The 527769-nt window shown below is 43.3% G+C and overlaps 2 protein-coding genes and 2 long non-coding RNA genes across 10 annotated transcripts; all 4 read left to right on the forward strand.

Moving 5' to 3' along the window:
• The first annotated feature begins 8123 nt into the window (after positions 1-8123).
• On the forward strand, positions 8124-397223 carry PRICKLE2 (prickle planar cell polarity protein 2). Of its 6 annotated transcripts, none has more exons than XM_055558403.1 (9): positions 8124-8385; positions 52162-52298; positions 302356-302539; positions 339531-339644; positions 342727-342864; positions 345801-346004; positions 349298-349484; positions 355151-356023; positions 391047-397223. In XM_055558403.1, exons 3-9 carry the CDS (start codon positions 302396-302398, stop codon positions 391919-391921), a joined length of 2535 nt encoding a protein of 844 aa, XP_055414378.1. In that variant the 5' UTR covers positions 8124-8385; positions 52162-52298; positions 302356-302395; the 3' UTR covers positions 391922-397223. The 6 variants fall into 6 exon arrangements, with proteins under 6 accessions (XP_055414378.1, XP_055414377.1, XP_055414382.1 ...); XM_055558402.1 differs by lacking the exons at positions 8124-8385; positions 52162-52298 and adding exons at positions 58080-58318; positions 59090-59175; XM_055558407.1 differs by lacking the exons at positions 8124-8385; positions 52162-52298 and adding exons at positions 58080-58318; positions 59090-59138.
• On the forward strand, positions 92823-102207 carry LOC129635417 (uncharacterized). The gene is made up of 2 exons (XR_008706272.1): positions 92823-93040; positions 101806-102207. It is a non-coding gene; the product is annotated as an uncharacterized LOC129635417 (long non-coding RNA).
• A 7796-nt stretch (positions 397224-405019) lies between the features above and the next one.
• Positions 405020-445964, forward strand: LOC129634975 (uncharacterized). The gene is made up of 5 exons (XR_008706036.1): positions 405020-405073; positions 405734-405836; positions 406454-406524; positions 438143-438245; positions 445885-445964. It is a non-coding gene; the product is annotated as an uncharacterized LOC129634975 (long non-coding RNA).
• A 46410-nt stretch (positions 445965-492374) lies between these two features.
• On the forward strand, positions 492375-511076 carry PSMD6 (proteasome 26S subunit, non-ATPase 6). 2 transcript variants are annotated; one of them, XM_055558652.1, is made up of 8 exons: positions 492375-492632; positions 493294-493499; positions 496330-496475; positions 496732-496951; positions 497060-497168; positions 507335-507503; positions 510698-510775; positions 510874-511076. In XM_055558652.1, exons 1-8 carry the CDS (start codon positions 492488-492490, stop codon positions 510968-510970), a joined length of 1170 nt encoding a protein of 389 aa, XP_055414627.1. In that variant the 5' UTR covers positions 492375-492487; the 3' UTR covers positions 510971-511076. The 2 variants fall into 2 exon arrangements, with proteins under 2 accessions (XP_055414627.1, XP_055414628.1); XM_055558653.1 differs by lacking the exon at positions 492375-492632 and adding an exon at positions 492639-492825.
• The last annotated feature ends 16693 nt before the right edge of the window (positions 511077-527769 follow it).

Raw genomic sequence — 527769 nt, forward strand, 5'->3', positions numbered from 1 at the left:
ATGTCTATTGGTTTTCTGTTTTATAAATATTAGTGTGTATATGTTAATCCCAAACTCCTAATTTATCTCTCTGCCCTCCCCCTTCCCCCTTCAGTAACCATAAGTTTATTTTCTATATCTGTAGGTCTGTTTCTGTTTTGTAAGTAAGTTCATTATTATCAAATTTTTTAGATTCCACATATAAGTGATGTCATGATCTATTTATCCTTGTCTTAACTTCATTTAGTCTGGTAATCTCTATATTCACAATTTATTAGCAATTGCTTAGATGCACAGCCTGATCTAGAAGCAAGAGAAAATGTCACCTTTTTCTAACTTTGCCTCACTTGCCTCATTCTTTTAAGGATCCTTGTGATTGCACTGGGTCCATTAGATAATCAGGGTGATCTCTCTATCTTAAGATCCTTACCTTTATCACGTCTGCAAAGTCCCCTGTGAAAAATAATATCCCATGTTCTCAGATTTTGGAGATTGGGATGTGGACATCTTTGGGTTTGGAAAGAAAGGTCATTATTCTGTGTACTATATTTTCCAAACATTTAATGACCCAAGAGATTGACCAGGCATTGACATGATTGTCCAAAACCCCAAAGAGCCACACTGGCCTTTATGTCAATGACTCTTAGCTACAAGAGAGGGATGTCCTCATAACCCCTGTGCCTATGTTCAGTACCCACATAAGCCTGGGTTTTCCACCTGCATTCCAAACTGTGCAACAGTTAAATCACTTGATTGGGTTTTCCATGTGGCCCTTGTGTATATACATATCTGCCCATCTTGGTCCAAAGACTTTTGAACTTGGCGAGAATTTTGTGGTTCTGCATATGCTTCCTAGGACATAGAATTCTTATGGCACTCAAGTGATGATGCACTGAATTCTGATAGATGTGACCTGCCATCATATAGGGCCGTCTTTATGTTATGACCGCCTTTTAGGACTTGAGCCACTCTCAGGTGTAGCCACTTTCATAGGTACAATGCCTTTTTCATCTTCTTCATCTTTCTTGATAAGCCAGGATGTTTCTTCAGTGCTTGGTGCTCAGTTTCACAAAACGATAGAATGGGTACACATTCTATATGGGAGCCTTTTCAACCCCAGTGCACCCTGGGCCCAGGCAGGGGACTTCAGGGGGTCCTTGTGTGGTGCCTGGTCATACCCCCAAGCTTAATCAACATCGCTAGGTATGGGGCCTGGGAATCTGCCATTTTAGTAGGCTCCCCAGGTGATCTTACGTGCACTAGGGAAACTACCCTTCTGAGCATCGTTCTTCACGCAGCACTGAGGCTGACAGGCAGTGTCCGTTTCCTTCATCCCGTCACCCCAACACTGAGTATTTGTCCATGGTGGTCATGCAGTCAACACACACAGGCTGTAGAACAAGATGGAACAGCTTGTGTTGGTCACCACTGCCTAGCTGTGTGATCTCAGACAAGGCTCTTATACTCTCTGGCCTCACCTTCCTCTTCACTGGGAGGAGGGACAGTAATGGTACCCACGTCACGTGGTTGCTGTGAGGCAACGATGTGCTGATACACTGAAAGCATGTGGAATGCTGCCTGGCATGTGGCAAGAACTCAGTATCTCTTAGCTACTAGAAAATGGCGAAATGCTATAGAAACCATTTAATTTGAGAAACGCTGCTATGGGAAAGGCATAAAGGTATTGGCCTCCGCTCTCACCTGCACTCCATGTCCTGGAGTTGAGAAAACGAGGTTTCTGTGTATGTGTCCTCCTCAGACTCCATTTGCTCACAAAATACTGTGGTTCTTTCTGTTTTCCTTCCCAAAATGTGAATGAAAGCTATGTATCAGAGGATACTGTCAGGACTAGAAGGGATCTGAAAGGATATATAGAGCAACAAAAATAATAATAGCTACATAATAAGCATGATAAAAATTGCATTTATTGAGCATGTACTTTGTGTGATGGTTAAGTGTATGTGCCGCTTTGGCAAGGCCAGGGTACCCAGTTTTGAGACAGACATGACTCGAGACATCGCTGGGAAGGTATTTTTTTCAGACGTGATTAACATTTAAATCAGTAGAGTTTCATTAGAGCAGATTACCCTCCACACTCTGGGGGAGCCTCACCAATCCATTGAAAGTCTTAAGAGAAAGAGTGAGGTCCCTGAGGAAGAAGGAATTCTGCCTCCAGACCGCATTCACATGGCAACATCAACTCTTCCCTGAGTCTCCAGCCTGCTGTCTAGCCTTGGCAATGTCAAATCTGCTAGCTTCCACAATTGTACAAGCCATAAAATTAATTTCTTCCCTAAATAAATCTCTCTAGATAGATGAATCACAGATAGACAGATGATAGAAAGATATGGTCTAATATTATTGTTGTTCAGTTGCTAAGTCATGCCTGACGCTTTGTGACCCCATGGACTGCAGCATGCCAGTCTTCCCTGTCCTTCACTATCTCGTGGAGTTTGCTCAGATTCATGTCCATTGAGTCAGTGATGCCATGCAACCATTTAATCCTTTGTCATCCCCTTCTCCTCTTGCCTTTAGTCTTTCCCAGAACCAGGGACTTTCCCAGTGAGTCGGTTCTTCATATCAGGTAGTGAAAGTATTGGAGTTTCAGCTTCAGCACCAGCCCTTCCAATGAATATTCAGGGTTGATTACCTTTAGGCCTGTCTGGTTTGGTCTACTTGCTGTCCAAGAGACTCTCAATAGTCTTCTCTAGCACCACAGTTTGAAAGCATCAATTCTTCAGTGCTCTGCCTTCTTCTCACATTTGAACATAACTACTGGAAAAGCCATAGCTTTGAATATACAGACCTTTGTTGGCAACATGATGTCTCCACTTTTTAATACGCTGTCTAGGTTTGTCATAGCTTCTCTTTCAAAGCACACGCATCTCTTAATAGTCACCGTCTGAAGTGACTTTGGAACCCAAGAAGATAAACTACGTCACTGTTTCCACTTTTTCCCCATCTATTTGTCATGAAGGGATGTAACAGATACCTTAATCTTAGTTTTTTGGATGTTGAGTTTTAAGCCAGTTTTTTCACTTTCCTCTTTCACCCTCATCAAGGATCTATGTTATATTTCTATGTATAGAGATATTTATAGCTATAGATATATTCCATATATGCATATCTATATATGTATATTACAGGTAGACTATAGGTAGAGATCTCTTGTTGATTCTGTCTCTCTCTAGAACCCTGACTAATACACTATGTGACAGGCCAGAGCCATTCTCTTGCACAACTCCAGGGGGTGCCATTCACCATGAGCCCTGAATACTTTGCACGTGTCCTCTCATGGAACCTTCATGACAGCTCTCTGGTGGAGCCACTCTTTTTATTCCCATTTTAAAGATGAGCAAATTAAGGTTTCAAGAGAGTTTGACAGCCTGTCTCACAAACCCAGGGGCTTAAGCACTCAGCGTAGCTGAGACCTGATGCAGCTGTGTCCAGGGCATTCAGTTAGTTAGAGGGCAGTGCCAAGACTAGAACCCATTCCTTCTCACTCCCGACCCACCGACCTTCCACACCAGAGAGCTTCTTCACAGACAGAAGAAAATATTTAGAACTTTGTTTTGCATGAGCAAGCAGAGGGAAAGAAAAGAGTCCCTCGAGGAGCATTTCCTGTGATTGCTCAACTACATTCTGGACTAGACATCAACAGTTAAGAGCCTCAGGCCTTGTGAAGTTAAGATGAACTCAGTTTTCACTTAATTGGTTAGACTTTGCTCTGATCCATTTGTCTTTGGAGTTCGACTTTTAATATGACTGAGCAGCGCTTAGAAATGGAACGTCTATGGCCTTTCCACTGGAGCAGCCATCCCCATTCCATCAAGGAAAGGTCAGGAAAGGGGTGCTGGGCTCATTTGCATTCCCCCGACCTCAAACTTGGACCTGAAATAAAAAGTCTTTGTCCAAGAAAAGAGCCAAGCTCTTCACTCAGCAGCTGTCTGGTGCAGAGACCTGCAGCTTTCAGGAAGCCCTGTGTTGTCTGAAGTCAAGTTTGTTTTCCATCTGCCCCCAGGTATTAGTCCACTTAGGAAATAAAGTGTTAAAAGCAATTGCTTGACCAGTTTGGGCTAACCCAGGCTTTGGCAAATCCTTGCTTCTTGTACAATTTACAAAATATTTTCTTTGTAGTTGTGCTTGAAGCCCAAGTGGGACTAAAGGCTTTAACTACCAGCCTGCACATTTCAAAGTGATTTCCACATCAGGAAGCCCTTGTCAGCTTCCCCAAACATTTAATTGGTATAGGATGTGAGCAATTATCAAAGGCCACACTTCTGTTCTGAGTCCCAAGCCATCAGCTCAGGTAGGAGCTGGTTTTCAGCAAGGATTTCCATTTCTGCCTCCTTGTGTGCGCTCAGTCCGTATGGCTCCATTTTCCTGTGGAATAAAAGATTTCCTTGGTAATGAAAAAGCGTTATAATCATCCCCAGGACCCAAAAAGGGGAGTTGGCTTGGCAGCCACAGACCAGAGAACGCTGTGTTGGCATAAACTCACCAAGAAACAGCATCACAGTCTTTGCAAGTGTGTGGCGGTGAAGAGTACAGTTTCTAAAATCTGGACAAGTTGCTTACTTCTCTGAACTCATTTTCCTTATTTGTAAATCAGAGTAATAATGACATCGACCTCAGAAGACAATTCAAGGGTTAAATGACATAATGAGCAGCAGGCTTCTAGAGCAGCGATGGCCCACAATAAAGGAAGGGAATGACATCCTCCCCCTGCCTTCCTGCTTCCACCATCACCATCACCCTCCCTCTCATCATCAACGTCTTCCACTACGAGTATTTTTTTTTTTTGAAATGATACAAAACCCAGAAATTATAGAGAAGGAAATTTACCAATTTAACCACATAAAAGTAAAAACTTTAGATATGAAAAAAAAACCAACAACAAGCAAACCCATAAATAAAGCCTACAGATAAATTACAAACTGAGAGGACAATATTGGCCAGATGAAGGCATTATTCTCATTTACAAACATGGTGAGCAAAACTGTTTTAAAGAAAGTGCTTACTGAAGAAAAAGGAAGAACACACTAAAGAACAGAAAGAATGAGTATAAAAGGAAAATAAAAAAAAGTGTTTAAAAGATGCAAACAGGCAGTTAGTTTAAGAAAAGATTTTAGATGACAAGCAAATGCACACTGCCCAATTTAGTTAATAAACCAACAGAATATAAAACATCAATGAGAATCTTTTCATCTATCCACTGAGGAAAAATTAATAATACTCCGAATTTGCCCAAGTGTTCTCTACTTCTGTACTACTTTTCAGCAGAAATTTTTAAAATTATATATTTACTTATCTTTCTACACCAGGTCTTATTTGCAGGCATGCAGGATGTAGTTCCCGGACCAGGGATTGAACCTGGGTCCCCCACAGTGAGAGTGCAGAGTCTTAAGCACTGGGCCACCAAGGAAGTAACTTAGCAGTGTTGATGCAGTATAAATTGCTGAAACGTCTGGAGGATAACTCAGTAAATCTCAAAAGTAGCACCATACCTTCATTAGTAACCCATAGTTAATAGTTTCACATTTAAAAGTTTCTAAGAGAGTAGCTCGCCCTCTGGTGATGGATGCTAGCTAAACATTGTGATCGTTTCACAATATATACAAATGTTGAATCATTATGTTCTACATTTGAAACAAATAGAAGATGTCAATTTTATCTCAATTTAGAAAAAGAATCGGAGAAAGCAATGGCACCCCACTCCAGTACTCTTGCCTGGAAAATCCCATGGACAGAGGAGCCTGGTAGGCTACCATCTATGGGGTCGCACAGAGTCGGACACAACTGAAGCGACTTAGCAGCAGCAGCAGCAGGAAAAGAACGCTTTCCTAAAGATATACCTGGACTAATACATGTGTTATACAGCATTATACAGCAGAAGTCTTGGAAACCACCTAAATGTCCAATAATAATAGAATAGTTAAATGAAGTATGGTAAATCTATATAATAATGATGTATTATATAGTTGATCTATGTCTATCTATTTACCTCTCCATCCATTTGTCATCTATTGCTGCATAACAAATCATCCCAAAACTTAATACACATCTGTTTGATGTCACAGCGCCGTCTGAGGATCAGGAATGCAGGTGTGGTTAGCTGGACCCAGGACCTCTTCAAGGCCTCTTACAGGCTACAGTCAGGGATGCGGTATCATCTCTAGGCTGACTGGGGAGGGATCTGCTTCCAGGCTCCCTCGCATGGTTGTTCTCAGGATGCAGTCCTTTGCAGCCTGTTGGCCTGCCCTCAGTCCCTTGTCCAGTGACATCTCTCTAGGGGAGCAGATGATGTGGTAACTTGCTTCAGTAGAATGAACAAACTGAAAGAGCCAGAAAGAGAATGCCAGTAAGAAGGAAGTCTCAGGGCTCTTATCACCTAATCTCGGAGGTGACTTTCCCATCCCTTTTGCTATATTCTGTTCATTTGAAGCAAGTTGTTAGCTAATTTCAAACATGATTTCCCACTCCTAAATTCTTCAGATATATATATATATACAAAGTGAGGACATTCTTCTCCTTAAATGCAATGACTTATTACACCTGAAATAATTCAAAGAATTCCTTGTTACTACCTTAGATCCTGTCTCCATCTGAAAATGTTTCCAGTTGTTTCAAAAATGTCACCTTACAGATGGTTTACATATCAACTAAGATCCATATAGTGGATTTTGCTAATAATAATTATTATTATGCTATCTTTTAACTGTCTTTTCATCTAAACCATTCACCCTCCCTTTTTTATTTCTTTTTCACCTTCCCTGTTTTCATGCCACTGATTCATTGAAAAGAAAGGAGATCAGTCATCCTACCCCCTGGGTTTGTCTGAGTGCTTTCTCATGACTTCTTTGGACTTGTTCCTCTATCTCCTGTCATCCCTATAAGCTACAGATTGGATCTAAATACCTATATTCAGGGAGACTATTCCATAAGCGATGCTGTATGCTCCATATTCTACTTTACTAGGAAGTACATAATGGCTTTTGCCACTGCAAATGATTTCATAATTGATCAGAATTGTCTTTTTTTTTATTATTATTGGAGTATAGTTCATTTACAGGGTTGTATTAATTTCAGGTATATAACAAAGTGGATTAGTTATACATATATCCTCTGTTTTTTTAGATTCTTTTCCAATATAGGTCATTACAGAGTATTGAGTAGAGTTCTTTGTGCTGTACAGTAGGTCCGTATTAGTTATCTGTTTTATGTATAGTCATTTGTATGACTATACAGTCACAGTCTCCCAATTTATCCCTCCCTCACCTACTCTCTGGTAACCATAAATTTGTTTTCTATATCTGTGACTCTACTCCTGTTTTGTAAATAAGTTCACTTTACCCTTTTTTTAGAGTGGTCTTCTAAAAATGTTCACATCATTCCTCGGCTTAAGCCCTTTCACGTTTAGCATAAAATCCTGGTTCCCTACTGTAATCTGGCTCCGGGCTGATTCTCTCCCCATTGGTCCTTGCACCTTACTCACGCTGAGTTATTGTCCCTCAAACTTGCCAAACTGTTTCTCAGTTTGGACCTTTGCAGTTACTGCTTAAACACTCTTCCCCTAGAACTTTTACCTGGCTAGTTATTTCTCACCCCTCCCAATAGCCCTCCTTTCCAAACCACTCTCTAAGATATAACCCCTAGTTTGTTCTCTTTTGGCATTTTTCCCAACCTAAACCAATGTCATCTTTTTTAGCTTGTAGGTTTCTTTATGAGGTTTTACCTGATTTCCCGTACTGGAATGTAAACTCCATGAAATCACAGACCTTGTCTGCTCAGATGCTCAATAAGTATTTGTTAAGCAGATAAATGAACCTTATCAAGGTAATTTATGTTAAGAAACAGCCTCTAAGACACCTACCTGATGAGAATAAATATAGCACCGTGTGTACCTCTGGGTATCTGGGGGGTGGGGGGTTTGTTTTGTTTCATTGTGCTGCTGTTTTTGCAGGGGGTGTATGATGCTTTCTTACCACAGATCATGGCTATTCAAACTGTGGCCCATGGATCAGCAGCATTGCCATCAGATGGGAGCTTGTTCAAAATGCAGAATCTTGGGCTGCAGCTCAGACCTACCGAATCAGAAGCTACATTTAACAAGATAACCCAGGTGACTCATGTGCATTTTAAAATTTGAGATGCCCTGGTCTAAAACCCTAGTCTCTTCTATTTTTCTTCCTTCTGTTTCATCTTATTCTCCAGTTCTACCCAACCACCCTCATTGGTAATCCCTAATGGCCCATCCCCGGAAGCAGCTTCCGGTGCCTCCTGAAATATTTACCCAAAGGCTTATCTCTCCAGGCTCCTTCCCTCCGGATTTCATTCTGTTTATAAATATTGAAGCTGAAATGTAAACCACTTTGAAACTCTTCTCCTAAAGGCCTGCATGTCCTGGTAAGTCTTTACATTTGCAGATATCTATTGACATATCTTAAGCAAATGATTTTAAATGTTTCCACAGGCATCCTGAGTTTAGCATTTCCTTTCATCTTGCCTGGTTGCAGATTGAGGCTAGGGTTTATTTTCAAAGCTTGAGGAATTCATAATATTTCATAAACCTGGGTCACGGGCACACACCACCACACCATGGCAATGGGATGTCGTCTCATGCAGCCTGGTTGCAAAGCCTGGGCCCTTAACCTCTGTGGCAGCAATGGCCGCAAACGTTGCTTTATGGAAGTGCCTTTTTTTTGTCCATTCACTTATGTATTCACTCTTTTGAAAGGCGTGTGAGGGTATCGGCATGGCATAGAGATGTGGATGTCAGACCATCACTAGAGGAGCTGAAATAAGTACAAAAGTAACCTTATGAGATTGAGTCGTGTGAGTGGCATCAGGTACTCATTGAGTTCAATGGAAGGCTTCATGGAGGAGACAGCAAGTAGAGATGCCTTTGAAGAGCAGAGGCCCCAGGAAGTCATGGTCACAGGACTGTCACTGAACACTTTCATTTGACTTTATTCAGGATCTTGGCCATCTTTCATACTGCCTCTGGGCTTTACTCTCTCAGAATATATTAAGAACCTGAGAATCATATAGGATCTAGGGGCAAAGAGGATTAACCTCCACTCACTCAATAACTTTTTCCTGAGCATTTACCATGTGCCTGATACAGCCCTAAGGACTGAGAATACAGCAGTGAATTAACTTGCAAAATACCATTCTCGTGGAGCTTCTATTCTAATGAAGGGGTAAACGAGACAGTGACTGAAGTTCGCTATGGTTTGGGGGTACAGAAAAGACTTCGGCAGTATTGGGTTAGCCACTAAGTTCATTCGGGTTTTGCCATTACATCTAATGGAAAAGCCCAAATGAACTTATTGAGTGGCACAAGGTATCTTGGTTTAGAAATTAATGATTGCTTTATTAAAGTCACATGTTAAAAAAAGCAAATGTTTAAGCTCAGCTTGTATATCTACATCTAAAAAAAAAAGAGCCATCTTTCTTTTTTTTAACTTTTATTTTTGTATTGGGGTATAGCTGATTAACAGACAGTGTTGAGATAGCTTCAGGTGAACAGTGAAGGGACTCAGCCATGCATGTACATGTTTTTCTTCTCCCCCAAATCCCGCTCCCATCCAGGCTGCCACATAACACTGAGCAGAATTCCATGAGCTATACAGTAGGTCCTTGTTGGTTATCCATTTTAAACGTAGCAGTGTGTATATGCCTAGCCCAAATTCCCTAACTCTGCCTTCCTCCCATCATTTTCCCTGGCAACTGTAAGTTCACTCTTAAAGTCTATGAGTCTGTTTCTGTTTTGTAAGTAAGTTCAATTGTATCATTTCTTTTTCATGTAAGGGATGTCATACAGAATTTCTCCTTCTCTGTCTGACTTCACTCAGTATGACACTCTCTAGTTCCATCCAGGTTGCTGCAAATGGCATTATTGTTTTTATGAGCTATTGTTTTTGAGGGCATTTGAAAAATCTTTGATTGCATTTGAAAATTTAATTAAGCTATGTTGATAAATTCTGTGTGTTCAATTTAATTTTTTAGTAGCACATTTGTGTCCTTGACACATCCTCTTAGGTGCTTAAGTCATTTTTATAAACCTGCTAAATTAAACTAATAGGATGATCTTTAAATTGTCTTAAATGTTCTAACACTTTATATAATTTTAAAGTGTTTATATAATTTTAGTAAGATTTTTAAATTAAAATCCTAAGTCATGATCAGTTATAACTCAATTGCATAGTTTAAATGGGTATTACTATGCTGATCTGTTCAATCTAATAGACAAAATAAGCACACAAAATAAACATTTTACTGTTAAAATATTCAATATGTAGATATTAATTCTATGGATTTGATTCTCTTAAACATTTTTATATTTAATCAAGAATTCCTAAGGGTTGAAATACACTTGACCTTTAAGGAAATAGTGACATCAACCTCTTCTGTTTGGGAGGTTGCCTTCAGGTTCATTGAGTTTAACAACCATGATGCAGCCAGATCTTTGAGGTGTCACCTGCCACCTGAACCCCTTTTCCAGAATTGCCTAAAGGAAAAGTCCATGACTTCACCTGTATCCCTAAAATTCACATGTAATCCATGACATTTTACCCAGATGAACTAGCTGTTGGTTTTTGCATTTCTTTCTTTCACTCTATAAGCAAGTCCATCTATTCCCAGGTCTAAAAGACACATGTACTTGACCAGAATCTGGCTTTTTCCCCCCCATGGTTCTTTCAGACTTCTGATTAAATTATAATAAATCCCAGCATGTTGTGGGATTTTTCAAAGCAGTGTCCAAGATCATTCTATTGACAGGATGTACAATTTGTAAAGAAGCAAGGTAAAAGAGAGGAGAGGAGTTTGAAAGTGATGAGAGGTGATGTTTTCTAGGGTGGTCAAAGATGGCCTCTCTGAGGAGGTGACACAGACCAGACACTGAACAGTGGAAGAGACAAGGCCACGTGGCTCTCTAACAGGTAGAGAGAATGGTGGATGCAAAGGCCGTGAGGTTGGAGCAAAGACTTGGAGCATGGGGACTAGAGGGTTCAATCTATATCTTGGAGCATGGGGACTAGGGGGTTCAATCTATATGAATAAAGGGAGAGTGGGAAGAGATGAAATCAGAGGGTGGAGGGCAGGATGGGGAGATGGGGACAGTTGATAACAGTACTTTATGGACCAGACCAGGATATGGATCCTAAATTCCATTCTGAATGAGCTTGGAGTATATTTAACCTGACTTAGATTTTAAAAAGCTTTCTCTAGCTTCTGGTAGGTGTTGGCATTTCCTGAGGCTACATCATTCCAGTCTCTGTCTCCATCTTCAAAGGAGCCTCTCTCTTTCTGTGTCTTCTCTTCGATCTCTCATTTAAGTTTGCTATAAACTGAATTTTTCTATAGCTCTAAAGTTCACGTACTGAAACCTAATCCCTAATATGATAGTATTTAGAGAGGGGATCTTGGAGGTCATTAGATCATGAGGGTGGAGGCCACATGAATGGGATTAGTGCCCGCATAAAAGAGACCCCAGAGAGATCCCTGGGTCCTTCTGCTGTGTGAGAACACAGTGATAAGAGGGTGTCTATGAAACTGCTAGGAAGTGGACTCTCCCTAGACAGCAGACCTGCTGGCTCCTTGATGTTGGACCTCCAGCCTCTAGAGCTGTGAGAAAAGAAGTGTTTGTCATTCATAAGCATCAAGTCTGTGGTGTTTTTGTTGTAGCAGCTAAATGGACTATAACAACATCCAACCCAGATAGTCCCAAAAGATCTTACATGGAGATCCTTCAGTTAATTGTATCTGCCAAGACCTTTTTTCCAAATAAAATCACAGTCACAAGTTCTGGGATTTAAGACATGGGCATGCATATGCGTGTGTGCTCAGTGGTGTCAGACTCTTTGTGACCCCATGGACTGTAACCCTCCAGGCTCCTCTCTCTGTGGAATCCTCCAGGCAAGAATACTGGAGTGGGTAGCCATTTCCTTCTCCAGTGGGTCTTCCCAGCAAGAGGATGGAACCTGGATCTCCTGTGTCTCCTGCATTGCAGGTGGATGTTTTAGCACGGAGCCATGGAGGAAGCCCATGGACACCTCTATTCTTGAAGGGCACCATTCAACACACTGCAGTAGGCTAATGTTGCAGACACGGGAAAAGATACAACCCATTGCCACACTCACATATCTGTTCATTAAGTCAACAAATATCTGTTGAGCACAGACTAGAATAGGAAGGCCCATGCCTGGCATTGCAGACACCAAGGTGAGGTGACGATAGCAGGCAAAAGCCTTACAAAGCCTTATAAGGGGAACAGGATATAACGGATTCAGCTCCCCTTGGAGTGCTCATGGAGTTCTCTTATACACTGTATTATTTTATTCTCCCAGTTCTGGGAAGTAGATGTTAGTGTTTCATGTATAGGCATGAACATGGTGGCTCAGAGAAGTGACTTGCACAGACAGATGGTTAATAGGTGGTATAATCAGGATTTAAACCCAGATCTGCCTGACAGTGACAGATGGCGATTCCAACTCCACAATAAACACACTGGGGACACCGCACGTGCACATCGTTAAATGCTGACCCCTGTGGCACTGAGTTCCAAATGGATGTAAATGGATTATAGACAGTGACCCCATTTAAATATTACAAGGGAGAGTATTCTTGGCATCTTCTGGTCAACCCTTTCTAGGAAGCACTGGCTTTTTGTTTTACATTTTATAGTCTGCTAATCTAAATGTATAAGACTCAGATTTTCTTTAAGTTCAGTGGTCTCAGACACTTCAGTTCTGGGAAATAACACGAGAGTGATAAAATGCATCTTTGTCTGGGTCCCAGCAATCCAGGCCCTGTATTTCCCTCAAAATGATAACTTCAAAATGTGTGGCATCTGAAAAACAACACTGGTCTCTGTAATTGGTGCAGTTAGATTAAGCACAGAGTTGCCACCCTTTGTATGCAGACAGACCAAGTATAGAAATATGTCTTTCATTTATACTTAAACCCTGGTAAGGCTTTTTTTTTTTTTTCCCCTCGCCTTTTTCTGCTCTAGCTTCTGGAACAGTAGGATGGCAGAAGGCAAGATGGGGTATCTTGCAATGCCACCTCCGAGCTGAGTGACTCCGCACACATTGCTTCCAATGTCTGAGCCCCAGTTTCCCCATCACTAAGGTGAATATTTATTCCAGGTGATCTTTGAAGTCTCTTCTGGCTCTGAAATGTTTTAACTGTGAGGCTAAATATTTAGTGGTAATTATATTTGCTAGAATGTGTGTTCCATATAGCTAGGCTTAGTTTACAGTTTTTATTAGACAGATGAATGAGGTTAATAAGAATGGGTAATTAAAAAAAGATTGAATCCCCAGAAGGCATTCTGCTATGAATTTAATTATGAAATGTATTAATTGCATCACTCTAAGACTTGAAAGTTGTGCAGTTGCTGGATGCACACAGTAAGGGGCAGTTTTGCCGCAAGCTGACCTCAGCTCTAGTATCAGAGATGTGGAAACAGTCACTTTCTAGCTGTGGAAAGAAAGAGAATACGAGACAGCTGGGCAGTTGACATAATCATTCTCTTCCCTTGTCTTTGGCAGATTAAGGTACCTACAACAGGCAAGAAATATTCATTATAAAATATAGCTCTTCCAGTATCACCTACGGGGTGCTCTAACTATGCAGCTCCCGCTAGACTGTGTAACATCTTCATTGAAAACTAGCAAAAGATACCCCTTTTCAGAGTTCACAGCTCCACAAACTAACAGCTTGGTGAGTAGTGAGTACATGTTTCTGACCAGGGTATGGCTTAGCAAGTGGAGCTTGGGATGAATTGCAGTCTCTACTGGCCTCCTCGGTTAAGTGTTTGTGCTGTGCACACACTGCCCCCACAGAACAAGGCAGCCCTTCCTGGCTCAATCACTTAGTTTCTTTCTACTACTCTCAGAAAGTGGCCTGTCTTTATTTCTTTAAATCCCACCACTGTTACATTTGAGGTTACAGTAAAAGGGTCTAGAGCACTTGAGTATCTTAGGGTAGGAGGGAGAATGGCATCTCTGAGAAATGGAGAGAAAAAAACATTGTGGTTGAAATTAGCAAACAAGGGAGATGAAGCTAGGAGACAAAGCTCTAGAGAGGGACAGGGCTCATTCTGTAATCTCTAGGCCATTTGTTCCAAAAACAGTGACATTCTGACTGGTTTAACTATTGAAGAGTTCAAATAGATGAAATTGGTTCCTTTGGAGAAGGTGAATTAGAGGAATCAGAGGTTTGGACCTTTGGTACCAAGAGTTGCTGGTAGCTTGGACGAGGGTAATGATGGAGATGGGTGGATGACTTTTAGAGATATTTGTTAAGTAAAATTGCGTGGAAATGATGATGAATGGTCTTGGGGTATCAGGAATGATTCCAAAGGTAAGAATACCTAACATAGTATGTCCTTGCCCCAGGCGCTGTTCTAAGTGCTCCACGTACATTAGCTCATTTAATCTAATGCCCCACATTCTACAACAGAGTTGAGATTTGAGCCCACAGAGTCTGAGGTTTAAATCCTTGCTCTAAACCAATAGTTCTTAATCAGGACAGTTTTGCCCCAGGGGACACTGAACAGGATCCAGAGGCATTTTTGGTCGTCACACCTCAAGGATGAGGTGCCAATGTTATGTCATGGAGAGAGGCTAGGGATGTTGCTCAAAACCCTATAATCACAGGACAGCGGTTATCTAGCCCTGCATCCCCAGTAACACAGAGGCTGAGCTCCTGCTCTCTCCACTGTGTCATAGCACCTCCTGAGGACACCGCCTGGGCTTCTGTCTTAGCCGATTCACCAAGAACCTGGAAGAGCAACTCGAAAGGGGCTGTTTTCTGGACATATCCAGCCCAAGCCCTTGAAGACACCTCAGAGGAGATGGCAAGTCGAGCCCACCAGTCGGGTGCTTGCCGGGCTCTGACATCCGCAGGAGGAGCCCGGCATTGCTTTGAGCAGGCTTCTTCTATTCCTGGATATTGGAGACCCCCAAGTACCTAACATATATCATCTTGTATCTGTTTGTTTATGCCCCTACCCTTCTCTAGAAAGATGTAAAGCTACTTAAAAGGATAAGGAGTAAAATACAGGCCATAAAAGATAGAAGTGCGTCATGGACATGAGGGTGGAGGCATAGGTTGGAGCCAGAAAGGAGACAAAAATGGACCCTGTCCACATCCCTGGCTGCTGCAGGACTGTTTTGGGGGTTCACTGGACACCTTTCTCTATCTCCCTGCCCTCCTTGTTCTGTCTCCACCAGACAGATCCCAAGTCTCATCTTGTGGCCTCTCTGTAGCTGAGAAGAAGCCTGGGTATGTGTACTGTCTTTACGTTTCTGGTACATAGTAAGTGAAGTTGCTTAGTCGTGTCCAACTCTTTGCGACCCCATGGACTGTAGCCTGCCAGGCTCTTCCATCCATGGGATTTTCCAGGCAAGAGTACTGGAGTGGGTTGCTGTTTCCTTCTCCAGGGGATCTTCCCAACCCAGGGATTGAACCCGGGTCTTCTGCATTGCAGGCATACGCTTAAGAGAGTGGTAAATATTTGCTCAGAGACTCTCTGGGGACACACTTCTGAACAAAACACAAACCCTCCCCTCACTGGGCTGTCTTTCTAATGGCAGAGATCAAGCAACAAGGCAGGCATTTGCTGCAAGAATTCTTGGTTTGGGATTTTGTTACCAGATAATTTAATATAGTGGTTTCAAGATGGCATCCATACTATACAGAAAGAAAGAAAAAAGGAGTCAAGAAAGAACAATGAGGGAAACCTGGTAGCTTCTCTGAGGAGATGGCACAAAAGCTGCAGTCTGAAGAAAGATCCAGCCCACACAGAGTGAGGCGGGGCCTTCCAGGGTGCTGAGGGAGCAGTCGGGGTGCATACCTCTGTGTGGGAAAGAGCCATGGCCTTTGGGAGACACACAGGAGGCCAGGGGGTCTGAAGCGTGATGAGGGAAGGAGGCTGCGAGAAGAGACGGGAGGAAAATGGGCCAGGCCGTGAGGGGCAGAGTAAGGAGTACAGGTGTTATTCTAAGGGCAGTAGGGAGCTCTGGAGGGATTACATGGTAAAGATCAACAGCTGTTTCCAAGCATCTGCCTCCCCGCCATCTTCCTCGTTAATAAAACCCACAGCATTGAAAACTGGGTTCATGGCTGCCTGGAATAGAGAAGACTTTCCCAGCTTCTTCCGTAGCTATAGTCAGGTGACTTAAATTCTAGTCCCTGGAATGTCAGCTAAGGTGGTGTTTGCAACTTCTTACTCCTCTTCTTCTTTTTATTGGTAATTAATTTTCTATTTATTTATTTAAAAAAATTATATTGCAATATAGTTGATTTGCAACGTTGCATAAATTTCTGCTGTACAACGCAATCAATCAGTTATACATGTATCCACTCATTTTTGGATTCTTTTCCCGTATAGGCCATTGCAGAATATTGACAAGAGTTCCCTGTGCTATCCAATAAGTCCTTATTGGTTATCTTTTTTGGTTCTAGTAGTGCATATACGTCAATCCCAATCTCCCAGTGTATCCCTCTCTAATACACCTGCTTCCCCTGCTGGTAACCATAAGTTTATTTTCTACATCTGTGACTCTGTTTCTGTTTTGTAAATAAATTCATGTGTACCATTTTTTTTTTTTAGATTCCACATATAAGCAGTATTATGTATTTGTCTTGTCTGACTTATTTCACTCAAGATGACAGTCTCTAGGTCCATCCATGTTGCTGTAAATGGCATTATTGTGCTCTTTTTTATGGTTGAGAAATGTTCCGTTGTATATAACATGTACCACATCTTCTTCATCCTTTCCTCTGTCTTTGCACACTTAGGCTGCTTCCACGCCACGGCTGTTGTAAATAGTGCTGCTATGAACATTGAGGTGCATGTATCATTTCGAATTATAGTTTTCTCCCTGTATATGTCCAGGACTGGGATTGTAGGGTCATATGGTAGGTCCGTTTTAAGTTTTTTCAGGAACCTCCATGCTGTTCTCCATAGTGTTGGTACAAGTTTACTTTCTCACCCACAGTGTAGGAAGGTTCTCTTTTCCTCACTCCCTCTGCAGCATGCATTGTTTGTAGGCTTTTTGGTATGCAACTTCTGAGAAGTATGTTTGAAAGGAGGGAGTGCACTCCCCTCCCCAACCCTTGCTGCTCTGTGGAATGTAGATCCCACGGCTAGAGCCCTCGCACCACCTTGGACTTTGAAGTGAGCTTAGAAATAGAAGCCAGGGATGATAGATGCTACCAGCCACACTGGGTCTGGATTCTGACCACTGAGCTTCCATGCCAGCCTTGGGCAGCCTGGTACCAGATGCTTCTGTGTGAGAGAGATAAATGTTTGTCTTATTTAAGACACTGTTAGTGTGAGTTGTCTGTCACAGTGGAACCTAATCCCAGCTGAGGGAGGGGTTAGGAGAGAAGGACATGGTTCTGTTTGTCACATAAGCAGCTCTCTTAGGCTTTTGTGCAGAGAGTGGATTAAGTGGCAAGAACCTGGAAGCAGGGAGCTGGGGTGGAGGCTGCTGCAGGTGACTAGGCGAAAGAATGAATGTGTCAGTGAATGAATGAGTCAGTTCACAGGGATGCCTGCTTTCTCACCTCTGACGACCTGCTCTTCCTAGCCTTTCTGTTGCATTAGCAGGTGAGCCTTCTTCACAGGCTGTGTTAGGTGCTCAGGCTGCTATAACAGATTATCCTGGACTGGACAGTTAAGACAGTAGACATTTGTTTCTCACAGTTCTGGAGGATGTGAGTCCAAGGTCAAGGTGCCTGCAGATCCAGTCTCAGGGAGGGCCCTCTTTCTGGCTTGCAGATGGTCCCTTTCTGCTTGTGTCCTCACACGATGAGGAGAGGATGCCCTGGTGACTCTCTTTCTTTTCCTTGAAAGATATTAATTCCATCAGTGTTCGGGGAGGTGGGGAGTCCACCCTCATGAACTCAGCTAAATCTAATCACCTCTCAAGGCCCCACCTCCCAATGCCCTCACACTGGGGGTTAAGGTTTTAATGAAGCAATTGTGTGGGGCAGGGGTTAAGTGCAGAAGCCTACGGTTCTCCTCCTGTCTGTCTCTCCTTCACTTTCTTTTTTCTTTATTTATTTATGTTTGACTGTACCATATCTTTGGAGAAGGCATTGGCAACCCATTCCAGTACTCTTGCCTGGAAAATCCCATGGATGGAGGAGCCTGGTGGGCTGCAGTCCATGGGGTCGCGAAGAGTCGGACATGATGGAGCGACTTCACTTTCACTTTTCACTTTGATGCATTGGAGAAGGAAATGGCAACCCACTCCAATGTTTTTGCCTGGAGAATCCCAGGGACAGGGGAGCCTGGTGGGCTGCCATCTATGGGGTCGCACAGAGTCAGACACGACTGAAGTGACTTAGCAGCAGCAGCAGCACCAGGTCTTGGCTGCAGCACATAGAGTCTTTATTTGTGGCATGTGAACTCTCAGGTGTGGCATGTTCCCCAACCAGGGATCGAACCCAGTTCTCCTACATTGGGAACGTGGAGTCTTAGCCACTGGACCACCATGGAAGTCCTTTCCTTTACTTTCACACAAGACATTTCACCTCTGATACTCTGGTCACCAAAGCAAGCAATTCTATGATACCAACTGGGTGTCCTACAACGTTAAGTCAATTCTGATGCCATCTACCTGGAGATAGCATCAAATCCCACAGGTAAAGAGCTCAGTCTCAGAGGACTGCCCTCCACTTCAGATGCCAATTGCAGTTTCACACTACATACAACTTCTACCTAATTTAGCTGCAGACTGGAGGTTCCCACAAGCCCCCTTCTTGAGTCTGATTAATTTGCTAGATCAGCTTGTCGAACTCAGGGAAACACTTACTTATGTCTGCCAGTTTATGAAAGAATATGATGAACAGCCAAATGGAGGGCTACATAGAGTGAAGTCTGGGACGATCCTCAACACAGGAGCTTCTGGTTCCCGTGGAGCTGGGGTGCATCACCCTCCTGACAGGGGGTGTGTTCACCAGCCTGGAAGCTTTCCAAACCCCGCATACTTTGGACATAATTTTGGAGGCTTTCTCTTGCAGGTATGATTGATCATTAACTCCATTTCTTACCTTTCTCAAGAGAATCGTAGGTGAGGGGGCCAGGAACTGAAAATTCCAAACTTCTCATCATAGCTTGGTCTTTGTGGAGCCAGCCCCCATCCAGGAACCAGCCCCACTCAGACTGGGTTCATTACATCATTAGAACAAAAGATACTCCTATCACCCAGGAAATTACAAGGGTTTCCCTGTGTCAGCAACTGGAGCCAAAGACCAAATATTAGAACAAAAGATGCCCTTCGTGTGTTTATCACTTAGGAAGTTACAAGGACTTCAAGAGCTCTGTGGCAGGAACTGGGGGAAGAGACCAGTGTATATTTTCTGTTATCTCACCGGGAGATACAAACATTGAATTCATAACACAGGCTGATTGAACTTCCCTCCTAGACAGAGGAAAGAGACTAGAAATATCCCAGCACCTGACTGATGAATTTACCTCCTTCTCCAAAAGAAAAAGTCCCCTCAAATAAGGGAAGGAAGGAGAAAAGGCATGCCTTTTCATGTTAACCCTGGAAGGGTGCTTCAAGATCACTAAATTCCCAGTTCACAGATGAGAAAACTGATGCCCAGAGAGAGGAAGGGACTTGCCTGTGGCCACACAGCATTTCAGTGAAACAGAAGGTATAAAATATAGAGGCTGGAAGAGGGTGTAAAAACCACATAGCCCCACCTTTTTATTCCCCTCATTTAGAAAAGGGGGGACCAAGGCCCAGAGAAGGGGGAGATTAGTGACAGTCAGAATTAGAACTCAGAACAAGGATGCAGAGATGGTGTAAGACCAGGCCCTGTGTTTGGAATTGAATGCCTTCCTGTTGTGTCTTGAAATCCTTGATAATTTTGATGTCTGAATTTGTGTTTGTAAGCTGAGTCTGATGGAACAATGGAGCTTGTACCAGGGGTTGGGAAGTTCAATTCGTGTGAAGTCCTGCCTCCTACCGCATCCCCAGGTGGGTTCTCAGCGCACCTTGCCTGGTGTCCCAGGACTGACCTATTCAGCCCCTCCCTACTGCTCTCCCAGCCCCATCCCCCTACCATCACCATCAGGGACTGGGACATAGGGGAGGGCTGCCGCGCACACCCCAGAGCATCTAGGGGGTTGGCGTGACCACAGCCATCCCCGCCCTGGGCTGGCAGCCACAGGGCTTTCAGTGGGAAACCCGGTGGGAGTGAGTTGCAGCTGACCCCGATTGAGATGCCTTGTGCACCCTAATGTCACCGATCCATCCCTGGGAAGGCCTCGGGGAGAGGAGGGTGCCTGGCTCCCTACCCGGCTTCTCCAGGCCCTTGGCAGCTAATGGGCAAGCACGCACATGCCAGGCTGCGGGGCAGTCTTCTGGGTACCTGTGACAGTGTGCGCTCTCCCCATGCCCACAGGATTAAATAACAAGCCAAAAAGCACTGTCCCCCTGAGAGACTGCCAAAGAGGGGGAAAGCTCTCTGTGTTAGTGCCTGCTGTTTGACCGAGGGGCCTGCATTCCCAGTTTGCACTGGGACCTCATGTTGGGTAGCCAGTCCTTTTCATGTTTCCTTTTTTGTGGGGATGGGGGCAGGTAGCCAGCCCTGACAGAACTTAAGACTGCCTTCTCCATCAGCCTCCAGCTCTGCCTGGGCCGTGTTAGCTTTCTTACGGTCTTGACTACTGTGTGCTCAGCCCCCTGAGCCCCCTTTTTCTGTATCACCTGTTTTGAAGCCTTGCTGGACCCCAGTGAAGTGAGTACGATTATTGTGTGGGCATGGATGTGTGTTAAGTCGCTTCAGCTGTGTCCAGTTCTTTGCAACCCTGTGGACTGTAGCCCACTTATTAGATTCACTTTACAGGTGAGGAAGGGTAGGTTAGGCTGTGTCAGGCCAGGCTCCCTACCCACACAGCTTGTCTACTTGTCCTGGCCTGGCCTCTGGGCAGTTGCAGGTGGGGGAAGGAAGGCACCACATCCAGGAGCTGCCCTCGCTGCCCCTCCTCCTCCCTGTGCTCCCCTGCTCAGCACCTCAGCCTCAGCTTCCAGGGCAGGAGACCTTGCAACCCAGACCATCGTGTAACCAGGCAACCGTTCCAAGACACTGCTTTCCCTCCCTGCTCCTTCTGCCTTATTCAATATCTGCCAGGCGAGCACAGCTCCTGGGAGTATCTCAGAAGCATTCATAAGAAAGAAGGCTAGCTGGGGAGGCCTGCGGGGATATCTAATATTCATCTCTCTGCATCCTGCAACCCAAAGTCCTGAAGCTGCTCGTGGGAGATTCTGAGAGATGTGTGGGAATCCAGATTCAGGGGGCTGGGCCGGTTGGAGAGGGCATGGGCACTGGGGAAGATGGGGCAGGGAGAGGCTTTGTGTGGTGTTACGCTTGGTCCTCAGGTACTATCTGGATGCCCCTGGTTCCCTAGAGTGGAGGTTCAGATACCCTGCACTCTCAGAAGCAGCTCACACGGTCAGCCTTCTGCACCCATGAGTCCTCCCATATATAATCTGACGCCAGATGAAGGGGGTGACCAGGATTAATGGAGCTCCTATTGTATTTCCTCTGCCAGACAGGAGGGATGGAAAAACTAGCAAATTAGACCCAATTCCAATTTCACAGGTGGGAAGACAAAGGCTCAGATAGGCAGAAAAGCCGGAATCTGGCTGATGACAGCGTCTGCCCTTCCCAGAGACCATGCTGCTTATATAGGAATAAAGGCATTCAGGAGTCATCTGAGAGCCAGCTCCCTTGTTGTACCGAAAGGGGAACTGACAAACAGGGAGGGAGAGTGTCTCCTCCAGGAACACCCAAATTACTTGGCTCCAGGGTCGCACAGAGTCAGACACGACTGAAGCGACTTGGCAGCAGCAGCAGCAGGGTCATCTTGTTGTCACTTGAGCTCAGTTTCACCCTGTTATTGGATTTGGTAACTGTTTAGAACTCCAACCATCCTTCTGTTTTCTAAAGTTGACAGCATTATGACTGTGCTTCTGTGAATATGCATACAGTCCTGTAGTTTAAGGACAGCATAACATATTCCTGCCTCTTTAAAGCAGTGAGATTTGGGACAGTTGATTCATTGTTTTTAGGTCTCAATTTCCTCCTCTGTAAAACAGAGACAATAACAGTACTTACCTCATGAGATTATTGTGAAGATTAAATGAAATCGTTTATGGCACATATTGGATACAATCTTGAATATTATTTAATTGTATCCAACTTGCATCACAGATGTTTTCAAACTCTCAACCAGATAAAGAATAAGGCTTATATCATATTCTTTATTTCTTTACTGGTATCCCAAATGCCTACATAGATAATGCAAAACAATAGATAATAAATGTTTGCTTACTTAGTGACATTTTGAAAAATCTAGAATTGAAGCCAAAGTAGACTTTGAAAACGACACCAAAATGGTAGAAAAAGTTGTTGTTCTGTCTTAGTCAAGACTGGACTTGAGAAGACTGTGCATCTTGACTCCTCTTCTTTCTTCGGCCTTCCCCAAACCTCCAGCCTCCTCTCAGGGGAACGCTGGACACCTATCATTTCCTCTGTGCTGTGAATTTACGATCCAGGTGGTCCCTCTCCTAGGGCTGGTTTCATTCATAGTCTTCTCTGTGACTGTAGAGATTCTGTCATTAGAAAGAGGAGGTGTGCTGCAGTGGGGAGCTTATCACAGAGCCCAGGGCATGAGGCAGAGAACTGGCTGGCTGTTGGCTAAGCTTGACCCCTGGGCTCTATTGCCCAGCTTCCCTTGCCACTAAATATGGCCACGTGATTGAGTTCTGGCCAGGGACTGGGTGAAGATGGTGAGTACAGCTACCAGAACTGGCCCATGAAGCCCTCAGTCTGTCCCCTTCTCCAGCCATAAGAGAAGAACATCTCCCATCCCCATCAGGACTTTACTGGAGACAGGAGCTTCCATCACGTCAAGTCACTGAGTTTAGGGAGGGAACTGCTTATCTGTTCTGGCATCTAGTGTTGCCTTACCTGATAGGGTCATGAGGTGAGGGTCACAAAAGGGAGCTGAGCGAGCTGTTCCCAGATGCGGTGCATGTGGGTGAGGGCTCGCTGTGCAGGAGGCAGGGCAGGGCTCAGGTCCTGCCTTTTTCATTTCCTACCCAGAGCTTTTTGTCCAAAGGCTCTGGGCAAGCTGTGAAAACATCTTTAAAGTTGAGACAGCCATCACTGCTTGATCATTCTCTTCTGAAGAGATGCCGGGAGAATCAGAGAGTGGGAAAGTAGGGCAAGGGTCCTTTGATTTCAGCCCAGTTTTTTTTTTTTTTTAATTTTCACCTCACCTAAGAGCTTAGAGTTAAAAACTCCCTGAGGGAAGAGTTCTTCAAGCATTGCCATTTCTGGCCTTCTGTTTCTCCCTCCCTCTTTCCTTCCTTCCTTTCTGCCCTCTCTCACAGTGAATGTGGAAGCGTGCAGCTTGAATTCCCGACTATATGACCTCATCAAGCTTCTCTGAGACGTCATTTTCACGGGTGTACATTGAAGATGATGCCATTTGTCTTGCTAGGTCCTTGTGTGGGTTAGTGGTGTCATGTCCAAAGAAAACACAGCAACCCCTCAGGGGAGAACATGCTCCTGCTTCTGTTCTTATGACTGTGTTTATGCCTCACATGATCTGATTCTGTATTTCTACCCCTTCACTTGGGGGCCATTCATTCAGCGCTTACTGTATGCCAGGCACTGAAAGGGAACACTGAGCCCTTGCTCTCATACAGCGTGCAGTCTGGCAGAGAGGTAGAGGTCACCTAAGTGAGTAGACACATAAAATAATTGCAAATTGTAATAAATGCTAGAAAAGAAACAGGTTGTTGAGATAAGAGTGAGGGGTGAGGGAAAGTGAGGCCCACACTGAATGGGGCCATCAGGGAAGGCCTCTCTGAGAAGGTGCCATTTCTGTGGCCCCAGAAGCCTGAGGGACAACCAGACAGAGAAAAACTAAAGGAGAGGCCCTCTGGGAAGAGAGAACAGCTGGTATGAAGGACTTTAAGTGGTCAAGAGGCAGACAGGAAGCGGTGTGCCTGGAGCAGAGGGTGTGAGGGGCCAGGAGATAGGAGGGGCTGCCTCCTGCCTGACAAGCCATGGTATGGAAGGTGAATTTTTAAAATATTCTTCCCTGGTGGCTCAGATGGTAAAGAATCTGCCTGCAATGCAGGAGACTCGGGTTCAGTCCCTGGGTTGGGAAGATCTCCTGGAGAAGGAAATGGTAACCCACTCCGGTATTCTTGCCTGGAGAATCCCATGGACAGAGGAGCCTGATGGGCTACAGTCCTCGGGGCTACAAAGAGTTGGACACGAGTCAGTGACTGAGTACAAAGCCATTTAAGTGTTTCGTAGCCTGAGTCACATTTTTACAACAGTAGTTCTTACAGTGTGGTCCCAGACCAGCAGCATCAACATCACCTGGCAACCTGTAAGCTCAGGCCCAGCCCAGAGCTACTGAATCAGCAGCTCTCGGGTGGGACCCAGATTTCTGTGGTTGAACAAACCCTTCCGGTGATGCCGATGCTGCTGGTCTCGACAGCAAGCCCAGGGGTTCTCAGTCCTGCCTGCATGAAGCATCCAGGCATTTCATGAGCTATAGATGCTGAGACCCCACCCAGCCTCAAGACTCTGCCTTGGTCCCGGATCAGTATGTTAGTAGTTGGTTAATGCTATCCAAGGTGTTCCAGTAGCTCTGGCAGCGGGTCTGGGCTCTACTGGCCTTGGAGACTAGACTGGAGGGAGAGGGGAGAGGAGGCAAGAAGACCAACTAGGAAGGAGGCTGATGCAGAGGTCCAGGTGAGCAAAGTGGCCGCTTAGACTGGAGTGGCATAAGAGGAGGTGGAGAGGCAGGATCAGATTTTAAATATATTTACAAGAAAAAAATTAACAGGACTCTCAGGTGGATTGGTCAGGATGGTACTTCACATTCAGCATCAGATTGAAGTTAACTCTAGAGTGGTAGTTACGACCCTTTGCTTGTAGGTGGTCTGCAGCCAGCAGCCACTGGGAACAGGGGCTGATCAGTGAGCAAAGGAGTATGAAAAGATGCATCTTCTCCATCTGTCCCACAGTGAAGAAGATCCAATTGCAGCAAGCTTCGAAAGCTCTGAGTTTCTCCTGAGTGCTAAGAGGGAACATGATGTGAAAGAGCCTTCTCCCCTCCTCCCTACCCCTCTTCCTTTCCCCCTCCCCACCCATCTTCCCCATCCCTGAAACTGCTGCAGTGGGACATCCTTGTTTTAGAGTCAAGTTGCTCCAGAATATTCACGAAGGACCACTTCGGGAAACACCCGCCTGGATTATGTATCTAGATGTGACCAGCAGAGGGCGCTCTAGACTCGGAAATGTGCATTGCTGGGAGCGAGGCGAATCTTGTTTGCCGTTAGGAGAAAGGGATTCACTCTGGAAATCTTATCTGTACGTACCAAACAGCCCCTGTAAACCACCAAACACTGTGCTAAGTGCTTTCTGTGTACCGTATCACTTAGTCCTCTTAGTTTTATAAGGTGGGTGCTGTAAGCAACCCCCTTTTACGTATGCTTAGAGAACATGAATGACTTGGCCAGAGCCATTTAGCTAGTCACTAGCGAGACTGGGCTTGGTCGTCTAGCCTTTCTGAGTCCGAAGGTGTGTGGTCACTTCTCTGTCATAAGGGCCAGAAACCCCAGAAGTTCTTTCTTATGCTGCTTTCACTAACAGCTGGGGTGGGGCGATGCCCTTGGAAGGTGGCATCGCCTGAAAGAGCAGAGCCATGGCTCTGCAACTCACTTGCTGTGTGATGCTGAGCAAGCTACTTCGCCTCTCTGTGCTCAAGTTCTTTCATCTGTAAAATGGGATGAGATGATCTTATACACCCAGCACCTTGTGCAGCCCAGAGCGGGTGCTCAATCAATGGCAGCTTTTCTGCCTAAAATGATTCCACGGGAGGTGGAAAGAGCTCTGAAGGGTCTAGAGTAGTGATGTCGGATGGTCCCTCTGTGATGATGGCCGTGCTTTGTGTCTGCACTAGGCAGTGAGGTAGTCTGTAGCCACGTGTGGTTCTTGAACGCTTGATACATGGCTGATGCAGGAACTCAATATTGAATTTTGTTTATTAGAAGAAATTTAAATCACCACATGCGACTGGTGACTACAATATTGCGCAGAGGCAGGTCTAAAATGTGTCTGAGATAAAAGTCTACGTGTCCTTGAAAGTCCCTTAGGTATTAAATAAAATTATCCACATGGAACATTTAGCGCCTGGCATCAGGCAAATGCTCAATGAACTGAAATTTGTCCTAAGTCAACATAAAAAGATAAGAAAGTCAACCAGCAAAGCCATGTTTTACATTTGACACATTTTGTGGAATGAGGCGCTCAGACTTTCCCAAAGGAAAGCTCTCAGTCAGAATCCAGCACCCACAGGGGGCAGCCTGTTATTTTTCTCCACCTTTTCAAGCCAGAATTCTTTGAATATTTCTTCAACGTGTATTAAGTGGGCAAGAAGAACAACTTTTATTTTAGTTCATGGAGTATATGTTGAAAACAAATTCCTTTTATTCATTCACTAAAGAAATCTTTCCTCCTTTTCTGTGCCCCTCTCTTGCAGTTTTATAAATCAGACAATAACATCTTTTTTTAAGGTTTATGTTTTAAAATTTTTTATTATTTATTTATTTGACTGTACTGGGTCTTTGTTGTGGCATGCAGGATCTTCAGTTGTGGCACATGGGATCTAGTTCCCTGACTAGGGATTGAACCCAGGTCCCCTGCATTGGACTGCCAGGGAAGTCCCAAGGTTTTTAAAGGTTTAAAATGTAAATTAAAAAATATACCTGGTCCCCAGGAAGCAACACTACATCACATATGTCTCGGTTCTAAAATTTCATCTGTTTAAGACTTTGTGTTTAAGCAATGGTCAGCTGGGAAATCTGGAAATTCAGTGGCTGGAAATTCTGTCTCATAGTGATAAGTGGCATGCATTTCCTACAGAGACAGGTCTGCCTTGATGGACACTGGTGTGTGTTTCCGCCTGAGGGTAATTTCTGCCCTGACGGTATTAGGGCCGGTTTGCTTCTAGCCAGCTGTGTAAGGAAACCAGAGTTGACGGGCACCTGATTTCTTCCAGAGAAGCCAGTGCTCCACAGGGACTAGCACGCTGGGCTGTTGGCCCGTCCCCTTGTCTGGCTGTGAGCCAGGGTAACTCGAAGCCCCCGTCACTGGGGCGGCTATCTCTGCTCACAGGACAGGTTGTGCTGCATTCAGCACCTTGCAGGTCCTTGCTTCCTTTCTCACCATCCTGAAGATTCACACACTCTAGACACCCTAACTATTAATAGGTGCTCAGTTCCTTGAACAAGAGCTGTGGTTCTAGCCACACACAGCCCAGTGAAAAGAGGCCTTTGGTTTGTTTTACTTTTACTTTCACTACATGTCCAAGCCCTTTAAGAACATAGAGAGTCCTCTGCCTGAATGACATGTTCCTTTTTTATTTTTTCCTGAACATGGCTCATCCCTAGTTTTGCCACCAAGGTCCCTGGAGATGTATTCCAGGTGTAAATAAAGAGACGCCCTCCTCATTGTGCCTTTGAATGAGGAGTGGGAGGGATCAGTGGGTCCGACATCAGTCTTCTCGCCTCTGTGTGTTGGCCCAAAAGGCTGGCCACCTTCTCCCGAGTCCGTGTATTGGCATTCCAGCAGCCCCAGTCGTTGTCAGACTAACATGAGGCCCAGTGCTATGTGCTGTCAAGGAAGGAAACCTCCATGGGGCTCCCAGAACCCGCTCCACCGTGAAGAGCTTCGTTCGGGTCTTAGCTATCCCCAGGTGGAAATGGTAGTTTTCATCAAGTGGCTGAGGGTGGGTTTTCGTGTTCTCTTACAACCCCTTAATTTTCGAGCCAGCCTGTAACCTCAGCCCTTATCTACGCACTCCTCTGCAGTATCTCTTGATAAAAGCACTGCCTTCATCCTCTGGGTTGGCATCTTGGGTTCCTCCTTCCCCCTCTACTGTGCCTGGTGGTGACCATCTGTCGCAGGTGCCCTTGCCCTTTGGCATTCAGGTGGGGTCTTCTGATGCAGAGCCCAGGGGAGACTGGAGGGAGAAGAAGAGAAGGCCCCGTGGGGGTTTTGTCTGCCCTTTCTTTCAAGGTCACCTTGGCCAGGTGTGCTCTCTAGACTAAGATCTTGGCTTCTCTCAGGCTAACCCCTCTGTGCAACTGTCAGTTCTGCTAACAGCTTCCTCCGTTGTCCTTCAGATCCGGGACATGACCCCTTAGCTGCTCCCAGCCTTGGGTGAGTGCACTAGCCCTTATGATCCTCTGTGCCTTCACCTCGTTAGTTTTTTTACCCAAAGAAACCTTCCTCCAATTGTCCTAATTTGAATATGTCATCTACTGCCATTAGGTCTCTGATTGACATAACTTCCTTTGGCATATATGTGCATTTTGTTTTTTCTGGGTTTATGTTCCTGGATGCTCTAGGAGCCTCAAAACTGAGAATTATTTCCTCCTGCAAACCTTGCTTGCATTCAAGATGTTTGCTGATTGTACCAAAACCTGAATATCTCAATTCCAGTCTCTTTCAAACTAACCATCCATCTGTCCCCCTTCCCCTCTCCCTTCCTAGACATGCTGCATATAAATACTAGAGTCAGACTGTGCGTGCTGTGTGCTAAGTTGCTTCAGTTGTGTCCAAATCTTTGCAACTCTATGGACCACAGCCCCCCAGGCTCCTCTGTACATGGGATTCTCCAGGCAAGAATACTGGAGTGGGTTGCCATGCCCTCCTTCAGAGGATCTTCCCAACCCAGGGATCAAGCCCGTGTCTCTTAAGCCTCCCTCATTGGTAGGCTGGTTCTTTACCCCTAGAGACTGCCTTGGTTAAAATTCCAGCTCCTCTGTCTACTGGTTACGTGACCTTCTCTCTCTAGCCTCCGCTTTTCTTGTCTGTAAAATGCAGACGCTGCCTGGGTTGTGATGAGAATTGAAGGACGTCTTTTGAGGCATCTGCATGTGGAGGCTGCTGTCCATTGACTGTGATTGCTTCTACATCCAGACCATTCTGTAACCTCTGATTTCTTAACCTAGGTTTCCTGGGTCTGTCTTCCTTGTCCTTCTAGCTGGTAGATGACTTCTTCCTCAGCGCTATCCATGATCTTGAGGTGACCTCTGGATTCCTAATCTTTACAGAAATCCTTCACTTCCCTGGGCCAAGTTCAGTCAGAGAACACACTCTTACCTAATCCTTATAGTTGAGTTTACTGATTCTTCCCAGTTTCTGGTAAAGAATAACAAAAAAGAAGCTTTGAATTATATTATTTTTAGTTTCTCCTATGAAGTATGAGACATTCAGAATGCCTTACAGGCATAAAGAGGCCAGGGATTTTTTTTTTTTTTTAAACACAATATGGGCCCAGCAGGAGGGAGAATTTCATAGCAGTTCTAGCAGGCTGGGAGAAAAGAGAAATACAAAGTGCTTCCCACGTGAGGACTATATAAGTATCTGTGGTTTTGCAGTGGATTTGATCAGGATTGTAGAGGAAGCAGTTGAGACTAACGGTTAGCTCAGAGATTTAGGAAGATCTGTAGCTATAAATTCTCCATTACATAGGTGATCCATTGATGATTTTTTTATGTGCTGATGGTATGACTTTTCACCTCTAAACTCCTGAGAATTGTAAGAACAGGATTAGGAAGGAGGTATGTGCCCAAAATTCACCAAGAAAGAGTGGAGGACACACTTAGACCCCATCCACAGCTGAATGCGTTTTCTTGATGCTCTATTTCATATTTTTACTTTCTCAAGAGTCTCCCAAAATAGCAATTTATGCACATTTGTCTTCCCATTTAATTTTGCTGTAACAATAGTTGGAAAAACATAACCAGATGCTTTCTTTTAAAAAAAGAAATCAACACATTGGCATCAACATCAAAATTAATGCCCACTCTCCAGAAAGTCACTTTTTCAGTTAATAATTAAGTTGGCAAACTCAGGTCTTAAATTCTGGGACCACATGGTGGGTGCGTAGGTAAGTGAGGGGCTGGACCCTGACCTGACCTCAAGGAAATCAGCTAGCTAAGATGCTCTTAAGTTCCCTGGAAAAGCATACTATAAGCCAGGTTTCTTATTTAAGCAATTAAACTTTACTCAAGTAAGAGATGAATCCATTCTTTTTTAAAAAATATCTTAATACATCACAGATGCGGTTAAAGTTCCCCTGGACCAGCACTCTTCATCATGATGCTGACCCTCTTAACTGAAGGTTCCAAGTTGGGGGTCTATATTTCCCGAGCTTGTAGTTTACATTTTCTTACATGCGTATGTACACATAGAAGATAAGTAACATTGTTGTATGTTTTCTCACAGACCGTTTTCTCCTCACAGTTAGGACTCAAGGGGGAGAAGAATCCCTTGTTAAAATTGAGGCTGGGAATTCGGGATCTCCTTGTCCCCCACTGCATTTCCTTTGGCAGAAACCAAACGTCCAACCTCCACACCCTGTGCTCTTTGCCCCTTCCTCCCTTCTCCTTTCCTATATGTGGGTCTTTTTGCCCATATTTGAAATTTCAGGCGTAGCCCAGGCAGGTAGGCAATGAATCATGTGATGTGCACCTTCCCCGGCCATGGTGACTCCGTTAGGGTAAGCCCGCGACCTTCACGGTCAGGGTGTCGGGTTGGGTCTAGCTGCCGTCCTGGATTACATGCAGTATAGGTTAGCAGATGAAATGGCCTGGCTGAGACAGCGCAGTCACCTCTGTGCCTGCTTTTCTGATTCTAGTACCCGTGTCACCTGGGTAATCTCTTGTTGCCTAAACTTGAATTCCATAACCTATTCTTTTCAGTGTTTTTTTACTTGAGTTAAATTGAGTGAGTTTCTGATACTAATATAGAATTTCTCTCGATCTGCATGATTATCGTTCACTTCAAGCGCATCACTGACACTTCTTGTTCATTCTGGGCAGTTAGTCATGTCGGAAGTTCGAGACTGGTTCCCAGTAGTCTCTGTCTGCGTGTGTAGGACACTTTTCTCAACGCTGGAATGTCTTTCAGTCCCCTCTCCCAGATTTCACAAGTTGGAACATGTCTAAATCAAAGAATCTTTCCTCCCTCCTTGCTCTCTCCTCAGATGGATGACCAGGTGGCACCCTAGCTACCATCCTCTGCATCCCAATTCAAAACCTTACCAAGTTCCCATGTAGAAAGTCCAAGCTTCTGTCTCTGATTAGTGAATTTGTTGGATGAACTATTATGAATTGGGGGCTTCCATGGTGGCTCAGATGATAAAGAGTCCACATGCACTGCTGGAGACCTGGGTTCAGTCCCTGGGTCAGGAAGATCCCCTGGAGAAGGGAATGGCAACCCACTCCAGTATTCTTTTTTTTTTTTTTTTTTTTAATTTATTTAATAGGAGGCTAGTTACTTTACAGTATTGTAGTGGTTTTTGCCATACATTGACATGAATCAGCCATGGGTGTACATGTGCCCCCCGTCCTGAACCCCCCTCCCACCACCCTCACCATCCCATCCTTCAGGATTGTCCCAGTGCACCAGCTTTGAGTGCCCTGTTTCATGCATCGAACTTGGACTGGTGATCTATTTCATGTATGGTAATATACATGTTTCAGTGCTGTTCTCTCAAATCAGTCCACTCTTGCCTAGAGAATTCCATGGACAGAGAAGCCTGGTAGGCTGCAGTCAATGGGCTTATGAAGAGTCAGACACAACTGAGTGACTAATACTAACTATTATGAATTACTGAAAAATGACTTCATCATTTAACATATATTGCCGAATATCCACCATGATCCGTCCTTCAGGTGAGATCCTAGGGACAGTTGAGAATACAGTCAACCCAGTCAGCACCCATCATTTGGAGCTTGGAGTCCAGAGGCAAAGACCACTGGAAATTAGCACAGATTATGAGGGCATATCGCAAAGGCTGATGGATTTGAGGTGCTAGAAACAAATCATAAGGTCTCATGGAAGCTGAGAGCCTTATGGGAGTGAGCCAGGTAAAGAAGGAGGGAAAAGCACTTGGATTCAGGGCAGAATGTGTCCGAAGACCTGGAGCTGGGAGGCAAACCTAAATAACCTGGAGGCCACACCTGGAAGGCTCAGGAGATAAGAATAACTATGCCTCAAATTGTCACCTTTCAGAAAACAAATGCTCTGTTTTAGCCAAAATAAATGGCTGGTGGGTGAGAAAGCTACGATCAAAACAAATGCCTTGGTTGTCACTAAATTGGAAACTGTTTTATTGATGTCAAGATATTTAAAAATATGAGTGACGATTCTAAAACAGCCCCTTATCCCTCCCCAGTCATCAAAACTTCACACAACCCCGGGCTTCCCAGGGGGTCTTCTCAATATAGAAGACCCTCTGAGGCTCCAAGGGCCCGAGTTTGTTTACTTTATGAACCTTTGCCTCCCTGTCTGGGTGGAGACAGAAATTGCAAAAATCTTGAAGAGTGAGATGTGAGGGGAAATGAGCAGAATTGTCAGTCATGCTGAAAAATTGCTGCTGATAGCTGGTGTGTTTTCTCTTGCCTTTGATTTGTGGCTGTATCTTTTACACATTTTTAAAATATTTATTTGTCTGCTCCAGGTCTTTGTTGCAGCATACAAACTCTTAGTTGTAGCATGTGGGATATAGTTACCAGACCAGGAGTTGAACCCAGGCCTCCTGCATTGGGAGCATGGGGTCTTAGCCACTGGATCACTGGGGAAGTCCCTGTGACTGGTTTTTTTTTTTTTAATTTTTATTTATTTATTTTTGGCCGTGCTAGGTCTACATTGCGGCATGGCCTTTTCTCTAGCTATGATGTGTGGGCTTCTCACTGCAGTGAGAAGCTTCTCTTGTTTCCGAGCACGGAGTTCAGGTGCACAGGCTTCAGTAGTTCCAGTCCCCTGACTCTAGAGCACAGACAGTGTAGTTGTGGCACATGGGCTTAGTTGCTCCATGGCATGTGGGATCTTCCCAGACCAGGGATTGAACCCGTGTCTCCTGCATTGGCAGGCGGATTCTTTACCACTGAGCCACCAGAGAGGTCCCTGTGACTGTTTCTTAATCATCATCACATTATCGTCAGGGTAGTAATAGCAGTTAACACTAAATAGTCAGTATCTCTGTGCCAGGCATCAAGCTAAGAACTGCTTATGCATCATCGTATTTCATCCTAACAAACCCCATAAGATGGGGACTGTTAGACAATATGAAACTGTCAATGGTCAACCTTTCCTGACCTACAAAAATGATGATTTCATATGGCTGAGCCAGGGCTTTACAAAAATTGCCCATGTTTCCATAATTGGGGAATTGCTAAGCTGAAATGAGTACCTGGATTTGTATACCAGAGTGACTGTGCTTCTTGGCCTGACTTGTGGGAGGGAGGGAGAGAGAGGTTAGATACCATAAAGGTTCTATGTTTTCCTCCCCGTCCTACTCTTATGAGTTAAGAAAGGAGAGAAAAGTCAGAAGATGCTGAAGTCTGAACACATTCTAACAGTCCTTACCTTTTTCACTCCACTGCCCCATCCCCTCCCTGATTCCATCTAAAACTGAGTTTCCCCCCAAAGGGAGTGATTGGCACTTGGTACCACCAGGTCCAAGGAAGTGATGACCACAGGCACTGTCAGAAGCAGGTCCCCAAACAATAATGGGAAAAGTCTGTCTCTGCACCTCTATACTCTCCTTCCCACTAGCTGTTTCATATCCAAAGTCCACAATCTGATACCCCCACCAGAGAGAAAGAGAGGAAGAGGGATGGGGTGGGGAATGCTGCTTGCTCAATACTAAAATCCTAGCAGATTGCCATCAGCCTGGACAGGTAGGGCAGTCATGCCTGGATTCCCAATGATCGCAGATGTATCTTGTTGAGGGAATATGTGTGTAAGGCATTCTTTAGGTGCCTCATCTAATGCTTCCTCATAACAGCTCTGCAGAAGTGGTGGTGGTGGGGCACTCTTTTTATCATCCCATTTTACAGATGGGAAGACTGAAGTACAGAAGTACTTTGGTAAGTTTCACACAGGTAGTAGACTCTGGCCCCAGCACATCACATGCCTCTCTGACTCAGTCACCTGGACTGAGGGTTGGTAGAAGGTGATTCCCCAAAGGATACCTGGGTGCTCTTAACTGGAAGAAGAGGAGCCAGGCGTGGGCACACAACTGCCCTCCATAGTGAGACTCGAGCAGGGGTTTTGTAGAGAGGATTTATTTCTTTTCCGTCTAATGTTGAGCCCCCATTTCCAAGAACAGGAGGCTATAAAAAGGCGAAGGAAGGAAGTGTTAATTTAAAGGTCCCTGTGGGCTCTGGGGTTAAAAAACAACAACAGAAATCCTAGGGAGGCTTATAGCCAGGCCTTCTCTGCAAGGGCTCTGGGGCAGGACAGAGGTTTAGCCCAAGGCCCATAGACTGGTATGGGACCTCTCCAATTCCATTGCCCTTGTTTGCCAAGTGGCCATAAAATATTGACCTCTTGGGTTGATAGGATTAGGAGTCCTAATACATGCCATTTCCTTAGCCCTGTGTGTGGCTGGTCCTCAATAAACAGTAATGTCTATAGGTGATGTTGCTAATGCTCTTCAGATACACGTGTCCTTGGAATCCTTCCTCTTAGGTCAAGAGCCTCATTTGCTCCACTCAAATCTTTGATTCCTTTATTATTATTTTTATTTATCTATTTGGCCACACTGTATCTTAGCTGAAGCATGCTGGATCTTTAGATGTGGTATAAGGGATCTAATTCCCCCACTAGGGATTGAACTTGGGTCCTCTGTACTGGAAACATGATATCCTAGCCGCTGGACCACCAGGGAAACTCCTGGTTCCTTTTTTAGAATTACAAGTTCAAGGACTTGGTCTAGTGCCTACAATTCTAGGAGTCCTGGTGGCACTTTTTCAGAACTTATGGTACACTGTTCTTCTTTGCTGGGATGGGCAGTGTGGCCCAGTCAGCGGGGCCTCCTCTGATCAGCTTCATCTGTTTCTGTCAGATGCTGGAGAAACAAGAGCCCTTAGTCTTTTGATCCAGAGCAATCCAGAGGCAGTGTCCTCCAGTGCTCCCTCTGTAACCATCCCATGAGATGCTCCTTGATCCAAGCCCGGTGGCCTCTGGCAGCCATTCTGGACTCAGCTTTCAGAACCCACTCGCTCTGTCTTGGCTTCTCTTTGGATCCTGCCACTCCTCTCTCTGACTTGACTCTGTGGACTTCCCGAGCAAGTGTCCTGATTGATACAGATCAGTCAGGTGTCTTTTTGTTGTAAACAACAGAAACCCAATTGAAACAGACTCCAGCATGAAATAATTGAAAAGTCAGGACTCAGCAGGATTCAGAGATTCCAACAGTATCTTCACATGTCAGTCGACAATCCCTGACTTTGCTCTCTTTTCTGGTGGCTTCATTCAGGCAGACTTGTCCCCTCAGGTGGTAAAGTGCCCACCAGGGAAGGTGTCCACCTGCAGGCTCCCGACTCGGCACCCCTGCTGCAAGCCTGCCCTCAGCCAGTGACTGTGTCCACCCCGATGTTGGGCATGGCTACATAACCTCTTTTAACCAAAAGAGTATGGTTGGCAATGAAAGCATGCCAGTTCTGAGCCTCGCCGTTAAGAATTGCCTGCTTCCATTTGCTTTTCTCTTGTGCTTCTGGAATCACCATGAAGATATGCCCCAGGTAGCCTAAAGGGAAAAAAGACATCGAGAGCAGAGCTGCCCTGCTGACCATAGACGTGAACCAGAGGCAGAGCATGCCAGCGAGCTTACAGAGCTATCAGTGAACCACCCGTGCTTGCTGTAGTGTGTGCCCTGGCTGTGGGAGGGCCCAAAGTGTAGTCTTGTGGCCACAGTTGAGGGATGAATGGGCTATTCTCCCGATCACCACCCCCAGAAGAAAACTTTTCCTTTCTGATGGTTCCAACAAAAATCCCATGATTGATTACAGTTGGCCAGACTCAGGTATCTTTTTAATGCTGGGGTGAGGGGGGAGAGAGAAGAGTCTAGAATCAAGACATAATTGCTGAAAGTGAAGAAGCAGTGGTCCTCTACAGGAAAATCATGCTGCTATTATTAGAAGAAGGTGGGAAGGATACTGAGCAGGCAGTGACTGACTCTCAATATACTGTCCCTGAAGAGGATGTAGAAACCTGTGTCCTTGGCTGTATGTTAAGCCAGGAGCCAGGCTTGTTCATGTCTACACCCGTCTGTGTAGGGTGGAATTCAGCTGGAGTTAAGATCCAGTCACCAGTTGGCCAGGTAGGGGTGCCCAGGACACAGCGTTTAGTGAACCTCCAAAATTAACATGACCTTGTCCCTAACCTCTGTCCCTTTCCAGGACAGAATGAGTAAGGTGTCTTCAGCCAACTGGCAGAATACTATTTGGCCACATGCCCTCCTTCCCCACAATGCCAGCTCGACTTGGAGGTGAAAAGTAGCAGCTGGAGTAATTGCTGTGTCCACACCTGGACCTGATTTAGAGCCGTTCTTTCTTGCCAGCCCCAGTCCTCAATCGCACTCTTGGGGTTTTCATCTCTGGTGGGGTTAGTGCCCTGCTGCTTCTCTGTCTTTGAGAGAGAATTAAACTGAATTGGAAGCATGACATGCAATAAATATAATCCCTTGGGCCTGTTTCACAGGGTTATTCAACTTCTTGCTGAATATCATCTAAAATGAAGTTGAATTAAAAACAACTTGTTTTTGCTTTCTTCCTCCAAATCTCACCCTCTCCTTGACCTTTTCCCTGCTTTGTGTAGTTGCTGCAATTTTTAAGTGACTTTTGGCTCCAAGATACTCTTGGGGAACTTTTGATGGGCAGTACCCTGGGAAAGGACTCATTTCTGTCTCGTTCTGGCAGTACTAGACCCCACGGCTGCATGACAGCCTGTGCTTTCTCTAGGACTTCTATCATGGAGAAGTACTGAGAGATGTGAAAGGAAGACTACTTTTCCCCTCCTTCCCAGGGCTCATGCATCACTTTTGCCACACTCTACCCCTCAGATCATGAACTCCTTATGGCAAAATTCAGACTTAAATTGAAGAAAGTAGGGAAAACCACTAAACCATTCAGTTATGACCTAAATCAAATCCCTTACGATTATACAGTGGAAGTGACAAATAGATTCAAGGGATTAGATCTGATAGAGTGCCTGAAGAACTATGGATGGAGGTTCATGACATTGTACAGGAGGCAGTGATCAAGATCATCCCCAAGAAAAAGAAATACAAAAAGGTTTTCTGAGGAGGTCTTACAAAGGGCTGAGAAAAGAAGAGAAGTGAAAGGTAAAGGAGAAAAGTAAAGATATACCTATCTGAATGCAGAGTTCCAAAGAATAGCACGGAGAGATGAGAAAGCCTTCTTCAGTGATCAGTGCAAAGAAATAGAGGAAAAAAAATAGTATGGGAAAGACCAGAGATCTCTTCAAGGAAAGTAGTGATACCAAGGGAACATTTCATGCAGAGATGGACACCGTAAAGGACAGAAATGGTATGGACCTAATAGAAGCAGAAGATATTAAAAAGAGGTGGCAAGCATACACAGAAGACCTATACAAAAAATATCTTCATGACCCAGATAACCATGATGGTGTGATCACTCACCTAGAGCCAGACATCCTGGAATGCGAAGTCAAGTGGGCCTTAGGAAGCATCACCATGAACAAAGCTAGTGGAGGTGATGGAATTCCAGTTGAGCTATTTCAGGTCCTAAAAAGTGATGCTATGAAAGTACTACTCAATATGCCAGCAAATTTGGAAAAGTCAGCAGTGGCCACAGGACTAGAAAAGGTCAGGTTTCATTCCAATCCCAAAGAAATGCAATGTCAAAGAATGTTCAAACTACCGCACAATTGCACTCATTTCACATGCTAGCAAAGTAGTGCTCAAAATTCTCCAAACCAGTCTTCTACAGTACGTGAACCATGAACTTCCAGATGTTCAAGCTGGATTTAGAAAAGGTAGAGAAACCAGAGATCAAATTGCCATCATCGAGAAAGCAAGAGAGTTCCAGAAAAACATCTACTTCTGCTTTATTGACTATGCCAAAGCCTTTGACTGTGTGGGTCACAACAAACTGTGGAAAACTCTTAAAGAGATGGGAATACCAGACCACCTGACCTGCCTCTTGAGAAATCTGTATGCAGGTCAGGAAGCAACAGTTAGAACTGGACATGGAACAACAGACTAGTTCCAAATCGGGAAAGGAGTGCATCAAGGCTGTGAATTGTCACCCTGCTAATTTAACTTATATGCAGACTACATCATGAGAAACGCTGGGCTGGAGGAAGCACAAGCTGGAATCAAGATTGCCCGGGGAAATATCAATAACCTCAGATATGCAGATGACACTACCCTTATGTCAGAAAGCGAAGAACTAAAGAGCCTCTTAATGAAAGTGAAAGAGGAGAGTGAAAAAGTTGGCTTAAAACTCAACATTCAGAAAACTAAGATCATGGCATCTGATCCCATCACTTTATGGCAAATAGATGGGAAAACAATGGAAATGGTGAGAAACTTTATTTTGGGGGCTCCAAAATCAGTGCAGATGGTGACTGTAGCCATTAAATTAAAAGATGCTTGCTCCTTGGAAGAAAAGCTATGATCAACCTAGACAGCTTATTAAAAAGCAGAGACATTACTTGGCCTAAAAAGGTCCATCTAGTCAAAGCAATGGTTTTTCCAGAAGTCATGTATGGATGCGAGAGTTGGACTATAAAGAAAGCTGAGTGCTGAAGAATTGATGCTTTTGAATTGTGGTGTTGGAGAAGACTCTTAAGAGTCCCTAGGACAGCAAGGAGATCCAACCAGTCAATCCTAAAGGAAATCAGTCCTGAATATTCATTGGAAGGACTAATGCTGAAGCCTGAAACTCCAATACTTTGGCCACCTGATGTGAAGGACTGACTCATTTGAAAACACCCTGATGCTGGGAAAGATTGAAGGCGGGAGGAGATGGGGACGACAGAGGATGAAATGGTTGGATGGCATGACTGACTCAATGGACATGAGTTTGGGTAAACTCTGGGAATTGGTGATGGACAGGGAGGCCTGGCATGCTGCAGTCCATGGGTTTGCAAAGAGTTGGACATGACTAAGTGACTAAACTGAACTGAACACCCCGCCTCCTTTAAATGCCTAACCTCCCTGTGGGACTGGGAGAAGTCCCGGGTGGGGCAGCAAACACTGGTCCGTGTATTTGCTCCAGTTACACTGTTGGGGATGAGACAATAGCTCCTGTGAACACGAGCAGGGAGCGTTCAATGCTGCTTTCTTCCCCTCCTCAATGCAGCTTTGATCCATCTGGGGCTACCCAAAAGGAATTGCAGTGTAACTGGGGCAGCCCAACAGGGGAACCATATCTCATTCGTGGGGGCAGCTTCTCTTGTGATTTGGGAAGTTATCAGGTCCGAGCTTGGACCATTCCGTGAGCGTGGAACACTCCCTCCCGACAGGCCCCTCCACACAGCAGGCTGCTAGCCTTTAGTGCAGAGCTCTGCTCTAGGGACGATGGCTGGTGCTAGTTATTAAACTGTTGTCTCTCAGCCGCAAAGTCACCCCTGTTTGGAGATGCGGTGGCTGGAATTGCTGCTTCTCCCAGCCAGCTGGTGCCATTCTAGGTTCTGCCACTAAGAGGTGCCAGAGGGGGATTGTCAAATGACAGGAGAGAGGAAGGACTCTCCTAGTTGCCATGAGCTTCCTTTGGGCAGGGCCGTCTGTCTCAGTCTCTCACTTTTTGCAGTACTCCCAGTGCCAGCTTCTTCATCACGTCTCTACCCCACGATTTACAAAACTACCCTACTTTAAAGACCACAGCCTCTGGGTTTTTTAAACAGTCCCAGCTCTCTGTGTATAGTTTCACTCACGACAAAGAGAAACCCCAACAGCTGGTCCAAGGAAGGGAGGGGTTTCTGCCTGCATAAAGATTCAGTTTCTCCCCTGGGGGGTGGATACAGCTAAGAGGATAAAAAAAATGACCTTTCACCTGCAAGAACAGTAATGTAAGATTAATTTGAAGCTTTGGAACTAATGAGGGGTCCTGTTGCAGCACCCCATGAATAACACTGTGTTTGCAGAGCCAGCAACCCAGTGATCTTTTTCCTCAGATGGAGCTGGGGAGAAAGGAAGGATAAGAAAGAAACTCATTTTTAGAAACAAACTTCAGAGGAGAGAGATGCCTGTAAAGCTGTTATTAGAGGAAGAAAAAGAAAAAAAAAAACCAGTGCAAATTATGTACCTTTAATCTACTTAGCTTTTCACTGTCGAATAGCTCAAGGGCTCAGATGGACAAGAGTATTGTGTAGTTAAATCTGTGAACTTGGAGTAGATCCCCTGGGGTCTAAGCCTGATCTGTGACTGTCTAGTGGTGTGATCTCAGACTTGCTTTTCCACTGTGTTTCAAGGAGGTTTGAATTAGAGCACATGGAAAGCACGTATGTTCAGGCCAGGATTCTGGTTATTTTTGCATTTTTGATGATGATTGAGGCAGGCAGGAACTTTATCCACACAACAGGAAGGCTAATGTCTAAGAACAGAAGACAAAAGCAGAATCAGTCTGATGGGACTCGTGGGGAAAGTGGTTTCAGCACCGCCCAAGAAAGAAGAGTCTCACAGGCTAGCTGACCAGCAATGGAAATGGCTCCTGGGGGAGGCAGTGAGCACCCTGTCCTTGGAAGTATGCAAGCAGGAGCTCTTTCTACTATATTGTAGGATGGGTTGGATAATTTGTAAAGATCCTTCCCCCTGTTCACACTCTGGATCTTCTGCTTACTAAATGCGTTGCCTGGGGTCTCAGAGCCTGGTTTGCCTTATCTGATGGTGGTACTGGCCTCCCTCTTACAGTTTCTCTTCTGTTTTCTTCAGTCCTTCCTGTCAACACAGTGAGGATCGTGATGGACTGGACACTGAATTAGGCCCTGGGAATACTGAAAGGAAGTAGATGGTATATAGATGCTGCCTTGGAAGAAACTCAGGCATGCGGGGGAGGGGACCGATGAACAGAACATCAGAAGCAGTTCCACAGAGGTGCTGAGAGAGTATTGGGTGTTCTGGGAGCACGGGAAGAGCATCTCCCTCAACAGGAGTGACATGGGGAAGGGGTGTTGGAGAATGCTTCCTGGAGGAGATGCTATACTATTTGGATGCTGGGAGTGTGTGCTTTGGAAGCAGAGTAAACACTAGGATAGAAGACCCAGGGTGCAGGACAGTGTGGCGTGCAGGGAGCTGTACCAAAGGCAGTGTTGGTAGGATGCAAAATGTCAAGTAAGCATGATGGGAGACAGGATGAAGAGGTACTAGGTAGGGACTGGACAACGGAGGCCCTTCTCTTTCACGCTAAGGAACTTGGATCCTCTACATGATGAAATGTCAATGACTGGTTTAAATCAGCATGTTCAGGTTTCTGTTACAAAGCAACCCCTCAGAGCCCAGGTGGAAGATAGATCAGGGAGCAACAAAGCTGGACCATCAGTTGAAAGACTCCTGAGCCCTAGGAGTCCTCTAAACCAGAGGTAATGCCACAAACCAGGCGTCTTGTGGAGTTTCTGTGAGGATGCAATGGGGGGATGCCCAGGGACGCTCCCAGTAAAACAAGAACTGCTTTTCAAATGTACAGGATGACTATAAAACTTTGGTTTTGGGGGGCATCATATAAATTGGGCCCTCTCATCCCTTACCCAGACAGTGGCAATAAAAGCCATGCTTATCATCCAAACCAGCATAAATGGTACTTGTGCTTAAGAAGAGCCTTTAAAAAGGTGGTGAAACCAGTGGCTTGAGAAATAATTTTACAGATGCTTCTGGATGCAAAGGTTTCCATTCCAAGCCTGAATTTTGGTGCTGCTGGGAAGGATGGGCACGTGGGGGCGGGGGTGAAAGATTAGATTTCACGCAGACAAACGAAGAGGCCAGACGATGGTCTTTGAATAAAACTTCTGATGGATTTGGCACGAGAGGGCACTGGAGATGGGCCCAAATGTCTCGGATTTGCTGAACTGTTTTTGCAGACAGTTGGATGTTTACCAGGATTTTTTGGACCTTGTAGATGTGCCCTGGAATGCCTTGTCTCAGGGAAGGCGAGAGGAGTCTCTCTTAAGCAAGTGTGGTGTCTGCTCCTCATGCTGTTTATAGCAGATCCGAGAACTGTCTTCGAAATTAACAATAGATGTGCATAAATCTTCCTCAGTTACCTAGCAACTAATACAAGACAGTGGAGAGGTTCACAGGGCTGGGAGGAGGCAAACCTGTTTGAGGACTACCTGGGAGCACTTTGGTGATACTTTAGGGATTGCAGGGAGGGAAAGAAGGAAAATTAACACTACTAATGAAATGTGGGGGTTTCTTTCTTTTTATTTCTTATAAACATTGAATCAGGTTACAAAAACCTTTCCTACATCTCTGAGATACCTAGCAAAGCGAAGGTTTACAAAGAAACGACATAATTTCTGAGGCCTCTTCCAAAGCTAAACGTTTGGCTGTAAACTAGCAGGGGGACCTCATGTATAAAATAATAGATCACATTAGTGGAACTGCAAAGTTTCACTCACATTTGTAGGATGTATGGAATGATAGAGTTTTTAGATTTCAGTTTCATTGGATGCAAGAGACGCGTTTTGAGTCAAAATGGATGTTTAAAGGGAAAAGGCATTGAAACAATGAAGTTGTAAGGTATGCAACTTAAGACACACACACACAAATATATTCTCTGTAGATATGTATGTATATCTGTGTGTGCATTTTGTTTATAAAAATTAGTGTATGCATTAAGCCTTGGGCTACAAATTCAGCGCTATAGGGCCTGACAGGTGGCACTGATGAGTCCTGTGCCCAGGAGGACAGAGAGTCAAATATCTGGGCCATTGATGGGTGACAACCTTAAGAGAGTAGCACCCAGTGCTGCCAGATCTGCTGCTTCCCCAAAAAGGGAGACATCCAGAATTCATGTAGCATCTCCAATTTTTAAAATATTGACAACTAATTTGAAGTTTTAAAAAGCATCGTGTGGGCTAAACAAAGCAACTCTGCCTTAAAGCAAAAAAGCTCTGAAAACTTAGTCCTCTTTTTAAAGATTATACATCTCCTCATGACCCACTTTACTTGATGGGATGGAGAAGAGCTCACCCAGGCCACGGGCTAATAGGGTTCATCCAGTGCCTCCCACAGCTTCCCAGGTGGCTCAGTGGTAAAGAATCTGCCTGCCCATGCAGGAGCCACAGGAGATGTGGGTTCGATCCCTGGGTCAGGAAGATCCCCTGGAGAAGGAAATGGCAACCCACTCCAGTATTCTTGCCTGGAGAATCCCATGGACAGAGGAGCCTAGTGGGCTATAGTCCATGGGGTTCCAAAGAGTTGGACATGACTGAGCGTGCAAGCACATGAGTGCCTCCTGTTAATACCTTCTGTGCAAGGTGATTTTCTTATCTGTCATGCTCAGTATCTTTCCAGATATGAATATTACTTATCACACGAATTAGAACATTTATTTCAAATATGAGAATGCTGAGGCCCACATACATCAAGGTTTTGCTGAAGGTCCTGAGTCTCCAAATCGGTTTCATTGCTCCAACTCTACAACTGCCTACTCTTAAGGGTTTGACTCCCCTGGAATAAAAGAGGTGAGGGTGATTGTTATTTTTATAGGGGAAAAATAGTTTTAACAGAATTTCTCTTAAGAAGAGTTAGGAAGCTGTATCTGTTTGCTAGAGCTGCCATAACAAAGGTCCACAAGCTGGGTGGCTTAAACGACATACCTGTATTCTCTCATGATTCTGGAAGCTAGAAGTCCAAGATCAAGGTGTGAGCAGGGTTGGTTTCTTGTGGAGTCTGTCTCCTGGCATGTGAAGACTGACCGTCTTCTCCCTGCGTCTTCCCTCTGTGTGTCTGTGTTACGAATCCCCTCTTCTTATAAGGACACAGTCATATTGGATTAAGGCTCATTCATTTTATCTTTTTTTTTTTTAAAGACCTCACTTTATCTTTTTTTTTTCTGTTTTTAAATTTTAATTATCTTCTAATTACTTTCCATATACAGTTATTACAAAATACTGGTTCTGTTCCCTGAGTTTTACAGTACATTCTTGAACCTATCTTATACCCAGTACTTTGTACCTCCCACTCCGCTACGCTTATGTGGCTCCCCCCGCTGGTAACTGTTAGTTTGTTCTCTGTATCTGTGAGTCAGCTTGTTATATTCACTAGTTTTCTGTTTTTTGGATTCCATATATAAGTGATATCATACAGTGTTTATCTTTCTCTGTCTGATGTATTTTGCTTAACATAATATAACCTCCAAGTGCATCCATGTTGCTGCAAATGGCCAAATATCATTCTTTTCTTATGACTGAGTGGTGTTCCATTGTATGTATATGTGTGTGTGTGTGTGTATACATCCACACTTCATACTCTATCCATTCAGCTGTTGATGGAAATACAGATTGTTGCCATGCCTTGGCAATTGTAAATAATGTAGCTGTGAACATTGAGGTGTGTCTGTCTTTTGGAATATGTCTTTTTGGGGTTTTTTCAGATATGTACCAAGGAAAGGAACTGCTGGGTCATATGGTAGTTTTATTGTTAGTTCTTTGGGAAATCTCCATACTGTTTTCCACAGTGACTGCACCAGTTCACCTTCTTAACAACCAATGTACAAGGATTGCCCTTACATCCTCCCCAACATTTATGATTTGCGCTCTTTTTGATGATAGCCACTCTGACAGGTGAGAGGTGATACCTCATTGTGGTTTAGATTTGTTTCTCTGATGATTAGTGATGCTGAGCATCTTTCCATGTGCCTGTCAGCCATCTGCATTTCCTCTTTGGAAAAATGTCTGTTCAGTTCTGCATTTTTTAATCAGGTTGCTTGTTTCTCTGAGGTTGAGTTGTATGAGCTGTTTATATATGTTGAATGTTAATCTCTTACCTGATTTAGTTTTATCTTAATTATGTCTTTAAAGAGCCTATCTCCAAATACAGTCACCTTCTGAGGTCCAGAGGCTTAGAGTTTCAACCTCTGGATTTTTAGGAAACACAATTCAGCTTCAAACAGAAACCATCCACTTTTTTCCCTCTTCTGTCCCTTTAGTATTATTATTAATATTATTGGAGAAACTGAGAGAGGTTTTCTAAATCCGGGAGACAGAGTGTCAAGCAGGGCATTGGTGAACCTGAGGGCATCTGCTGATCTCATAAGCACAGGGTGGCTGTCCAAGCATCTCACCTCCCTAGCAGGAGAGGGTGTTCACACACTTGACCCTGTCAACCTGTCTCCAAAGCATCGTTTCAATGTTTTAGGATAAATACAACATGAGGCATTTAACAGTGTCATTCTTTTACTTGGCAGCACTTCTTATATATGTGTGTATTGATTTAAAATAACATTAATGTGGACACGTAGCACTATTTATCATATCAAAATGGGAACCAACCGCAGTGTCCAGCAGTAGGATTTAATAGGATTCTCTGCAGCCTTTGGAAAGTTGGCTGTGGAAAAATATTTGCAGTGTGAGAAAAAGCTCAGGATAGATGAAGGGGAAAAAAGCATGTTACAAAGAAATATGTACAGTTTGATCCAATTTTTTGTAAACAATTTATTACATGTACATAGATATTCACACACACACACATATATATGCATCTTTGTTCATTTGGAAACACATGCTCTAACACGTTTAAGATATCTCTCAGTCATGGAATTGTGTATATTTAAGATTTTTTTCTTCTGTTTTCTTCATGTCTTGTGTTTTCTGCAATAAATATAATTTTTGTGATCAGGAGAAAACCCTTAAAAATCCAAACGTGGCTGTACACACTTAATTTACATTCTTCTAACTCAGCCATTGCCATAAGGAGCTCTCTTATGGCTTGTAACGTGGGGTGGCATTTATAAAAATTTCATTTACTTGCCATTTTCCAGTTGCAACTCTCAGCCATGATCACCTGGACTCTACAAGAATTTTTGTGCCAGGCTTGAGAAACTCTTTTCTCTTTTCTGTTCATCTGACTTTCTTTTCTCATGGAAGGGGCTTTTTGAGTGAATTCAGAGAAAGGGCAGCACCCCACAGGCCTGAATAAAGGGCAGGAAAATAGGTAAGTGAACTAAAGTAACATCCGAGCAGACCTAAAAAAGAAGCAAGATGTAACTTCACAGTGACTCTGTGCCTTCTGGTTCTCTGTGTTTATTTGTAAGATCCTTTGGACACACTTCCTTTTTAATAGAACATGCTTTCATTGGCTACATCTCTGCAATGTATCCTTTTATGAAGGAGGGGTCTGTGGAGGGTGACACTGTACTAAACTTGGAAGAGACAGTAGTGGTCACTTTGATCAACCCCTGACATCATTGGTTCCCAGACCTCTGAATCCCCTTGAGAAACTTTATCAAGGGTGAGGGTCCCATGCATGCTGTCTGCTAAGTTGCTTCTGTCTTGTCTGACTCTGTGTGATCCTATAGACTGTAGCCCACCAGGCTCCTCTGTCCTTGGCATTCTCCAAGGAAGAATACTAGAGTGGGTTGCTGTGCCTTCCTCCAGGGCTTGACAACTTCTACACACTCCTATAACACAGGACTCCTAAGTAAGTAGTTAATACCATCCCCCTAAGTTGCGGGCATAAATCGATCTAACAGTTGTGTAAGTCGATCGGCTGTATGTCAGAGGGTCCCATACCACTAAAGAAAAAGAAGGGGGTTGGGCCTGTGAATCGTGAAAGCTCTGGTTCTTTTGATATTTGTGCCTCAGCTTCCTCATCAGTAAAATGGGGCCATCACAAAATCTAACTTAAAGAGTTGTGAGAATTAAGGGAACTTCAGTTAACTCAAGTAAAGTGCTTAGCGCAGCAGAGTGCTGGTTCTGTGCATGCATCCCTATTTCCATTTTTCTTTTTACCAGCCTTTTTGGAGGGAATGGGCAGAAGAAAGGGCTTTTTTGCTTAAAGTGAAGAGGACCTGGTGAAAGACTTAGGCCAGAGGTCAGCAAACTAAGCTTGCAGGCCAAATTTGACCTACCACCTATTTTCTTAAATAAAACTTTTACAGAGAGTCAGTCTCATTCCTTCATCTCTGACTGCTTTTGCACTACAATTACAGAGTTGAGTTGTGATAAAGACTGAGTGCCCTGCAAAGCTGGAAATATTTTCTGTCTGGCTGTTTACAGAATACATTTGCCAACCCCAATCTAGAGTTAAAAAAAGAAGAAAAAACCAGCAGTGTCTTTTCCACGTGATCTGCCATTGAAGGGACGCGTGTTATGAGGCTCTTCCTATCAGGTGAAGTGGCTGACTCTTGTCAAAGATTTCCTGTACCTAAGAGTCAACCCTCACCGACACCTTAATTTCTGTGTCTTTCACCAAGAATTAACACCCACACCAACTGAGACTAAGGCCGTATTCCTTCGTATTTTGGCTAGTTCTACCAGAAACACAAGGAATGGAGTGGTGCACGTCTGAGAAGGCTCCCGGGACCAGGATGCCCGGCCTCACCCAGGCCTATGACTCTGTGATTCTTCCTGGGCACAGAGCTGCTTGTCACTTCCCAGCACCCCTGCTGTAGGGGGACCCGGTCTTATGTTCTTAAGGTGGAAGTGGGGGGAAATGTTTCCCCAGTTCCCACATCTGATCTGAATCTTCCTCACTGACCTTTCTCAATCTTACCTGTTCCTTGCCTGCAGGTCAGATGCAGACAGTCCAGTGAAGGACCCTAAGGTTCAGAGCAGGTTGTCCAATAAAACTTTCTGGAATGATGGAAAGTTTCCATTCTGCACTGTCCAATACAGTAGCTTCTAGTCTTATGAGGCTCTTGAGAACTGGACATGTGGCTAGTATGACTGAGGAAGCGAATTTTTACTTTTCATTTAAATGGCACGTACGACTTGTGACTTGTTATTGGACTATGCACCTCTGGGGGATGGCAGATGCAGATGTTAGGAGAATCATAGGCCTGAATGTCTGGGTGGAACCAACACGGTTCCTCCCCCGCCTATCCCCACACCCCTACCCCTTGCCTTGGATTGTGATGTGAGCAGGAAATAAACAGCTCTTTGCATTGGCCTGTGAGGGTTACTGTTTGACCAGCTGGGCTGCCATGACTAACACAGACATGTGTCTTGGCAACCACCTTTCTGAAGAAAGGACAATTCAGTCTACTCCTCATCCATTTTAGAAGCTCAAGGAATGCCAGGGGCCTCTGCTGAGATCTTGTTTTCAAGGCATTGATTATCCTATTTAAAAGATGAAAGAGGTGGCTTTGTGGGCCAGAGAGCAAGTGATTTCACTTAGCACCTTGGCCATATACGGACCTGGTTATACGCTAGGTGGGAAGGTTCACTGTTCAGAACTCAGTTCCAGTTGTGTGGTTGTTTTTTTTTTTTTTTAACAACTGCTTTAAACTGTGCTTCTCCTGCTCATGACAGAGAAAGGGCCATCTGGTTTGATGATTTTTTGGCTTGAAGGAGAGAACACGAAAGACAAGTATAAGCTTTAATACTCAAGAGATCTGATTCTCTGCTGAAGAGGAAATGAACTCCATATCCAGGAGAATTCTGCCAGGAAGGGGCCAAATAGACCATGCTCTCTGGAGGGTTCTCAGTGGTGCTGTGAACACCATTTTAACTCTCCTTTTGGTCATTTCCAAGGTGAGACAGTGATGCATCGCTGGAGCAGGACAGCTCATCTCACCTTCTCTGGTGTCATCAGAGAGGGGATCTAGCAAGTTTCCATGCAAAGCCAGACATGCTAGGATGGCATGAGCCATCTCACCTGCTCTATGTGCTTGCCCGATTCTGGGAGAAGCACCTGACTTTCTGCTTTGTTGTAAAGAGAACCCACTTTGAAATCAAACAGACCTCGACCAGAATCTCAACTGTCACTTGTTGTTTGGTCAGTAAGTCATATCTGACTCTTTTTGCGGCTCCATGGACTGTAGCCCTTCAGGCTTCTCTGTCCATGGGATGTTCCAGGCAAGAATACTGGAGTGGGTTGTCATTGTCCTTCCTCAGGGGATCTTCCTGACCCAAGGATCGAACCCACATCTCCTGCATTGGCAGGAGGATTCTCTACCACTGAGTCTCCAGAGAAGCCCCTGCCACTTATTAGCTTAGACAAACCATGTCACTTCTCTGAGCCTTGTTTTCTTTCATTTAGGGATAATAATAATAAACCAACCCCACAGAGCTGTCATAAGAATGAAATGAATCAGTGTCTGTGGCAGCATATGTAGGGCAGGGCTTCATGCAGAATCAGTACCTTGAGGGACTGAGGGTCTGGAGGATACAATTCCAGTCCTGGTGCTTCAGGGTGGTCCTGTGATGAGGATGTGGGGCCATGTGTTAATTAGAGCACTGCTTCTCAAATTTCAATGTGTATTCATACCACTTGCAGATTTTGTGTAAATCCAGGTTCTGAGTTAGCAGGTTTATGTCATGTAAGTGAGTTTCCAGGTAGTAATTTCAAGGCTGCTGGTTGCTGACATCACCTTTGGAGAACAAGGAATTCAAAGCATCAACTGGATCTGTGTCTCCCTCCTCTGTCACCCACATAGAAGCAGCGTACTCTCTATTTTGAGTACAGAGAATGGGGGAAGTGGAGGATGAGGATGACATAGTTGGCAGACAGAAGGGGAATCCAGGAAAATGAGGAAAGAAATTGTGGGAAAAAACATGGATTCGAGGTTTTCAACCTGAGTGGACTTCAGACTCACTTGGAGAACTTTAACACTCTCTGTTTTTAAGTCTCACCTCAGGAATCACATATTTAAGAGACTGGGATGGGGCCAGTTATGACATATGAAAGCAAATAACTCCTCAGGTTATTCTTATGTGCAGCTTGGGTTGAAAACTGCTGGCCTAGAGAAAAGAGGCAAGTTTCCCAACTAGAAAAATTCAAGAAAGTATCTTTTCAAGATATGAGATCAGATGTTTTTTTTTGGGGGGGGGCAGTGCTAGTTTAAGAGGAAAAAGTTCATGAAAATTGTAGATAAGAGGGCAGTTGAAATCTTGAAAAATTGGATCCATTTGATGAAGCCATTACAAAACACTAAAATTCTGGGTCACCGACATGATAACTTAACTCTTTGAAGCATTTTGGGCCTTTGAACAATTTGTTTGTCTATTGAGAAGCCAACAGTAAATGGTAGACATGAAATCTATGCCATCTGGGGGGAATTGGAGGTTCTAGGGCTTCCCTGATGGCTCAGTGGGTAAAGAACCCACCTGCAGTGCAGGAGACACAGGAGATGCGGGTTTAATCCCTGGATCAGGAAGATCCCCTGGAGAAGGAAACAGCAACCCACTCCAGTATTCTTGCCTGGGAAGTCTCACAGAGGAGCCTGGTGGGCTACAGGCCATGGGGTTGCAAAGAATCAGACACAAATGAAGCGACTCAGCGCGTTTCTTTCACAAACATCATGGATTTGATTGTTCTCTGTGCTCACAGAGGCTACTGAATTGGAGCACAGAAGTCACCTTGGCTGGTAACCTTACCCAGGTCTCTATCCAGTGGGTCTCCCTCCATCAGGAGGCCGTGAGCCCAGCACACATGCTCCAACGCAATCTCACGCATGAGCATCGTTAGTGTTGCTGAGTGAGTTTTGACTCCTGAAGCCCAGGTATAGGCTGCCTCCTTGTCACCAGCAGTCAGCTCAGAGTTGGCACTTGACCAGCCTTGACACAAAGCTCAGCCCCTTTCCAGGATCTCAGTATGCCAACTATCTGCAAATATTTTATCGAAGATGCCTTATGTCTTGGGGAGGGGCTACATCAGACACTGTGGCACATTTCCCTTGAACAGTCCTCAGTGGGTATACATCTCCCCCTGAAAACCTGAACGCACAGCCAATAAGGAGACTGTCCTCTATCACCAAACCCAGCCTCCTCCCAGCCTTTTACTCCTTTGGAGCAGAGCTCCATTCAGTTCAGTTCAGTCGCTCAGTCGTGTCTGACTCTTTGCGACCCCATGAATCGCAGCACGCCAGGCCTCCCTGTCCATCACCAACTCCCGGAGTTTACCCAGACTCACGTCCATCGAGTCAGTGATGCCATCCAGCCATCTCATCCTCTGTCGTCCCCTTCTCCTCCTACCCCCAATCCCTCCCAGCATCAGAGTCTTTTCCAATGAAAAGACTTTTCCACCTCTTCGCCTGAGGTGGCCAAAGTACTGGAGTTTCAGCTTTAGCATCATTCCTTCCAAAGAAATCCCAGGGCTGATCTCCTTCAGAATGGACTGGTTGGACCTCCTTGCAGTCCAAGGGACTCTCAAGAGTCTTCTCCAACACCACAGTTCAAAAGCATCAATTCTTCGGCACTCAGCCTTCTTCACAGTCCAACTCTCACATCCATACATGACCACAGGAAAAACCATAGCCTTGACTAGACGAACCTTTGTTGGCAAAGTAATGTCTCTGCTTTTGAATATGCTATCTAGGTTGGTCATAACTTTCCTTCCAAGGAGTACGTGTCTTTTAATTTCATGGCTCAGCTCTGTCCTATTTGCTCCACGCTTGGTTGTCTATACCCAAGCATAGCAAACACAAGGTTCCCTAGAAACCCAGACCTGCCCTCTTTAGGTATGTGTTATCACCCGTTACCTGGATGTTGAGCAGCTTATTCCGATGGGTACAGAGCTGGGCACAGCTTCTGGGAGGAAGGAAAAAAGCAGAGCAGGTGCAGATCACAGCCAGACAAGCTGCCTGTGGGAAGCCTTTGCCTGAAGAGTCAGAGTCAATGGTTCTGCTTTGTGACCGCAGGCTGAAATCACAGGGGGAGTTCATAAAATGCTGATGACTGAGTCACACCCCGGGAGACTCTGATTTCGTTGGCCTGGGGTGTGACCTGGGCACTGGGATTCTTATGAGTTCCCCAAGTCATTCCTAGGGTGCAGCCAACTTTGATACACGCTATTCCATCCAAGCTGGTTAGTGCTAAAGAGGAAAAGGGCAGCCGTGGGCCTTTCCTTATAGAGCGATTGCTTTGTCCTGATTGCTGACCCAGTTAGTCTTGCCTTGAGTGTCTAATTCCTTCAAGTGAGCCCTCTTAGTGTCTACCATCAGAAAGTATAAGCCTGCAAAGGTTGAGAACCACTGAATAATTCTGTATCTTGGTGAGGTAAAGAGGCCATAAGTAGGAGGGCAGGAACTGGGGTTAGATTTTATTTTTGACTTAGGATTGAGAGAAATACCAGTTCCTATATCAAACTACTATCCTCATTTGCAGGATGCTTTTCAAGCACAGACCAAGGCAACTGGGGAAATAGCAGGAAGCTCTCCTTTTCATGATTCCTATTCCTAAGGCACGACTGGAAGACAATGCAACCACGACTTGAGAGCTGGAAGAAAGGGGCAGCCTTGAAGGTGAGCAGAGGGGAAAAGAGGTGGGGGAGAAAGTGGAAACAAAGGTAGTCAAAGGAGAAGGATGTTCACTCACCTTCCGCAACATACTGGTCCTTCGCCCCCTTGGATGCACGCCGTCCTTCTCAGGCGTGTGAGGAACCCTGAACACTCTGTGTGTGTTTGTGTGGATGTGTGAGTGGGGGAGAGGCAGTTTTAATGGAAAGTCATCCTCAAAGGTAGGAACAGATCAGGAGAACCTGAGATAACAGAGCTAGGCTTCATGCTTTCCGCAAGCACCTCTCTTAACAGCATAAGGTGATGGCAGACCGCACACCTTGGCGAGCATCTGTTTCCTCTTCTGCCCTTCCTGGGAGTCTCGGGCTTGGGATGTGATATTTATGAATGTACTTTGGAAACAGTCGACTGCTATCTAAGTGCAAGGGATCATTTAAAAAGTCAGCGTTGCATCTCTGTGCTTTTATAAGGATACTAGGAAAACGAGGAATATAGTATTACAAAGCCTCACGTGCATGGTTGAAGGGAGTGTTAGAAGAAAAAAAACAAAAACATTTTTTTCTGTGATTACAAAAGACATACATGTCATGGGGAAAAACTTAGACAATTGCAAAGACGTAACACCTGAAATTCCTCTTCCCAAGCATACTGCTATTTGTCTTTGTCTTACAGGACAATTATGTGTGTATATTTAAAATCCATCATATTTTCAAATTCAAAAGCCTCTTAATTCAAAACAATACATGTTTGTTATAGAAACAGAATAGGTAGGTTAAAAACCATCTATATTCTACCACTTAGAACCTCCTAATCTTCTAGAACTTTGGAAAGTTATGTAATTATTTATACATTTTATATTTTTACCTTTATTTATTGTACAAGGAGTGTACACTTATTTTATAAAAACTAGGTGAGCAAAAGGGAAACTTTATCATTAAATCAGTTGAAACTAAATCATTAAATCACTTGAAACTGAAACCTCAAAACAACTGACCGCAGTTTGTATTATTTTTTATTACAGTCTGTAGACTTTTCAATATTCAAATATATGTGTATTTTTGAAAGTGTAACAGGTGCCCAAAATCTTTTGCAAGTAAGAACTCATATTGCTAATTTTATAACCCGCTTTCCAAATGGAACAAGATACATGTTCTACAACTTCATTTTTAATGTCTGGGTAGAATCCCATTGGAAGGACACACTACTATTTATTTAACAGGTTGTCTGACAAATATTTAGATTGTGTGTGATTTTTCTTTTCCCTCTTAGAAACAACACTGTCCTGACTATCCATTTACCACAAATTTGTGCTTTTTTTGTAATTTAAATTTTAGGTTAAGCTGGGCCAGTGTCTCTGCAGAATCCTAAGGCTTTTCAAAAATAAAGATGTTGACTGCCTAGTGTAGGACTTTTTATCATTTCCAACATTTTTTCTTTATACATATTAGATTATATTGATAAATCTAAAATTATTTAAAGTCCTGTGAAATATTTAGCCTGCCAACACTTTTTATTCCACTTCTCTCTATATTTAATTTTTTCTGATTATTATGTCAGTTTCATGCTCATACAAGAAAATTTGTGGACCTCAGAAGCATGTGCATTGGGAAGAAAGGAAAAAGTCTCATATAATCCCCCTGCAAGAGAGCAGTGTGTCTCTAGTTACTTCCATCCAAACCCTCACCACACGTGACTTCACATGGTCTTTTTCAAAATACTATTTGTAGACTTCTGATTAGGAAGATGCTTTGACGGAGCTTCTAAGTGTTGGCTGCTGCTCATGGAGATTTTAGCCCTGTTAAAACACTTAGAATTGTTTCTAGGAAGTACCAGAAAGAAATATGCACATGGGTGAGGCCGTGCTGAGATGTTGTGTTGTTCTTCTCTATCTTAGACAGTATTATGTGGACAGATCCCTGAGGTTTCCTGCAGTTGTGTAGGAAGAGGGCATCAGTGGCTTCACTTGGTTTAACAGTCACAGCCTTAGACAAGAAAAAAATGTAAAAGTCAAAATACGGAAGACAGGCACATGTAGACCAAGAGAAGGAGAGAGAAACAGCCCCTTGCCTCACTTGATTCACATTTGATGTTAGAAGGCTTCAGACAACAAGGACACAATTCTCAATCTAGGTAAGTAAGTTTACATTTCTGACTATAAAATGAGGATATGCACATTTAAAAGGCAAAAAGAAAAAAAAATCATTTCACCATCAATCCATTGTAAGATTTTGTGCTTCTTTCCAGTTTCTTGATGCATGCCTTTTAAGACTAGTTAAAGCCCAACAGTTTACACTGGTTTTGCATTTCTGCTTCATAGTATAGCCAAGGCATCTGCCCATGTCAGGAGTTCTGGAGGATCATTTCTTCAAGTTGTGTTAGTAATTGTATTGCCTTGAGAGATGAAGAAGGAACATACATCAAAGATGTCTGTGAAGGGCAAATGCGGTGATAAAGCAAAATAAAATTGGCTGCTGTTCACGTATAGCTGCCAGTGAGAGTATATTTTCCTTCCTGGGTTACTAAGCTTTATCTTCCTAAGCAAGATAAAGTGGTTGTTGAATAGATAAGTAAGACACTGCTGCTCATAAGTGAGCCTCCGGTGTGTTATAAATAAGTTCTGGGAAAACTTGTTCTTGCCCTGAAGAGACGGACCCAGGGGGGCTCATCCACAAAGAGATGCTCTTATGGCAGGTGGGAGGGCAGACACTCTCGGCGCCCTCTTTGTAGAGTGGGATTGGGTCTTGTGCATGTGGTGTGTTCTGATAAACGTGTGGAGACCACGTACATCTTTTCTCCTCTTTGATCAAGTAACAAAAGTCAAGGTCTGGAAAAACTCAAACCATGTGTCCCCAGGGCGTTGCCTCCTCCACCACCCGCACCTACCCTGGAGCAAGACATGGGGCAGGGGTACTGCCCCGGCCCCTGTGGTTCCTCCCAGGTAGTTTGAAAAAGGTGCTGGTTCCTCTGAATGGAGATCATTCCCTCCATCTGTTAGCAGCTTGTACTGCACTGGTTTTGTTACTGACCTTCGCCAAACATCTTTATAATTAAAGTGCAAATGGGCCACAGCTACGTGTGAACACTGCCCTCCCGACCTGCTTCTGCCAGTCACAAGGCCACCTGCAGTGCAGGGCAGAGATGGCTGTGTGGCCACCCGCTGAGAAGGCCAGGTGAGCGTCCTGGGCTAGTACTGATTATAACTGGGCTTTGAATTGCTCACGCTCCCTGCCCCCACCCCTACCAAAGCTACTGCCTTCTATTTAGTCAGTTAACAAATGTGAGGCATTTACAGTGGGCCAGACCCCTGCTAGGCCTGGGCAATAAAGAGAGGAATGAGCCATGGAGTTTGCCCTCTGCAAGCATACCCTCCATGGATGATGGCGGGTGGTGGGTAAGTAGAAAATGCCATAGAGGGGAGTCGACTGTTGAGGCAATTGCTTTTTGAAGCATTTTTCCCAGGGCTAGGATTAGGGTGAGGTGACTCAGACAAGGATGTGTGCATGTAGGGTAGGATCCAATCTTTAAAATGACATTCTGTTCATCATGGACTTTTTTGTATTAATTTTGACTCCTTAAATTATTGCCTAAAAATCTTGATGACTGAGTTTGTGGGTGCCCCTGTAAATTTTGCTCCTCAGGCAAAGACCTCACTGGCTTCACACACTAGTCTGGAACTCAAACCAAACCTTGCCCTTGAGCTAATACATACCTCACACAAAGAGGATATAGATATATATATATATACAAGCTGTGTTATTCTATTGTTTTGGATTTGGGGTATAGGTAGACTGGCTTAGCCACTAATTTGCTACTTTACCCCAGGCAAGCTGCTTTTCTTCACTTAAGTTCAATGTCTCACCTGGAAAAATACTAAACTGGGAGAGTTATCTTTTTGACATGGACAAGAATGTCTTCTTTTAACAAATAGGTAAATGAAATCATTTTATCGTATGCTATGTGCCATATGAGGGAGTGTGTGTGAGAGATGTTACCATAGGGGGTCAGGAAGGTTCTCTTGAAGTGATCTCAGACGGCCTCAACCTGCAGCATCTTGAAGTGGGGCTTCAGTTCCCCATCCAGAGACTGAGGTGAGGTTGTGGCAGAGTTCCGAATCCTAGTCACTAAACCACAGTCAGTGACAAGGCCCTAGCTCTTCAGTTTTGCGTAAAATAATTCCCACAAAGATGAAAAGTAGTGAAATAAGTTAAAGTACAATACGTGTGGTTGGACACACGGCTGGGCTGAGACAGAGTCTCGCCTTTGTGACAGTCTGAATCACTTTTATGGGGCATTCTTCCAGGTTTCCTTTGGCCAGTCGCTTTGATTTGCCTGGTTCTGAGTCTGTATTTGGTTTATCTCAGGATCCTCCCCTGTGGGCATGCGTACCTCTTAGCCAAGCTGGATTCTAGTGAAGAGGCCTATGGGTAGCCGTTATCACTTACTATGAAGTGACGCCCCCCTTCCTTCTGACCTCTGAGGGGCCTTTCAGCGCATGTATAATCAGGGAGGCCTCCTTAACTTCAAGAGTGAGGAATATGTAGTCTTTTATCTCTTAACTGGGCATGGTCCAGCCTACTCCATCATCCTGCTTTTATGGAGTTTCTGTCCACAGGGGAGAAACTGTTGAGCCTGTGGCCCATCTATCTCCTGCCTCAAAGGGAGATGGTATTTGAGCTGAAATATCCATGCCAAGTGGACACTATGGCTTGCAATCTTCTGTTTTTTAACAGCTGATCTTTAAATGAGCCCTCAGTTGGCTCCTGTTATAACGTGTAAAACTGTTAAGGTGTCTTAATTCATTTCTCTCAACAATGCTGTGAGGTTAGTACTCTTGTTGTATCTTTTTTTTTTTAATATATTGATAAGGTTCAGTTCAGTTCAGTCGCTGTTGTGTCTGACTCTTTGCGACCCCATGGCCCAGCATGCCGGGCCTCCCTGTCTATCACCAACTCCCAGAATTTACCCAGACTCGTCCACTGAGTCGGTGATGCCATCCATCTCATCCTCTGTCATCCCCTTCTTCTCCTGCCTTCAATCTTTCCCAGCATCAGGGTCTTTTCAAATGAGTCAGGTCTTTGCATCAGGTGGCCAAAGTATTGGAGTTGCAGCTTCAGCATCAGTCCTTCCAATGAACATTCAGGACTGACTTCCTTTAGGATAGTAAGGAGACAAGCAAAAAGAACTCAGGAAGAAGGTTAGCTAGCAAGCGAATGAGCACATGGGCCCTGGGGTTTCAAGCTTGCCCTGTCTGTGATTACTTAATGAGGGTAGAAATAGATAGGGCCATTTTTCATCCTTCTCCTCCTCTACCAACACTTAGTAAATACGAAGTAGATTATATGTGAGTTTTACAAACTTTTAAAATAGTCCATTTTGGGGGTAATGGGACTGTTCTGTACCTTGATTATGCTGGTGGATGGAAGTCTGTGTGAATTAATCAAAACTGCCAGAACTCTGCACTAAGATGGGTGATTTTTACTGTGGGGAAATTATGTTTTAATTTTAAAAACTACCCCCTCTTCCCCCCCCCCCCACCCCCCTCCTCCCCATAGCCCGGCTACAGGAGAGGGATCTGGAGGTGTCCCCTGCCCCTAACTTCCACGGCGAGGGTGAGGGAAGAGCCTTGAGGGGAGGCGGGCCCAGGTGAGGGAAGGGAGTTGGCCCTGGTGGGCCGGCGGGAAGCCGGGAACGGGAGAAAATAGGCACAGCTGGGCGCGCGCCGGGAGGGATGGGAAGGGCCCGTGGACCGCGGGGCGAACCCGGGGAGGGCGGGGGGATGCCGGGAGAGAGGGAGGGACCTGCGGGCGGGAGGGCGAGAAGCACGGGCGAGGGAGGAGGGCCAGGCGTGCGCTGCGGAGCCAGCCGGGGGCAGCGAGGCGGAGACAGGCCACCGGCCGCCGAGGGTGCCCGCCCAGGCGACCCGCCCTCGCGGCCGCGGTGCGGACGGACGAACGGACGGCGCTGCGTGCAGGAGGCGCCCGGCCATGTTCAGCCGGAGCTCCCGGAAAAGACTCTCCAGCCGCTCGGTGAGTGTCCCCCGCCCGAGCGGGGCCAGTCTCCGGGTGCCCCGTCCCGCCGCGAGCGCCCCTGTGCAGGCTCCCTCCGCCCCGCGGCTGCGCACCTGTGGCCCCAGGTAAGCCGGCCCCGCGAACGGGGGTGCGGCCCGGGCGCGCGGGAGCGCTCGTAGGGGCTGAAGGCTTTAAGTCCGGATCCCCAATCCCGGGAAAAGCCGGGCTGGAAACCGTGACCCTGAATGTCACAGTCCGGGGGCGCCCAGGGAAGCCCTCTCCTTTGCCCCTTCCCTTCAGACAGGTCAGAATCCCCGTACCCAAGCCCCAGCATCCAGCGTCTTGGAGCTCTAGCCGTGAACCTGACTTTGGGGCGGTTTTAGGGGGGTGTCCCGTTCTGCTCCCTTCCGGGGAGCATCAGCCTGGTTCAAGGAGAGCACGCAATGGTCGCCTCTCGGGGACTCCGGGGAGCAGAAAGGTCTTGCTTTTGTTTCTTAGAAACCCGTGACCAAGGTGTCTAGGGGAGACAAAGCCCCAGCCAGGGCCATTTCTTAGTGGCTTGGTGCCCACGCCAGAGGCAGCCCGAACTGGGTCCGCACAGCCGTCCCCAGGCGGGAGACCACCCCTCGGGCCCTGCAGCGCTTGCCCTAAATCCCCAACGCCAAGAGGAGCTTTGAAAATCAGAGGAGATGGGGTGAGCAAGGCAGGCCGTCCTGCCTGGGACACAAGTGGGGCTCTGGAGGAAGCCCGGTGGTGGAAACATGCTTGTGTTGTCTTTTTGTTTTGAAGTTGACCGGACTGGGGCGGATCGAGAGAGGCCAGCCATGTAATGCCTGTGGTGAGCAGTGCCCGGGGTTTGCCTTGCATAAATGGAGGTAGGACCCCTTATGTGGGATTCCTGGAGACAGCACCACTGCAGGGGGAAGCTGCACAGATAAATCCACATATGTGTATATATGCACACATGTGCATTTTTTGCCTTTTAAACGCACTTGAAGTCACATGGAAAGAATGCAAAGGCTGTTCCTTTAAGAGAGGGACTACATCTGCTACAAATATTGAAGGTGGAAGTGGCGGCCAGACACTGTGGATGCAGGAGGGCCCAGCTCTGGCTGCAATTCCCTAATGTGAGAGTTTGGGGTCTCTTGTACCACCCTCTGTGAGTCTAAGTCACTCTGTACCAAATGACTCGATTTAGGCAGGACAGTTTTTCCAAGTGCCACAGTACTGCATATGTAGGATTCCTGGGACTAGCTGGTGTTTTCCAATTGTGTTTTTAATTCAGCCTCTGTAACTCTGGGTCCTAACCGCAAACCCACCACTGCCCGCCTGTGCTGTGTCAACCCTCTTCGGTGGCCAGATGTTTCTTATTAATGTGCCGTGAATGTTGACTTCCAGGCAGCCCCAGCCTGGATTGGAATGATTATGTTTGGGGGACAAGGAATCTGGGTGCCCTCCCAGTACATCTGGCTGCTGAGGCTCTGGCGGGGAAAAGTTAGGGTGCAGGCTGACAGGCTCTGTTTGGTAATACAAAGAGAAGGGAGAGGTTCTTCTTGGCAACTTCATGAAAAGGCAAAATTGGGGAGAGGACAAAATTCTTCAGTGTTGTAACCCGTTCTCTCTTTGCTTAATGCATCTTCCTCCCTCACCCCCACTCCCCCCATGCCCCTTTGAAGAAGGCTGTTTCTGGATACTAGGGAGAAAGCCTGCTTTGATTTTTTTTTCCCCCCAACTCTGTTTGTGCTTCTCTTCTTTTTCCCAATTGGTCATGTGTGCTGGGCACCCAGTTCTAAAGAAGCTCCCAGCCGGCTCCTTCAGAAATTAAATGCTTTTGTTCTTGCCTCTGATGGGCTGGCAGCCTCTTTGCCTTTGTTTCAGGGCACTGAGCGCAGCCCTTATGGCTCCCGAGCATTTAATAACTTCTGTGTCGGATGCAAGGCCCGGTGACCTTATAAATATGTAGTGGGCAGACATAGGCTTCCATCAGTCCCGCTGATGTTGTAGCCCCAGTAGGTGGCCCCGGACTGGCTCCTGGTGTGTCCCAAATGTGAAAGGGGCGATATGAGGGCATACATGTGGAAGCCCGATTTTGTCAGGCAAATCCAGTGTGACGGCACTACTGACCACTTCCTGTTTGATCCACCCTTTGCTCCTCTGGGGGTGGGAAGGCAGAGTGATGAACGGGGTGATTTCCGGCTCCTCCCCTGCTCTGGAGCCTTTAGGACAACTTCTGATCAGAGGCCTGTAGGGCAGTGGTACAGTGTAGCCAGAGTCCCCTGCTTCCCATCTGACTTCCAGCCAGTCATTCTCCCTAGGTCTCAGTTTTCCTATCCAGTTAAATGGGCATCATAATGATACTTTCCTCACAGCTTTATTGTAGGGATTAAGCCAGATATTGAAAACACATTGTTTGCCCCATACCAGGCGTACGATATATATTAGCTACTTCTGTCAGTTATTTTGAACTTCCTCTCGTCTAGTGCTCACTAGAGGTTGTAGGATGTGCTGGTCACTGCAGATTGTCAGGACCTCTGCGTCTTGCAGAACTTTCAGCAATGTTAACCCAGCTGGTTCGGTGAGGGGAAAACAAGTGTTTTATTTTCAGCCCAGTATGGAGCCTTTCTTTTGGAAAGAGAGCCTTTCATGAGGCTGGGATGGGTTTTCATGCCCAGTTTCCCCATTAGCAGCCGAAAGCCTCCATGAATGGGGTTTTTATGGCATTTCCATTCATGGCTGGAAAGGAAACAGCTTCTTGCCTTTTGCCCCTTCCTTTTCCCTCACGGGCATGCTCTTGGGTGACTTTTTGGAGAAGGAAGAGAACCATTTCTGAGTTACGGCACAAGATTCTTCTTTGGCAGTTAGGAATCCCTGGCATGCTCCTTTTCCAGTGCTCTGACTTGGGAGACCTCTGAGCTCCTGGGAGAGACAGTCAGGTCTGGATAGGAGGAAAGGCCTGATACAAAGTGCAAAGACTGCCTTTGGTTTGTTTCATGGAGAGTGAATTTTCCTTGTTCCAAAGCACCACGACACTCTAAATGCTGCCATTCCTGGACCTCATCTATTCTTGTGGCTTCCACGTGGTCCCCTCCCCGGCATTGTCCACACAGCAGGCATCTCCATCAAGCAGAACAGACTTGTGTTCCTGCCTTCAACACCGAAGTTCTAGGGAGGAAGCGGGTTGTAAACAAACTTTGCTTCCCTTTCTGGCGTGCTGGGGCTTTGAAGTCCAGAGGGAGCTGGGCTGTGGCCTTGCTCTGGTTTTGCCTAGCTGTGTGACCTTGGGCAGAAGACTCAGGCTCCCTGAGTTTCATCTTCCTCAGCTCGCACGCTGGGATCTCACCTCTGAACAAATATTTGAGGGCCTGCTTTGTGCCAGGCTCTCGACAGGTGCTGGGGATAGAGTGAACAGGACAGACAGGGTTCCTGCTCTTGTTCAGCAAATAATTACATTTTAGATAAGGTGGTCTGGAGAGGACTCTCTGAGGAGGTGACATTTGCACAGACACTGAGATGAAGCAAAGGAGGAGGGTCCTGTTGATTCAACCTGGGTCAGGAACTGCCAGTGCCCGCATCTCATGGGAGCTTTGTTAGAAATGCTGAGTCTCGGGCCCTGCCCTGGACGTAGTGAATCTGGCTTCAGGCCTTAACAGGGTCCCCAGCTGATTCATGTGCATGGTAAAGATTGCGGAAAGCTGAATTATAGCACCTGGCACTGCTTACTCCAGCTCACTCTCTGCCCTCTGGGGCTCCTGCATGTGATAAATTTGCCTCAGGTTCTGTGAAAGTCTGTTATATTTTATGGAGATTTTCCTGAGGGATCATACTCCTTCATCAATTATAGCATCACCCACACCATTTGGTGGCAAATGAGGAGATTTTTAGGAATTCTTAAAAAAGAAAAACTAAATAACAAAACCACAGAATTTCTTGGCCTTGGAGAAGAGAATGTTTGTAACTGTCAGCCAAAGCGCCCTCTTCCACCCAACGTAGGGCAGTTGGGGAGCAAAGGTGGACACTATGCCCTGCAGGTGATCTGCCCCCCCCCCCCAAAAAAAAATAAAAAAGCCCCTCACGGCAGCCCAGGGCAAATCCCTCAGGGACAGGGCTGCTGAAGGAGCTCTCATTAAGGGGAAGATTAAGGCATCTTTGTGGACTGTGGCCAGGAGAAAATCATTAATAACTAGGCACTTAGTATACTCTGCCATGAGACAGCTCTCTGAGTGGGGCTTAATTGGACTTGCTTGTTTGTACCTGGTTTGAGTAGGGAGGGGGAATAGCCATTTTGACGCTGAAGGTTTGCCCTTTGAATGCCTAGGCACTGAGGAATAGCGATTGTAATAGTGATACCAAAGCAACTGTTAGCAGTGACCAGGCTGTACGCTTACTCTGTCCAAAAGTGTGTCTCCCTGTTTGTATGTACATTTCTGTCATGTCCTCACCAAAGCCTGTGAGGTGGATGTGATGCTTTTCCTAACGAGGAGACCGAGGCTCAGAGTGGTTCCATCATTGGCCCAAGGTCTCCTGGCTACCGAGAATGAAGCTCGGATTTGGCTCTTAACACCCAGCCTGCTTTCTCTGTGACTGTCTGCCCTGGTGACTTCTCTATTCTAAGGAAGAGGTCACAGACTAGAGGCCCTCGACTCATACCCAGCCTGCAGGTGGGTTCTGTTTGGTCTGCACATTGCATTAAACGGGGGACTTTTTCTGACATTAACAGCCAGGTTTCCAGCTTCTCTTAAAGAATCCCAAGCTGTGGTAGCATGGGGCCGACTTTCCTGTGTGGCAGTAACTGGCAACACACAAGCGGTCTTCGTTTGATGGGTGTAATCTTGGCTCATGGTGGTCACCAATATTCCAGTTGCTTTCGGGGACCTATTTTCCCATCTTTCCAATCTTTCACTTGTAACAGTCCTTGGAGCTGGGTGCAATTATTTATACCCCTTCTAATATATAAGGAAAGTGAGTCTCAGGTTTCACAGCTTGCGTAAGGTTCTTCAGTCCCCAGTCAGTGCTATTCCAACCATCTCTGACTTCAAAATTCTGTGTTCTGGGCTAGGACTTCTCAGACTTAGCTGGCATGTGAATCCCAGGGGATCCTGTCCAAATGCAGATTCTGATTCAGCAGGCTCCAGGGCAGGGAACTAAGATGCATTTTTCAACAAGCTCCTGGGTGATGCTGATGCTGCTGGTCCAGGACCATACTCTGCATAGGAGTTGGCAACTAGGTCCTGCTGGGCACATCAGACCCTTTGCCTATTTTGTATGACTCAGAAATCATGCATGGTTTTAACATCTTTTAATGGTTAGAAAAAAAAAGAATGCTATTTCGTGACGTATGCAGATTCTTTGAAAATCAGATTTCAGTGCCCATAAATTGTTATCTGGACAAAGTCACTCCCATGCATTAATGTATTATCTGTGGCTGTTTTTGAGCTACAATGATAGAGTTGAGTACTTGGGAGAGTGTACAGTTTATAAAGCCAGAAACATTTACTATCTGTCCATTTACAGAAAATGTTCTCCTATACCACTCATAGAGGAATATGCAAGTAGCTTCTCTTAATTTTAGAAGAAAGATTTCTGAGAACCTTTGGATTCAGGGCTGGAGGAAACATCCCCTTCAACCTGGATGAGAATGGTGCTAAAAAATCAAAGGCAACCAAAAACTAGGAAACAGACTACAGCCATTTCTAAAGGGCATGTGGAGATGAGGCTTGCAAGACCAGATCAATGAACCTCCAGTGGATTGTAAGCTCCTTGTAATCCCTTTAACGTTTCAGCTTTGCTGATAAATGTAGATTTGACTCTTGCAATAAAAGGCGGGCTTTCAGAACAAGCCTCCTGGAGTTGCACTTTGATGAGCGGCTGACACGGAAAGCCCAGAGCACTAGTAGCCTTGTGAAGTCGTTTTAATTATGCAGAGCGGTTAGTCTGGGGACAAGGGCTGCCTTTCCAGGCAGGATGCTTGGACTCTGAGTGACCGCGCCCCCGAAGCAGCACTCACTGGGTCAGCCAAGACTGTGCCTCGAACAGCGTCTTTCCTTTGTTGCCCTGGTAATTGTGTCCATTGATGATTGGGGCAGTAATTTGGGGAGATGCCGGCCTGCTTTCCTTTAGTGGGTTGTAATTTGGCTAAGAAATGGGTTTCCACTGGATTGTTTTTTTTTTGGCTTGGGGAGGAAAAACAGTCAATTGATGTGCCAAGAGAAGTGGGGAAAAGGAGGTGGGGTGCGTGTGCATCTGTCTGTGTATATGCACATGTGCATGACATGCTCACAGTCCTCTAGGTAGGGAAAGATACTTACCAGCTAAGAAAGCTGGTTGTCTTAGCTTACTTATGTCTTGGGCATTTGATAATATGCCTGATAGAACCTGAAACACCTAAATAGGTTTTTCTCTTGAGGAAATGTGTAAGTTCATCCCATTGTGGCTGTTTTAGCTCTGATTTTGAAATAAGACATGGCTATTATAGAAAGATTTAAAACATCACACATTCATACATGTACACACACACATATAAAGAATATGTAGCAGAGAGAAGAAAACCTTTAATCCTACCTTCGAAGGCAGGAATCCGAAAATCACAGCCAGTAGAACAAAATCATTCTGCTGTCTTGTTATAGCCTTGTAGCTAAGAATAGTCCTCACATTTTTAAATGGTTGCCAGAAAAAAAAAATCAGAATTACATTTTGTGGCACATAAAATTTACTTGAAATTTCAGTTTCAAGTCCATAAATAAAGTTTGAATGGAAAACAGCCATGCCTGTTCATTTAGTTTTATCTATGGTTCCTTTTGGGTTTCTCTGGTGACTCAGTAGTAAAGAATCTGCATGCTAAGCAGGAGGCTAAGTCACTTCAGTCGTGTCCGACTCTGTGCGACCCCATAGACGGCAGCCCACCAGGCTCCTCTGTCCCTGGGATTCTCCAGGCAAGAACACTGGAGTGGGTTGCCATTTCCTTCTCCAATGCATGAAAGTGAAAAGTGAAAGTGAAGTCACTCAGTTGTGTCCAACCCTCAGCGACCCCATGGACTGCAGCCTACCAGGCTCCTCCATCCATGGGATTTTCCAGGCAAGAGTACTGGAGTGGGGTGCCATTGCCTTCTCCTGCTAAGCAGGAGACACAGGTTCAATTCCCGGGTTGGGAAGATCCTCTAGAGGAGGAAATGGCTACCCACTCCAGTATTCTTACCTGGGAAATCCCGTGAACAGAGAATCCTGGTGGGCTACCGTCCATGGGGTTGGAAAGAATTGGACACGAGTCAGCGACTAAACAACAGCATGGCTGCTTTGACAATAGCTGAATTGCATAGTTGAGACAGCCCTCATGGTGCATAGAACTGAAAGTATTAGGTTAGCCAGAAAGGTCTTTCAGGATTTTCCATAAAATGTTATGGAAAAACCTTAATGAACTTTTTGGCCAATCCAGTATTTCCTAGCTGGCTCTATACAGAGTATAAACTATTTACTCACCCTACATCTGGAGATATACGTTGTTTATGGTTTGGTGTTTTATTTCAAATTATCATTATCTGTTTATTAAGATTATTTAATAAATTTAATGTATTAGTTATTAAGATCTTGTAGAAAATATACATTCTACATATGGTTTTTTATAGCTTTTTTTCATACTTGGAAATACTTCATGGACATCTTTATATGTCAATATATAAATGACATAAAGATCTAATATATTTATTAGCTTTTAGAATCCGGTGTATGGGTTATCATTGAATTAAATGTCTTTGATTCATGGCTGCTTCAGCTGTTTTCCCTTGTTCTTTATCATATAGCTCATGACAGTAGTTCTTCTTGTGCTATGACACGCTGATGTGGAGCTCTTGTCAAATGGTCTTCTAAAAAGATGGTGCCAGCTTTCACCCCCATTTTTTAAAAAATTGGACTATATTTGTGTGTTTTCTTCGAGGTGAAACTTTGACGCATCTCAGCTTATGGAGCAACCTGGCAAGTAACCCTTGCTTAATCCCGCCGAGTAACAGTTTATACCTGATGAAAAGTGAGAGAACACGTGGCTTCGATCACCATCTCGTTTTCAAGATACACCCTTGTCTTTAACCCTCGAAGTGATACTCACAGCCTATTGAAAGAGCGCCATTCTTATGCTTCTGTTGTTGAAGGTTGGTGGATAAAGGAAATCGAATGAGTTGTTTTGCAGTCTCTCGATTCAGAAAGCTGGAAGATTATCCATTAACCCTGTAATTAATGAATATCCCAGAGGGAATTACCTGTGAACTGAGGGAACATTTCCTAAAGGGAATTTTGACATCAAAAGGATCAAAAGATCAGCCTGTGTTGCATATGGGAGAACCATGGGCGTTGATTTCTGGGAGGAAATATGTATTTTCAGGTAGTGTCATAAAAATGTCTGTGAAGCTCATGAGAGCTTCTAGGTGCCCATTCCAGCTGAGCGGTTAAAGGGACAGGCTTTGAAGATACTTTATAGGAACTGTAGTCTTGGTTCTGCCTCTTATAAGCTGAGTATTCTTAGGAAAGTGACTTAACCTTTCTGAGCCTGTCTTGGTTTTCTCAGTGTGGGAATACTATTACTTATTACTCTAAGGTATCTTCTGAGGTTATTGTGAGTGTTAAATGGGATAACGTGTGTGTTGTGCTTCACTGGGCATGATGTGTAGGCTTCATATATGTTTCTGGTTGGAAGAAGGCTTAATGGAAACACAATTGGATAAGGAGCAAGAAGACCTGGGTTCATGGCTCTGACATTGTAGATTATATGACAGAACAAGGCACTTCCCCACCGTGAGCCACAGTCATTCATTTGCTAAAAATGGAGGTGATGATCGTTGTCAGAGAGCCTTAACTCAGAAGAGGGAGAGTGGAGTCCCCCTCTGATGTGAGGATTCAGCATCTAAAGGAATTAGACTTCCTGATGGAATAGCAGAATCCTATGGCTCATTACACACTCACCTGGGGATATTTACACTTTAGGTTAAATAAAATTAGAAGAATTGGACCCTATACCCTCACAATCTCTTTGAAGTTGTGATGTTTGTAAGAGCATATGATGTTTGTAAAAACAGGTTGCAATCTGTAACAGGAAGACAACATTTAAACTCTGCCCTTGGGGTCAGTATTTATTTACAAAGGGTCTTTTTTTGTGCCAGGCACTCTTGAAAATACATGTTCAAAGTAAAAACCACACATAATCAAGACAATACTTTCTTCATTTTCTCCTAGCCTGCTTGATAAGTATGATTTTTTTTCCTTGGTGCCCAGTGTGCCATGCTAAACACTTCCATTTACACAATCACCAGTCCCTTAAGCAGAAGCTCCCTTTTCTAAGCTATGAGAAACAAGGATATTTACATAATACCTGAACCCAGATCATACCCTGAAAACTCCTGAGATGAAATCTTCACTGTACCTATGTCTTGTTGATACTACACAGCATTTAGAATTTAGATTAGTTGCCAACTATTGATATTTTGGATGAAAATTCAGACTTAAGGTTTCCTCTGGAATAACGAAAAAATAGTGAAAACAATGACAAATTGTGGCAACTCGTATTCCTTGCTTCCTTCTAGATAGAATACACTTGTTGAAATTTTTCTGCAGTCCCCAACAGTCTCTGTTGCTTACCTGGCCTGAATCACCCATTGCATCCCTGGCTGGCCATGTAGTCATCTGATGTTGTGACCACTGATTTGAAGAAGTGAGTAAGGAATGTGTACTACTGGAAGGATGCTATGAATGGAAGATTGGGATAAAGGTGCCACTTGGTGGCAACATCTGTGCTAAGCATGACATCTAAGCAGCTAAACCCTCCCTGTCCCAGAGATGTTCTTGGGCTGGAGCTGACGTGATTGAGGACCTGCTGTGTGCTTGGCTTCTTTTGTGCATCACCTTTTGTCATCCTCAGAACAGTTTTCTAATGCATGTCCTTTATCTTCTCATTTTTAAATCTGGAAAAACAAAAACAAAAACTGAAGCCCAGGGGAAGTTAGGTAAAATGTCCTAGGTCATGTAAATAATAAGTAGTAGAGTCAAGTTTGAAACCAGGTCTTGAGGGCTTGAGATCACAAATTCTTTAACAAAGAGAGAGTGTTAAGCTCTTTCATTTTGACTCCCATGGTCTAAATATAAAACATTACCTTGGCAAAAACAGAATCTTATATTCTCACTGACCTGGGGATGACATCGGACTATTGTCAGATATCAGAAGAACCCTAGGCTAGTTGGCTTATTCGAGGCTGGGGTCTTGAAGGTGGAACTCCTATAAAATTAGAGGGTGTGGTGTTGAGCTTATTGGGGTGTCTGAAAGGTGAGAAATTGCATTAAATATAATGCGATGTCCAGTAAAAGGCTCCTTGCAATTTTCTAATCAGATCAGCATACATTAAAGGGGGCTCCATTCGGCTTGTTGATAGCTTTGGTGTCAAACTGGGGCCTCTGGGGAGTTTGTGAAAGCTGGCGGTGGGGGACATTCTTCAGACATGCCATTTGCATGTTTCCTAGAGGAAGCATCCACCAGAGGGCTCAGTCAAGGGAAGGGAGTTGGCAGTACTTCCCTTCAGCCAATCTGAGGTCAAAGCAAGTTGAAAATAAGCAAGATGATCATCCAGTCTTCAGATCTGTGTTTTTGAACTTCTGCTCCTCATTACTTTACTAAGTCTGACACCATGCTGCAAGACAGACCCAAGCACATCTGACTGTCAGAAGGCATTTAATGAGAGCGTTATTTGATTTTAGGTTGGTAAACTACCTGATGATGCAGAAACTGCCTTCACAATTCTTTAAAGCTGACTCATTATGTATACATATAACATCCAGAGCAGGTCCTTCACGTTTGCATGCTGAGGAATTAGGCCTCTGGGGGACTTATTAGAAGAATGCAGGTGTGTTCCTTCTTCAACGACACTATGCAATTACTCTAATAATATAATTTCTCAAAGTCTTTTGTTTCACAGTTAGGCACCCAGGAGCGCTCCTCTCATTTGCATCCTTGACGCCTTGGTCTTTGGAGCTTCTGTAGCGACTTGCTGAGTTGTTCAGAAATTATAGCGACAGGCTTCGGTCATCTTTATGAAGACCCAAATTTGCAAACAATAGGTAACTGGGAGACTCTCCATCATCCTGAGTCTCGAATATTTGAAGCTGTAGGGAAGGTCACAATCATATGTTTTCCTTGGTTCTGGGACACAAAACCATTAATAGTTGTGTCTAACTGCTAAGGCAATGGCACCCCACTCCAGTACTCTTGCCTGGCAAATCCCATGGATGGAGGAGCCTGGTAGGCTGCAGTCCATGGGGTCGCGAAGAGTCGGACACGACTGAAGCGACTTAGCAGCAGCAGCTAGGGATAACTTTTTTAAAATTTTTGGATAACTTTTTTAAAATTACAGAATCATGGTGATAGCATTTTATGGCAGGTTTATTTTTAACTTTTTCTTTTATGTTGGAGTAGAGCCGATTAACAATGCTGTGATAGTTTCAGGTGGACGGCAGAGGGACTCAGTCGTCCATATACATGTATCCATTCTCCTCCAAATTCCCCTCCCATCCAGCCTACCACATAACAGTGAGCAGAGTTTCAGGCAGGTATACTTACTTAAAATAGTAAATAGTATTTAAAACAATTCATTTTGATCCAATTGTTACATAAGTGTGCAGTGCAGACAGCTTGGAAAATTGAACAAAATCAAATGATTTATTTTTAAAAATAGCATTATCTTCATCACACGAGGTTGAGTACAGATCTCTTAGCTTTAGGCTGTGATTTCCTTCTAGTCTGGTTTGTTTATGGTAGAGTGTTATTAGTTGTATTCATTTTCTAAAGCTGCCAAAACAATTGCCTACGGACTGGGTGGCTTCAAACAACACAATCTACGGTCCCACAGTTGTGAAGGCTGAAAGTCCAAAGTCAAGGTGTTGGCACAGTTGGTCCCCGTGCAGGCTCTGAGGGGGATCCACCCATGCTGTCTTAGCTTCCGGGGACCTTCTTGGCAGTGCTTGGCCTTCGAGGCTTTCAGAAGTATCGCTCCCTTCTCTTCCTCTGTGTTTCTGGCCTTTTCCCTTTTTAAGGACTTGTCATTGAATTTAGGCATGATGATCTCATCAACTTAATTACATCTGCAAAGACCTTTTTCAAAATAAGATCACATTTGGAGATTTGGGTGGATCTTTGAAGGGACCACTATTCAACCCATTGTAATAATTCTGGAAATAAAGCATATATATATATTTACAGTATATATATATATATAATATACATTTAATATATATAGTTAAATATATAGTTATATATTAGATATATAGTTAATATATTTTAAAACATATGTAATTTCATATTCTTAAGCAGTATGTCCAATTTGGGCTTTCTAAATGTGTTCTTTGTGAAATGACAGTGGGGCGGGAGGGCTGGTCCTTGACTGCGGGGCACCTTTGTGGGGACTATGCCTTACTTGTCTTTCCTGGGCCAGTTAAATATCTGCAGCAGGAGGGGACTGTACAAGCTGCTCTTCATGGATGGCTCTCTGAGACGGAATCTGCTGCCCATATTGATGAATTCAGCTGTCTGAATCAGCTGACCCCCGGGTCATCCTATGAAGTCCATCCATCTTCTTTGAGCTTTTGTTGGGCCTTGCCAGGGAGATGTATAGGAAATGAACTGGTAGTCTGTGGACAGTTATTTGTGGGAAGCGCTTTTCGCCCTAGGACCTTTTAATTAATGTCTAGGCTATATAATTGATTCACTTGCAAAGGGGGAAAAAAGTGAGCTTCCTTAGAAAAGGAAATTTTTCATCCTCCTAGAAATCAGCCGCACAAAACCCTGCCTGAGATGACTTCCTCTACCCCTCCCTCAGTCAGTACCCCCCACCCACCCCCACTCCCCATCATTTCTCTGTAAATAACATCAAGAAAATTATAACACTAATTGTACTCCCTCATTCCCTGATTTCTGTCAAATCCAGCATGAATGGATCTAGGCTTTCCAGAATAAATTATGTGAAATAAATTGAAAGCAGATTATGATTTTTTATCATCATGTTAGCTATCATGAATGGAACGTTAACAATGGACTAGGGCATACTATATTCTAAGCACGTTTCTTGTCTTCTTATTTAATTCTTGAAACCTGTTCTGACAGAAACAGCACTATCCACATTGTTTTCACAAGGAAACTGAGAGGCTGCAAGAGTGAGTTACTTTTCCCGAGGTTACACAGCTAGTGAGTACTCAAACCAAGGTTAGATCTTACAACCCTGACTGTAGTTTGGACTCTTAAGCCCCACAGTATGTGCCTGGCTCTGGAAGTATCTTATAATAAGACTCTAAACTGTGGTTTTCACACTTCAATATTCATCAGAATCGACTGGAGGGTTGCTCTCCTTTCTCCTCAGAGTTTCTCATTCATTAGATATCAGCAGATGATTAGAATATCTAATCACCTAATAATTTAAGTTTGCTGCTGCTACTGCTGCTAAGTCGCTTCAGTCGTGTCCAACTCTGTGCGACCCCACAGACGGCAGCCCACCAGGCTCCTCCGTCCCTGGGATTCTCCAGGCAAGAACATTGGAGTGGGTTGCCATTTCCTTCTCCAATGCATGAAAGGGAAAAGGGAAAGTGACACGACTCTTAGCGACCCCGTGGACTGCAGCCTACTAGACTCCTCTGTCCATGGGATTTTCCAGGCAAGAGAAACTAGGTGTTGCTGCTACTGGTCCAAATAGTTTGAGAACCACAGGTCAACACTGTAGCCCTTCTCCAGGACTTATAGTCACATCCATTTATCAGACCAGATAAACATGATTTAAATGACTGTCCAGTTTACTAGTCCATACGTTTTCTTATCACAAAGAAACAATGTAGGTTACTATTACCTGGTTGGTATTGATGTGGAGCGCTTGGAATTTAGTTTGGAAAGAAGGCCCCACCCCCACAAAAGCTTGCATATAATCTTAGTTTCTTCCTCTTTCCTGTCATGTAGAGGCCATGAAATTTAATAAAGTTAATAAAGTGGTTTTTGAGCTCTTTTGTCAGCTGGAAAGTAGAACCAGCCAAGGTCTGGTATCCATGAAGATGACTAAAGATAAATGAAATGTTCTAGCCCAACCAGACAACCTAGACAGCATATTAAAAAACAGAGACATTACTTTGCCAACAAAGGTCCATCTAGTCAAGGCTATGGTTTTTCCTGTGGTCATATATGGATGTGAGAGTTGGACTGTGAAGAAAGCTGAGCGCTGAAGAATTGATGCTTTTGAACTGTGGTGTTGGAGAAGACTCTTGAGAGTCCCTTGGACTGCAAGGAGATCCAACCAGTCCATTCTGAAGGAGATCAGCCCTGGGATTTCTTTGGAAGGAATGATGCTAAAGCTGAAACTCCAGTACTTTGGCTACCTCATGCGAAGAGTTGACTCATTGGAAAAGACTCTGATGCTGGGAGGGATTGGGGGCAGGAGGAGAAGGGGATGACAGAGGATGAGATGTCTGGATGGCATCACCGACTCTATGGACACGAGTTTTAGTGAACTCCAGGAGTTGGTGATGGACAGGGAGGCCTGGCGTGCTGCGATTCATGGGGTTGCAGAGTCGGATACGACTGAGCGACTGAACTGAACTGAGCCCAGCCAGATAATAAAATACATTGTAAAGCGACATAAAGCAAAATGGTACGTTACTAGAGCAGAAATGGATTTTTTACGAGAAACTCAGATATCTCCCCAAATCAACCCAGGTATTTTAAGATGATGATCTGTGATAAAGGTGATACATATTTAAAAGCAGTGGGGAAAAGATTCAATAAATGGTGCTAGGACGAGCAGCTTTTCATTTGGAATGAAAAGATTAATCCAAAACTTTTCAGTGTAAAGAACATTTAAATTTGATTATGGAAAAATGCTTTTACAAATTGGGAAAGTGAAAAGCATATCTAAATTCAAATATTCCTTCTTCCTTTTTCTCTTACTCCCTCCTCTCTTGCAGTGCTGACCCCCTGCTGGTCCCCAAACACAGGCATAGTTTCACCTCAGGGCGTCTGCCCTTGCCTGGACATCCCCCAGGACCAGCCCCCTACATACCCATCAGTTTTTTCCCTTGCTTCCCTCCAGATCTCTCTTCCCTTCACGCTTGTGTTCCGTGATCATCTTCAAATTGTGTTCAGATCCCTTCCTTTTCCCTTCGTCTTAACTTTTTCTTTTTTCAAAGCACTTATTAGCACCTGACATTATACTTTTAATAGATTATCTGGCTTTTGTTCTCACCCTAGAATTAAGTTACCTTAGCTCCACGGGAATTTAAACTTCATGAGGATATTTTGTTCCATGTTTCCTTTGTTCAATTCTCTAATACCCAGAAAAATATCTAGTGCACAGCAAAAAACCTACCAGAATTTATTGACTGAATGAATGAATGGATGGATGATAGGAATCCCAGATGTTGTAAAGGAAGATGAGTTATTTTGACATGAAATAATTTAAAAATTGTCAAAACAAATTGAAAAAAATAATTTGGAACAAATAGGATAGAGACAGAGGCCTAGTTTTTTAAGATATGAAAACAGCTCTAATAAAAATATGAAATGATTCATTAGAAAATTGGGCAACTGATCTCATTAGGCAGGTGTTTGAGAAGGTATAATTTGTTTTCGTAGTAATGTTCTTATGTTTCCATTTATTTGTGCGTCTAGTGTAAGTAGCTCTTAGAAAATGTTTGTGATGTCTATATTCAATTAACTATAGCATCTCTTTTCCTAAGAAGTATTAAAACAGTATGCATACTCATGTTTTGGGCTAAGCTTTGTTGGCTTCTCTCAAGAAGATTAAAAGGCCTTTTAAGATTCCTTAGGATTTGGAGTTGTCTATGGGTATGAACAAGACCCGTAGCTGTGCTAGTGTGATCCAAGAGATGACAAGAAAGACCAAGTAAAAGACTACCAAATCCACAACATCAAAAATCACCTCTGTGTCTAGAGATGTGGGCATTTCACCGCTAATGGGTACCTTTCTCTTTTCCTGTCATGACGACTTAGGAGTGTTGCCTGTGGCCTTTAGAGGCCTGGGGACTGAGATGTAAATTCTTTTGTGGTCTGTGAGATTGTACCATCACAATGCGGGTAGTCCTGCCTCCAATGCCAATGCCATTCTTCCCCAGTGAGAAGCAGTGAAAAGTTTTGGAGGCAGCAGGTGCCTTTGGGAAGTGCTTAGTACATATCCGATGTTTGGAACTTCTCTGGACCTCAGTTTCCCTCATCTATATATTGAGGGAGATTATAGAATAGGAAGCCCTTCTCTCTCCCCCCATCGTTAATACATGCTGATAGTATTGTGAGGGTTTTCCTGCTCAGATAATCAACTGAAGAGATATGGACAAGAAGAAATTAGGAGAGAGAACAGAAATTTTTCACTCGATCCGCTTGCCTGATAAGCGTCCCCTTTTCAGGATGCTCACACTCTTCTGCTCGCTTTAGTTGTGGTGTTGTAGAATCGTATATCTGCCAAGTGTGACTTTGTTCCTTACACTACTTATTGCCAGTTGCACCTGCTACTGTACTTAAGTTACCTGCATAAACCCATGACATATGAATGTGAGAAGAAAGAAGAGTTGTTTATATGAAAATTAAGCTGAGTGCTTGGAAATGACCTGAAACAATTTAAAAATATTGGGAGAGAGGTGGAAATTGTAAAACGACTTAGATTTTTTTGACAGCATCTTTAAGTTCTGACACTACTTAAAAAAAAAAAAAAACCCTCAAAAAACAAGCAACAAATAACACCACCCAAAAAAAAAAAAAAAAAAAGACAAACCAACCGGATAAGAGAAAACCTGCAATGGGAATTGAAGAAGATCCATTATAGGTGTGTTTTATGGTACTGGATCTGTAAGCCCATAAGCTAAATTCCCTTGCCCACTAGAAAGGAATGTATGGTTATGTATTTCAAGAAAATAAAAGATATGTATGTATGATTCTTTTGTGATTCCTCAATGTTATTGACACTGCTACTTTCCTCATGTACATTGTCTACTCCTTAGAAACATTACCTTCGAAGTACTGTCCAGCAAATATTGTATTAAGACAATATTTCCTAGCCCTCCTTGCTTCTAGGGATTGCCATTGACTAAGCTCTAGCCAAAAGCATATAAATAAAAAGAGTAAGTACAGCTTCTGGAAAGTACTTTGGAAAGGAAAGCATGTACCGTTTTTGCTGACTTCTTGTCCACTGGAATGTGGATGTGACAGCTAGAGATCAAGCAACTACATTGGACCATGAGGTAGAAGCCCTCTGTTGTAAAAGGCAGAATATGGCATGCAATGCCTGGGTCCCTGATGACCGCAGAGACAATAGCGCAGCCTTGGACTGTGTAACTCCAGACTGTATTTCCATGAGAGATAATTTTCATCTTGTTTAAGCCATTATTATTTTGAATTTTCAGTCACCTACAGCCACATATCAAGCCAACAGGACTATAACAATGGGATGTATGTTGTGTTTTCAGTGGTTGATAATCCAAGCTGTTCTTTTAATTTTAGTTCTTGCTAAGGGCAGGTGTGCTGTTCCAGAATACACTGTTCTGAGGCAGGGATGCCTTCATCTGAAATCTTGGCATTTCGTAAGTTCTTAGAGTGCATGACTCGTGGTGGTAATAGGTATTAAAGAGAGTAATTTTTTCCTGTTGGTCAACTGCTCTCTGAATATGCACTGTTATCTATTGAGGAATAACCTGGGACAACTCAGGAATGTCATCATGTAGCACTGATTTCACCCTCTGAGAAAGTGCATATCCTGTTTTGGAATGTGTTTAGTACTGCTTATTTTAGGATTAAAGGGTAATAGAGTGAAGGAATACATTTAATCCATTTGATGGTCCCTATCGTTTTACCAGCAGACCGAGCAGAGGAGTTGGGTTCACATTACATCCGTGGAGAGGCATGCCACAGCGCTACTGTGTGGGAGTGTGGGCAAGGGTGAAACCCTATCGCCTTTGTGTGAGCACAGAACGACATGTGCCTTTTTAACCTCGTAATTAAATAATCACCGTCCAAAAACGTTTCTCTCTGGAAAGTATGCCCCGTTGGTTGTATCCCAGAATAGTTTTGTGTGAAAGTCTTTAAGCAGGAATTACCTTTATGATGGTTATTTCTGACCAGCTTTCTCAAATTATCTGAGCACAGTGTTAAATTGGTAATAAAAAGTGTCTGAGAAAAAATTAGATGACATTTTGGGGTCAAGTTTTCAAAAGGAAGAGGACCACACTGGGAAATGGATTTATGAAAAGCTTAAAGGGAATTTATTCATTCAAGAAAGTTTATCATGTATGTGCTATGGCTTTATGCATATATGCTGAGTCACTCAGTTGTGTTTGACTCTTTGCGACCTCATGGACTACAGCCCTCCAGGCTCCTCAGTCTGTGGGATTCTCCAGGCAGGAATACTGGAGGGGGTTGCCATGACCTCCTCCAGGGGATCTTCCCAACCCAGGGATCGAACCCATGTCTCCTGGACTGTAGGTGAATTCTTTATCTGCTTGCCATAAAATACAGTAAAACTGATGTCATAAATGTGTATATTTTCAATTCGTTGGATGTCCCTCTTTGATACATATGCATACATACAGGTATGCACATGCAGTATACATAGATCAGTATGAATGTATGTATATGGGTGTATATATATGTACATATGTTTTGTTTTTTAACACAAATGGTGGCATAGATACTTACTTTTTATCACTTGACAGTAGATCTTGGAGGATTTTTAACATTAGTTTATTATTATATATAAATATTGTTATAGAAAAAAAACAACAGACCAGGCAATAGCCCATTATATAGCTATGTCATAATTTTTTTTTTAACCAGTTGTCGCTGATGATCATTTAAGATGTTTAAAATTTCTGGATAATGCAGTGGTGCTTTAGCAGACATTATTTGTAGCTTGTCACTGCCTTTTCATGTGACAGTATTTGCAGGGTAAATTCCTAAACACAGAATCATCAAATCAAAATGTATGTGCAAATTAATTAGTTGAGTATTACTAAATAGAAAAAATAATGGTTTCCAGAGAGGTTTAGATCTATCAGTGTATATGAGGGTGAAAGATTAAGTTTACATGACTGGACATTTAACTTCAAAAAACTTTTTGGAATGCCATTTAAAGCATTTATTTTGTATTGTGGTAAGATAGTCATGGGCTACCCAGGTGGTGCTGGTGGTAAAGAATCTCCCTGCCAGTGTAGGAGACATAAGGGATGCAGGTTTGATCCCTGGGTCAAGAAGATGCCCTGGAGGAGGACATGGCAACCCACTCCAGCATTCTTGCCTGGAGAGTCCCCATGGACAGAGGAGCCTGGGGGGCTACAGTCCATAAGGTCGCAAAGAGTCGGCCATGACTGAAGTACCTTAGCACGCATGTACAAGATAGTCATAGCTGGGATGCCATCTTGATTTATTATGTTGATACACCACCCTCAAGTTTTTGCAAAACCATTAAATTGGATTTAACCTACTTGCCCTGGGGTAGGAGTTTTTAGGTAACTTAACGCTGATGGAGACTCTTTGGGAATAAGATAGATCATCATTATTATAGACAGAGACCAATATACTGTCCGCACGCAGTGCTGATGGTGCCCGCGGCACTGAATTCTGGGGCATCAGAGTGTGAGTTTGGTTCTATCACATGACTGGGTAGAAAGAGGCAGAAGGCCAGTGTTAATGATTTTGGTACTGGTCCATTCTGCCCCTAATTTTTTTTTTTTTAAATCTCATCTGAGTCTTGATTTACAGATCTGTAAAAATCAAGGAGTTTTGTAAATTGGGGAAGAAACCCTCTCTCTCTCACTGTTCCCTTCAGACTCTAGAAATGTTGCTTAAACCTTAAACCCAGTTTGAAAGGTATGGTTTAACTGTGTGCCTCACAGCATTTCTTTCTCTCCATCTCCTCTGTATCGTGCTCTGCTGGAAACCACTATTATTTCTTGCTTCAACAGGTACCCTGGTCTACCTAACCGATTTCCCCACTTCTGCCTTTTCACCCCTCTAATCCATTTTCCACCCAGCCCTCAGATACAAAGAGGTAGTTCTTATGAAATATTGAGCAGATAAAAATATTAATAAAATATGTATAAGGCAAAAACAACAGTGTTGTGATGGACACCCACGAACCTGCCACCTGGTTTTAGGAAAAAGAACCTTATTATCTCTTGTGATTCTGTCCTTTTTTCCTCTCTCAGAGGTAACTAGTGTCTTGAATTATGAATTTATCACATCCTTAGCTTGTTTCATAGTTTTGCCATAATGTATGTCTTACTAGGCATCTTTGCTTCTGTAGTGTTCTTTTGGGACACAATATTCAAGAGGTTTCTGAAGCATGTGTCCAGGATTGGCCTTGCCAGGTCATCTGGCACGTACCTGGACTTTGCTAAACAAGGATACACTGCTTTCCAAAGTTAGTACTCCGTCAGCAGTTAAGGTTCTGCTTGTTCTCATCCTTGGCCACGCTTGGTTTTGTCTGATCCCTCCTTAGTCCTTTGTACATGGTGGCTTCCTCTGCCTAGAATGTCCTTTCCCCATCTATTCCAGAACTTGCTGCTGCTTGCATCTTTCCACTCTCAGTTTAAATGTCACCTTCTCAGAACATTTCTCTGCACATAAGCCCCTCTTGCCCCCAGACTATAAGGGCAGGAACCTGTGTCTGCTTGGTTCATCATTGTGTTTTTAAAAAGCACATTGATTTTCTGGAAGGTGCTCAATAAATAGTTGAAATGAGAGTAAGCAATGATATGAATCAAGTCCTTTCTGGTCTGAAGTCTTCTGTGTGAAATGTAAAGATTTGAGAAAGTTCAAGAGAACCCACTCTGTTTGGCTCTGGCTTCAAGGCAGCTTTGTGATGAAGATGGTTTCAGAAGACCTCCTCTGAAGGGGTGTGGATGCTCAGCTACTCTGGTGGAACATTTCCACCAGCAGACATGAAAAATGTCTGTGTGCAATAAATGAATAAATGGAGCGTAAATAAATGAGCAACCAGAGCATACATAAATAGGGCATACATAAATAGGGCATGCATAAACAGGAGTTACAGACATGCTTGTCTCCCAAGTAAGAAAGTAGGTGAAGGTGCTCTTGAGGTGCAGAATTAAACGATACTCTAGCAGCCCTGAGTGGGACTGAAAAGTAAGTGACCCCAGATGGGAGACCTGGGGAGGTTTTAGTCCAGAGCTCAGGTTCCCGGTGTGGACATTCGAATTTGCCTGTGGATGTTTGTGGGGTTTTGCCTGTGCTCATGGGAGTTGGCTTCTTTCAGTCCTTAGGGGTGGCACATTTTCCTTGAGCTCAGCCTGGTGAAAGCTGGGCGGTGCAGCCTCAGTACTGGGCAAACTGGGTGGGGGTGGCAGGTCACTCTTGAAGATGAACACAGAAACATCCCTAAATAATGTTTTAGTATCCATAAATAACGAAATCCATTACATGGAGTCATTTACAGCCTGCAAAGCACTTTCTCATACATAATCTGATCGCCTAGAAATGGGAGGGAATTGACTCGTGTTCAAGATTCCTGTGAAATCCCAGCAACAGGGATGCCATGCAGGGAGGTGATCATAAGCTCAGGCTGAAATCTCTGTTACTCATTGACCAGCTCTGTCAATTTGGATATGTCACTTAGGCTCTCTGAACCTCGGTTTCCTCATCTGTAAAATGGGATCATCAATACTTCTCTAAGTTACCAGTGAGGGAAGTGATATGATAAAGATAAAAACACTTGGCACAGTATCTGGCACATGGGAAGTGCTTGAATTTCTTTTTCCTCTAAAGAGTTATCTTTAATTTATATATGATGGAGCAAGAGATACCCAAAGGAGATTGACATGCTGGAGTATGTAGTTGAAACTGGGCCCAGAATGCAGATCTAGGCACTTTCTGGCCAGTATTTTTGGGACACACTTCTCTCTCAGAACAGCTCAGATATCTTAAGCCTCTCTTAATTAAGCTCTTTCCATGAAAGAGCTACTCTTATTTTTTTTTTTTAAGGTTTTGCAAGTCTGTTTTGCTTCAATACATTCTTAGTCATTTATGATTTAAAATGGGAGGATTAAGACTGAACAATTGGCAGCAGCCTGTAGATACAAATGCCTTTGAGGACTGCTAAAAAGGAAGCAGGAAGTAGAAGAGGGTAAGTAAAACTGTCAGAGCATCAGCCTCCAGACTGCAAGTCCCTGGAAGAAAGAGCTCCAAGGGGCTCTTTGTGCCCCTTGCTTGTGTGCTGACATGTGAGGACCTCTCTAAGTCTGTGGCCAAGAGGAAATGCCTCTTTGAGAGAAGTCAGCTTAGTGTGAAAAGGATGGGCAGGCTGACTTGGGATAATTAGTGGCCCAGTAAGGCAGAAAAAGCCCCTCCAAGCCTCCTTGTTGCCCACTGGCTGATGGACCTCCCCACCGTTGCTGCAACTCTGACCTTTTTCCTGACATCTTTCCAGAACAGTGTTTCTTAATGTGGCCTCCCATAGATAGAGCACTCCTGAACAAGGATGGAAAAAAACTGACATCTTTTGTTTCTGCTAACCCCTACTTGAACTTTAGCATTTCCCTGAATTATGAGTGAAGGTAACAGACCACAGTGATTGCATTAACAATACCTGTGCCTTTAGCACCAATAAAAATCCCAGATGTTTTCATATCATGTTAACGGTCATGGAAGTCATCTTGAAAGATCATTAATGCTCATCGTTGTTTAGAAATCATGGCACTTAGTAGATTTACTTCCGTATCTTTGTATATCATATTTCAATTGATATTACCATATAAACCAAGCTATATAAATTATAGCTTATATATAACATATAATATTTATAATTGTATGCTAAAAACTATTATATGCTGTGTATTATTATATAATCTATATGTGTAGTGTGTACTTACATGTAAAGACAAATAGCTACATCAGATTTTAAAATATTTTAATAACTATTTTAACATAACTGGCTTCCTTTATAATCTGATATATTGTGTTTTGCTTCGCTTGTGGCTCAGCTGGTGAAGAATCCGCCTGCAGTGTGGGAGACCTGGGTTCTATCCCTGGGTTGGGAAGATCCTCTAGAGAAGGGAAAGGCCACCCACTCCAGTATTCTGACCTGGAGAATTCATATTTTGTTTTACTCATTGTATTATGAGAAGGGGTTCATAGCCTTCCTCAAATGCCCGTAGGGAGGGTGAGGCACAGAACAGATGAAGACTGATGCTTGTTCTGAAGGGAGGATAGAGGAGAGGGAGGAAGAGGAGGATCTGCCCTGGATATTTTAGTTGTCTGTCTTTAGAAGTCTGTGAATTTAGTAGAGTTGGTGGTTTGGAGGTGGCTTTGGCTTTTCTTAACCACACTGTTGAGTATTTATTTTTCGAACTTTTCTTTTCACCAAGAGAAGCATTTTGCTGTTAAGAGACTTGTCCCCCTACCCTCAGCGTTTTGTGAAGTGTCATCTTCTCTGATTCCCTGAGGACAGGGTGGAAAGGAGAGTCCCCAGAGGTGAATTGGAGCTTCCTGTGTTTCTGAGGTCCCTCCTCTTCACCTGCATTCACTTCACACACATACACAAGCATGCTTTTCAGCTTCCCTCCCTCTTCCCTTCACTGCATGACGAATGCTTTCTCCCCAGCCCTCCTCCCGATGTGAGTTTGAAGAGAGGAGGAAAGCAAAACCAGGCCATTGCCAGGCGCCAGCGAGAACATATCAGGAAACTGCCATGTGTCTTCATCTGTTTGCTTGGAAAGGGCCCGGGCATAGAAGCTCCTTTTTCTCCCAGGCAGCATGGCTTAGAACAGAGCTTCCCAAAGCCACCTGTTCATGTGTCCCCTCTGTGACTTTTGCCACATCTAGGGACCTGCCCTGCTGCTGAGAGGCAATTCTGGGTCGTAAGTCTGCTTTCAGGACCTTGCCTGGGTTCCTGCCCCAGTTCTGCCACTTGGCAGCTGTGTGTCTCTTTAAATCTCGGTGTCAGTGTCCGTATCTATAAAGTGAGAATTGACATAGTTTGTACCTTACAAGGTTGTTGGAAAAATTTAAAAAGTTAATACTAAAGTTTGTGAGAACCAGTCTTCAAATCCAGATCTGTCTGGTCTGAAAAACTAGGACAAGTTCCTTACTCTTACTGATTGTTACTGCTTCACCTGGACAGTGATACTTTTCTCAAAAAATAGTTATAGGATTTAACCAAGAGGGACTCTGTGAGTTTATGGAGTTTTGTGAGGATTAAATGAGATCATAACGTTAATAAGCTTAGAAAAGTGGCTGCCACATATTAAATTCTTCCATATAAATGCTAATTACCACACCTGACTAATAAAGGTATTTAATAAATGTTAACTTTGGTTGCTGTCATTAAGCCTCTAGGCTCAGTACTCTTTGTTCATTCTCATTATTGAGCGCATGTCTTGAATGTTATCTGGTAATGCTACTCCTTGGAGCTAAACATCTAATTGCACAGGGAAGACTTTTTACTGATGATGCCTAATAAAAGTGGAACCTCTTTTTAATCTATTGACTCTTCCACTGCACAATTAGTTCGCTTCCAATTTTTGTTTTCTGCCACAGTTGGTAGTCTGTGAAAAGAGGCCTGCCTGTTTTGTTTCTTCAAGACCAAATATTTTTTCTTGGCTTGGTATTCACACCTAGCTACTTAGAATTTAAAGGAAAAAAAAAATGGGATTTTAGAAAATCATTTTAATATCCTCCATGTGAAAAGGGAAAAATTCACTGTAAGACACCTAGTTTAGACTATTATGAAATATTATGTCTGAGAAATGCAATGTGTTCATCTAAAAAATTTAAAGGCATATTACCTTCACTTTAACGGAAATATCAGCAGCGCTTTTTAATTAGGTTTCTTTTAACTCCCCACATTTTCAGGCTAGGATAGAAAAGGTCAAGACAGTTTCTGAAGAAAGATCTGAGTTTTAATTTTTCTCACTTTATAATCCCGTTCTTTTTTTACTTCTCAATAGCTGACATTCTAAAAATAATCTTGTTTTGGCTCATAGGCTTCATCTGTCTGGCCTAGAATGATGTTTTTTGGAGGGGGAGATGTTATCACTGCATTTGGTTTCCAGTGATAATCTAGGTGGACTTAGAAGAATTCCCCCAGCAAAACCTTGTGAGGTCAGCCAGGGCAAATGTTTAACATTTCGGCAACTTATCTCCTTGTTTGTTTAGCATTTCTTAGCCTTTGAAGCTTCCCATAAATAGTCATGAAGTTATCACAGAGGGAATCAGCTAAGATGAATTGATGTTATTCCCAAATGCAAGTCCCATGCCAGGAGCTGGCTGGTGCTTCATGAGATGGCAGTGGGAGCAATCTTGCCTGCCCCTCCTCATGGCCTAATAAACTACACCATTATTGGTTCTCTTGGTGGCTAGGCCTATCAGACCTTTAATAAGCCTATTGGATTTTTATTTCATCCTGGTGGTTTGGAGTATGAGGTAGTAAACAGAAACCTGTATCTCCAAACTACAGAGGTAATGTGCCAGTTATATGGATGCTTGTTGGGGGATAATAAGTGTCTCCAAAGTACAACCCCTAATACATGCACACTCCTCAGTGCTACCATCAGTTGCAAGGAATTCAGAATAGAAAAATATACCAGGCCCAATGAACTGGATAATTGTCCCGAGTACCTCTTTTGCTTTAACGACAGAGGCAGACTGTTGTGAAATATGGTGATTACATTGCTCCTCATTGAAAGTCCTGCTGGTGGCATCGTGTCAGCTCCAGAAAGTGAGGAGACTGGAGCTCCAGGTGGAAGATAAAGCATGAAAAAGGCCTTTGTGAGCATCTGCCCTTTTCCCCTGATCCCTTACCCTCTCTTCTAGTCTGCATGGGTACAGTATAGACTTGCATCTGTGAGCCAATCCTTCAGACTCAGTGGCTGACTTGAAATTGAGAGATTGAAAGGAAGGAAAGGTTTCTGCATTGGGAGACTGGGTGATGCTGAATACCGAAAGCCAGGAGGAGGAAAAGAAGAGAGGGAAGGAAAGGAGGAGGGATTCAGGTAAGACAGGGTTGAATGGCCCAGAGGACATTCTGATAGACACGTTTTGGAGGCTTATCCTGGATTCAGGCTCAAGAGTATGGTTGGGGCTTCAGATAAAGACATTGTTAGTCAGACTTCCCTGGTGGTTCCATGTTTAAGCATCCTCCTGCCAATGCGGAGGACACAGGTTTGATCCCTGGGCTGGGAAGATTTCATGTGCCACAGGGCAACTAAGCCCGCATGCCACAACTACTTAAGCCCTCTTACCTTAGAGCCCATGCTCTGCAACAGGAGAAACCACCACAATGAGAAACCCATGCACTGCAACTGGAGAGAGTAGACACTGCTCACTTCAACTAGAGAAAGCCCATGAATAGCAGCGAACACCCAGTGCAGCCAAAAATAAATACATAAAAAATTTTTTTAAATAGATATTGTTAGTCATTTGTGTTTAGGAAGTTGAGGGTAGGTAGTTAAAACCATGGAAGCAATATGACCAGGAAAAGGTATGTGAGTCTGTTAGTCGCTCAGTCGTGTCCAACTCTTGCAACCCCATGGACTGTAGCCTGCCAGATTCCTCTGTCCATAGAATTCTCCAGGCAAGAATACTAGAGCAGGTTGTCATTTTCTTCTCCAGGGGATCTTCCTGACCCAGGCATTGAACCCGGGTCTCCTGAATTCTAGGCAGATTTTTTATCATCTGAGCCACCAGGGAAGCCCAGGAAAAGGTATAGACACTGTTCTGTAAGGTAAGAAAAGTGTATTATTGGTGAAGAATTGTATGTGCTTGCAGGTAACACAGACCCTCCCCCCTAAAAAAACAAAAGTTAGCTTAAATGCAGTAGGAGTTTTATTTTTAATACATAATGAGGAACACCCAGTAAGTGCAATCAAGGGTGGGTTGCCATCTCAGTGCTTTCACCCGAGACCCTTCTGTTCCGGCTCATCCAATCCTTAGCATGTTCTCTTGTCCTCAAGAGAACACTGTGGCTTTTCTTGCCCACCCCCCCCCACCCCCCACTATCCAGTCCCATATCTCCACCCTGTACATTCAGTATATTTCAGGCAGGGAGAAAGGAAAGGGAAGGAGGAAAAGTGTTGTTTCAGTTGAATTATCTTCCTTTCATGGACGAGCCACGCATGCCACCTCATTGGCCTGAACATGGTCACATGACCATCCCTACCTGCAAGGGAAGTTAGGAAATGTAGTTGTTGAACTAGATTCATTGGCATCCTGACTGTGATATTAGTGTTCTGTCAGCAAGGCACAAGGGCCGAAGGAAAGTTTAAATTAATGAATTAAACATTGAGCAATATTTATTGAATGCTGACTGTATTAAATATGTAGGAATTCTTCAAGTGGCTTTCTTCTCTTTACAATCTTCTTCCAATTGGATCAAGTCCCACCCTGGGAAAAATTGTATGGTCAAGGACCAGTCTGTTGCTTAACTTCCATTATTGCATTTGGTCTTCACCTGAAACCCTCTGAGACTGGCACTGTTATATCCATTCTACGGGGAAAGAAACTGAGGCACAGAGAGGTTATGTCATTTGCCTGGTGTCCCACAGCTACGGACCCTATTCTCAGTGCTCTCTCCTACTGTTTTGCCCCCGTATACGCAACCCAGATCTTACCTTCTGCCAAATCCCTTAACTTTTGGTGCCCGGTTCTCTTGTATCTGTTCATTTCATAAGTTAAATTCCTCACTACTGAAAGGTAAAGTACTTGCTTACCTCTAAAAAAATTACCTAGAATTTACGTTTCTTATAAGAATTTGCATTTTAATAGGCTCATTTGTGTGAGAAAGTGACAAATCCAGAAGAATGCATCCTCTAGAGTTTTCACCTGTATGGAAGTGGGAAGTATTTGGGGGGATGTTGTTAGAGGCATTTCAATGACAGAACACTGACCCTGTTGGCAAGATTTGGGCAGGTGTGTTCATGTTTCACCACCTAATCTGTTTGGGGAAGACAGAGTGAAAGAGAAGGATATAAATAAGTGTGGACATTTTGCCTGTCATTCTGCTCATGGTGGTACCTAGCACAGTGTGATCAGAATAGGAAGTACATGAATCTTTTGGTTCTTGTTGATTTCAGCTTCCCAGTGCCTCTGGTGGTGTGGGCTTTTTGCCACATCGAGGGGGATGTTAGTATTTAAAGATACATATTTTTAATGCACTGTGGGTCTTTGGTGCACGCTCGTGACTCTGGCACTCATATGAAGCTGCAGTGCCTTTTGTAAATACTAGAGGAAAGCTGGTGGGATGGATATATCAGGAGAAATGGTTATCACTTTCCAAGATGGCACCTCTTTCAAGTATGTTGTGAAGAGTTATCTTACTCTTGTCAACTTAAAGAAAATGTACAATGTGAGTATTGTGAGTCAGGTTTTATCTGGGGCAAAATGAGGACTATCACTGGGGCAGGGAAGGGAGGCAGCATTTCACATAGCTCTGAGAAATTGCTCCCAAGAGATAGGAGGGTCAGTATATATGTGATTTTGGTGAAGTGGGAGTACGTGTAGTCCAGCACACATTTTTTGCAGAAAGTTTCTGCTAGTTTCATGAAGGTTACCTCTAACCATGAGGAGCAGATATCACCATGAAGGATCTTAGTGCTTTTTTAAATATGAGGAGATACAAGAATTGGGCTCATAAGATCAGCTCCTGAAAATATCTAATTATCTGAAGACCTGTTTCACCAGTTTTTCCCAGAGCACAGAGTGCCTCGTTTCTGTTCTCACTCTGAACTCCTTTCAGGAGGGTGTTCAAAATCAGCAACCGCAGAAGCAACATGATATAATCTTTGTAGAGGTAGAGGGCATCTGCCAATGGCAAGTGCCAATTTGTGGTTGACAGTCTACATGAGTGCTTCTCAGCCTTGGCACTATTGACATTTTGGACTGAATAACTGGTTTTTTTGTTTTGGTGGGGAGCTGTCTTTTGCATTGTATATTTAGCAGCATCCCTGATCTCTACCAGTTATACGCTGTGACAACCCAAAGTATCTTTGGACATCACCACATGTGCCCGAGAGGCAAATCACCCCTGGTTGAGAACCACTGTTTTTCTTGATCTGACCTTGCATACTAACTGAAAACCTAAACCCTGCCTGAGCTGTAACTCCAGTCCATATTTTTCTAGCTTTATTGAGATATAATTGATACAGACCATTTCCAGTCCATATTTATGAAATCCTGTAAAACTGACAGGGATGGGATATTTGGGGCTTAGAAAACTATCACACCTCTGCATTGGGTAGAGACAATTAGAATCTGCCTAATTGTAACATGCCATTAAATCATCTCTCCATTAAATATTGAGTGCCTGCAATATACAAGTCACTGCACTGAGGCCATGTACAGCATGGCAAAGCATACATGTAGTTCCTGCCTCATAAGGCTTCTACTCTACTTCTTCATACTCACGGAGCATGAAGCATCCAATTACAGATTTTATTTAATTGTAGCAAGTACTCTACAGGGAAGGGCGAGTCGAGCTGATCAAGCTTCAAGGACCGAAGAAAATGATATTTAGCCATTTAATCTGGAAGATAACCAAGTGATAGGCAAGTGAAGGGGGAACAGTATCCTGGGCAGAGGTAACTGCATGTGCAAAGGTCCTGAGGCAGGAAGGAATGTCACATATTTGGACTGAACACCAGGACAGCAGATGTACAGAAAATAAGGCAGAGAATGGAAGAGATGAATGAAAGGCAGAGAAGAATGTCTGCGCCAGATCATCTTGGAAATTGAGGAGTTTATCTTAAGATTAATGGGAAGCCGTTGAATGATTTTACACAGAGCAGTTAAGATTCAATTTGTGCTTTAAAAGATCAGCCTGTCTCTGTGTAGGTCCAAGAATCACAGGTTTCTCTCCAGACTATAAGGGATTGATCTCATTCCCTGCTGGGCAACTCTGATGGAGCCTTTTGAGGTTACCATGACCATTGGTGCCAGCACCCATCCCCCACCCACCCCAGTATGGAAGCTTTTAAAATTTTAAATAAAAGAAGCCATTTCTGTTCGTGTTCTCCCTTTGTTGTCCTTCTTTAAACCGTGATTGAAGCTAGGCTCACATATCTGAAAACCCCAGAGAAGAAAATCATTTCCATAGCAGCTGTAACCATGGGAAACCTTCAAAATAGCTCCCGTTCCTATATTCCGCTCCGCTCTATTTATTGGTTAGCTGAAAATGAGGACTCGCTTTTTGGTGGTGTTCTTTTTGTCAAAATCCATGAAGATGAGAGTCTTCTTTTCACTTCCACATGCACCTTATGATAGCTTGAGAATCGAAAGATGGCCTGTTGAGGGTGAGGAAGAAAATATGAGGACATTAGGATGCCTTCATTTGTTCATAAGTTAAAAACACTCAAGGGGAATGTTGATTTAGATAATGAGGTCTCCGGTTTCTCTTCCTCCTGCTTGTTTCCTTCCAGGAAGTACGATAGCACCAAGTACATCTTCCCTGAGAGCTATCAGGAGCAAACCTCTTTTTTTTTTTTTTTTTTTTAATTTTCTTTTTGAGACACTTGAAAGTGGTTTCATCAGTTTCCTTTCCATTATATCCTCACGGGCTTTTGGTAACAAGCCATCTCTTTGTCACTCCAGAGAGATGCTCGAAATTCTTCCAAAAATACTTGATTCCCCTTTGGAGAGTTTCTGTCATAAAAGTCAGGGCTTGTTTTGGGCTGAATCTCTGGTATGGTACGTCTTTTTTTGAGGGGTGGGCACAGGGTAGACATGGGCAGGTCATTTCTCTTGATGAGCTGATTTTAAGGAAATGAAGACATGACAGTGAATCAGAAGTTATTGCTGTAAAGGTTAATAAGGAGACTGAAACATCCAAGTTTAGTGTTTGCTTTTGGACTTTGGCCAGGCCACTGGGAGAGGCTCAGGAGGAGAGCTGAGAGAGGAAATATGAAGTTCAGGCAAGTTCGTTATGTGCACTCTCATTTCCAAGATGTTTGAAAACCATGTCGAGAAATGCATAAGTTAAACCAGCTGCTGGCGACTTTTATGTTCATAGCATTCCAGGGTCACCACAGATAACAGGGCAAGTTCTCCAGGTTCTCAGCATGTATGAGAGAAGGCTGGGGAGGTTTCCTTTATGCAGCACTCTTACTCTTACCATAACAGGGTGGCATCCTTCTACCTGCAGAACTCACTGCCTAAAAAGAACTCATGACTCTTGTTGGGCTGGACTTAGCATCTTTTATTGAACTTTGAGGTTTTTGTTTTCAAACAAGGTACTCAGGCTCTGGCAATCAGTTAGTTAGAATCATGACACAGGAATTTAAGAGGTTTACCCTGGTTCAAGAGCTTGGCCTGGCCTTCTGGAGTTTTCCCGTTGACATTCATGGGCTTGATTAGAGTACAGTTGTAAAAATTAAATACAACGATCTATGCAGCTTGCCTGGCATATGCTCCATAAATGTCAGTTCTTGTCTCTTATTAAACTTTTATAAGGGCAGTCTTAAGAGAATACAATTGGATATGTTTGACCGAATCACATTGGGGCTGGGCATGTTGAGATATTGTCAACGGCCAAAGCGAGTGGTGTATCATCCCATCAGAGGCCTGGAACGGTAACCATGCCTTGAGTCTCTTGCTTGAGGTCAAGACTGGCTAGCCTGAAAGCAATCTTCTCAAAATGGTCTCCAGAGCGAAGAGCTTGACAGCTTGCCCTGCTAGTTGGTGGTCTCTTTCAGGCCAGCGGGGTTGGTTGGTCATCACCGAAGATGCAAGTGCCCATGCTTATCAAACTTACTACCCAAAGCTGCCTATTAACATGTTTTTCCAGTTGAGGAGCCATTAATCATTAAATAGAAAGTGCCTCTGTGTCCTTTAGACTATGTTTTGGCTCACTGAAAATTTTTTCAGTATGCATCCATCTTTCAAGAGTACTTTGAGAAATTCCTAGATGCAAGACTTTCCTTCAAAGACCCTATTGCTCAATTCTAAGATTTGTTTACTTGTTTATTTTTGGCTGTGCTGTCTTCGTTGCTGTGCAGACTTTCTCTAGTTGTGGCGAGTGGGGGTTACTCTCTAGTTGTGGTGCGTGGGCCTCTCATTGCGATGGCTTCTCTCGTTGCAGAGCACGGGCTCTAGGCACGTGGGCTTCAGTAGCTGTGGCCCCTGGGCTCTAGAGCACAGGCTCAGTTGTTGTGGCGCACAGACCTAGTTGCTCCAAGCAGGTGGGATCCTGCGGGACCAGGGGTCAAACCCAGGTCCCCCTTCACTGTCAGGCAGATTCTTAGTCACTAGACCACCAGGGAAGTGTGTGTTCTGTTGCTCGGTCCTGTCTGACTGTGACCCCATAGACTGCGGCCCACTAGGCTCCTCTGCCCATGGAATTTTCCAAGGCAAATGGAATGGGTTGCCATTTCTTTATAGAGGGAATCTTCCTGGCCCGCACTGGGGGGGCCTTCTCCTGCATTGCCAGGTGGATTCTTTACCACTGAGCCACCAGCGACACTCCTGCTCAATTCATGATAAGCAAATCTTACATAAATCCCAGAGTAAATCACCTTTCCTTTCTTTGTCCTTTAGAACCTTAGACCTAGGAAGCCTCTTGGAGACTACCTGGAATATCCGGTTGAGAACACTGATTGGCAGGGAGAGGAAGTTCAGTATTATAAGCAAATGTTTTTGCTGGCAGATAAAAGATCAGAATCTGAATCTAATGTGGTGGTTTCCTAAGTAAGGTCTATAAATATTGTGAACATTAAAAAATGACCTTCTAGTATGTATTTTAAAATTACAAGTTACAGATATAAAACTTCTACTTTGCAGTGGACAGTTCATAACTGATAATCATGTCAGTTGCTTAAGGGTGTTGCTTAACTTGTTCTTGCTCTCAAACTAAGCCCTGCTCTCTGGAGATTGGCAGATGGGGGTAGGAGGGGTGTGAGGATGAGGAGGCTGTGTGAGACCTTCCTCCTTTTAAAGTCTGTCTTTAACAAGAAATGATTTTATGCTAAAGACATCTGATTCTAGGAATCAGAAGATTGGTGTTTTAAATCTCTCTGTGGATGTTATTTGGGCCAGGTCGGGGGACGGTTTTGAATTTAGACAGAACAGGATGCACTTCCTGACACTTCTAACACCTAAATTTGTGAGCAAATCCTACAACTTGTCAGGTTCCCATTTCCCCCTCAGCATGATGAAGTGCATAATGTTTCTTTCGTGAGATTATTGTGAATATTAAATGGTGTATATTATATATGGAAAGCCTTGACCACAGTGTCTGGCAATAGCTAAATATTATTATTAGCATTAAGATCAGCGGCAGCTTTCTACTCTTGAACTTGAGTCCATGCTAACAGAGAAGGTCCTTCAACTTCCCTGTAATACGAACACATTATTGAAAATGTCTGACTTATCTTATTTTCCTTTTTGCTAATCTCTTCACCTGAGTGAATCAGACTACTCTTACCAGTAGGAAAAGATGTGTGTTAGTTGGGTGTTACCTTTTTTTTACTTCTGAAGACTCCTGTGACCACATTCAGATGAATCTTCTGATTTTAGGCTATTTATTTACCAGCATCCTGATAAACTAAGCATATGAACATATTTTGTTTCCAGCCCTTTCACTTATCCTTGAGAATCTGAGTCCTACAGCAGGGACACAAAGGTTCTATTTAAAACTTTGTGACGATGAAAAGAACAAGAAATCTTGCAGGAACAGGGCCGAGATGCAAAAGAGCTTGCCCTTTCTCACACATGGAACTAATTGTGACATTCATCCCAGGGCCCAAGTCCTGCATGAGGACCCCAGAGCCCATGTTGTAAAGATGTTTTGGAATCCCACCTCTGTCATTGCCCAGTTGGAGGGGCTGTAATATCAGCTTGGAACTATGCAAAAATAATAAAGTTGAACATTCTTTCGGAAAGATGACCCATATGTTTAATATATCACAGTATGTGGACCAAAGTCAGGTTCTATTACAGGCCACATAAAAGCTTCACATAGGTGGTTTGTCTCTGTCTTTTTTCTTCACTCTTTTCTCAGAATGTGGATTTACTAAGCTAGCTTCCCTGTATGGCGCTGTTCTCTCATTCTGTGACCCACAAAATGAGGGAGATTTGAATCCTGCATTCACCCTTCTGCGTTCTGTGATATGCTTTCATGAGCATCATCTCCTCGGACCAAAAGGGCCATTAATCATAATACTGGAGCTAACAGAACTCTGTGGTTTTCTACCCCTCTTTGAAAACCCCTTAAATCACATTTTTATTTTTGATTGGCTAGTTCTCAATAAATGGATTTTATATAAATTCCTATGGTTTTTTTATAACTAGTCTTCAATAGTATTTAATTATTAAGTATTTATTATTAAGTGAAGTGCCATTAAAACCAGTACAGATGAAAATGTCACTGTATTTCTGTCCACGAATAAGAATTTATATTTGAATGGCTCTTAACAGTTTGTCAAAACCCTTTTGAATAGATTATCTCATGGGATTATTTCCTTGCTTTTGTTTTTTTATGATGACCATTTTCAGGTGATGGCTCAGAAGGTTGAAGTGGTTTTGTTCCACATAGCTGGTGGTTGACGGAGCCAGGATGAGAGTCCATTTCTTCCTCTGACACCAGAGTCCTTGCTTCTGCCCCAAGTGGCCTCCCTGTAGTCTTGTTGAAGTTTATATTGACCAAGGCACCAACATGGGAGAATCAAGCATTTTTCGAGCACCTTCCATAGCCTTGTCCTGTATACATGACTTAAACTTCTCTACAATCCTCTGAAGTAAGTAGGAGGTTTTACAGATGAGAAAATAGCCTTAGAGAGGTCCAGTGTCTGGCACAAAGTCCAAAGTTATTAATTTGTAAATTTTAGATTTATTTCTGTGACCCGTGGTCCAGGCTGACTTTCTATAGAACAGTTAAAAACTGTGGGCTGCACACAGTGCCTGCTAAGGAAGGCAAGTCAGTGAAACATTTAGAACAATTGCAAGTGAATTTGTTAAAGTCGGAGCTTCTACAAAGATAATCTGCAAATATTTGAAAAATAGGCACATCCATTGACATTCAGTGTCCAAAGTAGCAGAATACGGTGGCCCATCTTGGTCCCAGGTAACTTGTTTTGTTTTTTCTTTGCTTGAGCAGAAGATTGCACTTTCTCTTAGAACCAGGGAATAGGAAAAGCGTTCAAAGTGTAGATAAAAGCTTGGTAGGGGTGAGATTAAGAGCTGTGCTGTGCTTCATGTCACCTCTTCCACTCAGCCCTGATGGCATTAGGTTATTCTCTTCCACTGTAGGAAGAGGATGGAATTTAGATCCTCTATCAGTTAGCTATTACAGTAGTGGTGTGTAACAAATAACCCCTGAATCTCAGTGGCATGCAACACTAAGCATTTTTTCTCTCTTTGTGTATTTTCTGGGTTTGCTGGAGTGGCTCTGCCCCTCCTTTCATCCTCTTCCTGGAAGCAGTGACCAACCCTGAAATATATATATATATATTCAGATTCTTTTCCCTTACCAGCTGTGCCAAAATGTTGAGTATAGTGCCTTGTGCTATACAGCAGGTCCTTGTTGGTTATCTGTTTTATGTACAATTGTGTATCTGTTAATCCCATGCTCCTAATTTATCTGTCCTCCCTTTCTCCTTAGGTAGTGGTAAGTTTGTTTTCTATGTCTGTGAGTCTATTTCTGTTTTTTAAATAAGTTGTATTGATATCATTTTTTTTATATTCTACATATAAATGACAGTATATTAATATGATTTGTCTTTCTCTGACTTTCAGCTTTTCACCATTGAGTATGATGTTAGCTGTGGGTTAGTTACATATGGCCTTTATTATATTTAGGTACGTTCCCTCCTTGGCTACTTTCTGGAGAGTTCTTATCATAAATGGATGCTGATTTATCAAAAGATTTTTTCTGCATCTGTTGAGATGATCACGTGGTTTTTATTCTTCAGTTTGTTACTGTGTATCATACCGATTGTCTTGCCCTGTGCTCAGTCATACTTGACTCTTTGTGACCCATGAACTGTAGCCCGCCAGGCTCCTCTGTCCATGGGGATTCCCCAGGCAAGAGTACTGGAGTGGTTGCCATGCCCTCCTCCAGAGGATCTTCTCAACCCAGGAGTCGGACCCGGGTTTCCCACATTGCAGGCGGACTCTTTACTGTCTATTGGGAAAATACCTGCAAATCCTTGCATCCTTGGGATAAATCCCACTTGATCATGATGGGTGATCCTTTTAATGTATTGTTGGATTCATTTTGCTAGTATTTTTTGAGGATTTTTGCGTCTGTGTTCATCAATCATGCTGCTGCTGCTGCTGCTGCTGCTAAGTCACTTTAGTCGTGTTCGACTCTGTGTGACCCCATAGACGGCCTCCCGCCAGGCTCTTCTGTCCCTGGGATTCTCCAGGAAAGAATACTGGAGTGGGTTGCCATTTTCTTCTCCAATGCATGCATGCATGCTAAGTCGCTTCAGTCGTGTCCGACTCTGTGCGACCCTATGGACAGCAGCCCACCAGGCTCCTCTGTCCACAGGATTCTCTAGACAAGAATACTGGAGTGGATCATCAATGATACTGGCCTGTAATTTTCTTTTTATGTGGTATCTTTGTCTGGTTTTGGTATCTGGGTGGTGGTGGACTCATAGAATGAGATAGGAAGTATTCCTTTCTCCACAGATTTTTGGAATAGTTTCAGAAGGATAGGTGTTAGCGCTTCTCTAAACATTTGGTAGAATTCTTTGGTAGAATTTTTACTTTTTTAAAAAAAAGTGATTCCTGTTTTAAGAAACCACAGTGATATTAAACACAGATATCCCGTTTTCTGAAAGTCCTCTTTATGCTGCTTTGCTTTTACGAAAGACCTTCGTTAGTGTCTGTTTTCACTAACCGAAAGAAATCCAAAGAGAAGTCTTCTGCATTTGTGAAAAAGAGAATTGCTTCTTCACTTTACACTGTTTCAGCTTATGAAAGGTTTCATAGGAGTGTTCTACTTTCAGATAGCTGGGCAAACCTGTAGTAGTTTTTATAAGTGTCTTTAAACCCTGTGTTGCTCCCCCAAGTTATTTTGCTTTTTTGTGTGTGTGGCCTGAGAAATCTCAGACTCTGAGAACTACTGATGTAGACCAACTGTCCCTCTGAAGCTGGAATCTGGAGATTTCTTCACGTCCGTAAGGACGCTTTCAGATTCTGTTGGATTACCTCCAGAGATAGACAGTTGCCATCACTGGCCAATTATGACCATTGGATCATCCTTCCTTATGCCAGTGAAAAATCCTCTTCCCGGTCATGATAGGAGACATTCAGTCAGCAGTGATCTTTAGCACTGCAAGAATACAAAGAGGAACACGCTTACCTTCCATCTGCCTATTGTGCGTTCTTTGAACTCACTAAGTTGGAATTTTGTAATAATTTGCTGTCCATCTGAAACATAGGGATGCTTCAGAAGTTAACTGGCCTTTATTGTAATTTAGAGCCCTGTCTGGATTGAGTAATCAGTGAAGTAACCCAGTGATTACCCAGGGTTGAGTAATCAGTGAAGCGTAAGTATGGTTCTGTAGCCTCAGCCTCTCGCCATACCCCAGGGCAGCCTCTCCCCTAGAATTCCTCATTTGGCTGAGAGCCCTGTAGGTTGTTCATTCCATCTGGGGGGATCAGAACCTGAAGAAGTCAGTGTCCTCCACTCTCAGAGGACCTTCAGGCTTGCTGGACTTCACTCCTCTCCCAGAGCCAGGATCTCCACAATACCAGCAATTAGTGCAGTAATGAAAACCTACAGCAGAGGGCGATCTCTCATGCATATCAAGGCTGCCTTTGCGGTGATGTCTATTAAATTGAAAAACCCATGGAAAAGTTTCTTTAATTAGGCCAGCTTCATAAAGCAGAGAGAAATCCCTTCTCCTAGAGGCCATCTTTTATGTGTAGGAAGGGTGATTTTCTTGAAGGGGAAATTTCCCTCTTCCGCCTACCCCACCTCCTGACACTGTTGGGTCTAATTTGTGAAGTTCAAAGATAGAAGGGGCTTTGCTGTAGAGTAGCTATTCTGGCTTTTGTTCATTTGTTTTTGTTTTTTAAATCAAATGTACAGAGTGGTGGGACATTCGAACACAATGCAGCCAGCCTTGCTGACTTATTAGACTATCTTCACAGCCCCCTGCACAGAGGATTAGCCCAGAGAGGATCATTAATGCCAAACATCTGTTTTTCTTTCATGTGCCAGGCACTCACTCTGTTGAGTCTGTCTTATGCAATATTTCATTTAATAGTCGCAAAACCCCGTAAGGTAGATAGGTTTGTTATTGCCATTTTATGGGAAGGGAAATGGAGACCCTGAGATAAAGGGAATTGCTGTGTGACCTTGAACAAGTCCCTGGATTTCTCTGGGCTCCACCTTGCTCTTCTCTGAAACAAAGACAGATTAAATAGCCTCCAAGATCCCCGTTTCCTCTAGGTTCCAGACAAAATCAAATCAAAAGCACTGAAGCAAAACTTATTATGAAAATGGGAAATCTTTATTATGCGGGGGTGGGGAAGTTATCGTAATTGACAAGGAACTAGGGCTGTGCTTTTGCCATTTGTTGAAAATTGCCTGAGCTGAGCCTATGGTGTGTTGAGGAACCCAGCATCAGTTTAGTTTAACATCCATAAATGTTGAAATGCTGAGCCTGGACCAATTTTAGCAATAACCTGCCTCAGTTTCTGGGTAAAATGGGAATTGCATGAGAGGTTCTGAAAGCTTGGCCACTTAGCATCTGCTTCAGCTCATCCATGAAATGCAGAAGCAAAGTGTTAGCATATTGAATTATGCAAAAGAGATGCATCTCCTTTTATTTTTCCTGATAAAAATTTAGCAAAATTCCTGACTTGCCCCGGCTCCTAAAATAAATTTTCAAGAAGGAAACAAATAAAGCTTTTAGTGGCTGATCTTAGATGCAAGTTTTATTCTCTGAAGCATCAGCCACTGTCAGAGGTCTTACTGTGAATCTGTTCTAGTGGTTTTATATTCTTTCATACCTCTTACTGAGTTAGTTTCATACCCAACCTCTCACTAGGCTCTGCATGCTGGGTGCTACTTAGCAGAGATGTGGTGGAGATAAGAGAGAAAAAGTCATGGTAAGTGGTTCTTAAGGAACAGGGGGTATACCTTGGTTGCATCTGAACTGGGCCATGCGCATTATAAAAGGCAGGGGTGACTTTTTAATGTTTTGAGGGTTTTATAGACCATGTGATGACAAGGAATCATTTTAAAGAAAGAAAAAACTTTCAGGTACAGGTGAGATGCTTATTAGATATATTAAGGTGAATATATTAAGTTTTACTGTAAGAAACTGGCAGGGAAGATCTGGGCTGGCTGGGAAAAAATATATTCAGGAACTATCAGCTAAAAATATATCCAGGAAAAAATATATCAGGAACATCGATGGTATTTAAATTTGTGGTGAAGAGCAGTTAGGGAGAGGATTGATGTCAGACAGAGAGCCTGTCCAAAGCTTGAGGCTTTGCACTGTTCAGAGGATTTAGAGGGGAAGAGGAATCAGAGAAGGAATCAGAGAAGGGGAAAATGTATCCTTAGATAAATATTCTATTAGCAGAGTTTAGCACACATGCACACATATGCACAGAGCACTGTTAAAAGTCCTGGTTCCAGCTTTTCACAAGTGAATTCTCCCCTCCCAAATAACCTTGCCTGGCAGAGATGCTATTTTGTCAGAGGAAGCAGCAGGAGCTGCTAAGCTGAGATGATGATTCATTATCTGTTAATGGTTTCCCCCCATGGTTTTTCTTTATTCTCACAACCCCCCACCCTCTTCTAGTGGAGTTTTCCATGGGCTGCAAAATCTATCTCTGGAAAATATCCAAGATTCTCAAGCCTTCTGGACTTTTCTTGACTCATGGAACCTGAGAACTTCTAGGCCAATCAGAATCCGTGGCTGTTAAACTCTGCCTGAAATTTGGTTCACTCCTCTGCACACATACTTGAGATGGTTGATTTTAGGTGTCAACTGGGTAGAGCTGTGCGGTGCCCAGAAAGTTGGTTAAGCTTTATTCTGGGTGCTTCTGTAAGAATGTTTGGGGATGAGATTAACGTTTATATCAGTGGACTGGAGTAAAGCAGAGTGCCCTCCCTAGTATGGGGTTAGCCTTGTCTAATCCGCCGAAGGCCTGCAGAGAACAAAACGACTAGCCCTTCCCTGAGTAAGAGAATGGTCAGGTAACTGCCTTTGGACTTCATCTGCAGTATCGCTTTAACTCTTTCTGCCTGATAACCTGCAGACTGGAATTGGGCCCTCCATGCACATTTCCAACTTCTCAGCTTCCATTATTATGTGAGACAATTCCTTACACAGGCATACCTTATTTGACTGTGCTTCGCAGATATTACATTTTTCACAAATTGAATGTTTGTGGCAACCCTGTGTTGAGCAACCCCATTGGGGTCGTTTTCCCAACAGCATTTGCTCACTTCGTGTCTCTGTGTCATATTTTAGTAATTATCAGAATATTTCAAACCCTCCACCAGGACAAAAGATTATGACTGGCTGAAGGCTCAAATGATGGTTAGCATTTTAGCTATTAAATATTCTTGACAGTATGAACATTGTTTTTTTAGACATAATGCTATTGCATACTTAGTAGCCTATAGGATCGTATAAACATACCTACATAACTCTTGCATGCACTGGGAAACCAAAACATCTGTGCGACCTGCTTTGTTGTGATGTTCGCTCTATGGCGGTGGTCTGGAACTGAACCTGCAGTGTCCCGGAGGCGCGTGTGTGATCAGCTAATACCTCTCTCTCAGTCTCTCTGTCTCCCCGACCTGCTCCCTCCTTTTTTCCCCCCACTTTCCTGCCTCTCTCTATATATCCCTATTGGTCTGTTTCTGATAGAGTTACTACTATTCTGTATCTCTCTGTGAGCATGAACTTCAAAGGCCTAGCCAGATATGACCTGACTGTTGTACCGTGGAGATCTCCATTTGTTCTGGGATGGCATGGACGATGGTGGAGGTTTTAGCACTGTCTGCATTGCATATGTGCATACTCAGTCGTGATTGACTCTTGCAATCCTGTGGACTGTAGCCCACCTGGCTCCTCCGTCTGTGGGAATTTTCCAGGCAAGAATACTGAAGTGGATTGTTATTGCCTCCTCCAGGGATCTTTCTGACCCAGGGATTGAACTGGTGTCTCCTGCATCTCCTGCCTTGGCAGATGGATTCTTTACCACTAAAGCACCTGGGGAGCCTGCTGGCGACACTGAGTGACAGTTTATTATACAGACCCCAGTGCTGGGAGTGCTGCCGTTGTTAGGTGGTTGTAGGATGCCTGTTGGCCTGAAAGGGCTCCTTTTACCTCATTCCATTGACTGAACTCTTCCCAGCACAGTAGTCTGCTGACATACAGCCTTTTTGCACACTTTATAGATTGTAGAGAACAGCAGGTTAGTGAACAGAAAGCAAGAGAAGAATGGAGGACTAATATGTGGACTTCCTTTACTTTAGCAAGTGTGTATTCAGTGGATGAAAAGATACCCCAAAGCATTTATAAGCAATGTTTACTCATTGTTTTAGAAGCCATCTTCTCGTACCTCAGCACCAGAATATCTGGGCTGTGGTTACACTGTTGGTTGATGGTAGCACCGAACCAGTACGGTGGTGGAGGAGGACAGGAGTGGTGCCAACTTCCAGGAGCAGCTGAATGGACCAAGGTGGGACCCGGGCAGTGCCTACCCCAGCACTGACCAGGCTTCAGAGAAGGAGGCAGGGGTGGGCAGGGGTGACATTGTCAGCACAGGCCAAGCTCAAGGTCTCTAGGGTATGTGGGAAGAGCTGGCACCCATTCACCAGCCAAGATAAACCAGCATCTGGCTTCCCCCTCACTACAGCAAGGTGCTGGGAGCCGAGCGGGGCCCTCGTGACTCTTTACTGTCACGAGAATGTCTTTCAAAGACCTTACCGTGGCTCCCTGTGTCAAGGATGGATCAAACATAGCCATCATTTACTACTGATGAGTGCATCAAGCAAAGGAGTGTGCCAACAAAGCTGAATCAGCAATTAGGAAAAGTTTAGACCGATTTGAGACACAATACGTGCTTCAGCCTATATATCACTTAGCAATTTCTGACCAGCCGTTCACTTTTATGCACACATATGTGATAGAATAAAAGAAATTGCAGTTTGGAATTTCAGTGTGCATTTTTGTATCAATTTAGAATAAGTTTAGTGTTTTGAATATAATCACGGAATAGTCTCAATTGACACAAAAGGAACCAAGCCAAGTGCTGGGCTTTTTCCCTTTCTCCTCTGCTTCTTGGAACTTTATTGATTTCCTCCCTGCATGATCTATATTCAGAGATTGGCAGTAGCCAGTCAGACCTCTCATCTTGAATCTTATCCTGTGTTCTCCCTGGAAACTGTCTTAGTTAATATACAAATGGAAGAAACACTAAATTAGACTAGCCAGGCACTGAATAAAATGTGGGCGTTTTTAGACAGAATAGTCTTTCTGTCAGGAACAAAAGATTCAGAAGCTCGGAGGGTTTTTTATAAATCGGGCATATGACAAGGCTATCGAGGTGCACCCGAGTCAAGAGAGGGACAGTACATGGTAGTGGCAAAAAATGCGATCTACGGGACCACACAGACCTGGGTTCAAGTCCTGGCTTTTCTTTTTACTATGTGTGGACTCTTAGCCCAGTTATGAAACTGCTGGCCTCAGCATCCACATCTTGTAAAAGTGGCATCCTCTCAACATCTATTGTGAGGATTATTTTAAAAATTAAGAGTAATAATTCATAGAAAGTGCTTAACACAGAGCCCATGACATGGCAATTGCTGGATGATTATTTGCCATTATTGCAATTACTGTAGCTTAGTGTATGTTAAGTCGCTTGCAACCCCATGGACTGTAGCCCACCCTGCTCCTCTGTCCATGAGATTCTCCAGGCAAGAATACTGGAGTAGGTTGCCATTTCTTTCTCTGGGGGATCTTCCTGACCCAGGTATCTGAACCCATGTTTCTTACTCCTCCTGCATTGGCAGGTGGGTTCTTTACCACTAACTGTCGCTTAGTAGTTCTAGGCAATAAATCATAAGCTCTGTTCTAGGTCTGCCAGAGGCGTTCAACCTTTGTTCAGAGTGATTTGGTCTCTCTTTGTTGGTGACTGTCCATCCTGGTTTTCATAACAGCTTATAAATATTCTTCCAAGTGATTGATGAAATTACCTTGAATATACCCTCAGAATGTCTCCAGGATGTCCAGCTTTTGCATTTGGACCACTCTTCCCAGGATATGTTTCTGACTTTGGGCTCAGAAAATATTACTCCTGTCCGTCTGAGTGACCACCAGGGCCTGTGTGGTCATTGATCACATCAGTGGCCCTACTTCTTCCCTCCATCTTCTTTTTGTGTAGTTTATGGTCCTCTCCTCCTCACACTCTGTGCTCAGCCAAGGAATTGCTTTGACCACTGGGATATCAGCAAACCTAGGACAGCCACTTAAAGTGCAGGCATGTTTCTGTTTTCACTCTTCCCTCTGTCATCTTCCAGAGAAAGATGCACCTGCTATTAGCCTCCTGGTCCAGGAAAGGAACGAGCGGCATTAAACGAGAGCAGAGCAGAGCAGCCGAACTCATCTGAAATCAGCCAGCCCACCCCCCAGATGCAGCAGGCAGCCCGGCTCCCACAGACACCCGGGGAAGAGGTGCCAATAGAGAACTAATACAGCCAGGCAGGAAGGAAACCCTCTCTTCCTGTGGTCGATGTATCCACGAGGAAAATGTTGGGATTTTTGTCTTTTTAAATTTTTATGTTGCAAATAGGCTTGATGTTAGAAAGAGAATGTCGCTGCAAGCTGACACGTCCTCAGGAGCGCCAACCAGATTTTCAGCTTGTGGCAGGATGTCGTTATTTAGCGTCTGTTGGGAAATAAAACCTGTGTACTCATTTGAAGCTGCTTGTAAGTGCCACCAACAATCATCTGTACAAATGGGGAAGGGGGCGGGAAGGGGAGTTTTTTCCTTGCCACATTTTGCTGATAAGTACACAGACGAGTGAAGGCCCAGTCCTTACATCACCACCTTGCAAGGCCTCAGAGGTCACAGCTGCTGGTAGCAGTGATGCTGCTCAGGTGAGGGACTCTGGCAGGGGCAGACACCCGAGACCACCTGGATCCTCCTGCTTCGGATGCCTGTGCCCTCAGCTGTTTAGGATCCCAAGCATTCCGCCATGATTACACTCATTATATCCTGGGGGCCTGTTTGGGAGGGAAGGAGGCTTCTCCCACTAGCCTGTGAGTCTTCTGAGGGCAGCAGGTTGGCCCTATTCTTTTTGTTTATGAACTGTCTGGCATGTAGTGGACCCTGAGAGTGAGTGAGTGAATGAATGAATGAATGATGTACCATTAAGTATATTCAAGGTGCTGAATTTTATCCTTGATGGACATATGTACTTCAGAGACTGCAAAAAAAGAAAAAAAAAGACATGTATGATACTAGACAAATTACATAATGTTTTGAGGGAAGCTCTAGGTTTTACATGTGTAGAGGGCAATAAAGATGAAAATGATTTTGCTTCAACATGAGAATTAGTCAAATAAACGTAAAGGATTTAGCATTGCTCCTGGCATACTGTCCACGGCTAATAGCATGTGAGTGATGGTGGTAAGGCTGATGCTGAGATTTATACTTTAATAGAATAAACTATGCACACAGACAGAAGTCCCCCAAAGAGAATCCATATGCAAATACTTGAGTGGAGAGTTATGAGAAACCCACAGTCCTCGTGGAAATCTAGGCAGGGGCACAGCTACATAACCAGAGTGCTGCTGCCCCGGGAGAGGTTGGGGCAGAGCAGAGAAGCTGTGGGTACGACTCTAAGGAGAAGGTGGAGTTTGAAGGATGGGTGAGTTGTTGACAGTGGTCGTTCATATGATCCAGACTTTGGGTCTTTAAGGGATTCTGAGAAGGTACAGTTCCCTCAGGGTGTGTGATTCTGGAAGAGGTTGGTGAGGAAAGTGCCGCTTCCTTCAGGCCTTGCACAAACAGAGGTCAGAGTTTTCTTGGGAGTGAATATAGAAGAGGCAGCCTTACTTTATTTAATGGGCTCGTTAAAATTTTATTCCTATATTCAGGATAGAAAAATTGTATTCCAGAGGACATCCTCAGCTCTTCCTCCTGCTCTCTCTTCCTGTTTCTGCCTTTGTTGCTTCCATGTTTTTTCACTATTCATGAAAGGTCCAAACTGTAGAACACATCTAGGTTCCAACCTCAGATGCTGCTGCTTACTTCCCGTGTGGTTTTAGGAAAGGTGTGTTGCTTTCTGTTTCTTGAATTTTTTAAAATTCATTTTATTGAAATATAGTTGATTTACAACGCTGGGTTCATTTCTTCTGTACACCAAAGTGATTCAGGGTTTATACACACATACATTCTTTTCTTTTTCATATTCTTTAACATGACAGTTTATCACGGGATATTGAATATGTTTCCCTGAGCTGTACAGTAGAATCTTGTTATTTATTTATCTATATATGCCAATTTGGATCCACTAAGCCCACACTCCCAATGCATCCCTCCTTACCCCTTAGCAACCATGTGTCTGATTCTCTACGTCTGAGAGTCTGTTTCACAGATGAGTTCATTTGTGCCATAGTTTAGATTTCACATATACATAATATATGGTGTTTGTCTTTCTGTTTCTATGAGTCTTGATTTTCTCATCTGTAAAAATGGGAAAGCAGTTCCTACTTCAAGTTTCGTGAGAAGGCCACTTGACGTAATATGTGCTGAGGTTTCTTAATAAATGATGGTGACCTCCATTACTCAGGTTTTATTCCTTCTGCCATTCAAGTACAAAGGACTCTCTTCACCCTTCCTCAGGCCCTGATGATAAGCCAGGCATCTTCCCAAGGGATAGTCGGTTGTTTACCGTCCTGTGCCATGTTTTCATATAGAAATCTTATAGAAATCTCCTTTGAGCATGTTTTATCCCTGAGGCCTTGCCTGCTACTATCATCTGGGCTCGCATTTTACTTCTTACTTTTCATCAACTGGTGGCCACCCCCCAGAGCTGATAACCAGCACTCAAGAGATGGGTCTAGCCCCTTAATTCATGCCAACCTCCAATCCAATTGGCTGGTGCTGGTGACTCAGTGTTTTGATGATCATACCCGGTTGCCACCTTTACAGTCATGGATTTGCAGGACAAGTGATTAGGAGGAGAATTATCAGTGCTGATCCATGAGGACTGTAACTCAGGGACTGGCAACACCTGGACTGTGAGCAGATGGCCCACATATACAAACACAAGAGTGTGAGGGGATCAGAGACTGTCCATTCAGGCCGCTTTCTAGAATAAGGTTCGTAAGTGTTTCTCATCTTGGGAACTATAGGCATCTCGGTTTTGGTCAGTTCTTCCTGATGCAGGTCTGTCACAGGCACAGCATCCTTGTCCTTTATGCACTAAATACACAAAGCACCAAAACATGCCCTCAAGCATTTCTGGATGTTCCTGGTGGGAGGATGGTGGTGGACATGGTTCTCCACTTGTGTTTGGTGGAAAACCTCTGTGTGACTGGCCAAAGAGAAGCAGTAACAATGTTTTATAAGCACATCGCAGAGTAAAATTTAAAATAGAAAAGCCTACTTAATAAATAAAATCAATGAACATTTACCTTGATGCTCAGTGTAACCCTAGCCATTCTTCAAGCCTGACAGATAGCAGCCCTGAACTATTTCCTTTAGCTTATACCCACCAACTCCACTTGGCCAGGAATTAGTCTGTGTGGGAAATAAGATGCAGTCCTTGCCCTTCAGAAGCTAACATTTATAGACCTGCCAGGGTGAAGCACTGCTGGCTTCAAAGCATTGCGTAGCAGAAGCCTGGGCAGGGAACTGGTATTTCCTTTACCATCTCACTCTAGAAATGAGTAGACCTTTATCTCATTTACCTGGGATCTTGTAAAGCTGTATTACCCCACGGACTCCAGTTGATGGGTTCATCTTCTTTTCACACTTAGAATGAAGTGGAGAAATGTTATGTGAACAAAAATGCTTTTCACAGGATTCAGTAAACACGGGGACACAGATGGTCAGACTTGATAAACAGCACTGGCCGCAGCATTGGGAATGGGCCTTTGGGGCCACCCTCTGGTGTTATGAATTAACCCTTTGCTGTTGGTTGGGCTGCCTCAGGGAAGTCGCTGCGGAAGGAGTTATTTTGCCAAGGATTTCAATATTTTAACGATAGGTATGGGGGTTCTCGCTTACTACCCAGAGGCAGCCTTATGTGTCAGTCCTTGGGATCCTATTTTTCCAGACTGGAGAACACGGCCCAGGTCACCAGATTCTGAGGCCCGTGCCAAGCCTCCCCAACCCCCACAGACCTTTCCATTTCCACCCTGTCAACTGTGCGTCCTCATTAAGCACTGTTGGTGACACACAGATTGGACCGAAGAGCTTTTAGAAAAAGTATGTCTGTTTATCCCAGGGCAGACCTTATAAACATTCAATAAAGATGCAGGATATTTTTAGTTCAGTTCAGTTGCTCAGTCATGTCTGACTCCTTGCCATCCCATGGACTGCAGCATCCCAGGCTTCCCTGTCCATCACCAACTCCCGGAGCTTCCTTAAACTCATGTCCATCAAGTCTGTGATGCCATCCAACCATCTCATCCTCTGTCGTCCCCTTCTGCCTTCAATCTTTCCCAGCTTAGTATTTAAGCTAAACATAAAGGTTTTTTGTTTTTTTAACTTCCCCTCCGTCAAGTACCAGTTATGCTTTTTCTCTTTTTATACAAATACAAGCTCATGTGGTATCTTTTTAAAGGTGGTTCCACCGTCCTTTGAACCAGATCACTTACACAGGGCTGGCTCCGGGGCAATCTCCTCCCAGCCCTGACGCGAGGTGTTTTTGTTTCTGTGGTTTCAAGACAAACCTCTAACATTTGTCCGACGTAGCATTTTGTGGTCAGGGACATACGTGCAGAAAGCTTATTGAAGTTGATTGGCATCCTCCTTTTACAAATTGCTACCTTTTGAGATTTTCCTTTGGTTTTCTTTGGCAACATTATATTTCGGTCTGGAGAATTTGGCAGAGTCAGATTTCTGCTGGCTTTTGTGTGTTTAATATTATAATTGCCTTTATCTGTTCTTTTTACCTCCAACTTGGGAAGAACGTTTATGCACAGTGCTCTGTGTTTGCACAAAGGATACTATACGTGTATAAATGTGTTTGATTTCTGTTCACTGGTTTGTTTTAACATGGCTTTTCAGTACAACATGGTGGAAATGGAGGCCTTTGAATCCATTTGATAATCATCAACAACCCAAATAAGAACATGAAAAGGGGTATTTATCCCAATCATAACCCCTAAAGATGTATTAGCATTTGAAAGAAAAATGTGCCCGAGAAGATAGAACAGCAAAATGGACTGTTTAGCAAACATTTGTAGAGTTGTAAGTCATTAAGTCATCTTTGTTCAAGGCTTTAGGTGAAAAGACCTGATTTGTCAACTGCCTTATAGAGGAAGAGAAATTTGTGCTTCTAAGACTTGGTAATTTTAGTCAAATCAGGTCTTTATTGACATGTAGCGTTGAAACTCTGCCCGGGAACATTTTTTAAACAGATAATTATTTAGTCATGAATCAGAGCCTCTGTAAAAAGGAAAGTGTTGGTGAGTGGAATGGGGAGTGCTCCCTTTGAAATTTAATATCCCTCAATTTGTTCCTTTTCTGAAACTGGGAGAGGCTCATTCTGAGTCCTTTCTTCGTTTTCTCCTGTGGTTCTGAGCCAAGTCTTGAGCTCTCTTTGCAGAGTCCTTGTGTAAGGCTTTGGAGGACCAGAGAGAAATAGAGTCACTGCAGGGATCTGTACACAGGAAGTGGTGTTGAAGGGGAAGGGAGATGTGACTCAGGATAGAGGACGGAGGGCAGATTGATGGGTTAGAGCAGTAGAAAGACAGACAGACAGGGGCCAGTCCTACACCCGGCTGAGCCTCTGGGGACAGCCCAGGGCACAGTGGTACAGCCAGCCAGGCACATGCTTTTGTTGTTACGGTGAACCTGGGTGGGAGTGCAGAATATCTTGGTAGTAATAGTAGAAGCACCAGCAGCTAATTTGTTTACAAATTTTGTTAGTTTCAGGTGTGTATAGTGAAGTGAATTGGTTATACATATATTAATACATATACCTTTTCTTTTTTAGATTATTTTCCCATGCAGGCCATTACAGAATATTGAGTAGAGTTCCCTGTGACCAGCAGCTGGTTTTCACTGAGGCCCACTGTCGGCCATTTAACATGCAAGCGTTTTGATTGGGTTATTCCCTCTAATCCTTAGAGCATCCTTAGGAGAATGAAATTTATTATCCTCATTTTCCATAGAGGAAACTGAGACTTAGAGTTAAAAACTCTGAAGTTAAAAGAAATAATCATTCCGTTGGAGAAGGGAGCTTGCCGTAAATGATTTTCTTTTCACATGATGCAATCTGTAGGAGTCTCTTTGAGACCCATCTCCATGGGGATATTCCGATTGAGATGTGACAGAGACGGCATAAGTGTGAAAGTGAAAAATACTTGGAAGTAGCCTTCCACTGTTTGGGAAGTCTCAAATTACATTAAGTCAAAGAGGCCAGAATTTATTGATCTGTTTTCATTTTTATTGCAAAAGACGTAGAACTTTTAGTATAGTAACATGTGTCGCAGTTATTCTAGAAGGGGTTCTAGCACATGTTTCTAAATTTGGCCATAAAACCACTCTTTCCCTCCCTCCCTCCCTTCTATCCTTCTCTCCCTCCCTTCCTTCACTATCTATTAACTTCTCAAAAAATATACATGAAGTCCCTTTAGAGAAGCATGGATGAACGTGTAGAATGGATGACTAGAAGGAAAATGATCTAAGTACCCTCCTAGGTTGTACTCCTGACTCTTCATAATTCGGGGAAAAATTTCATTTCTCTCAGCCAAAGTTTTCTCTCTATAGCTTGGAATTTGTGTGTTTCTTGTACTGTGTTACAGAGATGTGTTATTGTGAATAGTTAAAACATTTCATTCCGGACACTAAATTGATGTGAAGAGCATTTCATTCTCATAATACGTTGAGAATATGTTGTCATTCTTTAATAGTGGTCCCAGAGAAGAGGGAATTTGAGTTTTCTTTCAGTGCCTAAGGGTTAAATAATCTAAACTATTGAAATCAGTGGTTTTCTTCATGCCTGGGAAGTTGAAAAGAGCATGTTCAAGATGACTGAGATGATCAGATCCTGCTGAGGTTGTATTAACTCCATTGAAAGCCTCAGATGGAAGCTGATAATCCTACTTGGATTAAGAGCTGGATTCTGAGCTGGAGTCCATGAAAACCTTGGTTTTGTTCTTTTGATGTAGGGTTCATGGTGACACTTAGGCCCGCATGGGACAGAACTAGAGAGCAGTCACTAGACCAAGGACAGTTTGTATAGTCAAAGAAGAAAAATCACCCCTCCCAGAATCCCATGGGCCAAAAGAGCTCCCAGAATCCCATGGGCCAAAAGAGCCTGGACCAAATTAGACAGAGTGTGGCAACCACATTGTGGAAAGAGTCACTGGATGTTGTGTGGATTTGTCTTTCTTTTCCTTTGAAGGATCACATGTAGAGCCAGAAGGAAAAAAGACATTTTCCCAACACCGAAAGGGAAAAATGCAGTTGAGGCTTCTGAAATGAACTGTAAAAGGCACAGACCTGTGGAAAGAATACATTTTCTGCTCAGTGAAGTTATGTATTTAGCAGCTTTCTGATGACACTCGGCCTCTGAAGCGTGAGTGTAACAAAGTTTTGTTACTGAAACTTAAGAGCAAGTCTTAATGACTGAGGGCTATGGAGGCAAGGCCGCCACCTCACTGTCCGTCAAAGATTCCATCCCAGTTAGAAAGAATGTAAATTGTCTTTCCATCCTCATAGCTCCATGCTGGTGGTAGTTTTTGCTTTTTCCACCCTTCTTTCTTGTATAGTTCATTGACAATTCTGCTCATGCTTTAAAATAATCCGAGCTTGAAGTGGGGCTTGCATTTCACTGATTTTGATTACTCCCACACACTGTATTTATTTGCCATTTAAATCATCTTTGTCTGGAGATTTCAGTTCTGCTGCATCTGATCTCTGCTGTTGTTAACTAAGGAAAAGGAAGGGAAGGCAGGTCCCTTCAGAGGGGCCTGTTGTTTGAGGAGGCCTCCAAGGAAGACGGGGAGAAAATAAAATTCCTCATGACAAGGAAGGCTTGGCTGCTTACTCAAGCCCTTGTCTGTTGCCTATCACTCTTTCTGGAACTTGATGGATGGATGTGCTTTCAGGAAGGTCCTTATCATGTGAGATACACAACACTTACTGTTTCCATGCAGCTGGGCCCTAGATTCTGTTCCATAGACTCTTGTCCTGCAACTCTGCTCTCCTTTGTCCTGCCCCATGGGGCGACGTGAGGCACTGGGTGTCCAAGGCCTCTCCCCCTGAGTTCAAGGACCTGGAGTCCTGGCACATGAACCAAATATCAAAATTTGGGATAATTTCAGTTAATTTTCAAGAAAGACTGCACATTCACAGTGCCCTCCAGAGCTATGCTGGAGCCTGAGGCAAAAGGGGAAAAAAGATCAGTACTATGATAAAATGCTGGTATTTATTCCTTGTCCATGTTGATAAGGCCATTTACCCTATTTAAGTACTTACTCTGTGGGACTGTGAAGAAAGCTGAGCACTGAAGAATTGATGCTTTTGAACTGTGGTGTTGGAGAAGACTCTTGAGCGTCCCTTGGACTGCAAGGAGATCCATCCAGTCCATCCTAAAGGAGATCAGTCCTGGGTGTTCATTGGAAGGACTGATGCTGAAGCTGAAACTCCAATACTTTGGCCACCTCATGCGAAGAGTTGACTCATTGGAAAAGACCCTGATGCTGGGAGGGATTGGGGGCAGGAGGAGAAGAGGACGACAGAGGATGAGATGGCTGGATGGCATCACCGACTCTATGGACACGAGTTTGAGTGAACTCTGGGAGTTGGTCATGGACAGGGAGGCCTGGCGTGCTGCGATTCATGGGGTCGCAAAGAGTCAGACACGACTGAGCTACTGAACTGTGCCTTATGGCACATAGATGTCTAGCATGTGGAACGTGCATCCCTGGAAACGTTAACAAATAGTAACTCATGAAATCACCCTGAAATAGGTACAGTGATTATCCTGATTCTAGAAATCAAGAAACTGAGGCACCAAGAAATTAAGTTACTTGTCTGAAGTCATCACTTAGCCACGAAGGCAGAAGCAGGATACTAGTCCCCATGTGTCTAGCTCTGAGCCTCTTCTGATCTCTTGTTCTTGAGGGACAGAACATTTTTCTCTCTGTTCCATGAGACTTGATTTCTGTTCAACTACTTGAAGTTTTCCATTTCCATTTCTAAGAGGACTTGACTCCTGCCCAGGAGATAATGCATCAAATTCAAGTGGAACCTGAAATATAAGATCCGAGGAAAGTATGTGGAAGACCTTGATTCAGTTAATCCAGGTAAAAGAGGGAGATGGGTGTTAGTCTAGTTTCTTCCCACTTGTACTAGACATGATTTTTATAGCTTTTTAAAAATTGTAATATAGAAAATATCTGTGTGAATACTAGTTGGTTCTTCAGTGATGTTACAGCATAGTTTCATTGCTTTCACTTTCTTTTTCTTCAGATACGTTCATCTCAGAATTCTTGTTCGGAAATTTAGGTTTTGACTTAAAATTTTACCACCCTTGATCCATAGACATGTGTTGACCAGTGTGGTAAGTGCTTAGCACATATGATTATTGACCACTTGAAATGCACTTCATATTAATTGAGATGTGCTCTCAGCACAGAGTTGTTGAAGACTTAGTGTGATCAACAGAATCTAAATTATCTCATTAATTTTTATATTGATTACATACGACAGTGATTTTCTGGATCTACTCATTTAAATAAATATACTGTTAAAATTAATTTCACTTGTTAGCATTTTTTTAATGTGGCTAGTAGAAAACTTTACATCACATATGTGACTCAAATTTATTTCTGTTGCACAGTACCGCTATAAAATATTGCCTGTCAGCTGTTCCATTTTGAGGCAAGAGGTTGGTGTGTTTGTTTTGATTTGTTTGTTAACTGTCGCAGGAGCAAGTAAAATTTGCCAAAAGAGAAGGAAAGGGAAAATCGTAGGCGCTTAAGACTTTTAGCCCAGTTATAGTTACTTTGTTAAAGAATTTTCACCTTTTGTCTCTGCCATCTCAGCAGACATGTGAATTCTTTAGGCTGTAGCATTAATTTGTATTCTGAGAGGTTTGTAAACAGCAAAAAACTGGGCCTGTTTTTCAGAACAGCTGCCTGTAAATGATTTCATCAGACTCTAAATACAGCTTAGGTGTTCATTTTGGCGTTGAATACTGATAGGCCTGCCTGTGTTTGCCATGTGCAGGGTTCTGGTGCATCTTCCTCAAAGTCTTCGTGCAGAATGGTTCTCTGGGCCCTAGGGCCTGATGTCATGGTCCTCAGACTTGAGTTTGCAGAAGAACCACCTGGTGACCCAGAGTGGCTGCACATCCCTGGGGGCTGATCCCTGGGGCATCTGGTTTAGCTCCTCTGGACCAAGCACATCAGCTGTATTATTTCTAACAAACCCCTCAGGCTCACCTCTCCATTGTAACTTGGGTATTAACATGGTCTGTCTTCCACTTTGTCTTAAGGATATCTTTGCTTTTTCCAGAAAGTGTTCCTCAATCATCCAGTCCCTTTCTCCTTCCTTCTCACACACTATAGAATCTAATTTACTTCCAAATAGATATCAGCCAGTCTTAGCTATCCAAAAAAAAAAAAATCCTTTTAGTGAAAGTGCCTTTATGTCTTAATTGTCTTAACTGCCTTATGGATCGGTGAAATTGAACTTGAAAGATAGCTGAAGTCCTCTTTGAAGTAAATGAGATAATTTTTCAGCAAATGTTAACTTCAGTGCTCTGCACAAAGACAATGCTCCATAAATATTTATTAAATGAATGAATTTCTGTCCTGTTCATATTCTTTGCAAGTTGCATGAATCCTGCTGATCACCTAGGGTGTTTATCTTTAGTGCCAGAGGCAGAAACTAAGTAAACACCTACATGGAGGATTCAAATGAGGGCTTTAATGCCATACTGTAGAATGTACCTTAATGAAACAAATAAGAAGGACCCTCATGAGTAGTTGAACATAATTTCCCCCTCCATAATTTTCTTCAGCTCTTTTTGGTCCAATGCATGTAACCATTCCCCAATCTCCATCTCTTCCTTAGAGTGGAACTATATTTGTCTGAACTCGGGCTTGCAAGTGACAGAGACCAGTTTTATAAAGGGGTTTATGCACAAAAGCAAGAATTTATAAGTTGAGCTTATTGCAATACCGAGGCAAGACTTCATGCAGAGGCTCAAGGAATATCATTAGGACATGAGTCTTTCTGTCACTTGGTTTTACTGTCAGACTGTCTCCACCCTCATGGACCAGATGGTTGTCCATGGTTAAACCCCCTCTTAAATGTCCTCACTCCACCAAAGACCTTGGCTCCCCATATAGTTCCAGGAAAATTTCTGGGAATTGGCTCTGGTTGAAATGTGTATCTTACCTGGAACGTGGCCATGCAAATGAAATGCTCAACTTTGCAAATCTGGGTCACATAACCTCCCCTGGATCAGGGTGTAAAGCCAGCCTCACCCAAACTGCTGGAGTAGAGAGAGGAGAATAGTATGGCACCCCAAAGTCAATTCAAGGTCAGTTGACCATTGAAAAGAGGAAAAGGTACAGCTGGCAAAATAAATCAAAGAACCACTTTAAAAACCTACAAAGGAATTGGTTTTTCTGTTTCTAAATGAGATTGACTACCGCTACAGAAACTATAACCCTTCCCCTATATCTGAAGTCATGGTTGCAGGCATTTCCAAGTCATCAGCAGACTGGGAGCTCCTTGGGGCAGAGAATGCTCTATAATGATCTTTGGACTTACCCTGTTACACTGCAAACAGCAGGTTTTTAATCAGTGTTCCAATAGACAGAGGGCTTCCCTTGAGGCTCAGCTGGTAAAGAATCCGCTTGCAATGCGGGAAGGTCCCTGGGTTTGATCCCTGGGTTGGGAATAGCCCCTGGAGAAGGGAAAGGCTACCCACTCCAGTATTCGGGCCTGGAGAATTCCATGGACTGTATAGTCCATGGGGTCTCAAAGAGTTGGACACAACTGAGCGACTCTCACTTCACTTCACTTCAATAGACAGAATCATGTGGTGTACCTACTGTGTGCCCAGTACTCTTAAATTAATGAATATCTCTTGTTGCAGTAATCAGTCAAACTGGCTTTTATCCCACAGCCTGCTGAAGGAGAACTTTGAGATGATGCAAACGTGGCTCTAAATCTGATGCTGCCATTGACTAAACAAGTCACCTGCCCCTGTAGGCCTCACTTTGTGTGTTTATAAAATGAGACTAGTATAGTCCCTCCACATAGAGCCAGTGTGGTGATTAAATGAGATTATGCATGTAAAGTGCTTTACGCAGTAGCTGGCCTGTAGTGAGAGCTGATGCACAGTAATTAACAATGAGTTCAGTTCAGTTCAGTCGCTCAGTCGGGTCCGACTCTTTGCGACCTGATGAATCGCAGCACACCAGGCCTCCCTGTCCATCACCAACTCCCAGAGTTCACTCAAACTCACGTCCATCAAGTCGGTGATGCCATCCAGCCATCTCATCCTCTGTCGTCCCCTTCTCCTCCTGCCCCCAATCCCTCCCAGCATCAGGGTCTTTTCCAATGAGTCAACTCTTCGCATGAGGTGGCCAAAGTACTGGAGTTTCAGTTTTAGCATCATTCCTTCCAAAGAAATCCCAGGGCTGATCTCCTTCAGAATGGACTGGTTGGATCTCCTTGCAGTCCAAGGGACTCTCAAGAGTCTTCTCCAACACCACAGTTCAAAAGCATCCATTCTTCAGCATTCAGCTTTCTTCACAGTCCAACTCTCACATCCATACATGACCACAGGAAAAACCATAGCCTTGACTAGATGGACCTTTGTTGGCAAAGTAATGTCTCTGCTTTTCAGTATGCTGTCTAGGTTGGTCATAACTTTTCTTCCAAGGAGTAAGCGTCTTTTAATTTCATGGCTGCATTCACCATCTGCAGTGATTTTGGAGCCCAAAGAAATAAAGTCTGACACTGTTTCCACTGTTTCTCCATCTATTTGCCATGAAGTGATGGGACCAGATGCCATGATCTTCGTTTTCTGAATGTTGAGCTTTAAGCCAACTTTTTCACTCTCCTCTTTCACTTTCATCAAGAGGCTTTTTAGTTGCTCTTCACTTTCTGCCATAAGGGTGGTGTCATCTGCATATCTGAGGTCATTGATATTTCTCCCGGCAATCTTGATTCCAGCTTGTGCTTCTTCGAGCCCCACGTTTCTCATGATGTACTCTGCATATAAGTTAAATAAGCAGAGTGACAATATACAGCCTTGATGTACTCCTTTTCCTATTAGCAACCAGTCTGTTGTTCCATGTCCAGTTCTAACTGTTGCTTCCTGACCTGCATATAGATTTCTCAAGAGACAGATCAGGTGGTCTGGTATTCCCATCTCTTTCAGAATTTTCCACAGTTTATTGGGATCCACACAGTCAAAGGCTTTGGCATAGTCAATAAAGCAGAAATAGATGTTTTTCTGGAACTCTCGTGCTTCTTCCATGATCCAGCGGATGTTGGCAATTTGGTCCCTGGTTCCTCTGCCTTTTCTAAAACCAGCTTGAACATCTGGAAGTTCACGGTTCACGTATTGCTGAAGCCTGGCTTGGAGAATTTTGAGCATTACTTTACTAGCATGTGAGATGAGTGCAATTGTGCGGTAGTTTGAGCATTCTTTGGCATTGCCTTTCTTTGGGATTGGAATGAAAACTGACCTTTTCCAGTCCTGTGGCCACTGCTGAGTTTTCCAAATTTGCTGGCATATTGAGTGCAGCACTTTCACAGCATCATCTTTGAGGATTAGTATCTTTATATTTCAAAGAACAAGTGCTGACCATTTGTATTTTCTCATCTGCTAAGTTTTTGCTATATCCTAGATCCTTTACTAGACAAGATAAAGATAAAATGAAGAAGATAAAAATCCCATTCTAGGGGAATGTGTGGTTTATTGGAAGGGGCAATCATGTAAACAAGATAGCGCAGGAAATTTATGATTGCATGGTCCATGTGGTTGCTTCCCCAGAGTGGTGTACAACGAAAGGAATTTCAAACTCACCCAGGTTTCTAGAATAGCGTGAAGGGGGAGCACGCACCTGCCAAAATGTGTCATTCCCCTTTTTTCCTCCTCTGCTGATTGCCCTCAGCCTGCTGAGACAGGCAGTGCCTGCATGTCGTGGACCTCGCTGGCCTTTCCTGCCCCACCCCAGTCACGCCCTACTGCCAAGACTTCTGGAGTTCGGGGGCCATGTCCTTTCTGACCTTGAATTCTCCATGTAGTTACTTTCTGTGCCTCAAAGGCTCTCTCTATCCACTTTCCCTTCAAGACTTAATTCAAGCATCACCTTCTGTGATAGGCCTTCCCAGCCTGTTGGCCTCAGTTAGGTACCACTCTTCTCGTTTTTCATCTCTCTTGCCTTCCTGGTTCCCTTAGAACCTAGTGCATGTCCCCCTTACACTCTGGACCCTCTGATAATGTGACTGTCAGCATCCCTCAGCCTCCCTAACTGTCATGTGTCGACTATAGGCTGGTCCTCCTAATAACCAGGGAGGAAAGGGGGGAGGGATAAATGGGGAGAATGAGATTGACATATGCACACTACTATATATAAATAGATAACTGTGTTGTATAGCCAAGGGAACTCCAGTGAATACTCTGTAATGACCTATATGGGAAGGCGGTCTGAAAAAGAGTGTATAGATGCATATGTATAACTGATTTCCGGAGAAGGCAATGGCACCCCACTCCAGTACTCTTGCTTGGAAAATCCCATGGACGGAGGAGCCTGGTTGGCTGCAGTCCATGGGGTCGCTAAGAGTCGGACACGACTGAGCGACTTCACTTTCACTTTTCCCTTTCATGCATTGGAGAAGGAAATGGCAACCCACTCCAGTGTTCTTGCCTGGAGAATCCCAGGGACGGGGGGCCTGGTGGGCTGCCGTCTCTGGGGTGGCACAGAGTCGGACACAACTGAAGCGACTTAGCAGCAGCAGCAGAACTGATTTCACTTTGTTGTACACCTGAAACTAACACGACGTTGTAAATCAACTATACTCTGGTATTTCTTCTTAATAAATTTTTTTAAAAAACAGGAAGTCATGATTTTCTGTATTCTCAGGCAGCCTGGCACCATATGGGATGGTGGGAGAAAAGAAAAGGACCTTCCCAGAGATAAGCCAGCAAGTCCTCTAAGGTTGACAGTCCTCTGTGGGGGCATTTTGAACAGGGTCTCTACCTCGTGAAACATGTTTTCTGATACAAGTTATAAAGTGGCAGTAAAGGCAGGATAGCATAGGGATGGCTAGACTTCTCCCGTGAGGATGAACTTTTAGCTCTTACTGACAATGAGCAAGGTGCTTAACCTCTTAAACCTCTTTATCACTAAAAAAAAAAAAAAAAAGACATGATGACAAGTCTTGTTTCATAGGGTTACTATGAGCATTTTATGAGATGATGTAAGGAAAACCCTTTGCATGGTACTTAGTGTCTAATGAAGTCCCCAGTAGTAGTGGGTGCTGTTGTTATAAATGTGTAAATATATTTTGGAGACCTCCAGTGGTTTTTCAAAATGAACCATCAGTAACAGTTTTCATCAAGGAAGTGGTTTGATGGTTTTGTATGACAGTTGGGAAGAAGGAAACAAGAACATGTCGTTTGCAAAGGGGGAACATAATTTTGTTTTGGTTGCTTTTTGCTTTTGTTTTTCACACCTGTTTTCTCAGGGGAATGGGACCTAGTGTCTTGCCAAATCTTAACAACAAGTAAAATATGTGGTTTAATGTCCTCAGCAGTCATCACAAATTGTGAAATCAAATCTCTCATTTGCTTTGGAGCGTCCGGACAGCAAGGACAGCTGGAGTGTTGCTATTTTTTCTTTCAAATAAAAGAGTCAGCTCCTCGTTACCATAGAAACCACCAACCTAATTATAAGGAGTTTTGTTCACTAGATAAAAGTCATCATTTCTCTCTCCTCCCCACGCTCATACAGGTCCCCAAAATATTGCTGTGAATTTGGTCCTGGATGAAAAGATCTGCCCTCTTTAGCTAAAGGGCTCTAGTGCGCTGACCAGCTCACACAGGAAAGCAGCAATCAGGCTGGCCTGAGGCTTCATCAGATACCATCCACAGCTCACATTCTCCTTCAGAAACAGTCATGAGCAGTTAGCAGGAACACATTGGTGTTTTCAAAAGTAAACTTCAAAGACAGATGCTCCTAACCCCTCCTACCGTGAAGTAGACATGCTCTTTCTTGTTTGCAAATAGAAGGGTGGACCCCAGCTCTGGAATTCTCCTGTTCTAGGCTTTTGTGTTAAGATTCGGAGATCAATCATATTATATAACATTGCAGTGTTTGGAGAGGAAATGCTAAACCATGAGTTGCTAAGAGCTGACAGTCTGTTTCACATGCGTGTGGATTTTGCTAGGATGGGAAGTAGTTGTTTTCCCTTCACAAATTCGGGTACCATCAGGGCTCACCCAGAGAATGGGGAGCCGCCTTGTACCTGCTTCTCTCTCCTTGAACTTGTCGCATCTGTTTACTGACCTTCATGCATCTGTGTATCTGAGTGGAGAGACTTTTCTTTGACCCTAGAGAGGTGTTCTGTCAGAGATCAGCTGATAGAAAGCTAAGTGGCACTGAAGACCAAGAGTCTTGGATATATTTTGGGCATAAGGTTACTTAGGGATTAGAGATTTACAAATACAATTAATGCCTCTCTTTTTTTTGAGATTCCATTTATAGAATCTGCCAGCTGTAGGTCAGTGCTGGTGTTGAGCACATTGCTTGCATGTTGTAGACACTGTAATACTAATTTGAGAAGGGAATGTCCCATAAGCACATGTCAGGAGTTTTGGAAGATACATCAGGCCATTTGGCATGGGGGTAGGGGGCCAGGAGAAAGCCTGAGAGTAAAGGCAGGAGTCCCAGAAGAAGCTGTAAACATGAGAAGAAGGTTATATAAATACGTGTGGGGGGTGGCATGGGGACAGCATGGGGGAAATGGCCCTGCAACTTGGGTAACATCCCAGGACAGGTAAGTGTTTCCTTTGTCCGGAAAAGATATCTTGATTAGGATGGGGCTTTCTTTGACCTGTACTTGCTCCTTGTGTGGTGGTCTCTGCTGTTCCTGCCACGTGACCCCTGTTGTTGCGGGTGCTGATGACTAGTTGTAACGGTCATGGCAGCAAGGATGGTGGAAGTTGGAAATGCTGGTGCTCACAATATTGATGCAGTGCTGGGTGGTCAATATTTTTTGAGTACTTTCTCAGTGCCAGACCTTGTTCTAAACAGTTATATGTCTATTTTTCCATGTGTAGGGCAGAAACCTAGAAATCGTTGTTCTTTCTCTCACACCTGCCATCACACCGTTGGCCAGTTTGCTCAGCTCTGTCTTGAGAGCCTCTCTCTTGCGCCTCTCTGGCTGTCCCCTTTGCTGCCACCTTTCACTGTCTTGCCTCCAGGGCGCTACTCCCTGGGGCCCCAGATTTCATCCCTATCTCTTACAGTGCGTTCTCACTGCAGGAAGGTGGCCTTCTGAACCCCACCTCCTGCTTCCCTTCACATGGACAGTAACATCCAGGACCTTACAACCATTTAGGCCCCAAACGCTAGTCTCACTGGTTTTACTCCCTGAGGCTTACTCTGCTCTAGTCACCAACCTTCTCCCTTCAGCCAGGAGATTGCAGGGTCAAGTAGAATTTTTTTTAATAGTATTTGACATTGATAATATTTTGTAACTAGTGTATCACTTTCTTTTTACTTCTTATTTTTGAAAGTGAGGATATTATATTGATGTTTAAAAAGCATCTTTATTCAGATAGTTTATATCCACACATTTAACCCATTTTAAGTGTGTAATGCAATGGCTTTTAGTATATTCACAGGAGTTGGGCATCCATTATCACCATCAGTTTTTAGCTGTTTTTATTACTTCAAAAGGAAATCTCATACCCCTTTGCCCTGATCCCCCAAATTTCCCTTCACTCCCATCCCTGACAACCACTTATCTATTTCTTAGCTCTACAGGTTTGTCTATTCTGGACATTTTCAGGCTTTTTTTTTTTTAATGATTAGCTTACATTCCAGCAATGTGTATTGGTTTTCCTATGGAAATATAAAGTTTCCTGTTAGAATAAACTTACTAAAATAAATTAATAAGCTTAAACAATGTTGACTAGAATAAGTGGTATGTGCATAAAGGTACAAATTGCTCTGGTGGCTGGTGGAGGCCTGGAGGTAGGCAGGCATCCTCACGAGGGAACACACCAGAGCAATTTGGGAATTGTGGCTGGTGGATATCCTTGAGCTCAACTGGTCTAGTCATCTTTGGACTAGAACAGAGGGAACCTGAGTGCCCGCACACACGTGTCACCAGAAAGCACCCAACACTTGACACTGCCTGATGCAAAGCGAGTGCTTATCAGGCAGGCGATAGTTGCTGGCCAAGTTCAGTCATGGCTGAGAGGAAGCTCTGAGTCCTCCCCACCCTCCTCCCTGCTGCAGTTTGATCACTTCTTTGTTGCTTTGTCTCTGCCCCTGCTGCTTCGCCTGCCCCAGCAGAGAGCTTTACTTAAAGAGTATCCCCCGACCAAGAGCGTGGGGTAAAGCCTGCCATTTGAGGGTATCTGAGTAGCTGCCTTCAGCCGCTGAAACATCACAGCTAGCTTTCAAGTTAGAAACGCATCGCCCTTAACCAAGTTGACAAAACCACAGGTTACCTCTTTATGTTTTTGCAAATTGCATCAAACCAAACATCGAAAGCCCAGTTCCATGGGGGCCGAGTGCGTTTGTTATCAGTTTAGCAAATGACCCCTGGACATGTTTCCATACCCCAGCATGTGGAATGCATCAGCAGACCAGAAACATGATCCGTGTTGTTGTTGTTTGGTTTGGTTTGGTTTTTTTTACAAAACCATTGCACAAGTAAATTGAGATTTTAAAAATGCTTTTTTCACATGTTATTCTCTGGTTGGAGCAGCCATATGTTAAAGTAAGCTTCACCTATGGCAACAGTTTTCATCTGAGACTTATTTTAGCTGTTAATGAAAGAGTCCGTGGGTGGTGAGCAGAATCTTGTGCAGAGCTGCTAGAGAATCAGAACTAATGGCTTTTGTCTTTTTGCCTTGTGGATCTAAACCGTTTTGATTTTTGCCCAGATTATGGATGGGGTGAAGCCAAGCCACCATTATTGCAGGACCTAAGCTAGCCTCTGTCTGCGTCCAGGGAGAAGTTATTATTTAGGGTGAAGCTCAGTAGGGGAGAGGAGGAGCCAGGACTCAGACTGTTGGCTCCTAATCCCAGCTCTACCACCACTTAATAGCTGTGTGAAAATTATGAGTTCTACCCCTTCCAGGTTTAGGTTGCTTTATCTGAAAAGTGGGCATGATGACACCTACCTTACAGGACTTTTGTCGGTCAAATGAGATAGCGCATGCCAAGTTCTTTGCATAATGCTTGGCATACAGTGAACTCATCTGCCATTATTGGTGTTATTTTTGTTGTTTCCCCCTCATTTTCAGAGGCAGTGGAGAATTCGGCTCTCTGGGTACATCCAAAATGTTCTCTGATATCTGGTCTAGTTGTATTTACTTGCCACACTGGCCTCTTTGTTTCTTGAAGACACCAGCTTTGATCCCACCTCAGAGCCTTTGTGCTTGCTGGTCCCCCGTCCAGCCTGCCCTTCTCCCAGCACTTCACGTGGTCACTCCTTGTTAACCTTCAGGTCTCTCCTTAATGTCTCCTCCCCTACTTCCGATTCTCTGTTACCTCACTGTGTTTCCTTCTTTTGTATTTGCCTCCCCCTGAAATTGTCTTCTTCATTTGTCTCCTTGTCTCTTGTCTATTACCCCGACTAGAATGGGAGCTCCATAAAGGAAGGATCCTTATCTGCCTTCTCTGAGATCGTTGCCTGGTACACAGTAGGTACTCCTTAAATATCTGTGGAATTCCAGTGTACAACTTGGAGTTCAAATACAGGGTTTTTTAATTAGTGGGACATGAAGTTCTAGAATGAGCCTAATGCTAGAAAGGTTACTGTAAGATTTTAAAAATCTTGCATTCTGAATTTCAGTGTTACCTCTTTCCCAGCAGCCCCTAGATCCAATTTGTTGTCATCAGGAAGAAGACAGAAAGAATGACAACTAATGTTGCTGGAAACTGGATTTGGTTTAAAGGCCATCAGAGGATTTAGTTTTCACAACAGGATATAAGAAATCATGTTTTTCCTTTGGCAGAATGCAGACAAATGGATGGACTATGTTACCTCTTCTTGACCACTTAGTGGATGTGTCAAGGGAATGATTGGAAGGATTATAATGAAAAATTTTGTGCCTTGAATGCCACATTTAGGGAAAAAGAGCATCCTTCCGAGGACAGGCATCTCAGTGGGTACGTGCTGTTCTGTCTCTAGTTCCTTTGAGTAATTGGAGGCAGGAATAAAGAAGTAAACTCATATATACTTATTACTGCTTATTATAATAAATACCATGAAGGAAAAATAAGGCAAAGATATGGTTTTGATAAGAGAAATAATCATTGCAGGCAACCTACTATAATTTAGATAATCAAAGTGAAGGAATACCTTAGAGAAGATGAATATAGTTTCATTATTTTGGCATGAAAAAAAACAGACTCTGATAGCCCTTACACCGGATTCCTGGCCCCTCCTCTGCTAGCACAGGACAGAGGACAGCATTGACTCTCGAAGGACCCAGTTGATTTATCTCTTTTTCAGACTCTCCTTGCTCCAGCATCCCTCCCTTTCCCTGTCTCCATCCCCAGCAGGTAGGAATGAGCATCTTGTGGTACATAGCCTCACAGGGGCCTTGGACCTGCTGGACATCCTGCTTCTGGGGCACTTGAATGAAAAACAAAATCTTCTTGCGGGGAGGGGGAGTAAGGACAATGACGGCTTCTGCGTAAATGTGCTTGCCGGACACCTGCAGTGCTCCAGAAACCTCCAGAACAGAACCTTAGTGCTATTTGGAATTGCACAGAAAAGTGGGTGTTTTGGCAACTGCCACCCCTTCTCCCACCCATTCACCAACTCAGCAGGGCTGTCGATTTCTTTAAATCTACTTCTGTTTAGAAAGTGCAGATTTACTTGAGGGCTGACTGTGTGCCAGCGTCCAGAAGAAGCACCTCACAGAAATCTCTTAAGGTTTCTGCCACAGCGTGTGCCTCTATATGTGTTATTATTATTGACCACTTTTTCTATATCACATGATATGTACCTCTATATTAATTATGTTATATTTTGCCACTTTTTCAACAAACAGCAAAACTAACTTTCTATATCAGTATGTATCTACAGTGATTTTAATAACAGCATACTTTTCTATGTATCATGTGTATCCTAATTTATTTCACCAAATCCGTGTAACTGGACACCTTCTGGCCTTCTCCTCAGATGAAAGAATAAGGTTGCTGCAGTGCTTTCTTTCATGGTTCCAAAGTATAGGTCTGGATGTGTTTGTACACAGGTCTTCTTAAACTCATCTAGTTGGTTCTTTAGGATAATTCCTAGAATGGTATCTGCTCCTTACTAAAAAGGATATTTCAGGAAAATTCCATGGCTACAGACATTCAGACCTGCAAAGAATATAGTTGCTGTGATTAAGCTTTTAGCCTGACTCTCTGTTTCCTGGATTAGTAACTGCTGGTTGGCTGGCTGACTGCCTGCAGCTTCCAAGGAGCAATGCAGTCGGGTAGAGAGAGATGGAAGCTTGGTGTTATATTATGACATGGTATGTTTAATAAGAGAAACATGCTAAATATCTAGGGCAGAGGGAAGCTGTACCTACCTAACCCCACCCAAGCATCACGTGCTTCTATAGCGTTAGCCATATGAAGAGCAGGGAGGGTGAGCAGTTTGAGTTTATAAAGTGAGATGTACCAGGCAGGGCAGCCAGAGACAGAGCCAGAAAATTAGCCAACTGCCATAGCAGAGATGGCTGGATATGAATTATTGAGAATTGTAGGACCAACCTCTGGATTTGATGCCAGATATGATGAGGCAAACCTTGGAAGGGCCCTTTTGTTGCTGCTGAGTCATGTCTGACCATTTGTGATGCCGTGAGCTACAGCACACCAGGCTTCCCTGTCCTTCACCGTCTCCTGGAGCTTGGGCTCTAAGGCTGGCTAATTTGCAGTTTAGAAGTTTTCTTCTGGCTTAGAGATGGAGAATGGTTGCACAACAGACATGTTTAGAGCCAGAGAGATGTGTTGGAAGGAGGATGCAGTTTTAAAAGTAAGAAGCATCTATTTTTCCAGGTCATGGGTTTTTAGACACTGCATGGTCAAAGAATAGGAATGAGAGGAGCAGACTGGAGATTATTTACATGAGAGGCCTCCACCTAAATTAAGCTAACAGGGATATTTGACCCCTGGAATTCTACCCCAAAGTGTGCATATATGCTAGTCGTTATAAAAAATATTTCCAGTGAGTGGTAAGTTCTTGGATGTTGGGCATAAACAACCTGTAGAACCTATTTGTTCTGGCTAGAATTAGCAGATTTTCAAAAGGACCCCTGTAGATGAGTGATCTTAATGGAATGATGACCATCTTCTAAAGCTGGATTATGGTAATAGTCACACGACTTGATAAACTTACTAAAAATCACTGATTTATATATTTTAAATGTATGAATTTTGAGATATACTCCAAACACTTAAAAAGTGGAAGGGTCCCCATAGACCCAAAGTAAAGAGTGAAAAACCACTAAATTATACATGTTGAATTAAGATGTAAGGATTAACTTCCTTGTTTCAGTTCTGCTAGGTTATGGTGCCTAGTTGTTTAGTCAAAGACTAGTTAGTCTAGATGGTGCCCTGAAGATATTTTTTAGATGTGATTTAGGTTTACAATCACTTGACTTTAAGTAAAGCAGATTACTCGGTATATTGTGTGTGTATGTGTGTGTTAGTCACTCAGTCATGTCCAACTCTTTGCAACCCCATGGACTATAGCCTGCTTGGCTTATCTATCCAGGGTATTCTCCAGGCAATAATACTGGAGTGGGTTACCATCCCCTTCTCCAGGGGATCTTCCTGATCTTCAACCCAGGATTGAACCTGGGTCTCCTGTATTGCAGGTGGATTCTTGACCGTCTGAGCCAGTGGCCTGTATCGTGTGCCTGGGCCTTATCCAATTATTTGAAGGCCTTAAGAGAAAGAATTGAGTTCCCATGAGAAAGAAAAATTTCTGCCTCCAGGGTGCCACATAGAAACCCCACCCAAGCACCCAGGCTGCTGGCTTGCCCTACAGATTTCAGACTCAAGACAGCAATGACTCTTACCCGAATTGTCAGTCTGCCCTAAGTATTTCAGACTTGCCAGCCCCCACAATTGTATGAGCCAATTCCTTAAAACACATCTCTATAGATAGATACAGACATGGAAGATACTTTACTGATTCTGCTTCTCTGGAGACCCCTGAATGATGCATAAGGTAAATTGAAGTATTTCAGTTGCTTTCATTTTTTAAGTCGGTGTCACTATAGAAATCATATTCTGTCCTGTTGTTCACAGTTGTGCTACTCTTATTTGTGTGTTGGGCTGCCCTGTTGGGTCTGGTTGGTATGGCATGTGTTATGGTGGAAGGGAATTAGGCAGAAACCCTGAGAGTTCTGGATCTGCTCCATGCACACTTAGGGTGTCAGCTCCAGGACACTATGGGTGGGTACGTAGGCCGTGTAGTCTGGCCTTGGAGGGTGGTCTGAAAAAGGGAGGTGGGAGGCAGGCCAGCCCACTGGCCACTTCTTGTGCAGTGAAGGACCCAACTGAAACATGGGGAACGATTGTCCCTGTTTGACTGAGGCTCTCTGAAACCCAGCCACGCTTCCTTGGTCTTCAGTCTGAGTGTGTGTTTTGAAAGAAGACACACCAGTGGTGATGGTCAGCTGCAGCTCTGACTTGTATTAAGGGTTGGCCGGAATCCACATGGAAATGACAGCTGGTCCCCAGATGAGCTCTGGTTCTCTTCACATAGTGTCACAACTCAGTTTGTCATCTTGCATCTTTGCACTGAGGAAGCTAGTGGCTGTTTCTCCTATTTCACTTTTTGCCATGGCTTGTGGGAATCGGGAGAAAAGTCATCGAGGGAAACATTTCTGGGGAAAACCCTTAGAAGAGTGGAGACTTCTTGCACAGAACACACTGGAACTTAAGTTCACAATGGAATGATCTAGCCTATTGAACACATGCTATGTGCCAGGAATTGTGTGAGGCTTTGGGACTACTATTAGTCGGAACACATAATGTTCTTGCAGTCTTGCTGCCTGAAGGAAGAAACAAAGAAAGAGAACCTACCCTAACTTGAAAATTGGTACAAAGTTCTATTCTGAAACAGAGAAAGAAAGAAAACAACTGTTAGCCATGTCCATGGTTAACCTGTGAAAGATTGCCCAAATGTGGTGCCTGAGAAAGTCTTGTCTGGAGACTCAGTCGTGGTTCACGTGTTGGTATTTAGTTCTGCCTAGGTTCTAGAATATTTGTAGGAGATCACCATATGATTTAGTAGAAAGTTGACGTTGAACTGTAGGCATATTACCTAGTCCAGAGTCTTCCTGCATGCTGAACCACAGGCCAATAAATCGAGTTGTTGGGGGCAGGAGATAGTGACTTCATTAGAAAAGCTAGCAGACCAAGGAAATGGTGGACTGGTATCCCAAAGCATCATCTTAACCAAGTTTGAATTCAGGTTTCTTTTATACAAAAAAGAGAAGGGGTACAGTCGGTTGTTATAAACTTCTTGGTGCCAAAATCCTGTTTCTTGCAGGTGTCCAAGTAGGTCTGGTCACCATATTCCTGTAAACCTCCAACAAGACATGTTATACTCTGTTCTGTAACTTTTAATCTCTATATAAATGGATGTGTTATATTTCAAAGATCAGAGCCTTAAGATTGGGCTACCCTGTGTATTTCAGGATATAGACAACATTCTGCAAAAGCATGACTAAATATTTGCAATGGGGCACAAAAGTTAAAGCGAAGAGAAAAGATTCAGTGCAGAACACGTTTGTCCTTCCTTGTTAGTTTTCACTGTTTATTGGCTCTTTTTTCCAGGTCCTTATTCTCTTTAAGGGAACAGTCCTTGTTCCTTCATGCATAAAATCCTTCCACTCAGAGTACTGTGGCAAGGGGCAAATGAAATACTACCATAAAAAGAGTGTGTATGGAGATGCTCTGTGCTGAGCACTAAGAGCTATGTTGTAACAGTCTAAGAAGTGCTCCCTGATTTTTGTGAAATTACAATATAAGGAGAGAAGTGGATCTGAAATGGAGTGTGTACAATTGTCTGTGAATGTGTATGTGTGAGGGTGTGTGCGTGAGCCTGCAGAGACCCATGTGTTTAGGAGAGGTATTGTCTCAAAGAAATACCTTTTGACAACTAAAGATAATTTCAAAAAACCATCCATTCTTTCCTTGCTTTTCTCAAACATCATGGAAAGATACTTGAAAACAGTCTTTTAAAAAAAAACTATTTTCCCCACCCATCCGCTTCCCTCATGCAGTTAGTTGCCCTTCATCTTTCTCTTCCAAACTTCCCTAGGAATTCCTTGGAAAACACTTTTCTCCCTGGCCCCCTCCTCCACATATCTCTTTGGTTTCTCCTTTCCTACCCGCCCTCACTTTCTCTCAGTTCAACTTCATAAAGGCTTAAATTAGTCTCCTGGATCAATAATGCAAACTGTCCCATGTCTTCAAACCAGAGACCTCAGATGGGGAACAGGGAGGGTTTAAGGTAGACATGGGAAGTCAGGTTGACAAAGCCAAAACCTGTGTACATGGACGGAGAAAGGCTGAAAACATGTGCATCAATGGAAATCACATGGTCTCCTGTACCTACTGCTGCAACATGTCCCAACTGTGGGAATCCATGATTAGGGCCACAGATGCTGCCTGGGAAGGTCATGGGAAATCTCAAAGAGGGGGTCTCTGCACTGGGTCTTAAAGTGTTACTGAACAGAAGTTCATGTGCTTGACACACAGTGAGGACAGACAAACCAAAATGTCAGAGTTTGGAACAGAGAAAGGTTTATTGCAGGACCCATACAAGGAGACAGGTGACTGGTGCCCCCCAAACCCTGAACCCCCTGAAGGGTTTCAGCAAAGCGTTTTTAAAGGCAAGGGTAGTTGCAAATTTCTTGGTGTAGCAATCCCTTGTTCTTGCAGCTATACAAGTAGGTATGGTCACCATATTCCTGTAAACCTCCAATAAGACAAATGTTATTCTCAGTTCTGTCACTTTTTATTTCTACATGAATGGAGAAGTGTTATACTCTTAACTTTAAAGTGAGAGCCTTGAGAAGGGGCTACCCTGCATTTCAGGCTATTGGCAACGTTATTAACTTGAAGCAAAAGCAATAACATACAAAGGTTAACATTCAAGAAACAGATGTAATGTGGAGTCAGATTTGGTCTTCTCTGTTAGAAGAGGACAGGCCCAAGTGCGTTAGTGTGGCAGCCTGAAGCCATGTACTGTGAACTAAGGAAGGGAAAGATGGTCTTTGTGCCTGAAATGTCAGAGACGGGGAAGCAGAAGGTAGAAAATGAGACCGAACTGGTTGTTTGAGGGCCGTGTGTACTATGTGCTCGCTCTACACAGAAAATCTCCATTCCCTTGTTGCAGGTGGCTCTTGACACCTGCAGGTTGATTTGTAAATGATCCCTCCCGTGACTGCAAGGGAAAGTGGCTAAGATTGTTGTGGCTGATCCTGGGCAACCATCCCTGTCCCCTGAAAAACTGTGGACCCATGCTGGCAGCATCTTAGTTCACAAAGGGAAGTGTTCAGTGTTTATTTAGCTGCTTTCTGGAAATCACATCACTCTGGGCTACAATGAACAGAAACCTAACTTAAAGTGAGAGATACAAAAAAGCCTTACATTTTGTTATACACAGTACCCTGAGGGAAGGGGAGCTCTCTTTTTCTACTCCTTCCCACAAAAGTCATGTGATTGTCTTTCCTTGTACTTAGGTGGGTGCATATGCCCATCTGTGAACTCTGGTCAAGATGATGGGCTATGCCGATTGGCTTCTTTGTAATGGGATGGGAGCTGCCCAACCTATTCAAGCCTCATAAACTGAGAGGAGGGGAAGGAGGGGGTTTCCCAGAAGAAAACCTAGATGCTGGTACCAGAAGGATCTGGAGGAGACTAAAACCCAAATGCCCACCACAAATAGCTTCCTGTCCATCTCATATTCTCACACTGATGAACAATGAGAAAAATGACCTCCATCAGAGATGAGTATAGCAATTGTTAGGGCTTTTTATGGAGGAGGGAGTAGAGTGACTTCAGGGAATATATGTGCAGCAGGAAAAAAAAAAGATTTGAAATGAAGCCCAGCATCTTATTGGTTTTTTAGTGTCTTGTTTGCTGAGGAGAATTAAGCAAGAAGAGAACTGATTGCATCTAATTGCCTGTAAAAAGTGTTCAAAAGATATTTTATCACACAATTTAGATGAGTAAACAGCTAGGAGGTGAATGCCACCCTCTGAAGTAATAAACAGAAGGGAAAAGTCTCTCTTCATATTGTATCTATTTGTGCTTTCACCAGTGCCGCCTGTGTTCATTGCTAAAACTGAGGAGGAGTTACATTAACTCAGGACAGATGGTGCTTAATACTGACCACACATGAAGACTGGTGGCCCCAGGCTCCAAGTTCAGGCAGAAGGCAAGACAGATTTACTTCCATATGGGATGAGTACCATTAAATGCTAGGATGCTGTGGTTGTAGTTTGGGAGTGGAAATGGCAGAATTACCTTGGTTAGGTAGATATTGTTGTTACTCTTGGTAATGTACCATTTTATAACAGGGCTTTACTATTTACTGCATGCTTTCAGGCACACCTGTTCACTTTATCCTCCCCCAAATTTTGTGCAATTAAAAAGAGTGTCTCCATTTTTACAGATCATTGATTCAAGATCATAAAGTTATACTGTATTGGGCTCAATGCTTGGGCATTTGTGTCCATACCTTTGACTCAAAACCCAGGGATATTTTGACTACTCCATAATTACTTGCCCATAAGTCACTCTCAGTTGTTAAATGCTTACATTTCTCTTTTGGGGGTAGTGGAGGGAGTAGAAGGAAAGATAGCTTTATTGAGGAAGCTGCCAGTCCTGGGGAGAAGGTGGACTCATGCCCCAAAGAACCAACTCCTGCCTCCTCAGACTTTGCTCAGAGATAATATAGGGGAAAGAGGAAGGGGATACATTCTGGGCAGAGTGTAGTGTTCTGTTTTCAGAAATGGTTATCATGACCATTGGTGCCAAACCTTGATCCTGTCTCTCTTGCGGTTTGAATATATCAGGCCATGTCTCTGGTTAGTTATTTCTGCTGATCTTGGAGGGTATTTCGGGGAGGCAGAAGGTAGCAGTGCCTCTCCCTGGAGTCACAAAAGCTGGCGGTAGAAACATCAAGGAGTGAGTGCCACCCACTGGAACTCCCACTGTAGGCAGACACCCTGCCTGTGTCCTTATATTTCTGTATATGCCCACCAGGGAGGGATTAAGAATTAAACTGCCTAGGTTCAAGGCTAAATTCACCTCTTCTACCCACAGGGTCTTAGTAATCGTCCTAAGTCTTGACTCCATTCTTTAATCCCCAAAGTACACACATGACGGTTGAATGGGGGAGGGAAGAATATATCAACACTCATATTAATATTTATTTTTAAATAATTTAGCTTCACTAATACTTGAAAACTTTCTTTTGAAATTATCTAAAATTATAGAAAGTTACAGAATTAGTATGGAGAGTCCCCAGGTACCCTTCTGCCAGTTTTCCCTAAGGCTAATATCTTAAAAAAAAAATTATTGTACGATCATCATAACCAGGAAATTAACATTGACACAATGTCATTAACTCAACCACAGACCTTATTCATAATTCACCAGCTTTCCCATTAATGTCTTCGTTTCCTGCTCCTGGATCTTTTCCAGGATCTCACGTTGCATTGGTTTTCATGTCTTCTTGTCTATAACTCTAATCTGTGACAGTTCCTTTTTATTTCATGACTTTGACATAGTTGAACAGAACTGATCATATATTTGAGTGTTCCTCAATTTGGATTTGTCTGATATTTTTGCATGATTTGATTGGGGTATGCTTTTTTTGACTGGAAGACCACTGAAGTCCTGCTGTTCTTTTCAGTACATCTTGTCAGGAAGTATGTGATATCAGCACGTCTTGGTATCAGTGATGCTAGTTTTGGCCACTTTTTTTAAGGTAGTGTCTGCCAGGTTTCTCTGCTGTAAAGTTACTGTTTTTCCCTTTGTAAGTATTGCTTGTCTTGTGGGGAGACACTTTGATACAATGCACGTATTCGGTTTGTCATTGTACTTTTGCTTACCACTTTTAGCTTCCGTTGATGATGTTTGCCTGCAACAGTTAATACCAAAGCATTTGCCTAATGCACTTGATTAAAATTTATTAAGTTCTCTTCAGTGCTCTTATTCAGATGTCATGTTTTATAGTGACATGCCATAATAGTATTTATTTTCCCATTTTCTTCCCCTGTGTTTATTCACATGAGTATTTTTTACCCTCTTAGAGTAATAGTTTATGGGAAATTTGATAAATATCTCATTTTATAAACATAACGCCAGAAGAACTTTTTGGAAGCATTATCACTGACTTGTAGAATTGGCAGAAGGCTGGAGAATTTAGCTTGGAAGTCTGAGGTCATGCAGGACCCATGAAAAAGACAATATTCTAGTTTTGATTGCCCACTGGAGGCAAAGTCAACCTGACCATTTCACCTGATGTTACATCATCAAGATTTCTATATGCTTCCAGTATTACCAGTTACCATTTTACATACCTGCATAATATTCCACATATTATGGGGGATGTTGAATGTTTAGGTTGTTCCAAATTTAATAGTAGGTACATTAATCAATACCTTCATGCTCAAGTGTTTCTGAAACTTGGGTGCATGCTGGAATCACCCAGGGAGTTGAAGAAATACTGATGTCTGGGTCCCACCTCCCTTCAGAGTCTGATATAACAGATAAGGCTTTTTCTTGGACATGGGGATCTTTCAGAGATCTCCACAGATCCTAATGTGTAGCCGAGGTTGAGAACCACTGGTCTAGAAGCTTCTGTGGCTCATGTGACTTACATTTTCTTGTACATAAAGAATCCATGCATTCACTACTTCTTGTTGACCACAGAAACTTGTTCTGTTTTCTCTCCATTTGACCTAAAGCACACAAATACTCACACTCAGATGCATTCACGCATGTAGGCAACCTAATACTGCTTTATAGTATTACTACTTCCTGCTTATATGAACAAAGTAAGTTTTATGACTTCACTGTGCTTTTTTTTCCATCTATAAAATGGTGATATATTAGTGTGTCTCTCCTTGCATCTTGTGGATGAGTCAAGAGTCAAAATTCATATTCCTTATGCAAAACTCTTTAGTGCAGGCATTTTAGAGCACAGTTTGGCAATATCTATTAGACAGAATGTGTATCCCCTGCCCTCTGAAAAAAACTTTCAGGCTTATGAGTATCTTCACAATATTGGGTTGAGAAACCACCATGATATTGTTTGTCTAGGGCTGAGTATTAAGGTCGTGGCACCATCGTGATGATGGCTGGATTTGATACAATGCATGGAGGGGTGTCAACCTCCTCTTCTCATTGGGACCTGGCCACTTTTACTGTTGCCATCTCAGCATATGGTAGGTTTCCATACCAGTTCTTTTGTTTGTTTTTCTTATTTCATTTAAAATGTGATTTTGACTTTAACAACTGATACCATAGTTTTAAGTGACCCGTGTGACATCCTAAGCATTTGCTCACAAATGCCAGATTCTCAAATGAAAGTTAAAATAAAGTTAAGTAACAGAGTGGATGATAGTAAATTCAGGACTAGAATCAGCCTAAATATAATTCTTTTTAAATTCTGAAGCTTTTCATTAATTAAAAATAATAGCTACTGGTACTGAGCACTTACTCTTGACCAGGTATCATGATGAACGTTTTACAAGTTGTATTTAATCTTCACAATTGAACCTCCAAGGGATAGCTTGAGTTTGAATGTTTATTCCTTTATTGATATAAAGTTGATATGTAATATTGTGTTAGTTTCAGGTATACAGTAGAGTGATTTGGTCATTGCTTCTACATTGCTATATGTATACAAATATATACATTCTTTATTTTCCAATTCTTATCCATTATAGATATTGAATATAGTTTCCTGTGCCATATAGTAAATCCTTGTTTAATTTACTTTATATGTAGTATTGGGTAACAGTGTGTTTGTTTTCTATGTCTGTGATTCTCTTTCTCTTTAGTAAATAATTTCATTTGTACTATTGTTTAGAGTCATGTGTAAGTGATATTGTACAATATTTATCTTTCCCTGACTTACTTCACTTAGTATAATAATCTCCAGGTCTCTCTAGGCTGCTACAAATGGTATTATTTCCTCCTCCTCATGGCTGAGTAGTATTCCATTGTGTATGTATACCACATCACCTTTATCCATCCATCTCCTGATGGGCAGTTAGTATTTATTTTAAAGTTGAGGAAATGTAATAATAATAATTTACTCAATCCTTTTCGTATCCCAGATGCTATTCAAACAGTCTTGTTTGAGTGCATTTGCTAATAACTTATTTGCTCCAGGAGAGGATAAGTAACTTGCTCATTGTCATACAACCCATCAGCACAGAGCTGGGAAATAAACCCCTTCCAGTCTGCCTGACTGCCAGTGGCGGTTAACTTGATTGCTAGATTTGATTGCTTTCCCTAAAGGCTGATGCTTGGTCAGCTCCCTAAGTATCCAGGTGCAGAGGATACAAGGGAGATTTTTTTTGTTTCATTTCAGTCTCAGCCAAGCGTCTACCATACTGACAGGTGACATCTAGGAACAGAGGGACTGTAGCAGCTTGGTAATTGCTGGCCCCTGATCCTGTGCTTGCCTGTCTTTTTATGATGCAGTGCCTGTAAGGTAGGGTATGCTTAGTCAGTGTTTTGTGACATTAGGTTTATGAATTAAAAATATAAAATAGAATAAATAGGCTTTTGTTAATAATGTTCACACCAAAGGGAAGAAAAGTGCCTGTTGATTTTCATGCCAGACAAGAGTGGACCCTTCAAGGCAAATCAGCTTAGAATCAGTTGTCCTAAAGCTTGTGCAGTTCATCCCAGCCATGCAGGGAAAAACAGTTCCTACTTGTTTATCATTCACAGTGAAGATGCTTACTTTGAGGGGTGCTGGTGTTGCTAGACAGATTTTGTAAATGTTAGCCCATTTATGCTAGCCTTAAATGCTAGTCTCTAATTGAATCTTGAATGTTGAGCTTCGGGTTCTTTATTCTGTTGGCTTGGAAACCCCCACATTTCTGTGACTTTTCAGAGTCCAAGTATTCATTCTGTGCCTAGCTAATTTCCCTGAAACAGAAATGTTTCCAAAGGATTAATGCCCAGCTCTGTCGCAAGGTGGTCCTTTCCTCCTCACGCCAGCAACCTCCTCCATGCCCAGTTGTCATGTTTCATGAGAAGCTTCGCGCTCAGTGGGCATTTCAGCATGTGTGTGCCAGCGTCTTGCAGCAGCATTTTCCATGCCTCCTGAGAAACAGATTAGGGGAAGTGATGGATGCTGAAATTGATTTTGACAGATCTCTAATCTTCTTTCTAACTGAAAGCTGTTATTGGAGGGGGGTTCTTAGGGGTGCTTCTTGCACAAATTCCATTTCCATCCCTCTCGGAGCTCTTGTAGCTTCCTCATCCCACCAGCATCTGTGGACTCTGGGTGCTAAGGAGTGAGGGGAAGGACAGCAGAGGGCGAGCGGTCCAGCAGTTATTGTGTTCTCACTGTGGAAGAAGAGACAGGTCTTTCTTCTCTAGGTGGGAATGGATTCTTTGGCATTAATGTTCACTTATTTGTCTTAGGTCAGGAGTAAGAAGATAGGTAAAGTGGGGGAAAAAGATTAAAGGGTGGGGACAGACCCTGTTCTCTTTTATACAGATGATGACTGTTTGCTTTCAAAGTGCCTTCCAGATGGGCCAAAGGATATGAACAGAAAGTGTAGAGAAGCTGAATGCATGTGGCAGATGGGGATTTTAGAAGTTCAGCTCAGCAGCAATAAGCAGTAGAAAGTAAAACAAAAATGAGACAGCATTTTACCTATTAAATAACAAAGCTCCATTTTTTTTGAATTGTCAGTGATAATACTTAATGTTGAAGGATGCTGGGTGATAGGCATATACTGCTGTTGGGAATACACATTGGTTCAAAATCTCTGGCAAGATATTATAAGCCTGAAAAATATTCATGCACTGTAACTCAGTGATGAAATTTCCAGGAATTTTTACTAAGCAAATAATAATTTTTTTAAAAAGGAAGTGTATCACTTGGGTATTCATAAAAATGTTTTTTTTTCATAATTGCAAATTAGAAATAAATATCTAGCAGTAAGGTTATAGAACATTCTAGCAATAGCTGGAATATTATTGAATGTTATTGAATATTATGGAATGTGTTGAAACAGTATATCCATTAAAACTGTTAACTAAAGTTTTTATGATGGAAAATGCATATGATATATTGATAAGTAAAAGTTGTCTAGTGGTTTTTTCTTTTTTTCAAATAATACATACATATAAGAAAAAAGACAAGGGATTTACATCAAAATGTTAATGATTATCATGTCTGGGTGGTATAATTTTCTTTACCTTATTTAAAAAAATTCTGTGTATACTTCACTTATTTAATTCTGCTCTGTTCAGCATTCATTTAACCAGTGAATATTAAGTGTCAATTATATATCAGCACTGACTTTTTATAGCAGTATTTGTCTTAGGAGCGTTTTTATTTTTACATGTGCATCAGTTGATGACAGTATTGAGAGCTGCTTTCTCAGGGCTGTCAGTGGAGTGTGAGTTTCTACAGATGAGGACTAATGAGCCCTCCTGTGCTTCCCACTGTATGAGCCTGCCGGTCAGGAGGAAAAACATGGAGAGGTCCTCCTCCTCCTTCTGTCCTTATTTCATGGTCTCATGAACACTGTGGATTCATGATACTTGGAAAAGGATAATAGGAAAGTGCTAGAGGTGCCATGAACTTACCAAGGGAAATCCACAAACAATGGATATTAAAAATGCAGGAGCTATAAAGAATGACTTTTCTATTTTGGGAGCTGGATATTTATTTTTAAAATAAGGAAGAAAAGATGGGAAAGAGGAAGGGAGGGTGGAGGGAGAGATGGAAGGAGTTCCCCAAAATGCCATCACAATAAATAATGACATTTAAATATTTGTTTAAATGTTTGTAAAATGTTTTAATTTGTAAAACATTTGTTATATGTTTCTTTGGATATGCCAATGCTCTTTCATTGTATAAGTTAGGGCTTTCCTGTTTTAAAACAAAATTACTCCAAATGCATATGAATTATATTATCATTGATTTTGTTTATGAAATGATGGTACTCCAAGTCTTAACTGTTTGAGTCAAATATCTTCACCTCTAGCAAGGAGCCTGTCTCTCCAGCACAGTCCTCAGTGTTTGGTAGGCACAGCTCAGATAACCTTCATCATGATGTCTGACATATTGGGATCATGGTCCCATCATTTTGGTCAACTGAGTAGTTACCTATATGGATGAATAGCTTTTGGTAGTTGACTTTCCAGTTATTACATCTGTCTAGTGTTTGCAGAAAGCAGGCACATCTCTAGAGATTTGAGTATAAATTCTGAAGTTAGACCATTGGGAGCCACATGCCAGCTGTGTATATTTGCCACATGACCTCGGCAAGCTCAGCTCTCTGGATCTCAGTTTCTACATCAGTAATATGGGAAAAACAATTTCTGTCTTAAGGGATTGTTATAAAGATAGAATAAGTTTTTGTTGTGGACTTTATTATTTGCACAAGTATTGCCTCTCCTGGACCCCCAGAAGAATTTATCTGTTTGTTCTGTTGATTTCAAGCATGACCACGTAATATGTTTTAGCCAGTGAATTTTGAGTGGAAGGACACATGTTGCTTCCTGGCCTGGTTTGCCATGTTCTCCTTTCCCTCTCCCTTAAGACTGGCAGTGCTCTTGGTAGAAGCTGCTCTATCAGCCCCGATTCAGGAGTGGGAAACAATGGGGCAGAGCTATAGCCAATGACCATGCTGCATGAGGGGTACTCCCTGTGTGTGATCATAAGCATGGAGCTTCTCTGATCGCTCGCTACTGTGGCATGACTTCTAACTTTACTAATATGTGAATTAAATTTTCAGCTCTCAAGTTGGTGCCTGTCACGTGTGTAATGTTCAACCAGCATTAGTTTGTGTAGTTATGTGTCTCCACATCTCCTATTTTTTCATTTGTTGGCCCCAATATTTGGCTACTTTTAAAAAATCTCTTCGGTCTTTTGCTGTCCATTAAGACATGAAAATGTCACTGACTTTGGCCGGTTTGTTCCTATAGTTCAAGAATAGAACAGCAAAGGAATTATGAGGGAAGATGTATTTAGGACAGAAGCAGATATAACAGTATTTTTGATCAGGGGTCAAGACCAGTGACTTAAGGACCAAATCTGGTCCAGTGCCTAGTTTTGTAACAACTGTTAGCTAAGGATGGTTTTTATATTTGTTAATAGCTAGAGAAAACAAAAACAAAGAAAATGTTTTCTGACAGCTGAAAATTATGTGAAATTGAAATTTCAGTACCCATAAACTTGTTTTAACAGAGCCACACCCTTTCATGTAAGTATTATCTGTGGCTGCTTGCCCAGGTTGCCTTAATAATTGGTCCCGGTGTCCTAATCTGTGCATATCATAGGATTACTTTAAATATCTGAAGAACCTATATGTATAGCAACATATTGAAAAGAACAAAAGTCAGTGATGTACTCTTAAATGAGGAAAACCTGTATTACAGAGGGTGTCATTTAAACCTCTGTTTTTGTTTTAAGGTGTTCCTGAAAAAATTATTAGAAATAAATATAGACTAAAATCTTAAGAGGAGTGGCCAGGCAGTGGGCTTTTGCCTAATTTTTGTGTTACAAGAATCTGTGCCTTTTGACATTTTCTTTCTGTTTAAGGCATTGAGTATGTAATTTGAGAAGTTATTTCAAAAGAATAAAATAAAAGTATACTGTAAGTTAAAGGGAGCAATAACTCATTTCACAATGTTTGGGGCCTCTCAAGCCCTCATCCTGGGTTGTGCTGAAACGACAGAAAAGGTTCTGTGCCAGAGAGTGTCTCCTTCCAACCCCATCAACCTCATTCCATTGTTTTATGGGCCATCTGGAAACAGAAACATCCTGTTCTTTCCATACTTTTTCAGTCTTGGCATCTGAACCTGGCATCACCTATGTGCTTTGGAAATTGTACTTTGAATTTGAGAGTTTCCTAGAACCCCATGGAACTCCCAGATGCTCTAGGCCCTATGTACTCAGCTGGGACTGGAAGACACCAGTTCCAACTTGTGCAAGTACTCCAAGGACAGTTCTGCATTTTAAGAGTGCCCTTCTAGGACTCAGGGCCAGGACTGCCAAGTCCTTGTAACCTCAGGCTTGAGCGTCAGATGTTCATTGTAGACGTGTCACTGGTGCAGCTGAAGAGGGGTGGTGGTGTGGGCTTTTTTGGCAGAGCAGACTTCCTCACTGGTGGACACACCTGAACTTGGGAGAAGGGGTGCTGGTCATCTGAGCCATCTGTCTCGGCCGTGGACTCCTCACTCCCAGGCAGGCAGCCTCCTCAGTGTCCAGGAACCACCCTTTGTATAAGTGATGTGACTCTGGAGCCTCCTTCGATGAGTGTGCTTCCACAATTCCTTCTTTGTTCTCCAGGGCCTGGGCAGACCAAATGCTCTCCAGAAGGCATCTCAGCAGGTGTCTTGGGATGTGTGCGCTTTATTTAGGCTTCCTCATCCTATAGCACTTAGTGGACAGGCTAGATCAAAAAGGCGGCAGCCCTCCCTCCTCCAAAAAAAAGAATGTGGTAACAGAGTATGTTGTTCAAGTCCATTAGAGGAAAACTGATTCACCACTGTGCATCCTTAGGTTATACTGTACTTTTGTTCCCAGGATAAAAGACAGGCAGAGGCGATATAACTCAATGGTTAAACAGTTTGATGAGGGTCAAGTGCACCTGCATTCAGATCCAGGTGCTGATGTAAGCTGCCCAAGTGCCCTTGGACCTGTGCCTTAACCTTGGTAAATTTTGCTTTCCCCATTGCTAGAAAGAAGATGCAGAAAAAGCACCTACTTCCTGGCATTAAAAGCAATAACTGGGGTGTGATGTGAGGCATAGTGTGATGTGTGGTGCACAGTAAGTACTCAGGGAGTTCAGTTGTTTATCTTTTTAGACTTTCTTGACACATTTAGCCCTTGGAGCAGGTGCAAAGGACCTGTTGTATCTGTGATCCATGTGAGGATTTTTTCGCTAAGCTTAAGAAACGCAGTAGCCAAAGTTGAATTTGGGAACAGTTTGCATCTTTTAAAATTTCTGTTTATTCTTAAAATCTTTTTCAAGTTCAAAACTTCCTGCCATTCTCATCTTCCACTAAGAGAATAATACCAGTAATTGTCACAATAATGGCAACAACAAATACTCAAACCCATCATTGTGTAAGTATTTTGCTCCATTCATCCTTATAATAAACCGTATGAAGTTCAAGCTATTATCATCCCCATTTTTCAGGTCAGGAAAATGAGGCACAAAGAGTTTTTAAGTAAGTCACCCAAGGTTATGCAACTAATAAATGGTGGAGCTGGGATTCAGTTGCAGACCATCTGGTTGTGGACCACTGGCTCTTCATGGCACCTTAGGAAGAATTTTCCACATAGCAATGCTCGTTATTTTCATACTTGAATCTAGCCTGTTCCTTTAAGAAGAACTAGACAGTGAATAGTTGAGCACATTCAAAGCAAGGTTTCATTCTGGCCTTGGAAGGAAATGAATCATACTTACTCTTTGAACAGTTTTGAAAAGAACTTTCACTAGATCTATGAAATGTCAAACAAACTGAATCACATTTTTCCTTTTGTATGAAGGTAAACTCTAGGTAGCTCAGATTGATAATCAAACGAGTTATTAAGTTGAAAAGTATAAACATTTTTCTGCACCTAAATCTTTTTTGCTTTCATTTGTCAATCTGTCAGGAGTGGAGGATCCTACTGGAGAATTCTGCAAGGCCGAGTTTCTCAACCATAGCACTATTGACATTTTGGGTCACAAAATTCTGTATTGTGTAGCCTGCCCTGTGCATTGTGGGATGTTTAGCAGCATCCCTGGCTTCTATATCACCCTCTAAATTTATTTCATTTTTTGACTGCACCACATAGCATATGGGATCTCAGTTCCCCAACCAGGAATCGAACCCACAGCCCTTACATTGGAAGCCCAGAGGCTTAACCACTGGACCACTAGGCAAGTCCCCTAGAGGACCCTCTAGATGCCAGTAGAGCCCCCCTGTCCCCAGTGGCACAACCAAAAATGTCTCTAGACAGCCCATTCCTAATGTCCCTGGGGAGCAGAATTGCCCCCTGGCGGAGAACTGTGGCTCCAAATTCCCACTAGATCTGTCTTGGAATTCGAGTTCTGTCACGTGCTCACTCAGTAGGTTAATGTGTGACCATGTCTTAAAAGCCTTCCCATCTTTGATTCTCTCATCTGTGCAGAAGGGCATGTAGATCCCCTCCTATAGGATGACTGGGAGTATGAAATGAGAAAACCTAATTAAATTATACTGAATGATTAATATGTATGCTTTTTTTTGGACTCTTCTTTTCCTTCCAAGCTCTAAAATTCAACGATTCTAATCATAAATACAGTTTTTAGTTTCCCTCCAGATGCTAACATATGTATGTGATAAATCAATTTATATTTCCCTGGAAGACAACTCTTGGGAATGAAAGTTGAGAACAATATCTTTTCTTTTTCCTTTTTTCCCCCTTGTTTTGCTGAATTTATATATTCTAATAACACAGAAAAAAAATTTTTTTAATTTTTATTCTATGTGAAGAATTGTTCAGAGAATATCAAGGCCATCTCTCTTGAATATCCACTAACAGTTGAAAAGGAGATGAGTTGAATTAACAGCTCTAGGGATTTCTGTTAGCTAAGACAGGGAACTTTCAGACCAAGATCTCGGACAGTGAAAGTTCATCACCAGAGCAGGGGCTAGAATTGCCTTTTTGGAGATGAGCGAAACCTAGAAAGTCACTGATCTGGAACGCTCTGAAGCTGCCTTGTAAATGTGGGAAACAGTCTTCGCCTTGCAGGTTTGCCCTTCACTATGCTGCAGGCTCTGCTTCTGTTCTGAGCTCCTGAGAGAGATTCTGGAACAATTCGCCGAGTGTTTCATCTTTCTTCCCCATGGTTCAGGCCCCTTCCTTCCCAACCCTCTCTCACCACGCAGCCAACAGACAGATTCAAGAAACAGTTGGCTGAACTTTAGCACTTAAGACCTTGATGAAGGCAAAAACAAAAACAGGGAATAATTAGTCCCAGTTTGTCAGCAATTAATTGTACTTTGAATGTAATTTTTTATTACTGGAGGCTTAGGTGATCAAAATGCCGTGGTTCTATGGTTCTTAAGCAGCCAGAGCACGCCTGAGGTACCCCTGCATGGAGTCATCTGTACAGCTTCTTCAAAAGATGGATGCTTGGACCCTGTCTCTGGGCTGTAAGTCAGGAGGGTTGAGAGGTGCCAGACGAATGTATTGAATACACATACACACCATGCTCCTCATAATTACTTAATTGTTGAAAGCATGAGCTTTGGATCTTGGACATTTCATATCTGTGTTTCTTCTCATTTGTAAAGTGGGAATAATGATAGCTTCCAACCACACAGGCTTGTTGAGAAGATGGCGAAGACGATTTAAACCAAGCGCTTAGCAGAGCCCAGCAGAGATGAGGCCTCAGTTTGCGTTAGCTGGTGGCGTTGCCGCTCGGATCGTTGTCATCATCACCTCTTCTGCCCTGGAAATCTTGGGCCGCTCTCGATTCCTCTCTCTGTGTATTTCCTTCCTAATTATCTAAAACCACTTGCCAAATCCTGTTAAGTCCAGGTCCTCTTGAGGCTGTTTGTAGCCTTTCCCTACCCCCCTTTTTTCTGCTTTTCTCCTCTGCTTCATGCCTTGCCAGGACTGCAGGCAGCCTCTTCACTGATCTTCCTGCCTTCCTGTTTGTTCTTTAAGGTGTAGCCAGAGTGATCTTTCAAGTGGGATATCCTTCCCTGGCTTCTCACCCTCCATTGCATTTAGAATAAAACCAAATTTTGCCCTCAGTTTACGCAGCCTGCCCGCTCTTATCACCAGGCATCGCCTCATGCCACTTTCTTCCTTATCTGCCATGTGTGAGGCACCATGATCTCTGACTACATTCAGCTGGACTTGTGCTGAGTTCTTTTCTACCTCAGGAGCTTTGCGTAGGCTCCTCCTGAAGCTCTTAATGACTGTCCACATAGCTGCCTCCTCCTCACTTAAGCTCTCAGCCATCATTGTCTCTTTAGCTAGGTTTTATCTGACCACACCCATTCAACATCTGTCTCTTACTCCCCATTATTTCAACCTCAGGCTCCCGTCTGTTCTCTTAGCATGAGGCACTCTGTCATTATTTTGTTTATTTGTTGTATTTTCTCATACCCTTTCACTGTAATGTGAGAACCATAGGGGAAGCACCTATGTTTTTTTTAAATTCACCAACCTGTCTCTGGAACCTCATTCAGTGCTTATCCCACAGAGGATGCTCAGAAAATATTAGTGAGATGAAAGAATGAATGAATTCCAAGTGAATGACTTTGCTTGTTTATTCATTCACACATCCACAGACGTGTTGAGTAGCTCCTGGAGACAGGACGAGCTGGGTATCTGAAAAAAAGAAGAGATAGAGGGGTGTAATCTAGAACCCATGGGAATGTTTTGATTTTTCCAGAGCCCTTGGACTGATTTTACTTTTTGAACATAGCAAGTTGTGTAATTATATGATTTTTCCTTTTCCACATCAGCTGCTGCAGATTTGGAGCCAAATTTGTGGCCCATACGTCTTCTTGGTATGCAGTTTCGCCTCATTCTTGGATCCACTTCACATCCCTGTCCTCATTTTTCTTTTCCTTTTGTTCCTATTTTTAATTTATGCTGTCTTGTATTTGATGTATCCTCATAAGCTGCCTTAACTTCTCCCTGTAACAAGACAAAGTAGACATCCATCAATCTATACAAATTTGACGAGAAGAGCTTTATGAGAGGGATAAATAAAGTGCTTCTGGCTTTAGAGAGGCGGATATTTCCCAGGGGACATCTGTAAGCTCCAGGGAGTGGGAAGCAGGAGGTGAGCGCCTTCTCCAGGAGAGACTGAACATGCCGTAGGCACAGGAAATGTGACTGCAGTGGAGATTAGTAAAGGGAGGATTTAATTCAGGTAACTGGTTATTTTGCCTGTTCTGACTGCACACTGGAGCTCTGGACCTCATACTGTTTTTTCTCATTATCTTGCTTCTCTAGAAGTACCATATAATTTTCGAAATAATCAGGAGGAGGCACCCACTCTCCTCTCTCTCTGAAGGTTCAGACACGTTTTCTCATAACTGTCTTATCGATTCTCAGCCGATCTGTGTGATTTGGGAGCACAGGAGCTTGCTGCTTCTCCTTTTTTGTTCACTATTGTGTTTGTTTACAGGGCGTCCTGCTGCTGATCTGGACAGTGAGAAGAATCAGACATCTTTGGGGTTCTGGGGGACTTTTATGTACAATGGGGTGAGCTCACCCTTCCTGTGGTTCCACCTTCCTGGTCTATTCCATACGTGGAGCCTGAATCTCTGGTCCAGACCTCTCCCAGGACCCCAACTTGTGTATTCAGAGCTCCTCTCTGTGTCTCTCTCTCTTCTTGGATGATTGGTAGATGTCAGAAGCTTGATGTGTCCAAAATTGGATTCCTGGTCTCTCCCTACCCCCACCCCCCGACTCCAGCTTCATCTTTTGTCACCTCCGTGGATGATAGTTCCATTCATCTGACTTTTCAGGCCAAAAGCTTTGAGGTCACCTTGGACTCTTCTCTTACTCTGGCATCTCTCACTCAGTCCAGCAGGAAGCACTGGGGTCCTGCCTTCACAGTAGCAGCATGTGTGAGTCACCCAGTTGTGTCCAACTCTTTGCAACCCCATGGACTGTAGCCCACCAGGCTCCTCTGTCCATAGAATTCTCCCAGCAGGAATACTGGAGTGGGTTGCCGTTCCGTTCTCCACGGGATCTTCCCAGCCCAGAGATAGAGCCTGGGTCTCCTGCATTGCAGGCAGATTCTTTACCATTGGAGCCACCAGGAAGCCCCCACAGTAGGCAGACTTTGATCTTTTCCCACCACTACACCATGATTCCCTGATTCTGGTCACTCTCATCTGTTGCCTGAATCCCAGTGATAGCATCATTTCCATCCCAGCCTCCAGCTATCTTTGGAAAACCTTCCAGATGGGCTCCTCACACCCATTATTTCATCATGCTCAGTCTAAAACCCAAAGTTCTTCATTGGACTCATGTCACCACGTGATCAACAGACCCTTGTCCCTACCATTAATTCCTCTTGGTCCTTATGAGTCTCATAAACCCCTACACTCTCTCAGGCTTACAGCTTCAGCCACATTGGGCTGTTTCTGTTCCTTGAAGAAGCCTTGCCTGCTCCTGCCTCAGGACCTTTGCATCACATGTCCCTTTTGCCTGGCATGCCTTTACCTCCCTAAAGTCTTTGGTCTCCTTGGGCAATCTGTTTCAGATGCCTACATTCCTCTCTGGGATTCCCCATCTCTCTAGCACACTGTTTTTCTTCTACGCATAACACTTAACTATTTTTCTTTTTTGAAATTTTATTTATTTATTTATTTTTACCTGTGCTGAGTGTTTATTGCCACGCAGGCTTTTTTCTAGATGTGGCAAGTGCAGACGACTCTTTGGTTGTGGTGCATGGGTTTCTCATTGCAAGGGCTTCTCTTATTTGGAACGTGGGCTGTAGGGCACACGGTCTTCCATAGTTCTAGCACCTGGGGTCAGTAGTTGCAGCTCCCAGGCTCCTGAGCACAGCCTCCGTAGTTGTGGCGCATGGGCTCAGTTGTTCTTCAGCCTGTGGGATCGTCCCAGGCCAGAAATCGAACCCATGTCTCCTGCATTGGCAGGCAGATCTTCACCACTGAGCCACCAGGAAAGCCCCACTTAACCACTTTATAACACAATGGTTTTTTTTTTTTTTTTTTTTTTTTTTTTTTACTGCACTGGGTCTTAGTTGCAACATGAGGGATCTTTAGTCTTCATTGAGGAATATTTAGTAGCAGCATGTGAACTCTTACTTGTGGCATGTGGGATCTAGTTCTCTGATGAGGGATCATACTTGAGCCTCCTGCATTGGGAGTGCAGAATCTTAGCCACTGGATCACCAGGGAAGTCCCAATGCTTTTTTTTTTTTTTTTGATCTGTCTGTCCTTCTCCCTTTTCATACTGACAAAGGTCCGTCTAGTCAAAGCTATGGTTTTTCCAGTAGTCATGTATGAATGTGAGAGTTGGACCCTAAAGAAAGCTGAGTGCCAAAAAATTGATACTTTTGAACTGTGGTCTTGGAGAGGACTCTTGAGAGTCCCTTAGAGTGTAAGGAGATCAAACCAGTCCATCCTAAAGGAAATCAGTCCTGAATATTCGTTGGAAGGACTGATGCTGAAGCTCTAATACTTTGGCCACCTGATGCAAAGAACTGACTCATTTGCAAAGACCCTGATGCTGGGAAAGATTGAAGGCAAGAGGAGAAGGGAACGACAGAGGATGAGATGGCTGGATGGCATCACTGACTCAATGGACATGAGTTTTAGCAAGCTCTGGGAGTTGGTGATGGACAGGGAAGCCTGGTGTGCTGCAGTCCATGGGGTCACAAAGAGTCAGACATGACTGAGTGACTGAACTGAACTGATCCCTCTCCTGCCCTGCAGTAAATGTAAGGCTGAGGATATTTGTCTTATTCTCTAATCCCAGGGCCCTAGAACGGTGCCTGACACATTGCTGATTCTTCGTCATCATTGTTGAATTAGTGACTAAAGCCCTGTCTCTTCTCCAGTCGCTGTGCTTCTCATCCCTTGTGGTCATTTGATCTGGTACACTGTCCTAGTTTAGGAGCCCATCAATAAAGTCTTAATTACATTGATAAGGCTGGGGCAGATTCTTCCAGAATAAATTATGACATACCGGCACCCTCCACGTGAACCTTGCTCAATTCCTCTGTAACCCTCTCTTCTGGAGCCTCCTGGATCCATCTGGAAACCATTCCAGTAAACATCCATCCTGTATAATAGATCGCTATTTTCCTTGTGCATATGACTCTGGCTCCCCAGAGCCTGCAGTCAGCATGGAGATGGATTTCTTATCTCCGTGGCTTCATTAAAAGTGTACATATTTGGTTGCCAGTGCTACGCTTCTCCACAGTGCAGTTTGTTGCAACAAAAGAAAGCGTTTGCCAAATGATTTGTCAGCATATGCTATAAAGCCACACAGGAACTCTTTATGTAACTGGAAAGTACTGATCCCAATTAGTGACAAATTAAAGACCGAGAAGAAAAAAATGGTGTTGCTTTCTTCAGAGGAACCTAGAGTGTTGGTGTGAATGTGTACGGGTGGGGTGGGAAGAAAGAGGAGTAGAGAGGCAGAGAGCAGGACAGGAGCAGGCTGTGGGTGATGGAATCTAGTTCAGGGTCCCAGGAGACAGAGTTTAGCATCATGGGGCCCAGTTATCTACTCAACTCCCGTATTCTTCAAGGTGATAACCTTTCCAGGCCAGCTAGTCTCATGCCTCAAGTTCTTGGAAAGAGAGACATTCATAGAGGCTTTCTGAAACAGCAGGGACCGAAGCTGACTTCCCAAGGACTGGGAGTCGTGCTGTGGTGCCAGGCGGAGCCCCCCGGTGGCTTGGTGAGCTGGAATGGTGCAGCTCAGGGAAGGAGCTGAAGTTGGCAGCCCCGTGCGAACTCAGCCGCTTGCAATCCTGGCTGCCTTTGAAAGTGACTCACCTCCGCATCAGGGGAGCACATTAGACAAGTCTGGCTTCTTCTCCACGAATAAATATTTGACCTCTTGATGTTCTCCAGGCGTCTTCCTAATTAGGAAACTCAGACAGCTCTCTAAGAACAAAACCAAACATGGCTTCCCAGGGCAGGGCAGGGCCGGGCCTCCTTCCCCTGCCTGAAGACCGCGAGCCCGCAGCACCCGGGTCAGTCTCTGAGACTTGCTTCCTGTGATAGAGTGTGTAAGTGGCATTTTTGGTTTGTTTCCATTAGAAGAAAAGAACTTCCCTTATCAAAACCAAATGTTTATCTAGTAAGAGACTTGCTTCGTCTCACATTCTTTTTGGCAACGTCAGCAAGCAAATGTCAGCACTAGGAGGATAGACAAATATGTGTGCTCAGCTGGTTGGGTAGACGAGGGTCTGAATTGAGACTGCCCCACAAAGGACCTGTTGCTCTGATCGCCTGCATGCCTGGGGATGGGGAGGACCGTGGAAATACCTCCTGGTTTATGCTGAAGCTCTTTCTGTGGTAATGTTCCTTAGAATGTTTTTTAAACTGAGTGAATTCAAGAATTTACAATTGTTAGATCAGGGCAGGGTTTTAAACTTTTATGATGTAGCCGCGAGGCTTTCAGACTAAACGGACACCAAATATACTCAGGGCGCGGGGCGTGGTTTGGGGGTCCAGACTTCTTTACTTCAAGGCATTGTTCTTCAGCTCAGTTTTCTCTGACTGAAAACTAGTCTCCCCTCTATCCGCCCCACCTCCCCCACCAACTCCTACCCTCATCAGCAGGAAGATATTGTACATTAAGAAAATATTTCTTGGGAAATGAAGAAAGGGAATTGGGAGCTGGGCTGCAAACTTCCAAATGGTTCTTGAGTCGAGTGATTTTTGCCTCGCTGTCTGGTTGCCGGAGCGACTTCACCCACAGCCCCCCTTACAACACTTATCCTAGAGTTAGTCCAAGTTGAGGATACAAAAGACAGTCTCCGGCCACACAGTCAGTGGACAAGCTCTCCTGCACGTTGTTTAATGATCAGCCCAGATGTCTGTCCTGCGTGTCGGATAAGACGGTCCCAGCAGAGGCGGGATGAGAAACAGGCACATCTCCACAGTTCACAGTGTCATATCTCTCTTCGGCTAGCATCTGATTACAGCCGTGTATATTATTTAAAAGGTGCTTAAAAAAAAAAAAAAAAAAACTGACCACAGGGGAAAATCAAGTGGCTTTCTCTTCCTGCTCTCTGTGGATGATGTTTTAATCACGGTGCACATAAAGATGTGGTGGTTGCTGGTGGAATTTGTCAAAACTAATAAGGCAGTTTTCTATCCTGTGGCAGCCCCGCTTAAGTAGCTCATGTCGTTACTCAGGACAGCCCCCGGTGTGCTCTGCGTTTCTAGAGTGTGCTATTCTTACCGGTCTCTCTCCTTTAAGACCTACTTGGAAAGAACCATGTCACCGTGTTCATCACTTTCATGCAAGTCCTGCCAATGTATGTGGACCTGCGTGTTCTAGGGGTGAAAATGATGACTATTTAGGTAGTTAGGTTCATTAATATAGAAGGGGTTTTTAAATACCAGTAGCTCAGGGCACTTGGGGCTTGAGAGTCTGAGGTCCAGAGCTGGGTGAGAGGTAGGCAGCACCTCCTTGGAACTGCTATGGTCCTAGAAGCCCAGACTAGTTAGTACATTCAGAAGATGCTCAGCCAGGACTGGGGTGACTTGCAGGGTGGAAGATATGCCCAACCATGAGACCACAGTCCACAATAGGCTTCAGACTAACACGTTTCCCAAGTGACATTTGACCCACAGTGGCGTAGCAAAACTCTAAAGCAGGGGTCAGCAATTTACGACTCAAGGCTGGCTCATTGCATGCTTTTGTAAATAAAGTTGTATTGAGACATAGTTATGAGGTTTATCCTCGGTGGCTGCTTTCCCTCTGCAGTGGCAGAGGGGAAGTAGCTAGGAGAGAGACCACACACCTGCAAAGGTGAAAATACCAACTTGCGGGTCCTTTACAGAAAGAGTTTGCCAGCCTTTGATGGATTTTCAACTTAGAGGCCCCACTTTTCCAAGGGTATTCATTCATGGCCTTCCATCGAATGAATCCCTTGAAATAACATGCAGAACATTTCACGCACGCATGTGTGTGTGTCCCAAATAGAAATTTCTGGAGAAAGAGTGCATAGGTTATAATAGTTTTGGCAAGGTGTCTATGATCCTAAAATAAAGGTCCTTAGCTTGATAGGCAAATTTTACCCCATTTATAAGCTTGTCTTCTCCTCTTCCATAAGTTCTATCTCTGTCCTAAGCCCTCTAGGATCCTGCTAAGTAACTGGTGTGAAAGGTAAATCATATGTGGAGTATGAGTGTCTAACAGGAATGTGTTTTCCTCCATGAGAATAGTTTTATTTTAATCAGAGCCTTCCTTCCATGCCAGAATCTAATGGTCATGTCAAGGGGGCAACATTAGAAACAGAATGAAAGATGGGGTGGGGGAGGAGTGGCCAGGAAGGTGTTGGCTGGAGGCAAGTAGAGTTGGACTATAAAGAAAGCTGAGTGCAGAAGAATTGATGCTTTTGAACTGTGGTGTTGGAGGAGACTCTCAAGAGTCTTAGGTGGAGTCTTAGTGCAGTCTTAGGACTGCAAGGAGATCCAACCAGTCCATCCTAAAGGAAATCAGTCCTGAATATTCATTGGAGGGACTGATGCTGAAGCTGAAAGTCCAGTACTTTGATGCCTGATGCAAAGAACTGACTCCTTGGAAAAGACCTGATGCTGGAAAAGATTGAAGGCAGGAGGAGAAGGGGACAACAGAGGATGAGATGGTTGGATGGCATCACTGACTCAATGGACATGAGTTTGAGTAAGCTCCGGGAGTTGGTGATGGACAGGGAAGCCTGTCATGCTGCAGTCCATGGGGTCGCAAAGAGTCGGACATGACTGAGCAACTGAACTGAACTAAGTGGAACTTTTTTATGTCCTTTTTAAAGAGACAGTAGGGCAGTCATCTTTCTGACCAGGAAAGCCAGAAAACCATAATAGAACATGTAAGGCAGTAGGCTAAGTATTTTCTATGAAATGGCTTACATCCTACTCACATCTCACTCAGGAGTTAGCATCTGTAATGTTAGAATGTTGGCCAGTGCAAAGCGCACACAATATGATTGTTAGTGACTAGTTATCTTCCTCTGTCCATGGGATTTCCCGGGTAGCTAAACAACACAAAGTTACCTTCCTCAGCCTCACCATCCGCATCAATTGTCCGAGGAAACTGAGGCTCTGGCTTGTTGTCTAAGATTTAGAAGTTCCTGGAAATCATGGGCATGGGACCTTGTCTGTCAGTCTCAAGAGATGGCACTGGAGTCCAAGTCTGTTAACTTCCAAAGTTTTCACTTTGTTTTTGCACCCTCTTCTTCTAGCCAACTCCATGGACACCAGGATGCGGGTGGTTCCTCTTTCAAAAGCTACCCAGATAGAATCCTGTGGTGTTCGTCTCAAGAAACACATCCTCCTCTCCACTGTACTTCATCCTCATCTCAGTTCTTTGAGAGACCTTATCTTTAGAGTCCTGGCTCGAGAGCAGAGGTTCTCAAACCTGGCTGTCCATCTATACATCCTAGGAGGCATAAAAAGGGTGCGGATTCTCGGTAACTACTCCAGGACCTACTAGATCAGCACTTCTGAGGATGGGCCTTGAGAGTCTGTATATTTTATAACCCTCTCTATGTAGTCATGCTTCGACCAGCCAAGCGTTGGCCCATCAACTGCTGCTTGGACACCGCTGCTGTCAATGCCACCCAGGCTCTGGCCATGTCAGGTGGTCAGGACGGGGGCGTAATTGTTACTGAGATCTGACTGCTTCCACCAAGGTGACTCACCCTCCTTTTGGAAACAGGCAAGATGTTCCCTCTTTGCAGTTGGGTCCTCCTGTCCAAACAGAGCCCAGAGTCTGTGGGTGGTCCTAGGCAGGCAGGAGGGCTCCCTTCTGGCAGAGCAGAGAGGGAACAGGCTGAGCTGCAGTTGGTTCTTGGGAAGAGAATAGAGAAGGGTGGGGGTGGTTGGCCCAGAAACAGCAGGATCCGGAAGTTGGTTCCCAACTCCCAAGTGGAGTTAGAGGAGGGAAAGAGTATTCCTCTTTTTCTCTTAGGCCTCATTTTAAGGTCTTCACTACATCTTCATTTAACTCTTTAAGAGCCGTGGAAGTTAGAGCTACCCCATTAAGAAGAAAAAAGAAAAGCTTCTTGTGTAACAAGTGATAGCCCCTTATTTCAGAGTTTATGAGCGACATCCTCAGGGTTCATACCAGTGACCCCTCTCCCCAACCCTGGCTAGTTACGAATTGGCCACTGCACTCGAAATCCGCGTAGGTCTAAATTACATACCGACTGAAAGTATGAGAGGGGGTAGGCTACGAGCTTGGAAACGAATACAGGACCCAGCAGGCAAGCTTGCCAGATTCTTGATGAGAAATCCGAACCACTCACAAAAACTTAGAGCAAGGTGCTCTCTGTGTGTGCCTGTTTGCGTGTGAACACATTTGCTAGTCTGCATGGGTCTTTTTAGGGGGTCAGAGCAATTAACCTTTTTTCCTTCCTTTTAACTGAACGTTTGGAAAGAACTTGCAGGATTTAAAGTTTGGAAAGTAAGCAGCAAAAGACGTATTTATGTTAAAGTCGATATTTGAGAGTCTTCTTTCCTCCGAAGCAACATGAGTAACTGCCAGTGGGAATTGAGCACTTTGAGTCATGCATTTTGATGTCTGTCTGGCTTTCCTGGTGAGTTGATGTCCCTGGAATCTCAGGGGTATGTGGAAACGTTTTTTATTATGTGGTCCTCTCCTGGGTTAACTCAGGCAGGGGGCCATGTCATCACTGAAATGTAGATTGCCCATAGTATCTTTGCTAATTGAGGTATTAATTATACCAAAAAAAAAAAAAAAAAGAGTCCCTTTGCTAATTCTAACTTCTCTAAATTCTTTGCTGCTCAGATGTGGCTGGGTACAAAGTTTGGATTGGGATGTCATCTCCTGTTCAACTCGAATATGGATTTGAGAAGGAATGGCAGATGAAGTCAGCCTAATTAAAATGAAGCTCTAATTAGTTGAAGAAAAGGAGAGAAATGTAGTATCACACTCGTACAGCATTAACGGTCACACTCCCCACCCCAAGCATCTTCCCTTAGCTCTGTTAGTATTATTTAGAGACCAAGACTTGAACTCAGTTCCCCTGTGGGCTTCACTGCCTCCTCTGAGAGGGGTCCCAACCTAAGAGCATCCGTGGAGAGTACTGACAATTGCCAAGGAGGCCTGGCTTGTGAATTGCCAACTGTATTCATTAGGACTCTGGGCCTGGAGGGACCGCATTGTCTGGCTACCCATCACCATGTTCATTGTTCCTCAAGAATAAAAATATTTCTCTTTTTAACAGCAGACACATACAGAAGTAGGACTAACCCAGGTCTTTTTTTTTTTTTTTTTAACATTTTTATTGGAGTCTAGTTGATTAACAATGTTGTGTTAGTTTCAGATGTACAACAAAGTGAATCAGTTGTACATATACATATATCCACTGTTTTTTAGATTCTTTTCCCATATAGGTTGTTACAGACTATTGAGTGCCTTGTGCCATACAGTAAGTCCTTATTAATAAGTTATTTATTTTATATATAGTGCTGTGTATATGGCAACCCCAGTCTCCCAGTTTATCTCTCCCTCATCCTTTTCCCTCTGGTAATTGTACATTTGCTTTCTACATCTGTGACTCTATTTCTGTTTTGTAAATAAGTTCATTTTTATCACTTTTTTAGATTGCACATGTAAGATGAACCAGGTTTAAGGGAGCAGCTGAGCTTCAGCCACTGACCTGAATCATCAAAGCTGTCCTTAAGGGTGGGGAAATTACAGACGTGACCTAATTTAAATAATTTTTAATAGCTTTATTGAGAAATAATTTATATACCATATGACTTGTCCATATAAAGTGTACAGTTCCATGATCATTAGTGTCTTCACCGAGTTGTGCAGCTACCAACATTATCTAATTCCAGAACATTTTCCTAGTCTGAAGGAAAAAAATAAACCATATCCATTAACATCATCACTTCTTCTCTCCCAGCCCTAGTAACCCCTAATCTAGATTATGTCAATGGATTTACTTATTCTGGGCCTTTCATATAAATCAGTCATATAATATATGACCTTTTGTGACTGGCCTGTTTGATTTAGCTTAAATCAAACTGTTTTCCAGTTTCATTTGCTGCTGCTGCTAAGTCACTTCAGTCGTGTCCGACTCTGTGTGACCCCATAGATGGCAGCCCACCAGGCTCCCACGTCCCTGGGATTCTCCAGGCAAGAACACTGGAGTGGGTTGCCATTTCCTTCTCCAATACATGAAAGTGAAAAGTGAAAGTGAAGTCGCTCACTCGTGTCCGACTCTTAGCAACCCCATGGACTGCAGCCTACCAGGCTCCTCCATCCATGGGATTTTCCAAGCAAGAGTACTGGAGTGGGGTGCCATTGCCTTCTCCGCCAGTTTCATCTATGTTATAGCAATTATCAGTACCTCACATATTTTTCTTGCTGGATAATACAATAATTCCATTGTATGGGTATACCACATTTTGTCTTTTTCAAATGTTGATGGACAAATTTGTGTTGTTTCCACTTTTTAGCTACTGTGAATAATATTGCTGTATACATCCATGTACAGGGTTTTGTGTGGACATCTGCTTTCTTTTCTCTTGGGTGTTATACCTATGAATGGAATTTCTGAATCAGAGAGTAAATCTATCTCTGACGTTTAGAGAAATGGTCAAACTGTCCCATAGTGGATACATAGTCTTACATTCCCATCAGCAATACCTAAGAGGAGCCATCTCTCCACATCATCACCAGTACTTATTATTTCTGTCTTTTGATTATAATCATCCTCATAGATATGGTTTTCATTGTGGTTTTGATTTCTTTTTTTATGTTGGTTCATAACATTGAGCATTTTTTTTGCATGCCTATTTATCATTGTATACTTTCTGCAGAGAAATGTCTACTCAGATATTGCCCACTTTTGAGTTATCTTTTTCTTGTTGAGTGTTAAGTTTCTTTCTATATTCTAGATAGTAGTCCCAAATCAGATATATGCTTTGCAGATATTTCTTTCCCATTCTGTGGATTGTCTCCTCTTTCTTGGTGGTATCCTTTGAAGCACCAAATGTTTTTAATTATAACAAAGCCCAAGATATCCATATTTTTCTTTTGTCATTTGTGATTGGGGTCAGAGCTAAGAAACTATTGTCTATTCCAAGATTATGAAAAACTCTTGTTTTTTCATGTAGGAATTTTATAGTCATAGCTCTTACAGTTAAGTCTGTGATCCATTTTGTGTTAATTTTTGTGTGTGATGTGAGGAAGGAGTTCAAATTCTTTATTTTACATGTGGATCCCCAGTTGTCCCAGAACCATTGGTTAAAAAGACTTATTTCCCCCACTGAATTGTTTTGACACTCTTTTTAAAAAAAAATCAGTTGACAATAGATGCTTGAGTGTATTTCTGGGCTCTCTATTCTGTTTCATTAATCTAAATGTCTATCTTTATGCCAGTACCAGACTATCTTTTAATTATTGCAACTTTATAGTCCCATCACTTCATGGGAAATAGATGGGAAAACAGTGGAAACAGTGTCAGACTCTATTTTGGGGGGCTCCAAAATCACTGCAGATGGTGATTGCAGCCATGAAATTAAAAGACGCTTACTCCTTGGAAGAAAAGTTATGACCAACCTAGACAGCATATTCAAAAGCAGAGACATTACTTTGCCAACAAAGGTCCGTCTAGTCAAGGCTATGGTTTTTCCAGTGGTCATGTATGGATGTGAGAGTTGGACTGTGAAGAAAGCTGAGCACCAAAGAATTGATGCTTTTGAAGTGTGGTGTTGGAGAAGACTCTTTTAAGAGTCCCTTGGACTGCAAGGAGATCCAACCAGTCCATCCCAAAGGAGATCAGTCCTGGGTGTTCATTGGAAGGACTGATGCTGAAGCTGAAACTCCAGTACTTTGGCCCCCTGATGCGAAGAGTTGACTCATTGGAAAAGACCCTGATGTTGGGAGGGATTGGGGGCAAGAGGAGAAGGGGACAACAGAGGATGAGATGGCTGAATGGCATCACCGACTCAATGGACATGAGTTTGGGTAAACTCCGGGAGTTGGTGATAGACAGGGAAGCCTGGCGTGCTGTGATTCATGGGGTTGCAAAGAGTCGGACACGACTGAGCAAGTGAACTGAACTGATAGTCAATTTTGAAATGGGGAAATGAGTCTTCCAACTCTTCTCTTTTAGGATTGTCTTGGCTATTCAGGGTCCCTTGAATTTCCATATGAAACGTGTCAATTGTGAAAAATAGCTAGTTGGGATTTTATATTACGTCCCATATTTGAGTAGGTCCTCAATTTATCGGTTGGAGTCAGTAGCTCGGAGGTAGTCTAGAGTGAGACTGAAAAATGGAGTGAGAAGACGGTCACCCCACTGACTTTTCCTGCTGCAATTAAAACACACACTGACACACACACACACACACCCTTAGGCCCATGTATACAGGTTAACTCAAAATTCTCATCTACCTCCACCATCATCTAGGCCCTTTGCAATTCTGCTACTGTATGTGTTTTGGAAGTAATATCATTATTCCCATTGTACACATCACTTGAGTCTCATGGGAGAGGATTGGTAGTTGGTTTATCACACTGTCTGGTGTAGAGTGAGTGCTTGGTTAAGTGTTTACCATTGTTGTTATTGTTGTTGCTTTCCTCAGTGGTATCAGTCACCTAGAGAAGTAATAAGTCCTTAAAAGGTAGATCTCAGTAATATGTACACTTAACTCCTTGGATTAATGACATAGGAAATCAGATGTGAAGTCTAGAGTGAAAGTGAAAGTCGCTCAGTCATGTCCAACTCTTTGGGACCCCATTGACTGTAGTCCATGGAATTCTCCAGGCCAGAATACTGGAGTGGGTAGCCTTTCCCTTCTCTAGGGGATCTTCCCAACCCAGGGATCACACCCAGGTCTCCCTCATTGCAGGCAGATTCTTTACCATCTGAGTCACCAGGGAAGCCTGAAGTCTAGAGTAGCGCTTCTCAAATGTTAGAGTGGAAGAATCACTTGGGGATCCTATTAAAATACAGATTCTGATTCAGTGAGTCTTGGATGGAGTCTCAGATCCTGCCTTTCTTTTTTTTTTTTTGTCTTATCTTTTTTTTAAATTTTATTTTATTTTTAAACTTTACATAATTGTATTAGTTTTGCCAAATATCAAAATGAATCCACCACAGGTATACATGTGTTCCCCATCCTGAACCCTCCTCCCTCCTCCCTCCCCATTCCATCCCTCTGACTCCAGATCCTGCCTTTCTAACAAGCCTTTGGGTGATGCTTTTGAGGAACAGGGTAGTGGAAGTCCTAAAGGGCACACCCAGGTAAGTGGTGTTCAAGACTGTCGCTGATACTTGGGGACAGACTGGACATTAGAAGGAAAGACTTGCATCAGTGGAAATTGAGAAAGCTATACTAAGAGACTTGGATTGTCTGCTGTTCCTTGTTACTGTGGTCTTTCCCCTTTTGCTGTCCCACAGTATTCAGTAAGTGTTGTCTGAGCCAGAGGTATCCAAAACTCTTTTAGAAAATGTTTGATCACAGACTGCCAAATAGTGTGTATCTACTTATCAATAAAGTATATGCACATACTCCTGTGATTGGCTGAAACAGGCCATACTTGCTTTGCATGACAGTATGGGACTGTAAAAATAACCATGCAAGCTGAAACTGCAGACTGATCTTAATAAGCAATGTGAAAATTTACAATTGTATTGTGACCTTTAAATTTTTTTTCAAAACAGCAAAAATTCTTACTGTTGGTTATAAATGCATAGGGAAATAAGAAAACTACTAAAATTAATATTTAGTACACTGCAACTTAAAGAATTGGAAACATTGAGGATTACAATGTTTTACTTCTTTGGACAAACCTTAAGAGCAGTTTGAACAGTGCTTGCTTTCCTCCTCTTATCTTATGATACAGATGAAGCATCTTTTCTAGAACATGGCAGATTGTCATACTCCTTTCTAAGCTGGGATCAGTTTCTATTTTACGCTTCATAGTTTCATGAAATGTTACGGAGAGCTCCTTTTTTGTCATGTGTCACTGACTCTGGAACATATGTGCATGCTCAGTCACATCCCTTTTTGACCCTGTGAACTGTAGTCCACCAGGCTCCTCTGTCCTTAATCCCAGGCAAGAGTACTGGAGTGGGTTGCCATTTAGTCCTTCAGGGGATCTCCCCCACCCAGGGGTCAAACCCATGTCTCCCACGTCTCTTACATTGGCAGGCATATTCTTTACCACTGAACCACCTGGGAAGCCCCTTCTGGAACGTACATCTTCACCCTTTTTTGTCACTACCATTTGCCTTTATGTCATTAAATGTTCACCTTCATTAAATTACTCTGGCTCCATATTGCATAGGTATCACTGGGAGGCAAGAAGATGACACAACTACATGCTTTACTGTCTGTGCATGAACTGAGATGCTCAGTGACCAGTCACTGGCAGACTGAAAGAAATGGCTGGTCACTGATCATAATGTGCACCTGGTTTTTATTGATAATAATGATTTGTGGACTGAAGCAGTGATGTTTATACTTTATGCAAATCACTCACAGTGAATAAACTATAGAAAGTGAAATTTGAATCATGATGAGAGGCCAGAGTTGAGAAACCTGGAATAACTGAAATTTGTGCATAAGCAACTATGCAATGCAAACACTGTATTCCAAAGTATGATATATATGTAAAATAAGATGCACAGTTAATCTTAGTATGCAAAAATGTGTACTTCAAAGAGCCATCTTGCTCATTTTTTACCAAATTATGGTTCTCCTAGTTCTTAATTTATAGTCTCTCATCAAAGGAGCCCGTATCAGAAGTAGGAGGCGCAGTAACTCAGCCATTTGTCTCATTTTATTGTGCTTTCATTAGACAGTTATATAGTGGATTTTTTGTAGTAATCTGTTGAGATCAATTGGAAATTTTGGTTCAAATATACCAGGTGCCCATATCCCATAAACTCATTTAACCTGGAAATCAGTAACCTCACGGTCAGCTGTCCCAGACTGCAGCTCTCCCGCCTTTTCCTCAGGGTGCTGTCAGTGCCACATAGGCACGCCACAGGAGCATCTGACAAAAATCAAGTGACGGCCCCCGAGGCAAACCGTGTATAAAATACCCATAAGTTTAATGCCCTAAATTTTAAGTAAAAATCAATTTAAAGATTAACTCTAATATTGTCACTTAATTCACTATGGAGACCACTAGCCTAAACGTTCTGATTATGCTCGAGTTGTGCTCTAGCTAAAGGAAGCGTCCTTTGTTGGAACGGGGAAGAGGTCAGTTTTTTTGTACTGCCAGTGTGGTGGATGGCACTTGAAGGTTCTTAAAGACAGTGTCCTCAAAAGTTTTTGCACAACAGATTCACCTGGGACCCTGGTTTTATTTACTTATTCATTCATTCATTCTTATATAGCTGTTGAGGCACCCCCTCTGGCAAGCAGCCTTTGTACTGTCTTCTTAGTGACCGTATTTGCCAAGGAAGGTACCTCTCGTAGTCACTTAAGTACCAGTAGAAGAAACTTACCTGAGCATGAAGTCATTGCTGGTAGCTCTGGCCTCCGGAGATGACTCCATGGTTGTAATAGAGTCCTCCAAATGCTGGAATAGGCATAGGTTTCTTCACAGTGTTCAGTCGTAGCTTCCCCTCTGAAGCCTGTTCTACAATTAAAAAGGAAAGCATTTACTGGACATCCCAGTGGGTAGCAGATGATACGGTGACCAAACACCAAAGAATAGTGTTGCTCTTCAAGAAGTTCTAAAGCAAACAAGATCCAGTCAGCCCACAAAGGATGAGGGTCAGGGATACCCAAGACAGAGTTAATTTCTAGACACAGGATCCCAAAGAGGCTGGTTGAGCTGTTGAAGGCCTCTCAAGAAGTGTGCCTCAGAGCTAGTCTTGGTCCCTTAATTTCCTGGCCCTTTTCCTTGGCCTATTTACGTAGAGTATAGTGTGAGACCCACCTGCTCTGCAGAGTTTATTAAAACTCTGTTTCCTGGGCTCTACTCTAAGTGGTTGGAATTATAATGGGGTGACATGGAGGCTGGAAGTCTGCATTTTAAACAAGTTACCTGGGTAAGTGCTCATTAGTGAAAGTTACTCAGTCGTGTCCAACTCTTTGTGACCCCATGGACTATATAATCCATGGAATTCTCCAGACCAGAATACTGGAGTGGGTAGCCTTTCCCTTCTCCAAGGGATCTTCCCAACCCAGGATCAAACCCAGGTCTCCCACTGCAGCCGGTTCTTTACCAGCTGAACCACAAGGAGTACTGGAGTGGATAGCTGATCCCTTCTCCAGGGGATCTTCCCAACCCAGGAATCAAACTGGGGTCTCCAGCATTGCAGGTGGATTCTTTATCAACTGATCTGTCAAGGAAGACCAGGTGCTTATTCAGGCATGCTAAATTTGGAGAATCTTGGTCCTGGCTTAACCTGCCATTATGCAGTCTTCCACCCTGTGTGCCCTTGTACGAAGTTCTAGAATTCGGATAGTAAATGGGACAGGTTTCTAGTGTTCCTATAAGATTGATGTGTATATATTGAACACTGGTCCAAAAGAATGATTATCTCTCGTTGGTGAGAGGAGTCATTTCCTAAGAAATATTTGTAGACAGTACTGAGTTTTTCATAATATATTCAAGTTTGTTGAGAAGTTACTTGATGTTTAGTGGGCATTTAGAGCTACAGCAATGTCCATCTGCCAGCCAAGCTTAGCACAACTTGAAAATGCAGGAGCTTTGGAATTGGACAAAGAAATGGCAACCCACTCCAGTGTTCTTGCCTGGAGAATCCCAGGGACGGAGGAGCCTGGTGGGCTGCCGTCTGTGGGGTCGCACAGAGTTGGACACGACTGAAGTGACTTAGAGCAGTAGCAGCAAGGTCAATTTTTGCTTCTGTTGCTTCTTAGTTAGGTGAAATTGGACGATTTATTTAAACTCTGAGTCTCAGTTTCCTCATCCCAAATGAAGTATAGTTATATCAGTTTTGAAGAGCTCTTGGGAAGAGTATATGAGAAAATGCAAAGAACTTAATAAAAGGGATATGATTTCTATTCTAGAACTGACATACTGTTTTTTCTATTTGGGGGGCAATCAGGTCATATTTCAAATGCATTAACTGCGTTGACTGAAGAAAACCTTAGGTGAACTTTTTTGTAGACAAAGATTTCTGAAACTCCTCCAAAGCTTCTGCTCTGCGTTTCATGGTATTATGTGGTAATAATGTGGGTAGAGGTACAAAGAGTATATTTAAGAGGTACAAAGAAATATAAAGTGATGTCTTCTTTATACACAAGCAGCTCCCAAGGCCAGTTGGGGAGAAGATAGAGATACTAAGAGCCTTGCTTTTGTTTGACTGTCGCTTGACAGTTCCCGATATGGTGTTACGTTTTATCCTCATGGCAACCCGAGGGTTGATAGGGCCGCAAGGATTGTCATCACTGCCATTCCACAGGCTAGGAAATTGAGACTCTGCAGGCTTTTGACTTGATTGTTGTAACTAATACTCAGACTCTGAATTCTGCTCATACTGCCTCCCCATGCCCATGAAACAATCAGAACGCAAAGCTTGATCACGAACGGCCAGATGTGTACCTGGGGGTTTTAATGGATTGCTTCTCTTATACCTGTTCCTTTGCATGCTTTGTTTGCAGGAATAAGGTGAGACCCATGCTGGTTTCTGAATGGGCTCTGATGTACTCGGGGGCCCTGGAATTCACTTATTGGCCTACTCTTTATCAACATGCTCTGTCTTGGCATTTTTCATTCTATAACACGTCGAGTTTGTAAAAGCACATACCCCTGGTTACAGCTCATCTTCTTCATGCTGACTTGAAAATAATTAAGGCACATGTAAAGTCAGCGTATTTGTCTTCCGAATGTTTAAAAAAAAAAAAATGGGTGTCTTGTTGAAATTGAATTAACTGTTGGAATCAAGAACACAGTAAATTTTAAGTAATTCTCTTGAACTTTTTTTTTTTTTTAAATCTGTTTTTCAATATGTAAAGTAGGCCTATGGCTTCTTACCTACCTCAGAGTAGAATCCAGGGTCTTTAATTAATGACTGTTTCTTAAGGGCCAGACAGGGTCAGCATCAGCATCATCATTATTATCTTATTTTCACATGACCGTCATTGTCTTCATTCTCCTCACCATTGTCATGATTACCATCACATACAGCCCCTTTACATAATGCCTGTACTTCAAGGACACAGAAGCGTTTTGCTTTAATAAGCTCCAAAACTTTTTCTCCTCTCCCTCCCAACTACCTTTCCATTTCTGTTGCTCTGGGATTTGGCAACCCAATTTAATTTCTGATGAGAAGACACTCTGGAAAATTGAAATGAGATAACAGGAGTTGATTGGGGAAAAAAAATAACTTCATCTTAACTCTTAAAGCAGAAGACATCAGGTTCCCTAATCCCTTCCTTTCGTCCTTGAAAATAGAACATCAGCCACCGAGTGCACCTGTGCCGATTTCTAAAATGAATCTGTGGCAGCCGTTGCCAGAGTAGCAATTAGACAATTAAAGCTAAATTTCACCTGCAGAGGCAGGCTGCAGAATGCCGGTGATTTGACCTTCCACACTTGGGGATGGGGTAAATAATCCGTGGGAGATGGAGTGATGTCATGGGATTGGGATTGGCAGGGAAATCCGGAGGTGGTGTGCTTCTCGGCTGACCTCTACGGCCTGGGGGGACGTTGGATGCAGTGCAGAATTCAACCATTGTTTGTCCACTTCTCCTCTGTGATACTCACATTACACCTTCCCTTCTTCCTCGTAGAGTTGCAGATAAGGAAATCACCCAGCCTATCACCCTGCTGGGTTTGTTTGTTTTTTTCCCAGAGTACTTTTATCATAACTGGAAAGATCTTTTTGATTTCTTTAGTTATTTTTCTGTTTTTCTACCATCCTCTGCTCCCTCACCATATCTGTAACCTCCACAAAGTGAGACCTTCTTATCCAACTTGCTCCTCTTTCTATGCACAGTCCCCATGACAGGAGCGAGTAGCAAATGCTCAATAAACATTGGTTGCATCAGTGTGTTAAAAATGCCTTGGACTGGGACTTCCCTGGCAGTCCACACTTCCACTAAAGGAGGCGTGGGTTCAATCCCTGGTCAGGGAATTAGGATCCCTCATGCTGCATGGTATGATCAAAAATAAAGAAAAACGGTTTAAAAAAAAAAATGCTTTGGACACAGAAAGCAGAAACTAAGCAGCCCAGAAGCTAAATTTGGCCTATTGGTTTGCACAATATTGTTAAAAATACTGAATTCATAGTGAGCATGTAAATACGATAAACTATCATACAGAAGACACATTTCTGGCTTTTCTTGATAGTCTGTCAAAAGATGTGGAAACCTGGACCAGCCTTAGGAGAAGAGGTGGGGCCTAAAACAGCGATTCTCAAAGTGTGGTCCTCAGTTCAGCAGCATCAGCATTACTGGAGCTTGTTAGAAATACACTTTCCATCCTGACCTACTAAAGCATTGGGCAGTTTTTATTTTAACAAGCTCTCTAGGTGATTTGTTGCACCTTAAAGCCTGAGACTTACCCACTGTCCCTAGAGGTTACTGAGTGACTGGCTTTGAGAACAGAATGTCTAGGTTAAAGTCAGGCTTTGCTGGGTGGGGTTAGAGTTACCTAACCTCAGAGCCTGGTGGGCTGCAGTCCATGGGGTCGCTAAGAGTCGGACACGACTGAGCGACTTCACTTTCACTTTTCACTTTCATGCATTGGAGAAGGAAATGGCAGCCCACTCCAGTGTTCTTGCCTGGAGAATCCCAGGGACGGGGGAGCCTAGTGGGCTGCCGTGTTTGGGGTCGCACAGAGTCGGACATGACTGAAGCGACTTAGCAGCAGCAGCAGCAACCTCACTGTGCTCATGTGTGTGGACCATAATAGGTCCTTCCTTTTGTGGTTAGGAGGATTAAATGAGTTAGTATATAGAAAGCCCTTAGACCCTTAGCATCATAGCTTAACAAATGTTCCTGGCTGTTATCTTGGCTATAATAAGCTGACGTTGAACAGGCAACTTTTTTGTAGTTGGATGTCTACTTTATTAGGACCCCACCCAGCCTGCCTCCTTCTTTCATGTACAGTGCTCCGCCCCTGTGGGCATTCAGGCTGTCATCCCTGACATAAAGGAACTTCCTCATTGTCACCAGTGACTCCCACACCCTCCCATCAAAGAGTAGTGTTATGTACCTACTGTGTGCCTACTGGATTCCAAGCACTAAGCTAGGCTCCTGGGATGTTTTATCTTCTTCTATTTCCCAACAGCCCTATAAAGTTAATATTATTAAGCTTACTTTATAGATGAAGAATTAGCAATTCAGAGAGGTTAAGTAATTTGCCTCCAGGCCACACAGCGTGGAGCAGGAATCTAATCCAGGTGTTGAACTTCAAAGTCTGCTTTGTTTTCTCTTAAAAAAAAAAAAAAAAAAAGGGACCCATGCCATTGTAGCTTACACATGATTTAAAAGGCATTGAAGTGTTTTTAGGTGGTGAGGAGGATGGTTTTAGTTGGTGTGCAAATTCCGTGTTGAAGAAAATAATCAAGTGCATAGTGAAAAAATTAATACATTTCTAATTCTTCCACAAACCTAAGGGGAAAGTCTGAACTGGTATTAGTAGGTCTGTTAACTATTACATGAAATTTCAGTTCAGTTCAGTTGCTCAGTCGTGTCCGATTCTTTGCGACCCCATGGACTGCAGCACACCAGGCCTCCCTGTCCATCACCAACTCCCAGAGTTTACTCACACTCATGTCCATTGAGTCAGTGATACCATCCTACCATCTCATCCTCTGTTGTCCCCTTCTCCTCCCACCTTCAATCTTTCCCAGCATCAGGGTCTTTTCAGATGCGTCAGTTCTTCGCATCAGGTGGCCAAAGTATTGGAGTTTCAGCTTCAGCATCAGTCCTTCCAATGAATATTCAGGACTGATGTCCTTTAGGATGGACTGGTTGGATTTCCTTGCAGTCCAAGGGACTCTCAAGAGTCTTCTCCAACACCACAGTTTAAAAGCATCAGTGCTTTGGCTGGAATTAAATGAAATTCCAGTTTAATAGTCCTTAAGATTATATGTTTTAGTGACATCTGTACTCTTTATATAGACTCGCAAAGAGTTGGACACAACTGAGCGACTTCACTTTCACTTCACTTTTATATTGAAACATAATTGAAATAAATGCTACATCTTTTTACTCAGCCATTTCTGAGGCGATGCTTACTGAAATGATTTGTTAAGGATAGTCCGTACAGGTTCTGACCAAGAGGGGTTGTTCACTGAAGGTTTGCTTCATGCATTCCCCACCACCTTTTCAAGGGACATATTATTTAATCTGATCTTAGTGATTCAGGGCTTCCCTGGTGGCTCAGATGGTAAAGCGTCTGCCTGCAATGCGGGAGACCTGGGTTTGATTCCTGGGTTGGGAAGATTCCCCTGGAGAAGGCAATGGCAATCCATTCCAGCACTCTTGCCTGGAAAATCCCATGGACGGAGGAGCCTGACAGGCTACAGTCCATGGGGTCACAAAGAGTCGGACACGACTGAGCAACTTCACTTTCACTTAGTGATTCAAGGTCACTAGCTAATAGTGATCTGTTACTTGTGATGCCCCTTTCTCCACAGGCTGAGAGCCTTTATGAGCAAGTGTATCTAGTGGAATTGAGTATGGGTGAGCGCCCACATGCTCAGTTGTGTCCAACTCTTTGCGACCCCATGGACTGTAGCCTGACAGGCTCCTCTATCCATGGGATTTTTCAGGCAAGAATATTGGAGTGGGTTGCCATTTCCTTCTCCAGGGGATCTTCCCGATCTCCAGGGACTGAACATGCATCTGTGTCTCCTGCATTGACTGGTGGGTTCTTTGCCAGTTGAGCCACCAGGGAAGACAGAAATTGATTATACTTTTAATGATTATTTTTGCAAATTTAATTCTTGTTATGGCAAGTGAAAAGAACTTTTACACGTAATAATTGTATAAAGTTCCATTTTTCAAATACTTATTTTGGTGAGACGAGCTGATTAAAACTATGCAATATAGGGGTGGGGGAGCAGGAGGTATAAACTATTAGGTGTAAGGTAGGAGGATGTATTGTACAACACAGGAAATATAGCCAATATTTTGTAATAACTGTAAATGGAGTATAACCTTTAAAAATTGTATAAAACATGTTTAAAACTGTGCTAAATCAGTAGTACATGTAGTCTGTAGACTTAGGATAGTTCATGGAAGTAGAACATAAATGACAAATGTGTGGAAACAACTGCTCCCATCATCATGTGCTGATGGACACCCATGTTGAAGGACACCCCATGCCTGCCATTATGCCCAGACTGATCCTTAAGGCCTCTACTTGGACTCATCAAGGCTCTCAGAGGACACCAAGCACTGTTGTCTTCTTTCTCCTCTCTGGCAGCTTGCTGTCCACATTACCCTCAAGTTTCTTGCCAGCAGACACCTGGTAGAAAATCAAGCCTAACCGAGGACAGGGAGAAAGGGTGTAGGTCTGTTAACTCTGGAGAGTGGGACACATCAGTGTTTTGGGAAGTGGAGCTTGGATCCTACCCTCCAGGGGCAGAGGCCGTGGCTCTGTGACTCACTCTAGACCAGCACCACCCACAAGCAGGTTCGTAAACTGGGAAAGGGATCCTGACCAAAAAGCAGTGCTGGGGGAAGGCTGGGTGGGCGTGGGTGTGGGTGTGATCTTGCTCCTTCGTGTGATTTGAATCTGCTACCCTGACTCTCTGAGAAAGAAAAGAGCATCCTTGGGAATTTCCTCCCAGAAATAGGACAGCTTGCCCAGTGGTTGAGCTCTTTGAGATGGATTGAGAGAGACCTGAATTGGATTCCTGGGTATCTGTTACCAGCATTTTGACCTGGGTCAAGTCTTTTAAGCTCTTGTTATCTGCAAAATAGGCATGGCGTGTTAAACAAGTTGATGGAAACCAAGGATGCTGCACGGAACCTGGTGTGCCAGAGGGATGGTTATTGTTGAAGTTGGATGTCGAGCTGGGTGAGGGGATGCTAATACTATGTTCTTCCCAACTAAAACTCTGAAAGCTAATATGTAGGCCTGGGATCACCTGATCATGTACAAGTTAGGGTTCTCCAGAGAAACAGAACCCAAAAGACACACAGTTGGCACGTAAAGAACATGGGTTTGAACTGTGTGTGTCCACTTATAGGACTTTTTCAATAAATGTGTACTAACACTACTATACAATCTGCAGTTGGTTGAATGTGCAGATGTGGAAGCATGGATATGAGGGCCAACTGTAAAGTTATAGGTGGATTTTTGACTGCACGGGGGTCAGTGACTCTAATCTCCATGTTGTTGAAGGTTAAACTGTGTGTGTGTGGAGAGAGAGAGAAAAGGGGAAGGAGAAAGAGAGGGAAGAGGGGTGAAGAATGAAGAGAGGGAGAGAGAGGGAGAGAAGCTGGTGGAGAATGAGGAGAGAGATTTATTTTAGGGAATTGATTCACACAGTTGTGGAGGCTGGCAAGTCCAAAGTCTGCAGGATAGACGGGCAGCCTGGAGACCCAGAAAAGAGTTGCAGTAAGAATCCAGAGGTCTTCTGCTGGCAGAATTTCCTCCTCTTCCAGGGAAGTCAGCTTCTCTGTTAAGGCCTTTGAACTGATGTCATGAGACTCACATATGTTATGGAGGGTAATCTACTTCACTCACGATTTACTGATTTAAATGTTCATCTGATCTTTAAAATACCTTTGCAGAAACACATGGGATCATGTTTGACCAGATATCTGGATACTGTGACCTAGCTTACTTGACACATAAAATGAACCATCACAGATCTTGTTCCTGTGTTCTGGTGGCCTTTGGGGAAATCACTAGTGGAACTGTATTATTGATTTCCTTCTATGTGAAGTACAGTTCTTTATATCTCAACAGGCAGAACTATAATACAAACTAGTTTAAGGAAAAAAAAGGAGGGGGTGGGTGTGAGTGACTCAGTGGCTCAAACCGCCAGGGAGTCTAGCTTCTAGATCAAGTTCCCCTGATACAAGGCGCCCTCCCTGTTTTGTCTCCATTTTCATGCAAGTGTTCCCTTTGCGGTGGCTAGATTGCTGCCACTGCTCTTGGCTTAAAATCTTCACAGAATGTTTTTCTTCTCAGGACTTCCATGGGAAATCCTGCACCTGCATCTCATTGGCTCAGCTGGGTCACATGCCTGCCCCTCAACAAATCACTGCAGCAAAGGCAGTGAATGCACTGATTGGCTTAGACTGGGTCAGGGAGCCTGCACTGGAGCTGATCTTCACCCAAGCCAAGTGGGCTGTAGTGCAGAGAAAGAACAATTCCCCGTGGGAATCAGTTGTTTCCAGGAGGAGGATAACAGGTTGACGGAAGGGCTGGAACATCACGTGACTACTCCAGCCTCACACTTAAAGCTCTCCTCTCCTCCTTGCCTGTCCCATTGCCCTTCTTTCAGTCTTTGCCTTCCTTATCCTCATCCGTGCCTCAACCATTTTCTATCCCTTTAAAAACCTGGTTCTTGCTTTGCTAATTTTGCAACTCCCAATTCGTCTAAGAAAGCAGATGCCTCAGAAGCAGGCTGCCTCAGAGAGCAGTTTTGCGCCTGATTCTGTACGTGTGATCATTGCCCAGGGACAGTCTGGTACCAGCCGATCAGTCAGTGCAGTGCGTATGTTCCTGGCGTGGGCGGATGGCTCAGAGTGACTGAGTACTAACTGGTGCTGGGAAGAAGGCAAGTTATGCCTGTTCTGTTTGTCCAATAGCCAGAGATCTGCAGGAGGGACTTTGGAAGGGAAACTGGGAGCTTACCTGTGAGTTGTAGCTGACTAGAAGACATCTCACACTAGAAGGATTGAACATTAGGGCAAAGCTGCTTGCAAACCCTTTTTTATTTTTGGTCCTAATTGTGTGGGTGTGTGTGTGTGTATTTTAAGACAGCTTTATTGAGATTTAATTCACATATCATACAGTTCACTCATTTAAAGTGAAGAATTTTTTTTTAAAGCGTATTTTCAGGGTTGTGAAACTATCACTGAAATCTAATTAAGAATATATTTATCATCCCTGAAAGAAACTTCATATCTATGAGCAGTGACTGTCCATGTTCCTCTTCCCTTGGGCCCCTGGCAACCATACTTTCTGACCCCACAGATTTGAGTATTCTGAACATTTAATATAAATGGAATCATGCAATCTGTAGCCTTTTCTGATTGGCTTCTTGGACTTAGCATAATGTTTTCAAGCTTCATACATGTTGTTGCCTGTGTCCATATGTCATTTCCTTTTTATTGCCACATAATCATCCATTGTATGGATATACCGCAGCTGATGGACATATGGGTTACTTCCACTTTGGGACTTTTATGAATAATGCTACTGTGAACATTTGTGTAAGTTTTTGTGTGTATATGTATTTTCATTCCTTGTGGGGTATATACCTAGGAAGGATTGTAATTGCTGGATCATAGGGAAACTCTGTGCCTAACTAGGAGGAAGTTTGCAAAGCAGCTGCACAATTTTGCATTGTTACCAGCATTGCATAACCTTGCCAAAGCTTGCTGTTGTCTGTGTTTTTGATTATGGCCATTCTAGTGAGTGGGAGGTTGTGTCTTGTGGTTTTGTTTGGCATTTCCCTAGTGGCAAGTGATACGGGCATCATTTCATGTGTTCACTAGCTATTTGTATACCTTCTCTGAGGAAATACATTTTACCTATTTTTATTTTATTGGGATGTCTTTCTGTTAACAAGTTGTAAATGTTCTCTATATATTCTGGCTGCTAGTATTTTTGATTTAGGCTCTTGAATTCATATGAACCTTCTGGGTCAATGAGAATATCTTCTATTCAACCCTGGGGAAAATCAAAGGATACACTAAGTTGTCATGGATAATATTGTTAATAATTTTCAGGTGTCATTTAAAGATGTCTCTGAACCTGATTCCTCATTTCTCTCCCACTTTTTTTTTTTTTTTTAGCAAGATGTCAAAATTACTGAAAGAACAGCACAAGAAATATCCCTATACGTTCCTCTAGATCCGTTAGTTGTTTATCTTTGGCCACATTTGCTTGCTTTTTCTGTGTGTGTGTGTGTGTGTGTGTGTGTGTGTGTGTGTGTGTGTGTGTGTGTGTGTGTGTGTGTGTTGGTGGGGATGGGGGAGAGGATGGTGGCAGGTATAATTTTTCCAGGCTGAATTCTTTGAAAGTAATTTGCAAACATAAGGACCCATTACCTCAAAGGTCTTTAGCTGGCAGGCTGTGAACCAGGTTATGCTCTTCCATAACCACCATGCCTTTATCATATCTAAGAAGTGTCAGATTGTTTCAGTAGTCCCAAATATATAATCCATATTCGTATTTCCCCAGTATTTCCCCAAATGCTCTTTCCTGCCTTAAAAAAAAAAAGTTCAGGAAAATCCATACAAGGTTCACCTTGGGTGTCATGTCTCCTAAATACTAGAAAAATTTCCCCCTTGTTTGTTTTTTTGTGATATTGAATTTTTTGGAAGAGTTCAGGCTAGTTATTTTATAGAATGACCCATATTATGGACTTTTCTAACTGTTCCCATAAGATTAGAATTAGAATAGACCTTTGTTGGCAGGCATATTGCATGGGTGACGTTATGTCCTTCCCTTGCGTCATATTGGCCGGTACATGATGTCAGTTTGTCCTGAAACTGTTGGTGCTTGGTTTGATCATTTGATCAAGGGGGTGTCTGCCAGGTCTCTCTATTATAAAGGTAACTTTTCCCAGTATAGTTAATAATTAACCTGTGTAAACCTCTTGTTCCCCAGAACCTTGCACCCAACTGTGGCATCCATTGATGATCCTTGCTTGAGTCAGTTATTACGTTGGGAGTTACAGAATGTTGAGTTTCTAATTCTATTATCCAGTCACAGTTTTTCTGCTAGAATTCTTCTGTCAAGCAAAGCTTTACCTTTTATTTTCTCATACTTTTAAGAATTTCCTTTCTCTCTGCCCTCCTCTGGTTCATTTTTTTTTTTTCTTTTTTAAAAATAATCACCATGACTTGAGGGTCATTTTAATCACTGTCATTTTCTAATTAAAACAACATTTAAATTGTTCACCCTCTCAATAGGCATTTTTGAGTTCCTACTATGCACTAAGCATTATGGCTTAAAATCCTTAGATTATCTTTAAGTCTTCTTTCAGGCCTAAAATGTTTTGTGATTCTATGAGATTCTAAGGTGCATCCTTTTATGTGCATTTTTATATTTTTCTCTGCCTCTGAATTGTGTGTTTAATTCCATTTATTCATTCATTTTATCTTAGTGTTTTGTGAGACTGTCTTTGTAGACTTGTTTTTTATTAAAGGAAGCCAAAACAAGTGAGGCATTGTAGAATAATCTGGATCTCTCAATGTTTAAGGCCTAAGGGAAAGCCATCTCTGTAGGCGTGATGAAGTTTCTGAAGCTGCCCAAGCTGTGTAGCAGCTTACCGAATTCCCGCCAGCTTACCTAATTCCTGATAAAGTAAATGGCTCTGCAAGTCACAGGCATAGTATTAGATAGGCTTCCAGCTTGCATTGGCTAAGTCCTTGGCCACCACCCCCCTTCTAAAATAAAAATAGCACTTAAAATCCTACAGGCAGTTCTGCCTGCCATTCTGTTCACAAGGTCTGTGCTCAGCTCGTGTGTGAGACAGGAGATGGGCCTCTGCTTTTCCAGAACTCTCTTGCTTCTCGAGTGTGGGCTTCTCACGCACAGTCATTTCATGTGTTTAGATTCTCTGTTACGTAAAACTAACAATACAAAATTACACATTGCCTTTGTACTCTTGTTATGCACCGTAGCTTATAGTCTATGTATTAGTAATTCTCCTGTATGAGGTTATCAGTTATATTATATCTCATTGGTAATTCAAGAGATGAGTTAACTGTTGCTGTATTATTTTTGCCTCATTTGATGACTTCAGATCCTAACCTCTGGCTGAGTGTCTATTATCCTGCTCTTGCAAACCCATCTCTATATAGTTTTGACATATATCTCTTTTCCTTTAAAACCTTTTTCCTTTTTATTATGCTGATGAAACCCACTAGCCTTGGTTAATGACTCCTTCTGAAGTGCTGGTCTCAGTTATGTTTGTGCACGTCTGCCTCCCCCTCACCCCCTACCCTTCCCCAGTAGCTGACAGAAGAAATGGGAATTATGAACCCCAAGATATCCAAAAGTGCCTATTTTACTGCTGTCCTGAAATTAGATCCTTGTCTGCAGTAAATAATGGTGCATACCTAGTGAATAAAAGCATGCCAATTTATTGTGGTTTTTTTTTTTTTTTTTTGGAACTGCGCTTTTTCCTTAGGAAGGCTAGATTTAGAGCTTGTATTAATTAACTTGGTGACAAGCAACAGAAACTGATTTTGCTAATTTCAATAAAAAGGGAGGCTATAGAGTGCCTCTCAGATTCTAAGGCGAAGCAGAAATAGCAGACCTTAGAAGAATAGGACCTAAGCGTCATGGGAGCAGGAACCCATGTCCGTTGGTCCTGTTTCTTCCATCTTCTGCTCCTCTGCTAAAAATCCTCAGTCATGCTAGAGAAAAACTAAATGGACCTGACTGGGATCACGTGCCTGGTAAAGGGTGGATGTCGAGCGTTGGAATGTGATTGACATTCTCACCAAAACTGGAGAAGAGGCACATTACCAAGGGAAACCTGGGCTCTCTTCCCCATAGAAGAGCAAAGGAGAGTGGACAGACATAAATATCACTGCCCTCAATCAAGCAGCACCCTATGAAAATGGGAAAATGTTAGTTACTCAGTCGTGTCCAACTCTTTGCGACCCCATGGACTGTAGCCTGCCAGGCTCCTCTGTCCATGGGATTCTCCAGGCAAGAACACTGGAGTGGGTAGCCATTCCCTTCTCCAGGGCATCTTCCCAACCCAGGGGTCGAACTCAGGTCTCCTGCACTGCAGGAGGATTCATTAACCGTCCAAGCCACCAGGGAATGCATCTTTGTAAATCATTTCTGTGATGCCTGATACTTTGAAGAGCAAAGTATTCAGTCATTTTCCCTCCCAAAATAGCCATGAATCTTATAACAGACTTTATCTGATGATCCAGACATGCAAAGGATTACCTGTCCCCTAACTTGATCTTCCTTCTCCTTACCTGGTCCTCTAGAAATCCTGGTAGTTAATTACATCTCTGTGGGGGGTGGTGGTGGCGATGTGGGGTGGGGAACACACAGAAGGGAAGAGAGAAATAGAGAAAGAAGGAAAATGGCTGAGAATGGGTTAATATGACTGACTCCCTTCTGGAAATTTCCAGCTGTCAAATATTTGTTTCCGGGGACCAGCACTGTTCTCATTAGAAATTCCCTGGCTTGGTCACTGCTGCCTGGAGCTGTGGGTATGTAAATGTCAACTCTCTCACTGGCAAGTTGGTGAAATTTGCTGATGACACAAATCTGCGTAGGTTTGGGAGAAAGCAGGATTGTGCGAAACTCCAGATGCATCAGAGCAAACTGTGAGTCACTCAGATGGGTCAGTGGAGAGCCAGCTTGTTGGGTGGCAGTGAGAAGGGACAGAAAGGAATTAGCATAGTTAGCACCAGGAAGAAAGAAGTCAAACCTGAGGCCAGCTGTGTCATCCAGGGGCCTTCTGCAATATTGTCTCGAGTTCTTTCTTGGATCTGTGTACTAAATTTGACTCTTCCTGTGTCAGAGAGAGAAAGGAGGGGAAAAAATAGAGCTATGCAATCAGAGTGAGACTGTGAAGCTCCTGTTCCCACACCCAGAAGCTATTTTTAATAAGAATGTTGATAATAATAACAGTTAACCATTTATTGATTACTTACAGGGTACAAGGCATTGTTCCTGGACATGTTATATCTATAATTAGTCTACTCAGTAACTAAAGGAGGAAATTCAGTTGGGAAAATTGGGACTTGGGAACCACAGCTAGAATGTGGTCAGAAAAGAGTAAGAATAAAAACCTTAGCACTTCTGCCATGTAAATAGTAGCTGCCTGACTTATTCCTGCCTCATGCAGTATTAGTTAGGGTCCTTCAGCCCATCGGAGGACCCCATACCAAAGCCCCAAGTTTCAAGTGTTTATTCATATTTTCTATTTTTTAACTTTTTATTGGAGTACACAGTTAATTTACACATATTTTCACTTAACTATTTGTTGAATTGTTTCCCTATTGCTGGACTAGCACCCTTTGAGGTTGAAGAGGAGCCGCACTAGGAAAATCAACTTCTTAATTCCCATTTATACCCATAACCAGAAACCTCAGCCATTTCTCCTATTTAAAGGTTGCTTTAAGCCTCCTAAATTCGTGTTTAGCTCCTTGGTCAAAATGGTAAAATGAGACAGAATTTGGCCCTTCCCTCTCTATTTTGAACTGGAACCTGAGTTTGGCTTAGCATATTAGGAGCCGGGCTCAGAAGGAAGAGGAGGAACCTGGCATTTGCTAGTGAGCAATTAAGAAAGCAGAGCTACAGTTCCTGAGCACCTGCTAGATTTCAGGACACATTACCATATTTAATTCTCACAGAAACCCCTGTAAGGTATTCGAGAACTGTCCCATTTTATTTTTCTACCTAATAAACTACGCATGGATAGTTTCTAGGGTTTGCCCAGAGATACACAGCTTGCAAATGCTAAAGCCAGCATTTTTCATTTTTGTCTTCTCTTTCTCTCACTCTATGGACTCCACCTTCCAAACGTATTTTGGAGGAGGAAAAGAAAGCATAATTTTCTAATCTAGAATAAAATGCTTACTAGAGTACTGACATATGAACCACTGTCTGAATTTTAGAAAAATCTCAGTAGAAATTGTGAAAATGGAACTAAACTTGATAAGGAAATCATTAATCTATAGTAAAAAAAAATGTATTTAGAATCTGAATCTGACTTAGAGGAAACAGCCCCTCTGTTAGCCCCACCCCACGCCAACTTGAGCCTCCATCCAGATGATAATGATGATGATACTTTTTAAGTTGGCTTTATTGAGGTATACATAATTAACATACAATAAGTTCACTTTTTATTTTCTTTTTAAAATTTTATTTGGTAGTAGTTAACATTTATTGAGCACTTATATGTGGTAGGCAGATTTTAATGCTTTATACACATCATTTTATCTTTATATCCACTCTGAGGTAGGTATTGTTACTTGCCTATCTTTGTTGTTCAAAATATCTTGCCCAGATTATTGCAGTAGCCCCTCAGCTGCCCAGGCCTCTCCAGGCTCTTCTCAACAGTACCCAGAGTAATGCTTCCAACCTGTTGAATTACTCACGTCACCAAAATCGCATTCAGAATCCCATTGTAACATTCAGGAACTCATCTTCTCCTGCTCTCCCCTTGTCTCGCGCCACCCCACCATCTGGTCTCCACAATGGTCTTAGCTGAGTTCCTTCTTCACTACTTGGAGAGCCTGGAATGCTGTTCCCAAGACATCCATGGAGCTTGTTTGCTGACGGCTGTCACGTCACCTTCCCAGTGAGGCTGACTCTGCCCAGACTCTTTGAAATTAAAAGTATAGAAGAGGCCCAGGTTAAGGGCAGTGTGATAGGCAGGAACTGATAGATTGTTTCCACAACCTCTGCCCTAATGTTACTCCCATGATTGCGTTGTTTATATGGCAAAAGGCAAAAAGGATGTATCTGCGTTACAACTAAAAAGAAGTAAATTCCAGCACTCACCTGATGCAGCTTGAAGTGAATTCTTCCCCTAGGGCCTCTAGATGAGAGGCTAAGACCATGATCTGTTTGCAGGTTTGTGACACATGAAACAGAGAACCTTGTAAAGCCCCCTGGACTTCTGACCTCCAGAACTGTGAGATCTGGAAAGACTGGTGTTTTAAGCTGCTAGGTCTGTGGTGATTTGTTAGAGTAGCATTGGAGACTAAATACAGATGGTGGATACATAGAATTGCCCCGCAGGGGGGCCTGTGGATCAGCACCCATCCGTGGAGCTCTGTTGGGAAAGGTCTGAGACTGCTGGCAGGCTCTGTGATGGATTAACAGTGGCTTAAAGTTTGCCACATATGTGCCATCCCTGGTCTGGGCTCTTCCTGCTGAACTAAATAGAATGGTGTGGTTAGATGGAGTTAAGTTGTTAAGCTAGAGTCAGAACAGAGAACATGGGTCACTAAAGAAAACAAGCCAGCAGAATAAGAATCAAGAATATAACACTGTCTTAGTTGGTTCAGATTGCTGTAACAAAAATACAGACAACATGGCTTGTAAATAGCAAACATTGATTACTTACAGTTCTAGAGGCTGGGAAAGCCAAGATCAAGGTAGTGGAAGATTCAGTGATTAAAACCAGCTTCCAGGTTCATAGACAGTTGTCTTCTGGCTGTGTCTTCATGATGGAAGGGTCAAGCAGGCATTCTAGAGTCATTTTTTAACTTAACATTTATTTTACTTCAATAATTGCTTTACAATATTGTGATGGTTTTGCCGTGCATAAACCTGAAATGGCCACAGGTATACATGTGTCCCCCCACCCTGAACCCCCCTCCCACCTCCTTCCCCATCCCATCCGTCTGGGTTGTCCCAGAGCACCGGCCTTGGGTGCCCTGCCTCATGCATCACACTTGCACTGGTCGTCTGTTTTACATGTGGTAATGTACATGTTTCAGTGCTGTTCTCTCAAATCATTTATAAGGGTGCCAATCTCATTCCTGAGGGCTCCAGTCTCATGGCCAAATCACCTCATGAAGTCCTCACCTCCTAACACCATCACACTCGGAATTAGTGTTTTAAAATATGAATTTGGGGAATGTACAAATATTCAGTCTGTAGCAAAGATCTGAAATGTAAATTCTACTATGGTACAGATTTTTGCTTGGTTTAATCACTTTTCTATACTCAGTATCTGAAACAGTGGTAGGGCTAGAGTAGGTGCTTAATAAAATTTTTTCAACTAAAGATCTGTATAACAAGGAATAGGAGATAAGTATATTCTAAAGGTTAACTGAATGTGTTTTCATATTATAGGGACCTGATGTCAAATTCCATTTCCACCACTTAACAATTTCCTTATCTCAAACAAGGAGATAAGAGTGATTTCTTGCCAGTGTAGCAGTGAGAATAAATGAGATAACATGCTTATTATCCAGAGCCCCGTGCTTGGCACCTGGTCAGATTTGTCCAGTGGTAGCTGTTTTAAAATCACTATATCCTTCAGGCTTCTTAGCTGTAAGTTATGGCCATGAGCTTGGGCTGATTGGAGCAGGGAGACTGTTATTCAAAGGTTATCAGGAAGCTCACTAAATCTTCCAGAGGCTGGAGAGCCAGGCTCTGAGCACAGACAGATCAAAGGGAAGCATTCTGTTGAGTCAGCCAAGAGTCATGTCCAAAAGGGGTCCAGCTGGACATGGCTGCCACCGCAGCGCACAGTGGCGGCTGCGGTGAGTTGTGAGCTGCAGCCGCCACTGTGCTGCAGCTCATACCTTACTGCAGCAGCTTCTCCATCCATGTTGCTGCTGGTTGACAGATGGGCATCACCCCCAATCCCTGCTCCTTTGTGTCATCAGATCCAGACTCTAGGCTCTACACAAGGCCACACAACTGCTCAGGGCTTCCTCCAGCTGCCTGGAGAGCCAGGAGTGAGGTTTGGACTTGTCATCTTCTCTGCGGAGAGATAGGTTGTCTGTTCCGCTTATAAGGCAGGGATCCTCCAATCGTAGGAAGGAGTTTAGATGCCAGACAGTCCCCTTATACCTCCTGCCCCACGAAGACCAAATCCCATCTATTCATTTTTCGGTCCTGATCCGAAGTCAGAAATACTGTTTCAAGAAGGCAGGGGAAGCCCTGGGGTTCAGTCGTAGGTTGATTCCAGGTAGAAGGGGTGCTTCCTGGGTCCTTCAGGTATATTCAGATATAGAGGAGAGTGTCTTTTTGTCCATTTGACACTGGCTTTCAATTGACCTCTTCTAGTCAATTTGTACCAGGGTCTTGCATAGTTAAAGGTCACTTACATCCAGCCTCAGAACGTGGTTAGAGCAGGGAGGCATCTGTAAGCATGAATTCCAGTACTCTTTGGCCTTCATGCTTCTAAAGAAAATGTGTAGAACCTGTGAATGATCCAGTGCTGACTGATTCCATGGTCATAGAGTCAAATGTTGACTGTCATTCTTTCCCTGTGTGTTTTATACCTGAGAATGCTTTCTAGAAATAATCACATGGTAATAGATAATGTTATTTAATGCTGATCACATTATAGCCATTGAGTAAATGCTTTAAGTTGTATGTGGTCTCATAAAATCCTTCCTTTTGTGAGGTGCAGTATAATTGCTTCTATTTTATAGACCAGGAGACTGAGGCTTAGGGAGCAGGTCAACCAGGTTATAAGTAGTGGAATTTGGCTATGAACCAAGGTGTGCCTGACACCAAAGCATATGGTCGTAACCACAAATTTGTGTGAAGCTGATAGAATGTGAGCAGTAAAGATCCTTTTCCAGAGCAAGCTGTGCCATTCAGCGTTATGAATTGTCACTATAGTGTGCAAGGTCGGCAGAAAGACTATAGAAAATCCACAGGTGCCCTTTCAGATTTGTTGTGAGAATTTGGAAATATTTGAATCTCCATGTCTTTCCTTAAGATTTTGCCTGAAGATGAAGTTTTGGCTTTTTTTTTTTTTAATAGTAACGGCAGTATGAGAGAACATATAATTTTTTCTGTAATCAAGATGATGAACTGAGTTGCCTGTATTTATTTCCATTAGCACAGTGATTACATATAATCAAAACCAAGCATCATCAGAAAAGGTCAGATAACAACAAACACAGGCTAGAAAAGATGAGTTATCTTTTCACAGAAAAGATTTGTGCAGGCCCACTAAGAGGAAGGAGCTTCCCTTGTGGTTCAGCTGGTAAAGAATGGGGTCGCAAAGAGTTGGACACTACTGAGCAACTTTCACTTTCGCTTCAAACTAAGAAGAAATACCTCTATCCCTACCTGCTCTTGACGCCAACCCCCAATACTCTGCTCTGCCCTTTCCTTTTGTTTCACACTTTACCTTCTAACATGCTAATTGATTATTAATTGAAATCTTGATTATCATTGCCTCCTTTTAAAACATAAGCTCATAAGCCTTTGTTTCATTCTGTGATAGATCCCAAATGCTGGGGAAGAGTAGCTGCAGAGCAGATACTCAAATACTGGTCGGATGAGTGGATGAATATAATAAGTAATAGTAGAAGTAGAATTAGATAAGAGGACATTCTCTAAAAGTATGACATATGTTTGCAGGATGGTTTCAGTTATCTATTGATGGGAAACAAGCCACCTCACGATGCAGTGGCTTAGGACAACCCATGAGTTGGCTACCATTCTATGGGTCAGGAATTTGGACAGGGCTCAGCTTGGGCTTCCCTGGAGACTCAGATGGTCAAGAATCTGCCTGTAATGCGAGAGACCAGGGTTCAGTCCCTGGGTTGGGAAGACCCCCTGGAGAAGGGACTGGCAACCCACTCCTGTATTCTTGCCTGGAGACTTCCATGGACAGAGGAGCCTGGCAGGCTACAGCCCATGGGATCACAAAGAGTCGGACACAACTGAGCAAAATGAATTCAGATTCATTCAGTTCAGCTTGCATGTCTATCTCTGTTCCACGTGGTGATGGCTGAGACAACTCAAATGATTCTAGGGATTTCAGGATGGCCTCATTCACATGACTGGGTCCTGGCGGTTGGCCAGGCTGCCCCATTTTCCTCATGTGGGCTCTCTCCCACCTCCAGCCTGCCGTCTTGCAAGGCCTTTCTCTCCATGGGGCCTCCCTCTCCAGCCTGATAGTCTGGACTTCTGTACGTGGTGGCTGGGTCCCCAGAGTGACAGTGGAAGCTCCGAGGCCTCTCAGGGCCACAGCTCCCAGAATGTCTCTTCCACCACATTGTGTGGTGAGAGCCAGCCCAGGTCCTCAGGCTGGGGCTGGGGACTCTGCCTCATGGTGGGAAGAGCAGCACCTTGACAAAAGCAGATGGGAAGGTGGCAGCTCTTACACTTCTCATCTTCAGGGTTTTTTTTTTTTTTTTTCCAGTTTCCTTTTTTCTTTTTTTTTAATTGTGGCAAAACATAGGTAACATCAAATTTACCATTTTACCCATGTTTAACAGTTATTGGCATGAAGATATTCACATTGTTGTGCATCACCACCATCCTTTTCCAGACCCCCTCTTTTTTTTGAATTTCCCTAAACAGAAATTTGGTCTTCATTGAACAATAATTCCCTGTTACTCCTCCTCCTGCCCGCCCCCAACCCCTGATAACCACCATTCTATGTTCTGTCTGTATTAGTACTACCTCAGGCATAATCTGTTTAGAGACATCCTTTGCATGGACAGTATTTGTCTTTTTGTGACTGACGTCATTTTCTTAGGATAACATCCCCGGTGTTCATCTGTATTGTAGCATGTGTCAGATTTTTCTTCCTTTTTAAGGCTTGTTATACTCTTTCCTAGATACATGCAGCATTTTGTTTGTCCATTCATTCTCCAGTGGACACCTGGGTTGCTTCCGCATTTTGGCTACGGTGAATAATGCTGCTGTGAACACGGGTGTACAGATGTGTCTGCTTTCAGTTCTTTTTGGTGTTTACCCAGAAGTGGAGGGTCTGAATTACATGGTAGTTCATGTTTAATTTTTTAAGGAACTTCCATCCTGTTTTACATAGTAATTGCACCATTCTACAGAGAGGGAGCACCTTTTAATCCATAATATTAATAACACAACCCATAATATTAATAATACAGGACAAGGAAGCCTGGAATTCTGCAGTCTGTGGGATCACAAAGAGTTGGGCACAACTTGGTGACTGAACAAAAGCCACAGCTAATAACACAGTAATGTAATCTCATTTGTAACTTTTATAAGGAATCTTTTTTTTTCCCCCCTGCTGTAACTGAAACGTATTCTGATACACAGTTTCCCTTTATATAAAGATTTTCTTCTTTTATTTTCCCACATCTATGTATGGGTCCTATGGACTTGATTTATGTCAGGTTTTCCTTCCTCTATTATAGAGAAAGTCTATTCCAAGCTCAACTAAATGGCAAGGGATAGTGACACCCAGGTCTCTGCTTTCTGCCTTTCTTAAACTCTAGCTCACATAGATTTCTGGGCTAGGGTGGCATCATTTTCCCTGAAAAGCTTTGGAGCATTGCCCCAGAAGACAATTCAGAAGTGCCCTCAACATCCCAGCGTTTTCCAGCCCTCTGTGACTAATCTGAAAATGAATCTTTTGAGAAAACGAAGGGGGGGGAGAAAGAAAAAAGCACCCTCCCAAGACTAGCAATGAGAAATTGCTAAAAATAATGGTTGCTTTATTGTTTCTCTTCCTAAAGGCCATATTTTTGGCTGCTGTTAGCTATTATTCATTCCCCTGGGGCACATTTTATTTTCTCTGAAAGACTGTATAGTAAGGGAGAACAACTTATAATTTAGTCTACAAATTGTGTGTGTGACATTTCTGGGTCCTATTTGGTGGTTTTTATCTCTATTATTGTCTGAGAAGAGCTTTTTGTTCATGGGCATTGTTTGAAAGCAGGTAATATCCCTCATAAACAGGCATCTCCTTCTGTAAAGATATATAGTTTGGCTCCTTTCTGTATTTACTCCTTATATTTATAATACTGTCTGATAGCCCAAGCTATAACAAGAATCATTACCTTGTTCATATCTATAAAGCCTTCAGTATTGGGAGGAGGTAAAAGTGGGTGTATTGGGATTTCTCTAGGCTTTTTTTGGAGTAAGAATGTTCTTCCATTTTCCTTTGGAGGTAAACTTTGATTCAGAACTTTTCAAAATTCAGCCACCCAAATATGGATTCTGCAGTGTCCTAAGAAGAGCAAAACAAGGGCTTTGTTGTCTGGCACATGTAGGTTTGAGTTGATACAGACCCATTCATTATCTGTGTGATTTGGGGAAAGTTCTCCATCTATGTCAGCATGAGTTACTGCAAGTGTAAAATGCTGAAACCAAAAGTACCCATCTTAGCAGACTAATTGGACAGTCAAGGAAAAGTGCCTAGTACAAAGTATAAGCTAAGTAATTATTCTTCCTATGCGTAAATTCTGAGTTCTGATCTTATCAGTCTATTTATTTTCATCTCTGAATGCAGAGTTTAGATAAGTATTCAAAAATAATCTGCTAAAAAGAACTGTTACAGCAAAAACAGTGTATATATTGTAGAGCTTTATATAATTTGCTTTTTCCCTATGTTTTCAGCTTTAATAGTAATAATTAGAGCACCTGAGGTTTTTTGAGCATTACTGTGTACTAGAAATTGAGCTAAGCATTTTACATGTATTGATTCATTTAAACTTTACACTGGGAACATAGTTACTATAGTTATGCCCATTTAGAAATGAGGAAACTAAGGCCAATAAAGAAATTTTAAGTCCCTCTTTAAGTCAGTAAGTAGCATAGCCAAAATTTGAATTCCTGTAGTCTGGCTCCAGTGTCCAAACATTTAACTTCATGAGTTTTCATAGTTTTTGTTCTCAAGACCCTTTTAGTACTTAAAAGAGCATTATTTTATGTGGGTTATATCTATAAATATTTACCATAATCAGAATTCAGACTGGGAACTTGAGAAATTCACTTACTAAATTTATTTAAAATACAAAAATAAGAAACTTATTAAATGTTACCATAAATGCCATATTTTCCAAACCCCCCAAGAAATTAGTGTGCACAATGGCATTTTTTTTTTCAAAATCTTAATGTCTGGCTTAATAGAAGACAGCTGGATAATCATATCTGCTTCTGTATTCAATTTGCTTTGATATTCCAAATTATTGTGCCTCTTGAAAACTCCATTTAACATTCATTAGAGAATGGGAGTGAAAATGACAAGTAACATCTTAGTGTTATTATGAAAATATTTTTACCTCCCAGTCCCCCTGGAAAGATTTTGGGAGTCCCTGGGAGCTTCACGACCACACTTTGAGAGCTATATCTACTGTTTCCTGCTTTTCAGGTAAAAAAGTTTATAATCAGGTTAGAACAGGGAAGGGAAGAGAAGAAGTATTAGGAGCTATTTCTGAACCACCAAATGAAACACAGGGATGGCTGGCACAGTTGGCAGCCTAATTTCACCTACTGTTTCTAATTTAATTCTTGTGATTTGCCTGAGGAATAAATATCTTTAATATATATTTTATAGTTATGAACAATGAGACTAAAATACTGAGTCTTGCTCAGAGACATCCAGCAGAGTTAGGGTTTGAACCCTTCATCTGATTCACTAGTGCCTGCTCATTCTTCCCTTTTCCCAGGAAGTAATTGATACACTTTATGTTACTTTAAACCACTATTATTGAGGGCCTTTTATTAATCAGGACTCTGGGTTATAGTGACAGAAGTCCAATTCAAACTTGTTTCAACTAAGAAAAGGAAATATATTGGCAGTGAAAGCAAGTGGTAAGTGGACTTCAAGCATAACAGGGTTTAGGCATTCAGCTAACAAAATCAGATTTAGGATTTTCATTTTTCATCTCTTGCATTTGGCTTCCCTCTCAGTTAGCATCATTCTCAGGCAAGATTTGATCCTAGCAAACCTTGGCTTTATCTAACCAACTTGACAACCCATGCAGAAAGAAAATGAATCTTTCCCCAGAGTTTCTGCAAGTGGTCTTGAGGCTGACTCTTATTGGTCCACTTGGGACAAAAGTTTGTCCTAAAACTAATCCTGGGCCACAAAGGTAGAGGACTGCAGATTGGGACCATGTGCCAGTCCCTGGAGCCTAAGGGAGTAGTAGGGTCAAACCAACCTACTCCTATGTCAGCCTCAATTATTTCCTCTGAGACTAGGGGAGAGGCAATTCACAAATGAGAACTGGGGTGCTCATACCAGAAAAATGAGTCAAGGGATTCTGAGCAGGTAAAACTTGAAAGATGTCTACAGCAGATCCTGTTTTTCTCATGTATACTACCTTAGCTTCCACACAAAGAAAATTCCTTGATTTCTGCCTCCCCCTTCCTTTTCTCATTCTACAGGGTATTTTTATGGGATGCTGTGATCATGTCATAATGTTCTTTGGGCCCTGCTCTTAAGGAATTTACAATGTTGTTCTGGAGATGACTCAGACTTACACATAAAATGCTCTAAAAACAGTTACTAAGCAACAAATTAGCATATGGAGATGAAATCCTATTACAGGTTAAGTGTCTGCGCCAAGGGATTATATAGAGGATGACAGCAGACACGAATGTGGGACGGAGCAGCATCTATGGTATATATTGCATGGCAACAGACACACTGCGTGCTTTCTTCTGAAAAAGCACTCTTAAGTCTTTTTGTCTCTTCCTGGGAAACAGTCTATCGAAGTTGAAAGATTACAAGTTGAAAGTCAGAAACTGAACAAAAGCTAGATGCTGCCTTCTTTTCCTCATCGCTAGTCCTGGTATTTGCTTTCTGGCCAGATTTTTCATGTGCAAGTAAAACCTAAGAAGCACACCATTCCTTTTTTTAACATTCTACTGCCCTCACATGTGAAGTGTGTACATTTTTCAACAACTGGTATCTAGGTAACTATTCAGTCCTGTGCCCTGATGAGGGACAAAATGAAGTAATTTGGGGAGTGATGGTTATTTTCACTGGAACGAGGTGTAGTTCAGAAGCGGGAGTGGCTGAGTGTTGAAACCAGAGAGCTCAATAATACAGGTGCTGATAAACTACCAGGGCTTCAACTTTGTGATCGGATCAAGGTAAATTACAAGAAATGAAATATTAAAAGAAACCTCTTATTTAACCAAGATATTATTTAGCAGCTTAAGATTTCTGTTTTAAAGGGTATTAAAAAAAATAACTTCCAGCATTTCATACACTGTGACTGAGCATTGTTATTAACTGCTGTGAGGCATTTGTTTAAACAGAGAAGGAAAAATGTAGCTTGTATTTAGTGAAGCCTGTTTAGCTGTTAACCTAGCTTCAGGAATTCAAATATTGTTACATTTATTTCAAGAGTCAAAAACAGCCGCTCTGCATTAATCTTCACTTGATTTTGCTTTGAAATTTTCAGGGATTGTTTTCTCCAAAGCTCTTGTTTCCAACCTAAACATGAACAGATCGAAATTTCTTGCTCAGGCATTGTAAAGCTAACTTGATCCAGTGCATAAAAAAAGAAAGAAATGGAAGAAATTGGCATTTCTACAACCAGTTGGAAACTTTTATCTCCAGGTTTTGGGATTTGATGCTTAAAACTCTACTACGTGCATTGGCCTGAACTCCACTTTCACTCTGAGTCCTGAGTGGTCAGCAAAAAGAGCTAATGAGCTTGCCCTTTTCATTCTCAACTTGCTTTTTGATGGCACATAGTGGGACATTTGCTTTTCTTTGCCGTTTCCACTCTTTCCTCCATTTTGATTAAGTCTCTCCACTATAGGTAGTAGAATTCCACCTGATAAACTGGAAACCCATTTCTTTTCATTACTTAGAAGCATTTTCAGTATCATTACCTTGTCAGCCTTGGCTGCCAGAACAAAATACTACAGACTGGGTGACTTAATACAGATTTACTGTCTCACAGTTCTAGAGTCTGAAAGGTCGAGATCAAGAAGCCAGCAAGGTTCATTTCTGGTGAGGCCTTTCTTCTTGGGTTGTTGTCAGCCACCTTCTTGCTGTGAATTCATCTGGCCTTTCCTCCGTACATGTAGGAAGAGATCTCTGGTGTCTCTTCCTCTTATAAGGGCATATGTGTGCGTGTGCTGTCGTGTCTGACTCTTTGTGACCCCATGGATGGTAACCCGCCAGGTTCCTCTGTCCATGGAATTTTCCAGGCAAAAATACTGGAGCAGGTTGCCATTTTGCATTCCAGGGAATCTTCCCAACCCAAGGATTGAACCTGCATCTCTTGCATCTCCTGCATTGGCAAGAGGATTCTTTACCACTGAACCACCTGGGAAGGCCATAATGGTATCAGTCATGAAGAATTAAGGCCCACCCTTGTAACCTCACTTAACCTCTGTCCTTGTTTGTAGGCCCTAAGTCCAAATACAGAGGGGATAGGGCTTCCATATATGAATTTAGAGGTGATGGAGGGAACACATTCAGTCCATAACAATCTTTTTTGTTTTCCTTTCACGAGGAATGAGGTAAAAGTCTTTTCTGTGTTTCCAAATCACATGGTGTTCTTGTCGACCACGATCTCTGCTAGAATTCGGCAAGCACGCTGTGGGTGGAAAAAGGACACAGTAAACTGTTTCAGCTGGTGAGAGTGACGTGCAAGATGAAAAAGCACAGAGAATTTAATTTCTTCTTATTCTCTCTTCCTATGAATATAGCCTGTCCTATTGGTAACTGCCTATTTATTTCTGGGCCATCTTCTGATGGATGCCTGTTATTAAAATGGATGGGGCTCTGAAGTAGTAATAACGGAGACGATTTCCCTGGGCGAGGAGGTTTGCTTAGTGTGGAGATGAGCCCTGTGTTCAGCAATCTAGTCTTTGTCAGAAGACTGGAGAGCAAAGACCCAGGGTAGCACTTTCAGCTTTGTTCCATCATTTTACCATGGAGTTTCAACGTGTCCAGGCATTTTCTAAGATAATTGGCTTTGGCCCCTGACACTGTAATTGTCTGTGCCCACTTGTTATGTGTTTATAATAGAATGATGTTTGAAACCTGGTAGATGTTGTTCTCTGTTATTGCAGAATTATGGCCAAGACCCAGAATCAGGCCAAAGGGCACAGGTACCCCACATTACAAGTTGAGAATTTGGAGCCATCCAGGGCTTGCCATCAGCCTCCATTGCAGGAGGTCAGGCCTTGCCTGCTTTACCTCCCAACCCAAGTTGATAGAAGAGGCAAAATAGAAAAAAGACATTGTCTTTTTAGGTAGAGTAAAGTTTAAAAATAAAAAAAAAAAAGAATATTTACCCAAAGCCGTACCTTCCTTGCATTCCTGTAAGAGAAGTTGGGGGGATTATCCCCTTGTTGTGAGCTGACCAAAGCTAACGTGATCCCTCTAGATTCTTTGGAAGCGGCTGAAGAGATTAGAGTTGGTTAGCATTAGCCATTCTTCTATAACCTTGCTCCAGTTTTAATGAAAGCAGGCCTCAGACCAGATTCTCCCACACATGCAGACATTTACTAAATGAATATTCATTAGCAGAGCTGGCTCAAAACAGCTCATAAACCCTTTCTGCAAGCCCAGGGCTGTTCCAGCTCGCTGCCGAGTAGAACAGCGATGCTCTTCCATGGTCAGGGAATGGAATCATCAGGGCAGCTTTACAAAGGCCGTGATACCGGTTCCCCCCTCCAGAGATTCCTACACTGTTGATCTAAATGGTGAGGTCTGGCTGTTAGAATTCTGAAGCTTCCCATGCAAGGCCAAGGTTGAAAACCAATGTTTTGGATGTTCCCACCATACCCAGTATGAAATTATTAGAGACCAACCCAGCAATATCGCAGAGGCAGGATTCTGTCTTCTCTAGTTAGGACTCTTCAGTTAGAAAGAATCCTGTCAGTGGTTACATCTTGGGTTGAAGATTATGTCAGGGTCTTATTATAAGGGGTTCAGGATACAGGCCCGAGGGGATTTTTTTCCCCGGTTCATCAAAGCTAGAAAGTGTATTCAGACTATGTTAGCCCCTTCAAGCATCCTAAATACCTTGGATTTCATAACTGATACCCTGTTTCTATCATCTGTCATGCTAATGAACAGGTCATTTCACCCATAAGAATCTGTTTTGGCTTCCCTGGTACTAATTAACAAGTGCTGGTTGTTGCTTAAGCTCAGCTAAGGGAAATGTGCTTATGGCAGCTCACCTTAGCTTATGAACCTTTCCAGTGTGGTGTAACTGGTCTTCCCGAGTCTGTGTATTCTTGGTAGCGTGTTAGCAGACAACCCTTAAAATTAAGGGTCACCTACCTGGAACATAAGTGATATCACTTTGATTGTGCAGGTAATTTAAAGTAAATTACAGTCACATAGCACTGACTGTCCCCAAGGCCAAAGGAATGATGTTCCAAGAGCGTTGCTGATAAAGTCTAGACATGTCCCAGCTGTCAGTCTTTCCCTTTCTACACGCCAGTCAAGTCAGGATCTGGTGATCTCTGGTCTGCAGGTGCCAGAACTGCTGTAGTAGCTTCTTAACTGTTGTACCCTTAGCAAAGAGACAGGAAAAATGTGACCAGTGGGTTAGCTAGGCCCAACTTGGGCCAGGGTATCTTCTAGTTCTTCAGTGATAAAGATGTTTTCCCCACATTGTGTCTCCAGGCACTGGAATTGGAGGTCAGAGCAGAGGAGATAGAGGCTTTAGACTCATGGGGCAAGGCTGCCGAGGGCAGATGGCATGTACACTGGAGGAACGCTGTCCGAGACCACGAATGGAGGCAGCCAGGAGGAGTGGCTCCATTCTTTCAGGAAGACCTCCAGTGACTAGGGCAGCTTGGTGCCCCTGGATCACACCGAATACACATGAAGGAATCCTATCAGAGATACTTGTTCTCTGTGTAATCCAACCATGTCCATAAGCTTCTCCTACAGTGATACTACATGGCCGGCCACCCCTATCTACAGTGACCTGTGACAACAGTCATTTCTCCTTGATCATGTCAGTTTCTGTAAGGTGGGCTGGTTTCATGCTTCAAGGCGTGAACTGCACTGTGTTTGTGAGCCTGTGGTCGACTTCAGATCTACTCCCATGTGTTTAACCTGGTGCCCACGCTGAAGGGGCAGCAGCTCTCTGGGGAAAGTTTTCCTCATGGCTGTGAATAAATACAGGAGAACAAACCACTCACTGTATGTCATGCCTGCTAACAGCCTAGTGGCTCAGGGGAGTCACATGAGCAGGCCCAGCACCCTTGAGGCCGAGGAGGACACTCTCTGAGGCAGTACATTCCAGAGGATGAATGTTTTTGAACCATCATCTCATCTGCCACAGGGCCAAGAAATAGGCACACCTCATCTTTACTGTCATTTTCCTTATCCCAAGGACCAGAACAGAACGCTCAGCAAAGAGGGCGTCTGTCTGCAGGTCAAGTCCATACTCTTGTCCACCACAAACTTCGGTGACTCCTTTGATGAGGGAAAGAAGGCTGATCTAAGGACAAAAGAGAAGTTTTACAAAGAACAAAAAGCTAAGCCCTCGGAAACCAGAACGAGATGCTTCGAATAACTGAATGTTCCTGAAAAATTATAGAGTTGGATTGAGATGTTTGTTGAGGGAGCCTTCCACGCAACAGGAAAAGGCTGCAGAACTCTGAGACGGGTAAAGTGATGCCCTCTCATGTTTATAGCTCATCATGCCCAGACGCCTCAGTAATCTGTTACATATGCCTGCTTTGATGTCCTCGAGGGAAATGCCTTCGTAGATCCCTTGTCTGGTGGTTAGCAGTCAGGAGTACATTTCCCATGAGCAGTGCCTGGGGAAATGCACTTAATTAGCAGGACAAAAGGGAACAGAACAGATGTCTCAAGGGAGTCTTTTCCTTACTCAGGAAAGAAGTTGCTTCCCCTCTTTGGGATTCTAGTTGCCCATCAGTTTGTTGTGGAGGATGCTGCCTTTTCAAAGAGTAATGTGTCTCAAAGTGTGCCTCACCGGATCCCACTGAATCATGATGTAAAAGATTCTCTGGGAAGAGAGCATTCTATGACCAAGTGAATTTGGGAAACTTTAGGTTTACACATAGAATAGTGTGTATTAAGGACTTTTCAAGAGCCCTTAATATGCTAATATGCATAGCAACTATTGAAAAACAGGGAAGTTCGTAATAATTTTTTAAAATTATGTTTGACTAGAGACTGCTTTTTTTTTTCAAGGAATACTAGTGCAGCAAAAGGTGTCCTAGGGAATTTATGGGGTAAATTCTGTTAAAATATATCAGGGTTTGGAGAAAAGTGCTAGCTACATTCATATTTTTTAAAAAATTATAAAACCAGCTTTATGGAACTGTGATTCATTTATCATAAAATTTTCCTTTACATTTTTAAAAATATAATTTATTGAAGTAGAATTGATTTACAATGTTGTGTTAATTTCTGCTGTATAGCAAAGTGATTCAGATATACATATATATACACATGCGCGCGCACACACACACACACACACTCACATTCTTCGCCCATATCTTCAATGGGCTAGTTTAAACAAGTCATTTCCACTAAAAGTTACATTACCTTATGAGCCTGAGTAATAAAATCATTTTCCCCCAAAAGAATCTCGCAGTGGTAAAGTATGTGAGAAAAAGAATTTAGGAGAAAATGTTGAATGAAACAATTATTGTCATCATCGATGTTTCTTCTTTTTAGGTTAAAGAATCCTTTCCTTTGTTGCGACAGTGTGGTAAGCTTTGTTTCTGCCTGACCATCTCTTCTGAGAGATTTCAGGGCATCATTTCATTTTTGGCTTTTAGGAGCACATGCTTCTTATATTCTTGAATGAATCTCCATTGTCATTTCCTCAGTGACATTTCTGAGCCAATTCCTTTCCCCTCACTTCATTTTTCTTTGCTCACAGCCCCAAGCAATCAACAGCCCTAGAAAAGTTTTCCAATTCAGTTTTCTGTTGTTGATTCTGGGGTGCCATGTTTTTGCAAGTGAAGACTCTCATAGCCATGCAGGTGACATCCGTGAACATATGTGGATTCCTACTTCAGCCGGTCTCTCTTCTCGTTAGCTTTGCCATGGTAACTTCAAAGGAATCCTTCTTTCCCATCCACCCCCAACTTTCCTCAGCACGAAAAAATAAAGCCAGTCTTGGATTCTATCTTCAACTTCATTCTCCAGTTCTAGACATACCTGCTCCATCATATTTCTTTCCTTCTTTTCTTCCTTAGAAGGTCAAGGAAAACCTGCAACACTCTCCTCTGCCCAAAATAGTAACAGTAGCTAATTCATTCCCCACAACAACCCCTTTAAGTAGGTAGTAGGAGATCCAACCAGTCCAATCTGAAGGAGATCAGCCCTGGGATTTCTTTGGAAAGAATGATGCTAAAACTGAAACTCCAGTACTTTGGCCACCTCACGTGAAGAGTTGACTCATTGGAAAAGACTCTGATGCTGGGAGGGATTGGGGGCAGGAGGAGAAGGGGACGACAGAGGATGAGATGGCTGGATGGCAACACTGACTCGATGGACGTGAGTCTGAGTGAACTCCGGGAGTTGGTGATGGACAGGGAGGCCTGGCGTGCTGCAATTCATGGAGTCGCAAAGAGTCAGACACGACTGACCGACTGAACTGAGCTATCATTATGCCTGTTTATAGATATGAATACTGAGGCACAGAGAGGTTAAATAATTTGCAAAGGTCACACAGTAAGTGCCAGATCTGAGATTTAACCTAATAGTCTGGCTACAGAATCCTGGCAATCTATATTTTATTCTTTAGTCCTATCAGTTTAAAACAAAGCCAGCTTTATTGAGCATGACATAAAATTTTCCTTTTTAACTTTTTAAAGTTAAATTTATTGAAGTAGAGTTGATTTACAGTGTTGTGTTAATTTCTGCTGTACAGCAGAGTGACTCAGGTATACATACACACACACACACACACACACACACACATTCTTTTTCATATTCTTTTCCATTTTGGCTTATCACAGAATGTTGACTATAAATCCTATGCTATACAGTAGGACCTTGTTGTCTATCCAGGCTTCTCCTTTTTAAAATGAACAATTCAGTGACTTCTAGCATAATTACAGAATTTCGCAACCAACACCAATATCTAACTCCAAAATGCCCACAAACCCTGGTACTAGTTAGCAGTCATTCCTCATTGCCTACTAACCCCAGCCCCTGCTAATCACTAATCTACTTCCTGGCTCTCAATTTGCTTGTTCTGGGCATTTCATATAAATGGAGTCATGCAATCTGCCTTTTTTTTTTTTTTTTTTTAAATGACTGGCTTCTTGCACTTAGCATAATGTTTTCAAGATTCAGCCATGTCACAGCATAGATCAGCATTTCCCTTCTTTTTATGCTGAATAATATTCCATGGTATGAACTTACCAACCACATTTTGTCCTTCCATCTGTCAGTTAATAGATGTTTGAGTTGCTTCCACTTTTTGACTATTACGAATGTAGCTGCCATGAATATTTGTGTGTAAATTTTTGTGTGTACATACATTTTCATTTCCTTTAGATGTATGCTCAGGAGTGGAATTCCTATGTCGTGTAACTCTGTTTTAACATTTTGAGGAACTACCAAGCTGTTAACCAAAGCAACTGTGGCACTTCATAATCTCATTAAGAATGTATGCGGATTCCATTGTTTCTACATCCTTAATAATACTTGTCTTTTTTTTTTTTATCATAGACATTCTAGTATATGTGAAGTGATATCTAGTTGTATATTTTTCTCTTGACCAAGATTGAGCATTTTTTTCACCTCTTATATCATCTTGGAGAAAATATCTGTTGAAATCCTTGGCCATTTTTAAATTGGATTATTTGTCTTTTTATTGTTGAGTTGTATGCATACTTCATTATATTGTGCTTCACAGAGATTGCATTTTTTACAAATTGAAGGTCTGTGGCAACTCTGCATTGAGCAAATCTGTCAGTGCCATTTTTCCAACAACATTTACTCAATTCATGCTCCTCTGTCACATTTTGGTTATTTCTCATAATATTTCAAAATTTTATTATTGTTATATTTATTATGATGATAGTGACTGTTGATCTTTGATAGTATTATTACTCACTGAAGGCTTAGATGATGGTAGCAGTTTTTAGCATTAAAGTGTTTTTTAATCAAGTATGTGCATAGCTTTTTAGATGTAATGCTGTTGTACACTTAGACTATAGTACAGTGTACAAAAACTTGTATATGCATTGGGAAACCAAAAAATCCATGTGAATCTCTTTATTGTTCTGTTTGCTTTATTGCCGTAATTTGGAGGTGAACCTACAAAACCTCTCTGAGTATGCTTGTATCCCTGGTGGCTCAGACTGTAAAGAGTCTTCCTGCAATGCAGGAGACCTTGGTTTGATCCCTGGATTAGGATGATCTCCTACAGAAGGGAATTGCAATACACTTCAGTATTCTTGCCTGGAGAATTCCATGGACAGAGGAGCCCGGTGAGCTACAGTCCATGGGGTCCGAAGAATCAGACATAACAGAAACTCACTTTCACTTCACTTTTCATGCTTGTATATATTCTGGATATATATCTCTTATTGGATATATAACTGACAACTATTTTCTCTCATTCTGAGTTATCTTTTTGCTTTTCTGATAGAATGCTTTGAAGAATAAAAGTTCTTAATTTTTATGGTGTTCAGATTATTTGGGCTTCCCAGGTGGCGCTAGTGGTAAAGAACCTGCCTGCCAGTTGATCTGTTTTTTCTTTTGTTGGCTTGTGTTGTTGGTTTTAATCCAAGAAACCACTGTCTAATCACAAGGTCATGAGGATTTCTATTTTCTTCTAAGAGTTTTATCGTTTTAGCTCTCACATTCAGTTCTCTTATTCATTTTGAGTTAATTTTTATATATAATATAAGAAAAGGATCCCAGATCATTTTTTAGTATTTCTTACAGGTCAGGTCTGCTAGTGAGAAATTCTCTCAATATTCATCTATCTGGGAATATACCACTTTCTTCTTCTTCTTTTTTTTTTTTTTTTTTTTTTTGAAGGATAGTTCTGATGGATCCTTGGTTGACAGAATTTTTCTTTCAGCACTTTGAATATGCTTTTCTAGTGCTTTCTGATCTTAATGATTTCTGGTGAAAAAAATCAGCTCTCCATGTTATTGAGGATCTTTTGTATGTAAGGACTCATTTTCTCTTCCAGCTTTTAAGTTTTCTTGCCTTTGACTTTTTTGTTGTGCCTAGGGTTAGATACTTTTAGGTTTATCCTGCTTGACATTTTTTAGGCTTCTTGAATGCATAGATAAATGTTCATCAAATTTAGGGAGTATTTTAGTCATTATTTGCTTCACATATTCTTTCTACTTTCTTTTCCATCTCTCCTTCTAGGATTCCTATTATGTATGTGTTGCTACACTTGATGGTGTCCTACAGGTCTCTGAGGCTGTACATTTTTCTACATTCTTTGTTTTCTTCATATTCCTCAGACTTGTTGGTTCAGTCACTCAGTCATGTCCAACACTTTGCAACCCCGTGTACTGAAGCACACTAGACTTCCCTGTCTATCACCAACTCCCGGACCTTGCTCAAACTCATGTCCATTGAGTTGGTGATGCCATCCAACCATCTCATCCTCTGTCATCCCCTTTCCTCCTGCTTTCAATCTTTCCCAGAATCAGGGTCTTTTCCAATGAGTCAGTTCTTTGCATCAGGTGGTCAAAGTATTGGAGCTTCAGCATCAGTCCTTCCAGTGAAGATTAAGGACAGATTTCCTTTAGGTTTGACTTGTTTAATCTTGCAGTCCAAGGGACTCTCAAGAGTCTTCTCCCAGCACCACAGTTCAAAGTCATTGGTTCTACAGCACTCAGCCTTTTTTATTGTCCAGCTCTCCCATCCGTACATAACTACCAGAAAAACCGTAACTTTGGCTATACAAACCTTTTTAGGCAAAGTAACATCTCTGCTTTTTAATATGCTGTCTAGGTTTGTCAGAGCTTTTCTTCCAAGGAACAAGCATCTTTTAATTTCATGGCTGTGGTGACCATCTGCAATGATTTTGGAATCCCAAAAAATAAAGTATGTCACTGTTTCCATTGTTTCCCCATCTATTTGCCATGAAGTGATGGGACTGGATGCCATGACCTTCCTTTTTTGAATGTTGAGTTTTAAGCCAGCTTTTTCACTCTCCTCTTTCATTTTCATCAAGAGGCTCTTCTGTTCCTCTTCGCTTTCTGCCATAAGTGTGGTGTCATCTGCATATCTGAGGTTATTGATATTTCTCCCAGCAATCTTGCTTCCAACTTGTGATTCATCCAGCCTGGCTTTTCACACTGTGTACTCTGCATATAAGTTAAATAAGCAGGGTGACAATATACAGCCTTGATGTGCTCCTTTCCTCAGACTAGATCATCTCCATTGGTCTATCTTCAAATCCACTGATTGTTTCTTTTGCCAGTTCAGATTTGCTCTTCAACATCTCTAGTAATATTTTAACTGTAGTTATGCTTTTCACCTTAAGTATTTTAATTTGGATATTTATTGTTATTGTTTTGAGTTTTTTGTTTCTATTTTTGAAATGTTTGTTTTGTTATTGATATTCTATTTAGTTGACATGGTTCACATATTTTTCTTTAGTACTTTAGATATGTTTTCCTTTAGTGCTTTGGGCGCATTTTGAATAATTTAAAGCATTGGCCAGTAAATCCAATGTTTGGGCTTCTTCACATATAGTTTATACTGAATGTTCTTTCTCCTGTGTATGGATGATACTTTCCTGTTTCTTTTCATGTCTCATCATTTGAAATGAAATCTGGACAGTTGAAATGATATGATATTGCATCTCTGGAAACCATATCTATTTTCCTCCCACCAAGTTTGTTGTTGTAGTGTTGTTGTCTGTTTAGTAACTTCCTTGGGTGAATTCTGTCGCATCTGTATTCGTTGTCATATGTGTCCACTGAGGTCTCTGTTCGGTTACCTTAAGCCGACTCTGTGCGACCTCATAGACGACAGTGGACCAGGCTCCCCCATCCCTGGGATTCTCCAGGCAAGAACACTGGAGTGGGTTGCCATTTCCTTGTCCAATAATTGGACAAAGATATCCTTAAATACTGGTCAGTCTCCCCTTTGCCAACAGACTGTGTGCGTGTTGGTGAACATCATCAACATGGACAGCTGATAATTCTGCATTAGCTTTCACTTCCACTTATTGAGAACATCGAGGTCAGCTAGAGGTGAGAGTCCTCTTAGGTTTTTCATGCACATGTGCAAAGTCTTTTATATGCCTTTGACTTTCTAGAGCTCCAGTAATAGGGAGCTTTATCAAGCCCCCTAGATATTTCTCCAAAGATTTTTAGCCAGCCTCTTTTTCCCCCCAGGTGGTATTATTGATTCAGGTACCTGCAGTGTTAAACAATTGCTGCTAAATATTTTCAGCCAACACCCAGGAATAGGGCTTTTACCACTGAGCCAGCTTTGATTCAGGTCAACTGACAATGAGGCCTGTTTGGGGACTTTTCAGGGAACTTTCCACATTCGTCGAACAGTGACAAGTTTCCTGGGATAGGACACTTTGAGGGCTCCAAGCCCATCTTGCCAGCCCTACAGTGGCTGCCAGGTTACTGTTTTTTAAGTTATCATTGTTGTAAGACTGGCGCTATAGAGTGGTAAAGAGTCTGCCTGCCAATGCAGGAGACACAAGAGATGCAGGTTTGATCCCTGAGTTGGGAAGATCCCTTGGAGTAGGAAATGGCATCCCACTCCAATATTCTTGTCTGGAAAATTCCATCAACAGAGGAGTCTGATGGGCTACAGTCCATGGGGTTGCAAAGAGTCACAGGACTGAGCAACTGAGAGCAAGTGTGCTGGTTTTTAGGGCTACTGCAGAAATGAAGATAGGAGGATGGGAAGACAGGTGGAGCATGGGAAGGATATTAGTCAAAATGCTACGAAGCTTGTTGTTCTTACCAATATTCTGCTGGGAGGCTTTTCTTTGTTTGCTTCTTTTTTTCATTTAAAGTCTCCTCTGGTTGTTGCAAACCTTTGGTTAATTTCCAAAGTCTTGAAGAAGTTAATTTTGACAATTTTTTGCCAGTGTTCTTAACTGCTTTTATGGAGAAATAGATTTTTGGAAGTCCTTACTCTGTCATTCTGGAACTTCTTTAGGCAGTCCAGTTTCATTTATGAACACGAATTTATAAATCCTTAATGAGTACTCTGAAGACCTACTTATGAATGAAAGTGGAATTCTATAGGACTGTAAGTCATTTGTGCAAGGAAAAAAAAATCAAGAAGTGATTTAAATTTTTTCCTGATATTTCAAGTCCATCAAGAGGACATTTATATCCAGCATGTGCTACAGCTGATTTAAGGAACATTTTTGGTGAATTAAATTTTCATGACTGGATAATGTTACTTTTATATGGATGTGCCCTGATTTTTTTACTGATGAACATTTAGATTTTTTTCCCAAGCTTTCATATGACAAATAATGGTATAGGGCATGTTATCAGGCACATATCTATGTGTATATAAATCATTTGTCCAGATAAATCCACTGAAGTGGACTACTAGCTCAAAAAGTATATGTGTGTAAAATCTTGATAGCTAGGGTAACATGCATTTTTAGATCTTTAGAGTTTATATTTTATATCTCACGCTAGTATTAGGAACATTTTTTTCTTTATGGTTCTTTTTCTTGTCCTGTATTTTGAAGAGGTCTAAATATGTACAGGATGTCCGAAATGTTGGGAAACAAGATAAATGATTTTAAATTATATGTTGACTATATTTTCAAATATGTTTCTCTGTACCCTTCTGACATCTTTTCAGTTGAAATAGCTCTAAATTTAGAGCACTGAGGCCAGCTGTGAATCTGAAAACTGGGTAGTGAAATTTTGTGACACCCTATGGATTGGCAAGTGGATAGTGAACTTTTTCCCCAACTTTTTTGACACCCTATAGATTGTCAAATAGGTGCGTTATTTTATCTTCATTTTACCTTATGTATACTTGGCACCAACCCAAAGGGCTAAAAACTTTCTTGATATTTGAAATCATAGTTTTTCAGTAGCTCCTGTTGAATATTTTTCTCTTTCAAGTGAGTTGTAGCAGGATGACTCATGACTCACCTTTCTGGATTTGTACCCAAACAACTCAGCATCTTAAATTATAATAATATATGTGCTCTTCTAGCTGGGTTAGATTAGAACATGATTGAAAGCAATGCAGTACAAGAAGAACCTGGCTGTTTATAGCACCTTTTTTTTTTTTTTCTTTTAAGTGTCTTGAGTTGTGATCTACCGTCTTTCATTACATAAAGGGAGAATGAAAATGATCTCTTGTTGACACTCTTTCATTCCTTTAATGTTTACCTGGCTGCCTTTTGATATTTTATTCCTCATCCTACCTTCTGATGAGCAAAGCAGTAAAATGTGTTTTAGGCAAACCATGGGGAGATATTAATTGTCTTATTAGGAAAAAGCTGGTTCTTTTGCCAGTACCCTCTGGCACTAAGGGTCAGGAAATAAAAGTGGCCCTTTACTAATTCTCAGTTAAATTATAGGACAAATCCCATTACAGCAAATTGCAACACAGCAGACTCTTTATATGGCAACAGGATTTCCTAATCTCAGACAATGGCCTGCCCATTGCAGGCAACAAAACCCTAGCCCTAAATATGTACTAGGAGTTTTTCATAATGGAATTGGACCCGCAGTTATGTTTGGAATCAGAATTATTCTTTGGGAATGGTGATTCTACACATGGGTGCAAAGAATAAATGGCTTCATTTGCCTCTCCCTGAAATGTTCTATCAGCGAACCTCAGCAACCCTGTAATAACATGATGAATTCTCCTAAGTATACAGGAGATTAGTAAAAGCTGCTCATCAGGACGTGATCCACAACTCAAGCTCCAGTAACATGTGGCAACTGCCAATCTCTGCCCCCATTGAGGTCCCTGGCACTTAAATTGCTTTCAGGAAATGGCTTTTGAATAAAGAATAGACTGGAAACAACTTTGACTTGTTTCCTTAGTCTCCTAGGGGAAGAGGTCCACAGAGGCTTTCCAAGGATGCTGGATTTTAGTTGCATTGTAACAAGTCCAGTCTTTTATTAATCTGCTGGCTGAGGTCAGTAACCCCTCAGCATCCTCCAGCCAACTCCGTAGGTGCAGAGCTGATGAGGGAGGCTCGTTCTGTGGAGCCTGACCAGGTACCATTTGCAAAGCTGCTTTCAGTCCATCTGAAGAGGACCTTGGGAGTGACATGGGGGTCTGTAGAATGACAAACTGGATTTCTTCACCCAAGATTTTAAAGAATTCAGTTCTGGCTGCTCATGTCACCTCTGCCAAGATCAGAAAAAAACAACCACCCTGTTACCTCAATCACTATATAGAAATAAAAATACCACTGCTATTATGTTACTATTAATAATGATGATAGTTGTAAGTTCTTATATAGCACTTTTTATGTCCCAGGAACTGTTTGAAGACTTTAAATACCCATATACTTTATAGACAATGATACCATGAAGGTACAAACTCTTCTCCCCCACTTTGCAAATGAGAAAACTGAGGTGCAGAGAGGTTGAGTATTTAATCCAGGGTCCCAGAGCTATTAAGAGGCAGAGCCGGACTTTGAACCTAGGCAGTTTAGCTCCGTAATTCATACACTTACCACTTACTTTCAGTGCACCTCATCTGCAAAATCTCTGGGTTTTGAAATAGTAGGTCTCTACTAAGTGATTGATGATACAGGTGTTTCAGCAAACATTCATCCAGTACACACCATGGCTGAGTCCCTGGGGTTAGAATGGTGAATGAAAGAAGTCAAGGTGCCTGCCCTCTTTTGTGATCAATGGTTATGCAGATGAACACTGGGAAAGAACATAATTTGGCTCTTTAGTGACCTTTGATGAAGATGCCTCCTCCAAAGCAAGAAAAAGTAACAGGTACCACTGGGGCTGAACACCATAGGGAGGAAGGGCAAGGGGAACACATGTGAACAGCATATGCAAAGGCCAGGGGGCAGTGGGATCATGGTCTTCTTCAGGAACTGCCACCCTCCTAGTGAGAGGAGGTGCCTGCAGAGTTGGCCAGGGCAGACCACTGAGGGACCCATAGGAAATGTTTAGAAGTTTTACAAGCAGTGGAAGGGCATCAGAGAGCCTTCTACAGGAGAATGAAAACATTTGGGTTTTAAAAAAATTTTTATTGCAGTATAATTGCTTTACAACGTTGTATTAGTTTCTGCTGTACAGCAAAGTGAGTCAGCTGTATGGATACGTGTATACTCTTTTTTTTTTAATTTCTTTCCCATTTATGTCACCATAGAGCGCTGAAAAGGGTGCCCTGAGCTATACAGTAGTTTCTCATGAGTTACCTATTTTATGCATGGTATCCAGTGTATATACATCTATCTAAATCTCCAATTCATCCCACCCCATCTTTTCTCCCTTGATGTCCATATATTTGTTCTCTATGTCTGTGTGTCTGTTTCTGTTTTAGAAACAAGATCATCTACACTGTTTTCTAGATTGCACATATGTGCATTAATATACGATATTTTTTTTCTGACTTACTGTATGACAGACTCTAGGTCCATCCCCATCTCTGCAGATGACTCAGTTCCATTCCTTTCTGTGACTGAGAACTATTCCACTGGACACATGTTCCACATCCTCTTTACCCATTTCTCTGTTCAAGGATATTTAGGTTGCTTCCGTGTCCTCGCTACTGTAAATAGTGCTGCAATGAATAAGATTTGGATTTTGAAAAGATCTCTCTGATGTCTCAGGCAGAACAGAGGGGATTGTCACCAGAAAGCATATTAGGCGGAAAGCCCATCCTCCAGTCCAGACCAAACGAAAAACCAGAGGCAGCCATGTTGGGCTTGGATGTTGGCAGTGGAGTGAAGAGACAGACAGATCTGAGGAATATTTAGGGGATAAAATCCACAATTTATCATCGAGGAGTAAAGATGACTCCAGCTGTCGTGGAAACCAAACATCTGAATGAAGTGGCACGTAGAAGGTTCAGACTCGGATTTCGTTCTGGGGGCCCTGGAGCCACCTAACCAATGACAGCCATGTTCTCAGCTATATAGCTGAAGGAGGACATCCTCTGGTGACTCAAATATTTGTTGAGCACCTAGTGTGTGCCAAGGCCTATTTACTTATTAGGCAATAAGTAAACAGTATCGTGGACAGAACCCTTGTCCTCAAGAGTTTAATCACAGAGGTTCTCAATCAGGAGCAATCTCACACCCACACACCACCTCCACCCTAGGGGGTTGGATAGTGAGTGGAGTTTGCTATTGGCAGCCAGAGAAGCTGCTAGACATCCTATACAGCTTATAGGACAGCCCCTGCAATAAAGAACTCTTTGGCCCCAAATTTTGAAAGTTGAGAACCTTATTAATTTATTCTTTAGATGAGAAGAAAGAGGAGCAAGCCATGCAGTATATACATCAGTGTGATAAGGTCAAGTACAGGCTGTTATCGTAGTACAGGGAGTGAAACTCAGCCTTGTTTGTGGGAGGAAGAGGCAGTGGAGGCTTCTTTTAGTCCCTGAGTTCTGTTTAATTGAAATTAAATGGAAGAAGACTGTGGACTCTGGTGTGCAGGGGTTTCTAATCCACACTGCACTGGCTATGTGACATTTGATCTCACTGTGCGTCAGTTTCCTCATCTTCTTGTTTGGTTCTCCCTTCACAGCCCTGTGGTGAGATGAAGGGAGATAGTCCTGGTGAAGACTTGAGCACGTCTTGCACACATTAATCACTCAGTAAAAGCCCATTGTGGACACTCTTTCCTTCAGTTGCCCAGTTGATGTGCTTTTTTTTTTTTTTTCCTTGAATGAGCAGGGGACAAAAATCTGCTTGGTTCCAGCACCTTCCCAGCCCCACTTTACTGAGTTGGGCAAGTAGCTTGTTTCTTGTTTATGACAGGAAAAATGAAGGTGAAGAAAAGATTGCCATCACCATTGGTTTTCACTGTGGCATTCAGACTTCTGTGGGAACATCTAATGGAAAAGCTGAGATTTCAATGGAATGCTCACCCTTTACTCACTGTTGAGTAATAAAGACAGGGCTCCCTAAGGCAAGACTGAGCACGTCTCTAACCCATAATTGTCCACTTGTAGTACTGTGGTCCAGCATATTTAATCATCATGTAGTAATTGGCTCAGAAGCTCTTTAGGATTTGAGGCATCCACTTCTGTTCATGTGCAAAAGCCCATTGTATTCATGCAATTGTATTGACTGGAAAGTAAGGTCTTTTTTTTTTTTTTTTTTCTTTCAACTCTCCAAAGAACTCATTTAAACACTTAATTTGGCTTTGGAAAGTTCCCTGCTGGCCCCTTAAACACCCGACCCACTGTAAAATGGTGTTTGGATTGACATATAACCATCTGAAGTCAAGAAAAAGGGAGTATTTGATGAGGTTAGAGAATGGTATTACTAGGAATCTGCAGCTTGCTATCGCTGGGTGCGGAGTTTCCCTCCCAGGATGGAGAATGAGTTCAGTTGTCTTCCAGCAAATCAGAGAATGCATCCATCTTAATGGTGTAACTGCTCTACTCTGGGGGCTTGATAAGCTGTGGCCCATGGCCTTTTCTTTACAGATAAAGATTTTGGGAGCACAGCCATGCTTAGTCACGTGTGTATGGTCTATGGCTGCTTACATGGCAAAGTTGAGTGATTGCAACAGAGACCATATGGCCTGCAAAGCCCAAATTGCTGCCAATCTGACCTTTTACAGAAGAAAATTTGTCAACCTCTCCCTGCTCTAGAAGAGTGCTTCTAAAACCCCAATGCACTTTAGAACTGCACTTGAAGATTCTGATTCAGTAGGTCTGAGAATCTGCATTTTTAACAAAATCCCAAGTGATGACAGTCCTGATGGCCCATGGGCTATACTTTGAGCGGCAAGGTTCTAGAAATTCATTGGCTTCATGGGTATTGTTCTTACAGGAGGCAGGTTGTTGGTGGTTCAGAGCATAGGGTTTAAGTCTGTATTCTTAGCATTTATTACCTTGTCATCTTGGTAAGATACCTAAGCTTAAGCTTTGGATTGCTGCTCTATAAAACAGAGGTAGTATCTGTGAAGTGCTTAGGACAGGGCCTGGCCTATAGTATGGGTTCAGTTCTTATTAGCTACTGATACATGGGTGCACTGTGAGGCCTGTTACCTCAGAGCCGGACACAGTCCCTACTGCGGCCTTCAGTTCGACCTTGGTGTCACCTTAGTGGCAGGGGTCTTACATGTGTTTTTTGGAGAAACTGATTGGCAGTTTTGTTGTTGCTCTGATTGTTTTAAAGAGATGATTATTTAAAGATTGCTTTGGTTCAATTAATTGAAAAATCTAATTCTTCAAGCTTAGCATCCAGATCTTACTATTCTATCATGTTTGTAAATTGTAGGCCCCTGTTTACAAGCTTGTTAGTCACTCAGTCGTGTCCAACTCTTTGAGACCACAGGGACTGTAGCCCGCCAGGCGCCTCTGTCCATAGGATTCTCCAGGCAAGAATATTGGAGTGGGTTGCCATTTCCTTCTGCAGTTTACAAGCTTAGATCATTAAATTCTTTATATTTTAAAATGCATTCATAATTATAAAGGATTTAGCTTCTTTTTAAGTCATCTGACTTGACTTTCACCTTCCCCAAGGAAGACACCCTTTCCCTTCTCTGTTCATAATTCCTAAAATTCTTACAGATTGAACTTATGATACACATAATGTTGACTTCAGTGTCCTAAAACTTTATTTAAATTTCATTAAGATTTTAATTTGAAGTCATAAATCTGTATCAATTACTCTGACATTTTAAATTGGAACTACAAGAGCAACCTGTTTATTTCAGTAGGGCAAATTCTTTCAAATTTTAAAATGATTAAAATACCAAATATGTGCAGATTCTGTAACACAAACTATGTAAAAATTATAGGTTTGGTTCTTTTAAATGTTTCTGAATGTCGTTATAAATCTTACGAGGGTTAATGCTTACCTACTAAGAAAACATCTCTTTTTAAAATTATTATTTCTATTTTTAAAATTTTAATTCAGGAAACATTGCTCATCCTGAACAGTTTGGGATGGGGGGATGCCTTGTCAGTTACCTTGAGACTGCATGATGGTCAGAAATTACAGTTAGGATGTGGGTTCCATTCTTAACTATAATGTTGCTGGGAGACCCTGAGTCCTGTTTATAATTCCTGTGTCATCGACATCATAAATCAGTAACTAGGTAGTTGAATAGTCTCTAGCCCTTGCTGCTGCTGCCAAGTCGCGTCAGTCGTGTCTGACTCTGTGTGACCCCATAGACGGCAGCCCACCAGGCTCCCCCGTCCCTGGGATTCTCCAGGCAAGAACACTGGAGTGGGTTGCTGTTTCCTTCTCCAATGCATGAACGTGAAAAGTGAAAGTGAAGTCGCTCAGTCATGTCCCACTCTTAGAGACCCCATGTACTGCAGCCCACCAGGCTCCTCCATCCATGGGATTGCTGCAAGTTAAAGGTTACAGAAGTGTGGAACACTCTTCCCAGCTGCTCCAAGCCTGTAACTTGACTATTGCATTTCTTTGTCTCTTGCCAGCCAGCTCTGAGGACTCTTGAACTTGCTAGAAAATGGCATTGCTTTAAGAACTTCCTATCTTGTGTAACTTTACTAAATATTAAAATGAAAACCTGTTTTATTTTGCATATCTTGACTGATGTATGGTCACAGCCTCTAAGGCCATTCTGCTAGTGGGGTTGGCCTGAGTCATTAAACTCCTTTGATGATAAAAGCAATCAGGACAGTTAAATATCCTCCATGTGGTGTCTTTGGATAGCATAATTATAGGGGGAAATATTACAGTTAACAGTGGTTATACTGCCTAGATTGTGTAGTCCAACTGTTTTTCCTTTAAAGAAGAGAAAGGACAGATGTTCAAGGGGAAATTCAAGTTCAGATTCAGAGAAAGCCTGAGTTGTGCCTAGCTGTGTGATGGATAAACTAGATTGTTGGGTCTTGCTTAGAAGACCAATGCTTTCCACGTACACACTGTCCCCCCCTTTTCATAACCAAACTTTTCATTGAAGCTTATCATAATTACTAGGAGACAAATGGCTCTAGATGATAAATTTTTGCCTTCATTTTGTTATTTGAAAATGTGAGTTGGTCTTGGATTATATTATCATAATTCATTTGAAAGGCATTCATTTAAAAAATACTTTTATCCAGCTTTGGCCATTTGATACATGACTGCTTTGGGTACTTTATTTAGTTGTTTCCACCAGAACAGGCTTTTCTGGGATTGGTTTGAACTTTAGGTAAAAGTTTATTTTTTGTTGTGAAAAAGGTTTCCTTCATAGGTGTAAAATTTAATGAGCTAAATAAAGATTTCCAAGAAGAGAGTATTCTGAAATCTTTTACCAGTCTTTTCACTTAAAAAGGGCCATTCTCATCAACCTAAAGGCAAGGAGAATTTTGTGTGGAATTCACACCCAGGCATCTCAGACCTTCTTTATTGGCTTTATTCTGAAGTTAAGGGTAGAAGAACATTTGGGGCTATTTATGCTTGCGGGCCCCAGAAGTTAAACCCATCAGTGGTGTTATAGGTATTAAATATGATCCTTCTCCCTTGAAGGGCATTAAGAAATTAAACCATTACCTTTCTGCTAGTGATTCGAATTAAAATGGCTGTGGTTGAACCAATCTCTTTATCTCTTCTTGAAATACCTTTGCCCCCATTTGACAATTTTGAGCGATGAAAGATTCTTTGAAATGATATATGCAGAGTTGATAGGCATCCCATTTTTTGCACATGTTGTAAATTTTCACAGCACACCAAGACGTATGACTTTCTTCTTTTCTCAGGCCCCATCCACCTTGCATTTAAATTGCTTTTGAATTGAACACTCCCTCCTGGAGCTGTTGTTGTTGTTGTTGAAGCACTTGATAATCAAGTCAGCCTTTGAGATTTTCATTAAAGTTCCAGCAGCAGTAGTCACTGCTGCTCAGAATATTTGAATGCTCTGTCGTTTCTGGAAGCTTTGAAAAACTGTTGGAAGTGGACTTGGAAAAACAAGAGAGATGATTTAGTGAATCTTGAAAAATGCCAGCCTCCATTTTGACTTGAGTTCACAATTCAAGTTTTGTATTTGGTACTGAAAAGCAAAGTGGTGATAATTAGGATCTGACACTAATTCTTCTCTCCCAGATGAGAAACACTTCCTGATTAGCTACAGGCCAGTTTTATTCACTCATTTAAGCTCTGTTCATTCAATGAATCAGTAAATGTTTAAGTGCCTACTGTGTACCTAGAACTGTGCGAGTCCAGGATTATATTCATGGATAAAGGGGGACCTTGATGTCTTGTGCGTTTATGTTCTTGAATGGAAGACCAACGTGGAGCAGGCGATCTGACGCTCACTTAGTCACAGTTGTGGTGAGTGAATACAGCCGTGCGTAGTGTTTACTAGTGTCATTCACTCGGCCGTAGGATGAAGAATTGTGGGTAGTAATTGGAGAGGAACTTCTGGGTTCACTTATTTCAACTTATTAGATTGCCCTGTAGTGTTGGACAGTGTGTTTTTAGAGCAGCTTCGTATGTGTTTGTTATTTATGCCAAAGTCCTTTATCTGGAAAGCTTTGAAAATTAGGATTTAAACACTGTAAGCAAACAAACGGAAAAACTAGGTCATCCTAATATTCCCCAATATGTGTGTGTCCAAAGGATATGGAGTCAGGCAGACCCTTCTTATTATCATTATGGCATCACTATGATGGTGGCATGATCATGTGTGTGTATCAATATTCATGAGCTCCAAGATCCATTTTTTCTGTGGGTTGACTTAAACATTTATTCCTTGTCAATGATTTTAAGTTTCTACTCCATCTACTAGCACTGATTCTATGAATATGCAAAGTTTTGGTCTAACAATTCAACAGCGACAGGTAAAGATAGGTCTAAATCATAAATATGACCCCAGTAAAGAAAAGTAATGAGGAACAAGATGCATGATGGCAGTCGCAAACAGAAATGATTTATTCACTTTTATTTTTCACAAGCCCTAATTCAGGTCCTACCATGAAATTAATAGATCTTTCCCATCATAGGAAATGACAGATGCATCAGACGTTGGAAGCACTAGAGAGTAAGTGATTCCTGGTATACTTTTCATCAATTGATACTAAACATTTTTATCATTTCTGTTCACTCTGTCTGTTAATACATGGCTGGCAGGGATGTCTTGGGAGGGTTTTTGGCCATCTTAGGAGCCTGAGCTACAAAGCGGAACATTTCTATCTCATTCAAATGGAGAAGCATCATTCAGATGTAAAAATGGTCAAGCGCCAGTGTGCAGATTAATATTCCACAGTGAGAAGACATGTGGTCTGTCAGCTTGCCCCCATTCACATGGTTGCCAACACACACATTCTCTCCAGGTGGAGCCCCTCCCCCACTTCTGGCCAAGGCTTGAGTCAGAGAAGTGTTTCCAGATGCATTCAGGTGCTGACATCTTAAAGGATGAGGGTGGGCTCTTAGGATCCTCAGCCAACTGTGCATTTCCTGGGCTGCACCTTGGACTGGCATTTCAGCCTGGCAGCCGTGCAGTTGTCTGGTCCACGCATGTCCCACATGGATGCCCTGTTACCTCTGCGATGGGGCATACTTAAATGCCATCTTGGAGCCCATCAGACACTTGCCACACTAGGTGAATTGGCCACAGAAACCTGTGCTGTTTCCATAAAAGGCTGTTGGTCCTTTCTTCATATCAACTGATGGTGCCACTTCCTGCCAGGTGCAGGCTGCTCCTAGAATAGTGGTGGGTGGATTCAGGGTTGGGACAGGTTTGTTAATACTTTCAAGCTGCTTGATACCTCAGAGGGCAGAGGTCATGGAAAGTCAGTGTTGGTGGGAAGAGCTCTCGTGGCATCAAGGCCACTATGGAGAACCCAAGTCCACAGGCTTCTATCCGCCTCTGGAAATTTAGGATCAACTTTGTCTGATGTAAATTTTTTAAAAAGAAGCTGGAAATCCTGCTTTTAATAAAATCTCATGATTTTTACACATTACCAGCTAATGGAGACTTGTGGGAGTACTACACCAGCCAAACATAACACATGTGGGCAGGGACCCTTTTATGCCAGGCCCTGGCTACTCCAGGTGTGGCCCCCAGACCAGCAGCCTTTCCTGGGAGCTAGATGGAAATACAGAGTTGCAACTCCACCCCATCCTGTTAGACAGAACAGCATGTAAACAAGATCCCAGGTGATTTGAATGCATGTTAGAATTGGAGATTTATTATGTTGGGGTCCTCATTCAGTTTCTCATGCAGGCAAAACAAGAAGCTTTTGAATTATTGGCTAGAACTTAAATATCTTAAATGGTTAAATGGCATTCTGTTTTAAAAGCACAAAGAGAACCTCATCCTTGAGGTATTAACTTGGATACAGTTTTTATGGGGAGACCTCCTCCCTAAAACCAGGTTAGGGTCCTTTTTCCTGACTCCACCCCACCTTGTTCTTACTGGTGTTAATGTCAGGACCCCATAAAGGCAGAAGCCAGGTCTTGTTCCCTTTGTATTTTTAGCCCTTGTCAGAGTACCCAGAATTTAGGGGTGTTCAACACATGAATGAATTAGTGAAATCTCCCAGTCTTATCTCAATTATTGTACATTGCATAGTAACTTATTTACTGTTTGAGGTGTTTAATTAGACTTGTCAGTAGGAGGAAAACTCACCAACAGTAGAATCTTTTTTATACTTAGAGTCTTCTTGTCCACTCCTATGAGGTGTATCCTTCATCTTACTGTTCATCTTGTTCTCTTTTACATTTCTGGGACCTGTTCCATGACCTAGCATATAGTAGATGCTCAATAAAGATGTCTTGAATGGATGAATGAGTAAAAGCAAAGAGTTCAGTAATTAATATTTTTTTCAATCATCATCCCTTTAATTATCCCCAAATTACAGACTCATGGCTTAATTATAACTTAAAGAAAAAAACTTTAAATATGTATAAGTAGTATGTGTGTATATATATACACACACATAGTGCTCACCAGCACTGTTCTGTATTAAATGGGGCTTTAGTGCCCTCAAATACGTAGACTATATTACTTTATGAAAATAATGGGATAGTCCTTCATGTTTATCTTACCAAGCAGAAGTGTCAGGGCTACTTCCCTTTCTTGAGTTGCAGTAGGCTGCCCAAATTTGAAGTGAATTTTAACCATTTAATCTGATCCCATTCTTTACCCACGTCTTATCTAGAATAGCATATTGTGAAGACAGAGAACAGAGCAAAGCAGATGAAAATATAATGTTTTCTATGTTAGCGTTCACTTTTTATGTATTCTATACAAAGGTGGTCTGTAATTGGGACAGAAGCTTTTGATCCATATAAAATATTTTAAATTGGAATTTTTAAAAAATCACAGACATTTTTGGGTTTTAATGGAAGGGAGAATTGCTTTGCAAGGATTCTGTCACTTGATGGAAATTGACTTCCAATGCTTCTTATCAACGTGCAGTAATAGATTGACACTCTTACTTTCCAAGAGAATTTATTCTAGTCAGTTTTATTCTTGTTCTAGACTGAATTGGCCTCTAAGTTTTGTTATTATGCATTTGCTAGGCTTCTGTCTTTGTTTTTATTTTTGTTTTGTTTTTGGTCTGTGTGTGTAATTTTAATGACTTATTTTAGATATCCTGACCTGCCATCTAGCATGGCCATTATCAGAGTTTGACTTCAGTTCTGAAAGGCATAGAGGGGCGTTTCAGATAAAAATTCTGTTTTAGACCAAAAGACCAGAAAACTTTCTTCCTGTGTATGTGTTATAGAAGCTAGCCTTTCTGTTGATTGTGTAAAGTGAAGGAGTAATTGTCATTTTGAGAATTAAAGTACAATCAGTGTTGTAGATACTTGATTATAATGAGCCTAGGCTTTTACAAGATTTCTTTGAATGATGAAGCTGTCAGACAGGCTCTTTAGTTTATGTTCAGTCGCTTAGTCATGTTCGACTGTTTTGCGACCCCATGGACTGTAGCCTACTAGGCTTCTCTGTCCATGGGATTCTCCAGGCAAGAATACTGGAGTGGTTTGCCATTTCCTTCTCCAGAGTATCTTCCCAACCGAGGGATCAAACCCAGGTCTCCTGCATCTAATGCATTGAAAGCAGATTCTTATAGTCAGCAGATTTTTTTGTTTTAAGAAGAGTAACTTGGTAAGCTTTAATAACTATGTTTGCACAATTAAAGTATAAAAGATGCACATTAAATTAATAATAGCTGTTGAATTAGAAGGTGAATTTGGAGAGTGAGAATGAGGGAGGATGGGACTTTCACTTTATACACTTTATATTTAAAAAGCTTATATTGCTTTGGGATTAACTGACTAAACTAAAATGTATAAAGAATTGAGGAAGCACATAACCTAAAAATTTTAAAATAATAAAGTACGCATGAAGCTTATTATTTGCTTTATATTTTCAAAATTCTCTCTAAAAGCTATATTTTGTCAGTTGTTTTTTTTTTAATGAAATTTGGTTCATGAATGACTAGGGGTACTTTTGTGTGTTTTATTTTTTGTTTTTATTGGAGTATAATTGCTTTACAATGTTAAATTGGTTTCTGCTGTACAACAATGTGTATCAGCTACATGTATACATATATCACCTCCATCCCACCCCCATCCCAGCCCTCTAGACCATCACAGAGCACCATCACTGAGCTCCCTGTGCTATATAGCAGCTTCCATTAGCTAGCTATTTTATGCATAGTAGCATATATATATATATGTGTGCATGTGTGTGTGTGTGTGTGTGTCATTGCTAATCTCTCAGTTCACCCTACGTCCTCCCCTCCTTTTCCCTCCCCGGTGTGTGTGTGGCAGAGGGCAGAGGTTGACTTCCTTCTTTCACCATCCAGAATTCTTCCTGTGATATTTCCTTATAGCACAATAGTATTTAGTGATCTTGATCACTGATGTACTAGTTCACATTAAACAATGCTTTCCATAATGTATAAAATAAATATTTCTGTGAGAGAAAAGTTAGGAAGGTTGATAATCAGTACTGTGTGGTTTAGGAGCCAGTGGGACTGGGCTTAAATTCTGGCTGCATTATATTCTAGCTCTGTGACCTTGGGCCAGTTACCAGATCTCCATCTGTGCTTTACCTTACTTATCTGTGAAATACAAACTAGTACTGCCCCAAAGGGTTGTTGTAGGATGTAAACGAGTTTATTTACATCAAGCCCTTTGAAGCACTTATTATGTAAAGCACTTTATGTATGTAAAACATTGTATCTGTTAGCTTGTGTTGCATAACAAAGCACCCCAAAATTTAGTAGATTAGATCAATATTTCTTTATGATTTCTCTTAATTCAGGCAGGCAGAGCATGCCTTCTGGTCTCCTCGTCTGGGGCTGGGTTGGGCTGTTGGCTGCTTCACTTAGATGTTTAGGGTGAAATCAGCTGTGACAGCAGGAGCTGGACTTGTTTACATGGTTGTCATAGGTTTCTGAACAGCAGCAAGAGGGCAAAGCCCAAGTGCACAGTTGCTTTTAAAGCCTCTACTTTAGTTATAGTTGCTCATATTTCCTCTGGAGGAGAGCATGGTTTCCCCCTCCAGTATTCTTGCCTGGGAAATCCCACGGACAGAGGAGCCTAGTGGGCAGTGGGTCCCTAGGGTTGCAAAGAGTGGAACGCAACTGAGCACGCACGCACGCTAATATTTCATTGGTCCGAGCACATCCTATAACCATGCCCAAGCACATTCTCTAAGCAAGCCCATAGCCATTCTGGGAGAAGATACCTCAAGAGTACTGGATGGGAAATCACTCAGACCGTTTTTGCAGACAGTATGCTTCAAGCACCCTATAAGCATTAGCTGCTACTATTACTATTATTATTTTTATTAATATTAACTCTCCAACATAAAGCTCCTAAAAGTAAAGACATATTCAGGTAAAGCTCTTGATGTATCTTCAGTTAGTCATTAGCACTTGCCGTTTCCAAATATTGTGGGAGCCTTGAAAATTAATACTTGCAACAAGAGAGTTTTTAAGAGGAGCTTATTCTGCAGGGTTGAAATTATTGTTTTTGTTACAAACTGTAGCTGTCCCTACTGGTCTCCCCGGGAGCATTTTGCAGGTTATAAAATACAGCGATTACTATGGTAATCATATTGCAAGTATAAAATGGCTTTGACCTACTTGTTAAAATGCAGTGTGTATTAAAATAAAGACTGTGAGCTTAAAGCTAAATGAACTCAGAATAAAAACAGAATAGCACATCCAAAGTGCTGGAAAGATCTTCAAAAGGAGAAGAGAGCATTTTATAAAGAGGATGCGTTTTTCCTCATTCTTTTCATTTTCCCCTTGGTCTGATGACCTCTGGGAAATAACACCATCTCAGAAAGCATTTCTGTTCTCTGCCCGACTTGCAGACAGAAATAATTTTTTTTTTATATAGTACAAGTTACCATTTGCAGAGCCACATTGTACCAGTCCCATGCTAGGTTTTTTAAGACACTGTTTTGCTTTGTCATCATGATACTTCCCCCCAATAGGAATTATTATTCTCTTTCTATCAGTGAGGAAACTGAGGCTAAGAATAAATGACTTGCCTCAACCCTGGAAATTCCTGCCCTCAGATGCTTGAATCTATAAGGACTCAGTAATCAGGATACCTGAGACCCATAAGAAATTGGTTACAATTATGCAAATTGATCTGTACATTTGTACATTGACTTAATCATTTATTCAAGGATCATTGACTGTGTGCCTGTTGTGTGTTCCACAGTATACTGATTGCTTTGTGGGTCAACAGACAAGCACCTAAGAAGGGTCTTCTAGGCATAGGAAAGCTTCCCAGATGTCAAAGATGCATGGAAGATGAGTGGGCAGTACTTCATGGGGAAGGATGATGCTGGGTTTCAGGTACCTGGATTAGTAACAGTGAGAAACCAGAGGACCTACAAACAGGGCAGTTTAGCAAAGTTGGAGAACAATTCTGGTAAAGACAGTTGGCATGGTAAGTAAGGGTCAGATCCTGAAGGTTTCTGTTAGTCAAGGCCCTTTATCTGAGGGCAGTAGGGAACTAGCAGAGTATTGAGGAGGAATGCCATGATCAGATGGATCGCTGAGCAAGATCACTCCAGACCCAGTGTATAAAATGGGATTTGGATTGGATGGGATGGGAGGAGAGGCAAGACCTCTGGCAGTGAGTCAGGTTGATGCAGCAGCCCCGGAAAGAGAGAGCAGTGCCGGGACTAGGGTATGGTGGCCAAGGGGCATTTAGAAGCTGCTTGGAAGTGGGGGAAATGGGAGGAGCTAATACCATCCAGTGTCTGACCTAGGAATCTGGGTAGATGATTCCACTGAGGGAGAAAATTTGGAAGGCGGTAATGATCCATAGTGGGCATGGTGAATTTTGTGCCTGTGGGACTTTGAGGACTCCCCTAAAAGGAAGCACAGAGGAAGGAGAGCCTTCATGGAAACTGGAGAAGATGCCTCCTCACTTTCCTCTGAAGTTCTAGTGGCAAAATGTTTAAAACTTCAAGTACTTTAAACGAGTGGCTCTTGAGCACCTGATGATTTCTGGAAACAGTGGGCAGCGTAGAGCTGAGTAGGTTGACATGCTTCAGTTTCTTTGTTCTTTGTGTGTGTGTGTGCTTTTTTCCTTTTCTGCATTTAAAGAAGAAAAATCAGGGCTTCCCTGGTGGCTCAGTGGTAAAAAAATCCACCTGCCAATGCAGGAGACACGGGTTCAATCCCTGGTCCAGGAAGATCCCACATGAAGCCCCTGTGTCTAGAGACTGTGCTCCACAACAAGAGAAATCTCACAATGAGAAGTCCTCACACCACAACTGGAGAGAAGCTCCCACTCTCTGCAACTAGAGAGGGCCGGTGCACAGCGATGAAGATCCAGCATGGCCGTAAACAAATCTTTAAAAAAAATTCAGCCAGATTAAAGCATAGGTCTAGGTTAAGAGGGGGAATCATCAATACATTTAATTCAGCAAGAGGCAAATTGACTTTTTCTCTCTCAGACCATTTGGGATCATTTGGGAGGAGCTTTTTCTTCCCAGTAGAGTTGTGTTGAGAAAGAGCCTAGGGCTGGTTTCAGGCCCAGTTGCAAGGAGTGTTGTGATCAGTTAGAGGCCTTTACTGTGGAAGCTGTCCTTGGGTAATAACATAGCTGACAGACATTCTCTACCCTTCTCTAAAGAATCCGTTACTAAGAGTGATAATTTTCCTGAAGCACTTATATTTCATCTCGCGCAGTATGCACTTACCCAATATGCATCCTGCCCTCCTTGTTCCTGGCACTCTGCTTAGTAACTTGAGGGCCTCAGTTTGGTTTCATTAGCATAACTCACTAGGGAGTTGAATGTGGTCAGAGTGAAGGTTGACTTTTTACAGCCTGATCATTTCTATGCTACTCAGGGAAGCTTAGAGCTTCTTATAAGTTTGAGCTCCCAGTTTTGTGCATAATTACTTGTTCTTTAACATGGATGATTTTGAGACATAATTAGCCCCAAGTATTTCAATTTTCAGTCACATTAATTGACCCTCTGATAATTACAGAAAGGAAAAGAATGTACACATAGGTTAGCTGATAAATTTAGGTCCCAGGAGCTCTATTTCCTGAAATTATCCTGGAAATAAATCTGAAGGTGAAAGCTTCATACAACAAGTAGATTTTAAGCATTCAGTTACTTAAAATTTTTAATCATGGTGGAGAACAACTGAGTCAGTTAAGTGATTCCTTTGATTTAACTTGTTTTAGTTAATGATGCCTACATACTCCACTGTGTTCATCATTTTCCTAGAGAAAGGTGATTCTTAAAATTCTCTTATTGGCCTTCCAGAGGAGGGTAGAATATTCATTCAGTGGACAGTGGTAATGGAAGATTTCCTTGGAAAACTCCTAGTTTGAGTCTTCTAACCAGGAGACTAAACATCAAGTCCAGTGACCAGAAATGTTGAGCTTTATTTACATCTAGAGGGGAGAAGTAGTGTGTGTGAAACCTCTTCAGTTCTGTCTGAGTCGTTGTGATCCTATGGACTGTAAACTGCCAGGCTCCTCTGTCCATTATGGTGAAGATCGCTTAGTCGTGTCCGACTCTTTGCGACCCCATAGACTGTAGCCTACCAGGCTCCTCTGTCCATGGGATTTTCCAGGCAGTAGTACTGGAGTGGATTGCCATTTCCTTCTCCAGGGAACTTCCCAACCCAGGGATCGAACCTGGGTCTCCCACATTGTAGACAGACGCTTAAGCGTCTGAGCCACCAGGGAAGTCAAGAATACTGGAGTAGGTTGCCATTTCCTTCTGCAGATCTTCCTGATCCAGGGATTGAACCCACAGGAGGAGCAATAAGGGAGTGTAAAATACAAGGAGCCTTGAGACTTTTTGTCTGGCAGCTCATGTTGTTCAGTCACTAAGTCATGTCCAACTCTTTGTGACCCCATAGACTGCAGCACGCCAGTGCTCTATCTCTCAGATAGCTAGAGCTGCTTCTCTATCTCCCAGAGTTTGCTCAAATTCATGTCCAGTGAGTCAGTAATGCCTTCCAACCATCTCATCCTCTGTTGCCCACTTCTCCTCTTGTCCTCAATCTTTCCCAGCATCAGGTTCTTTTCGAGTGAGTCACCTCTTCCCATCTGGTGGCCAAAGTATTGGAGCTTCAGCATCAGTCCTTCCAATGAATATTCAGGGTTGATTTCCTTTGGGATGGACTGGTTGGATCTCCTTGCTGTCCAAGGGACTCTCAAAAGTCTTCTCCAGCACCACAGTTTGAAAGCATCAATTTGGCACTCAGCCTTCTTTATGATCCAACTCTCACATCCGTACATGAGTACTGGCAGCTCATAATAACTGATTAATTGCTTGACCCTGAGAGTCAGTGACCCATGAGAGGACTTGAGTGTTCCGATCATCAATGAGAGTGATCTCATATAAGTCATTTTTTTTTAAACTTTGTATTTTGTGTTGGGAATAGCCAATAAACAATGTTGTAATAGTTTCAGGTGGACAGCAAAGGGGTCAGCCATACTTCCATATGTATCCATTCTTGCCCAAATTCCCCCTCCCATCCAGGCTGCCACGTAACATTGAGCAGAGTTTCCTGTGCTATACAGTAGGACTTTGTTGCTTATCCATTTTAAATATAGCACTATGCACATGTCCATCCCAAACTCCCTAACTATCCCTTCTCCTCATCCTTCCCTCTCACTCCTGGCAACCCATAAGTTTGTTCTCTAAGTCTGTGAGTCTGTTTCTGTTTTGTGAATGAGTTCTTTTCTTTCTTTCTTTTTTTTGACGAATAAGTTCATTTGTATAATTTCCTTTTTGATTCCACATACAAGGGATGTCATACAATACCTTTCATATAAGGCATTATTGAAATGCAAGTGGTTCTTTTGAATGCTAGCGTATTACTCCAAGTCACTTCATAATGTGGATTTGGCAATGGTTAGCAATTCCTCTTATCCCCTTAGGTGGGGGTGAGGGGTGGGGACTCCTGTCCATCAATCAGTAATGATTTACTAAGTGTCTACAATGGGCTGTTAAAGCGTACAGGAGAAATTCAGAAGACCCTTCAAGAGGTGACACTATCTTCCCAATGCTGATTTCTGTGGGAGAGGAAGAGAAGGAGACAGGCGAGCAGACAAACAAAACATGAACCTTCGGGACATACTCAGTGCTAGAGCAGCAGTTTATCCACGTGAGATATCACACACAGTTTTTCAGGCAGCAGGATCAGCAGAGCAGTGAGTCAGGGAAACTTGCGGTAGCCTGGCTCGCCCTCTGAGCAGGGTAGGGAAAGGCCTCCTGGAGAAGGAAGGATTGAAGCAGGACCTCGGAGGCTTGCAGGGTCAAAGCTGTGCTTCCTGTGGCCGCACAGCGGATGACCACTAATTTTGTGGCCTCAGACAACACCTGTGTATTATCTCATGATGCTGTGGGGCTATCTTCTTTGCCCAGATTCTCTAAAAGCTGAAATCCATGTGTTTTCATCTGCTTCTGTTCTCATCTGCCCATCTTCCAAGCTCGTCAAACTGTTGGCAGGATTCAGTTCATTATGGTGGTGGGATGAAATCCCTGTTTCCCAGCTGACTGTCACCCAAGAGCTTTTGGGTGACAGTTAAAAATTAAAAGCTGTCAGCAATTTTCAGGTCCTTGCCATGTGACCCCCTTCATCTTCAAAGTTAATGGCTGAGAATCTCTCTTACATCAGATGCCCCCTCACTCTTTCAGTCTCTGTGTCCAGGAAGATACTAGTGTCTTCCAAGGGGTGATGGGACTAGGTCAGGCTCACTGAAGATAATCTCAATTTAAGGTCAGTTGATTTGGGATCTCAGATTACAGTTGCAAAATTCCTTCACAGCAGCACCTGGATCCATGTTTGAAAAATTGGGAGAAGGCATGTGTATGCCCCAAGGCAGACATCTTGGGGGCCATATCAGAATTCTGCCTCCCCCATGGTTAGATAGTAAGCTTTAAATGTCCGAGATGGAAACTAAATTAATTATCAAAGTTATATCTTCTAATATGTATTGCATGTACAGCTTAGAATTGGGAGGAGACCCTTTTAAAGGAAATGAACTTCAGAGTGTCCAGATAGTGAAATAGAATTGGAGGGGACTCATTGGCTGGCTTGTTTCATGATCTCAGCCCAGAACTACCTCCCTCTCCCTTCTTTCATTGCCTGGCAAACTCTCCTTTCTCTCCCTTCTTTTCTTTCACACACACACAGGCAGGTTTTCCCAAGAGTCCACATTCTCCATGGGGTGATTCTGCTGCCTAGGGGCATTTGCTTATGTCTGGAGATATTTGGGGTCATCATAATTATCGGGGATACTGGAGGCATCCAATGGGTAGAGGCCAGGGATGCTATTCAATATCCTGCACACACAGGGCAGCCCCTCCAACCAAGAATCATCCAGTCCCCGTGTCGATGCTGCCAGGGTTGATTAGCTCAACAAAATGTCTCTTTGCTGCCATTCCTGGGTCTCTTTTAAGCCTCCATAGTTTTTCTCATACCATTGCATCTGCCTGAACGTGCTTCTCCCCTTTTCCATCTCAAGGATTCCTCGTCATTCTTTGAAAGTTGATTCTGCCATCACTTTCTTGTGCTGGTCCAGGTCACTCTCTCCACAGTACTTTTTCACACCCGGGGTACATCACTCAGTGCTTTATCAATGTGTGTGTGTGTGTGTGTGTGTGTGTGTATCGTATCTGTCTCTCCCACAAGACTGTGGGTTCCTCTTGAGTGTGAATTGTGTGTGTTTTTTAGTATCTATGTTCTCAGAGCTCATTACTATAATGTCTTGTGTATAGTAGATGCTCAGTAGGTGTCAGGTGGACAGGGGGATGGATTAATGCATGAGCACCTGCAAAGTTCGTAGACACGAACTACCATCAGTTCTCCGTTTCTGCTCAGTCTTTCTTCCAAGTGCATCTTGCGACCGAGATCCAGCAGTTGACATAAACAGTGGTCTGCGCATGTGCAGATGGTGCATCTGGGGGATCTGGGAGCAGGATGGTCCTGTTTGGGCTCCCATCCCAGCCACTTACAAACTGTGTTATGAGAGGCAGGTTACTTAACCTTTCTGTATCTCAGTTTCCTCCTCTGAAAATGGGAATCTTCATAGTTGCTACTTCAGTGGGCTGTGGGAAGGATTCAGAGAGAGTTCTGTTATAGTCAAGAGTGGGAGGAAATGGGAGGGGTATTCATTTGCATAATGCTTCCTTGTTTTCCAAATTCGAAATAAATGAACTTCTCCCCAACATCCTCAAAAAACAATGGATGCAGGTCAGCATGGCTCAATGTGGCAGACACCTCCAAAGTCATATATTTGACAATTCAGGGCCAGAATGTTCCCATTAAGCACCAAAAAAAGAGATGTCAAGATTTACATCCAGAAAAGGCAAATGTTGATATCTAGATCTCTTGATTGATGCTTTTGAACTATGGTATTGGAAAAGACTATTGAGAGTCGCTTGGACTGCAAGGAGATCCATCCAGTCCATCCTAAAGGAAATCAGTCCTGAATATTCATTGGAAGGACTGACGCTGAAGCTGAAACTCTAGTACTTTGACAACCTGATGCAAAGAACTGACTCATTGGAAAACACCCTGATGCTGGGAAAGATTGAAGGCAGGAGGAGAAGGGGATAACAGAGGATAAGATGGTTGGATGGCATCACCAACTCGATGGACATGAGTTTGAGTAAGCTTCAGGAGTTGGTGATGGTCAAGGAGGCCTGGCGTGCTGCAGTCCATGGGGTCACAAAGAGTTGGACATGACTGAGAGACTGAACTGAGATCTCATTTTCATACAGATTACCTCTGTTAGAAATGCTCTTTAAAGTTTGAGGCATCAGTTTTCCCTGTAAACTGGAAAGTTTGCCTTTTTATTTAGGAATACTCTCTGATAGCTCATTTGGTAAAGAATCCACCTGCAATGCAGGAGACCCCGGTTCAATTCCTGGGTTGGGAAGATCCTCCGGAAATGGGATAGGCTACCCACTCCACTTTTCTTGGGCTTCTGTTGTGTCTCAGCTGGTAAAGAATCCACCTGCAGTGTGGCAGACCTGGGTTTGATCCCTGGATTGGGAAGATCCCCTGGAGAAGGGAGAGGCTATCCACTCCAGTATTCTGGCGTGAAGAATTCCACGGACTCTATAGTCCGTGGGGTCTCAAAGAGTTGGACATGACTTAGCGACTTTCCCTTTCACTTTAGAATCACCTTGTCAGGAACAAGGAGGACATAAACCCACATTGTCCTGGTCAAATTGAGCTTGAAAGATTTTTCATTACTTGTTGCTCAGTTGCTAAGTCATGTCCACCTCTTTTCATTATTAAGACCATTTTAAAACATAATCAGAAGTAGAAAGGATAGTATAATGAATTGCTATGTAGTAGGTTTCAGTTCAGTTCAGTTGCTCAGTTGTGTCGACTCTTTGTGACCCCATGAACCGCAGCACGCCAGGCTTCCCTGTCCATCACCAACTCCCAGAGTCCACCCAAACCCATGTCCGTTGAGTCGGTGGTGCCATCCAACCATCTCATCCTCTGTTGTCCCCTTCTCCTCCTGACAGTCTTCAAATTTTGCTACATCTCTTTCATCTTTTTCCGTTTACTCCTGGTTCCTTCCTCTTTCCCCTTCTCCTTTACTCTTCTCCCTCCTAAGTATTTGAAAGCAAAGCTCAGACACCATGTGATTTTAACCTTACATACCTAAACATGTTTTCTAAAAAGTACGGATATTTTCTTACAGGACCTAGCAGCACTGACAATAATGCCTCGTTCTCATTTAATTGGAGTGTCATATTTTTGAGTGGCTTCGATGTAAAAGGGTATGAAGCCAGTCCCCTGAGGTACCGTGCATAGAAGTGGGTTGATAGAAGATAAAGACTCGGGTTTTTGAAAGACCCTGAGTGGAAGAGTTGGCTGGCTTGGCTCTCTGTGGTCCATGTAAGTGGAGTATCAGCCACAGCTCACTGGGAGCAGGAACTTCATCCAGGAGCCAGCTGTCTGCTGGTGAACTGAGCTGCCTCTCCTGCAGGCATGCAGAGTGAGACCCAGTGGAATGGTTTATTTCATTCATTTTATGAATAGTAAATTGCCAACATCTGCTGGAACATCAAAAAAGCAAGGGAGTTCCAGAAAAACATCTACTTCTGCTTTATTGACTATGCCAAAGCCTTTCACTGTGTGGATCACAATAAACTTTGGAAAATTCTGAAAGAGATGGGGATACCAGACCACCTGACCTGCCTCTTGAGAAACCTGTATGCAGGTCAGAAGGCAACAGTTAGAACTGGACATGGAACAACAGACTGGTTCCAAATAGGAAAAGGAGTATGTCAAGGCTGTATATTGTCACCCTGCTTATTTAACTTATATGCAGAGTACATCATGAGAAACCCTCGGCTGGAAGAAGCCCAAGCTGGAATTAAGATTGCTGGGAGAAATATCAATAACCTGAGATATGCAGATGATACCACCCCTATGGCAGAAAGTGAAAAAGAACTAAAGAGCCTCTTGATGAAAGTGAAAGAGGAGAGTGAAAAAGTTGGCTTAAAGCTCAACATTCAGAAAACTAAGATCATGGCATCTGGTCCCATCACTTCATTGCAAATAGATGGTGAAACAATGGAAATAGCAAGAAACTTTATCTTTGGGGGCTCCAAAATCACTGCAGATGGTGACTACGGCCATGAAATTAAAAGATGCATACTCCTTGGAAGTAAAGTTATGACCAACCTAGACAGCATGTTGAAAAGCAGAAACATTACTTTGTCAACAAAGGTCCGTTTAGTTAAGGCTATGGTTTTTCCAGTAGTCATGTATGGATGTGAGACTTGGACTATAAAGAAAGCTGAACACCCAAGAATTGATGCTTTTGAACTGTGGTGTTGGAGAAGACTCTTGAGAGTCCCTTGGACTGCAAGGAGATCCAACCAGTCCATCCTAAAGGAAATCAGTCCTGGGTGTTCACTGGAAGGACTGATGTTGAAACTGAAACTCCAATAGTTTGGCCACCTGATGCGATGGGCTGACTCACTTGAAAAGACCCTGATGCTGGGAAAGATTGGGGGCAGGAGGAGAAGGGGACAGCAGAGGATGAGATGGTTGGGTGGCATCACCAACTCAATGGACATGAGTTTGGGTAAACTCTGGGAGTTGGTGATGGACAGGGAGGCCTGACGTGCTGTGGTTCATGGGGTTGCAAAGAGTTGGACACGACTGAGTGACTGAACTGAACTGAATCAAGTATCTCCTGTGTTAGGTGCTGAGGATTGCTATGCAACATAAGAGAGATGCAACCCCTTCCCTCATGCAGCTTCCAATCTGTAGCATTGTGTCCCAGAATGGGAGATGGTTTGGGGTGGTCCAGAATTAGTTAATTAACACTGAGTTACACAGAATTAAAAACAATTCTTTTCAGCCTTCTAAACTTTGTAAGCACATCAATAAGGAGATCTGGATTGGGTGCTAGAGTTGCCTCTTCTTTAAAACTTGATCATCTCCATTTTTAGTCAAGAAAGAACAATGTCATAGCAGTAGCCCTTGGCATGCCACAGTTCCTCAGTTACTGTTTTTTGAGTAATTTGTTAAACATCCTTACGAAAACAAAACAGTAGGGAAATAGTTAATTTAGATTAAAGCCAAAGGGATGCAAGGGATGGTTTTAACTTGGGGGTTTTGCCGGATTCTGTTTTTCACTGTTCAGATTCGCATACATTAAAACTTACTATTTAGGTTTACAGCTCTGTGGGTGTTTACAAATGCATCTGGTCATGCAACCAGTGTCTCAATCAAGATACATATCTCCTCCTAAGTTTTTCTCAATCAGCTCCCATCTCCAGCCCTTGTTTTCTGTGCCTGTGAGTTTGCCTCCTCTGGAATGTCACATAAGGCATTCATACAATATATTGCCTTTGCAGTCTGACTCTTTCTCTTAGCACTACAGATTTGTGATTCATCCACCGTATTGCTTATGTTTGTTCCTTTTACTCACTGGGTCATATTCTATTGTGTGGATGTCCCACAACTTGTTTATTCATATAAATAATAATATAAGGCTCATTCAGTATGTCATTAGTATGATATTTACTAAAGGCAGATTTAGCAGACATCCTGCAGGTGGTATACAAATGAATGAGTCTTGGGAGAAAAAACTAATCTGACCAATTTATGCATTAAAGGGTTGTTGATGGTTGTTCATCTTTTAATCGCTTACCCAAACCTCAACAGTGTGTTTGATTGAAATATAAATAGGTTTCCTGTCAGGCTAAGTCAGAGCACAACTTCTGGGCCCTCCAGAACATCCTCTTCATATTTCTTCAGTCATGTATTTCCATTTGTTCGTTTCCTCCCTCCTTACTCCTCCCCCCTCCCTTTCCTCCCTCTCTCTTGCCCTCTTTGTCTTTCTCCTCATTCTCACTCTGATATTCTTCCTCCCTTTCTCCCTTCACTTCCCAGTCTCCTCCCCCTAATATTTCATTGGAGTTTATGTAACTGAATTAATTAGACCTATTTCTCAAGGAGTTGGTTTTCCATAAAATTCACTTTGCAGTTGGCATGACAGAAGAGCTGGCATATTAATCAAATGCTACAATTTGTTCTTTGTATCTGAATCAGGCTGGGGTTGGGCTTCCTGCTTATCTGTTGTTCGTTTATACCATTCTGTCCTTCACAGGGAATGAGCCTGGATTCTTTGTGACTGGGCTGGGTGATGGTTGTGAGTGTTGATAGATTGGGCGTGGAAACGCTTAACAGGGCCAGACCCTATCTTTTTAGTTAGTGTTACAGAGTCCCCAGGATATAAAGTGTCTTCTGAAAATAAATAAGAGCCTTTCTTTTCCTTCCTTTGGCTGATGATATCGGTACCATTAAATAGAATAAAATGATAAAAATCTTCGTTCGTTCTTAAATAACATGTTAATTACTGTTCTATGTAATTACTTTGTATTTCTGAAATATATTCACTTTTTAGACATTTTTGTCCCCCAGTGCATTTTAAATCCTCAAGTACTCAAATTATATGTATTTTATATAGTCTTAACATGTGTCTGGTGGGGTGGGGGGTGGCTCTTTGTAGCTAACCAGGAGATCAGAGTCGGCAGCTTTCTCCATTTAGCCTGTTTGCTGCAGAATACAAAGGCTGCTAAAGGATTTGAGTGCATATCTTAAAAGCTCATCAGAAATATTCTGAGCTCCAGATTTTTTTCTCTCTCTCAGCAACATTTCAGATATGGAGGTTCTCCTCGGTTGCCCCTGCTCGTGTTGCTGAATTTAAAATGCCACAGGAAGAAAGAAAGATCTGTTCTGTTTTCTCATCTGTGGAATGAGGGGGTTGGACTAGATGGGAGATGTCAGATATATAGCAGCGGCGCTGTCACTCCTTCTCCATCCACATGACAGACATCACTAATCAATCACAGCATGCTTTCCTGCCATATGCAGCCTCAGACTTCTTATCAAGTCAGCACTCCAGGAATCCACTACTAATCAGTCATTGTTAGCTGAAGAGAGAAAATCTATTTTTCTGTTCTGAAACATGATGGGATTTAATCTCTAGTGCAGATTTAAGTTGTTTTATAAAAGTCAGATCACCACTGCATGGTAGCAGGAAGAATGTTGGAAGGCATGGATGGTTTCAAGTGAAGATTTCATATCACTACGTTATATGCTCCTTGAAGCCAAGTGTTGTGTTTTATTCATGTGTTTCCATGTTTACACAGCCTATAAGTCAAACCTTCTTAGTAGACATTAGATACATGTTTGTTAAATGATGTATGAAGGAATGAATGGAAAGCTTGGCCTTGGCTAATGCTTTCGTCTCTAAGATGGCACAGTTCAGTGCTTCTTCCAAAAGGCAGATATAACCTTTACCATTATTGAATTTCTCTACTGAAATTCAGGCGACTCCTCCAGATTTGGCTAGATAGCTGTGTTCTTATCCACCGAGCATTGGCAGGGCCCAGTAACTTGGCATCATAGGTTGGACTTTTCGAGTTTCTTTTCCATGCATCATCCAGGTCATTCATAAACTTGTTGAGTAATACTGAGAAGGGTCCATCTATTCCTCTCCCTGCTGGACTCTGAATTCTTTCAGTTTACTTTGTGGTTAGGAATCTGAAAGTTTCATGATAAAGAGAAGTCTGTTACAGTTTTGGAATTTATCACTGAAAAGAATCACATACTTGACACTTAACTTATGCAGCCTTCATTAGTTATTTTGGAAGAACTGTATTTTAAGTTCCTTTATTGAAAGGGCCAGATCAAATAACTCTTTAAATTTGGTAGTATAATAATGTTATTTTTGCAGGCTAGATTCAGTAAATATTCAATGTTCTTCAAGACTGTTTCTTGAAAAATAGGCTGAAGCCCCTGTCTCTGTCAGCTTTCTGAAGAAAATCACCTTTTAAAACAAGAGGCATTTTTTTTCCCCACCTAATCATTGGATTTCATCTAATAGCAAGAACAGCTACCCATTTAGTAAAAAAAAAAAAAAAAAAAAAATCAATTATAGGTCAGGCATTCTGCTAAGTGCTTTACATGTATTATCTCTAAACCTCAAAACAATGCCAGGACTTAAGTGATATGAATTCCATCCTACAGATGAGATGAGTGACACTTGGAAAAGTTACATAACTTCGCCAAAGTCAGACTAGATGATAAGGAGCAGTACTGGAATTCAAAGGCAAGCCTAATTCTTAAGTGTTTCCTCCTAAGGATACCAGCTCCCTCAGTGTAGATTTTACCTACTCCAGGAAGCCCTTTATCAAGTACCGCCTTCCCACATTTTGAGATGTTCTTCCTCTGTCTTTTTATAGTAGTATAGTTTATGCCCCGTTATGGCTGGCTCAGTAGTAAAGAATCCTCCTTCAGGTGATGCGGGTTCAATGGGTCAGGAAGATGCCCTGGAGAAGGACATAACAATGTACTCCAGTATTCTTGCCTGGGAAATGACATGGACAGAGGAGCCTGGCGGGCTACAGTCCATTGGTCACAAAAGAGTCAGACACAAACTTAGTGACTGAACAACAACAGCAAATGATGACACTCTCCATCTGTTTATCTGCTTCCTCTACCACCAGAATAAGATTCCTGGGAACAGGGGCGTTGAGTTTCTGCTCATTTGGTTTTTGTGTGTATGCTTTTTTTCCTGCCACGTTTGTTAATGGCTGAATGAACACATCTTTCCAAGGATGTCTCTGCTATTTCATCTTGGTGCTTAAGAGCCATATTAATGTACAGTTAGACCTGTAAGGACCTTCTATAGTTCAGAATTTGTTAATTTGGGGGATGAAAGACTGAGGGAAATATAATCCAACTCTAAATGTGGAATGGCAGAGTTGCCTCTCTTTAAAGTGCCATCTATTTAATTCTGTCATTGCATTATTAAACTGTTATACATTTCCTCAGTTCAGTCTTTTATTAACTGTACTTTTACAAGTAATTAATACAGACAGATGTTCTTACATTTATTTATCCTGCCTGAGATGTCTTATGCTTCTTGAATCTGAAGATTCGTGAGTTTTATAAATTCTAGAAAACTCTTAGCCATTATGCCTCTCCTTAATGTCTATTCTGTGCCAGCGGGACTCCGGTTAGACATATGTTGGCCCTTCAAACTCTGTCCTCTGTATCGCTTAAACATCTTTATAGTTTTCAATTTTGCATCCCTTTGCGTTTCATCTTGTGTAATGTCCTGAGATCTATATTTCTCCCTTCAGCAGTATTTCATCTTCTGTTTCATCTGTCCATTGAGTTTTTAATTTTAATGAATCTATAGAGGAAAGAGAAGAGTTGCCCTTTTTTTGTTGTTTCATTTCTAGCTTTATTGTGTTTAGTCATTTTAAACTTTATTAATGTTCTTTTTCAAAATGTTGTTTTATTACCTCTAACTCTTGAGCCCTGATCCTCATACTTGCTGACTTATGGCTGTGTTTTGTAATTTACTATCACAAGCTCATGCTTCGAAGGGTCAGATGTAGCCCAGGTTACAGAACTGACTCTGCAGGAAAATTTTTCATTTGCTTCTGTGGGGAATTCTTGGCATATCGTGAACGGGACCAAGCTTTATATTAATTGTTCAGTTGGAGTTTGCTGATGTTCACTTTAATTGTTCATATTCAACTCTGAAGAAAGGTATAGGCTGAGGGCTTCTAATTCTTCTAATTCTAACATTTCTAATTCTTAAATGTTTCCCTCCTGCTCAGACCACAGGGAGACCAGTTTCCTTGGGATGGTTGACAGTTTTTCTAATCTATTTGTTTCCCAAGGGTGCAGCCCTCAGGGAGTGTTCCTGGTTTTCTGGAGGACTTTCCTAACAACTTCCTACTTCTGCTTGTTCCAAAGCCTCATCTTCTGTCCTACTTGGGTATTCAAACCCTGGCCCCTAGGAACCAAGACAGACTGTTCTCCTGTTGCCAACCATCTTCCCTTCTGCTTCATATCCCCAGCATGAATTTGCATTTTCATCATTCTTGTTTTTAGTTACTTCTTTTTTCTACCTGGGTACTCTCCTTTCTTAATTGTGAGTCAGCTAAGCCCTTAAAGTAATTTTGGTTATATTTTATCTAGTGTATCTAGGGTCTTTGAAGAGTTGGAATTTTCAGGCTGTCATCATTTACCATCTTGCCAGATCCAGGAACTTATTACAAGCTCATGGTAAAATAAGTAATATACAAAAATATATGGTGAAAGAGGAGTCTCCTTCCCACTGTAGACCTGCTTAGTTCTCATACCGCCTTGCCAAGAATAATAAGCTTTACCATTTTCTTAGGCATAGTTCTAGAAACATTTTATGCACATACAGCATACATATGTATATATAACACATGCATCCATGCTTAGCCACTCAGTCATGTCCAGCTGTTTTGTGACCCCATGGACTGTAGCCCGCCAGGCTCCTCTGTCCATGAGATTTCCCAGGTAAGAATACTGGAGTGGGATACATTTCCTTCTCCAGAGGATCTTCCCAACCCAGGAATCAAACCTACATCACCTCTGTCTGCTGCACTGCAGGCAGATTCTTTACATGCTGAGCAATTGTGGAAGCCCATATAATACATGAAGATTTATTTAATCAAGCAGGGATATATTTTACCTTCTGCACTGTACTTAGCAATATATCTTGAAGTTTATTGTTTATTAGTGCACTTAACTCTGCTTCTTTTGTTTCATGACTGTAGTATTCCAGAAATAGGTGTTCTGTAATTTATTTTTCCATTTCCCCTATTTTTATTGGGTGGCAGTTTTCAGTTATTGTGATGTTATAAACTGTGCTCCAATAAACATTCCTGATCATATGTCTTTGCTGACTATACATCTAACATAATTCTCTTTGTATATTTTGCTCTGTCTCTCCCCTGTGCTGTGATGGGGATTAATTTCCTGTGTCAACTGGCCTGGGCCAAGGGATGCCCAGATAGATGGTAACATTAGTTTTAAGTGTGTCTGTGAGGGAGTCTCGGGAAGAGATTAGTGTTTGAATCAGTGAACTTCAAAAGAAGATTTCTACTTCACCAGTGCGGGTAGGCATCTTCCAATCTGTTGAGGGTCCGAACAGAGCAAAAAGGTGGAGGAAAGATCAATTTGCTGTCTTTGCTTGAGCTGTGACTTCCACATTTTCCTGCCTTCAGACATTGGCACTCCTGGTTCTTGACTTTTGGACTGGGGCCAGGACTTGCACCCCTGGCACCCAGTTCTCAAGCTTTTGTATTTGTCCAGCATTATAACACTAGCTTTCTTGATTCTCCAACAACTCACAGGCTACAGACCATGGGACTATTCCATCTCTGTAACTCCATATAGGGCGCCAATTCCTATAATAAATCTCTGCATATCTATCTATACACCTTACTGGTTCTATAGCTCTGGAAAATCTTAGTACACACCTCCACTCCCCTTAGGAGTGGTCACCTCAGCATCTTGCATGAGGTCTGGCACTGAGCAGGTACAGAATTCACATCTGTTTCATGAATGACCACATACTCACCAAGAAGCCAAACCAGCAGTCAGATCATCCCAACCCCCAGGACATGTATTCTGATTTCAGAAACACCAGCTCTTGACTATCCAGTGGGCTATAGCTGTTGATTGGGCGTACCTCCTAGTCCAGATTTGCGCTAACACCATCGTTACAGCAACTGCATGAGATTTCATGATCATGCTTTACAAACAAGGAAACTGAAGCACAGGTTCCATAACTTGTAAGAGGCTGAGACTACAACAGAAACAGCTGGCCTCTTGAATATCACCTTTTAATTAACATTTGTCATGTCACAGCCGACACAAGATGTGTCAGTGTACATTCCTTCATTTATTCGTTCATTTATTCCATCAACAAATATTTACTGAGAGCTCACAGTGTTCCAGGCAGGAGGTAGGTAATACAGTGTGGTGAGAGATGGAAACAGCCCTGCAGTGGTGGAATTTACAGTATAAAGGGAGAGACAGATTAAGCAAAAAACAGTGAAAGTGTGATGAGTGCCCCCAAGGTTGTGGTGCGGGGGGTAGTAGTGGGGAGAATTTGGAAGCACCTAGCTGGGGGTTCTTCGCAGTAATTAAGAGAGTCCTCAAATCTGTGATGAGTGGGATGAGCCTTGAAGGATGAGCAAGATGGGAGGGGTGAAGGCCAAGGAGCAGCCTGTTTCCTGCCTTACTCCTGTGCTCTGCTGTACAGCGAAATTTGGCTTTTGCTTCCCCTGCCAGCGCTAGGGACCTCCACAGAGCAAGGGCCAGAGCGCCTGTGTCCTTCTGCTACTGAAAGTGGCCCGTAGCCCCTTCCCCACCCCCATCAGCCTTTTCTAATTTTAAAGCAGTAGCTCCCTTGATTGAAATCTCAATTTGGGAACAGGCCTAGGATTGGCCTGTGGCTCGAAATTCTCACCAATAAGCGCCACGGTAGGTGGGGAGGCGTCCCTTTAAGCAGCGGGGAGGCAGGCTGGAGAGCTTGAAGCGTCTCTCCCCGGGACCTGAGAGGTTTTCCTGCATCCGGAGCTGTGCAGGGAGCAGCTGCCATCGCTGAGCCCCGGGAATGTCACCTCCCTCGCGCGGAGCCCCTGCAGGGCCCCCTTTGGCTCCGGGTGGTTGGCGGCGGACGCCCCATTGGGCTTCTTAGCCGCAGCCGCATCCCCTGGCCCGGGACTGCGGCCCCTTCCCACCCCGCAACCCCCTTAGATCCCGGTGGTGGAGGCCCCGCAGCAGCAGAGATGCAAGGCTGAGCCGGGTAAGTGGGGCCCCAGGGCAGGGGTGCCCCAAGCGGTGCGTGTGCTCCTGGTGGAGACCAGGAAGAGGGGCCTTAAGGTGGGACAGTAACCTCTGGAAGAGATGCGCCCTGCAGCACAGACGCTGCGGAGGTCAGGAGCTCCGGGAAAGGGACTTTGGGATCTTTTTGATATGAGCGTCTCCCAGCCTTTGAGCACTAGGTTAACCAATAATAGTAACAGTGTCAGGAGTCACGGACCCTGTTATTGTATTAGGACTTTTTTGGTGGAAACATTTAAACTTCCCTGAACTTGATTTTTTTCAAAAGCCTTTAATCTCTTAACAGTTCATTTCCCTCAAATGTTGGAAATGAATGGATTGCTCCTGACCTACTTATTTATTTCTCTTAGACTCTCAAAAAATGTGTGATGTCTCCAGGAAGGTCTGGTTTAAAAGATGATGTATTTCTCCCCACGTTCCTATGGCTCGTTTTCCTAGAACTTTAAAAATGCCTATTGCTGTTCTTCTTGGTAGATTATCTATAATGAAGCAGCTCAGAAATGTGTTCATTTATTCTCCCTGAATTGGGGGTGGAGGTGGGGGAGAGACCTCCCTCTCCTGGCCTTCCTAGCTGGAATAAAACAGTCTGTGGGATGGGGAAAGCTCCTGGGGGGAATTTGTTAGAACCCCTGCTTGTCCAGATTTGCAGATGTACCCCCTTGGCTGCTGGGAGACTTTGGACTTAGTGAAGCCTGAGAGTCTGCAGATCTGGGGTGCCTAGGCAGCTGTATACTGGGAAATTTCCAAACCAAAATAGTCCATCGGGATTGGAGTGGGGGAGGGGTAAGGTTTATTTAAAAGATGCATTTTGAGCTTCGTCCCTCTCCCCAGTCTGTTTTTCCTGAGGTACACATGAGCAAACTTAAAGCCTAATGCAGAGGGCCGGGGGGTGGTGGGGCGGGGGGGGAGGGTGGGGTGGTGGATGGGGTGTGTGTGTATGTGTTTAATTGAAGACGAGGCTCCTAGGAGAAATGCCTTCCCAAAATGAAGCAAAGTCTGATGCATGAATTGCCAAACTCCATTTCCGCCCATATTAAATTATTTTGGCTTAGAGCAGCCGTCATTTTGCTGGACTGGCCTGGCCTTCATTCGCAGTTGTTTAGGTGTTATGAATCATTTGTATACTTTGGGTTCCTTGCCTTCTGCAAACAGATGTTTTTAGCTGTGCAACTAGTTGAGTAATTAGAGAGATGGACACAGCCCTGTATGTACAGACAGAACACATACCACTTGGGGAGGATTTGGACCTTTCCTTGTTCAAATCATCAATTGCCAAACCCTCCCAGCCGTTGGGCAACTCAGATAAAGGTGTCAAGTGAGCTGAGCAGTGAAGAATTTATATGTGCAGCTAACTCTGCTCGTCCTGCAATAAAACATCTTCCCATGGGGCCAAAAACTGGGGGGGTGGGGAAGGCTTATAAAAATGATGCTGTGTTCTCAGTCACCGACTCCCCAGCTCTCCCTGGATTTCTGAGAACCTGCCAGGAGAAACTGTTGACTGGGTGGAAGTTTCAAAAAACGCAGAACAGAAATCAGCACAAGCCCTCCTTGAGCGACTTTTATTTCTGTTTGGCGGAAGGGAACACTTTGTTAGAATAACAAATCGTGGCTGCTTTTCAAGAGCAGAAAACAGTTCGTGTTCCGAAGGCAGATTCATTTTTAAGAGTGTGAATCATTTGGTTTAGGTTTTTTGCTTTTCTTTTTTTTTCTCTTGTGGTAGAGGCTTGGAGATGATTAAATGTCTTGTCTGCAGGAAATTACCAGGAGATTTGAGTATTTTCCCGGATCAGGCTCAGATGGTACACAGCTTTGGGTGTAATACAAGAAAGCTCTGTTACCAGGCGATCCTTCTGCAGTGATACCCTCCACCTCTCCCAACCTGTCAAGCTTCTTGCTCAACAAGCCTTTTCTTTTTTTTTTTTTTTTTGGGGTGGGGGTGGTGCCTCCATTTAAGAAACTGAAATAACTTGCTCAGTCCCTCAATGAGCTTTTTAAGACTGTTTTATCAAGCCTACTTCCCTGTTGGCCTCCTCCCACTAGCCTTCACAGGAAAAGCTCTTGGCTCTTTTCCCCAAGATTTCCTTTAAGCCCGGCTTGTTTTCCTCAGGGACACAGATGTCTCAAGGAATGAGAGAGGCAGAGGTCTGAACTAATACTCACCAGTTTGGTGGTGGTGACATTTATGGTCTTTGTCGAACTGTTTGCTGAGAAGGCAGGGTGGTGGTTCTGTGTTGGGTTTACCCCTGAAGCACATCAGTAAAATGAAGAATGGGCAATTAAATGCTGGCCAGGGACAACCACAGGGTCCAAGGCCCTGCTTTGTGTAGTGTTTACAGAAATCTGCAGCTTCTGATAATCTTAGAGATGCTCTGCTCCCCAAGCTAGTTTTCTGAATCTTTTCTGAGAGGCACCTGGTCACGTGAAGCACCTCTTCGCTGTGTAATCAAATAGGAGCGCTCTGGGTGAATAGAAACTCAGTGTGATACTCTGAGGTCAGTGAGAGGAAGCAAAGGGAATCTTTTTTTTTTTTTTCCAGCTACTAAAACAATGGTAATCCTAGTTGAATATAATGAAACTTTATGGAAATTGCATGGAGCAATTCCCAAAAAGTTGTTTTTTTTTTTTTTTTTTTTCTCAAGGTCTAAATGACAAAGGATTCTTTCCCAGTATACTTAGCATTTGATTGCCATGCAGTTTTGATTTTTTTTTTGGAGGAGGGGGGGACGTTGCAGAGGGTGATGTTGTCTTTTTATACCCTGCTGCTCTGTGTGACAAGCAGAGGAAGACTCGTTTTTTTGCAAAGATTTCTATCTGGATGTCTTCCAGAAGATACAAAAGATGGAGGGTCAGTGGAGGGGACAGACAGATGCAGGTACTGTGGAACTCAGTGTCAGGGAAAACTCATGTATGATTTCCCTGCAAGTGTAGCCCAAAGGCCTTTGAGAATTGCCTCACAATTGACTTTTAGTAGTCAGCTTGCATACAGCAATCATACCCATCACAAGGGTCTCCCTCTTCATGAAACACCTTTCCAGGCAAGATACCAGACATCAGGGAGTGTGTAGGTGACATTGCTTATCACATCTCTGAAAGTTTGCCTTGTGCTGCTTTTTCTTTAAAAAAGAAAAAAAAAAGTGACCACTTGATTTCTTAGTCACATTTACAAAAGATCCCTTTGTATTCACCTATGCTATAATGTTTCCAGGGATTGAGGCTTTATTTAGGTTTTTGAGGATGAATGATTATCTGTTGAGTTAGCTTTCAGATAAAGTCTGATTTTGAACCTCAGTTTGTCTAGCCTAGAGAAAATGTCTCATATTAACATGTTCTAATTGATGATGGCAACCATTAGCTATTAACTTCCTGAGTCTTTGCCAAGCACAGAATACCATGTCTTACCAAGCTTTCTTAGACAGTCTGATGCATGAGAATACCCTTCAGAGAGTCTGTTTCTCAGGGTCTCGGGTATGACCTAGAAATCTGTGTTTTAGGAAGCATCTCTGGTGGGTCCTTGGCCTCTCCCTGGGGACACACTTGCCTTTTCATTTATTATCCTTTAAAATCTTGACAGTAAGCCCGGCACAGTAGATGCAGTTATCATCTCTGTTTCACAGATGAGGAAGCATAGGCTCAGGGAGGTTCAGTAGCTCCTCTGGGTCACAAAGCTACCAAGTGGGACTTAAAACCTGTGACTGTCCAAACTCAGTGTCCTTGGCGCTCACGCCAATCTTCTCTTAACAGTTTGGATCTAGTGACCCCTCCCCCGACTCTCTGTGCCACACCCTTCCCTGCCGGGACATCATAGGTATGCGGCGGGTGGCTGCAGTCCATGAGGGCCTCTTGTGGCCAAACGTAGGGAGGTTGCGTGGGGTGTAGTGATTCATGTTCATCGTGGAGGAGCGTCTGGCTCATTCGCCTTCAGTTCTCTAACTGTTGGGCCAAGACGACAAAAGGTCAGATTGAGTACTTTGGAGGGGAGGTGCTTTTCAGCCCTGCAGCTTTTGGAATCCATAAGGCTTCTCTGTGTCCTCTAAGGGCTCCTTCCATAGTCCCCAGTGTCTCTTCTTTCTTTTTCTCCGGACACTTCCTTCAGGCTCTTCCCGCAAGACTGTTCACAGTTCACACATCCAACAGGACTGAAGCCTTTCCCTGTTGCCTGTCAGCTGAGCCCACATGGAGCCCCTCTTTTTCCTCCATCTTTTGCATAACCGCCTCCCCCCAGATAGATTCCTGCAGAAAGCAAACACCAAGGGAAGGTTGTAAAGAAAGGAGCAGAGGCGAGGAGGAGCCTCATTTTCTGTCTCTAGCTTGATTCCCCCTTGGCCTGACCTGACCTGATTTCTCTTGCCCCTGGGCTCATGGACCAGGGCTGATTTCCAGTTGCTTAATTGCTGCAGGACTGTGATACAGGGCAAACCACTTAACCTCATGCACTTTGCCTCCATTATCTGTAAAATGGAGTGTTCATGTCAACCCTTTCTCCTTTGGCTACTAGTGACATAACGTCTGTAAGAACACTTTAGACTTTGTTCTGACACATTTTGAAGCCATGATCCTGTTGCCTTCTAGCAATGGTTCCCCTACAGTGTGGTAGGAAACACCTGTATGGTGAATGGTTCTTCTAAACAGGAAAGCAAAAACATGGTTCCATGTGTATTTGGAAGAAGCAATACCCTATAACTCTTTTCTGAGGCATCACAATTCATACTAGCATATTCAAGGCTCTGAGCCCTGGAGTAGGGAAACCTGTTTTAACTGACTTCACACCTTCATTCATAGCTCAGTTGATAAAGAATCTGCCTGCAATGCAGGAGACCTGGGTTTGATCCCTGGGTTGGGACGATCCCCTGGAGAAGGGAAAGGCTACCCACTCCAGTATTCTGGCCTAGAGAATTCCATGGACTAGGCAGTCCATGGGATCACAAAGAGTCGGACATGACTGAGCGACTTTGACTTCACTTCACTTTGTACCGTCCCTGCTAATGTGACCCCAGAACCCCTTTTGTAGCCTGACTCACTAACATGCTGCAAATGCACTTGGGGCAAATCTGTTACACATCAGGATGTGAGCTCTTCTTGTAAGTAGCCTTTAGACAAGTCAGGAAAGATGTACTCATTTGAATGCAGAGTTCCAAAGAATACCAAGGAGAGCTAAGAAAGCCTTCCTCAGTGATCAGTGCAAAGAAATAGAGGAAAACAATAGAATGGGAAAGACTAGAGATCTCTTCAAGAAAATTAGAGATACCAAGGGAACGTTTCATGCAAAGGTGGGCTCAATAAAGGACAGAAATGGTATGGACCTAACAGAAGCAGAAGATATTAAGAAGAGGTGGCAAGCATACACAGAAGAACTATACAAAAAAGATCTTCATGACCCAGATAATCACGGTGGTGTGATCACTCACCTGGAGACAGACATCCTGGAATGTGAAGTCAAGTGGGCCTTAGGAAGCATCGCTACGAACAAAGCTAGTGGAAGTGATGGAATCCCAGTTGAGCTATTTCAAATCCTAAAAGATGATGCTCTGAAAGTGATGCACTCAATATGCCAGCAAATTTGGAAAACTCAGCAGTGGCCACAGGACTGGAAAAGGTCAGTTTTCGTTCCAATCCCAAAGAAAGGCAATGCCAAAGAATGCTCAAACTATCGCACAATTGCACTCATCTCACACGCTAGCAAGGTAATGCTCAAAATTCTCCAATCCAGGCTTCAACAATATGTGAACTGTGAACTTCCAGATGTTCAAGCTGGATTGAGAAAAGGCAGAAGAACCAAAGATCAAATTGCCAACATCCCTTGGATCATCAAAAAACCAAGAGTTCCAGAAAAACATCTGCTTTATTGACTATTCCAAAGCCTTTAACTGTGTGGATCACAACAAACTGTGAAAAATTCTTCAAGAGATGGGAATAGCAGACCACCTGACCTGCCTCCTGAGAAATCTGTATGCAGGTCAAGAAGCAACAGTTTGAACTGGACATGGAACAAGAGACTGGTTCCAAATAGGCAAAGGAGTACGTCAAGTTTGTATATTGTCACCCTGCATTTTTAATTTATGTACAGAGTACATATCATGAGAAATGCTGGACTGGATGAAGCGCAAGCTGGAATCAAGATTGCCCACAATCACAAATATCAGTAACTTCAGATATGCAGATGACACCACCCTTATGGCAGAAAGTGAAGAACTAAAGAGCCTCTTAATGAAAGTGAAAGAGGAGTGTGAAAAGGTTGGCTTAAAGCTCAACATTCAGAAAAGTAAGATGATGGCATCGGGTCCCATAACTTCATGGCAAATAGATGGGGAAACAATGGAAACAGTGAGAAACTTTATTTTTTGGGGCTCCAGAATCACCCCAGGTCATGACTGCAGCCATGAAATTAGAAGAGGCTTACTCCTTGGAAGAAAAGTTATGACCAACCTAGGCAGCATATTAAAAAGCAGAGACATTACTTTTCCAACAAAGGTCCGTCTAGTCAAAGCTTTGGTTTTTCCAGTGGTCATGTATGGATGTGAGAGTTGGACTGTGAAGAAGGCTGAGCGCCGAAGAATTGATGCTTTTGAACTGTGGTGTTGGAGAAGACTCTTGAGAGTCCCTTGGACTGCAAGGAGATCCAGCCAGTCCTTTAGGAAATCAGTCCTGAATATTCATTGGAAGGACTGATGCTGAAGGTGAAACCCCAATACTTTGGCCACCTGATGCAAAGAACTGACTCATTTGAAAAGACCTTGATGCTGGGAATGATTGAAGGTGGGAGGAGAAGGGGACAACAAAGGATGAGATTGTTGGATGGCATCACTGACTCAATGGACATGTATTTGAGTAAGCTCCTGGAGTTGGTGATGGATAGGGAAGCCTGGTGTCGTGCAGACTATGGGGTCACAAAGAGTCGGATTTGACTGAGTGACTGAACTGAACTGAACTGAGACAAGTCACTCCCTCTCTGCATCTCACTTTCCTTCTCTGTGAAATGAGAATACAGAAAGTCCCCTAGATACAGATGAGTTCCCTTCCAATACTGTATTCCTAAGTCCAATTTGTTCATAAGTCCAACAAAGTTAGCCTAGGTACCCAACTAACACAATTGGCTATATAGTACTGTACTGTGGTATGTTTGGCAGCCCACTCCAGTACTCTTGCCTGGAAAATCCCATGGATGGAGGAGCATGGTAGGCTGCAGTCCATGGGGTCGCGAAGAGTCGGACACGACTGAGCGACTTCACTCTTACTTTTCACTTTCCTGCATTGGAGAAGGAAATGGCAACCCACTCCAGTGTTCTTGCCTGGAGAATCCCAGGGACAGCGGAGCCTGGTGGGCTGCTGTCTGGGGGGTCGCACAGAGTCGGACATGACTGAAGTGACGTAGCAGAAGCAGTAGTAGGTTTGCAATAATACAAATAATACATAAAAAAGCAAACATACAGAAACAGTGAAACATGTTTAATCATGCAGTACAGTACCTTGAAAAGCACAGTAGTATAGTACAACAGCTGGTGTACAGGGGCTGGCATGGAGAGTTACTGATGGGAACAGGGAGACGAGCTGGGAGATGGTAGAGTTGAAGGATCGTTAACGGTAGGAGACAGAGGGCCAGCTGCAGTTTCACTCATGTGTGATGTTGATGGAATACATGTTCACATGTTTGAAAGATCGTAACCTGAAGGTTCGTATGTACAGGACTTTCTATAATAGTGAGACCTGCGCTACAGAGTTTTGGGTACTCTGCAGGGAAATAAAAGATGCAGGGATCACCCTCCACTGGCCAGGAACATTTGCGTGAGTGCATCATTCCCTCCTTCCTGTGGTTTTCCCCTTCCTTCAGCAGACTTCTCTGTGTCCTACTTGCGGCATCTTCCTCTTGCCTCAATTTCCTTTGCTGCTCTTTCTCCTGAACTGCTCCTATCCTCTTCTCGTTCTTCTCCTTTTTGTCTTTATTTGCTCCCTTGCTGACATCATCCAGTCCATGGCTTCCTGCGATGACTTACATCCATGAGTTCCTGTGAAGATTTACGTCTTCGGCCTGGACCTCTCGCCTGAGCTCCAGGCTTACTCGTACAACTCTTTTCTGAGCATCTTCATTAGGTGTTCAGTGAGCTTCTTGAACCTGACGTGTGAGACCACAACTGGAGATATATTCTCCTCCCCAAGCCTTTACCAGGGCAGCCAATGGTGACCTCCAGCCATCTAGTTGTTTGAGCTACAAGCTTTTGGCATCTTTGATCTTTCTCTTTGCACACACTCCCATGTCTAGTGTAGTGAAAATGAGTCTTTTCACCTCTCCCTCAAAAACAGATCCCACATTGGACATGGGAGAGGGAAGACTGATGGAAAGGAAACTAGAAGTCACTTTCTTGGGTACAAAAACTGCTTTACGTTCTTGGTAGAGTATGGGTTTCATGGGTATAAGCATCTGTCAAAATGGATCAGACTCTGCGTAGAAGATACGTGTTTGGCTGTAGGTAAATTACACCTCAGTAAGCAATGACAGAAAAGATGTTTATCCCCAAGGGAACACCGCTCACCTCTCCACAGGCACAGCTTTATATAGGTGACCATTGTTTCTCACTTTGATTACTCAGTAACCTTCCCAAATACCTAGTGTTTTTAAAGCTTAAATCAGTTCTCACCCTTCCCCCGTGTAACAGCTTCCATCAGCTTCCTATCCAATAAGAACAAAATCCAAACATTTTACCACGGGCTTTGAGATGCCTCCCTCTTCCCCGCAATCTTAACAAAGCCTGACCCTAGTCTGCCTCTGCAAGGACACCTTCTTCCCCAGTCATCCCCATGCTCCAGCCCCTCTGGCCCTTCACATCCAACGTCCTGCCTGCCTCTGGGCCTTTGTATTTGCTCTTCTTCCTGCTTGGAGTGCCCTTCCTCTAGAACTTGGCCTGGCTGGCAGCTTCTCGTCATCAACATCCTCAGCTTAAATGTCATTCTGCCAAGATGACTTCCTACATGGCTTGGCTTTGCTACTTCCACCCTGCAACTCACCGTGTTTCTCTTTGCCACATCATGTTCTTTCTTTCTGTCCAGAGCATTTCTCAAGGTATAAAATATTTGTTTTTCTTGGTGATCACTGTCTGCCTCTCCCTAAATCTGTGACGGGCGGAAACTGTGTTACTCAATGTCCAACCTCAGTGTGCAATTCGTGCCACCTTGTAGGGGCTCACAGAGCTGCCTAACCATGACCTTACTCAGGGTCTGACACAGAAACTGCAAGAAAATTGTTACCTAAAATAGATTGTTAAAGTACCTAATATACGTTGTTAAATTAAGAATATGTTTATTACTGTTCTCAACTCCTTCTTCCTTTTAGGGGATGGAGGTATGACTGATAAGCTTCATAGCCTCATTGATTCCATGTACTTAATGTTTGTAATTTTCAGATTTTTAAAAAAATTATAAAACAAGATCAGTGGTAGTTACCCCTTGTGGAAGTCTGTATACCCCACTGAGAAAGGTGTTCTTACAGTACGAGTGAGGCATCCGTGTTTCATCACCTTCTAAAATTGCATCCCCAGCTAATGGTTTTCTTTGAAGACCCCGAGCTTCTGAACTTTCCTGCTGGGGAAGTTTGATCAGATGCAGCTGCTGCTCTGGGATTTCACTCAGGATGTAAAGATTTAAAAAATCAACTGCAGTTTCCATGAATGGGTTTGGAACTCAGAGGGCAGTAAATGCATGTATATTTTAATTTGTTGGAGAAAATTATGCCCAGAGAACAAAGATTAGACTGCATGTAGAGTGCCCCAAAGCTCCCCTCTCTGCTCCCAAAACCACTCACCATCATTGCTGGAGTTCTGGTTTAGAAATCAGAGCAAAGGTTGTGCATTCTAGAAATGGAGCTGGGGGGAAAGTCAATAAATATTGGTGGGCATGAGAACATTCTTTTAGGGCAAGAAGAAAATAATACAGATGTTTCTGAAAACCCACAAGCCGTGGTTTGTTTATTTGTATTATCTGTTGAGTTACTCCCTGGAGAAGGAAACAGCACCCCACTCCAGTATTCATGCCTGGAAAATCCCATGGACCGAGGAGCCTGGTGGGCTACAATCCATGGGATCACAGCGAGTCGGACACGACTGAACGACTTCTGTGTTCTGTGCATGTGTTGAGTTACTAGGACAGGAATAGTACATAGACCTTATTTGCCTGGAGCTCTGGTTGAGGACTAGGGGACCCTATCAGAGCTTGGGGGATTGTGTTGTGATTGATTAGCCATGTCTGCCATGGGCAAGAACCATGTCTGGTTTTACACATAAAGAATTGTTAGATTTTGAAGGCCCTGTGGAGCTCATCCAGTCCAGCTCTTGATGTGATAACTACTGTGCTGTGGTGGTTGTTGCTGTTCGGTCACTAAGCTGTGTCCCTCTCTTTGTGACCCCATGGACTGCAGCTCACCAGGCTTCCCTGAGCTTCATTGTCTCCTTGGAGTTTGCTCAAACTCCTGTCCATTGAGTCAGTCTCCTGGCATCCATGAGATGCCATCCAGCCATCTCATCCTCTGTGCTTGGGAGGCTTTAAAAAGTGATCATGAACTTGGCAAAGGAGTAACTCGTAATGTTTTAGGCCTTCGTCCCCTCGTGGCCGTCATCAGTGTTGTCAGCACGGCATACTGCAGATCTTCCTGGGACTGCTCGCTCGGCTCTTCCTGTGAAGTTTGGGCAATTCTGCATCACTATAGCCCCTTCTCCAAGAAACGCAAAGCACAATAAACATACTAAACATCTTGAGAAGTCCAAGTGTAAAGACACCTGTCTGAGATTAATTCCCAAACCTGTGTGATCCCAGGATGCTTCTCAGGGACTCCTGTGGCCATCTTATAAAATATTGTTTACACGATGGTGCGTGAATGTTTAGTTAAGGCGGAGTATGTTCATTTCCTATGGCTGCTTTACCAAATTTCCGTAAATTGGCAGTAGTTTATCCTCTCATTGTTCTGGAAGTCAGATGTTTGAAAACCAATGTGTTGGTAGGGCCATACTCCCTCCAGAGGCTCTGGGAGAGAACTCATTCTTTGCCTCTTCCAGGTCCTGAAACTGCCAGCAGCTGGTATTCCTTGGTTTGTGGCCACATCTCTGTATATCTGCTTCCATCTTCACGCTGTCTTGTCCTTTGTGCACGCGTTACGTCTCTCTCTGCCTTACTCTAATGAGGACACGTACACAATGACATTTAGGACCCAACCAGATGAGCTGGGATAACTTTCTCCCTTCGAAATCCTCATTTAATTGTATCTGCAAGGACCCTTTTTCCTAACAAGGTAGCATTCACAGGTTCTAGGACTTAAGATATGCACATATTTTTAGGGGGACAGTTTTCAACCCTCCAGGGGCATGTTGACTCAAAAGTTAGGAGACCTGAATCCAGGTCTCTTTTTGCCAAGAACTTTCCCTGACTTGCATCCCATCCATATGCTTAAATCAGGTCAGGGTGCATGTCTTTACCCCTCAGAACCTCAGTTTCCTCCACTGTAAAATGGGATGTCATTGCATATACTTTATAGTTTTATTATAGAGATTAAATAATACTTGTACAGTGTTTGGCACAGGTGAACATTGAGTAAATAAACATGAGTTTATTACTATAATTATATATATTTGCTATTGTTACAGCTACTAACATTATGATTGTATCCCTTCTCTTTGAACCTTATGGTCAAATGAATTTATGTGGGTGTCTCATCCCTGAAATATCCAGGGCTTCTTTCAAAACTAGCAAACTATGATTCCCTATCTGTTAGAGGTCACACTGTATGTTTTGAATCTTTTCAAATGAACATATCCTGTGCTTATAAAGGGAAAACAGCCCTGTCACCAGCACACAGATTAAGAATAAAATGTCACCAGTGTCAGAGTGGCCCTCCTGCCCCTGCCTTTCTTCTAGTGTGATAGGTTTTGCCTGTTTTTGTACTTGACTCTAATGGAATCATCCTCTTTTTGTACCTGGGTTTTTTCCATTCAACATTCTGTTAGTGAGATTCGGTCATTTTGTTGTATGTGGTTGTAGATCATTCATTATAATTGTATAGAATTCTGTTTTTAAGTAAATCACAATGTATCCATCCCATCCCCACCCCTGACCCCCGGCCCCATGGGCATTTGGTTAGTTTTTAGTTAGAGGCTATTACAGAGAATGCTGCAAGAGACATTCAGATATATCCTCCTGGGGAACATTTAGTGCTGAGACAAAATACGTGATAACTGTTAATCAGAAACTCTCTCCCCCACCTCCCATTCCAACTGCCTGCTTCAGATTCTTTGCAACATGAATAACTCATAACCAAGGGTCACGGATGATCTAAAGGAGCTGATCCCTTTCCCAGGCCTACCCGGCACCTCCTAAGCCGTTGGCGAAGCCTCTCTTTCCTTGATGTGTTGAAATCTTTTGAACCTCCACACTTTCCAGAGTGCTTTCCCTTGGCCTGCCTTCCAGGGGGCTGAGCCTGGATGTGGTAATTCGAAAGAGTCAACACCCAGCCAGAGACAAGGCTCTGTCTCCCAGCGTCCCACTCAGTGCCACCGCATTCAGTTACACCCCTATGCCAGCGCCAAGCCCTTTCTTCCCAGTGAGGGCCGCCAGAGTCCCTTTCTTTCCCCATCTGGAGCCGCTGCTGCACTTGTTCTGCACCTTCATTTCATACTCCCAAGCCTGGTATTTGAAACAACTCAAACTCTTACAGATTAGAGCATGTCCAACTGAAGGTCGGGGGTAGAAGGGTGGAGAAAGGAGCAGACACAGACTGGCTGAGAAATATGTGCATGAGCCAGAAACTTGGCACCATTGCCCAAAAAGGTTGGGAGATGCCAGTTTAACTCAGCCATGTAATTTTCCTTTTGTTGGAGAAGGTTGGAACTCACGTTTGAACTGCTCCTGAACTGTTCCACGAGAGGCTCTTCCTAGATGCCCAGATTGAGTCTGACCACGATTGAAGCATTACTACCATGTGGCGAATGGTGGAATCATACATGTGACTTTGCCCAAGGTTCCATTTATTTGCACCAGATGGGCAATTTACACCAGTCACATCTGGAGTTAGGTGGGGAAATGTAGGAAGGATAGCGGGCCCAGTTACCAAAACGTTCTAGAGAGATGTAAATAAAATTAGCCTTGTCTTATCCCTTTGAGTCACTCACTGTGTCCCTTTTTTGGTTAGGTGGCCTTAAAGGTACAGGTCTATGACTGGTGAATGGGAAACAATGTATTGTGTCTTTGTTGTGCTTGTTATGTTTATTTTTTATTGCCTGGTGACCAAGAAGTGTCAAAGAAAGTGGAGATGCTTGGGAAGGGTAAGGTTAACTGGAAGATTTTTTTCACTAAGTCAACAAAGAATTAAGCCATACTTTTCCATAGGGTTATAAGATCTTGCAAAAAGGAACAAATAATAGAGTAACTTCATTGCCAAGCTTTTTAGGAGATTTACTTATAATAATAGATGTCATTTATTGAGCATTTTCTATAAGATTAGCAGTGTATTTAGAACTTGTCTATATCATGGGTCAACAGATGTTTTCGGTAAAGAGCCGAATAGTAAGTATTTTACATTTTGCAGGACAAGGCAAAATCAAGGACAGTTTGTAGGTATTTAAGTAATGAAAAAGCAGATTTCCAACACATTTTTTATTGAAAAATTCAAAATATGATAACAGATGAGTATAACTTTTTCATAATACAGGTGTACTAATGAAAAGGATAGAATTCTTTTTTGAGCCAGTGGGGATTAGAGTTATCATTTCCTCTCAGATTGATTGCAAATGTTCATCTCTAAAAATCACTCTTAACTCCTGAGCCACACAAAAACAGGTGGTGGACTGGATTTGGCCTGCAGGGTATAATTCTATTTACATTATTGCTGAGCTTTATTTATCAGTAATGATGAAGTTGAGCTGCACAGGACTGAGAAAACCTTACCAGTGGCATAGATTAGTTGGCATGTATTTCTCTCCCTGTGAAAGGAGTTTAGAGATGGATGTACAGGGCTGGTCTGGCAGTTTCACTATGTCAAAGAGACCCAGGCTTCTCACTTCCAGCCCTGCTAACCTCAGGATATGTTTCTGTTCCTCAGGGTCATTCCACTGTCCCAGCTGCTGCACCACATCTGTATTCCAGACAGCAAAACACAAAGGGAGAAAAAGAGAGTATCTCCTCTTTCTCTTTTTAATCTCTTGGGGCTTTTCTTTGAAGTATAGTTAATGTAGAACATTATGTTAGTTTCAGTTGTACAGCAAAGTGATTCAGTTATACACACACATACAAACATACATTCTTCTTCAGATTGTTTTCCATTAGAGGTTATTATAAAATACTGAGCATGGCTCCCTGTGCTATGCAGTCAGTCCTTGTTGGCTATCTGTATTATATATAGTAGTGTATAAATGTTAATCCAGAACTCCTAATTTATCCCCCCTCCCTCCCGCATCTACTGTATTTTAAGGAGATTCTCCAAGTCCCACCCAAGCCCACTGTTACCTTCTTGGCCAGAACGTGGTCATGTGACCACACAACTCTGCAGAAGAGGTAGGGCAATATAGTATCTCCTCCAGCTGTTAATGTGCGTAAACAACGATTGCAGTCCTGTTCCTGAGGGGGCAAGAGAGAGGCTGGGATGAGTGTATGTAACAGGCAGGAAGAGATGAGTATCGTTGGAGAGATGAGTATCTTCCCCAAGGTCTTGTGGGAGCAGACTGGATTTGAACGGGGTCAGCCCAGCCTCCTGTTCACTTCTCCCCCTCCTGTGACTGCCCTTAAGCTTTGCCAGGAGGAACACATGCACAAGTTTAGGAATGAGGTGACGGGTGATTTTTACCCTTCCTGCTTCCAAAGACATTCCCAGGGTACCTATAAGGAAAAATGATGACCATCATTCTTCAGTGGAGAGCCCTGTGAAGGCTAGACCAGGTCACATGGCTGTAGTTGAAGCCTAAACCCGGCCTCCTACCTCCCCCTAAACATGAGGGTATATCTGGAGATCCTGCCAAACCGTCTGTCCATCACAGAGACCGGGAAACAAGAGCAGCGACCAACCCGCTGAGGCATGCACCCAGAGAGGACACTGGCGGACCTTGCTGTAAGCCCATCGACCTACCACACTGCATGAAAGCAAGGACATGGCAGTGAGGAAACAGTGCTTGGGTATGTGGTCCCTTAAAGTGACCCTTCTCACTGCTCTGGCTGAGAATTTAGCCAGCAGGTTCCCAACTTCTTATGCTGAGTGGGAAGCTATGTACGAAGTTTCAGACACTTTTCACATACAACATAAACTTCATACTACATACTTCTTTATACTACATATGTAGAAGGAATCTGAAACTTCATATTTTTGTGTCTACCTATTTATGTATGTATACGTATATAAATACGTGTATATGCATATATATATATGCAGTATGTAGATATGGATATAGATAAAGATATGGGTATCCAGCTGAGAGAGCATTTGAGTGCTTAAGTGTGTTAATCACTCAGTCGTATCCGACTCTTTGTGACCCCATGAACTGTAGCCTACCAGGGTCCCCTGTACATGGGATTTCCCAGGCAAGAATACTTGAGTAGGTTGCCGTTCCCTTCTCCAAGGGATCTTCATGAGCTAGGGATTGAACCTGGGTCCCCTGCATTGCAGACAAATAGTTTACCGTCTGAGCCAACAGGGCCTAGTATATTTGAGTGCTTGCCAAATGCCAAATCATTTCTCCCACTTAATGTCACAGTAGGCCTTTGGGGTGCCATCATCATTTCCATTTTAAAGATGAGAAAATACCGTATTGAGAGCTTAAATAATCTTATCTAAGACCACACAGCTAGTAACCTAGGCATTTAGACGTGAGATTTCACTTTCAATTCTGTTGTTCCTGATTATAATACCGAAGGCACCCTGTGAGATAAAAGCTGTAATAGCGTTTTCAACAGAGCTCATGGAATTACAAGGGGCAGAATGATTCATTTTGACTTGGGAGGTATAGGGAAAGCTTCCCAGAGGTGGTGACACTTGATCTGGACTCAAAAAATGATTAGGACCATATGGGTGGGAAGGATGAAATCTGCTGAGACAAATTATTGTTGGCCAAAGATATTATACCGGGCTTCCCTGGTGGCTCAGTGGTAAAGAATCTGCCTGCCAATGCAGAAGGCGCAGGTTCAACTCCTGGGTTGGGAGGATTCCCTGGAGAAGGAAACAGCAACCCACTCTAGTATTCTTGCCTGGAAAATCCCATAGACAGAGGAACGTGGTGAGCTATAGTCCATGGGGTTGCAAAAGAGTTCGACATAGTGACTAAACAACAACAACAAAGCTATTATATAATATACTATAATAATAACAACTAGCCTGGGTTGGTTAAGAGGTGAGAAATGGGTTTAGTGCTCTGTCCTCTGTGCACCTTCCTCTGACTGTTACCATCACCCTAGAAATAGCTGATCCATATTCCTAAGGTGGCGTCTTGTCTTGCTGTGTTTCAGGGTTGTCTGTCACACTAGAGGACAGGGGCAAAGCCTCTCTCCAAGTGGATGACTTTCACTGAGTGGTGATGGTCTGGCATCAAATGGTTTGCTCCTCGCTGTACTGTATTCATGACTCAGGTGTATCTAAACCTTCTGTGTGTTAGCGTAAAGGAATCTATCCCATCAATTAGGAGGTGGAAGTGGGTTTTAGTAATGAGGCTCCTGCATAATCGCATCAGCAGGCTAAGGAGAGACTGTTAAATATTTAGTGGACTGTTGCATTAACATTTTCTCTGTACCTGCCGTGGACTCTGGAACTCTCTGGACAATGCAGTTGTCTGTCGCCAAGCCAGAGATGGGAACATTGGTTGCACCACCGTCTACACCCCTGTGATCAGGAGCCTCTGTCCATCTCAGGGCCCCAGAGAGATGCTATTAATCATCGCGAGTTGCTCAGGGAGACTCTGTGGAAGGTGCAGAGAGTGAGATGCCCAGGCACTGAAGGAGCATCAGGTGCCCCACCTTGAAACGCTTCCTGTGAGATCAGCCAACCTCACTGATGCACATTTCAAGTTGCCCTTCAGTTTTTTTCCTCAAGGTCATTGTTTCTCGAGAATATTGTTTATGACTATTTCTTACTTATTTTTGTTTTGTTGGAGTACAGTTGATTTACAATATCATGTTAGTTTCAGGTATACAGCACAGTGATTCAGTTATACATAGGTATACATATATATGTATATACATTCTTTTTCAGATTGCTTTCCCTTATAGGTTAGGTTATTACAAGATATTGAGTGTATTGAGTGTAGTTAAACTGATAAACCACTTTAAGATGTAGATCCTTGCTGCTTTTTTTCCCTCCTTCTCAGTTGAAAGGATTCTTTAAACGGAGCTGCGTCCTCCTGGGTGATAGACTGCAGGTCTCTCATCAGCGGGTCCAGCATTTGTTCACCTTCCAAATAAGGCATGCTGTAGGTACTCCGGCCCCCGAGAGGTCTTGAGCTGGTCAAGGAGTCAATTATTATGCATTAAAAAGCAATTTGTCATCTAGCATCGTGAACTCTTGTGTTATTTTTAGGCCCGGTCTTTTGATTTATGTGGCATGCAAGGACGGGGTTTCTCCCATGAACTTCTGGAGGGTTGATGGAAGAATAACCAGGGTGAGGGTGAAGAGACAAGTGTGGGTAGGACTCTGAATAACTTTGTGATAATCCAAAAAATCAGTAGTTTGAAGCAAGGACTTTGGAGTCAAATAACACTTCAGATCCCAGCTCTGCATCTTCTCATTTTTATGACATTCACTGGGCTCCTTGCACCACTGAAGTTTCAGTTTCTTTACCTATAATGTGGACTAATTATAGTGTCTACCTCAGCAAATGGCTTGGAGGACAAAATGAGATAATGCACATAAAGCCATTTGCGGAATACTTGGTACTTAGCAATTACTTCATAATTGATATCTTTATTATTATTTCTTGAACTTTTCGTTTCAACCTAGAACTGTCTAGCCTTTGAACTTTCTGTAAGGCCAGATGGGAGATGCATCTTGAATAATTAAAATATGGAAATCCAAACCGGAAGGTGTGAAAAAGAGGTCATTTAATCTAGGGGTTTGCATATTCTGGCCCTCTGGCCATCTCCAGCCTGCAGCTTTTCTTTTTTGTTTAATAAAGTTTTCTTGGAACACATCCGTGCCCTTTTATGTATGTATTATCTGTGGCTTTTGTCATACTGCAGGGACAGTTAAGTGGTTGTGACAGAGACTCTGTGAACTACATGGCCCTCAAAGCCTAAAATATTTTCTCAGTGAGCCATTATTTTAAAAGTTTGTTGACCCCTGGTGTAATCCACTGAGGTTTTACCCCCGAAGGAACCAAGTCCCTGTCAGTCAGTTCAGTCGCTCAGTTGTGTTCTACTCTTTGCAACCCCATGGACTGCAGCACACCAGGCTTCTCTGTCCATCACCAACTCCCAGAGCTTGCTCAAACTCACGTCCATTGAGTCAGTGATGCCATTCAACCATCTCATCCTCTGTCATCCCCTTCTCCTCCTAGCTTCAGTCTTTCCCAGCATCAGGGTCTTTGCAAATGAGTCAGTTCTTTGCATCAGATGGCCAAAGTATTGGAGCTTCAGCTTCAGCATCAGTCCTTCCAATGAAGAATAAGGACTGATTTCCTGTAGGATTGACTGGTTTGATCTCCTTGCAGTCCAAGGGACTCTCAGGAGTCTTCAGAGGAAGGCAAAGACTTGTGGAGATAAGCAGCCAAGCCTCTAATGTGAATTCCCCAACTCCTGTGCCAATGCTCCCTCCATTATGCAGGCTGCCTTCTGGCTTGGCAAGGAAGGGGATTATACAAGGTACAGAGAAAAGCTCCTGCCACTTGAAAACAGTTTCAAATAAACCAGCAAATGGCCAGCAAATAGACCAATTGTGTCACAGAGGAAATGTTCTCCTAGAGGTACAAGATCAGCACTGAGGTGGTGCAGGATGGCACCCACCCCTCCGTTACCGTATCAGCTGAAGGTGTTCTAATCTCATGCTCAATTTTCTCCAGCCCGGCAACCTGTGGGTGGGGAGGGGACACACCTCCACTGCTCCCTCCAGTATGTGGTTGCAGTGGGTGGGCATAGTTGATGATGACCAAGTATGAACCTTCCTGGGAGAGAAAGCTGGTGGGGGAGGTTGTTTTCATAGGCTTTTTTGATTCAGAGTCTGTCCCCATCTTTTGATTGCCTTGTCTTTTTCCTTTTGTTATGTCCTGCATGAAGCACTTCACTTATTCCTCCCAGCAGCCTTACAAGGTAGGAAACTATTGATACCATACATTTACAGGGGAGGAATGGAAGCTCACAGCGATTAATAATTTGTTCAAGGTCACAAGGTCAGTGGTGGAGCCAAGCCTGAATGAAGCCTGTCAGATTCCAAAGAAAGGAAGGCGCATACTGGAAGTGAGGGAAGAATGTTGGCTTGAGTGCAGGCTATGCCTATTGTTGTTGTTAATACTGACATCATCTTGGGTTGACTCAAATGCATTCTTAAACTCTTTGCTATAATGTCTCCAGTGTGTTCCATTAAAATGTGAGTTCACCCATAGGAAGGTCAGACCAGACAGGCAATAAATCATGTCTGTGTGCAGAGTGGCGAGACCCCCATCCTTAGTACAGGGCAGAGGAGTATGTCTGTCATGTTCATCTATGTGTCCCCAAACCCTCAAACAGAGCCTGGTGTGTATTAGGAGCTTGGTAAATATTTGTTGAGTGTGGACAAACTGGATGGGAAATGTTATGAGTTAAAATACCCAAATGTAACGGGGTTGCTACGCAGCAAAAGAAAACCCAACCTGGGCAAAGGAGTCCAGACGCAGACCTGGAGATGGAAAGCTTCAGGCTCGCCAGTCAGGAGGAGTGGCAGTGAGTAACAGACACCCAGATGTGAGCAAGTCCCAGTCTCTGATGGCTCCTCATACTTCTCTGCCCTGCGTGCAAAATGGACTCTGCCTCTGGACAGAAATGTTAAGGGGAACTTAACGGCCGCTTTTCTCCTGCTAGAAAAGGAGAGATGATTACAGACTTGGAGGAAATGAGGCACACTGATACTGGCGGAGCGTCCAAGGCACAGAATTGAAACACACACAGCGTGTCTGCTATGTCAGGGAACTCCAAGGAGGAGGAGAACCCTGGGGCTGGATCACGGGTATGGATGAGCTGGGGCAGGGGAGATGCCACAGCGTGTAAGACCTTGACCTGGGAAAGGATGTGGGCTTTCTCTCTGCTACAAAGGAAGTCCATAGCAGGCTTCCTAGTCTTTGATAAATCAGGTCTCCCTGGGTTTCGAAGTTCAAAATCTCAAGTCAAACCAGTATAAACCAAGAGGGAGGTTATTGGCTCATGGAAATGGGAATACTGAGGGATAGGGCTTGTTTCAGGCACCCCTGGACCAATGCTATCATACTGCTTCATGGTGGCGCTCTCGTCTCGTGTCTGCACTGTTGTGTATCAGCTTCATTTCTTTCTGCCCACCACCTCAGATGACCATTGGCAGCTTCAGAACCAAGAATGCAGGTGTGAGGTTTTTTCACTCTTCAATGTCTTTATCATTATCCTCCCCACCAAAAAAACACAAAATACTGATTGACCCTTCGCTTGATGACATGTACCCTCACATGCTAATTAAGGGCAGGAGAGAACAGTGTGGAATGATCTAGTTGGTTAGTCTAGGTCACAGGCCCCCTACAGAGAAGGTAAACGTGGCCTCTACAAGCTCAGTGCTTCTCAACCAGTGTGACCGTCTTCTCCTCACTCAGGGAACATGAGTCAAAGTCCTTACACATTTTTGATGTTCATAATTGGGAGGAGGGATGCCTGGCACCTACTGGGTAGAGGCTAGGGATACTGCCGGATATCCGATATCATACAGGACAGCCCCCCACAAGAAAGAATTATTTGGCCCAAAATAACAATAGTTGAGAAATGGAAATATCCTTGTAAGAATATAGTTCCATTAGGTGACTGGTAATGCAGACCCAGTAACAATCTGGCTCTGGTGGCCTTCCGTAGTACTTGTTGTTTGATGACACCATGGTTGGAAGGTAAAAGCGGTGGGAAGAGAAGCAGAATTGAACCCTAGCTGTTGCTCTTGAAGTTTTCAGACTTTGTGCAAGTCCAAGTCCTTATATGTTTTAAGCTTCAGTTTTCCATTCAAGAAAATGGATGGGAAAACTCCCATCTCACCCAGGGGCTGGAAGCGTTGAAATCAGAGCCCCATGTCATTGATTTACTCATTCTAGTGGAGAACCTCTGTGGGCAGGGTGCTTTGCTACAATTAGGGTTAGGGTTAGGGTTAGGAACAGTTTCTGCCCTCAAGTGAAAGTCACTCAGTCGTGTCCGACTGTTTGCAACCCCATGGACTATAGAGTCCGTGGAATTTTCTAGGCCAGAATACTGGAGTGGGTAGCCTTTCCCTTCTCCAGGGGATCTTCCCAACCCAGGGATCAAACCCATTGCAGGCTGATTCTTTACCAGCTGAGCCACAAGGGAAGCCCAAGAATACTGGCATGGATAGCCTATCCCTTCTCCTGCGGCTCTTCCTGACCGAAGAAGATCGAACCAGGGTCTTCTGCATTGCAGGCGGATTCTTTACCAACTGGGCGATCAGGGAAGCTCTTCTGCCCTCAGGGAGCATCCATTAGAATGTGGGTGATAGTAACATAAATAGTACAAGACTGCAAGTAGAAAAATATTACCTAGAAGATGGGAGTGCGATTCAGACCTGGACAACAGAATGGTCTAGGAATGGAATGAAGTGGACGAGCTGTGGGGTTCAAGAAAAAGGGGGAAAGGGCTGTGTAGTCATGAAGGCATTTACTGTATAACTTTGCTGCAGTTGGGGGTTGGGCCTTGAGGTTAAGAATGGTTAAGTTGTATGGTTTCTTGCGAATAATCTTCACACTGAGCCTCCGTTTGACAAGCCCATGACTAGTACTCCAGTTAGTACTAGCTGCTGTTTGGCTAATTTTTTCTCAGATTGTTACTGTATTTATATTATCTTAGAGAAAGGGTAAAGATTATCAGTGTTTTAAAGATAGTAAATCATAGTGAGGAAAAAATCTCATGTTTGTATATCAGAAGAGTTTCCTTTTTAATCAGTCTGAAATTACTGCTTTGGATGAGGAATCAAAAAATAACTTTCTGGAAGAGTTAAATTCTCAACTCAGCTTCACTTATGTTGAGTTACTAGCCAAGGTAGTGTGTTGTTATGGTGTCTATGAAGTTTGCTGTTAATTGTTTGATTCTGTTTTCTAAGCGAGCCCATAGGGGTAAAAGATTTGCTACATTTTGCCATATGGAACAGTGGGAGTGAGTAAAGTTTTTTTTTAAAGGGAGATGCATTATCCAAGTGAAGGGCTGAGGTTTTCCAGCTGGATTTGTCTCATTGGCTTCACCTCTCACTCCTTTGATGTGAATGGTGATTGATCTGTGGTTCAAGTCACCACCTGTCTGACAGCTAGAGAGGCTGACCTTTTGCTGTTTATGTGACAACGGACTTTCATTATTAGCCTGAACGTGTGGGTGTCCCCACACCCTCATGCCGCTTGCACATTAATTAACATCTTCCCAGTCCTTTGTGACTGGAAACTTATTGGAGAAGAAGGGCAATTTTCCTTTGGAGTTGACTGGTAAGGTTTGTTATTGGTTTTTTTTTTTCTTTTTTTGCTTAGTTATTTGCCATTTGGCCATTATTAAATGCTTTCATTGAAATGAATAAGGGAAATGGAAGAGGAGTTGGGTGAAGCAGTGTTCTGCCAAGACAGATCATTAGCAAGAAGTTAGTAGGAATGACTCATGAAAATTAACTGATGGTAAGTGAATTATTTCTAATGTGAATTTTTATTTTCATCTGGTGAGAGGGTGGGCCACCTTTTTTAAAAATGGAAGTATTATGTGCATAGCTTTCTGTTTCTAAATTTTTCGGGGAGTCAAGTTTCAGTTACATAAGTTTTATAGAGGATGGTTGGGGCTTTCAAGTTTTACAGATTAACGTGTGCAGGCCTTAGGAAGGCTGTCAGTTTTCCTGACCCAACTAAGGAACGAGTAGCTGACTTCTCATTGGTGACAGGCTGGTGAAAACCAGCCCAGTTACCCAAAGTCACTTTGATCTCAAAATGATTTTACACAGCCACTTGTGTTTGAGGCCCATTAAAAAATAAAATTCCATGCTGTAACTCCTAATTAAATTAATTATCTTAATTAAGAATCAGTTTGAGTTGTCAGCTCAGTGGTATCCCACACCAGAAGGCCTATCTCATGTGAAGTCTTTGTATCTCAACACACTGCTAAAGGAACTTTAGTGGGGCAATAGTTCATTTTATCCTGTGTCATGGTTATGGCCCAGGTTACTTAGCTTATGACCTACAGTACTTCAATCTGTGCACTCTTTCTTTTGAAATAGTGTCTTATTAAGTAAGGAGAAAGAACTTTGTGGCTTGCTTCTAATTGCTGCAGAATTTTGCACAGCTAAACAATGGAATCAGAAGGATCCACCTACAATTAAAGCCTGATTCAGTAAGTTACAGAAGGTTATATATGATGCAAGACAAAAAAGATTGTAAAATAAAAAGTCTTTATTCCCTGAAGATAATAGTCATTTTAAAGCGCTGCTCTTTTTAAACCAGAATGTTTAAAGATACTCTGTAGCCTATAAATCACATGGCAAGGTAATATAAATAGGATGATATGGCTTCAAAAAAAACCTCACTTGTGTCTTATACATATTAAAATGCATGCATAGTAATAGCTGTAACTATTAAACTATATTTTAGGAGCTTTCTGTTTAAATGAGGAAGAAAATATGATATAGATGATTAAAATGTATCATCTAATCAGGGAGCCTGGCCTGCCTGAGAAGGATTCTGAAGTGGAAACTGACCATTCAAGAATGCTAGATTTTTGGTGCAGCTCTTCCAGTTCCTACTAACTAGCACTCTGGCTTTAGACTAGTCATTTCATCTGTTTTGCTTTTAGGATTTTCATCTACAAAATGAGATGTTCAAATATGTGATTTTTTTTTAATGAACTTCTTTTTGAGCCTGGAAGACCTCTCTCTGATTAAATATTGGTAAGCTCTGGAATGAACCATGTGGATGAATCTTGCCCCCTTCTTCCCTGGAACTCCTCACTGCATGCAAGGGGCAGGGAAACCTGAGAAGTTTGTGAACACACTGTCTATCTGAAACTTGATTGAAATGAATGTTGAAATGAAGGCAGAGGTATCAAATGAGAGAACCAGACCACTAACTGTGAACTGGGCTTAACTCTTTAGGGACGCCTTTGCTTCTCATGTTTATGCATCTGATTTAGTGGTTCTTAAAATGTGATTCTCAGATCAAGAGCATCAGCGTTATCAGCACCTGGGAACTGGTTAGCAATGCAAAGTCTCAGGCTGTGCCCACCCAAGACCCATTGCCAAACAGAAACTCTGGGTGTAGGGACCTAGCAGTCTCTGTTTAACAAGGCTTCCAGGTGATTCTGTTGCACATGAAAATTTTAGAACCAGTGATCTAAGTTGAACCCAGACCACAGGCGTTATCAAATGGAGAAACAAGAAGATCAATAAGAGAGAAAAGAGAATGTTATTCTAATGTTAAATGGTGGGGATGTAGGGGCTGTACAGTGGGCCAGGGTTATCTGAGATGATAACTAAAGTCCTGTCCAACACGAGAGCTCTGATTTTAATAGCATCGCTAAGATCCCTCAGATCAAGTTTTAAAATGATGGCTATGGCAATGAGGTTTTCCAAGGAAAAGGCGTGCACACAGGAGGGAACTTTTTTTTTAATTGAAGTATAGTTGATTTATAGTGTTTCAGGTGCGTAGCAGCGTGATTCAGCCGTATATGCATCTTCTTTTTCAGATGCCTTTCCATTGTAGATTATTAAGAGATACGCAATTAGTTCCCAGTGCTATACAGTAGGTCTTTGTTGTTTATCTTTTTTATATATTATAGTATCTGTTAGTCCCAAATTCCTAATTTAATAATTAATTTCCCTTTCCCCTTTGGTAACCATAATTTTGTTCTCTGTGTCTATGTATCTATTTCTGTTTTGTAAATGAGTTCATTTGTATCATTTCTTTAGATTCCACATGTGTATCAGATATTTGTCTTTCTCTGTCTGATTTCACTTAGTATGATAATCTCTAGGTCCATCCATGTTGCTGCAAATAGCATTATTTCATCCTTTTTTATGACTGAGTAATATTCTAGTCTCTGTGTGTGTTTCACGTCTTTATCCATTCCTCTGTCAGTGGATGTTTAGATTACTTTTGTATCTTGGATATTGTCTATCTTGCTGCTGTGAACACTGGGGATGCATGTATCTTTTCGAATTAAAATTTTGGTCTCTTCCAGATATAGGCAGAGGAATTGGACTACCAGATCACACGGTAGTTCTATTTCTAGTTTTTTAAGAAACCTCCATACTCTTTTCCAAAGTGGCTGCACCAGTTACATTGCCCCCAACAGTATGAGAGGAATTTAGTTCTTAATTGATAGTCAGGAGAAACCTAACAATATAAAGTCGCAATGAACTTAAAAGAGAAAAACTCATCTTTGCAGAAATACAGGGTTTATTGGCAAAGCAAGAGCACATGGCTTTTCAGATACTTGATCCTGTCACCCCTGCTGTCTTCTATGCTTGAGAGCTATGAATTTCAAACCATAGAATCTTTAGTTGGAAAATGCTGAGCTGTCAGTTATAGTGAATTTGAATCTTCTCAGAAATCGTCCATTGGAACCCAAAGAGTAATCTCCCCTATGGCTCTGTAGATTTAAATCACTGGCCTAGTTGCAGGATCAGTTCTGTCACCTCACTGAAAACCCTGGAAGTACTCACTGGATCCTCCTTAAGTCTCCTTGGACACACATCACCCCTCAGGGTCCTCACTTTTCTTTAAGATCTACTGTTGTTATGAATGTGGACTCTCATTCCAAACAGAAGCAGCAATCAACATGTAAAACCAGAGTTTCTGAGTGTTTTGAGTGCACTAACAGTGGAAAGATGGATATAAACTATTATGCAGAGAATGGATAAACACAGAGTCCTACTGTGTAACATAAGGAACTGTTTTCAATATGCTGCAATAGGCCATAATGGAAAATAATATGAATAGTATAGATGTATAACTGAGTCACTTTCTGTGCAGTAGAAATTAGCACATTGTAAATCAACTGCACTTCTGTGAAATAAATTTTTTGGAAAAGTGGAAAGATGGTGGGTAGAGATGAAAGCCGGTAACATTTATGTAGCCTTGACTCCAAAGGTTTCTGATCCATTATTTCCCAGATTTTCCTGGACTGAGAAATCCAGTATACCCCCAGAGGCTGCTTTCCTATTCTTCTTCATCTACCCATTTAATCCTTTTTGTTATGAAACACTTTAAAATACTAGAATTTTTGGCAGGACATTTTAAGGGACTAGAATTCAACCTTTTTTTCTTTTCTTTTTAAAGGGAGCTTTGGAAAATTGAAAAAAAAATTTCCTATGTCATCTGCTCAGTGAACACATAATTTTTCTTTCAGAAAACTTGGCTTGAAATTGTCCTATGCTTCTTCACCCTTATTAGTAATAATTCACCCATTGATACTAAATGGCTAAATAAGTTAATTCCACAAATTTTAGGCTGAATATCAATGTTGTAGCATACATCATTGATTACAAAAATAATTTATACTTACTGATCAAAATTTGGCAGTGCAGTTTGGAAGGATTCAAAATATACTATTGTATTCTATAACATACTGGTTGAGAACCATTTGTCTACAGGCAACCTCAGTGTAGTCATATATGTATATTATTTATGCAGTTATATCTTTCTATTTTCTGTCTCTAACAAGGCGTAGTCTGTTTGACTGAAGGACTATGCCTTATTCTTCCCGTAAACCTGGTGACCAGATGAGGCGTAGATTATGCTAAATTGTGATTTGTTGAAGGCGTACATGAGAATATTTTCTCTTTCCCTCTCACACACACACACCCCCCCCACCCATTCACTTTTTTTTCCTCTAGACCGAAAGTGAAAGAAAGTGAAAGTTGCATAGCCATGTCCGACTCTTTGCGACTCCATGGACTATACAGTTCATTGAATTCTCCAGGCCAAAATTTACCAGCTGTATTCCAAGGGAAGCCTAAGAATACTGGAGTGGGTAGCCTACCCAGCGGATCTTGCTGACCGAGGAATTGAACTAGGATCTCCTGCATTGCAGGCGTATTCTTTACCAATTGAGCTATCAGGGAAGCCCTACCCCCCTAGACGTAAAATGGTTTTTTCTTTCGTTGTCATTCATCATCTAGAGCCCATATCAAAATGTCCAGCACATATCCACTAAATCCAAGGTAATTAAATGGCAGCCCCAGCCAGAGAGAGCTCCTTTCTAAATATGACTAGATAATTATCCCCGACTTTTTCAAGTGAGAGTCTAATTATTACCTTACTTACTCCATGACTCCCTCTGCCAGCTAACTCATCTCATAACTTTCCTTAAGATGACAAGGTACAAATAAGTATACAAATTGGAGCATATAGAGATGGCGTTTTTCCACTTGAACTGAGATCCCGGTTTCTAGCTGTGGTTACCAAGTGGTAGAATAAATACTTTCACTGAGCAAAATCAAACAGCATGAGGCATTCCATGACCAGAGCTGATTTCAGCAAGATAGCAAGGCCAAAATATTGTAACTTCCCAAATGTTGCAAGGGTCTCTGTGAGCCACTGCTGGGATTTCAGGCACATCAGCACTTTTTTTTTCTCCCGTTTGTTTTTCTTCTATCTTTGATTGATCCATCAAATAAATGGCTGGTAGGTACTTTCCTAAAAAATTTAATTTGCTCTTTCCACTATTTGGCTGCTACAGATGGGAATACTAACCATTATAAGATGAAAGAACATGGATGGTCCAGAAAGAACATACTAGGAGACTCAAAGATGCAATTTTATGAGGCAGAAATGTTGAAAGGCACAGGGTACTGTGTGATCAGCCATCCAAGATGGCTGTTCTCTTGCCCTCTGTGTATCTCCTGCTCTACCAGTGCCTGCCTCACCTGTCCTCTGCCCACCTGAGTGACCTTCCCTCTTAATTGCAGAGCCTAATTTATATACTTGTCAGTTTCCACTATAACTGGTAACCTCTTGCTATGCCTTGCTGGTTGTTTTCAGTGCACAGCAGGTATTGTTCTAGGACCGTGCTTAAGACGTGTAAGATCCTCCCTATCTACTAAGCCACTGAAGTCTCTGTCGCTTACTCCAGGCTCTTCTTCAGTCATGAAGCTGTGTAAGCACAGAGCTTGCAGGCATGTGGGGTGCAGCCCAACTGGTGCAATGGCCAAAAATGTGTAAGTTTTAAAGCAGTAAACTAGGTACTAATTATAATACCTCTTATTCTGGAGTCTCAGTTTACTCATCTATGAGATGAGCTGATTCAGTTTGACCCCTTCCCACATGTTTTTCTTTTATTTTGTGTTTTAATTTTATTGGAGTACAGTTGATTTACAATGTTGTAATAGTTTCAGGTGTACAGCAAAGTGAGTCACATGGACATGTAAATATATTCATTCTTTCCAGATTCTCCTCTCTCATAGCTTATCACAGAATATTGCATATAGAGCTCCTTGTGCCATCCAGTAGGTCTTTGTTGACTTCTGTTTCTTATGTGGTAGGGTGTATATGTTCATCCCAGACTCCTGATTTATCCCTACCTCCATGTTTCCCCTTTGGTATCCATAAGTTTGTTTTTGATATCTGTACATCTACTTTGTAAATGAGTTCACTGGTATCATTTTAAAAAAATTAGATTCCACATTCCACAAATATATGCTATCCTATATTTGTCTTTCCCTGTCTGACTTCCTTCACTTACTATGATAATGCCCAGGCCCATCCATATTGCTGCGGGTAGCATTATTTCCTTCCTTGTTCTGGCTATCTAGTGTACACCGTCTTCTTTATCCATTATTCTGTCAGTGGACGTTTATGTTGATCCCGTGTCCTGGCTGTTGTAGATGGTGCTGCAGTGAGCACTGGGGTGTGTGCACCTTTTCTAATTATGGTTGCCTCTGGGTATTTGCCCAGGAGTGGGATTGCTGGATCGTATAGTAGTTCTGTTTCTAGTTTGTTAAGGAATCTCCATGCTGTTCTCCATAGTGATTGTAGCAATTTACATTCTCACCAACAATGTAGGAGGCTTCCCTTTTCTCCATAGCCTCTCCAGCATTTATTGTTTGTAGGTTTTTTAATGATGGCCATTCTGACTGGTGTGCCACGTGGTTTTTCTTAATTATAATACTCATAGCTGACGTTGTTGCACTGTCCCTGTGTCAGGCACTGTCCTGAGGGCTTCCTCTGCATTTTCTCAGTTAATCCTCAGAATATTATCATCTGCCTCCATTTTACACAGAAAGGCTCAAAGAGGTGAAATAATTCTTAGTCCATAAAACTACTTAGTGGCAAAGCTGAGATGCTGACTCGAGCATGTTTAATACCAGAATTTGTGCTCTTAACCTTTACTGTCTCTGGCCTCCAAAGAGGTAGTAATAATTTGTTGCAAGGTAGGGTTTCTAAACTACTCTTTGACCAGCAGTTCCCTAAGGGCCCCCCAGGGGACCTCTGGTAATGTCTGGAGACATGGATAGTTATCACCAGTAGGAAGAGGAATGCTACTGGCATCTGGTAGATAAAAGTCAGGGATGCAAATCAACACTGTACAGTGGGAAGCACAGACCCTCGCAACAAAGGTTTATCCAGCACAAATTATCCATATGGCCGAGGTCAAGAAACCCTGCTCTAGGCCCAGCCTAGGAACATCCTCTTCACCAACTGTCACAGAAGATAGATGAAAAGTGCCTATCCGTAACGGATGGCACCCTTGTTTTTAGAGTTGAGTATACAAGTGCATGGCAGAACATCTCTGTATTTGAGAGCCTCTGACTTTGGTACAAGACAGACCTAGGTTCCAATCCCTGTTCTATCCCTGGTTGTCTTTAGGGCCATCGTTTATACTGTTAAACCTCATGTTTCTCATCCCTCAAGTGGAGATACTCCTTCCCTATCTTGGAATGACTGGGACACAGTGAGTGCCTAGTTAATCATCCCAGCCATCTCTCATCGTCCTCTTTCCTTTTATGAATACCTCAGGCATCCAGCACATGTACAGATGGCCAGGTATGCTCCTGGCTCTGCCAGTAATGCTGGCAGGAGCCACAGACTGTCATTCATGGACTGGTGCTCAGTGTCTTCAACACACAGGAGACGGAGTAGGCGAAATGCACCCAAAGAGAAGCAGCTGTAAAGTCACGGTGGCCGCGTGTGGTTGCAGGAGGCGGGGTGGTGGGAGGAAGAGAGTCCAGGAATCTTGGCCCCCAGCCAAGGTGTCGACTGCACTGGACTAGCAGGGTTGGCTAGTTTTATTGTAGAATAAATTGTTGCTCTATAATGTAAATGGAAAATTAACTTGTGTAACCAATCAAAGAAATCCCTGATTCTTTGTGCAAACATTCCACTCAGATAAGTTGAAGATTTATGTATTTTCTTTCAAAAGACCTTTTTCTGCACTAGACAGGGTGGGGAAAAAGGGTGCATGCTGAAGAGGGACAGGTGGTGAGGTAGAGGAATTTCCCTGATGGAAAGGCCACGGATGAAAATGTATATTTGACAGACATAGTGCTGGGTTCATGTAACTTTAAGGTAAAATGTAAGGTTTCAGGCAGACTGTTGAGAAGGTGACATTAAATATGCCCTTTTCCCTCATAAAGAAAAGATCATTATCATCCTGTGCACATGATTTATTTATTTAGGTCAGTGTGAGGATGGAAGGAGGAGGAAGGAAAATGAGGGTTCAATTCAGTTCAGTCACTTAGTCGTGTCCGACTCTTCACGACCGCATGAATCACAGCACTCCAGGCCTCCCCGTCCATCACCAACTCCTGGAGTTCACTCAAACTCATGTCCATCAAGTCGGTGATGACATCCAGCTACCTAATCCTCTGTTGTCCCCTTCTCCTCCTGCCCCCAATCCCTCCCAACATCAAGGTCTTTTCTAATGAGTCAACTCTTCGCATGAGGTGGCCAAAGTATTGGAGTTTCAGCTTTAGCATCAGTCCTTCCAATGAACATCCAGGACTAATCTCCTTTAGGATGGACTGGGTGGATCTCCTTGCAGTCCAAGGGACTCTCAAGAGTCTTCTCCAACACCACAGTTCAAAAGCATAAATTTTTCGGCACTCAGCTTTCTTCACAGTCCAACTCTCACATCCATACATGACCACTGGAAAAACCATAGCCTTGACTAGACGGACCTTAGTTGGCAAAGTAATGTCTCTGCTTTGAATATGCTATCTGGGTTGGTCATAAGTTTCCTTCCAAGGAGTAGGCATCTTTTAATTTCATGGCTGCAGTCACCATCTGCAGTGATTTTGGAGCCCCCAAAAATAAAGTCAGCCACTGTTTCCACTGTTTCCCCATCTATTTCCCATGAAGTGATGGGACCAGATGCCATGATCTTCGTTTTCTGAATGTTGAGCTTTAAGCCAACTTTTTCACTCTCCTCTTTCACTTTCATCAAGAGGCTTTTTAGTTCCTCTTCACTTTCTGCCATAAGGGTGGTGTCATCTGCATATCTGAGGTTGTTGATATTTCTCCCAGAAATCTTGATTCCAGCTTGTGCTTCTTCCAGCCCAGCGTTTCTCATGATGTACTCTGCATATAAGTTAAATAAGCAAGGTGACAATATACAGCCTTGATGCACTCCTCGGAGGCTCCAAATAAGACCTCTGATCCATTAGGCTACAGACAGAAAAGAAAAAAGAGGATTGGAAGTCATATCTGGCATGCTGAGCTTCCCAAAGAACCAGTTAGCTGATCTGAGCAAAATAATGTATGTGGAGGGCTTTTTTTCCATTGTCTTTCACTCATAGGGTATGAGGTGGGTAGTGAGAGGACTAATGCCATTAGCCATTTTGATTTAGGGAGATGTCCAAGCAAAACAAAACAGTATCTTTTCCCTGCTTGGCCAGTCCCGAAGGCGTGATTGAGACTGCTGACTTGTAGGCTGTTTTATACTACTTTCCCAGGCAGTACTGTTGGCTTTGTTGGCACAGCCATCCTGGGAGGCAGGGAATGGAGGAGTGGTTTCTGTAGTTGAACACAAGTGGATTCTCTGAGCAGCTCCTGCTGCTGCTGCTGCTAAGTCACTTCAGTCGTGTCCGATTCTGTGTGACCCCATAGACGGCAGCCCACTAGGCTCCTCTGTCCCTGAGATTCTCCAGGCAAGAATACTGGAGTGGGTTGCCATTTCCTAGTCTGGCTCAAGTTATAATTACAAGGTCAAATCTAGGACAGGAGCCCCATCCCAGAATCCTAAACCAGGCTTCTTACCGTTGTGGTACTAAAGCCTTAGAAATAACTGAGATGTTAGGGCATCTCTGTCAGATAAAGCACTGAAAGCCTGTGGGGGTTAAAATATACACACACCCACATATGTATGTGCATATGCATGTATGTATATGAATGCACATTTATTGTCAATATAAGTAAATAAAGGACTCCCCAATGGCTCAGCAAGTAAAGAATCCACCTGCAGTGCAGGAGACTCAGGAGACCCGGGCTCCATCCCTGGGTCGGGAAGATCCCATGGAGAAGGAAATGGCAACCCACTCCAGAATTCTTGCTTGGAGAATCCCATGGACAGAGGAGTCTGACAGGCTACAGTTCATGGGGTCTCAAACAGTTGGACAGGACTGAGCATGCACACAGAAAGTAAATAAAGGAGAAAATAACCAGGATAATAAATGTGAACTGGCTCTGCCCTGGTGTTTAGGAGAGAATCCGTGGGGACTGTGGAAAACTAGAGACTGTCCCAGGGAGGAGGGCTGCCTGTTCAACTCTAGCTGATCTCTGCTTCTTGGGGACCTGAGCTCAAGGTGGCCAGATCTTCAGAGTCCTTTTTTTGTTTTACTTTTTTTTTTTTTTAAGAGAAGATGTTGTTCAGATGTTGGGTTGGCATACCACAACCTGCAGATGAAATTCAGCCCAGCACCTGTTTCCATAAAGTTTTATTGGGAGATAGCCAAACCCTTCTGCTTACAGGGTGTTAGCTTAATGGCTGCAGCAGCAGAGTTGATTAACTGTAGAGTCAGGGACGATAGGGTTGTCAGAACCTCCATACTTTCTACTTGGCCCCTTATAGACAGAGTCTCCTGACCTCTGGTATAGACTTAATTAAACCCTCATGTGGGCCAATTGCCATGTCTATACATCTAGCCTGCCATCTTGGACCCTCAGAGGCCTCTCTTACCCTTGCTCACTCCTTCTTCTTTTTGTGAGAGTTGGATTATAAAGGAAGCTGAGCGCCAAAGAATTGATGCCTTTGAACTGTGGTGTTGGAGAAGACTCTTGAGAGTCCCTTGGACTTCAAGGAGATCAAACCAGTCCATCCTAAAGGAAATCAGTCCTAAATATTCATTGGAAGCACTAATGCTGAAGCTGAAACTCCAGTACTTTGGCCACCTGATGCGAAGAACTGACTCATCTGAAAAGACCCTGATGCTGAGAAAGATTGAAGGCAGGAGGAGAAGGGGACAACAGAGGATGAGATGGTTGGATGGCATCACCGACTGAATAGACATGAGTTTGAGTAAATTCTGGGAGTTGGTGATGGACAGGGAGGCCTGGCGTGCTGCAGTCCACGGGGTCGCAAGGAGTTGGACAGGACTGAGCAACTGAACTGAACTGAGCAGTTCCTAGCGATCACTTAGACCCCTGGATCTCATACTTACAGCCCACTTTCAGACTCCTTTGGAGGAGTCTGAAACACTGGGCTGAACAGGCTCCATCTCCAGATTCAGCAGGTCTGGGTAGGGACTGACACTCTTCCTGGTCCATGAGTACCCTGGGGAAGCTGGTACTGCTAGTCTGAGGTCACGCTTTGAGAACCAAGAATTCAGACATGCCATGCTGTTGGGGAGGGCCCAGTACTCCTGGTCTTCAAGCAGGAGATGGAGTTGACCAAGGGAGATGAATGAAGTCTCGAGAACCCCTAAGAAAGACTGAGCATCTGCATGGCCCAGACAGGGATGGAATGAGTTCTCTGGAGTCTCAGAGTTTTGGAGTTGCTCTGTTTCCTCAATTAGAAGAGCATCCCTTGGAATTCATCCAGACCCAGCTCCCTTAGCCTGAAAGGAGGCTCTAATTGTATGAAAAGTGTTCAGTACAGGGAGACCTGGTTTGATTGCACTTTGTTGGGCTTAGCAGATACTGTGTTTCTTACAAAGTGAAGGTTTGTGGGTACCCTGCCTTGCGCAAGTCTGTCATTTTTCCAACAGCATTTGCTCATTTCGGGTCTCTGTGGGTCACATTTTGGCAATTCTTGCAATATTTCAGGCTTTTTCATTGTTATTACATCTGTTATGGTGATCTGTGATCAGTGATCTTTGATGTTACTGTAAAGGTTAGGATTCACTAAAGACCCGGATAATGGGTAGCATTTTTTGCAATAAGTATTTTGCAGGTATATGCATTTTTTTAGACATACCATTGCACACTTAGTAGACTACAGTGTAGTGTGAACATAACTGTGCATTGAGAGACCAAAAAACTCATGTGACTTGCTTTGTTAGGATATCCCCTCTATTGCAGTAGTCTGGAATGGAGCCTGCATCACTGTCATGAAGAGAGGCTGTGGCTCACTAATCCAGTGTTCATGACATTCGTGAGAAGCACAGGAACTTGTCCATTAGTCCTGGAGTACCTTGTTTCTCCAGCCACTCCCCTTGACCTGTCACTTTCTTAGTGGTATAATTGCGTGCCCCCATACCTGGCCACACCCTGGGCCCATTATATTTAGATCACCCAAAACCTAGGATGCATAGAATGAGAAGAGTTAGATGAAGGCTGGCAGTTACTAGTGATTTTGATTTCAACAAGCTTCAGTTTCTGTATCTGTGGTAAAGGAATATTGATATAACTTTGAAGGGTTGTCAGGAAGGTTCAGTGAGATGATGTGTGTGTGTGTAGTAAGTGTTACCTATAAATCTGGCTTATAGTCTCTCCACTAATGCTGAGAGCCATCACCTTGGACATCCCAAAGGACTTCTGACCTTTGGAGTGTCTGTGGGTACCACCTGGTATCTTTGATTCGGCTTTGCCAGAGCATCCCTCCAAGAGGGATCCCCGTTTTCTCGGGGCAGCTGTCTCCATCTAATCACTGACTGACCGTGACCTTCTTTCATTCTTCATGTTTCTGATTGCCAGTAATAAAGCTCTCCTCCTTGCCACTAGCTGAACGCCTCTTCTCTGCTTCTTTCTGCATGGGCTCCTAGCAGCCCTTCTTTCCACAACTGCCCCAGCTGTGGAGAGCCAAGCACCAAAGACTCTGCCAGCCTCGGCCCCAGCAGGGCTCCACGCGTGCCATTTAAGGGAAGAGGAATGTGGCTCCTGCCAGATGAGTCAGGGGCTGCTACCGCAGAGCAGGGGTGCTAAATAATTCACCACAGCAGCCTGCTCTGACATCCATCTGGGCCTGTCCCCTTGTGACCCTGGAGACGCACCAGCAGGGTTCCTGCTTGCACTGGTGTCCCGGAGAGCAGGCAGAATAAACAAAGCAGCAGGCAAACCGCCCTGGCTGTCAGTGGCTCTGCGGGCCTCAGAGTCAGGGAAGAAGGCAGGCAGGGTTGGGGGGCGCTGATCTCAGGGTGCTGACGGCCACTCCAGTCAGAGAGCTTGGGATGGTGCCTCACTGTCCTGACTCTAGTACATTTGCACTCAGACTCCGTTAATGTTTTTTAAGAACCTGCTCTGTGCTTGGTAATTTTGCCTGTATTATCTTGTGTAATCCAGAAAGTTTCATGAGGCAGCAACTATCGGATGAAGCTCATGAGAAAAAGCTAGTAATAAGGTGCAGAGTCAGGGTTTGACCTTGGACATACCCCACCTATCACTCAGAGGTTCCTGGCCATCAGGGACATTTCTCTCTCCTCCAGACAGTGGTTCTCCTGGAGTTCAGACTCCCACATGTTAGGCCAAACATTACCCATTTCTCTGAAGTGACACAGGTTATGGTGGATAAGTAAACCTCTACCATTGCTTGTTTTGGCTGGAAATTCGAGTTCAGGTGTATTTTGTTTGTTTTTGTAGTTTGAACTTAGTGTTGGCTTGGTCCTCTGCTGGCTAGGAGATGGTGTTCACAGTTGAGGGCCTTGTCCCATGAACTTCCTCCCTGAGAGAATGTGAGGGTCTTCAGGCAAGATTCCCAGGTTCTCCTCCAGGGCCTCATTGAGCCTGGAGAATAGTGGAAGAATGGGAGCACAGGCCTGGAGGAGTAGAATGATGAATTGGAACAGAACCAGATGCTGGTGAGGCTTTTTCTCAGCTCAGCATGTCAGGAAGACTTGGTTCTGCAACTCTAAGAAGGTAATTTTGCATAATACATCACACGAAAAATCGACCTTCCTAGCCACTCTCATTAAATGCACAGTTCACCTCAGTGTGATAGCTGGGCAGGTCTCCGATTTCTGTTTTACAGTTGATAATATTAGTACCTAACACTTACCGAGTGTTCCTGGTGTGTCTGAAGCAGTGCAGAATGCCTTGCAAAGATTGTTTGAACTCCTATAACAAGAAAAGAGATTACAATCAGTTCTCACCATTTATTCACATTTTTCCAAGAAGGCTTCTAAAGAACCGAGAGTTTAAGTAATTTCCCAGTGGCATATAGACCACAAGAGCCAGAGCCCAGAATCAAACACAGACTTCCTGATTCCATTTCCAGGACTAGTCCCATTATAGTAGGACTTTCTTTCAAACCAAGATAAATTAGATGCCCTTTATAGCGAGCTATTTATAGATGTTAAAGAATATTTAAGATGAAAAGGAGCAGGGGTGGAATCCAGCACAGAGGGTTGAGAGATATGCATGCCACATCTGTACTTCTCAGCCTTTCGTCTCCATCAGTCATCTGCCTGACAACAGTCACAGGTGTGACAGTCTCCCAGGGCTGTGATCAGCTTCTGAGGAAACTGCAAAAAAAAAAAAAAATGTTATATGGAAATATAAGACTGTGGTTATCCATAACTGTCACAACCATGAATGAATCATCAGCTGTGGCAATTTACAGTTGGCCATGGCATCGCTCAGTGGTAAAGAATCCACCTGCCAATGCAGGAGATGCGGGTTTGACCCCTGGTTGGGGAAAATTCCCTGGAGGAGGACACGGCAATCCACTCCAGTGTTCTTACTTGGGAAATCCCATGCCATAGCGGCCTGGCAGGCTACAGCCCATGGGATTGCAAAGAGTTGGACATGGCTGAGTGACTGAACAACAACAGCTTGACATGCATAAGACAGGTCTCTGGTCATGGGCATTCCATTCATTCCACCTGTATTTACTGAAGGCCTACTATGTGCCAGGCACTGTTCCAGACTCTGATGTTAGGGCACTGAGCAAAAATGACAAAACTCTGTCTCCAGCCCGCACCTCCCCTCCCCGACCACCACCACTGCAGCATGGAGCTTACATTCTAGGGCTTGGGAGGGAATCAGGCCATATAGCAACATACACAAGTAAAATGTGTAGTGATTTCAGAGTGTTAAGTGCTGGAAATTAACTTCAGAATGGCAGTGTGAGGAGTATGGCAGACCCTTTAAATTGATCAGAGAAATGGTTGTTTGACTGCTGTAAATTATTTGTTTTTAAAAAACACAGAAAAACAAGCATTTATGGTTTTGAAAAACTGTTCCAAGTGTATGCAGCAAATGGAGAAACAACTATTCAAGAAAATCTGCTAAATCTTGGGAAGAACAGAGAGTGTGTGACATGTGAGCCTTGACCCTTTCATCTTGCCTGTTGTCCCCCACACAGATCAGTGTGATGGAAACTCTGCTCTGAAAATAACGCAGCCAGGAAGGTGGGACTCCATCTCCCCTAGATTCCAGTGAGAGGGAAAACCTCAAAAACTGGCAGCACCGCGCTCCTGCACAGGAGCCCTGCTTTAGTCAGATCAGATTGTGGAGCAATTTATGCCTCAGGGTATTGCTGAAAACAGTAGAACAATCAGAGAGCAATTAGCGGAGGCTAATAGCTGGGTGTGATACCAATAAATACAGACCAGAGGCAGGTGCTCAGGGAGACTGTGCTCATGCCCTCTGAGGAGCAACATCAGAGGCTGCACACTGCAGGGAAACAGACTTCACTCAACTTGACTAGCCAGTCACTAGACAAATAAGCAAATAGCAACAAGGTCCTGGAAAAAGGGAGAGGGAGTCAGTGTTCAGAGTTGCTCCAGTGTATTATCTAAAATGTTCAGCTCTCAAAAACATATCATGAGTCATCCAAAGAAACATAAAGTGTGATCCATAGACAGGAGAAAAAGAAGGCAAAAGAAACTGTCTGTGAGGGGATATAAATGCCAGATTTACCAAAGACTTCAAAGCAGCTATTAAAATATGTTCAAAGAACTATAAGAAACTATATCTAAAGAATTAAAGGCAAGCATGGTTACAGTGTCTTATCAAATAGAGAATATCAGTAAAGAGTTTTAAAAGAATTATTTTAAAATGGAAATTTTAAAGAGTATAATAACAGAAATGAAAAATTCACCAGCAGATTTAATGTGGAGAGAGAATCTGCAAACTGGAAGATGAATCAGTAAAAAGATTATTCTGTCTGCAGAGTAGGGAGAAAAGAAGAAAAGAATGAGGGGGGAAAAGCAGAATCTTTGAGAAATGTGACATACCTTTAAGTATACTGACATATGCATAATGGAACCAGTCAAGGAGGGAACCTTCCCAAATCTGATGCAAAAATATTAGTCCATACATCCAGGAAGCTAATGCACTCCAAGTAAATAAATCAAAAGACAGCCTCACTGATACCCATCTTAGTAAAAATATTGAAAAGTGAAAAGAAAATCTTGAAAGCAATAGGAAAAAAACAGCCAGTCACATTCAGGGGAACCCCAGTAGGATTAACAGCTTATTTTGCAATCTTGACAAAGACACTAGTAATAGGTCCTGAAAAGGTTAAACAGAATTACCTACCACATGACTCAGCAACTCTGTTCCTAAATACATACCCAAGAAAAATGAAAACATAATTGCAAAAACTTGGACACAAATGTTCATGATAGCATTATTGGTACTCGTCAGAAAGTAGAAACATCCCAGTGTCCATCAGTTGATGAATGGATGAATAAAATGTATGTTCATACAATGGAATATTATTCATTCATAGAAAAGGAAGGAGGCTCTGGTCTAAGCTGCAACATGGATGAACCTTGAAAATATCACACTAAATGAAAGAAGCCAGTTACAAAAGGTCACATATTATATGATTCCATTTATATGAAATGTTCAGAATAGTTAAATTTCTAGAGACAGAAGGTAGATTAGTGTTTGCCTTGGCCTAGAACCGTGGGGGCGCATGGGGAGTGATACTACTTGCCAAGAGGTTTCTTTCATGGTAGGTGGAAAATCTAGAATTATATTCTGATAAGGGTTGCACAACTCTGTGAATATACTAAAACTTATTGAACTGTGTACTTTAAATGAGTGAACTCTGGTTTATAAATTATCTCAATTAAAAAATTGCTTATAAGATTGCTAAGTGCTATGGAGAAACACAAAGCAAGGAAAAGGTTTGGTGGTAGTAGGAAGGTGGGAGGGGAGACAGTCACTGATAGAATAGGGAGCCCTCACTGAGGTGACATTTTTAAGACTTGAAAAGACAAGAGATGGGCCAGGCTACCATCTGCAAGAAGAATATTTCAGGCAGAGGGAAGAGCAAGTGCAAAGACCGCTAGGCAGGCATATGCCTGGTATGTTTGGGCACTGGTGTTTGAATGGCAGCAGGGCGGAGAGTAGCCAGAGGTGGTGTCAGAGAAATCATGGGGCAGAGATCTCAGGGGCCTCATTCTGAGAAGAGCAGCATTGATGGGTTTTGAGTGGAAGTGTAACATGCTTTCATGTTTGTTTTCAGAGAAACACTATGGTCACGGTTTTGTGCATAGACTGAAAGGGGCAAAAGTAGAGGGGAGAGTTGATGGTGGCTCGCATCTCCATCCAGGAGAAAGGTGGTAGTGGCTTGGGGCAGGGTGAGAAGAGTGGAAGTGGTGGAGTGATGTTACATTCTGCCTATGTTTTGAAGGTCGAGCCATCAGGACTAGTCAAAGGTTATAAAATATTGAGTTTCAGGGGTCAGATAGTAAATATGTCAGGCTTTGCTGGCCAGACACTCTCTGTTGCAACTACTCAGTTCTGTGGAAGCATGAATGTAGCTGTAGATGATAAATAAATGAATGGGTAACATTATGTTCCAATCGAATGCTGTTTGCAAAAACATGAAACATCCACTTGGCTAGTGGGATGTGGTTTGCCAACTCCTGGATGAGGTGTCAAGGGCAAGAGGAAGAACAGAGTGAAGGGTGACTTGAAGGTGTTTTCTTTTTAACCAGGAAAGATGCAGTTGCCATTCACTGAGATAGTGAATACTGCAGATGGGCAGATTTGCTGGTGGGGGAGGAGGGTGGTATTAAGAGCTGAGATCTGGACTTGTTAAACGTGAGAAGCCTTTTAGACATCCAAGTGTAGATGTGACCTTGGCAGGTGGATCCATAAGCCTTGTATTCGTGGAATAAGCATGGCCTGGAGTTGGCCTTGGAGGTGGTGTTTAAGATCCTGGAGCAGATGAAAGAAGTGAATGTAGATAGAAAAGAGAAGAGGTCTCAGGACTGAGCCCTGAGGTAATCCAGTGTTCAGCTGTCAGGGAGGTGAAGAAGAACAGCCAGAGGGTAGGAGTAAAACCGGGAGACTGTGACATCCTGGAAGCTAAACTAAGCAAGTCAGAGAGATTCACTCCATCTTTTCCTTTCCCACTCACAAAATCATGTTGGAATGCACATGAGCAGAGAGATGTTCTTACAGGAATAATCCGAAATCCCTCTAATTTCTAGAGGAGAAAAATCATTGTCAAACTTGATATTCATTCAGCAAATATTCATTAGCTATCAGGCCACTGGCCACTCTACTGGGTGCTCAGAATAAAATGGTGGGCCAGAAAAGGCAGGTCCCTGCTCTCAGCAATGTACAGTCTAGTTAGAGACACTAATGAAGTTATCATTGACATTGAACGTGGATGGACCAGAACTACATCCACAGTTGTAGAATCTATGTAACAGGACATGGGTTCTAATGGAAAGGACACACATCTAAGACAGCAGTACTGTGAGTTTTGTACAGAGGAATTCATCTAATCTGGATGACCAGGGAACTGTCTACATTTTTTGTCTGTTTTTAATAGTAAGTTAATCGCAACGTATTGCACCCTTATTGGGACACAGCTGCTTTTTGAAAGGTTGGCTGAGAACCTTTGAATTAGAGGAAGAAATACGAACTTGATCATCAGACCCAGGACCAAGTCTTAGTCGTGGGTCCTTGTGTCATCCTTTTATCCCTTTTGAACCTCAGTGTCCTCGTCTGTACAAGAGAGGATAATCAGAGCTCTGATCTGGGATCAAATGAGAGACTGTGCAAAACGCCTGAGTTATAAATCCTTCCCAGTGCTTGCAAAAATCAGTATGTCAGTTTACACATCTGTGACACTCTGTGTCCAGGATAATTTTCTCGACAGATCTCTGTTGCCAGGTTGGTATTTTATGAGGCAGAGTCATTTTTCAGTCTTTTCCAGGGCATCCTCCATTTTCCCAGCATTCTCTCCCAAAAGAAGGATACAGGAGCTTGAGTGCCTGCATTTAGAAAGTGCTGGAAAAGTGAAGCACTCTTGTATAATTCTTGGTTGTTCTCCCAGCCCTTTACATAGAGAAAATTCAATTTCTTATTCTGCTGTTAAGTGAAAATTAGTAGTTACAAAAAGCTGCTGTAATAAGTGCAGCTTTCTTTATCTAAAACAAAAGTAATGTTTGCTAGCACACACTGTCACTTTAACAGTATTTTCATGGAAATGTGTGATGGTAAGCATGTTTAAATCATTGACGCAGTTTTTAATCTTTTGGGGGAAGGGAGCAGTCTTTCATTTTGATTTGCCCACACTTGCTTGTCCATATTTCTCCTTTTAATTAATGTAATTAAAAGAGGATAAAAGGCTATGTTGAAATTTTGTGCATTAGATTATTGGGATCAAGAATAATTAAAATGTATGAAATGTGGCTGGTTCCTGTGTGGTGGAAAAAAAAAAAGAAAAGGAAGACCTCTTTCTTTTTTGGATTTAAAGTGTGTCAGGTTATTTTTCACAAGATGCAGAATGTGTCTATGGTCTGAGATGCATTTATGATGATGGAACCTGGTATAAATGGGTGAGAAAAAAGGGGTGCTATCGAGGGGAGTAATTCTTACCTTTATCATGAACAGTTTTATCATTTACGGCTGCATTTCTTATTCTTGCTCCCTTCTGTGAAAACCCAGTGGGAAATAATAGTATATCCTGTTATATTGTTATATGTGAAGTGCTTTACAAAGCCCTTCAAAGTAGCTCATCTGTCTCCATTCTATAGATGGAGAAACTGAAACTTAGAAAAGGTGATTGGTTGTTAATTACCAAGGTCATGCAGCTAGGAGGTAATAGAGTTGGATTTAGATTCAGGTCTTTTTGTTGGGCTCTTTCAAGGACAATGCCTGCCGCCTGTTGGAGGAGGCAGCTTACTATAAGTCTGAATTGGAAAAGTCGTTAGAATCTCTTGAGGAGAATCTGTTTCAGGTATTTCTATTTTATGAAGGCAGTTCCACCTTTGGGTGCCTTGTTTGCGTTTACCTGCAGTAGAGAAACTCAAGTTGCTTTTTTATTTTCTGTATGCTTACATGGGTTATATGTTGTTGCTTGGAAGTTAATAAAAATCTAAAATATTTTGTTTTCTCCCTGTTGGGGCAAAACAGATGCAGTTTTGATCTCTAGTATTCATTTAGGACTATTAACAGTTCTTTGCTGTTAAACATACTTTTAATAAGACATCGTGGGTTTAGGAGATTGTGTTATGGTTTTTTAAATGAATTTACATGGCAAAAATTAAATTTGACAGCTGTGGTAGGCATTGGTAGGACTCCTCATAATCTGTTCTTTTCCTCTTTTTTCCGGGTATACAAGTCCCAGTCCCTTTGCAGTTCGATGAGGTCATGGAACTTGTTTGACCAATAGAACTGATGTAATTCACCTCCAAGCTGAGGCACCTAAAAGCATCTCCAATTGTCTCTTCTTCTTTTGCTGCAACCTAGAAATTATGTGTTGAGATGACAGATACACAGGAAAGAAGCAGACTGGATCCCCAAGTCGCTGCTTGGAATGGAGGTGCCTGGAGAGGCTCTGGGCCTCCAACCAACTTTGAGTGAAAAATCAGTTTTCTTTGTGTTAAATAACTGAGATCTATGATTGTTACTGCATAATAGCCTAGCCTATCCCAACTAATGTAACAATTTTTGGTCAACCTCCTCTTCTTCATTTTGAAAAATTTACTGGATTTTGAAATCTAAATGTCTAGAGAACCAATCTTGAGTAGATTATTTAAAGCTATGTAAAACAATCTCTCTCTCTTTATATATAGTGTATATATACACTATACACATACATACTATAAAGTTTTAAAAAAGTCTTTAAAAATATATAATAAAGTATGTATTATATACTTAAAATTTATAATATAAATAAGTTTTATATACAAAATTATATAACTTGTAAGTTTTAAAGAATAATAAAATATATATTATATACTTAAAGTTTATACTACAAATAAGCTTTATATATGAAGTTATATAAATTGCAAGTTATAGTAAGTTTTAAATAATATATTCTTTTAAAATATATAACATAATATATTTATGGTATGTGTATAGATATTAACTATGCATACATATCATTTTTAATAAAACTAAAATGAATTTAAGACCATTATTAGATAAGTGTTTTGAAACTTGGTCATATCCCTTAGAGTAGTTAAGATTTCACAATTTCACGGCCAGAGGTATAAGTGTAAACTAACCAGGTCCGGGGCTGTCTTGATCTCTGTAAAGTGCTCCTAAGAGCAAAAACATTGCCGTTGTCCTGAGTAACCCAGGCCAGTTCATATCATCTTCAGGTTCAAGCATCTTCCTTAGATCCAAGTGAAATCCCTCTTTAGTTCATTGAAAATCCATTCCTCCTTATTTTACATCTATGGGGATGGAGATAAAAAATTGTTCATTATGACTGTCCTCATTAAAGCCCTTCATCTCAGAGGCCACAGCCCTTGTCATCACTTACCCTTCTCTTCTGCGAGATAACCAGCCATGATTCGATTACCCTTTCCCCATAATCCTCTAACAAGATTTTGACTAATGCTGGTGGAATGGAAAGATGATTTGATTTTTCTCGCGTGTGTGAAGCGGTCTCTTTGTCATAACCTGCCAGTGTCCTCTTGGTGCTTCTGCAGGGGAGTTTTCTTCTGCTCTGTGCGAGCACTTTTCCCTTAGATCCGTACCCTTGCCCCATCTGCAACACCCTCTCTACCAGCTAAAATTTGACCATGACACTTTTAGCACTCTTTTCATTTAGGACTTCTGGATTTTGTGTCATGCTTATTAGTAAGACCTTTCCCCTATAACCTTGGTTTTTCACCCCCCCCCCGCCCCCTCAATTTTTTTTTTTTTTGACCTTCATGATTCAGATCACATTCTTCTTGATTCCTGATGACTTCAGCCTCAATCAACCTTGGCTTCTTTGTCTCTCTTCTTGTATACTATATGCAATTATGGTCATTTGTGTAAAAATAATACTGTGCTATCTCAGTAGAAGGTGCTGAAGGTCTCATATGTGTTGCCAGTTCTCCCCTCCCCCACCCCCAAGAAGTTCGCTGTCATGAACCTGCGGTTTCACTCTGTTGTGTCAAAACAGGATGAGCTTCATCCCTATTTACCAGGCCTCTAAATTTCCAAAATAGTTGTTGCCTCACCTTGTCCAATTCCTAATGGCATATTTTCCAAAAATCCGGAATAGAATAATATTGTCCAGGATGAAAATAATTGTCACAAGGAATTATCGATCCCTGTTTTGTGATTTCAGCCATCTTATGCAAGGGTAATGCACAGCCCTCCAGCTCCCCACCTCTGAGCTGCACTCACAGAGCACATCCTGTCAAAGGGACATTAGCCACGTAATTTTGCACCACCACCCTCTCCTGACTGCAATTAGGCCTTCAGGAACTCTGCAGTCGCCTATCATAACATGCATCACACTCTAATTGCTTGCTTAATTGTCTTCCCCTCTGACTTCTTGGCTTTTTAAAGGCAGAGCCCATGTCTTTCTTGGTCACCATGATGTCCCTAAGGCCTAGCACACGGACTGACAAACAGGAGCTCATTTAATAAGTGGATGGTTCCATGAATGAATGGATGAAGAACCCAATGCTTGCCAGAAACACAGTTGTCTCTCTCTGTTGTGTAGATTCAGAGGAAGGAGACCCCTGGGGCTTCTTGGTCATTTTCCCTGCTTTCTTCCCAGTTTCATAGCAATTGAAAAGTATCTGTGTTGCTTCATGGAGGAAGACTGTGTCAGCAGCTCACTTAGGTGAAACTTTTGAGTGGTGCCCTAGGAATGGGGAAGATTTGGCTGTTTTCTGTTTACCCACTTTCTCCTGCCTTTTGAAGTTTGGTCATTAACTAGTAGTGCCAAAATGAATAGTAACTGAAGGGTCATCACTTCCACGACCAACAGCTAACATTTATTGAATGTTTGCTGGGTGCTAGGTCCAGTGCTAAGGACTTCACACTGAGGATTATTTGCTCGTCAAAACAGTTCTGCAAGCATAAGCCCCTCTTGTTTTAGGTAAGAACATAAGGTCCCCAATCAGACAGCAAATGTTAGAGCCAAGGTCTGACCACAGGCACTCCATTCCAGACCCCTTGTCACACCCTCCCCTCTTATGAAATGGATGGTCACATGCCAGATTTATTCCAGGTGAAAATCAATCACTTCTCATGCTTTCTGCTCTGCATTCCTCTTCATTGCTTCCCTGTCCATCACTTGTGAATTGCTTCTCGTGATTCTCCTATGATCTTGACAATAATAAGTACATCAGAGAGGCTCATCTTCAGATGAAGAAACTGGGGCACAGAAAGCTGAAGCTACTTGCCCATGATCACACTGGAGTAGGGTGTCACTGCTTCCACTTGGCCATTGGTGGCCCCAAGCTGGTCTATTTGATCCTCTCAAAGGATATTGAGAAGCAAATGCTTCCCCACATCCTCTGAGTTCTGTGTGATGGAGACCTGAAGCAGAGTCTGACTCATTGGCTTGTATTCAGTTTCTATTAGTAAAAAGTTTTTCCAGGTCCCACAATTTTCACCATGAAAGGTCTTCTGTGAAGCAGAGAGAAGCAATTTGAAAGAAGTTATTAAGCATTATTAATACAATTATGTATAACAAAAGACACAATTTAACTTCCTCATACCCGACAAAGAGATTCATTTGAAGCTTCAGGAACTCAGCTGGAAGGGCAGAGCTCATGGGGGTGGGTTCTCCAGGCAGGGGCCTGGAGAGTGTGGGCAAGGAGCTGTGCTGGCTGCTTTGTCCTTAGGGACGCTTCTGCATGATGGAATACACCTCTCCCCAGCCCCTCCCTCACCTCCACCTGAGGACCCCACAGTGCATCCCATTGCAGGTACAGAGTCCAGCATACTGCCTAGACAGCACTGAAAGAACAATTGATTTTAAACAATAAAAGAGGACTAGGGATACTCGGAGAAGAGATACAATGGCCAGCCCAGTGGAAGGAAAAGCTTAGTGCTTTTTTTTTTTTTTTAACTTTACCCAAAATATCAGAAATAACTGTTACTTACTGTTGTGCTTGGTCACTCAGTCATGTCCATCTCCTTGCAACCCCATGGACTAGAACCTGCCAGGCTTCTCTGTCCATGGGCTTTTTCAGGCAAGAATACTGAAGTGAGTTGCCATTTCCTTCTCCATATTTAGACTTCCCTGGTCACTCAGCTGGTAAAGAATCCACCTGCAATGCAGGAGACCCGGGTTAGATTCCTGGGTTGGGAAATCCCCTGGAGAAGGGAACAGCTACCCACTCATGTAGTCTTTTTTTTTTTTTAATTTTATTTTATTTTTAAACTTTACATAATTGTATTAGTTTTGCCAAATATCAAAATGAATCCGCCACAGGTATACATGTATTATTCCCCACCCTGAACCCTCCTCCCTCCTCCCTCCCCATACCATCCCTCTGGGTCGTCCCAGTGCACTAGCCCCAAGCATCCAGTATCGTGCATCGAACCTGGACTGGCAACTTGTTTCATACATGATATTTTACATGTTTCAATGCCATTCTCCCAAATCTTCCCACCCTCTCCCTCTCCCACAGAGTCCATAAGACTGTTCTATACATCAGTGTCTCTTTTGCTGTCTCGTACACAGGGTTATTGTTACCATCTTTCTAAATTCCATATATATGCGTTAGTATACTGTATTGGTGTTTTTCTTTCTGGCTCATGTAGTCTTCCCTGGAGAATTCCATGGACAAAGGAGCCTGGCAGGCTACAGTCCATGGGGTCACAAAGAGTCGGACACGACTGAGAGACTTTCACTTTACTTCTCCATATTTACTGTTGCTGGTAATGGTGTTAGTCCTCGCCACATTTCCACTCAGTATTTTTACTTTATTGAATTACAGCAAACATGTACCTATACCCATACATACACTATACACATACATACTATAAAGTTTTAAAAAACATATTCATGGCACAGAGTAGGTACTCAGAAAATATTTATTGAATAAAAGGATGGTACAGATGAAGAAACTGTAGACCCTAAGTGTGGAAGCAAAGTCTAGCAGGAAGCAAAGTCAGGATTTAAACCCAGGGCTATCCAATACTATAAAATTCTTTCTTCCTGACTGTTTGGATAGGCCTCTTTGTTGGTACAGAAAGATGGAGATTGAAGACCCAAAGGTCTTTAACAGAGCTGTAGACTGAAGTCCAGGAAATGTGTATTCTGGCCCATCCTTGCTGGAATCCCTCTGTGGCCCTGGAAAAGCTGCTTCTCCATCCAGAACCTCACTTTTCTAATGTGAAAAGTGGAGAGATGAAAGTTGTGCTTTCTAAGGTTCCAGCGGCCCTCAGAAGCGTCTGGGAAGCGTTCTGGTTTGTCATCTCTCACACTTACTTGGCACTGGGGTCAGGCTTGACGGAGTGGCCAGTCCAACAGCCACAGGCACTTGAGGAAAGCAATCATTTGTGTTTTATCTCAAGGTTCACAAACATTCAAGGATGACATAGCCCCAAGCCAGAAAATTCCCTGAAATGAAAGTTGGAGAGAGAAAAGAAAGAAAAAGAAAGTAGAGACAGTTGGGGTTGGGGGAGAGCTCTGATTGCACCCTGCGTTGATGCAGCACATAATCTGAAACAGGCGCTCAGATTCGTAACTGTGCCCAGATCTGATCCCTGGCACATAAGAGCACAGCCTTTAAAAAACAACAACAAAAAAAGGTGTGCATTTTTAAGCCTCTCTTCTCCTATGTGATATTTTTGTACCCCTTTGGAGGTTGTGTTGCTGGGGCGTTTGCATCCAGCAAAGGCTTTCTTCGTCCTTCCTAGCTTGGGGATTATTGATTTGGAAGGCGAGGCTAATTTACATGTAAATAAATCTCAGCGCTGGGCAGAGGGGACGGGACATCCAGATGCCGTGACTGACTTGCTGACGTCACGGCTTCATTAGCATGCGGAGGATGCGAGCACTGCAACAGCGACTTCGGCACCACCAGCAGCTCCGCCGACAGTTATTACTATTTCTCGGCGGAGCTGCACAGTTCCTGGTTCTGTGTCTTGAGCTCCGCGACCAGCTGACCGGTTACCCCCAGGTCTGGCTCAGGATCAGCTGGTGACGCTGAAGCTGGGGTCTGTGACTTCCTGCAGATTGTCGTGAAGAAGGGGTGTTCATATGAACCTGGGGTTCTCGGGAAGGCGAACGGATCCGAAGGGAGAGAAGAAGTCACACTTTTTCCCCTGCCTGGTGGATCCCAGGAGGGTCTGAACCCAGCAGTGCTGTTTCTGTGAGCGAAGGAAGAGCAGCGCGGGCTCCGCTCCTGCTGCTGCTGGCCTCAGGAAGGGTCCTGATTTGGAGGAGGGTTTCCAGAAAAAGATGCTTTGGCTGCCTGCCGTCCTGCTTGCCTTCTTAGGAGCCAGACCCAGGGGAAAAGTGAATTGGGGCAATTGACAAGCTCAGAGGGTCTGGCGGAAGCTTCTATCCAGACTGGGAATTTAACTCTCCCTTGAGGTAGGTAAGAAATTTGTTGGAATTCACGAATTGAACAACATTGTATTTTCTAGGAAGGATGACAAGGCTAGATCTAGAGGCTTTGCATGGGGGGTGGTCAGGACATCGGAACTCTGTTATCTTGGTGGCGAGGCTGTTTTCTGTGGTCCTCTGGCACCTCTGCCCTTATCATGCTTATTGGAACACTCAATTGCACAGTGACATTTCACAGTTCTAGGGAGTCCTGAAGAATCACTTAAGTCTTAGTGCTTTAGAGGCAGCTTTTCTGTAAAAGAAGTGCAGCTGTCCTTAAAAAATAATAATAATACTAAAAGGGGAGAGGGTTTAAAAACCAAGCACACACCTGGCTGTGTGCTTGCGTTTTGGCTCAGGATGTCAGAAACCATTAGAGGCTCTGGGAAACGAAGACTTAAGTGAGACTTCCAGGCGAAGAAATGGCGCTGGAATTATTTAGGTTTAATTTTAGCTAGTGCTTTCAGATTAGAAATGGTGACAGAGCTCCAGAATATGACCGCACAGCCGGGCTGAAACACATGACTCAGTGTGTTCTCTACATTGGGTTTCAGAGTGGAGTGTTCACAGTGAGCTCTCCTCAGCTCTCGGTTTCCCCAAAGCCAATCACAGCATCCCTCATCTGCCATGAAGGTCTTGGTGATGAAAGGCAGATTTTTAATCCTATTTTTGTTGTTGTTGTTGTTATGTCGTCTTAGAATATGCTGAGGTCTGATGGGGCTTTTATGAGCCATAAATAATCAGGGCTGGGCCGGATCACAGGGGGATAAGTGGTCTGTACCAGCTGTGATGCCATCCGCTGGTCCAGGCGTGGCTCTTGTATAACTTCCCCATGTATGCGATTTCCCCGGAGAGTTCTGCTTCTAGTCAGCGCATCCATGGCCAGTCGGGGGAGGGCTCCAGTGTGCTGTGACTCTGTAGACAAGGCCTGTCTTGTACCAGAGCTGCAGCTTGCAAGGCTGCAATTTGCTTTGCTTGAATATCTCTTCCCAGAGAGTGTTTTAAACCGTCTCAGGGAGACTTAAACTAAATGAAGCAGCCTGGCCTCCTTGCTGGAGGCTGAATTGGCTACTCTAATCCCGTTTTCCAGAAGGCTTCCTGGCTGCTGATGGCTTTCACAGATGGGTCAGGATGAGTGTCCCTTTGGGCCCCAGAGCAAGTCACAACTTTTAACAGAATTACTGTATTTTGGAAATTTGAATTTTAATGCCTCCTTGAGTGCTTGTAAAGGTTTTGACTTTCTGTCAAACGTTCTTTCCCCTTGGAAATTCTTTCTCTCTTTTTTTTTAATGTGAAAATTAAAACATGTTGGCTCCATCAGACATTACAGCCTGTAAACAATCGTGGGGCCGCCAGAAATGGTAAAATAGCATTGTTTGAAATGGCAGGTTTGTAAAGGTTCACCATGCAATGTGGGGGGGTGGGCAGAGAAATATTGGAAGGAAGGTGCATTCATGGAAGCTTGAGGAATGAACAGGGAATTTCACAGTTAGGCAGTAGGGTATGATATTTATCATCAAGGACTCAGACTCTGGATTCAGAAAGAGGTGAAAATACTTGAGCTACCTTTCTGAATATTGTTTCCTGCTCGTGTAATGAGAAGAGCAATAGAACCAACAGGCAGGTGTAAGGATGAGGTGACATAGGAAAGCACCTAGCACAGTGCTAGCTACATAGTAAATGTCCAGTGAAAGTTAGCTATTCCTGTTGTTACTGTTGTCATCGTTAGCTTTTTATCATCATTTTAATAAGTGTAGTTGCTAAAAAAAAAAAAAAAAGACAACCCATTGAAAAGACAGTATGCTCACATCCATTTGCATGCAGAGAGGTTCAGCCAGCAGCAAAGGTGCGGTCTTCAATCACTGTAATGTCCCAAACCATTCCCACTCAAAGCCACTTCCCACCCTACTGACTGAGTTGACATAATAAAGTGTATTGTCTGTCTGCTGTATTTTGCAGAGCTAGAAGTGACCTGATGCTATGATGAAAATCATCTCATCTCCTGGGGCTCAGGCACCTTTAAAGAAGTTCTCTTGTTTGACTGCCGACATGTCTCATGTAGACCATTACAGTATCCAAATTAGAATCTATGCACTTCTGGATTTCTGTGCATATTTGTCTTCTGATCCAACATTGCATGTGTAGGAGGCCTGCCTTTTCTTTCTTCTTTCTGTGCAATGCAGAAACGAAGCATCAAAGGGAGGCCTTTGAATACATTCTTCACCTGATCAATGGCTCCTTGGAAGTTCCATGGCTTCATTTATGCCATCATATTGGTGACGTTAGCTTATGCGTCAGCTGTTAAGGGAAAAAAATGGTACTCCCTACCCTACCTTCCTGTGACCCAGGCATCTGCCCTTGACTTGTGTCGATATACACCATCCATCTTTCCTAGATTTTTGCCCTTCCTCTGTCCTGCTGGTGAGCATACTTCAGTCATGCAGCTTGATAACTGTTTCTCCCTATTCTTTCAGCATCTTTCTTTTAAACGTAGATGAACTGGAACTCCAACGCAGAGGTCTGAAGGACAACTTACAAGTGACTCCTTTACAGTCAGAGAAGTCTGGCTTGAAGTTCTTTCTGCAGAAACTCAGACTGGGGTTAGTCACTCCAGGCTGTAATAAAGTTGTGTCTTGCATAGAAAATCATAGTTCTCCCTTAATGATGGCCTCCCTCCATTGCCTCCTGATTGTATGTGTGATCTTAGGAGAGTAGCTTGAGCTTTCTGAACTTTGATTTCCTCATATAAAACTTAGGCATAAATTTCCCTGACTCAGTGGGACTCATGGGCTTGCTGGGGAATGGGGGCAGCACTGCCTTGGCCCAGTTCCTGGCTCCTATGAGGTACTCAGCTTGCTTTCCTTCTGGGGCTGATGACTTTGACATTTCCCATTGAATCCGAACCTGTGAACCCCAGGGAGCAGTAGTTTTCGTACTCATTTGACAGAGGAGATGGAAGGCCAGAGAGGGAACATCGCTTACCCTCAGTGACACAGCTGGTGGCAAGCCCTGGTACCCAGTCTAGTGTTGCTTCTGCTACACGTGGGTTGCAAAGGCGCTGAGTCTGAGCAGGGCTTTTTTCCTCCCTTACGTACTGCTGGTCTTGAATTAGCAGGAACCTCTCTCTTTAGAAGCCGGAAACATGATCTTCTCTCTTCTCTGTTGTTTTCCAACACCCAAGAGTGAAAATGCTCCGTCCATCAGACAGTAATGCTAGGTGACATTTGGGTAAGGGCTTTTCTTTTGTGCTTGAAGACCTACTAAAACCCTTCTCTATTCATACCCTCCTTGATTGTCATGCTTATAATGGGTCATTGCTGGTGACCATGAACTATTGCCAGTTAAGAAGCTGGAGGTCTAGGCATTGGCAAAATCTGTTTCCCTCATTTATGCTCTTGGCTGACATTTGCCACTTTGCTCTTTTCCCCATCTGAAAAGATTGTTCATGAAATGTTCTCATTCTTGTACATTGTCCATGTGTTTGTGTAGGATGTGTGTGGGGTCGTGGTGGTGGGGGTGGGGGTGGTTTGGGTGTATTTGAATGAAGCAGGGGAGAAAATGCTGGATAAGATGACATTGAGATTCCAGCATCATGAGTCTCCAAGCGTCTCCACTGGGGACCTGGCTAGTTGATTTTGGAGACTTGGCTTGCTTGTTTCTTTGGCACGCTGTTTGAGCAGTTCTTTGTTCAGAGTCTGAAATCCAGAAGCAGTCTTCTTCCATTATTTCCCTGGGGACAAGGCAGAGGGAGAAAGAAGGTGGAAGGAAAGAAAAAAGGCAGGTTGTGGGGGTAGGGGGGTGCTGCTGTTTGTGAAGACAGAGATTAGAGAGATTGGATGGAGTCAGGAGGAAGGGAGAGCAGGAAGCAGCTGGGAGAATATCAGAGCAGTCTCCAAACCACCATGAACGTGCTAAGCCGAAGTTCCCTTTGGGTGACGTCACAGCCCAGAAGACAAGCACCTGTGTTCCACTTCAGCTAGAAATGCCTGTCCCCATCTGTCCTACAGGATCCATGCTCAGTCTCTCTGTCGTGTCCGACACTTTGGACTGTACTTCATCAGGCTCCTCTGTCCATGGGATTTTTTAGGCAAGAAAACTGGAGTGGGTTGCCATTTCCTCCTCCAGGGGATCTTCCCCACCCAGGGCTTGAAGCCGAATCTGCTGCATTTCCTGCCTTGCAGCTGGATTCTTTCCCACTGAGCCATGGGGGAAGCCCACAGAATCCGTAATGCAACCATTTGCCATGTTAGATTCTAAAACCCTATATGGGGCTCAGTACAGCAAGTGTTTTCCACCAGAGCACCATGGCCTATTTTTAAAAGTGCATTTATTCAAGAGAGCACATTTTTTAGTACAGTACGAGCCAGCCAGCCTCCTTGGTGGGTGTGTAGCCTGTACTTCAGCACATATTTGGTTGTAAAGTCCATCAGGATCAAGTCAGTTGAACTGAAGACTCAAGTTTCATGAGAGCTGACATGGAAGAGAATACAAAACACTGCCCGGAGCACAGAATCCAGAAGCATCACTGGTTGGAAGTGGAGACCTCAGGGGAGTCAGGACTGTTGGCCTTGTTGGAGAAAGCGTAACCAGAGTCTTGGCCACTCAGGACAGTGGGATGACCTCTAGGAAGAATGGATAGTGGTGATTTCTGAGGACCCCTGTTCTTCCTGGTTCTGGCATTCGTGTATAAACCATCTTGGGGCACTGGAGGGAACCTGGGATGGGAGGCAGAGATGGAACCAAGGTGGGGCACCTTTTACAGTCAGCTCTGTGCCTGTCTCACAGTAGATGGGGACTTGAGTTGTCTCCATTTGTCTTGCACTGGGAGCACCATTGACTTCAGCTCCCCCACCCCTTCTTGGTTTTTAAATATCAAACCTTACAAATAGGATCCAGCCCCATCCAGGGTTAAAATTAACTGGGACAAGAATTCTTAGCATTTCATTTCAACTGGGCAGGATGCCATTTTTCCAGCTCTTTTCTTGGCATCCATTCATCAGTTTTGAGTCCTCAGAGATTCTTGTTCATGTAAGTTCCAGGACTCAACTGAGAAACAGCTGTATTTTCTGTGGTCACCGGGTCAGATATTTTTCAGGGTAGCTGTTAGTATATATGTCAATGTATGTTATGGGTGTCTACGTGTCTGAAATAGTTTTGTGCTTGTGTGAATGTATGGCAAAGGTAGTAGGTATCATAGGTTGAACACTTACAATATTCTAGTTGATGTGAAGGATGGTTTCCATACCTTGTTAATCCTTGCAGCAGTTACACAGCTAGATATTATTAGCTCCATTTAGTAAGAGAGAAACCAAGGCTCCAAAAAGTTAAATAACTTGCCCTACTTTATGCAGAGAAGAAAGAATAAAGCTGGAATTCAAACCCAGGATGGTCATCGTCCAAAGCCTGAATGAGGCCCACCATTCTGGGTCTCCTTACACTTTTTACTATAAAGTATTATGGATGTTTTTTCTTTGCCTTTTAAATCTTGTATCTGTGGAACCCTAACATGAGAAATACCTCATTATGTAGCCATTGATTGATTTTTTTTAAATTGGAATATCATTGTTTTCCAACATTGTATTATTTTCTGCTGTACAGTGAAGTGACTCAGCTAAATGTACACACGCGTCCCCTCCCTCCTGGACCTTTCTCCCATCCCACCCCTCTCCGTCATCACGGAGCACAAAGCTGAGCTTCCTGTGCTGTGCGGCAGCTTCCACTGGCTAGCTATTTGACGCATGTGGTGGATATATGTCAGTCTACTCTATCAGTGTATCCCCCTCTCCCCTTCCCCACTGTGTCCACGTCCATGCTCTATGCCTGCATCTGTTTCCAGGGTGGGAATAGAGACGCTATGTCTGCGTCTACCCTGGAAATAGATCCATCTGTACCATTTTTCTAGATTTCAGGAATCCTTTTGCTTGATCTTTTGATAAAATCGGCAATATCCAAGAGACCGTGTCAGGCACAAGACAGAATAGAGTGGCTTCTTCATCGCCAGCTCTGAATGTGGCTTTTAGAATGGAAGTGTGAGGTTCGTTGGGAAGTTGGTAAGACACACTCTGATGAGGAGTAAAAACTCTGGGCAAATGGAAGCAGCCCTTTTGTTGGACTAAACGGAGTGTGGGCAGATGTGCTGCAAGCCTAGTTGAGTCCAAAGAGAGAGGCCAGGCTTGTGGGCTTTGGATCCCCCCCATTGTGAGCACTTCAGGTCCTAACTAGAATGTGTGTGTCCCCTTTCTGAGCCTCAGTTCTTCCCTCCCTAAAATAAAGGCCCTGGATTAGGTGATCTGTAAATTGTCTTCTGGCACTGACCTTGATGAGTGTGAACTTTCAGAGGGAATTCAGCCTTGTCGGTGGAGGTGTGCTATTTGCTCCAGTGGCTGCTCTTGGGCGGAGAACTAAAAGGTCAGGTTTTATATCTGGCCCTGACCTCTGTGTGTTGTGGATATGTGCTGGAATATGAGAAGCAGTAGCCCTCCAGAGAGCCACTTGGAGCTTCCTGCAAAAGCCTCTGACCTTTGGATGTTTCAGATGTTTAGTTCGGTGGGGAGCGGGTGAGGGGTGTCTGCATCCCTCAGTGCCGCTCGGTCACTCTCGGAAGCCCTTCGGGCTGTGTTCTGTACACACATCCTCCTCAGTGCCTGAGCCCAGGACTCTCCAGCGCATCGTACATGCACCTGGGGGTGTTGCTGACTCTGCACTTGTAGCCAGCTCTCTGGAGACGCCGGTGCTGCTGCTTCTCGCCACCTGTGTCGCAAGCACAGAGGACTCCACAGGAGAGGAGATTTGACTGCGTTCAGAAAGCCCAGGTTCGAGTCCCAGTTGTGTCATTGCTTATTGGATTGAGCCTGAAAGAGATCACTTAGCTGCTCTGTGACTCAGTTTCTCCTTCTGTGGAGTAATAAATAATTAATAACTAACAGTTAATTGCTTACTATGTGCCCAGCACCATGCTCACTATTTTTTAAGTCTTTAAAAAAAAATTTTTTTTTATTAAAGTATGGGTTGCTCTGCAATGTTGTGTTTCTGCTGAACAGCAAAGTAAATCAGCTTTACATAAATCAGATACACACACATCCCCTCTTTGGGGGATTTTCTTTCCATTTAGGTCACCGCAGAGCACTGAGTAGAGTTAACAGTGCTATACACTATGGTATAGTTATCTATTTTACACAGTAGTGTATTTATGTCAATCCCACTTTCCCAGTCCATCCCACCTCCCCTCTTCCCTCCTTGGTATCCATACATTAGTTCTCTATATCTGTGTCTCTATTTCTGCTTTGCAGATAAGTACATCTCTACCATTTTTCTAGATTCCACATATATGCGTTAATATATGGTATTTGTTTTTCTCTTTCTGACTTCATTCTGTGTGACAGTCTCTAAGTCCATCCGCATCTCTGCAGAGGCACAATTTTGTTCCTTTTTATGGCTCATGTTCACAATTTTATGTGTTATATCTTATGATAACCTTGTGAGATGGGGTCTGTTATGCATTCTATAGATGCTAAGCACAGAGATGTTAAGTAACTTGCCTAATGTCACACAGCTAGTAAATGGCCAAGCTGAAATTTGAATTAAATCACTTGATTCTGAAGCTTCCACAACTTGTAGAAATGATAGGTGTGAACCATCTTGGAACTCATGTGTGTTTTACAAACATACCATATGAATAAATACATTTATTTCTATGATCTGTATGTTTATAAACATTTAGGACACTTTGGTGATCTCTATATTTATAAGTGTTTAGGACACCTGAAATGGTAAGAAGTTGGTGGTTCCCAATTGAGACAGTATTGTTTTTAAGGGAAAAAAAGTACTGTTTCATTTTATATTACTTCAAATCAAATGATTTGTGAAATTTTGAAAAGCACAGGTATTTATGCTGTTGTCTTGGGTTGTTCAACTAGGAAATAAAAGTGTCAGCTAAGAGGAGTGGGAGGTTCTGGTTAGCTGAATTTCTGGCTGTTTAGAATTAGATCCCAGTTCATTTTCAATCTTGTTTTTGCAAATTTGGACAATATATCCAATTACTCTTCTGCCTTAATAGGAAGAGCACAGTTACCCAACTGTGTCTTGTGATTGAGGATATGGCAGCCATATAAGTTATTATCCTGAACACGAATTTCCTGCAAGTAGATTGATTGTGGGTTGATTGTGAACATCATCTGAGTTTGCTATCTCCCCCCTTGCTGGACCCCAGGCTGTGATCTGGCAGGATAAACAGATGTCTACTTTCTTCCTTTAAGGGGTGCCTCCTGATTATTCTTCTAGAAGCTTCTGTTTGAATGACAGAGGAAATCCTCAGTGGGGAAATGTATTCTTATTTGAACATGTACCCATGTTTGAGCTCCATTCTTAATGTCCCAGCACACTAGGAGTATGGCACATACCTGACACCTGCATCACCTTTGTCCATTGTGGCCCTCCCTGATGACACTCCACACTCTCTGTCAAGCTCCAGCACAGCCTCAGACTACTCCTCAACCCAGGACTCAGGTAGCCTGTATTGATCAGTTGTAGTTGCCCCTGAGAGATTGAACGTACATGCCATGTCTCGACTTGGACACTGCCTGGAAGTTGATTCTTTCAGTTTGGTGAATAAATACCAACCACCTATTAATAAAGCGTCTGCCTGCAATGCAGGAGACCCAGGTTCGATCCCTGGGTCAGGAAGATCCCCTGGAGAAGGAAATGGCAACCCACTCCAGTACTCTTGCCTGGAAAATCCCATGGACGGAGGAGCCTGGTAGGCTACAGTCCATGATGTAGCAAAGAGTGGGACATTACTGAGTGACTTCACTTTCACTTTCTTTCACCTATTAATTCTTAGGCATGCTAAAAAGACATTTTATTTTCTACTTTGTGTTGTTTTATTTTTCCTCCGCTAAAGTGGATGGACCTACAAGCTTATTGAAAGTTTCAGTTAGTTGAATTTTTAAAGTTTTAATAGAGTGTTTTTATTTCTCTGCAACTTACATCCTGTTGTTCTGATTAACATGGTGGCCATTCTTAAGGCTTCTGTCACTTTTCATTACAAGGATGTAGGCTCTTTATCGAGCTTTCCTGCTCTGATGCTCCCAGAAGAGTACCTGCTATCCAAGGGACTGTTTCCTGTAGGCAACCTCTTGGCAGCTCAGCCAGGGGCCAGGTGGCCGGAGCACATGCAGTGCCTGCTGTTGGCTCACTGTGCTGCTGCCAGCTGATGTCCTCTCCCGACAGCTTAGCTCTCAGGATTCAGGAGTTCATGTAAATTACTGCCCAAGTCTCCTACTTGCATTTGAGGTCACATCGCAGAAGTCAGCTGGAGAGCCTGTCAGGACTAGAAGCTTGCCACCAATTGTGACAGTGGATCCTCCCCTCTAGCCTAAGCCCCTCCCCCTGCTTCCTGTGCAGGTTGGGCCACCACACTGAAACACCTGGCTCATTAGGAAGCAGGGTGAAAACGTAGAGCAGAGAATTCCCTTGTTCCTGTCTCAGCAGCAGGAGCTTGAGTTCTTGCTTGAATGGCTTCTGAAAGGTTGAAAAGCAGCCCTAATCACCAGGCTAGGTTTTGATCAGACTAGCTTGAACCTGCCTTCTGCTCATTTTGGCAGTTGGACTGCTTAAACACCAGTGTGGTTTGCCCTTGCCATCCTTAAAAATTGCCTTCCATCCTGTATCATTGAATGCCTGAGATTCAGCATCCTACGTGGTCAGGATGATATCATGTGCTATTTTGAATTTTTAAAAGCAAACGTCGCAGAGAGTAAGAAATAGAACATCTGCAAAACATAAGGCAGTGTCTGTGGGCCTGCAGGGAATAGCAGAGAAGACCTTTTACACTTAGCCAGTGCTCTAAACCAGGTGTTTTTAACTTGAAATCCATGAGCACCAAAGGAACAGTAAAGACTGACAAACTTTATGAAATTAAATGCAGCATTTACTATGAATGTATGTATGTCCACCGTTTTAAGGAAGAGGATCCCAGCTTTCATCAGACTCTTAAAGATGTTAAGTCACTTGAAAGTTAATAAGAAGTGCTGGATTGGATGGTAGATGGTTGTAAACTCACCCAGGAAACTCTCCTGAGGTTAACTGGGGACTGGAAAAAATCCCTCTGCCCTATACAAATACATCACAGTTCTGCAAAGCTCTCTGGAACTGGAAGGAGTGGATTACCTGGTTGTCTCCCATTTTATAGATGGGTAAATTGAGGTCTGGAATCTCAGCGGCCAGAGCCACAGGAGTACTTCTTTCTTCTGTGTTTCAGATACTTTTTATTATTAACGGAACAATTCCAGCAAGTTTTTGGAACATTTACTTTAGGTTAAACTACAGCTTTTCAGTCTTTCTGTATTCAAGGCATTCTTTCCGATTTTGGACATATTGCAGTACACTTAGCAGAATTACATTACGTGGCAGTTACGGTATGATTCTCGGTCATTCTCAGGATATATTCTTCTCTGCCCTAGCTTTCCTGTGTCTTCTTTAATCCCAGAAGAAGACAGTCTTTCTCTGATGTGGTTTTGATGATATACTACTGATCTTATAGTTGACTCACACTTTCCATTTTTGGCATCATTGTAACAATGTAGATTTTCAGTAATCCCAAAAAATGAAGATAAAAAATTTTTTTCACACTGATTCTGTCTTTTTTGTGTGCCCATAAAGTGTTCAGCCTCTAGTTGAGAACTACCAAGCTAGATTCCAGGCTGGATTGAATACTTACTCTTTTAGATTAGAGTTACGGTTACAAGATAAGCTCCTTGATCTTATGGAGGTTATAGTAGGAGAAACATTTGATGGATCCACCAACAGGTAAAGCAGTTTCTGATAGTGACAAATGTTAAGAAAAAAATTAAAGGATAATAGAATGAAGAGTGAATGAGAAGGGAAAGTGGGCTATTTTTCATAGGGTTCTTGGTGGAGGTGCCTTTGAGTAATTACATGGATAATGAAAAATAGGTCAGCTCAGAAAGAGCTCAGGGAGGGATGCTCCAGGCAGTAAAACAGCCACTGCAGAGGTCCTAAGAGAGGGATGGCCTTGGCACACTTGCAGGCACAGAGGACAATTAAAAGGTCATTGTGGCTGAAACATAGTAGAGAAGATGGGGGGCAGTGGGACAAAATGAAGTTGGAGAGATGGGAAGGGGCCAGATTATATTGGATCTCATAGGCCAACGTTAGGGAGTATGTGCTTTAATTGTAAGGGGAAGCCAGTGGAGCTTTTTAAGCAGGGCAGTTGAGTGATACCGCCATTGTTTTTAAAAACAAAACAGAAAATAGATTCTAGAGAGGCAAGAGTGGATACAGGGAAGAATAAGTAGGCTGTTGTACCCCAGGCAGGAGGTGATGCTGACCAGATGGGGAAAGCTGGAAATAGTGAGTAGAGCTCATGGATAAGTGACCAAGCCTCATCCCGTGCACCAAGAAAGCCCACAGTCTGAGCTGCTGTTCATTGTATCAACTCAGCCAGAAGCACGTGGGCGTTGCTGCACCCCCTGGGTTTGGGGGTGGGAGGCGCGTCTAGGAGACATACATCCTTCCACCATCACCTTGTCAAATCTGAATATAACAGATTCTTAAATATTTTCAGTGTCTCACTCTTGTAGACCATGTGAATTCAATTCATCCAGGGCTTCTCTCCAGTAAAACACGAAACCAGGAAGTGTTATTTTCTTTCTGTGTACTTCCCTCCATCCCCTTGCTGCTGCAGAATGAGGGGACTGGTCGTAGCTCAGAACAAAACCACATAAACCTTTCCACAGATTGGGTTTGAAGAAGGGAAATCAGCATCTTGCCTTTTTTTCTTTTTTTTCCTATTTTTTGTCTGTCCCCCTTGTGGGAAACCCTGAGAAATGTGTTTTTTTTTTAACCCTGGACTTGACTGAAGCCAGGTCTCTCCTGAAAATAACGTCTTTCCCTGTTGTGTCTAACTCAATCTCAATGGCAGGGCTTCACTTCCAGCCTCAGTACTTGGTAAACACCCAATTTCTTGACACTCTTGTTTCCCAAGTCCACTGGGGTCATCTCGAGCTGTTGGCCTCATTCACGGAGGAACGTGGATTTCTGGGAAGTCCCTGCCTCCAGCCCTTCAGCACGGATATTAAAGGGCCCCTGTCAGGTTTTGAGGGGTGTGACCATTGCCAGAATCCCCACAAGCCAGGCCCCTGAGGGGTGCTCTCGCCAGCTGGCCCCCGTCCACACCAGAAACGGCTGGATTGCAGAGGTTCTCTGTATATGGAGCTGGCTGAGTTCCCCTGGATGAAAGGCAGGCTAATATAAACTGAAAATGTTATTAATAAGCAGCCACTTAAGAATTTCCTATGACTTGCCAGTGATTTGGGGGCCTCTATGTGAACAGGGAGAAAAGCACAACTTGTTTTACATGGATTAGGGGACCAGCGCAGTCCGTCTGCTGGGGCCTCGAACAGGCGCTCTCTCAGGTGTTCAGTGAAGGGTTCTGGAATCTAGCTGGTCCAGGTTTGCATTTCCAGTTTCGTAGTCTCTTGGCTGTGGGAGCATAAGTGAGTTTCAGAAACACTGTGAGCCTTGGTTTTCCCCATCTGTAAAATGAGGAAGATATTACTGATTTCCATCTCTTACTGTGCTGTGAGGATTAAGTCAAGAACGCGTGGAAAGTGTTTTGCACAGAGCCTGGCATATACTCCAAAAATGTCCTTTTCAAAAGGAAAGTTAGAAACAGCACACCCCAGAATTGGAACCAAACGGACTCAATTTGCCCTGCTTCAGGGTGAAAAGTAGAAGATTTGGCATTCTAGACACAGCACACTTAATAGTAACGACCACAGTGCTTGGCTCCTCCGAGCACCACCTTCTCCTTCTGTGAAATGGCAATAATAACCCTTGTTCCTCTGATGACCTTGGTAGATATCTTTGGCAGTTCAGAGTTCCCCGAATTGAAAGTGCATGGGAAGCTCAGAAGTGTTTGGTTAGTCCCAGGGTCATTATCCAAGCCTGTTTACCTTATTGTATCTTGGTAAGAACCTCAGGTCAGCTTTGTGACCTTGAAGTGTTAAAAGCATGGTAAAATAAGTAAGCCTTAGGTAAAGACGGTAATCAAATTCCCTTCGTCAGTCCAGCACACCTTCAAGTATATATTAGGTGTTTAATAAAGACTTACAGAAGTGATTTGTTTGCCACCCATCTGTTTTCCATTGATCTGTTTCCATCCCAACTAAAATATATTAGTAGGGGCTAGATCAACTTCTAGCAAACAAGAACCATGACTATTTTTATTGACTTGTTTTGCTTTTTATCCCTACACATAGCACAGGGCCTAGCAAACTGGCCCAGTCAGATTTCACTATAGCCAGCATAGCGAAGGTATTATTTAATACCAGTTGTATTATTTAATACCAGCTGTATTATTTAATACCAGCTATAGGTATTATTTAATCCTAACAGCCACTCAGTGAAGTGGCAGAGATAGGGTTTGAACCCAAGGCACTGTGCTGCCAAGATCTTAATTCACTGAACGGTCACAGTATGCTATTTTTGAGTACTTAGGGGACATTTAATGCTTCAGATTTGGTCTCCATGGGGTTAGCCAACTTCTTCTACACAGGAGGTAGTGACTGAACAAGCCCTTTGGCAGGTGGCATGGAAAAGAAAAGCAAACAGAGGTATTTTGTGGAGTCTTACAATTCTCATTTTGAAGTCAGGAGATGAGGAGTGTTACAATTCAATGTGTAGTCATTTCCTCAGAAACTGTTCCCCTGAGGGACTCATCTGGAAAGGAGGAGCTCTTGGAACTGGATCTGCTCAGCATCCAATGAAGGAAAAACGTACATGCCATAAAATCACAGAACATATGGACCAAGTGAAATGGAGGAACTGGTCCAGGCATAACCACTCCATCTCTTTGGTTGCTTCTTAGGAAGGCAGTGGGTCTGAACGCAGCTCAGGAAATCAGAGCTTCTATAGGTACTCACAGCCTTTCCTAACGGATGCAGTGATGCAGGTAGCAGTGTTGCCATGGAGACACCATCAGTGGCCAAGCTCTTTCCCTTGAGGGTTCAATCTTACTACTCATCATGATGCTGAATTAGCTAGCTGTGTGTTTGGTAGGCAGATTTCTCACTGGCCTGTGAACATGTTTACAGTAAAGTGAAAACTCCTTCCCTTGGGTTGCATGTGTACTCTTGGACCTGCTGACTTGTCACCATCTTAGACTCCTCTCAGTGTCTTGATAGCACCTTGATCTCTCTTACCTGCATGCCTTTATCCACCTGTCAAGAATACTCCTTCCTTCTCTTTCTGCCTAGCAACCTCCTACTCAGCAAGGTGGTATCCAGTGCCCAGCATGTGCTAGATGTTCTATTAATAAGTGACCTAACAACAAAGTCATAAAACTATTCAGTTTTTTTTATTTCTGTGTTTCAAAACTTATTTTGAAAAACTGCAGTGTCATATACAGTTAACAAGAATAGCATGATGAACTTCCAGACAGCCTTCTAGAAAGGTCTGTTGCTAACATTTGGCACTTTTGTGCTGCTTGTTTCCCCCTCCCTCCCTCTTTCTCTTTTTTGCATGCACACACACACAATGCATACACATTTATTATTATTTTTGCTCAACCCTTTGAAATTAAATGACAAGCATAATCCTTGACGTGTGTGTTTTTCAGCATCTGTCTCCTAGATAAGCACCTTCTCTTAAGTAACCTCACAAGTACTTGACTTTGAAATTTATGATCTAGCTCTCTGTGACTATATTTTTGTGTCCCAGTCACACAGGGGCTTCTTACTATTTTGTTTTAATCCCTCACAATACCCACCAGAATGCATAGTATATAGTAGATGTACAGTGATTAATTGTTTAATAAATGAAGCCTCCTGCAGCAGACACTTGGGACAGTCCCCTCTTCCCCCTGAGCACTCACCTTCTCAGAGTCCTCTGACCCATGGTTCCTCCATTCATAGGAACTATCACTCTCTAGCTTGCCTGTTTTGCATGTGGGATGGGCCACAGGGGCCCAGGTGTAATTCTCACCCAATGACTGTTGGGAATTGGGTGGGGGGTGAGTACCCCTGTCTCTTTGATTCTCTAATAGGAAGACATCTGTGAGGAATGTTCTAGACCATTTTCCATAGCTTCTCCACTAAATGAGTCACAGTTGCCCAGAGCTGAAGCTGCCCATCACCCCTCCATGTGTTGGCATCATTCCCTGCCCTGCATCCCTTCCGCAGTTCCTTCTCAGGAGCTTGGGGATCACCTCCCAACCTTCTTTATGTTCAGAGCCCTTTCCCAGATCTGATTCTGGGGAAACCTGATCATGGTTCTTCCATTGCCGAGACATCAGACCTGAAAATCAAAGTCTGGTCAGAGATACTCATAATACGAAAAGTCATCCAGGAGGCTTAATTTAAAAGAAAAAAAAAAAAAGGTTTCCACTGCCTAAAAAATTCCAAGATAAATGCAAAGTACGGCACCATGCATGTTTCTTCATGGAAATATGAATTGACATATTAGAGGAAACAACTGCCACTAAAAATGATCCTGTACCAAGTTGGGCAGCGCCTGGCAGGGATAATCTCCTCTTGGTGCAGATGGCCAGAGCCGCTGGAGCCCAGACAGAGGGCAGGGAGTATGACGGGCCAGACAGCGGGTTTTGGCTCTGCACTCGCACCAGCCTCGTACCCAGCTGGCCCTGTCACGGTCTCCGCCCTTGAGCTTCTGTGTTGATTAGGAAACCGTTCTTCCTTTCTCACAGAGATAGAAATCTTGCTTCCAGACAAGTGGAAGTGTCAAGGTTCATGCCTGGGTCCCTCAGTCAGACTGAGTGTTTCAAGAAAGAGGAAAAACACAGTATTGTGGCTGGGGAGATGGGGGGTGAAGGAGCCAGTGAGGTTGCAAATAACAGGATATGCTGACGTCTGGGTATCAAGACAGGGAGATAGGAATTCCAAGGCGAAGGGAATTCAGGAGAAAGAAAGAGCTTTCCTTCAACGCACTAAGATGGCCTCTTCCCCCAAATCATCACAGTGCTTCGGTACAGACGGGCTCAGCCGCCTTGGTCACCACCATCCATGCCCACAGTGGTGGAGGAGGGGACGTCAACACATGGCCTCCTGAGACATTCACTCCAATCCCTTCCCCATGCCACAGCCTCTGCTTGCCTTTCCTCTGCCTGGAGAACTCTCCCTGGTCTTCCCCAGAGCTGGCTCCTCCTCCGTCTTGTGATCACAACTCATGTGTCATTTTAGTGGGGAGGCCTGTCCTGATCCATCCTTGGCCCCTGTCTCATCTCCTTGTTTGCTTCCATCATGACAGTCACTGCACTCTGTAAGTGGCAAGTTTATCTACGTTGTTGACCTGACTGTTGTCTCTCTTGCTCACTTGACTTGAAGCCCCTTGAGGTTAGAGATACTGTCTGAATCCTAGCATCTCTGTACAAGGCCTAGCACCAGTAGATGCTCCATCACTGTTTGCTTGAATGGTTGGGCAGATAATGAGAAGGATAGAAAGATGCACACAGAAAAGAAGGAAGATTTGACCACTCTCCTAAAAAAAAGGTGATAGAAAGAGCTTTGGTCTTGGAGTTGGACAATGTAGGTTCTAATCTGTGTGACCTCAGTCAAGTTGCTTATGAGTTTGTAGGATCATGTGTGTGAAACAGATACAAATGCCAACTTTATAGGGCAGCTGAGAAGGAATAAAGGTGATGATAAGCTATGGAACAAAATGACTGTTATAAACCTTTTGTAAATGTAAGAAATTGCATAAACATTAGAAATATATTAGAAAACCTTTCCCTGCCATCCCCCAGTTCCCAAGCACATATTGGAGTCAAGGCCCTGGAGGTCAGACTTGTCCCATGGAGTCCTCCATCCTTTCGGGACATGTTTCCCCCTCTTGGAACATCCTCGTCTCATTTCGTTTCAAACCAGCCTCCACAAGCCTATTTCCCACCTGCCTGCCTTCCTGTCTTTCTGACCCTCGACTTGTGTTTTTGTGCAGCACTGGGAAGGAAGGAGCTTAAAGCCTTGTCATGTGGGCCATGTGATCATGTGACCCAGGCAGTTTTGGAGGGGAACAGCTAGCGTGCTTGGTGATAACTCAGTTTTGACAATTCTGATTTACTCATCATTGGGAGTATCTCAGTGATACCCATTTTTCTAAAAAACTCTTTTGTTTTGTTGTTGTTGTTGTTGTTGTTGTTGTTGTTGTTGTTTTTTATGTAGTTCTTTTCTTTGGCCTTGCTGGGTCTTTGTTCCTGCATTTGGACTTTTCTCTAGTTGTAGTGAGCAGGGGCTAGTCTCTCTCTGCAGTTTGTGGGCTTCTGACTGCAGTGGCTTTCAGCACACTGGCTTCAGCAGTTGGCGGTGCACGGGCTTCGTTGCTCTGCAGCATGTGGAATCTCCCCGGAGCAGACACCGAACCCGTGTCTCCTGCATTGGCAGGTGTAGTCTTAACCACTGTACCACCAGGGAAGTCCTCTGAGCGCTAAGTGAAAGCAAGCAGACTCCACTTCCAGTTCCTACCGGCTCGCTTACACAGCACGGTAATGGCTTTTCTGCTACGAGTGCCCACTTCTTTTCATTCCTTACATCCAGGCAGCCTGCAGCCTAATAAAATCTCTCTTCACTCAAAACACGTATTTACCTGTTTTCTTGGTCAAACAGATAAGGTGGGAAAGGTGTTCCCAAAGGTAGGAAACTCAGAATAAGTTTTGGCTCCTCTTAGGCCAGTGTTTTGCATGCATGTGAAAAGCTGGATGTTTTTATAGGGAACTTGAGGGAATGGAGCAGCAGAGTGGACTGAGGAAGCCAGGCTCCTACCCAGCCCCCCAGAAGTCTGGCCTGCCCAAGACAGACCCTTTAGGTGGCTTGCAGTGACGTCAGTTACCGCACCATTGAGAGTCTGTGACCGATACACAAAGACACAATTCAGAGCCAAGGCTTAGTGGTTTTAGATTATCCATGACCCATCTCTCCCTAGGTGCACAGCAAATTGAAAGTTGATAGCTGTTGAAATCCGGTTTTCAGATTTTTCTTTTCTATCTATCTGAGGGACCCAGCTTAACTCTGGGATGCCCTTAAGTATATACGCAGTTCCCACGTTGCCTGGTGTTCTCTAGACTATGTACATAAAGTCTCTGATCCTGCTACAGGGCACCAGATCAGAGCAAACCCACTTATCTGGATTGAAGAATGCACATCTTTTTGCTGAGAGTGTTGTGTGTCCATGTGTGGGTGGCTCTGGCTCATGTCTTTTTATTTCAGGCCAGAGTCTTGTCTCTCGGTACTCCCTGATAGCGCGCACACATAAATGAAATCTGGTCTCCAGTTTCTTCACATGAGAGGAAAAGAGGGCCCGCATCTGTTTCTGTTCAGCAGTGATTATCTCTGGGATTGTGAGTGTTTGAATTATTTTTTTCTTCTTCTTGCTTATCTGTAATTCCTGATTCTCTTCTACATACATTATATGTTGCTTTTCTTTTTATGATAAGGGGGCAGTAACATTAAATTACGATAAGGAGAAAAAGGCTTACTCTTTTCCTCTGGTTAAAAGTAAAAGGAGTGATTCTTGTGCCTTTAGTGAGCTGAAGTCATGGAAGAATTTAAATACCAAGGACACATCTGCTAATTAGCAAAAAGCTTTGGAGGCCTTTGGGGTATTTTAGCCCTCTGTATTTTTTTATTATTAATTTTTATTGGAGTCTAGTTGCTTTCCATAGCCCTCTGTCTTTAACAAAAGTATCTTTTCCCACACCTGATCTCAGCTGCCTGAGGCATTGCTGTATTGAGCCCAGAACTATGCGTTCCTTATCCCTCACTTGATTTGTGTCGGGACTGAGCCACACTTTAAGCAGTCTGCCCCGTGACCCTGTGCATAAAAGTGACCTGAACCTGTCTGACCATGAACTTGGCTCAGGGAAGCCCATACCACAGGGAAGGAAGAAGGCAGGATAGATGGCGGGCTGGCAGTGAGAGGCACTGTTTGATGACTGATACGGTCCTGCCTCTCACCAGCGTGTTTTCACACACATGCCCCAGTGGTGTCCAGCTGAGTGACAGGTGGGCTTAGTGATACATGAGTTTAATACATCATAGTCGGGACAGTTGGCATAGATGCCCTGAGACCATTGGGAATGTTGGTAGAACACACCAGTTTCCAGACCAACCTCTGACTCAGGTGCCCCCTTCTAACTGGGAGGATCGCTCCAGAAGCGTGTCCTCCAAGCGCATGTCAGATTGGAATGACATGGAATGCTGGTGAAAATGCATTTCCAGGGCCCTGTGTCAGACTTGTCAAATCAGTCATGGGGGTACATCTCTACACCCTAGGCATCTCCATGTAATGTCTTAGAAACAGGGCATACAATTTCCCATGACGAGAATCATCATTATCTGCAGAGTTTGATGATAAAAAATTATCTGTCTCTTAAGTCATCCAATAGCCTCTGTTTTTGTTTTTTTTTTTTTGTCTTTCGGCCATCTCTCAAATTATTGGGCACCTACTTCATATTCTGATAATACTAGAAATGACCTTGAGCTGTCCTGGGAAGTATGCTAGTTTCCAGATCTGTGTCTTTGGAACCCTTGAGATGTTAGGGCCATGAAAATGGTCCTGAAGTTTAGGAGAAGGTGGAGCTTAAGAGAAGCTGAGCCCAGGACCTCCTGCTGTCTCATGGACTTGGGCAGCTCTGTTTTATATGAGTTTCCACATAGGAGTTCTCTTGCAAAAAAATATTTTCCTCTCCTTAAAAAAAAAAAAAAAAAAAAAAAGGAAGGATGAAAAAGAGAAGGGAAAGGGGAAGAGGGACAGGGGAAAGACTTAATGATATTTCCAATCCTATCCAAACCTAGAATCCTGCAGTCTACGACTTGAACTTGTCAGCATCGTGTGACAATGAAGACTCCTTTTTTGCCTTCATCCTATCACTTCTCACACAAAAGGAGACATTGTGGTTCAGGGTTCAGTGTTGTAAATAACCTGTCAATGTCTCAAAGATGAGACACCGCCCCCCAACAGACAAACACCCCCGATCCATTTATAACGAATTATTTTGCATCATGGTCGGTGGGTTCATTGGTATAAATCGTTAGGCATTTTGCAAATGATTTGGTCACTGATGCAGATGACCAGAGTTCTTTGAGACAGTTGAAAGGAGGGCCTTCATCTGCTGGTCTTGGGTATGTCACGGAAGAGCCAATTGTGGCTTCTGAATACGAAAGCGAATGAATTCATAGCTGCAACTTTAGGTGGGGGAGTGGGGGTGGTGGCGAGGGTTGTTGCTGGGTAGACGGAGGGAGAACGGAGGATGCAGGAGCTCTGCTCTCTGAATCATGCCTTATTCCTTGGAAACCTGTCATTCACAAACCCAATTATGTACAGGTAGAATGTCAACTCTGACAGAATGAAACCAATGCACGCTTTGTATGATTTTTTTTTTAATGAAATTCTGCTTTACTAGCAGATTCTATCTTCATAAATGTCTATTTAAAAAAGAAAAAACCAAAACCAAATCATATATTTCCCCACGCACTCCTGAAAAGCTTTAATCAGTGTGTCGAAAGCGAGAGCTCTTAGGTATTGTGTGCATTTTGCCAAGAGGGAGAGAAAGACGTGAGAATCCAGAGAAATCCTCTTGGCTTTACCTCTGACCCTCCGCGCCTTTCTCAGCATCTAGGCCTTGCCGTTGCTCATTTGTAAACAGGAGTTATTAAATTAGTCTCTCCAAAGGCTGTCATAGAAGCGCTCAAAGGTTAAAAATTCTTTGCAAATAAAAATGCCTTGCCACAGCAGTGCCTGTTAATTATAAATGAGGAATGGAAGGCAGACAGCTAACGGGGAAAATACATAAGGTCCTGATGGTTTTGATTTACCTTTCTTTGGTGGTGTTTCTTTTCCTCCTCCTGTTTTTCCTGTTTGGTTTTGATTTTTCTGAATGTGTTTGTTGTTGAGCAAAAGGCTGCTCTCTGGTGGGAATGAGGTATGCCTTTCATAGGGTATTAATAGGGTTTGGGGGTCAGATGGATCCTACTTTGCATCTCTGTTCTACTTTGTTTTCTTCTCTGGAAGGTGGAGGTCATAGTTCCTCTCTTGGAGGACTGGCGTGCAAATCTGAGCTCACAGGTGTCGGGTGGAAGCAAGTGATATGCTGTGTGCCCTCAGCCAAGCCCTGCTTGCCCTCATTTTGCCTCACCATTCTAGCTTTGCTTTGCACTGAGCAGCTTTCATGTACTACTTGATTGAATAATATGTTATTTTTTTTTTGTTTATTGTACGTTTCTCCCCCTCTGAGTATATAGATTCTGTGAGGGGAGGGATCTTTGTTTCTTTTGCTTGGATGTCGCTAGTGTCTAGAGCAGTGCCTGGCAGATGGTAGGTACTTGGCGGTTGCTTGTGAAATGACTAAAGAGGACCCTTAGCCCTCTCCTCTTTCTCCTCAGTTCTATTCAGTGAGACTCATTATGGATCTGGTTCTTTAATTCTGTTTCGCTTTTGTCTTTGTTCCTTCTTCTGGAGCTTCTGTTCATTAGACTGTGTCTGTCCAGGATTAAAAAGTATGCTCTTCCCGGCCTTGCTGAATAAATGAGTTTCATTGATGAATATTCTAGAGACTGAATTTAGAAAAAAAAAAATCTCTACATTTTGTTGTAAAAGTGTGACTTGCTAGTAAACCATTAGTCACCGAAGAGCTTCCTAGACTTACTTAAACATAGGGAGACTTTTTTCCCCTTAAGTCATACACTGACATAAAAAGTTCGGGGCGGGGAGGGGAAACTTGACTGCTTCCCAAGACCCCTGACTTCTTTACAGTAGGTGATTAATTAACGAGTTACTGTTAAAATGAGCTCAAACTATTTTTAAACGCAACAGCCAAGATTTGGATAAAACTTCTCTGAGTTCGAAGATGCAAACCAGATCCCAGTGTGCATTCTCTTCATGTGTATGTTCAGTCAGATGAAAAGCAGAAAGTAGAAGAATCTAACAAGCCTCACTTGGCTGGACAAAACTGATTTCGTTTCTTCAAGTACATTTTGGTATCAAAATTCAGGCCATTAAAAGAATAGGGACTCAAAAAACCCCCCGACTAATCATCTCCATAGATGCAAAAAAAAGCATTTGACAAAATGGAACACCCTTTGTTGATTAAAAATTCTCAATGACTATCATAGATGAAAACTTCTTCAACTTACTGAAGAAAAGTTACCCTAAAACCCCACAATTATGTAATACTTGATGGTGAAGGGTTGGTTGCTTTCTCTTATGGTCAGGAACAAGACAAAGAGCAACTTAGACATTTGCAACTTAGGATCGCTGGAGGACCTAGGTAAGGCATAAGACAGGATAAAGAAAAAAATAGGCATTAGATTGAAAAGGAAGGAGTACAACGATCTCTATTCACAGATGACGTGATCTTGTATATAGAAAGTCCTAAGGAATACACACGTTCAAAAAAATGGAAACAGACATTCTTTGTTCATGGATTGGGAGACTTAATATTGTTAAGATAGCAGTACCCTCCAAATTAAAGATTCATCACAGTGCCTGTCAAAATCCGAACTTAAATTTTTTCAAAAATTGGCAAGATAACCCTAAAATTTATAGTTTATAGTGCAGATGTCAGGGGCCCACAAAAGGTAAAAAAAAAAAAAAATGTTTAAAAGAATAAAATTGGAGGACTCACACTACACAATTTCAAAACTTACTACAAAAGAGCAGTAATTAAGACAGTATGGTACTCACATAAGAAGAGACATATAGACCAAAATATGAAATGAAATTGAGTTGAGAGTCCAGAATAAATCCTTATACTTATGGTCAACTGATTTTTGATAAGGGTCAATGCAAGTGAATTGAATGGTCCTGGGACACTTACATAGCCACACAAGGATGAAGTTGGATTCCTATTTCATACCATATATGAAAAGCACCTCAAAATGGGTCATAGACCCATAAATAAGAACTAAAACCATATAATTCTTGGATGAAAATACAAGAGTAAATCTTATGACCTTAGGTTCCTTAAATATGATACCAAAAGCAGAAAGAACAACAGGGGGGGAAAATGGACTTCCTTAAAATCAAAAACTTAGGTGTTTCAAAGGACTTCATCATAAAGGGAAGACAGTCCACAAATGAGAGACAATGTTTACAAAGCATGTATCTGATAAGGACTTGTATCCAAAAAGTATATAAAGAATTCTTCCATTTCAACAATAAAAAGACAATTTTAAATGAACTAAAGATGTGAATAGACATTTCTCCAATAAGATATACAGTCACATAAAAGGATGTGTAACATCGTGAGTCATTAAGGAAGTACAAAATTAAGCCTTTTTGGGAAGATACCACTTCGCACCCACTAGGCAACAATCACAGAGAAAGACAATGACAAGTGTGACAAAAATGTGGAGAAAATGGAACACTCATTCATTACTGGTGGAAATGTAAAAAGATGTAGATATTTTGAAAAATAATTCGGCAGTTCCTCAAAATGTTAAACATAAAGTTACTGTATGATTCAGCAATTCCAGTCCTAGGTAAATACCCAAGAGAATTGAAAACATACAGAGAACTTGCACATAAATAGAGTAGCATTATTCAGAAACAGCGAAAAGTGGCAACAGTCCAAATGTCTACTGACTGATGAATGGATAAACAAAGTGTAGTATACCCATATAATGGAGTATTATAATGCAGGAAATGAAAGATTGACATGTGCTTCTGCATGAGTTTATCTTAAAAACATCCTGCTATGTGTAAGAAGCCTGTATCTAGTAAAATTCCATTTATGTATATGGTAAGACTATTTGTTTTGTTTTGTTTTGTTTTGAGAATGAATTTATTTATTTATTTTTAAATTTTATTTTATTTTTAAACTTTACATAATTGTATTAGTTTTGCCAAATAAGACTATTTGTAGTAAGATTCCATTTATGTGAAATTTCCAGAAATTTCCAGAACAACTAAAACCTTAAAGACAGGAAATAGATTAGTGGTTGTCAGGGCCCAGGGGGAGGGGAGGCTAAGAAGTTACTGCTAATAATGCACTTGGAGTTTCTTTTGAGGGTGAAGAAAATGGTTTAAAATTAGATAATGGTGGCGCTTTCACATCTCTGTAAATATATTAAAAACCAGTGAATTGTACACTCTAAAATGCCGAATTTTATGGTATGTGAATTATATCTTCACAAAGCTTTTGTCGAAAAATTCAGGCACATGGGGATTAGAATTCTGGGCCATCTCATCACTTTTATAAGGTGCTCCTGAAACTATTTCTAAAGGTCAGAGTGCAGGTAGAACAGCTTATTTTCTTTAAATCTTTTTCCTCCTTTACTTTTTTCCTCTCTTTTTACTTTTTATTTCACTGGTGGAAGCTAAAAGTGCTTTTGTGTTGCTGACATCAACGTTTTTATTGCTTCATCATTTTTGTAGCCATGGAAAAGGGAACAGATGGTAATCTTAAAAGAGAAATGTTCGATTTGGGGGAGAGAATTGTGTCTTTGGCTGCTATCTTTTGAAATAATTCACATGCATATTGCTCTTGTACATTAAAAAAACAGCTACCAATGTGGGGTAATTTGGGGTTTCTGATTAGAATTTCAAACCCACAAGGATCTTCAGTGGAGATGAAAATGTCTTTCCCAGGCGATCTTAGGGTCAGATTTGTTTCGTGGGAAAAAAAACTATTTTTACTCTTCTTAAAGAAAATCTCACCTGCAGTTATTTTTAAAATCACTTTCTTTTCCTAAGGTCTGGAAACTTTTTATAAAAATGGAATGTTGTCAGTATTTGTTAAATCTCCTGGTAATATTTCTGGTCTGACTATGTATAGTATATATTTAATTACTATTCCAGTCAAGGAAATTGTGGTCATGGTGCATATCCAGTGTTCTACCTAGTAAAATAAAAGGTATTTTGACTTGCCTCTTGGGATACTGATTTAGAAGAGGTCGGCATCCGTGTTTAAATGTCCTTAGCATGCCTACCTGGTGGCCTCTGACTGTTCAGGGGCTTTGCAGGTACTCAGGGCCACGCCTTCTACAAAGACAGGCGGGGTGTGGAACACTCCTTTAGATGCTTTTGCCAAAAGCCAGTTGCCAAGGAATGTGTTTATGGTTTGGGATCCAAGGGCTGGAGTGTGGCAGGCCAAGTGGAAAAATGGTTTCTTTTGCCTTCCTTCTCACCTCCTGCCTTTGCTGCTCGCAGGAAGATCTGCCTGCACTGCAAGTGCCCTCAGGAGGAGCACATGGTGACGGTGATGCCCCTGGCGATGGAGAAGACCGTCAGCAAACTCATGTTTGACTTCCAGAGGAACTCGACCTCAGACGATGACTCGGGCTGTGCCCTGGAGGAGTACGCCTGGGTTCCACCAGGACTGAAGCCTGAACAGGTACCATTCTTTCTCTTCTTCTTCTTTTTTTTAATATTTATGTATTTGGCGGCACTGGGTCTCAGTTGTGGCGTGGACTCTTAGTTGCAGCACGTGGAATCTAGTTCTCTAAGGAAGAATTGAACCCTGGCTGTCTGCACTGGGAGTGCAGAGTCTTAGCCTCAGGCCTACCAAGGAAGTCCCGGAGATACCGCTCTTGACGGAAGGGCAGTCATGGGGTTGGCTTTTCCCTTGATCTTGGCCGTCATTGCTTATTCCGGTTCAGAAGGAAGAGCTGACTTTGCTGAGTCTGAGAAGATGTTGCTGTATGGATGAAGACATCTGGGTCCCCAGTGGGAAACCAGGAAGAGAAATGAAACTGAGCTAATTCATCCTGCATTTCCATTGAAGCTGTTACCAAAAGATTTTCTAGAAACGTCTAGAAACATTAGGTAATGAAACTGCATTTTTGGAGAGGGAAGGGAGGTCCTGCATTGGCCATCAATCTTACTGTTAAGATTCTTTGTAAAGGAGAGTAAGGAAATGAGGATTTACCTAGTGATCTGATGCTGCGCTGAAAAGTTGGGCCCAGCTTGACAGAGAAAGACACTGGCACTTCCTGAAACATTTTGGCACTGCCCGCAGGTGGTAAATACTGCTGGCTTGGTTAGATGAACTTGGTTTCTTTCTGTGTCACTGCATTTCTCTCAGTCATATACAACCTTCAGTTTGCATTTCTTGGTCTTTGGAATTTTCTCCTGTTCTAGCCTCCTGTTGGTTTAGAAGTGCCCCCCATAAGCTGGATACTTTCATGACCCTCCTTGTTTGAGAGACAGATTTATCGCAGCCTTCAGTGTTTGACCACTATTCCCTTCCTCTCACGTAGAAAGGTTCTTTCCCTGGAGATCTTCTCTATGTCTGGCAATGTTGTAAAGCTTAAAAAGCCCTAAAAGGTTAACTCTGGAACTTTAGATGTGATGCTCTTAGAAAAAGTTCTTTATGATGAGAGAAGACCCAAAAATTCACCAAGAACTTGAGGATGGGACCCTGATAACATCTTGGTTAGCCATTTCTCATTTTTCTTCTTCCAATAATGAGGTTGTCATTTGACAGATGGAATCATACGCACACAGCCAGGATTTGTTTAACCAGCAAAGGATTGTTTAAAATTTTAATTAGTCACTAATACTTAGAAACTGCTCATACTTAAAAAATTTTAATTTTAAAGTTGATATTTAGATCTTGAAATTTTGAGAATCTGGAATCTTACTTTTAGTAGAATCTGAAATCTTACTTTCTCAAGGATTGGTGTGCAGGCTATTGATTTGAGTGCGAGACATTCCTTCCAGAGTTTCAAAAGAGTGAATCTCCAGATCAGCCTGTTCACGACTAAGCCCATTTCATCCTTTTGTGTTCATCTTCCTATACCCTATAGGCATTTGAGTTTTGTGAATTCTATTCTAATTCTTACTAGGATGAAAATGTCTTAGAATAGAAACTTTCACAGAAAATAATCTCTGTGAGAATTGAAAGGAATTCTGTGTTGGGTTATCAGCAGAAATAAATAAGAATGTTTTCTCCCAGGGGCTTCCCAGGTGGCACTTACGTTAAAGAACCCACATGCCAATACAGGGAGACATGAGTCATGGGTTCGATGCCTGAAGGGGCCTGGAGGGCTACAGTCCGTAAGGTCACAAAGAGTTGGACGCGATTGGAGAGACTTAGCACGCATAGAAGTTTTTTCCCAGTTTGTATATTAAGGTTAAATCTTTATTTTCTTCCGTTTCAGTAAAGACTGTATTATTAATAAGTTGAAGAAGAATGAGAGTATTTGATTGAGTTTGTCTGGAAACTCAGATGAGGTGGTGGGTGACTAAATATCTGTATTTGACATCACCTTCTACTGCCAGTACTTGAGCAGTGAGTTTTCACACCTTGATACATCTGTGAGCCTGTTTCATTTTTCTTGCTAACCTCATTTCCAGCAGCTTCCAAGAGACCCACCCTTCTTTTGTTCATGTTGCTTCCTGCTGAACTGGGCTCTGAAATTCCAAAGTTAAGCTATTTTCAGTTCCCTGCTTAGGTAGATTCTTTTCTAAGGCCATTAAGTATCATTCTGTGATGTCCAGATTCAGAGAACATTTTCTACTGACCTAAGAGAACAGACAGTTGCAAAAGTTAAAGGGCTTGGTGACATCCATCAATTCCAAAAATGATTGCTTACGTATTTTTGAAGGCCACTTGCTTCATCAAAAGTGAATATCTTTGGGGAACATAAAACATCTTTCTTTGATTTGTTTTGAAAGAAAATGATTAATGCTATTAAATCAGTGGTTTGAATTATGTTAGATGACAGAGTATTCCCATCTCTTGTAATTGTATTTTTCTTCAAACGGTTTTCTCTATTCACAACACTTACTCAGACCTATATGACACAGATGATTAGAAAGGAAATTGTTCTCCAGAGAGAGACTATCTTTTCAAGCTATTTGAAGGGCTCTATATTTGCCTAATAAAATATGAATCTGTATTAAAGGTGTTTCAAGGGATCATGTTGCATGAAAAAAATAGGCTTCAGATTTTTAAATTACAAGATCTTTGAAAGTCTATTACTTATGGAACTGATTATAGGTTTAAAGATTATTTTTCAAAGGTTGCCTGGTAGGTTTTAGAAAAACTTAAGACCCAGATACCTCTTACTAATAAAAATTCTGGTATTTAATATGATGTTAGTTGTCTCTGACTTGAGAAAAAACATTTTTCTATCAGGAGAAATTACAGTGGATATTAAAATGCTTTGTGCTGGGGGCAAAATACTTAAGACCAGTTAGGGTTCCAAGTAATGTGTTTTCATTTTTGTTAAAAACCTTTCATTTCATTCCCTGGTTGTGAGGTTGGTAATATACCTTCGGGTGACACTCTTTATTATTCTGTTTCTTCTGAGAAATGCCTTCAGTTAAAGAAAATGGAAATTAAAGCTACCCCCCTTTGAAAAGGAGGTATTCTTGAATATGGGCAGTTAATTTTATTAAAATCTACTAACTGCAAAAAGCCAGCCTTCTTAAAATAGTATAAAAAAAACCATAAAGATAACAGTTGATGCCGGAAAAGAAAGGCTTCTAAGGTGTGTTTTTTAATGACCAGACTGAAAACTGATCAGAGAGGTTGCCAAGATCCTTTGTCTCCGCTTGCTCCAGGTGAGGCATTTAATATTATGCAGAGAGCCCTGCGGAGGCAGGACGGAAAACTGGAGTCTTCCCTGATGGCCCATCTGAGGTCATCTGTAAGGCTCCAATTTCTCTTCAGACTCCAGCAGGTCATTGTATGCGCTCTGTCTCCTAGAACTGCTCTGGGGAGACATTTATAGTAGATAATACTTTAGGAAGAATTTGGAAATTATTTAACAAGCTGTAAGGAAGGAAAACGGTGAGCAGGGTTTCTAAACCTCAGTGCTGTTGACATTTTAGGCTGAATGATTGTTGCTGTTGGGGCAGTCCTGGGCATTATAGGATGGTTAGCAGCATCCCTGGCCCCCACCACCTACTTGATGCCAGTAGCACTCACCACGCCCTCCACTGGGATGACCAGACCCAGACACGTATTGGAATACCATTCATTGCCCCTGGGGGATGAGCTGGGCACCCTGGTTGAGAACCACTGGGTAAAAGTAATGTTAAAACCTGGAGGACCTGTCAACACAAGCGTGGCCCAATCCAGACAAGAAAAGGATGACTCAGTTGAGTAAACATGTATTTGAGTACCTCCCAGGTCCTCCCTCTGGTATTACAGCTGCTGCCTTGAAACGAGGCTGAGTATTTGGCAGATTGAGAAAGGTGATCCCACGCTGCTTGAGCAGAGACCAGTACTCATCCTCCCGATAAGTCAAAACAAGAATTGAAATGGTGTGAGGAGCAGGTTGTTGGGTGGATCACCATTTGTTCTCCAAAACAAGATAGCATTCTCTTTCCATAAGGGGAAGACTTTGCCTATTGAAAAAAGGGAAAGAAAACAAGAAAGAAAGCAGATAATAATCACTCATAATTCTGCCAACCACAGAAAACTGTTTTCCAATGTTTTTGGAATGTGTGTGGGCTTCCTTGGTGGCTCAAACAGTGAAGAATCTGTCTGCAGTACTGGAGACACAGAAGATGAGGGTTCACTCCCTGGGTTGGAAAGATCCCCGGAGGAGGGCATGGCAACCCACTCCAGTATTTTGGCCTGGAGAATCCCATGGACAGAGGAGCCCAGCAGGCTACAGTCCATGGGGTCACAAAGAGTCAAAAATGATGAGCAATTAACACTTTCACTTCACTTGGAACGCATGTAACAAGAATCTATGTGTATAGGCTTACATTTCTGTTTTGTTTTGGACCAAAATGTGATGATGCTATCCATGTATCTTGAAATTTTTTTCAATTCGTGTATTGTGAACATTTTTTTCTGGTTTTTTTTTTTTTTTTTTTTTTTTTTCTATATTTAAAAGTCGCTCAGTCATGTCCGATTCTTTGCGACCCCATGAACTATACAGTCCATGGAATTCTTCAGGCCATAATACTGGAGTGGGTAGCCATTTTCTTCTCCAAGCGATCTTTCCAACCCAGGGATCGAATCCAGGTCTCTTGCACTGCAGGTGGATTCTTTACCACCTGAACTAACAGGGAAGCCCACATTTCTGTATTTAGACCCAGATTATCTTTTGGAATAGGTGCATAGTTCTCTGTTAGTAGTTACCAACCTGTAAATGGCAACCCACTCCAGTGTTCTTGCGTGGGCTTCCGCCTATGGGGTCGCGCAGAGTCGGACACGACTGAAGCGACTTAGCAGCAGCAGCAGCAGTGGCACCACTCGCCACTAGGGGGCATTTGGAAGTGTAGGTTTAGATGGGGGCACTTATTGTCAAAATGGTTAGGGGGTTCCACTCGAATTTTGATGGGTAGGGGCTTGGGATGCTAAACGTTCTGAGAAGTACCAGGCAATCCTGTGCAAAGGAGAATTGATCCCGCCCAAATGCCAGGAGCACAACCATCAAACAGCCCTGAACTGAAAAGTTTTTTTTGAACATACGCATCCTTGGTAGCTTTTCTCTGTATTAAAGCAGTAGCAGCCAGCATTCCTGTACACTTACCTGCTTCTCTCCTTCAGCACAATCCCTAGAGGTGGAGAGGTCATGGGTAAACCCCTTTAAGGCTTTTGATTCATTGTGCCAGTAAGACTTTTGATTCATTGTGCTAAACTGACGTCCAGAAATGTTGTGAGTAGCGCATCCTCTGGGTGGATAGCTTTCATTGGGTCTGTGAAGATGTGGTTTTTCTCCTGGTGCTTCTGCTTGTGATCCTTGAAAATGTGAACAGACCATCAGATTGCTTCTCCTGAGTGAATGTCCTTTTATCAATGTTTTGGATACTCCATGGAGAGTTCTCAGATAGGAATGTCTTCACATCTTTGGTCTCCCAATGTTAGTGATTTTACCTTGACCATAACCCTATTTTTGCACATAAACAATGGTAATTAGGTTATTTCTCCAGAACTCTCAACTTTCACTTCAGACTGCTGCAGGAAGGATGAATAGTGGATACTAGAAGTAATTGCCCAATTTGGGGCTTTCAAAGCATTTTTCCATATGTGGCAAAATAGACCATCCAATATTACCTAAAAGATGGGAGTGAATTAGTTGGTTTAAAATACCTCTTGGGAATATGTAAAATTCTTTATTTGGCTTTTCATTTAATGATTGTTACTCATCCATCAGATGTCAGATTAAATGTATTTCCTGAAGGAATTTCTCTAACCACCCCACTCTTCCAGTATAAGATTAGGTCCCCAATTCCCTGCTTCCAAGAGTCCCTACCATTTCCTTTTCATTATTTTTCTTACTTAGTCACTAAGTCGTGTCTGACTCTTTCATGACCCCATGGATATAGCAGCTTTCAAACTTGTAATTACTTAACAGTATACTTATTTCTTTAATATTTGGCTTTCTGACTTTGCTTTAAGATTCAGGAGGTCAGGGGTCTTATCTGCTTTATTCTTTAGGAATTTCCTAGTGCCTAGCACAGTGCCAAGCACCCTACCAATATTTGTTAAGAGACAGGCAGGTGACCACGAGCCTTTGCAGAACCAGTGATGTTCAGAGTTGCATCACACTGAAAGGATAAAGGTCTTTTCAATGTTTTTCTACATAAAAACAGGATTATTCTGTATCCATTATTCCTGCTCCCTATGTTTTTCTTAAAAACATACTCAAGCAGATTCCCCGAATAATCCCAGCGGCTTCAGAGATGTCTTAGGTTGGAAAGGCAGGAGATGGATGACATGCAGGGAAGGACTGTGTTCCGGCACAGACTTGCGGCAGCACCACCAGCTCTAACACTCAGGGTGCCAGGAGCCGAGGGTCTGGCAGAAGCCCTCCTTATTTCCAAACCAGAGGACCAGTTCTGTCACAGAATCACTTGGAGAATACATTTGGAGACACAAGGGGAAGTATCACAGTGCAGTGGAAAAAGCTTCACTCCCAGAGTCTAGTAAGTCTGGCTTCTGCTCCCTTTCTGACCTTGGGAAAGTAGTTCAGTTTCCAGGAGCCTCAGTTTTCCTTCTGAGGGTGATGATAATAACATGGAGACAATTATTAAACTTGCTCTGAACCCTTGTTTCGTGCCCACCACCATTTTCAGCTTTACGTGCGTTACCATGCTTAATTCTTAAAACAACGTGATTTGGTGGTTATTATTCCTGTTTTAGAAGTGACTGAAGCAGGGCTCAGAGAAGTGAAGTAACTTGCCCAGGATCACACAGCTGAGAAGCAGCAGAGAGGAATTCAGTCTCAGACACCCAGAGCCCAGAGCTGCTACTCTTTAGACCTACAGATCTAGCACAGGGCTGGTCTGGCCCCGAGTGAGGGAGCATGTAGAAAGTTCCCAGGGCAGTGTCTGCACACAGTAGATGCTCAATAGAATGACTGTCTCCTTATCACCCTTCTTGCGAAGCTGTAGCGAGTGTCACTGATCACTACTGCCCTGAGCAGGCAGCAAAAAATGGGGAAGGAGCATCAGGCTGTCCACATGGAGGATGGTTACGTCGGGTGGGAGAGGGTCAGCATAGAGTCAGCCGGAATCCAGGGTTCCTCCTCAGCCTTTTCAAAAGCTTTAAAAAATCATTTCCATTCCGCTGCTGCAGGAGCTGTTCTGCTCCCCAGGTTCTCTTCTGTGGGCTTGCTGTAAAGGTGCAGCTTCTTTCTCGTGAACTTCTGGGCGCGCTGAACCAGATCAGTTTGGACAGGGGCCTAGGCGAAGCCACCTGACTCTGAAAACTTCAGCATCCCAAGTGGGCTTTGGGGATGTCTGCACTCTGCCAACCCCCCTTCTTCGGTGCCTGAGGTCACCTGTAGCCTCTCAGTGCCCAGATCAGTGAGAAGTAAGTTCCAGGGGCATTTTCTGTAGACCATTCAGAGCGCAAAGAGAGCCTTCCCACAAAGCAGAATGGCCGCCGTTCTGAAGATGCTCAGGTCATCTAAAGGCATGGCTCCTTACTCTGCTGCTCGCAGCCTCTTCAGCAGCCATCTCTAGCGGGCGGGCTTCATGCCAGCTTTCCACTGTGCTGGAGAACTCTGTGACAAAGGAACAGCAATCGGACGGTTTTCATCCCTTCCTTCACTGGTCTCCTGTGCACCTCCTCTGTGCAGGCACCCTGCTAGGCACTGCAGATGAAACAGTAACCAAGATCTGTGAGGTTTCTAAGTGGGGCTGTTGGAGACCTGTCCGTTAGGAAACAAATGACCGAGATAATTGAACATTGCAAATTTTAAAATGATGTAAACAGTAGAGCTGTAAACACTTAGCGAACTCTTGCATGCACCAGGCACTCTCTTAGGTGCTTTGCATTTAATTAACCATGAAGATTAGGTAGCATCACCGACTCAATGGACATGAGTTTTAGCAAGCTCCGGGAGATAGTGAAGGACAAGGAAGCCTGGAGTGTTGCAGCCCACGGGGTCACACAGAGTTGGACACAACTGAGCAACTCAACAACAACAACAACAACAAATGAAGGAAATACAGTGGCTTCTGTGATCAGGACTGTGGGTCAGTGTGTTGGGGCAGTGGGGATTGGCTGATTTAAATTGATTGGTCAGGACCTGCCTCTCTGGGGACGTGGTCTTTGAGCTGCTACTGAATGATAGAAGGAAGCCTACCCTGCAAAGATCTGGCTGGTGGCAGAAGTTCAGAAGTGAAATGAAATCTGTACTCACTTTGTATCTGTGCTCAGAATTTGGAGAGGGCATTGTGGGATGGTCTAGGGAGAAATGAGTAGGGCCTGTGCCATGCTGAGCTCTTGCCAAGGCAGCCACCCACCAACCTGAGGGCTGGGCAGTTCCACTGCTGTTCCTTGCCCTGGGAAATCAAAGGCGCTCCCGTCACCCATCACCTTGACATGTCTGCCTGTGAGCAGAGATAAGGCAACACAGATTCCCCATTCAGAGGTGACTAGAGAGGGAGCAAGAAGCCTTCACCAAGCCGAGTGCATGATGTATGCTTTATGTACGTTTGTGTCTACCCCTTTTGTCATACGGCCTACCTTCTAAAATGTCAGCCTATTGGAGAGAGACAGACATGGTCCTGTTCACCACCACATCCTCAGTGCTTAAAATAATGTCTGAGAGATAATGTCTGAGAGATTATTCAGTAAACAGATGTTACATTAAATAAGTCACATTTCATCCCCGTAGAAAATCCCCTTTTTCCCCACCGAATACCTTTCAGCTCAAGGGTCAGAGGCTTGACCAGGGTGTCCCAACTCATAAAGGGCAGAGCCAGGATTCACTCCAGCCTTCTACTTGACCCAGGACCTATTTGGGCTCCTCTTCCTACACCACCCTCCATGGTGATCCACCCAAGATATCAGATCTGAGGAAGCTGACTTGGCATGTATTGGAGGCGGGAGCACTGTGTCACACTGGGCTCTTTCATTCCTAGGGGAGACAGATTGCTTTTCATCTCCAGGTCACCCTGGTGACTAAGGAATTCCTCTCTCCCCACCTCCAGTTTCCCCACCACTGCAGGAAGTAGCAGAGCCCTACCTTCCTCAAAGGCTTGTTTCCCTATCAGCAATCTCTCTATCACTGGCTCTTCTCAGTCTCTCATCCTGGCTGGGAACCCACTTGGTGACAGACACATTTTGTCATCTGCTTCCACTGGCCCTCATGTTCCTGGTATGGTGTCTTCATACCTGGTCACTCAACGGTGATATTGAGCAGATATTTATCAAATGATAAGTATGTCCCAGGTACTGCAGGAACAGCCATGAATAAACAAATAAGTATCCTTGCTCTTTCAGAGCTGACACTCTAGTGGAAGAATCAGGCAGGTGAACTATTGAATGAACAATACACTTTCAGTGTACTGGGAAAGCAATTTTTAAAAAGGGGGATAATGTGATTTAGAGCCAGGGTTGGCAAAATTTTTCTGTGAAGAGCCAGACAGTACATATTTTAGGCTTTGTGGGACATAGTCTCTGTCTCAAATACCCAACTCCAACGTTGTCCTGTGAAAGCAATCAGACAACACATAAATGAATGGGCATGGCCATGTGACAATAAAACTTTATTAACAAAACCAGACAGTGGGCCTGATTTGACCCACAGGCTGTGTAGTTTGCTGGTCCCTGATTTGGCGAATCTACTTCTTCAAATGAGGTGACCAAAGAAAGCCTCTCTGAAGAGATGACATCTAAGCTGAGTTGTTACTTGAAATGATGGTTAGGTTACCCAGATTCAGCCATTCCAGTGGTTTTCAAAGTCTGATTCCCATACCAGCAACATTATTATCACTTGGGAACTTAGTAAAATATACAGATTCTCAGGCTGTGTCCCAGACCTGCTGAAGCAGAGCCCTGGAGGTGGGCCCAGCATTCTCTTTCAACAGAGCCTTAAGGGGTTTCTTATGCAGGCCAAAGCTTGAGAACCTCTGCTCTTCGGTTCCCGAAAAACGAGAGTGTCGAAAGTTCATGGAACCAAATCTTGGCTCTACCACTTATTAGCTTTGTAACCTTGGATGCCTTAACTTTGTTGTCTGTCAAACGAAGAGGCTTGTGCCCAAGTCTAACGTAGCTGTGAAAGCTAAATGAATTACTCTCTCAAGAGCCTAGGAGATGCTGACTCATAGGAGCTCCTCATGAAATGGTAGCTGCTGTTCATTATTTGGGTCTTCCGGACACTGATGCAGATTTGCCCGTGGACAGCAACAGAGGATCAGCCCCAGCATCTTCCCTGTGGGCAAGATGTCTTTCATCCCCAGCTTGTTGCCCCTGGCTGATATCTGCTGAATGTGGCCTGATTACAAGGCTGTTTGTTAAAGGAGAATTGAAGATTTTTTTTTTAATTAATGTATTTATCTTAATTGGAGGCTAATTACTTTACAATATTATGGTGGCTTTTGCTGTACATTGACATGAATCAGCCACAGGTGTACATGTGTCCTACCATACTGAACCCCCCTCCCACCTCCCTCCTCACCCCATCCCTCTAGGTTGTTCCAGAACACCCGGGCACCACTTTGAGTGCCCTGCTTCATGCATCAAATTTGCACTGATCATCTATTTCACATATGGTAATATACATGTTTCAATGCTATTCTCTCAAATCATCCCACCCTCGCCTTCTCCCACATAGTCCAAAAGTCTGTTCTTTACATCTGTGTCTCTTTTGCTGTCTTGCATATAGGATCAAGATAATTTTTTTTTTAGTTCTTTGCCTGGTCCTGCGTCCTCTGCCCCCTCCTTAGCCTGTTAACCCAGAAGATGCTCTGGTCCCTGCTGTTTGGAAACCATGAACTCTATATCTGTGACTCACCATTGGGCCCGGGCCGCAGTGCTAGGCACCCAGCTTTTCCATTCACTTGCAGGCTATTGACAGTTTGTTCTTTTTATGTAAGAAGCTATTTATACCAAGAGGGACAGAGGCTGGCAGGTGTTCAGGCATGGGGAGAACAATGACGAAGTAGTTCATCTCTCTAGGCCTGCTGGGTGGTTCTGGTTCATAGAGAGTGAATCTAATAACCCCTCAAAAAAACCCACAAACACAATCATTAGAGTCACCAGCCATTCGCAGTGTCGTCTTCATCTCATTACTCCATCAGCACATGCTGAGCTCAAAATGGGATTTCATGGCTGCGGTGAGACGCACGCCTCCCCACCTGGATTGGATTACATTTCTTCCAAGCTGCTTCTCTTGTGTTAGCTTTCACTGTCACTCACTCCAGAGATCTCGGTGCTGGGTGAAGAACGAGTGGGAAGGGAAGAAGCAAAATAGGAGGAGGCCTGAATGCAACCTCCTGCCGTTCTCAGGAAGCCAGTCACATGAGCGACGCTCTGTTGATCTTGGCTCCAGACATGCGCTGACGTCATCCAATGGTGATGGGAAATATGCCTGTCTGTGCAGCCTTCAGTAAAACTGCCTGTTAATGAACTGGTTTTCAAAGGAGCTGTCAGAGGTGGGATTAGAACTTGGGTTCAGACTGAAGGGCCTCTGCCAGATGAAGTAAGCAGCAGTGTGGCCAGATGCCCCCAGCAGGGCCCTCTCAAGGCTCGTGTGCAGAGTGCGAGGCCTGGAAAAGCCAAGGCCCATCTGCAAATGCAGGAAGGGAGACCTGCCCCTGGAGGTCCCACTCTCAAGACAGATGGCTCCCACTTTTATAGTAAGTGTGTACCAGAATCCTGGATATGGGGAGTGAGCCTCAGGACTTTGACATCCTGTAGGAGTTCACAGCTGCGTACCCTTTCTGCCGACTGAGCAGCCTACACTGTGGGCCGGTGTGACAGTTGATTTCCAATCAAGATGATCCCCGCCGCCTTCCGACTCATGAGACATTTGAGTGGCTTCATGGATTGGTTAGATGAACCTACCATCAGGGCAGCTAGTAACTGCCTTCCTCCATATGTCCATCTATTTGTCCATCCATTCATTCATTCACTAGTGCATTCAGCCATGTGTCCATTCAGCAGTTATGTACTTATTAAGTGCCCATTAAGTGCACGCCCTTAGTCTGGGTGTGATTTCACTGTGGCTGTTTTCCAAGTCCAGTTTGGAACTGGCGCTTCCCAGGCCCTGTGTGGATGGTGTGCTCTGTGTAGTGTGGAATTGCTCACAGACAGGTGTGGACAGTCCCTCTCTGAGGAAGACCCCACAGACTACAAGCTCTGTGCTGGTGCCCCATGGCGTCCACCTTTTAAGTACCTATGCCCCTGAGCGCATAGTGTTCCAGAGTATAAGCTTTGACACTAACTAGCTCTGTGTTCACATCATAGCTGTGTTGCTCTAACGTTGGCCAAGTTCATCCACTTCCATGAGCTTTCATGTCCTCTGAAAAATAAGAATATCATTATCCAAACTGTAGCATAGTTGTGAGGATTAAATGAGGCAATGCCTTAAGCATGTGGCTTTAAAAATGGCAGCTTTTAGCTTTCTTTTTTTTAATAACTCCAAGTTGGAAACAACCCAGATGTCCATCAGCACCTGAACGGATAAACAAATTGTGTCATATCATAGAGTAGAATGCTACTCTACAATAAAAAGGAATGAACTCTTCATATATGCAATGACATTCATGAACTGCAAAATCATTATTCTCAGTGAAAGAAACCAGACCATAAAAGTACCTACTGTATGATTCTATTTATATAAAACTCTCAAAATTTTAAACTAGTCTGTAGTGACAGAAAGCAGACCAGTGGTTACTTGGGGCTGAAGAGGTGAATGGAGAGAGTGGGAGGAAGAAACAACAAATGAGCAGAGGAAACTTGTGAAGGTAATAGATATTTCAGTATCTTGATCATGCTGATGGTTTTGTGGATCTATGTCTATATCAAAACCTATCAAGTTGTATACTTTAAGTATGTGAAGTTATCCTGTATCAAATACTTGAATAAAGTGAATGAATGAAGTTGCTCTTCAGCAAGCAGGAAGGCAAGCAGGAAGGCATCCTTGAATGCCAGTGTTGGAGGCTTCCTAATGTTGCTTGGTTGCCTTAGCAAGTAACTGAGCCCTTTGGCCAAGTACTGTCAGAAAGAATTGCTCAATATTAATTATGCACAATAAAAACAGAGATTTGGGACAGAAACTCATCAACATCCAGATGGATGGCACTAAAAAATCAGTTCCACAAACTGGCTCTTTGCTTCGTCTCTAAATACTCTGAGACAGTGCCTGACATATAGTTGGCCCTCGATAAATAGTGTGGTGGTGGTTATTGCTCTGACAATTGGAAAGACTGATTAAAACTCAGTGATCCTATCTTGCTAAGGGAAGCTAGTTATTCAGGTCATGTCTGAACCTATATTTCCTGCGCCAAAAAGATAAATCCATAACCTTTCAGCTTGGTAGAGGATGAGGGCTGCCACGTGCAGTTGTCCAGTTTGTATATTACACAAAGGTGCCTGGCCAAGGCGGTGATGAAGGCTAATTCAGCTGGGCTCTGATGACTACAAACCAGAGGGTATGTGTGCATGTGTGCTAAGTCACTTCTCTCGCGTCCAACTCTTTTTCAACCCTGTGGGCTGTAGCCTGCCAGGCTCCTCTGTGCATGGGATCCTCCAAGCAAGAATACTGGAATGGGTTGCCATGCCCCACTCCGGGGGATCTTCCCCACTCAGGGATCGAACTGTGATCTGCATCAGCAGGCAGGTTCTTTACCACTAGAGCCACCTGGGAAGCCCCCTAACCAGAGTAGGAAATTTTATTTAACCTTGCAGTTTACCTGGTTGTGATACAACACTCCCCTTCTGAGATTGGGAGCTTGCTTTTTCTAACTTGTAGTTGGGGTTGACAGGAAGGTGTCTTTTTCTAATCTCCATAAAGGTACCAAAAAGTCTAGCAGCAACCTAAGATGGACTGTAAATATTAACTAGCCAAGCTCAATGATGACTTTTCATTTCTTCCATGAAATCCTGGGTTTCTAGGAAACCTCTTTTCTGATTCTTGCCAAAGGGTGTCAGGAATAAGAAATGGTGTCTTCATCCTCATTGGCATTGAGTATTTGGTAGAGGAAAGGAAGTAAGTTATGATTTCTCAAGTTTTGATGGTTAAGATGTTGAACACTTCAGCCTCTTTTTTGTTCCCTGCCTCCTTTTCCATCATTTTGTAAATCATTGCAAGTATCATAGTCTTGGATGGAGAGGAGCTGAAATGTCAACTGACTAATTTTGTCAACCACTTGGCAACTCTGTTCATGTCCTTTGAGGCAGACAGTCAACTGAAACTGTGTAAGTCCATTTTGAAGTTGGACTTGTGCATGGTTTTGAAGCATCCATCCTTGCCTGGACCCCACTGCTGTGTGGAAATCAGTAATTCATCCGGATGGTGAATATGACATGAGAAATAGCTCTGCTGATATATGGTCAGTGGGTGGTCCTTCCCAAGCAGAGTGATTAAAATCCATGGCTGTGCTATCAGATGCATATGGTACCTGATCCAGCTCTCCGACTGCTCTCTGGCTATATTTATGATTGGAACAAGTTATTTTACCTTGATGCAGTCATTTTTCCTCATCTATAGAATGAAGATTGGAGAAGGGAATGGCAGCCCACTCCAGTGTTCTTTCTGGAAGAATCCCATGGACAGAGGAGCCTGGTGGGCTACAGTTCATGTGGTTGCAAAGAGTCAGACATGACTGGAGTGACTTAGCATGCATAGAATGAAGATAGTGATGGTTCCTGGCTTGTACAGCAACTATCCCAGTACCTGATATTTTAAGAAACGCTAGATATAATTACTGACTGGAAAGGCCAAAAGTGAAAACATTTTTCTTGAAAAAGCCCATCTGAGGGGGAAAAAAAAAGGAACTGGGAATGAAATCTGAAGCTCTTGTCCAGAGTTTGGGGGTTTAGGGGTGGAAGCAATACAAGACACATAGAAATAAGACTTAAGGAATTATTAAACCTAAGTCTTGTAAATGACATTTAAGAAACAGTCTCATAGAAAGTGTATGACTTGCACATTGTTACATAGTCAAAATTTAGAGAGCTGAGTTAATTTATCTCAGCATTCTTCCCCTTACTACAGGGCGATTTACCTAGGGGCAGTCGAAAAGGCACATGTATAGCATAGGGAGCATGAAAGTCTAGAAAGGGTTACGAATCAAGAGAGTTCGGACCATGGTTATCTAAGTGGACTTTCCCAGGTTTCTTAGCCCCTTCTAGCTTCTGTTCCCCATTCGGAAAATAAGGTGGTGAAGTATTTTCTTCCCACTCTTAAGTAAGAATAAACAAAATATTATTTCTAAATTGCTAGAAGAAAGGTGATAGAGTTAGTGAACAGTTATTACTATTCTCATCCTCTATGGCGTTTTAGTCGCTAAATCGTGTCTGACTCTTGCAACCTCATGGGCTGTAGCCTGCCAGGCTCCTCTGTCCATGGGATTTCCCAGGCAAGGATACTGGAGTGGGTTGCCTTTCCGTTCTGAAGGGGATCTTCCCAACCCAGGAATCGAAACCTGGTCTCCTGCATTGCAGGCAGATTCTTTAACTGAGCTACATGGGAAGCCCGGTTATACTCCGTAGCCTTCATAATTTTTTGTTGTTTTGGTCTATTGATGCTGAGACACAGTTTATATTTTTTGCTATTCATTGATTTATTTTGCTGCACTGAGCCATAGTCGCAGGATCTTTCGGTTGTGTCACTTGGGAGCCTTAGTTGCAGAACCCTTATTGTGGTGTGCAGGACCGAGCTCCCTGACCAGGCATCAGGCCTGGGCCCCCTGCCTTGGGAGCACAGTCAACCACCGGACCACCAGCGAAGTCCCAAGACACATGCTTTAAAATCTCTCACAATGTTTATACATTTGTTTCTTCTTGTATTTCTGTTCTCCTTATATTTTCAGGCTGTATTTTTGGGTACCTACAAGTTTATGAATACATTCCAATTTTTATCGATTTGTCTGCCTTTTATTATCTTGTATGCATTTATTTTAACATCTTAAGTCTTGTATGCATTTATTTTAACATGAAAATCATTTTATGGTCCTTTAAAAGTTTATAAACAGGTGCATTAATAAAATTTTCCAGGAAAATAAGTAGGAAACTGATGGCTCAATCAACAAATTGTGTCACTATTAATTTTGAAATGATCATGGAGCTGTTAATTAGTTGTAGCATCTCTTTTAATCCATCCTAATTATGTTTACATAAATATAGTTTCTTCAGTATTAATATTGTATGCTAGCTTTTTTGAGGGGAATAATTGCAAGACTGTACTTTTCCATTCTTTTATTTCAACGTTTTCTTAGGGATTTGTTTTAAGTAAGCAGCATATCATGGATATTGAGTTTTTGTTTTTAATCCATATTGATAATCTTTTAATTGATGGATCTATTTACATTTATTATGATAACTTAGATAATTATTATTCCCACATATTTTGTTATTTTCTATTTGCTATGTTATTTTCCTCTGCTTTGTTTCTGTTTTCTTTACTTCCATATTTTAATCAAGTTTTCCCAGTTTCTCTCCTTTTTCTTGTTGGAAAACAATACAATACGTTGCTGTTTTTCTCCTGGCCACTTTGCCATCCCTTAACATCCAGCCCCACTGGCTCTCTTGCCAATCTTCAGGTATCCCAAGCTTCCTCCAGCCTCAAGGCCTTCTCACTTCCTGTACTTAATGCACTACTTTCCTATGTAATTCATTTTTAACAAGTATCAGGCTTTATGTGTCCTTTTAAGTCTAACGGGGATCTCACATGATGTACTTTAGTACCATTTGTTACATGGCTTATAAGACTTTCCCTTCCTTATGAGGCACCCTGAGCCTCAGTGTATTTCGAAGCCACCTTACATAACATTGAATTCATATTTGCTCACACTTAAGTAAATTTTTAGATAGTTTCTCTTTAAACCAAAATCATATCAATGCTAATAATTTTTTCTTTCAGTAATCTTTTTAATTTTTAAAATTTTTATAGTTTTTAAATGTTACTCTCCACTTATGGTTATTACAAAACATGGGCTGTATTCCCTGTATTACGCAGCGCATCTCTGAGCCTGTCTTATGCCTAGTAGTTTCTACCTTCCACCCCCTTCCCCACTTTAACCACTAGCTTGTTCTCTGTATCTGTCATTCTGTTTATTTTTTGTTATATTCACTACTTTGTTGTATTTTTCAAGTTCTATGATAGAAGTGATATCATGCAATATTTGTCTTTCTATATTTTGTTTATTTCACTTAAGCATAATGCCCTCCAGGTCCATCCATGTTGCTACAGATGGCAAAATGTCATCCTTTTTATGGCTGAGTAGTATCCTATTGTGTATATACACCACATCTTCTTTACTCATTCATCTGTAGATGGACAGTTAGATTGCTTCCATATCTTGGCAATTATACATAATGCTGCTATGAACATTATGATGCATGTGTCTTTTTTAATTAGTATTTGGGGATTTTTTTTTTTTTTTTGGTTATATGCCCAGCAGTGAAATTGCTGGGTCATATGGTAGTTACTTGGGCTTCCCTGGTGGCTCAGGTGGTGAAGAATCCACCTGCAACGTGGGAAACCTGGGTTCAGTCCCTGGGTTGGGAAGATTCCCTGGAGGAGGGCATGGCAACCCACTCCAGTGTTCTTGGCTGGAGAATCCCATGGCCAGAGGAGCCTGGCGGCTGCAGTCCATGGGATCACACAGCGTCAGATGCGCCTGAGCGCCTAAGCACACGCCCACATGGCAGTTCTTTACTGTCTGAGCCACCAGGGGAGTCGTTCTGTTTTTAGCTTCTTGACAGACCTCCATACTGTTTTCCACATCAGCTGCAGCAATTTACGTTCCCATCAGCAGTGTACAAGGCTTCCCTTTTCTCCGCATCTTTGCCAATATTTGCTATTTGTGTTCTTTCTTGATGATAGCCATTCTGACAGATGTGAGGTGATATTTCATTGTGGTTTTGGTTTGTATTTCCCTGACAACTAGTGATGTTGAGAATCTCTTCATGTGCTTGTCTGCCATATGCGTTTCCCATTTGGAAAAATGTCTGTCTAGTTCTTTTGCCCATTTTTTTAATCCAGATGTTTGTCTTTTTGATGTTGAGATGTTTATACATGTTGGATATTAATCTTTTATTGGTCTTGTCACTTGCAAATATCTTCTCTTCTTTTATTGAAAAGACTGTCTTTGCTTCATTGTGTGTTTTTGCCTTCCTTATTGTAGAGTAATTGGCCATAAGTGTGTGGATTTATTTTTGGACATTCTCTCCTGTTCCACTGATGTATGTGTCTGTATTTGTGCTAGTCCATACTGTTTTGATTATTGTAGTTTTATAGTAGAGTCTGAAGTCGTGAAGCATGATTCCTGCAGCTCTGTTTTCTGTCTCAAGATTGTTTTGGCTATTTTGGTCTTTGTATTTCCATACAAATTTTTAAACTATTTTTTCTAGTTCTGTGAAAACCGCTGTTGGTATTTTGATAGAGATTGTATTTAAATTGTAGATTGCCTTGGATAAATATAGTCATTTTGACAATATTGATTATTCCAACCCAAGAACACAGTACATACAGTGTATCTTTCCATCTGTTTGTGATGTCTTCAGCTTCTTACATCAGTGTCTTTTGGTTTTTGAAGTACAGGTCTTTTGCCTCCCTAGGTACTTTATTCCTGGGTACTTTGTTCTTTTTGATGCAATGGTAAATGGAATTGTTTCCTTAATTTCTCCTTCTGATACTTGATCGTTAATGTATAGAAAGGTGACAGATTTCTGTGTATTGGTTTTGTCTCCTGCATGTTTACCAAATTCACCGATGCACTCTAGCAGTTTCCTGGTGGCATCTTTAGGATTTCTTATGAATAGTGTCATGTCATCTTCAAACAGTGACAGTTTTATTTCTTCCTAATTTGCATTCCTTTTATTTCTTTTTCTTCTCTGATGGCCTTGGCTAGGACTTCCATATGTATGTAGAATATAAGTGGCAAGAGTGTACATCTTTGTCTTATTCCTAATTTTAGATGGAATGTCTAGCTTTTACCCATTGACGGTGATATTAGCTATGGGTTTGTCATAGATGGTCATTATTGTGTTGAGATATGTTCCCTCTGTGCCCATTTTCTGGAGAATTTTTATCATGCATAGATGCTGAATACTAGTAATTTTACACTAGTAATTTTAAGATCATTTTATGTTGTTTACAGCTTTGCTTCTTTCATTAATGAAGGTAAGAACTGATCCCCAAACTCCCTGTTTTCCAAAGTCTACTTCCTTAAAAAATGGGTGTTTAGAATTAACACCTTTTTCTTTTCATTCATTTCCTGTTTTACAAAATGGCTTAGAGGCTCTATTAGTAGAATAGTTAAAACTTTCAACAGTACAGAACACTGTAGGTGCAACATGGATGGATCAGAGATCCTCGTGCTGAGTGAAGTCAGAGAAAGACAAATATATGATATTGCTTACGTGTGGAATCTTTAAAAAATATTACAAATGAAATTATTCTAAAAACAGAAATAGAGTTACAGAGGTAGAAAACAAACTGATGGTTGCTGGGGGCGGGGAGGGGGGAGGGGAGAGGAGGGATAAATTGAGAGATTGGGACTGACATGTACATACTGTGCATGCTAACTCGCTTCAGTCATATCTGCCTCTGTGTGACCCTACGGACTCTAGCCCGCCAGGCTCCTCAGTCCATGGGATTCTCCAGGCAAGAATACTGGAGTGGGTTGCCATGCCCTCCTCCAGGGAATCTTTCCAACTCAGGGATCAAACCCATATCTCTTTTGTCTCCTGCATTGGCAGGCATGTTCTTTACCACTAGCGCCACCTGGGCTAGACATGCACACACTATGCTATGCTAAGGTGCTTCAGTCATGTCCGGCTCTGTGCGACCCCATAGATGGCAGCCTACCAGGCTCCCCCGTCCCTGGGATTCTCCAGGCAAGAACACTGGAGTGGGTTGCCCTTTCCTTCTCCAATGCATGAAAGTGAAAAGCGAAAGTGAAGTTGCTCAGTCGTGTCCGACTCTTCGCGACCCCGTGGACTGCATCCCACCAGACTCCTCCGTCCATGGGATTTTCCAGGCAAGAGTACTGGAGTGGGGTGCCATCGCCTTCTCCGATGCACACACTACTTTATATAAAATAGATACCTAATGAGGACCTACTATATATATATAGCACAGATAACTCTACTCAGTACTCTTTAATGACCTATATAGGAAAAGAATCTTAAAAAATGTGAGTATATGTATACATATAATGGGGTAACAGTCAGATACAACTTAGTGACTAAACAACAACAAAATCACTGATTCACTTTGCTATACAGGAGAAACTAACACAACTCTGTTTTTTCATCCACATCAAAGTTTTTATTACATTATTCAAAAATTTAAATTTTGTAGCAGTAATATTTTTTAACTTTTTATCTTATCAGAGTATAGCTGGTAAACAATGTTGTGATAATTTCAGGTAGACAGGCAAAGGGACCCAGCCATAAATATACACATGTATCCATTCACCTTCCTTCTAGGCTGCCACATAACACTGAGAATCTTCGGCTATTGTAAGCAGTACTGCAGTGAGCATTGGGGTGCACGTATCCTTTCGGACCATGTTTTTCTCCAGATACATGCCCAGGAGTGGGATTGCAGGGTCTTTTGGTAGCTCTATTTTTAGTTTTTTAAGGAGCCTCCATACTATTCTCCATAGTGGCTGTATTTACATTCCCACCAACAGTGTAGGAGTTTTCCCTTTTCTCCATACCCTCTCCACCATTTATTGTAGATTTTTTGATGATAGCCAGTTTGACGGGTATGAGGTGATACCTCATTGTAGTTTTGATTTGCATTACTTTAATAATTAGTGATGTTGAACATCTTTTCATGTGCCTCTTGGCCATCTGTATGTCTTCTTTGGAGAAATGTCTATTTAGGTGTTCTGCTCCTTTTTTGATTAGATTGTTTGTTTTGATGATGTTAAGCCTCATGAGCTGTTTGTAATTTTTGGAGACTAATCCCTTGTCGGTCAGATCATTTGCAAGTATTTTCTCCCAATCCATGGGTTGTTTTTTTCATTTCTAACACAATTTTATGAATCAACTATACTCCAATAAAAGATTTTTTTAAAATAAATGCTGTAGGTAGCAGAGGGAAAGGAGATGATCATAAAAAAGTTCAAGACTAAAGGTGGCTTTTCAACTGGGCACTGTCATAGGCTACTCAGTATCTGATTTGGGGGGAAGAGACTAAGATAGCATGTGGATGAACATGTTTTAGGCTAGATATTGGGGATGTCAGAATGCTGAAGAGTGCCTGTTGGAACTACTTATTTGAGTCTCAGCCTAGTTGATACTGAGTTCTCTTCTCTTGCAATTATTAACTAACTTTGATTGCTCCAATGTTCTCATTCCACTCCAAGAGCATTCAGAAGACTGTCATGTGCTAGGAAGAGGTGCTATGTGATGGGAATTCTGTGATCTATAAAATACGGAGTTAATGCCCTAAGGCTAAAATTCAGGAGAAATTACTTCCCTGGATATCAGTAGTGATTTATTTCATGGGCCTTCTCAGTGGACATACAGTTACGATATTCTCATTTGTTATGGATTCTAATGACTGAGGTCAAAGGTTCCCCTGCACCCTTTAATTGTTTTATTAAAAACAGAAGGAAAATTGCTTATAAAAGGACTTAAATGTAAGTGTAGATACATTGTCTGACTCATTTTTTCCCCCACTGATTTTCACCATAGTATCAGAGTATTCCTGCCGAAGAACATGTAATAAAAGTAACTCTCAACTCTAGTCAAATTCATGGGAACAGAAAGGAGAATGATGGTTGCCAGCAGTTGGGGAAAGGGGGATGGGGAGTTAGTGCTTAATGGGTACAGAGGTTTAGTTTGTGAAGGTGAAAGTTTCGAGAAACAGATGGTGGTGATGGTTGCCCAAAAATGTACTTAATGCCACTTAAAAATGGTTAACGTGGTAAATTTTGTGTTATGTGTATTTTACCACGAAATGAATAAATACGTGAAATTAAAAAATAAAATAAATTTTAAAATTTACTTTGAGGAACAGAGCGTTCACTTCCAAGAACACCAGGCCTTTGTTGGGGATAGATGTAGACATATTAACTTCTCTTGCGTAGATCTCAAAGAAAAAAAGTTTGTCAAGCCTGAGTCATTTCACATGACCTTTACTATATAACATTATGCACATAATATTCAAAGCAGACACATTACCAAATAACACTGATGATTTCTACCGTCTTTGGAACCCCACCTGGTTCTTGTGGCTTTCATGATGAAGGAGCCTCTCTAGTCTGTTTATTATTCCAGGTTTTAACAGGAACCACAGGCTTGAAGAAGGAACTGTGACCGCACTGAGCATGGAGTCAGCAAATGCTCAGGGCAGACTACAATCCTGTGAGTGGTTTAGGGAGACGGTGGAGTGAAGTGGAAAGAAAATGAGCTTTGAAACCAGACCCAAATTTAAATCCTGTTCATCCCCTTTTTCATGAGCAGGTCAGAGAGGTCATAGTCTCGTAATCTCGTCAGTCCTGATTATTCATGGAATCAGTTTTTACCGATTTGCCTCGCTCTCAAAATTTGTTTGTGACCCCCAAATCAGTACTCATGATGCTTCACAGTCATTCCCAGACAGGTGAAAATGAACAAAATGTTTTAACTGAAGTATAGTTAATTTACAATATAGTATCAGTTCCTAGTATACAACAAAGTGATTCAGTTTTATATTTTTTCAGTTTATATTCCATTGTAGGTTATTAAAAGATAGTATAACTCCCTATGTGACACAGTAAACCCTTGTTGCTTATCTATTTTATGTATGACCATTTGTATCTGCTAAACTTATATTTTTATTTTATACTTATGTCCCTCTTCCTTTCTCTCTCCCTGTTGGTAACCACAGTGTGTCTTCTATGTGTGTGAGTCTGTTTTGTTTATAAATTCGTTTGTGAGTCTGTTTTGTTTATAAATTCATTTGTGTTATTTTTTAGACTCCACATATGTGATGTCACGTAGTATCTGTCTTTCTCTGACTTCACTAAGTATAATATTCTTTAGATCTATCCACTTCGCTGCAAGTGACAATATTTAATGTGGATCATATGGTAGCTCTACTTTCAGTTTGTTAAAGGAACCTCTATACTGTTCTCCATAGCAGCCACACCAATTTACATTCTCACCAATAGTGTAGGAAGATCCCCTTGTCTCCACATCCTCTCCAGCATTTATTGTTGTAGACTTTGATGACACCATTCTGACCAATGTGAGCTGATACCTAATTGTAGTTTTGATTTGCATTTCTGTAATAATTGGTGGTGTTGACCATCTTTTCGTGTACCTGTTGGCCATCTGTATGTCGTCTTTGGAAAAATGTCTGTTTAGGTCTGCTGCCCCTTTTTGGTTTGGGTTACTTTTTAGAGTTGCATAGGCAGTTTGTTTTGGAAATTAACCCCTTGCCAGTCACATCATTTGCAAATACTTTCTCTCATCCAGTAGATTGTCTTTCCATTTTGTTGATATATCGTTTCCTTCAGAGGGGCAAACAGTTTTGAGTATTGTTTAGTCATAGAATGTCGTGAAGTTCTGATAGATGCTACCACATGAATGAACCTAAATGAAATAAACCAGACACAAAAATATTGTATGATTCCACTTGGATGAAATATCTAGACTAGGTGAAGAGATGGGAAGACAATCAAAGGTTACCCAGGGCTGGAAGGAGGGAGAAACGGAGAGTTATTGCCTAGTAGGTTTCGGTTTGCTGTGATGATAAGTTTTGGAAGTAGATCATGGTACGGCATAGCACATAGTCCTACATAGACATAGTTTTGGAAATAGATGACATACAACATTGTGAATGTAATTAATGCCACTGAATTGTATGTTTTAAAATGGTTAAAATAGCAAATCTTATATGTCTTACCACAATAAGAAAAAAATTTAATTTCTTAATTAAAAATGAACTTGGTACAAAGCATTGGTGCAAAGCCAATGATATTTTGGTGTTGTTTATTACTGTGGCATAATCTAGCTCATGCTAACCAAGCCTTCCTGCCTGCCTGTTCCTCTAAAGTGGGGTGATATAGGACATTTAGAGTTTTATGGACATATGTAACCTTGAACCTGCAGGCTAGTATGCTACATTCAGTGATCTTTTGGTTTCTCAGAACAGGGAAGACTAAATCCTTGCAGTCATATCCATGATACATTTGAAACTTAATGAGGCAAGCAGTGTAACTCAGGCTAACAGTAGCCTTGGCAGTCAGAAATACCTACTTCATAATGTGTAAATGAGCTCCTTAGTTTTCATACTTCTCTGTGGGTTCACACCCTTATTATTTTAATGTGAAGAAATGAAACTGCCTTCAGTGAACTGATTCCAAACAGAGATCACCTGTGTTTTAAAATGGGTGTGCAACAGTGTCCTGTGAAAGGAAGTCTACATGAGAACGAATTCTTTTGAAATTACAGCATGTGTCATGCATTGCTTTCTACAATTTAAAAGTTGAGTTTAATCTTAAGATATCTTCTGTTGCTATTTTCTAAACGTTTTTCAAAATGGTTCTCCATGACATTGTGAATCTGTACTTATTAAGAATGGGGGAGGGAATGGACTAATTATGTTCACAAGTCTCTACTGTTGTTTTCCTTTTCCTTTTTTTTTTTTAAGAGAATTTGCCAAAGAAGCAGACTTACAAGTTTCCAGCAGTGATGCACTGGAGCTGGGCTCTTGGCAGTGTCACAAGTTGCAACTGATCAGTTTTCAGAAATTTTGTAAGCCATTCAGCCCTTCTTCAAACTTAATTGTGTAAACTTATAATTGCACCATATTACAAACAAAGATAATAAATACTCAAACTGCATCACTTCATGGTGAGGTTTCCCATACTTGACTGTTATCTGTGCTCGTGAGGTTATTTCATGTATTACATCTGTGTGGTGGGAATACTGTGCAGTTTTATGCTACTGTGCACCTCTTCCCAGTCCCTCATCCAGTGACATCACATTGGTAGCCTGGAACCGCTCCTAGCGAAATTATTTAGATCGTGAAAATGGACAAATGCTCCAGATTTAGGGATGGATTTATTGTTGTTGTTTTTAACTCTGCAGTATTTTTCCCTGCCTCTAATAGCTTTTGCATTACTTTAACTTTGCCTTAAAGTCATTTGCCTATTTATCTTACGTGTGTGTGCACATGTGTTCAGCCATGTCCAACTCTTTGTGGCCTCATGAACTGTACCCTGAAAGGCTGCTCTGTCCATGGAACTTTCCAGGAAAAAAAATGCTGGAATGAGTTTTCATTTTGTGCTACAGGGGATCTTTCCAAGTCAGGGATTGAACCCATCTCCCTTGCATTTTCTGCATTGGCAAGCATATTCTTTACCACTAGTGCCGCCTGGGACGCATTTGTCTTACACTTCAACAAAATATATCCTCCTTCAACCAGGAGTAGTTTCTTATTTGTATATGTATCCTTTCCATACAAATCCCTCAAAGTTCCTTGCATGTAGTAGACTATTAGTCTGCTCAGGCTGCCTTAACAGAGTACCACAAACTGGGTGCCTTAAACAACAAAAATTTATTTCTTCACAGTTTGGGATGCTGGATGTCCAAGATCAAGGTGTTAGTAGGTTTGGTTTCTGGTGAGACTTTTCTTGGCTTGCATTTGGCCACCTTCTTGCTCTGTCTTCACAGGGCCTTTTCTCTGTGCATGGGTGCTCCGAGTCTCTTCCTCAGTTTTCATGGATATCAGTCTTTTCTGATTACAGCCCCAATCTTGTCACCTCTTTTAACCTAAATACCTCCTGAAAGGCTCTTTCTCCAGATACAGTTACATTGGGGTTTATGGTTTCAGCATGTGAACAGAGAGGGGGAAGGCACAGTTTAGTCCATAATACAGACATTTATGACTTATGGATTAGATTGCTTCAAAGCTAAGAAGTATAGATCCTTCATTGTGTGCCTGGCTTTTGGCTACTTGCATTACTGGCCTGCCTCAGAGATTTCCGGTTTCAGTTCCAAACCACCACAGGAAAGTAAGTGTTGCAATAAAGTCACTAATTTTGTGGTTTCTCAGCACATGTAAAAATTGTATTTATACTATTAATTGTGGAACAGCATTATATCTAAAAATGTTCATACCTTACTTACAAAACACTTTAGTGCTTAAAAATGCTAACCATCATCTGAGCTTTCAGCAAGCTGTCATCTTTTTGCTGGTGGAGGGTCTTGCTTTGATTTTATGGCTGCTGACTGATTGGGTTGGTGGCTGTTGAAGTTGAGGTGGCTGGGGCAATTTCTTAAAATGAAACAGCTATGAAGCATGGGTTGACTCTTCCTTTCACAAGTAATTTCTCTATAACAGACAATGCTATTTGATGGCATTTTCCCCACAGTAGAACTCCTTTCAAAACTGGAGTCATTCTTCTCAAAACCCACCAGGGTTTTATCAACTAAGTTGATGTAATATTCTAAATCCCTTGCTGTCATTTCAACAGTCTTTAGCATTTTCACAGGGGTAGATTGTATCTCAAAAAGCTACTTTCTTTGCTCATCTGTAAGAAGCAAGGGTTTATCTGTTAAAGTTTTATTCTGAGATTGCAGCAACTCAGTCACATCTTCAGACTCCACTTCTGAGTGTAGTTCTCTTGCTGTACCTACCACATCTGCAGTTACTTCCCCCACTGAAGTCCTGAACCCCTTGAAGTCATCCATGAGGGTTGGAATTCAGTTCAGTTGCACAGTCATGTCTGACTCTTTGAAACCCCATGAACTGCAGCATGCCAGGATTCCCTGTCCATCACCAACTCCCAAAGCTTGCTCAAAGTCATGTCCATTCAGTCGGTGATGCTATCCAACCATGTTCTTCTCTATCATCCCCTTCTCCTCGTGCCTTCAATCTTTCCCAGCTTCAGGGTCTTTTTCAGTGAGTCAGTTCTTTGCATCAGGTGGCCAAAGTATTGGAGCTTTAGCTTCAGCATCAGTCCTTCCAATGAGTATTCAGGACTGATTTCCTTTAGGATGGACTGGTTGGATCTCCTTGCAGTCCAAGGGACTCTCAAGAGTCTTCTCTAACAGCACAGTTCAAAAGCATCAATTCTTTGGCGCTCAGCTTTCTTTATAGTACAACTCTCACAATCATACATGACTACTGGAAAAACCACAGCCTTGACTAGACGGAACTTTGTTGGCAAAGTAATGTCTCTGCTTTTTAATATTCTGTCTAGGTTGGTCCTTCTTCCAAACTCCTGTGAATGTTGATATTTTGTGTCCTCATGAGTCATGGATGTTCTTACTGGCATATAAAATGATGAATCCTTTCCAGAGGTTTTCAGTGGACTTTGCCCAGATCCATCAGAGGAATCACTTTTGATGGCAGCTATACCCTTAAGAAATATTTTCCTTAAATAGTAAGTGCTGAAAGTCAAAATGACTCCTTGATCTATGGGCTTCAGAATGCATGCTGTGCTAGCAGGCATGAAAACAAGATGAACAACTCCATCAGAGCTCTGGGATGACCAGCTGCACTGTCAGTGATCAGGAATACTTCAAAAGGAATCTTTTTTTTCCTGAGCTGTAGGTCTCAACGGTGGCTTAAAATATTCAGTAAATCGTGTTGTAAACAGATGTGCTGTCATCTAGGCTTTATTGTTCCCTTTACAGAACACAGAGTAGATTCAGTGTAATTCTTAAGGGCCCTGGGGTTTTAGAATGGTAAATGGACATTGGCTTCAGTGTAGGTCACCAGCTGCTTTAGCCCTTAACAAGAGAGTCAGCCTGTCCTTTGAAGCTTTGAATCCAGGTATTGACTTCTCCTCTCCAGCTATGAAAGTCCTTGACGGCATCTTCTTCCAATATATGGCTGTTGTGTCTACACTGAAAATCTGGTGTTTAGTGCAGCCATATTCATGCATTATCCTAGCCAGATCTTCTGTATAACTTGCTGTAGCACCTTGTACTTTTATTTATGGAAAAGACTTCTTTCCTGAAACCTCATGAACCAAAGCTTCAAATTTTTCTTCTGCAGCTTTCTCACCTCTCAGCCTTCAGAGACTAGAAGAGAGTTAGGGCCTCAATCTAGATTAGGTTTCGGCTTAAGGGAATCTTGTGGCTGGTTTGATCTTCTGTCCAGACCACTGACACTTCAAACATATCAGCAATAACTCTGTTTTGCTTTCTTATCACTTGTGTGTTCACTGGAGCAGCACTTTTAATTTCCTTCAAGAACTTTTTCTTCACATTCACCATTTCCCTATATGGAGCAAGAGGCTTAGCTGTCAGGCTGTCTCAGCTTTCGACATACCTTTTGCACAAAGCTTAGTTATTTCTAGCTTTTGATTTAAGGTGAACGATGTGCAACTCTTTCTTTCACTTGAACACTTAGAGGCCATTGTTGGGTTATTAACTGGGCTAATGGCAGTATTGTTATTGTTGTCTTTCAGGAAATAGGGACCCCAAGCAGGAAGAGAGAGAAGGGAGAATTGTTGTTTAATAAAACAGTCAGAACACATGCAGCATTTATTAAGTTTGACAAATGGGCACATTTCATGGTATCCCCAAACAATTACAATAGTAACCAATCACATCTCCCCCAAGAGCATACTATCACTTAGTAAATTTTCAATTTGCTTTCTTGGGAAAAAAATATCACTGATCAAAGATTGTTATAACTAGTATAATAACAGTGAAAAAGTTTGAAATAGTGGGAGAATTACCAGAACATTGACACAGAGTGAGAGAAGCCTATTGCAAACATGGCACCCCTGGACTTGCTTGTCACAGGATTGCCACAAGCCTTCAATCTGTAAAACAGTGTATCTGCAGAGCATAGTATAGCAAACTCACTAAAGTGTTGCATGCCTGTGCATCATTTGAGCCTCACAGCAGTTTCAGAGTAAATATGATTGTTCCCATTTCACAGAGAGAGACATTGAGTCTATAAGAGATTTTTTAAAAATTGCCTAATAATACACCGATGAAAAGTGTTCAAAACATTTTTCAGACCCAAAGCGTGTGACTCCAGAGTCCAGACACCCAGCCACTCTAGGAAACACCTCCGCTGCTGTTTTATACATACGTATGTGTAGAGCGTGTCTCAAGGCAGTATTAAAACTGTTATCCAAAAAAAGTAAGCAGCTGTTTGGAAATTTTGCCTAGGGCGTGTATGCAAATGTGTGGACATTCTGCAGAGTGCATGCGTGCTGGGGATAAGGGGGTCTTGATGTAATTGCGGCTTCAAGGGAGAGTATTAAGACTCCAAGTTCTTCCATTTCTGACACCTCTTCTTTAAGACAGGGTAAAATAAGTAACTGTCAGATAGCACTCCAAACTAAATGGAAAGTATTTTCTAACTAAACACTGAAGTCTAATATTCTAAATAAAGTTTTTGTTAACTGAAAGGGTTGGATAGAGAGGAGCATGTGAGAGCAGACAGGCATAGCCTCAGAGCAGCTCACCTGATTCTGAATCACAGTACCTGCCTCGATTGTAACGTGATTATTGTCTTCAGTTTCTTTGAACAGAGTTGACTCAACTTAAAAGAAATTCTCTGGCTTCAAATCAAAAGGGGTGTTGCTTTTGTGCCCTCCTCTTAAAGAAGTAGTACATCGACAAGTCATTTTAGTTAGCCTTCTCTTAGCGTCTTGCCATCAGTTGCATTTGGTGAAAAAGTAAGTGCTCTGATTCATCCTGAAGCCTCGCCTGTATATCCTGTTGCTGCATGCCCCATTCACATCCACTGGTAAACCAGAAAGGCAGAGATGAGATCTGAACACAGCAGGCATTGATTCTCCAAACATTTGTTGAGCACCTACTGTGTGCCACACCTTCTTCTGAGAGTGAATAAAATCCCAGGCATTCACATTCTAGAGGGAAGAGAGAGATAGTGAACAGGTAGATTATGTATCAGCAGCTGGTAAATTTCTCTGGGGGGAAGCAGGGTAAAGGTTTATCATTTTCAACACTAGTGACATTTTGATCCAGATCATTCTTTATTTTGGAAACCACACTGTGCACTGTAGGAGGTTTAATGGCTTCCCTGGCCTTGACCCACTATCTGTAAATAGCACACACACACACACACACACAGAGACAAATATACACATGCACACTCACACACACCAGTTGTGACAACATTCAGATATTGCCAGATATCCCTTGAGGGTCAGTGTAAGGCCCAGTTGAGAAGCACTGGTCTCAAGAGTAAGAGGTTGGGGCCCTGGTTCATTGGGTCAGGGAAGACCTCTCTTATAAGGTGACTTTTGAGCAAAGACAGGAAGAAGCGAGGACAAGCGTCTTGTAAATATCTGGAGGAAGAATGTTCCCAGCAGAGAATGGCTAGTGCAGGGGCCGTGAGGTGAGAAGGCCATCGTGAGCAGGACTGAACAGGAAGAATGTATTAAGGGATGGGATCAGCCACCTCTTCAGGAGGCAAGATCGTGAGCCTGTCGTGAGGACTGTGGCTTTGAATCAGAGCGGGATAGGAAGTCACAAAGGGTTTTGAGAACAGCAGTGGGACCTGGGGTACATTCAGATGAGGTTGTTCTTACCGAGTAATCACCTACAAGGGCACAAAGGTGAAAGCCAGGTGCACAGGCAGCCGTGGCAGTGATTCTTGTGAGCACTCAGTCGAGGCAGGACTGGTTGTGAAGGGGGGGGGGACAGTGACTGGATTTGGGGGATGTTTTGAACGTAAATCTGATATGATTTGCTATTGAATCAGGCATCAGGTGTGAACAAAACAAAAGCGGGTGTCTTTGAAATCTTTTTCTTTGCAAACATCCCAAATGAGCTTTTTTTGCCTTGATTTTTTTGATCCTAATCCTATGGGAGCTTAAGCCTGATGCATACATTGTTTAGGCATTAGGTTTTAGACTGTTATTTCCTGGATTGCTTCCTGAGTAAACCAATTACAATTATAATGTGCATCTCCAGGAGAAAAGGCAAGGAGCCGAACTTGGTACGATTTTACCTCTTCGACGCCACTTAACAACACTTCTCTCCTATTGCTTGGGTAATGAAATTCTGGCAAGGGAGATGCCAAATGAACAAACGGGCCCTCAGAAGCAGCCCATCACCCCATGCTCATAGCTGTAATGCTATCTGATTATCCTCCAGGTCCCCGTTTGGGAACTCGTGTGCACTTTTCATAAAACCCACCGTGTTCACATGCATCTCTCCCTTCTCTGTAGCACCTGCCTCTGAGACCTCAGGCATATGGTTGATATTGCCTTCCCGGATTGAGGTAGATGAACCAGGGTTCCAAGCTTCTCAAACTGTGAGACAGAGAGAATGTGAAATAAAGGCCCAATCTTCTGGTCAGTCTCTGGGTTAAGATGGGCTTTTATAAAACCTTCCAAATGTGTCAACGCACATTGGTGATTACACTCTGTGAGTTTTTACCTTTACCTTGTAAAGTCACATTTGCTTTCCCCTTAAAGCAGTGTTTCTCCATGTTGAGTATGAGATTTTTATTAAGTTTCAAAAAGAAGGGATATATGTATACCTACGGCTGATTTATGTTGAGGTTTGACAGAAAACAGCAAAATTCTGTAAAGCAATTATCCTTCAATAAAAAATAAATTAACTTAAAAAAAAGAATGCAGATTTCTGGGTTCTTTGTGAGATCCAGAAGGATAAAAATGGGAATAATGTTCAATAAGGACCTCAAATGATTCTGTAGTATGTGTATGCTTGAGAATTGTTGCTATATCATTTGGGAATTACACTTACTTCCAAACTGAAATCTAAATAAAGATCTAGTTTATTTCTCTCATTGGTTGGAGAAGTTCAGTAACAGGCAACCCAGTGATGGTGTATGATGGCTCTGTGGTTTATTCAGAAACTTTCACTCTTAAAGTTGCTTCATGGTGCAAGATGGCTGCTGAGCCCCCAGCCATCATTTGTACGTTCCAGCCAGAAAACCGGAAGAAGGGGAAATGGGCAAAAGGGGCCTTTGTCAACTACTTTACCTCCTTTAAAAGAGCTGTCCCAGAAGTCACATCCTTACGTGTCATGGGCCAGAATTTATTCACATGGCCACATGTTGTTCCTTCAGAGGTATAGAATTGTTTTTCTGAGCTGAGTATATTGATGCTGTAAGTAAAATAATGGTATTCTAATTAAGGAAGAATAGAAAATGGATGTGGAGAAGGTTCACATATAAAAATACTTTGGGGCATAAGAGCCACTCAATTAAAAAATACATTGTTTGATCCGTTCCTTTATTGAGACAGTGAAGGACAATTGATTTTCCAATCAACCCCCAAATTCTGACTTCTTGTTGGGATCTCACTCTAAGAAAAAGGGATGCTTTTGATATGGAAATATACCACCTCAAACTTTGAGCACTTTGCCTTTAAAATTCCTCTTTCTTGCCAGAGCTGGTGAACTCATTTTTAAGTGCCATAGAGAGGGAGACACCTACAAAATTGAGTGAGAGCATATAACTTCATTTGCCTCCTCTGGGTCTCCTGGGATATCTGGTAATCTCATGGGTTAGCTGTTGAGGGAAAGCACATGAGTAACTCTAAAATTCTTAAAATAGGCTCCCTGAACCAATAGCAGGGGCATCCCCAGAGAGGTGGTTAGAAATGCAAATGATCACCCCAAACTCCCGGGTCCTCTGGATTAGAGATGCGTATTTTCACAAGCCTTCCATGTGGTTGTGGTGGAAGCTACAATTTGAGAACCACTGTTCCTGTGGAAAGCACTTTTCTCTCCAACGAGTAGCCACTGACTTTTTGGCTTCCATCTCTGCTCCAGCAGAAATGCTATCAAATGTGCAGTTCCTTCTGAAAAACCCAGTCTTCCCAACTGGGCGAGGTCTTGCTTCATCGACTTTATCTGCACACACCGACTAAAGCTCTGACAATCCATCTTGACACAGACTGAAGTTATTGCCAAACCTCACTGTTGAGAGTAACATGTTTAAATAAAGGCCTTCAGCTATTTCGTTTTCCTAAACCAGTGTATTGTGTTCAGCATGCTTTTGTTTGGAGGAAATGTACCTCGTATGGCTACACCCAGGTCACAGTCATAGGGCACCTCTGCCTGAGGATCTGTAACCGGAGTGAAGTCCCAAGCACATGCCACAGAGCTGCTTTTGGAGAAATACACTGAGTATGCACAGGAGGAAAAATCACATCATCAACCTAGTGATCATCGTTGACAAAATTCTATTGGATTTGATTATTTACTTGTAAAAATTAACAAGAGAAACATGTTTGGGCTAAAATGAGCAATCTGCAGGGTTTTCAGGGGTGGTGCCAAATTTAATTTTTGTAGTGCCAGAAAGTATATTAAATATTTTCCCCTTCCCATTGGTATGATTGGTGTTTGTTTTGAGCTATACAGTAGTTTTATTATGGAAGATGCCAGAGCATTTCCATGCATGTAGCATTTCCATGTTCAGCCAGAGACAGATGGGGAAAGGAAGCCATTCCTCCCTCCTTCCCATCTGTCCACTAATTCCCTTTACTCAGTGAAGAGCTTGCAGAGTCCAGCTCCTAAACACCAGGCAGAGATGCAGAAGGCAGCACAAAATGATTATTTTTCCTTCTGGACTTGAACAGGCTTTGAAGAGCCTTGAAAGTGGTGAAGCACCGACTCACTCTCCTCCCTCAGAGCAAGCCAGATTACCTACCGTGTAATATGGGAGTGATTTGGTAGGTTGTTAGCTGCTTTGGTTTAATAATGGAGCATCTTACTAGATAAGCTCTTTTATTTTTGTCTGAAGAATCCTATGGACAGAGGAGCCTGGTGGGTTACAGTCCGTGGGGTAGAGGGGGTGGCAAAGAGTTGAAGCTTTTAAGTCTTCCTCCAACTATTGTTTGAAGTCATCCACCAAATTATTGCTAGCCTTCAGAGAAATTATTTTAAAACACTTTGTATTCAAGGAATTGCTGGAATACTGATAGAAAAGATACATTTCAGTGGTGGTGATCAGTAGACTTAAATTATAAAAGGCAACACAAGATGTCCAGCCAGGAAGGATGTTCCAAAAGAGTCACTGCCTCTGCAGACCTAAGAATTCAGTCTTTAGGGTGGACCTCCGAGGACTAAAGTATTTATTTACCACCTAAATATCTCTAGAGCTCTCCATCACTTCCTCCCCCTTAGCCCAATCATGTGTTGGGACTCTTTTATCCTCCAGTAGGTGGCGCTCTGGTAGGTAAAGAACCCTCCTGCAAATTGCAGAAAATATAAGAGACCCAGGCTCAGTCCCTGGGTCAGGAAGATCCCCTGGAGGAGGGCATGGCAACCCACTCCAGTATTCTTGCCTGGAGAATTCATGGACAGAGGAGCCTGGTGGGCTACAGTCCATGGAGTCACAAAGAGTCGGACACAACTGAGGCGACTTAGCATGCACGCAGCGCTTAAAACAGCCTGAAACTTCTCCAATCCAGCCTGCAGGTGTGGTTCTCACCCAAGAGCCTTCCGTAAGGAACTGGAATTGAGCAAGACTCGTCAGTCTAGGGTGGACTCCTGAGCTGAGGTTGTGTCAACTCCCAGTCGTGTGGGGGATCTGCTGAGAGGAAAGAATGGAGCAAAAAACACCAGCCTTAGAGAGATGGGAAATCCCTTTCCAGTCATTTTCCATTGGAAGTTTCCATTTCCTCATAGGGTTTTTGAGAAAACACTACATCTTTTTAATAAGTTAGCTTTCTTCCCCCTGAAACCAAACTAGCTTAAATAGCATTTTATTCCTCGCAACCTTCTTTCTTAGACCCATTGCAAGTGGGAGCTTCACAGATTTGGTCTCACTCTACAAGCCAGCGGTGTAGCCTACCTCTTAAAATGGAAGGGAGGCCACGAAAATCTGGATTGTCCCATTTGAAGCATACCAGGCTGGATGATATACTTACTGCTGTGTATTCTTATTATTTATTGTTATTGCTGGCTAAATACTTTGTCTCCACTCCCATTTAATTGCCACAATCATGTGATAAGGATTCTGAGAGGTTTTAACCTCAGAAACATGGGAATGGGTAAGGACAGAGCCAGGACTGCAGGGTTCAGATCTACTTGGCCATGGCTGAAGAAGATACAGGGAAGACTCCAGCCTGGGTCAGCCTTGGACAGTAGCGGACAGGGCTTATTCAAGGCACCAGTTCAGAAGATGACGGCTCTGGGCAGTGGAGACAGGGCTGTGTGAGTGATAAGGGATGATTGCCAGGAAGGTCAGTGGAGCTCACATTAGACTCTTCATGATTATGCATCCACAGTATGATGCATTAGAAAAAGTTTTTTTTATTGAAGTATAGTTGATACATGGTGTTGTGTAAAACTGGTCTTCCTTCAGTTCTATATATGTATACATTCTTTCCGTATTCTTTTTGATGACAGTTTATCACAGGATGTATTTCCCTGTGCTATCCAGTAGGACTTCATTGCTTATCCATACAGTGATTCATGTTATATTAGTATTTACCCCTAATGGTCTGTAACTATCATGGGAGTTGTGAGAATGACAAAGTGATGATGCCACAAGGCCTTTCCACCCGTCATTTTTTGACCTGGGAGGCAAAACCCATTCCCCAGTATAACTGCTTATTTATCTGTGGCCCTTGCAGGTGAGCATGTGGGCTGCAGTTCTTCTGCGCACACAATGCTGTGCCAGTCTGTGATGGGCTCATTGCCAGCTTCTAATTCCAAGCTAACTCATGATCTGGGCTCACATGTCTTCTCAGAGAGTGCTGGTAATCTGTGGGCTGCCTTCAAAACCTGAATTCCAGGCCCTGGCTCCCTACCAGTGTCTATAGGGAGGGGTTGCAAGGCCCTGGGTTCCAAAAGTCAGCTAGTCTAGGACAAGAAATCTGTTTATGTTTGCCTTTGGGATTTGATTAAGAGGCTGCTATGCACATGATGGTGAATGGTTACGATCATTTGTTACAAAAATAAGAATGACTTTCACATTTTGTTTAAGGCTTTGTCATCATAAAGCCTTCTTCCTCTCTCTTCTAACACTTACGATTTCATTTCTGGACATCAAAGTAGACAGCTTTCATAACTCCTCACCCCAGCATTCCCAAAACATATAGTCATATCCAAGGCTCCCTAAACTCCAGGGAATGTGACCATGGTTGAGGAGCGTAACAAATACAGTGAATTTAGGGCCTCATGTTTTCTGTCTTCTCTGTTTTGTTGAATGAATGCCTTGTTTCACAAGAGCTGGTCATAATGCTTAGAGATAGTTGAAAAGTATTTTCCATGATATCATCTGAGCTTGTGGTAATTTTTTTTTTTAATCTCGCCTGTATAAAGCATACCTTCTGTTTTGGCCAGTTTTTTCTCCTAGCTTGCATGCAACTGGATGGTAGAATGTCTGTTTTCTTTTTCAGGCAAAATTAGATGTTTAGTGCTTTCCCAAGTCGTCGTTAGGGTTGAATGAGCCTCAGAGACTGAAAGAATATATCCTAACAGCTGTAAACAGGAGCATTCTAACATGTAGTAAAAAAAAAAAAATGTTGATGATGATCTTTAATTACACGTTCTGTATCCCAAATTCAGTGACTTTTTAACAGACCTGATCTTCTGGCCTGTCCTCAGGAAAAGCTGAAAACCTAGAGGGTTTTTAGTGTAGGTGGAGGCTGAGGGACCGAAGAGTCCTCCAAGTGCCAAAGACTCCAGCGCCGAGACAGGCACTGACACATCCTTTTGGCTGGGAGGGCAGGTTACATGCCGGAGACACACAGAGAAAATGGTAAAGTCAGCTCTCAGGGGAGCCTGCTGAGAAAGCCCTGGTCCCTGGGGTCATCAGCGTGTTTGCCTAAATCTCTTTTTCTAGGAAAGTTTGACGGGTTTGTTTCTCCCTTACGAAGAGAGGAAAAGCCCCAAGACATGGGACTCTTTCTTCAAGGATAAATGTCTCTGCTTGCAACGAGAAACTCCTAGGCTGTGGAGTTTCACGAAGGGTGGAGACAGTGGGAAGCAAATTGAGTCTTGCTGTGGGAACCGTCTCCCCAGGATGTGGGAATGGGCAGGTGGTTTGAGGAATGGGTGAGTGACCATGTGCTTTCCCACCCTTCAGGTTCACCAGTACTACAGCTGTCTGCCAGAAGAGAAAGTCCCCTATGTCAACAGTCCTGGAGAGAAACTTCGAATCAAGCAACTATTACACCAGCTGCCACCGCATGACAATGAGGTGAGGGGCTAGAGGGGCCTTCAGAAGCCTTTGCTTAGAACTTTCAGCGAAGTGTTAACTTTTTCGTCATCAGAGTGCTGCGGTCAGTGAGATCCCCGAGGAAAAACTCGGGCAATTTATTTTAGATTTTAGTTTCCTTAATTCGAGGTAAAAGAAGCTGTCAGACGTCTTCTGGAGAGGGTTACTGAAAAGCAGAATCTTACTGTGGGGTTGATTTGCCTCTGTGCCTGGAACTATACTAGCTACTGGGGGCAGAGAGCACTGAACTTGAAAAGTTCAAGTCCAGGTTTTCTTAGTTGGAGAGTAGGCGATGCCAGTTGCCTGAGCATGTTAGATGAATGAGATTCCCTGGGCAGTGCAAGCCCAGCACAAACTTTGTGACTCGCTTAGATTTTCAGCATCTTTTCTTAGTAAATGAGTGTGGAGGTTTTCCATGTTACACTGCTGTAGACGTTACGTGTCCAGATTTGCAGCTGTGAACATCTGTGTTTTTGTTATTTCCAATCCAGCTTGCCAAGGTTATCCTTTTTACTCCTTAAAGTATGACTTGCAGATTGTCTTTTTTTCTGAACCCAGACAAGGGCGCTCTAAGCAGGCATTTATCATCTTTGAAGTCAAATTTGATCCTAAAAGGAAATTTGTGTATGTGTTTTTAAAAAGTCATCATGCTTGGGAGGTTTAGGTTTGCAAACTAGAAATTAATGTTCAAGTATCTGATTTTTAAAAGTAGTGATCCTATAGAATCTAGTTGTCTACTTAACTCTAATTGTGTTTTAAAGAAAGCCATAATTTCAAGGTAAAAGGAGAAATTTAAAACTCCTTTAGAGAGCTGGACCCAGCTTTTTACCAGCTGCCCCCACCCACGAGCTCAGTCCCTGAGGAAATAAGTATGTGGTTTTTTAGTCTTTATCTTCCCACATTTGAATAAAAGGAATAAACCAGGAGCCTCAAAAATTAATTTGAATAAGCAGAGCAAAAGCTTAAAAACGGAAGCAACTCCCTAGAAAGGGAGTCACAATTCCCCTTCCTGTTGTTTATTTCAGACTTCATGAAACATTTAAACAATGCTTTCTCCTTTAAAGAGGAAAGCAAGCATTGTAACCTGGTGCCCAGGTAACTAATTTGAAAGTGAAAATGCCAGTTTTCACAAGCAGGAGGGGTGTGCCTGTGTTTCAAAGCATGTCCATAAATTGTCAGTGGCGTAATCGTATTCTCTGGGTTATTCAGATCATGGCAGTACATTCTCCACATGAAGACTCTTTTTTTCACATTTTTTTTTTTTTTTACTTGATAGAGGAACGTGGTCTGCTCTTACCTGCTCCTTTCTGTTTTTTCATTGTTATTTCTGTTTATGGTTGACTGTGATTTCATGAAAATAGTCCCTTCAAATGTTTTCTTCCTACTGGTGAAAATTGCTTACACGTGACCCAATGGACAGATTTGTCCATTCGACGTGGCCTCTTAAAGGACAAAGGGTAATTCTAAAGTAAATAGTTGATCATGCCCTTTTTCATATAGGTTAGACAGTTTTGATGCATACAGCTGCATTGTTTTTCAAACTAGTCCTAGTTCAAAGGTTGCCCTTTGACCATCTGTAGGACAAATCATCCAGGCAATTCAGTTAATGTTCCTGATGTCCAGATTATTCTGAAGTAAGACAGAGGGTGGGATTAGATCCATGCGTCCGAAGATGTCTAGATCCATGACTTTGGGTGGTACAAGGACATGGCAGTAAATAATACTGAACCACATAATGAGAGACGCTCTCCCTTTTTTAACTGTATTTCATTCCTTGTGGCTGAGTGATCACGGGGGAAATTTCAGTTTGGATGGGCTGGTGTCTCACACCTCTCCAACTCCTACTGATCTCCATTTTTAAGTAACAGCATTGAGAACTTCCATTTTAGAATCTACTACAAGCAAAAGTAACCAGCTAGAAGCCAACAGTATGGTTTTGTTTTCACTCTTGTATTTAGTTTTATGACTGCCCTATTTTTTCACAAGTGATATTGCTTTTCTATTTATAGTCATAATATACTTTCTTTTCAAGTAAATGTATTCAAGTAAAAAAAGAAATGAGTTAGTTTTTAAAACAGTATTAAGTAAATAGTAGTTCAAGATTACAGCAAAATCCCCAAGGTGTGCATAAATAAAAGAGAGAATGGGAAATAGCAGATTTGAGTATCTTTAATGTCCGTCCCTTAATTTTTGTGAGTTTCTGTGTTGAACGAGAAGGAAACTCTCTTATGCAAGTTGTTAACCAAAGCCCGGTGAGCAGCCCTCTCCCTCCTACACACAGAGAAACACGCAAGTACTTCCTGAGAGAACACAGAGAGCTCTGAACCAAATTCTCTTTCTCACGCCTTGGTTCCCATCTCATTTTGGGAAACAGACGCCATGAGCGTGTTGACCACAATTCTGGCTCGTTGGCCTGCAGCCATCCTTTGGTGTCAGGGATCATTTCCTTGGGCCCATGGAGGTGAGAGTGAAAGTGAAAGTGAAGTTGCTCAGTCCTGGCAGACTCTTTGCGACCCCATGGACTGTACCCTACAAGATTCCTCCATCCATGGGATTTTCCAGGCAGGAGTACTGGAGTGGGTTGCCATTTCCTTCTCCAGGGGATCTTCCCAACCCAGGGATCGAACCCAGGTCTCCTGCATTCCAGGTAGATGCTTTACCATCTGAGAGTGAGAGTGTGATGATCAGTTTGAAGATCTACATCACTTTGTAGAAGAAGGAAGTCCCAGATGTTGACTAGCAGCAAAGCTTTCCCAATGACGTGGCTCTCAGTGTGGTGAGCAGAGAGGGGCAGTGAGCATGAGAAACAGGGACCAGCCACTGGCCTGCCTGAGACTTGTGCTCCAGAGTTTTGAGCCCCTAGGAAGCTCTTTTGATGGTCAGCAATCTCCGGTAGACACTCACCTAAATAGCCCCGAGCCTGGTGGTATTCAGGTGCCCACCAGGACACCTGAGAGTGCACATGTGTTTAATAAGAAAAACGTCTGAGGCCAGGGCTTCAGGAATCCTCAGGAGCAAAAGATGACCACCCCACCACCCCCAACCTTCCTGTGTGTCTATCCAGGTTCGCTACTGCAACTCCCTGGACGAGGAAGAGAAGAGGGAGCTGAAGCTCTTCAGCAACCAGAGGAAGCGTGAAAACCTGGGCCGTGGCAATGTGAGGCCCTTCCCGGTCACCATGACGGGAGCCATCTGTGAACAGGTGAGCGCATGGTCTGGGGCGTGCCCGGGAGGTCACTCAGGCATCCTTTCCCTGATTCATTCATTCAGCATTTATTTTCCTGAGAACCTATTTGATAGGCCTGGGAGATACAGCTGTGAGCAAAAGGTTTGAAAGCTTGGTCTTGCCCTTGGAAGGAGTTCTGTCCTAGGAGAGAAGTCAGACAATAATGTCAATAAATAAGAGAAAAAAAATGCAGTGGGGAAGAGAGTTAATGCTGGGAGTGTGAGGTGGCTGTAGTTTTCAGGGAAGTGGCTGGGAAGGCTCCACAGAGACAGTCAGGAACTGAGGGAGTGAGTCATGTGATGGCAGGGGAAGGGGGGTGTGAGGAAACAGCACGCTCAAAGATGCTGTGGCAGGAGCGTTTCTCTTATGGCCCAGGAATGGCAGGTTGGCCGTTGTGGCAGGGCAGGAGGGGCAAAGGAAGAGAATGTGCCGGTCAAGTCCAGTTTCATGGAGAGCTGTGTCAAACACTGGAAGGAGAGAGAGGGCCACTGGAGGGATTTGAGCAGAGAAAGGACATGATGGAATTATATTTTAAAATGAGTGCTTTAGAAAGTGGAGTTTGCCTGGACCACGGCCACTGTCTTTCCCAGGATCATCCTAGGACCAGTGCCCTTTAAAGAGGTGGTAAATGGTCATCTCCTTGGGTCTGAGGATTCTTTAGCAAAGTGCATGGACCTCCCACATTCTTTCTCAGACCTCACTGAGTTGAGAGTTTGGATTTGTTTTTTCTTCTAGTCTCCTATAGAGTGCTCGGGGCATGGTGGAGAAGGGTTTCTAAGAAAACAGGGTGGGAATCAGGCCTGCCTGGGTTCACCCTCCCCGACCTCTTGACCTCCAAAAGCCTTCGGGAGCGGATGGTCATGTACTGAGCACTTTTCTTAGCCCTGCTGCTCAAAGAGTGGCCCCATCTAACTCCTTAAGCACTTCAGGGACCCATTCAGGCACAGATTGCAAGAGGATACATGACCTTAACTGGTGAAGAAAAGGCAACATACTGCGTGAGCAGAGGGGATGCCATTTATTGGGGGGCCCTTTTGGGGAGGGATTTCAGAGAGAGAAGTTTGGAAGGCTCAGTGAATGAAATGCAGATGCTACTTAACAGGGGAGCCAAAGCACCGGAATTGACAACGGGGGTCCTCATCCTTGACACCCACCCCTGAGATGCAGGTGGTCAGAGTTTAGGATGTGAGGTTCTGTGTGCTCCATTCAGAGCCTCTACTACGCTTGGGTGGGTTCTTCTTGACCAGCCCAGAAGGGCTCCCCTGAAGCAAAAGGGAAGCTGGGCATTTCACAGGCAGATGTCGAGAGTGACACAGAATAGTGATGGCAGCGTGGAGACAGAAAGATGTACGTCTGACACATGATTCTGCCAGGCGACCTTGACCCTATGACTTTTCCTAACAGTTTCGTCATCTCCAAAATGGGGGTATTGAATACCTAGGTCGTAGAATCATGGTGAGGGTGAAATGGGATTCTGTATTGTTACGGTAATTAAACAAGGAGGCCATTAGACTGGGGTGGCTCTATTGCCTTGGTAGCCTGTATCAGCAGACCAAAACCTGAACCAGTCAGGGTACCGGAATCTGAGAAAATGACACTGAAGGACAACCAGTTGCAAGCAGCCAGCCGGGCTTTCCCAAATAAGGGGCCCACTTAATCTCTATAGTCACTGAAATACTTTCCTTGCTTTTACTTCCATGACTTCTCTATAAAACTCTCTCCCTGGGTTTCTATCCCAGCCACCTTCAGTTTGATGCTTGCTACCCAATTCAAATCAGTGTTGGAGCAAATAAACTGGAAAGCTTTAATGTGCCCCCTGGTTTATCTTCTGACAATACGCATACCTCAGCTCTACTAACGTTGCCCCACAAGGCAGGGGTATCACTTTCTGTAATGTAATGTCTTTCTTATGTCTGGTCACTTGCAAGAATCAGCTCCCAGAGACTACTCCATGAGACCTGGACTTCATTTTCTATGAAGCATCTCAGTGCTTTTGATGGCAGTGTGTGGGAAAGGTCTAGGGGTGGCCTTTCTGCTCTTCAGACGTTGCCCCCAGAGTCAGCCTCTCAGGTCGGGCTGGACTCTCAGCCCAATACCATGATCAGCAGAAAGCCTCCCCCAGACCTGTTGCCTCACACTTTATTGTTCCCTCCAAGACCCTCGGACTCGATTCATTTTATCTTAAGCCCAACTGTAAGCATGGGTTATCATGGATTTTACCTTGCTCCTTTCTGAGCAGGGGAAGGAACTATGGAAATGAGTGAGAAGATAGGAAAGGGAGAAAAAAGAAGTCCTTGCCGTAGTCTGGCCTTATGAGTAATACCTTTTCATTTGGGACTGTGTACAAAGATATCAGAGGAAGCAGGCCAGAAGCATGCCTGAGAGGCTTCTAGAGAAACCTAGATGGTAAAAGGTGGGCATGTTTTTATGAACCCACTCCCCTGCCACCCTAAGTGTAGGCCCCACCAGCTCCCCGAGTCCCTGCAGGCTTCCTTCTCGCTCCCCCACGCCACACTCTTGCTGCAGGCGTTTGACGTGGCTGGGCCTCCGGCAGGGAATTTGCAATGTCTCAGAGATAATGAGACCTCCGCTCAGTTTGCTTCCTGTCAGCAGAGCTCTTCTGTGTCACTGCACTGACAGACTTTGCCTTTCTCTCCCACCTCTGTGATTCTTTATTTTCTCAGTGACAATGATCTTCATCTTAATTGTAGGCCCTAGGAAGGGATGGTGGGGGTAGAGGGGCAAGAGAAACCAGCCTGCCACGTGTTTATAGCAGGTAGCACAATAACTCGTTTGAAAGTAAGTGCTCAGTAACGAGCTAAGGATGCTGGCGGTTGTGTATCTTTTCCTCATGGCGCTGAGAGCTGGGGGCTGCTGTTCCTCGTACTGACCTGTTTCTGTTCACCTCGCAGTGTGGAGGCCAGATCAATGGCGGGGACATCGCTGTGTTTGCATCACGTGCCGGCCACGGTGTCAGCTGGCACCCACCCTGCTTTATCTGCACCGTCTGCAACGAGCTCCTGGTGGATTTGATCTACTTTTACCAGGATGGGAAGATCTACTGTGGCAGGCACCACGCAGAGTGCCTGAAGCCGCGCTGCGCGGCCTGCGACGAGGTCAGAGCTGGCTCCGCTCCCTGGGGCACGCAGCCCCACTGTCCCCCCGGGTTTCACCATAGCCAGCACGTTGCCGTGTGATTCCTGCATGGAGGAAAACTGTAGGCCTCTCCAGCCTCTCCTATTAACTCTTTTGAGAGCGGGTCTGGCCCCATCCCTGTTTGCTAGAATGTCCAGGACTGTGACCTGCTTTGCTGAATTTGACAGTCTCATAGGAAAACAGTTTCTAGGGCACTAGGTCATTTCAGAACTCTTAAAAAAAAGGGGGAGGGGGAGGGATTGTTGTGGAGCTTTCAATTTCAGCCCAAATCCAAGGGAGCAATCACCATTAGTAATAATGTGTCATTTCTGAATATCTTAAAATCTTGGGTTTCCTGAGATTTGATGTGACGGATTAGGATGAGAAGAGAAGAAAATGAGTAGCGTGATGTGATTCTCCCATAATCTGTGAAAGTCCTGATGAGGATTCCAGGGCAGATGGCTGCTCCATTAGGATTCTTCTGCCCCATACACTCACCCAGGTCAGAGAGCAGACTGGACCCAAGGTTCATACCTCGTCTTTCCTCCCAGCCGAAGTACACCCAGGAGTGGTCTGAGAGCTGAAAGGTAGAAAACCTGGGTTAGTATAAAAGTTGGGAGCAGAAAGGAAAATGTTCTAAGCTTGACCGATTTTACAGGAATAATTTGGGGAAAAGGTCTTGGGCAGGGGGTTCTTCCTGTGCAAAATATACTTTTGGTTCTTTCTTGACCCTGTAAGGCTATGTGGGACCCTGTAAACGACCCTCCACTTTGTCACCCAGAGTCCACCGGTACGTGGCATTTCTTCCTTACAAACTGCCCATCAGAGACTCACTCTTCTAGGAGGAAATCTATCGGTCTTAACTAATACGGATTCTCATGCTTCTACTGGTGTTCATAAGAGACGCTCTGAGCAGGTAGTTGGTCCAAGTTTGTGATTCTAGGCAGCAGCTTTCCCTGCCTGCCTCAGTTGCCCCATCTGGAAGCGAGTGCTCGTAATACTTTATCTAATAGGAAATGAAGTAGGATGTTAAAGGACTTTGAAATTTTTGCTTATTGAGGTCTAATTCATACAGCATAAGATATACCCTTTGAAGGTGTGCAATTCAGTGGTTTTTAGTATATTCACAAAGTTGGACAACCATTACTACTGCCTAATTCCAGGTCATTTTTATCATCTAAAAAGAAACCCCAGATGCATCAGCAGCCACTCCCCTTTCTCCCCCCGTCCCCAGCCCTGACAACCATTCATCTAGTCTCTCCATGAATTTGCATATTCTGGACATTTTGTATAAGTGGATTAATGCAACATATGACCTTCCGTGCATGGCTTCATTCACTTAGCATGATGTTTTTGTGGTTAACCTAAGTTACAGCGTGTATCAGTACCTTCCTTTTTATGACTGAATAATAAGCAACTGTATATATCACATTTTGTTTAGCCATTTATTAATTGGTGGGCACTTAAGTTGTTTCCACTTTTTGACTGTTTTAAACAAAGCTGCTGTGGACATTCATATACAGATTTTTTTTGCAGGCATATATTTTCTGTCCTCTTGAGTTTATATCCAGGAGTGGAATTGCCGGGCCATATGGTAGTTCTATGTTTAACTTTTTGAGGGGATCTAAACTGTCTTCCAGAGCAGCTACACCATTTTACATTTGCAGCTATCAACGAATGAGAATTCCAATTTCTCACATTCCCCTCAGTAGTTATTACTGTCTGTCTTTTAAATTATAGTCACCTGTGCTATGCTGTGCTTAGTCGTTCAGTCGTGTCCAACTCTTTGGGACTCCATGAACTGTAGCTCACCAGGCTCCTCTGTCCATGGGATTCTCCAGGCAAGCATACTGGAGTGGGTTGCCATGCCCTCCTCCAGAGGATCTTCCTAACCCAGGGATTGAACCCGGTTTCCCACATGGAAGCCGATTCTTTATTCTCTGAGCCACCAGGGAAGCCATATAGTCACCTTAGTGGGTATGAAATAACATCACATGGTGGTTTTGATTGGATTTTTCTTAATGGTTTAGAATGTTTATCTTTTTTTCCATGTGTTTGTTGGCTATTTGCATATCTTCTTTTGGAGAGTAATGTCTCATTAAGTCTTTTGCATATTTTTTCAGTTGGGTGATTTTCTTTATTGTGTCCTTGTGAAACTTGTTTATATATTTTGGAGTCTAGTCACTTAGATCTGTGATTTGCAAGTATTTTCTCCCATCCTGTAGTTATATTTTCACTTTCTTAATGATGTCCTTTGAAGCATGTAAGTTTTGATTTCAATGAAATCCAGCTTCCGATGTCTCGTTTGTTGCTTATGCTTTTAGTGTCGTAGCTAAGAAACCATTGCCTAACTGGAAACAAGAGGTTTTGAAAATTTACATCTTTACTTTTCTCCTAGACATTTTATAATATTTTTGCTTTTACATTTAGGTCTTTGATCCCCTTTGAGTTAACTTTTATATATGGTGTGAGGTAGGGGTTCAGTTTATTCTTTTGCATGCAGTTATTCAGTTGTACCAGGCAGGTTTATTGAAAAGACTGTTCTTTCCTCCATTGAATGTCCTTGTCACCCTTGTCAATCGTCATTTGGCCATAAATGTCTGAGATTATTTCTGCCTTGATTACTGCAGTTTGTAGTACGTTCTTAAATCTGTGCTTTGAAATTGAAAACAAGTCTGTCTCATGGGTCAAAAGAGAAATACCTCTGAGGGTTAGGCGGTTACCGTAAATAAAGGTGACTCATTTTAAGGGAACAGCAAGTGGTGAAAAATATGACAAACTGCAGAACTCATCACTCATCTGAAAGCAACAACCCCTTTTATTGTCGCCATGCAGGAATGTATAGCACACGTTGCCAAATACTGTATTTTCAAAAAACACCCGGGATCCCAGGTGTTTATATGACATTTCTCATTTTCAAAAAATACCATATATAATCCAAATTAAACAGATAATGGCCAAAATGTCCATGAGCTGCCAGCTGTTAGTCCTGCTCTATATTCTTTTCGGTAGACCATTCTTTGTCTGAATACACTGTGGTTAAATTAATCACTGGCCAGGTCAGAAACTGTTTAAATGTGCTTTAGGAAAATCCACATGTGGAAACTGATATAGGTATAGAGTAAATATATACGTATCTACTTCTGTTTAATAATGTGCGGGTGGGACCAGTTTTCCTACCGTTTTAGTCTGGGGCCCTCATAGCTTTCCTCCTTCACAGTGTATTCTCATGGCTGTTTCTTATCCACTGACCTTTCGGCCTCTCCGTCTGCAGATCATCTTTGCAGATGAATGCACAGAAGCCGAGGGGCGACACTGGCACATGAAACACTTCTGCTGCTTCGAGTGTGAGACGGTGCTGGGTGGCCAGCGCTACATCATGAAGGAGGGAAGGCCCTACTGCTGCCACTGCTTTGAGTCCTTGTATGCAGAATATTGCGACACCTGTGCCCAGCACATAGGTGAGGCAACACTTGGTGCTCATCCTGGTCCTACTCTGACTGGATCTCCTTTGTGTCTGGTATAGTTAGAATCCCTTTGGTTGCAAGCAATAGCAATCCAACTGATACTCCCTTAAGTGAAAAAGGGAATGTCTTGGTTCATTGTACTGGAGAAGCCAGGGAGGATGTTGGTTTCAGGTAAGGATGGATCAAGGGATTGAAGAGAATCTGGTTTTGGTTTTGTTTTTGTTTTTTGTCTGTGTCTCAGCTTGCCTTCTGTTGGCATCATTTGGCAACAGAGTGCCTTCACAAGGTATCACAATGACCCCCACACTTATACATACCAGCTTTAGCACTGTTCTCTAAAAAGGATGGAATCGTGACTTTTCCAGTATCCAAGTCAGGTCCTCCAAATAGAAATGCTATAGCCGGCCATTAGGTCATCTGTTCCACCCTAGAAAGAAATGAATAGGGGGTTCCTGTTGGTCTGACTGAGTCATAGACCCACCCCCAAGGCGGGGCTACATGATGGACAGTCTTAACTACCAAGCAGAGGAGGAGAGGTCTCAGAGGCGGGGGAAATAGAAACAGTTGCCTTCCACAGCCTCCTCAGAAAACCTCGGGGATCAGCAGAAGGAGGAAACAGAATGGTCCTCTTGGTAGGAAAAGATAGTCAAGGAAACCAAGTGGCAACTGGCATGCATGTCCTGAAAGAAATCAGCAAAATCCGACCCAGCCAAAAAACAAAGCGAGAGAACCTCAAATAGCTCCGAAGCTATAAACGCCTCAAATAAGTGGCAGATTTGAGATGGTGAAAATCATTTTCCCTTTTCAAGTAACGGATTTGTTCAGCCCTTCAACACTATTCCTGATCATGCAGCATCTGGAGCGTCTTCACTCAGCTCGCCTGTTCTGGCACCTTGAGAATGAGCTGCCCTTTAAAAAGAGAAGAGAAGTTGGCAGTGGATGAATGTCTCTGAGACCAGCAGCCTTATCTTCCTGTGGCTTGTGCAGTTCCAAGAAATCTGCCTGGAGGCTGCCAACTCCTTACCTATAGTGGGGAGGTGTGGAGATCATCAGTCTGGGAGCCCGTTTTACCTCACTTAAAAGATTTTATCGGGAACAAAAAGAGGTGGCCTTGTCTCCCTGGTTCATCAGAAGTGATGCAGTCAGATGAAAAGTTAGTTCATAACTTGAAGGGCTTGGATGCTGATAAAAATCATAGCTTTCAGACACCTACTATATCCTCAGGGGTCCTTTGTCACTGGAGGGTCCATCCCGTGGGCTCAGACCTGCTTCCACGGAGCCCTTCTGAGCTGAAGTCCCTGCCAGGCCCAAGGATGAGCAGTGCTATGCTGACCTGGGTCCAGCAGCATTCCCATCTGGGAGCTGGGCTGTCACGAAAAACCCCCTTTCCCCAACCCCTGAAATCTTCACCTCTTACAGCCCGATGCCTCAACCGGGTTCCCACCAGCTTCTGTTTCTCACAAGTCAAAGCAGTTAAACAGACATACTTCCCTTTATTCTGAGAGATAGGAAAGGAAAAGACCCTGATGCTGGGAAGGACTAAGGGCAGGAAGAGAAGAGGGCATTAGAGGATGAGATGGTTGGATGGCATCATCAACTCAATGGACATGAGTTTGAGCAAACTCTGAGAGATGGTGAAAGACAGGCAAGCCTGGTGTGCTGCAGTCCACGAGATTGCAAAGAATCAGACATGACTGAGCGACTGAACAACAAGGAAAGGCGGGTCTTGATCTGGACAAGGGGCTGGGGGTGGGACTCGATCAGGAGAGGTGGTGTGAGGTGCTGACCCAGCATGCTCACCGTGGCTCTGAGTCTACAGGGAGATGCCTGCCTGGATGAGAGGGGCAGAGCGCACAGACACCTTGCATACAGCAGCCATCCTCCTGCTTGTTCGTTTTCTGTTTCTTCTGTCCCTTTTCAGTGAGAGTGAAAAGCCTCTCCAGAAACTGCCACTTAAAATTTTCGCCCAGCAGCTTGGAAGAGAGAAAATACATGTGTCACCATGGCATGCACACCTCTGTTTTCCCCTCTTTCTGTCCTCTTTAGCTTTGATTGCCATTCCCTTCTCCTTCCCTCTGAAATCCATAAAAAGACATCCATGCTTTATCAGAAAGGGGGACCACTGTGGCCTGCAGCATTATCACTGCTGCAGTTAAAATGTTGTCCCTGATTTATTTTTTTCCCTTAAATCCACTTTTCTGTAAAACATACTTTTCCTGCAGCAGAGAAAGGGTGTGCTCTGTGTATCATGCATACCACAGTGTCTGGGTGCTCTGCTCTGACCATATTATCCAAATATTCCCTATTTATACAGCCGCGCAGCGCGGACCCTGCATCAGGCAGCTGTTGCCAGGGCAACGGTACTTTTGCCTGCACACAGCAGAGTAAACAGTCCTATAAACAGACCAAGGCTGTAGCAGCGGTAGACATATACACCCTCAGAGAAGTACTTAAAGGGCTTAGAGAGGGAATAAAAAAGGAACGCTTAGATGTGGAACGGCCAAGCCCTTTTCCAGATGTTTAGAGTTCAGGAGCAGTTCAGAGCACCATCTGACATCGTTGATGTTTATCAGGGACCACGTTCCTATGTCGGCTGGGCCGCTTTGGAACACGCCTCATCCTCCACTCTCCCCACCGCGACCCAGCCTTGTGCGGGGCCTCCACCCCCAGAACTAGGCCCGCACTGCTCCATCTGAGCGTGTTCCCTTGCAGGAGCACGGAGAGGCAGCTGGTGGAGCACAGGCCATAGGAACTGGACTTCCCACACCTCTGACAGGCAGCAGCTGCTGGGGAGGCTGCGCTGAGTTGGAGCTCACTGCGAGGACCCAGGGCAGCCGGGTGTCAGCTCCAGTTCTCGGGACGAGGAGGACGGGGAGGGGGAGGACCTAGCCAGCCTCAGCTCTTTCTTGAACAGCATCCAGATAGCAGCGCTCAGGGCAGAGAGAGACAGGTGTTGAGACCTCATGAACACACAAGAAGACCAAGAGTTAGCAGAGTCTAAGCACTGACTATCTTAACTCAGTTCTCACAGCAGCCCCAAGAAGTAAGTACTGTTATTATCCCTGTTTTAGTGTGGAGGAGATGCAGGCACAGAGACGTGAAGCCACTTGCCTAAGGTCACACAGTCCTTCAGCAGCTGTACTAAGCTGATGGGTTTCAGAGTCTTTATAACCTGCTGGCATGGTGTGGAGCTGTGTTTTGAACCTGTATTTTTCTGAGTCCTGAGGCCTCACTCTGCCTGCCTCTGCTCCCTCCAATAGCCTGGTGAAGGAAGTGTTTTTGTGGGAGTTTTGCTTTGTTTTAAATTTTTATTGGAGTATATAGTCGCTTTACAATGTTGTGTTAGTTTATACTAAATAGAAAGTTAATCAGCCGCACATCTATATATATATAGTATATATATGTATATATATATACTATATATATATATATATGTCCTCTTTGGGAGGATTTCCTTCCCATTTAGGTCACCACAGAGCATTGAGTAGAGTTCCCTGTGCTACACAGTAGGTTCTTATCATCTGTTTTATACTTAGTATCAATAGTGTATATATGTCAATCCCAATCTCCCAGTTTATCCCACCCCCTTTCCCTCTTGGTGTCCATACATTTGCTCTCTACATCTGTGTCCCACTTTCTGCTTTGTAAATAAGATTTGTCTATATCAATTTTTTTTCAGATTCTACGTATATGTGTTTATATATGAAATGTTTTTCTTTTGGTAACTTACTTTACTCTGAATGACAGCCTCTAGGTCCATCCATGTCTCTACAAATGACCCAATTTTTCTCCTTTCATTGCTGAGTAATATTCCATTGTGTGTGTGGAGCCCCAGCTCTGGGCCTGCTGTCTCTAGCCCCATCCCCGCCAGTTCTCACTCCTCCTGGGGAAGTGGTGCTGTGACAGGGACTTGATTGAGTGTCTCACTCACCTTGGGGTGCCCTTGTGGCTTCTCCTGTCCTTCTAAATATCCCCTTTCGGTCCCTATAGCCTGACACCTAAATAAGCAGAGACCCCCTTAATTTGGGGAGGAGCTCCTAGGAGAAGATCATACCTTACTCTTTTCTCTCTCTCTGGACCAGGGACATAAAGACAGTGAGGCGAACACAGAGAGGGCCCGGAGAGGCTGCTGCACTCTTGGCCTTTGGCTCTTGCCCTTCTCCTTTTCCCTGTTTCTCATTCACACCCTCTCTAGACAAGTCTCTAAAGGTTATTCCTGGAAAGTTCAGACTCAGGACCGTCAGCCACCACAGGTGACAGTTCCCATCCATACTGCCTGTCAGGGAAGACATTTATCACGAGCTATGAGGAGTCTGGCCAAGGTCCCCTCCTCTCCCACAGTCACTGCTGGGCCTGCACTCCTATGGGGGTGCGGGAAGGGGCCCCCACCACTGCCGGCTCTCATTCTGCCTGTTTAGTAACTGCTGTCAAAAGGTCTCCCTGTGTGGTTACCTTAGTAACGGATGCAGGTGCCTCTCTCACTGACCTGGCGCAGGTCACATGCACAACCTTAAACTAGTTATTGGGTTTGGAGGAGATATGGTATTTTTATTGAACAGTGGCAGTCCAGCTGTGGCTTTAGCCCCACCCAAAGCTCATGGCCCAAGGGTGGCAGGAAGATGGTGTCTCACCACGGGGTTAAGTCCTGTAACTGGAAGAGGGCAGAACAGCCAGGGCTATGGGAAATTCCTGGAAGCAGGTGTGATAAGATTATATAAACCAGGCACAGCTTTGGCACAGGGAGGAAGTTACACAAGGGATATGCATGCTTAAGGTAAGGAGATGTCTTTGACAAACCAGGTCCAAGTTATTCCTTACCATGAGCTGAAATCCACTTTTTTCCTTTCCACTGAGCTGCTAAACTGATGTCCCCTTAGAGTGTCATACGCTAGTGAAGGGATTTGGTTCACTTGCCCATTCCACATGTGAAGAGGCCCTGGGGCATGAGCCCCAGGCCATGTTCATGGAAATACCCCGGAAACTTCATCATCCAGCTTCACTTTTAGTAATTAATAGATGCATGTATGTAGTGGCTCATTGTCAAGCAGTATTCGTGCTGTGAAGAAAATACAGCAGGTGAGGATGGACAACAGTCAAGGGTAGCTGTGAGGGTGGACAGGACCACGAAGTAGAGTGAAAGAGACAATTATCAAGGTCATGGTTAGGAGCCAGACGTGCTGGGTGTAGATCTCGTCTGTGATTGCTAGCTCTTGTATACTGAGCAAGTTATTTAATCACCTATGCCTCTGTGTTCTCATCTGAAAAGTGGACATAGTATTAGAGATCTGCCTCCTGCAGTTGAGAGGTTAAGTGAGTTCACATATATGCAAAGCATTTAAAGCAGTGATTCTCACACCTGAGTATCATCATTGCTGTTTATCTGGAGGAATGTGCCCTGGTCAGAAGGATTCATGGACAGGCCACTTTGATCTGGTTTCTCTGCCCTCAGGGCACATGAGTTAAGGAGGACCTGACTGGTAAAACACGGTGACTGTCATAAGACATGAATACTGTTTACGCGGGAGCCTGATAGTCGACCTATAGATATTTTATTCTGCAGCATCTAGAACCCCGAGTCAAACCAGGGTGCTGTACGTTTCATGTCGTGTCACAGCACTTGGAGCAGCTCGTCACCCTATTCGTGTCCCTTCTTTTCCCAGGAATTGACCAAGGTCAAATGACCTATGATGGCCAACACTGGCACGCCACTGAGACTTGTTTCTGCTGCGCTCACTGCAAGAAGTCGCTCCTGGGGCGGCCTTTCCTCCCCAAACAAGGCCAGATCTTCTGCTCCCGAGCGTGCAGCGCTGGCGAGGACCCCAATGGCTCAGACTCCTCTGATTCCGCTTTCCAGAACGCCCGGGCCAAGGAGTCCCGGCGCAGCGCCAAGATCGGCAAGAACAAAGGCAAGACAGAGGAGCCGCTGCTCAACCAGCACAGCCAGCTGCAGGTGAGCTCCAACCGGCTGTCGGCCGACGTGGACCCTCTGTCACTGCAGATGGACCTGCTCAGCCTGTCCAGCCAGACACCCAGCCTCAACCGGGACCCCATCTGGAGGAGCCGGGACGAGCCATACCACTACGGGAACAAGCTGGAGCAGAGCCAGCCGCAGAGCCCCTTGCAGCTCCTCAGCCAGTGCAACATCAGAACTTCCTACAGCCCCGGCGGGCAGGGCGCTGGAGCCCAGACCGACGTGTGGGCCAAGCACTTCGGCAACCCGAAGAGGAGCTCCTCACTGGCCATGAAGGGCCACGGTGGCAGCTTCATCAAGGAGTGCCGGGAGGACTACTACCCGGGCAGGCTGCGGTCCCAGGAGAGCTACAGTGACATGTCCAGCCAGAGCTTCAGCGAAACCCGGGGCAGCATCCCAGTCCCCAAGTACGAGGAAGAGGAGGAGGAGGAAGGGGGCTTGTCCGCTCAGCAGTGTCGGACCCGGCACCCCATCAGCTCACTGAAGTACACTGAGGACATGACGCCCACCGAGCAGACCCCGCGGGGCTCCATGGAGTCGCTGGCACTGTCTAATGCAACAGGTAGGTTCTGGTCTCCTGGTACCCTGAGAATGTTCTCGGGGTCCTCTGATTTCCGGTCCTCAGGACTTTTGTGTCATGCCTGCCACATGCCCTCCTCCACCAGGTTGTCGAGGAAGGTGAACCCCATGCCGATGGCTCCTGACACAGGGGTTAAGGTGCCTGTGATGAACATGGTGCTCGCATGTTGAGAACATGATGCCAAGGAAGAGGAGCGAGAGAGACAGGGAAGGACAGGGGGAGGAGCCAAGTGGAAAATGCTGTCTGGGCTGGGGTCACGCTTCAGCCTGAGCCCACAGGGGGCTCTGGAGGATGAGTGGGACCATACGGTGGGGTGGGTTCCTTTTTGGGACAAAGGGACGGATGCTTTGCTCAGTCATGTCAGTCAGTCATTGGTCCTGGGCAACTGGAGAGCTACTTGGGGATGAGGTTGTGGATGTGGGCACAGGGGCAGGAGAGCGCCTCTCAGCCAAAAGCGACATTAAAGAGAAGGGGTGGGCGGTTGTGAGCTCCAGTATCTTTTTAGGGAGCTGGTTTTAGTGTGTGGATAAAGATGAAAGAAATGAGGACAGATAAGGAGCAAGCAGGCAGGCTGAGAAGGACAAAAGTGTTGAGAGAGACATAAGACAGACAGACAATCCATTGCCTGCTCTTGCCAACTACATTGTCCAGCTGTTTTGTGTACACGTGTAGACAGTGTCGGCATTCTCCAAGATGCCACTGTGCAAAGTGTCATCTGAGGAGCAGGTCTATCCACAGTGCACCCAGAGATAAGTACTGATATTAACAGTGTTTGCACACTCTGGGAGCAATTTGACATTATTGAAACATCCAAGCGCATGTTCACTGTGCTTGTCTCTGCTGGTTCAGGTGTAGACTGGACAAGGTGTTACAAACCGGTGGATGAGTTGTCTGTGGCATGTGCTGGGTGTCAGTCCTGTTCAGGTGGGTCACATATCAGGCCATACTGGTCTGAAATATGAAAACTGGTCCTTCACTCCAGATAGATGGAGAAATGCTGCTTGAAGGAGCATTGAGTGTCTCTGCCTTTTGTGGATGGGACACCAGGAAGGAGACACATGTCTGTCCATTCCAGTAGGGATCCCAGAGTCAAATGTGTCTGTCCCAGTGAAAACTGGGACAGCCTTATACACATCAGCCCCCTCTGGAGGGACAGCCGCCGCTGGGCTCCAGCTGGTTGTTGCCGCTTGCAGGAATGTTTATTTGTTTATTCAACTAAGAGTGATATAGCACTCACCATGTGCCAAACATTGTTCCAAGCACTTGATAAATAGTCACTCAGTTAAATCATCACAACTCTTTGAAAGAGAGAGACTTTTAACATTCTCAGTTCAGAGTAGAAGAAACTGAAGCACAAAGAGGTTGAAGCACCTGCCTAAAGTCATCCAACTTTTCAAAGCAGAGATTGGAACCTCTGCATGTGACCCCAGAGCAGCGCTCTTCTGCACATCAGGCTGCCAACCTCATCTGAGCTCCATGCTGTCAGATCTTCCAGGTTCCCAAATAAGTTAAAATTTTGGATTTTTTTTTTTTAATGTAAAGCCGATTGGAACTCTCTGCTGGACGCAAAATGTGTCTCTGAGTTGTAGGATATATGTAGGTTGTGTTATTAACCTCATCATCCTCTCCGATGCTTTCACAGCTGTGTGCTCCTTTGTCTTGGAGGACAAAGAGCAGATATCTTTACCCCCATGTTTCAGATGAAAAAAATGAGGCCTTGGTGACTAAGCATGTTGCCTAATGTCATACAAAGGTGCAATTAGCACAGAGTGATGACTGCCTGGCTTCCAGCCCAGTTTGTACTGTTCTCAAAAGATTTATATGCTATAATTATTTAAGAGGCCAGGAGATATGTATGTAATTCAGACTTTGAAGTGGAGTTTCTCAAAGCTAGACCACCTGTATCAGAATCATTGGCTGCTTGATTGAAACATGAATTCCAGGGCCTCCTCTCCAGCCCCAGGATATCAGACCCAGTAGAGGTGGGGCCCAGGAACCTGCATTTTGAACAACTCTCTGCTGGTGCTCATACAACCTACTGTCTAGAGCAGTTGTTCTTGGGTTTGTCTGTTCTGACTTGATTGTCCTCACAGTGTAACTTAGGAGGAAATCAGGAGATCCTGATTGGAGATTCAGTTCAGTTCAGTCGTTCAGTCGTGTCTGACTCTTTGCGACCCCATGAATTGCAGCACGCCAGGCCTCCCAGTCCATCACCTACTCCCAGAGTTTACCCAAATTCACGTCCATCGAGTCAGTGATGCCATCCATCCATCTCATCCTCTGTCGTCCCCTTCTCCTCCTGCTCCCAATCCCTCCCAGCATCAGAGTCTTTTCCAGTGAGTCAACTCTTCTCATGAGATGGCCAAAGTATTGGAGTTTCAGCTTTAGCATCAGTCCTTCCAAAGAATACCCAGGACTGATCTCCTTTAGAATGGACTGGTTGGATCTCCTTGCAGTCCAAGGGACTCTCAAGAGTCTTCTCTTGAGAAGAAAGGTCTTTTGAACACCACAGTCCAAAAGCATCAATTCTTCAGTGCTCAGCTTTCTTCACAGTCCAACTTTCACATCCATATAAGACCACTGGAAAAACCACAGCCTTGACTAGACGGACCTTTGCTGGCAAAGCAACGTCTCTGCTTTTGAATATGCTATCTAGGGGTCATAACTTTCCTTCCAAGGAGTAAGCTTCTTTTAATTTCATGGCTGCAGTCACCATCTACAGTGATTCTGGAGCCCAAAAAAATAAAGTCTGACACTGTTTCCCCACCTATTTCCCATGAAGTGATGGGACCAGATGCCATGATCTTCATTTTCTGAATGTTGAACTTTAAGCCAACTTCTTCACTCTCCTCTTTCACCTTCATCAAGAGGCTCTTTAGTTCCTCTCCACTTTCTGCCATAAGGGTGGTGTCATCTGCATATCTGAGGTTATTGATATTTCTCCCAGCAATCTTGATTCCAACTTGCACTTCTTCCAGCCCAGCGTTTCTCATGATGTACTCTGCATATAAGTTAAATAAGCAGGGTGACAACATACAGCCTTGACGTACTCCTTTTCCTATTTGGAACCAGTCTGTTGTTCCATGTCCAGTTCTAACTGTTGCTTCCTGACCTGCATATATGTTTCTCAAGAGGCAGATCAGGTGGTCTAGTATTCCCATCTCTTTCAGAATTTTCCAAAGTTTATTGTGATCCACACAGTGAAAGGCCTTGGCATAATCAATAAAGCAGAAATAGATGTTTTTCTGGAACTCTCTTCCTTTTTCGATGATCCAGCGGATGTTGGCCGTTTGATCTCTGGTTCCTCTGCCTTTTCTAAAACCAGCTTGAACATCTGGAAGATTGGAGGTTAGAGGTTGAAGAATGTTGGAAAGACCAACAAAGTACATTTGAAGAATATATAGTCTCCGACCCTAAGGAAAAGGCAGGTAATTTATCCTCAAGATTTTCTGTAGATCCTTGGGCAAAGCAGCAAATGCCCCTCTGTCTCTGAGAAGTTTTTGGAAAGCAGCCCTGAACCACGTCTGACAGAGCAGAGAAAAATTGCCCAGACCAGCACTGTCTGATACAGTAGCCACAAGCCACATGTGACTATTGAAATTTGAGTAATCAAGATGAAATGAAAATTTCAGGCCATTAGCTATACAAGCCACCTTTCAAGTGCTCACCAGCCATGAGCTGAATTTTAAATTTCATTTCATTTTAATCAGTTTCATTTTCAATCACCACGTGTAGCTAAACCAGAGGCTACCCTATGGATGGCACAGATGAAGGGAGGGAGCTGTTAGGGTGGGCAGAATTTCAACCCCATTATTAACCTTTTTGGGCTTCCCTGGTGACTCAGCTAGTGAAGAATCCACCTGCAATGTGGAAGACCTGGGTTCTCTCCCTTGGTTGGGAAGATGCCCTGGAGAAGGGAACAGCTACCCGCTCTGGTATTCTGGTCGGAGAATTCCATGGACTGTAGAGTCCATGGGATCGCAAAGAGTTTGACACAACTGAGTGACTTTCATTATCATTAATATCTTTGGGAATTCTGTTCTGAGCCCTGGTTTTTCAAATTCTAACTGAATTCTTGGTTTGGAGTACCATTTCTGGAGTTACACTCCCTAGGTTCAAATCCAGCCTTCCTATAGGAGCTGTGTGGCCTTAAAGCAGTCACTTAAATTCCTTAAGGTTCAATGGCCTCATCTATGCTATTTGATGAATAATAGGACTTCCTTTGTAGGGTTTCTGTAGAAGGAAATGATCATACACTTAAACACACTAATATAGTCTTTGACACACATGACTGTCTCCAATGGTTACCTGAGTTTTTATTTTTTATTTTTCTCTCTCATCCTAAACATACTGGTGCATGGTTTTGGCCTCTCGGGATGTTTTGGCTTCTGCTATCTCCCAGCATCCAGCTACCATGCAGGTTTTCATTTTTAGGTTTGAAACTGTTTCTGTGGGCTCCTTTTTTCCCTAATCAACCTGAGAAGAGCATGGAAAACAGGCCTAAAGAAATCCATTTTGAGCCCCTGTGTTTCCATGGATCTGTCAGACACTGCAGTGTTGGAAGGGAGATTATAGCTAATATTTGCAGCACCATTCGTAGCATCCTTCACCATGAGACCTCACCCTGAACGCCTTTCACATATACCAAGGACAAAACTAGTCTTTTTGCAGCTGACCCTTACTGTTGCATGTGAATTTTGCTGGAAAATTCAGTAGTTTTTTGAGAATGCAGCATTGTGAACTGTGTGTATCTTTAAACCCTAGAATCCCAGGCTATGAGTGAAGGTTGTTTAGTCACTGAGTTGTGTCTGACCATTTCATGACCTGTTCCTCTGTCCACGGGATTTTCCAGGCAAGAATACTGGGGTGGGTAGCTATTCCCTTTTCCAGAGGATCTTCCTGATCCAAGGATCAAGCCTGCATCTCCTGATTGTCAAGAGGATTCTTTACCACTCAGCCACCAAGGAATCCCTGGGAGTGAAAGTACAAATCACAAAAGGCTCAGTCAAAAATACCTTGATCTTTCAGCGAAAACTAGGTTTCAAGATAATGGATTTTTTTTTTTTTCTCTTCCATCGCCAGTAACTTGTTGTTAACTATGTCTGCAGTGTTTAATCTGGCATGAAGCATGAGCTTTTTGTGGGCAGCATTTTTTCCTTACAGCAAGTCTGAAAAGCCAGGGAGCCCCATGGCTTGCCAGCCTCAAATCTCAGCTGGACACCTGAAGTTTTTGTTTAGAAGTGGGAGTGGACTCTCCCTTATCATCAGCAAACGTGGTCCATCCCTTCTGCTCACTCAGAGTGAATCAGGCGGGCTTGGTCACCATTTGCACCCCCCACTAAATGGAGTCTTGCAGAAGCTCTTTAAAAAAAAAAAAATTAACTGCACTGTGCAGCATGTGGGAGATAGTTCCCTGACCAAGAATCGGACCCGCAAACCCTGCAGTAAAAGCGTGGATTCTTAACCACTGGACCACCAGGGAAGTCCATTGCAGAAGCTCTTTGGCCCTGCCATTGTCTAACCATGCCTCTAAAGCAGCTTGCAGCCTGGGTGATGGTAGTATTATAAATAGGAGTAACAAAATCAACAACAGCTACCATTACCGGATGTTTATCATGTACTAAGGATGGTTTTAAGTACTTTACAGGAAGTAACTCACAACACCCTGTGAGGTAGATAGAGTTATTTCCATTTTATAGGTAACTTAAGTGAGACCAAGTAGCCCGAGGCCACATGGCTCGGAAGTAGAGGACCGGGATTCCTAGCTCCAGAGCCTGTGCCCTGGACCCTGTGCCATGGCAGGAATGCTTGATGGTGACGATATAAGTGCAGATAATCATAACAGATCACTGACTGGGACAGGACCTGGTAACAACTTCATATATAACATCTCTTCCAGTCTTCATAACAGCCCTGTGAGACAAGTCTGATTATTATACCCGTTTTACACTAAAGTGTAAAGTGTGCATGACATGAGTACACTAAAGTGCAGAGACATTGTGACCTCCGCATGGCCCCCACTAATGGCCAGGACCTGAGCCCTATGTGTGGTAGTCTTCAAAGCCCTTACTCTGAACCTCGATCTGCATCTTCACGGGAAGGGTGGTGTTCACAGTCTAGAGATTTGCACAGTGACTCTTTGAAGAGAAAAGGATTCCTTTTCCTGTGCAGCCAGTTTGTGGATGGGTCTGTTAGGCTCAGGCGGGGCTAGAGGGAAGCCTGAGAGCGCCAATGGAGAACTGAACGGCAGAAGCAAGGGAGGTGGTCCAAGGTGATGTGCCCAGGTGAGAGGCAGGAAAGACAAAGGAGATGAGTACAAACCATCCTGGGGTGGGCACCCAGGCAGGAGGCCATAGTGCAAGGTGGAGTCTGGGTTCAAGTCACACTGGAGCAGACATAGAATAGAGCTGGAATTGGGAGTGGTGACTTCAGGTAGATGCCACACAACAGCCGGAGACTGTCAGCTGGTCCCCAGGAAGGGGGGACAGTGGTGAGACTGACGCTAGGGCTGTTCCTTAAGGATCAGCCAGATTCTATAAGGAGTGAAGGGTCAGGGAGAGCTGGGACCTGGAGAATCAAAATGCAGATGTGGATCGGAGGGAGGGAGGGGAAAGGCAGTTTCTCTGTTCATTCACTCAGTCAGTAAGCAGCTGTGACTGGAGCGCCTGCCCTGAGCTACAGGAGAAGGAAGGAGAGCATGGGCTGTAGGCCAGTCTGCCAGCTGGAAACTGGAGTTTGTGGTTTAATACCTATGTGACCTCGGGCAAACCTGGCTTATCTATTCTGTCTCACTGTCTCACAGTATCACATTGTCCTCATTTTTTTTTTTTTTTTTTTGGTGGGGGGTGGTGTTGGGGGGAGCCCACAGTACATGGCTTGTAGGATTTCAGTTCCCAGACCAGGGATTGAACCCAAACCATGACAGTGAAAGTGCTGAATCCTAACCACTGGATCACCAGGGAACTCTTTTACTGTCTTCATCTTCCAAATGAAATGATAACATTGCCTTGTAGAGTTGTTGTGGGAATTAAATAAGTAAATTCCCATAAAGAATTTAGCACAATGCCTGATACCCTCTGAGTTACTGTTAGAGATTACACTTAGTAGGTGCCATGCCTCTGCAAGGTGCTAAGGTTGCAGTGAGCAAGGACATGGCCTTGCCCTCCTGCTCCTCATAGTGTAGTAGAATTTAATACATAGTAGCCTTCTAACCTCAGATATGCAGATGACACCACCCTTATGGCAGACAGTGAAGACGAACTAAAAAGACTCTTGATGAAAGTGAAAGAGGAGAGTGAAAAAGTTGGCTTAAAGCTCAACATTCAGAAAATGAAGATCATGGCATCTGGTCCCATGACTTCATGGGAAATAGATGGGGAAACAGTGGAAACAGTGTCAGACTTTATTTTACTGGGCTCCAAAATCACTGTAGATGGTGACTGCAGCTGTGAAATTAAAAGACGCTTACTCCTTGGAAGGAAAGTTATGACCAACCTAGATAGTATATTCAAAAGCAGAGACATAACTTTGCCAACAAAGGTCCGTCTAGTCAAGGCTATGGTTTTTCCAGTGGTCATGTATGGATGTGAGAGTTGGACTGTGAAGAAAGCTGAACGCCGAAGAATTGATGCTTTTGAACTGTGGTGTTGGAAAAGGCTCTTGAGAGTCCCTTGGACTGCAAGGAGATCCAACCAGTCCATTCTAAAGGAGATCAGTCCTGGATGTTCTTTGGAAGGAATGATGCTAAAGCTGAAACTCCAGTACTTTGGCCACCTCATGCGAAGAGTTGACTCACTGGAAAAGACTCTGATGCTGGGAGGGATTGGGGGCAGGAGGAGAAGGGGACGACAGAGGATGAGATGGCTGGATAACGTTACCAACTCGATGGACATGAGCTTGGGTGAACTCCGGGAGTTGGTGATGGACAGGGAGGCCTGGCGTGCTGTAATTCATGGGGTTGCAAAGAGTCGGACACAACTAAGCGACTGAACTGAACCATCTAATTGTACTATTTAAAATTACATCAGTGATAAATGTGGGGCTAGGAGGGTATACAGAGAGGGCTCTAGCTAAGTTAGGAAGATCAGAGAGGACAGAAAAAAAATGCTTAAGGGAGTAAAGGGGAAGGCGTATTCCAGGTAGCAAGAGCAGCACATGCAAAGGTCCTGTGGTAGGATGTATGGCAAATATAAAGACCTGAAAGAAGGCCCTATGGCTGGGTGATGCACAGAGGATAATAAGGCTGGAAGGCACAGGGGGAATAGTGTAGAACCACTTCAGATAGTTTAAGGGTTTGGGCCTTTCCACTAAGGACAGTGCAAGCACTTGAAGTTACAGGCCAACAGGGAGGAAAATGACATGATCAGGTTTGCATTCTGGAAAGATGGCTTCAGCTGCTCTGTGGGGAATTGACTTTAAGAGGGTAAGTGCTGATACAGAGAGACCCATTAGGAGGCAATCCAGGATGTGCAGCCAGGAGAAGAGATGAAGGCGGCAGCCCCCAAGGTGTAAACACAGCAGTGACTGAAGAGCGTGCATGTGATCGTGACCTAGGAGAGGAAATTGGCAGAGCTGGGGGAACAATACCGGGAGGCAGAATTGCATGGATGTCAAAACATAAAAGTTGGATCAGTTTGCCTACTCTGTGATTTTTTGACCCAGGCCAGCATTGGCAGAAAGTCCATGCATCATTGGCTTGGATACTCAGACACACAACAGAGATAAAAACCTGCCATCTTTGATTAGTGTTGTATTGGCGTGGCACATCCACACCTTTATTATCTTTTTATTGAGCTATAGTTGATTTATATTATCATATCAGTTTCAGGTATACAACATAGTAATTCAGTATTGCTATAGATGATATTCCTTTTAAAGTTATTACAAAATAATGGCTGTATTTTCCTGTGCTGTATTATATACCCTATTGCTTATTTATTATAAGCATATATACATAGCACATTCACACCTTTAACACACATCACCTACACACTTTGACAAGGAAAGCTCAGTTGCACAACGACTGGACATATTGATTGCTAGCGGGTAATGGGGTAATTTTTTTTTTTTCAGCATTTATGGCAAACTTAAAAAGAAGGACAAAGAAACTTAAGTGTGAGAATCTGAAGTAACAAATGGAACAGCCCACTTTACCAAGAATGTCTGAGATGTTTCTTAATCCTTTTAATGTGAAACATTTGTATATTTAATTTAGGCAGGAACATTTCTCCCATTCTTCTGCATAGCTTAGATATCCATCCTCTAACCCAATTTCTGTATTTAAATTGTTGGATAAAACTTCCTAAGCAGCTGGTACCCGTGACTCGAGGAGTTAGCCCTCAAAGGTTCTTATAAATCATATGGCCCAGGACTTTCTGATCCTTTCCTCCATGGGGAAGACGCGGAAGATGCCAAGTCTGGAATTACAGGTTTGAAAACCTGGAACTCACCTTGAGTTCTGTTGTTTGGTCCCAGAGCCAACCCCAGGTCTACTTGGGGAAATGCATAGGGATCGTCTTTGTTCACTGGAATTATGGAACTCTTTTGTTTGCAAGCCTCAGAGTCCCAGTTCCAATGGGTGTAAACAAACATGCTTTTTGTTTTTCATCACGAAGTACAGAGTTCCCAGACTGGAAATTCCTGGTACAGCTGGATCCAGGCACACAAACGATGGCATCAGGACTCAGCCTCTTTCCTGTCTCAGGTCTTGTTTTCTGCATGGTGGCATCATTCTCAAGTGACTCTTCCCTGGAGTAAGAGAGGGTGCTCAGCAACCCCAGGCTAACATCTGTTAACATCAGGTCAAGGCGAATGGGCTGATCTTCTTTAATAGTGTCCGTGACAGTCCCAGAATTGAGTTGCATTTGTGTGACTTTGGTCACCTAACATTTGTTAAACTAACTCCCAGGTTGGGAGGGAGCTGGAGGGAATCATTGATCTGATTGGCCAAGCCTGGGTCACATGTCCATCCTGGGAACTGGGCAAGTAGGGTCAAGGTCATCAAAACTGTAGGAATGGAAAATGGAGAAGAGGAGCTTCTCAAAGGGAAATCCAGATAGTCTTTACAAAAGAGGAGGGATGGTGCTGCAGGAGTACAAACCACAGGCATGGCACCCATCTGGGACTGACCACCCCCCATACACACACCTTGATCTGGTTCCTTCCTCCAAAAACCCCACCATTTGAACTTGACATCAAATGTTCATTATGGTTGTTAGCCATGTTTTTTTTTTTTGTTTTTTTTTTTTGTTTTTTTTTTTTATGGAGACAAAGCTCTGGTCTTTGGGACATGTCCCTGTGTTGATTGTAATGTGAAGGTTCTAGATGGTTTGGAGGGGCAGGTTAGATGGTACCCAACCTTCTGGCTCTGTGTTGAGGATGTGATTCAGGAGTGCTTTCTGACTGGTTTCGTGGGCTGACTTCCTTGGTGCCCGCACCACCCCCCCCCCCCCCCGACAAGAAAGCATGCCCTCTTGGCAGTTCTCAGCTCTGAACCAGGCTCACAGACCAGGCACCAGATGAAAGCCAGCAGAGCGAATGTCATAGGAGAATCTGTTCCTTGTTTTTTGCTGAGTCAAAGCTTTGGTGTGTGGGAAAGCAGAGGACATTGTCAGAGCCAGGGGAGACAGATGGAGAACAATGGACAGACAGACAGAGCCCAGTCCACAGTAGCTACCTGTCATGGTCTCACTGATATATTCTGGGTCCAGAGAAACTTTTCCAGTGTCCTGGTTTTTAATAACCACTCAGGAGGCTTATTTATAACCTCCTTGGGCATGAGCAGTCAGCTATGCTGAGAGTAAGTAACCGTGGTTGCTGACAGGAGAGAAAAGATCGCTGATTTTATTCCTTTTATTACTGAAAAGGCAACACTGGAAAAAAGAAAATGGGTCTAGAGTGGAGACCAGAGGATGATGGGCTTTTTTAGACTCATGAGATTTTTCAAAGTGAATTTTTAAAGAATGAGTGTGCATTTGTCTCAGAACCTTTGAATTTGGGAGTGTCACATGGGAAATCAGATAGTTCTTATCCACTTGAAAATGGTTTTGAAACTCAGATTTTTAGGATTTATGCCTTTAAAATATCGACAGTTAGTAAAATGTAAAAGAGGAAAATTGAGAAAAATGACAGAAGTGGGGGAAAATATTGTAACACCCACCACCTGACTAGTGCTAATATTTCAGTGACTTTTCCAGTTTTTCCCTATATACTGGTATATCATTTTTCTTGGAGTTGGAGGCATATTGAATATTTTGTGTCCTGAATTTCTTCATTTGCATTCTATTGTTAACTTATTTTCAGAGCTTTTGTACCCATTGTTTTTGATGACGGCATTAGTATTCCACTGAATGAATGTTATCGCATCTCTGGAATTGGACATTTAGGCAGTTTCCAATCTGATTTTATTTAAATCTTGATTTCTTTGGTTTCCATCAACAGAACATACTTTCTTGAACCCTCCCTTTTCTTATCAACATAAACTTTCTAAATATTTGGCTCAGAGGCTCACCAGATCCTTGACCTCCTCAGCTTGGCCCCTTGGAAAAGCATTTTAGTATCTTCTGCACAAGATGTTCTGGCCACAGGGTGATGGCTGTCAGTTATACTGTGCTGACCCTCACCTGTCTAAGCCACCCCTCTTCAACCCATACATGAAGCGTCTCCCAGAGCACTGGAAAATCAATGTGATCGAAACCCCACTTCCTAGTATGAGCCATGCGGAGCCAACTTTGGGGGAGTGCATTTCTCCATATAAACAGTCATCTCCTCCAGCAGTTAGACTCATCCAGGGCCCACCTACATTATATTCATCTGGGATGCTTGTCAATAATGTAGATTCTTGGACCCCATCCCAGACTCACAAATAGAATCTCTCAGGGCTCAGCTTTTCTAACAAGTGCCCCCGGAGAACTCTTAGGCCCGCTAAGTTTGAGAAAGGACTGTTGAGCTAGAGGAACCCAGACTTCTCATCTTGGTGATCAGATAGTTACTATCATACTTACCATCTTATCTGTGGCTGGAATGCTCATCTGTCCTGCAATGCCCTTCTGCATCTCTTCTTAGCCCTGAGTTCAGCCTCCTATTTAGACAAAAGCAAAATGAATTATGCTTCTTCTGAGAAGCTCTGAAGATGTCCCCAAGATCAACTTGCTCTTGATAATAGTAAATATCATTCTAATGAGTTAAGAACACATGATCTGAACCATATGGATGGGATATTCCTTAGTTACATAGTATGGATTAAATATGAAAGAGGGTGATACTTGCCAAGTGGTTTTGGCATTCTCACTGGATACAGCAGAAAAAGTGGACAGTAAAACACTCTAGTCTTCAAATAGGGCTTGTTTCAGTTCTAAATCAATGTGAAAATCAAAAGGCCATGAAACCAAAGTTTCATAAGAATTTGAGACAGGTTGATTCATTGTTTGTTCAGCATCGAATTATTTTCAGTAGCCCTCCTCAATGTTTTACCAGCATCACCTTGAGAGTGTCTAGTTAGCTGTCTGTGGGTGGATGAATGGGTACGTGTGTGTGTGTTTCCTGAGCTCTGTTCTTCCAGCCAGCTCCTCCAGCCTGCCCTTCCCAAATCAAAACCAGACCATGACATGTTTTTGGGAGGCAGCTGTCACAAATCAGGCTGAGCAAACAGGCGGGGCACCGTCTAGAAGATAAAGTCTCTGTGTTCCAACACAAAATTACTAAGAAAAAACCTCATGTTTTCTTTGGTACAAAAACTTTTAACAGCTTAAAAATGTCATGCTGAACTCCCCGTCCACTAAGTAAAGATATAGGACATATTGCTTCCATTTTTTTTTTTTTTTTTTTCTGCTCTGTTCTGGAAAAGCATCTTTCTCATCTCTCACCCACCCAAGGTTTTGGTGTTCCAGTTTGCAGACTGTCCAGCCACCATCTTCCCTTTTCTCTGTTAGCTTCCCCATGTACAAGCAGTGGAGGGAAAAACAGGCTCATTATACTCCTTGCACAAAGGAGTAGAAACCGTCCTTCTGTGCATTCCTGTTCTCTGGACCTTTCCTGGGAACAAATCCTTGGCTCTCAGCTGTGCTACGTCTGAGGGATTCTCATTTCTTCAAGTTAAGCATCTTACCCAGTCAGATCTGCCTTCCTGAGTGTGTTATCCATCCAAAGACACCTGTGAGGACTTATTTTTTATTCTGATATTGTGCTTTTGGTGCTAGCATCCATAGAAAGGATTCTGTAACTGCCCTGGACTGCTCCCCTGGCTGGAGCAGAGTTTTGACTGCTGCTTTTCAAAACGGAGGCGCTGATTTTAGAAGGGCAGAAGAGTCCATTTCAGGCTTTACTTGTGTCTTTTCCTGGAGAGCAGATTAAGCTCAGAGCTGGAAGGGAAATGAGAGAACAGCCTAGAACAACTCATCCTTTTTATTTCTTTCTTTGTGTTTGGATCCTGGGTCCTGGGGAACAGATGAGGGGGAGAGTGGTGGGGAATTCCCGTTGCCTGAGATGCACATTGGTGGACAAACACTGCCTCAGGGTGAGCGTGGTGGTCTAGATGTGTGGCTCTCAACGAGGGCGGGTGGAGGCGGGGAGGGTGGGGATTGTGTCACCCAGGGGACATTTGGCAATATTTGGAAACAGTTTTGTTTGTCACATCTTGGGGTGCAGGGTGTTCATGGCTGCTAGTGGATAGAGGGCCAGGGTCGTACTGCTAAACATGTCCAGTGCGCATGACAGCACCTCCCCTCCCAGAAATGTTTTTAATTGTTACTTGGAGGATGATTGCTTTCCAGCATTGTGCTGGTTTCTGCTGTACAACCATGTGAATCAGCTGTATGTATACGTATAACCCCCCCACAACTTCTCGAGCCTCCCTCGCACCACACCCCCCACCACCACCAATCCAACCCCTCTAGGTCATCAAAGAGCACCAACCCAGCAAAGAATTTTCTGGCCCCATGAGTCAGTAGTGCCAGAGTTGAGAAAGCCTGGTCTAGACATTGGGAATTCATTCAGAAAGCATCAGCCTCCATCAAAGCCTCTCAGAGCCACATCTGAGGAGGTCATGATGTCACATGGCAGGTACTGGGTCTGCCTGGCCTGGCATTTCAGACGCCCCCTCTGCAGCTGAAAGAACCCTTTCTGCTTGTTGGTCTGATCCCAGCCACACCACAGAGAGTGGGTTACTGTTTCAGGATCAGTCCAACTTGGTTGAAACTCCCATCACAGCTCTAGCTGCATGGCCTCAGGCAAATGGCTTCAGTCTCTCAGCTTCCTAGAGAACAAATGTAAATTTCTGCCACGTGGGGCTGTGGTGGAATGGGAGGTAATATTCAGAAAGCACTTAATTGCATGCCTGGCACTTGGCCGTCTCAATATTTGAGAGTTATTATTACTCTTATTATTAGGTGCCCCAGAGCGCCAACCTCCTGTCTCTTTCCTTTTAACTCTGTCTCAGCCTGTTGCTCACTTACCAGGGAGAAGGAAGATTGCAGGAACTCAGACCTCATGATCACAGACAGGGATGGAGGGAGAGGGCCCGGATCCGTGGATGAGCCTGAGGTCTGGCGGTTCTATAGGTGTCAGAGATCCATACCACGCTGGTGCCCACAGCTGGGGAGCTCTGTGGCTTGGATTTTCAGGAATGTTTGCAGCTGGAAAGATGAGCCCCTTGCTCCCTGAGTTTTGATGTCCCACCTTGTCTGAGCTGAAAAAAGCTACGGGAATCTGAGGTCTAAGTATGCCCATTTAACACCTCTTAGTGGTAATGGAGCCTGGCCTCCCTGTGTAAGGACGCTAGACTGTCAGCTCCTAGGCTTGAGCCTCTCCCTTGCTAATCTCCCCCTCTCCCCAGTATCAATTAACTTTTCAGACAGTTCTCATTTGCTGCAGTTTAGAAGAGTTAATTTGTTGTTTGAGTCTGTGGATGAGCAATCTCTGGGCCCTGAGTTTAGGAAGACAGTTGGGGGGGTGGGGGGTGGGGAGTCCCAACAATAGAAATTTTCCATTGAGATCATTATCGGCCTTGGAGACTCACTGACTAGTGAAGTCTGGCTCTTAGCTGCGGATCTGTCTCGAGTTCAAGCCCTTCGGCAGGGAGACAAATTCCAGCCTGCCCGGAGGTTCTCATAAAGGTCTCCCTGAAGCACCCCAGACATCACTATTTTTTAAAAATTGCAATTGCAGTTGATTTCCAATGTTGTCAAAATTGCTGCTGTCCAGCAGAGTAACTCAGTTACACGTATATGTGTTCTTTTTCATATTCTCTTCCATTGTGAGTTATCACAGGATATTAGATAGAGTTCCCAGGTCTCACCATTCTTAAGTGAACCATGGATGGCCAGGCTTTCTGTCCCTGAGCATTTTACTTTGTGGCCCTTTCTGCTCAGGATGAGGGCAGCCCAGGAAACAGATGGCTTCCCCTGTCTTCTTCTGCCCTCTGAAGCTGTTTATTGTGGGGACTTTAGTCGGCTCATGTGGGTGATGCATCTTTATCTGTCAGTATTGTATGGAACACAGCAGCTTGGAGGACATTTGTATTCCAGCTTTTCTCTGAGCCCCAGGACTGCCGCAGAAGGAGCATTGTAAATATCCTTAGTGAGTGTTCAGAAGTTCCGCCTCCACCCGTTGTCATCCAGTAGCTGAACCCAAAGCCCTCCTGGGAGCTGTAAAAATCATTCACTCTCATCCCAGACCCTAATACTGCATATGTTAGTAGGACAAACTGTGTAAGATGCCCTGTCATCCTTTATGGTAACCCCCTGCGAAACACATCTCTAATGCACTGGTCTTCTCGAGTTGCCATTTCTATTTATTTACAGAGTTGTCATTTCAAAGGGAGCCATGCTCGTGTGTCTCCCTCATCCACTCACAGTCCCAACAATCCTATTTTTTTAATCCATCTTCTATACCAGAGTTTGATATGAGATTTTTTTTCTTTTTGAAACAAAAAGAATGAGGAAGAGAAAGACATTTTAAACATGTTGGCTCTGACTTGTTTTATGGTCATTTATTCAACAAATACTTATTGGGCGCTCCCGCGTGCCAGGCACTCTGTTCATTGCCAAGTGTACGCTGGTGAATAAATCAGACTCAGTCCCTGTGTGGGTCAGGGCCCCAGCGGGAAACAGATGGCACAGGAAAGGGTAATTAAAGGAAGCCTAATGAAGGAGGCCACTGGGTAGTAACTGAGGCCTTAGGCAGAGAACCTCAGCCAATGTTCAGCCTGGCAGAGGGATCCAGGGTGATAAGTACCATGCTACCCTCTGATTTCCTACTGGGAATCAACCCCAACCAGAAGCCCAAGAGTAAGAGAGCCAGCCATTGACGCAGCTTTGTGGGAGAGCAGGGTGGAGATGGTTATAATTGTAGCAGGGAATGTATAAGCACACACTAAGGCGGATTATGGTATGTGGTATGAAGGACATGAGCAGGGTAAAGATCTGAGAGAGTATTGAGGATTAACAACATTAAAAAGATTGTCATGGAAGCTGTCTGAAGTGGTGTTTAAGCTAAGAATTGGATAAGAACTTGACCTTGCATAGGAAGGGAGGAGGAGAGGAAGAAGATGAAAGGCTTAAGAAATAGCGTGTGCAAAGGCCCTGAGGCAAGAGAGAGCTTTACAATTCTGGTAACTGGAAAGCAGGCCAGTGTGCTAAGAGTATAGTTGTCGAGGGGAGAGCTATACTTAGAGCTATGAAGCACTCACATTTTATTGCTGGCTCAAATTGAGCCTCTTGGGATCCCTCTGAGAACACTGTCCTGGTCCCTTTTCAGTGGAGTGTGTAAGTAGGAAGAAGTCAAATGACTTGCCGAGTAGGTTGGGGAAGCAAAGGCAAGAGTAAGGTCAAAAATACCGTGTGTGTTGGGGAGTGTGAGGGGAGAACTTGTCATTTGAAAACAAAAATGTTTTAGGGGGAGAAAAAGTCTGTGAACTCTTTCTGTTGATCTTTGGATTGCTGTAGCTTATTTTTTCCTTTTGGTGCTGATTTCTGGCTTGGTCATCTGCTGGATTTCGTATACACAGTGCATTTGAATTTTACCCCTGGTATCCTGTCTTAGCCAAGCAAATAACATATAAATCTGATTAAAGCAAAGCCTTTCCTGAAGTAAACAGTAAGCCCTGAAAACATGTAGCTAAACATATAATTCACAAAACTTCTTCTTCTTTTGTTGCATGAATTAGCCAGTTTGGGCCATAGGGAACAGACTCTAGGGCTCTTAGGACAGATGCATTGATCCTTAGGAAGAAAGGTGGATGTTTCCTGGGTGGATGTTACAATAGTTACAGAAGGCTTTCACCCAGCCTCCAAAGATTCTGAATCTTTCCTCGTTTCCTCAAAATTTCTTCCTAAAGTGAAGTGCCAAAAGTTCAACAAGATTTTCCATTGTAGGGAGGAAATCATGTGACTTTGTCCTCCTAGAATCTCAGCACCATGATAGGAGATGAGACCAAGTAGTTTCACAGTTTAGGACAGTTCAGTGACTAGTGCCCAAGGCTCATCCTTAAAAATCTCAGGAACCATCACACGTTTGTTTAGGGCCCTTGGTGGTCATGAACTTAGTTCTCATTAACAAGGAAAGGGAGCCAGTACCTCATGGGAATTCCTATCTCAAGCTCAGAGGTACCAAGTGAATACTTAACACTGTTTTACAGAGAATGGTCACCAGGCCTTCTCCATCTCTTTTAAGAGAGAGTTTCATTGGGCACCTACTGGAAAGATGGAAGATAGTGCCAGTGAAATAGTAATAAGCGATCTAAGAAAGAAACAAATTTTTATTTCAGTCAAGTTGAAGATTTTAACCTGGGGACAGCCTCTTAGAAGGCTCCAAGAACTCTCCCACCCATTAGAGGTCTACATATAGTTCTAGAAGTTTTTGAGACAGAGGGCTGTACATGAAATGACATGTTACTGACAGTTTGCACAACCCAGATCTGTAAGTATGAAGTGGTGGGCCATTGTGACCCTTCACAAGATCAAGAAGGAGTATCATCTTTTTTTGTTCCTGGATATATTTTTTATTTCTGGTGGACAGTGGTGACTGAATCCCACTCACTCCATAAAAGAATGTTATCCTTCAAGGAGCTGTCTTGGTGGTGGGAGAATGCTGCTCTTCACGGTCGAGGAGGTATTTCTGCCGGTGAGGGAGGTGTGGTTGATGCCTATTGTACAGTGAAGGAGAGAGGTTCAGAGGGCAGAAGAAGAAAAAAATTAAGTGCTTTTTTTTTTGGTGGGGGGCATGCTGCATGGCATGTGGGATCTTAGTTCCCCAGCCAGGGATCAAACCCATACCCCCTGCATTGGAAGGGCTGAGTCCTTCCAATGTGTCCTTCCAGACCACTTGGACCACCAAGGAAGTCTGAAGAAAAATTTTTATGTTCAAATTTTTCTTACCTGGCCACAAAATACGAATTTTATTTCACAGTAGACTCTATAATCTTCACACAGTGGTTCTCAATCTTTGCCACATATGAAATCATCTGGGGAATATAAAAGAATACAGATGCCTGGACCCCATCCCTAAGAGTTCAGTTTAACTAGTCTGAGGTTTGTCCTGGGCCAGGGGATGTTTTAAGACTTCCTGTAATTCTACCAGGCAGATGAGCTTGAGAAGCAGTGTATTAAGGCAAATCCAAATTCTTCAGCAGGTGCATATATTTCTGGCTTCTGGGATGATTTATGAGTGGTTCTGCTTCTGGTGCCCTAGTTTGGTCTGTTTTCTTTCTGTCTGTGAAGTAGCACACATCCTAAGGGAGAGAGCACTCATTTCTGAGCATACAGGATGCTCTCTGGTAATATCTTTGCTCTGCCACATCCTGCCCAAAAGCATCTAGAAATTGCCATTAAGGTGATGGTCTCAAGGGTCGAATAAGCCCCTATTTAGAGTTCTTGGCTTGGACTGTTAGCAGTTCTGTGACCTTGGACAAATTACCTAAACTCTTTGAGTCTGAATTTCCTCATCTACAACAACCCTTTCAGAGAGTTAAATGAGAAAGCACTGAATATAATTCCTGAGCTCAGTCGCTCAGTTGTGTCTGACTCTTTGCGACCCCATAGACTGTAGCCCACCAGGCTTCTCCATCCATGGGATTTCCCAGGCAAGAATACTGGAGCGGGTTACCATTTCCTTCTCCAAATACAATTTCTGAATCATAGTAAACACTCAAAAACATTTGCAGTTTTCATCAGCAGAGATGCACAAAACTCTCAGGATAGATGCATTCTGATTTTGTCATAGCTAAGGACTAACCCAGGAAAATCAAATGAATCACAGTAAAGAACAACAGCAACGCTTATTGCTTTTATTCCCATCTTGGAGATGGGGAACCCAAAGATCAGAGAGTTCAAGGTCACGTGGCTCGTGACTGGGCGCGTGGGGATGAGAGCAGGTTTGCCAGGCTCAACTTTCCACCACCATTTCATATTGCTCTCCATAAAGCTCTTGAAAGAAGAGGGGCCTCCTGGTGACATCGGCCCTTAATCTGGCTGAGAAAAGGGAGTTGACACAAAGCTCAGGTTTTTCTCCGATGGGAAGGGTTCTCCAGAGAGGTATCAGCCAGTGAAGCCAGAGTGGGCAGGGTCGGCCGAGTGCCACAGGCACCTGGAAAAATCCTCTTCCTCACCCTTTCATTGTTGGCTTCCCTTCCTCACAGCTGTCTAGCCCATATGCCACCACACAGGAGCCAGGGCGCCTGCCTGGGCTCAGCCCAGACAACCTGGGCAGCTGCCATGGCAAGCTTGGGGCGACCGGCTGTGCCCGGTGGGTCCCCCCCTTCCTCTTGCTCACTGCTGTTCTGTGCTCTGGTAGAACCACGATCCTCTGCATCTTGCTTTCAGTAGTAGTGGTTCTGCTACTGAGCCAGTGTATCTCACAGCGTGCCCGCTTTTTAACGAAATGACAGGAGACTTTTACACCCCACCCCTGCTTCCGATTCTTTGTGCCCCTCCTCTCTTGCCCAGATGCTGTCCTCTTTACATCCCCAGGATCTACTGTCATCGATAGAGCTGAGGTCCTTTAAGTGGGACACTGTGCTAACCACTCAGGTAGACGTTTCTTGGTTAATCTTTGTAATGGTGCTGTGAAGCAGACGTCTCGTGTCCTTCCTGTTTCACAGATAAGGAATCCGAGACTTACAACATGTTCAGAGCCACAGTACAGCCAGCAGCTTGAACCAGGGTCTCAACACTTGAGTCCTGTGTGTTTAGTCATAATCCCATGGTTCTCTACCAAGATCTTCCCCCCCGGAGTGGGGAGTGGGGGACATTTGTCAATGTCTGGAGACCTCTTGAATTGTCACAAGAGAGGGTAGGATGCTGCTGGCATGTAGTGGATAGAGATCAAGGATGCTGCCAAATATCTCACAGGGCACAGTCCCACCCCCACAACAGAGCATGATCTGATCCCCAAGGTCAGAAAGCGCCAAGGTTGAGAATCTCTGCCTCAGCCCTAAACTGAGCTACGTTTTCTTAGTTCATACTGTGAAAATGATGGTTAATACGGTGTTAGAATGCTGACTGCGCTTTGTAAAGAACTCCTGCCCCTCCTCACCCTCTCTCTCCCCGGGTTGGGCAGAGCACAGCCTCTTCACTCCCCGCTTTGATAATCCCTGGGTTTGACTTTGTCAAGAATCACTGCATCACTTTGGCAGCAGAGGTTGAATCTGTCTTCCTAAGTTTTCTTCCACCTTTACAGAAGTTCATGGATATGCTAGACCAGCTTCAGGAACGCAGTGGCTCCAGATGTGGAGAAAGCAGGTGGGTTCTCTCAGACCACCCAGGCCTTCTGCTTCCCCTTCTCTTCTGTCTGCTCCTCCCCTTCCTCCACCACCAACACCTCTCTTCTCTGTTGAGGGTTCCACTTTAATCGGTATCTGTGGCCCTAATTCTAAGTCTGAGGGGAAAACCCCAAATCACAGAACAGGACCAAGAGAGAGAAAGTAGGTCAGGATTCTAGGTTTGCCATCTCTGGCTATCTTCAGCATCCTGGCCTGGTGTGGCTCAGGCAGGACCCCCCGGGCACTGTGGGCACTGCTTCCACGGCCTCAGGAGGGAGGGCATAGCCTATGGCGAGCTGGGCAGGTAGGAGCTGTCTTTCAGCCTTGGGAAGACACCCTCGGTTGAGAGCTTAAGCCTTCAGTCAGGCTAGTGCGGATTTGAATGCTGCATGCTGTGTGATCTGGAGGACTGATCCCTGCCAACCCTAGATTTCTTTGCTGAAAAATGAGAAGGACTATACCCACTCTCCAGGGTTGATGAGATTTGAATGAGGTTAAACATGTGAAATTGTTGGGTACCATGCCTTGCCCATAGTAGATATCCAAAAAGGCACCTCTTGTGAAATCCTCAGTGGAGACAGACTGACAGAGGACAAGCCACAGAGGTGGGGCAGGGAGGGCACATGGACAGTGGTCTTAGGGATGGTAGTTGTGGTAATGATGGCATTCATTACTGAATAGCTGCTACGGGATGAGGGCTGTGCCTATGCATTAACTCACTGTGTACGGGTCTGTTCTTATTCCCTATTGTAGCCCCCACAACAGTTCTCCTCTTTGCTCTTCCTTGGCTTGTTTTTGTCTGCAGCATTTAGCACTATTTGGTGTAGTATATATTTTAATGCTTAGTTTTTTGTCGTTCTCCACTAGTGGAATGGAAGCTGCATGCAGGCAGAGACTTCATATGGTTTGGTTTTTTGCTGCTGTTGCCCCAGCAGCTGAAAGTGCCTGGCAGCTGAAGCACAGTAGGCATTTGGTAAATCTGACACGTGGTAGGCATTCCTGAAATATGATGCTGAAAGAATGGGTCTCCATTTTACAGATGAGAAAACAGAGGCTTAGAGAGATTAAGAGATTTGCCCAAGATCAAATGGCTCATGAGAGGCAGCTGGAGTCCTGAGCCTTTGTGAGCAGACTGCCTCATAAAGCAGTGTTTGGCCGGTGGTGATGACCACAGATAAATGTCTGTGGGGCTCATACTTAAAACCAGGTACAGAGGCAGCAGGTACTTTGCTTGGGTTCAGAACTTCCAGGTCGAGGTGTGGGTGGAGATGGATGGTTTGAAATCTGAAACCACCTGCCCTTCTCACGTGAGCTCCAGGTATTTTCAGTTGCAAACAGCCCTGAATAACTTAGCACAGGATTTGGGGAGGAACTTATTTTCTTGTCCCTTCTCACTGTGTTCCAGAAATTACAGATTTGTATTTAATACCCCTGTCCCCAGCTTTGTTTCAGCCCCAGAGAAAGCACACCTGGCTTCTGGATCTCCTGGGAGATAGGCTAAGGTAAAGGGGGGTAGGCTGCCAACTTTTTCCATGGAATTTTATAAGCTTTTCTAATTACAAACAATTGTTTTTTGGTGTTTTTTTTTAAGTTGCTCAACTACAGAAATGTGTTTTATGTAAGTTGAAGTTGTCCCATCAGTTCTCCTCCCACCACAACCATTGGGTGAATAGTCCTTTGGTATTTATCTCTGGGCATACACTGACAGATACAAACAAAAAAGTCATTGTGCTGTTTTGCAGTTTATTGTTGATTTAAATTTTTAATTTATGTATGTATTTATTTTGGCTGCCCCAGGTGTTAGTTGCAGCCTCAGGATCTTTTTAATTTGTACAGGGTGTAGGATCTTTCATTGTGGCGTGCAAAGACTTAGTTGCGGCATATGGGATCTGGTTCCCTGACCAGGGATAGAACCTACATTCAGGGCATGGAGTGTTAGCCACTGGACCACCAGGGAAGTCCATATTGTAGTTTTTTTCTTTTATTTTTTATTTTTTTATTATTATTTTTTTTATATAAAACATTTTAATCCCAAACAGCAGTATTTACATTTTTATCAATACTTAACAGTATACCTTGTTCATCTTTCCTTGTTGGTCTTTGTAGCTCTAACTCATCTGAACCTGTACTGTATTTCATGGTATGATTAAACTGTCATCCTTTTACTATATTCTCTATTGCTGGACACTTGGGTTTTTTACAAGTTTATACTGGCACAATTTGTTTTCCAGTAAATACCTTTTTACTTACATCTGTGTGCTTATTCACGTTTTCCAGTAGCATGAATTCCTTGGGGATTTCGGAATCAAGAAAGTTCTTTAGATGCTACCACATTGCCCTCTTGGGTTGTGTAACTTTGCCTTAGAAGATTAGGGGCCCTAAGATGGTCCCTTGGTAGGACCAAATCCTGCTTGAGGACAGGCGCTATACATCAGGCTCAGAGCGGTCACCTACTTGCTCTGATATTCAGGTGTTTTTCATGCTCAGAGAGCAGGGAGGGACCTGCTCTGATGGCCCAAGAGTTGGAGACAAACCAAGTAAAATCCCTACCTCTCTACCAGCCTCCAGCGTCCTGATGGGTTTCTCGGGTACCAGCCATCTGAACAGTTTCCAGGGGAGCTGGGTTGCCATCTACCCTGTCTGAGTTGGGGAATTAAGTCATCAGTCTTCAGCAGCCAAGATCTGGCGGGAAAGGTAACACAAACTGTCCTGGAAATGGTGTATCTGACAGTGACCCGGCTCTTGGCAGGTCACAGAATCCTCGCACCTTGCTTGGCGCTGGCACAGCCAAATTACATAACAGGCAGCTTTTCAGACGCTGAAGTCCAAGGTTGCTGGCGAGTGAGTGGAGCTGGTGCCGGGATCTGTTTACGTGTTCACAGTCATATGACTTCAAAGCAGTCGGGTTTTTGGGAGGGGGGGGTGGTTTGGTGTTTTGTAATTTTAAAGGCATCAAAATTAATTGAAGGTCTTGTTAGAAATGCACATTTTTGAGCCTCCCTCCTAGAAATTCTGATGCAGTAGATCTGGGATGAGCCCCCCAGGTAAACATGACCCAGGTGGTGCCAGGACCACACTGTATTTTAACATGAGCCTTGTCTGTTGAGTTAGGACTTTGTAGGGGCAGAGTCAGGCTCCAGGTACCACATGATTCATTTACGAACTGTGATAGATTTAGAACAGTGAAAGATGACCAAGTTCACACATCTTGGGTTTAGTGTTTCTTTCACTTCCCTGGTAGCTCAGCTGGTAAAGAATCTGTCTGCAGTGCAGGAGACCCTGGTTTGATTCCTGGGTCGGAAAGATCCCCTAGAGAAGGGATAGACTACTCACTACAGTATTCTTTGGCTTCCCTGGTGGCTCAGACAGTAAAGAAATCCGCCTGCAAGGCAAGAGACCTCAGTTTGATCCCTGGGTTGGGAAGATCCCTTGGAGAAAGGGACGGCTGCCCACTCCAGTGTTCTGGCCTTGAGGATTCCTATACGGTCACAAAAAGTCAGACATGACTGAGCAACTTTCACTTTCACTTTTCTTTTGTTTCTGCCAACAAACTATACCCATAAATATTTCCTGACTACTTAGGAATCATCTAATTATTTTCAGCGATAACCCCTCTGGCAGCATCCCATCAACTCCTCTTGCTTCCCTTTTACCCCCTTGATTAGAACTTACCTTTCTCCTACACACCATTCCCTCGGGAATCAGGTGCTGCCGTGGTCCCTATCCACTAATCCATACTGATCTGATCATGAGCAGTGTCTCTCTCAGATCATGGAATCAAAATCACAGATTCTCACAGAAGTGGGTGAAGGGGATCAAAAGATACAGACTTATAAAGAAAATAAGCCATGGAGATACAGTGTACAACACTGTGACTCTAGTTAATAATACTGTATTGTATACTTGGAAGTTGCTGAGAAATCTGTAAGCACGTCAAGAAGCAACAGTTAGAACTGGACGTGTAACAACAGATTGGTTCCAAATCGGGAAAGGAGTACGTCAGGGCTGTATATTGTCACCCTGCTTATTTAACTTATGCAGAGTACATCATGCAACATGCTAGGCTCGATAAAGCACAAGCTGGAATCAAGATTGCTGGGAGAAATATCAATAACCTCAGATACATAGATGACACCACCTTTCTGGCAGAAAGTGAAGAAGAACTATAGAGTCTCTTGATGAAAGTGAAAGAGAAGAGTGAAAAAGTTGGCTTAAAGCTCAACATTCAGAAAGCTAAGATCATGGCATCTGGTCCCATCACTTCATGGCAAATAGATGGGAAAACAGTGGAAACAGTGTCAGACTATTTTGGGGGGCTCCAAAATCACTGTAGATGATGATTGCAGCCATGAAATTAAAAGGTGCTTGCTCCTTGGAAGAAAAGCTATAACCAACCTAGACAGCATATTAAAAAGCAGAGACATTACTTTACCAACAAAGGTCTGTCTAGTTAAACCTATGGTTTTTCCAGTAGTCATGTATGGATGTGAGAGTTGGACTATAAAGAAAGCTGAGCGCCCAAGAATTGATGCTTTTGAACTGTGGTGTTGGAGAAGACTCTTGAGAGTCCCTTGGACTGCAAGGAGATCCAACCAGTCCATCCTAAAGGAAATCCATCCTGAGTATTCATTGGAAGGACTGATGCTAAAGCTGAAACTCCAATACTTTGGCCACCTGATGTGAAGAACTGATTCATTTGAAAAGACCCTGATGCTGGGAAAGGTTGAAGGCGGGAGGAGAAGGGGATGACAGAGGATGAGATGGTTGGATGGCATCACCAACACAATGGACATGAGTTTGAGGAGGCTCTGGGAGTTGGTGATGGACAGAGAAGCCTGGCGTGCTGCGGTCCATGGGGTCACAGAGTCAGACACAACTGAGTGACTGAACTGAGAGAGTAGATCTTAAGAGTTCTCATCACAAGAAAAACAAGTTACTATGTATGGTGATGAATGTTAACTAGAATTACTGTAGGGATCATTTTGCAGTGTACACAAATACTGAGCCATTTTGTTGTACACCTGAAACTAATATGATCTGTCAATTATATCTTAACTGGAAAAAAAATCTTTTGTAGTACCTCAAAAAAACTTGCAGACTCTCAGCTGGGAGGAGTTTGGAGAATCTCTGGTGGAGGTTCAGAGGAAGAGGTACGGTTCAGAGAGAAGCGATTTATTCAAGATCCTTTTGGTCTTTGCAATAAAGTTGGGACTGGACTCCAGTTCCTTTGCTTTCCAGACCAGTGAAAAGTTCATAGTAAGCAAAGTTCATAATCAGCATATAATCCATGGAATTTCACAAAGGAAAATTAAAGATTTGGCTAAGGTGGGAGGAGAGTGGCTTGTCCTGGGGGTGAGGGTCTAGGGCACCTGGCCTCAGTAGTTGTGGAGCACAGGCTTACCTGCCCTGCAGCGTGTGCAGTCTTTCCAGAACAGGAATCCAACCTGTGTCTCCTGCATTGGCAGGCAGATTCTTTACCACTGAGCCACCAGGGAAGTCCCCTCTCCCTCTTCTTTGGGTTCTCTGGCTCCCTAGCCAGAGGTCTGATGTGGAGTTGCAGCTCAACGCATCATCACACTCAGGGCACCTCTTTCCAGATCAAACAGTGCCCTAGAAAGTCCCTTAGCCCCTCCCTCCTCTCCAAAGTACACTGTGTCCTGACTTCCAACAGCTTGTATGAGTTTGGGCTAGTTTTTAATTTCCGATAAATGGCATCATACTATGCATATTCTTTTGTGTCTGGCATCTTTTACTTTATGAGATTCATGCGTGCTGCTGCATATAGCAGCAATTCCTGTTTATACTGGAGAAAAATACCCATAAATGAGAAGAATTTTACAAGTGCTGCTTCTGGTTCAAAGCTCTTCATATTGATGCATTTTTACTTCTCTTTGCCTCCTGTCCCTCCAGGAGAGTGGAGGGACTCCTGCCATATTCCTTCTACTCATAAAAAGAAAAGGCAGGAGATCAAAGACAAGTTCTAAAATAGCTCCTGTGTGACATTGGGCATATTATTCCAACTTTCTGTTATCCACTCAAAAATTTATGCAACAACTCCTGTTGTTCAGTTGCTCACTCTTGTCCAACTCTTTGCGACCCCAGGCTTCCCTGTCCTTCACTGTCTCCTGCAGTTTGCTCAGATTCATGTCCATTGAGTCCGTGATGCTATTTAATCTCGTTCTCTGCTGCCCCCTTCTCTTTTGGCCTTCAATATTTCCCAGCATCAGGGTCTTTTCCAGTGAGTTGACTTTTCACATCAGGTGACCCAAGTATTGGAGCTTTAGCATCAGTCCTTACAAAGAATATTCAGGATTGATTTCCTTTACAATTAACTAGTTTGATCTCCTTACAATCCAAGGGACTCTGAAGAGTCTTCCCTAGCACCACAGTTCAAAAGCATCAATTCTTCAGCACTCAGCCTTTTGTATGGTCCAACTCTCACATCCATAACAATTCCTAGGAACTTTCTCTATGACAATACGCAGAATAATGCTTTTAATAGTGACAAATATGGGATGAAGACAATGAGAGTATGCCATCTTATTTCTCTGGGCCAGCACTGTTCTCAGGACTTTGTGTGTTAACACACTTAATACTCATCTTCCTGCTAATGAGGTAGATTCTACTACTATTCCCACTTTACAGCTGGGAGAACTTTACAGCATGGAGCTGCCCAGGGTCTCATGGTGGCGCCATAGCTGTAAGGGACAGACCTGGATGCAGTCTGCGAAGCCAGTGCTCTTCTCCAGCGCCCTCTGCTCCTTCTGGGCGTTTCCTCAGTGCTGCCCGCGAGCATGGGCAGGATGCTCTCAAACCCCCAATGACCTAGAAGAAGCCCCCTCTGGCTCCTGGTCACCCCCCTGGCCTAGTCCCCGCTGCTCTCCTCTTGCTCACTGTGCTCTAGCCCTTCTGTCACTTCTCAGAGCACCTGGAACTTTCTCTGGTACAAAATATTCTCATTCCTCTGCCTAGAATACTTCCCCCACCAAACTCTTGGTTTGACTGGCTCCTTCGCTTCCTCTGTGTCAGACCCTCATTATCACCAACACAGGGCTCTCCGCCAGCACTCTGTCTAGGGAGGACCAGTCTTTAATTCTGCATCTAAGCCTCGCATTTCTTCCTTGCCTCCTAATGACTTGTAATGGCTGTAACGGTGTGATTCGGTCATTCTGCTTTTCCTGTCGGGTGGAATATTCCTGTGAGGTGCTGTCTGAAAGGGCCTTGTTCACAGTTGCACTCACAGTGCCCAGCAGCGGCAGGGCTTCAGCAAAAACCCTTTTGAAGAAACCAAGTGAGTTTCTGGTCCCTGGCTGCCCGCTCTCTACCACAAGGGAGCCGTTTTTGCTTGTGCCTACTGTGGAGGCAAGTGTTTCCTGAACAAATACTCCAGTGTGGTCTGCTTGGTGACTGGGGCTGATGGCTTCTGGAAAGCAGTAAGGGGCCAGTGTGAGCTCAGCGCAAACGCCAGCTGGTCATCACCAACCGGTTCACATTTTCTGCACATCTTTTCAGTTAGCCATCAGCTTTGTGGCCACACAGCCACCACAATCCCCCACGGAGCTGAGGAGGAGTGAAAATTGACCCCACATGTTTCAAAGAGTGCTGCCTCCTGATTTTCCCCTTCGCTACCTTTTATGCATCTGTCTATTACTGGGGTGAGTGTATCAGAAAGTTAATGCACAAGTGAGCAGGTAGAAGGCTAGAGACTTCCAGTCCAAGCCCATGTTTTGATCCTGATCAGGCTTGTCCTGGTTGACTGTACTGGGTCTGTCAGATCTGAGACTTGATTTAAGTCCTATTGTGATGCTGGTCACTTCCGGACCACACTGGTTCAAAGCCTTGTTCATCCCATAGTGCTGTCCACTGGGAAAGCCAGAATTAGTCATGGCCTTCTCTGGAACCAGCTGGTCTTCGATTTCGGGGCCAGTTTCCCTGTGCATCAGGAATGAGGAAGTGACCCGCTCTCCACTCCCCTCCCCCATAACAGCTGATAAAGGAAATTGTTTCAAGTCTCCCTGGTACCATGGAAACAGATGGCAGACGCGTGGCCTGTGTACACTTACAACCTGCTGGTCACTTGGGACCTGCTCGATGGGCAGACCACCAAGGGAAGAAAGGAAGGTGTGCCCAGGGCTCGAGATTGCAAAGCTTCAAATGGGGGAGGGAAGTAAGACAGCCAAGGCCCGGAGCGCAGGGAACTCCTGAAACCCACCCAGGGAAGGACAGGCTGTCAGGAGTAGGTTTGTTGAGAGGACTTTAGAGAGAAAACAGCTTGGCAGTTCCCTGATTTGGGAGACGCCCAGCCTAGGGGAACACATTCTTCCCTCTTCAGAAAGTGGGTGTGTCTGCCCTGCCTGGTGGTCAGGCTTAACCCCGCTGCTCCCAAAGTGTCGAGGACTAGTCCCCCTCAGTCTGCCGTCAGCTGCAGCTCCAGAATTAAAAGTGTTTGAGCAGCATTTCTCCATGGAGCTGAGTTCGTCCTCGAGGATGGGATGGTAAAGAATCTGTCCGCAATGCAGGAGACCTGGGTTCAATCCCTGAGTCAGGGAGAGCCCCTGGAGAATGGAATGGCTACCCATTCCTGTATTCTTGCCTGGAGAATTCCATGGACAGAAGAGCCTGGTGGGCTACAGTCCATGGGGTTGCAAAGAATCAGATGTAACTGAGTGACGAACACTTTGCACACTTTTCTCCATCGGGCTCTTTGTCCCCCAGGGTAGATTTGGCATTGTCTGGACACAGTTTGAGTTGTCAAAAGTGGAATGGGGAGGGTGCTTTAGGCACCTAGTGAAGATGCTGCTTAACCTCCCACAATGCGTAAGGCAGCGCCCCACCCCCCTACCCGTGCCCCAGCACAGAGAATCATTCTGCCCCAGATGCAAATACTGCCAAGGTTGAGAAACCCTGGATCAGTGTCTCTGAAGGTACGGGCTTTTCTGGAGTAGAAGCTCCTGCAGTTGCAGGGAAGGATTGCCCTTGAAGTGCTGTCACAAGTCAGGCAGTGCTTCTCTAACCCTCAAGGGCATGAGAATCGGCACCAGAGGATCTTGTGCGAATGCAGATTCCGATTCTACAAGTCTGGATTGGCTGCTATTGCCCCTGGTCTGCAGATCACATTTGGAAGAGCAAGCGGTTTTGAGTGCATTCATAATCTCCCCCTCCTTCCCTTCTCACTCTCCCTGTCTCTCCATCCCTGTTCCCCCAGCCTTCCCTGTCGTACTCTGTTCAAACCCTGTCACCTGGGAACATGTGGTGGTTAAACCTCACTGCCCAGATGACAGAGTCTCTCTAGCTGTTGCCAGTTTGAGGTTCAGGGTGTTGATGAAATCAGTTGGTTAAAAAAGAACCCAAGGGACCTGAGCAGACTGCTCCCCAACACACACACTTAAGCAAGATGATACCCCAAAGGCATTTTTTGCATAGTCTCAGACACTTAGCCTGGACAGAGCCCTTGACTTCGAGGATGCTCACACATGATACAGTTTCTCAGACTTTCCCGTTTTAAACTAGAGGTTGAAACTATTTCTAGAAAGGGCCAGATAATAAGTATTATAAGCTTTGCAGGGCATGTAGTCTCGGTCACAGTGACTCACTCCTGCCATTGTAACAAGGAAGCAGCCATAGACAGCATGCAAATGACTAAGTGTAGTTGGTTTCCAATAAATCTTTATTTACAGAAATAAGTACATAGTGAGCTGGATTTAGCCCCTGAGCCATAGTTTGCAAGTCCCTATTCTAAACAGTTCCTTTTTCTTCACGTTTTTGCTTCAGAGAAAAAAGAAAGAAGAAAAAAAATCTGGAAAACCTAAATCACCAGTATGGGTTGTAAATAGAGGGCAAAAATGAGTAGATATTCTTTCTTTTACTGCATCAAAATGTGAATGCATCCTTCAAGTGGGCAGAACCATAATTTTCTCCCTATGCCAGTTGTTTTTTCTTTGTGGTTTTGTTTTCATTTTGTTTTTGCTGGGGTTGAGAGGGATTAGAAAGGGCAATAAATAAGGAACAGCAAGAGGTACCAAAAGAACTGCCAGTGCGTGTAAGTCTGCATTTTCTTTTTTCTGTGCTTCAGCGAATACTTTCTACCCTTAGGATCAGTGGAGGAAGGGGGCACCACAAAGATTGCCTTTCTCTTCCATCAGACCCAAAGCTTTCTTTGAAGGTATTGATTTTTTGCATCGTCACTGGCTTCTGTTAAAACCTCCTGTTTGCAGTGAGGGGGCATTGCTTGGACGGAAACGCTTGAGTGTTGCTTAAAGCGCCTGGCTGCATTTTCCAGTTGACAGTTTAACCGTAGGGAACCGCAGGCTAAATTCAATACTGACCTCTCTTTGTTGGGGCATGTCCTGTGGGACCTGAGGGAAACCCACAGCCCCTGCGGTGTGTGGACGTTTCTTTTGCTCCTGGCCATGCTCACCCCAGGGATAAAGATAAATCGCAGCGTTTAACTCCCCAGTCACCATCTAGAGCTTCTCACAAAGGCCGCTTTATTTGGAGAGGAAAAAACCCTCTCTGTCTGTTAATAAGACAGGGTGCCTCTGGAGGGGAAAGCGACTTGGCATCTGTGTCTCGGGCTGTCTGGTGGGATCTTCTGCCAGGGTCTCCAGGACTTGCTGGGACCCTGACAATGCCAGTGTTAAGTGTGGGGTCAGACCGTGGATTTCCGCTGGAGCTCTGGGGAACTCTGAGTGCAGTTTCTGCCTCCTGTACACATACACATAGCTGTGCTCATTCACACACATGCACGCATGCACGCGCATACACAGAGTCATGGCTTGGGCAGCAAAAAAAAGTACTTTTATTGCAGGAGAGCTGAGGGGCATCAAGAGCCCCATTCAAGTAGATTGTACTGATGTGCTTTAAAAAAAAAAATACACACACATTTCCCTTCTTTTCAAAGCTATTTTTAAACATTATTTTTGACTGCACTGGGTCTTTGTTGTGATGCACGGGCTTCTCACTGAGTGGCTTCTCCTGTGGTAGAACACAGGCTGTATGGCACGTGGGCTCAGTAATTGTGGCACACAGGCTCAGTTGCCCCGTGGCACGTGGGATCTCCCAGAGCAGAACCCGTGTCCTCTGCATTGGCAAGTGGACTCTTAACCATTGGACCACCAGGGAAGTCCTGATGTGCATTGTTCTGACACCGAGTCTCATGCTACATGGAGAGTGTGCGCTCTTTCGTGGGGAACTTTTAGGCCTTGTTTACTTTCTTCCCATGCATCGAACACCAGCTGCTGAGATCGGGGCTAGAAAGCAGGAACCAGCTCTGGCCCTCTTGATGCTTATAGGCTGGTCATATAGAGATGGACAGAGAATCAAAACTACACAAATTTATGACAGTTGTGACAAGGCTTAAAAATGCCATTTTTCTCAGCTAATCATCACCACAGCTTGTGAACTCAGGGACTGTGTTATGCCCATTTTACAGATGCATCTCCAGAGGTCTCAAAGTTGACCCAAGTCCCCTCTCCAGTTCTGCTCAGAATTGGTTCTAGAGTTGCCTCTTCATTGAAATATGAATCTATTCACACACAGTACAGTCTCAGAAATGCATGACTTTGGGGCTTAGAAGAGGCAGGTTCAGGAAAACAGCATACAGTATTTGCTAGATTATTTCTCCTGACCCTCATTTCATTCTAGGGCTGGAGTAGAAAGCCCAGCAAAAAACATCACACCCTCCTCCATAGCTTTTGTTTCTCAGTGTGATTTTTGAAGAATTTTTTTTCCTTCCTTACATTTATCTGCTCAGGCTAGTCATTCATCATCTTGCATTGCTCTCCTCTCCTCTCCGCCTTCAGATTGGGGAGGTTCTGGAAGTGATTAGGCTGTTGTAAATCAGCTTTTATGATGTGTACGTCATCGATAAGCAGTGCGGAAAGCAGGAGTCAGACAGCTCTACTCCTCTTGCCCTGACAATTATCCCAGTAATGAAATTTAAATTTTTTTAAAAAGTGACTGAAAAGTACGATGCTTGGCAGAATAGTTGCTCAGTAGGCATATCCAGTGTTTAAATTGGGCTCTTTAAGGAGAACACTGCATTATTTTTACACCGTTTTATTGAGTTATAACACACATAAGGTAAAGCAAACTAACATTTAAACTGCACTTCAAGAAATTTTTCCATGTGCATTCTTTTATAATCATCACCCAGATCTAGGTGGAGAACATTCCTGCGCCTTGAATATCTCCCTTGCGCCCCCACCCATTCTTCTGACCTCTCCACCGCAGACAGCCTCAGCCTCTTCTTGAACTTCACGTAAATGGAATTGTACTGCGTGGATCCTTGAGTCTGTGGGCATTCTCTATGACATTCATCCATGTTGTCCAGAGTAGATATTCACTCTCATTGTGTAATATTCTATTATAGCATGGTTTTTCAACCGGGGTAGTATTGACATTGGGGGCTGGATAATTCCTGGCTGAGGGGACTGTCCTGTGCGTTATAGGGTGTTCAGCAGCGTCTCTCTGCTGCTAAATTCTAGTAGTGTCCCCTGCTGCTGCTGCTAAGTCACTTCAATCATGTTCAACTCAGCAACCCCACGGACTGTAGCCCAACAGTCTCCTCTGTCAACGGTATTCTCCAGGCAAGAATACTGGAGTGGGTTGCCATGCCCTCCTCCAGGGGATCTTCCTGACCCAGGGATCAAACCTGAGTCTCTTACGTCTCCTGCATTGGCAGGAGGTTCTTTACTACTAGTGCACCTGGGAAGCCCCAGTAGTGTCCCCTATCCCTAGTAATTTCCCCTAGAATTGAAAACCATTGCATCATATCACTGTACTAGAATTTTAGGAAACTTTTTCTATGGAAATAACTTCAAACTTGCTGAATAGCTGCAAAAATAGGACAAACGATACCCATAATGTATTTACCTAGATTGTTAACAGTTTGCCCATTTGGTTTATTATTTGCACTGTCTTGCACACACACACACACACACACACACACATACTGCTAAGTAGTGTTTCACAGTGCTCATAACATTAGTTTTGTGCGGGGAGAGAAAGTCGTTGGCCCCAGTAGGTGGGGAGGAGTAATCAGTGGAAGGGGTTATAATGGGCCAGTGCAATTCAAAGACATGTCGCCTGTGACCAGAAATGACCGAATTGCTGTTCTTTTTCATTGATAATGATCAAGAAATGCTGAGATTTTGCCACCTGGTCCATTCTTAAACTGCTTTTTTTAGAAAGAGTGCTGTTTTTAAATGGACAAAATGGAAGTTACTCAAGTCAAGAATCTCCTCCTACCTTCAAATTGCTTTTAGTCTCAATGATGGCAATGACAGCACGTTAGGATTGCAGGGCTCTTGCTGTTCGAGAGCATTAGGATCACTGCTTGCCCCCATCCCCACCCCATCCTACTGACATCTCTGACTGCTAGGTGTCCATTTGGAATCTTGGAACAGTCATCTACTAAACAGCCTGAGAGGATAAATATCCCTCTGTCTACTTCCAGGGAGTCAGTTGGTTTTCAAGATATCTGGGATAGAGGCCAAGGGACAGCAGGCAGACCAGGAAATTACTGGAGGCTAAAGGTGGAAGTGCGGAGAAGGCAATGGCAACCCACTCCAGTACTCTTGTCCATGGGGTCGCTAGGAGTCAGACACGACTGAGCGACTTCACTTTCACGCATTGGAGAAGGAAATGGCAACCCACTCTAGTGTTCTTGCCTGGAGAATCCCAGGGACGGGGGAGCCTGGTGGGCTGCCGTCTCTGGGGTCGCACAGAGTCGGACACGACTGAAGCGACTTAGCAGCAGCAGCAGCAAAGGTGGAAGTGAGGTGGTCCAGTACTATGGGACTCGGCTCTAGGCTCAGTGTTGCTAGGAAGTATTGGGGCATGGCTCTGCTTCTGAAGCTTAAAGGTTCTTTGTCCAGAGAACTTATAGACAGATCATCATTAGAACCAAAGAGGTGATTGAAGCACTTTGGAAAGTGAAATTCTGAACAGAGGAAACATTGTATATAAGATACACCAATAGGCTCCTAAGTAATTTTGATGAAACTTTGGAGGCATGACTGGTCAAAAAAAAAGCTTTTTAGCCAGGTGCCCCCTCTAGGTGGACGCTGGCCCACTGAGGAGTGGGGAGAGCCCTCCCGCATACTTGCTGAGCAAGCTTTTGTGCAGAGTACAACTGTGTGACGGTTTGCAGCGACCCTGGTTAGATGACGGTTTCGGTGACCCATGGCGATGGAATCCTCATCGCTGCACATTTGTATTAACTTCCGTGAACCTCTCCTCTGTCTCCCTCAGGCCTCTCTGCGGATGGTGGCGCCAAGCGCCAGGAGCACCTCTCTCGGTTTTCCATGCCAGATCTCAGCAAAGACTCTGGGATGAATGTGTCCGAGAAGCTGAGCAACATGGGCACGCTGAACTCGTCCATGCAGTTCCGCAGCGCTGAGTCGGTTCGCAGCCTGCTGTCCGCTCAGCAGTACCAGGAGATGGAGGGCAACCTCCACCCGCTCAGCACCCCGATCAGGTACAGAGACCTGCAGGCGCACGGAAGGATGCATCAGAGCTTTGATTTCGATGGGGGGATGGCGGGCAGCAAGCTGCCGGGGGCAGAGGGCGTGAGGATCCAGCCCATGAGCGAGCGCACGCGGAGGAGAGCCAGTTCGCGCGACGACAACCGCCGCTTTAGGCCCCACCGGTCTCGGCGATCCCGACGCTCTCGCTCAGACAACGCCCTCCACCTGGCCGGGGAGCGCGAGGCCCTCTCTCAGTTAAAGGAGAGACCCCCCCTGAGAGCCAGGGAGGACTATGATCAGTTCGTGCGCCAGCGGAGCTTCCAGGAGAGCCTGGGCCAGGGGTCCCGGCGGGACCTGTATGGCCGGTGCCCCCGGACCGTGTCGGACCTGGCTCTGCAGAATGCCTTTGGGGAGCGCTGGGGCCCCTACCTCGCTGAGTACGATTGGTGTTCCACCTGCTCCTCCTCCTCCGAATCTGACAACGAGGGCTATTTCCTAGGAGAACCGATCCCCCAGCCCGCCCACCTGCGATATGTCACCAGTGATGAGTTACTACACAAATACAGCTCCTACGGCCTCCCCAAGTCTTCCACGCTAGGCGGCAGGGGACAGTTGCACAGCAGGAAAAGACAGAAGAGCAAAAACTGTATCATTTCTTAATCCAATGGGGGGTCAGGGAGTGGGGGAAGATGGGAGCTAAGAATGTAGATTCAGAAACTTGCACTGTTGGAAATTTTAAAGCGCTTTGGGGGTGGGGGGTTCCAGGGAGAGATGAGAGGAGCTCTCCCTTGATGGAGGCAAGGTTACCTATTGACTCCATAGGTAGTCACAGTTCTTGGCATGTTGAACATTATTTGCACATTTCACTTTGGAAACGCTGTAGGCTCAACGGAGGCCAGGGTTGGTCACCTCTTTCTCCGACCGTCTGTGTTGAGTTGCCACTGGCAAGATGGCAAAATTGTTTCCTGCTCGCTTATATATATATATACATACATACACACACACACACACACACACACATATATATATATATATATAGCCTCTCTGGTTTTCTTCCTTTTAGGATCCTTTTTCCAGTAAGTAATTTGTTTATTAGCCAGGACCCCACACTAAGTTATTTACATGTCCATTGTAAATGCAATGTAAATGAGAGTTCTGATAAAATATTTTTGTATTTTGTAATATCAAAGGAATTTCTATATCGTAGGACTCAGTGGAGCCTTGCATGCACGTCTAGCATTGTCTTTTGAGTAGTATTACAGGGTGGTCCAGGACCACTTTTTTTTTTTTTTTCTTTTTTCTATACAAATTTGTTACATGTCAGTGAGACCTTTTTCAAAGGATTTTATTCAATTTGGCTTTTTGTGGCTAAAAAAAAACTCACAAATTACCTGTTACACCCAAAACATTTGATGCTCCATCCATCTTAAGGAGCCATCCTTATCTGCTCCCACCCTCAGTAGAATCTCTTCTCTACAAAGTGGTAGTAATTTTTTTTTTTTTAATAATTGCCAACGTAACTTCTGCCAATTAGAAAAACCAACCAGTGTCAGTCAAGTTCCGTGAAAAATGCCATCCCCGCTGGAAACACTGACGTTGCTCACCATTGATCTGTCCTGTGGGGAAAACAAAAGTGACTGTGAGTGGTGCCGTTGTGTGATGTCAGCATGACATTGTTTTGAGTGTGGCATTATTTCCTGGTGCTCGTTTCCTGGATTGTATTATCCACTTTCCTTTACCAAGGCAGACAGAACAGCTGCCTTAGCCTGACAACCGGTTGTCCTCAGCGCAAATGAACTTCAGCTTTGGGAAATTCAGGCCAGAAAGGTTCCGAGGGGCTCTGGGAGTGATGGTGCTTTCTAGGTCGTAGGTCATATGTGGAGATGGAGGGCCGCTTCCACCCGCTCAGCACTCATGTCAGGTACACAGACCTGCAGGCGTGGAAGGATGCATCAAAGCTTTGACTTCGAGGGGATGGCAGGCAGCAAGCTGCCGGGGCCGAAGGGCACAAGAATCCAGCCCACAGATCAAGGGTAGAGGCTGAAGGGGAATATGAAGGAAAGTCAGAGCAAAGAAGAACTTCCAGAAATGAAGTATAGGAGAGGTGAGAACCACCTTTGAACACCCTCTGGTGCTGGTGGGAAAAAAAAAAAAAAAAAAAAAACCCAGTTTAACTCATTCTATAACCAGAGTATCTGGGTTGCCCAGAAAGATTGAGCCGCTCAGGAGATTTTGTGTGATGGTTCTGGAAAACAGATGTTGCTGAAAGAGAGGTTTCCGTTTTGAACTTTGGGGACCGTCGGTCAGATAGAAAATGAGCTCACAAGTGAGTGTGCTTAAAGAAGACATTTAACGGTTGTGTTGTTTATAGTAAACTAAAACCTCCTACCTAGCTTCGGTTAAAAGTGAAGCGCTTGCTTTTGCTTCCATTCTCCTCCTTCCCTTCATGGATTGTGGGTGAAGTGACCCACTGGGGGCCCACCTGTAGTGAGATGTACTGTCATTGTAGCGTGCGGTGTATCTCAGTGGCCATCTGCCATGGTGAGGTGAGCCTGGTCTCTTTTCAGTATAGTAGTTAATATTTTCTCGTGTTTTCTTATGCAGAGGATGTGGAAAGTGGCTTTTTAGACACCATCCCACATGGGTCTGGGGAAGGAAGGCTGTAAAGGATGTGGAAGTGGCACTCCATTCAGGATGTATTAAAATAATTTGCTTTTCAGGTATTTATATGACATTTGTCATTGTCACTGATGTTTTTGAAAAAGCGATGCAAATGTTGGTTGTGGCTGTTTTCCGCATGCTTTCTTCATATCTAAATGCTTCATTAATAATCCAAGCCTCTGGAGAATTAACTCTATTAAGTTTGTATAGTGAGTTTGTAAACTGCTTGGCAAACTGATAAAGACATAATGTATACCACCACGCTACCAACGTGGCAGGTTTCTGGTAGAAACCGGGCGAGTCCAATTTGGAGTTCTAAGTTTCTGGATTGATGAGAATAGAAAGGCATTTTGGAACAAGAAAAGAGAGACAAAAAGTAGATCATTTAACTTAGCAAATAACTGAAAATAATGTCTGTCTTCTGTGGCCTGGAATCCGAGGAAAGAAATTCTCCTAGTAAACGTTGTTTTCTTAATCTGTCCTTTTTAGAGTACCTCTTAACATTTCCCCAATGAGGCTTTGACCACCATCAGCAGAAAGAAGAAAGTGCCCTAGACACTGGCAACTGAGCAGTATGCAAAGGGATGAGAGGAATAAGCAGTTTCAGATCTAGCTGCCCAGGGAACGTCCATCAGCTGAACTGGCCAGAGCTGGAGGTGTGGTGAGATACAAGCCTTAGGGTCATACAGTCGAAAAAGCAAGATCACCTCCATCTTGTCCACCACTGCAGACGCCTCCTCCCCACCCTAGATGCAGCCAGGCACCCTGTGGAGATTGCTGGCAGAGGCCAGGTAAATCCTCATTGCAAGGATGGAACCTCCAAGGGAATGCCCGAGAGAGGGCAGGTCGTCACTGGGTTGGGAATTCTGCCTCTTAGTGATAACTTACACGCAACATCCCAGAATCCCATTCCCCAAAATTCAGCACATTCCTTTCTGAGGCCGGATCTGATCCTTACGTGATCATCATCAGAAGCTCTTACTTACTCAAGCTTTCCTCCACGGCTGGGGCTTGCAGTCATCTCTTCTTAGATCATCATTTGATCTTTAATAGACTGTGTTTAGAAAAGTAAATCTTTTCCCTGTTTATTTTCTTCTCGCATGCTTTGGTTTGGTTTTTTTTCCTACCTCTCCTCGTATTGATCTTCTTATCTTTTGGATAAAACCACACTTTAGCGTTCATTTCATTTCCTGTTGCTGCTCAGTTCATTGGCAACAGAACTGGCCCTTTCCCAAGTTAGAAGTCAGTGACAGTTTTCTGAATGGCCCTGCCAGTGCATATCAACCTTGATACTATGAGCAAATTTCTTAGCAGGCTGGTGGCATTCAGGTAGCCTTCCATCTGTCATAGCATTCTGGGATTTCTACCAAGTGTGAAGGTAAGTGAGGTCAGGGAAACCAAAAACATACTTCTCAGTTTTTGCCAATGTTCAAGGGTGGGGGTGGTTTTTAGAGTTGGTTGTTTGGCCCTGTCCACCTATATTCACCTTCTGTCCACCCTCCGCCAGCCTCACAAACAAGCAGTTTGTCATTTCTCATATGGCAACTGAGGGTAGCTCTTTTTCTTCCCCTTGTCCCATTCTATAGGATGTTTCTTCAATACAACAAGATTATATTTTCCTCTTCTGCAATAGCTTTCTGCTTCTTGGGTACCACTAGCCATTGTTGAGTTCAGGTGGTGATGTCTCTGCCATACCTATAATGTGGGCAGATAGAACCAGGGTACCCCTTCAGAGAGCGTGGATGCAGCCTCAGAAATCTTTGCAACACTCTAGCCAGCTAGGACCAGTTGATCCGAATGGATTTGCTTTGTCTGATAACAAATCTTACTCGTGAACTGATTCTTCCTTGTGTTTCTACCCTGGGCTCTTTTGCCATTTTCCCAAAACAGTTCACCAGCTATTCAGGAAGCATCATCCATAAATCATTGTGCGATGCCAATCCCTGTGCCCCTGTATTGCAGATGCTAAAGGAGGCTGACTTCTTATAGACTAAACAAAAATCTCTTTGGCCTCCTTTTCCATTTTCGGGTTCTTGGCCAGTTATAAGCAATCTGTGTTTGCCATTTCGCAGAGGTAAGATAAGAGTCCGTCCCATTCTTTTCTAGTCCCACCTTCTAATAAAGAACAACACAAATACTTAAATTCCAAGGAGAAGTGCTCTTTGCATATTTCTCTCTAACAGAAACCAGATGCTAATGCATAAGAAGGAGGATCTATCTTTGACAAAGGAAAGTGGACGATGAAATCAGTCATCTGAGGATTTCATGCCAGAAGGGTTGCTATCAGCAACTGTTTAGCACCTTCAGGGCTTTGACAAGGACTCTGCGGACAGCATTCCAGGTACAGAACTCAGCCAAGCCTCCTCTGCCAATCTTGAAGGCAGTTCCAGATTGCTGCCTTTTGAGGTATGTTTCTTAAAGTGTGAGAGACGTGGAAATGAAGAGAGTTTTTGTCTTGCCTCCAGTGGTCAGTCCCTTTGGGGCCTCAGCAGACACCAGAGCCTGTTTGTCTGACTACTGGGAAGCAGTCATCAAGGTTAGAGTTGAAAAAAGATTGCAATCTTTTTCCATTTTCTCAAAATAGAAGTTCCTTCAATACAAGACTCCCAGAAAGCATGACTTACTGTTGGGGGCTGTACTAGTTTATAAGCTTACTTCCTGCTTATAACTTTCCCATACTGGCTTGTCCCAACAGGAATCTAACATTGTGTTAGAAATTACTTCTGTGGTTTAGATACAGAATCCATGAGAGGGTAGGGGGAGTGTCTTATTCTATCCTGAGAGTTTTGAGATGTCCCTCACCCTACCAAGTATTTGGCCATTGATGTTCCATAGGTCGCTGACCAGGCCTTTTTAAATGTTTCAGAGAGAATTACTCAAGCCTTTCTAGTTAATTTCCATGTTTCTCCATAAAGTATTTGGTTCTATCCTGGACCCTGACTTTGCATTCTAAGGCCTGTGGGTCCTCCTTTTTCCCTAGCAGATGAGGACCTCGGCAGTTCTCCTGCTCCGAAACGCATTCTTTCCTATACAGGATCATTTTGTCCATTTTCTGCTTTAATTCCAAGCGCGTAAACAAAACCTCAAAGGGCCTGAGAAGGTAAGGCACACCAGAGTCTGTGTTGTGTGTCGGGTGTCAAGCTATTTGTTTAGAAGGTCTGCAGTGGACCTTTGGTGTGGGCTCTGCCAGAGACTGTTGTGAACACTTTGCTTGAGATCCGTGCCCTGTGAAATGGATATGATGTTTTACTGATGTCTGTAATACATTTGTAAACTTCCAATAAAATTTGAATAAACGAAATGTTGCCATTCTTCTCAGTCTTCCATTACTTTCTAGGTTTTTGGAAGTCTTTGCCTTTGAGCATCTCAGCAAAAGAATAGAGAAGATGCACATACATGTCAGGAGAGGTGAGATTTGCTATGAAAGATGAACCTGTTGTTCAGATCAGGATTTCTCAACCTGGGCACTATCTGCATTTTGGTCCAGTCCATTCTTTGTGGCATAGAACCATCCTGTGCATAGTAGGATGTTTAACAATATTGCTGACCTCTACTTATTAGATGCCCCAAGTTGTGACAACTAAAAATGTTTGCTCCCACCACACCCATTAGGGTATTTTTTAAAAAACGAAGAAGGAAAAAGAAAGTAACAAGTATGGGCATGGATGGGGAGAAACGGGAACACTTTTGCACTATTGGTAAAAATATAAAGCAGCACATCTTCTGTGGAAACAGTATGGGAGTTCCTCAAAAAAATTAAAAAAAGAACTACCATATGATCCAGCGATTCTGATCCTGGGTATATACCCAAAATAATTGAAAACTGGGCTTCAAAGAGATAATTAGTACACCTGTGTTGATAGCATCATTCACAATAGCTAAAAGAGGCAACCCAAATGTCCGCTGATGATGAATGGATAAGCTAAATGTGATCCAAACGTACAATGAATTGTTCTTCATCCTTTGAAAGGAAGGAAATTATGACACATGCTGCAACATGGATAAACTTGAGGACCCTAAGCTGGGTGAAATAAGTCAGTCACCAACAGATGTGTGTAATTCTGCCTTTATAAGCTACCTAAAGTAGTTAAATTCACAGGCACAAAGCGGTCGCCTAGGGCTGATAAGAGCTCATGGGAAGATCTTCGAGTATACATTTTCTCTTTCCAAGATGAGAATTCTGGAGATTTGTTGTACAGCAATGTATGTGTACTTACTACTGAACTGTACGTTCAACAGCGGCACATTTTCTGTTATCTTTATTTTACCATGATTTAAAAAAAAAAAATCTCCACCCTTAGCTGAGTGTCCCCTGAGGACAGAAAGCACTGCTGGTTGAGAACCACCAGTTAAAATGCTTTGTACCTTCTTAGTATCTTCATTCCTTGAGGATTCTTGAAACTGACTTCAACCCTGGGCCACACAGTTAATTTTCACTTATTAGCAGGAATTGAAACCAGCAGATGGCTGAAAATATTTGTATTCGCTTCTAAGCAAATAATAAGTGGATTGTGTGAAGAGTTCTATGCATGGCTGTTTTCTGGTTAGGATGCTATTAATACTGTCTGGGAGCCAAGACCAAAGCAGCATGTAAATTAGATTTCCCCATGTCTGATTCACAACATTTGGGAGCTGCTGGATACTACAATATTGTTTATTCATTCACTCAGCAAATGTTATTGAAAACCTGCTCTGTGCTGGGCACTTAGAAAACAGCAGTATATACAAAGCAAAGATCCCTATCCTAAAGAAGTTTGTGAACTTGACTTTCTACTAGATGAGAAATCTGGAACAGTAAGTAGTCCCACCCACCCTAAGCACGAGGACTTGGGAGCTGCAGATGGGAGGTTTTTTTTTTGTGTTTTGTTTTTTTTTTTTTGGTCACTCTGTTTTTGTTTTGTCTTTGTTTTTTTTTTTTTTTAATTTTATTTTATTTTTAAACTTTACATAATTGTATTAGTTTTGCCAAATATCAAAATGAATCCGCCACAGGTATACATGTGTTCCCCATCCTTTATTATAAGCCCTTCTGAGAGCCTTTGGATGAAGGCTTTAGAGATGGCAGTGACTGTGTGTGTTCTGCTCACACACCCTCCTGGGGAGCATGCCCATCAGGCAACCATGGTTTCACTATATGAGCCCCCTCTTCCTATGCCTCAACAAAACTTTAGGAATCAATAACGGCAGCCAACCCATAATCTGTAAGTGACCTAGCATGACGTCGTAAAGTGGACCAATCAGCTTCTCTCTCTCAAGGTAAATTAAGAAATTCCATGTAAATTGGCACAGCCCCTATGGAATACAGTATGGAGGTTCCTCAAAAAAACTAAAAATATAGTTGCCATAGGATCCTACAATCCCATTCCTGGGCATATATCTGCAGAATATTGTAATTTGAAAAGACAGATTCACTGCAGTGTTCATTGCAGCGCTGCTCACAATAGCCAAGACTTGAAGCCAACCTAAATGTCCATGGGCAGAGGAATGGATACAGAAGGTATGGTGTACACTGCTATAAAATGGATAACCAGCCGTGTGGCTCATGGACCTACTGTAGAGCGCATGGAACTCTGCTCAAGGGTATGTGGCAGCCTGGATGGGAGAGGGGTTTGGGGGACAATGGAGAAGTGTATATGTAGGACTGAGTCCCTTCGCTGTTCACATGGAGCTATCACAACATTGTTAATAGGCTACACTCCACTACAAAACAAATAGTTAAAAAAAGAAACTGTGGTGACAATACACAAATCATAATCAAATTTTGCTACTAATGAAAATTAATGCAATTTTTAAAGGTGTGGTATCTATATAGAATAAAATATTACTCAGCCATAAGAAAGAGTGAAATAATGTCATTTGCAGCAACATGAATGGACCTAGAGATTATCATACTAAGTGAAGTAATTTAGACAAAGACAAATACCATCTAATATCACATGGAATCTAAACTATGACACCAGTGAACTTACCTATGAAACAGACGCATCGACGTGGAGAGCAGACTTGTGGTTGCCAAGACAAGAGGGAGGATGGATTGGGAGTTTGGGATAGGCAGATAAAAGCTATCATATAAGAATGGATGAACAACAAGGTCCTATTGTATAGCACAGGAAAGTATATTTAGTACCCTATAATAAACCATAATGAAAAAATATGAAAAATATGTGTGTGTATATATATATATATATATACACATGTATGTATGTGTAACTGAATCACTTTCTGTACAGAAATGAACACAACATTGTAAATCAGCTATACTGCAATAAAATGAAAACAAAAATTCCAAGAGGCAGTGGAGGTGAAGCTAAGAGAATGTGTCGGGAGAGTGGGCTGGTGGAGTCAGGTCAGTGCACATCACAATAAAATGAAGGATGTGAAGGATGAGGAAGGAAAAGACGAGGAAAGCAGAAGAAGGTAAGGAAAGCAGAAGGTCCAGCTGAGAACAGGTCCAAGAGCAAAGATGGACACGAGCACAGAGATGTGAAATGACCTCGAGGACCTGGTCCCCATGACTCCCTCACCTCCACAAGATGCCAGTTCCTTCCTTGGAGGTGCTGCTCGAGGATTTTTGCAGGATTTTGGTGCTTCACACACTCCCTGTGTTTATGTATTGTCACACTACATATCTGCACAGGCTGCTCTTTGCACTGAAGTGTTCCTCGCAACCCTAATTCAGCCATGAAGGATGACTTCTGAATGCCAGCTACAACACCTTTTGTTTTGCCCCACTCCCCTTTTGTTTTCAGTCCCATCTCAACCACTTGCTAGTCGTGTCATCCTGGGAAATGTCCACGTCCACTCTGTTGACTTGGGTTTTATCTAACGTGAGCATAGTGGGATTGTCATTTGGGTTTATTGGAATAATGCACATGAAGCTCTTGGCACTGTGTCTGCCATTGTAAGAGCTTGAAATATGTTAGTGGTGGTGGTGGTGGTGGTTGCTGCTGCCACTGTTTTTACTACTATATCCCACCCAAAGAGAAAGGATGGCAGAAACTGGATATCATTAGTATCTTGTCTGAGAGTGTTCATTGTCTTCTAATGTAAGCATTTAGTAGGATTTTGCGACACCCCAAAAAGGCCTGAATCTTGACAATAGTTAAGAAATGCCTGCAGAGTTAATAATGCAAGTCTCCCACAGAGGTTCTGATTCAGTGGATCTGGGGTCAAACCCCAGAATCTGCTTTTAAAAGCTGTACTGGGTCTTCATTGCTGTGTGCAGGCTTTCTCTAGTTGTGGTGAGCAGACTTCTCATTGTGGCGCGTGAGCTCTAGGCACATGGGCTCAGTAATTGTGTTGTTCAGTCGCTAAGTCGTCTCCAACTCTTTGTGATCCCATGTATGCAGCACACCAGGCTCCTTTGTTCTCCACTATCTCCCAGAGTTTATTCAAAATCATATCCATTGAATCAATGATGCTATCTAACCATCTGTTCTCTGCCGCCCCAGTAGTTGTGATACAAGGGCTTGGTGGCTCCATGACATGTGGAATCTCCTGGACCAGGAATTGAACCCGAGTTCCCTGCATTGGCAGATGGGTTCTTAACCACTGACCCAGCAGGGAAATCCCAGAATCTTCTCCTTCAGCATGACCCTCCATTTCGGTCTGATGTAGCTAGGAACAGGTCTCCCAAGCTCACCCACTCCTAAAGAAGCTGAGTCACAAGGCCTTTGGTCAGGATGGAGAGATCTGAGTGAGCCTGGAGTTGAGAATCCAGTTTTGAAGGCTCTCAGGTATATTCACTCTTGCCTAGCAGTGACAGTCTTCAAACAAAGAAATTTAGTTTAACTGACTTTACTTTTTCTGAGAGATATATATCACTGTATGTCAAAGAGATACATGGAGTGATGCACAGCATTTGCTTGTTACACAAAGCGTGGTCTGGCTGCTCATTACCTAAAAGCCTATACTTGAGACGCTAGGTTGGTGGGAAGGAAAGTTTGCTTTATCTAGGAGTCTGGTCAGAGAAGGCAATGGCACCCCACTCCAGTACTCTTGCCTGGAAAATCCCATGGATGGAGGAGCCTGGCAGGCTGCAGTCCATGGGGTCGCTAGAGTCGGACATGACTGAGCGACTTCACTTTCACTTTTCACTTTCATGCATTGGAGAAGGAAATGGCAACCCACTCCAGTGTTCTTGCCTGGAGAATCCCAGGGATGGCGGAGCCTGGTGGGCTGCTGTCTATGGGGTCGCACAGAGTCGGGCATGACTGAAGTGACTTAGCAGCAGCAGCAGCAGGAGTCTGGTAATAGCAAGGGGAAAGGGCAGACATGTCCAAAGGCCGAATCCCACCCCCAACCCCCGCACTGACAGTCAGTGGACAAGAGTTTTAGAGGGGAGTTTCAGGGATGTACAGGCAGAGGGAGGGGGCTACAGGCAGAGACAGCACCGATGAAACCGCTCATCGGTTGTTTGACCAGCGTCATCTTGATTCAAGTATAGTTAATCTTCAGTTCCAGGGTCAGTTTGTTTCCATTTGTTTGAGGCCGTTTCTCAGAATCGTGGCAACTTATGTCATGGCTACAGTCTGGTCATCAGGGAGTTAGCCTCTTCCACCTAGTGGGAGTTTCATTATTTACAAAACAGCTCAAAGGATATGGCCCAGAATAGTATCTATAGCCATTGAGGAGGAACTAAAGGTTCTTGATTTTGTTTAACAAGTGAACTATTATTTTGTCTTGTTTGACTATTTTCCTTTGTGTCTGCTTTTTCTCACTTCTCTGGTTAATTTTATTCTTTGACCAAGGTTTTTTGTTTTTGTTTTTCTTTTTAACAGACCCAAGACAGGCAGAGGGCATAGGGATGGGAGTGGAGAAGGACTTTAGGGTCCTGCTCTGTTTCAAGCTAATTGTAAAATGCCATCTAACAATTAAGTTAGGATTAGAGAATTGCTACTCTTGGCTCATGTAACCAGTGGCTTTCACAGATCAAAATTACCTAGGTAGGTTATTAAATATCCAGAGTCCCTGGCCCCATCCCTAGAAAGTCTGTTTCAGCAAAACCTGGGAAACTGAATTTTTTATAGACATCTAGGGATCTGAGAAGACCTGTTAGGAAAAACTGCTCAGAGCCTGTCTCATCACGGGGAGTCCTTCATCTCCTGTGAATGAGCCCTTCTGTGCTAAATGCATGCAGCTTGTGTGACAGAGCTTCAGTCTGGAAGGGTCTGCTTCTCAAATGTTCATTCACCACATGTGTAAAGTACACAGGTTTCCTAATGGCCCAGACTGAAAAACATCAGCCTCTTTGGAAAACCAGTATCAGTGTCATTTCTAACCACAGCTGGTTTTGTCTGAGAGAGATGTCCAGGCAAGACACCAAGAAAGAAACCTTATGAGAAGATGCAATAGAAAAATAATCAAAGACAAACACAGGCTGAAGTTTAGCCGGAAATGGTTAAGCCATTAAATGACACAATCGTTCTCAGCAGGAGAACAGATTTCTCAACATAATACTAGCAGATACTTGTTTTCCTGCTAGGCTGGCTGATTCTGGAGATAACACAGATCATCAGGGTTGATCTGTTTTATCAGATCAGGGTTGATGGGCGGCTTTGTACCATTAACACAGAAGTTAGCAAACACAGGAAACTGTAGGTACCAGAAAGCGATCCCAATAGCTAGAGGAATTTGGACCATAAAAGGCAATTGTCTCAGGCCACATACTTTGGATTTTAGGTGGTTGAAGCTTACTTCAAAGTAACTTAGCATAATGGAAAGAGAGAATTTATTTGAAGGGGACTGTGTGTCTTGAAAGAATCGAGGGCAGCCCCTTCCTGAGAACTTGGAACCAGGAAGAAGAAAGCCACAAAGACCTCAGAAAAAGAATTTTATCCTGATTTTTAAATCTTTTTCCCTTCAGTTGTCTTGATTGGCCCAGCTTGGGTCACATGCTCATTCCTGGTTGAATCAACTGTTGGAGGAGACTGGGTGACTGCTTGGTGCCAGCGTGCTGGTCAAGTGCTAGTTCTTGTGGGTAAGCAAAGAGTTTTCAGATAGAGAAAGTCATGGGCTGGACAGACACCCCAAAATGTACCTCCTGTAATAACTCTCTTAGATCCCATGGGGAGGAACCAGGATTGTTATCTATTAATTGTATTTTTAAACAGCCGGGTACACCATACTTACTGAATTGGAGCAACCATCTCAAGTGAAAGTTTCTACCATTCTCCAGACCTAGGCCTCCAATTGGCCCAGTCTTAGCCAGGTATTGCATTCAAAGAAGCACAATTCAGGAACCAAAAAATATCAATCAGTATTTCAAACCTGTACTATCTCTGAAGGAAATTGTTAGGGGAAGCACAGTGACTGAAACCGCCCACCCTGGCCAGGCACCATGGTAACCATTTGCATGAGTTGTTTTATGACAGGAGGTCCTCGTAAGGAACACGGAACTAATAAGCCACCACCAACCAGAAGAGTTCAGGAAAGGTCAAAATGAAACACCACATGTCCGACCGCCTCCCAGAATCCTTCACTCTGGCATCCATCTTGGCTAAACAAGGCATACACCACCAGGAAGGACTCAGAGTCAGAATGATTGGCTAAGGACAACCCAGAAACTAATCCCATCACCATAAAACCCAAGACTGCGAGCCAGATGGCAGAGCTGTTCTCCTGGATTCCTTACCCTGCTGCTCTCCACCCAGGTGCCCTTTCCTAATAAAATCTCTAACTTTGTCAGTACATGTGTCTCCTTGGACAATTCATTTCTGAGTGTTAGACAAGAGCCCTGTTTCGGGCCCTGGAAGGGGTTCCCCCTTCCTGCAACAGAATGGCAAAGGAAGAGATGAATTTTTTAATGCATAGCAAGCATCTTAATATTCTCTCTCTCCATGGCTGCCCCCTTATTATTCTGTACATGGATGCCAGCTTTTCCCACCAGTTCTGTCTCTTCCACCCTGAAACATACCCTGTACACAGACTTTCTGTCCAGTAGTCCCTGTTCCCTCTCCTGCTCTTTATTATACAAATCCATCAGCCCTGCTTTGTTTTTCCCTTTGCTTTACTAAATATCCAAACTCCCTGCATACTATGCAGTCTCTGATACTAGATGATTTTTTTCTCTAAAATTGCAGGACCACAGTGGTCTTTTCATCTGACTTCATCCACTGTATGAATTCCATCCAACTGGTGGTCTCAGACCAGGTAAGAGGATGACCCTGAAAGTCACTGTATCTATTCTTATGGTCAGGGCCCATAACCCAGGAAACCTTTGTGGTCAGGCCAGGACTCATATCTGACACTTCTCTGTCTGCAGCTCTTTTTGTCTCAGAGAGATGTCCAGACATGAATACATAAGCCATGAGCATAGTGTGCATATGATGAAAAAACAGTATTAAAGTCCAGCCAAGTGATCATTCCACATCACCCCCCGCACACTCTGCCTTGCATCCAGCCCTTCAGACCTGCTGTTCCATCCACTTAAAAACTCGTACGTCCTTGCCTACCTTCCCTGTTCTGTTCTTGACCTGCTTGACTACTCCTCCTTCCTCAGGGCTCAGCTTACACCTCATCCTCCAGGATGGTCCTGGCCACTTGGAAATATGTATCTCTGCCTCGGGCTCCCTGGGACTTGTAAGTTTATGCTTCTTCCCCGTTTTAGCCTGTATCCCACAAGAGCCCAGGCATCCTAGCTATTTTTGCAGCCTGTTCCTTTGGGGCCTAACATATAGTAGAGCCTCAAAAAATATTTTGAAGGAATATTAAAAAGGAGATTCCTAAAAATTCCTGATTGAGTACATTAAAAGGGAGAAGGGAAAGCAGAGCTCAGCCTTCTACACTTGGATGTGTGCATTGCCTCTGCAGCTTCATTCCTTCGAAGATGAACGCTCCTATCTTCTGGATGCTGAGTTGCTGCGGGGCAAAATTTCACTCAAAGCTCCCTGTTAGTGCCTGTGGCTGTGATCAGGTTTGCATTACTGAATTTCCCCCTAAATTGTGGTGTGTTTTTTTTTCCTCTTTAAAAACAAAAAACAAAAAACAAAAAAAAAAAAAAAAAAAACCTCTAAGCGTAGTGTTTTTCAGTTTCAAAGAGTAATAATGTGTCCTTGGACTCTACAAGGAAGCTATCAACATTTCAAATACTGTCAGCTCAAAATGCAAAAACCCAAGTTAAGAGTTCATGCCATGGAATTATAATCAGTTTATGATTTAATGAAACAATAATCACTAGGAAGTGAAGGTTTAAGAACAGACAAATCCATATTGATCTGGAAAATGCTCCCCAGGAATAAACTTTTATTAGCAAATGGGATAAATTATCATATTTCAGTATTATTCTTTCATGGGTCGAGTGCTAATTACATGACTGTTGTTGATTAGAAAATACGTCTGAACAAGCCTGAACAGAACCTGGTCACACTTAGTAGATAATAGAAATCTGCAAGCGAATTAGAAGTAAATGAGATGGTACAGTCCTTAATAAAAGCCCCAGTGGCAGAAGAAACACAGAGAAGGAAGTTGATGCTTTCTATCCAGTAACAAAAAGTGAATCTAGCAAAAGCAAATGTTTTCCTAATTTTTCAGGTACAATCAAGTGTGCTTATTGTAAACAGGATCCCAGTGGACAGAGGTTTGCAAAGGCATACATTCAAAAGGTAGGTGATGCTACTGCCATAAGACTTTTAGAGGCATTGAAACCAATTTAATTCTTCTACAATCTAGAGTTTTCTCTCATCTCTCTTTACTGAGGTGGAAAAGCAAACCTTACCCGCTAAAAAAGTACAGGTGAAGAGGAAGTTTTCCTGACCTGTAAGAGAGATCAAAGGGCTCTGAAAAGTGAAAGTGAAAATCACTGTCATGTCTGACTGTTTTTGACCCCCACGGACTATACAGTCCATGGAATTCTCCAGGCCAGAATATTGGAGTGGGTAGCCTTTCCCTTTTCCCAGGGATCTTCCCAACCCAGGGATCAAACCCAGGTCTCCCACATTGCAGGTGAATTCTTTACCAGCTAAGCCACAAGGGAAGCCCAAGAATACTGGAGTGGGTAGCCTATCCCTTGTCCAGCAGATCTTCCAGACCCAGGAACTGAACCGGGGTCTCCTGCATTGTAGGTGGATTCTTTACCAACTGAACTATCAGGGAAGCCCAAAGGGCTCTGAAGTCAACATTAAATTTCTCTGTCCTAGAAACAGGGAGAACTAACAGTATTCCTTTCATTTCCTAATTATTCCCAGATAGCCCATGAAGAAAATTGTCTCATTTATTTGCAAAATCTATCCTGTAATCTCCGGAGAAGGCAATGGCAACCCACTCCAGTACTCTTGCCTGGAAAATCCCATGGATGGAAGAGCCTGGTGGGCTGCAGTCTATGGGGTCACTAAGAGTCGGACATGACTGAGCGACTTCTCTTTCACTTTTCACTTTCCTGCATTGGAGAAGGAAATGGCAACCCACTCCAGTGTTCTTGCCTGGAGAATCCCAGGGACGGGGGAGCCTGGTGGGCTGCCGTCTCTGGGGTTGCACAGAGTCGGACACAACTGAAGCGACTTAGCAGCAGCAGCAGCATCCTGTAATGTCATCTATCAACTGTTTCAAAGTTGTTTTCCAGTTCTGCAGAATGATGATTCAGGGGGCATTTTGTGTAAAGAATGGGTGTGGCTGAGATGTGTGATGCTCACTGAATAGCCCTGTGTTGCCTCCTACATCCCTGCCCCTGAGCAGTGGGTGGGGTCATGTGACTGGCACTGGTCAAAGAATTGAGGGAAGTGAGGTGTCACCCCTGGGCGTTTGCCTGCAATCTCACCACGGTGACCAGGATGCCCAGGGTGAGACGCTGAATCACTGGATGGGAGCAGACCAGATCCCTGAGTCACTGCACAGAAGACATGCTTAAGCAGCCTTATTTCGATAAGGAATACAGCTGGCCCTTGAACAACTAGAGGCTCCAACATGCCACCCAGTTGAAAATCTGAATATAATTTATAGTGGACTCCAGAGTGTGTGGTTTCTCCATATCTTACTTCCTCTGTACCTGAGATTCTGCATCCATAGATTCAACCTTCCATGCCGTAGTGCTGTAGTATTTACTACTGAAAACAAACCGTGTGTAAGTGTATCCGCATAGTCCAAACCCGAGTTGTTCAAGGGTCAGCTGAACACCTTTGTTGTATTAAACTGTGGAGGTTTCAGTGTTGGTTTCTATAGCAAAACTCAGCCTACTGCAACTAATACATGGGAACCAATTTAATCCTCTCAAGAGTCCTCCTTGCCTAGACCGTCTAGTCATGTGAGTTATTTCATGACCACGAGAGGTTCTGAAGTCCATAGGCCCAGTGCTTTGGTGGTTTCTTTTTTGACTTGCTGGCTTTGGTTTCATTACATTGTTTGACTAGTTGCAGCCTCAGTCCACAGCAGCGGCCTTGGAGACTGCAGTCTCTGAGACCAAAAGCTCCAAGCCAGTGCACACCTATCTATTTTTCTCATCAGTGTATTCACACATGTTAAGCTCAGTGTGTGCATAAAGTAGGTGCCTCCTGATGATTTATTGGATTAAAAGAATAAATGTAAGAATTTAATGGCTCATGCAGAGGTTATCCAGACTTCATGAAGCCCCCATCACCCAAAATACTGCCCTTAAAAAACTGGAAAAGACCTCCCCCTTCATACAAAGACAGAATCTGTGGGAGAAAATCACTGAGCTGGACTCGACCTCCTGTGTGTTGTTATTCTAGGATTGGGGATGAAGCAGTGAATAAGTCAGATAACCTTCCTGCTCTCTTGAAGCTCTGCTTTTCTCCTGTCGAATTTTCAAGCTGAAATTTGGCCTGTGGAAAGAAAATGTTCTAATTATCTAGTTATCTGAATTATCTAGTAAGAAAAATAAGGCATGGCAGAAGGTTCAAGTCCCCCCTCAGTATGTTAACTCTTCAACCCTCCCTTTCCCAGAGCCTGTAGCTACTCACCAGTCTCCTTGCTTCACCATCATTTCTGGGGCTCCCCCTGGAAATCCCCCCACCCCGTTTCTTACTTGAACTGAGGAGATGACCCCTACCCTCCTCCTTTGCTGAAACTCATCCTTCAGAAAAGCTGCTTCCTCCTTTGAGTTTCTCTTGCTCTCCTCCTGGGTCAGCATCCCGTAGTTTCCTTTTTAATCAGTGGTTTGGGGCATGGCTTGCTAGCCTGTCCTGTGTTAAACATCTCCAGTCTGGGTCAGTACTGTGAGTGGTTTTGAAAGGGTCACTGACTTTGCAAAAAGATGCCCCCAAGTGTCCTAACTAAAGCCTGCATGGCAACGGCCCAGTAACTCAAGAGAAAAAGTCTGCTTCTTCCATCTGGTCCTCAGAGTGTCGTCTGGGACCACACAGAGTAGTGTCCGAGGAGTGCTATGTGCTCAGAAGGGCAGCCCAAATGCACAGCACCCATTACCCCTTCTGCCAGCGCTCTCTACCTCCTGACCCCCACCCCGACCTGGTCACCACACAGCTGTGAATACAGAGCTGGCTATCCTCAAGGGGCTGGGATGGGAGGAAATTATCCAGCATCCAGTCCTGCCTTTGTCCCTTCTAGAGTCTCAATTGCTAGGCCAGTATTTTGAGTAGACCCAACCTCATACATGAGATTACACATGTTCCCCTGAAATGAGTCTCTCACATCATCAGGGCGGCCCTCCTCCTCCTCCTAGTTCTTTGTTTTGCAAATTAATGCCATATACACCATCTTTTGAATGATTGTCTTAAAAAGCAGGCAAACCCTAATGTTCATAGCAATAGCCAAGATATTATATATGTATCATTTACAATCACTTAAATAGCTAAAATATAGAAGCAACCTAAGTATCCATCAACATTTGAATAGAGAGAGAGATGTGGTGGTATGTATGTACATATATATACACGTGCACACACACAATGGAATAATACTCAGACATTAAAAAGAATGGAGTTTTGTCAGTTGCAACAACATGGATGGACTGGAGGGCATTATGCTTAGTGAAATAAGTCAGACAGAGAAAAACAGTAGGGAAATCAATTTGGAACCAACCAACAGATGAAGTATTTGGTACTATTCAGATGCTTCTATGGGCTTCCCTGGTGGCTCTATGGCAAAGAATCCGCCTGCCAATGCAAGAGACACAGATTCAATCCTTGGGTCAAGAAGAGCCCCTGAATAAGGAAATAGCAACCCTCTCCATTATTCTCGCCTGGGAAATCCCATGGACAGAGGAGCCTGTAGCCATGGCTTCAGTCCATGAGGTCGCAAAAAAGTCAGACATGACTTAGCAACTAAGCAACAACAATTCCGATGCTTCTGGGGACCTAGGGTCTTTTAAAAGCAAACAATGCACAGATTTAGACTGCTCACATTTTATATCTTGGCTCTGCCTTTTGGCAGCTATGCATCCTTGGGCATGTTTGTCTCTCTCTGTGCCCCAGATAGAAAAAAAGATGTAACATGTGAGAGGCCAAGAGCAGTTCTCCTTTGCTAAGAAGGGAAATGAAACCCAAGTGTAAATGAATAAATGAAACCCAAGCAGGCTGAGCCAAAGAAAGAAATGGGTCAACTTGGTTGACTCCGGTTACTTTTCCTTCCAGCCTGACCCCCATCCAGATCCTTCTTTTTTAGGTGAAATTCATCATCCAGCTTCCAAGCTTAGAACCCAGGTCTGCTGGGGGAAGTGATGAGATGTCAAGTGAGAACAGGAGGTCCTTCTGACATGCTGTTTGAACTCCAGGCAGGACACGGTTCCATTTACTCTGCCAGTGGAACACCACATTGCTTCCTCTTGCTCTCTTCCAACAGAGACGATCTAGGAAAGGGCAAGGACCAAGTAAGTAATCAAGCCTTTGGATCTGATCCACATGACATCCTACCTCTGAGCCCCAGAGAGATTCAAAGTTGGCAGTTCTGGGGCCAGTCCATATTTACACCATTTCCTGATGGCCCCTTCTGACTGGTCTTTGGCAAGTACAAAAGAAAGTTTACTTGGGGACAGCCCCGGTGGTCCAGGAGTTAAGACTCGGCACTTCCTCTGCAGGGAGCACAGGTTCAATACCTGGTCAGGGGACTGAGATCCCACACGCCTCACAGTGCAGCCAAAAAAAAAAGTTGACTTTCCTCTTTTAAAAACTATTTATGTTTCCGACACTATGTCTAATACCTTTAACGTCTTTTAATAATTATTGTTGTCTAGTTGCTAAGTTGTGTTCAACTCTTTGTGACCCTATGGATGGTAGCCTGCCAGGCTCCTCTATCCATGGCTCTTTCCAGGCAAGAATACTGAAGTGGGTCGACATTCACTTCTCCAGGGAATCTTCCCGATACAGGGATCGAACCCGTGTCTCCTGCATTGGCAGGCAGATTCTTTACCACTGAGCCACCCAGGAAGCACCTCCTTTTAATGATTACACTTATACAACTGAAGTAGTCTTTAGTTGTGGACCTGGTAGAATGTCAGAGCTTTGGATAAGTGTCTTCCTGGGCCGTGGGGGTCAGACCACAGCACTGAGGGTGAGGCTGGGGTGGTGCTTCCCCTGAATGGAACGAAGGGCTTCATTGCCAGCTGACTGTGAGGGAAAGAGAGAACCTTCTTCACAGTGAGGCTGGAGGGGACTAGGGCCAAGATTCTGAGGCATGGAGAAATTCCAGGGATGGCTGTGCTGTCTGGCTGTGTCAGGGCAGTGATCACGCATGGCCCATGAGGACACCAGTCTCAAGGAAGTAGAACGTGAATGGTGCCCCGTAGAACTGTGCAACAAGATGGCCCCATGCCAAACAAGACAAAAACTGGCTCAGTGGGAGACCTGGGACAGACTTGGGTTTATGCCTAAGTTGAGGGACCTGGCCATAGTCATGCTTGGGCTGACGTGGTAGAGAAGAAACCATCTTTCTCCCATTGCTGTAGTCAGACTGGGTGAAGACAGAGAGCAGGCAGTAAGACTAACAGCAGGAGTGGCCCCTGGGATACATGGTCAACATGAAGCCAGCTCTTATTTGTAGAAGAGGTGGCAGGTGTCCTGGGAAGTGGGTGAGTGAGGCAGAAATTATGTCTTTTGGTTTCATAAGGCAGATATTACCTGTGAGCAACCAGACATCTGACTGTGATTAATTAATACGCTTCTTGGACATCTCAGCAGTGGCCACAGGACTGGAAAAGGTCAGTTTTCATTCCAATCCCAAAGAAAGGCAATGCCAAAGAATGCTCAAACTACTGCACAATTGCACTCATCTCACACGCTAGTAAAGTAATGCTCAAAATTCTCCAAGCCAGGCTTCAGCAATATGAACCGTGAACTTCCTGATGTTCAAGCTGGTTTTAGAAAAGGCAGAGGAACCAGAGATCAAGTTGCCAACATCCGCTGGATCATGGAAAAAGCAAGAGAGTTCCCGAAAAGCATCTACTTCTGCTTTATTGATGATGCCAAAGCCTTTGACTGTGAGGATCACAATAAACTGTGGGAAATTCTGAAAGATATGGGAATACCAGACCACCTGATCTGCCTCTTGAGAAATTTGTATGCAGGTCAGGAAGCAACAGTTAGAACCGGACATGGAACAACAGACTGGTTCCAAATAGGAAAAGGAGTACGTCAAGGCTGTATATTGTCACCCTGTTTATTTAACCTATATGCAGAGTACATCATGAGAAATGCTGGACTGGAAGAAACACAAGCTGGAATCAAGATTGCCAGGAGAAATATCAATAACCTCAGATATGCAGATGACACCACCCTTATGGCAGAAAGTGAAGAGGAACTCAAAAGCCTCTTGATGAAAGTGAAAGAAGAGAGTGAAAAAGTTGGCTTAAAGCTCAACATTCAGAAAACGAAGATCATGGCATCCGGTCCCATCACTTCATGGGAAATAGATGGGGAAACAGTGGAAACAGTGCCAGGCTTTATTTTTCTGGGCTCCAAAATGACTACAGATGGTGAATGCAGCCATGAAATTAAAAGACGCTTACTCCTTGGAAGGAAAGTTATGACCAACCTAGATAGCATAGCCAAAAGCAGAGACATTACTTTGCCAACAAAGGTTCATCTAGTCAAGGCTATGGTTTTTCCTGTGGTCATGTATGGATGTGAGAGTTGGACTGTGAAGAAGGCTGAGTGCCGAAGAATTGATGCTTTAAAACTGTGGTGTTGGAGAAGACTCTTGAGAGTCTCTTGGACTGCAAGGAGATCCAACCAGTCCATTCTGAAGGAGATCAGCCCTGGGATTTCTTTGGAAGGAATGATGCTAAAGCTGAAACTCCAGTACTTTGGCCACCTCATGCGAAGAGTTGACTCATTGGAAAAGACTCTGATGCTGGGAGGGATTGGGAGCAAGAGAAGGGGACGACAGAGGATGAGACGGCTGGATGGCATCACTGACTCGATGGATGTTGAGCCTGGGTGAACTCCAGGAGTTGGTGATGGGCAGGGAGGCCTGGCGTGCTGCGATTCATGGGGTCACAAAGAGTCGAACATGACTGAGTGACTGATCTGATCTGATCTTGGACATCTAGGGTGAATAAGGGAGATGGGCTCAGGTAGGCAGGCAGGGACAAGGAGTCATTGTATTTTGGAGCATCTGTGTGGGGTGATAGTGCTGTACCCCTGGCTGGGGACTGGACATCCCAGCTACATGTGATTCTGTTGGTTTGCTTCCTGTGGAGAAGAATGATCAAATGGTTATGAATTTTAGATGTGCTTACCTGTGTAAAAAAAAAAAAGAAAGTAAGTTGTGACTTTTATGAAGGTGTCAAATTCTAGTTTGTTGTAAATTGCAGTGGTTTGAATTTTGATGCCCAAAAAGATCTGTCCAAGTCTTACGTCCAATACCTATGAATGTGACCTTCTCAGTAGAGGTCTTTGCAGATAGAATTAAATATCTCCAGATGACATCATCTGAGATTTAGAGCAAGCCCTAAATCCAGTGACCAGTGTTCTTACAAGAGAAAGGAGAGGAGGAGGAGCCAAGATGGTGGAGGAGTAGGACGGGGAGAACACTTTCTCCCCCACAAATTCATCAAAAGAACATTTAAACGCCGAGTAAATTCCACAAAACAACTTCTGAATGCCGGCAGAGGACATCAGGCACCCAGAAAAGCAACCCAAGTCTTCGAAAGGAGGTAGGAAAAAATATAAAAGACAAAAAAAGAGACAAAAGAGGGAGGGATGGAGTTCCGTCCCGGGAAGGGAGTCTTAGAAAGAGAGAAGTTTCCAAACACCAGGAAACCTTCTCACTGCCGAATCTGTGCCAAGCTTTGGAAGCACAGAGGGCAACATAACAGGGAGGAAAAATAAATAAACAATTAAAACCCGCAGATTGCAAGCCCTACAGTAACTCCCCCAGCGGAGAAGCAGCGCAGACGCCTGCACACGCCATTATCAAGTGGGGGCTGGGCAGGGAGGCGCGGTGCGGGCTGCATTGCTTAGAGTAAGGACCTGGCCTGAATACCCTGAGTGCTATCTGAGCGAAATAATCTGGGCTAGCGAACCAGACTGTGGGATATCTACCACGCAAAAAGCCAGCCCTAACCTAAGACACCGCCAGGCCTGCGCACGGAACAAAGGACTGAACAGAGATAGCCGGCTGCAGACCTTCCCCCTCCGGTGACAGGCAGCCAGAACTGGAAGGGGGCAATCGCAGCCCCAGAGAGACATTATCTATAAAACTGTAAGCAGGCTTCTTTGCTAACTAAAACTTCTTGGGGGCCTGGACAGTCAACATCTGCCTGAGAAGGTGCGCCGGTTGCACACCTAGATAACCAAGCGGCAGGGAGGCGATAAGTCGCAGCAATCGCGCTCGCCAAACACCTCATCACCTGAGCTGCTCGGACCTGGGAAGGGCACAAAATGAAGGCCCAACCGAGTCTGCACCTCTGAGGACTACCCGAGTGCCTGACCCTGAGTGGCTTGGACCTGGGAGGTGCAGGCTGCCCAGGGCCGGCCACGGATGGTTCCCAGCGGAGCAACCTAGAGCCTGAGCAGTGTGGGCAGGGAGGCTACACGCACCGTGAGCGGGGGCAGACCCAGTGTGGCTGAAGCACTGCGAGCACACGCCAGTGTTATTTGTTTGCAGCATCCCTCCCTCCCCACAGCGTGACTGAACAAGTGAGCCTAAAAACAACAAACAAAAAAGTGTCCTCCACTGTCCCCTTTGTGTCAGGGCGGAAACCAGACACTGAAGAGACCAGCAAACAGAAGAAGCTATAACAGAGGGCACCGCCTTGGAAGCTACAGGCAATAGATTAAAACCCTGTGGTTACTACCAACTACATAGAAAGGAGCCTATAGATCTTGAGAAATACAAGTTGGACCAAGGAACTAGCCAAAAATGAACTGAACCCACAATACTCACAACAAAACCAGAGAAAGTCCTAGATATATTTTTACTATTTTTATGATCATTCTTTCTTTCTTTTTAATTTTTTAAAAAAAGTTTAAGTCCTCTATTATTCCTTTAATTTTCACTTTTATAACCTATTACTTTGCAAAAAAAAAAAAAGACCCTTTTTTTTTTTTACAGCAAACTTCATATATTTTTTTAATAATTTTTTGATCTTTTTTCTTCTTTTCTTCTTTTCTTTAACATTGTATTTTTGAAATTCCAAACTCTACTCTAGATTTTTAATTTTAGCTTTTTGGTATTTGTTATCAATTTTGTACCTATAGTTTTTTTATAATTTCTGTGACTTTTTTTTCTCTGTTTCTTTCTCTTCTTCTTTTATATAACATTGTATATCTGAAATTCCAAACTCTACTCGAGATTTTTAATTTATGCTTTTTGGTATTTGATATCAATTTTGTACCTGTATTTTCTTTATAATTTTTGCGACTTTGTTTTTGGTTTTTTTCTCTCTTTCTTTTTCTTCTTTTTTTTAACATTGTATTTTTGAAATTCCAAACTCTACTCTAGATTTTTAACTTTTGCTTTTTGGTATTAGTTATCAATTTTGTACCTATATTTTCTTTATAATTTTCGCGACCTTGTTTGTTTTTCTTTGTTCGTTTTTTTCTCTCTTTCTTTTCCTTCTTCTTTTCTTTAACATCATATTTTTGAAATTCCAAACTCTACTCTAGATTTTTAATTTTTGCTTTTATGTATTTGTTACCAATTTTGTACCTTTAAGAACCCAATCTTCAGTACCCATTTTTCACTAGGGAGTGAGATTACTGGCTTGACTGCTCTCTCTCCCTTTGGACTCTCCTTTTTCTCCACCAGGTTGCCTGTGTCTCCTCCCTAACCCCTCTCTACTCTACCCAACTCTGTTAATTTCTGTGTGTTCCAGATGGTGGAGAACACTTAGGGAACTGATTACTGGCTGGATCTGTCTCCCTCCTTTTCATTCCCCCCTTTTATCCTCCTGGCCACCTCTGTCTCCTTCCTCCTTCTTCTCTTCTCTGTATAACTCCGTGAACATAGCTCTGAGTGGTCCAGTTGTGGAGTGCACATAAGGAAGTGATTACTGGCTAGCCCACTCTCTCCTCTATTGATTCCACCTCATCTCATTTGGGTCACCTCTAACTCCCTCCTCCCTCTTCTCTTCTCCATGTAACGCTGTGAATCGCTCTGGGTGACCCTCACGATAGAGAAACTTTTCATCTTTAACGTAGATGTTTTATCAATGGTGCTGTATAGAAGGAGAAGTTTTGAAACTACTGTAAAAATAAGACCGATAACTGGAAGCAGGAGGCTTAAGTCCAAACCCTGACTCCAGGGAACTCCTGAGTCCAAGGAACATTAATTGACAGGAGTTCATCAAACGCCTCCATACCTACACTGAAACCAAGCACCACACAAGGGCCAACAAGTTCCAGGGCAAGACATACCAAGCAAATTCTCCAGCAACAAAGGAACACAGCCCTGAGCTCCAAGATACAGGCTGCCCAAAGTCACCCCAAAACCATAGACATCTCATAACTCATTACTGGACATTTCATTGCACTCCAGAGAGAAGAAATACAGCTCCACCCACCAGAACATCGACACAAGCTTCCCTAACCAGGAAACCTTGACAAGCCACCTGTATAAACCCACACACAGCAAGGAAATGCCACAATAAAGAGAACTCCACAAACTGCCAGAATACAGAAAGGACACCCCAAACTCAGCAATTTAAACAAGATGAAGAGACAGAGGAATACCCAGCAGATAAAGGAACAGGATAAATGCCCACCAAACCAAACAAAAGAGGAAGAGATAGGGAATCTACCTGATAAAGAATTCCGAATAATGATAGTGAAATTGATCCAAAATCTTGAAATCAAAATGGTATCACAGATAAATAGCCTGGAGACAAGGATTGAGAAGCTGCAAGAAAGGTTTAACAAGGACCTAGAAGAAATAAAAAAGAGTCAATATATAATGAATAATGCAATAAATGAAATTAAAAACACTCTGGAGGCAACAAATAGTAGAATAACAGAGGCAGAAGATAGGATTAGTGAATTAGAAGATAGAATGGTAGAAATAAATGAATCAGAGAGGATAAAAGAAAAACGAATTAAAAGAAATGAGGACAATCTCAGAGACCTCCAGGACAATATTAAACGCTACAACATTCGAATCATAGGGGTCCCAGAAGAAGAAGACAAAAAGAAAGACCATGAGAAAATACTTGAGGAGATAATAGTTGAAAACTTCCCTAAAATGGGGAAGGAAATAATCACCCAAGTCCAAGAAACCCAGAGAGTCCCAAACAGGATAAACCCAAGGCAAAACACCCCAAGACACATATTAATCAAATTAACAAAGATCAAACACAAAGAACAAATATTAAAAGCAGCAAGGGAAAAACAACAAATAACACACAAGGGAATTCCCATAAGGATAACAGCTGATCTTTCAATAGAAACTCTTCAAGCCAGGAGGGAATGGCAAGACATACTTAAAATGATGAAAGACATTAACCTACAGCCCAGACTATTGTACCCAGCAAGGATCTCATTCAAATATGAAGGAGAAATCAAAAGCTTTTCAGACAAGCAAAAGCTGAGAGAATTCTGCACCACCAAACCAGCTCTCCAACAAATACTAAAGGATATTCTCTAGACAGGAAACACAAAAACGGTGTATAAATTCAAACCCAAAACAATAAAGTAAATGGCAACGGGATCATACTTATCAGTAATTACCTTAAATGTAAATGGGTTGAATGCCCCAACCAAAAGACAAAGACTGTCTGAATGGATACAAAAACAAGACCCCTACATATGTTGTCTACAAGAGACCCACCTCAAAACAGGGGACACATACAGACTGAAAGTGAAGGGCTGGAAAAAGATTTTCCGTGTAAATGGGGACCAAAAGAAAGCAGGAGTAGCAATACTCATATTAGATAAAATAGACTTTAAAACAAAGGCTGTGAAAAGAGACAAAGATGGTCACTACATAATGATCAAAGGATCAATCCAAGAAGAAGATATAACAATTATAAATATATATGCACCCAACACGGGAGCACCGCAGTATGTAAGACAAATGCTAACAAGTATGAAAGGAGAAATTAACAATAACACAATAATAGTGGGAGACTTTAATACCCCACTCACACCTATGGATAGATCAACTAAACAGAAAAATTAAAAAGGAAACACAAACTTTAAACAATACAATAGACCAGTTAGACCTAATTGATATCTATAGGACATTTCATCCCAAAACAATGAATTTCACCTTTTTCTCAAGCACACATGGAACCTTCTCCAGGATAGATCACATCCTGGGCCATAAATCTAGCCTTGGTAAATTCAAAAAAATAGAAATCATTCCAAGCATCTTTTCTGAACACAATGCAGTAAGATTAGATCTCAATTACAGGAGAAAAACTATTAAAAATTCCAACATATGGAGGCTGAACAACACGCTGCTGAATAACCAACAAATCACAGAAGAAATCAAAAAAGAAATCAAAATTTGCATAGAAATGAATGAAAATGAAAACACAACAACCCAAAACCTGTGGGACACAGTAAAAGCAGTCCTAAGAGGAAAGTTCATAGCAATACAGGCGTACCTCAAGAAACAAGAAAAAAGTCAAATAAATAACCTAACTCTACACCTAAAGCAACTAGAAAAGGAAGAAATGAGGAACCCCAGGGTTAGTAGAAGGAAAGAAATCTTAAAACTTAGAGCAGAAATAAATGCAAAAGAAACAAAAGAGACCATAGCAAAATCAACAAAGCCAAAAGCTGGTTCTTTGAAAGGATAAATAAAATTGACAAACCATTAGCCGGACTCATCAAGAAACAAAGGGAGAAAAATCAATAAAATTAGAAATGAAAATGGAGAGATCACAATAGACAACACAGAAATACAAAGGATCATAAGAGTACTATCAACAATTATATGCCAATAAAATGGACAACGTGGAAGAAATGGACAAATTCTTAGAAAAGTACAACTTTTCAAAACTGGACCAGGAAGAAATAGAAAATCTTAACAGACCCATCACAAGCACGGAAATTGAAACTGTAATCAAAAATCTTCCAGCAAACAAAAGCCCAGGTCCAGATGGCTTCACAGCTGAATTCTACCAAAAATTTAGAGAAGAGCTAACACCTATCCTGCTCAAACTCTTCCAGAAAATTGCAGAGGAAGGTAAACTTCCAAACTCATTCTATGAGGCCACCATCACCCTAATACCAAAACCTGACAAAGATGCCACAAAAAAAGAAAACTACAGGCCAATATCACTGATGAACATAGATGCAAAAATCCTTAACAAAATTCTAGCAATCAGAATCCAACAACACATTAAAAAGATCATACACCATGACCAAGTGGGCTTTATCCCAGGGATGCAAGGATTCTTCAACATCCGCAAATCAATCAATGTAATACACCACATTAACAAATTGAAAAATAAAAACCATATGATTATCTCAATAGATGCAGAGAAAGCCTTTGACAAAATTCAACATCCATTTATGATCAAAACTCTCCAGAAAGCAGGAATAGAAGGAACATACCTCAACATAATCAAAGCTATATATGACAAACCCACAGCAAACATTATCCTCAATGGTGAAAAATTGAAAGCATTTCCTCTAAAGTCAGGAACAAGACAAGGGTGCCCACTTTCACCATTACTATTCAACATAGTTTTGGAAGTTTTGGCCACAGCAATCAGAGCAGAAAAAGAAATAAAAGGAATCCAAATTGGAAAAGAAGAAGTAAAACTCTCACTATTTGTAGATGACATGATCCTCTACATAGAAAACCCTAAAGACTCCACCAGAAAATTACTAGAACTAATCAATGATTATAGTAAAGTTGCAGGATATAAAATCAACACACAGAAATCCCTTGCATTCCTATACACTAATAATGAGAAAACAGAGAAATTAAGGAAACAATTCCATTTACCATTGCAATGGAAAGAATAAAATACTTAGGAATATATCTACCTAAAGAAACTAAAGACCTATATATAGAAAACTATAAAACACTGGTGAAAGAAAGCAAAGAGGACACTAATAGATGGAGAAATATACCATGTTCATGGATTGGAAGAATCAATATAGTGAAAATGAGTATACTACCCAAAGCAATTTATAGATTCAATGCAATCCCTATCAAGCTACCAACGGTATTCTTCACAGAGCTAGAACAAATAATTTCACAATTTGTATGGAAATACAAAAAACCTTGAATAGCCAAAGCGATCTTGAGAAAGAAGAATGGAACTGGAGGAATCAACCTACCTGACTTCAGGCTCTACTACAAAGCCACAGTTATCAAGACAGTATGGTACTGGCACAAAGACAGAAATATAGATCAATGGAACAAAATAGAAAGCCTAGAGATAAATCCATGCACATATGGACACATTATCTTTGACAAAGGAGCTAAGAATATACAATGGATTAAAGACAATCTCTTTAACAAGTGGTGCTGGGAAATCTGGTCAACCACTTGTAAAAGAATGAAACTAGAACACTTTCTAACACCATACACAAAAATAAACTCAAAATGGATTAAAGATCTCAACGTAAGACCAGAAACTATAAAACTCCTAGAGGAGAACATAGGCAAAACACTCTCTGACATACATCACAGCAGGATCCTCTATGACCCACCTCCCAGAATATTGGAAATAAAAGCAAAAATAAACAAATGGGACCTAATTCAACTTAAAAGCTTCTGCACATCAAAGGAAACTATTAGCAAGGTGAAAAGACAGCCTTCAGAATGGGAGAAAATAATAGCAAATGAAGCAACTGACAAACAACAAATCTCAAAAATATACGAGCAACTCCTACAGCTCAACTCCAGAAAAATAAATGACCCAATCAAAAAATGGGCCAAAGAAACTAAATAGACATTTCTCCAAAGAAGACATACAGATGGCTCACAAACACATGAAAAGATGCTCAACATCACTCATTATCAGAGAAATGCAAATCAAAACCACTATGAGGTACCATTTCACGCCAGTCAGAATGGCTGTGATCCAAAAGTCTACAAGCAATAAATGCTGGAGAGGGTGTGGAGAAAAGGGAACCCTCTTACACTGTTGGTGGGAATGCAAACTAGTACAGCCACTATGGAGAACAGTGTGGAGATTCCTTAAAAAACTGGAAATAGAACTGCCTTATGATCCAGCAATCCCACTGCTGGGCATACACACTGAGGAAACCAGAAGGGAAAGAGACACGTGTACCCCAATGTTCATCGCAGCACTGTTTATAATAGCCAGGACATGGAAGCAAGCTAGATGTCCATCAGCAGATGAATGGATAAGAAAGCTGTGGTATATATACACAATGGAGTATTACTCAGCCATTAAAAAGAATACATTTGAATCAGTTCTAATGAGGTGGATGAAACTGGAGCCTATTATACAGAGTGAAGTAAGCCAGAAAGAAAAACACCAATACAGTATACTAACGCATATATATGGAATTTAGAAAGATGGTAACAATAACCCTGTATACGAGACAGCAAAAGAGACACTCATGTATAGAACAGTCTTATGGACTCTGTGAGAGAGGGAGAGGGTGGGAAGATTTGGGAGAATGGCATTGAAACATGTATAATATGTATGAAATGAGTCGCCAGTCCAGGTTCGATGCACGATACTGGATGCTTGGGGCTGGTGCGCTGGGACGACCCAGAGGGATGGTATGGGGAGGGAGGAGGGAGGAGGGTTCAGGATGGGGAACACATGTATACCTGTGGCGGATTCATTTTGATATTTGGCAAAACTAATACAATATTGTAAAGTTTAAAAATAAAATTTAAAAAATTAATTAATTAATTAAAAAGAGAAAGGAGAGAGAGACACACACAGAGACATACAGATGGAGAAGACCCTGTGAAGATGAGACAGAGATTGGAATAAGGTGGCCACAAGCCAAGGAACTCCAGGAGCTGCCGGAAGCGGGAAGATGTACGGAAGGATCCTCCTTTCAAGCTTGTGGAGGGAGCATAGCCCTGCCAACCCCTTGATTTTGGACATCTGGCCTCCAGAACTGTAAGAGAAAAAAGTTCTGCTGTTTTAAACTGCTTGGCTTGTGATAATTTGCCACAGCAGCCTCAGGAAACTAACACAAGCATATTCAGTGTTTGCTGGTATTAAGTGAAAACTGAGTCATGGTTCCATGCCCCTTTCTCTAATGGGAGATTCTTGAAACCTAGTCAAAGCATGTGGCTGATTGATTTAATGCTGTTCTGAGGCTGCAATTCTTAAACTCAAATGAACATAAGAATCCAGAGGCCCATTAAGACAGATTACCACCCCAGCCCCACCCCCGCCCCCCCAAGGTTCTGATCCAGGAAGTCTGGGAAGGGACCTAAGAATCTGACCTGTTGACAAGTTTCCCGATTCTGCTGCTGCTGCTAGTTTGGAACCACACTTTGAGAACCACAGAGTTAAAGTTACAGACTCCACACCAACCCCACTGCCACACCCCTAAAAGGGAGTGCTTCTAATTTTAGAAACTAGTGGAAATTTGGGGGAAGGCATCCCACTTGGGAAGAATGATGGAAAGAATAAAATTTGCTTTTTTATTTCCTGTGATTTACAGTGGGTCAGAGTTATAAATCAAAGACACAAAAGGTATTCTATTATGAGCAATTTTGCCTCTTTTCCCAATCGATCCCTGCCATTTTCCTCCGAGTTTAGACAAGTGTATGGACTGATCTGGTGCTTAGTAAGTGGCTCATTTGAAGTCCTTGGGGAGGTGGTGAATCCATGCAGTAGTTGTAAACGTGGTTGGAACTGCAGGGTGATTTTGCATCACTCTGGACCCGTCTTTGTACACAGTCACTCCTCCCAGCCTAGCCTCCTGCTGCACGTGCCACTCTGCCAGTGAGGTCAACCAGGTGTCAACAGCTTCGTGGAAACAGTGCCGCCACTGCGTCTCCTTAGATCCTTGTTCTGGGCCACTTGCTTCTTGCTTCCTCCCCTGGATCTTGCCTCACGCCTTTCAGACTCAACCTAATGTGCCTAGTGCAAGAAGTTAATGCTCATGAAGTCATTATTGATGCTAAGGAGCTGAGCCAATGGATAAGTATTTCTCTTTTTCAATTCCTGGGTGGACAGTCCTGGCTTCTCTCTTAAATGACTTCTCAGAGTGTCCTTTGAGAAAAGAGATTATTTCTAGCCCACATAGGTACCCGTCCAACTAAATAACAATTCCTAGTATAGACTTTTCATGTCTTCCTTATTTGCCACTCCATCCTTCACTCCTGCTCCCTGAGACCATTTCCCAAAGAAACCTGTCTGCACTTAAGCCTTTGGCTTGGGCTCTGCTTTTTAGGGAATAAAAATGAAAGCAAGTCCAAAGACTCAAAGTGCACATGTGCATATGAAATTTGGGGTGTCTGCTAAAGGGAGGGTGGACATTTGTTGGCTTTTATTGTGTACCTTTGACACAAAGAAATGGACCTTACCCATGGATGATGCATGGAAGTAGGTAGAAGAGTTGAATTATCTCCCATCACCCATTGCCCCAGGAGAAAGACATTGGATTTCATTGACTCTTGTCATCAGAGAGAGGTCCTTTATTGGCTTGGGCAGATCCCCAAAAGGCTTGGAGTTTACCTGTGCTTACAAGTTAGCAGTGTTCCTGAAGGAAGACCCTACAGTTTGTTCTAATTTAATGCCATAAATATGCTTTAACTTTTCATTTATTTTTAATATTGTATTTATTTGTGTGGTTGCACTGGGTCTTAGTTGCAGCCTGCGGGATCTAGTTCCCTGACCAGGGGTCTAACCCAGGTCCTCTGCATTGGGAGCTTGGAGTCCTTACTGTTGGACCACCAGGGAAGTCCCAGCTTTGGTTTCTCTGAATCTCCGAGACTTATATATGTTAGTCCAGTGCTTCTCCAAAACTGCTCTGTGGACTGATTTTTTTTCAAAATTAGCTAGGGAGCTTTTTATTTGTCCATTGTGGTAACATGTAATTGACATAAAATGTATATTTTAACCATTTTAACTACACAGTTTGGTGGCCATAAGTACACTGACACTGTTGTACAACCATCAGTATCTATTTCCAAACATTTTTGTTTATCCCCAATAGAAATTCTGTAACCATTAAGCCATAACTCCCTAGCAACTTCTAGTCTACTTTATGTTGTTGAGTCTAAATATTTCATCCAAGTGGAATCATACAATATTTGTCATTTTGTGTCTGGCTTATCTCACTGATGATAGTGTCTTCAAGATTTGTTCATGTTGTGACTTGTGTCAGAACTGTATTCCTTTTTATGGCCAAATACTATTCCACTGTGTATATATACCACATTTTGTTAATCCATTCATATGTTGACAGAGTTTTGAGTTGTTTCCATGTTTTTGCTATTGTGAATAATGCTTCCAGGAACAGGGTATACAAATTGCTGCTGCTGCTGCTAAGTCGCTTCAGTCGTGTCCAACTCTCTGCAACCCCATAGACAGCAGACCACCAGGCTCCCCCATCCCTGGGATTCTCCAGGCAAGAACACTGGAGTGGGTTGCCATTTCCTCCTCCAATGCATGAAAGTGAAAAGTGAAAGTGAAGTCGCTCAGTCGTGTTTGACTCTTAGCGACCCCATGGACTGCAGCCTACCAGGCTCCTCCGTCCATGGCAGGAGGAGCATTTTCATTTCCTCCGTCCATTTTCTAGGTAAGAGTACTGGAGTGGGTTGCCATTGCCTTCTCCACAAATGTCTGAGGCCCTGCTTTATATATATATATATATATATATATATATATATATATATGTGTGTGTGTGTGTGCCTTTGGTATATACTTGGATGTAGAATTGCTGGATCATATAGGAAGTCTCCACAGCAGCTTTATCATTTTTCTTGCCCACAATACAAAAGATTCCATTACCTCCACATCCTGGCCAATGTTTGTTGTTTTACATTAAAAAAAAATAAGAACCATCCTCATGGTTCCATCTCCCTAATGGGTGTAAAATGGTATCTTATTGTGGTTCTGATTTGCCTAATGACTAACTAATAAGCTTTCAAACAAGTCCACATTCCTGAAGTCTACCTTTGGGTATTTGTATTGGCTCTGTGGTTGGGGCCATAGACCCAGTCAGCCTCCTGTCTAGTCTCCTTGTTGTTATTTAGTCGCTAAGTTGTGTCCAACTCTTTGCCATTCCATTGACTGCAGCATGCCAGGCTTCCCTGTCCTTTACTATCCCCTGGAGCTTGCTCAAACTCATGTCCATTGAGTCGAGAATGCCATCCAATCGCCTCATCCTCTGTCGCCCCCTTCTCTTCCTGCCCTTAATCTTTCCCAGCATCAGGATCTTTTCCAATGAGTCAGCTCTTCACATGAGGTGGCCAAAGTATTGGAGCTTCCACCTTTTATAATTCCCTGGAATGTTACTCTAGTCTCTGCATATGTCTAATAATATTCAGTTTGCTGCTTTCTGGGGAAGCTGAGCCCAGTTTCATGCAGTAAAAATGATGCATCTCTCAATCAAAATTTGTGTCACTAACATGGGCCTCCCTGGTGGCTCAGATGGTAAAGAATCTGCCTGCAGTTTCTCCTCTGCCTGAAGATACCGTTCTCTCACCTGTACTTCCCCAGGCTCCTTCACCCTATATCTTCACTCTGGAAACCTTCTCAGACCATCCCCATCCCCAGGCTGAAGGTGGAGAACCCTAGCACCTCAGTCTCCCTCTGTCATTGTGTTTCCACATGTGTTATAATTTCCTCTTGACTTATCTGTCTCTGCTACCACACTGTGAATTACTTAAAAGCTCCCAGCTGTCTAAACCACTGTGCCCCAATGTCCCCTCACTGCCCGTGCATAGGTAAGCACTCGACAGAGATTGAAGCATCCATTGAAGAAGATACATTCTGCACTAAATGCACAAGAAAGCACTTTGGGTTATTCTTCAGCATGAAACTCAGTTATACTTGTTAACGTTAAGAGTCCCCCAATCAGCAAAAAAGAGGATTTACTAAAATCCAGTTAGTCTTCAAATCAGGGCACAAAATCGTACAGAAGTATCATCTGTAAGCAAAGGGAACTAGACAGACTGCCTAATTCCTCTCTCTCCTCTCTCTCTTCCTCCACACAAATTTACCGCAAGACATACACTGTTTGCTCAACCTGGACTTTCTTTGTGCTGAAGAAAAATAAAGCACCTTAGGGTATATTTAAACAACCCCAGAGTTATATTTTTACTTGTGTATTTTACCTACAGCGTTGGAAAATGTGATTTTTGTCCCAATTAGAAGAGGTCTTTTCAGCTGCTGACACATGTTTATGGAGCATCTGGATATAATCTGATTAGCATCTGGTGTGAGGCTGTGAGATTCTCTCTGGGTCACCCATGGAGAAGGAAAGGCATAAACTTGGATTCATTTGGACCATCCTTGTGTTGACCTCTGCTGGGCTTCCCATCCTCCAGGACATTGCCGGAGCTCATGTGGACAGAGAGCATCACCCTAAACTCCCACAGTCCCACTGTACTTGGAGCAGAAAACAAATGTTAGCACTTGGAGACAGTCGTCTCTCCTCTTTTCCTCTGTATATGTTAGAACCAACTTGGAATGCATGACACATGTCTTCAGAAGGAAAAGTATCAATAATTAATAGGCTTTCCCTACCCCAGCTGCAGACACTGCCAGCTCTTTGGTTGACATCCTCTCCACTCACCTTCAGTTTGCACTCTCAGATAAAGTTGGATGATACATTTCTTGAGAAATCTCTTCCTAGTTTTTGTTTTGTTTTGTTCTTTTATGAGGCACAGCTTTAAAGGAAAACAGTTTCATGAAGCTGTGTTTGTTTATTGTGGAAGTTAGTTTTTGTTTTAGGTTGAAGCAGTTCGAGCTGGTTTCCTGAAATGTAAACAAATGGGTATCCTCTCCCTCACATGTTTAATTATTGATGTTTGTTGAATATATTTCACTGAACTGGGGATGTGGGAATAGCCACTTGACATTCATCACCCAGCATAGAACAGCTTAGCTGAGAAGGCTTCAAAACGCTATTCTGTAGAAGAAGGAAGAAAAGGGGGGGCGGGGTCAGTGCTTTGAGCATTGATAAGTGGCTAATTGGGCAGGATCAGAGATCATCCTAAATTCATAACTTTTTGCGATGGGTTTGGAGAGACAAAGTGACTTGTAAACATTTGGCTGAGTCTCACATACCCTTTACCTATGTAAGTCCAGTAGGGCCAAACAAACAGACTGCTTTATGTTAGCGATTGAAGCCAATAAATATTTACTGCATGCTTCTCATCTATCAGGCGCTGGAAGGCATGTAGAAGGGAGCAGGTCCAACACGTGCCCTTGTCCTGACTATGCACAGAGTCTCATGAGGAAGACTGGCCATCAGAGATGTTCACACACATCAGCTTAGTGTGCTGAACCGAGGGAAGGTCGTGAATGAGTATGTAGACCCAAGAAGAGTGAGGACGGAGAGGTGCTCTGTTGAGGTGGTGAGGGTGGCTTCCTGAGGATGCATCACGTCGGATGATGCTTGGAGGTATCTGTCAGTTGGAGGCAGAGAGTTCAAGGCAGGGACAGCAGCTTGTGCAAAGGATGGAAAGAGCCTGGCACATTCATGGAACTGAAATAGCTCCAGTAGAGGTGGAGCAGAGAATGAGAGCCAGAGGGTAGAGAATGAGACTTGGGCTGAGGGAAGAAGTGGGCAATGCCAAGTCCCACAGGCATTTTTGGCCTTAATGATGCTTATGTTCTTGTAAGAACGATGGAAGCTCTTTAAATTGCTTAAGTTGGGGATAATGGTATAATCAAACTTAGGATCAATGGTTATTTGAAGAATAAATTGTGCCGATAATAGCAGAAGCAGAGAAGTCAGGATGTATGGATGAGAGTGCTAATTGCTCAGTTAAAAATAATTTTCCTGTTTTTGAAAAAACCCTGGTCTATTCTGAGATGGCTGGATGGCATCACTGACTTGATGGACGTGAGTCTGAGTGAACTCCAGGAGTTGGTGATGGACAGGGAGGCCTGGCATGCTGCGATTCATGGGGTCGCAAAGAGTCGGACACGACTGAGCGACTGATCTGATCTGGTCTATTCTAGTTGGTGGTATCACTACATCTCCCTAACACCTCGCAGCTAGGATTGTACAATGAGATGAAAGTCAGATTTCAGGGTAAGACTTCTGAAAACCTTTTGAGAGAGATTGACTCATCTGGGAGAAGACCCTTTGGCACTTCATCTCCTTCCCCCCAGCCTCTTGTTTGGAGTACAGATGTAATGGCTGGAGCTTCAGCAACCATATTGGATTATGCAATAATCAGACTTGGACAAAGGAGGTGCCAGAGGGGATGGAGTGATAAACGAGTGAAGGCCTCCCATAAGAGGTGATGCTTATATAGCATTTTGAAGGACCAAAATGATTTGATCAAGGAAACAAACATTAGGGCAGCAACTAATATTTTATGGTCTTTTTATATGGTTAGTTTTATTTTCATTTCCATAAACATGAAGGATAAGGCCAGGGGTTGAAAATGGTAGTTCATAGTCATATGCAGCCCTGTGACATATTCTATTAGAACAACACTTGGTTTCAAAATTTTTTAATTCCTTGTCAAGCTTTAAAATTTAAGAGGTTTTGTATAAAAATCTGAGTTGGAGGAGATTCTCTTTAAGATCTAACAAGATCAGTACCCTGTTTCTGCAAAACAAGATAGTTAGCTGAGTCCAAGTAGTAACTGCCTGCATCTCTTGACTCACTCATTTCTGATATTCTCTGCCTGGCCCAGTGGGTACTTCAGTCTGCAGACCTGGAGCAAGGCTCTCTGCCATCAAGTCCCATGGGAAGCTGCCTATAACTGAGACTCTCTCAGGACAAGTGGTAGAAATCAAATGTTCATTGCATTAGGAGAGTTCAGTGCAGATAAATTAGAATTGCTACCTTGTTGAGTTTAAGCTTGGACTAGTGAGAGGGAAGAAGGGTACACAGAAGCCAGACTGGGGAGGTTGTGTGAACATTTTCTGGAAAACCATCGGGAGCCAAGGAGTACTGTAGACGTGTGTGTGTGTGCATGTGCTCAGTTGTGTCCGACTCCTTACAACCCCATGCAGTTGTAGCTGTCCAGGCTCCTCTGTTCATGGGATTTCCCAGGCAAGAATACTGGAATGGGTTGCCATTTCCTCCTCCAAGGGATCTTCCTGACTACGTTTCCTGCATTGGCAGGTGGGTTCTTTATGGCTGAGCCATGGGGGAAGCCATAGAACCCCTTTATCAGGTATGTGTTCAGATTTTTGCTTTGAAATCTGGGTGAAGAATGAATTGGAGAAGACTATTTTTGTTGTAAGCGAGTATAATTATCAGTTTGTATACAGTTTATGAGTTTGTACACACATTTTTTTATTTGACTTTCATAACTCTTCATAAGTCAGCTATCATATGTATTTATTTTAAATAACCAGAAAAGTGATATTCAGAGAGGAAATAAGACTTACCCAAAGTCACATAGTAGGTGACAGAACCATAACTTCTAAAACCAAAAGTCAAGGAGATTTTTTTCCCCCAGGATCGAGTTTGCAAGACAAAAGATGACAACCTGATGAATTTAAGTAATGAATTAGCAATCAAGAATAAATACGTATTTTAAAAATTGATATGATGAAATAGTTATATTCATCATCCTGAAGCCTCCTTTTCTTCTTCTTCATTTTGTTAAATCTAAATGTCACTGACCAAGTCTTGATAGTCTTTCATTTGTCTTTTGTTTGATTTCTTTCTAAATATCCTCCCATTCATCTTGGTTCCCTTTTCCTCCCACTTCCTCTCAGTTTCTCCTTCCTTCTCAGTCCAGGGCTGTTCTCCCAGTAAGCCCCGACGCACATTCAAATAGCTGAGTTTCACCAGGGTTCTCACTGAGGTATGTGCTCACTGAAGCTGCCAGCCCACCATAGCTGGGTATTACTGGTCCCTTGTCTCACCCACCACCTCTTGCCTCCCAGAGGCCACACACATCTAAGGGTCATTAGGTTAGGACACACTGTGAGAAATCGCCCCAAACTTCAGGATTGGCCGAGTCAAGCAGGAGAATGAGAACCACCCAGGCAGCCTCAACCTCCAGGGAAAGGCATCCTACAGCTGCCCTGGGTGTCCTGTTTCCAGGATCTGTCCACACCGGCACTCACCTAAGGCATGCCGTGCATATTTGGCAAGGACAGTGGCCATTCATGCCGGCCGCTCCCAGTGTGCCCTTCCTTTCGAGAAATGCAGTGCTTAGCCTTCCCCATCCATACACACCCTCTCCTCTGCTCCTCCAGGGAGGGAATTTGGCTCAGAAATCCACTCAGGGCTCCCAGCTTCAGCTGGCCATCTGGCATGACGGCTGCCTCCAAATTATGTTCACGTCCGTAGATAACCAAGTGGATTATCTCCAAGAATCATCTTCTCAGTGAGAAGAGAGGAGGCGGAGAAAATATCGCATTCATGTGCTTGCCTGGAAAAGACCGCGGACATCAGCAATTTGCCCTTGCTGGCAATAACATTTGGTTGCTGCTCTGTAATGCAAAACCTAAATCAGGCTTATTAGTATGAAGCTAAAAGGGCCTGAAGGGCAGCCAGGGTTTCCAGAACAGGCATCCGTTGAAGTCTGGCGCAGCCACAGAGCTGACAGGTCCCAGTTGGGAAAGGTCAGTGAGGGCTCAGAGCATTCCGAACGCCTCCCTGACCCATTAACCACTGTAGGTATAATTAAGATGCATGTCCTTCCATTTCTGGATGTCATCCGCCTGTTGACAAGTCGTTCAGAGAATGAAAGCTAATGTTTAATAATTAGCCCAAGCAAAACATTGTCAGGGAGGCAGAGCTGGAAGAAGCTCAGTGTCTTGTTGGCCTCCAAGCAGCACAATGAATAGAATTGATGTCAGTATGTGTACCTCATAAGAATCTCTGCCCACAGACTCAAGAAGTACAGCCTTTCCTTACCTGCCCTGAAATCCATGGTTCTCAATCAGGTGTTATGTAGGTTCCTAGGGGACATTTGGCAATGTCTAGAGACATTTGTGATTGTCAAAGCTGGGAGCAGAGAGGGGACGCTACCTGTATCTAATGAGCAGAGGCCAGGAATGCTGCCAACATCGTACAGTGCACAGAATAGACCCCCGCAGCAAAGAGTCACCCAGTCACAATGCCTGTAGTGCCAGGACGGCAAAACTCTTCAATCGACATAATTTCTAATGTAAGCTTTCCACTCTAGTAATAAGAGAATTAACTTCTTTATGTGTTTAAAGATCAGTTCTTTGATAAATGTCAGTTGTTATTGGGGCTGAACCCAATAACCTGGGGCTGACCCGGGGCTGAACTGTACTTCCAAGGTTTTAAGCTGAGAAAAGATTGGGTGAGGGTAGGGTGGGCTTCCTAGGTGGCACAGTGGCAAAGTATCTGCCTGACAACGCAGGAGATAAAGGAGACATGGGTTCAGTCCCCGGGTTGGGAAGAGCCCCTGGAGAAGAAAATGGCAACCCACTCCAGTATCCTTGCATGGGAAATCTCATGGAGAGAGTAACCTGACAGGCTACAGTCTCTGGGGCCAAGAAAGACTCAACATGACTGACTGACTGAGCACACAGTGGGCACTATGCTTAGAGCAGGGAATCCTTGGGGACACAGTCAAAGGTCACATTGACCGAAGCCTGACTTTCAGCCCCTGTTTCTTGAAGTCTTTCCTTCTCTGCCAGGAGGTTCAGTGTTATCTCCATGGCTTGAGGAGCTGCGGCTCATTCTCCTCTTAGCGTTTTATGATCTAGTCTCTGCCCCCCTGATTTTTCTATCACTCTGTCTTCTTGCAAACTCCTTTGTTCCTCTTAGCACTGCAGAAATCGGCATTCTGTAGGGGACAAGAAATCTCCCAGGCCTCTTCTGCTTTCTTCTTAGGCATGTGAATGCATGAGTGCTAAGTCACTTCAGTAGTGTCCAACTCTTTGTGACCCTATGGACTGTAGCCCATCAGGCTCCTCTGTCCATGGGATTCTCCAGGCAAGAATACTGGAGTGGGTTGCCATGCCCTCCTCCAGGGGATCTTCCTGACCCAGGGATTGAACCTATATCTCTTATGTCTCCTGCACTGGCAGGTGGGTTCTTTACCACTTGTGCCACCTGGGAAGCCCCTTCTTAGGCATATGCCTCCCTTAAGCTTAAATAAAGGGAAGCAAAAAGATAGGATGGAGGAGAGTAAAAAAACACATGAATTAATATCTCAAAATATTATCCAGCAGTCACAAAGGTCATGGGGAAGTCAAATTAAGGAGTGTGCATCATTCTTGACCTGGATCTAGCAGGGATACCCAAGCCTTCTTGTTTTCTGCCCACAGCATCACCTTTCATGCCTGTGGGTAACACAGATTTAATATCAGGTTTCAGATATTCTGACCTCACTTATCACCCACTGAATGAGAAACATTTTAAGGTCTCAGCCTTGGAGAAGGTTTCTTGGAAAACATTTCCACCTTGGCATAAGAAGAAAATATTAAATTTTTGCATTCACTGGTTAGAGATGCCCAGCAGTGCCAGAAATACCCCCCAAGAGTTTGTTATAAGCAATTAAAAACCCTTTTGGAAATAATCCCACAGCATCTGTTAAAATTACAAATAAGCATACCATTAGACCTAATAATCTTCTTCTGGGATTCTTTCCTCTGGGAATAAAAGAATTTTGAGCACTGTTTATAGAGGCAAAAATATAGGAAAAAAGCCTGAAAGTGAAATGAATGAATTGAGGTGCATCCATACTGTATGTGGTGGTTAGTTTAATATGTCTACTTGATTGGGTCACAGAGCCAAGATACTTGGTTAGAGACTCTTCTGGATGTTTCTGTAAACATGTGTTTTGGATGAGGTTAACATTTAAATAGCTGGACTTTGAGTGAAGCAGATTACCCTCTGTAATGTGGATGGGCTTCATCCAGTCAGTTGAAGGCCTTAATAGAACAAAGACTGACTACCCTGAGCAAGAAGTTCTGTCAGTAGATGCCTCTGGAATCAGACTATAACTCTTCCTGAGTCTCTGGCCACCGGCCTCCTCAGCAGACTTTGCACTTAACCAGACCTCTACCATGTCATGAACCAGTTCCCTAAAATCAGCCTCAATCTTGTTCTCTCATTCCTTTTTTTTAAAATATATTTTATTGCAGTACAGTTGATTTATAATGTTGTTAATCTCTGCTATACAGCAAAGTGATTCAGTTATACATATATATGTATGTGTGTATGTGTGTGTATATATATATATTGAATATAGTTCCCTGTATGGTGGTATACAGTAGGACCTCGTTTATCCATTCTATAGTCATTTGCATCTGCTAACCCCAAACTCCCAATCCATCCCTCCCCCACCCCATCTCCCCCTTCGTAACCACTAGTCTGTTCTCTCTGAGTCTACTTCTTTTTATTATTATGCATTTATTTATCTGGCTGTGCCGGGTCTTAGTTGCAGCACATGGGATCTAGTTCCCCGACCAGGGATGGAACCCAGGCCCCCTGCATTGGGAGCGTGGAATCCCAGCCACTGCACCACCAGGGCAGTCCCTGTGAGTCTGTTTCTGTTTCATAGAAAAGTTTATTTATGTCATATTTTAGATTTCATGTGTAAGTGAAAACATATGCTATTTGTCTCTTTTTTACTTACTCCACTCAGAATAATAATCTCTAGTTCCATCGTTGTTGCTGCAAATGACATTATTTCTTTCTTTTTCATGGCTGAGTACTATTCCGTGTGTGTGTGTGTGTGTGTGTGTGTGACATTTTGATCCATTCGTCTCTCGATGGATGTTTACGTTGTTTCCACGTCTTGGCTACTGTAATAGTGCTGCTCTGAATATAGGGGTACGTGTGTCTTTTTGAATTACAGTTTTGTCCAGATACATGCCCAGGGTAGGATTACTGGTCAAATGGGAACTCTGTTTTCAGTTTTCTGAGGATCCTTCATACTGTTGTTCATTGTTCTTGTTTAGTCGCACAGTCCTGTCCAACTTTTTTGTGACCCCGAGGACTGTAGCCCACCAGGCTCTTCCTTCTGTCCATGGGATTTTCCAGCCAAGAATACTAGAGTGGGTTGCCATTTCCTTCTCTAAGGGATCTTCCTGACCCAGGGATTGAACCTGTGTCTCCTGCATTTGCAGGCGGATTGTCTACCAGGGAGCCACCTGGGAAGCCTCTGTTTTTCCATAGTGGTTGCACCAAGTTACATTCCTACCAACAGTTTCTTCACACCCTCTTCAGGATTAGTTATTTGTAGGCTTTTTAATGATGGCCATTCTGATATGTGTGAGGTGATATAGCTCATTGTAGTTTTGATTGGCAGTTCTCTAATATTAGTAATGATGATCATCTTTTCACATGCCTGTTGGCCCTCTGTGTGTCTTCTTTGGAGAAATGTCTATTTAGGTCTTCTCATTTTTTGATTGTGTCGTGTGTTCTTTTGTTATTGATTTGTATGAGATATTAGTATATTTTGGAAACTAGGCCCGTGTTGGTGACTTCATTTGCAAATATTTTCTCCCAGTCCATAGGTTGTCTTTTCATTTTGTTTGTGGTTTCCTTGGCTGTATAAGAGCTTCCCTGGTGGCTCAGATGATAAAGCGTCTGCCTGCAACGCGGGAGACCCAGGTTCGATCCCTGGGTTGGGAAGATCTCCTGGAGAAGGAAATGGCAACCCACTCCAGTATTCTTGCCTGGAGAATCCCACGGACAGAGGAGCATGGTAGGCTACCGTCCATGGGGTCACAAAAAGTCGGACACAACTGAGCGAGCTTCACTTGCTGTATAAAAGCTTGGAAGTTTGATTAGGCCCCATTTGTTTATTTTTGCTTTTATTTCTATTGTCTTGGGAGACTGACCTAAGAAAACAGTGGTACAGTTTATGTCAGAGAACGTTTTGCCGATGTTCTCTTCTACAGGTATTGTGATGGCGTGTCTTACAGTTAAGACTTTAAGCCATTTGGCGTTTGTATGTGTGGTGTATGATGGTGTCATTCTCTCATTTGCTTATAATGGGCTTTCGTGGGAGTGTTTTCTCAGCCACACCAGTAGTACTCGAATCCAGCCACGCACCAACCATCACTCTGGGGCCTTTGTTTTGTTTATTTCTGGCTGTGCTGGGTCTTGATTGCTATGCGGGCTTTTCTGTAGGTGTGGTGAGTGGGGGCTTCTTTCTTGTTCCAGTGTGTGAACTTCTTGTTGCAGTGCTTTCTCTTGTTGTGGAGCACAGGTTCTAGGGCACATGGGCTTCAGTAGTCTTGGCTCCAGGGCTCTTGAGTGCAGGCTCGGTGGTTGTGCTTGGGCTTAGTTGCTCTGAGGCATGTGGCATCTTCCCAGCTCAGGGATGAAACCCATGCCTCCTGCGTTGGCAGGTAGATTCTTAGCCACTGAGCCACCGTGGAAGTCCCCCTTTATTTTAGAAGCACTGACTCCCGTGCACCCAGTGTTTTCCCCACCTGGGTTTGCTCAGTCAGAATGAGCACTGGCTGTTCCTAAGGTATCTCCCCTTCTTTTACTCTTCTCTTCCCTCTGTTTTTTCCTTCTTCTCTACCTGTCACTGAAGCCCAGGAGTTACTCAAAGAGGGTACACAGTCAGAGGTGGAATAAAACCACTCCAGGTTATTTGTCCCCCAGTCCAGGCTCTAGGTAAAATCCTGGAGAACCTCAAAGCCGTTACCTTGGGCCTCATCAGAACTCCAGCTGCCCATCGCCAAGTCTACTGCTAACTCATTTCATTGTTGTTTTAAATTTGGATGCATATGTTTCCCCCCTCAAAAAACAAAATAGTGAAGGAGGCCTCTCAAGTCAACAGGAGGGAAATCCCAGGGCTCCACAGCTGAGGGCCAGGCTCCAAATCTCTCCTGCACCCCACCAGCAAGGTCTGAAGATCTGGGACCTCCCAGAGCAGAGAGGAGGGGATGCGGGATGTAAGACTGAAGGGGCTGGCCACCTCCAGCTCTCATGGTCATGGTCGCCTCTGCTCGCTGCCACATCCACTCTTTTGAATACCGTCTTTCTCTTTAGAGATGCAAACGCTCCCATAGCCCTGTGTAATGACTTCAAGTCCATTATCCCATCTGATTCTCACTCCCACACGATGGATGTAGGGCTGCTGTTAATTTCATCTCCACTGACAGATTATGGAACCGAGGCTGAGAAACTAGTTAGGTGACCTCCTCGTGCTCAGTCCCTCAGTCGTGTCCGACTGTTTGTGACCCCATGGACTGTAGCCCTCCCAGCTCCTCCATTCAGGTACGTTTCTGGGCAAGAATGCTGGAGTGAGTTGCCATTTCCTCCTCCAGGTGACCTCCTCAGACTCAACTAATTCATAGTAGAAGAAATGACATTTGAACCCAGGTTTGACTGCAAACTTCTTTCTTCCCCATACCCACTACACTGCCTTTTCACCTTACTTAGATTGTTTGTTAAAGGACACCCTCTTTGCTATTCCTTAAATATCCAGCCTTTAATCTTTGATGATAAGATGTGAAAAGCATTCTCTTGTAATTGACAGGGCCCTTGACGCACACTGTTTTATTTGTGTGTTTGCTTTCATTGTAAGCTGTTTGGCATCTGTCTTTGTTAGTCATTCCATGTGAGGGGTTTTTACTTTATACTGTCTGCATCACAGATTATTCAGGGCAGACAGTTTTACAGATGTGTTGGGGACAATATGAACTTGAAATTGGCAAGATATTTATTTTTTCCCCTCAGTGGAAATTATTGTTCTGTCGATTGGGTGGTTTGTCTTCTTCATTCTGGGGACACTTGAACAATGGAATTGAAAGTTGCTTCTGAGCCAACAGATCAAACAATAGCAGACCTGAGAGTGAAAGCAGAAGAGTGTCTTGCAATTTGTGATAGGAGTGAACTTCCCCAGTTAAGGAAAACTTTCCCCATCTTAAAAAAAAAAAAAAAAATACAGCATGGAATAGAGCCAGGCCCACAGGCAGCAGGATAATAACAAGACTGCCAGCAGAATACTCTAGGGCCTGGGTTTTTTTTTTCTCCTGACAAAAGAGGAAGGTCTGTGTTTTTGCTCATAGAAACATTTTGCCAATGGAAAGCCCCAATACTATAATTTCAAAGTATTTCCCAAGTCTCAGCAATTGGTAAGAAGTAGAAATACTCATTAGCCATCAAGAGAAAAGGGAAAAAAGGGACTTCAAGTTAGGCTATACATTTTGGCAATTTTGGTGATCCATAGTATTTTGATTAAAAGCCAGTGAATTATATAAGATTGCTAACCCCTGGTAGAACCAAAGAAGTTGAAAGAATTACTTTAAATATATATATATATATATATATATATATATATATATATATATTTAGGCTGTGCTTGGTCTTAGTTGAGGCATGTGGAATCTTTTCAGTTGCAGCATGCAGCTCTTCTTTAGTTCCAACATGTGGGAGCTAGTTACCTGCTACTGCTACTGCTAAGTCACTTCAGTCGTGTCTGACTCTGTGCGACCCCATAGACGGCAGCCCACCAGGCTCCACCATCCCTGGGATTCTCCAGGCAAGAACACTGGAGTGGGTTGCCATTTCCTTCTCCAATGCATGAAAGTGAAAAGTGAAAGTGAAGTTGCTCAGTAGTGTCCGACTCTTAGCGACCCCATGGACTGCAGCCTACCAGACTCCTCTGTCCATGGGATTTTCCAGGCAAGAGTACTGGAGTGGAGTGCCATTGCCTTTAGGGGTCAAACCCGGCCGGTGCATTGGGAATGTGGAGTTCCAGCCACTGAACCACCAGGGAAGTCTCAGAAGTTGAAAGAATTACTAATGTATTGCATGGACAACTGATCTCATTGATCAGAAATCTGTCTGATGACCAGTTTCCTCTGCTCAACTCAAGGTGCACTTGAACCTCACCTGAGTTTGGTCTGCATTTGAGGCCCTGGAAGGTGATTGTGGATCCTGTGATTCTCTGATCTCATAGCACGTCCAGCTCAGCTACAGTAAGTGTTCCTTTTTGTGACACTGGAACTTACCAGTCTGAGATATGGGACACATTTCCTTAGTAACATGGAAGGCTAGAGTTGCACTATGCCCTTGCCTCCCTCCTAAAACCCAAAGGCCTTGATTTAGCATCTTGGTCTTTTTATGCCAAATTGAAGAATAAAGTTGAAGGAAACACTGGCTGGTGTCATGTGCAGATGAGCCAGTGACCTGGAGACAGAGATGCAGGCCATTCTGAAGGCCAAGTCAAACCTCTGTCATTGTCAAGAAGATGGAATAGCCTTGACTTTATAGGAAATGAGATGCCACCATATCACACTGGGGGGCGGGGTAAGGAAGGACCCTCATTAATCTGACCTGAGTGACTATCTCTTCAGGCTCTTAACTTCCATATCTCTCAGGCTTTAACCATTTATTAAGTCATCCAGATGCACTGCCAGCCCACCTCTCTGAACAGCACTGAAAAAGACCCCAGCTTCCTTTCTGTTTGCTCTTCTGGGGCAGACAGAAAAATAGCCTTTTGCCATTTCCTCTTAATGAGTAAAGAAGCTGCATTGGTTTCTCCCTTTGTGAACAATGGACCACCCTATAAAAGAGAACAAGGCTGTTCGGAGTTGTGTAAATATAGAGATGACTAAAATCGAAATATTAAAGCAGTCAGCTTTGGTATAAAACATGTTGTCAAGATTTTTTTAATTATTGCATTACTTATTATATGGTTTTAAATTTTTATTAGAGTATAACTGATTTACAGCATGGTATTAGTTGCAGATGTACAGCAAACAATATCATATATATATATATGTCCTTTTTTTTTTTTTTTTCAAATTCTTTCCCCATGTAAGTTATTACAGAATATTGAGTAGAGTTCCCTGTGCTATACAGTAGGTCCTTGTTATCTATTTTATATATAGAAGTATGGGTATGTTAATCCTCACCTAATCTTCACTTCCCCCCACATTTCCCTTTGTAACCAAGTTTGATTTTGAGATTTGTGAGTCTGTTTCTGTTTTATACAAAAGTTCATTTGTATCATTTTTATTAGATTCCATGTAAATGATATCATGTGATACTTGTCTTTCTCTGACTCACTTTACTTTGTATAATAATCTCTAGGTCCATCCATAATGCTGCAAATGGCGTTGTTTTGTTCTTATGGCTGAGTGACAGTCTGCTGTGCATAACACGTACCACACCTTCTTTCTTTATTCCTCTGTGCATGGACATTTAGGTTGCATCCATGTCTTGGCTACTGTAAATACTGCTGCAGTGAACATTGGGGTGCATGTATCCTTTTTTAAACTTTTATTGAAATATAATTGATTTATGTTGTATTAATTTTAGGTATACAGCAAAGTGAATCAATTATACTGAAATGTGTGTGTGTGTTAAGTTGCTTCGTGAGTGCATGCTAAGTCGCGTCAGTTGTGTCTAATTCGTTATGATCCTATGGACTGTAGCAATCTCCTCTGCCCATGGGATTCTCTAGGCAAGAATACTGGAGTGGGTTGCCAAGCCCTCCTCTGGGGAATCTTCCTGACCCAGGAATTGAACCCATATCTCTTTTGTCTCCTGCATTAGCAGGCAGGTTCTTTACTACTGGCACCACCTGGGAAGCCCATACAGATATATAAACAAATCTTTTTTTAGATTATTTTCCCATATAGGCCATTATAGAGTATTGAGTAGAGCTCCCTGTGCTATATAGTAGATTCTTATTAGTTATCTCTTTTAGGGGCAATGGCACCCCACTCCGGTACTCTTGCTTGGAAAATCCCATGGACGGAGGAGCCTGTCAGGCTGCAATCCATGGGGTCGCTAGGAGTCGGACACGACTGAGCGACTTCACTTTCACTTTTCACTTTCATGCATTGGAGCAGGAAATGGCAACCCACGCCAGTGTTCTTGCCTGGAGAATCCCAGGGATGGGGGAGCCTGGTGGGCTGCCGTCTATGGTGTCGCACAGAGTCGGACACGACTGAAGTGACTTAGCATTAGCATAGTATATATGTGTCAAATCCCAGTCTCCCAGTTTTTCCCTCCCCATCATCCCCTGGTAAGCACAAGTTTGTTTTCTACACCTCTGACTCTACTTCTGGTAGAAGTAGTACTAAGTTCTTTTGTACCCTTTTTTTAGATTCTGCATAAAAACAATATCATATGATATTTGTCTTTCTGTGTCTGACTTCATCAGTATGACAATCTCTAGGTCCATCCATGTTGCTGCAAATGTCATTATTTTGTTCTTTTTTATGATGGAATAATAGTCCATTGTATATATGTATCATATCTTCTTTATCCGTTCCTTTGTTGATGGACATTAGGTTGCTTCCATGCCTTGATTCTTGTGAATAGTGCTGTAATTAACATTTGGGTGCGTGTATCTTTTAGAATTATGATTTTCTCGGGACATATGCCCAGAAGTGGGATTGCTGGATCTATTTCTGCTTTATTGACTATGCCAAAGCTTTTGACTGTATGGATCACAATAAACTGTGGAAAATTCTGAAAGAGATGGGAATACCAGACCACCTGACCTGCCTCTTGAGAAACCTATATGCAGGTCAGGAAGCAGCAGTCAGAACTGGACATGGAACAACAGACTGGTTTCAAATAGGAAAAGGAGTACATTAAGGCTGTATATTGTCACCCTGCTTATTTAACTTATACGAAGGGTACATCGTGAGAAACGCTGGGCTAGAAGCAGCACAAGCTGGAATCAAGATTGCCAGGAGAAATTTCAATAACCTCAGATATGCAGATGACACCACCCTTATGGCAGAAAGTGAAGAGCAACTAAAAAGCCTCTTGATGAAAGTGGAAGAGGAGAGTGAAAAAGTTGGCTTAAAGCTCAACATTCAGAAAACGAAGATCATGGCATCTGGTCCTGCCACTTCATGGGAAATAGATGGGGAAACAGTGGAAACAGTGTCAGACTTTATTTTTTTGGGCTCCAAAATCACTCGCAGATGGTGATTGCCGCCATGAAATTAAAAGACGCTTACTCCTTGGAAGGAAAGTTATGACCAACCTAGATAGTATATTCAAAAGCAGAGACATTCCTTTGCCAACAAAGGTCCGTCTAGTCAAGGCTATGGTTTTTCCTGTGGTCATGTATGGATGTGAGAGTTGGACTGTGAAGAAAGCTGAGCACCAAAGAATTGATCTTTTTGAACTGTGGTGTTGGAGAAGACTCTTGAGAGTCCCTTGGACTGCAAGGAGATCCAACCAGTCCATTCTAAAGGAGATCAGTCCTGGGTGTTCTTTGAAAGGAATGATGCTAAAGCTGAAACTCCAATACTTTGGCCACCTGATGCAAAGAGTTGACTGATTGGAAAAGACTCTGATGCTGGGAGGGATTGGGGGCAGGAGGAGAAGGGGACGACAGAGGATGAGATGGCTGGATGGCATCACTGACTCGATGGACATGAGTTTGAGTGAACTCTGGGAGTTGGTGATGGGCAGGGAGGCCCGGTGTGCTGCGATTCATGGGGTCACAAAGAGTCGGACCCGACTGAGCGACTGAACTGAACTAATGGTAGTGGTAGTGGTTTAGTCGCTAAGTCATGTTCAACCCTTGCGACCTTATGGACTGTAACCTGCCAGGCTCCTGTCTCTATGGGATTCTCCAGGCAAGAATACTGGAGTGGGTTGCCTTTTCCTTCTCCAGGGGATCTTCCTGAACCAGGAATTGAACCTGGATCTCCTACATTGCGGGAGAAGGCAATGGCACCCCACTCCAGTACTCTTGCCTGGAAAATCCCGTGGATGGAGGAGCCTGGTAGGCTGCAGTCCATGGGGTCGCTAAGAGTCGGACATGACTGAGCGACTTCACTTTCACTTTTCACTTTCATGCATTGGAGAAGGAAATGGCAACCCACTCCAGTGTTCTTGCCTGGAGAATCCCAGGGACGGAGAAGCCTGGTAGGCTGCAGTCCATGGGGTCGCAAAGAGTTGGACACGACTGAGTGACTTCACTCACTCACTCCTACATTGCAGGCAGACTCTTTACCGACTGAGCCACCAGGGAAGATCATATGGTAGTTCTATATTGGTTTTTTAAGGCACCTTTATACTGTTCTCCATAATGGTTGTACCAATTTACACTCCCACCAATAGTACAAGAGGGTTTCCTTGTCTCCATTCCCTCTCCAACACTTACTGTTAGTAGACTTTTTTTTGATAATGATGGCCATTCTGACTGGTGTGTCATGATTTTTTCCATTGATGTATTGCCTGGAGCTTTGGAATTAAACATTAGTATGAGGCATGTAAACAGTTAAAATGCACCAGCCCGGCTTCAGCTCTAGTCTTTGTCTGTTGACCTCATACAGCACTAGGAATAGGCAGTGTAATGTGCTTTACAGTTTTTGAAACACTCAGTGAATCTTCACAATAAGGCTGTGGAGTGATGGTATTGTTTCACCCATGTTACAGATAAAGATGTTGAGCCTTAACAGACCTTGATAGAGTTACTGTTTGCTGGAAGCTTCTCTGATAAAGTGTAAAGAATTAGTATTTGCAACTCTTTCTCCTCAGACTGGTCAATTACATTATTGTTCATTCAATTTATGGAAAGATAGTGCAGCTGTTCACAAAAGTGAGGTGCCACCGTGGTGCACTAACACGGGGAATTTGCCACAATATTGAGCAGATGCTGTGCAAATATGTGTATTTACTGTTTTTTGTAAGTTGCTATTTTCTTTCTTTATATATATATATATATTTATTTTTTTTTGGCTGTACTGAATCTTTGTCGCAGCATGTAGGCTTCTGTAGTTGCAGAACATAAGCTTAATTGCCCTATGGCTCTTCATTCCCTGACCAGGGATTGAAGCTGTGTCCTCTGCATTCAAAGGCAGTTTCTTAACCACTGGACCACCAGGGAAGTCCCCGAGGGTGTGTCTTTATTTATGTGTGATGAATAGAAAGTGTTCTGGAAGCATGTTCATACAACTGATAACAGAGGTCACCTCTGTGGAGGTATGTGAGATAGCAGGGACGCCTTCTCTCTTAGTTTGATATACTTAGGTATTGTTGGACTGTTGAATGACAAAGATACATTGCATTTGTAATCGAATTTTCTTTTACTAAAAGATAACTAAAGCATCTTCCCTACGTTAAATCTCTTTTTCCTCTCTGTCTCCAATTCTGCAGACCTGCACAAGCAAAAAGGATATAGTTACCCTCCAGGGTAGAAGTAATCCACAGTGACATTGACCGCTGTGACCACTGGCCCACCATACACCGTACGGACCCTTGTGGGAAGCAGTCCATGAATTTAAAACTAGGAAAGAGTAAACACTGACTCCATTGTTTGTGTGAGGCACTTTCCCCATGTCAGCTGATTTGAACCTCTCTCTGTCTGTACAGACAAGGAATAATTAACCCTCATTTTACAGATGATAAATCCAGAACTTAGAAAAAGTGACTTGCCCATGATCACACATAATATGTAGCAGAGCCGGCTTTGTGGCTTTTCTATACCACACTGCCTCCTGGAAACTAGCTTAATACAGTTGTATTTAGGTGAAACTTAAGATCCAGAAGAATTATCATTGGTTTCTATTTCTGTTTTTGTGACAGACCTTTTCAGTTTAATTTTTCTTGGCAATAGTCTTTGTGATCCTAGTTTAGAAAAATGAGGGGAGTCCCCTGGGGGGAAAACAGGGGCTGTCGGTTAATGTAATTTTTGTTGTTGTTCGATATTCATTTTATGAGCTGAATAGAAATCTTGGTAGCAGAGGCATTTTGAGTGAGAGTTGGTAACTGCAGCCCTCGCAGCATTTCAAGCTTTCTCTCAGCCCCAAAATACACCCTCATTCATCATTGTCTGTTCTCTCTCAGTCTTTTCATTGGTCTAGCTCTTCTCTCAAAGTAGGAATGTGCAGGCTCCCGCCTGGTGGAAGCAGATAGGTTACAACTCTAGAAACATTTTTGTTACCAGGTAATACTCTACTGTCCGTCTACATTGAATATCACACCCACACACAAAATGTCAACTGGAAAAAGAAATCCACTTGATTTGTATTAAATGACTTGATTTTCCAAGCGTATTTATCTCAAATCTTGGCTAAATGATAATTGTACATTTAAGGAATGACCCCAGCTCTCTCAAGTAAATTTGTAGTTTTGTTAAGAACCGGGGAAAGAAGAAAATAACACCAGAAGATGAGGTCACCAAATTATTAACAATGCTTACGAAGCAACACGATTTCTAGCAATTTTTCATTTCTTCTGTATACTTTTCTGGTTTATCTCAGATTTTCCACAAGAAAAGATGTACTTGCATTTTAGTGTTAGTTGTTCAGTCATGTTCGACTCTTTGCAACCCCGCAAACTAGTTTACCAGACTCCTCTGTCCATGAGATTCTTCGGGCAAGAATACTGGAGTGGGTTGTCATTTCTGTCTCCAGGGGATCTTCCTGACCCAGGGACTGAACCCGAGTTTCCTGCTTTGCAGGCAGATTCTTTACTCACATTTTAGTCAGACTATATGTTATTTTTTAAATTCCAAAAAGCAGGTTAAAAAGCTTTACTTGCATTATTATTCTTGATATATAACAATGTTCTTTAAACATTTTTAGGGAGAAATAGCAAAAAAAAAAAAATGTTTATAATTTCTGTTCCTAAGTGAAGGCATTATGGTTGGGTTTGTTTTTTTTTTTTTCTTTATATGTTCATGTATTTTTCATATTCTCTCTAGAGAGTTGTATAGAATGTTTAATCTTAAATAATAGATGTTTTTAAAGACTGGAAATTTGATGGAGGGGTAATTCTATTAAGCTCCAAAATGCTATTATTGCTTTTATAACAATGACATATCCCCTCATTCCTAGAATAGTTGAGATTTCTCCAAGATACCTAATTTATGCTTGAGGAATAATGTATCTGTCTTTCAAGCTCTAAGTCAAAAAATGCTTTCATTCCTCCCAAACTGATTTAAGTTCTTTCACTCACAAAATAATAATGAGCCTCCGTTCTTTAACATGTCATCTCATGATGATGCTGTTTGGACAAGTTCTCATCTTTAGATCATCTCCTTTCCTTGGAAGACCTGGGACCCCGGTCACCCACACTTCCCCTCCAGATGCTGTCTTGGGCCACGTTTCATCAAAAGGATCCATATTTTTCTTTCTTTCTTTTTTCCCAATATGCTTCACAGCTGGAGCTATTTTTATGGGGTCAGTCCCGATTATTATAAATGAGATTTCACATCTGGGACAGCATGGTGATCCTTGGACTCAGCCAGCCACCCTCTAGCTCCATTTTCAAAAGGTATCAAATGCCAGTGTTCTCAGGGAGAGAAGAAACGTGATAAAGGGATTCACATAGGAAGGGCAGCCTTACCTTCCTAATTCTGAGACATTTATCTCTTTGTTCATCTTTGGAACTCTGAGTCAAACTTATATCGCCATCCTTGCTTTAAAAAAAAAAAATTCCTTTGACCAGCTGCATCTAATTTGAGACCTTGTTTCATTAAATACTTACAGTAAAGGTCTTTGGCAAACCCAAGAATTAATATTATGCCAGATGATTTATTAAAAAAAAAAAACATATAAAGAGTTCTGAATTAGGACTTAATTTAAAACCAGAATTCGTTGCTTTAAATGAAAAGTTTATTTATTTTTTTAAAAGGGAGGGATGCTTTTTCTAGAAGGAGGAAATCGTGACTGTAAACTGCAGCTGCAAATCAGAGCAGCTTACCAGCATCAAAAAAAGAAAAAAGAAAGAAATCTGTTTATGGAGCGCAACATTCCTTCTTTGACACGGTAAGTGAATGCAATATGGTGACACAGGCCATTTAAGTAAATACCGGCTCTAATAATAGCTGCATATCAGTTGGAAGGTATTTTTATCATGTGTGTGCTGGCTCCGAAGCCATAGCCTTCAACAAGCAGAGCAAAATGTGTGATCAGTCTGGCCCCATTTCAGGGAAAGAAGTGATTGATTGTTTGATCCCTGGAGGCATTGATGCTGCTTAATGGGTCCTTAGAGCTAAGAATAATGGAGGAAAAAACCCTGCGTGTCATTTGCTAATCTCCGTGGCTAAGGATAAGAGTTTGGGAGAGGAAGGAGTGGAATAAGAAAAAGAGGAAATTTAATTCCCCAATTAATCTTACTCTGTTTCTGACATAATTCTGGATGGCATAGAGTATTAAAAATTGACATGCCTCACGTTCATGTTCTTCCCCTCCATTCTATGTCTTATCCATCTCTGTCAGATTTTCCCTGGAGAATGGGGATAGGATTCCCCAAGGATTTGTGACAGAGGACAGAAGAAAGTGAACCCTCCCTACATTTCGCAATATTTGATTTAGTTTTCACCAAAGTTCACCTACAAGTGGTCTTATGAGATGAAAGGTACTCTCAAAGTGGTTTGAAATATGCTAACATTCTCTGACATTTTCTTTTAGAAATGGAGCCTAATTTCCATTCCCTTGAGTGTTGGTTAGACTTAATGACTCGCTTCTAACTGATAAAATATGGCAGAAGGGACAGCCTGAGACTTCTGAAACCAAGTTCATAAAAGTGGTAGTTCTGTCTGTCTCTCATCACTCGGTCTCAAGGAGGGCAACAGCCATGTTGTAAGGATGCTCACCCAACCTGTGGAGATGCCTGCATGGTAAGGAGCTTCTCCTAAGATCCTGCAAGGAACTTGAGATCTATTACCAATAGAGCCAGCCCTGTCTTCAGATGACCGTAGTCCCAACCAGCAGCTTGCTGCATCTGCAGGAGAGACTGTGAGCCAGAGGTACCCAGCTCAGCCACTCCCTTTTCCTAAGACAGGGTGTGACATCATAAATGGTTGTTGGCCTCATGGCTAAGGTAACTTTGTTGATAACTTAGCAGTTTTTCACCTTTTTTCTTGACGGCTAGATTATAATACCGGAGAAGGCAATGGCACCCCACTCCAGTACTCTTGCCTGGAAAATCCCATGGATGGAGGAGCCTGGTAGGCTGCAGTCCATGGGGTCGCTAAGAGTCAGACATGACTGAGCAACTTCACTTTCACTTTTCACTTTCATGCATTGGAGCAGGAAATGGCAACCCACTCCAGTGTTCTTGCCTGGAGAATCCCAGAGACAGGGGAGCCTGGTGGGCTGCCGTCTATGGGGTCACACAGAGTCAGACATGACTGAAGCAATGCAGCAGCAGATTATAATACATTCCTCTTGGGCACATTGGTAACAACTTTAAATCATAGGCTTACCCCAATGTTCATCGCAGCACTGTTTATAATAGCCAGGACATGGAAGCAACCTAGATGTCCATCAGCAGATGAATGGATAAGAAAGCTATGGTACATATACACAATGGAGTATTACTCAGCCATTAAAAAGAATACATTTGAATCAGTTCTAATGAGGTGGATGAAACTGGAGCCTATTATACAGAGTGAAGTAAGCCAGAAAGAAAAACACCAATACAGTATACTAACGCATATATATGGAATTTAGAAGGATAGTAACAATAACCCTGTGTACGAGACAGCAAAAGAGACACTCATGTATAGAACAGTCTTATGGACTTTGTGGGAGAGGGAGAGGGTGGGAAGATTTGGGAGAATGGCATTGAAACATGTAAAATATCATGTATGAAATGAGTTGCCAGTCCAGGTTCGATGCACGATACTGGATGCTTGGGGCTGGTGCACTGGGACGACCCAGAGGGATGGTATGGGGAGGGAGGAGGGAGGAGGGTTCAGGATGGGGAACACATGTATACCTGTGGCGGATTCATTTTGATATTTGGCAAAACTAATACATTTATGTAAAGTTTAAAAATAAAATAAAATTTAATAAAAATAAATAAAAAGAACAAAAAATAAATAAATAAATAAATCATAAGCTTGCTGCTAAGTCACTTCAGTCGTGTCCGACTCTGTGCGACCCCATTAGGTCATGATTTACTCTTCGGATTTATGTACACATATCATATCCCTGAGGCAGAGCTGTGTTCCCTAACTGCTTTTGGACAGATTTAAGTATTTTTATATCCGTCAGTCATTCAGTTGTCACACATAGTTCAGTGCGTGCGTGCGCGTCCAGTCGATTCAGTCATGTCTGACTCTTTGTAACCCTACGGACCATAGCCTGCCAGGCTCTGTAGCCCATCAGGCTCCTCTGTCCATAGGATTCTCCAAGCAAGAACTGGAGTAGGTTGCTGTGCCCTCTTACAGGGGATCTTCCTGATACAGAAATCAAACCCTCATCTCTTTCGTCTCTTGCATTGCAAGTGGATTCTTTACCCTCTGAGCCACCTGGGAAGCCCATAGTTTGGTAGACAGTAGCAGTAATGTTGATCGTTTTGCCCATCTCATTCTATAGATATGTCGAAAGTGGCCTAGTTGTACCTAAGTGAATACATTTAGTGGCAGAGATGTCAGTGATCTGATCAGGATGGATGACTTTCATAATTTAGATGCAATAACATTTAAAACATGAATTAGCATCAGAGGCTAGAGATCCTCTTAGGAAGATAACTGTCTCTGGAAAAATACTGTGATGAGTTTTCAAGGAAAAAGATAAGGCCCTAAGAGCTTAGATTTTGCAAGAGTTATGATGGCACTTGTTTAAATGACCATGTATTAGAAAGAATCCCTTATAATCGTGGAGGTGGTGGTGGAAAGTTAGAGACAGGTAACCGAGAGAGAGGCTGCAACTCAACCATGGAAATGGCCGTGGGTGTCTTAGAAACAAGATTGTGTAGCATTGATTTTTAGCTGTTTGAATTTCTGCAGTAGAAGTCCTGCATAAATATTCTCTAGGCTTTCAATAAAATGTTCTAGTTGTGTGAGAGATTCATTTAATGGAAATGAAGAAGAAATAACTAACAAGGTGTGAGAACTGAGACAAGGAGGATTAATTCAGCAGAACCAGCAGCTCAGTCAGGGCTGTGGTGATTCACAAAAACCTAAGCCCCTCAAGGAATTTAGGAACGTCTTGGGGATGGCCTTAGACTTCTCAGAATCTATGAAGGGCAGATCTGGTTCCAGCTTGACAACCTGGCTGACATCCATATTACGTGCATAGCTCTTTTCGGCCTTCCAAGTTGTAAATCTTCAGTATGAAGTTTTGCTCGTAAACATGGGTTTTCCTTCATGTGCGTGTTCAGAGTTCTATCCCTCTAGATTGTGATGTTACCTAGACTATTTTTTACCACCTGTTTATCTACAAGATATATTTCTAAAACAGGGCGCTTCCCTGCCTTCATGTGGGGAGTGTATGTGTGTTTGTGATCTGGGGGGCTTTAAATGAAATAATGTGCGTAGAACATTCACCATAGTGCCTGTTATATAGTAAGCCCTCAATACAATACATTAGTCTCACAAATCAACTTTAGTGCTTCTAGACCAAGAGAATATAAACCATAGAAATTAGGCAAAATCTTGGGGAGAATATTAAACCTTCCTCAGAACTTAGGATAGGGCCTCAAGACAATTTTGGTTAAGTCTCAAGGGGCATGCTCGCCTCTTGATTGTAACTGGAAAAAGGCATAGGAATGTGATGGTGAAGGTTCTTGAATGCTCTGCTAATGATGTTGTTGAGTAAAGCAGTGACAGTCCTGTATCTGTTTTAAAAAGATCTTTGGCTATGTGGGTAATGGCTTAAGGGACAAGAGGACTCAGGGAGTTGCCTAAGAGGCTACTGCAATAACCCTAGTAAAGATGATGAGGGCTTGAATGAATGCTGAGGCTATGGGGATGGAGAGAAGGTTTGATTTAAGAGGCTGGGAGAAGGAACCGCACTGGATTTGGAGACGGAGTGAATGTTGTGGGCAAGATAAGGAAAGAAGGCAAGGACCACAGAGGAATATTTGAGCATGTGGGTGACCAGTGATACTGGGAGCAGAAGACAAGGCAAGGGCTGGGATAACTGAGGATTTCAGCTTGGGCAATCAGGTGATTCCTTTAACCAAAATAATAAATTAGGGGTTAAGTTTGTTTTGTCTCCTTTTAGGAATTTTTAAGAGTTCTACACACAAGGAAGCCTGCCCCTGACTTGCCTGAGAAAGTTCCAATGAAAGTCTCCCAACCCCACCAAAAGAGAGAGAGAGAAAGGAAAAGAAAAAGACTTTAAAAAGTCCTCATGTTTGCATTTCACCTGGCACCTCTCTCCACCCTCTATTTCACCTCTGGCTTGAGAAGGGAGAACTTTGCCCCAGGGAGGCCCATAGTTACAATGAAAATCCCTATGTAACAGTAAATCTTCCTACCTTCAACTGATGACCCACTTATAAGAAATAAGATTCAAAAGAAGTCACAGCTGGAATCAAATTCCTCCCTAACGTAAGAATCAGTCAGTGCATTTGGCTTGTGTGTGCCTTTGTGCACACGTGTCAGTGTTGGTGGGTGTGTGTATCACCCCTCGTTTACATACACAGACATAGAACACACAGTAGTTTAGAGAACTCCCTTTTAATAGGTCTTGGTGTTGCCACGGTAACATGAGCAGAAGCAGTACTCCTAGTCACTTAGGGAAAACCTGCAGTTTGTGATACGCACCTGTGGAGAGATTTCAGCTACCATGTGGACCATTATAGCATGTGATGCTCAAATAACCTCCTGGATTCTGTTTATGTTTGGCTGCTTCTAATCTTGCTCGTATGTGCTGCTTCAGTCAGCCTTTTCTCAGGACCATAGCATTCCAGCTCTCCTCCTGGTCCTTGATGCTGAACAAGACTTCTCTATAAAGGTCTCTGGGCTGCTGTGAATTGAGCCTTTCCCCACTTAGGTGACATTGATGCAGAAATAACTTACAGTTCTTCTATACCTTAAAGATGGGCTTCCCAGGCAGTGCTAGTGATAAAGAATCTGCTTGAAATGTAGGAGACCCAGGTATTCCTGGGTCAGGAAGACCTGCCCTGAAGAAGGAAATGGCAACCCACTCCAGTATTCTTCCTGGAGAATTCCATGGACAGAGGAGCCTGGCAGGCTACAATCAATGGGGTCACAAAGTGTTGCATATGACTAAGTGACTTTCACTTTCACTTTTCATTCTTTAAAGATATTTGAAATTATTACCACTAAAAATAGTTTTAGAGAAAATAGGCTTCAGAATGCCAGGAAAATTCATTTCCCAGGTTATTTATGTACGTGCTCATGAAAATGACATGTCTGTGACCTACAGACTCAAAATACCAAGTCAGAGGTCAGTTACATGTTGGGGAGATTTCAGAAATGCCCTACTCATTCACTCCAAAAGAAAATTGATCTGGCCTTTAGTATTTTTCTTAGGAGAATTGGAAATAGTATTCATTAGAGAAATCTACTTCCCTCCAACTCCAAAGGGACTTCAAATTTTCCAATTATACTTAAATATTGTGTCTCTGGTAATGGCTGTCCTGAGGGAGAGCTGCTTCCTTCTGGATAACATTCAAATAATCTTCAAAGGCTTCTATCTGCTAAAACTGGTTCAAAAATGGGATTTACTTAAGAATTCATCCTAAAGTACCAAACCCTTACTTTTGCTGTGTAATCTGTGTATGATATCATCTATGAATGTTGTTATGGCCCTTTAATAAGTCAGTGATTTTCTCTTTTGAGCTTCAGTTAAAACAGACCTTGTCAGGAAAAATTTACCAGTATTAATTTTAGAATATTTTATAGTAAAGATATGAATTTATGTATATTCACACAAACATGCACACAGATATACTTATATATATTTGTATGTACATGGCAACCCACTCCAGTATTCCTGCCCGGCAAATTGCATGGACAGAGGAGCCTGGTGGGCTATAGTGCATGGGATCAGAAAGAGTTGTACATGACTGAGCAAATGAGCACTCACACACACATATTTGTATGTAAGGATACATGTGTATTTTATGGCATGGAGACAGTTTGATTGTGGCATCAAAATTTCATGATGTGTCTTCTCCCTCCATGTGACTGTAAGTTACTTAACCTCTCTGCATCTCAGTTTTCTTGTCTGTACCATGGCAATAATAACAGTTATCGTGTCACAGAGCAGGCTGATGATTAAATAAGTCAAGAAATTTATAGTGCTGAAGACAGCCAAGAGCCTCGTAAGTGTTCTGTACATGTTAGCTGTTTCTGTTAGAAGCAGTCCAAATAACCCATATTCTAAAATGGTGAGTCACCAGCAAACAGGAAACTTTTCAGTTATCAGTGTGTTTTACAATGTGTCACTTGGTAATGGCACTAGTATTATTCCTATAGTCTGCTCTTATTGGAGAGTGTGAGTCAGTGGTGCCATCCTCTCCCTGCCCCGGGTTTTCGCCTGGAGAATTAGCCATTCAGGTGGATATCTCTCTCCTAAAGCCTTCAGCTTGTCAGAGAGCAAATTAAATCCACGCAGAGAAAACTGTTTCATTTGTGGTCATTTCTTGTCCTTCCTGGTGGTGATCCTGGTGAGGGAGTTGTACTCCACTTTGAAAATCTCCTTTCCCTTGTGAGGAAAGAGTGTATGGAATTTCTAGCCTGGATACATATGTTCAAGCAGGGTTGGAATTTCCGAAAGGAGGAGGAGGATGGTTGGCTTGTAGATACCCTTGTTTTGAAATCAAGGTGAATGATCGTTGAAGATGTCCGTGGTCATGGTCATGGTCACGGTGGGAGTGTTTCTATAGGTTTTTATTAGTACCTCAAAAGTTAAACATATACCATTAACCTTAAGGAAGTCTGGGCTCTAGAAAGGGTAATCGCTGGAGTGATGTAAGAAAGGTTTGGTAACAGTGGCTCCTCTTCACTGAGGTCTCCCTCTGAGTCAGGTGCCACACTCAGCACGCTGTTCATTGTTCCTCACCCACCCCACCACTCAGGGGAGACCTGGATAATGCCTCACATACAGGAGCTTGGTGTTCCATCCACACCTGTGCCTCTGCATCTTCAGACATCTCTGAGGAGGTAACATTGATCCCTAATCACATGAAGCATGCTCTTATGCTTGTTTCCATAGACTGTATGTTACAGAGCAGCTTTATATTTACAGATACATTGAGTAGATAGATATTGGAACCTTCTGTACTAGATGGCAAGTTGGCAAACTCTTCACATCTTACATTAGTATGGTATGCTTGCTATGATTAATGAATCAATGTTGAGACGCTATTACTAAGTGTGTCAAAGTCCATACTTTATTCAAAGTGCCTTAGTTTTTACTAGATGCCCCCTTTTTTGATAAACCTTGTTTCTATGCTTCATTCAGATGGCCTACGTTTCTAACCTCATGCCTCCAGATCACTACATTACATTTAGTGGCCATGTCTCCATAGGCTTCTCTTGGCTGTGAGAATTTCTCAGTCATGTTTCTTATGACCTGGACAGTTCAGAAGAGTCTAGTCAGGCATTTTTTAGGATGGCTGACAGCTGGAATTTTTCTGCCACTCTTCTCATCCTGAGACTGGGGTGGTAGGTTATTGGGAGGAACACCACAGAGGGAAAGTGTCATTTCATCACCGCTTAGGAAGGGGACATGATGTTAATATGATTCTGACCGCTGGTGTTGATCGTAAGCCCCAGGCTGGGGTGGCTGGGCAGGTTTGCACACTGTAAAATTTCTCTGCTCCCCACTCTCCATACCATTCCGTAGCGGAGGCAAGCCACTGTGTACAGTTTACCTCTAAGGGGTGGGGAGTTCTCTTCCCCTTCTTGCAGGCAGAGTAGCTACAGAGATCATTTGGAATTCTTCTTCATGGGAGATTTGTAGAGTCATTTCTCAAGTGAGACTATGCAGAAGAAAATTGGCCAGAGAGAAAATTATGGTTGACAGATGTGTAGAGATGAAGTATTAAAAGCAACAAAGGGAAAGCAATCTGAGAAGTAGCATTTTTCATGTATTTTTGAAAATTACCTAAATAGACAAAAATGTGCAAACATATTTATTGCTGCATTGCTTATAATACTTAAGGACAGAAAGCAAGTAGAATATACAAACAACTCATGGTACATTCATATAACCATTAAGTCAGACACATTCTGTATATTTGAATATATAAAATTATTGGCATAGAAATATAATAATAGTATGCTGATGAATGAACTATACACAATATGAGTATACATAATGTAAGTATGCACATATATAAATATACTTGAAATATAAGTATATACACATGTGTGTTTAAGCATATACAATATCTGAAAGATTAGCTAATATAGGAAAAAATTACCGTCATTATCTCTAGCTGGTAAGACTATATGTCATTTAGAATTTTCCTTTGTAATACCTATACTTTCTATTTTCTTCAATAGCTTTTCATTTATCTAATAAAACATTAAAAATTAAAAGAAAATTGCTTGAAGCAAAAGCTTTACTGACAAATGCAACATTAACCCTAGTGTTAGTGTTCTGAGTCATGAAAACCCCGTTGTATGCTAGCTTTTAAAATGCCTCCAATAGAACTTGGAATAGAGAAGAAGGCAAGAGCTTCATTATATTTTTATGCCATTTCCTCTCACACCAGTAATTCTGTTAATAACTGTAGAACATTCTTTCTCCATTCTGGGCCTCTGATCCTGGAAATCAGAGAACAAAGAGAAAACAGAGGGCTGTGTCGCTCCAGCCTTGGCCCATCTTTTCTGTTGCCCCATGAGCCTCCATTCAGTGAACGCCATGGTCCTCTGTTCAGGACCACCCCCCACCTCCCACTCGCGCGCTCTCCTCTCTTGGTGGCCTCCTCTCCTTTTGCTGCTGACAGGTCTTCCTCAGTGCACTAGGTTCCTTAGACCTAAGGACCTTGCACCTAAGACCAGGGTGCATCATCTTGCACCAACCTCTTCAGTTTCAGTCTAATCCCTCACTCGAGTCAAAAACGGATCACTGCAGCTGAGCTGCAGACTCAGCCTGTGCAGTCTGCTACTGCCTTCCTGACCTCACCTCCACACCTCACCTCAGCTCTCCATCCTCTGACCCCTCTCTTTCCTTAAAGGTCTAGATTAATTGCCCCACCCCCGCCGGTGCTCCGCTTCTTACACAAACACACACACACACACTTTTCCCAGCTATCCCAAATCCTGTGATTCTTCTGTTTTATCTTCAAGAGCACCTCTTGTCTACAAGCTGTTCTCAGCAGAACTTAAGAGACTGGTATAGTTTCACTGAATCCCATAAGAGCAGAGCTTACTTTCTCCTAGTCAGGTCCTCCTGGTGCCTAGGAGAGCGATGCATGCCTTTGGCCCTCACTAAATGTTTGCTGATGCTCATGCCTCTATGACAGTCTCAATGAGAGAGAGAGCTAATGTGTGTTTGAGGTAAGAATAAGCATAATATAGCATTCAAAGCCCAGCAATGAGAGCAAGACTGCCTCTGAGCCCTGTTGCTCACCTCCTGAGTCATCACAAGTTCCTTACCATTTCTGAGTCTGTTTCTTCATCTGTAAAATGGGCATGATGATGGCACCTGCCTCACAGAGCTGGGGTGAGGATGAAATGAATCATGTGAAGCTCTTGCTGTTTGCAAGTTGTCAAACAAGGTTAACTCTTGTCATCATTAGCTGACATGTGAACTAACTCCTCCTCCAAAATTACATAGGCTGTGAGCACACAGTTTGTCTCATAGTCCACTGCTATGCCAACACAATTTTTTTAAATTTTTTTTATCTCAGAAGCCTAGTTCTTTGTTTTGGAAATAATTTAATTGCTAATACATCTGTTTGTGTCATCTTCAATTTTTTTCATCAATGTGTAGTACTTTTGGAGTATACATCTTTTGTCTCTTTAGGTAGGTTTATTCCTAAGCATTTTATTATTTTTATTATTTTTATTTTAATTGGAGGCTAATTACTTGACAATATTGTGGTGTTTTTCCCATACATTCACATGAATCAACCATGGGTGTACATGTGTTCCCCATCCTGACCCTCCCTCCCACCTCCTTCCCCATCTCTTCTCTCAGGGTCATCCCAGTGCACCAGCCCTGAGCACCCTGCCTCATGCATCGAACCTGGACTGGCGATCTCTTTCACATATGTTAATATCCATGTTTCAATGGCATTTTCTCAAATCATCCCACCCTCACCTTCTCCCACAGAGTCCAACAGTCTGTTCTTTATATCTGTGTCTCTTTTGCTGTCTCATATATAGGGTCATCGTTACCATCTTACTAAATTCCATATATATGCGTTAATATACTTTATTGGTGTTTTTCTTTCTGACTTCATTCTGTATAATAGGCTCCGGTTTCATCCACCTCATTAGAACTGATTCACATGCATTCTTTTTAATAGCTGAGTAATATTCCATTGTGTATATGTACCCCAGCTTTCTTATCCATTTGTCTGCTGATGGACATCTAGCTTGCTTCCATGTCCTGGCTATTGTAAACATTGCTGTGATGAACACTGGGGTACATGTGTCTCTTTCAATTCTGGTTTCCTCAGTGTGTATGCCCAGCAGTGGGATTGCTGGGTTGTATGGCAGTTCTATTTCCAGCTTCTTAAGGAATCTCCACACTGTTCTCCATAGTGGCTGTACTAGTTTGCATTCCCACCAACAGTATAAGAGGGTTCCTTTTTCTCCGCACCCTCTCCAGCATTTATTGTTTGTAGACTTTTTGATAGTAGCCATTCTGACCAGCGTGACATGGTGCAATCCCTATCAAGCTACCAACAGTATTTTTCAGAGAATTAGAACAAAAACTTTCACAATTCATATGGAATTACAAAAAACCTCGAATAGCCAAAGCAATCTTGAGAATGGAACTGGAAGAATCAACCTTCCTGACTTCAGACTGTACTACAAAGCTACAGTCATCAAGACAGTATGGTACTGGCACAAAGACAGAAATATAGATCAATGAAACAAAACAGAAAGCACAGAGATCAATCCACACACCTATGGTCACCTTATCTTTGACAAAGGAGGCAAGAATATACAATGGAGAAAAGACAATCTCTTTAACAAGTGGTGCTGGAAAAACTGGTCGACCACTTGTAAAAGAATGAAACTAGAACACTTTCTAACACCATACACAAAAATAAACTCAAAATGGATTAAAGATCTCAACGTAAGACCAGAAACCATAAAACTCCTAGAGGAAAACATAGGCAAAATACTCTCTGACATAAATCACAGCAAGATCTTTTATGACCCACCTCCCAGAGTAATGGAAATAAACGCAAAAATAAACAAATGGGACCTAAATCAACTTAAAAGCTTTTGCACAACGAAGGAAACTATAAGCAAGGTGAAAAGACAGCCTTCAGAATGGGAGGAAATAATAGCAAATGAAGCAACTGACAAAGAATTAATCTCAAAAATATGCAAGCAGCTTCTGCAGCTCAATTCCAGAAAAAAAAGCAACTCAATCAAAAAATGGCCCAAAGAACTGAACAGACATTTCTCCAAAGAAGACATACAAATAGCTAACAGACACATGAAAAGATGCTCAAGATCACTTATTATCAAAGAAATGCAAATAAAAACCACAATGAGGTACCATTTTATTGTTTTTGATGCAGTGCTAAATAGGATTGTTTCTTTAGTTTCTCTTTCTGATCTTCTGGTGTTAGTGTGTAGAAATGCAACAGATTTCTGTGTATCAATTTTGTATCCTGCAATTTTACCAATTTCATTGATGAGTTCTAATAGTTTTCTGGTAATGTCTTTAGGATTTTCTATGTATAGTGTCATGTCATGTGCAAAGAGTGACAGTTTTACTTCTTTTCCAATGGATTGCTTTTTATTTCTTTTTCTTCTCTGATTGCTGTAGCTAGGACTTCCAATACTATGCTGGGGAAAAAAAAGTGGCTAGAGTGGACATCCTTGTCTTGTTCCTGATTTAGAGTGACTGCTTTCAGCTTTTCTGCTTTTTCAGGTATGATGTTAGATGTAGATTCGTCACATATGGCCTTTCTTGTGTTGAGGTATGTATTCCCTCTGTGTCCACTTTCTGGAGAGTTTTTATCATAAGTGGGGCAACAGAATTTAGACATGCACATGCTGCTGAGGATCAAGGATGATGTGTTGTAGCTGCTTTAAAATGTACCCAGAGTTTGTTTTAATCAGGTGTGCTGAAGTGGGAAGCACAGAGACGACTACCTTTGGAAGCAGAGTTTGTTACTCAGTGTTCCCAAAAGGAAGGGGCACCCTGCACCACGCAGAGCCACATGGAGGAGCACCCGGGTGGTCAGGAGGCAGTAGGAATGAGGGGCAGCATGGCAGAGCCTTTGTTATTAAAGTGAGGGTTGGGGGGTGGTTGTGTAGACGTGTCCCTTGTCAGGGAACGAAACACAAATGTTGGTGTTTGTAGTTGAAGGATCTGTAACGTTAGTTCTGTGTGCTTGTGAAACCCAGCAATAGTATGGACATAAACAACTTTGCCTGTTAATTTGGCCCATGATTTCAAGACACTAAATTGTCAATTACAGAATATCAACAATGATGATTACAGCAGCCCACGCTGACTTCTCTCCATAATTGCTCTTTCCTTTACTTTTCAGTGTCACCTTCCTTTCTACCACTGTGTCTCTTCCTCTTTTTGAACTTTCTGCTGGGCCCTGGGTTTTATTTAGATCTCCCATTCTTTGGCCCATTTTTGTTTATCTTTCTCCTACTGTTTGACCCTGTTTCTATTATACCCAATGAAAGGTTTTCTCAGTTTTCTACTTCCTTCTATCTATGAGGGCTGTTCCTTTTCACAGTCAAGACTAGAAACTTGGAAAACAGAAGGAAGCCAAGGCTGCGTTGCCATGTCAACCCAAGGCAGAGCTGACTTTTCAGCATCGCACACTCATCTCTCTGCCTTATGGACTAGCGGGGTGCTGGAAAATGGGTTTTGTCCACCCAAAAGGCTTTTGGAAATTATTGAGGATGCCTAAGCTTTGTCTCTGGGCCAGCCTGTCCTGTGGCTTCAGTGAACTGCTGAGTGAGATCTGGTGACATTGATCTTGTTTTTGGGACAGAACCCAACCACGGCCCAACACAGTTGTCCCCGTCTGCCTTTTCTGCAGAGAAGTCCCACTTAAGACCCACACCAGTCCATGGCTGGATAATTACAGGAAATCCTGATTCCACTCAGCTGAAAAGAAAGACTTCTCAAAGAAGAATTTCAGGCTTTCTTATTATTTCCCCTTTTCTTCTAGTCTGGCTCTGTGCCTTTATTCTGCTTTTTTTTCTCCCTGCAAGTCCCACCTCACCCCTCCCCGCACCGTCCTCTGTTTAGATGAACAGGAGACCCCTAATATGCTGCCATCCACTCTGACTTGGTTGAACTTCTTTTCTCTTTTTCTGTAGGGAGAAAAAATTAGATTTTACTATATGACCTTTGATTGCTATTTTAGTTTTTGCTTTTTTTTTTTTTTTTTTGAGGTAGGGAAACTTACTGGTAAGTGGCAAGCTCTCTGGTTTTCATGTCTGCTCTGTTTTAGGGGGTGGCGGAGAGGTTCTCACCTGAGGACCCCCTTTAATGAGTAATGGCAGCAGAGAGATGGGGAGTCACCCAGAGATCTGGAGGGAACTCTCGATGTTGGTATCTATTTACAAGCACAAAGAATCAACAGGAACCCTGGAATTTCCCTCCCAGTAATTGTCTTTCTTTGATTCTGGCTTTTGTGTCCCCCAAAATCAGGCAGCCTGCTATTTGCAGGTCTCCATTGCTTCCCGAGTCCTGCTGTGACCTCAGCAAGGGTAACAGAACAAAGGGTCCTAGCAGTGCTTGTTAAGGAGAGCAGGGTGGGACCGAGCAGACCCACCCGAGTTCCAGCCTAGATTGGAAACCAAAACGCAGCTGCACGTTGCTTCATTTGACTGAAGCAAATGCAATCCCTTTTCATCTTCCCTGACATTTATTATCCCGAGGAGGGGCTCTCAGGGGAAAGGACATTAGCCACAAATATGACAAGGGGAAAGGACAATGAGCCTGGTCTGAAGCATTGTATTCCGACGGTTGACAGCCCCGGTTCATCCATCAATATTATTGACTTGGCCAAGCTTCAGGGTGGAGTAATTTCTGTAATGCGATTTAGCTTGTGCCACAGAATGGTGTGTCTGGGATAGAATGTCTGAAGCTGGTCGTCTGTGAGATACATTTTGGGCAACACTCTTAATCTTAAAATTAGAACTGCTTGCAGCCCAGGAAGATGCTTAATTAGATTCATCTCGGAGCCACCAGCTGTTCCTGAGATGCACAGAGACGTCTGAAGTCTCTGTGATTCTGTGGTGACAGGGGAGGGGGCTCCCTGTTCACGAGCCAAGGCTGAGAGACCCTTCAGTGGAAAGCTCTCCAGGCCTGAATGGCACGCACACAGAGCTCACATTTGCCTCTTCCTCTGTCCTCTCGCTCTGCCCTCAAAACCTAAGGAGCTCTTAGTCACGATAGTCATATGTCCACAGAGGGCTCCTGTGAGTCCATGCACAGCCGGCCCTGTCCCTCCCATTTCCTCCCTCTCGGCATCTCAGGGGTAAACCATGTCTTTGCCAGACTGACATCTGGACCCTGAGGATGTAGTCATGGGGAGGGGACAGAGAGAGAATATGAACGAAGGAAACCACCAGGCAAGAGGGGACGGTGGGAAGTTTTTTTCTTTTTCTTTTTTTTTTTTTCAGAAAGGCTGAGTCGATCTGTAGAACCACAATTTGGGAGAGAGTGACAAGCCTGGGTGAAGGGAAAATCATGCCTCTGGGACTGAGGCAGTTTCATGATTTGGGGAGTCCGCGGGGCTGAAATTGTGGATTAAAGAAAGGAGACCTTGAGGAGTGTGGTGATGAGTTGTGAGACTATCAGGAACATTCGAGAGGAGATACCAGCCTCAGGTTGAGAGGTGAAAGGGGCCTTGGGTTCAGAACTCAGCCTCCCATTCGCAAGGGAACTCTTATAGGACATTCCTGCAGAATGGCCACCCGGCCTTTACTTGGAAACCTTCGGGAGTAGGAGACATACTCTTGTGTTGGCAAGTGTAGCAGACTAGTTGAGAACACAAGTGCTTGAGCCAGACTGCCTGGGTTCAAATCCAGGGGCCACCAGTTACTGCTGTGGCCCCTTTGGTATGTTACCTAGCAGCTCTGTGCCTCAGTTTCTATACTGATAACTTAGGGATGGTGATAGTCGAGGGTTATTTTGAGGATTAATTTTATACATTTGATATTTTCAATTTATTCATAAAGTATATATGTCACTAAGAGCAGTGCTTGGTCTATAATGACGAGCATAAGTATTTTCTATTGTTATCATCAGGCTGTTCCATGTATAAGAAAGTTCTTTTACAGATTGAATACTGTACATCTGGCTTCTTTTAGCTCTGCCTATTTCTCAGTCCCTGAAATAACTCAGACCAGTGCTTCTCTGCTTTCCACACTGGTACCCTCCAGACATCTGAAGGTGTGCATCGTGTCCCGCGTTGCTTTTCTTCCTTGTGTTGTAGAGGAGGGATTATGCAAATGCTGTTCCTTGTGTCCAGAACACTTTTCCTGGTCATGTTCTGACTCAGATTCCTCATTTTTCAGGATGCCTTCCCACACCAGAGTAACTTACACAATATTTTACCCATGTTCTCTGCGTCTGAGTAGAAAGATAACACAGTGCACATTCTCACAGCCATTTGAATGTGTTGCCAGTTCATCATATGCCTTGTTCATCTTGGTAACCCTGGCACCCAGCACAAAAATGCTATTGAATAAATTAGATGGGACAGAGAAGAAGTTGGATGGATGTAAAGTGACAATCTTCTTAAAAGGCACAGAACAGTTCTCTTGGAGAACAAAGTCTTTGGAGCAAGGAGACAGGTGGTAAGATGCTCTTTTCAAATATTTTTAGTGAACAGGCTTGCCTTTGATTACATCAGCTGACAATTTTGTCCCGATTAGTTCCATCAGAAAGGGAAGTTTTCTTGGAGTTTTGATTTTGCGTTGCTTGTTCAGCTTTCAGACTCTGCTTTGCTCTGCAAATTCCTATTTGAGGAGAATTGAAAAACAAAAGACAAAGAAGCAAGAAAGGGTAAGTGGATCCAGATGGTGAAGAAATAAAGGCAGGCAGTGAAGACAGGGACAGCAGAGGTGGATGAGCCCTTTGGGTCTGGATGTGGGCAGAAGGTCCTTTGGAAGAGCAGAGAAAGAAGACAGTGTTTTGATATTAATAGAAGTCATTGGCTAGAGTGTAAAAGAGTTTAAAAATGGAGCATCCTGTGGAGAGGCTTTTTTAAGGGAAATGTGCTCTGCACTAAAAGTGTTCTCTATTAGGTATTTTCTTTTGAGACTTGAGTAAAGGTTTTGGTGGCTCCAGATGTGTATTTTCTGCTCGTTTTTTGAATAGGGCGTGGCCCACAGCCCCAACCCTGTGCGATCCCACTTGTATTCCCGCTGACCTGCTTTAGCCGGTCCTTTGGGTCAACACCCACATCCATGGCTGCTCTTGTCCTGTGGAGCAGTGAGTGGTGCTTCACTGTAGTACACGGCAGCCCCAGGTAAGAGAACAGCCACTTCTCAGAAGTAGCAACGTCAGTGTCTGTAAATGTGTGAAATAATGAAGCATGCATGCAGTCACAATAGCCCATAGGCCTCTTAAATTTTTCTTTGTATTAATACAGGTTTCCCATTTGGAACCAATCATTAATTACAGTCTGTACCTGGAGACTGGCCCAAAGAGCAAATTATTTTGTGAGGTAGGACCAGAGCAATAATATATCCTTGCCTTTGTTTGTTCCTATAAATTAATGGTCACAATGTTATCTGAAATAGAAAATGTACACAAAACGCCAGCATTCTTTTCCAGGCTGGGCTACTGGTTGCCACCAAAAGATATTTGGGTGACGTCTTTGGTCTGCAAAGCTCTTATAAACCTCTGTCCCTCTTTGGAAAAGCCCCCTGACAATAGGGAATATGTCCAGTATTCTGACTCCCCCAAATATAAAAGGATGAGCTATTCCTGCCTAGTTTTAGCCAAGTGTTCATATTTTCAACTTGCTTTTTTAACTGTACAAAGAAAGGAAAGTTGACGTTCTTTAGGTTTTCAATGGAAAGATAGTGTATATACCCTACCTAATAAGAGATCATAATTTTAAGAAAAAACGGTGACCAAAAATATAAAAGAACTTGCATTATGGTAACACATGGAAGTAGAATCCTTAAAGATAATTCCCTGTTGGACTATTTCTTATACAGTACATCGATTTTGGCCCCTCTCACACAAATCCAGTCTTTTTGCAGGTTCCTAAGCTTCATACCCTTTGGGGATTAAGCTTTTCCACTTTCATTAAAGAACACTTGGCATTAATACTGTGATGAGAAGCTTGGAATTGTGTATTTTAGCTAATCTTCCCAGACAGCTCCGTCAGAATTGGCCCCAGTTTTTAGGAATAAGTTCATTTTAAAATAAGTTTTACTTGACTATTGGAACTATTTCAGTTTGCTACCAAATCTTGACTTTATTTTTACCATTAAACGACTTCAAAAATTTGTGGAAAGCTTTTACCACATTCTCTATGTTTTTAAGAGACAAGGTGGCCAAAACACTAACATGTTAACAGTGAAGGTCTCCGAAAGGTGATCTTTAATTTTCTTCTCTTTGGGTAATAGTAAGAAATCTAACAAAAAGAAAAATGGAATGTTATTTTTAAAGTATCATTTAAAATATAGACAGAACCTTCTCTTGGCGCTCCCAGTCTTTCAGAGGACGTGGAGTGGAAATTTCTCTGGCATCACTTACATGTGTTCTAGATTGTTTATAAAAGGTTCAGAAGAGAAAACTCAGCAAAAAGAGGGAAGAGACAGGATAAAAAGGAATTGTTCATGGAGACATGCAAAAACTGATTGACTTAGAAATGTCTGAAAAGCTTAAAAGTGATTTAAGCTAAATCTATGCAATTATTTGACCAACTTAGGTAAAAAAACCACACTGGAAAAAACAAAACAAAACACTGAACACATATACACGGAATCTAGATAAATGGTACTGATGAACCTATTTATCAAGGAAGAAATGGAGATGCAGATGAAGAGAAGAGACTTGTGGATGCAGCGAGGGAAGGACAGGGTAGGAAGAGTTGAGAAAGTAGCATTGATGTATATATGCTATCATGTGTGAAACAGATAACTCGTGGGAAGCCGCTGTGTAACACAGGGAGCTCAGCTTGGTGCCCTGTGATGACCTAGAGAGGTGGGGAGGGGAGGGGGGAGAGGGGGTGGGGGGTGTGTGTGTGTGTGTGTGTGTATAATTATGACTCTTTCTCATTGTTGTATAGCAGAAACCAGCATATTGTAAAGCAGTTACCGCCAACTTAAAAAAAGCACTGATAATCCTAAGCAAAAGTATTTTACCTGCATCAGTTTCTGACTCATATAAATATAAAATTGGCCTAAAATGTTAAAAAATCAGAAGCATTCTTGTGCTCTTTCTGTCTCTTGCTCAGAATGTGAGCACATCACAGATTAAAATAAAACCGAAGGCGATTGGAGTTTCAAAAGGCATTATCTGGGAAATCAAGGGAAGGCTGAGAGTGGGTGGTAGGTGAATAGATATTAAGAATAAAATCTCCTTGGCTGCTGGAGCGTCTGTGGAATGGTGCCCACCCTCTGCTAGGCTTTGGGAGGCAGGGGAAGCAGCGCTCTCATGTGGCTTTGTGACATTCAGTGACACGTGCCTCAGAGCTTGGAAGCGTGGCACAGAGAATGTCATGGTGTAAGGGCAGTCTGTCTCCGGGCAGTGTGACATGGCTATCTCAGGCGCTACTTGGGGGCCAAGAGATTGTACAGAACCAACCGCTGAGCAGTGTTGATCCGAGGAGAGATAGCATGGTGGAGATACGTGAGATTATTAAGCCTTTGGAACCCACACATGACAGGAAAATCCAGGAGAGCCGGCTGTGTACAAGCAACGGAGGTGATGACGGTGTGTGAAGACCTGTGTTTTGTTAATGACTGGCAGTTGTTAATAAAGGGCACTCCCTGGAACAACAAGAACTGGTACATACCTAAATGCAGTCAGCTGATATCCTTATTCAAAGGTTTTCAAGCTAAAAGGCAAATTGCTTCACTGCAGGCAAAAATACTCCATTTAAGACTCATAATTAGAAGACGCTTTATCCACCTAATGATCGGGGGATGCTGATGACTAGAAATGCCTGCATTAAAGACGCTAAGCACATTTGCCTTCAGTTCAGAGTGAAGGTGGAAATAGTAAGGACCCTCTTAAGATACGTATCTTCAGTTCTTTGCCGTGTTGGTGCCAACGGTTCTTCTGGAGTTCAGCCTTGGATAAGGTGAAAGTGAAAGGAAGTTTAGTCTCTAAGTCGTATGTGACTCTCTGCAACCCCGTGGACTGTAGCCCACCAGGCTCCTCTGTCCATGAGATTCTCCAGTCAAGAATACTGGAGTGGCTAGCCATTCCCTTCTCCAGGGAACCTTCCTGACCCAGGCATTGAACCCGGGTCTCCTGCATTGCAGGCAGTTCTTTACTATCTGAGCCACCAGGGAAGCCTAAAGGTGAGCGGAGAATCACCCAGATGTGAGCGTGGACCCTGCATCCTCTAGCACAGCGAACTCTATTCCTGCAGCATAAGCCAGTCCTGTCTAAGCTTGCTCTCTCCCACAAAAGCAGATCCTATGCCCAACACCCTTCCCTGCATTAGAACCATGACAGAGACCTTGAAACGGATCAGATGGGAACTGACAGAGAGAGATTACATCGGTGGAAGGAAAACCGACCAGGTTAACGTTTCCTCAAGTACATGGCTGACGCGAGAAGAAAAGAATAAAAGGAGATACAGACACAGAAGGACCACCAAACCTTGGTCTGTTCACAGTGAAGGATTAGGGGCTGCTCCAAGCTACCCACTCCCCTCTCTCAGCCTTCCTTCAATTATCTGCAGTTGAAGGGAAACTGGTATTTGGGGTCTGAATTATCAAGCTGCTGACCTCACCTTCTCTCCTTCAGTCTCTAAATACATCGACTTAGTCTGATTTTTTAAAATAGCAACTCTGTGCCTATATTAAGAGGTATCATTTTTTTTTATTGGAACAAAAATGATGAGCATATGCCCCCTGACACATGACAGGCACTCACGGGCTTGGAGCGTGTCCCCAACCCCACCGTGATTATACTGACCTCAGACAATGAGGCTGGAGGCAGGGAGGCCAGGAGCCTGGGTGGGAGTCTGCCGTGCACTTGTCCAGCAGACGATAATAAAGTAGGGGACTGTGGGTTAATATTTTAGGATGTCCATCCGTTTTGTCAGGCACCGGAGCCTCAAGATCCATTTAAGAGGGAATTGATAGAACTCGGTGACCGACTAGATAGATGGAGGAGGAAAGAGCCAGAGGAGAGCTGATTTTTCAAGCTGGAGCAGCTGAGTGGATGAAGAGGCCATTTCCACGGCGAGGAACGCAGGGCTCGGGGTCATCCCTAAAAACATCCATCATTGTGCCGGGTGGGAAAGCCCTCGGGAGGTTATTGAGCTCTGTGGGACCGTTTGGTCGGCTTTTTAATTTTCTTGCTTCTTTCTCAGCTGACACACTGTCAGCTGTCACGTCTCGCTACTGTCAGGGTGCCCGCGTTTAAGCTTTTTCCTCCTTTATTTTCTAATTTGCTGTTTCTGGAAAACCCAGGAGGCAGAGTGGCTAGAAAGGTATGGAAAGCAGGAGTCTATAGGGGCAAAGTGATGGTCCATGGGCCAGTGTGTATCATAAAGTCCCCGGCTCTGTGACTTCTCTCTCAGCTGCTGCCAGGGCTGCTCTCGTTTTAAATGGATTAGGTCTTCACAGATCTGGCATTCAGAGAGCTATGGACATATTTATTTCTATTTTTAATAGCAACTTTGAGAATAAAAGAGCTCCTTTGAGTCATCAGGTGATTATAAATTTTTAAGGTAGGGCTTTAAAATTTCTTGGCTGCTGGATAATAACTAATGGCTGGCATTTCTCGGGCACTTGGTATGGATTAGACCCTGTTCTGAGCACATTTCCTGTGATATCACTATGGATTTGTCAGTGTTATTATTATATTTTAAAGCTTTTATTTTGTTTCAGAATAGAACCGATTAACAGTGTCGTCATAGTTTCAGGTGGACAGCAAAGCGAATCAGCCACACGCATACATGTATCCATTCTCCCCCAAACTCCCCTCTCATGCAGGCTGGGCAATATTGTTACTGTGTAGTATTATTAGTAATACTGGGAAGTATTATTAGTAGTAATACTGAGCAGTATTATTATTATTACCCACTTTATAGACAGGAAATCAGAAGCTCTGGGAAGTAACTTCCTAAGGACACAGTCCCTGTGCAGCAGAACCAGGATTCAGAGGCAAGCAGGATTCCACAAAGTGCTAACCCAAATGTGCTATAGTTACCTGGTCATATAAGTGAGTAGGGCTTAGAACCAACTGGCAAATGGTTTCTGTGACTCCTTCGGGCATAAAGATTGAAGATGGTTAGTAATACAACCCAGGCTTACCTCCCCTGTCCCTACCTCCCTCTGATTCACAACACACAAGCATCGGCCACATCAGACATGTTTGCCATTCCCTGACTTGGCTACAGTGCAGAAAAGCAAAGCAAGGATGGAGCAGAGTTCACAAGTTAGGAGGCTAGGTGGCTGCTGGTCCAGTCATAGAATGTACTGGCTAATCCACTGAGGCTCACTGGCTTGTGGTGGTGTCACTGTGTTTCTTTCTTCCCTGGTCCAAGGGTGTTCTCCCTGTGTGCTTCCATTGTCTTACGGGTTGAACGATGTCCCTGCAAGTTGAAATGTTGAGTTCCTAAACCCCCAGTACTTCAGAATGTGACTGTATTTGGTGATAGGCCTTTAAAGATGTAAAGTAGGGACTTCCCTGGTGGTCTAATGGTTAAGACTTCACCTTCCAGTGCAGGGTTTGCAGGTTCAATCCCTGCTCCAGGAACTAAGATCTCCACACGCCTTGGGGCCAAAAAATCAAAACATAAAACAGAAGCAGTATTGTAACAAACTCAGTAAAGACTTTAAAATGGTCCATATCAAAAAAAATATTAAAAAAAAAAGACAAACTAAAATGAGGTTTGTGCTAGATCCTAAAACAATCACTGTTTTCCTTACGAGAAAAGAAATTTAGGATACAATCACAGATAGAAGAACCCTGGAGTAGGCAATAGCAACCCACTCCAGTATTCTTGCCTGGGAAATCCCATGGACAGAGGAGCCTTGCAGGCTACAGTCCATGGAGTTGCAAGGAGCTGGATACAACTGAGCAACTAAACAGCAACAGACCTAAGGTCAACAAGATTTCCTGCAATGTTTTCTTTTAGAGGTTTTCTTGAGTGTGTGTGTGTAGATTTCATATTTTATCAGTTTGTTTGTTTATGTTTTTTGACAACACTTCGCTGCACATAGGATCTTAGTTCCCCCACCAGAGCTAAAGCCCTCGGCCCCCTGCAGTGGAAGCAGAGTCTTAACCACTGGACCACCAGGAAAGTCCCTCTTCTGGAAGTTTTACAGTGTTGGTTTTAACGTGTTGAGAGAGAGGGATTCGATTTCACCTTTTTGTATATGGATATCCCCTTTTTCCAGCACCATTTGTCGAAAAGTCACCGTTGGTTGCATTGCCTTTGTGCTGCTGTCAAAATTCAGCAGCACACCCGTTGTCTGTATGGATGTGAGTTTATTCGTGGGTTATCTAGGCTGTTCCACTGACCAACTTTTGTCTCTCTTTATACCAATATGATACTGTTCTCATTACTGTAGTTTACAGTGCTATTGCTATATTTGTTTATGTGTGTGTGACATTATGACATTTCATTCCTAAATATTTCAGTATACAAATTTTAATACTAAGGGCTTTGTCATACCTAACTTGCAACAACAATGAAAATTAGTGCTAACCCACAACTATTATTTAATAGTTCAAATATCTTCAAATATCTCTAATGTCTCCCAAACATTTATAGTGTTTAAAGGCATTAATGAAACTCTTTTCTCAATATCTGCAGCTTTTCTTGGATAATTCAGAATTATAAACTTTTTTTCCTGTATCTATTTTCACATTTTATCATATTGCTAGGAATTCATCCTTTCAAATTTGGAAAACTATTGTGCTAAAATTGATTATTCTCTTCTCCTAAATTACTTTAATCACTTCTGTCTCTGTGGTTATTTCTCCTTTCTCATCTTGCCTATATTGCTCACACTCTTTTAATCTCTCTTTCAGTCTCTTACATTATCAGGATCTTAAGGGGTTTATCTATTTCATTGTTGTTTTTCAGTGGGTAAGTCATGTCTGACTCATTGTGAGCCCATGAACTGTAACTCTGCAGGCTCCTCTGTCCTCCCAGCATCAAGGTCTTTTCCAATGAGTCTGCTCTGTGCATTAGGTGGCCAGAATATTGGAGCTTCAACTTCAGAATCAGTCCTTCCAATGGGTATTCAGGGTTGATTTCCTTTAGGATTGACTGGTGTGATCTCCTTGCATCCAAGCGACTCCCAAGAGTATTCCCCAACACCATAGTTCAAAAGCATCAGTTCTTTGGTGTTCAGCCTTCTTTATGATCCAACTTTCATACATGGCTACTGGAAAAACCATAGCTTTGACTAAATGAACCTTTGTTGGGAAAATAATATCTTTGGTTTTAAATACGCTATCTAGATTTGTCATAGCATTCCTTCCAAGGAGCAAGTGTATTTTAATTTCATGGTGGCAGTCCCCATCCACAGTGATTTTGGAGCCCAAGAGACAAAATCTGTCACTGCTTCCACTTTTTCCCCTTCTATTTGCCATGAAGTGATGGAACCAGATGCCATGATCTTAGTTTTTTGAATGTTGTTTCAAACCAACTTTTTCACTATTCTCTTTCTCCCTCATCAAGAGCCTCTTTTAGTTCCTCTTCACTTTCTGCCATTAGAGGGGTGTCATCTGTATATCTGAGGTTGTTGATATTTTTCCTGGGGGTCTTGATGCCAGCTTGTGATTCATCCAGCCTGGCATTTTGCATGATATACTCTGCATAGAAGTTAAATAAGCAGGGTGACAATATACAGCCTTGACATACTCCTTTCCCAATTTTGAACCAATCTGTCATTCCATGTCCGGTGCTAACTATTGCTTCTTGACCCACATACAGGTTTCACAGGAGACAGGTAAGGTGGTCTGGTATTCCCATCTCTTTAAGAATTTGTTTGTTGTTCAGTTCAGTCGCTTAGTCGTGTTCGACTCTTTGCGACCCCATGGACTACAGCACGGCAGGCCTTCCTATCCATCGCCTACTCCCAGAGTTTACACAAACTCATGTCCACTGAGTAGGTGATACCATCCAACCATCTCATCCTCTGTCGTCCCCTTCTCCTCCTGCCTTCAATTTTTCCCAGCATCAGGGTCTTTTTAAACGAGACAGTTCTTCGCAGCAAGAGTATTGGTGACCAAAGTATTGGAGTTTCAGCTTCAGCATCAGTCCTGATGCTGATTCAGGACTGATTTCCTTTAGGATGGACTAGTTGGATCTCCTTGCTATGCAAGGGACTCTCAAGAGTCTTCTCCAACACCACAGTTCAAAAGCATCAATTCTTCAGCACTCAGATTTCTTTATAATCCAACTCTCATATCCATACGTGACTACTGGAAAAACCATAGCTTTGACTAGATGGACCTTTGTTGGTAAAGTAATGTCTCTGCTTTTTAATATGCTGTCTAGGTTGGTCATAACTTTTCTTCCAAGGAGTAAGCGTCTTTTAATTTCATGGCTGAAGTCACCATCTGCAGTGATTTTGGAGCCCCCCAAAATAAAGTCTGTCACTATTTCCCCATCTATTTGCCATGAAGTGATGGGACCAGATGCCATGATCTTAGTTTTCTGAATGTTGAGCTTTAAGCCAACTTTTTCACTCTCCTCTTTCACTTTCATCAAGAAGCTCTTTAGTTCTCTGTCACTTTCTGCCATAAAGGTGGTGTCATCTGCATATCTGAAGTTATTGATATTTCTCCTGGCAATCTTGATTCCAGCTTGTGCTTCGTCCAGCCCACCATTTCTCATGATGTACTCTGCATAGAAGTTAAATAAGCAGGGTGACAATATACAGCTTTGGTATACTCCTTTCCCAGTTTGGAACCAGTCTGTTGTTCCATGTCCAGTTCTAACTATTGCTTCTTGATCTGCATACACATTTCTCAGGAGACAGGTCAGATGTGATGTTGTATTCCCATCTCTTTAAGAATTTTCCACAGTTTGTTGTGATCCACACAGTCAAAGGCATTGGCATAGTCGATGATGCAGAAGTAGATGTTTTTCTGGAATTCTCTTGCTTTTTCTATGATCCAGCAGATGTTGGCAATTTGATCTCTGGTTCCTATGCCTTTTCTAAATCCAGCTTGAACATCTGGAAGTTCACAGTTCATGTACTGTTGAAGCTTCGCTTGGGAATTTTGAGCATCACTTTGCTAGCATGTGAAAGGAGTGCAATTGTGTGGTAGTTTGAGTATTCTTTGGCATTGCCTTTCTTTGGGATTGGAATGAAAACTGACCTTTTCCAGTCCTGTGGCCACTGCTGAGTTTTCCAAATTTGCTGGCATATTGTTTGTTACTATCCACAGTCAAAGGCTTTAGCATAGTCAATGAAGCAGAAGTAGATGTTTTTTTCTGGAATCCCCTTGCTTTCCTCATGATCCAGTGGACACTGGCAGTTTGATATCTGGTTCCTCTGCCTTTTCTAAACTCAGCTTGTACATTTAAAAGTTCTCAGTTCACATACTGCGGCAGTCTAGCTTGAAGGATTTTGAGCGTTACCTTGAAAGCATGTGAAATGAGCACAGTTGTAAGGTAGCTGGAACATTCTTTGGCATTGCCCTTCTTTGGGATTGGGATGAAAACCGACCTTTTCCAGTCCTGTGACCACTGCTGAGTTTTCCAAATTTGCTGACATAATGAGTGCAATACTTTAACAGCATCATCTTTTAGGATGTGAAATAGCTTAGCTGGAATTTCATCACCTTCAATAGCTTTGTTTGTAGTAATGCTTCCTAAGGCCCACTTGACTTCACACTCCAGGATGTCTGGCTCTAGGTGAGTGATCACACCATCATGGTTATCCAGGTCATAGGGCCTTTTTTGTACAGTTTTTTTTTGTGTATTCTTGCCCCCCTTCTTAATCTCTTCTGCTTCTGTTGGGTCCTTATGCGTTCTGTCCTTTATCATGCCCATCCTTGCATGAAATGTTTCCTTAATATCTCCAGTTTTCTTGAAGAGATCTCTAGTCTTTCCCATTCTATTGTTTCTGTCTTTCTTTGCATTGTTTATTGAAGAAGGCCTTCTTATCTCTTCTCACTATTCTCTGGAACTCTGTATTCAATTGAATATATCTTTCCCTTTCTCCGTTGCCTATCACCTCTTTTTCTTGGCTCTTTGTAAAGCCTCCTAAAATGAGCACTTTCCCTTCTTACATTTCTTCTCCTGGGGATGGTTCTGGTCCCTGCCACCTCTACAGTGTTACGGATCTCCGTCGATATTTCTTCAGGCACTCTGTCTATCAGATCTAACCCCTTGAATCTATTCATCACCCAGAAGTAACATTTGGATTTATTTATCCTCTAATATCTTCTTATGTTACCTTTTTACTTGGGAGTTTATCTTTATTTTATCCTTCTTGCTAGTTTCTTTGGATTTCGTTTGTTGTTCTTTTTAGGAAATTATAACAGTGAAATCTTAGACCCTGTTGGTCTTCTTCTTTAACCGAAAGTGTATTCAAAATCAAGAACTCTGAGTATGAGTCTCCCTCTATCTTACAGATGTTGTTTGCAATACACTGCTCTCTGTTGCTTTCTGCATAGCTGCTAGTTTCTCTTCTGGGTTTCAGTTTTAATCCACAGATTATCACCAGCTGCTTTTTAGTTTCCACATGGATGAGCTTTCTGGTTGTTTTATCTAACATCTTTTTTCAAATTTTTTATTGAAATATACTTGGTTCAGAATGTTTTGTTAGTTTCAGATGTAAAGTGACTCAGTTACACACATATATAAATATATATATATATCTTTTTTTTTCTTTGAACTCTACCATATACTCAATGTGTTGTTATTACAAGACATTGAGTCGACTTCCCTGTGCTATACAGTAGGTCCTTGTTGGTTATTTGTGGTATGTGTGCTTGTGTGTGTGTGTGTATATACACACTAATTCTCTAATAATTAGCCATATGGAGCATCTTTTCATGTGCTTTCAAGAAAAAAGAGAGAGAAGAAAACAGTGTTTGTTACTTGAGGTGACATCTTGAGATTGACTTCTTGAAGGTCCACCCTGTTTTGAATTGTTTTTCTTTTTTTTTCTGCTTACCCACTCCAGGACACTGCTTGCGGGCAAGTGTCCTTTTCAGTTCTGCAGGCCTTGTGAATTTCAAGGTCCCTAAATACCGGTGACGACAGAGGATGAGATGGCCGAATGGCATCACTGACTCGATGGACGTGAGTCTGAGTGAACTCCGGGAGTTGGTGATGGACCGGGAGGCCTGGCGTGCTGCGATTCATGGGGTCGCAAAGAGTCCGACCCGACTGAGCTACTGAACTGAGCTGTACTGAAGCACCGGTTTTCAAGTTGTTGTTATAAGAAATGTCCACAAGGTGGCAGCTCTTCTTCATGTTTCACTCAGGTTCCTGGGGCATCAGTTCAGTTCAGTTCAGTCAAGTCCGACTTTGCGACCCCATGGACTGCAGCACACCAGGCTTCCTTGTCCATCACCAACTCCTGGAGCTTACTCAAACTCATGTCCATCGAGTAAGTGATGCCATCCAACCATCTCATCTCCTGTCGTCCCCTTCTCTTCCTGCCTTCAATCTTTCCCAGCATCAGAGTCTTTTCTAGCAGGGCATACACACACACACACACACACACACACACACATGCCTGTGTATATGTTAATCTCATCCTAATTTATCCCTTCAGCCCAGCCAGTTTTCCCCTTTGATAACTAGAAGTTTGTTTTCTACATCTGTTAGTCTGTTTCCATTTTGTAAATCAGTTCGTGTTGATTTTTAGATCTTAAGCATAAGGGATATCATGAGCTCTTTGTCCTTCTCTGACTTCCTTCACTTAGTATGATCACCTCCTGGCACATCCAGTTGCAGGAAAAAGCATTCTTTCATTTGTTTTTATGGCTGAGGAACAGTCCACTGTACCTGTGTGCGTGTTCAGTCGTTTTAGTCGTGTCTGACTCTGCGACCCCATGGACTGTAGTCTGCCAGGCTCCTCTGTCCATGGAATTCTCCAGGCGAGAATACTGAAGTGGGTTGCCATGCCTTTCTCCAGGGGATCTTCCTAACCCAGGGATTGAACCCGTGTCTCCTGTGTCTCCTGCGTTGCAGGCAGATTCTTTACCACTGAGCCACCCGGAAAGCCCTTTATTGTATGTATGTATGTATATGTGTGTGTGTGTGTATGTGTATGTGTGTGTGTATATATTATATATATATATATATTTATTTACATATATTTTTTTATATATATATATATATGCCACATCTTCTTTTTCCATACAGCTGATAATGGGCATTGTGCTTGCTTCAGTGTCTCAGTCAATGTAAACAGTGCTACAGAGAATACTGAGGAGCGTGTGTCATTTCGAATGATGATTTCTCTCCGGGTGGAAGCTCTAGAGTGAGAATGCCAATCCTGTGTTAGCTTCTGGTTTTTTAAAAACCTCCATGCTGTTCTGTATTGTGACCGCTACTACTACTAAGTCGCTTCAGTCGTGTCCGACTCTGTGCGACCCCACAGACAGCAGCCCACCAGGCTCCCCCGGCCCTGGGATTCTCCAGGCAAGAACACTGGAGCGGGTTGCCATTTCCTTCTCCAATGCATGAAAGTGAAAAGTGAAAGTGAAGTCGCTCAGTCGTGTCCGACTCTTAGCGACCCCATGGACTGCAGCCTACCAGGCTCCTCTGTCCATGGGATTTTCCAGGCAAGAGGACTGAAGTGGGGTGCCATTGCCTTCTCCAACTTACATTTTCAGTAACAGCATAGGAGGGTTCCCTTGTGCCCATGCCCTCTCCCCCGTTATTGTTTGTAGTCTTTTTGAGGATGGCCATTCAGATTGGTGCAAGGTGATTCTTCGTTGTAGTTTTGATTTGCAGTTCTCTAATAATGAGCGGTGTGGAGCATCTTTTCATGTGCTTTCAAGAAAAAAGAAGAAAACGGTGTTTGTTACTTATGGTGACGTCTTGAGGTTGATTTCTTGAAGGTCCACCCTGTTTTGAATTGTTTTCCTTTTTTTTTTTTTCCTGCTTACCCACCCCAGGACACTGCTTGAGGGCAAGTGTCCTTTACAGTTTGGCAGGCCTTGTGAATTTCAAGGGCTCCTACACACCGGTTTTCAAGCTGTTGTTATAATAAATGTCCACAAGGCGGCAGCACTTCTTCATGTTTCACTCAGGTTCCTGGGGCAGCGGGTGCTCTGGCGAAAGTCCTGTTCCTGGGCTGTAGATTAGAATGGACTGAGCCATGGCTCGAGTCTCATGACTTCTTCCCCCTTATCCTGCACCCCCAGAGAAATCCCAAGCCCTCCCCAAACTGCAGTCCTGAGTGCTGTGGTGCTCAGGTGGGGCGACTCCTAGGAAGCTGGCTGCTGGTGGGAACCCCCATGGGGAAGTTTAGAGACCAGGTGCCCTGTCAGAGCTCTTTCAGCCCAGAGGGTCCACCGTTGTGGGGCTGCACTAGGCTTGGTTGAGCTCTAAGGGGGGCCCACCTGGATCTGGGGTCCCGTGCACCGGGGGCCAGGTGTTCTAAGTTCATGGGGGCTCCTTTGCTGGCACATCCTCCCCAGCTCCCTCAGCTCCATCCCAGTCCAGCCGTGAGCCCCAAGAATGCTCAGGCCCCAGGGATATGAGAGCACCACAGGTCACCCAGGCCTGAGGGGCAATTCCATTGCCGTTTCTTTTCTTTTCCTTTCTTTTTAAAATTAATTTTTATCGTATACTGGAATATAGTTGATTTACAGAGTCGTGTTTGTTTGGGTATACAGCCACCTGTTTCAGTTATACATTTCCATATGTCTGTTTTTCTTCAGACTCTTCCCATATACATGATTACAGACTGCTGAGTAGAGTTCCCTGTGGTATACAGTAGGTCCTTGCTGCTTATCATTACATCTATATTACCGTGGAATGTTAATCCCAACCTCATAATCGATCCCTCTCTCTGCCACACCTTTCTCCTTTAATCAGAAGTTTGTTTTCTGTGTCTATGAGTTAGTTATTACCAGTTTTATTTAGTGAGAATAGAAAAGCTGTGAAATCTGTATGCTTTTGAATGTTTAAGATTTTAATTGTGGCTATATACCATTTATTTATAAGTTTTAATAGGTATTCTTGTACCTTTGAAAATAAGGTACATTCTTTATTCAGTGGATGTAAGACTCTATAAGTACCAGTTATATCAAACTTATTGATTGTATATTTAATTCCTCTATGTTTTTGCTTGTATTTTTTTCTTTTCCTTGCTGGGTGTGCTATCTAAAGGAGACATCAAGAAACCTCTGATTGTAATAGTAATCTTGTCAACTAGTTCATGAATTTTTGCTTTGTGTTTTTAGCTTTTATGATTTGGTACATAAATGCTGTGTCTATCATACTGCTTTAACAACTATCAGCTCTGTGTTTACAAAACAGCCCCTTATATCCTGTTGAGTGGTTTGACCCTCTCCTGTTCACCTTCTCCCATCATGAGAGCTCTCTCCAGTTCATCTCTGATTGGTTTTGAATTTTAATTGTCTCCTTGGGAGGGGTATTTGGGTCTGATATTTCCTTGAAATTTGGTTCCTTTCAAATATCTCTCTGACGCTTAGTAGATCTTGCCTGGATACTGGACTTTTTGTTTGTGGTTCTTCTCTCCTGGATGCTACTGTGCTGTGGCAGAGCGGCAGGTGCAGTTTCAGACCATTCTTCCGAGTGTCTCTGTGTGCATGTTGCTGGGGGAGGGCCGCAGCTTGAGGGTGTGGGGGACAGTATCAGTCAGGGCTGTCACCTTGCCCAGTGCCAGGAGTTCCCTCCCTGTTACCCTTCATCACAGGAGTCACAGATGACTGTCAGACTCTTTCCAGCATCTGCCAGTATCTTGTCGTCATCCTTGGTCTTCCTAAGTCTGGGCTCCAGGTGCTTGCCCAGCCCGTGGGGGAAACTGCCTCTAGCAGTTTCATCCACCGCACAGAGCTGATGGCCTCACCTGCACCCCACGACTTCTGCAGGAGGACCCCTGAGCTGCAGGTGAGAGGAGGTGAGCGTGGAGACAGAGCACTGATTTCTTGGTGCCACGTTCCAAGAATCCTTCCTCATCCTCTCTGAGGGTAGAGTTTTGTTTATTTTTTATTGATTTTTAAACATGAAAGTATAGTTGATTTTCACTGTTGTGTTAGTTTTAGGTGTACCACGAAGTAATTCAGTCACATATGTATCTATTCTTTTTTCAGATTCTTTTTGATATTAGGTTATTACAAGGTTTTGAATATAGTTCCCTTGCTCCACAGTAGGACCTTCCTGTTTCGAGTACAGAATTCTTGGAGTCAAGCTTGCTTAAGAGCCGTCCTCTAGACGTGTGAACTCTTCAAGTTTAGACATGCCTGCGGTGACAAGAAAGCTGCAGCTCAGCAACTGTAGCCCTTTAAACAGATTGTGTGCATGCTGCGTGTTAAGTTGTTCAGTTGTGTCTGACTCTTTTGAACCCCATGGACTGTAACTTGCCAGGCTCCCGTCCGTGCCTCTGAAAAGGGAAAAGATAAGACCACAGTACATGGAGTGATGGTCTCGAGCACTCATGACCTCCTTGGAGAAAATATTTTTTGAGAGACCATCTATCTGATTAGAAAGCAGCATCCGTGACATAAACCTGTGTTGCTCTTTCTGTGGGCTTGTACTAGAAGGCCTGTGCTCACTGAGAAGAAAAAAAAAAAAAAAAGACTGTTCCTATAAACTTGTGACCAAAAAAAGCCATAAAAGCCACTACAGATGGTCTGAAATGTTTATTCTAATACTTCCCTGATCAGGAGGAGGACACAGGAAGCTTTGCAAGTTTCGAGAAATTGTTGACAATGCGGGGAATCCATTTTTTTCTGCCTTCTGTAAAGCTAAAGATTAATTGGAAGGAAGCATGTTGGTCTAGTTGTGCTAGAATGGATGTTTTTAATGTTTTATTGTGCTAAAATATGTATAGCATACAATTTGACATTGTAATCATTTCTACCTGTATTGTTCAGTGGTGTGAATTACATTCACAGTGTTGGATAACCTTACTGCTTTTCCAAATTGTTTTCATTCTCCCCAAAGAGAAAGTTTGTAACCATTAAACACTGACTCCCCACTCCCCCTGTCTCTGGTGACCTCTATTCTACTTTCTGTCTTGTGAATTTACCTATGGGGCGAAGTACCTTTATGAACCAGAAAGCCTTCCAAACTAGTCTTAGGTGAAAGGACTTAATTTTGTAGACAAGTGAAGCCATACAATGTTTCAGAGCAAGAAATACGATCTGATCTATATGTAGCTTCCAGAGCTTCATCTGGCAGAAGTTTGTGGGATGAATCGGGGTCTGGAGACCAGTTGAGAAGCTGTTATAAAGCTGGGGTAAGGAGCATTAGGAGCTGCTACTGAAATGGAAAAGAAGATTTAGGAGACGTTTTGGGGACTATTTGGGAGGAAGCCGCTACATGACCTGGCAAAATTACCTTGGGGAGAAAGAGGGGATGGAGGGGAACAGATGTTTTGAGTCTAGGTAACTTGTATGATTGCTTTGTAAGCTATACTTAAATTCAGCTTCTGTGAAAAAGTCACAAAAACAGTTATGTAAATTATCAACGCAGAATATAAGAAAAAGGTCAGTATGAGGTGTGATGTTCTTTTAGGATAAAGCCAAACTAAAGAACAAAGAATACTATCTTCTCTTAAACTTCACGGTTCATGTAATGCGGCCCTTCATGGGAAGGGAAGAGGTAAGGATGGGTGATCAGTCACTCTAGAGTGATGGAAGGTGACAGTCCAGGGCGTGAGAGGGAATTAATTCTGTACAGAAGATCAGTCCTCCTGGAGGAGTATGCTGTGGTCAGTGCTGGACAATAGTAAGGGTGAGATCATAGCTAGGGCCCTGGAGTCTCGAGTTCAAATCCCACTCTGTCACATCCTGGCTGTGTGGCCTTGGTCAAGCTACTTAACCTCTATGAGCCTCTGACATAGGGAGTCATAAGAGTATCTATTTCATTGGGTTGTTGTATAGATGAAATGACTTAGCATTTCTTGGGTGCTTTTAGAAGTATTGAGCTCATGTAAATGCTTTGTAAGAATTTGCTGCCATTGCTATTATTGTTATTAGGCTAATTTAAAATATAAACCAAGATAAACGTTTCCCTGTAAGCTTGAACAATATAGTTTACCAAGAAAATCAGAAATGAAGAAATTACAGAGTTTCAGAAGCAGCCATATGGCTCAAATACCTGTTTTCTGAGGTTTGAGTTAACCAAGAATACCGACTTCCATGTCAATGCTAATTATTCATTTTTTGGTTAAAAGTTATTTTTTCAGTACATAATCGGCATCATTGTAACTCACTTTTGAAGATTTGTTGACTTGGACTTTTTGTAATAAGATATTTAGATTGTCTCCGTGGCTGGGTCTCCATTTCCTTTTCCCCTCCTGACATGTGATATTGAGTTGAGCGCATAGTGAGGGTTGAATCGTCATGTGCTTGACTAAATGAAGGAAATAATAAATTACCTTTATGCTTTCCAGTCATCCACGTCTGTAATTGGGAATGCGAATTTAAATAGATCTTTTGCTTCGCTTGTAACTGAAATCAGGGACTGTGTTTTGAAGGTCATATTTAGCTTTCAGGGGCTTGTGGTAAAGAACCCACTTGCCAGGGCAGGAGACGTAAGGGATGCGGGTTCTGTCCCGGCGTGTGGAAGATCCTCCAGAGAAGGCAATGGCAACCGACTCCAGTATTCTTGCCTGGAGAATTCCATGGACAGAGCAGCCTGGTGGGCTATAGGCCATCAGGTAGCAAGGAGTCTAAGCACAGCACAGCACAGCACATTCAGCTTCTAAATAGTGGGTTTTCCTATGATTTTCGTTCCTGGAAAATTCAGAAGACTCCCAGATTTGCTGTGTTTAACTTCAAGTACCTCCACATCTCCTTTTCCCAGCTGCATGCCCCTTCCCCACCCAGCCGGGAATTCCTGATCGCCAGGTGGGCTTGCGGCCCCCCGGGAACCGAGCTCCTCCGCTTCCTGGACTTTGCGAGACCCCGCGGGCACTGCTGCCCTCTGCTGGGGACCGCGCAAAACACCGCTCTCCATTCGCATCATCTGGGCTTCTCAGAGGAGGATCTCTGAAACCTCCCTTATCCCGAGCCTGAACCCTGTACAAAAAAGAAAAGTTCAAAATCAAAGCAATACTAAGTGGTATAGATGAACAATAGCACGTCCATCACAGTTCTGATTTTTCCTGCCATTATACCACAGTTCTTGTTTAAATAAGACAAGAATGGTGGCTCAGATGGTCAAGAATCTGCCTACAGTGCGGGAGACCCAGGTTCTGTCCCTGAATCAGGAAGATCCCCTGGAGAAGGGAATGGCAACTGACTTCAATATTCTTGCCTGGAGAATCCCATGGACAGAGGAGCCTTGGGCCTGGTGGGCTACAGTCCATGGGTTCACAAAGAGTTGGACACGACTGAGCGACTAATACACACTTATTTAAATGTTGACTACTTCGTTCCAAAAGTTCACTTTCTCCCACCTCTGCTTTGCTGAATGGGCTGGTTGTGGATACAGCGCCATTTCGATGTGTCCAGTGTGGTGTTTTCCAAGTTTTCACAAGTAGAAATTGGAATTTAGATGCCGTAAGTTCTAGACTGGTCGCACGACGTTCAGCAGTGCTCTGTGGTTTGTCTTAGATTCCTGATAACAAAAGTCAGAGCCTCACCCTTTTCTTCTCTTTTCATGTTTCACGTCCTAGTGGTTACCTGTAAATTCATACCTCTTTCTAACAGCTTTCCTCTTAGTCCCGTTGACCGTTTTTGTTGTTAAATGATAACATTTGATTTCTGGAAATCACTCCACATCGACTCATAAAGATTTATTTATTCTTGTTTAGCACAGCCTACTGCTTCAACATGTGTAATATGCTGTTGTTCTTTGACCACTTTCCTGTATTTGGGCATTTAAACTGTTGGCAGTATTGTGCAATTTCATATAACGCTGCCATGAATAAGCTTGTGTGTTTGTGTTTGTGTATGAGTGGAGGTGTATCTTCAGGATAGCTTTTCGTTAAGTGGCATTGCTGGATCAGAGGGTGAGTGTATGTGTAGTTTTGTTCAGTTTCACCAGACTGTCCTCCCCCCGGGGCAGAGGCTCCCTCTGAGACTGTTAGTGACTAGGATTTATTGTAAGGATACCTGGGGGCGGGGGAGGGAAGGAGGAAGGTAGGTAGGTAGGTCGATAAGAATGGACAAACGGGCATTTTAACCATGTGGCTCTATCTCATGAGGACTTGGGAAAACAGTCTGGTTGGCAAGGTGGAGGCATATACTGGATGGACCTCTTGAGATGATTAGAAATGGTAGCACACCTCAGCTTGTAGAGACAGGGTTGCTACTGGTTCTGGACCTAAGCGGCAGTCTTCCCTGGTGGCTCAGATGGAAAAGAATCTGCCTGCAATGCAGGAGACCTGGGTCAGGAAGATCCCCTGGAGGAGGGCGTGGCTACCCACTCCAGTATTCTTACCTGGAGAATTCTATGGTCAGAGGAGTCTGGCGGGCTACAGGCCAAAAGATCACAGAGAGTTGGACACGACTGAAGCGACTTAGCACTGGACCTAGGGCTGACCTTGGTCCTTTCACAGCCTGGTTGATGACTGTTCACTCCAATGCGCCTGCCCTCGCTTGTGACACCGCTCTTGCCTGTCTCTCTGCTCTTCTTACACCACCATCTGAGTCCGGCTCTGTAGGACACACAACCCTTCGTCCTACTCCTTCTGGCCATGATTTCAGCTTGCAGTTAACTTTCTGACTGATTGTGGCCACTTTGCCCACACTGCCTATTTCATGCTGTGGTTTCTGGGTGCCCTGTATCTTCCCTTCGGGACAGAACTGGTCACACCAGAGCATCTCCTAGGCCATCTACAGTTCACACAGGATATCATGTGTCCCCCTAGGGCAGTCTCTCCAGAGGGGCTATGGGTGCAATGAGAAATATGACAGGAAACAGGATTGATATTGATATAATTGAGCAATTCACCAGAAATGGGAGTATGGTTGCTCTGAAGACTTTACCTATTATGTTCTCAACAACTACACAGGCCAGTTGTAAATCTCTGCTTTTTCGTATCAACATTCTTATTTTTAAGCTGGGAAGAGGAAATTAAAAAGTTATCACATGATCCGTCACTCCTTATGTTATATGTAAAGGAAGGTGATTATTAATGAAACTAAGAAAGTTAGTACAAGGTAACTTCCTTAAAGGATTGAAAGGTTGTTGTTGAATCACGCGAATACACCGGGATTCTTGGCCCCTGGAGGAGAAGAATTCAATCCGGGGCCAGAGACGAGGCTTGATCGCTCAGAGCTTTTGTGTAATAAAGTTTTGTTAAAGTATAAAGGAGATAGAGAAAGCTTCTGACATAGGCATCAGAAGGGGGCAGAAAGAGTACTCCCTTGCTAGTCTTCAGCTGGATGTTATATAGTCACTAGCAGTCTGTAAATGAAAGAAAGGAATGTCTTATAATTCAGAATAGCACCAGGCCCCTCGTCCATAAGATGCATTTTGGGATAATCTTGGCACCAAATGGTTTATCCTGGGCCATAAAATAATTAACTTGAATCTTAAAGAAGGGCAGACCACCATACAAATAGTTTCATTTACATAGATTAGGGGAACAATATTTGAGTATAACATACTGGTTTGTCAAGTAGGTTTTGGGCCAAGAGGCGGAACCGACTTGGAGACCGAGTTTGGGGTAAAGGCGTAGTACATTAGCATAGCTTAAGACAAACATTTCCATAAGAAAAAGGCATTGGTTATCTCTAGGCTCAAGAAAAGCTAACTTCAGGCGAAACCAGGTGTCATTATGGCAACACAGTATTTTAAGAGAAACCTCTCTTTAAATTTGTATAGAGAAGGAAAAAAATATTGCTAGTTTGTTTCCTCCTGCCACTTAAGAGAGATAAAAATGTCTGACACTTGTAGGCTATTTCCTCCATTTGGAGACCCCTGGCCTTCCTGCCTGTTACCCTCTCAGGATGGTCCTAAACCAAGCCCCTCATGTTGATCTTACCCTAAACGTCAGTTAAAAAAAAGCCTTTCTTTACCATCTCTTCCCTGTTGGCTCAGATGGTGAAGAACCTGCCTGCAGGTGGGAGACCCAAGTTCAATCCCTGGGTCAGAAAGATCCCCTGGAGAAGGGAATGGCTACCCACTCTCGTTTTCTTGCCTGGAGAATTCTGTGGACAGAGGAACCTGGTGGGCTACGGTCCATGGGGTTGCAAGCAGTCAGGCATGACTGAGTGGCTAACACTTTCACTTTGCCATCTATCCCATGAATGTGTTTATCGCACTATTCTGACCACTGCCTGAATAATTTACTTAGTGGTTTGTTGTTGATTTGCCCCTCCCGTTCCTTCCCCACCAGAACAGAAGCTCCATAAACAGCATCTACTGGTCTGCCCTGCTCGCATGGCACCCAAATCACTGCTCAGCACATAGTAGGAGCTTATAAATTTTTGTTCAAGAAATCAATATACTAATGGGGAGGCTGTGTGAAAGTGTCATGCGGTGTGATGCATTTGACACTTCCTGCTGTGTGCAAGTGGCTTCTAGTCATCAAAAATTAAACTGATATTGGTTACATCGGTTACTCAAAACCTCATAACCAGCTCCAGGAATAAGAGCATTTTGTAAGCTCTCTTTTTCCTCCAAAATGCTCTTGTGCAGAAGTGCCATTTAGCGAGGGAGAAACGCGCACGCTACATGGTTTGACCTTTATGCTGCAATAACACTGGTATGTAGTGTGTTCTGAGCTGATGCTCTTAGTAAACTCAGCATCCTCTGAGCTGCCCACCAGCAGGGACCCTAGCAGCAGCCGAGGGAACTGTGCCTGCATAAACCCATCTCAGTCTTAACCAGGGAACCCGTAATCAAGCCTCGTCTCACATCACGTCTTTGAAAATTCAGTGAAAAAGCTGAAAGTGCATGTAATTAAAAGTGAGCATCGCCACAGCCAAGCAGATAAAGCTAATTATACACTAAGAGGACCCTTCTTTAATGCAGCGGGCATGGCCGTAGTCATCCCATCAACAGCCCTCAGGGCCCAGTGTACAGGGAGCTGACGGCGTTCTGCTCAGAAAGAAAGACTCCAGTCCCCTGAAACAGGACACCCTTCTCAGAGCCAAATGCTCTCACATAAAGGAGAAGCGCAAATGCTGAGGCGGACGAGGAGGAGGGCCCGCTTGGTCGGATGTCTAACTGAAACCAGGTTCGCAGAAAAGAGCTCATTGTGACCGTCGTCATAAATGAAGAAAGTGTGATTTTAAAATAAACCCTAGAAGCAGAACTTAAAAGAGGATGACACATGTGCCCAGACCCCTCCATAGGCCAATGTCAAGTCAACATTTTAATTTCTAGGGGGCAGAAGCCTAAAAGAGGAGACGTGTTTAGTTTTCCCTCCATGAGACAACAAAGACCCCAGACTTGACACTTCTCTAGAAGCTTCCATGTAGAACTAGTTAATCCAGTCAAATTGAGTTAATGGCTACAGAGAGGTTGATGGAATGGGCAATTTCGTGTTCGATAATGAGCTGTCAATACGGAGCAAAGAGCTACTTTGATCAAATCAATCTTAGCAACAGTTCAGGGTTCCATTGATTTCTCTGCAATCAGTGGGGACAGTGTTAAAAAGTAAAGGAAAATACAGAGCTTACTGAAGATATGTCTCCTCTGAGAGCCAGGCAACAGGACCTGGGCCAGGGCATCTAGGAGCATTGGCATCTGGCTGCTGACAAGTCGCAGGATCCCCGATGATTTAGGTCTCTGGACAATTGTAGTCCAAGTTGAGTTATGAATCCATAGTAGGAAGAATTGGAAGGCAGAAAATGCCAGGCACGTATAACTGAAAGGGCTTTCCAGGTGGCCCTAGTGGTAAAGAACCTGCCTACCAATGTAGGAGACATAAAGGACCTGGGTTCAATCCCTGGGTTGGGAAGATTTCCTGGAGGAGGGCATGGCAGCCCACTCCAGTGTTCTTGCCTGGAGTATCCCATGGACAGAGGAGCCAGGTGGGCTACAATCCAGAGTCACGAAAAGCTGGACATGACTGAAGGACCACAGCAGGCATGCACACGTATAATTGCAGCTGCCTTCTCTACATTAATGACTATGTATACAGTTTTTCTCTTAAATCTAATAATGAGGTGTTGATCATATATCCAATTCTTATCACAAATCTCAGTCTCTGATGATCATTTTTGGGAGGTTGAGGGCATTCTTTGGTTCCTTGCTGATGGATTTGAATTTGTCTCCCCCACCACCCCTTCTTTGAATTGAAATACTTCATATCTTACCTCCAAGTTTCAAAACACTGGATAATACTTATATTGGATTTGTTTAGAGCTGGGCTTCACCTGAAATCATAAATCAGATGATAGAAGTGAAGATTTTCACATAATTCCCTGAGAGATTTATCTTCACGTAAAAATGTGAAAAGTGAGGTGAAAGAAATAAATGACAACTAAAAGCATCCCAGGTATAAAAGTCAACATTTCTATTGTGTTCCTTGTAACCAGTCTATTATTTTCATTCAAGAGTGTTCATGGCCATCAGAGTTCACCCTCTTGTCTGTAGGGTTAAAGTAATTCCTCAAATGGAAAATCTCTGCCAAGTTCATGTCTATTGCTTTGATGATGCCAACCAGCCATCTCATCCTCTGACGCCCTCTTCTCCTGCCCTCAATCTTTCCCAGCATCAGGGACTTTTCCAATGAGTCAGCTGTTTGCATCAGGTGACCAAAAGACTAGAATTTCAGCCTCAGCATCAGTCCTTCAAGTGAGTATTCAGGGTTGATTTCCCTTATGATTGACTGGTTGAATCTCCTTTCTGTCCAAGGGTCTCTCAGGAGTCTTCTTCGGCGCCACGGTGCTAAGGTATCCATTGTTTGGTGCTCTGCCTTCTTTATGGTCCAGCTCTCACAGCCGTACGTGACCACTGGAGAGACCATAGCCTGGACTGTATGGACCTTTGTCGGCAGAGTAACGTCTCTGCTTTTCAGCACACTGTCTAGGTCTGTCATAGCTTTCCTGCCGAGGAGCAGTTGTCTTCTGATTTCATGGCTGCAGTCACCATCCTCGGTGATTTTAGAGCCCGAGAAGAGGAAATCTGTCACTACTTCCACCTTTCCCCCTTCTTTTTGCCATGAAGTAGTGGTAACCCCACTACTACCTGGAGTAACCCTACCCCATGGTTAGGAAGCCATGATCTTACTTTTTTTTTTTTTGGTAACATTTAGTTTTAAGCCAGCTCTTTCACTCTCCTGTTTTCCCTCATCGAGAGGCTCTTTAGTTCCTCTTTGCTTTCTGCAATTAGAGCAGTACAGCAGGCTCTTCTGTCTTTGAAATTTTCCAGGCATGAACATTGGAGTGGGTTTATAGTGTTATGATGGCATAAATAGTATTTACAATTGAGCTAATGGATTATTTCAGAAACTTTTTTTTTCCTGTACAACTTGGTGCAGTTGGGGTTAATAACTGTCCTGTGGGTTTAAGGCACAGTTTTCTAAATTCCTATCTCAGACCTGGACTCTTGGGCAAGAGTATAAATCTATTCTCTGTATTTTCAACCTTATCATGTATTTGATCTGTTTGTTCTTTTTGGAGATTCCCTTCTAGAGGCCTCCGCTCTATTTATTCACTAATTCACTCATTCATAAAATTTTTGTGGATGTCTGCTAGGTACCAGGCCATCTTCTAGGTACTGGATGTGCACAAAAGATAGATTTCTTATTTTCCTGGAGTTTACATTAGAGTTAGAGGAGACAGAAATAAGCAATAAGTATAATAAAAAATGGACTTCCCTGGTGGGTCAGTGGTAAAGAATCCACCTGCCAATACAGGAGATTCAGGTTCAGTCCTTGGGTTGGGAAGATCCCCTGGAGAAGGAAATGGCCACCCACTTCAGTATTCTTGCCTGGGAAATCCCATGGACAGAGGAGCCTAGCAGACTACAATCCATGGGGTCAGAAAAGAGTTGAATGTAACTTATCGACTCAATGACAACAAATAATAAAAAAATATTATTTTAAACAATGGTACATTGTATGGGGGGAAAATCAAGCTTGGTAAGATGGATTGTGAGTGCAGGAAGAGGACATAATGAAATTATAAACACAGGGGTTGAGAGAGGTGACATCTGAGCATCTTTGAAGGCATGAGTGGGTCCTGGGGAAGCACGTTCCAGGCAGAGGGAAGGGTTAGGCAACGGCTGTGATAGACAATATGCCTGGTGTGTGAGGGCAACAGCTAGGAGCCGACAGCTGCAGCAGAGTGAGCGAGGGGAGAACTGGCGAAGGTGACAGCACAGAGATACTGGGAAGCAGCCTCTCGCAGGGCCTTGTGGGGCCAGGGCAGTGGGGACCTTGAACTTTATTTATTTGTTTATTTTTATTGGAGTGTAGTTGCTTTACAATGTTGTGATAGTTTCTGCTGCACCCTGAAATGAATCCGCCCTCTTGGACCTCCCCCTGACCCTCCCACGCCTCTAGGGCATCACAGAGCCCCTGAGCGGAGCTTCCTGTGCTTTATCGCAGGTGGCCACTAGCAGTCTGTTTTACGCAGAGTGGTGTATCCCTCTCCCAATGCATCCCACCCTCCACTTCCCCGCACCACATCCACATGTGAGTTCTCTACATCTGAGTCTCTGTTCCCACCCTGCAAATAGGTTCATCGGTACCATTTTTTCTGGATTCCACGTATATGTGTGAATATACAATGCTTGTTTTTCTCTTTCTGACTTACTTCACTCTGTATGACAGACTCTGGGTCCATCAATGTCACAACAAATGACTCCGATTCAGGGAACTTGAACTTGAAAAGGATCACACCATGCTAGCTGTTCTGTCAAAAAGAGCACAAGGAAAGATGCTGAGAGACCAGCTAGGAGACCACAGTGATCTGGGTGATGGGATGGACCAGGGTGTTCACAGGAGAAATGGAAAGTGGTTAGACTCTGGATAGATTCTGAAGTGTTACAGTCAGATTTCCTAGTGAATTGAGAGGAGAGGAGAGGAGTGAGAAAAAGAGATATCAAGGAGAATCCACTTCCTGCTCCAGTCTTCCTGCAGCTTGCTAGGTGAGGTTGTCATCCTGAGCGCTCTCTCTGTTCCATCCCAGGGGTTCCTCTCCTCTTGGTTGGATTCCCTGTTTTCTGGGTAGAGTTTCTCCTCTGTGACTTTCTTCCTGAGAACGGGTGCATGGGACATACATTTGAGAGTTTTGTGGGTCTTCCAATGCTCATATTCATTCTGTAATAAAGGCTGAGAATGGGATTCTAGAGTCAAAATCTCTTTGTCTTGATCTTTGAAGGCCTTGTTCACACGGTCTTCTGGTCCACAATGTCACATTTCAGAAAATACAAATCATTCCGATTCTTACTCCTTTCTAAGTGACCTTTTATTTCACTATTTTTTTTTTCAAGTGTTGGCCATTCTATTCTATCCTATTCTTGGCTGCACTGCAGCTTGGGGATCTTAGTTCCCTGACCGAGGACTGGACCCTGGGCCACGGTAGTCAAAGTGCCAAGTCTTAACCCCTGAACCCCCAGGGAATTCCCTTTTCTTTTCTTTGAAAACCTTTGGAATTCTCTCTTTGTACTCAGTGTTCTAAGTTTTCAGAGAGAGGTATCTTTAAAAAAAAATCCGTGTTGCTGACTGCTCAGTGGATTCTTCCCACCTGGAGATGCCCTGTACTTCAGCTCTAGAATATCTCTTAGTTTCTACTATTCTCTCTTTCTCAGACTCTTGTTCAGGTGGTGGCTCTCCTGACTGCTACTGTCTGAACACCCTCAGGGAGTTTCCCACTTCGGATTCTCCAGGAGAAAACAGAATTTGCCTAACCAGCTCGAGTTGAGACAAACCAAATGAGTCATGAACTTCCAACCAGCCAAAGTGTCAGTTTCCTTCAGCTTCACTTCATCGGATCAGCTTTGGGTCACATGACAGAGGGGTACTCCTGAGAGGCATTTGGGGACAGGCTTATTTCATTCAGATAGAGCTAGTTGGAAATATTCTTTGCTGTCAAATCTTTGGTTCAAGTAATAGATTCTGGGTTGGAATTTTTTTTTTTTTTTGCCCAAGTAAGTTGTAAAAATATTTTAAATATGATATACATTTCTCTTTAGATGAACATTCTAGATGGATCAAAGATTTAAGTGCAGAAAGCGACAAAGAACAAAAGAGAAAAGCATCAATATGCCAGAGGAAAACACGGGTGAATATTTTTTAAACCATGGTGTTGGAAAGGTCTTAATAGGACTTGATAATGCTATCAGGGAGCATAAAGGAAAAGAATCATAAATTTAACTATATAAACATTATAAACATCTATGTTTAAAAAATTCATTAAAAATGTAGAAAATGACTATAGGAAATTTTGCATTTCTTGACAAGCAGTTATATCCTGAAGATATGAAGAGTGCTCAGAGATCAATCAGGAAGATTATGTAGAGGAATTGATGAAGCAAGGTAGGAGTTTAGCAAATGGGAAAATAAAGGTCAGCACGAATGTGAAAAGAAATTCAACCTCATAATAAGAGAAACATAATGGAAAGCAAAACATGTTTTGTTGCTGAAGATTAAAATGGGTGAAGAAAAGGTCTTGGCAGAGAGGGAGACAGGCTCTCTGTTTAATGTTGGTGGGAATGTGAGTTGGTATCTAATTTTTAGAAAAATAATTTATATAATCCTTATTTACTATGTCAAAATATAAAATGTACAGACCCTGTTAATTAACAGTTTTACTTCTAGGGATTTGAGGTAAGGAATAACAAACCAAATGTGGAAACATATGCACATAGATGATCAACTTGGTGGTATCTGAAAATGAGAGTGAGAAAATGAAAGTGATTCAGACTGATAGGAGTTACGGATTGAAAGAGGAAAAGCTGGCACATACAAGTAATGGACTCCTGTGTAGTCATTAGAGGTGATGATGTTAATCCATATTTACTGGCATGAAAAGACATCTACCCTACATGGTGAGTGAACAAAGCAGTTCATAAGGTACACGTTCAAAATGAGCCCATTAATATGTAACCTAGATGAGTTTCAGTGAAACTAAGTGTCTCTAGAATGCAAGTTCCATGCAGACAGGGCCCACATTTTCTTCATGGCTGTGTTCCAGAGTCTCTGTCCGTGCCTGGTACTTTGCAACCGTGCAATAATGTTTGTTTAATGAATGAATGAAAGAGGTTTACAAGGTTCTTGGTGCTTAGGGTGCTTGGTCGCTCAGTCCTGTCTGACTCTCTGCAGTCCAGTGGACTGTAGCCTGCCAGGCTCCTCTGTTCTTGAGATTTCCCAGGCAAGAATACTGGAGTGGGTTGCTATATCCTACTCCAGGGGATTTTCTCAACTCAGGGATCGAACCCCTGTCTCTTGCATCTCCTTTGCTGGCAGGCGGATTCTTTACCTCTGCACCACCTGGGAAGCTCCAGAAGGTTAACATGGAGGAGTGTTGGCGAGTTTTTCTGTGCTCTCAGCATTTTCCTTGTCATTTGAGTTGCCTTCAAAATATTTATTTTTTTTACCAAAACAGACACGATATTAAAAACATATGGTAATGCCTTCTGCTGGTGAGAATGTGACGGTTCCAAATGGTTCAGTGGCTGTGTAAATGGTTTAACTCTCTCTGAAAAGCATTTAATATTCAATATCTGAAAATCATAAAGCATGTCTTCTTTGTGCCTATCAACCCTGAATGGGAATTTATGCTAAGGGGAAAAAATATAAAATACAAAATACCCTGTGCATTCCAAGGTGTTCACCTTGGTTTTTATAATAGGAAGAGAACAACCTTAGACAACCTAAAGGCATTTCTAATGGAAGGAAGAGTAAAAGTAAATTACGGAAATCCACTGGGTGGAATTTCATGTAACCTTTACCAGTACTGAAGACTGTAGCAATATGAACAAAAAGAGGCTGAAAATATAGGCATGCAACGATTTAAACTATGAATAAACATATGGTGCTATGGTGTTAAGACTGGAATCTGGGAGCTACTTTCTGAGAAGCATGGAAGGAACATGGATTTTAGAGCTCTTGCTCTAAAGAGCTCTTGGTTGATCATGTTCCCTAACTTATTTGTGCTTTGTTTTTCTTATCTACAAGATGGGGTAATAGTACTACTTCCTAGTGTTAAGAGAATTAAAATGAGTTCCACATAAAAGTGAAAGTCTTCACAGATATAGAGAGAACAAACTAGTGGTTACCAGTGGGGAGAGAGAATTGAAGGGCGTTTCAGGAGAGGGGAGTGAAAGGGACAGACCATTAGATATAAAATAAGCTACAAGGATCTGTTGTACAACATGGGGAATACAGCCTATTTTTTAAAAATAATAACTATAAATGGAGTCGTTGTTTAATTGCTAAGTCACGTTTGACTCTCTTGCCACCCAATGGACTGCAGCCGCCAGGCTCCTCTGTCAGTGGGATTTCCCAGGCAAGAATACTGGAGTGGGTTGCCATTTCCTCCTTCAGGGGATCTTGCCAACCCAGGGATCAAACCCACATTTCCTGCATTGCAGGTGGATTCTTTATCGTTGAGCCACCCGGGAAACCCACTGTAAATGGAGTATAAACTTTAAAGCTTATATAATATTGTACAGCAACTATACTTCCATATTTTTTAAGAAATGGGTATAAGAAGAAAGGTAAAAGGGGAAGAGTAAGGCTTAGACAACTGTAGTCGTTTTTTGTTGTAGTGGTTGTTTTTTGTTGTGGTGGTTACTGTTGTTGTTATTATTATATTTTCAAAATTCTCAAGATTGCCAGCCTCTATTAATCACAAACGGATTGGAAAATGAAATAGCTAAAAAATGGAGGGAGAAAGAGGTTCAGGAAATCCAACTTTGGAGGTGGGTACCACCCTCCCTGGGACTCTCCTAGCTGAGAGGCGGGGAAAACCGCGGGGCCGGGGTGGGCATATACGGGAGTGTCCAGCAGGGGGCGCTGCGGGCGGAGGCGGAGCTAGGACCGGAAGTCGGGCTGGAGGCGTCCCGGCGCAGTCGGGGTCTCCTCCTACTTCCGCCGCCGCCGCCGGTCTCGGCTGAGTTGTCGGCTGTGAGTTGCTGTCTGTTCGGAACCGCTGCTGTTGCCGCCGCGATGCCGCTGGAGAACCTGGAAGAGGAGGGTCTGCCCAAGAACCCGGACCTGCGCATCGCGCAGCTGCGCTTCCTGCTCAGCCTGCCCGAGCACCGCGGGGACGCGGCAATCCGCGACGAGCTGATGGCAGCCGTCCGCGATAACAGTGAGGCCCGCGGGAGCGCCGAGTCAGCGGCCTAGGCCCGGGCGGCCCCGCGCTCCCCAGCCTGAGGGGTTTACCCCGACGGGGACCCCGAGATCAGACCTGGCTTATCCGCACCTCGGGGCTTTCATTTTCTCAGCATCTCCAGGCTTTCAGAGTGGTGTGCGGCTCTGTGCGCCTCCCGACTTGGGACCAGGTTGGGGGGATCCCAAGGTGTTGAGCCCCGAGTCAGAGACAGGGCTTATTGTCATTAGCGACTGGTCTCGGGGACGTTAGCATTGTCGGTGGAGGGGAAACTTGGCATCGGTTCCTTTTGCCCTTCCCAGTAGTGATGGCAGCGGACGCTATAGCCTTAAGTGCACGGGTCTGAGGTGTGTGTGGCTGTAAACAAGCTCGCCCTTTCTCTTAGTACAGCAGCCACTGAGAGGCAGACCAAGGGTTGCCCTATCCCCGGCCCTAGGAGAGGGCGGCGGTGACAGGCCAGGTCCTGATGCTGGCCTCCCAGTAGCAAGCACCTCGTGGTGCCCAGCCCTTTCCTGCTAGTGGGCAGGAGTCCAGCGGACGACCTTACAGCTTGTGTGGGAGGAAGAAGATGGGGGTAGGCACTGTAGGGCAGGAGAGGGGGGGCCCACGCCTAAGTCACACCCCTCTTGCTCTCTCTCAGACATGGCTCCTTATTACGAAGCCTTGTGCAAGTCCCTGGAATGGCAGATGGACGTGGACCTGCTCAACAAAATGAAGAAGGCAAACGAAGACGAGTTGAAACGTTTGGATGAGGAGCTGGAGGATGCAGAGAAGAATCTGGGGGAGAGCGAAATCCGAGACGCGATGATGGCAAAGGCCGAGTACCTCTGCCGGATAGGCGACAAGGTGGGTGGTCTCTCCTGTCTGTGTAGCCTGAAATGGGCACTGTTCAGGGTCTCATTTTAAACATTAAGTACCCTCTTCCAAAAACTGCACAGGTAATCTGCTTACCCGAACTAGTGAATAGTGCAGAAATGAACGAAGAAAAAGTTAATAGTTTTCTTGCTACACTGTTTCTCTCCCCGGCCCCCCAGACAGCAGCCAGATGCGTATTCTTCCCCATCTCTCCCTGTGATTCAGAGAAGTGCCTATGCAGACATGCTTGTCTGCTGATCTTGCCAAACTTGGATGTTTCCGTAGTTTACTTTTGTAGCCTGTCTTGGTTGGGAAGCACTGGTTCTGGTGCGTTTTAAAAATTACGGTTTATGCAAGTAATTGTCTCATTGTGAGAAACTAAAATCTTAGAGTTAATGCTGAAGTTTTATTTGCACTTTCTTTTTTTCTGCCTCCTGAGAGATTATCTTTTTAATTCTCTTATTGTACGTTTGTAGTCACGTGTAGGTACTTGTAGAAATTAGGCAGTATTGGTTTAAAAGGGTTGTTTTAAAGTGTATCGAAGTGTACTCATGCTGTGCTCTTTACTTTTTCTTTCAAAATTCTGTCTGGGCGACCGTCCATGTTAGCGCTTAGCTCTTGCTCATTCTGGTTGACTGCTGGTTAGTAGTCCGTTGTAGCAGGGTGATGCTGTGCTTTATTTAGCTATTCAGTGGTTGGACCCCTGTGGTGTTTTCAGCTGTTTTTGCCAAGGTAAGCTGCTGCTGTAAAAACATGCTTGTGTGTGCCTCTGTGTATATATGCTTATGTCTCTCCAGCATGTACGCTGAGATGAAATGTCAGGGACAGAGAACAGTCCTTGTCTTAGTATCTGTGACTGTTCTTCAGCCCAGCAGCCAACCTAACTTATACTATCAGGGCGTAAGAGGGGCACCTGCAAGTATTGGGTCTTTTACATTTTTTAACCTAGTTGTTGTGTAATAGTGGTTCAGAGGACGGGCTCTGGCTGTCCTTGACTGTAAGCAGTGTACCCTGAAGTGTGTAGATAATGGATAACATGGCATTAACCTTAAAAAATTAAATACTGGGGACTCTTAGGTCAGATTGCCTGAGTTCTGTTTCTGGCTTCAGTAATCATGATTTACTTAACTGGATGAGTTTCCTCAGCTATTAAATAGGAATAATGATAATTCCCAGGGGCGCAGGAGTTAGACCAGTACCTTGGCAAAGTGCTCAAATGTTAAGTGATCTGAACTGTTATTTATTATTTAATTTAAATTTAAAACAAGGTGTTTTTTTTTTTTTTTTTTCCTGCTGACTATAGATTTAAGATCTGGTTATTGTAAAAGGTGAAAAATACAGAACAGTTTAAAATATAGCTAATAGTTCTGTTCGAACTATTAGCTATATGAATGAGAATGAATGAATGAGAAATGTAAAGCTTTTGACTCAGGCCTTGAGGAATTTCAACAAGGATACACTTGAATCCACATTTCGTACATTGGTGATGTTCTAATAATATAGTCCATGTTTATGAAATAGCATTCTTCTAAAATGAGGAGTTTTCTTTGTTCCTCCATTTGTTGTTTGTCTGGTCTTTATTTTCTGTTGGCTGCGCTGCATCTTCGCTGCTGTGTGCGGCTTTCTCCAGTTGCAGTGAGCAGGGGCTACTTCTTGTGGTGGTGGCTTCTCTGGAGGAGCGTGGACTCCAGGGCTCTCCGCCTCAGCAGTCGTGTCGCACTGGTCTAGTTGCCCTCTGGCACACGTGATCCTCCCAGACCAGGGATCGAACCCGTGTCTCCAGCATTGGCAGGTGGATCCTTACCCACTGCGCCACCAGGGAAGCCCTACTTTGTTTTTAATATTTTATTTTATTTACTAAATAATCGACTTGGTGGATTTTTATTTCTCACTGTACTGTATTGATTATGCTATGCTATGCTAAGTCACTTCAGTCGTGTCCGACTCGGTGCGACCCCATGGACTGCAGCCCACCAGGCTCCTCCGTCCATGGGATTTTCCAAGCAAGAGTACTGGAGTGGGGTGCCATTGCCTTCTCCATATTGATTATAGTCATTATTATTTTTGGTAGTCAGTTTGTTATAGATTTGTTAGTATAAGTTTCTTTAAGATGGTTTCTTTGTCCTTTTGACATGATCTCATTGGTCTTCCCTATTTTCTCATACAACAGGATGTCACAGGCTCACCTCGTTTTCTTTCTTTCTTTTTTGTTTTTTGTTTTTGGCTTTTCTGGCCACGTCACACAGCATATGGGATCTTAGTTCCTCAGTTGGGGGTTGAACCCATACCCGCAGCAGTGGGAATGCAGTCTTAATCCTAACTGGACCACCAGGGAAGTCTCACATATTCATGTTTTTAAAGCAATGAAAACATTTTATTCCACAATGATTTGAGATAGAATTGTATATTTAAATAATCAGTTGCATTCTAAGAGTGATTAAGGTAAAATTTTTTAATACTCTTTAGTTGTCAGGATTGATAATTTACAGTAAAGGAAAAGTAGCATATTGTAATTGTTAGAGGAAAAATATCAAATATATAGAACAAAGAAGAATACTGAAACAATGGTGAATAAGTTATGAATGTGTTTTTTTTTTTCTAGAATATAAGTATATGCTTAGACACATTTGATGTATTTCTTACACTTTATACAAGTGGAGAGAATAGTTACCACCCAGCTTCAACCGTTACCATCTCATGGCCGTACTCTTCTGTCTCCACGCCTACCTCTCCCCCCACTTTTTGCTTAGAAAATCCTAGACAGCTGTAGCTTTCAAAACATTTAACCTTTTCTCACCTGTTCGCCTTGTTCTCTTGACAGGAAGGTGCTCTGACAGCCTTTCGCAAGACCTATGACAAAACCGTGGCGCTGGGTCACCGACTGGATATTGTGTTCTATCTCCTTAGAATTGGTTTATTTTACATGGATAATGACCTCATCACTCGAAATACAGAAAAGGCCAAAAGGTACGTTTTAGTGGTGGGGATATATTCCCTCTAAGTTACGATGCTATGAATAAGAAATTGATAGAAGAAATCTGTTTCTTTTGTTTCCAACTAGTATACTTGGTCAAATAATTAATGTACTTATTTAGGAAACTTTTCTCTTTATTATTACTTTTTGGTTTAAGTTGTGACAAGTTGTTCTCTCTTTCATAATAATACAAAGCTTGCAAAAAGCACTGTTTATTTCCAGATTATGACTCTTGTTTTAATTTTATAGCTTGATAGAGGAAGGAGGAGATTGGGACCGGAGGAACCGCCTAAAAGTATATCAAGGTCTTTATTGTGTAGCTATTCGTGATTTCAAACAGGCAGCTGAACTCTTCCTTGACACAGTTTCAACATTTACATCCTATGAACTCATGGATTATAAAACCTTTGTGACTTACACCGTCTATGTCAGCATGATTGCCTTAGAAAGACCGGATCTCAGGGAAAAGGTAATGACTGAATCTTTGATACTCATGTTTAGAGAATACACCATGCTTTTCCAGAATAAATAAACCATAATCATTAAAGCATACATTTGTTCTTTGAAAAACCCCTAGGTGATTAAAGGGGCAGAGATCCTCGAGGTGCTGCACAGCCTGCCGGCCGTCCGCCAGTACCTGTTTTCACTCTACGAATGCCGTTACTCTGTTTTCTTCCAGTCGTTAGGTAAGGATAGAGTTGCTTGTTCGGGCTGTCTTCATCTTATTCCTCACTGTGTCTGTGGACAACCTTAGATGATTTTTCACATATATGAAAAATACAGTGTGCAGAGATAGCTGTTGTTCTTTGGTCAGCGTGCCTAATCTTTGTCCATTCTTGTTTAGACACTTGATCAAATATCTTTTTGTGTGGTCCACAAGGTAAGATTGATGCTTACATTTTTTTTAAGGATTGTTTAATAAAACAGAACACAAAAAAATGCATGACAGTTCTGTGGTCTCACCAGCTAGAGAGATCAGCTGTCTGGTTCTCTGCCGAGGAAGTATGCCTGACCCCTGAGCACGAGTGAGCAAGTGGTTCTAAGCATTGAGTGTTTTGGCGACTGATGTATGGGAATTTGACTCTCCTTTCAATTGAGTTAGCTGTGCATTAGCTGAGAGTCTTTGTGCTGATTTGCAAATCATTTTCAAGGGATGTTGGTTGAGAAAATATGTTGAATGTGCTTGTGGTATTCAACCCAGGGTTCCTTCCCAGATTTTCCTAAAACTTAAAACAACTTGGCATTGATAATTCTCTTGTCTGCTGCAAGTTTCGGAAGGTATTTGGTTAATATAAATAGGCAGCATTTACAAAACTTGGGAAAGGAGGACTCCAAATGATGATCTTTGACTTTCGAAGTGGGTGTTGGCCCAGTGCTTATGGTGTGCTTTCTCCATGCCTAGAAAGTTCGGCTGCCTTGTGGGAGTTCACGTGTGTGTGCTCAGTCATATCTGACTCTGCAACTCCATGGACTGTAGCCTGCCAGGCTCTTTCTGTCCATGGGATTTTTCAGGCAAGAATTCTGGAGTAGGTTGCAATTTCATCCTCCACAGGATCTTCCCAACCCAGGGATCGAACCTGTGTCTCCTGCATTGGCAGGTGGATTCTTCACCACTGAGCCACCTGGGAAACCCCATGGGGATTCATACTGCCTTTTAGGCAGCGTGGGAAGAGGGCTCCTCAGGTGTGGAAGGACCTGTGTGGTCCTGTCTTCTCGTGTTGGCCCACACAGTTGGAAGTGTGGAATTGCCCTTCTCCCTTTTTTATGGCTATGGATCCCATGGTCCCTATTCTGCTCAAATGTGGAGCTTTCTCCTTATTCCTTCGGCCAAAGAGGTTTTTAATAAACCCTTTCTCTGCATTCCTGGTGCTCTTATTTTATGCCCCATCTATTGACAAGGTGTGCAACCACACCACTGCTTGCAGAACATCGTCATCACCCAAAAGATGCTCTGTACCCATCGGCAGTCACCTCCCCTTCCTGTTCGCAGCCCCTGGTCTTTCTGTCTCCATGGATTTGCTTATTTCGGACATGGCGCATGAATGGGTTTACACAGAGCCTTGTGCTCGGCTCCTTCTGCCAGCATAATGCTTTTGCTGTCACCTGTGCTGCAGCCTAGAGCAGAGCTTCATGCAGTTTACAGCTGAGTGACACACCGCTGCATGGAGACAGGGTTTTACTCATCCATTTATCAGGTGATGGACGTTATTATAAACAGGGTTGTAATGAATGTTTATATACAAGTTTTCGTATGGACACAGTGTATACTTTCTCCTGGGTGTATACCTAGTAATGGAATGCCTGGGTCATATGGTAACTATTTGATAAACTGAGAAACTGCCAGACTGTTCTCTAGAGCAGCTCCGCCATTTTACCACCAGCAGCCACCAGTAATACATGTTAATTGTGTGTTTTTTTGATTATAGGCATCTTAGTGGGTGCAGTGATACATTATGGTTTTGAATATCTCCATGTGCTTATTGGACATATGCCTTGTTTTGAAAACAAATTAATCTGGGATGCTTTATTACAGTTTTTCTCTACTGCTACCCAGAGTTATTAGGAGCAGACCTTACTTTTTTTTTCTTTGTAATGATCTTGACACGAGCACAGTGCCTGTGTCATGAAGTGCTTCGTGGAGGTGTCTGTAATTTGAGACACTTGGGATATGTACCAAATTTACTCATTTCCCAGATATTTAGAAATTAAAAATAACTTGATTGGAGTGTAGTTGGTGTACAGCGTTGTGTTAGTTTCAGCGGCACAGCAGAGTGATTCAGTTACACACACATTCATTCTTTGTTCATTCTTTGCTCGTATCAGAATATTGAGCAGCGCTCCTGTGCTGTACAGCAGCCTTTGTGGGTTTACTGTCTTACAATAGTGTGTGTGTGTTCTTCCCAAGCTCCTAGTGTATCCAACCCCCCCTTCCCTTTGGTAACCAGAAGTGTCTATGCTAAGTTTCTTGCGTCTGTTTCTGTTTTGTAAATGAGTTCATGTTTATCAGTCTGTAGACTAGAGCAGTAAGTGATCTCATAGGCTTTTTGTCGTTCTTTGTCTGACTTCCTTCGCTTACTGTGATCATCACCAGGGCTATGCATGCTGCTGGAAATGACATTAACTCATCCTTTTCTTCGGCTGAGTCATACTTCATTGTACATGTATGAAACGCTCGCTTGATCCATCCATCTTCCCTGGAGCTTTTGGGTGCTTCCTGTTCAATTCAGTTCAGTCGCTCAGTCATGTCCGACTCTTTGCGACCCCATGAATCGCAGCCCGCCAGGCCTCCCTGTCCATTACCAGCTCCCGGAGTTCACTCAGACTCACGTCCATCGAGTCAGTGATGCCATCCAGCCATCTCATCCTCTGTCGTCCCCTTCTCCTCCTGCCCCCAATCCCTCCCAGCATCAGAGTCTTTTCCAATGAGTCAACTCTTCGCATGAGGTGGCCAAAGTACTGGAGTTTCAGCTTCAGCATCAATCCTTCCAAAGAACACCCAGGACTGATCTCATTTAGGATGGTTGCTGGTGTAAATGGTGCTGCAGTGAGTGCTGGGTGCACGTGTCTTTCTGAAGTGAGGCTTTTCTCCACCTCAAGGCCAGGAGTGAGAGCAGGTCATGAGGCAGCCTGTGTTTAGTTTCTTTAAGGAACCTCCATTGTGTCCCTTCTGGTGACTTAGCAGTTTCCATTGTCCCCCGAAAGCATAGGCAGGTTCCCTCTTCTCCGTGCTCTCTCCCTAATTTACTGTTTGTAGTTCTTTTTTTTTTTTTTTTTTTAAGCTTTTTACTTGATTTTGGTGTTGAACTGATGACTAAGATGTGACTGTTTCAGGTTCACAGCAGAGCAGCTCTGGCATCCGAACATGTGTACGCTTCTTCCCCACACTGCTGTTCGTAGTCTTTTTGATGATGACCAGTCAGACTGGTGCTAATTATTTCTTGAATAATTAGCAATATGGAGCATATTTTCATGTGCTTTCAGAAAAGGGTGGGGGGGGGAAGGCAGCGTACCTTAAGCTGATCCCTTAAGATTGACTTGTTGAAGGTCCAGCATGCTTTGAATTGTTTTTTGAGTACCCACCCTAGGCCATTGCTTGAAGGGCAGGTGTCCTTTACAGCCCAGCAGGCCTTGTGAATTTGAAGAGTTGCCAGCATGCGCTGGGCTTGCCAGGTGGCTCAGCTGGTAAGGAATCAGCCTGCAATGTGGGGGACCTGAGTTTGCTCACTGGGTTGGGAAGATCCCCTGGAGAAGGGAGCATCTACCCACTCCAGTATTCTGGCCTGGAGAATTCCATAGACTGTATAGTCCATGGGGTCGCAGAGCATCAGGCACCTGAGCGGCTTTCCTTCTGGCTTGTTTTCAGGTGTTGTTGTGGGAAATGTCCACATGGTGGCAGCACTTCCTCACGCCCCTCTCAGGTTCCTTGGGCAATCAGAGCCCTAGAGAAAGTCGTGTTCCAGGGTTTTTGATAAGAGTGCAATGCACCACAGTTCTGGTCTCATGACTTCCCCCTTACCCTGCACCCCCCACCCCCACAAGAGAAATCTCAAGCCTTCCCCAACCTGCCCTGCTGAGGGTGCTATGGTACTTAGGTGGGGTAACTCAGGAAGGAGGCTGGCGGTGGGAACCCCACCCCTGAGACTTAGAGACCAGGTGACATTGAGAGCTCTTTCAGCCCAGAGGGTCCACCATTCTGGGGTGCACTAGGCTTGGTTGAACTCTAGGAGGGCCCGCCTGGATCTGGAAATTGGGGTCCCATCCACAGGGGACCAGGCACTCAGGGTCCAGACGGGGCTCATTTGCTGGTACATCCTCCCCAGCTCCCTCAGCCCCACCCCAGTCCAGCCTTGGGTCCCAAGGCTGCTCAGCCTTCAGGGGTGTGACTGCAGCCCAGGTCCCCAGGCCTGAGGGGAATACTGTTGATATTTCTGTTGTTTTCTTTTTAAATTTTATTGTATACTGGAGTAGAGATACTTTACACAGTGGTGTTTGTTATTGGTGTTAAGCAACCTGGTTCAGTTACGGAGATACATACATGTATTCCTCTTCAGATTCTTTTCCTATCTAGGTTATTACAATAGAGTGTTGAGTAGAGTTCCCTGTGTTATTTATTAGGTCCTTGTGAATTACCTATTTTACATATTGTTGTTCAGTTGCTAAATCATGTGTGACTCTTTGCCACCCCATGGACTGTACCACACCACATTTCCCTGTCCATCACCATCTCCTGGAGTTTGCTCAAACTCATGTCCATTGAGTTGGTGATTCCATCCAACCATCTCCTCCTTTGTCGCCCCCTTCTCCTGTCTTCAGTCTTTCCCAGTATCAGGGTCTTTTCCAATGAGTCAGCTCTTCACATCAGGTGGCCAAAGTATTGGAGCTTCAACATTAGTTTTTCCAATGAATATTCAGAGTTGGTTTCCTTTAGGATTGACTGGTTTAATCTCCTTGCTGTCCAAAGGACTCTCAAGAGTCTTCTCCAGCACCACAGTTCTAAAGCATCAATTCTTTGGTGCTCAGCCTTCTTTATGGTTCCAACTTTCACATCCATACATGACTACTGGAAAAAGCATAGCTTTGATCATACACACCTTTGTTGGCAAAGTGATGTCTGATTTTTAATATAGGTTTGTCATAGCTTTCCTTCCAAGGAGCAAGCATCTTTTAATTTCATAGCTGTAGTCACCATCCACAGTGATTCTGGAGCCCAAGAAGAGACCGTCGGTCACCGTTCCCACTTCCCCTTTATTCGACAGGAAGCGCTGGCACCCAGTGCCACCAGTGCAGTGTTAAATGCTGGGCTGTGAGCCATCTTTCTCACCCTGCTGTGTCACCCTTATCAGGAGGCTTTTGACTTCCTCTTTACTTTCTGCCATTAGAGTGGTAGCATCTGCATATCTGAAGTCGTTTATATTTCTCCTGGAAATCTTGGTCCTGCTGGTGATTGATCCGGCGCGGCATTTCGCATGATGTACTCTGCATGTAAGTTAAATAAACAGGTGACAGTGTACAGCCTTGTCATACTCCTTTCCCAGTTTTGAACAAGTCAGTCATTCCATGTAAGGTTCTAACTGTTTGTTCTCGATTTGCATACAGGTTTCTCAGGAGACAGCTAAGGTGGTCTGGTATTCCCATCTCTTTAAGAATGTTCTGCAGTTTGTTGTGATCCACACAGTCAAAGACTTTAGTATTGTCAGTGAAGCAGAAGTAGATGTTTTTCTGGAATTCCCTTACTTTCTCTCTGATCCAGCGAATGTTGGCAATTTGATCTCTGGTTCCTCTGCCTTTTCTAAACTCAGCATGTGCATCTGCAAGTTCTCAGTTCACATACTGCTGAAGCCTACTTTGAAGGATTTTGAGCATTACCTTGCTAGCGTGTGAGATGAGTACAACTGTGCGTAGTTGGAGCATTCTTTGGCATTGCCTTTCTTTGGGATTGGAATGAAAACTGACGTTTTCCAGTCCTGTGGCCTCTGCTGAGTTTTCCAAATTTGCTGGCGTATTCAGTGTAGCACTTTGACAGCATCATCTTGTAGGATTTGAAATAGCTCAGTTGGAATTCCATCACCTCCACTAGCTCTGTTCTTAGTGATGCTTCCTAAAGGCCCACTTGACTTCACACTCTAGGACGTCTGGTTCTAGGTGAGTGAACTCACTATCGTGGTTATCTGGGTCATTAAGATCTTTTTGTATAGTTCTTCTGTATATTCTTGCCGCCTCTTCTTAATGTCTTCTGCTTATGTTAGGTCCATACCGTTTCTGCCTTTGATTGTGCCGGTCTTTGCATGAAAGCTTCCCTTGGTATCTGTTAACCGGTTTTCAGGTTGTTGTTACAGGAAACGTCCACAAGGCGGCAGCGGTCCTTCATGCCCCCCTCCAGTTTCTTGGGCAATCGGAGCCCTAGAGAAAGTTGTGTTCCGGGGTTGTAGATTAGAGTGGAATGTGCCAGGGCTCGGGTCTTTTGACTTTTTCCCCCTTCTCCTGTACTCCCCCAAATCCCAAGACCTCCCTGAACTGTGCTCCTGAGGGTGAGGTAGTATTTGGGTAGGGCAGCTCCAAGGAGGAAGCTGCTGGTGGGAGCCTCACCACTGGGAGACTTGGAGACCAGGTGACAGGTCAGAGCTCTTCCTATCCGGTGGCTCAACCGTAATCTGGGTATTCTAGGCTTGACAGCTCTCGGAGGGCCCCCCCTAGATCTGGAGATTGGGGTCCCATTCACAGGGGACCAGGCACTGAGGGTCCAGGGGAGGAGGACTCCATTGCAGGCACATCTCCCCCATTCCCTCAGCTCCACCCCAGTGCTGCCTTGGCAACAGGCTGCTCAGGCTCCAGGAATGTGACCGCATCCCAGATCACCCAGGCCTGAAGGTAATACTGTTGACATCCCTTTTCTATTTAAATTTAAGTATTTTTTGTGTGCTGGAGTAGAGTTGATTTACCCAGTGGTGTTTTTGGTATGAAGCAAACTGATTCAGTTACATGATACATATATGTATGCTTCTTCAGATTCTTCTCCTGTCTAGTTATTACAGAGTGTTGAGTTCTCTTATACAGTAGGTCCTTGTCAGTCATCTGTTTGTAAAACACATGTAGTATATTACTGTGTGTGTGTAAACCCCAACCTCCTAATGTATGCCTCCCCTCCCCCAACACACCTTTCCCCTTTGGTAACCAGAAGTTTGTCCTGGTTATCAAAGTGTGTGCGTCTTTGTGTTTTGTGAATGAGGCCCTTTGTATGGACTTTGATATTCTACCCATAAGTGATATCATAGGCTTTTTGTCCCTCTGACTTCCTTCAGTTAGTGTGATCATCTCCAGGTCCATCCACGTTGCTGGTGAAGACATGAGTTCATTCTTTTTTGTGGCTGAAGGAACATTCCATTATGTGTATGTACTCATAGGTATCTGTTCCTCTGCTGACAGCTTGCCTCCCTGTCCTGCCTGTTGTAACGTGCTGCTGTGAGCATTGGGGCGCATATATCTTTTCCGATTATGGCTTTCTCCACATATATATATGCCCAGGAGGGGAACTGCTGGATTATGTGGTAGTTCTGTGTTTAGTTTTTCAGTGAACCCCATATCGTGCTCCATAGTGGCTGTTACTAGTTTACATTCCCACCAACAGTGTAAAAAGGTTCCCTTTCCTCCACACCCTCTTTAGCATTTATTGTAGACATTTTGATGATGGCCATTCAGATCATTGTGAGGTGATGCCTTATTGTAGTTCTGATTGAGTTTCTCTAATTACCGATGTTTCTTGTGCCTCGTGGCCATCTGTATTTCTTCCCCTGAGAAATGTCTATTTAGATCTTCTGCCCCCATTTTTGCTTTTTTGGCTGCTAGGCATGTGGGATCTTCTCTGACCAGGGGTCAAAGGCTTGCCCCTACATTGAGAGCACAGTCTTAACCGTGGACCACCAGGGAAATCCTGCCCGTTTTGTGATTGGGTGGTTTGGTTTTTGACAGAGGGCTGCAAGAGCTGTTTGTGTGCTGTGGAGATTAACTCCTTGTAGGTTGCTTTGTTTGCAAATGTCTCCCATTCTATGGGTTGTCTTTTCATTCTGTGGTTTCTTGAGGTGAAGGAGCTTTTAATTAACTCCTGTTTATTTTTTACTCTAGGAGGTCATCAAAAAAGACATTGCTGTGATTTATGTTAGAGAGTGTTCTATGTTTTCCTACATTTAGGTCTTTGATCCATTTTATTTTCGTGTGTGGTGTTAGGTAAGGTTCCAATTTCATCCTGTCACACGGAGCTGTCCAGCACCACTTATTGAAGAGACGGTCTTTTCTCCACTGTATATTCTTGCCTCCTTTGTCATAGATTAATTGGGCATAGGTGTCTGTTTATTTCTGCACTTGCTTTCGTGGTCCGTTGATCTGTCTGTGTCAGTACCATGCTGCTGACTACTAGCCGTGTGGTATACCTAGTACGTTTCCTGCACTAAGGCCCATGTTATTGCCATTTCTTTGCAGTGGCTCATTGTGTTTTCCTGCTGAGTAGCATTTCGATGCGTGTGTGTCACAGTCTGCTGCCTACTCAACCTGCAGGCGGGGTGCAGGTAGAGCAGCCCTTGGGCACCCCTGGGACAGCGGGGCCGGGCCTGGGACCGCCCTCCATTTCCCAGGCATTTTAAATGCAAAGGACAGATAGATGAATCTTGACAACAGTTACCATTTGTATCATTTACCGTCTGCTCCTCTGTAGTGAGATATGTAGCATTTATTTGGCTTTGTAATAAGCTTTTTTGCTTTGCTAAGTATTCATAGACTGTGTACCCTGAAATATTTTATTTGAAAGAGGAAGTAGCATCCTTTTCTAGGTAAAACCTAGTTTTCAGAAGTTTACAAATAAATTTTCAGAAGTTTACAAATAAACCGAGGGGAGAAAGTCTTAATGTCCAAATTCATATTACAAATTACACAGAATTGTTCCAGAATCATTTTAAGATAGTTATATATCCTCCCAGAACTTTTATTCATTACATACTTGGAAAATTGGAAAGTAACAGTCACCCCAAAACCCAGAGGTTTTCTGTACACGTGGAAAATTTTCTAATGTATCACATGAAGAAGAAAGAGGCGCTCTGTCCTTGGCTTGCCTGGGCTCTTTCTCTTGAGGCAGCTGCTGAGCTCAGGTTCCAAGGGCGTTGGTGTCCAGAGACACAGGCACGAAGCACCATTAAATATACGTAGGTGTATTTTACACACAGGTTTCTAAGTAGCTTTTTAGGATTTTTAAGTAGCTTTTTTCCTAAAATATAACGAGTATTTCTCTATGACTCCGTACATATAGCTGGGCATTGGGTCAGTAAGTATTTTTAAGTGTCTCTCATGCGTGGGAGAAGGAAATTGCAACCCACTCCAGTGTTCCTGGAGCATGCCAGGGATCGGGGAGCCTAGTGGGTTGCCGTCTGTGGGGTTGCACAGAGTTGGACACGACTGAAGCGACTTAGCAGCAGCATGCGTTGGACACTGTATACGTAGTGGCAGATCTAATAGGTGGACCTCCTTGGAACTGCCAGTTAACCTTTCTTCAGCACCTTAGTACGTCAGTGTATTGAATTCTGTATTTTCTCCGGCTGTGCCTCATCCTTTGTTAGGCCTTTCAGTGGCTAACTGGCCTGGGCGCAGTCATTGCCCTTCTCTCTACCTGTATTCTGTTATCAAGTACATATGGATGGCAGGGATTTCCAAATGTGAGTCTCCAGCCCCAAACCCGCCAGCGAGCACCAGACTCAGGCCTTGGGATCTTCAACCTGGCTATTAGTAAGAGAGTCCATCTCCGCCTTGCCAAAGTATAACGTTTGAATCCCTCCCCACCCCACCCAAAAACTCAAAAAAGGAGAAATTCTCCAAGGATTTTTATCTATTCTAGCCAGAAATAAGTATACGCTTGACTCGTCCTTGCTCACCTTCCCTGTCTGCATAGCTGTCCCCCTGCCACCCTCTGAACCCGCCCTCCTCTCTGTTCCAGGGCTGAGCCGGGCTCTGCCTGCTGCGTCTGTGTGGCTCTAAGTCTTCAATCACTATTCAAGTTTTATTTTCATGGAGCTTGTTATTATTCTAGGAGGCTGCCTTGTTTATTCATTTCTCTCTTCTTCCCCTTGGATATTGAGTTGCTGTGGCAGCAGAGATCTTATCTTGTGGTTTCCCACCACATGCTCATTACTTAGAATGGTGATAGGTACTATTATTCAGGAAAATGATTGTACTTCTGTGGATTGCTCATTAATATTCTATGTATACTTTATAGATCAAGGCTATTAATTTTTATCATGTTATAAATCCGCCTTCTAGTTTATCAGTTTATCCAAAGGGAGGTTGTTATAATTTGTCATCTTATTCATTGCAGCTATTGTGGAACAGGAAATGAAAAAGGACTGGCTTTTTGCGCCTCATTATCGATACTATGTAAGAGAAATGCGAATTCATGCGTACAGCCAGCTGCTGGAATCGTACAGGTCATTAACCCTGGGCTATATGGCAGAAGCTTTTGGTGTTGGTGTGGAGTTCATTGATCAGTAAGTTTGAACAACATCGTGTTAATTTACTCTTTACGGTTATACCTTTGGATGTGTAAACTTGTACACTGTCTCCACTTGCACACTTTCTCGTTGTGTGTTTCTGCTTTGGTGCTGTGGTAGCAAAGTGGTCTCTGTTACACCTTGGAGATCCACTCTGCTACGACAGTAGAGACTCTTAGCTCACTGTCTTACATTTCACGTTAGGTCCTAGCTCTTGTGAGAATGCCTTCAATTTTTTGGTTGCTAAAAATCGAAGCCTTTGAGCCTTTGATTCAAAGGTTCATCAGATAGGTACTAAGCCCTTACTGTATGGTTGGCATTATTCCAGGTCTGTCTTCATGGAGTTTCATTCTAGTTTTGGGGAGAGTTGGCAAGTATGCGTAAAAATGTGTGTCATTTCAGATAGAAGTGAGTCTGCAGCGATAATCAGTTGGTGCAGTGAGACGCACAGCTGCAGCCTAGTGGGAGGTGGGCAGGTGGATAGGTGTGCAGGGCTTGGGGGTTAGCTGGGACTTTACGTCATCCCGGAGCCCTGGGAGCTGCTGGAGGATGTTCAGCCTGTGGGTAAGTAACAGGGTGTGTCTTCGCACACCAAGGGGACGGGGGCGGGGAACCGGGGCGAAGTAGGGGGAGCTGTCCATGTGGCATCACGTGAGAAGTGGTCCCCCAAGCTTCAACTGTTTGTTAGCTTTGAGGATTAGTCTGCAGTGGCTCCCAGTGGTTATATAGTAGTTTCTAATGAAGTTCTAAGGCATTTCATTTTTAAAAGACCATACTCTGTTTAGCCAGTTTGTTTTTTCTAATGTTTTATTATGAAAAATTTCAAACATGGAGAGATTCCTGTATAAATCTTTACAAATTCCTATATATTCTTGATTCTATATCATTATTAACACTGTGTTTGCTTTACCTTATTTTTAACAACTTCAGAGACAGTTACAGACATCAGTACGTTTCATCCTCAGTCACCTTGGCATGCACATGAATATTTATCTATGGGTTGGTTTTAATATTTACAATCAGTAAAACACACAAAGTATAACCAAATTATGGAGCCAGACATTTCCTCATTCTCTTCCTTTGAAAGAAAAAAGACAGTGAGTAGTTTATTATCTATCCAAAGTAAAAGGCTGGGCTCTCCAGGGAGCTTTGGTTTTCTTGGTGAAATTAAAAGTCTGGTGGTGAGGGCACTGAGTTGTTTCTCATGGGGTCGTACTGGAGGAGCTCACTGGTGAGCAGCACATGGAGAGAGGGCGTTGGTCTGGCTTCTTTCTTTGCTGTTTCTTAACAGTGTGGTGATGGTGAGAAGGCCACTCGTTGCTCCTTGGGAGCAGGGTGAGGCTCAGCTCAATCTGTGGATAAGGTGCACTGAAGTAGGAAGTATTGTTAGACACGCTGCAGTATGTGGTATTTGAATTATTTCGTTTTTCCCTTCATGTTCTCAGCCCAGCTTTAGAGGCAGAGGTTTCAAGCACACACTGAGCTGTGGTGGTACCTAGAAATGCCTTGCTTTACATTTGTTTCTTACTTTATAAAATGAGTTTAGGTGAAATCTTTCTGTAAGTTTAAAGAACACTTGTACTTCGTTTTTCCATTTCCTTAGACTCAGTAAGATAGTGGTGGAGAAAAGGACCAAGCCATTCTGTGAGTAGACACATCTGTTACTGACATATGTAAGGTTAGAAACCATACCTGTGGGCTGTATTGCATAATTTTGGTGGTAGGTGTTTTATCTGGAACTTAGGATGCAACTCTGGTTTTTAGGTTCTCTTTACACAGCAAGTATTTGGCTCATTCTTACTGGACACCTGTATATGAGGCAGGATCTGGGTGGCTTGGAGAAGATGAGTCGTCTTGGGGTATGTTTGATTAGCACACAGGGAGACAACAAAAATGTAGTTTGGATCTAGGGAATGGGACTTAGGCACCCATTTAAGGCAGGAAGTAGTTAATTGTGTCGTTTCAGAAAGGAGGCTGCACTGAGATAGCTCTTGGGGGCCTTGAGGGTGGATGTCATTGCATGTCTAAGATTTTTATAGGAACTTGGGTGAATTAGGACACGTAGGTGGAAGGAGTGGCCCAGACGACTGGAGGGAGTACCAGCCTGCTTACTGGAGGGCGGCTGTGGCGGCGTGCGCCGGCAGAGCCGCAGCGATGACCAGGGACAGATAACCGTGGTGCATCTGGAGTCTCCTCCAAGAGTCGAGGGCGTAAACGAAGGGCAGGGGAAGCAGCAGCTGCCCGCTGTTTTACCTCAGCAGAGGGCACACTGAGTCCCCGTCTGCTTTCATGCCCAGGGCAGTGGTGCTCGCTGCAGCTTGTCCTAGCTTTCTCTCCAGTTTCCCCAGCTCGCCTGTGGGTCTCAGTCCCAGAACAATAGTGCAGATGGGTTTCCCAGCTGCAGTCTGGAGACGCAGCTGTGTGAGTACCTGGAAAGTGAATGCAAGTGAGTTTAGAACCAGTGAGCTTTTTTGTTTACCTAAAGCCACTCAGTAACATGATTCAAAAACTAACAGTTGAAAGAATGGCTGTTGTAATGACTGAATCAAATGTATTTTTAATGAGGATAAGGAATAGTAAGGAATAGAGCACGCTCTGTAAACATAGAGTTCTTACTAATTTAAGATAAGCTGGTGGCGCTTTGAAGCTAGAAGTTATCTTTTTTTCCTTACCTGGTTTCTGGGATTTGTGAGAGTTAAGCTGCCTTCACATCATTCTCAGCCACGTTTCCCCACCAACTTGAAATGGCACTTTGGGTGTTTCTGTGCTAGGAGCAAGATGGTGTAGTATCGGGGAGAGTCATCTGTCACAATTTTTCTTAATTAGGAGGACTCCTTATATGAATCTCTAAATTCAACCTAGTTATATTACAAATAGATATTTTAAAGGAGTCAACTTTCCACATATTCTCTCTGGTATTACTGAAAAGTTGTCTTCGTGCAGCTCTCGTAGCATTTCATTTTCCTCCACGTCACAGGGCGGTAGACAGACGGAGAGTCTCCATCCACTCACGCTGCTGTTGAGGGCTGTGTTCAATAACTGTCCCCCTTAAGGGGGTCAGCTCAGCTGCTGTGTGTCCAAATATTACCTTGAGTAAAAGACAACTGTATCATGTATTTAGTGCAATTCATTTTTCTAACAATTCTCTATAAGGCTAATGCTAAACGCTTTTTCCCTTCTCTCTCAATTAGGGAACTCTCCAGGTTTATTGCTGCTGGGAGGCTACACTGCAAAATAGATAAAGTGAATGAAATAGTGGAAACCAACAGGTACTTAAGTTTCTATATCATTTGTAATACTTAAAGTAGGTCAGCTTTTGTTAATGTGGCTGCTAACTAATTCATGTTTTCCCTGAATTTATTTATAGACCTGATAGCAAGAACTGGCAGTACCAAGAAACTATCAAGAAAGGAGATCTGCTATTAAACAGAGTTCAGAAACTTTCTAGAGTAATTAATATGTAAAACCAAATACACAAAGGGTTTTCTTTAGAGCTTATTGGAATTTTTATAGCTTACTTTGTGCCCAGTTGAACTGTGTAAAAAATAAATACTGCATTGTTTCTTTCAACTTAGCTTTTTCTTATATACATACACAGCGTTAAGGATGGGGTCCAGTAATGTCACATTTACATCCTTTGAATCTTTGGTTTATGGTATAATACTTACAGAGACTACCTGAGTTCAAATCCTGACTCCTCTTCAATAAAACAAAAGTAAGAGATGGCATTAAAACATGCAGGCATAGGGAATCTTTTCCCACTTAGTGAATCAGAGGGGGTTAAGTGCTGCGGAAAAAGAAACCTAAAACCCGGTAAAGGTGGCAGTGAAATGAGTAGGGCGTGAAGAGCTCTCTGCTGTCGGGTGTCATAGAAGCCTCTCCAGGGAGGTGATTGTAAATAAAGAGGAAGGAGAGACCATCTACACCCCGACTGAGGGGAAGAGAGGCACTGCAGGCTTTCAGCAGAGGAGTGGCCAGGCTGCCTCACCATGAGTGTCACCACGGCCCGGAGCTGGCTGCTGTGGAACGCCTGTGGAGACAGCGGGATTTGCTCACTGAGCGCGTCCAGGCTTGCTGAAGGCTCATCTTGATAAGAGCAGTTTTGCTAGAGCAAGAGAATCGCAACAGCATTTTACTGTAAAATCATGGGGAGAGAAGCATGGGTGAGAGGCTACTAAAAACCTTACCAACTTGGATCACTGATTTCTTCAAGAAACTGGAAATATAAGTACCCTTAACAAAATCCACACCCATAGGATCAGTGCTGTCCGTTAAGGCCAACACAGGCATCACTCATTGCGTTCCTTCTGGAGGATTCGTTTTCAGCCAGTTACCTCATTGCAGTTCATGCTAGAGGGGAAAAGTACCATTAAAATGTCAGTTTCTTAAAATAACTTTCCCTCAACTCCCCGCTATAAAACCACCTAGATTGAAGTGATCACAGTGCAAAGCATTTCAACTGAAATGTAGGCTGGATGTTGGCTTTTTTTTTAAACCATTTTAGCCCTACCACCTAAAATTAGAGGAGGGTAATAGGTAAGAGACACTAAATAAAAAAGAAAGAAATGCTGTTCATTCCTAGCGCAAGATGGGGAAGCTGAAAACCAAGCCTGCAGATAAATGTCTAGGGAACTTGCCTTATGGTGCATAAGCAATATGGTTCTGATGTGAGGGAGTCCAAGTTTTCGAAGCCATACAGGATAGGACAAATAGCCCTGAACACTGCGGCTAGAAAACCAAACTCGGATCTCTGCTCTCTTCATGCTGGTATCTGATGCTGAAAGGAAAGATTTCCTTCAGCCTGTTTCCACGGTTTTAGACTGCAGTAGAAAATCAAGCTTATGATGTTCATTTACATAAAAACACTACAAACTGTAAAACACTGTACTCAAACATGTATTTCTTAGGGCATCACCACACGTGTTAGCAGAAACCTGCTGTCACATAGTTGTTGGGGCCACTTAAGCTGCATTTTATATTCCAAACTGGTGATCTCACTGATGTTTTTCACTTATGTTTTTAATATACTAAGACTACATAGAATGATGGTTTTGAGCCTTGCTTCTCTGATTTTTGACCAGTGAGAGTTATTTTACATTTGATGGAAGGCTCAGAAACCCAAAGCAACTCATGATGCCAAAGGAGGCTTCCAGAAGCTTCCAGCTTGCAGACTGGTCAACTACAGGCTATGACGGTCACCAACTCCCTCCCACCCCCCAATAAATTTCTGGCAAAAAAATTCATGGCGGCTATCTAAAAATAAAAAGACAATTCAAAGTCACTTACTAGCTTTGCTGTAATACAGATGAGGTTAATGCCAGGCTCCCGTTCCTGCCCTGTTAGCTTCTACCACCCACCTGCCCTGTGGCTGTTGGGAGTTTCCTGTCCAGGTCACACGTCTCTCTGTACAGTACACCTGGGGCTGATGGTAAGCAGATGCTGTTCATCTAGGAGAAGCCATTCAAAGAACTAAAGTCCTAATTTTGAGGTTTTACTCATGAAGGGTACACATCCCAATACAAAAACAAGATTATCATCAAATGACAGTTTCCTGCTAAGGGACAGAGAGAACAGCTGTGTTTAGTCCCTTTTAAATACTCGTAAGCTTTCTTCCTTTTGCTCAATGTTTTTAATCAAACCTGGACACTTCTCACTTTTATAAACCATAATCTCATTCATGATGCACTCCAAGTACAAAGTGCATCACTGGGATGAACAATCTTATGAATATTTAACTTTCAAAATATTTACTGCAAAATGGAGTCTTAAAGCAAATAACACATCAAAATGACATGACACCAACCTGGACTTCTGAATACACTATAGACTTTGTGTTGGAGTATCAAATTCCAATGACAGTCACTGAGTAGTCTTACCACACCACAGTAAAATTTAATCTTCCATACAATAGCATAGAAGATTTTGGCATCGGACTTTCTTAGAATAACACTGCGACGGAATAACTGAGAAAAATGTTTTGAGAAAGAAGAGCTGTAGATGAAATTATAATTTACTAGTAGTCTTTTAGGAAAGGAAATACTGTCAAAAACTGTGTGTTACTAAGTTTCTGGTGGAACTATTTGCGTGGCGGGAACAGAGATGCAGAGGTGGGGCACACGCTTGTGAAAACGAGAGAAGAGGCGGCTGAACGAACCGAGACGGCAGCACTGACACTCGCAGCCTCCCGGGCGACAGGCCGCGGGGAGCCGCAGCGTGACGGGGCCCAGGGCGACAGGCCGCGGGGAGCCGCAGCGTGACGGGGCCCCGGGCGACAGGCAGCGGGGAGCCGCAGCGTGACGGGGCCCCGGGCGACAGGCCGCGGGGAGCCGCAGCGTGACGGGGCCCAGGGCGACAGGCCGCGGGGAGCCGCAGCTGACGGCCCAGCTCGCCGCGGGCGTTCTCGGGAGGAAGGGGGGGTCGGAGGGAGGGGCGTGTGTACACTTACAGCCCTTCCACTGTTGTACAGCAAAAACAACACAATTAAAAAACGAGGACAAAACGTAACATTTCTCAAAAGGAAAAATGAATGGAGGACAAAAAAGACTATTAGACTAATACAGATGGAAATACTGAGGTATCACCTCATGCCAGTCAGAAGGGGTATCATTAAAAAATCTACAGTCAGTCAAGCCAAAGGGCGTGGAGAAAAAGAAACGCTGCCATTGTGTTTTCAGCGAATGTAACCCGCTAACAGAAGGAAAAAAAAACAGCATGGAGATTCTTAAGCTAAAGACAGGTCTACCACATACTCTGGCCTTCTCACTCCTGGTTTCTCTTGAGTCTCTCCAAGTTAACAAATGTAATTCCAAATGACACCTGCATCCCAACATACACTGCAGCGATATTTATCACCAGCCACCTCTGTAAGCCCCCCCCAGAGTTCATGGTCAGGGATGTACGGATAAACGTGTTTAAGATGTGTATGTATAGAACATATACACACACACACACACACACACACACAAATATATACACACTAGAATATGACCTACCAATCAAAAAGCATGTAAAATGCCTTTTCCAGTGATGTGAATGATCATAAGTGACCATCCTGTGATGATGATCTTAGGTATAGGAAGTCAGAGAGGGACCAACACCTTATGAAAACTCCTATGTGCAGAATCTAAAAACGTACCAGTGAACACATTTACAAACCGAGTTTTCTTAATTACAAGGTTGGGATTAACATAAGCACAGTCTTATACATAGAATATGTGGGGTTCCCATGGATAGTCTCCTAAGCATCTCCCCACCTAACTAACACAGCATCCCCAGCATCACACTTGAGGCAGCCTTCGAATCTGTGTATGGGGTGCAGGATAAGGAGAAAGATAACGAGACAGAAGCCCTGGCACACTGCACTCTTAACAGGTGCAGAGCTTTTGTAGGGATCCAGTTGCCAAAGACAAGAGCAGGGCCTGAGGGGATGCTGCCGCCTTGTGGACACTTCCTGTAACAACAACAAAACTGCAAGCACCTTAGAGTGTCCATCTTCAGATGGGTGGATAAACACGGTAAACAAACATAATCACACATATAAATGCATATACACACTCATGCATAAACAAATATTCCCTGGAATTACACACAGAAATCAAAAAAGCATGAAAACTATCTTTTCCAGCAACAACGGATATACTGATGAATATCCTAAGGGAAGGAAGGCAGAGAGGACCAACAGCCTAAGAAAACTATTTGGTACCTAAATGTTGACATCAATGAATACATTTCTCAACTGAGTTTTGTAAATTAGGAACTTGGGATTCACAGAGGGATGGTCATATATATGTACAATAAATAATCCACAAAGACCAAGCATATATAGCACAGGCAGTTCTGCTCAGCAGCATTTAACTACCTTCAGGGCAAGACAATTCCAAGAGGAAGACATATATGTGGAAGTGAATCACGTGGCTGTACACCCAAAACAACTGGAAATGGAACTGTATCCACCACACAAGAAAGATTAACTTTCAAAAGAAACCAAATGTGAAGAGTCTTCTTCTCAGGCCTGGGGGCCTTCGACTGCTGTCACACCCCAGGAACCTGAGCAGCCGTGGGACTCAGGCCAGACCAGACTGAGCGAAATGAAGAAACTTGGGGAGAGGTACCAAAAACACACCCTCCTTGGATCTAGAGTGCCTGGACCACAGGGGATGGGACCCCACTCTCCAATGCAGGCAGGCTGTCCCACAGCTTAACCAAGCCTCGTAGGCCCCCCAAGAAGGTGGACCCTCTAGGCTGAGAGCTCTGAACAGACACCGTTCAGTCTCCCCCATGTGGGTTCCCACCTCAGCATCTTACCTTGGCATCTCCACACCAGACTACTATGGCGTCCCCAGGATCACCTTTGTTGCTGGCTTGGGATTTGTCTGGGGTGGTGCAGTACAAGGGAAGATGTAAGGAGAGCAAGTCTTGGCACATTCCACTGTCATCTACAACCCAGGAAAACGACTTTCCTCTAAGGCTCTGAATATGCTAGGAAATCCTCAAGTGGGGCTGAGAAAGTGCTGCCGCCTTGTGGACACTTCTGGTAACAACAGTTGAAAACCAGTGCTTCGGAGCACTTCAAATCACAAAGCCTGTGTGGGGATGTGGGGACATCTCTCCTCAAGCAATGTGCTGGGGTGGGTAATCGGACAGCATATCAAAACACGGGGAACATTCAAGAAGACAATCTCAAGAGGTCACTTTAAGGCACATTGGTTTAATTTTTTATTTGCACTGCACAGGAAACAGGCCCCACACTGCTAATTAATACAGAACTGCATATCAAAACCATAAATAGGTAAAACCTCCCACCACTCAGAACAGTCATTCACAAAAACACTACAAAAAATAAATGATGGAAAGGGCCTTCAGAAAACACAACCCTCCCACATTTGCTTTGGGTAATGTCAACTGGGAACAGCCAGGACATAGAACAGGAGGGAGCTTCCTTCAAAAACTAAATAGGAGCTACCACAGTATCTGGCCATCTCAATGCTGGGCCTCTGCAGGTGGAGAACAGATCATCCAAAAAAGACACCTCCACACCCCAGTGTCCACTGCACCAATATCTATCACAGTCCAAGACAGCATGCACACCTAGAGGTCATTTTCAGAGATGGTGATAAATACGTGGGGCACACACAGAGACACACACAGTCACATACATACATACGTACACACACACACACACACACCCATATACATATATTCACTGGTATATGATGTAGCAATCAAAAAGCATGCAGTATGTCTTTGCAGCAAATGAATGGACACTGATGATCCTAAGTGAAGCATGTCAGAGAAGGAACAATTGCCTCAGAAAATTCCACTGGGTAAGAGCTGAAAACTGATAACCAATGCACGCATTTATCAACTAAGTTTTGTACATTAGAAGCTTGGGATTAACATACGGACCGTCATATACATACAATAACTAATCTACAAGGACCTAGCGTGCAGCAGAAGGAATTCTACTCAGCAGTCTCTACCTACCTACAGGGCAAAACAATTCCAAGAGGAGGACATAAATGTACAAGTGAATTAGGTGGCTGTACACCCCAAACAAACATGACACTGGAAAAGACTTGTATCCACCATGCAAGAACAATTAACTTTCAAATAAAACCAAATGTGAATAGTATTCCCCTCAGTCCTGGGGTCACTGGACTCTTACATCCCAGGAGCCTGAGAACCCTTGGCACCCAAGATTGGACCGAACTGGAGCTGAGGCAGCTGGGGAGGGGATACCAAAACGAAGTCCTGCTTGAACCTGGAGTGGCTGGTCCCTGGCGGATGGGACCCCATGCTCCAGATCCAGCTGGGCCACCCCACAACTCACTAAAGCACAGTACGCTGGAAAAAGTGGACCCTCTAGGCTGAGAGGGCTTTGATTAGGCATCTGGTCTCCGGTCTCCTCAAGATGGGTTCCCACAACAGTTTCTTACCACAGCATTTTCCCCACCTGACTTCCACGGCATCCGCAGCATGGCCTTCTGTGGAGGCTTGGCATTTGTCTGGGTGGTGCAGATAAGGGGGAAGATGTAATGAGACCCGAGCCCTGGCACATTCCACTCTCATCTACAACCAGGGACCATGACTTTTCTCTAGGGCTCTGGTTGCCAGGAAACCCCTGGATGAGCCTAAGAAAGTGGTGCCCGCTTGTGGACACTTCTAGTAACAACAGCTTAAAAATCTGCTTTAGAGCACTTCAAATTCACCAAGTTTGCGGGGCTGCTGGACACTTCTTAAGCAATGTGCTGGGGTTGGTAATTGGAGAGCACATCAAAACACAGGGAAGTTTCAAGAAGACAATTTCAAGAGGTTCCTTTAAGGCACATGAATGTGGTTTTTCTTCTTTTCTTTTTTATCGAAAGGACAGGAAACAGGCTTCAAATCGCTAATGAATAGAGAACTGCAATCAAAACTATGAGGTACCATCTCCCACCACTCAGAACAGTCATTAACAAAAAGACTACAGACAATAAATGCTGCAGAGGGTTTCGAGAAACCAGAAGGGTCACACATTTGCTTTGGGTAGTGTCAACTGGGAACAGCCAGGACACAGAACAGCAGGGAGTGTCCTTCAAAAAGTAAACAGGAGCTACCACAGTATCTGGCCTTTGCAATGCTGGGACTCTGCAGGTGGCAAATGTATCATCCGAAAAGACACCTCCACACCTGTGTTCACTGCAACGCTATTTATCACGTGCCAAGACTGCATGCATACACAGAGCCCATTTTCAGAGATGGATGGGTGAACACGTGGCACACGCACACACACACACACACACACAGACATGTGTATACACTCATTCACTGGCATAGGACAGCACAATCAAAAAGTAGGCAAAATGTCTTTTCCAGCAACATGAACAGAGATGCTAACGACAGGCGAAGCAACTCAGATAAGATTTGCCTCAGTAAACTCCACTGGTACAGTTTAGAGGGTACAGTCTAAAAACAGATACCAACACACAGTTATCAACCGAACTTTTAGTTAGAAGCTTGGGATTAATATGGGGACACTCATATATATACCAATAAATAATGTACAAGGACTTCAAGTATAGCAGAGAGAATTCTACTCAGCTGCCTCTACTTACCTATAGGGAAAAACAATTCCAAGAAGAAGACATACATGTATAAGGGAATCAGGTGTCTGTATATCCTAACCAAAGGCAACACTGGAAATGATTTGTATCCACCATGCTAGAAGACAACTTTCAAAGAAACCAAATACGAACATTATTCCCCTCAGTCCAGGGGCCCCTGGGCACCCTTGGGACACAAGGCCGGACTGAGTTGGAGCTGAGGCAGCTGGGAAGGGCGTACCAAAAGGAACCCTCCTCGGACCTGCAGTGCCTGGTCACCGGAGGACAGGACCCCACGTTCAAGATCCAGGCAGCCCATCCCACAGCTCAGCCGAGCCTCATATGCCCAGAAAATGGTGGACCCTCAAGGTAGAGAGAGCTCTGAACAGGCACCTGGTCCTGTCTCCCGGATGTGGGATCCCACCACAGCCTCTTCCCTTCGCATCTCCCCACCTGACTACCACTCATCGCAGGCTCTGCTTCTGTGTAGGCTTGGGATTTCTCTGGGATGTGCAGAAAAGGGGGAAGACATAAAGAGATTCGAGCCCTGGCAAGTTCCACTCTCATTTATAACCAGGGAATACGACTTTTCTCTAGGACCCTAGGTTCCCAGGAAAACCTCAAATGGGCCTGAGAAAGTGCTGCCACCTTATGGACACTTCTCATAACAACAGCTTAAAATCCATGCTTTCGAGCACTTCAAATATGCACTCATCTCACACGCTACTAAGTAATGCTCAAAATTCTCCAAGCCAGGCTTCAAAAGTATGTGAACCAAGAAATTCCAGATGTTCAGGCTGGATTTAAAAAAGGCAGAGGAACCAGAGATCAAATTGCCAACATCCGTTGGATCCGTTGGATAGAAAAAGCAAGAGAATTAAAGAAAAACATTTACTTCTGCATCATTGACTACGCCAGTGCCTTTGGGTGGATCACAACAAACTGTGGACAATTCTTAAAGAAATGGGAATACCAGACCACCTTACCTGCTTCCTGAGAAATCGGTATGCAGGTCAAGAAGCAACAGTTAGAACCAGACATGGAACAATGGACTGGTTCCAAATTGGGAAAGAAGTACATCAAGTCTATATATTGCCACCCTGCTTGTTTAACTTCTATGCAGAGTACATCATGTGAAATGCTGGGCTGGATGAAGCACAAGATGGAATCAAGATTGCCGGGAGAAATATCAATAACCTCAGATATGCGGATGATACCACCCTTAAGGCAGAAAGGGAAGAGGAACTAAAGAGCCTCTTGATGAAAGTGAAAGAGGAGAGTGAAAAAGCTGGCTTAAAACTCAACATTCAGAACATGAAGATCACGGCATCCGGTCCCATCACTTCACGGCAAATAGATTGGGAAACAATGGAAACCGTGACAGACTTTATTTTCTTGGGCTCTAAAGTCACTGCAGATGGTGACTGCAGCCATGAAATTAAAAGATGCTTGCTTCTTGGAAGAAAAGCTATGTCCAACCTAGACAGCATATTAAAAAGCAGAGACATTACTTTACCAACAAAGGTACATGTAGTCAAAGCTTTGGTTTTTCCAGCAGTCATGTATGGATGTGAGAGTTGGACCATGAAGAAGGCTGAGCATCGAAGAAGTGATACTTTTGAACTGTGGTGTTGGAGAAGACTCTTGAGAGTCCCGTGGACTGCAAGGAGATCAAACCAGTCCATCCTAAAGGAAATCTGTCCAAATATTTACTGGAAGGACTGATGTTGAAGCTGAAGCTCCAATACTTTGGCCACCTGATGCAAGGAACTGACTCATTAGAAAAGACCCTGATGCTGGGAAAGATTGAAGGCAGGAGGAGAAGGGGATGGCAGAGGATGAGATGGTTGGATGGTATCAGTGACTCGATGGACATGAACTTGAGCAGGCTCTGGGAGTTGGCAATGGACAGGGAAGCCTGCTGTACTGCAGTCCATGGGGCTGTAAAGAGTTGGACATGACTGAGTGAACTACACTGCGGGGATGTAGGGACACCTCTCCTGAAGCAGTATGCTGGGTGGGTAATCAGAGAGCATATCAAAACAAAGGGAACCTTCAAGAAGACAATCTCAAGAGGTCACTTTAAGGCATATTAATGTTTCTTTTTTTCTTTTGCTTGGAAAGCACAGGATACAGGCTCCAGATTGCTATTTAACAGAGAACCACACATCAAAACTATTAATCAGGTACCACCTCCTACCACTCAGAATGCTCATTCACTAAAGACTACACACACAGCTGGAGAGGACCTGGAGAAACGGCAACCCTCAACGTTTGCTTTGGGAACTGTCAACTGGAGAAAGCCAGGACCCAGAACAGGAGGGAGCTTCTGCAAACACTTAACAGGACCTATCACATTATGTATTCTTCTCAATGCTGGGACTGCACAGGCGGAGAATGTGTCACCCGCAAAGACACCTACACTCCAGAGTTCACCACACCAATATTTATCTCAGGCCAGGACTGCATGCACACACAGTGTCCATCTTCAGAGACAGATGGATGAACATGTGGCACACACACAAACACACACAGACACACACATCCTTATTCATATATTCACTGGCATATGACATAGCAATCAAAAAGCGTGCAAAATGCCTTTCCAGCAACATGAACAGACACTGATGATCTTAAGGGAAGCTAGTCAGAGTAAGAACAACTGCCTAACAAAACTTCATTGAGTGCAATCTAAAAATTCATACCTATGACCACATTTATCAACTGAGTTTTATAAATTAGAAGCTTGATATTAACGGAGTGACAGTCATATACATACAATAAAAATGTGCAAGGACCTAGCATACAGCAGAGGGAATTCTACTCAGCAGCCTCTACCTACAGGGCAAAACAGTTCCAAGAGGAAGACACTTATGTGTAAGTCAATCAAGTGGCTGGACACCCAAAACAAACACAACACCGGAAATGAATTCTATACACCACGCAAGAAACATTAACTTTCAAAAGAACCCAAACGTGAATGGTATTCCACTCAGTCCTGGGGTCCCTGGGCACCCTCACAGCTCAGGAGCCTGAGTAGCCTTGGGACCAAGGCCGGACTGGGCTGGGGCTGAGGCAGCTGGGGAGGATGTACCAAAAAGAAGTCCTCCTCGGACCTGGACACCCTGGTCCATGGGCATGGGACGCCACGCTCCAGATCCAGGTGGGCCGTCCCACAGCTCAACCAAGTCTAGTATGCCAAAAAAGGGTAGACCCTCTTGGCAGAGAGAGCTCCAAATAGGCACCTCGTCTCCAGTCTCCTCAAGGTGGATATCCACCACAGCCTCTTACGCCATGGATCTCCCACCTGACTACCACAGCATGCCCAGCATCGCATTCTGTGCAGGCTTGTAATTTGTCTGGGGTGGTGCAGATAAGGGAGAAGACGTAAAGAGACCCAGGCCCTGGCACATTCCACTCATCTACAACCCAGGAACATGACTTTTCTCTAGGGCTCTGGTTGCCAGGAAAACATCAAATGGCCCTGACAAAGTGCTGCCGCCTTGTGGACACTTCTAGTAACAACAGCTTAAAAATAAAAGCTTCAGAGCACTTCAAATTCACAAATTTTGAAGTGTGGGGCTGTAGGGACACCTCTCCTGAAACAGTGCTTTGGGGTGGATAATCAGAGAGCATACTGAAACAAAGGGAACCTTCAGAAGACAATCTCAAGAGCTCACTTTAAGGCACAATAGTGTTTTTGTTTGCTTGCTTGTCTGGGAAGAACAAGAAACAGGCTCCATATCGTTAATTAGTAGAAAATTGCACATCGAAATCATAATGAGGTACCACCTCCCACCACTCACAACGGTCATTCACAAAAACACTACTGACAATAAGTGTTGAGGAGGGGCTGGAGAAACCAGAGCCCTCCCACATCTGCTTCGGGAAACAGCAACTGGGGCCAGCGAGGACAAAGAACAGGAGGGAGCGTCCTTCAGACAGTAAATAGGAGCTACAACAATATCTATTCTTCTCAGCGCTGGGACTCTGCAGGTGGAGAACAGATCATCCGATAAGATACCTACACCCCAGCGTCCACTGCACCAATATTTATCAGCCCAAGACTGCATGCACACAGAGAGCCCATTTTCAGAGATGGATGGATAAACACGTGATACACACATATATATACACACACACATATTCATATACACATATTCACTGGCATATGACACAGCAATCAAAAAGTATGCAAAATACCTTCTCCAGCAAGATGAACAGACATTTTGATGATCCTAATGGTAGCTAGTCAGACAAGAAACAGTTGCCTAAGAAAACTCCATTGGGTACAATGAGAAAGTTGATACCAATGATCACATTTATTAACCAAGTTTTATAAATTACAAGCTTGGGACTGATAGAGGGACAGTCATATACATCCAATAAAAAATGCACAAGGACCTAGCATATTGTACATGGGTTTCTACTCTGCAGCCTCTAATTATCTACCCAGAAAAATAGTTCCAAGAGCAAGACATGCATAAATGAACCCAGCGGCTGTACGCCCAAAGGAAACAGGACACTGCAAATGAACTGCATCCACATGCAAGAAACAGTAACTTTCAAAAGAAACCAAATATGACGGTGTTCCTGGACCCAGTCCAGGGGCCCCTCGGCTCTAACAGTCCAGGAGCCTGAGCGCCCCGGGACCCAAAGGCTGGACTGGGCAGGAGCTGAGGCAGCTGGGGACGGTGTACCAGAAGGAAGCCCTCCTCAAACCTGGAGTGCCTGGACCATGGCGAAGGGACTTCACGCTAGAGATCCAGGCAGGCTGTCCCACAGGTCAGCCAAGCCTAGTACACCCCACAAACGGTGGATCCTCTAGGCAGAAAGCGCTCCAAATAGGCTGCTGGTTCCAGTCTCCCTGAGATGGGCTCCCAGCACAGCCTCTTACCTCGGCATGTCCCCAAGTGGCTACCACAGCATCCCCGAATCGCCTTCTTCACAGGCTTGGGATTTGTCTGGGTGGTACAGATAGAGGGGAAGATGCATGGAGACCCAGGCCCTGGCACATTCCATTCATCTACAACCCAGAAACACAACTTGTCTCTAGGGCTCTGGCTGCCAGTGAAAGTTGCTCAGTCGTGTCTCTTTGCGACCCCATGGGCTATACAGTCCATGGAATTCTTCAGGCCAGAATACTGGAGTGGGTGGCCTTTCCCTTCTCCAGGGGATCTTCCCAACCCAGGGATCAAACCCAGGTCTCCCGCATTGCAGGCAGATTCTTTACCAGCTGAGCCATAAGGAAAGTGTCCACAAGACGGCAGGCCTTCTAATGGGCCTGAGAAAATGCTACCGCCTTGTGGGCACTTCTGGTAACAACAGCTTAAAAATCAGTGTTTTAGAGCACTTCAAACTCACAAAGCTTGTGGGGCTGTAGAGACCCCTCTCCTCAAGCAATGTGCTGGGGTGAGTAATCGGAGACCATATCAAAACAAAGGGAACCTTCAAGAAGACAATCTCAAGAGGTCACCTTAAAGCACAGGAAACAGGCTCCAGATCACTCATTAATGGAGAACTGCACATCAAAACTCGGAGAAGGCAATGGCACCCCACTCCAGTACTCTTGCCTGGAAGATCCCATGGACTGAGGAGCCTGGCAGGCTGCAGTCCATGGGGTCGCTGAGAGTTGGACACGACTGAGCGACTTACCTTTCACTTTTCCCTTTCATGCATTGGAGAAGGAAATGGCAACCCACTCCAGTGTTCTTGCCTGGAGAATCCCAGGGACGGGGGAGCCTGGTGGGCTGCTGTCTATGGGGTCGCACAGAGTCGGACACGACTGAAGTGACTTAGCAGCAGCACATCAAAACTACAATGAGGTACCACCTCCTACCACTCACAACAGTCATTCACAAAAACACCACCAACAATAAATGCTGCAGAGGGCCTGGAGAAACCAGAACCCTTTCATATTTTCTTTGGGTAACAATAACTGGGAACAGCCAGGACACAGAACAGGAGGAAGGTTCCTCCAAAAACTAAATGGGAGCTACCACAATCTCTGGCCTTCTCAATGCTAGGCCTCTGCATGTGGATAACAGACCATCTGATAAGACACCTATGCTCCAGTGCTCACTGCACCGATATTTATCACACCCCTAGACTGCATCATTTTGCCAACAAAGGTCCGTCTAGTCAAAGCTATGGTTTTCCCAGTAGTCAGGTATAGATGTGAGAGTTGGACTATAAAGAAAGCTGAGTGCTGAAGAATTGATGCTTTTGAACTGTGGTGTTGGAGAAGACTCTTGAGAGTCCCTTGGACTGCAAGGAGATCCAACCAGTCCATCCTAAAGGAAATCAGTCCTGAATACTTATTGGAAGGACTGATGCTAAAGCTGAAACTCCAATACTTTGGCCATCTCATGTGAAGAACGGACTCATTTGAAAAGACCCTGATGCTGGGAATGACTGAAGGTGGGAGGAGAAGGGGACGACAGAGGATGAGATGGTTGGATGGCGTCACCAACTCAATGGACGTGAGTTTGAGCAAGCTCCAGGAGTTGGTGATGGACAGGGAAGCCTGGCATGCTGCAGTCCATGGGGTCGCAAAGAGTCGGACACGAGCAAGCAACTGAACTGAACTGAAGACTGTGTGCACACATAGTGTCCACTTTCAGAGATGGATAAACATGTGGTACACACACACACACACACACACTCATATGTATATATTCACTGGCAAATGCTGCAGCAATAAAAAAATATGAAAAAGTCTTTTCCAGCAACATGAACAGACATGCTGATGATGATCCTAAGGGAGGTCAGTCAGAGAAGGACAGCTGTTTAACTCCATTGGGTACAATCTAAAAACTGATACCAATGAACAAACTTATAAATTCAGTTTTGTAAATTAGGAAGTAGGGATTATCATATGGACAGTCATATACATACAATAAATACTCCAATAAATAATCCACAGGGACCTAGCCTTTAGCACGGGGAATTCTACTAAGCAGCCTGTAATTACATACAGGTGTAAGTGAATCAGGTGACTACACCTAAAACAAACACGGCACTGGAAATGGACTGTATCCACCACGCAAGAAATATTAACTTTCAAAACAAACCAAATGGAACAGTATTCCACTCAGGCCTGGGGACCCTGGGCTGCTTTCATACCACAGAAGCCTGAGCAAACTTGGGACCCAAGGCCAGACTGAGCTGGAGCTGAGGGAGCTGGGGATGATGTACCAAAAAGATGCCCTCCTTGCACCTGGAGAGCCTGGTCCATGGGGGATTGGACCCCAACCCTCCAGATCCAGGCAGACTGCTCCACGGCTCAACCACAGTGTGCATGATGTGTTCAAAAACCAGTGGACCCTCTAGGCTGAGAGAGCTCTGAATAGGCACGTGCTGTCCAGTCTCCCCAAGGTGGGTCCCCACCTCAGTCTCCTACTTCAGCATCTCCCCACCTGACTACCAGGGCCTCCCCAGCACTGCCTTTTGCACAGGCTTGGGCTTTGTCTGAGGCTGATTTGGAGGAAGACATAAGGAGGCCTGAGCCCTGGCACATTCCACGCTCATCTACAACCCAGGAACATGACTTTTCTCTAGGGCTCCGGTTGCCAAGAAATCCGAAAGTGGCCTGAGAAAGTTACGCTGCCTTGTCGATTGTTCCCATAAGAACAACTTAAAAACGAATGTTTAGTAGCACTTCAAATTGCAAGGCCTTTGGGGTGTAATGGTTTTCCTGGTGGCTTGGTGGATAAAGAATTCGCCTGCAGTTCCCGAGACGCATGAGATGGGGCTCCATTCCTGGGTCAGGATGATGCCCTGGAGGAGAGGAGGCGATCCATTTTTGTCTGTAGAACCCCATGGACAGAGGAGTCTGCAGGGCTACAGTGCACTGGGTCACAGAGAGTTCACCATTACTGGAGTGACTGAGCACATGGGGTGTGATGGACATCCTTCCTTAAGCATGTCCTTAGGTAGATAACTCAAAACCAGTGCAAAACATGGTGAACCTTTCAGAGTTTAATTTACTGCAGATTGTTTTTTGTTGTTGTTGCTTTCCTTTTATTTGGAAGGCATATGAAAAGAGTCTCTAAGTCAGTTACCTTTGGAGAACTGCAAATTAAAACTGTAACGAAGTATCACCTCCCACCACTCAGATTGGCCATCGTCAAAAAGACTACCAATGTTAAATGTCAGAGATGGCCTGGAGAAAAGATAACCCTCTTATGCCATTTCAAAGAATGTCAATTGGTAACAGCCATGATGGATAATAGGCTTCCCTCGTGGCTCAGCTGGTAAAGAATCTGTCTGCAATGCAAGAGACCTGGGTTCAATCCCTGGGTTGGGAAGATCCCCTGGAGAAGGGAAAGGCTACCCACTCCAGTATTCTGGCCTGGAGAATCCCATAGTCCATAGGTTGCAGAGTCGGACATGACTGAGCGACTTCCACTTACTTATGATGGTATAAGTCTTCCTTAAAGAACTAAAACGGAGAAGGCAATGGCACCCCACTCCGGTACTCTTGCCTGGAAAATCCCATGGACGGAGGAGCCTGGAAGGCTGTAGTCCATGAGGTCGCTAAGAGTCGGACATGACTGAGTGACTTCACTTTCACACATTGGAGAGGGGAATGGCAACCCACTCCAGTGTTCTTGCCTGGAGAATCCCAGGGACGGGGGAGCCTGGTGGGCTGCCGTCTATGGGGTCGCACAGAGTCGGACATGACTGAAGCGACTTAGCAGCAGCAAAGAACTAAAAATGGAGCTACAACATAATCCAGTAGTCTCACTCCCAGGCCTCTCAGTGGAGAGAGAACACAATTCGAAAAGACACAGGCACCACAGTATTCACACAGCCAAGACCTAGAAGCAACCAGCGCCCACCTTCAGGCGGTGGTGTACGTACAGTGGAGGATGACTAAGCCTGTAAAGGAATGTAATGATGCCACTGCAGCTACATGAATACTACTGGACATTATCATACTATGTGAAGTAATTCCCAATGAGAAAGACAAATAAAAGATTATATTATTCACATGCGGAATCCATAATATGGCACAAGTGAACCTATCAATAGAACAGAAACAGACTCACAGACATAAGAGATTAGGTTTCTGGTTGCCAAGGTTGAGAGATGGGAGATGATGTAGTGAGGACTTGTGGTTAGGAGACGCGAAGTATTACATTCAGAATGAATAAACTCCAAGATCCTATTGTACAGCA

This window comes from Bubalus kerabau, chromosome 20 (genome assembly GCF_029407905.1).
Source record: "Bubalus kerabau isolate K-KA32 ecotype Philippines breed swamp buffalo chromosome 20, PCC_UOA_SB_1v2, whole genome shotgun sequence".
In the NCBI taxonomy this organism is placed as follows: Eukaryota; Metazoa; Chordata; class Mammalia; order Artiodactyla; family Bovidae; genus Bubalus; species Bubalus kerabau.

Coding starts and splice junctions, on each gene's coding strand:
- PRICKLE2 (XM_055558402.1), top strand. CDS start 58,277: ATGTTCAGCCGGAGCTCCCGGAAAAGACTCTCCAGCCGCTCG. Junction 302,540..339,530: donor CAGGACTGAAGCCTGAACAG/GTACCATTCTTT, acceptor CCCACCCTTCAG/GTTCACCAGTACTACAGCTG. Junction 339,645..342,726: donor TGCCACCGCATGACAATGAG/GTGAGGGGCTAG, acceptor GTGTCTATCCAG/GTTCGCTACTGCAACTCCCT.
- PSMD6 (XM_055558652.1), top strand. CDS start 492,488: ATGCCGCTGGAGAACCTGGAAGAGGAGGGTCTGCCCAAGAACCCGGAC. Junction 493,500..496,329: donor TCTGCCGGATAGGCGACAAG/GTGGGTGGTCTC, acceptor TTCTCTTGACAG/GAAGGTGCTCTGACAGCCTT. Junction 507,504..510,697: donor GGTGTGGAGTTCATTGATCA/GTAAGTTTGAAC, acceptor TCTCTCAATTAG/GGAACTCTCCAGGTTTATTG.